Source organism: Pleurodeles waltl, chromosome 8 (genome assembly GCF_031143425.1).
Source record: "Pleurodeles waltl isolate 20211129_DDA chromosome 8, aPleWal1.hap1.20221129, whole genome shotgun sequence".
Taxonomy (NCBI): domain Eukaryota; kingdom Metazoa; phylum Chordata; class Amphibia; order Caudata; family Salamandridae; genus Pleurodeles; species Pleurodeles waltl.
In genome coordinates, this window is record NC_090447.1 from 1246397790 (window position 1) to 1246974505 (window position 576716).

General features: G+C 45.0%; 1 protein-coding gene across 1 annotated transcript; it reads right to left on the reverse strand.

The window, feature by feature from the left end:
* Positions 1-3189: 3189 nt before the first annotated feature.
* On the reverse strand, positions 3190-311766 carry KL (klotho). Its single transcript, XM_069205555.1, has 5 exons — positions 310724-311766; positions 122697-123207; positions 67249-67517; positions 33954-35067; positions 3190-7022 (listed from the first exon to the last, which is right to left on the reverse strand). Exons 1-5 carry the CDS (start codon positions 311450-311452, stop codon positions 6616-6618), a joined length of 3030 nt encoding a protein of 1009 aa, XP_069061656.1. The 5' UTR covers positions 311453-311766; the 3' UTR covers positions 3190-6615.
* Positions 311767-576716: the final 264950 nt, after the last annotated feature.

The window sequence follows — 576716 nt, forward strand, 5'->3', positions numbered from 1 at the left end:
GACAAACCAGACCACATCTCCAAGTGTATAATACACACACAAAGGATAAGTATCCATTCCCACTCCAGACCTTTAGGGCTGTCCAAATGCATGTGGTATCGGGTGCGCTGCTTGCATTTGATGTCTATAACACTTGGTCAAAAAATTGCGGCACACTCAACTGCTGGTGCAAACGTATACGGATTGACCACACCCCATTATTATTATCAAATCAAAAGAAACGCTGCACTCCCTAAGGAACTTCCTTTTCCAAGTTTTTAATGACAATTGCATCCATATTCGATCCACGTTAAATCAAACATCTCCACCAACCTGTTTTGACAGTTCATCTTGTCCACGGTGAATTATGGTGAATCGATTCCTTCACTTGAATAGTCAATTTATATTCTCCATCTCGGACAAAGCATTATGGGAGTTGTTGTGCTGTATGCATTATGGCATTTAAAATATTTTAAAACAGCGTGAATTGTGCACCAGTAAATTAAGAGAAATTAAAGGAATATCAAAGTTGTATATCTAGGGCCTCAGATCCATTGCAACGTTTCTCAATTATTGCGGTGAAATTACTAACGTGCGCATCAACAAGAATGCTGTGATTGGCTGGCAGCAACCTTACCAGAAAGTTGCAGCTCCCATTTTAGGTAAGGGGACACAATCCCTGAGCTGAAAAATAAAATGAAAAGTGTCATAAGGGGTCAGGGTGGAGGTACCCCGACCCCAGGGCTGTGATGTATGGGTTTTTGAGGGTGAAATTATAACTTTAAAATATTTTTTTTTCATGACACGTGATATTCGCTAATACACCGCGATGCTCAGCGTGTCCCCTTGTATAACATTGCAAAAAAATCATGGTTATCAGCAAAAATTATTAAAAAAAACATTCACAGATTCATTCATACACTAAATCATTTACTCATGGTAGCACTCTGACACTCATGTACCGACCACAGACTCACTCAGCCACTCACGCAGCCACTCACAGACCCATTCAGACCCTCACGCACCTAATCACAGACCTACTCACTCACTTACACACCCACTCAGAGACCCACTCAGACAGGTATGCTTTCACTGCCAGACCCACTCAGACACTCACACACCCACTCACATACCCACTCAGAGACTCATGCACCCACTCAGACTCACTCACTCACAGACCAACTTAGACACTCATGCACCCATTCACAGACCCACTCAGACATTTACACATCTACTCACTGACCCACTCAGACTCTCAAACATACCTCACAGACCCACACAGACACTCACACACCCACTCACAGAAACACTCAGAGCCAGAGACACCCTCTTACACCTATCACACCCAGACAGACACTCTCACACCCACTCTCACCCACTTTTACACCCGGTCTCACACCCACTCTCACACCCAGAGACATCTGCTCACACATATTCTCACACCCAGAGAGAGAGGTCCTACGGCCAACTCCAGCCGCACGCAGCTGAAGACCATGCATGGCGCTGGGTTGGGTGTTACAGAGGTTATAGAGGGTTGGCCACAGGGCCAGGCCCTGCAGCCAACCCCTGCCATGCATGTCCAAAGGCCTTGCGTGGCAGTGGTTGGATTACAGTATGGTAATCAAATTAAAAAAAATACATAGAAAATCACTGAAAAAAACAAAGGTTACAGAGCTGTTATAGTTAGGAAACGCAATTTAAAAAAAAAAAAAGAAATCCAGCGGTTATAGTTTGAGGCATTTCAAGTAACTATAAGTCGCTGCCTAAGGTAACTCTAACTCACGCCCTCTCTATGCACTGCTAATTATCCCAGATATTACAGCATTCATGGCATTTTTGCTAACTTAATTGATAATGTCACTGTAACATTTGCAGTAAAATTATTGATGAGATAACTGTGCATGGTGGAGGTGTGAGTTAAAGTTTCCTTAGGCCGCAAGTTATAGGTACTTAAAATAACGCTAACTATAACTGCTGAATTTCTCTGATTTTGTGAGAGTAAATTCAGAACCTAAACATAACTTTCCTGTAACCTTTGGTCTTTTATATATATATATATACTTACCTGTAAAACCTTTACAATAAATATGCCTTTACCACCTATGCCTTTTCAATGACAGTCGTTGAAATGGAATGCGTGGTATAGGCATATTCGACGTAAAGGCATGCATAGTACTGGCGTGCATGATAATGTTGAATGCATACTTAAGCCTCTGTTGTAATGGAATGCGGGGTTCGGGCTTTGTTGTAATGGCTGTTTCCCTTTCTAGGATCCCAAGAACATAACTGTGAGGGCAGTCGGGCTTCATGGAAACCCAGGCTCAGATTTACTATTCTTTGACGTAAGGCAATGCTGCGCAAAGTTTCTGTGCTGCTGTGCATTAAAGAGAGAGAGGAGGAAAAAATGTGGTATATAAAATATGGTGGATTTTACTCTCCTTCAGTCACTGGCATACTTTTGGCAGCCATGAGCTAAGATACACATCCTTGTGCCATTGTGCAAGGGTGTGCAAGGGTGTATGCAGTCTCTGAAGCATAGGTTTTGAAGTGGAAATGGTCCCTTCCAGTACATAAACTCCTCTATAAGGATTTTCCCACTATGTATGTGTACTTTACAAGGGACCACACGTGCAAAGTTGGAAAAATGAGGAGAAATAAAAACATTTCTCCTTATTATGCCCACCTCAAGGAGGAAAAAAATTTAGGCAGAAATCCCTGTCTACCAAGGTTTGTTAGATAGGGAATTGCATCAAAACCCATGAGTGGCAGCACGGGAAAGCACCTAACCACCGATGGAATGCCCCATTGACTCAAAGTAATGCAGAGCAGTGCATAGTGCAAATTTGTGTTATTTAGAGATACTATCCAAGGCAAATCCTGATTTGCACTGGATAGTAAATCCCCTAATACTTTTTGCTGGGTTTCTGTCACAAAAGGGATGCAAGTCCAGTACAAAGCATTTGTAAAGTTGGGGCTCAAACTCTTATAGTTATTCTGCTACATCTCTTGGGAGGTTTTACTCTCACAATATCTAAGAGGTCATCATAGGCTTGAGCTATGCTAACATTCTAAAAACCCTACTCATTACCAAGCACAATTCTTCCTGAGAGCCATGCTTCCCTCTACAGCAACTCCTGGAGGCTGAAGCATCTCAACAAACCACAATATATCCAACACAAATCTCAGAAATAAAACAAGAACATAAACTTTGCAGTACCATGGTAATTACCATAGGCAAAGGCATTTTATTCTTCAAGTGCACATGCTTTGCACCGCATTAGACAGTGCATAAGGCACTGATAAAAGCAGAAATCTCACAACGTGAAGCAACAACGTGCACACAAGTGTTGTGGTGCACATGTTGTCCCAGAGGGGTTACAAAAATTTCGACCTGCAACAATACAGGTTGCAAGATATCAGCCTGCGCAATATCTTCACTGTGATCTTAAATAGGGGAATGTAGTATCGATATTCCAACTCTTCTACTTATCATATTGATATTGATCTAGTTAATATCTTCTAGTCAGTATTGTGGTAGTTAATGTTTAAAATCTGATATTTTTATATCACACTCAAACAGGTGATCCAGAACCCTGAGACCTTGAGTGCGCAGTTAGTACATGGTGTGATTTGCTTCAACAGCGTGCAAGGAATATTGCAAGATTTTATAGCGTTGAGGGATGAAAGAACGTGTGAATTCCCTCCGGTCTCAAGTGTGAAGCATCTTATTTCATGTAAGCTGGCACGGGAACACAATACTGCATATCTCATAAATACCAAAACTAAAACAGATAAATCAATTATGATGGAAATACTACACTTTCATGCAAAATTACTTGTAGAACGTTAGTTTGATGTGAATTGCTCCACCATTCGCAAGATCAATATTAAAAATTAATTTATAGTTACTTTTCCAAGAAGTTCACCCACCATGATGCTGAGCTTTCACGGATCGGATCAGCTTTCCCTAATGCCTGGCATCCTATGTGAATTTTAGGGAAAAATATCCTGATCCACAATTCCATCACTCACACACATGCTGTGGGCAGGGTGCAGTTCACTTTCAATGGCTGGTCATTTATTTTTATTGCTCTGCAGTCTCACCGTTATGCCAAGATAGCTAGCCAGGCCAGGGCTAATTTATCAGGGATGAACTAGCCCTTCACTATAGCAACATTTCTCTACCGCACTTGGGGCAGTGGCCTGTTTTTCCGACCTCAGTCCACAGCAGATGTCGTATTTACAAGTGTCTAAATTGGAAATACATGGAGAAATATATTTTGCATACGGAAAGCCCTACCATACAGAAGTATGAAATAATGAGATAGACCCTTGCAGTTGTTTGTATTAACCCACAACAGTTTATGCATGTTCTAGACTGTTGTGCAGAACCAATAAAGCAATTTGTAGTCCAGCTACAAAAAAGTTGGAAGATTATTTAAAAATAAACATTTGACCCAGGCACGGAACACGTTTCTGCTTCCAGAGTCCGCCAAGTTCCAGACAAAGGAGACCATACCAGTCCTCCAAATGTATAGTGCAGCTGCAGAGAGTCAGGAGTTCACGTTCTTGCCATGGGCATTTCTGAAGATAAAATACGACCCCTGGCTTGCACACAAATAGGAATAACGGGGAAAGACCAGCCCAAGAGGAGAAGAGCAAAACTGTAAGTGGAGGAATAGGGGATTGTGAGCCTTTTAATAGAAATGTAAAAGAGGATGCAAGAGAAAATGCACTTTTAGTAGACTAGTCACCATTCATGGAAAATTTAGCTAATACTCTGAAAGCCGGTTAGAAGTGTTTAGGTGGAAGAACTTGCTATATGTTCTTGTGGTGATGTGATTAAGAGGAGATTATAGTGCCTGCTAATACTAACATGTTCTCCTGCACAATATATGGCATTCAATTCTTTACATAGGAGTTAAGCTGCTGTCCATTGCCATTTCGAATGAATCGGCAATGCATATCAAAATTGTGTAATATCAGGACAAACAAAACAAATATGCGGGACCGATTATCATCAAATCATTACAAATTAAAAGTTCCTTTGACCTTTTGTCTCAGTTTTTGATTCTCTTCTTGTCCTTCCTGCTTAATATATTTATATCATTTTGTCTTTTTAAGACTAAGGGCCATATTACGAGTCTGGCGGTCAACAGACCGCCAGACTCGCGGTAGCGGTTGGACCGCCGCCGTTGTGGCAGGCCATCCCCGCCACATTACGAGGTTGTCGGGCAGACTCGCCAACCTACCGCTGTCCCCGCCAGGATCAATGATCCTGACAGGATGACGGTGGTGCAGGTTGCAATCAGCCAGGGCAGCACTGAAGTCATCGCCGCCCTGCTGATTACAACCTCGTTCTCCGCCAACCTTTTCATGACAGTGCGCATTTCAAGGGTGCTGGTGCCCCTTGCATGGGGCAGCATTGCCACCAGCTGTATTATGAGCTGGCGGCAATGCAGCTGCACCTTTCCCACTGGGCTGAACCAAGGTTCCCGCCCATCAGCCCAGTGGGAAAGTCGTAATAGGGCCGGTGGGTACACCGCCACCTCCCATAATAAGGCCCTAAATATGGTGTGATGTTTTGTCATACTATTTCCTCGCCAGCTATTTTCCCCTGGTACGATCTTATATGTCACATTTTGGTTATTTTGCCATTTTAGGCACACAGTGGCCAGTGGAATGCACAAGCACCTTCTTTGGCCACAAACCATCCCTGATCTTTTTAAGAGACTACTATCTTCTTTCACACACATTTTTTATTTTGTTAGCAGCAAGCTCACCTGACCTTGCATTTTATTAATATTATAAATTGGGATTTTTTCCCCTAAAAAGTTTATGACCAGTTCTGACAGCCAAACAAACTTAGGGCCTGATTATGAGTTTGGCGGTCTGACCAACCCAAACTTTAATACAGCATTAGGGAGGCAGTCATCAAGCTGGTGGGCTCCCCATAGTTGTATTACAATGTTTCTAATAGGCTGACAGCCAGAAACCATCATATTATGACATTTCCACCAGTCAGCCCAGTGGAAACAGTGCAAAAGCACTTGCCTCGGCTTCCTTAGGGAGCTGAAGCCAACGCCGTTGCACACAACACCCTCGGAATGTACACTGTCTGCATAGCAGACAGTGCGCATTCTGAGGGTGCTGACAGGGGGACCTCTGCACTGCCCACAACATGGTTCTGGGCAGTGCAGGGGCCCCCGCAAGTGGCCCAGCACTGCCTTTCAGCCAGCCTTTTCATGGCAGGGTCCCCTCCATAAAAAGGCTGTCGGAAAGGATTCATGATCAGCATGGCAGTGCCAAACTCGGCACCGCCGTGGCTGACCATGACTTTCACCACCCCAAACCCTTCTGGATCCCTGATCTTGACAGTGGTGGTGGTCTCCTAGTGGTCTAACTGCCAGGATCATAATCTTGCAGTCAGAATGCCATCGCAAATTTGGCATGTTTAGGACCACCAAACTAATAATCAGGCCCTTAATCGGGACTGTACAGTTTCACAGCACAACAATGTGTACAAGTTTCACCAATCCCTGAATACAAATTACATTTTTCAGCAAAATGTTCACAGTAGTAGCCAGTGCAAATTTCCCCAGTGCAGTAGATATCATACAAGGTGTGGGAAAATAATTATTTCAATACTCTCTTAGCAACATTATACTTAATGTTGGGGGGAGGAGGACACGGGGGGACTAGTGTCTCTTTATATCTTCTTTTGCCTTTCTTGGAGTAATAAATAATCAAGAAAATAGTTACAATAAAGACCACAAATATAAAAGCTATAAAAGCCACCAAGGATTTTCTTGTCTGGAAAAAGCGGCAATCGGGACACATGGTTGGCTCTGCAGGGCAGGATCTTTCAGGCTCTGCCAGACCTGGAAATCCATTTCTGTCAATGATTTTTCTGTAGTGCCTTAGTGAAGGCTTGGGTTCATACTGATTTGCCACATAGCTGTACAAGCCATATCGGGGATCCATTTTGTCGGTAAAAGAGTAGGCAAAATATCCACGGAGATTGACGTCATCAAGGTAGTAAGCTGAAAAAAGAGCAAGAACTAAAGTCAAAAAACAGAATCATTAACTGTACATGTATTACAAAATTAGTTAAGAACATGGGATATAAAGCTGTGAAACAGCTGAAAGCCTTTAAGTTAGTATCTGAAGTAAATACACACTTAGTTTTATGTATTCGAGTAAGAACCAACAAATAGAGACCTTGAAACCCCTACATTCAACTGACCATCTTTATACGTGACAAAAGGAGTTAGGTCTGGAACAATGAAGTCAGCGGGGGTTATTTAGAGTTTGGCAGATGTGTGGGACATCCCCTAAAAATAGGTTAATGTTCCGTATTTCCTTTTTAGAGTATAATCACATGTGAATACACTCATAATAGGGAGGGCATGACATCTGAGAGTATACAATGTAAATAGGGAGGAGGGGACAACTGAAAATGTTTGGTGGATGGCCCACATTTGCCAAACTCTAAATAACCCCATTGAGGCAAGAATGCAGGGAGAGGGTGTAGTGAATTAAGCAAGAATTAACATATATGATCCCGATATGCTTTTGCAGTAAACGTTTTATGTACAACAAACCCATTTCAACAACCCAATGTTGGACAAAGCAGTAAAGGCCTAAAGCTAATCTGGGTCTGAAGATATCAACATTCATGGTACATGAACTTGTGAAGAGCTACTTGATTCATAGAGAACAAAAAAACGAATCAGACCTGAAACCAGCAAAATCACATCATGTAGTCACACATGATACTTAACATCCAAGCCACTTCTACCTCTAAGTAGTCCTCCTAACCTGAGAATATCATGAGGGACGTCTGACAGAATGGGTTGGATGCTTTTCGAATTTGACCTCCAGGAGACAAGAGAGAGATCAACCCATCACTTATCTTCAATTGCACCATGTTGCTTTTTTGTTATTATTGTTAGAGTTAATAAGCAGTTGTAAAGTGTACAATCTGCCACTAGTAGGGCATTGCAGTGCCATTTGCTTGCATTGGGCTGTGAGATTCCTAAGGCTAGAGCTCCTTTTCTCAGAGCAAAAGTACATCATACATTAGTGAAAAGGGGAGTGATTGCAAATGGGGTGAACACCCTAAGGTCAGACCAGAAGAAACAGAATGAAAAAATGGTTTAAAAACATTCTACTCAAAGTACCTATTTTTGGAAGACAGTTGCCTGATCTACGGGAGAATAGTTCCAGGTTCAGAAGGTCAAGGCAAAGACAGAGGATCCATCCAACATTTGGATTGTCACACCACCTCAGTTTGATATGAGCTTCTAAGTTCTTGTAAAAATGTTGACTAAAATCATAGCCTTTATCTTCAAAATTCCAGCATTCACCAATGGCAAGTGCATCGTGAATCTCACCTACTGGAGTTCTGCTCAGATAAAACCCTTGTGTTTCTCCCATATGCATTTCATGTTCCAAAATTTGTTCTTGATGCAAAATTACACATTGGGCCTCATTACGAGTGTGGCAGTCTTCATACCGCCATACTCGCGGTGGCGGTCAGGACCGCTGCTGTTGTGGCGGTCCGGCAACATTAAAACCCTGGCAGTCAGACAGATAGGGTTCTGCCAGCACTGCCATGATCCATGATGCCGGCAGCCTGGCGGTGGGAGAGATCATAATCCACCAGGGCAGCACTGCATGCAACGCTTCCCTGCGAATAACGACCTTGTTCTCCACCAGCCTTTTCATGTGCAGGGGGAAAGTGGGGGCCATGTACTGCCCATGTACTTGGCATGGGCAGTGCAGGGGCCCACCTGGCCAGCACTGTTGCAATGTTCACTGTCTTCTTTGCAGAGAGTGAACACTGAGAGGGTGCTGGTGCACACTGCAGGCTACAGCATTGGCACCAACTCAATTTCGAACCGCAGACAATGCTGTAGCCTGTTTCCCACTAGGTCAGCGGGCGGAGACTTCATAGCGACCACCCTGGTGGGAGTTTGGCGGATGGGCTTTCCCATCCACCAAACTCTTAATGAGGCCCATTGTGTCCAGAACATCACCCACTTCAATCTGACCCACTCCACTTGCAGGTCCACCACTTGGGTGCCAAGATTTCTGTCACACTCAGACAATACTTATTGACTTTAGGTTATTTTCCATTTCCCATCGACTTTCAATGCATCAGATCTTTTCAAGTTCCTTTGGTGCCTACGTTCTGTGCACCTTGTTTGGTTCCTTTCATTTACTTAACATTTTTTTGATTTTATGTTTCTCATTTTACTTGGTTTAGAAGGTTAAGTGTTTATTTTTCTTATTTATTTAACCCCATCAGAGGATTGCCCTGCAGCCCAGACCAAGCTATAAGGTTTGACATTTGCTTTCCTGTGTGGATTCTTTATTTTAGCGCAATTAACTTGAGCCAAAGTCAACTTAGAGTGAATTTCCCCAAAGCAACCAATTAAGAAGTATGTTTTGTATTAACAATCAGTAATTGTTGTCATAGAATTTAACACCTATGATGCTGTAGACAACATACAAAATAAAAACTTTTCAAAATGAAGATCGATGTTCAACTAAATAGCAACCAGAGATATTGCCTCACCAATATTTTCGTGGTCAGCATATTGTGGCTACAAAAACATTGTTGGTCAATGTTAAGTATATAATTTTCAACTGTTTTACTATTACATGGAAGTTTGAAATATTGTTTACTTTAATATTAGTTTTTTTATTGTGGTGTTTTATTGTATTGCTTTATTTTTTAATATTATTATGTATGTTAATGTAAAATCAATAGTATTTAAAAAAAATGGTATTATTTATTTATATTTCCTTCGGTTGTTGGGTTTATTGGGGACTGGGAAGAAGTTGTTTTTCAAATAATTGTTTATTAATGTTTTAATTATTATTTCTTGACATTATATATTTATTAATGATGTAATAAATATTTTGTTCAGGTTTTTGGATGGGTTGATTTTTTAATAACTATATATTAAGTAATGTTACTTGATTACTTTGATTGTTTATTTTATATATACTAATTGCTATTTATTTATTTTGTTTACATTTTGTGTTTATCGCATTTTAAGTTCAGGTTGTGGGGTTTATTGGGGTGTTGGGTAGATAATTGTTTTCTTTTATATTCATTTATGTTATTTGAGTAAAGTGTTAATTGTTTAAAAATGTTGGGATTGCTTAAAATGTTATTTGTTTACATTTAATATACTTTGTGTAGATAGTTATTACATTTTGGGCTTAGTGAGTGGGTTCTAATGGAGGATAGGATATCTAGCTCTTTAAATAATTTGTTTTAAATAAATTAATTGATTGTTGTATTAATTATGTTAATTTGTAAACTAGAAAATAATTATTGTATTTAATAATTATTTTTAAATTAAAATATTAGCTTCTATCATAAATAATATTCTTTTTAATGGGCTGTGTGTTATTTTGTGGTTTGGACTGTGCTTTTAATTAATGGTATTTAAAATTATTTTAAACTTTATGTGAGTTACACTCCAAAAAAGAAAAAATGGTTTTGTGAAGAATTATATCCTGAAATACAGATTTAAAAAAAATATATTGTATGTTGTATTGGTCGGTTTGAGGTATCCTGATTATTTTAAGACATTTTGCATTAAATATTTTATTTTATTACCACATGAATTTATAAATACAGGTCAGTGTTTTAAAACAGTATATTCTAATGATTTTTATTTTTTTCAATATTTTTAAAGGAAAATTATAATAATTGGGTGTTTGTAAATATGACACCCTACCAATGGATGTACTTTCCTCATTGTTTATTAAATTGTTAGTTGGACAACCCCATGTATACACTTTCTCCTATATTTATTTCAGACTGCAGTTAGAATTGTAAATCTGTCCCACACTCCCCTGCATGCATACAAATTCCCCATTATTTGTTAGACTTGTGTTAGGGTACTAAGGGTCTTGAGACCGCCAAACTCATGGCCAGACTGCCATGAGACCGTCACCTCTGCCGGGATCAGCGATCCCAATGGGTTGTTGGCAGTCGAAGTCGTGGTCAGCCACGGCAGTGGCAAGTTTGGCACCACTTTGCTGATCATGACTTCCCTTTCCTCCAGCCTTTTCATGGAGGGGTCCCTGCCATGAAGAGGCTGGCGGAAAGGCAGTGCTGAGGGCCACAGGGGGCCCTCTGCACTGCCTACGACCACGTTGTGGGCAGTGCAGGGCCCACCCTGTCAGCACTCTCAGAATGAGCACTGTCTGCTATGCAGACAGTACACATTCCAAGTGTGCTGTGTGCAACGTTATTGGCTTCAGCTCCCTAAGCAAACTGTGGCTTTTGCCGCTGCACTGTTTCCACCAGGCTGACTCGTGGAATTGTTGTAATACAATGGTTTCTGCCAGTCATCCCAGTGGAAACATTGTAATACGGTGATGGTGAGGAAGCCATCTTGATGACCACCTCACCACTGTGTTGTTGGAGTTGTGGCTGTTCAACCGTCCAACACCTAATCGGGCCCTAAATCTCCAAACCTCACCAACGCATGTACTTTCCCCAATGTTTATTAGACTAGCAAATCTAAGCTTCGTCCCCGGCCCCCGTGTTTGCATTTACCTTAATGTTTAGATTGGAGTTAAAATAGTAAATCAGGTACCCACTAAAGTATGCACTTTTCCCAAAGTTCAATAAATTGGAGTCAGAATATTTGTCTCTGTAATGTATGTATTTTTCCCAGTTTTTGCTAGATTGGACTTAGAATAGTAACTCTGATTCTGCTCTCCCCCCCCCCAATTTTTTTTACTAATGTTTGTTGAGCTGTACTTAAAGTAGTGTATTTTATTAATTTCTACTTTTTAAATATTTTTTTGTCAGTAGAGTTCGGTTACTACTTTTAATTTCTTTTAATATTTTATGTACATTTTAGTGTCATTAATTTAAAACTGTATGAGTGTATCTTTCTTTTATTTTTCATATTGTGTTTTATTTTCTGAAAAATGTTTTAATGTGTTTCATGTGTTTTTGTCATTCATATGGTCTATTGATAGTAGCTTATTTAAAAAATATATATATTATTGGTTAAATAAAGAAACAGTTTATCTTTAATGTGTTCTAAAAAATAATATACAAGTATACATTTATGACTATATTAATTTAACATAAACTACTGTTTATATATTTAAGTCGTTAAATTATTGTTCATTTCTCATATTTTATATTTTTTTAATAAAAAATTATGTTTTTAAAATGTAAACTATACATATATCTATATGTGAGTATGTGTGTTTGTTTGTGTGTGTGTGTGTCAGTAAAGGCCCCTGAGAAATCAAAATAGTAGAACTTGTGAAGCCACCCAATGGATTGTAGCCAATTGATCAGCGATGTCACCATTTTCATAAAAAATGTAGCCACTTTAATATAATGCCCAGCAGGAAAAATTGACATGAATAATCCAGACAGATTTCCCTATTGGAAAAAGCAATAACAGCAAAAACAAATATTATTATTTCATTGCACACTGATGCTTTTTAGTATTGCAACCAAAATTGTACATCAAGAAAGCCCTACTTTGTAATATTTATGTTAGTTACTCAGATTAGGCATTATATTACATTGACTCAATGTTTTTATTAATTATGCTGCATTGCACTTTAATGCATTATATGATATGGTTTTTACCAACCCTTGTTTATTTTTACTATTCATGCACTTCTTTGTAAAATGGAGGCACCCATGATTAAGGCTATCAAGCTGAACTACTTTGGGTGGCTTTACATGTTCCACCACTTAATTTTGTTATTTAAAAAGAGTATAGCACAATCCATGAGTTCTCCTTTTTTGAAACTCAGCTTTGTTGACGCATGGTGTTACGTGTTCCTCACACCTCCTACCCATTGCTTATATATATATATATGCCAGTAGTATAGTTATAGTTTGGACTTCGTTTCCATTGGAAAAGCTTCTTTTGGCTTGGCTATATCGTTGCCACTATTTGAGGAATTTTCAAATTTTTATTTTAAAAAAGGTGTGCCCAAGGGTCTTGTGAATGGTAAGCTTTGGGGTGATCCATCTGGCTGGAGCTAAAAAAAAGGGGGGGGGGGCAATAAAAGTAAATTCCCTTTTAATTCCCATAGGTATTTTGAACATGACTACAGTCCGAACCTCTGAACAGAATTACACCAACCTTAGCAAAAAGGTAGCTCTTGGTCCGGAGATCACACTTTTTTATTTGGTGTAAAGCTGTTCAGTAGTTTTTAACATATTCAAGGAAATCCAAATATGTATATTTGGGCAGAGCCTAAGCACAGATCTCATGGTGAGATCTGATTGACTGTCAGCACTTCAACCAGAAAGTGATGGCAGCCATCCTGGGACCAATTTACATGATAGTACCCTCTTAAAATGCATTGAAGTGAATAGGAGTTTGTGAGGGACACAAAAAGGGTGATAACAGGTTTTAGTTACAATATGAACCATTTGTTGATGGTACCATACTAAGTTTAGGAATTGTGCCATGTTCTAAGGTCATTTTTCCCTACTGGGGTATCATGAATCATGTTTTAGAGAAAACTGTTTTCTCATGATTTTCCCATAGAGTTTATGGAAGGTGCTCCAGAAGCAAAAATGAGAGCATATTTTCCAGTAAATTCCCACTATCCTTCTCAGCCATATGAGTCTGACACTCTCAGTAAAACATGTACTTCCAACAGGAGCAGCCTGTCAGTTGATGATTTTCTTGTGTTCTACTGTTTGACAGTCCCAAACAAAAGTTAAAAATAAAAGAAAGGGGCCAGGGTACGAACACCCTGGCCCCTTAGCTCTGGTGGCAGGGTCCCAAGGAGACCCCTCCAGGGCTAAAAAGCATTTTTTTAAATTTTATGAGTCATGGTGGATCAGCAAATCCCCTCATAAAATCAAAAACAAAGCGCGGTCTCCCGCATGTCATTAGTCTAATGCCCCCAGGTGGGTCTAGTCTCGGGGGCTTTGAAAAAAAAAAGCAGTGGAGGCCTTTTGGCCCCTTCCCAATTCCCTTGGGACCGCCACCTATCCGGGGCTTATATTTTTCTATGTGGGGGGGCCTGTGGTCCCCCAGATGCCATGGGGACCGCCACCTCCCTAGGATTTTTATGTAATATGCGGGGGCTGTGGGACATTGTGCTAATGTTATGTGGTGGCCTGTGGCCCCCCTGCACCCTAGCAACCACTACCCCCGGGGCAAAATGACATTTATTTGTGGGGGGGCTGCGTGGCTGCCCCGGGGACCACCACCCCCATGGGCAACATTTTAGTTACAGCAGGAGGGCCGTGTGGCCCCCTCACACACCAGAGACCACCACCCCGGGGCAAAATGTATTTTATTTGCAGGGGCCACATGGCTCCCCGCTACCCCAGGGACCACCAACCCCTGGAGCAAATGTTCAAAAAAAGAAAAGGGGTCCCTATGGGACCCTGCACCCGGGACCACTAAGTACTTGTTAGAGGCGGGTCACGTGGCCACTCCACTGTATGCTATTCCACTCTACACTATTTCATTGTATGCTACTCCAATGTATGCTACTCCACTCTATATCACTCCATTGTATGCTATTTCACTCTACACCACTTCACTATTTGCCACTCCAGTCTAGGCCCCTTCACTGTGTGCCTCTCCCTTGTATGCTCTTCCACTGTACACCACTCCACTCTATGCCACTCCAGTGCATGTCACTCTACTCTATGCCACTTCACTCTATGCTATTCCACTGGACACCCCTCCACTCCACACCACTCCACTCTGTGCTATTCCACTGTATGTCGCTCCACTCTATGCTGCTCCACTGTACCCCATTCAACTATGTGGCATTTCTGGTGTGCCACTCTACGCTGCCCCACTCCACTCTATACTATTCCTTTGTATGCCACTGCACTGTATGCCACTCCATCCTATGCAATTCCACTCTGCCACTCCATTGTATGCCACTCCACTGCATGTCGCCCCACTGAATGCCACTCTATCATACGCTATTCCACTGTACACAACTCCATTCTACTCAAATTTACTGTATACCATTCCACTCTATTCCAGTCCACTCTACACTATTCCACTGTATGCAACTACACTCTGTGCCACTCTGCTGTATGCTATTCTACTCTACCCCACTCCACTATATGCTGCTCCAGTCTAGGCCACTCCACTGTATGGTACTCCACTCTACGCTATTCCACTGCACACAACTCCACTCCACGACACTCTACAGGATGTTATTCCACTGTATGCCACTCCACTCTACACTACTGCACTGTATGCTACTTCATTGTACACCACTCCACTCTATGCCGCTCCATGCCACTCCACTCTATGTCACTCCATTCTACGCCACACCACTCAATGACACTCCACTGTTTGCAACTCCAGTCTACGCCATTCCACTGTTCACCACTCCACACTACACCAATCTATTCCATACAATTCTACTGTTTGCAATTCCACTCTATGCCACTTTACCCTACTCCACAGTACATCACTCTACTTCACGCCACTCCAGTGTACCCTACTCCACTGTACTCTACTTCACTGTATGATATTCCACTGTATGCACACTTTGAACTATTCTGCTTTATGCCATTCCACTTTATGCTGTTCCACTGTATGTCACTCCACTCTATGCTACTCCACTCCATGCCATTCAACTGTATGCTATTACACTGTACCCCACTCCACTGTATGCCACTCCCGTCTAGGCCACTCCAGTCTGTGTCACTTTGATGTACCCTACTCCACTCTATGCGACTGCAGTGCATGCCACTCTACTCCACACCACTGCACTCCACTCTATGCTATTCCATTGGAACCCACTCCACTCTGTGCTATTTCAGTGTATGCCATTCCACTACGTGGTGTTCTAGTGTATGCCACTCACCTCTTCGCTATTCCTCTGTGTTCCACTGCACTCTAAGCTATTCCACTGTATGCAACTCCACTCTATGCCACTTCACTGTATGCTGTTCAGTGGAACTCCACTCCACTCTACACCACTCCAGTCTAGGTTAATCCACTGTATATCACTCCACTGTACATTAATCCACTCTGTTCTATTTCACCGTATGCCACTCCACTTTATGCCACTCTACTCTATGCTGTTGCACTGTATGTGGCTTCACTCTATGCCACTTCACGCTACACTGTTCAGCTATTTGCAACTCCACTATGCGCTACTCCATCCTACGCTACTCCAGTGTATGTAACTCCACTCTATGCCATCCTTCTCTATGTTTTTCCATTGGACACCACTCAACTCTATGCCACTCCACTCTATCACACTGTAAGTCACTCCATTCTACACTGTTCCACTGTACACCACTGCTCTATAATGTATTCTAGTGTATGGCACTTTACACAATGTCACTCCACTATTGTCACTGCTATTCCACTATATGCCACTGCAATCTACACAACTCCACTTTACACTATTCCATTAAAGCAACTCCACTGTAGGCTACTCCACACTATGGCCCATCGGTGAATGCCACTCCAGTCAATGCCACACCACTCTAAGCTCTTCCGTTGGACTGCACTCCACTCTAAGCAACTCCAATCTATACCACTCCAGTGTACACCATGACACCTAGGCCACAACACTCTACACTCTGCCACTCTATTTCACAATAGTCTACAATATGACAATATATGACACCCCAATCTACAACACTCCAGTCTGTGCCACTTAAGTCCACTGTGCTCTACAATCCTCTACTCCACTCTACAACACTCTACACCCCTCCACTCTACCAAACTCCTGTCCACTCTATGCTACTCCACTGTACAACACTGTACTCCAGTCTATGTCACTATACAACACTGTAGTCTACTCTATGCTGCTCCACCACAGTTTACTCCACTCTACTCTATAACACACTACTCCACTACTCTACTCCATGCCTCTCCACTCAACAGCACTCTCTGACACTTAGCTCTACAAAACTGTGGGGGCCATTATGACCCAGGCGGTCAGCGATAATATGGCAGTAAGTACTGCCAACAGGCTGGCGGTACTTACCGCTATATTATGACATTGGTGGGTTGGCTGAAGCCAACCCGCCAATGTAACACTCCGTCCACCATGGATATAACAGCCGCCGGGCTGGAGATATCTGTCTCCAGCCCGGCGGCCGTCACTGTTCTGCCTGCGGGATGATTACCCCGCACACTGCCATGGTTTTCGTGGCTTTCTTAACGCCACGAAAACCATGGCAGTAGGCACTATCAATGACAGGGACTTCCTTCCCTGTCACTGATAGGGGTCTCCCCTGCCCCCTCTAGTTAGCCCCCCCACCCCCACCTCTCCAAAGCCCCCCACCACCCCCTACATTAACCCCCCTTCACACACGCATACACAGACCCATTCCCACATGCATCCATGCATGCATACATCCATTCACACACACATCTGCACACACTTTCATACATACGTGCAGACACGCATTCTCATAACACAACATACACGCACTCACACCTCCATACATGCACACACGCATTCAACACGCAACACACACCCGCATACACGCACACACAAACATTCACACACACACCCACACACACACACATACACACACAACACCCCCCACCACCCTCCCATGTCGGAGACCCGACTTACCTGTGTTCAGGGGGTCCTCCGGCAGGAGATGGGACACCGCGAGGCCATGTTATAGGTCATAATATGGTTGGGGGCGGTCTCCTGGTGTGGCGCTGCTGGTGGCAGCAGTGTCACCTTACCACCATCTGCCGGCATGGCCACAGCCGGATCTCCGCCATTCTTCTGGCGGAAATCCAGCTGTGGTCATAATACGGCAGACGGCTGGTAGCCGCGGCAAAGTCTTTTGACGGCCATTGCTACGGCGATAGGTGGTTTTAACTGGCAGTATCAAAATGAAGGCCTTTATGTTAGTCCACTGTACCACACTCTGCTGTACTCTACCTCACCCCACTCTACAACAATGTACTCTACTCTATGCCACTCCACATCAGACACTTTCCCATTCCCTACTACATGCCAAACCACTCCACTGTACAACACTCCACTCTTCAACACTGTATTACACTCTATGCCACTGTACGACACTGTACTACATTCTATGCCTGTACACTCCACTGTACAACACTCTGCTCCACTCTATGCCACTGTACAACAATCTAATCATGTCTATGCCACTCCACAACACTGTAGTCCATACAAGACACACTATGCAACTCTCTCTAAGCAACTCCACCTACTTTACTCCACTCTACTCTATGACATATTACTCCACTGTATGCCACTCCACTCTACGCCACTATATGCCACTCTGCTCTACAACACTGCATACCAATACACATTACCACACTCTATTGCTTGCCACTCTACTCAGTGCCATGTCACTCCACAGTAGATCACGTTACTGCACTTTATAGCACTCTATGACACATCACTCCATTCTATGCCACCCCGCTCTATGCTATTCTACTGTACGCCATTCATTCTACACCACTCAACTCTACGCCACACCACTCTTCACCACTACACTCTATGCTACTCCATGGCACTTCACTCTAGCCAACTCCACTCTACTCTGCTCTATGACATTCTAATCACTCAACAACACTCCAAGCCCCACAACTCCACCATACAATATTTCACTCTATAGCACTCCACTCTACAACAGTGTAATCCAGTCTATTCGAGTGTGCGCCACTCTAGTTCACTCCACTATGCAACTCCCCCATACCACTCCACTCCACTCTACTATACTCTACTACTCCACTCTACACCACTCTACGCTACTCAATGCCACTCAATGTACATGACTCTATGCCACTCCACTCTACCACACTGTACCATACTTTACTCTACTTCATGCCCCTCCACTGTAAACACTCTAATACACTTTGTGGCAGTCCACCCTACTCCACTCTACAACACTTTCCAACACTCTACAACACGCCAGTCCATTCTATTGTGCGACACAGCACTCCACTCTATGACACTTCACCCACTGTATGATATGCCAGGCCATTCTAATCCACACCAGACCTTTCTACGACATACACTCCACTCTTTTACACTTTGTTCATCTCTATCCTATGTGACTCCAGACAACTCCACTCCACTCTTTGCCACTGTATGATAATTTACCCCACTCTATGTCACTGTTTGGCAATCAACACTCCGCTCTACACTGCTCCACTCTACGACACTCGCTTCCACTCTTTATAACCCTACTCTACAAAACTCTACTACAGTCCATGCCACTCTATGCTAATCTACTACACCCTATCCTTATAGACTCCACTGTACAACTCTGCGCTCCACTCTATGCCTGTATACTCCATTGTACAACACTCTACTGCATTCTATCAGACTTTCCAATACTCTACAAACACAGCACTCTACTGTATGAGGCACCACTCCAATTTGTGACACTTTATTTGATTCTATACTACAACACTCCACTCTACTCCACTCTATCTCACTCTAGTCTATGACACAAAAAAACTCTATTATACTTCACTCCATTTTAAGTTACACCAACCCCATAAAACTCCAATTCCAGTACATTGCACTACATAGCACTTCAACTCACTCTACGCCATTGTATGACAATCCACCCTATGCAGCTCCATTGTATAACACCCTATTGTTCTCTATGTTACTCTATTCTACTAGACTCTACCACACTCTATGCCACCCTGCACCACTCTACTCCACTCTATGCCCATCCACTCTGTGCCATTTTAGTACATTGTATGACATTGTAGAACATGACACTCCACTCCTCCCTACTACACCTCGGTCCCCTATACAACACAGCACTCCACTGTACGACACTCTCCTCCACTATATGACACTGTATCACAGTCCACTCTACGATATGCCACTTTATGACACTACATTGTATGACACTACATTGCATGTCATTCAATTGTATGACACTCCACTCAACAACACTGAACTGTAAAACAAGGTATGCCACTAAACTACACTCTAGGCCACTCAATTGTGCAACTCTGCCACTGTATGACACTCTAGTCAATGGCACTCCATTCCACAACACTCCACTCCATGACACTGCAATTGACGACACTCCACTGTATGACACTCAACTGTACTGTACAACAGACTACTCCACTATACAGCATGACACTCCACTTTACAATACTCTGCTCCACTATACAACACACCATGCCACTCAACTAACTAAAACTTTACTTCATTGTACGCTATGTCACTCCACTCTACTCCACTTTACTCTTTTCCACTGTGCAACACAAGAAGTCTGTGACATTAGACCCTACAACACTATTCTCCACTATTCTCCACAACACTCCACTTAAGAACTGTCAACTGAATTACACTCAACACTTTAATTTGAAACACATTTTTATTAAAAAAATGCAAACAATTAAATTCACTGAAAAAATCAAAGTTTGAGGCTAAGTTATAGTTGGGGAAAACATTATGCTTTTTCTTTCTATACAAACCCCACTTAAACTATACAAACATTAGAAATTTTAAAGTTACAGCTACAACTTAAAAATATAATTTATGTGCCACCTTCAAAATACTACAAGTCGCGCACCTCCATGCAGTGTTGTCACCTTACTCGCCATACTACGAGTGAAGCTAGATCTGGTCCAGAAAAAGTGCTTTTTGTTATATGGTGTAAAGCCATTCAGTAGTGTTTGAGCTATTAGGGAACAGAAATATTGGTATATCTGAACGGTTGGGTTTGAGGGACTCTGGTGTGAGGCCCTCAAACCTCATTTTGAAAATAAAGGTGGTCATTAAGAGTTTGCCAAACTCTTCTCGCCCTCAGACCGCCTGTGCGGCCTGAACCCCTCCGGTCCTAACTGGACTTCATTACAGTGTAGTGGAGTAATGGAGTTGGCACTAATGTGGTGGTGCAGTGGGTGCAACAGCACCTGTCACGCATTCCACTGTCCGTAATTCAGGCAGTGGAATGTGCAATGGGCTGTGCATGGGGGCTCCTGCACTGCCCATGCCACGTGCATGGGCAGTGAAGGGGCCCCCAGGGTCCCCACGAGTCTCCCATTCCACCAGCCTTAATGGAAAGGCTGGTGGATGGGGACTCCTAATCCTCAGGGCGGCGCTGCAAGCAGCGCTGCCCTAGAGGATGAGAATCCACTGGAACCGTCAGCCTGCCGGCTAGCGGCAGCCTAGTGGTGTCAGTGGTCTGACAGTGACATCTCCGCCACAGTCATAATGTGGCCATCTCATTGCTAGCCTGTCAGCGGTGGGGCCACCACCACGAGTCTGGCAGTCTCGTAATGACTACTAAAGTGTTCTGAATGGTCCACAGGGCTTTTTCCTCTGGGCTAATTTGCTCAGACTGGAGCTAACTGCAACATGAAGAAGAATGTTGCGGGCAGCAGATACTGGACCTAGTCCCCTGCCCTGAGTTAAAAAAATAAAAATACTATAAGGGGGCAGGGTAGAGATACCCTTCCTCTCTAGCATTTGTGTAGGGGGTCCGAGAGGGAACCCCACAGGGCCAGATACAAATAAAAAAAAAAAAAAGTAGCAATCTAACAGGACTCCTGCGAGGTTGTGACTTTTTTAAAACATAAAATAACACCCACCAGCATTTTAAATTTACTTCATTTGACCTCGGACTCTGCTCGTGATCTAAAATGTAGAGGTTTATGGGGGATCCGGGTGGGCAAAGCAGGGGGTCCCCCCCAGATGGCATGGAGATAGGCTAGGTGGTCATGTACTCCCCTTCTCCTAATTTAAAACAAGAGCTCTGGGGGACAGGGTCTCCAAGACCATGAAGACTCGGAGGGGGGCCAAGCACCACCTCCTCTTAACTTAGAAAAAAGGCCCTGTGGGATAGGATCTCCTCGACATGCAAAGACTCGGGAAGGGCAGCCACGTGCCCCCTCTCCCCTTCTAAAAATGTTTATAATGTCACAATAAAGATCAAATGTTATGTTAATGACAGAGTGTGTAATGGTGCTACCCTAAATATAGCTCTTAGAAAGCGCTTGGATGGATTAAGCACTCAGCAAGTAACAGCTTTGTCCATAACCAAATGCTAAAAAAGTCTGTTTTGCATCCAGTGCATTTTTATTTGGTGCACTAATTGAGAATTTGGTAGAAATAAAATTGTCATTTGAGGGTGTGGTGCCCGATACCCTTCCTCTTCACAAATCTCAGAGTTACTCATAAGTGTTCCTTTGCAAAGTGCCTGCACTTGCACTAGCAAAATGTCCTGAAAATGTGGCCCAGGTGCAAACTTTCTCACTGCCTCCATTCATCAAATTAGTATTCAAGGGTTAGAGTGGATCAGTGGTTTATTAGGGGAAACATACCGAACCATGATTCCAGAAGAAAGAAGTCATGAACAATGAAAGTGGAACAAGGCTTTGGTTAACCATGACTTTGTTCTTCTGTGCCATAACCACGCATGTGCTGAACAACGCACATGCGTGGTTAAGGCACAGAAGAAGGGAGTCGGCTTCTGAGGAGGATGCGCTCAGGTAAGTGGGGCTGGGGCTGTTTTAGGGGCAGGGGCGGGGGGATTCAGGGGATTTTTAGTTTTTAGGATTGGGGTGGGGGTGGATGGTTGGGTAGTTTAGGTGTAAGGGGGATTGCGGAAGTTTTAGGGGCAGGGGTGGGGGGTTGGGATATTTTTTGTTTTTAGGGGTGGGGTGAGGGGTTGGTATAGTTTAGGTGTTGAGGTGGGGGGTCGCGGTAGTTTTAGGGGCGGGGTGGGGGCTTGGGGTAGTTTAGATTTTAGGGGGGTGGGAGTTTGCAGTAGTTTTAGGAGTGGAGGTGAGGGGCGTTGGGGTATTTTTTGTTTTTAAGGGCGGGGGTAATACATAAGTAATAGGACATCCGACAACCGCATTCCCTGACATAGCTGCCCCACCAGCACCATACAAAGGTCAATAATCATGTCCATTTCACCATCTCCTACACCCTGGGCACTAATTACATGTGCAATCTGATGGTCTGTAGTTCAAGATTTCAAAGTTTAAGAGCGTCCTCTCACATAAAATTGTGCCCTACTTTTAAAATTGTAATGCAGTGGGCTGATGGGATCATTTAGAAGGTTATAGTAGAAAAGTTGCAATTTTGTCTTCTGTGAAGCAAGAGGGGTCCCCGAAGGAAAGAACTAATGTATTTCAATTTTACTAGATATAATTCACTGACTGGTCTTCCTACGTAGCAGACTACACAGTATTGATATTTCAGGGGCAGAAAAAGGTCCAAGCACATTTCTCCATACGTATGTAGTATTTGTTGCTGCAAGCTTGCACATTGATCAATGGATAGTTTTGTTGTTTGGAGTAAGGTGAAGATGAAGGAATAGCTGAGATGTCAAGTATTAAATATTAATAAATTGATTGGTTAAGTACCTTAGCCCAGCCACTCATGCTGGTGTCAACATTTTTTTTGTCCCAAAAAGAATGATTATCCATGACTTTTTATCAGGGCTGAAAACTAATACAAACAACACAAAGGGAGAAATCATATAAGGAGGTGTATATCAGCTCATCATCTTTGCATGGATCTGCAAAAGCTTAGCATTTTTAGTACAAGTATGGTTCATTTGAGGTACTCCTGCAAGGTGCTAAGAGATAAGAAAAACTCCAGGGTAAAGTAAGCTGTAGCAGGGAGGCACTCGAAAAGGTGAGTGCATGTCCAGAATAGGTACGAAGGGTGCCATTACATTGCGATCCTTGACCAGTGTCTGTAGCCAGAAGCAGTACCCTCACTGAAGTTAGGTGACTGTGACTGGAATGGGACCAATTAACAAAGGCATTTATGAGTAAGAGACTTAGGATTCCCGTAGCACTACTACACAGACTAATACAAGTCTTTGTGCATTTGCCCCAAACCATTTAAAATAGGAATATTCTTTAAATATGTACATACAATTAATAGACATAGAAAGGACTGTGACCTGTTGCTTCTACTAACAGGGAGTTGGTCAGTTCACAAACGCATTTGTGAGTATGTAAAGTAATGCTCCTGTAGCACAATTTCAGGTAATATAAATAGCTTTGAGAACTCGTGCAGCGCACATCCAGCAGGAAAAAATCAATCAGAGTCTATTGGACCAACTAGAGACCCCATTTCTAACACACAACATTCCACTTTTCTACTGAAGTCTGAAAGACGAGACCTATAGGCTTCGCAAATGTTTATAATATTCCCTTTTATGGACCTGTCTCTTCCCAGCCTACCCCCATGTCCCTCAAAGGGTTCAGTGGGCAAAGCAGTTTTGTATTTCTCATAACGAGTTGCAATTCTTTTGCCCACACAAACTCTGAGTTACTGTAATGCTAACCAGAATAATTATTATTGCGTGTTTTTTACTCATTATTCTTGTCGAGGGGTGGTTTCTACATTAGAGCTCTGGGGCTGCACCCCTCTGAAATTCCTACATCTTTACAGCAAAAAATATTAAATAAGTCCATTTATTTGGAGATAAGCTCACATCTCTAAATAAACTGATGTACTTAAGTCTGGCCAGCCTGTCCCAGGCTATTTCACCTGCCTCGCTCTGAACAAGGAGGTCAGAATCTAGGCAGTAAATCAACTTTCTACAATGTGATGCACGACGCAGGGCTTACCTTCCTAAAGCCCTTCAGTGCTATGGTAGTCTATTCTGGTATCGACTGTTGGCTAGTGACGCTCACAGTTTCGGGCATTGCAGGCTGCATCTCTTCATGAGGCCAGATGTCCGTCATTCACAGGTATAGTTCCCGCCCTTTTCCATTAGTCACAGGGTAGGACTGGATGCGAGCGCTGTAAGATTTGGCATCTTTTCCTCTGTAAAGTCAAGTGTCAGTGCTCAACTTGTGTTAGGTATGCTGTACTGAGATAACTGTGAAATGATCCAAACAGAAGCTGTGGGCTCTTATATAAGTCTGTTTAATAACAGAGGCTTAGATCCGGACATAACCGGGAGGAAGACACGGAGACACCGCAACCGCCGCTGCCTCCTTCGCTCTCCCTTTCCCTGATTCTATTCCTCGCGCCGACACGCACCAATCTCCATCGCACGGCGCGAGGAACAGAATCCTTAGAATACAACACACCCCCTTTTCTTCAAAATAAAATAACATCAACATATTTTACAACATGAAAACTTTAGCCTAACATGAACAGATTTATGACAATAATTGTAACCCACTGAGACGAAATGATTAACTAGGAATAATAAACAAAATATTGGCGATTCAATAAAGTACATCGTAACAGAATCACATTGTCAAAGTTACCGTGCGACATAATCATCTAATCTCTTAGGCCTTTTCAACATTGACCTGTCTCTCACCTTCACGCCTTCATGCCTTCTTTTACACAATGAGGTTTCACCAGTGCTGGTATTATCATCCACACTGTTACCCGATTTACTTCCCACGTCGGGCAACTTTTCCCGATTGCCCCCTCCAGGCACTCTTATAACCTTCCCATGGTTCCACACATTACCATCACTCAGCAACATAGCATACCTATAGACTTTTCTCACCTCCAAAGGCTCTGAAAACTTAGACTCCCCTTTGGCTGTCCACGCACCCTTCACTACTCGCACCCAATCACCAACCTTGTAATCACCAGGTATATCACTCATATAACATTTTTTATTCACCAAACCCTTTGACAACAATGCCCTCGGTCTTCTACCTCTCATGACCTCGAAAGGTGACTTTCCCGTCACACTGTGGGGAGTTGTACGGTATGACCAAACTAGGTCCTTCACAGCCTTCAGCCAATTTATACCATTGTAGATCGCTAATTGCAGCCCCTCTTTCAGCGTTCTGTTCCATCTCTCCACCAAACCATTACTCTGTGGATAATAAACAGATGCTCTGATGTGCTCTATATCAAATTTGCACAAAAACTCTTTCATAACATTTGATACAAATTGCACACCATTGTCAGAAACTATCATCTCCGGAACACCTTCTATGTCAAATAAATCCGACAAAAACTCCACAACACACACAGTATTTATGTTTTCTACAAATTTCACGACTGGCCACCTGGAAAAATAGTCCACAACCACCAAAGCATATTTTGGCACACTTCCCAAAATATTAAACGGACCCATAATATCAATAGCTATCTTTTTCCACGGCCCATCCGATTTGTCAGACACCACAGGATCCTTTTTAACAACCTTTTGTGACCTATCACTCCATGCACACAACACACACTCCCTTACATGATGTTCCACCTCCCTATCAAGCCCTGGCCACCAGTACTCCGATCTGATTCGTCTTTTAGTTGCGCTCATTCCGAGATGGCCCTCATGAGCCAATTCCAATACTCATTTCCGCAAGCCAGTAGGAACCACCAACAGCTCGCCCCTGAACATAACTCCATCCACCAACATGGCGGAAATGCTCTGCATCGCAAGAAGCACTACCTCTACTTGGCCACCTATGACGGCAATAACCCATCACTTCTTGCAGCACGACATCTTTCTGAACCATTGACACCCATTCCTCATGTGAAATTCTACCTTCTGTCACACATCCAATATCCACACCAACATATGCAATGAGTTCATCAACTTCAGGTTCTCCCTTTCCCCCCAGTACTGAACGCACAGGAAGCCTAGACAGACAATCGGCCAACAATTTTTTTTTTCCAGGAAAATACACCAAATCATAATTGTACTCCAACATTCTGGCCACCCAACGAGCAATTCTAGGAGTGGCCCTACCTGCTCCTTTAGTCGAAAATACTTCTATTAATGGACGATGATCAGTACGAATCACAAATTTTAAACCCCAGACAAACTTGCGGAAATGGTCGACACCCCACCAACATGCCAATGCCTCCTTTTCAATGGTGGAATAATTAATTTCAGACGAGCTCAACGGTCTAGAAGCATATGCAATTGTAACTTCTTCACCCCCTCTTCTTTGTATTAACACAGCACCCAGCCCAACGGAACTGGCGTCCGTATTAATAATGATCTCATCCCTGGTGTCAAATGGCTTAAGAGCTGGAGCTGCTGTATTTGTTCCCAGGTGAAGTTGATCCAAAAGATGTGCAGGGCTTTTGCTCTCTAGTGAAGTGTTATCTAAATATCAGTGTGAAGCGTGAGGGTAGAAATATGTTCTTACAGTTTCCTGATTTGTTAAATACAAGAAAAATTCCCAAAAATATTAGGACCCTCATTACGACCCTAGCGATCAGCGGCAATTTGGTAAAGGTACTGCCAACAGGCTGGCAGCACCTTTTCCCAAATTGTGACATTGGCGGTTTGGCTCAAGCCAAACCGCCAATGTACCACTCCGGCCGCAATGTACCACTCCGGCCGCCAGGGTGGTAATGGACGCTGGGCTGGAGACTTCGGTCTCCAGCCCGGCGGCCGTCACAATCCCACCCTCGGGATTATGACCCCCGCCTACCGCCATGGTTTTCGTGGCAAGCGTACTGCCACGACAACCATGGCGGTAGGCACTATCAGCGCCAGGGAATTTCCTATGCCTATGAAAGGAGCAGGCCTCACAGTAGTGGAGAAACAAATTTAGGGGTTTTACACTACCAGGACATATAAACTACACAGGTACATGTCCTGCCTTTTACCTACATAGCACCCTGCCCCATGGGTTATCGAGGGCATACCTTAGAGGTGATTTATATGTAGAAAAAGGGTTTAAGGCTTGGCAAGTACTTTTAAATGCCAAGTCGAAGTGGCAGTGAAACTGCACAAACAGTCCTTGCAATGGCAGGCCTGAGGCATGGTTAAGGGGCAACTTATGTTGGTGGCACAATCAGTGCTGCAGGCCCACTAGTAGCATTTAATCTACAGGCCCTGGGCACATGTAGTGCACTTTACTGGGGTCTTAAAAGTAGATTAAAGAAGCCAATTGGGTATGAACCAATGTCACCATGTTTTAAGAGAGAGAGCATATTCACTTTAGCAATGGTTAGCAGTGGTAAATTGCGCAGAGTCCTAAAACCAGCAAAAACAGTGTCCAAAAAATGGAGGGAGACAGGCAAAAAGTTAGGGGTGACCACCCAAAGGATGTCAGGTCTAACATGTGTCCTGTCCCTCCCCCCCCCCCCCCAGCTTGTCCAGGTTTCGGTGAGGAAGGCGATGTCCGGTGATGTGGAGATCAGCAGGTCCCAAAGTTCGACAGCATGTTTGTGGATGGAGCGGGTGTTGAGTAGAATGCAGTTAAGGTGGTTGTTGGCAGGTCTGTCATGGCGCTTTAGGGTGCAGATGAAGTGGCAGGCTTGGCAGGCGAAGGGTCCTTTGGTGGTGGTCCTAGGGTTGCACTGGAAACAGGTGGAGGAGCGTCCTGGGTTGAGGGCGTGGAGGTCGCTGGCGGTGTAACGGTCTCTGGTGGTGTGGGGGGGCCACGGGCCAGGGGTACTGGCGCTGGGTGCGGTCCAGGCACAGACGGGCTTACCTCTGGCGTGCCTCTGGCACACCAGGGGCGCGCCCGCTGCGCAGTCGTGCAGTCGCGCAGCGACCGCCATTAAGAAGGGAGGAGGGCGGGAGGAGCAGCTGGGAGGCTGGAGAGGAAGGCAAATGGGGGCACGAGAGGGGCAGGGCTGCAGGGCCGCAGAAGCGGGAAGGCAGAGGATCGGCTCAGGGAGAGCCGGCAGAGGAGCGCACAAGGGTCAAAATGGCACAAAATACACTGAAGCAGGAAAAACAAGGCACAATAAAAACGATAGAAACAGTCACAATAAAACAATGCACAAGTCTAGGAACGCTTACCTGCAGCCCACTAGACACCACGGATGAGGCGCAGGCGGGTGCCTGCGGGTGGAGGAGAGCCTCAAACACTCAACAGCAGCGTGGGCGGGGGTCAGGGACACGGGCACAGCTAGGTGGTGCTGCGAGGGTGGGGGAGCGAGCTCCTGACCAAAAGCAGTGTGGGGCTGTGCCCTCTTGGGACACTGAGAGTCACCCTTAGAGTGTCCATGTTTGAAGCACTCTAAGCATTTCGGGATAAATTTCCCTTGCTTTTAGTCAAAGATCCCTGGCTTCTTCCTACATTCAGGCAGACACTGGTTACCACCACCCCCTCTGGGAATTGCTTTGGGGGCCTTTTAAGAACTCTTTATTTGTAAGTTTTTCTCCCCCCCTCTTTCTTCTGGTGGGAACCCTGACCACCTTTGTGGGTGTCCCCCCAGGTACCTTTTTGGACACTCTGGTAATAACCCAGAGGTCCGTCTCCTCAGCAAGCTTTCTAGGATCAGTCATCTTACTGTCAACTAGGTGCTGGCGTAACTCTGTAAAGCAAACACTGAACATATATCTTTAAGGATCAAACTATATAACCCCAAATAGTCATATACTTTGCTGCCCTGCACCTAACCAGTCAGTGCCTTACTGGAGAATTCAAAAAAGTCTACCCAGTTCTGTGTGGAGAGTTTGATGCTGTCGCTGAACCTCTGACGGTATTTCTCAAGTGTCAGCCCAAACTTGGCAAGTAAAGCGGTTTTCATGGGTGCATATATGTTTGATCCCTTGGGTACAATGGGTTTTCATGGGTGCATATGTGTTTGATCCCTTGGGTCCAATGCAAGGAGTGTGTCCCTCCCCACTACTGCTAAATACCACCACAAGGCCGCACCCCATTGCTCTTCAGAAACCCCATGAGCCCTTATTGCAACTTCATAAGCATCCAACCACCTATCAATGTCATCACTCACCACATACCTTGGAACCACATTTTTGGGTATACAAACCATCCTTTCCCCAGCAGGTCCTGCATGTATGCTGCCACCATCACTGTTGGACTCAGACTGCCTAGCCTTGATGTCCAGCTCTTTGAGACTCAGTTCATGAGCCAACAAAAGTTTATTTTCAGCCAAGGCTCTCTCAGCTGCAGCCTCAGCTCTCTCAGCTTCAACATGTTTGGCTGCTCTCTCAGCCTCTCTCTCAGCTTTCCTCTCCTCTGCCTCCATGCTTAACTTTGCCATTTGCAGTTGAAATTCTCCCTCCCCCCTCCTTTCCTCTGCGGTCAGGCCATGGCTAGAGACACTGTTCCCTGGTTTACTAAGGGGCACAATTACAGAAGTAACAATCCCTACTGCTGGCAAGAAATCCTCTGAGGGGCCATCCTCCTGGTCATCCTCCTCAACATTCTCATCTGAATGGGCTTCTGCCCAGGCCCTCAGCGCCTTTTGGTATTCCTCCTTTCTGGAGGCACCTCGGGTAGGTACCCTCATACCCTTGCAGAACACCTCCAGCTGGATAACAGAGTATGCCTCCAGCTTGACTAGGTCAACATTTTCAGCTCCTGCTTGAGACCCAGACAGAGACATGTTGAATGAGGATTTAGTTAAAAATGTCAGATAGAAAAGGAAATTGCAGAAAAAGATAAAAAATCAAGTTGACCTTCAACTGTGGGTTGGTAGTGTACACGTAGCTTTTGTACCTCACTGCACAAATACAAGTCCTATCCTCACCGCTGATCACCAATGTTAGAAATTGGGTCTTTGGTTGGCAGGCACCTTAGCCCCTGTCCAAGCAAGGACCCTCACTCTAGTCAGGGTAAGTCAACCTCTGGTAGCTTGGCACTGAGCAGGCAGGCTTAACTTAGAAGGCAATGTGTAAAGTATTTGTGCAATAAATCATGCAATAACACACTATAAGCACCTCAAATATACACCACACAGGTTTACAAAAATATAGAATATTTATCTGGATAAGAAAAGGTCAAAATTATCAAGGTTTGATAAGTACACATTGAAATATCACTTTAGAGAATGATAAAAAGAGTCTTAAGTTCTTAAAAGCAATAACTGTCTCTTGCAAGCACAAAGTACCTGGTTTGCATCTAAATTATCTGCAAGGGACCACAGAGGAGGAGATGTGTGGAAAACGGGGAGGTGTACGTCGGTTTCTCCGGGCGCACACAGACGATGCGTCAATATTTTTCACGCAGCCAGGGCATTGCGTCGATTTCCAATGAGCTGACTTGGATCCTCTTCGGGTTGCGGGGTATTTGGACACCTTGAGGACGATACGGAGAAATCCTGGGCGTGCAGGACGGAGTCACAGGAGCCACGTCGATCCCGTGGGCGATGCAGGGAAATTTCTGGCACACTGCAGGTGCTTTGTCGATTCTTCTTGCAGGAAGTTGGGCTGCATTGTTCCGGCTTGGCTATGCGTCGATCCAGTCGGCCGTGCATCAGAGTTCCGGACGCAACACTGGTGCTGCTTTGATTTCCACTTGGGGAGCGAGGTGCGTCATTCCGGTTCAGCGTGCAGTGATTTTCTCACTGCGATGCAGGCTGTGCATCCTTTCTGGCAGGCTGTGCATCGAAATTTCACTGCACAAGGAGTTCTTTGCAGAGATTAAGGGGGTCATTCTGACTCCCGCCGGCTGCGGTAACCGCAGGGCCGGCGGGAGCCGCCAGAATACCGCTGCGCAGTCAGAAGACCGCCGCGGTTATTCTGGGTTTCCCGCTGGGCTGGAGGGCGACCGCCAGAAGGCCGCCCGCCAGCCCAGCGGGAAACACCCTTCCACGAGGATGCCGGCTCCGAATGGAGCCGGCGGAGTGGAAGGGGTGCGACGGGTGCAGTTGCACCCGTCGCGATTTTCAGTGTCTGCATTGCCGACACTGAAAATCTTTGTGGGGCCCTGTTAGGGGGCCCCTGCAGTGCCCATGCCATTGGCATGGGCACTGCAGGGGCCCCCAGGGGCCCCACTACACCCCATACCGCCATCCTGTTCCTGGCGGCCGAAACCGCCAGGAACAGGATGGCGGTATGGGGGTCGGAATCCCCATGGCGGCGCAGCAAGCTGCGCCGCCATGGAGGATTCCCCAGGGCAGCGGAAAACCGGCGGTATACCGCCGGTTTTCCGTCACTGACCGCGGCTGTACCGCCGCGATCAGAATGCCCATAGGAGCACCGCCAGCCTGTTGGCGGCGCTCCCGCGGTCCCCAACCCTGGAGGTCTCGGACCGCCAGGGTTGGAATGACCGCCTAAGTCTTTTTGGCCCTGAGACTTCAGAGAACAGGAGGCAGGTTTAACCCGAGCCCTTGGAGTGCACTGCTCAGCAGAGCCAGAGGGCAGCAAGGCAGCAGGGCAACAGCAAGGGAGCAGTCCTTTTCACCAAAGCAGTCAGGTGAGTCCTTTGGGCAGCCAGGCAGCTTCTCTTGGCAGATTGCAGGTTCTGGTTCAGAGATTCTTCACCAGTGGTATCTTATCCAGAAGTGTCTGAGTTGGTAGGGTCAGAGGCCCTTCCTAAAAACCCAAATGTGCCTTTGAAGTGGGGGAGACTTCAAAGAGTGGCTTAGAAGTGCCAAGTTCCCCTTTCAGTTCCATACTGTCTGTCAGGGTCCCAGCAGGGGGTGTGGCAATCCATTGTGTGAGGGCAGGCCACTGTCCTTTGACATGCAAGTGTCAGGCCCTCCAACCTCCCAGCCCAGGAAGACCCATTCAGTATGCAGATTTGTGCAGGTGTGACTGAGCATCCTGTGTTTGGGGTTGTCTGAGTGAAATGCACAAGAGAGCTGTCAACTAACCCAGCCAGATGTGGATTGTAAGTTACAGAAGTATTTACATGCAGAGAAATGCTCACCTTCTAAAAGGGGCATTTCTAAAATAGTAATATTAAATCCAACTTCACCAGTCAGCAGGATTTTGTATTACCATTCTAGCCATACAAAATATGACCTTGTTACTCCTTTTAGATCAAAATCTACCACTCAAACAGTATATGAGGGTAGCCTTAATAATGTTAGCTTATGACAGGAGCAGCCCTCACAGTAGTGGAAAAATGAATTTAGGAGTTTTACACTACCAGGACATATAAACTACACAGGTACATGTCCTGCCTTTGACCTACATAGCACCCTGCCCTATGGGTTACCTAGGGCATACCTTAGAGGTGACTTATATGTATAAAAAAGGGTTTAAGGCTAGGCAAGTACTTTTAAATGCCAAGTCGAAGTGGCAGTGAAACTGCACAAACAGGCCTTGCAATGGCAAGCCCGGGGCATGGTTAAGGGGCAACTTATGTTGGTGGCACAATCAGTGCTGCAGGCCCACTAGTAGCATTTAATCTACAGGCCCTGGGCACATGTAGTGCACTTTACTGGGGTCTTAAAAGTAGGTTAAATAAGCCAATTGGGTATGAACCAATGTCACCATGTTTTAAGGGAGACAGCATATGCACTTTAGCACTGGTTAGCAGTGGTAAATTGCACAGAGTCCTAAAACCAGCAAAAACAGTGTCCAAAAAATGGAGGGAGGCAGGCAAAAAGTTAGGGGTGACCACCCTAAGGCTGTCCGGTTCAACACTCACAATTTTAGAATTTAAACATTTTCAATATTAATTACGGATGACAAAATAATTGATGATACTCATTCGTCATAAACAGCTAACAACCATCGACAAATCCTGATAATTGTGGCAGGTTTTAGTTGTATGTCAGTTGTTGTGTTATATATCTGGATGCAATAACAGAAAGCTCAGGAGAAACCAAAATACCTGTTGGATGGCATCCTGGTTAGAACATTTTCTTCCGAAGTCAATCAATCACACAATGCAACACACTGGGCAAACACACACTTTAAAGGGCCTGACTTTGTTGAGCTGTACAACTTGCACAGTACAGTAACTATTGAACATATTAATGCTTTAAGATATGGGGCTGTTTTAATTGTGTTTAAATATTTCCAGACTACAGGTTCACAATTGCTTTATAAACCTTCTTTCTTTGTTACAAAATTATCTATTAAGATTAGCTTCACTGCACCATTTGCCAATCTTTTGTCAAACAATTCTTTGGTTAAGATCCCCTCCAAATGCCATGTTTGTCCATTGGGTTCTCTTGCTTGGCTTGCTACATAAAAGACATACACCACTTTTACAAACCACCACATTCAAACGTCACCAGCTGCCACAGTCCTTGTCTGTGCATTTTTACTCTTTCTTTTCTACTTCAAAGTTTGTGGAAAATACAAAAGCTTACAAGCAATTTATCTCTTTACATTATGCACGAGTAGTTTGCAAGAGTCTTACCTTTTAGTGCCTCATTGATGTAATTCTCTATATAGTACACTCGCAGTTTGTCTTGGATCAAATTCTGGCCATCGTCAATGCCATTGGCTAAGATATAAACTGGAATCTTCCCATATTTTGATTTTACCCAATTCAGAACTTTGCGTAGACCCCAAGGAACCACAGCCATCCTCTTTGGAGAAAAGAGCCATGTGATATCATTTATTGGCTGCACTCCATAATAGTGGTCATACTTTGACACATCTTCCTTTTCCCAGTAGACAAGCGTAGTGGTGTAATGACTCAAGGCAAAAAAGTCAAATGATCCCTGAATGAGTTTTCTCTCATCATCAGAAAAATATGGCAAATAGAAGTTATAAAGATCAAAGCTGTTCCTTTGGCTCAGCCATTCTCTCATCACACGTGGATAATCACCATTACCAAATATTGGTTCAGCAAGCCAACCTATGTCAAACTCCAGAATCCTTTTGGTTGCTTCCTTGTCATTGTGAGAGAAGGGGCAAGCAGGTTCCACCCAATCAGCCTGCAAGGCTATTGAAATCTTACCTCTTTGAGCTTTCCTAAATTCTTTGTCATAGAGGTGCCATGCTAGTGCATGAGCCTTCAGCAAATTGTGCCCTGAAGTGTATGTGATGTTTCTCATGTAGGGTTCATTGAGCGTGATCCACACTCCAACATGGCTGCCAAGATGCTGAAAGCAGAGTTTAGCATAATCCACAAAAGCCTTGACCGTCTCAAAGTTTTCCCAGGCTCCATGCTTGAAGAGCGTAAGGGGGAGACCCTGATTCAAAGTAGTTGGCTGCCATAGGGCAACAACTGGAGTGATGTTGACTCTAGCTAGTTCACTGACAAAACACTGGTAGTAGTGAAGCATTGTGTGGTTGATAAGTGTTAGGTTCCCAAGCGGCAGAATCCAAGACCATGTGAGTGAAAAGTGAAAGTGGTTCACGTGCATTTCTTGGAGAAGAGCAATTTGGCGCCGGATAGAAGCAAAATCAGCACAGTGAGGTTTGCGCCTCTGGCTGATGACACCCACTTTTATAAGCTTCTTGCTGACATTAAAGTCCCACACGTAGATATTAGGATCATTGAATTGGGATAGGGTTGTATCAATCTGCAATGAAAAAACAGATGAGAATTAAAGATGATTTCTCTATGTACAGTAACTGAAGCATGGTAGACTCAATGCTCTCTGGTCTGGTCACAGCATTGTTAAAAATTATTGATTGGTTAAACTAACAAAGATTAGCAAGATACATCATTAGCAACATTTATATTCTCTATAAGTAGTGACAGTTAAAATCATCTTGTATTGTGAATACCTTTCCATCGTACAATGATTCTTTCACTACTTTTATTCTAGCTCAGTGAAAAAAATGGTGTAAGGTACATAGCTGCCAAGTTTCCTAGGTCTATGTGAGATGTGGTATTCCAGTGATGTTTTATAATTGAATAAGAGAGACTACAAATAGCAGAATTCAAAGAAACAACCTAAACTGGAGCAGCACAGAACACAATGACCTGGTAAACTTAACAGGGTTCAACATACACAAGGCAGCGCGAGCAAGGAAGGCCAAGAGTGGTAAATGGCACCAGTCTTGTACAAAACACAGCAGTGCTGAAGCTAGGGGTGTGGGCGGTGCTGCAGCACCACTTATTTCACAAACGCGAGCAGTATGAGAATAGAAGACAACTGTGTTTTGAAGTATTTGTTTGACACCACTCGGTTCGGAGATTGATCATGGAATGTCAATTGCTGGATCTAGCAAACCCAAACTCTGTTGTTATATTTTCTAAGAAGGTATTGCTAGCTATTTTTGTTTACTAAGCAAATGCTATGATTGTCTCACAGCAAAATATGAATAATGTGTATATTTAAGCTAATGACACTCAATGAGACCAGGAGCGTGGCCCTGCTGGATTTTTGAAAAAGGAAAAATAAGATGATAATAACATACCCTACGTTATCATCATTTTATTTTTCCTGGGAATAAGGGGCGGGGCTGGGCTGGAGGGAGAGGGCCGGAGGAGCGCTATGCATCACAATGTGCGCATGTCAGTTTGGCCAGACATGTTGGGCCGGCCAAACAGACATGCGTACTTTGCATGTTCTCTACTCAGTTGTATTGAACAGCCAAGTGGAGAACATACACAGGCTCCCAGTCTGAGTGGCGAAGCAGGCCACTCAGACCAATCATGACACCCAGGAACAGGAAGCGGATGAGGACGGAGGGGAGACAAGTGTGTCTCCCCTCAAAGGTAGTTTAAAAAAAAATATATATTATTATTCTTTTTTAACCCCTCCTGTCCCGCCCCGTCTCACCACCCCCGTTCAGTAGCAGTCGCCACTGGCTGAGACACAGGGGAGGGTGGAACGAGAAAGTTAATTCAGAGGTTTCTTAAATACGCCACTGTAAAATCCATCTACTTCTTTCTTTGTAAAGAGTACAAATATTTTTAAAGTACCAGGCTCATTGGAAGTGCACATGCATATTATTTTAACGCTATTGGGAGTCTGGAATTGTTCTGCATAGTTGCGTCTTTTTGAATGGGAATTAGGACTTTGACAGTTTACTAAACAGGGTATTTTGCATTACAATATTTTCTGCAGTAACCACAAGTTCCATGCATTAATGATATACAATATGGCCCCAGCTTGGAAATATCATGAGGGAGTAGCACTACGGTCTACACCTTGTTTCTTTTCCCCAGGCCTAATTTGCCTTTCAAGAATGAGTTTTGCAGGTCGAAATGGGGGATAATATGCAGTTTGGGAATAATCACACAGCAAAATCCCATGTTGTTGGTATCAGGACAATTATTCCACATGTGAAAAGCGCATGGGGAAATCCAAAACCTTTCTTCTCGGAACTTGAAATACCAAATGGGAGCACATGTACATTTGTACCTGATTATAGAAAGCCTTATATATGTTATACTAAGCAAGACCATCTCCATAAAATACTTAGCATTTGCAAAACCGTGAGGATGGATTCATGCATGCAATTTGAGCAAGTGGTTAATTCCTAACTACATACACTCTGCATCTCCAGACTATGGCATTGTAAGAAGCAAGGAGTATTCTCAAGGACCAAAGCATGCTCTTAAAATATCGTTTTCAAAGTACTCCAATGTTTGTAGTCTTGAACCTTTAAAACACTAGGGCTGTAATGCAGCCACAATGCAAATTTGAATACTGAGATGGAGGTCCTTTGTCCCAGACAGACCTCTATCCTAGCATTCATTCATGTGCATAATGAAATGCACTGTCAATTTCTGTAACATTCATTTCAATGTAGAGGAGTACACCTTCCTGTGGATAGCTATTTTCCCACAGCAAAGCATTAAAGAGCCTTTAAAAGCACAAAGCAAGCCAGCTAAATTTAAAGCATTATGCTAAAAGAAGTAATTGTCAATTTGCACTTTATGATTTTTCAACACATTATAACTGTGTTATTGGTATTTGCACTCTAAGGCTTTGTGGACTGTGCAAAAAGTAAAATAACTCGTTGAAATACCTCATCATTTAAAATTGTATTTGAACCTCATCTACGGCTTAGGAGAGCCCTTTTGTAAGAGACATGTGAGGACAGTAAAGTAGGAAAAAGGTCAAAAAGCAAGCTAACTGTGAAATGAAGTGAAAAGTGAAGTGAAGGAGAGCCAAGTCACTAAAACCTAGTTGACACCTGCAGGGGTGTAGCTTGGTCAGTAAGATTGGGGGGAGGGGGCACTTCGGATTTTTTCGACAATCAAGATGGCATATAGGCGGTCATTCTGACCGCGCCGCCATGCCGTTACCGCCATTTGGCCGCTCCGCGGTCAAAAGACCGTGGCGGCCATTCTGGCTTTCCCGCTAGGCCGGCGGGCGCCCGCCAAAGGAGCGCCCGCCGGCCCAGCGGGAAAGGCCCTGCAACACAGAGGCCGGCTCCGAATGGAGCCGGCGGTGTTGCAGGGGTGCGACGGGTGCAGTTGCACCCGTCGCGATTTTCACTGTCTGCTATGCACACAGTGAAAATCACGCTGGGGCCCTGTTAGGGGGCCCCTGCACTGCCCATGCCAGTGGCATGGGCAGTGCAGGGGCCCCCAGGGGCCCCATGACATCCGTTCCCGCCATCCTGTTCCTGGCGGTAAAAACCGCCAGAAACAGGATGGCGGAAAGGGGGTCGGAATCCCCATGCTTGCAGCGCCTCCCGCCGGATCCCCTTTTCTGACCGCGGCTTTACCGCCGCGGTCAGAATGGGCACTGAAGCACCGCCAGCCTGTTGGCGGGGTTTCCGTTGCCCGCGGCCCTGGCGGTTTAGGACCGCCAGGGTCAGAATGAGGCCCATAATGTTTAAATACATCATACGACAAGCAGGGTGCATGGGAGTAGCTTACGGGCAGTGGAAAGAGAGAGGAATGTAGATTGGTAGGAGTACTTACTGAGAGAAAATATAATATTTTGCAAAATTACCAATATTTGTGAGGACTTTAAAAACTGACATGAAGAGAATGTGAGTGTGTTTCTGTCTGAATGTATGTTAAAATTCCTGGTGAAATACTGCAGACATCTCACCATACCTGATTGAAAGCATCTGTACCCAACTATTTATCAGAAAATTCATTTAATAGGGTGGTGTAGCACCCCACACACCCGCCCTGAAGCTACTTCTTCCTAGAAAGGTATGAATTTGGTAGAAAATTGCTTCAGAGCTAGTATTTACCACCCTGGAAAGCAATTCCTATTGATCTGAGAATCAGAGAAAACTTTCATAGGTTCCTTAGCGTCTCATTTCTTTTTTATGCAGTATATAATGAGACATTTTTTACTCCAAATGAACTCTCCCAACCTCACAGTCATTTGCAGCTCACTCTATCATCCCTCATATCTTGTCAGCAAAGGCCTAAGTCCTTCTAAACACCCATGAATCTTCTAACCTATCAAGGTTCAGCATCCATTCTGCCTGGTAGTCACATGTGAGGTTTGGAAGAGCACCATCTTTGACCCTGTTTGATCTAACCCAGTGGTTCTTAACCTCTTGACTTCTGTGGACCCCCACTCAAATTTTACTGGAACAAAGGGAGCCACACTAAATTATTTTTGGGATCCGAGGTCTCCACACTGAGTATTATTGGAAGCTGGGGACCCCAGCATAAGCATTTTTGATGATTTGAAGTGCAAAACAATACACACAAAAAAACAGAAACAAGCATTCATCAAACAAACGCATAGATGCTGAAATATTTAATTTAATTCACAAAAACAAATAAATATCAGAACTTTAATTTTATTGGTAACTGTAATGTAGGCCACTGATACTGTGGCCCTCGTTATGAGTTTGGCGTTATTCGGACAAGACCGCTGTGTGAAATGGCATGACCTTACGGGCAGCAGTGGCGGAATAGTGACCACCGGAATATGAGTTACAAAACACAAACCACCAAAATACAGACACAAAACCAACACCGCCAGGCCAACCCACGGCAAATGAGTGATTGATCAATCGCTGGGTCCGCCACACCAACACCATTCCAACCATCATATTATGAATCAACCTCCAGCACAGTGGAACATGCACGGCGGACAACGTAGGCGGTCCACACCGTGGCGGAAGAAAAAGGTAAGGCGGAAAGTAGCTAACACCACACTGGCTAGTTTAAATATCACACACCTTAGAACCATACACACACCACACACACCTGACCACGCCACCATATAACCCCCAACAAGCTATTGCGACATATGCGAGCATCCACAGGCACACCCGAGACCAAACACACATGAAACCTGGCAAACAAAAATCACACAGCACACATTGCACAAAGCAACACCGCAGCTCACCAGCACACACAGCCATACACTCCCACATCACCACACACCCCGTACTCCATCCGACACGCAGAACACATTCCTACCCTTCAACTTGTCACACCAGAAGCACCCACAGTTAACCGACAATGAGTTACAGGTCGTGGTGGACGAGATCATCACAGTAGAGCCACAGCTCGTGGGTGTCCACGTACAACAAACATCAATAGCCAAAAAGACGGAGTCATGGCAGAGGATTGTCAACAGGGTCAACGTAGTCGGCACATACCCACGCACAAGGGAGGACATCAGAAAGAGGTGGAACGACCTTAGGGGGAAGGTACGGTCCATGGCCTCCAGGCAGAGGATAGCCAGTAACAAGACCGGCGGTGGGCCCCCACCACCTCCCCTCCAGCTGACAACCTGGGAGGAGAGGCTCCTGAACATCATGTATCCCGAGGGCCTGACTGGCATCAGCGGAGGACTCGACACTGGTAAGTCAGCAATACCCACCAAGCACCAACTACCCATGCCCAGCATGCCACCCCACCACTCACCAATCCACTGCAACCCACCACAATGGCCCTGTTGAAACACCCCACACTCCTCCTCTGCATGCCACACCACCCCACTCCCTCCTTTCTTACTCACCCACCCTGAATGCATGGATGCCAACCACAGTGTGAAGAACCACAGCTCCCTCAATCCAATCCAATCTAAACCAATGTCTGCTGTGCAATAGGTGTTATTGCTAACACTGGGAAACAAGTCGAGCCACTGCATGCTTTCACAACAGGAACACAACAACAACAGTCACACAACTAACATTTACAGTATCTATCCACAGGTACCCCTGCCATTGACACCCTGCAGAGGACTCCAGGCTCAGACAGCCCTCCCCAGGATGAAAGACCCACAGGATGTCTGGATGAGGACGACTTGCCTGGGACATCTGGGGCCACTGGGAAGCCCACCAATGGCACACCCACCCTGGACACACCAGAAGACTCTACCCATGTGGCAACAACACCACAGCCAGACACCTGTGCCCCAGTGGCTCATCAATCTGAGTTGTGCACTGTAGCACAGCGGCCAGAGACAAGGGCACCCACCCCAGACAATGATGGCTCTGGTGCTACTGGGAGTGGGCACACTGTGCCAGGGGCAGACAGGCACAGGGGGCGAGGGGTAGTGGGAAGGGAACCGTGACCCAAGGTTTGGGACAGCCACACCAACTGACTACCCAGGTGTACCAGCACACCCAGGATACAGTGGCCCAGATACTCTCCACGGTGCAGGAGACCCAGCGGCTGCAAGGGCAATACCATCAGGAGGCCATGCAACAGTGGCAGGCCCACAATGCCACCATGGCCTCCACCGTAGGAGTGCTCAGGGCCCTGACCACTGTCATGCGAGTCCACCACCGACCGGCAGGCCCATACCACTGGCCACATCCCATCACAACCCTCCACCTCAGCGGCAGCCAGTGACATGGAGGCCGCACCACAGGTCTTGCAGGACACCAGCATCTCCACCCCTGTAGATGAGGAACCCCAACGCAAGTGAGGATGTCCAAGTAGACAGCCAGCCAGACATGATGCCCAGACCAAGACCACTGCCAGGAAGTGACCCTCTCCTGAACATTCTCCCTTGTGTGTGACACCCTGTCGACTGTCCACTCCCATATCTCTGTCTACCCATGGCCAGCAGACTGGACCTGGACTACCTACAACTGATGATCACCTCTGCCATGACCCCAATCATCACCCCTCACACTTGTACATCACAAATAAACTACAACTGAGCACCTTCCATGTCTACATATTCATTTGCCATGAGTGTACAAGTGGCAACCCATCACCCAGCACATTCATGGGAGGGTGACAGCGGGGGAGGAAAATGGCGGGAGGTTGATCGTGGAGCAGGCAGTGTCTGTACATATGTGTCAATGGAGGCAACAGCCCAGGCAGGGATCACAGAACATCACAACATTGTCCTGAAAGGAGAGCAAGATAGGGACATGAATCACTGCAGGAGTCACAGATGCCAACTCCACACAAATGCACTGTAGGAACAGGTATCCAGGTCATACATGCCAGGAAGGTCCATATTCATGTGGCCAGTACCAACACACATACACAACATATTCCAACCAAATGGTCCCACCCTCGCATCGCCCAGCCCCAGACCTGGCCCCATACCCACTGCCACCAACATCAATGTTGCACTGCCACCCAGTGTCGACTACCAGGATGGATGCCGCACACATGAAATAACCCTGTGTGGCACACACATAGCACCTGGAGTGGCAACTCAGGGAACATTCCACTTACACATTGATGACACCAGTGCACCAGCACAACACCTGCCTGACCATATGCCTGATCTGTACACTGTGACTACCTCAGTCATGGGCACATGTGACACCCCCAACCCACCCAGAGTCAGATCGGCAACCATCACGGTCAGTGGTCACAGACAACAGGTGGCACCAGGGACAAGGCGAATAGTTGTAGGGAACACATACCACACAGTTTGCACATACCTGTATCTCAGCCAAAGTAATGTCTAATCATCTCCGCCCTGGAGTCTTCTGAACCATCATCCTCCTCTTCATCACTGCCCATGTCCCCTTCGTCAGCCACTGGCTGTCAGGGAGACCAGATCCTCTGGGCCTGCGTACGCTCCCAACATGTCCACCACTAGACAGCTCCAAAACTCTGATAGAAATATCACAGAGCCTGAGAGAGTCCAAGGGGGGGAAAAGGGGATTAGGATGGGAACAGCTGGGAAGGAGACCTATAGGAAGCAAAAGGTTAAACAACACAATATCAAGATATTATCACATTGATTTTCACTAGACTATGATTCTTAGCATTGTCATACTGTAACCATGGATAACTTAAGTCGGGACTATAACTAGACCTCAAGACGTCTGGGTACCTGGGAAGGAATCAAGAATGGTTAATACAACTTTTGATATGAACTTCTCATGAAATGTCACATATTGTCTAGGAATATAAGAACCTTCTAGAATTATGTTTTCAGAACAAACATTGCCTCTTTACATGAGGACAAAAGGTAATCTGAACATTCCCTGGAAAACAATAGGAATTATACTAAAGACTTAATATGCACATAGAATGTAACATCTTGAATTTAACACCTTTGCAGAAAATTCAAAAGCCCTGGATAATTGTGTGCACTTCAGGAAACACTACACATCAAAGTTTTAATTGCCATGAAATGATCGCGCACACTGTAAGCGATCTGAACACCTAGATTTAAATGCGGGAAATGAATTGCGCACACTGCCGATTCCAACAAGTATATGCAAATGCCATGAAATGATCGTGCACTCTGTAAGCGATCTGAACATCAAGGTTTAAATGCGGGAATGAATTGCGCGTCTTGCCGATTTGAATGCCACCATGCAAATGCCAAGAAATGGTAGCGCACACTGAATATCAAGAGTTAAATGCAAGGAATGAATGGGGCGTCTTGCCGATTCGAATGCCACCATGCAAATGCCAAGAAATGGTAGCGCACACTGAATATCAAGAGTTAAATGCAAGGAATAAATCGTGCGTCTTGCTGATTCGAATGCCACCATGCAAATGCCAAGAAATGGTAGCGCACACTGAATATGAAGAGTTAAATGCAAGGAATGAATCACGTGTCTTGCCGATTCGAATGCCACCATGCAAATGCCAAGAAATGGTAGCGCACACTGAATAACAAGAGTTTAATGCCAGGAATGAATCGCGCATCTTGCCGATTCGAAAGCCAACATGCAAATGTCAAGAAATGGTCGCGCACACTGTTGCCGACCCGAATCTCAAAAGTCAAATGCCAAGAATGAATTACGTGTCTTGCCGATTTGAATGCCAACATGTAAATGCCAGAAAACACAAGCACATTCACACGCACAAGGAAAATCTTTCAACATGAAAGCTAGGCCCAAAAACTTGAATGCCTTTGAAAACGGGGTCGGGGGCCCAGCCCGACCTCCGTCTTACCGCCCTTTTCAAGGATCACCAATACAATGAAGGGCAAGGCCTGGAAGGTCAAAGTAGGCCTCTGGAACAGGAGCTCAGGAACTTGCTGCTGCTCTGCACCGGGACCTCTGAATGGTGAGCACGTGGAGCTGGGCTAGATCCCTTATATGGAGTCTGGCCCAGCCCACAACCACACCCAGTCATGCTGCAGAGAAAGCTTCTGGAAGGCCCTAGAAAGGGACCACACCCTAACACACTCAGTAAGTCTGCAGCAATACCTTGCAAAAAAACAGTTATTGCAAACATCATTAACAGTGTTTTTCAAGGTGAAAGTCTGCAATGCAAAAGGTTAACATACTGCATATAAACACAATGCATGAAATATGCTCTTGCATAAAGGGTTTTTGCATTTTAGTCGCCCGTAGAGCGCGCACTGCCCTGATGTTGACACTGGCACAGCTACCCCCTCCTCCGCATCTAGCAATGGGATGTGACGCATTAGGGCCAGATTGTGCAGCATGCAACAGGCTACAATGATCTGGCACACCTTCTGTGGGTTGTAGAACAGGGCACCCCCGAAGACATGCAAACACTGGAACCTGGCCTTCAGCAGACCAAAGCGTCTCTCAATGACCCCTCTGGTACGACAGTGGGCCTCATTGTAACGGTCCTCTGCAGCTTGGATGCCTCACGGGTGTGAGGAGCCATGGCAGGTTGGGATAGCCAGAGTCACCTGTGTGCATAGAAGGAAGAGGTATATCAGGACCGGGAGGGCAATAGGGCAGGGACACAAGGGTGCAGTGAGCTGAGGGGCACACATATGCAGGGGTACATACCGATGAGCCAGACACGGTCCCTCTGGAGTGGTGCCATCATGTGTGGGATGCTGCTGTTCCGCAGGATGTAGGAATCATGCACATAGCCTGGGTACTTGGCCTTCACCTGGGAGATGTACTGGTCCACGACACAAACCACCTGCACATTTTGCGGTTTATTTACACCTGTTCATTCTTCCTGGGTGGCACCAGGGCAATGTGGGTACCGTCAATGGCACCTATGACATGTGGGATGTGTGCCACAGCGTAGAATGCAGCCTTGACAGTGGGCAAATCTGCAATTTGGGGGAACCAGATGTAGCTGGACATATGTTTAATTAGGCCACACAGTACATGCCTCAGGACGTTGCTGAACATGGGCTGCGACATTCCACTTGCGAGGCCCACTGTGACCTGGAAGGAGCCTGAGGCAAGGTAGTGGAGGACTAACAACACCTGCACAGTGGGAGGGATGACATTGGGATTGCGTAAGGCAGGCAACAGATCCGTCTCCAACTTGGCCACTAAATCCATTATGGTCACACGATTCAGGCGATAGGTCTGGATGATGTGACGCTCCTCCTGGGTGGCAAGGTCTACTAGGGGCCTGTACACCGGTGCATTCCTCATCCTCAACTGTGCATAGTACCTGGGAACAGGGGAGAGATGTTAACATGTCGTGCAGCATAGACGTATGCCGCACTAAATTTCACACACATCACACATTCTAAATGTGAAATGGTTGCTGCCTGCCTGCCACGCATGGGACAGGTGGAGGTGAGATCATCCTGCCAGGGTAATAGGTCATGGCAGTAGGCGTCACGGCCGCCGTGCTACTCACCATTGGCTCACACTGTTGCCAATAGGAGTCAGGAGCCAATGGTCATCACCGCCGGCGGTGACTGTTATGTCCGCGGCAGACGTGACTGCCATTTCATGTGCTCATGCTCACTTGACTCCTAAGCCTCATGCACTGAAGACCTCCACTGCATGTGCTGCTATGTACTGACTCTGATAGCCAAGATGCTGCGTTCAGCAGGAGACAGGGCCCCAGCCTTCACCCAGGAGGAGTTGGAGCGGCTTGTGGACAGAGTCCTGCTCCTGTATGGACAGTTGTATGGGGCACCAGAGCAGCAGGTGAGTCCATTATCATTGTCCTGTATGTGAGTTGTGTACATGGGGATGTGGGCCTTGGTAGGTGGCAGTCTGAATGGAGCATGGACATGGGTGAGGGGCCGAGGGCTACGTTGGCTGACGACATGTGGGTGTGGAAGTGTGATGAGTGCTGTCCACTACTGTCCCAGGAATGCCACCCTACATGACTGTGTTCTTCCGTCTGTGTCACCCATGCAGGTCAGCACACATCAGAAGAAGGAGATTTGGGGTGCCAAGTGCAAAGTAAGTGCAGACCCTGGGGATCCATGCCCAGCAGAGCACCCACTGCAGAATGCGGTGGGAGGACCTCAGACGCTGGGCCCGGAAGACCATGGAGGCCCCGCTGGAGACATCCTCCCAACGAGGGAGAAGTGCCCGTCGGACCCCGACCCCTCCTAATGGCCCGCATAATGGCAGTGACATGTGTTGACATGGTGGCTCTGGGTGGGCACCATTGGGTAGCTGTGGCGTGGATGCTAGGTACACTGATGTCCTCCATGGGTTGTGTCCATCTAGGCAGGATTAACATCACAGGTGTAAGTAATGCCATGCAGTCAGTGGTGGCGGGGCAGACTCCTTCAATTAAAACTGTGTGGCCACCTACTTGCTAGACCTGCTTACCAGCACATGGCAATTGGATCTTCAGAGCTGGGGTGTCAGGGCATTGTGATTGGTCCTGACCAACCACTGTGCCAGGGGTGTATCCATATCCTCAATCAGCTGACATGCACTGCATGTATGGTGGGGTGGGTGCACAAAGGGGTGACAGTGCTTCTTAACATTAGGCAAGGGGGCCTGCCAAATAGCCATGCAGGATCCTCTTGGGTGTCCAGTCCTTTGCATGCTTGTCTCCCCACGGCCAGGGGTGTGGGCAGGTACTGGACAGGTGTGGCGGGTATGACACTCCTCATGTAAAGATATGCCTCAGTCAGACCATCAGCGGTTGACATGTGCATTGTAGCAGTTCCCTCCATGGTGTCACCAAGTAGTAGGATGTTCAGAGGTGAGCATTATGTATAAGGTCATGGCATCAAATGCTGATGTTCTACCCTGCGTGACGATTGTGCTGGCATTGACCGATTGCACCCTGTCTCTCTTTCTCTCCCTCCCTGTCCTTCTCTGTCTTTGTGTGTATCAGCATCATCTGGCGAAGGAGAAGGGGCACCAGCGAGTGGGGAAGCTGCAGCCCACGATACCCAGGAGGCTGACACCAGTACAGCCAAGGGGACCAGTGGGACTGAGGGTGCCAGCGGGGAGACAGGATCGACGACTACATCTTCAGATTCCTCTGGCTCCTTAGTGGTGGTGGAACCATCTGGGACCACCCTAGCACCATCCTTGTCCGCCACCCCCATACCAGCACCACCCTCCCTGTTGCTCCCCACCCAGTTGCCCGTGCCTACTCACCCAAGAGGGTGGGCATCTCCTTCGCTGCAGGCACCTCTGCCCCTACCCAGTCAGCTCTGCTGCCCTCAATGAGGAGGCTATTGACCGCCTGAGGTCCATCTCTGTGGGGCAGACAACTATTGTGAATGCCATCCAGGGACTGGCATCCCAGATTCAACAGTGCAATGCGTTCCTGGAAGGCATTCACAGTGCCTTGTCTGGCATACAGAGATCGTTTCAGGTTCTGGCCTCCTTGTTGATGGCAGCCAGTGTCCCTTCTTCTTCCGTCCTCTTTCCAGCTACCTGTTCCCAATCCCACATCCCTCTCCCCTCACCCATCCAAGGCACACCTACTGACCCACATGCATCCACATCAACAGACATGGTAGGCAAGGACAAACATAAGCACCACAGATGCCACCACTGCCATGCACACACTCAAAACACCCATGCAGACATGTCAACATCCACACCCTGCACCGACTCCCCAACCACCTCCCCCCTCCCAGTCGACACACCACTCACACCTGCAGTCAGCATAACATCAGTCACTGTTCCTGCCACATGTGTCCTCACTGCCACCGTCACCTCATCTTCTGACCATGGTCCATGCACCCCATACACCACAGGTGCAGACATCACAAGTGTCAACACACCCACATGCAGCACATCCATCATACCTTCAGACATCACCCCAACATTCACTCACACTTCCCCCTTGCCATTTCCCTGCATCCCCTCCCACCTCCTCCCAGTACATCTAATTGCACACACTCACCCACCCTACAGTCCCCTAGCACACACATTTCATCTACCCACGCACCTGCACCCATGGCACATCCACATACACACCTCGCAACCATACCCACTCCCTCCACTCCCAAACGTCTTTCCAGTGACCTCCCATATGTACCCAAAAAACGTTTCCTGCGCAAATTTTCCCTGTTCTCCACCACTGATCCAGTCCCTGTTCCCTCAAGTGCCCTGCTACCCCTCCTATGCCCCTGCCTACCCCATCCCATTCTGCCACTGCCTCTGCCCATGCCCCTTCACCACCTGCCACTTCCGCCCCTGTCACATCCAGTGCTCCTGCTCCCAAACCAAAGCCCACTCCCTTCTCTTCCCAGGCCAAGCCCACTTCCTCCACTTCTAAGGCCAAGCCCATGCCCACCCCCCTTGCTAAGCCCCCGCCATCCAAGGGAAAGCCCAAGCCACAGCCCACTGCTAAGCCCCCACCATCGAAGGGCAAGCCCAGGGACCCCCCATCTAAGGGCACCTATAAGGGCCCCCCCTCTCCAGGCCCAGATGGAAGGATCCCCCTCCAAGCCCAAGGGCTCCCCCCACCCCTGAGGTGCCTGCATTCCCCATTGATGCCCCTGCCCTGTGGATGTATGCATTTTGCAGTCAGGAGTCAAGTTGGGGCGTCATCTTGTGCTCAGTGTGCTCTGGGCACTATGGAATTTGGACTGGCAATTGGGCCTGCATGTACATTTGTTGTTGCAATATATGGATCTCATGAGACACTACACCGTTGGTGTCGTTCTTACCTACCTCATCCTGGCTTTCATTCACCATGTATGTGTGGTGGTGGTGGATACTGGTGTGTGTGTGTGTGTGTGTGTGTGTTGGTACAGGTGTTTGTTTGCTTGTGTATGTGTGGGCATGGCTTCCCATGTCATGTGTGTTGTGTGTGTGTACTAACATCGTTCCCTCTAGTGTGTGCTAGGCTGGTGTACTTACGGTTGGTGTCTTGGTCGCTGTCGCTGGTCCGAGAGTTGCAGGGCCAGGTAGAGGATTGGAAGGAGTTGCAATTCGCGTGCCATGGCTCCTATGGACGTGGCTGTGTTGCTGAAGGTGGGTGTTCCCTTTATATTGTTAGTTTCTGCCAGGCTTTTGGTGGCAGTGGTTCCGCCCTGGAAATCCTGGCTGTGTGCAACCTCGTCATTTGGTCGTGGGATGCTGCCAGTCCGCCAGGCTGCAGATGGGTGCTGCCTGGTGCACCGGCACTTCCGCTGTGGCGGGACGAACTGCGACTTGGCTGTGTTCTGCAGGTACCCTTCCAGGACTTGTAATATGGTGATCTTCACCACCAGGCCTGTGGCAATGCGGCCGCCAACTCCACCGCGGCGGTATGCTGACCGCCAAACTCATAATGAGGGCCTATATTCTGTTTGATGCACTTTTCAGGGTTCTAACTTAATTTTTAGCCTCCATTTTCATATTTCTTCACATTTCTAGAACATTTTAAAATATTCAACTTTAACATTTTCTTCTTCATTATACATGCTTTATTACTCTGTTAATAATATTTCAATTTCTAAGCAGTACAGAACCCACTGAGTAGGTCTGAGGACTAGTTAGAGGGAATTAGGGAGGACTATTCTGGAATAGCCAAGTCTTTAACAGTTCGCAAAAAGGAAGTTAATTTTTGGCTGTTTGCAGAGAATGGGGAAGGCTGTTCCATAATGTAGCCGCATTATAGGCATAGGAGCACCTTCCATATTTTTGCCTTCTAACTGTAGGTACTTTGGCCAAATATGCGCTAGAGGATCGCAAAGTTTTCTGGGGAAATATGAAGATAGCAAGGAACAAGAGTTAATAGGCCCTTTGTCAAAGAGTGCCATGTGGGTGATACAAACTGATTTAAATTTTATCCTCTCGCCTACCGGGTGCCAATGGAGGGAGCTCAAGGCTCTTCTGGAGGAATGATGTCTGGGTATGTTGTACAGTATCCGAGGGGTGGAAATCTGTACTCCCTGCAGTTTCCGTATTGTGGCTATTGGAGCTCCTATATATAGAGAAAGTTGCCACAGCGCAGGCAGGAAAGAATGAGAGCCTGGATCACCAACCTCTTCGAAGTAGAAGAAGAAAATTGAGAAGTTTTTCAGAGCATCCTGAGCATGCCGCAGCAGATGGATGCAAGCTTTACTATTTAGAAATCAAAAATCGAGGATTTATCAAGCCACATTCATAGGCTCTTTTTGGATGTTTTTTGGGCAGGAGGGGGACCTAAATAACTCGACCAGCCCAGACTCATAAGGGAGTTAGGATTGTTTCCAAGGATCATCAGTTCCATTCTGTCTCCATTTAGTTTAAAGTACGAACTATTCATGTACCAGGCAGCTTTCTCTAAACAAGTGCCTAATGAGGAGGAGAGGGAAGACCAATTGAGTATCACTTGCATAAGAAATTATTAAAATCCTGAAGGGATGGATGATATCTGCATATGCAAATAAAAAAGACTAGGGCTCAACGACGATCCTTGAGGTACTTCATATTTTAGGGGGAGAGTATCTGACGTGTATCCTCGTCAAAGACCTGTAAAGACCTGACTTATCTACAACACTACTACAATGCATTGTATAGAAAGTGTCCGTAGTATTTCTGTGGCTATTAAATTCCTCACTGATTATGTTCTTGTTTAATGTTTCAGTTCAAATAAATTTCTGCTGCTAGAAATACATTCTTATTTTCTTCATCCAGGGTTCTATCTAGCCATGCAATGTTTCTGATGGTCATATTACATTTTTTTATATGCATTTGCTGCCTTTTGGTGCACTGGTAAGTATTAGACCAATTCCCTGTGAGGTCACAATTTGCATTTATCAGAAATAAAATTCTGAGAGAATCTTTCTAATTTCAAGAATAGAAATATAGGTGAATTCATCTCTGTGATTTCATGAGCAGAGATTATGTCAGTTATCTGTATTATCAAGGAGAAACTTTGAGTGGCCTGTGTTTTATTAAAAACTTAGGCCCAGATTTATGCAAAAGTGGTGTAGCTCGGTGCTGCACTAAAAATAGCAGCGCCGCGCCACTTTTGAAATGCAGGGATGCGCTAAATACGGCACACCCCTGCGTTTCCCCCTGCACCGGCACTGAATTAAGCTGCCTGAGCCAACGCAGGCATTCATGCACCATAGTGCAAGGGTGTCTGCATTGAGGGGATAGATTGTTCATGTGTGTTGCAAAATGCACCGTGGTAGGAAAAAGGTGATCTGGACCTCCGGGAGCTCCTGATGCCTCCTAGTGTTTTATAGAGCTAATCAAGGCCCTGATGACAGACTGAAGAGCAACTCACATTTGAGTCAAATCACAAGTGACAGATACTCTATAGAGAAATTAAAGCAAATCCAAAAATCAAGCTCGTCCTCATTTATTTGATTTTAGATTTATCACAGGGAATGCTCTGGCTTTGACCTTGATGCATCCTATGCCAAAACAGTATTTAAAAGGGGAGACCAAGTATAAAGAGAATTATCATGTTCAAAATAGAAACTAGAAAAATGAATATGGACATCAATCCAAGAATGGCATTAAAAAACAGCACAAAGTTCAAAAGAATCTTTGAAAACAGACGTGAAGATTTACAGTTCAGAATGAGAGAAACCAGACGTTCGTCTTATAGACCATTATTGCATTCAACAGCACGTTAAGCAATCAGAGCACCTTGTAGGACCAAGGCAAACTTAACCTGGAATTATTAAAGCAAGAATCCAGTAAAGTGTTTGGCGAAGTCAACACCCATAAAGTAGAGATTGAGACCCCTCAATAAATTCTACAAGTGATATCACAAGGTATGAGAGGCATTACATAATTCTGTAACTAGAATAAAATGCAAAGGTGTTCCAAATTTGGAAGATGGAAGTCCCAAAAAAAGTTGAAGGTTCCAACATCTTGACTTTCATGATGCACTTGCTGGAGAACTTTCAGAAAGGAATTTTGGCTGGGACAAAAGACACATTAGTATAACCCACTGAATTCCAAATAACGTTTGTATTCCTGGATTGCTTCTATGTGTAACCTCTGTTGAATGCTCTTGTATCCTGGACAAAAGACTAGCCAGCCAAAAATGTCATTGAGGTATCAAGGTAATGAACTGCTACAATTATATTTTTTTAAGTTTACGAAGATAATAATAAAAGCAATATTTTTATGGGTAGTAATTATATCAGGGCCTATTCACAAACTGCATGTTGAGGTAATTTAGTAGTACTACAGTAGTACTTTTAAAGTATTAAACATTCTACTCACAAACCTATAAATGTAAAGCTTCACTTCCATCTCTCCTGTCTTTCTTATGTGGGATCTTCAGAAGAGTGGATGGAAAAAGGGGTATACTTACTACTAAATGGGATGGATTTAGGGAAGAGCAAGGAGGGGGTTAGTGAGACCTCAGGAGGGGTTTAGGAAGGAACAGGCACCCATCCACAAATGGGTAAGCCCATTGCTATTACCAAACTGCACTTATAAAGTTAATACGGCCACAAATGGACCTAAAATAGTGGTAAATTACTCCAGCCTAGAGCTGGAGTGAGTCCAACATTAGTCATGGCAAAACACGGGTACTGAAACTTCCTCCAATAAACACTATTGACGGAAGGGAATTAAAGCTAAATTAAAATCAATGAGTTAAAACAGTTAAACATAAATAATATAATTCAACGCTGGAAAATGAAATATACATCAACAATCTTTTTGAATTAATAAACATTACTTTTATTAGAATATAATTGCATTGCATTTAAATAATCCAATAAATCACTTTCAATCATTATTAATATATGCACATGTATTTTTTAAACTTTAGGTGGGAATTTATTTAATTTACACTTCAGCAAAATATTTGAATTACATGTAATATATTTAAATTAATTAGAAAGATTTAATTAAAAACTAATGCAATAGTGCTATTTTTTCTTTTCTTCTACATTTAAAATAAATAAATACAATTAGTTTACAATAACAATAACAATGACATTTTCCTATACTTTACCATGGGGAGTGCTCCTTTTAGTACAGTACAGTGAACATTTCCCAGGACGAGATCCACACTGATGGACTGTGGGCCTTCAAACTCCTGTTTTACTGCCTGTTTCCAATTCCATCTGGATGCAATCATATTAGGAAGACAATGACTCTTCCCACTTCTGTGCTCTCAATTGCTGTTTTTCAATCGCAAACCTTTATTTCTTCACTGTCCATTTTTATCCACCTCCAGTCTTACTTTAACCATGAGTTTGCACCCCTGAAGCAGGGCACTGGTGGAGAACATGCAATGGCATATTATCTCTTTGGTAACTTCACCATTTTAAATTGATCTTTCAGAGCAGAAGCATACTTTGAATTCCTGGCCATGGCCTTTTAGCTGCTTTGCGTCAGCATACTCCCCAGCTAAATTCATGACCATTTAGTCTATAGGCAGTGCCTTAGCTGAAATCTCAGAGTAAAGAATTCAATGGAGTTACAATTTAGGACTTTGGGATGATATTCATGCTGCAAGATTCAAAAGTCAATAGACTATTGACAACAGTGAAGAGTAAGACTGCACTCCACACTTATCACACCAAATAAGTGAAACCATGAGTGTGTGCTCCATTATTTGAAAATCACATTCAGTGAGTAACACTGGGATACAACATGTAAGACTCACATTCAGTAGGAATGTGCTTTAAGAATTGCACATCAGACCTGAAGAGTGAGATAGTGTTTGAAGAACAAATACTTACACCTGAAGAAGTATTTAGTGCTTGTTCCTTTCTACAATCCTCTGTGTTTCCTACCTGTGATTTTCCTTCTGGTTCTGTGCTTTACTCTCTACTCATTTGCTGTAAAGCATTACTCTGTAAACCTCCTCACTGTTTGGCTCCGAAGCTACAAAAATCTGCTGGACTCCTACTCTGGGCGCAAAACTTCTGAGCACCAGAAACAGATGAGTTATTAACTTGATATGTTATTTACTTCATTATTCAAAATAATGTTGTGTAAAGTTAGAACACTAAAGGCTAATTATGTCCATTCAGCTTTGATTCAGAATTACTTTTAATTTATTTTTCGGATGGAAAAGGTCCCCTGCATGGCTCTGGAGAATGTGTGCCTCTGGTTTCAATTTATTTTGGAAACAATTATGCATTTCTGAGTTTCACCTCAGCCCACACAGCAAATGTGTGGACATTCAGGGCTTCCTGTGTCATGGAGTAGGACCCAGATCGGCTGAGTTCTGTGGGCTTGATGGGCACAACATGGGTACGCTTTTTTAATGAGCATGCCTACCATCAGCTCACCATACTACTGAGAACTGATAGAGGTGTCACTAGCTGGAATATAGTGTCAGGACCCACCTTTTCACTTGTCTTATACCAGGAAGAGTCACCTACTGGCCTATCCTGGATTTTTAAATTGGGCTGCTAGTCATTTGCAACTGAGTCCTTTGTTCCAATGATGTGGGACTTGAATGACACATGGGTATGTATTACTTCCATGTATAGTGGTTGTGACTGGAGTGTGTCTGTGACTGCACAGGAATCCATTTCAATTTACTAAATCTGAGTGGTATCCTAGATGGAGAGTGGATAGAGCCGCAGGCAGCAACATGAATTGCAGAGCATCTCCAGGACATTGCTGAGATCCTTTGTAATGGGGTGGATTTAAAGGCATGCAGAAGAGGAGATAGAAGGTCCTCAGGGAAATTTCCTTATTGTCTCTGAAACATTGTCCACTAGAAAGTACATTCCTTACAAGTTCACAGGGGCTACATGAGAAAGCCTCTTCCTTTTTATTGTCCTTGTTTTGAGTGTCTCCTGACAGGAAACTCCCAACTCTACTCCACCTTTCTGTGAACACGCCAAAACAAAGACTAGTCCCTAAGCTGAAATACACAATTGTTGTCTGAAAGTTTAGTATAAGGATGGGGCAGAGCTCCCAGTCAGTGTGTCACAATTTCTCTATCAGAATATAGGATTCCTCACCAGTGGCAAGGGCTGAGATATTCACCAACTCCTCTTAACAAGAAACCTGAGACATTCTACTGTCAGCCAGGTTATAAGTACCATTACATAAAAAAAGATGCAGTCAGGAAGAGGGGGATATTGAAAAAGCCAAGGAAGCCATGAATTGAGACTCCCACTGCCACTCGGTGAAGATCTGCACTACATATGCAAAAAAGTGAGGTCTGAGTGACTTAGGTGTCCCACAGTGAGTGCTGAGAATTGGTAATGGCAGTGACTGTGAAGCATTTATGTTGGCTAAGTGCATGTTTTGAGGTTTTTCAGCTAAGACAGGCATGTTTTGCAGTTTTTCTGCTAAGATAAACTAGCACCTAGAAGTTTGTGGCACTGACTGATTTCAGGAGGTTTTATCCACCTGACATGTTCCAAAGAGGAAGGCCTCCCCTATCATATGACAGGACATTGATCAATGCCTGATTATTACCATTGAGATCTGAGGTGTGCCCATAACTTTGTTTAGGTGCAAAGGTGTGCCTGGGGAAAGGAGAATCCAGCAAACCAAGATCCACAAGACCACATGCAATGTGACTTGAGATCCTCTCGGGTCACTACCAGAATGGAGTTGCTGATACATTACTGACTGTTTTTTTGCACGCGTACTTACAGGAGACCACAAAATGTTGGCCAGGCTGAGGCAGACACCTGGCACTTCCTGCTTGGGGGTCAATGCATAGGAACACAATGCCTTGAGCGGCGCTGCCCCTACTGTACCACATAGTACAAACCAGTGCTGCATAGCACAAACATATCCAGGGTCTTGGTCTTGTGCAATTGCGACTTTAGGAGGACAGGAACCCTAAACCCATTGAAACACATTGAAACTAAACCTGTCACATGCCTGGATGAACAGGTTAGTCAAATCACAAGGAGAGGCACTGCAAGAACAGTCCACTCAGCCATCCTCACAAGAGGGTAAAAATTCCATTTGTGTATTTACTAATTAAAAGAAGCCTGAGCTTGTGCAGGAGCCACTGATATTTTTTACTGCATGCTGAAAATGAAGACCAATGTGAATATGAAAAAACTTGATTTGGTTTCAACCAGCACAGGATGAAGGAGGACTGACAGCATAAGGATGTTGTCACAGCCTGAGCCTACCAAACCTAGTTTGACTTAAGAGTCCTGAAAATGTCCCAACAAGTATCATATGCATTGATTAGGTCATATTAACTGTGAACCATATAGTGAGCAATCTAAGTAAACTTATGTTGTGATAGGTCATGGAGAGCCAGTACAGAAGGGAGAAACAAAAGAGAAGATCTAGAGAAACTAAAAGTGAAAAACATTGAGGCCAGGTTGGATTGTAGGAGATATGCGGCTCACTGCGTTAGGGTGTTTTTACTGGATTCTGTAGAGCGAGGGTTTGTGAGTGTAAGGGTACAGTAAAATTAATTATATTACAGGCTGATCTCTACAAGTAGCACCTCATGTAGATGTATCCCTGAACTAATGTCAATAATGATATCATTAGTAATTATTATATATACCTGAGAAATATTCAGAAGAGTTTACCAATATGAACAATACTTTTATTAGTGACCTGAATCATAATTGAAACTGTTCTAAGAATTTTAGCCAGGACAGTGAACATACATATTTAAGAAATATATTTGAAACATTTGGTCATTCCTTGTGAATATATTTTGAAAAAGTAAACTATCTTAATCCTGTTCTCTTAATCACAGACCACAAATGAATTATTTCTTTAACTGCTAGGGTCATATGAAACATACAGAGGCCAATTGACAGACTTTTTATCTGATTACTCAACTCTTACACTGAGACTAAAAATAATGGACCTCATGTTGGAAATTGACCTTTTTTGCAGGGTTACCCCAAACATTTTCCCTTCTTCCTCCTCTTCTTCTAACCTTCTTTTTGTTGGCCTTAGGATGGTAAACACTTTGCCACTGCTGACCAGTGGTAACGTCCATGAGCTACCTCCTCCTAAACTTGATGACATTGATGAATACCTATTTGGCACATCTGAATTACTAGTACAACTCTTGTAAAGTGGTATACCATACACCAAACAATCTCTTTCAAATGCTACTAGTGGGCTTGTTGCACTGATAGTGCCACTCACCTAAGTAGCCTTTCAAACCTGTCTCAGACCTGTCATTGGAGGGCCTGTGTTTGAAGTTTACTGTCACTTTGACTTGGCATGTTCTACTTGCCAAGCATTAAACTCTCCTTTTATTACATATGTCACCTCTAAGGTGGGCTCTAAGTAACCATAAGGGAAGGATGCTATGTAAGTTAAAGGTAGGAGAAGTATCTTTTTGTTTTACATGTCCTGGGAGTGAATTTTTCACTGCTGTGAGGGCTACTCCCCTCATAGGCTAGCATTGGGAATTCCTTAACATACGTCTAACATGCAATTCCTGATCAGAAAGGAGCAGCTTTGTCATGTTTCATATCCTTGGATTGTAATGATAAATCCACTTTACTGGTCAAGTCGGACTTAACATTACTATTTTAGAAATGCCACTTTTAGAAAGTGGGCATTTCTCTGTATTTACTGCTCTGTATGCCTGACAGCCAGCCTCCAATACACGTTTGGGGTGGGCTAGGTGATAGCTACATTTGTGCATTCCCTTCAGACCGCCACAACACAGAACACTCAACTGCATCTGCATTCATCTGGATACTGATGGGTCTTCCTGGGCAGGAGGGGCTCACACTTACACTTCAAAGGGTATTGACCAGACCCCACACAAAGGACTGATTACCATCCATAGATAGACTGGCAGCAGGACTGGGTTGTAAGGGATCTTTATGCACTTCAACAGAGAGATCCTTTGACGTCATCCTCACATCAAAGACACATTTGGGTATAAATACTGGGTCTCTGACTCTCCAAAATCAGACACTTCTTGATCTTAAACTGAACCTCTGTCAGAAGGACTGCTGTGCTGTTTAAAGAACTCAACTGGACTCCTTTTCTAGAAGGACTGCTTTTCTGCTTATTTCCCTGCTGCCTGCTGCTCCCTGACTCTGCTGGAAGGACTCTGGCTTCCTTCCAAGTGGCCTCCAAGAGCTTGCTGGATTGCCTCCTGTTGTCTGAAGTCTCAGTGACACAAAAGACTTCCCACATTTCTGCTGGTACTGATGGACTCTGCCTTGTCTGAGTCCTACCCTTCTCTGAGGTGCCACCTATGAGCTCTGGGCCTCAGAAGTGGGTTCTGCAGCTAATTTCTGCAAAAACTGATGAATCGCATCAACTGCAGGAGAAATTCCGTTGCATCATTCTTTGACAACGACGCAGAGGCTGCTCAATGACAGCGGATTCACACCCTGCACAGCTCGATGACGACACATTGCATTCATTTCAATAGAGTTCAGTGCCGAGGTGGGACCTGACTGCGAGGCTCGGCAACGTCGCATCTACTCAACTGCCCAGATCTGAACCAATGCATTGTGCCCTCGACATCTACACTTTGCTCCATCAAAAGTACTTTTACAGTGGACCCTGCATGGGTACCCCCCATTGGGTCGACCTGATCTTTGGATTTGCACCAGTCTTTCGTGACCTGAAGTAACCTTTTGACCGCTAGGGACTTCTCAGCTACTACTGATTGGATTTTTGTTATTTTGTTATTTTGTTTTTGTTTTATTCAGATAAATATTCTCTATTTTTCTGAACCTGTATGGAGTCTTTTTGTGATGTTTTCTTTGTTTTGCTAAGTGTGTGTGTTGCACAAATAGTTTACACACTGTCTCTTTTGATAAGCCTTACTGCCCTGTGCCAAGCTAACAGAGGTCTTGACAGGAAAAGTAACACAATTGCAAAGAAAAAAGATTATGTTGCTAAGGCAAATTCTTCAATTGGAATGAAGATTAAACAAGGTACAGCAGAAACTGAACTAATAGCTAATCAAGTATTTGACACTGAAACTAATTTGACACTACATGATAATGAAAAAACCAATTATGCCTGCATCCATTCTGACAAGATCAAATATAGTTCAGTGAAATAAATGACAAACGTCACTTATATGGAAACTGAGGGCCATTTTTATGGCCTGGTTTGCATGGCTCTTGCACCACGCAATGAGCAAAGCAAACCTTAAGTGAGATTTATGAAGGCATGCAAGGCTACCTTGAGTAAAGTAACACAATGCAAATCGCTACGTTACATTACTCTGCACCAGGGAGATGTTTACATGGGTGTTGGGTGGGTGTTCCCACGCAACATTCATGAATTTTGATGCATTTCTAGATTGATGAGAACTTATAAACCTGAGGACGCACCAAAAAGATACACCACCCCAGACGAGGCATAATGAGGAGAAATATGTTTATTTCTCCTTGTTTTTTCCTCTTTCTATGTGTCTGCATCCTGCTGTACACATAGAAAGAGAAAAACGCCTCTCAGGATTGTTTTTGTGCAGGAAGATGTCCCTTCCTGCACACAAATAATCCTGCATGCAACACAGGCACCCTTGCACCATTATGCAAGGGTACCTGCAATGGAAGTACGTTGGGAAAAGGGTGCCAGCACAGAGGGAAAGGATAGGAATACGCCATATTGGATAAAAACAGCACATTCCTGCCCTTTCCCTGTGACTCAGGGAGCGAACATGGTGACTTGCTGTGCTGACTGTGCCACAAAGCTCATACATATGGCCCTTAGTGCTGAAAGTAAGTGCAAACACTTGAATTGTATTTTTAATGTTGTAAGGCAAGGTAACTCACAAGGCATTGCCAAAATTGTGGAATAGTAATTTATTGATAATAAAATATCAGATTTCTGGAAACAGAAGTGATGAATCAAAGGCATCTGAAATAAATAATATTAATACCTCCTTCTACAAGATACAGGAAAGAGCTGTCAACGTTAATTCTAGACATAATTAAAAATGGTTTGAAACTTAATGTTTGCAGTGCAATTTTTTTAAAGCACAGAATTAAATTAATTTTCAAAACGTTAAAGTGCAGGTTGTGTATGAATATTTTTATCATTGTTATTATTTTCTTTTGGATTCATTTGCAACAGATATTTCTGTAACTCGTATATGAAAAGAAACCTGTGAAGATGTTATGCTAGTAACATTTTCTTGATGAAATTTGTATTCACATTGTATCAATGAATTGTATTGTGATTTGTTTTCTGGATGCATATTTGAATGATGTTTCTATGGTTCTGTGATTGAACCACAATAAGTAAGTAATAGATTGAATGATTGTAGGTATGAATTGTAGGTGTATGAATATAAGATAAGGCAGGCATATTTCGAGTTGCCCAGGAAATAAGACGTCTCTGGATGATGCACTACCCCCTGCAGGTTTGAAGTGATCTAATTGAATTTAATTTAGCTTATGCATTACAGAAATTTCCACCAACCCCTTATTCATCAGTACAATTACATAACAGTATTTGTGAGAAATGAAAGATGAATGTATTCTCCGTTTGTTTTATTGAATAACTCATTCTTAATTATGAAATGCTGCTCTCATTAGTCAATATACTAAAATGGACATACTTGCGAAAACATAGTTCTATTTTACCAGTGAATTAGGACCCTTCCCAAGGCCTGATATTTCAAGAGAGTTTTTTGAGGTGATCGTGTATATATTGTACAAACAGCCATTTGACTATGTGGGAAGAGCCGCAAGAAAGCTCCATGTCTATTGGCATACACACCAGCTACATTACCTTGAGTAATAGTTTCTGCAATACAACCATCTTGTAGGAATTCTAAATACATTAACATCTCTAGGTAATCGAAACTATAGACCATAATTTGGAGAAAAGCTGCAAAGTATAACCCACAGAACAGTAGCAGTCAAGTTGTAACTCTCTGCCAGTCTCTGAAATACCTCTGTCATTGACCTCCCCACGAATTGTTTTCAGGTGAGCTATCCACAATTTAAATATTTTATATCAAAATTCTACATTATAGCGTATTGTTAGACTGAAAACAAAGTTGAATAGGGAACTTGTTTAACCAATAGGAGGTAGTACTGTGGAGATTATATAATCCTTATGAACAGGGAGACATTGTCTGATATAGCAAAACTGACTGTTCACCCTTTTCCTTAAAGATTACTATACTACTTCTAAACGCTGTCATTTTTCTCCTATCAATCTGAATCATGTCCATGATATGAAAGTTATTGAGGTTATGCCATCCGTCTGCTTTATTGCTCCATACAAAGACTCCTTACATAATGCCTATATCGATATCATAAAACTGAAGATAAATTATGAATATATCAAGTCTACGTTACCACATAGTAGACTTCCTGGAAATGCAGAATAGACAGCAATGCTCTGGACTTTGAAGAATTAACAAATAATTGAATAAAATGTAGGCATGGGTAGAATTGAAAGTACCCAGCCATCATTCCCATCAATCTCTTACCACACCACCTTCCCCATACAATAAATTAAAATAAAACAGATAATGAGAAAACTAAATAGGCACTCTGACAGAATGGGTACAAAACATCCTGATGTCATGACACACTTGCGCCTCGACACCTAGCATCATCATTAAGCTAACCCCGAGAAAAGGAAGGTAAAACACCCACCAAGAGGTTTTTCATCAGAAAACTCTGACAGTGTCACCACAACCTCTGACCTTAATGAATGTCCAATCCAAGTAGACCAATCAAATTCCAAACTACCAACTAAACTTGTGTGCTCGCTTATAATCACCAGTTCCTCCATCACACAAACCAAATGCCCCATCAACATTTACCTTGCAGCAACATTCGATTTTCGAGACCTTAACGGAAACCTACATCATGATGTCTCTTACCGTACCTTTAAATGCTTGTTAACCAAAACCCAAACACCATCATTCAACTCAATGTGCTTTGCACCTTTCTTCCCTTTAAAATACAACTTCTGCGCAGCTTACTGCTTCTAAACAATCTTGTGCACCATATTGCTAACTTTCTCCTCGTAAACAAGACAAAAAGCTGTTTGGGTTTCTTTCAACCACTCAGGTCAAACTTTAGTCTTCGGATCCCTACCTCACAACTAACAAATCAGAGATACTCTTGTTGTACTCCGAGGAGTGACCACATAGTTCCACAGCTTGTATATCAAATACTCTCCCATATTTAGCAGATCAGTCAAAGCAGTTTGTGCACCCTTAAAAAAAGTGGTTGGCCAACTGCAGAACTCTAGGCAGAGTCCTTTCAGCAGAGTCAGGGCACAGTAGACAGCAGAGCAAATAGAAGGGCAGCAGTCCTTCCAGCAAAGCATTTCAGATGATTCCTTTGGCAGCAAGGCAGTCCCTCTGACAGAGTCCAGTTGTAGATCCAGAAGTGTCTAATAATCGAGGGTCACAGACCCAGTATATATACACCCAGAAATGCCTTTGAAGTAGGGGAAACTTCAAAGAGTGGTTTTGAAGTGCCCAAGGTCTCCTTTCAAACCAGCCCTGTCCGTCAGGATTCCTGTAGGGGTTATAAGTCCTTTGTGTGGGGCCAGGCCACTGGCAATTGAAGTGTAAGTGAGAGCCCCTCCACCCTTCCTGCCGAGGGAGACCCATTCAGTATGCAGATGAATGCAGATGTGACTGAGTGTCCTGTGTTTATGGCTGTCTGGATGGAATACACAAGGGGAGCTGTCAACCAGCACAGCCCAGACTTGGATTGGAGACAGTCTGTAAGGCACAGAAGGCGGTAAGTGTAGAGAAATGGCCACTTCCTAAGAGTGGCATTTATAAAATAGTAATCTTAAATCCAACTTCGCCAGTAACCAGGATTTTATATTACCATTCTGGACATACTAAACATGACAGGGATACTCCTTTCAGATCAGAATCTTCCACTTAAAAGTATATAATGTCATTTCTAATGCTGGCCTGTGAGAAGAGCAGGCTTCACTGTAGTGAAAAACGACTTGGTGAGTTTTTCCTTACCAGAACATGTAAACCACATACGTACATGTCCTGCCTTTTATTTATATTGCACCCTGACCTGTGGGATACCTAGGGACTACCTTAGGGGTGAGTTATATGTAGAAAAAGGGGAGTTTAAGGATTGGCAAGTAGTTTTAAATGTCAAGTTGAAGTGGCAGTGAAACCGCGCACACATTCCTGGCAATGGCAGACCCGAGACATGATTAAGGGGATATGTATGTGGGTAGCACAATCAGTGATTTAGGCCCACTAGTAGCATTTAATTTACAGGCCCTAGGCACCTCTGATACACTTTACTAGGGACTTACAGGTAAATTAAATATGCCAATTATGTAGGAGCCAATGTTACCATGTTTAGAAGAGAGAGCACAAGAACTTTAGCACTGGTCAGTGGTAGTAAATGGGGCAGCGTCCTTAAACTAGCAAAAACAGCGGCAGAAAAATGGAGGGAGGCAGGCAAAAAGTTGGGAGATGACCACCATAAGGCTGTCAGGTCCAACAGCAGGGAAGTGCTCCCAAGTTTAGGTGGAGAGTAGCTCCTTTATAAGGAGCACCCTACAACACCACTGACACTCTCATTCTGCTCACTTCAAACATCTGTTTCTCCAGCAGATTTTAAGCATAGCATTAACACAGTGCCATCTACGCTGAACTACAGTGACAATGCCTTTTGCCATTTTTACAGCAAAGTCTTTAAGCATAGGAATAAGAAGTGCCATCCATGCCGAGCTGAAGAATGACAAAAGCCTTTTACCACTCCAAGTACAGTATAACAGCTTACTTTTCGATGTGTTTAATTTTTCACTGGCAATTTTACTTTTATTATTCATGTTTAAAACACCCTAGCCCTCATATCGCAGCGCAACACACCAAGGATTTAAGCAGTTTGTGGGAAGAGTGATGGTGTCATCATGTATTATACCTCAGTGAATATTATCTCGGAATTCCATGGCCTTCAAAAGAATTCTGCCTTTGTCCATTTTCCTCTGTATGGCCCTGGAACTCTGCAGTACCTCACCCTTCTTCCCCCAATGGCATGTATTGCTTCTTTTAAATTCTCACCAATGGCACATGCTATGATCTGTATGTGACATAGTTGAATCTTAGCAAGGTCAGGTTAATGTTCCATCTTTCTGAGTTGGTTTTATTGAGTACCATTACATTTAGCATTAATAACTCCTTTAGTTTTCAGTGGTTGAGAGTGGCCCAAATGTGGAATACAAATCATATAAAAAAATTACTATTAAGTGGAAACTCCCCGCATTTGTTTAGGATTTGGATACCAGTTGTGTCTATTGGTGGCACTTAATATTTATTTGAATCCAGGATGCAGCCAGGTCAGCCCACCATTTTCCATCCTTGAATAGGTACAGGGTGGATCTGAGACCTTTACTAAAGGATTTGAAGTCTTTGGCTTTGACTGCAACACGCTCGCTAGACCATGTGCTGTCTGATTATGGGTTGAGAGCACCAGTAACAGAGAAGGTCCCTGTGGCTTAAATTTCTAGTTTGCTCCATCATTATTAATTTTAAGTAGTGCCATATTTTTACAATATTTACCCTTACATTATTCTTTTTTAGGACTTTCATATGTTTGTGTTCATATATTTTATGTCTCTGATACATCAAAGAACAAGTGGCTAAATAATAAAAAATAAAAAATGACTGGACTTTTCAAGAGATATACAGTATTGGACTGGCCTTGAAAGTTGGCACTCCGGCACTGCCAGTAAGGCCAAATGCCTTAGTGTGAGCCATTTTCTTTGATCCAGTGAACCATCACAGAACCAAAAAACAGCCCACATACTGGCCCCTTTAAGCTAACCCATTGAGCAGTGCCAGAGTACCCGAATGCCCGACAGGCCAGTCTGGCATTCGAGTTAGATATACAGCAAGCCAGCCTCCCAGGAGACCTCTCAGAAATCTGATTTCTAAAGGCCTCATATACAGGTGAGCAGTGGGCATCTTCAAAAAAATATGCAGAGGCCCCTTCCACCTGCTTCTATGTTCAGCCTTATTTACAGCCCCTGTTGGCACTACTGTCAATTTATTTGTGGCATGCAAGCTCTGAAGCATTAAAAGGTTTGACCTACTTAGAGTGATACTACCAAGGCTGTTTTTCCCTACCCGACGGACTGCAGGGGCCTGCTTTATACCCCTCAATGTCGGATTGTGATGATATACCCAAACAAACAACACAACGCTAGAAGTGGAATCATTTATACTACACATCCATAAAATGAGACCCATCTGAAAACTTTATAATTTAACATAAACAACTTTTCACTATACGTGGAGCTAAAAATGTAAAGACCCATCTCAGTCTGAATAAACACAAGCTAATTCAAACTTTTTAATTTCCATTAACAACCAAACATACCACGTGCTTTCCCAGGGCACACATGGCAGCCAGGGCTCAGTTCAAGGCGAAACTCAAGAGAAAGACAATTGTGCGAAAGACTGCAGAGGTTGAATGAAGAGGGCAATTGCGAAGACGGGCTCCAGTTGCAACATGCTCTTAGAGTAGCTTTCCACATTTGAATCCAACATTCATTTAAGGTATTTTCAGTGCTGATGTCAGTAAGGCAGCTCCAAACAGTGGCATTGCAAAGGAATCCAGAGCCCTAATACAAACAAGGAAAATGGGACCCTAATCTCCTGGTGTGATAGTAAGAGACAGGTACAACTGGGGTACGGAGGGTTAATTAGACTACCTAGCCCCAGTACCTCTGCCCCTACCGAACTATTGATACATATGTCCTAGGCTACAATTATGCTCTAGCTCTAACATTTTCAAGTATGAAATGTCTATCTCAATGAGACTTTGCAATGTATCCTATTGGATGAAACATACCAGGGGAAGGTGGTGTACATTTGTTTTCTAAATCTATCATAGCTGCCCGCCTGAATGACCACTTGTTTAGGTTTGGCATTAGCCCACACCTTTTGATTTCACTAACATAATATGCATAATATTTTCATTTAATGGGGCTTTCGGTCAGCTCTCTTCCTCCATTGGTCTGTTTTGTCATTCACATTTTGCTTCCTCTCATTAAGGCATACAGCGTGGGGCAATGGGTCAGCCTAAATCAGCCACTGGCTAACTTCACTTTGAGTGACTGCATTTTACTCTTTCACACAGAGGACATCCGCTCCTAATATAGTTCCCTTTAGTCCCAGTATTTTTCTTTTCCCTTTATTATTACGTTAGTGTTGCCTTTGTGATAGGACATCTTTTACAGCTCTTGGTGTGAACACAAAGCACAGCACATTCCAGATTTATCATTTTCTGTCTCCAGCTAATGCTGTATAGTACCCTTTGTTTATCTGACTGCTGCCAATTCACAGCCTACCAGAGTGCGTCCATTAGAAACCGTTCTTTATACATTTATCTTCATTTTAGCATGCAAGCGATGAAGTGCATGTATAACTCTACTCCTGTGTGTCATGCTGGTATGTATTTTAATTGAGGGCTACAGTTATACTTGTAAATCAAGTTGAGTCTGTACGTCCTGCTTGCATGGTTTTCAAACTTACTTTCAGTGCTCACATATGTTGTGTACATATAGACATTTAATTATTATCTTACTAATTTAAGCTGTGCATTTTATCTATCTACAAAACCCACATCACACCACACCTCACGAAGCTCCATTGGCTCCCGATATACAAATGTGCTTGTTTCAAACTCCTCATACACGCATTCAGAGCACTGCAAAACTTAGGCTTCACCTACCTGAATAGTTGCAGCTCCTGCCACCAACCACCCAGATACCTCTGCTCTAGAGGACTCCTAATGCCACATCTCATGCACACTCACCCAGATCAGGACGGGTGTTCTCTTACATGACTCTTAAAGTGTGGAGTATCCTCCCACTGCATATCAGGGCCTCCTTCTCCGTCCTTGCACTTCGCAAGAAGCTGAAGACCTGGCTTTTCAATTAACTAAGCTACCATAGGCAGGGATAGGCTCAAATACAGCTAAGCACCAGGATACCCTCACGGGTGATAGTGGTCTTTACAAAGATACATAGCATTATTTTTAAACAATATCTTTAAGCTAGATAGATAGATGAGCTTTCTTATTGCTGAGGGCTATAATATCCACATGCTTATATATAAACACTGCACTATTGAAGTGTGGTTTACACCTTTACCTGTCTAGCCTCAACCCACAACCACTTCCCACCACATCCTAGCCCCCTTTCTACAGCTCCTTCCCCTTAACTAAGACCTGCAATTATAGATCTGTACAATTCTTTGCCGCAAATAGTCAAATTCCACAGGCCAGTCCCTGAGACAATATTTCTGATAGAAGTTTTTCCAGCCCAATAGGTTCGTTGTTTGAAAATCACAAACGTGTCAACCTGTTGAGTGAGATTTGTGTGTTCATGTAATTCCAGACCTAGAGCGGAAGAAGAATGGTTAAATTGAATTATTACAACTGGGCACCTACCAAACACTGTTGTGCACTTATTACACTTACTTGAATGGAGTAGGCTACAGTTCCCCAGGCAAAGTGACAAGGAAATGTCCCATTCATAGGCTGAATTTCAGGCAGTGGAGGAAATCCGTTCTTTTCTATGAGCTTTTGATAGAACAGTGCTGACGACTTTGGCTGCAGCTTCTTGCTGTGCTTCGTGAAATCAACATAATACAGCCCGCGTCTAATATTGTATCCTCTGTGCCATTCAAAGCCATCCATGAGAGACCAGACAGTGTAGCCAATCACGTTGACTTTGTCGTATTTTATAGCTGAGTAGAGAAGGATTACAATTACAATCATGTTTTATAACAAAAATACAAAACTGGAAGTGTTGGAAAAACATGACAGAAAGAAAGGGACAAGGGACAAATATTACCCATACAGGAATACATTTATCCTTTTGCTTCTGGATGTGTAAACTGAGAAAACCTAAATTCAAATCTATTTAGTGACTCAGTTAAGAGTCATACAATAACCGTAGAATGTTTTAATATAGTGTTGCAGCGGATATGCTAATATAAGAATATTCTAATCATTTGCGTATACATACTAATGAGAAAATTTACAATTTAAGCTAGTAATTGAAAATAACGTGTAATGTGCAAAATGTGCCCACGGGGAGGGGTCACCATGAGTGTTAACATTACTAAAGTAATGTGGAATTTATAAACATTTTGTATTAATATGTTATAATTAATGATATAGACTTATGTTATGATGCTTCGTGTTCTTAACTTAGCCAAACCAGAGGTCTGGTCGGCGCTGGGCCTTGCTGGCTTACAACATGGAGACGCAATGAGCTGCCAAGGACTGGAACTGGAGAAAAGGACCTTGAACTGTACAGAGTTCAGTGACGAGCTCTGCTAGAGAAATCTGCAAACTCACCAGCGGACAGGAGACGATCAGAACAAATTGATACAATTATGCGTAGAGTAGGCTAAATGTGCTTTCCCAGGAGTTGAACAATGGAGCTACTGACTAAGAGCTGGGGGCAACAATTTTGTTACCTGAAGAGCCGGATGATGTTCTCATCGACAGAAGGACCAATCATGTTAATGGAACTTGACTCCCAAAATAACGTAGACAAGTGGTAAACAAAAACTATAGGTTAGAGTAATAACCCCTGATAAGGTTGACCAATTGGCAAATTGTGGGACGGATTGAGAGACCCTAATAAAAAGTCATGACATGAGAGGAAAAATCAGAACGGAAAGGCAAAAGTTGATGATGTCAGAAGACGCTGTCCGAAGTGCTGAAATTTGGGCTTGCTTCCTGTGAGCCCGAGCCTTGCTGATGACTGATGACCTGGAGACGAAGACTGACTCGTTGCTGATCTATCTTGGATAGGTAGCTATAACTTGACTGACTAATGTGCGCTTTTTCTTTCTAGGTACCAACTGCACCGCTATAACATGTTTTCTCTCTTAGATAGATTTTTCCAACTTAATGATTTTTGACTAAATTGTTTTTCGCATGAAGACCCACATGCTGATGCTAATCAGAGTTAGGTAGGCGGACAAGGATGACTAAATAGTGACTTTGACTTGACTGACTGACTTGCATTGCTGAATTAATCAATGTTATGAAATTGCCAATTTAGATTGATGTTGTTTTTGCTCATTAATAAAATGGTGATGAATTATTGCTCATGTTGCTAATAAAGTAGATTAATCATGGATTAGTTGAATAAAGATTTTGACTAGAATTGTAACTAATAGGGAAAAAAACGAACTAAACCTTCTTGTGAGTGAATGGTAATTCTTATTAGACTAGAATTGGATTTCAATGTTGTTTGGATTAGTTTGTTGATGTTTTCCACTGTCACTACTTGGCTAGGATACCTTATGCGTCCCAAAAATTCATCGACTTATACGCGTCCCCTTGTAAGTTTATTTACTAATGGCAAGGCACGCTAGCAATAGCATTCATTACAATTGGTTTAAAAGACATAAATACTTAAAACGCACACAATAGGCAGAAATCTTTGATTTGTTTTAAACAACCATTTTTCTGGCCTCTCAGGTTACACCTTTTAAGCCGCCAGTCTGGAGTAATGTAAGCTGTAAGGAGGAGAAATATGTGTGCATCAATCTGGTTGCTTAGAGCAGTTGCACCTCCAGTGCTATTGATTCCATGTGGTTTGAACAGTGTGAAGACTTCAATAAAAAGGATTTTAAGGACTGAAATCTAGAAAGCACCAGCACCATCTGGTATAAACTGCTAAACACATCTTTAGAGCAAGGCACATAAGAGTTGACTATAAAAATAGATATACCAATCATAAATAAATAGTGATAAAATAAAACATATTTATATCTTACATAGTTATTAATAGCGGCCCTTGGAGTTAGAGTTGGTTTGCACCTAAGTAGGAAAAATTTATTTGTAAAAAAAAAAAAACTCTGAGCCTGTTTCATGACTCTGCACACCATTTTTAGGTCAAGACTGCGACAGCATATGAGCTACATGCGCTCGTGCTTCCGAGACATTATTGTTTTCAATAAAGGGATTGGAGCCTGCCCACTGATTACCATTTGTTAGCTTCAGGGTCACTGTCCTTTGTTGCCTCCTAATTGTCCAGCACAAGCTAAGCATCACTTACCTTCCTTTCAGTGGAAAATTCACCAAACACAGATTGATTCAGCTTTTCTATCTGCTGCTCACCCTGTGACTGAGATACTATTTCTTCTTCAGCCTCCAGCCACCCCAGCCCCGTCTGGTGCTCCTTCCCATCTCCCTGCGGTTGCCTTGTTTTGCTTTCTCCCCCCCTTTTCCTCCCGTCCAATATTGCCGTTCCCTTCGCCTCGTCTCCCTTATGTTGCTACACCTGCTTTTTTAACATATTGCACAACAGCACAGCCTGCTGTGCAACATAGCTTTTTTCAAAAAGTGAATTGACATGGCCTATTCTGGCTGTGCATTTCTTTTACTTTAAGCCATGTTGCACAGCAGCTCATACTGCTCTGTAAAATGTTGAAACAACACAGAGAAAGCCAATAGACCTTGCATAGGCAAGAGCTATTGGCTTTGCCACTGCTTGTTTAAAATATACATTCATCTCTCCTAGATGGCAAATTCCGTGCTGATTGGTAGACGAGGACACAAGGTTTAGGGCATCCCAAAAGTCATTTTCCTATTCAAAATCCCACAGGAATGTTTGCTTATGCGTTCAGCAAAAAAAACCTATAGAACAGAATTATACCAAATATTTCAGGGAGGCAGGTGTTTGTTCAGCCTACTTTTTTTGTGGTTTTGTACATTTCTGCACATTAATTTTGAAAGCTTCACAGAACCCGAACTATCACTATGCTGACAACTTGATTCACAAATAAGTGCCCGAACGATCATTTGAATATAAAATCAAATGTGATTGGCTCACAAAAAATCTTAACAGTCGTCGCTAGGTTGGCTAATTACTAAAGCTATTTTTACAACCTCTACAGTCTAGGAAGTACTGAACATTGCTGTTCAATCAGCCAGTATGATGTTTTAAAATCAGTAGTAGCTGTTCTCATACCATGTCCTGAAACCAAAATCCACGTAGGGGCAGTTTGGGCACACCCCATCCCCTGGCCTGGGGGGAAGGGAGGAACAGTACACTACCCACAAGAGTGGGACTTGCCCGTATCTAATTAAAGAAAGGACAAAGTGATGCAGGAGCCTAAAACCAGAACTATTGGCTCACAAATGAATCAAACCATAAAAAACATTTTCCTTTATCGTTTAACCTACGACCAGGGATATTTACAGTCACTCAGAGATCTGGCAAAGTGACATGTGAATGAACTAAGAGAAATAAAACATCATGGGAAGTTTAAAGCCAAAGGCCCAAATTTAAGAGGGCTTAGCACATCCTTGCATCATATTAGCATAATTGTTCGCAAATGTGGCTCAACAAGGCCAAATTCTGCATGCCAGATTTACAAAGTGGCGCAATGCATGCATTGTGCCACTTTATAACCACTTGTGTCACATTATGCCTGCGCCAAGCATATTGTATGCAAGGGTGGCGTTCCCCCATTAGGAAGACCGCAAAAATTGCATTTTTTGCGGCTTTTTTTAACGCCTGCACAGAGCAGGCATTAAAAGGTGGCACACCATTATTTATCATGGGCCCCTGTGTACCTTGCAGGATTGGCATCATAATTTTTGGCGCCAATCCTGCAATGCACTACAATAGCGTGAAAATTGTTGACATTATTGTCCCTCACCTGTGCCATGGTATGCCATATGGTTTATAACGGCTCACACATGGTGGCATTAGGGGGGGCGCAGATGGGTGCAAGAATAGTGGCGCTGCGTATAATGCAGCACCACTTTTCCTAAATTTGGGCCAAAGTGCCTACGATGTGTACTCAGGATCCAAGGTCCCAGCAGCCCAAGCCCCAGTGCTCCACATTCTCCACAGTCAAAAAATCCAAACCTGGGAAGGAAAGCCCGAGATGCTTTCCACCAGAGCCCCCTCTGATACCGAATGATGTCTGGCATGACACTAAAAACACCAAATAGTTCCACTTCTTTTTTCCATTTGTACTGCCCAGGAATAGTGAGAGGGGCAATGTAGCTGAAATGTTATTGCTACCTTTGACATCATACTAATCATCTATATGTGACAGAATTTGCGTTTTTTCATTGAAAGTTCTAACAAGTTAACTGTGAAGTGGTGCACTGAGAGCCTACATTAACAAGTTAAATTTGCTTTTGCATTTGCTGTGACATGAAGATTACAAGATTTATTGATGATGGCATTGCAATTTTACTGTTACACGTGCTCGGAGGCCTCTGGGTAGCCATGCGCTTTAGAAGAACCAATAGAATAGAATAGAATATGTGTTTTGTTTAAAGTGAATACATGTGCCATGTTAATTCCATTTGCTTTAGTTCAGCCACATTGATTTTGACTTTGCCGAAATGTGAGAGCTGTTTTTCTTTTGCTAACATGTAATTTCTTTCATACTTTGTTTCCATAGAATGTTAGTATGGAAATCGCTGTCCTATTGTTTTACTCATAGCGAGCCTGAGAAAGTAACCGTGAATCTGGTACATCAAGGAACTGTGGGAATGGATGAAATACAATTGTTTCAAATAGTACAGGAGATAAAGATGGAGGACTTTACCATGTTGGTAATGGGAATCTTTCCTGATCTTACAGATGACTGTCATATGATGGATTATGATTGGACAATCAAACCTTCTGATTCATGTGGTGTAATGGATGGACAAATCATCTTTCACTTTGGACTTTAATTTACAATTCCCCAGCTGGATTAGTGGCAGAGGCTATGTGGACTTTGAGCAGATTTCCCTTGGATTTTGAGAGGTACAGACCTCTTTGCAACTTAATGCTGACATGAGAAGACTTAGGGCCCCATTTAGCTGGGAGGATACCATCTGTCATGTGTGGGAAGTAGAGGGAGTGACATGACTTCAACTCACAGGAGGCCCAGTGTCTGTAATTCCAACCACCAGCCCGGTGGTCACTTGCCCATATACCCCTGTTTGTCAATTGAAGTGTACTCAGTTGGGAGGATACCATTTGTCAAGTGTGGAAAGTAGAGGGAGTGACCTGACTGCAATTGAAGTTTACTCACCTGTGAGTGAGCAACACACAGATCATGCTCCACTCAGAGACCTGTCTGTCTACCTAGCTCCATCTTGACCTGCTATCCCAAGATTAAACTATTGAGGACAGGAATTACACTTTACCAAGTGTGTACACCAGGTATTCATAAGACCTCAAGCTGCATCACCAGATTGGTAGCAGCAAAAAAAACACATTGACACAGCGCTGCACAAATGATGACTGCAGTTACATATACAACAACGTTCTGTGTTTGCCTGTATCTCACTCAGTTAGGCCTTCAAATGGTCAAAGGCATATGTTACCTCTCCACTGAACATTTCATGAGCTGCTTGAGTCAAATAGTTTAGGCAAGCTTCACACATGTCATGTCAAATACTCCAATACCATGGTAACATGGCACAATAGGCCAACCTACAACTTAAGAATGTCCAAAGTTTTTGCTTACTGTAACACAAAACCTTTGGAGGTAGATGTCACACTTCAACCAGTAACAACGTACTAGCTTCATCAACAAGTTGAGATGCCACTGGGCACACAGAGGCTCCCGAACAGACACTCACCCCTCCCTGGATGAAGCCCCCAGTGATGATGACACTCCTGAACTTGTAGATGTAGAGGACATTTCTGGCCCATCCTAGCAACCCGGTCAGATGGCTATACTGAGTCTTGCTGTGTCCACATCTTTACCTCCCAGCCCTGTTTCATCAACATCCCAGGCAATGATGCCTCTCAACCTGTGTAGTTAGCACAGTTTCCACCATCCTGTGCCCCCCAGTCCTGGATCCCGAGGTGCAACTCAACACTCCTGATACTGAGGGTCCAGGACCCAGTTGGAGAGGTCACCCGGTGCCAAGGGCACAGGCTTGTGGGGGTAGGGTGCATGATAGGGATGCTGTGGACCAGCAAAGTGAGGCTACTGGGGCTATTGTGATCCAGGACACCACCAGCCATGTCTTGGGGGGTCTATCAGGAGTCCAAAAGCATGATGGATCAGGTGTTGACTGAACTCTGGGAAATGAAGCAGCTTCAGAGGGTCATGATTGAAAAAATGGATGCCCAGAACAATGAAATGGGCATCATAACTTGGGTGCTGAGGGAAATCAGCACCACCTTGAGCAGGGCTTTCACTCCACCATCCACCCCTTCATGTGGGGCAACTACATCATGCCAAAGTACATCTGCAGAAGCCACAGGAAGGGAGATCCTGCCAGGGGCACAACCACAAACAGACACCCATGCCTTTGCAGCAGCTGATCCCCCCCCTCACAAGCGGGGACATCCAGCAAAAAATCCAGAAGGTGCGTATGGCAAGACACCCATCATTGCCAGCAATAAAACTCTTCCTTAATGTCCTACTTTGTGTGTCACACATACACTCTGTGGTCTGATCCTAAACCACATACTATTTTTAATAGGAGGAATACCCTGGACTTTGGGCCTCCAGAGGCACAGCATCTGCCTTCATTCATAATGACTGACCCCTTCAGTTTACATTTTTGTTAAATTCTGTCACAAATATTTTCTGTTAGTAGTAGCATTGCAATAAGTTCACCCATCACAAACTGATTGTCTGCTGACCTAAATTTCACATTTAGCCATGTAGATATGTCAGACCATGTTATCCATACAATGATGATTCAAGGTAGTTGTGCAAGCAGGGATGTAGTGAATGTACACAGTGTCCAGTTCAGGATTATAACCATTCCACACAAACAAATATACGCAAGGGTTTTGTCAAAGAAGACATTTCATTACACTGTTCAGTGCATAGGCTGTCAAGATGTCAGAAACAGAACAAATCAAACATGATAGGATCATGCTGGGTAAATGATCAAATTTACAGGTACAGACATCCAGACCATGGAAGGAAGGGATTTATCAGACACTGTCCTGTAAAATAGAGAAACATTACAGTAGCGGATGTCATCAGCTAGAGCCATAACGTCTACCACCCAAAAGTAATCCAACATCATATAATGCAAGACTCAGACAGATGGCAGTACAACAGTTTCTGATCAAAGGGTCATTACAATCCAGTGCTTCTGTGCCTGGTGGTATGACACAAACAAATGTCAGTAATGTGGCACAGGTACTTTTGCCTACAATGATGAAACACATCAACAGCTACATGAAGTTCATAAACAAAAGAGTGTTTAACCACTGTGAAGGGAAACTAACATGATTTTGGCAAATGACTACATTCTTTCTGACCACATGATGACACTCATGATGCATCAGCTCTCTAACTATTTCCAAAAATTAACTCCACACATTATCGCAACTAGAGTTCATTGTAAGTCAAAGTCATGACATCTCATGACATGCTTACACTCACAAGAAGAAGCTGCATATGAGATCTTGTCGCATGTCAGCTCCTTCATCTTCACCACTATCATCTTCATTTGGCATGTCAGGATTTTCATCATGTGGCTTCCCCTCCTTTGGGATGTAAGGGATAGTCCTCCACAGGGCAATGTTATGGAGCATGAGGCATGCCACATTAATCTGACACACTTTCCGGGGTGAGTAGAGGAGGGCTCCACCTGTCCTGTCCAGTCTGTAATATCTGGCCTTCATGAGCCAAAACCCCACACCACTGCCCGCCATGTTCTTCCATGGGCCTCAATGAAGCGGAATTTCCCTGGAGTAGTTGCATTCCTCAACGGCATCAATAACCAAGGATGGTCTGGATATGCTGAGTCTCCTGTTTAGGAATGAGACAAGTAAAACAATGAGTCACTCACTTCGTGATTGTGTCACCTGACATTGCTCACACAAAATCAGGACAGATGTGTCTTACCAACCAACCAGGCCCTCTGTGGTTGCGGTTGTGACATCAGCTGGGGTATGGTGCTGTTCTGTATTACAAAGGAATCAAGGACTGAATCAGGGAACTGGGCACAGACGTTTAAGATGTAGAGATCCGACAAGCAGACAGCTTGCACGTTGGTAAAATTGAATCTTTTCCTGTTGTGATAGACTTGTTCACTGGCCTGTGGTGGCACCAAGGCAACATGTGTGCCATCAATAGCTCCCACCACATGTGGAAGGCTAGCAAAACCATAGAAGTCAGCCTTCACATTAACTAAATCCTCAAGCTGGGGAAACCTGATATAGCTGTCAATGTGTTTCATCATTGCTAAAAGGGCATCTCTTAACACTAGATTGAACATAGGTTGGGACATACCATCAGACTTGGCCACTGTTTATTGGAAGGACCCTGTGGCTAGGAAGTGTAATACTGCCATGAGTTGAACAGTGGGTGGCACCATGTTGGATTACTGTTTACAGACATCAGATCTGGCCCCAACTGACAACATAAATCCACAATTGTTTGGCTAGTCAGATGGTACTGTTTTATGATGTGACGTTCTTCCATCGTTTGAAGGTCTGGCAATGGAGGTTGTCATCTCCTCCCTCTCCCAGGGTACCTTTGTGTGAAAATACATGAGGTGGAGCATTAGTCAAAGTGTCCACACCAACATACATGATGCATAGAAACAAAATCATGTGACAAAACATTTCTGACTGGAAATACATTTCACTCAGTACACATCACAGTTGTCAACTACACAAGGGTCAAATGTGACACCATGGTTGTCAACACATGTGTCTGCAACATGAATTTGAGCAACACCCAACTAGCTGCTCCTCAAATTCCCTTAGAAATTTAACAGTCTGTTCCGACCGCCAAAAATACTGTCAGTGGTAGTGGACAGTGCATTACCGTCATATGCCATCTGTGCCCAGCAACACACTATACTGGTGATTGCGTAGTAGAACCTACACAACAAGGCTGTTTTAGAATGTTTGTGATGATCTGACACATATAATAGTGTTGTGATACATTTATCAAGACCAAATAATGTATTTCCAACCACCAAAATGGCTGATGCCTGATATACTTCACTGGACATTAGGAACCTCCCACAGCCACTGGAGGAAGTTGACCACGCAGAGGGTCATTCCAGTGGTGGTGGGCACAGCCATAGGCTAACGTTGTTGCCTGTGACAGTCATGGGCCAATGGCTGTGGCTGTTGTCTGTGATGACTGTGTACATGTACACCACATTTTGCAAATTCACTCGCCTCACTCCTGACACTGTACCATCAACACCTCCACCACTTCAGCTGCTGTGTTCTGCCTCTGGAAGCAATAATGCCAGGCCAAACAGGTGAAATAACTCCTGCCTTCTCTACTGAGGAGCTAGAGAGGCTCATTGAGGAGGTCCTTCCCCTGTATGGTCAGCTCTATGGCTCACCCTTGGAGCAGGTAAGAACCTCATCAGCATATTTGACTCTGTTTAACACCATCCTTTCCTTCCTCATAGGCTACAATGTGCCTCTATGTGCCTGTGAGACTTGCTGGGTGTCAAGCTACAACATGCATAGAGGAAAGGCCCATGATGTACTGTCATGCATTGAAGTGATGGAAATGTGAGTGTCATTTGGGGTCGTGCAGAGACCAGGGCCTCTCATGTGTATCTCCCAGGGCTGAGGTAGAGTAGCTGTGGCTATGCTAGTCTGACACCAGGCCAATTCCCTGCAGATCCTGGCATGTGGCCACAATGACTCTCCTGTGGCAAGTCTTGGCCTGGAGGCCTTTGTCCATTGACTACATTAGGGATGGGTACTGTGGTTACTCCATAACCTAGAACATTTGTGCATTTTGTCTCATTGTCAATCTGTGACATAGGCATATGACAGGTACCTTACTCCACAGCTCTATTGTCACCTTTACATAAGTTATAATTGTCCAGTACAATTGCCAAACCGACAGTGCAGAGTTTGGTTGAGTCCAGGGAGAGCATGCCATGTGACCCATTAGCTTCGATACATGCACCTTTGTATGCAACCAATCAGACCACACTGACCTAAGTATGTTGGATGCCATCTCTGCAGGATTGCCACATAAGGTAAAAAGTGTGTTCTGTGCTACAAGTACATACCACACAACCCCATTCTGAACTGGTATGAGTTAACATTGGGTAACCCACATGACCACAGATGCACAGGGAAGAGACTTTCTATGCCTCCCATAGCAGCCCTTTCATTGTCTTTTAAGTGTTAGGGTGAAGTCTGTACTTTGTTAGTTGCCTGGAGGATCTGTATGCATTGAGTCAATGTGGCTGGATCTACATGTATCTGCCCAGTCTGGCCCAAGGAGTTTACTCTTCAGAATGCCACATTGGTGTGTTGTGTGCTATTGTGGCTCAAATCACAGTGCATGTTGCTTGAGCCTTGGCCAGCTGATGTAAGTAGGCATACTTAGTCAGTGTATGCCATGAGCAGGGTAGTAGGTTGGTCTGCAGATGACTCCAAGAGTGTGTAGTCATGTCCCTGTACTTATCAGTATGTGTGCTTTACATTTGTGTTGTGTTTACAATTACAGATTTTTGTGGCTGGTGTTTCTGAAATGTGTTTTTCAATGCCATTGATGTAGACTCATTTAGCAATGTGTTTAGCACATGTTAAATGATGAAGGTTCTTTACGTGAGTGTTGACATACATCAGAGAGTGACTTGCAGTAATGTGGGAATCATATGTGATTGTGTACAACTATTCATCCAAGGAAATCATTGTTTGCGTGACAAAAAGAGACAGTGATATGCCTTCCCATTGAGCAATATGTTAAGGGCCTTCTACAAGTACTTGAGAATACCTGAGCCTCTACTACATTCAATGAACTATTGACTTCTACTGATGCAATCAGAGTATGGTATTGTCATGAGTACCAATAAAGAAAGGTGATTTTCCTGGGACTACCTGATTCATTGTGGGGTGGATTTTGTAGACAAGTCTCCCTGACATTTTGCCCATCTTGTCTCCAGTGTACATTTCTATGCAAGATGTGTTATCTATCTGAGCACTATTAGTACAACCTTCAGGAGTCCATTTAGACAATGTACATATATAGTGACTATTGCTGATTTTTTTCCATTTCCTGATGGATGTTTCCATGTCACCTTCTTCTGGATACTGTACTTCTTTCATCAACATGGTGGGATTATTTGTCCATCATTTTTCATATTAGGTACATGAAGATTAGCTGTTTGCATGACTTTGTGTGGATCTGTGGCACCGAACTTGGCATTGTGTGACAACAGGTAACTGAGGGATGCTACACGAGGTAAACCATTGAAGATGATGAGGGGTTCAATGGGTACTGTGATTGCACATCTTTACCCATGCAATTAGAGTTGTCTGTTATTCTGAATTTCCTGTGGGCAACTGTTGACAGTTTAAGTACCATGTATGCATACGGTGTGGCAAATGTTGGAGCCACTTTGCTGGAGCTTGTGGCTGGTGGCTACTGTATCTCATGATAATGTTTGTGAATCACAGCTGTTGTTCAAGTGTGATCAGGCACATGTAGTAACCCTATTAGTTTTTGTAGTTTCAGCATCATACCAGGCAAGTGGAGGAGACAGGGTGGAACCAAGTGGGGAAGCAGCTGGATACGGTACCTCCAGTCATGACACAACCAACACAGAGGGACCCAGTGGCCTGGAGGGTGAGGGGAGTGCAATGGAGGACACAGAATCCACTTCATACCTTCAGATTCTTCCTCCAATGCCCACTCCCTAGTGGTAGCAGACCCATCTTCACCTGCTCCTGTTCCATCCTTGTCTGCCACACCCAGTTATATCCCTACCCTCCCTGTTGCTCCCCACCCAGCTGGCCATTCCCGCTCACCCAAGAGGGTGGAAGTCTCCTTTGCCCCAGGCACCTCACCTTCTGCCCCCGATAACCCTGTTGCCCTGAGTGAGGATGCTGTTGACCTTCTGAGGAGTATGTCTGTGAGTCAGACTGTCATTCTGAATGCCATCCAGGTGCAGGGCACCAGCTCCAGCAGATGGTTGCGTACCTGGAAGGTATTTTGAGATCTTTTCAGGCTATGGCCTTCTCACTGATGTTAGCTATCCATCCCCCAAACCCCCCCACCACCTACCTAATCCTCATTCAATGTCCCTATTCCCCTACCTATCCCAAGCACACAGACACATCCACATGCACCCAACTCAACACACACAAGCAGCACACATAAACACAAGCACCACAAAACACAGTAACATGCAAGCACTCAACAGTTACTCACACACATTACAACAACCACCATTCCCACAGACAGTATCCCCACCGACCCACACATCAAAACCACTAAAGCAAGACACCACCCCAATACTAATTGACACATCCATCACACCCAACATACCCCCAGACACCACCTCATCACCCACAGACACACACACCACATCCACCATACCCCCAAACACCACCACAAAACCCAAAGACAAAGCCACCATTCACACCATACCCCCAGACACCACCCCAACACCCACAGACATAGCCACCACATCTACCATCTCCCCAGATAAAACCCCAACACCCACTTTCACAGCTACCACTCCCACATTACCCAGCACCTCCACCTCACAATCCCCCAGGAAACGCAAATAGCCAATTTCACACATGCAACAGATACCACCCACACCCAATCATTCCTCAGACATACACACACCAGCAGCATCAATACCCACAGACAAGACAAGCACTCCCTCAACCTCCCAGCCCCTAGCCCTTTTTTCAGACCCTACCCATTTTCCCAAAGAAAGTTTCCTTTTGACCTTGCCCTTACCCCTGTGATACCCACCCCCTTCATAAAATGAAGAGAACCCCATTCACATCCCAACCCATCCCTTCCACATTTAAGTCTTCCCCATCATACCTGCCCCCTTGCAAGCAGCCATACCCCTCCCACCCCAAAGAAAAAGTCCACCCCTCCAAAGATGAGACCACCCCTCCCAAATCCACCCATCCCAAATCCAAACCCACCCCACCCAAGAATGATCCCTGAGGTGCCTGGCATGCCCACTTGTTACCCCTTCCTGTTGTGGTTCCTATGCCAGTGGCCAGTTAGTCAAGTTGTGGTGCATAGCAGTGCACACAAACTTATATTTCTGGACTGGCCATTGGCTTTAACAATGTAAAAGTTGTGTTAAGAAACCCAAGCTGTTTTTTGGGTACACATTTGTCCTGCCATTACTTTTCTACCTTTTTGCTGCTCCTGAATAAATTATGATGTATGCTTAAAGTTGTGTTTTTTTCTCCCTGATTACTGATCCATTTGCTGTGGTTGGCAAAATCTGACTTTGGGAGCAGTGCTGGTATCACCCAGGACAAAGGGAGGTGTTCAATGGATGGATATGTGGGTGGTAATCCAATTGAGGTGTCATTGCATTGTGTGTTGTTTGATATGGTAGATATTTCAACATGGCTTGGCCAATGTCAACATCTGTTGAGTTACATTTGTCCCCTGATGTAGATTGTACATTTTTATCATATGTGCAAGCTAGAGTTTTGTTTGTCCACAAATGGAGGATATTCAATTGTGCTACCTTCCTAATCATTTGACTGACCATGGGCCCTATCACAAATTTGGTGGATGGGAACTCCCGTTCTCCAAACTCCCGATAGGGTGGTCCCCTCCCTGCCAACCCCATTCAGACTTTACAGCTGGTCTGACTAACGGAAACCAAGGTTTTAGCCGGTCAGGCCAGCGGCAGAATGGCGGCAGCATTGTCACTGGCTCATAATAGAGCTGGCGGTAAAGCTGCTGCACGCAGGGGCACAAGTACCCTCAAAATGCACACTTTCTGCACAGCAGAAAGTTCACATTTCGAGGGTGCTGGGCTGGGGGACCCTGCACTGCCCATGCCACTGGCATAGGCAGTACAGGGGCCCCCTGTGGCCCCCTGCACTTGTTCTCCGACAGTTTTTTCATGGCTGTTTCACTGCCATGAAAAGGCTGGCAGAGAACCAGGTTGTAATAAGCAGGGCTGCACTGAGTTTAGTGCCGCCCTGGTTGATTGTAACCTACACTGCTGTCAGCCAATCAGGATTTAAGATCCTGGGGGGCAGAGTGGGAGGTTAGAAGGTCTGCCCGCCAACCTCATAATGTGGTGGTCGGACCACCAATGTCGTAATCGGGCCGCATATGTCCATTTTAATGTGTATACCTTCGTGCTACTTCATCTACATGTGTGACCGACCCATGCTGTTGCTGTTGTATTTCCTTTCTTGACTTGCACATGTGGCAGATTGGCATGTCACTTGCCTATACTATTGGTTGTTCCTGAGATACATAAAGGGCCCGTTCCTATGCAAATAGCATTTTAGGGACATGTGCAAAATGAAATGTGTCCGAGGGAAGCATCCTTTCTGGACTGCCACTGATGCCCCCATCCCTATTGAGCAAGTGGTGTTCACACTGTGAGCTTTAAATATTTGTCTCCCAAAATCTTGTAATGTGACTGATGTGTGTGGATCCATTACAGCGTTGTTTCATGGAAGGTGTATTTGGGTTACATGACACATGCACACATATGTGTCCTCAATGTCTTGACAGGTCAGGGCATGTGAGCAATGTGAGGGTGTGTGCTTAATTATGTGTGATATTGATGTGGTGTTGCGGTGTGCCATAATCTTCTGTACACATCACTGTCTCAGAAACTGGGATGAGCAGACCTCTGTTTCTGTGGAGTGTGTTGGTGCTGTGTCAGTGACCTGCATTAAAGGGGTGTCATGTTGCTGCATAAGGGTCATTTGTTGTGAATGACTCTGACCCAGCACACAAAAAAAGTGTACGTGGTCCACATGGCATAACCTACATACCAGCTGGATTGAGACGAGTCGATCAGTTGTTGTGTTTCGGAACATGGGTAGCTATTTTGTCTTACCATCAGTTGCATCCATGGTGGCGTTGATTTGGGGCTTCATCTATCAGCAGCAGAGACAAAGTAAAGGATCAGCTCCATGGCAGCCCAGGAAGTGTGACGCTGCCTGCAGGTGAGTTCCTGTCTTTCATGCCTCCGTTTCTGCCAGCTGGGACATTGTGGTTGGACCGCCACAGTCACTTTGGCGGAAATCAACATCATAATCAGTCTGGTGAAAACAGTGGCTCCGGTGGGCTCATTGGCTTATCTCACCACGTGGCAGTCTGCGCTGCTGAGCAGTACTGGTGGTAGGGCAGTGGTCTTTGGTCTATGGAACAGCAAGCATCATAATATGGTGGCCAGATCGTCAAAAAAGTTTTATGCAAATGCTTAGAAGAACTTGTCAACATTTATTTGCAGAATATCAGGTTCTGGTCCTTATGTTTTGAATCGCATTGATCAATTGCTTAGTCTCTTTGATGTTAATTAAGCTTCAGTTGTTCCCAAGACATGGGCGTCCAATGGCAATTCTGTATCTTTATAGCCTTGTTTTGAGAATTGTCTACATTAACCTGCGTCTGAGCTTGTAATAAAACGTTTTAACTTTATCCCCAACTTTGGTTTTCCTTGTGTGACCAAATTGACCATACCGTAAATTGAAATGTTGATTAACTGTGCCGTTAATTTTTCTCCAGCCCTTTGCAAGGGTGAAAAGATCCTTTGACCTCACCTAGAGCATACCTGAAATGCTCCAGCAGGGGTTAAGAGTGCCCAAGACTTTGCCCAAGTGCTGAGGAGCGGAATCACCTGACGGCATAAGTTCCCACCTGAAAGCTCTTTCCTAACTACCTGATAAAGCCAAGGATAAAACTCCTTGCAGGTGATTTCACCCTGACACAAGCTCCACATCTTCGCCCAGGTGCATGGGGAGCAATACTCAAGAGAAAAGTTCCCCTCAACTTCACTTGCAAGGGCTGACAGGAACATCTTTCTGGTCCCCTCTCACTCTTCATTCGCTCACTCCTCTTGGGTGAGATGGAAGATGACAAATACCCTTTCCTTTTCCATTGTGTGAGGTGAATGACTGGGCACCTGACAATGGCTTTGGCTAAGAGTATCCAGGTGCATCATCCTCTGCAAAGCTGGTGATAGCTGTTCCAGGTAACACATCAGAATGATGAATGCTGGAACACTAAATGCTTGATGAGCAGCAGGTGTTAGTCAACAGGAAATCAGTGTCCTGAAGTATACAACTTTGATGCTGCAGAGCTGTCCACTGCCCTATCTAGTCAACCTACACAATTGAAGTGGACAGGTCAACTAAAGCATCTGCATTTGGCTGCCTCAGATATTCTGCAGGTGTCTGCTCCCCCTACAGAATCATGGCATAGGTAAAAAGAAAAAACTGTAGAGCTCTGGATACCATGCCACAAAGGACAATGAGCATAAAATGTTTTATAATCATACGTCTTTGCATGAAAATATGAAAAGCTTTGACACTGAGGATACTCATTGACATCAATGGTGATGTTATATGTAATGCCATCAATGATTCATTGATGTTGTCATTTGTGGCATTACCATTGAGGTGAAAAGCAGGGCATTGGGGTAAAGGTTTTGTAGGTCTCTAAAACTGGCAAATTTCAATGATTTTTAGATTTATGTTTGTAGCTATAATTTTCCTTAAACTAAAAGCTTTTAGGTGAATTTGTGAATATCTTTAATTACATTTTACTTGGAGGTATTCATAAACAATTGTAGATTGTAACACAGTTTTTCAGTGAGATTTATAATTTTGCCATGGTATTGAAAATAAATGTTGCCCAATAAGACATGTTGTTTGGATTGGGTGTACTAATAAACATACATCCGCACATGTATTGGAACAGTGCGAGATCATATTTCATGGTTTTACTACAATAGCTGTCTTGAATAATCATTGATCACTTCCTTGCAGAAAGCATATTTCAATCTCTGTTTAGAGGAAATCAAAAGAGACTACACCCACAGTCATATTTCACTGTGTGATATAACCCTTTGTGTTGTAGGACCTTTGTTTATAATTTCTACACATAAAAGAACAGCATTACATAAAGCATGTCCGCAGATCCACTGAGACTAACAGACTACTGCCACAGCAGACAGTGCGCATACCAAAGGTGCTGGGCAGCAAGGCCCCTGCACTGCCCACAACATGGTCGTGGGAAGTTCAGGGGCCTCCTGTGGACCCCCAGCTCTGCCATTCTGCCAGCCTATCATGGGGGGACCCAGCTATGAAAAGGCTAGCAGAAAGAGAAGTCATGATCAGTGCAGTGGTGCTGAGCTCAGCACCACCGTGGCTGACTACTACTTTGACCACCGCCAGCCCATCGGGATCCCTGATCTTGGCAGTGGTGGTGGTCCCCTGGGGGTCTGACCACCGGGTTGTAATCTGGCAGTCAGACCACCAGGAGTGTGGCACTTCGACCACCAAGTATTTTAGTAATGGAGCCCAGGACCTTCTCAAAAGATAACTGTCTGTTTGGCAACTCTGTGACATTGATTGGAGTTACCTCCAAAGATGCCTCAGCAGTAGGTGGATGGGCACTTTTTCACCTGGCATCAAACGCCTTGGCTCTGAGACAGTTTTTTGGAAGCAAAACAGCTAATGCCATTGTCTGCATAAAGGCAGACATTGTTGAAACATCAGTGCTGTGTTTTGTGGATGCATTATGAGAGCAACCTGTTGATCTATTGGTGCAGGTCATTTTACAATAGAGGGTGTAGAGCCTCGTTCTGCTGCTGTTTGCAATCTTGTGAATTAGGTATTGATGAGTCTGTGCACACTGATTCAATATTTTATTTGGTATTCACAAACTATAGGCCTCAGTAAGAGGTTGGCAGGCCGATGGCTGGCCAACCAGCCCCGTGGACAGGAGACAGCCATGAAGTTGGCGGTCTTCCCCCGGCCCATTTGCAAGGTTTCCAATGGGCTGACCAGAAAGCTGAGGTTTTCACTGGCCAGCCGAGTGGAAACTGTGTGGTGGCATTGGCCTCAGCTCCTAATAGAGCCAAGGCCTATGCTGTCACACAAAGGCCCTTAGAATACACATTGTCTGTCGTACCACACAGTGTCCCTCTTTACAAGTATGGAGGTCTTATGACTGCCACACTAGTGGTGGCGGTGGGGATGGCCGCAAATGCTGTGGTCCGACCGCCACATAACACCCTTTGCGGTCCGACTGCCAGGGAACCACCAGCTCCACCACGATCCCGGCGATCTGGCGGTGGCAGAGATCCTAATCCACCTGCAAGAAACACTGCCCTGCGGATTACGACCTCATTCTCAGCAAGACATTTCATTGCGGTATCACCACCATGAAAAGGCTGGTGGATAACAGGTGCAGGAGGCCAAAAGGGGGCCCTTTTACTGCCCCTGCACTTGGCATGGGCAGTGCAGTGACCTCCCTGCCAAGCACCGTCGCAAAGTTCACTGTCTGCTTTGTAGACAGTGTACATTGTAAGGGTGCTAGTGCACCCTGCTGACTACAGCATTGTCGCTGGCTCGATTATGAGCCAGAGACAATGCTGTAACCTGTTTCCCGCTAGGAAACTCTTAATGACTCAGATGGGGAGGATGACATGTAGGTGGAGGTCACCCTGTTGGGAGTCTGGCGGATGGAGTTTTCAGTCCGCCAACTTCTTAACGAGGCCCAATGTGCCGTCCAAGGGTGCTGGGCGGGGGGGCATGCCTATGCACAGGCATGGGCAGTATAGGGCCCCCCTGTGGCTCATAGCCCTGGGTTTCCTGCCAGCCTTTCCATGGAGGGGTCCTCACTTGGAGTTTGGGTCAGCACGGCAGTGCTGAGCTCAGCGCACCGTGGCTGATCACAACTCTGACTGCCATCAGCCCCTCAGGAACCATGTTCCTGGTGAGGGCGTTGATTTCCTGGTGGTGGGACTGCCAGGGTCGTAATGTGGCGGTTGGACCTCCTGGAGTTTGGCAGTCCGACTGCCACCGTGAGTCTGGATGTCCTTGGATCACCAGACTCTTAGTAAGGCCCTATGAGTTTAAATTAGTAATAGTAATTTTACAACTGCAGAGACTTTGCACTCAAGGTGGAGATTCTGCACATAAAAAGACAGGCCTTTCCTATCTTTTTATGTGGGGGACTACATCTCAGAAGTTCAGCTGTACCTTTACTTCAACAATAAAAAAATCCTAACTTCTGTTATATTACCATCTGGTATCATCATGGAGTGTACAATCTCTAGTGTCACAAATGTGTGCTTAAAACTGTATGCCCAAGACGAAGATTAAAGATTAACTAAACTTCTTACCACTAGACTGAGATGAGTCATGCTCACCATGCTGGTAGATCGCCTATAACAAATACAAATCTATGGTGTTCTCTTGAGTCATGCCATCTTCGTGTTATATGGAAAACATGTAAAATTGGGTGCTGGTACTTTTTATTTCTCTATTATGCACACCATTCACAATGCTTAAAAAGTAAAATCCTTTTGTAAATGATTATTCTAATTGCCTTATGTTTTAAACTCTGGAGAGCATTTAACCCGTTCCTTACAATTCAACATGTTTCCACATTACGTGGCCCCAACAGTATCCTGTTGACAAAGACTATTCTAACGGTATAGTGTAATTGGAAATCATGGTACCGGAGAAGTAATGTGAGATGTTGTTCCAGCAGGAGGGAGTGCACAGTCAGAGGGTAATTTGTCTATAATCCAACAGTGCAACAAAGAATTTTAGCCAATATTTTACATTTCACGACAAAATTCATATGAATTAATATAATGTGCAACACAGGCACAGCTTTACCCTCATGTTTGTTAATTTGGAATGCAGACTACAGCTGTACGGTTACGGTGTGAAAAGTAATCATAGTACAGTTGAATGATTGGATGCATATGATACTCTAATGCCACACAGTTAATGACGAAAATCAAACTCTCAATTAACCAAAATGGACCAGTCCACAGGTATATTCCAACCAATTACAGTTGGCTGACACCTCTTCTTGCGCAGGCTTCAGTTATTACAGGGTAAATAGCGTCTTGCTGAAGCTCACCCGAGATAGTTCTCTGATAAACTCGAGGGGGCAGATTTATCATTCTTTCATGAACAGCAACGCAGCAAGCCACCTTGATCCACTGCATAAAAAGGAAAAGATGTGAATGTGCTGTATTTAACATTATATGCTGAATTCCTGTCCTTGCCTAGCTCTGCCACACTTTTGGCTGCCTAGCACCAATGCATGCACCCTTGCTGTTTTAAGGGTGCTTGTGTTGTAGGCAGGTTTGTTTTTCTCCAGGAAGGGACACCTTCATGCACAAAAACAAATCTGAGAGGCATTCTCCTATTTTTACATGTGCTGCAGGAAAATGCGAGAAATAAATATATTAACATCTCACCTGGGGAAGCATAGCATTTTGACGCATTCCGAGGTCTAAATCCATGGGTGGATGTGTGGAAACACCCACGCTCCACCCATGGCATGCCTCCCTGCCACAAATTCGCGCATGGCAGCGATTTGCACTGTTTTGGGTTACTTTAGATTTATGAAGCCATGCAAGTCCACGCAAAGTGGTCTTGCATAGCTTGATAAATCTCACTTAGATTTCACATCGTCCTTTCATCCCCTTGCTTGGTGCAAGGGACACTGGAAACCTTGATAAATATGAGACTAGATCTCATAATTCCTTTTGGTGTACCGAGCTGTCTCAAAATATCTTTATTCCTTTCCAGGGCAAACAATGGTTCTGGAATTACATGTTCACCAATTTTCAAAATCTCATTTTTCTAATTATATTCTTGAGTAATGGTAATGGTAATGGGTCTTTATGCACAAACAAACATTTTTCTGACTTTTTGGGTAGTTCTCCAGCAGACTCACCTAGTTATTATTGTGCGGTCTCCTACGAGCTCTGTGTAAGTAAGATTTTGTCCAGACTTTGGCCAGATAGCCTGGTTCTCTTAACAAAAGGTTGGAAAGTTTTCAACAGAACTGTGAAAATGCTGCAGATCATTGAAATTCCTACATACCCAGAGAAAATGATGAAAGGGAAGATTTTTTAATGGAAACTCAGTATCACATTTTTATCACTAGGTTTGTTTTACGGTTTTTGGTCAAAAAATCAATTAAAAATATTGTGATACAAATATATTGGGTCAACAATTTTGTCATGTCAAAAATATTGTGGGCAGGAATATCAAAGGTAAGAATATTCTTTAAAGTATTGTTTTGAACAATTGTGTTGTACAAATTGTGTTGTAAAAATTATAATTTTTATAAAAATATAACTTTAGAAACTTGTTGTACACAATATTGTTTGTGTTACTTTAGTGTGTAATTTATTGTAGTGTGATTGATCCTATGTGTTTAGGTTTTTTAATTTGTGTGTTTAGTAAGATAATTTACTAAATCTGAAATGTTATAAATGTTTAATTTCAGTTGTGTTAATGAATATAACTAATTTATGTGAATTGTTTTTAGTGGCGGGATGATTGGTTTTTAAGGGATAAGGGTGGGGAGATTTTTAATAAATGAATATTTTAATTTAAATGTACTATATATTTTTCATGCTACGCAAATTATTATCGTGGAATCAATACATGTATTTTTATACATTTTAAATTTTTATTAAAAATATTTGATAATTCAATTCAATTCAGCTTTATTTTGGCGAGAATACCATAAAAGCATATTAACAAAGATTCTTACATTTTAAAAAACGCTTGAAAAAATGAATACAATTCAGGTGTGTCTTAGTAAAACTCAGATCCAAAGCTCGCCCATAATAAATTTTATTTTATTGAAAAATGTAATTAATTTTAGAAAAAAGGTATTGTATTGTAAATATTAAAATAATTATTTTAATTATAGCCTTTCAGAAAAATACTAATTTGTTTTACATTGAAATCGAATAATGTCCAACTGGGACTGGGAAGCTGAAGTCCAGAGGGTACATAGGTACCCACTAGTACGCCGGGAAGGCCGCAGAGAGGAGTCTAAACATCCTAGAGCTATTCTGGTCTATTTCAGGAACTATCTTTTGAGGCAGTCTATATATGAAAAGCCCCTCCCGACGCCCTGCGCAGTGGTGGCGGAGCAACTTTTTTCACTCGCCCCAATTATTGTCATGTTACAGTGGAGCGAAAGTGGAGACTGCGGCAGCTGATTAAGCCCTTTCAAGATAAAGGGGGAGAGGCGTATTTACTTGCTCCCACTCGTCTTAAAACTGTGTTCAATTGGAAAACTAGAGTATTTAATTCAGAGCTTCAGGCTAAAGAGTATTTGCTTGGGCTGTAATTTAATATGATGTGAAGAATTTATGTAGTCTCGGTGTCCTCGAGGGGAGTGTAAGAGGCCGGTTACCCAAGGGGTGGGGGTGGGGGGTGGTGGGTGGCAGGAGGCACCTAGGCGACACCAACATTCAGGCCAACGGTGGTCTGACTGTCTCAAGGGGGAGGGAGAGAGAGTGGGGGGGGTTTTGGGGGGAAGGGTGAGGGGGTGTCAGGGCGGGGTAGGGGGTGATGGGGGATGGGGGTGGGGACAAGCTCAGTTTGGGGTAGGGGGCGGAGGGAAAAGAGAAAAATGTGTACCCAAAAAGATGTGTAGCAGCGTTATGTGTGATTCTACCAATGTAAGGTGGTCACTGGTTAGGTGTAAGGCTAAACCACCCAAGTTAGTCAAATATCGTCAATTGAGATTGTACACATGTCAAGTATTAGGATAGCAACCATTAATATATGTGGGTTAAATACCCCCCGGAAGAGGAAAAAAACGCAGGTGATTTGAGAACGTTAAAAGCAGATATTTACTGCCTGCAAGAAACACATGTAGAAAAGACAGATAGGAAATTGTTAGAAAGCCTGGGTTTGCGGTTATTAGGGTGTACCGAACAGATGACCAAAACAAAGGGGGTTGCGATCATGGCAGCTAGTACTAGCTGCATTGTTAATCGGCAGAGAGTAGATACAATTGGTAGGTGGGTAATAATGGAGTGTTTAGTAGGTAATGTTAGATTTACGTTATGTTCATTATACGGCTCAGTGGAAGATGACCCCTCATTATTTGATTTTATATCTGTAGAACTGACACTTTGGCCCACACCACACATTATCTGTGGGGATTTGAACTTTAATGGGTCATGGGATGGGGCACAGAGCCTAAGAGATATTAGAAGGAATAAATATCCAGGGCGGAAGCCTAGAGTTTTTCAGGCTCTTAAAAATATGCAAAGAGAGGTCGGATTAATAGATGCATGGTTAGCTCTGGAAGGTCCTAAACAGGGATATACCTATTTTTCTGCAACACATAGGAAATTTGCTAGATTGGATTATTTTTTAGTGTCTCCAATATTCCTAGGCGAATTAGAGATTAAGTTATAACCTCGTTTTATGGTGGATCATAACCCACTGGTATTAGTGATTAAGGATAGAGAACGCCAGAGAGTTCAGAAGAATTGGACATTTGAGCGTGGTTTGCTGAATGATCCTTTGTATATACAGCACATGAGTGTGCGGCTAAAGGAATTCTTAGACTTCAATATTGGAACAGCCCCAATAGAAATGGTTTGGGATACATTAAAGGCAGTTATATGGGGGGAAACAATGGGGTACAGTATAAAGCGACGGAAGCAGGCAACAACTCAGCTTCAGATATATACGGGTAAATTACAGACAGCAGAAGAGCAGTTTATCCGGGCTATTAGGAATGATGTTGGGGTCGAGGACGCTATAAATCAGGTTTCAATCGCAAAAATGGCCTTCGGGAGCTATTCAACCGAGAGGTTAGCGTGAAAAATAGCAACAAAACGAAGTGAGTGTTATGAATGCAGTGAAAAAGTAGGGCTAGCCATGCGGACCCGCCAGAGGGCAACTTCAGGTATAATCATGCAAGTACAAAGTAAGGCAGGGCTGACAGTAACAAGACCTGACTCTATTAGGGAAGCCTTCCAGGAATACTATACAGAATTATATGACAGGAGCATATTGATAGTCACTGGCTGATGCCAACTAGGTATAGCCAGATTACAGCAGATGATCAAAAAGTACTGGAACAGGAGGTGACAGTGGAGGAAATGTTAGACGCACTTGAGGCACTTCCAAGTGGGAAAGCTGTGGGGCCAGATGGCATTCCTTTAGAGTTATATAAACATTTTAAGAAGGTGTTCTCATCAGTTTTGTTGGAATTGATGATTCATGTACAGATGGGAGGTAACCACCCTCCATCCTGGGGCTCTGCTAATATTGTGGTATTTTTAAAGAAGGGTAGGAACCCGGATAGCTTAAGCTCATACCGCCCTATCACCCTGATGAATAGTGATGCCAAAATTTATTCCAAAATATTAGCGACTCGGCTGTCTGGATGCATTCGTAAGCTGGTTAGCTGTAACCAACATAGTTTTGTTTCCGGTAGGGACACAACTGATCACATAAGGAGGGTGATAGCATTATTCGATGCTACACATGTGGCAGCAGAGCCTATGGCTATGATTTTATTGGATGCAGAGAAAGAATTTGACAGAGTTAACTGGAAGTATCTTTGGGATATATGAAGGGTATATGGCTTAGGAGAAAGATTCACCATAGCTGTCAAAGCACTATATAAGGAACCGAGTGCTAGCATACGGATCGGGGGAGAATACTCCCATCCCTTTAGGATTAGACGGGGTACACGGCAAGGATGTCCATGCCCACCATTATTATTTGCGCTATACTTAGATCCCTTCCTACGATTTTTGGAAAAGAATACGAGTGCTCAGCCAGTTATTTGCTATGGGTGCCCAACGAAAATGTTGGCTTATGCAGATGATGTGGCAGTTATAACTGCGAATCCTGACCTGGCCCTGAGAGAAATTGAGGATGCGTCAGAAAAGTTTGGGGCAGTCTCTGGCTATCTCTTCTCAACAGAGATAAGACACAAATAGTTATGAATGAGTATTGTAGGTCGTCAGATACACGGAAAGTAGAACACGCAGTGTACCTAGGGATTGATATTCGACCTCAGGTAGAGGAGATTGTCCGGTCTAATCTTTTGCCTATTATAGAAAATGACAGATATAATTTTAGTAGATGGAACAACTTGCATATGACAAACATGGAGTGGTGTAATTTGATAAAGATGACCGAAAGTACTATATTTATTTTGTGCGATCCCATTGGAAATTGAGAAATCTTGGTTTAGGAAATTAGATCAACTAATTATGCGGTTTGTTTGGTCATACTGTAAGATACGCAGGGCAAGCAAATATATGGCACTTTCAAGGGGAAAGGGTGGATGGTCCCTCCCCAACTTTAAATTGTATCAGATGGCAGCTACAATGCAGTATATGCAATCATTGTTTATAAGGGGAGCACTGGTAAATGATAGGGAATATGTCCCTAGTATCTATGAGGTATTAATTGGCCTGGATGCAAAAGGGGCGATATTTAAGCTTTTGGAACCAGGCTATTTTAAGAAAACTTGGTTTAAAGTTCTTCAGGTAGCTTTTAAAATTTGGGGTCCATGGCAAAAGAAAATTGTGTTGGGAAGGTATAATTATTACAGTTTGATCAGAGATAACATATTCCTCCCTGGGATTTTTCATGACAGTATTATGGAGCAGTGGAATCTACAGGGCATACAAAGGCTCAGGGATTTTATTGAGGGTTCTACAATTATGGCTTTTGGAAGCCTATGGGGGAAATTCGAACTAGCCTGAACAAGCTCTTTCAAATACCTACAAGTAAGAGACTTTATCTTACGAAAGACTGGCAGACCAGTAGGGTTTGTTAAGAATTCTTTACTAGAAAAGATGATTTCACCTGATAAGAATACAATATTATTATTATATGTGGAATTGACATATAATCTTTCTGATGATCTGGTGGAGCATAGTCAAAAATGGAGTATTAAGTTAAATGTGGAAGAGGAAGCCTTCTATGAGTCTCTAGAGTTAGCGTGTACCTCCCTGCTGTCAGCATCTCTCCAGGCACAACAGTATAAAACAATATTTGACCTGTATATTACGCCCGGGAAATTAGCACAATGGGGTCGGGAACAAGGGGTACATTGCCCAAGATGTCAGCAACATGGGCTAGATATAATCCATATGTTTGTGACTTGTATAAAATTAGTGAATCTTCAAGAGAAACTGGAACAGTTTTTTAAAGATGTTGTAGGATTAGAAATAGAGTTGTCACGGGGGGTGGTTATATTAGGAGTCACGGAGCAAAGGAAGCCTACTGTCAGAAAATTTCTTTTTATGATTATGTCAGTATATCGACTGTGTATTTCTTCGGTATGGTTTGATCAAACACCCCCTACATATCAGAATTAGTTAGATCGTCTCCTTGCAGTATATCAGCTGGAAAAGGCCCTGTATGAGCGAAAAGGGAAAAGAGGGAGACAAAAAGGGCGAGAAATATGGGTGTTTTTGGGTGAATGGCTTGCCAATAAGTGACGATTGTACAAGATGTTACATGTGGTTAAATGATCTGCAGATTTATTGTTGTGATTTTTGATAACTAAACATATGTTTATTTATGGTTGTTTTGGGTACTAATACAATTATAAAAATAAAAAAAATCGAATAATGTACAAATGTTTGGATTTTGCTTTTATTTCATATTTTGTATTGACCTACTAACACGTTTTTCATGGAAATTGTATATTTTTTACATTTTGTGTTAAATGCTGAAAATTATACGGTCACTGTTAATAGGGTGTTTCAAAGTTGTTTAATATTAATTTTGACAGAAAAATATTCAGAATTATGTGTACTTAAATTATGAAAATAGAGTAAATATGTATTATTTACATTTTATTAATTAAGATTTATTTGTAATTTATATGCTACATGCTCATTTAATTAAATTAAAAAAACACAACTACAATTTTGTTATTTATATTATTGAATGAAATTTGTTGTTAGGAGTATATATCCTATCATTTAAAGATATAAATGAAATATAATTAATTTTTACTATATAATTATAAAATTTGATTTATAAATTTTTTATATATTCAATGAGTTTTAAATTTGGATTAGGTTTTTTATGCTATTTTCAAAATGTACAAATATCAATAAATGGTAATACAAATATATCATTTTTAAATTGTGGTTAAAACATTAGTATTTTGTGTTAATATTTCAGTTTAAATATATAGGTTTTTGGTTTGGGTTATTGTGTCTTCTAAGTACTTTTTATTCTATTTTTTACATCAGAAATTAGGGTAGTCTTTCAGGCCACCCTATTACAGAGGCCTGGAAATAGGTTGTCTGACCTCTAGCGCCGTCAGCACTGTGACCAACCACTGACCATATTGCAAGCACACAATCACTATGGCAGCCCCCCCCATGGCGGTCAGCCGATAGCGGTCCTAACCATGGCAGTCCGTGGTCATCTAAGTAACACACAACTGCACATTGGATGAATGTAACAAAAATACAGCTGACACATATTGCAACACAGGACAAACATGTAAAGAACACTACAAAAAACACACCACTTCACAGACCACAATCCTTTCCATTTATACTGCAACACACAGAAACCAGAGCAACTTTTTTCCACAAAGTACAGATACTAGGTACCACTTTTTTCACCATCCCATACAACACCCTCACACACTTTTGTCCACTCACAACCATTTGTACTTCCCCTGTTTAGTAAGTCACTGTCACCTATTTTTTTTTTGTCACAATGGCACGTTTAAAAAATCCCTGTTTTTCAGAAGAGTTAAGAGTCATGGTGGATGGAATCTTGAGAGGAGAGCAGAGCCACAATTGCTTGGAGCACACGTCCAGATTGCTACTCTCTGAAGTGTGGGACGGGGTCACTGACAGCTGTAGCCACCACCCTGCGCATAAGGGAGGACATTAGAAAGAGATGGAAGGACCTCAGGGACAAGAATCTTTCCCTGATGTCCAGGCACCAGCTGCAGGCCAATAAGACTGGCAGTGGTCCTCCGAGGGCTTCATTACATCTTTTTCCCTGAATGAAGATGGTCTTGGTCATCCTGCATCCTGAGGGCTTGACAGGAATACCTGGGGGAGTGAAGTCTGGTAAATTACAACACTACAATGTCACCAAAATGCCATATCATGCATGCTCACAACTCACCAATATCCACTTTTACTGTCACTCCACTAACTAGCCCAGTATCCTCTACTCCAAAGACTCCCATTTCGCAACACACAATTGAAGTCTACTCACTTGGGGAGATGTAATTTGTATGGTGTGTGTAGTACAGGGACTGACATGACTACAACTCCCAGTATGCATTGTTCTCTAACTCCAAACACCAGACCAGTGGTAACTGTTTGGTACCTATCAATTCAAGAGTACACAGCTGGAGAGATAACATTTGTCAAGTGTATGTAGTACAGGTACTGACATGACTACAACTCCCAGCAACCACTTTTTCTGTAACTCCAACCACCAGCCCAGTGTACTCTTGTCCAAAGACCCCTGTGTCTTAACTCTCAATTGAAGTGTACTCACCTGGGAACATGCTATTTGTATAGTGTGTGTAGTACAGGGAGTTACATGACTGCTAAGGCCAGGAGGCACTGTTTCGCTAACTCAAAGCACCAGTCCAGTGTTCAGTTCTCTAAATACCCTTCTTTTGAAACTCCCAAATGAAGTGTACTCAACTGTGGGGATGACATTTATCAAGTGTATGAAGTAGAGGGAGTGACATGACTGCTAAGGCCAGGAGGCTCTCTCTAACTCCAAACACGAACCCAGTGTTCTCAGGCCCACACTTTATAACTCAACTCTCAAATAAAGTTTACTCATCTGGGAGGATAACATTTGTATGGTGTTTGGAAGTAGAGGAGGTGGCGGGAATGCTAAGCCCAATAGGCCCTGTGACTCTAACTCCAACCAGAAAAACAATGTTCACTTGCCCAAATCTATTTTTGAACTCTCAATGGAACTTTACTCACCTGGGAGAGTACCATTTGTCAAGTGTGTGTAGTATAGAGAGTAACCTGACTGCAACTCCCAGGAAGCACTGCTTCAGTAACTCCAAACACCAGACCAGTGGTCACTTGTCAAAATACCCTTGCCTGCTAACTCTCAATTGAGGGTTACTCACTTGGGAGTGACCAAAATGCAGATCATGGTTAACTCTGAGATGTGTCTGGCCACTTAGCTCCATCTTGGCCAGCCAACCCAAAATGAACTTATTGAGGACAGGAAAGACAGCTTACCCAGTGTGCAAAACAATAATCCCAAAGGCCTCACGATGCATCACCAGAATGGTATTGACAGCAGACACATTCACACTGCACTGACCACATGATGACTCTGGTCACATATACAACAAAGTCCTAGGTCTACCTGTATAACAATCAAGTAGGCCTCAACATGGCCAAAGACATATCTTGCCAAACCGCTATTTTCTCTGCACTGTTGGCAAAACAACATTTTCAGGCCATCCTCCAAGTGCTAATGACCTGCACATTTTAGCAGCTGCTTGACTTAGATGGAATTGGCATGCTTCTCAAATATCAGGCCAATACAACCAATATCATGGCTACTTGCCGCGTTAAGATTAACTTCAAAATATCTTTGTTCAAGATCTATGCTTAATGTAACACAAAATTGTAGAAGGTAGATGTCACAATACAACCAGTATAATCATATATTTCACAACAACAGGCTGAGTTGCCACAGGGCACACAGTTGGCACAGAAGAGACTGACACTACCCCCTTGGATGAAGCCATCAGTGAAGAAAACACTCCTGGATGCCTGGACGTTAAGGATGTTTCTAGCCCATTTAGGCAACCTGGTCAGACTCCAAAAATGAGTCTTACTGTGGACACATCAACAACTCCCAGCCCCTTTGCCTCAACATTCACCCACCAGCCTATGCCCCTAGCACAGTGTCTACCATATTTTGCATCCCCCAGTCCTGGATCCTGAGTTACAGTGCAATACTTCGAACAATGAGGGTCCAGGACCAAGTGGGAGAAGGCACCCTGTGGCAAGGGTACAGCCCCGTGGGGTAGGGTGGGATGGATGGGGCCACCGGAGTGAGGCTGCTCCTGGCAGGACACCATCAGCCACATCTTGGGGGTCTATCAGGAGTCCCAAGGCTTGATGGGCCAGATAGTGACCGAACTCCAGGAAATCAATCAGCTACAGAGGGACATCCACAGGGATATGCATGAACAGTGGGAGGCTCACAATACCAAATTGGCCTCCCTAACAGGGGTGTTGAGGGACATTAACACCACCTTCAGCAGGGCTCTACAACACCATTCTACCCCTTTCTTTGGTGCATCAACACCAGGCCCTCCTTCTTCAGTTACAGCCACTGGAAGGGAGGCCCTGCCAGAAGAACAAGCCTCAGACATCCCTGCCTCAATAGCAGCAGATCCCCACCACCACACAAGCAGGGACGTCTGGTGAAGAATCTAGTAGGTGCAAGGCAGCCACCACTGCCAGCAAGTGACCTCTTCCTAAAGGAACTCCTTTGTATGCCACACATTCTCTCTGTTGACTGACCCTGAAGTAACTACCAGTTCCAATGGGAGGAGTACTGTGGACTGTGGACTCCCAGTGGTGTGGCATCTACTCCAATTATTTTTTTCAAAATGACTGGCACCTTCACTTTATTATTTTTCTTCTGTTCTGTCAAAATTGTATTTACTGCATCAGCACTGTGATAAATTCACCCATCACAAATTCATTGTCTACGTGCTTAATTTCAACATTTTGCTATGTGAAGATGTAAGATCATGTAAGACCATGTGAACCATATGATCAAGACATAACTTACTTGTGCAAGCGGGCTTATGTTACAGGTAGATAGTATTCTGCTCAGGATTAAAACCATTACACATAAACACATACGCACACATGTCTGGTCACAACAAACATTTTATTCCAGTGTACAGCACATACGATGTCCATATGTCTGGACCTTTTTGACATCAGAATGTGTGACTCCTACTGAGTCAAAGTACATATTTCAGGGTACAGTACCCCAGACCATGGAAAGGAGGAACTTGTCAGACATTGTCCTGTACAATAGGAAAACCTTCAAGTGGGCAATGTCAGCAGCTTAAGTCTTATCACATATTACACCAAAGTAATCCAACATCACATAATCCAAGATACAGACAGATGGCAGTACAACAGTCCCTGATCACAGGCCCATCATTATTCAATGACCATGCATCTGGTGGTATGACACAAACATATGTCAGTGTTGTGGCCTGCAATGATGAAACACATGGACAGCTACATACAAGTCATAGTGGTTAGCCAATGTGAAGGGTGAATGACTTGCTCGCAATTTATGACTACATGTTTCATGCCCGCATGATGACATACACGATGTAATCAGCCCAACACAGCATACAAAATAAGTCCAATGTGCACTTCTGACCTTCCACCCAAACACTGTGCGAGCTGCTTTTGCACAGCTGTGATACACCTCCATATCTGTGACCTACACTCCATGTCCACTTTGTATGTCGGAACAGCATCAGTTACCTGCCAATGTCACAACATGAGGATGTCATAGTGAAGGTACCTGTACAAAGACAAAACAAGGAGTATAGGCTAGAAACCATACCTATTACACATATCACATAGAAAGCAATTGGAAATGCAATTACAATGCAAGGAAACTGATACAAAAAAGCAACATCATAAAGGTAGAGATATTTCAAAGGACAACTCTTCAAGCAGCGTTTGGCTGAATATTGCAGAGTATCAGCTCCCTAGTTGTTGCTAAAACCCTCAACTCCACACATTATCACAACTGCAGTTTACTGTACAGTCACAGTCATGACATATCATGACATAGAGAAGTAGCTGTTGATGAGACCTTCCCCCAATTCAGCTCCTTCCTCTTTACCACTTTCATTCTCCCTTGGCATTTCAGGAATCTCACCCGGTGGAACTGCAGGCTCCCCTCCTCTGGGATATACGGGATATTCCTCCACGGGGCAATGTTGGAAGCATGCAACATGCCTCATTTATCTGACACACTTTGCCGGGTGAGTCAAGGAGGTCTCCGCCGGTCCTGTCCAGATGCCTAAATCTGGCTATCAGGAGCCCAAAAGCCCATTCACTACCTGCCATGTTTTTCCTTGGACCTCATTGAAGTGGACTTGCCCTGGCGTAGTTGGATTCCTTAGTGGCATCAACAACCAAGGGCAGTTTGGATATGCAAAATCTCCTGCTAAGGAAATGGACAAATGTGCAACAATGAGTCACCAACTCCAGGAGTGTAGCACCTGACATTGCTCACACAAACAGGACATATGTGACTTACCATCCAGCCAGGCCCTCTTTGGGTACAGTTGTGACATCAGCTGGTGTATGGTGCTGTTCTGCATTATTAACGAATCATGGACTGAACCTGGATAATGGGCAGACATGTGAAAACATACAACTTGCACAGAATGGAAGTTCTTTCTGTTGCAATAGACTTGTTCATTGGCCTGTGGTGGGTCTAAGCCAACATGTGTGTCATCAACGGTCCCCACCACATGTGGTATGCATTAAAAACCATAAAAGTCAGCCTTCACATGGTCTAAATCTTCATGTCAGAGAAATAGGATATAGCTGTCAAGGTGTTTCAACACTGCTGAGAGGACATCGTTCAACACCAAACTAAACATAGGTTGGGACATACCATCAGATAGGGCCTCTGTATGTTGGAAGGACCCTGTTGCTAAGAAGTGCAATACTGACATGACTTGTACAATGGGTGGTATGCTGGTTGGATAACTAATAGCTGGCATCAGATATGGCTACAACTGATGACATAAGTCCACTATTGTGTGCTTATCCAGGTTGTAATATGGCATTATGTGGTGTTGCTTCATATCCTGAGGGTCTGACAGTGGACAGTAGGCAGGAGGTTGTCACATCCTTCCTCTCCCTAGGTACTTATGTATGACAAGACATGATTTGTAACATTAGTGAGTCTGTCCACTGCAACATACATGATGCATGTCAATGATATCATGTGACAAGGCATTTCTGAAGGGATAGACATGGCAACCAATACACATCACAGCTGCAAATAACACAAAGGTCACATGTGACTCTCATGGTTTTCCACACGTGTATATGGACCAAACTCAAAGATGTGCCACACAATTGCTACTCAAAATGTGACTGGATATACCAACCTCCAAAATGACCGTCGACAGCGGTGGACAGTGTCCCACTTTTAAATCCCATCTGTGCCATGCAAAAAACTACAATGGTGTTTGAGTAGTAGGACCTACATGACAAGACAGGATAAGCATGTTTGTGTGGTCAAAAATCCTTTTTTGCAGGTGGGACGCCGTTTCTAGAGCCCAATACAGCATTTTAGGCCACCAAAATGGCGGCTGCCTGACCTACACCACTGAACATTTGGAACCGCCTACGACTGCTGGTGGAAGTTGTCATGGCGGTTGTTACCACAGCAGAATCAGCCATAGGCTAACATTGTTGCCTGTGGCAGTCGTGGCCCAATGGCTGTGTCCACCGGTGGTGACGACTGTGTGAGTGGTGGACATGATCACCATATTCTGCAGTCACTCATGACACTGCTACCAGCAACACCTTCATGACCTGAGCTGCAGTGTGCCACCTCTGAGCGCAATCATGTCACTTCCAGTAGGTGATAGGGCCCCTGCCTTCTCACCAGAGGAGCTGAGGGGGCTGGTGACTGAGGTCCTACCCCTGTATGAGCAGCTCTATGGCTCACCAGAGGAGCAGGTAAGCACCTTAGATGCACAATATTTGCTGTACTTCACCATCCTTTCCCTCCTCAAAGGCTAGAATGTGCCCATGTATGCCAGTTAGACTTCTCATGTGCCTGCCGTTGCCATCTGTGTGCAGGTATTGGTTACCAGTGCCATATGTTAAGTTCAGTCACACTTGTATGTGAGGTTTTTAGGGTCCTAGATCTTCCTTGTGTCGGTTGCACATAACTAGGTAAGGAGGCATCACTGCCTTCCACTGAGATCTCTTTCCTCACGATTGTTGTAAATGTCAGACAACATGTATGTGCATGACAGCATGAGCTGCGCATGCATATTGTATGAGTTAGTTGAGAATCTTGTGAGCAGCGTGTATAGTGCCACAGATCTTTCAAACCACATGTGCCCTTTCTAAACTGTTGTGTTTAAGGCATATCAACAGTCACTGTTGCCACACACACCGCATGCCAAATTACTGTTGGCTACATGATGTACAGTCATGCATGGAATGGAGTATCATGTAGGTTTTGTAAGCTCAGCCTGCAGAGATCAGAGCCTGTCAAATGTACTTCTCAGTATGGGACCTAGTCTAGGCTGTGGGAAAGTCACTGTGGCTATGCAACTGTGACACTGTCCCCACTCCCTGCACCCCAGCATATCCTGTCATGTGGCCAATATGAGGCTCTGGTGGCAAAACCTGTACTGAATGCTTCATTCCTTTGACTAGATTAGGAATGGGTTCAGAGGTAAATCATTAATCTAGTCCATGTGTGTATTTAGAATCATTGCAAATGTGTGTCTTTGACTCATGACACACCCCTTACTCCCACAGCTCTGTTGTCACCTTCACACAGGTCATATTTGTTCTGTACAGGCATACTGCATGAATGACAGTCCCACAGTGCAGACAGTGTAGTGATTCCTGGGGGCCATGATATGTGACTCAGTAGCTTGTCACATAGCAGAAACAGTAGAATGCATCCCTTGGTTTGTTGAATGCCATCTCTGTAGGATAGACACGTGCGTCCAAAGGAGTGTTCTGTGGTACAGGTCCATAACACAGAACCCCACCCCCTGAAGTGGCATGAGTCTGCCTTTGTTAGGCCACATGTCTACAATTGGAAAAGGAAGACACTTTCTGTACCCACCATGCCAGCTCCTTGAATGTTACTGATGTGTAATGTTGAAGTTTGTCCTCTGGCAGGTGCCTTTAAGGACTGTATGCAATGAGTCATTCTCACAGAGTGTGAATTTGTTGATCCATTCATGCCTAAGGAGTTTACCCTTCAGAAGCCACATAAATGTGTAGTAGTTAATTGCGGCTCAAATCACAGTTCAGGTTGCTAGATCATGGGCTGCCTGATGCCAGTAAGCTTGCTTAGTCATTGTAGGCCAGGAGCAGGGTAGTGGGTTAGTCTGCAGATGCAAATACACATGTCTGTAGTCATGTCCCTGTGCCTATTGTGTGTTTCACATTTGGTGAGAATGGACAAATAGTCCTAGCTTGGTGTTACTGACATGTATGTGACTGAATCATTTGTGATGAAACTTGTGATTATGATCTCTTGATTTGTCTTTTGCATCTATGCAGGTCAACGCCCATCAGAAAAAGGGACTATGAAGAGCCATTGCCAAGAAGGTGCAGACCATGGGGGTCCACAACTGGCGGAGTGCCCACTGCAGGAATGGGTGGAAAGACCTGAGACGCTGGCCCAGAAGATCACAAAGGTCCAGCTGGGACTGTCCTCTCAGCATAGGTGGGGTGCCTGTCGGACCATGACCCCCTAATGGCCTGCATTCCGGCGGTGGCCTACTCAGACCTGGATGGGCATTTGAGGACAGCACAGCAGCACAGCAGCACAGCAGCAGCAAGGGGGTGAGTAAAGGGCATATTCCTGCCTGTCAAATTGTCAAGTAAATGTGTTAGGTTCTGTCAGCTCCCCCTGACGATTAGAGATGAGCCACGTGTAACACAATAGATGAATGATTGTTTGTGTAGACATGTTATATGTTACTGATGTGCCTTGCCTATTGACCCAAGGATGTAGGACACAACTGTGTACACTCCACAAACAACTTTCTGTCCAGGGACAACATATGGCTGTGTACAGTGAACAATCAAGTACTAATTTTTGGTGTAAATTCTTTGCAACAGATCACTACTCCTCAATGTTACCGGCCAAATGTAAGGGAGTGATGGATCACTGTCCTCAGCCATGTGTCTGGTTAAATTAGTATTTTGACATCTGCCACCCAGAGGCTACTTGCCTTCAGCGTATGACAGGTGCTGGTGCTTCACTACCATCTGTAATATGAAGCTGGCTATCATACATGTGACAGAGCATACATTGTTCTTTGGATCAGATACAGAATAGAACTTGGTAAGTGGGGAATGTCCGTTGACATGATTTATGTGCCATCACTGTTGCCAGCATTCCTTGTGCCTACATGTCAGCATGTGTCCCTTTCTTATTAGCAAAACATTTGTAAGCTGCTATTTCCTGCATAGCCTACCTGTGCTGATGGGATGATGTCTGTGTTCCCTCAGATATATATGCATGGCAACCTGTGAGAGGAAAGCAACATTTGCAATGGGGGTACATTTCATGTTGTGCCACAGACAAGAGTGTGTCACCATTTTTTATTGGCTGACACATACCCTTATGCATGATACCGTGTCATTTGTCATGTACAACTGCAGTAGCAATGAGGGGCATGACAGCTAGGCCTGGAGTTTTGAGCAACAATGTGCATTTCGATGCCATTGATGTGGCATCACGTAGGAAAGTGCGCTGCACATGTGAAATGCATAAGGTTTGTAACCTGACTGTTGGCATGCATCATGGAGTGACTTTCAATTATGTTGAAATCACATGTTTGGGTTCATCAACAGACATCTGGGTCTGCATGACCATAATGGAGACAATAATATAGCTTCCAATTGGCCAACATGATGAGGGCCTTCTACAAGTACTTGTAAATCTCTGGGCCTCTCCAACATCCAAGAACTAATTGCGTCCACTGATGCACTCTCAGTATGTCATTGTAAGGGGATTTCAGAAATTAGTGGTGATTTCCCTGGGGCTTGTTGCACATGAAGTCTATGATGTCCATTTCTATGCCAGATGAGTGGAGTATCTGAGCAACATTAGTACTACCTCCATGACTCCATTGGGAAGTTCACACTTGGTGAAGTGCGCATTGTGGAACTGCTTTTAGTGTGACATGAGTATTTCCATGTCACCTTCACCAGGTTATTGTACGTTTTTCAGCAACATGGCAGCATTTTAGAGCATCATTTCTTATTGTTGGGTCATTATGTATGTGACATATAGATGTGTGCATGACCTTCTGTGGGATCTGTGGGAATGGAGTTGGCACTGGTCTACTATTGTTTCTGAGGTCTGCTCCTTGGGGCAAGGCTTTGAGGGTGATAAGGTGTCCTACTAGTTCAATGGTTACTGTGATTGCACAACTTCAGCAATGCAATTGTAGTTGTCTGAGAGCCTGATTTTCCTGTGGGCAACTATTGACAGTTCAGAGGGCATCTATGCATATGAGATGACACATGTATATGCCACTTTAGTAGTTTGTTGCTTGGGCCTACTTGAAATCATGGTAATGTTTGCTAGTCAGAGCTGTTGTTCAAGTGTGATAATGGGCATGTGATGACCCTATTTCTCTTAGAATTTTCAACATCAGCCCAGGAAAGCGAAGGAGACAGGGCACCGTAGACTGGGGTGCATCTGGCCTCAGGACCTTAGGTCAAAACACCACAGACACAGAGGGACCGTAGGGTGAGTAGAGTGCCATGGGGAAGGCCGGAACATCATCTTTATCATCGGAATATTCCTCCAGTGGACACTCCCTAGTGATGGTGGACCCAACTGGGTATACCCCTGTACCATCTTTGTCCGCCACCCCTGTTCTATCACCACCCTCCCTGTTGCTCCCCACCCAATTGGCCCTGACTGCTCACCCAAGAGGGTGGGCACCTTCTTTGCCACAGACACCTCTGCTATGCCCCACCCCTGTTACCCCCACTGCCCTCATTGAGGAGGCTATTGACCTCCTGTAGAGTATCTCTGTGAGTCAAACAGCCATTGTGAATGCTATCCAGGGATTGGCAACCCAACTGCAGCAGACTAATGCATTCCTGGAAGACATTTATGGTGCAATGTCTGGCCTACAGATATCCTTTCAGACTCTGGCCTCCACACTGATGGCAGCCAGTCACCCCCCACCTTCCATCCCCCCTCCACCTCCATCTTCCCAATCCACGTTCCCCATTCTCCTGCCTACCCCAAGCACACAGACCGATCCTCATGCACCCACCTCAACACACGAGAACAGCACACACAGACACAAGCACCACAAAACACACTGGCACCCAAGCAAACAACATATACCCACACACAACATTAGTCACCACTTCCCCAAATACCCCCATCACCCCCACCGGCCCACACACGGCATCAAGCATACTCACAGGCACCACCACAACAGTCAGTGACACATCCACCACATCCAGCATACCCGCAGACACCACCCCAACAGACACACAGACATCTACCACAACCACCATACCCGCAAAACCCACCCAAGCAGACACACAGATATCCACCACATCCAGTATACCCGCAGACACCACCACAACAGACACACACACATCCACCACTCCATCCCCCAGCACCTCCACCTCTGAGCCCCAAGACACACTAATGCACACTCCTCCAGGCAACAAACACCCAAACACAAGCACACCTCCCACATTCACATTGCTGCTACAACATCAACACCAACACAGTAGACAACCACTCTCTCTTCCTCCAAATCCCCACCCCTTCTGCTGACTGTTCACGTGTTCCTAAAAATGTTTTTGTGTTTGACCTTGACCTTCCCCCTGGTCCCTCCACCCTCATCCCAAACCCAAGAGGCCCAACCCACCTCCCAACTGATCCCTTCCACCTTCAAGTCCTCCCCTGTCACACCTGCCCCCTCTGCAAGCACCCATACCCCTCCCCAAGAAAAAGCCCATCCCTCCCAAAAAGCAGTCCACCCTCCCAAACCCAAAGTCACCAGTCCTGAATCCAACCCTCCCCCAAGATGATCGTTGAGATGCCTGCCTGCCCACTAGATGCCCCTTCCTGTGGAGGTTCCCTGGCAGTTAGGAGTCAAATGACAGTACAATTATGTGCCTGTGCGGACAAAATGGACTAGCCAATGGTCTTGGGCTCTAAAAAGTTTGAATTTCATAAACCCAAACAGTTTATTTGTTTTGGGGGTATTCCTTTGTCTTGCAAGTCATTTTTTTACCTTTATGTTTTTCCTGAGTGACTTGTGTGGTCTACCTACAGCTGTGTGTGCTTCAGCCTGCTTGCTGAATTATTTGCTGTTGCTTGCAGTATCTGACTTTATGGGCAGTGTCCTCCAAGACTGTCCAATGTGAGCATGTATTGTGTTAGCATGTGAGATATGTGAGTGTCTGAGTTGTATTTGTAGATGTGATGTTGGTGTGTTATTGGTGTTGTGTGAGATAATGTTGGGTACACTTCACTGTCCCTGTGCCTGAGATGAGCAGACATGTGAGTTGCTGTGCAGTGTGAGAGACCTGCCGAAAAGGGCCTATTGTGACAGTGAATGTGGCCTTGTTTTGCCTGATTCTGATGTGGGATACAATGAGGAGTATACTTGATGCCTATAGTGTGACCCCCAAATGATGCAGCTGACGGCACAACGATCTATTGTTGAGCGTAATGATACAGGTTGTTGTGTGTACTTACGGTCGGTTGCGCCCACGGCAGCGTGGATTTTGTACTCCATCAATTATCATCAGCAGCGGCAGGATGTGTATGATGGGATCCATGGGGGCACCGGACTTGTAAGCCTGCCTACATGTGAGTGTCTCCCTTTATACTCCCCATTTTGTCCTGGTCACTTTAACAATGTGCAATATCATAAAGTGTCTGGATGCAACATAGGCCCTCATTATGACAGTTGCGGTAAAAACTGCCTACCGCCGTGGCGACAGCTGCCAAAATACCGTCGCCGCAGCTACCAGCGGTCTTCCATAATATGACCGTAGCCAGATTTCTGCCATCCTACTGGCGGAATTCCAGCTGCAGTCATGGTGGCGGATGGCAGTAAGGTGGCGCTGCTGCCAGCAGCAGCGCCACGCAAGTAGACCGCCACAAACCGTAACATGATCTCTATTAGATTGGTTTCATTGTTGCATTATTTATAGCTTTCTGAAAGTTATTTTTTTAGTTTTTGGTGGCTCATACTTTTCAACCACATGGATTCAGAAGATGATCTGCAGCTACAGAACAGTAAGTCATGTTTAATTTATTTGTTTTGGGGTGAGAAATATATTTTTTATTAACCCCTTCGCTGCTAGGCCTTTTCCCCCTCCTGTGCCGAGCCTTTTTTAGGCTATTTGGGGCAGTTCGCACTTAGGCCCTCATAACTTTTTGTTCACATAAGCTACCCACGCCAAATTTGCGTCCTTTTTTTCCAATATCCTAGGGATTCTAGAGGTACCCAGACGTTGTGGTTCCCCAGAAAGAGGCCAAGAAATTAGCCGAAATACAGTGAAAAATGTGTTTGTTTTTTTAAAATGGGAAAAAGGGGCTGCAGAAGAAGGCTTGTGGTTTTTTCCCTGCAAAATGGCATCAACAAAGGGTTTGCGGTGCTAAAATCACCAGCTTCCCAGCTTTCAGGAACAGGCAGACTTGAATCAGAAAACCCAATTTTTCAACACAATTTTGGCATTTTACTGGGACATACCCCATTTTTACGATTTTTTGTGCTTTCAGCCTCCTTCCAGTCAGTGACAGAAATGGGCATGAAACCAATGCTGGATCCCAGAAACCGCAACATTTCTGAAAGGTAGACAAAATTCTGAATTCAGCAAGGGGTAATTTGTGTAGATCCTACAAGGGTTTCCTACAGAAAATAACAACTGAAAAAGAAAAATATTGAAATTGAGGTGAAAAAAACATACATTTTTCTCTACGTTTTACTCTGTAACTTTTTCCTGCAATGTCAGGTTTTCAAAAGCAATATACCTTTACGTCTGCTGGACTCCTCTGGTTGCGGGGATATATAGGGCTTGTAGGTTCATCAAGAACCCTAGGTACCCAGAGCCAATAAATGAGCTGCACCCTGCAGTGCATTTTCATTCTATACCGGGTATACAGCAATTAATTTGCTGAAATATAAAGAGTAAAAAATAGCTATCAAGAAAACCTTTGTATTTCCAAAAAGGGCACAAGATAAGGTGTTGAGGAGCAGTGGTTATTTGCACATCTCTGAATTCCGGGGTGACCATACTAGCATGTGAATTAAGGGCATTTCTCAAATAGATGTCTTTTTTATACACTCTCCTATATTTGGAAGGAAAAAATGTAGAGAAAGACAAGGGGCAATAACACTTGTTTTGCTAATCTATGTTCCCCCAAGTCTTCCGATAAAAATGATACATCACTTGTGTGGGTAGGCCTAGCGCCCGCGACAGGAAACGCCCCAAAACGCAACGTGGACACATCACATTTTTTGAAAGAAAACAGAGGTGTTTTTTGCAAAGTGCCTACCTGTAGATTTTGGCCTCTAGCTCAGCCGGCACCTAGGGAAACCTACCAAACCTGTGCATTTTTAAATACTAGAGACCTAGGGGAATCCAAGATGGAGTGACTTGTGGGGCTCTGACCAGGTTCTGTTACCCAGAATCCTTTGCAAACCTCAAACTTTGGCTAAAAAAACACATTTTCCTCACATTTCGGTGACAGATAGTTCTGGAATCAGAGAGGAGCCACAAATTTCCTTCCACCCAGCGTTCCCCCAAGTCTCCTGATAAAAATGATACCTCACTTGTGTGGGTAGGCCTAGGGCCTGCGACAGGAAATGCCCCAAAACGCAACGTGGACACAACACATTTTTTTAAAGAAAACAGAGGTGTTTTTTGCAAAGTGCCTACATTTAGATTTTGACCTCTAGCTCAGCCGGCACCTAGGGAAACCTACCAAACCTGTGCATTTTTGAAAACTAGAGACCTAGGGGAATCCAAGATAGGATGACTTGTGGGGCTCTGACCAGGTTCTGTTACCCAGACTCCTTTGCAAACCTCAAAATTTGGCTAAAAAAACACATTTTCCTCACGTTTTGGTGACAGAAAGTTCTGGAATCAGAGAGGAGCCACAAATTTCCTTCGACCCAGCGTTCCCCCAAGTCTCCCGATAAAAATGATACCTCACTTATGTGGGTAGGCCTAGCGCCCGTGACAGGAAACGCCCCAAAACACAACGTGGACACATCACATTTTTTAAAAGAAAACAGAGGTGTTTTTTGCAAGGTGCCTACCTGTAGATTTCTGCCTCTAGCTTAGCCGGCACCTAGGGAAACCTACCAAACCTGTGCATTTTTGAAAACTAGAGACCTAGGGGAATCCAAGATGGGGTGACTTGTGGTGCTCTGACCAGGTGCTGTTACCCATAATCCTTCGCAAACCTCAGAATTTGGCTAAAAAAACACATTTTCCTCACATTTCGGTGACAGAAAGTTCTGGAATCTAAGAGGATCCACAAATTTCCTTCCAGCTAGCGTTCCCACAAGTCTCCCGATAAAAATGATACCTCACTTGTGTGGGTAGGCCTAGCGCCCGTGACAGGAAATGCCCCAAAACACAACGTGGACACATCACATTTTTTTAAAGAAAACAGAGGTGTTTTTTGAAAAGTGCCTACCTGTAGATTTTGGCCTCTAGCTCAGCCGGCACCTAGGGAAACCTACCAAACCTGTGCATTTTTGAAAACTAGAGACCTAGGGGAATTCAGGATGGGGTGACTTGTGGGGCTCTAACCAGGTTCTGTTACCCAGAATCCTTTGCAAACCTCAAAATTTGGCTAAAAAAAACACATTTTCCTCACATTTTGGTGACAGAAAGTTCTGGAGTCAGAGAGGAGCCACAAATTTCCTTCCACTCAGCGTTCCCCCAAGTCTCCCGATAAAAATGATACCTCACTTGTGTGGGTAGGCCTAGCGCCCGTGACAGGAAATGCCCCAAAACGCAACATGGACACATCACATTTTTTTAAAGAAAACAGAGTTGTTTTTTGCAAAGGGCCTACCTGTAGATTTTGGCCTCTAGCTCAGCCGGCACCTAGGGAAACCTACCAAACCTGTGCATTTTTGAAAACTAGAGACCTAGGGGAATCCAAGATGGGGTGACTTGTGGGGCTCTGACCAGGTTCTGTTACCCAGAATCCTTTGCAAACCTCAAAATGTGGCTAAAAAACCAGTTTTCCTCACATTTCGGTGACAGAAAGTTCTGGAATCTGAGAGGAGCCACAAATTTCCTTCCACCCAGCGTTCCCCCAAGTCTCCCGATAAAAATAATACCTCACTTGTGTGGGTAGGCCTAGCGCCCGCAACAGGAAATGCCCCAAAACGCAACGTGGACACATCACATTTTTTGAAAGAAAACAGAGTTGTTTTTTGCAAAGGGCCTACCTGTAGATTTTGGCCTCTAGCTCAGCCGGCACCTGGGGAAACCTAGCAGACCAGCGCATTTTTGCAAACTAGAAACCCAGGGGAATCCAAGATGGGGTGACTTGTGGGGCTCTGACCAGGTTCTGTTACCCAAAATCCTTTGCAAACCTCAAAATTTGGCTAAAAAACACATTTTCCTCCCATTTCGGTGAAAGAAAGTTCTGGAATCTGAGAGGAGCCACAAATTTCCTTCCACCCAGCGTTCCCCCAAGTCTCCCGATAAAAATGATACCTCACTTGTGTGGGTAGGCCTAGCGCCCGCGACAGGAAATGGCCCAAAACACAACGTGGACACATCACATTTTTTCATAGAAATCAGTGCCTACCTGTGGATTTTGGCCTCTAGCTCAGCCGGCCCCAGGGGGGGGCAGAAATGGCCTAAAATAAATTTGTCCCCACCCCCCAACCCAGACCGGGAGCGACCCTTGCCTACGGGGTCGCTCCCACTGTGTGACATTGGCGCCCCAAAAAAAAATCCCCGGTGCCTAGTGGTTTCTCCCCCAAGGGGGGCAGAAATGGTCTAAATACAATTTGACCCCCAGGGGAGCAACCCTTGCCTAAGGGGTCGCTCCCCATCTGTAAAACAACAACAACAACAAAAAATCCCCGGTGCCCCAAGGGGGGCAGAAATGGCCTAAATATAATTTGCCCTGGCGCCTAGAGGTTTCTGCCCCCCTTGGGGGCAGATCGGCCTAATAACAATAGGCTGATCTGCCCCCAGGGGGGGTATAAATGGCCTAAAATAAATTCCCCCCCCCCACCCTCCTCCCGGGAAGGGACCCTTGCCTACAAGGTCCCTCCCCTTGCGTGACAGCGCAAAAAAAAGATCCCTGGTGCCTAGTGGTTTCTGCCCCCCTTGGGGGCAGATTGACCTAAAATCAGCCGATCTGCCCCCAGAGCGGGCAGAAATGGCCTAAATACAATTTGCCCCTCCAGGGGAGCGACCCTTGCCTAAGGGGACGCTCCCCATCTGTAAAACAACAACAACAACAAAAAATCCCTGGTGCCCCAAGGGGGGCAGAAATGGCCTAAATATAATTTGCCCCCTAGGAGAGAGACCCTTGCCTAAGGGGTCGCTCCCCACCTCAAAACACAAAAACTAAAAAAAAAAAAAAAATGTATCCCTGGTGCCTAGAGGTTTGTGCCCCTCCTGGGGGCAGATCGGCCTAATAATAGGCCGATCTGCCCCAGGGGGGACAGAAAAGGCCTTAAAAAAATGCCCCCCCTGGGAGCGACCCTTGCCCAAGGGGTCACTCCCTTTTGTCAGCTACATAAATAAAAAAAGACATCCCTGGTGTCTAGTGGGCGTTTTGACAGCCGGATTGCTTTACAATCCGGCTGCCTTCAAAGGGAATGAAATACATTTCCTTCCCTTTGAAGCCACTCTGCCTCCTCCCCGCTTTTCTCTTCCGATCATTGCTAAGGAGGAGGCATTGTGATTGTCAGTGTGCGCTCGCACGCTGACGTCACACGGGGGGTGGGTGGGGTCGGGGGTGGAAGGGGAAGAGCTTCCCCTCCCATCCCTGACTTGGAAGGGTGGGGGGGAACCCCACAGAGGGAGCGCTAGCGCTCCCTCTGGGCTGGGTGCCCAGGACGTAATGGTTACGTCCTGGGCACAGCAGCACTGTGCCGCAGGACGTAACCATTACGTCCTCGGCACAGAACCGGTTAATGTAACTGTTATGTGGTCATTATTTGGTATGATATATTTTATGTGTTGTAATTATTTTTTACTGTAGATTGAGTTTCTTGTTTGAGGTTTCTGTTTGGTGAGGGTTTGATTTTTTTATATAAATATTATACATATGTTTTTATTTCAGCAGTCATTTAAAATTGGAGTTTTAGTTAATGTTGTGACTGATGCAATCAAAAATTATGTTATTACTCATGTATAAAAAGATTTATAAAGTTGGTTAAGATTATACTATACTTTTTGGGAACTTTGAAGGTTAGTATTTATTTTATATGTTTCTGCCTATTATTTCTAAGTAATCTACTCCTTTGTTGTTTATGAAGAGTTGTCCTTTAAATTGTTGCATGTCATGCATTCTTTTTGTTTGTTTACTAATTTTAAGTGCACTGTGTGTTATGTCGTTGTAGGCAGCTTCGCTCTTTTTGTAGGGCTTCTATAAATTTGTAGTGTAGGTTGGGTTCTACCTAGTGTGGTTTGGAAGGCACTGTGCCATCTTTCAGCTGAGTTGTTTGTTTTAGCTTCCTGTGCCAATGTACTGTCATAGACATTCCACCATGGCATTTAGAATTATGGTTGGTGTCTGTGTCTGGAGCAATGTAGTCTGCCAACACAAGTGCCTTCAAAAAAATCCATTAGGGGCTTAGTTTGTGTTGGTTTTGTTGGTATGAAGGGCTTTCTGTTAGTAAATTGTACTGGTTAGCTACTTCTGTGGCAGGGACATAGGCTAGTTCTAACATTTTTCTTATTTAAAAGTCAAATTGACTGCTTGTAGCATGTTACACACAGTGCAGATTGTTGGAGATGCTTCCATATGCTATGATTGCAATGGTAGTAACAGCCTTGTATGGCTGTGTGTTGATACACTTTTAAAATGGTTTGAATCATGACTTGTTTAAAGTCTAAGATTATTTTTTGTGGGTAGTGGTTATTTGTTTTATGTTTAATGTGGTTTAAGAGTTTACAGTAAGTGCTATTTTGTTTATTTTGTAGTAGAGCACACATAGAAGGGACACTTGAGTTGTGATACACACCATTTATGTGTATATCTAAGTGAATGGTTTGGGGCACATTTTTAAGGTCCCATCCATCATCCAGGTTTGATAAAGGCTTTGTTTTAGTGAGTTATCTGCTGTAGAAAATAGGATTTGCTTATCATTGTTTAGGTTGTCGTATGATAGGAAGGGCTCCTCCTTATATGTAATTTTTATGTGTTCAGGTATTTCAATATCTTGGTATCTTTTAGGGGAAGGAGATGTATCACTTGTTGCTTTTTTAGTTTGTGCAATTAAATGTTTTAGGCTGGGTATAGAGGGTAGTTAGCCAGTGGTGTGTTTATCTTTTAGGCGTTTTGTTGTGGGCTCCTGGTGCTTGCCTCTCTTATAACCAGCAACACCTCCCTTACTTCTATTTTCTGTCACATTTGGGGGGTGGTTGGGTTCCCTTCCATTAATTATAACATCATCCTTTGTAGTGGCCCTCCCATAGCATACATTAGAGCAAAATCAGCATGTTTCCAATTCACAATTTCCAACAATGTACTATAGTGTTAGTAGGTGTAGCCCATGTTATTTATTGATTGCTTTCCTTTCTGTGATGTGATATATCTTGCTCTTCCTGTCATTTTCTGAAAATAGTGTAGTTATATAAAGAATTACAATTGTAGAATGTTTATATGTTTGTCATATTAGATATAAAATTATGCAAAACGTTTTCTTATTTATACTTACATGTATGTTGTTTTATACTTTCCTTTGCTGCTTTTCTGTTGGGGGTGTTGTCATGTGGAGCAGGTGCTTTCTTTTGGTTAAAAAAAGAACACCAGTTGCATTTTAAATGTATATTTGTTGGTATTTTGTGGCGGTTGAGGTCATTAGTGTTTTTATCTGTTTATGGGTGTGTTTCTGTTTTATAATAATTTACATTTACTTATTTATTTATATCTTTGTTCTGATTTGTGACCGGTGTTGTTTTATAGTAGATTAACGCTTTTTTGATGTTGTACTATCTTCTTTTAGCAAGTTCATGCACACAGATAGAAGTAGTCGAGATTGTTAAATATTTGCTATTTTATCATTTTAATTAAAATATATTTTTGATCCTGATATATGTGGTTTTGTTATTTTTTTTAATGTTGTTATTGAGTTTTATAGGCAATACGTGAATATCCTACAGCAAGGAGCAATGCTATTCCAAGTGTAGGTGTGTGCAGTAGAGGTCATCAGTGCCCATATCTAAGATTTGTGTTAGTCACCTCCCAGCAGCAATGTAGGTATCACATGACTCATCAGAGGCCCAAATGTCAGTTTATAAGAGCTTATTGTGTCCTTGGTTCTCACTAGTTTCACATCCCCAGTCTCATTGTGAGTTATGACGGATACCATTCAGGAACTCATGTCACATGTTGAGAAGTCTAAAGCACAAAGAGGGCACATATCTCTTTAGGTCAATTCTTCTCAGGCATTCGTTTCCAATAATTCTATAGTCATTGATGGCAGAAGGCAGAGTTTGCCAGCTGATTTTTAAGTTTCAGTCAGCCATGGCATCTCCAGCACATGGCAGCGCTCCTCTTAGCCAGTAAAAGTAGTATGGCCTCTCATCTAAGGGCCTGATATAACTTTGGTGGTCCGACCGTCGGATTGCCAATACAATGGTGGAGAGGCGGCCGCCAAGCCTGCATCCTCCTTTCCACCATATTATGACTTCCCCACCAGAGACTGGCTGGTGCAGACAGTGCCCTCTGCACACTTCCACCTGGGAGCAAGGCAGGCCAAAGGAAGCACACCGCACCACAGCAGGTCCCAATCACCAGTGAGGCTCCTCAGGGCCACAAGTGGCCATTGACGTTAGCCTGACCCTCTAGAACGTTGTGCAAGCCCACTGCCTTTATATTACCCTGAGGCATATATGTGTTGATCTGGTTGAGCCTCACTAAATGCCAGCCATCTTGCAGCATGGATCACCAGCACTTCCAACCCCCTGGGTTTTATTAGCTAATTATAGGAAGGAGATATTCTTGTTAACGTTATTTAATTTCTCATAGTTTTGTATACTGATTTTGTGTGCATCAATATTGTGTTATTTAAACCTGTTTTACCATTTCATTTTTAATACCCTTTCTTCTGCTTAAAACAAGAGCTCCAAAAAAAGAATTCCTGATGATCAGATAATTCGGACAGTCACCTTCTGAGATTACTAGAGTCAACGAGCGATCTCAGCTGGATCCCTATTGGACCTGTCTGAAGACATGACTTTGAACTGAAAGCAAAGACAATCAATTCTCTTTCAGCAATTCAAGACTAAGACATAAGTGGTAAATGAATGTTTCTGAGGGGTTCACAAATGACCAGAAAGCTATCAAATTTGAGCAAGTGGCTCATGCGGTCTAGGCACAGCATGAGATCTAAAATATTTGAGATGAACAAAAAGAAATAAGTAGTTGTTTCAAGGTCGCAGGTTAAAAACAAAAGTGCAGAGTGCCATTACAGATCAGGTGCAATGCATACAAAGGCAAAAGAGAAGCCCTTTGACATATGATAACATATGAAAACTATTTTTATGTGAACACTAAGGGCCTGATTACTACCTTGGTGGATGGAATACTCCCTCACAAATGTGATGGATATTCCATCCGCTGTATTGTGATTTCCATAGGACATAATAGAATCGCAATACTGCAGGAGGGATATCCGCCACATTTGTGACATTGTAACTCCATCCACCAATATCGTAATCAGGCCCTAAGACGCTTGTTATGAGTACTTTCTTAATAACGAGGGGACACTAATCATGAGATCAGTAGGAACTGTTAAAACATGTTTAGCTAATGAAATGTTTTAATAAATCTTCATGGAAAAATGAGGGAATATCTAGAGAATCAGACCATCGATTAATATTTTTCCTGGTAATTCCCAATTTCTGAGCAAAACCTCAGGGGCTACAACAGTAATCCTTTTGAACTCTGCCTCCCAGATTTACCAGTAAGCCTGGGGCCAAGTTCAGGCCACTGATACAGCCTAAATGGACACCCAACACTATGGGCCTCATTAGGACCCTGGCAGTCTAATGACCGCCAGGGTCACAGTGGCAGTCAGATTGCCGCCAATGCGGCAGTCGGAGCGCCATATTACGACTGCAGCAGTAACGCTGCTGTTGGACCACCAGCACTGCCAGATTTTGACTACACAATGGCCTGGCAGTGCTAGCAGTCCTAATTTGCCATGGATCACTGCAAGCAGGGCTGTCCTGGGGATTGCAGCCCCCTTCTCTGCCAGCGGTTTCATGGCAGTAGCACCGCCATGAAAAGGGTGGTGGAGATGGGGTGCAGGTGGCACCAGGGGGGCCCCTGTACTGCCCATGCACTTGGCATGGGCAATGCAGGGCACCCTCATGGCCAGACCCGTCACAATGTTCACTGTCTGCTTTGCAGACAGTGAACATTGCAACAGGTGCAGGTGCACCCTACGCACTATATCATTGCCGCCAGCTCGATAACCCTGGGTATATGTTTTAAAGTATTTGTTTTCTCTAAGCTGTGCGTTTCTCCCGCTTATTTCTTTTAATCTACAGATCCAGTGCACTAATTACTAGACTGAGGTCCCTGGGCCCTTAAGGAATTGCCAGAAAGTGAAATGGCAATGAAACATGTCATCCGTTCTGCTTAAAATGGTCTTAACATGGTATGAGTTTTTTAATCATGAGAGACATATGCAGTGTGGTACTGCAACTATTTTTAATCTTTTTTCCTGTTAGTGAGGAAGAAGTATCTCCTCCCTTCACGGGGATCGGGAGGGAGTGGCTCAGATGTGTTCCACACATGGTAGAGGTTTTTTAGGTTGCATACACACAGTACATTCTTTTTGCACCTGCTTGGGTGTTAGTTCTGTTCCCTATATAGGAAAGTTGCAAATGATGAGAGAGTGACCAAGTTGGCGAGATTCTGCCAATCGCACGTTGGTGGTTGCTTACGTGAGTCACTTCCTATATTTACACATTTTTCTCTTATATTTAGTATCGGGATATGTTTTTAGTTAAATACACACAATGAGGTGGTTCATAGATATGTACTAGAACCTGTTTCCCTGCTTGAAATTTAAGAAAAAGAGGGACTCTCAGAAGCATTTATTGGACGTGTGACGCATAAAAAGGGCCTGTGTTGGATATCTTTTTAGGTGGTGCCAGTTGCAATCAAATTATTAGATGTCAAACAGAATCCAGATGGACAAAGTGTGATTTGTTTCTCTTACACGCCATGCATACGAAACTCAACATGGGTTAAACGTCACCATATAACATAGAGATATACACCAAACCAAGTCTAGAAGTGATTTATGCAGATTATGAATATAGAATAATACCTGCTTTTGAATAAGAAATATAATAATAGCAATAGAAAATATAGGCCCTCATTCTGACCTTGGCGGGCGGCGGAGGCCGCCCGCCAAAGTCCCGCCGTCAGGTTACCGTTCCGCGGTCGAAAGACCGCGGCGGTAATTCTGACTTTCCCGCTGGGCTGGCGGGCGGTCTCCTTCAGACCGCCAGCCAGCCCAGCGGGAAAGAGGCTTCCACGATGAAGCCGGCTCGGAATCGAGCCGGCGGAGTGGAAGCTGTGCGACGGGTGCAGTTGCACCCGTCGCGTATTTCACTGTCTGCGCAGCAGACAGTGAAATACATGTAGGGGCCCTCTTACGGGGGCCCCTGCAATGCCCATGCCAGTGGCATGGGCACTGCAGGGGCCCCCAGGGGCCCCGCGACCCCCCCTACCGCCATCCGGATCTCGGCGGTCCGACCGCCGGGATCTGGATGGCGGTAGGGGGGGTCGGAATCCCCGCGGCGGTGCAGCAAGCTGCGCCGCCGCGGAGGATTCAATGGGGCCGCGGTACACTGGCGGGACCCCGCCAGTGGTGCCGGTCCGACCGCGGCTTTACCGCCGCGGTCGGAATCCCCATTGGAGCACCGCCGGCCTGTCGGCGGTGCTCCCGCGGTCCTCCGCCCTGGCGGTCAAAGACCGCCAGGGTCAGAATGACCACCATAGTCTGCAGTACTGTGTTACAATAAATTAAGCATTTTGTCTTAAGATGTGAGTTCACCTTTTGAAAAAAAAGTGCTACTCAGATTCTGAAATCGCAGACATCTATAAATAAAAATATAATTTTTGCTACAGCAAGTAAAGGTTCTTTGCATGCCTTTCTCACAGAAAACCACCTCCATGGATGTTTCTACATTTGTTTCTGATTTCTTTATAGGAATCAAAGAGGGAAAATCAACAATCAATTATTCCATTGGTTCAATACCATTTAATTAATTGAAATTCTCAAAATGATGGCCTGATGATTGTGGTCTGACCTATAATAATTCAGAATATTTTATTTAAGCTTGTTCTGGCAGAATGCCTACTAGCAATCCCGCAATCATCTGCTGACTGAAGTAAGGGCAACAGTTTCCTGAAGCTACATTGTGACCACATAAAGGAATTTGTGATCTGCAAGTGCCTTCAAGAATGTGCCACATTCTCAGAAGGAAAAAGACACAGAGATGGAAAACAACTCTTTGCTGGATGAAAACTTTAAAGGATTGAAGAATCAGGAACATAGGAAATCTTCTGGAGTTATACATCAGCATCATAGAGACAGGATCAGCAAGTGGAGGTAGCAGAGAAACTAGGAAAGTAGCACCACTTTCTTGTGAAGCAAGCAGTCTCCAACCAGACTAAAGCCCATATAGAAAAAGAACAGGGAAAGGACATTACATTAAACATCATATGACAGAAAATATATTGCATTGGGAAAATCAGGAAGGCACCAAGGAATAAACAGCCATGATGGAAAAGAAAAGAGAATGACAACCTGAAATGTACTTTCAGTGGAGTAGCTTTAAAATCCACCTGCAAACCAGTGGTGGCTCCTCAGCTATGGTGGAGGAACATCGCCCCACCCGCCACTGTAAGTCCTTTAACAACAAACGTTTATTATTCTTTTGTTGTTAAAGGGGTGGGACATTAGGTATGACGAGCACTGAAGGGAGTGCACTGTGCTTTCTTCAACCAGCACTGTGTTGCCAGGCTGGAGAGAGCAGGCACAGGCTCCCAGTCTGCCTGTGCTAGGATCCCAGCCAATCCAGGATTGGACTCAGGGCAGGCTGGGAGCCTGTGCTTGCCTGCTGCTGAGCAGACAGAGGACCCGCAGCTCGGCGCAGTGTGCTGGTAAATTAAAAGAAATGATTTTTTTTTTTAATATCCCCCCAGCTCCACCCCACACCCTGTAATCCCTGCAAGGTGCGACTGATGTAAACCCTCAGGCAGATGATTGTCATTTTGGAAGTAGAGGAACAAGGAGCAGCACCCAGGAGCACAAAGGTGGCCCAAGGTGAGTGAGGCTCACAGTGTGTAGCCGCTGGCTTCTTGCAGAGTCTTCTGAGGCTCCCGGCAGTGCAAGACTATGTAAGGTAAAGAAGGTCTGAGGTGCCCTGACATCTGAAATGTTGCAGTTATAACAAACCTTTGTATTCAAAATTCACAAGGACAGGTCTTGTGAATCCAAAGATGTGCTCAATAGACACATGTTGCAAATTTGTTCTAGATTTTACCTTTCTGTGAGATATAAGCATGAGGTAAATTGGTCCTTGTGGTTTGAACTGACGTGATTAATTAAAGCTTTTTGATGCTAGTCCAGCAAAGCGCCACAATAGCGTAAAAGATGTTGATGACTGCCATGGTACACCGTATTGTTAATATGGCGCAATCATGGTGTTGTTAGGTGGGGTAGGGGCGAAGCAAGAAAAGTGGGACCAATGCACCACTTTCTTGTAAATATGACCCTTAGATTCAAATATTTTGTGGGTCAATTGGGTGGGTCAATAAAGGTATCTATATGAGGAAAAGGCTTCATTATAGACGTTTACCCATTGGCATTTAAAAGAGGGGTTTTGTTCCTGGGTTTTTGTCATGGTTTTAGGCCTTTGGATTTTGGGTGCTAGTCTTTGGAGATGGTTGAGCTGGTAGTTCTGTTTCTTAAAGGATTGGATCCTGGGCCTCTTAAATGAAAGAGTTGGAGTGAGCTGACCAAAGTGAAAAACATAGACCTGTATTCTAAAATGAAACCTAGGTAAATATTCAAACAAGAGTTATTGGGGGCTTCTTGTTTATTTTGTGTGTATAATTGACACTAAGGGGCTGATTACGAGTTTGGTGGATGGAAACATCCATCTGCCAAACTCCCGACGGGGAGGTTTCACGTTGCTGGCAGCCTCCCCGTCAGCCCCATTACAACTTTCTCACTGGGCAGATCGGTGGAAACCAAGGTTTCCGCCAGTCAGCCCAGTGGGTTTTGCTCATAATAGAGCTGGCGGGAATGCTGTGCATGCAGGGGGTTCCAGCACACTAGAAATGTGCACTGTATGCACAGCACAGCAGACATTGTGCATTTCAAGGGTGCTTGGCAGGGGGGCTCATGCACTGCTCATGCCATGGGCATGGGCAGTGCAGGGGACCCCCTGTGGCATCTTGCACTTGTTCTCTGCCAGCCTTTTCATGGCAGTGGAACCCCCATGAAAAGGCTGGCGGAGAACAAAGTTGCAATCAGCACCGCCATCAGCAAGTTGGGATATAGGATCCTGGCAGGGATGGCGGTAGGTTGGTGGGTCTGGCCGCCAACCTCGTAATGTGGCGGTCAGACTGCCACAGCTGTGGCGGTCCGACCGCCACCACAAGGCTGGTGATCTAATCGGACCCTAAGTTGCCAGCCTCAACATTGTACTTCAAAAAGAAGCTAGGTTAAAACATGTAAGTTTGAGTAATTTCCCAAAAGGGAGAACTCTGTAACTTCATGCTCTTAAGATGCAAAATTCTGCACACGTGTTGTTCTATTTTCAAAGATGTGGAGTTAAGTGCATTAAATCTATACTTATATATGCTTACCTTCTGGATATTGTGGTTCTTCATATTTAGGTCACCCTGTTTTTGTAGGATGGTACTTCGGTCCTCGATATTGGGATACTTGAAACTGACCTGGCAAAAATGTGTGCTTAATTTACCTACACTAACATGAGTGTTGTACTGGTGCAATACGAAAACTACACAAGTGAAATATGTGCAAGTCCAGAACATCTGAAATCTTAGAATAACATTTCAACCAGATAAATCTGTAATTTTATGCTGTTCCAGGCACAATAATAAGGCATGTTCCATGGAGAAACATAGTGACATTTGCGCCCCACTACTGTACTTTGAGTATCCATGGCCTTTTAGAACATCAGAATGGCACATTGAGAGGCACTCCAGCCAGGCTGGCATATTGAGTATCATATTAGTAGCATCATAGAACATCTGAACACCAGCTTGTATTATTATCAGCACCCTGGAATATTGAATGAACAGATGCTTATGATATATCAGAAACAGTAGAAATACAAGGCCTCCGATCTGATCCTTTTAGTAATATGGGTGAATAAAAGGAAAACAAGCAAGAGGTTCAATGTGACAAACTGGAACATAAGCTAATAACAGAAAAATTTTACTTAACCAGAGGCCTTGCATATTTAAACACTAGTGCGATTTCTTCTGGACTACGAATTACAACTTTGTTTTGCATGTTGTGTGGAGGGACTACTGTAGATTGCATCAGATAAATAAACACTGTAGAACAAATGTTTGCCGGCTACTTATTCAGTGTGTCCGTCAGTTGGATAATACATGATTTATTGCATCTGTAAAAATGATGCTCCTGAATAATATAGGAGAACATGAAGTAGTATAATACTTAATGAGTCCCCATTCTCTTACCACTGTTAGCAGGACTATCCAAATTAATTTGTTTCAGTTTCACCTTTAGTTCTTATTAAGCAATCCGAATTGTCAATCGCTTTGACATTAGTGGTACTCAGTTCAGTTTTATTTACTACTATATAAAAGTATAATGAAGGTTCGGATTAACTTCAGAGGAGGAGGACAGCAAAACTAAAGAGGTGGTTCAACAATTGGAGAAATATGCATGTGTATTAAAGGGTTTAAAACTAGAGAAAACTAGTGATAAAACAATATAATTGCTATACCAGTGGCTTCAGCATCAGACAGAATAATCCATTAGGTGTTTCCATTTCTACTCGTTCTATTATTCTTTTAATTTGCGCTTAGTGACCAGCCAAGGATGTTCATCCATTCATCCATCCACCCATCTACAACTGTAAAGTGCAAATCTTACCTTTTAAGGTTTCCATGATGAACTGTTTGAGATAATACATATATTTTGCATCCTCTGTTTGGGTATTCCCAGAGACAAACCAGCTGTTCTCTACAATGAATATTTCGGGGCTGTTATATTCAGCACGGATCCAGCACAGAACCTGCCGCAGGCTGATGGACTCAAGTTGTTTAAACTTCATCTCGGAGTCCAACAAGCTGAAACTCAGTACAGGGCCAAAGGAAAGCGCAAAGAAATCAGCAGTTCCTTTAATTGACCTTTTTTCTTCTTCTGTGAATGCAGGCAGTAAAGAAGAAAGGTTGTTCTTCATGCTCTGGGGATAGTCCCCGTCAATAAATATGGGTTTTGCGAACCAACCCAGCACAAAGTCCAGGGACTTCTGGCATGCCTTTATTTCCTGTTCTGTCAGGTTTTGGGGTTTTATCCAGTGGGAGCCAAGGGCCAGCGACACACGTCCTCCTTGAGAAGAGCGGAACAGGTCATTGTAAAGGTGCCAGACAGCAGCATGCGCCTGTAAAAAACATAATGATCACAAATGGTTAAACTTCAAAATGTGTGCAAACTTTGATATGTCCACAGTCACTATTTCTAACCTCCCAAGGCACAAGTCAACGTGGATCATATTGTCTATCAATAGCAATGTGTTTCATCACCACATTTTTCCCTCTGCCAACCCACCTTTTCTATTCACCACTCTCTCCAAGCCTCCTTGCTGAAACCAACCAATGGAGGGATGGTGAATTAATAGCAGCACTTGCATTGGGCTAAATAATGAAGCTTTCAAAACATGAGCAGTCCTTCTGGTGATATTACAGATGACCCTGTGCTTAGGAACATAGTGCCAGCATAAAAATAACACAAGCAGATCTGTAGTGAAGGAAGTGCCTAGCACTGAACTGGTGAGTGTGCACTAAGACCCATGTGCTTACCCATGTGTTCTGCAGAGACTCAGGGCCTGATTTAGATTTTGGCAGATGGTTACTCTGTCACAAACGTGACTTGTATTCCATCCACCATATTACAAGTACCATAGGATATGATGGAAACGTAATACAGCATGGGGATAGCCATCACTTTTGTGACAGAGTAACCCCACCCGCCAAGATCTAAATTAGGCCTTCAGTTTTCTTTTATGGAGATATGGAGTGTACTGAGAGTGGTGCGGTTTGCAACGGAGTTAACACATGACACTGAAGAGGAAATAGGAGGCATCCAAATCATGCATTCTCAGCCGTAATGTGCCACTATTGAAAGTTGGAGCCAGACTGTGGCAACCAGAAAATGAGGGAAAATACTATCAGTGAGAACTCAGGGCCTAATTACAAGTCTGGCGGGCACCAGACCGCCAGACTCGTGGTGGCGGTCCGCCGTGGCTTTGACGGTCCGACCATCAAATTGAGAGTTTAGCGGTCAGACCGCCAAAAGACCTCCATCTTGGCCAGGATCAGTGATCCCGATAGGATGACGGCAGTTGTGGTTGTAATCAGCCATGGCGGTGCTGAAGTCAGTGCCGCTGTGCTGATTACAGCCTTGCTCTCCACCAGCCTTTTCATGGCAGGCTGAACACCATAAAATGGCTGGCTGACCACAAGTGCAGCGGGCCGCAGGGGTTCCCCTGCCCAGCATCCTTGAAATGCACACTGTCTGCTGTGTGTGCATTTCAAGGGTGCGGGTGCATCCTGCGTGTGGCAGCATTGCCGCCGGCTCAATTATGAGCCGGCAACAATGCTGCCACGCCTTTATCACTGGGCTAACCTGCAGAAACCTTGGTTTACGCGTCAGCCCAGTGGGAAAGTTGTTATGAGGTCAGTGGGGAGACCACCAACACTGTGGCGGTCTCCTCGTCGGGAGTCTGAGGGACAGATGTGTCTGTCTGCCAAACCCCTAATGACCCCCTATTTGGGAAACGTGCAACAAGGTCTGTTTTAATTCATGAAGCATCACACACAGCCTGTACATTTAAGGAGTGACTATTTGTTTTTAGATTACAAAATAAATACTCATTTGAAGAGGATGAGCATACTGCTCCTTTAATCCCATCTAACCATTCAATAACATGTGAATTGGGCAATAGGGTAAAATAACATTTTGGTCTGCTGTAAACCTTTTTCTGTGCTACGAAAACACATAAGCTTATTTATCTTTACCAACGTAACATCCAAAAATGTTCTAAAAAACAATATAAGGCACTAAAACGCACTGCTGATATTTTTTGTGCATTTAAAATAGAAATACATAAATCTAAACATTCAAAAACACATTAAGATGACAGAGTATTAATTGAGAGCGTACTCATTGGATGGCAACACAATGGCAAGATGAAATATGATTGACAATAATCCGGGCTAAATGTTTTTATAAGATTAATGGAACCAGTTAAATCCCCAGTAGGGAGACAAGTGATTCCATATGTCCCACATATTCTTCAAGGACTTCTGGTAATAAATCAGGGGCCTTGCATCTCTACGCAAAATTCAATGATGTCCTAAAGAAATTCAAGGGCATTTTAGTTGTGCATTATTAGTAAACATAAGCCAATATTCCCAATTTGCAAGGGTTATGAGGGGAAAATAATTTCTATGGGCTAGCATTTTGATGAAGAGAAAGAGAGATATAAATTTATTGGTTTTAAAATGTATTCCTGATGGCTTTAGCAAGAAGAAAACTACTATAAATGAAGACAAGAGTAACCAATGAATGAAACACTGTTTCCCAAATGCTGCTATTGACTTATAACACTTCCTCAATTTCTGCTATATAACAATTACTGCGATGGATCATCAAATTCAATTACATAACCTCTCAAAAGGAGGGGATATGGAGGAGCGAGCGAGAAGACAAATGGTACTGCTAACAACTCCTAACAAAAACTCTCCATATAGTATGACAAGTATTAAGAAATACTTTTTTATGGCAGCATACGTTTCAGTAAGAAGAAAAAAGGGCAAAAAATAAAGTTTAATATTTCTTTGATTTCAAGACCCTACACACATAACTGAAAGAATATTAATTATGAACAAGTGTGTCAATATCTTATATTTTCACAAGGAGTGTTTAATAGTAATAAATACAAAAGCCTTTGAAAATGAATTCTAATTTCATTGTATGTTTGATCATCACTCTGTAAGGAATGCTCTGCTCGGCATCCTCAATTAGAATGCTTAAAACGAAGGCACTAACAGATTTTTTGCTTGCATTTTAGATTCAATGATAGACACATGAAGCAGATACATGCATTGTGTGTATATATGTCTCTAGGTAGACTGAAACTGGTAAGAGGTTGGTACTAATTCCTTTTTAATGTCCATCTGCTATTGGACAGAACAAGGTGTTAACCGCACTTCCCCATATTATGCGCTATAGCCTTTGGTTCACTCCATATTTGTGGGGTGGAAAATTAATATTAGTTAACACCAAACATTAATTCACCAATGCTAACACATTGAGCAGAGGGAAATAACGCTTAAGAACAGTAAGGGAGAGAAAAGATAACAACATTAAAATGTTTAACAGTACGCGTGGGAAGAAAATAACTTTCATGGAATCTGTTATCTATGGAGGAAAACTGAAAATGTTTTTTTTTTAAATTCAATAATATTCATGCCTGTCCAAGTAGTCATGTTACTTTATAAAGTATAGTATATATTTTACCACAACACAGATAATGGACACAGGAAAACTTCAGAAGCCTTTTCCTGGCCTTTTGAATTATGGCCCCAAACATATAGGTGTAAGTCAGGAGCCGTAGATGTTTCTGTTTTGAGTCATATCTTAAGAACAATGACAAAGAGAGACTTTTTTCCTTTTGGAAATTTAACAAGATATTTACTTCACAAAGTAAATATTTAGGGACCTGTAAAAGAGAAAATTGACTTGGCTGATACGCACTGAATTCTGCCATGATTTAATGATTGTAAGCAATCAACACTATGATTTGAACCAAAAAATGCAGACAAATATGGCAATGCTGTGATGGTGCCTTATCAGTATTGTAGGAGATCAATGCTTGAATGATTTGTGAAGAGTCCTTTAAGCATTCTGTGGTTTAACTTTATTGATAAGCCAGATGACATGCTTCAGTCAATTAGAGTCAATAAGACATTGGGGGTCATTCCGACCCTGGCGGTCCAAGACCGCCAGGGCCGGGGACCACGGAAGCACTGCCAACAGGCTGGCGGTGCTTCCCAGCCCATTCTGACCGCGGCGGTAAAGCCGCGGTCAGAAAAGGGAATCCGGCAGTTTCCCGCCGGATTTCCCCTGCATGGGCTGAATCTCCATGGCGGCGCTGCAAGCAGCGCCGCCATGGAGATTCCGACCCCCTTCCTGCCACCCTGTTTCTGGCGGTTTTTACCGCCAGGAACAGGATGGCGGGAACGGGTGTCATGGGGCCCCTGGGGGCCCCTGCACTGCCCATGCCACTGGCATGGGCAGTGCAGGGGCCCCCTAACAGGGCCCCGGGTGCAACTGCACCCGTCGCACCCCTGCAACTCCGCCGGCTCCATTCAGAGCCAGCTTCATTGTTGCAGGGCCTTTCCTGCTGGGCCGGCGGGCGCTCCTTTGGCGGGCGCCCGCCGGCCCAGCGGGAAAGCCAGAATGGCCGCCGTGGTCTTTTGACCGCGGAGCGGTCTTTCGGCGGCCTGATTTTGGCGGGCGGCGACCGCCGCCCGGCAAAGTCAGAATGAGGGCCATTATAATCAATGCAATTGAAGACAAGGGTAACTACCACAGCACAGATTGCCAAATGTCTGCATAAAAGTTACACTTTATTTATTTGTGATAACTCCATCCACTCACAGACTTTCAACCAACACCTCTTTATATTCTGAAACTTGCAGTTTCACTGACCCTATTAAGCACATCTAAACTGATGTTGGTAAAAAAGACAGACCTGGATGTGGATGTTGACTACAGAGATGGCCTAATTGCATCTGGCAGGGTAAATATTAAAATGTCTGTGTATTCTGCCAAAGCACAGCAAAAAAATTGCTCCGAATAAAATGTAACAAATAGTGCAACACAAACTATTCTAAAACATTTTCAGCACCAAAAACTAGAATGCAAAAGATATGCAGCACCTCTTTACTAAAAAAAAGAAAACCACTACTATTCCAATGACTGAGCTCTGCTTCGTAGCAAAATTCTTATTTCCTGGTCAGAAACAAAAACGTTCTCTTCTCTCTCACCAAATAACAGATTTTCTTAATTCACCAAATCCCTTGTCATCACCACACATCCATAATCATTCAATCAGCCTCTTTCGCTTATTGGCACTCAGCCAAGTGGTCTCTATAGCTCCAACCCAGAAGTGGGAATGAAAGAAAGGAACTTCTGTGAATGGATTGGGGCGTGGGACCTCAGTTCATATACCATATCTAAAAAACATCTGATCATTAGTAAAAAAACAACATTTGGTTGTTTCAGATTCGAATCAATATGGTCCACTGAGGACCAGTCAGCAGTGGGTGACGAAAATCTTGCAAAGGCACAAATAGTTGACAGATAGCTTCTCACTAGATTTTGTGATTAGGGTTAGCAGTGCTAAAGAGACCTCAAGTCCTTACTGCTCATTTTAAAACGGGTTCTCCTCAAATACAGCACCTGTTGGCATGGGAGAAGACTGACACTTGACAAGCCATGAGAGTGCTACCAGTTGTTAGTGTGAAATAACAAGTGGTGTACATTAATCTGTAAATTTTTGTTCATGGTCTAACTCTCCATCCATATGCAAAGGAGGGTCAGGAGATCTCTAGCATGGGGCCAGATCAATTTCTTCTTCTGCATCTGGCATGTACAACAAGGTAAATATGGAAGATGTTCCAAAATATGCCTGAGGTTACTCAGACTATGAAAATCATATTGGGTCTGTAACAAGAAGGGAGATTAACGGCAAAATCTACAGAGCATTTGCAATAGAGTACCCAGTCCGTCAAACTCTAAAACAATCCCCAACGTTTCACAACGACCATTCAAGTGCATTGCCTGATGTGTGAAAAAGGGCCTGATAAGCTTTCTTGTGGTCACAAACCCGGCATTTCACTAAATCACAGACTTTGCTAATACAAACATGCAGGTCACAATGTATAAAGTATATTTTGTGACATGGAAATGTCTTTTCATTTCACAAAACACACCGTTCAACCCAAACTGGCTCTCAAAGGAAAGGGTCATGCAAGGGGCGTTGCTCTTCCCTATGTGAGTCATTATGCAATGTAAGAATAGTTTGTGAGCATAACTTTAATGGCAAACCATTGTTCAGTTATTGAGACCAGCAAGGGGTTGGCAACAGATTCACAAAGACAGCATCCACCATGTGAAAGGTGGCTGTCTGCCCTGTGGGAGCAGGCTGTGGTCTAGCAGACACTGCACACTCTCAATGCCGTTCCCTGAATTGCAAACTTTACTTTAGCCCCTGATCTTTCAAGAGTGATAATCATTGAGTCGTAAACCCTGATAGGAAAAGATTGGTCTGTGTGCTAGGATGTGGTATGTGTGGTCTATTTTGTCAAAATGTGTGTCAGTGGGTCTGTTGAGCTCTGAAGTGCAGTCTCTATGTGAGTCTTATGCTGTGGGCCTGTGTGTTCATGTTGTATTAGAAGCATGCAGAGAGCAAACATTGTGCTTTAGTATGACCTTGCAGCAAGCACCAACCAGAGACCGAAGCTATTGTCTTTACTCGTGCTTGCTAGGCAGAGCACTCAATACTGATGTGTAATCTGGTTTTATGCATTGCCATTATTGGTACATATAGGAACCTGGAGACCCATTGATGAAGTTGTTTGCGCATGAGCACAACATTTTAGTCCCCTGGGAAGACAGGTTTAGCATTCAAGTTTCATGGTTCCAAAGTCTTCAGTTTATCTTCTCACCACGTGCCACCCCTAGATGGCAGTGTATGCGCAGCCCACACTTCCAGAAAACATATTAGTAGCGGATTCACAGCCGAGCCAGTGGCTTATCGTGAACAGTTGTGCTGGCATGGTGCAGTCAGAGCTTGGGTCATGGGTTATGCATTGTCAGTGTATGCATTTAACTTGCAATTTCTCCGCATTAGACATGACAGATCGGACAAAGAAAAGGGTAACACTAGTTCTGAGCTGCACAGTCTGACAATTCTATCAGGAACGAAGGCTTCAGATTATGCTTCTCTTTCGTTTTACTGCAAACATAGCAGCCAATAGCAAAGTAAAAAACAAGCACTACATTACCCATGAGTCTTAACTACCCACTCTGTGACCCACCAATCAGGTCCCATCAGCCTCTATAAAGTCCATATAATATGAAGTGCTTCCTCTTTCTTTACTGCTTACACAGCCATAGATAAGTGCCATTCTCTTATGTTATGCTAATATTTGTTTTATGCTCCTTGCGTACTGGCCACTTTCACGCGATCATCAACACCTCTTTTGCAGGCTTTAACTAGTCTGAGCCTCTTTTAATCAGCACAACACATTCCATGCCCCCAGGCGCCATTTGAATCCCCAGCGCACTGTAGAAGTGTGCACTTGGACGTATCGCAATCACCTCGGTTGTGAGCGAGCGTCTTGTTTTGTATTTTGGGACTTAGATCCCGCCTTTCTATTACATTGGCGTGGAGCAAAAGCGGGGAAACCAGCAGCGCAGTAGAGTGAGAGAGCAGTCCTCTTTCTCACTGCACTCGCGCATACGCACAGCCCTTGATCCTCTTCAGCTGAATGCACGCATCTGCCACCTGGACAATCTGCTCTCTTTCTTGCTGTTTGAGCAAATCTGCCACTATTTACCCGGTTTCCTCCTATACCCGACTGGGCTGAAAGAATACTGCAGAGCCTGGTTCTAGGGGGTGTTTAAGTGCCTCCCACCTCAATTATTTTGCTCTTTTGCACCTGGAGCAAACCCTCAAATGCCTTGTCTTTTAACTCTACGCATTTGTCTCTGTTGGAGACATTTCTGCCTGTGAGAACATGGCCAACCAATATCCAGAGGATGATTAGTATGGGGAGTATGTTGAAGGGCCTTACGACCAGCAAATGGAAGAGCGCCTGGTGGAAGCCTTAGACTTCCATGTACAGGAGTCGGTTAGTAAGCATTGGTGAGAGCTTTTTGCCCTTTTGCTCAGCCCATTTGAATTTTGGCTGAAGGAAGTTTCTCACAAGCTTGGGGTACCCTGTCCCATTGGAGGTTAATATATCAGGGCTGGGCCCTTCTCAAAGAGATCCATTTGAAAAAAAATATTGAGTCTGTCATTCTTGATCATCGTTATGGATCTTCCACAAAACTGGGATCTTCCATCCCTGGTCAAGACCCTCAAAAAACAACAGGCAATTCAACCTCCTAATCTAATGAAGAGCGAATATTGAATCCGCAAGCTAGAGGAAAACAAGAACGAAAGTCTAAAAGTACAGAAGAGTCTTCCTCCCTCCCTCAGAGTAAGAACTTGCATTTCAACCCTGATGAAATTATTCATCCTAGATCATTGGAGTGGGTCCCTTGTCAAGAGGTAGCCGAATATGTCCAGGCGTAACTGAGAAATTAGTTTGAAAAGGAAGTACGCAATACTTTGTGATCTGAATGTCTTAGTCCTTCTCTTCCTGGGAAGGCAGCAGACACCCCAGAATTCGATCCTAACATGGCTACTTCCCTCAAGAAATATGCTAAAGATCCAAAAAAGGGCATCAACAGGCCTGGCGTGGATGCCAGAATAAGATGTTAGATTCATCATATCCTCTTACTAAAATACTGGATTTAGCAGTGCAGGCAAAAGAATCCCATGCTGCAGTGGACCCTGATGTTCTCTTGGAGTGGTCTCAACGCGCTATATGCCTGCTTGATAATGCCAAGTGTGCCATTTCCACTGAATCGCGCAAATCCCTTCTCATTCGAATACACCCTAAACTGGCCGAACTAGCTTGTTCTGATGCTGGGCAATCTGCTAATGGTCTCTTGTTTGGAGACAAATTTGTCAAAGACAGCCAAATATGTGGGCATCTTTTCAAAATTAGATAAGGCCCAAACATCAATTTAAAAAGTCTTCAACAGTGGCCTTTCTGCTAGGGCCGGATGCTTCAGAGGTTGTGCGTCAGGACGTGATTATTACCAGACCTCCCCAAAGCCATACTATGCCAGCAGAGGAACTTCCAATTATTCTGGTTCTGCCTATTTCTACCCTTCTCGCAACAGAGAGGGCAGAGGCCACTTTAACAGGGACAGTTCCAGAGGAGGACAACCCAGCTAAGACACCTCTTATTCAGGTAAAGATTATTTCTTCGGGGGAATTGCTTTAGGGGGCATAGTGAGTTTGTTTGCACACAACAGACTGCGGATCACGTAGAATGAGTGGATATTAGAAACTGTAAGAGGGTATCACTTGTAGTTCTAGGTGACTTCTCTTCAGGAATCTCGCCCCTTTCCACTCCCTTTTTCTGTACAAGAAAGTCTCTTTAGATAGATCAAGAAATAACATCCCTTATTCAAAAGAGGGCAATAGCTTAGTCTTGTCCTCACCCCAAAGGCTTCATAAGCACAATATTTCTCATCCAGAAAAAAGGCAGGGGATCCTGTCTCATAGTCAATCTCTGTCACTTCAATTCTTGGATTGTTTACAGACATAGAGGGCATCCACCTCCTACGAGACTTGTTACAGGAAGGGGATTGGATGGTGTGTCTAGATCTAAAATATGCATATTTGACAATTCTATTTCCCCCCCCACTGCAGATTTCTTCAATTCTTCTATGCTACAACTTTTTAGCTCTGCCTTTCGGTCTATCTTTGGCCCCTTGGTGCTTCACCGAGGTTATGTGTCCAGTAATCCAATGGTTCAGAGAGAAAGAAGCTTGTCTGATGGTTTACATAGACAACATCCTCATCATGGCCCAACAATGACAATCAGTTCTTATCCATCTTTCCTGGACAATTAATCTCCTTCAGGAATTAGGTTTTGTCATAAGTAGCAAGAAATTCCACCTGATCCCTACCTGAACCATAGACTTCTTGGGCTTCCAGATAGACTCAGTGTCAGCTCAACTCAAACTCCCGTTGACGTAGAGACTGGCCATCAAGAAAGAATTGAAGAAAGCATTTGTCTGCTCCTACGATTTCCTTGAGGGTACTTGCCCATCTGGTAGGCCTCCTAGCTGTTTCCATCCAGGCCATTTTTCCTGTCCCTCTCCATTACCAGGCTCTACAATGTCTAAAAATTATCTTAGCGGTTGACTCATATGGATTCCTGGAATGGGAAAGCAATTTTCTTCGGTTCCGCAAGTGATCAGAGAGTCAGATGCCAGCAGATGGGGCTGGGGCATGAGATGTGGACAGGTGGAAACAGGACGGGGGCAGATGGTCTTCTGAGGAACTCAAATATCATTTCTATTGACTGGAACTCCTCTCAGGCTCCTTTGCAATAAAAACCCTTTCCCTTCTCCAGATGAAATGCTCTATCCTTCTTAAGATGGACAACAATTGTGCAGTGAGATATGTCAAGTTGAGGGGAACTCGATCCCAACTTCTAGCAGAGATAGTCAAGGATTTTTGGCACTACTGCCTGAGTCATCAGATTTCAGTGACAGCAGAATATATCCCAGGCAAGGTGAAGGTAGTTGCGGATTGGAATTCGAAATTTCTTCAGATACTAGCAACTGGAGACTTCATCTATGTGTTTTTCAGTTTCTGAATCAATAATGGCTTCCTTTCCTGATGGATCTTTTTGAGTCACGTCTAAGTTCTCCCCTTCTGTGGTTTTACAGTTGGAGGCCAGATCCTCTGCTGGTGAGTTCAGATGCATTTCTACAGTCTTGGATAAGGGGGTTTGATGTATGCTTTCCCCCCTTTTGGGATGATTCACAGAACCCTCTCCCAAGTCTGTCAATAGTCAGCAGAAATAATCTTAGTAACTCCATAATGGAGGGCACCATTGGGGTTCCCAGTAGGGATGGTCGTGTGTTGTGCCCCTCCAATTCGGATCCTGTCATCCCCTTCTGAGTCTGATGGGTTCTTCTTATCCTCTAATTCTGGAGGGACGGTTGCAATGGTTCAAGATACAGGCCCTGAGATTTCAACCAGATCACAGCTCAGGAAAAGTGAGCACGTGCAACTAACCGTGAACGTGACATTCGTTGTTGTAACCAGTGTAGGTGTAACCATGGAGATACTGGGGTGGGGACAGTGCAAAGAAGGATTGTTACTTTCAGGTTAAGTCATGTGCTCAGGTGCCTTCGCAGGTTTCTCAGTAATCACTGTATGCCACAAAAGGTTTCAGGCCCTTCAGAAAAAAAGCCTCAGAATTGTTTATTTTAGTGATTTGGGTGGCATTATACTGTAACTGCTGCAAATGTGTTAGAGAGGATAGGGTTTTTACATTGCCCGTGGTGCTGTAATAATAATAATAACAATAATAGCACTGTGCTATATTAGGGACATACTCACAGACACACATAGGCCCTTGGGAAGTGCACTCACAGTGTGCCACAAAAAAGAAGGTGTGCCTCCTGAAGGCAGCCCTCTGCAGGGGGGTAAAAGGAGTTCCATTGAAAACCTTTGCCACCCTCCTGCCAGCAGGTGCAGTCACTCACTGCTTCCGCCTGCAGGGGATCTCTCTCCCTTCCTTAAAGCTCAGGCAGGTTGTCGTCTGCACTGTGAAACACAGAGGGGCTTTGAAGGATCCACTGCAAATTTCACTGAATGCACTACCCTAAGGGCAGCAAGAGTTTGTGGCTTGGCTGGGGACAGTGTGTTCTTTGTAATAGGGCACACTATCCCTTTTTGCATCCAGGGCACCTCTTTAATGGTGCTCTTTGGCGCAGTCAGGGACAGTGTATCTTTCCCTAATACGGCACTAGGTAACACTTTCACCAGCTCCTGAGGATAGTTGGACCAGCTTTCACAAGAGAGGGAGGAAGGGAGGTGGAGAATAACCGATCACAGAGGAGAGGTGAGAAGAGGAGAGGAGAGTCAAAATTGGAATCTGTCTCCAGCTGGAACATAAATCGCCAGTTATCTCGACGTTTTTATTATTGCCTGAAAACTGCTGGTCACACAAGGAACTCCGCAGCACTGGCTTTTAAACCCATGTTATTTTTAACCCCCCTCCGTCCCCCCCACTTCAGGTCAGCAGGTGCATTCACACCCGTGGCACCGCCAAAGCCGGCCTTGCCTCAATCTGCCTGTCAAAGCCCAGTTAGAGAAAAATAATGGGAACTTAATACATTTCTTTTTCAGCCTGAAAATGTGTTGTTTTCGTGCAAGAAACTGTGACCTCATGTTGGGCTGAGTTTTGCGAGACTTTTCTGCCCAGGGAATTGATAGCCTGGTGAATAATGGTCAGATGCCAGTAGAGGAAAGCCTGCTTTCACCTCTTAAAATCACATTTAGTTAATCAAGTCTGCAGGATGCCCTTTGGACCCGGTCTCATAAGAAACCGAAATTATTCCATAAAAGATCTTACGCAATGCAAGTCTTTTCACTGGTAAAATGTTGTAAAGCAAAATACAAAGGTCATTCGGCTCCCCTTTAGATTCTAAACAGAATAAACGCTGCTTTCATCCTATTTAGCCCAGCAATGTTTAGCAAATTTAACATAACCTAATGTTGTATTTTCCAAAGTAATTATCGCTACTCTATCTTGGTGCATTAACAAGAGGGTAAACTATAATTTTCTGTTTCATGGGCCGAATACTCTGAATACTTTGCAGCTATTTAGTAACTATTTACAGGAGCATGTGACTTTTGGAAGCGCTGCTTTATGATGTGTTTGTGTCCACAGCGCATTCTGTATTTTGATCACAACAGAACTCTCGATGTGACTCATGCAAGTGAAGGTACTCGGTGCATACAGCAAATGCTTTTATCAGTTCTGCCTGTGCTACAAATGAAACACTGTATAATGAAATCAGATGTTAGACGAAGTTTCAATAACATGGGATTACTGAGTAGTCTGCAGTCATTCCTTCACAACATTATTGAGCCACCACCGGCCAAGCTTTAGAATTAATAATGAGTTTTTGTAACTCCTTGTTGCTAGGCCTACCAAATAAATTGGATATACGACTTAAATATTAGAGAAATCTACTTCCAGAACCGTACCAGAGCAAAACAAGCATTTGCAATGCAATAGGGCTTGCATTTGCTTGAGTTAAAGCTATCGGCATTGTAAATTCATAACTGGACTTTTCTGCTACATAAATTGGTCAACCCTGCTTCATAATTTCGTCTTTTTCTGCCATATAGCTCCAGTGTCCCTGCATATAACTAAAGCACTTCCATGTACCTTCTTCCTCTATCTGAACAAAAAATGATAATGTTGCCATTTAGCATCCCAATTTAACTCTGCCATGCTAATTCCAATAGAATAACCGCTTTCACCACCCCACCGTCAGAGTTGCTGGTTGGCTAACACAATGCCCCAAAAAAGACACAAGACAGCCATGGAGGAGTAACAAGAGAAAAAAACTAGAAGGGGCACCCAAACATATCAAGAGTATTCAAACACTCATAGTGTAGTAAGGATAGTAAGTTGGCCTGAATTATGGTCATAATTGTAATGAAGAGACTTTATTAAAACATATACAAGTATCATATAAACCTTTATCAGAAATAAACTTTTGGCATTAGTCTGCCCCTAGAGGGCACCATAACAAAAATATCATTTGTACGAAACATAGTCATGCAACCATATTGTTAGCCTCAAGAGAGGATAACCCCATGAAAAAAATACAGGAGAAAGTAATGCAGTGTAACCATATACTTAGCCCCTAGCGAGCATTTTTAGGGCCAGCAGGCCTACTGTAATGATGTTACAAACAAGGCCTTTAACAAAAAACTTCTCTCAGCTGTAAAACAAAAGTTGTAGCCATGAGAAAGCTTAAAAGGCAGTGAATGGTGGGAGGGCTTATTATTTTGTGGTCCCCACTAACCTAGTGTGGGGACCCAGAGATGATGTACACAGCGTTTTGAAGGTGGCCCGTTGTCCTAGGACCACCAAATGGAAAAAAGTAATGCAGTGCAACCATATATTTAGCCCCTAGAGAACATAGTACATTACACATCTTCAGGGCTAACAGACCTATAGAAATGATATTACAAAGAAGGTCCTTAAAACACAACCTACTCTCAGATGTATATCAAAAGCTCCGACCATGAGAAAGGTTAAACAGACCCTGAATATTGGGAGGGGTTATTATTTTGGGGCCCACACTGACCTAGATTATGTAGACAGAAAGACCACGTTGTGATCATTTTGGTGGTGGTTCCATTGTCCTAGGATCACCACATGCTGAGTTATGGGCAAAAATGTTTTAAAAAAGATTGTTTGCAAAGCATCATGGGGCGAGTTTCCCAGGCACAGTGAAAACTGTAGTATCGGCTCTCCCGCTATGACAGAAGAGCCACGTTTGCTTTGAGGATTTCTGTTTTAGTAAAGCATTCACCAATTTCAAGAGTTTTAAGGGAAGACCCACAAGAAATAACTGATTAGGTAACTTTGAACAATATGGCCAGCGCTCTAATACTGCCGATCAAGTTCACTCTGTTGTGCCTGTTTGCGCTGTGAGCGCCATGGCTGCCATGCAGTACAAAAGGACAAACAAAATAAATAGTTCTCCCATGCAGAAGTATATCGGCAATGGTGCAATAATCCATATACGAGAGGCAGTCTGCAAGACGTGACAAAAACAGCCTCAAAGTGGGAAAAAAATAAAGCAATTATCAATGACATCAAGTCATTTTTGAAAGGCAATCGCAGGAATGAGTTAAAGTGATAGGTGTGAGGGGGGTGGCTAAAAGCCCACAATACTTACAACAGGTCAAAGCGCTTGTGGACTCGACCTAAAAAACACAACAACAGATGAGGAGTGCCAAAACCATCAGACTCCAAAATCTTTCAACCTAAATCAGTACCCCCAAAACCTCCAACTTTTTACACCACTAAATAATTAATAGTTCCTTAGCATGTTCGGGACATCATGTTAATTCTCTTCATGGTCTCCGTTTTGATCGCATCTGACTGTCATTCTCAAAGCAAGCTTGAGAGACATTATTCTATGATCAGAACTTTCAAATCTAGTTATCAGTGTGGTCTCAACTTTCACAAAAAATGATGTGGTCAAATAATAATTCTTAGATCAAAATATAGTGGGTTTAGTGATTGTGCTGTGATCGTCCATAGCAGAGTTCTTGTGAACATCTTGCTCACAATTCTCCATCACGTTTTATGCATCTATTCCATGAGCTTCTAAATACAGTTATGGAATTTGTGCACATTCCAGGTGGAAATAAGAAGAGCAGCTAAAACAGCATATATCATAGAAATGTTAAAGTGATTAATAATATTTAGCTCATTGTATGACTTGTGACGAGGTTATGCACATCCAAGGACCTACAGTCTCACTAATCCCTTGGCCCTTTAGAGGCTAATAAAAGGAGAACCATTGAGATGGAATGAGTGAGAATGCTGGCAATGTTTGCATGCTAGATTCAGTGACAGGGACATGATTCAGTCATAAACAATTCTTATATTTTTGTTTTCCTGAATTGTCAGATTAGGAGGAGCAGGGGCTAATTGCTTTATGAAACATATTTGTGGGCATTAACTGCAGATAGTTGCTCTAATTATGTGTCATCTACTGTCGGTGATTGTGAGCCAACAATTAATAATGGTGCATGTCCTCTGCAGAGGGCAATAGCATGTAATTTGTCAAGTGCTTTGAGACAATACAAACTGGGGTTTATGGTATATAAACCTTATCTTGATGATTATCATCATAATTTGTCACAGTCATGGCTACATTATGTAATGAGGCCCTAAGTCTGATCGTTTGGAGCCTCCCCTTTGAAGACCTTTTTACAATTTCATATTTTGGAGGAAAGATATCCGGTGATGGCATACCCATATAGGTCCTGATTCCACTGGGATGAAAATATGTGCAACAATAACACACTTTTTCCTCTGTACAAATTTCACAAGGTATATAAAACCTGGTGGAATTTGTGAAGGTAAAATACCCTGTTTTGCAGCTCAGAACAAGAGGAAATACATGCCAGGTTATTCCCACTGTAATTTTAAGAATATTTGTGGCCCTGCCTTTTTTGGGATTTCCTGTTTGCAACTAGTTTAACATTTATAACCCATTTCCCATTAATTCAAGTACTCAGGGTGTCAGACAATATTGAGTCATACATTACATTTTTGGAAAATGGGTCACACAAATACAGCTAAAATCTTTCTTGGCAGGGGCCTCAAAATCCTTAAAATGACTTTGGGTCGAGAGAGAAAGAGAGATAGAGTCTCGGGTAGAGGTAAGCAGAGAGAGGAACAGAGACTGACAGAAGATTAGGGATGAGGTGATATAGAGAAAAATAACTTCTTTCCCAAAAGGTCCCTAGGAGGAAATGGGGTCATTGACAATTGTCCACTTTTCGCATGCCTTAAAATGTCTTGGTTATTCCTCATTCGGAGGCCTGTAACTCTGAAGTGGAGGTAATTGTGGCATTTACCAGGTGTGGCAGTCCCTTTCAAAGACAGAAAACTTGTAATAACCAGGGTTTTCAACCAATGTTTTATCTGACATGAATACTTCCAGCCTACTCCAACCCGCCGATCAAGAATGGTACCGAGACTCAGACCCCCATCTCCCACCTTTAAAATCATATAAATGCTGGTCCAAGCCACTGATATGCGAAATAAACCTACTACTTTGCAGATGCTACAAGCAGGCAGAGAAACACCGTCCATTTTTCTAGCTTGGTAAATTCAAAATCTGCTGACAGCTGTACACATCAAGTCGAACAGCACACAACAGCCTTGTCTGCACATGTACTAAAATAGATATGTCATGTGCGACACATGACTCGGTGACAATATGCAGCAGAAGACGAAGAGAAATGTCAAGCTTTGATGAAAAAAAACAATAATGCAGCTCAAAGCCCAAGAGAAACCAACCGTAGGACTGTGAAACTGCAAAGCAACGAAGACGCAGGAAGTTACGGGCTAGCTTCAAAAACACATGAAATGGCAACACAGCTCATAAACATTAACATATATCAGTATTTTTTAGCCTTGGAAGACTAGACATAGCAATACAATATTGCACAACGAAATAAACTTCCAAGTGCATTTCAATATGAAGGCACCTTTCTGTGGAAAGGCATGGTGCAGCCCACAAGGTTGAAAACAAACATCATTACGTGCTCCATGCATAAATGTTGCACATCACTTTAAAAGTGCCCTTTTAGCTTTGCAATGCTGGGGAAAACGAGCCGACGGCCGCCATGAGTGTTAAGGAGACACACAAAAGGAAAAATAAGTTTGTTCGCAGCCAAACTTATCAGCAAAAGTGCAATTAGCCATGTAACAGGGGCGATGCCCAAGGCAGTAGCCAAACCGCCCCAAAGGGGGACTAACATAAAGCATTTGGCAATTCGAACAAAGGATTTTTGAAGGGCAAGCCCACGAATGAGTAAATGTGATGGGCGTGAGGTGGGCGTGGTTAAAATCCCAAATAGATAAGTATATGTCAGGAAAAGCAGCGCTTACGCGCTGTCATGCTCAACCTAAAAATTATTTTTTTCAAACTTATTCTGTATCATATTACACATTTTTTTCAACAGGTCAAAAAGTATGACACATTGCTTTCGCAATATTTTTAGTTATATGCTAGTCATGTATTACCCAGGCAGTCAACACTGAGTTGTTTACAGTTAGGTCCACGTTTCCAAAGGAAATGGATTTGTTGGTTTGCTAATAACTTTGGCGTCTGAATCTTAACAACACTTTATAAAAAATTCTCACCCACTTCTGCTCCTTCCTAGAAAGTTTCAAGGTGATACTCAAGCGGGCCCAGAGAAAAAGTAGGAAAATTAAACACTACAGTCAAAATTGCTGAACAGAATTACACCAAATTTGGTAGAAATGTAGATCTTGACTGGAAAGTATGCTTTTTGTGATTTGGCGTAAATCTGTTCAGTAGTTTTTGAGAAATGTAGGTTCAAAATGTATGTATATGAAGGGATTTAGAAAATCTGTGGATCCACCAGATCAAAAGATATGATCTGACTGACTGTCACCACATCAACAAAGATGTGATTTTAGCTATTTTAGGATTCAAGAATTCAGTCCTGTCAAAAGATTTTTAAAAATATATAGTGAGGTAGGGTACAGATATCCAGCTCCTTACACCTGGTGGGAGGTTCCAGAGAGGCCCCAACCCCACTGTCCAAAAACTGGTACTGATGATCCGTGGGAAATTCCTAGTACCAGTAAAAAAAATGGTCTGGTTCTGAGGTGGATCCAGGCCCAGGAGTTCACCACAAACACTTATCTTTTTAAGAGGAGGGAGCATGCAGCTAACACCGTCTTCATCCACTCACCATGCACTGATAATTATCTCACATATTACATCACTCATGATATATTCTATGACATCATTGATAACATCACTGCAATATGTAAAAATTATATATCATTATCCTGATGAGTCACAAATAGACCTACCTCATTAAAATGAATGCGGTAGGTCGCAATTTCAGACCCACTGTGTATCACAAAAAACACATGGATGGTGGCCTGCTGGGTTCAGCAGACCACAGTGTCTGTGATTGCTTTTAAATAAAGCTATTTTTTTTTTTTTTTAAACACAGCTCGTTTTCCTTAAATGAAAACAAGATGCATTTAAAAAGAAAAAAATGAAATGTTTCAGTTTCATTTTTAAAGATTTTTTTTTTTTGTGTGCATTCACAAAGGGAAAGGGGTCCCTAAAGGACCCCTTACCCTTTGCGAATGGTTAACACCAATTTGAAATTGGTTCTAACTGCGATTGTTTTGCGACCGCATTTATGGTCACAAAACAATCATACAAATTATTCAGATTTGGTACTAGGAAGGGACGCCCTGAACACGCCCCTTCCTGATACCGAATCACAAAACCCAAATTGCGATTCGGTAACAACTTACCGAATCGCAGTTTGGGCTTTGTACATTCCAAAACGCATTTTTCTAGTCGAAAACGGGCCAATTCTGCGAATCGGCCTATTTGCTAATAGAAAAATGCCTTGTACATGTGGCCCTAAATATAAAAAGCATTTTTTTGACTCTAAGTCCTGTTTTATTAAATCATAGCTTGATTTAAAAAGCATCCAAAAAACTGTTTGAAATAGGGAAGATTTAATGTACTAAAGGGTAACACTGACAATTCCAATTTAGTAACACTGACAATTTTAATTGAAACGTGAGAAGTTCTCCACTGTCAATGAAAAACGTGAAAACATATTAACTCTTCCTCATTAACCCCAAGAAAGTTTGAGAATGACCTAACACTATTCAGAAATAAAAATAACATCAGGGTCCTCCTTCAGATCAGCTGCATTCAGGGAAACACTAAACGAGTGCTAAGCCCACCCCCCCCCACATCCTAGAATATATACCTTAACTGTTTTTCAAGGATATCAGCACTGCAGTTACTCCCTTCTGGATGAATAGTAATACCTCTCAGTCAAAGGGCCAAGTACTGCAGTGTCTAAAAATAAGCCATTTGCTCTGCTGTGTATAATCCTGCTCAGATTTTTGTTCAATGTAAATAACTTACTGGACTATCGCCAATTAGTCTTCAGGGCTGCCTGCTATTGTAAAAACAGTCAATGATGCACTATACATACTAGGGAAATTGGACTCCTACTAACTTATACTCATGGACCTGTGAGCAGCCTTCAACACAGAATATCATCTCATCAACGCCCTGAACAAAAGAACAAAACTGTGTTAAAGGTTGAAACGCGTTGATAAGTACATGGCCACAAAAGTCTAAATGAACTTGGAATTGTATGACAGAGAGAGAGGGCTTGAAATTGGCTTTAAACACAAATTCTCCTCTTCTACTTTTCGGCTCTGACCATGGTTTCTGACTTACATGTGGGACTGATGAGTTGTATTTTTTTGGAACCCACTTTTCCCTAAAAGAACTTGGACTATTGTTGAAAGACTGATTTGACTCATGCCAAAGAATTACATAAAACATGTTTATGTTTTGAGACACACTGGTTTTGAATTTCTTTTATTCAACACTATAGATGGGGTCGCACATTTCGCTATTTCAATCATTAAAATGTGGCCTATAGCTGCCAACTGTGTTGAGTTGGGGTGTAACTCTGTGTACACAATCAAGATTTGCACACATTGACGTATGTTCGAATATCTTGAATGTTTTTGTTGTTTTGAATTTTGTTTTTAACACATGAAGCAGATGTGATACATGCACCTCAATGTTTTAAAAAAAGAGTAGCTTTATTAAAAATAAGAGTTCAACTGATTAAAAATGTTTGTTTTGGAGTGCATACAGATTGAGGTTTACTGTGTAATATAAAATAATGCAATATTTATAGTGGTAAGGCATTTATTTGGATTCGTATTTTGATGGCCTAACCTTACCACTTGTTAAGGGACCATTCTATTTTTTTACACTTTTACAAACTTGGCATGTTCTGCCCCAAACTTTTGCTGCCTGTAGCCTGTTCCTGGGTCACATGACTGAATGTAGTTGGCAGTTGGACTTTCTTTAGTCCTCTCAGACAGCCACACAATAGAGGGATTAGTTGTGCCTGGATGGCACATCAACTGGCAGTATGGGGGGGGGGCGGAGCTGGGCACAGGCCAACTTGCAACTGAATACACTGTGCCTTGCTGTCACACAAAGGACTTTGCACCACTGCATTGTTCATGCAGCCAGCTTGATGCCAGGGCAGGGAAGGAAACATCAGGGACTTGAAATGTAATTCTTTAGAAACTTCCCCTACTCCAAAGTGAGCCCCAGGTAAAAACACAATGGACCCTCAGACCCAACTCTTCAGTTCAGTCCTGGACCTGTGAATACTACAGAAGAAGGACTGCTGTGCTGCCAGAAGAACTGCCACGCTGCTTCCCTGCTACTCTGCTGCTCTGTTGCCTGCTGTCCTGCTTGCTGAGAAGAAATTCTGGACCTGCACTCTTCATCTCAGGCTGAAGTGACTTCAAGGGTCAGCTGACTGACCTTCTGTTTTTGAGCTAAAGGGAGATAACTAGCTTAAAATGACATTGGATTCGTCCAAAAATTCTGTGATAAAATGTATTAACTAGCTTAAAATGACATTGGATTCGTCCAAAAATTCTGTGATAAAATGTATTAGATTTATCCGCAGCGTCTGATACTATCTTACATGTCATACTGCTGCAACAAGCTCGCGATTGTGGTATTTCTCATTTAGTTCTAGCCTGGATTAAATGATTCTTCCCTAATCATAAACAAACTGTTATGCTGTCATGCTAGGTTCCTTTTTCTCCCCAGAAAAAGCTGTCAATACAGATGTGCCGCAGGCTCCTCACTAAGTACAGCTTTGTGTAATATCCATTGCCCCCATAATTACACTTATCTCATCATTTGGCATAGCTGTCACTTCCTATGCTGATGACACGCAACTTATATTGTTCTTAGATAAAGCTTCTTTGGGCTCGGAGCTGAATTTCAAATGTTGCCTGACGGAAACTATTCGGTGGGTGCAAGCTAACCATCTCAAATGCAACACTGATAAAACTGAGGTTATGCTTTTTTCAAGTTCCAGCACCTGTGACCCCATTCCCTGGTGGCTCACTTCTACCCTGCTTCCCCCTCCCCTGATCCAGGTGGCCAGAAATGTAGGGGTCAAGTTTGACTCAGCCCTCTTGTTTCTGCCTCAAGCTTCCACTGTAGCTGGCATTTGCTTTGGCCTCATGAAAGCTTTCAAAAGGTTCCTTCACTTTCTTCCACTTGCTGCTAGGAAGACAGTTGTTACTGCCCTAATGCAATCACGCTTGGACTACTGTAATAGCCTATATGCCGGATCTTCTAAGCATACCATTCAGAAGCTCCAGGTAGTCCACCATGCAGCAGCTAGATTGGTCCTGAAATTCCCTCGTCAAGCTTTGGCGTCCTACTCCCTAAGAATCTTCAATGGCTAACAGTTCACAAAAGAGTACTTTTCAGAGCCTTCATAGCCTTGGGACCAGAATATAGAGGTACTAGATTCTCCCATTATGTTCCAGCGCACCCATTGAGGTCGTCAGAGGCTAATCTCATTAAGGTTCCTAAGGTCAGACTCAAAACTAAAGGAGGTAAATCATTCGCAGTCCGAGGAGCTAAGGCATGAAATTGCATGTCGCCACATCTTCATATGACTGAATCTGAGGAAAGCTTTAAAAAACAAGTGACGACCTGGATTTTTAGTCTGCCCATTTAACTTTGTTATACGCTTATTATTTGATTCTGGGTTTTCCTTTTTTAGTTTGAACCACGATAATTGCTTGCTCAGCTCCAGGATGCTCCTTTGGGAGTGACAGCTGGGCTAATCAAAACCTTTTCATTCATTCATTCATTCATTCAAGCTCCAAGGCTCCTAGCAACTGCCCAGTGGACCTGCTGCCTTGACCTACAACTGGACCTGCCTGAGCCCTGCTGGTCTCTCCCGCACTGATTTCCTAACCCCCATGAGGTGCTCCTCAGGTCTTGGACCCCTGCTGTAGCCTCAGTAGAGCTCTTCTCCAAAGAGAAGGAGAAATCCTGATGTTTTGGGCTTTATGCAAACTCAACCACACCTGTTGAGCCAAGATCATGCTACTGCACTGCCCACCAGTGTGAACCTCCGGCAAACCATACTCTTTGCACCACAGCAACCACCAATAATGCCCGGCAGTGCGAGATCTGCACTTTCTGCTACTGCATTGACACTCCTGGTGACCACCATTGTGAAGTTCCAGCGATGCACAACAGGGTCTTCGTGCTACAGTGATAACTGTTCACAAAGCCCGGCTTGCTCTTCGTGCTACATTGTCGACCATCTGCAACACACTCCCTGCTCCTCATGGCCCCTTCCACTGTGAATGAATCTTTACACTGGACTTTGAAGGTAACTTTCTCAGCGGGACATACCTAGTCCCTATTCGGCCTGCGCTCCATCGCGATCAGCCTGAACTTGTGACTTTCACCCTATCTTGCATTACCAGATAGCAATGAGTGGCACTTTGTGCTTTTAGGCGCTATACTTACCTGAAATCTTTGACATTGCATGTCGCCGGTTCCACTGTTTGGATTTTTCTCATCTTGGTGTCAAATAATTTATTAAATTTGACTCTATTTTTTTTAATTGGTGTGAGGTTTTGCTTGTGTTTTCACTTTAATACTGTTTGCAGTGCTGAATCAATACTTTACACATTGTCTCTAAGTCAAGCCTGACTGCTTTTGTGTCCAGCTAAGAGAGGGTTAAGCACATGTTAATTTGGGGTTTGCTTGTGTTTCACCCTGACGGAGCTTTAGGTTGCTGTTTGAGTAGGGTTTCACCACCCTCAAACAGTAACACAGTTTCCAACAAATACTTTCCTACATGATTTTTTATGAATGTCTATGTGTGACTTTTGCTAGTTTAGGGATCTTCTCTGAGCGTGGGTGGCAATTTAAAATCTGTTTGTGGCATGTGTAAAGGGAAGGTGAAGTATTGTCCTGGTAGATTGTCGCATTACATACCCAAGGAGGGGAAAATGTGGTATTCTGATTATGAATGAATGATGGTTGGATCATGGAGAGGCTAAATGAGAAGTTTAATAATTCTAATGACTTGGATAGATTGTCCAAACTCGGCATTATTTGAATATTGCTTAAATGTCAACAAATGTTATTCTGAGTTCATGAATTAACAATCTTTCAGTATTGTTTGTACGATTTCATTAAAATCAATGTCCATATATTTAACAGAAAAATGCAAATAGACAGATTGACTTTCTAATTTATGCAAGCCTAAGAGTAGCTGTCACGCGGCCCCATCACGTGTTGGTGTGCACTGTCCAAACCATTTATATTTAACTCAGAATTGCTACAAGTTACTGGATGCGCTTCTGGCAGCATTGCTCAGAACAATGAGCATAGGTAGCCTCTCTCTGTTACAGGCTGTGCTGTGTGCATCTCATACAGCAACTTAAAGAAGTTCTTAGTTCAGTGTATGCTCTTTAGTCAGTGCAATCAAATAGGTAAGCCTGAGCAACGTGGCCTCGTGCAAGGGCAATGTTCATAATAGGACCTCAGATGCGATGACAAACGAACAAAGAGCTAAAGAACGGAGTCTCAAAACAGTCTTGAAAGCTAGCAATGCCAAGAAATCCAGAAGGCTAAATCCAGTTATTTTATTCTAAAAATACATTGTGCTCACGCTAAAGGTGTTAAAATGTTGAAATTGGAAAATCAAATAACAAAATCAGAGACTGCCTCAACAGCATGCCATTGTCAGACCTGGCAAAATGTCACTGCGTGAGAGGAAGGTACCAGAAAGGGTCAGCGCCTGGGACGTTGACGGGACCTTGAGACTATTGCTCCTGTAGCCATGAAAGGTCATAGGAGTGGGTGTGGCCAGTGAGAGGGGGCAGAGGTTTGTGCAGGTCACTGTGCGCGACCCACTGTAAACCACAAAAGAGGCTTCAAATACTGCAGCTAGTGTCGAAGGGAGATTGCAACCCTCCACCCCCCCCCCCAATGGACTTCAGCTGTGCTCAGCCTCAAGACAATGCGAGTTGGAAATATTCACTACAGGGGTTTCCAATTCACATTGTCTGTGACTGTGTGATATCAGCTTCTCACCAGGTGTCCGAGTGAAAGGGGCCAATATCGTGTGATACATGGTGGTACCCTATGAGATGGCAGGTCTGCATGCTTATGCTGAACAAAACTCTTGGGGGCGATTTAATAAAAAGTCATGTAACACAAAACACCAAGACAACCTGCTATGCTGCTTCGCATGACAGGAAGGGAGTAGAAATGCACCATATCTTCTATCTAGCCATCTATCTACTACCTACCTATCTATATCAGGAATGCTCCATATCTACTATCAGCTGCAAAGTAGATGGACACTAACAACCCATGGCTCATGTTAGTTTCCTTGCAGACACCTTGGTGTCATTTTCTGTACTTTTTATCCCCCTGTTTTTTTTTTCCTGCTGATCCTCTGAGCCATGATCGGACTCAGGGACGCCCCCAGCCACATTCCTTTGATGAAGGGATTCTTGAACAAATTGAGAATGCATCCGCACAGCAGATACATGCATCAGGTGCGCTGCTATGTGCCAAAAGGCAAGCACATCTGTGCCTGTCCGCGCACAGACAGTGCCTAGCACCAGAACCGCTGGTTGGGCAGCCTCTCCGCTATCCTCAAGATGCTGTTAAGGTCTTTCTCTCTCTTAATAAATCAGTTAAGGACATTTTATGTAACCTAGTTTAATTTTAATTGAATTCCGGGGAAATGGAAATTAGCATGCAACAGCTGCAATTTCACCATAACCTATAATTGCGGCTTTCTGCAGTTGGCACTGAATTGGGTGCCAATGAGGTGCCAATGAGGCAGAGTCTACAAGAACAGACCTCCATTCTACCTGCTTTCTCAATAATGCTAGAACCCAAATTAAAAAGAAAGTGGTATTCCTTGTTTTTAATGACAATCACTCACCAGAGATAGTTTTTGTCACAGAAACGTTGGCAGACCTTGCCTCAAGGCCTGACCTGACTATAGCCATACTGGCAGGTTATTCCATCTTTTAGAACAGATGATGGACGGAATGCTGAACAATTCAAACATTCACCCCCACTCACAAAGATCTGGGTTTAATCCATTGTTTTTTTGCTCACCACGCCACCCCAGTTTGGACCCAGCTGTATGCAAATCAGTCTTGACCCTGTTCCTCATGAGTACAGTCCAGCTCGAACTGCTAAGCCAGGTCCTCCCTGGACCAGAAACAAGCACCCTACGACTGGTTTCAGGGTATCACCCTTCATCAGCTAGGTAAGGCATGCCCTTCCCACATGGGGTGACAAATGCAAATAGAACAGATGATAGACGGAATGCTGAGCAATGCAAACATTCACCCCCAGTCACAAAGATCTGGGTTTAATCCATCGTTTTTTTGCTCACCACGCCACCCCAGTTTGGACCCATCTTTTAGAGATTACTGCACGCACAAACGTGATGGGGGCCTAGCTATTATTTACCGTGACTACTTGTAAGGTATATTTCATATTTAGTCTGTATCATCCTCAATATGTGAGGCATTCTCCTTCAAAATCAATATATCTAAGAATTATGCAGTTAATAGCCTTTTAAATTATCACTCTCCTGGCCTTAAAATGAATTTTGTGCAAGCAGCTAACACGCTAGTTGAGCCTTTTCTTTACTCATCAAATTTCACAATTTTAGGAGATTTTAATTTTCACTTTGAGTCAACTGATGACATGGGTATGGAACACTTGGTGGACACCATAATTAACTTTGGTCTTGCTCAATTGGTTAGTTGTCTACGCACTCAGCAGGTTATACACTTGATGGACTTCTTTTCAAATAATCTGTCTAACTTTGATTCCATGTTACTTCTATCCTGGTCATATCATAAAACAGTTATTGTTAAATTCAAGTTTCCTATTAAACCAAAACCTGATATTTTTCCTGGGCAAATACATAAATCTTGGGGTTGGCATAAGATTGAAACAGACAGGTTTAATGCGGTATTGTATGGAACACAGGCCCAACCATCACACTATCTGGAACAAGCTTCTTCTAATTGGGCTAACTGGTTTGACAAGGCTGTAGATCTTTTAACTCCTTTAAAAATACAGAACACAGAACTAATCCCTTGGCTCCATGGTATTCAGACAAATTGAAATCTGAGAAGCAACTATGCCAAAGGCATTATGACTTCTTTGAGATGTGTAAATATAAGCAGTTTATTCGGGATTATAAAGCTATGATCTTGGTTGAAAAACGGACCTATTTTTCGACTCAGATTAAGTCAGCTAAAAATCACCTAAAAAAACTAGTCTAATAACTAGTAGTAGCACTACAGGCATGAATCAAGCCTTTTGTGACAGCCTTGAAAACGTTTTTCAAGTAAAAGTAAACTTTTTATACCAAGAGCTTTCTTCTAACATTCAGATTGATAAAATGTCATCCTCTAATTTGGATTCTCCTGATAACTGGAAAGATGCAGAAGTGAAATTTACTACCTTTACAGTGGACCAGGTGCAAAATTTAATTGCCTCCACTAAATCAGGGCCTTGTTCGTAAAGCTCTTTGCACACCTAAAACCAGCGGTGGCTGCAGCAAATATCAAGGGAAGGGGAGGGATGGCGGGGGGTTGAATAAAAAAAGTAAAAAAACGTTTGTCACCGCCGTCGTCCTCTCCTGCCCCCTCACTCGTTCTCCTTTCGTGTTCTGGTGTCCGAGAACAGGTTCCCCAGAAATCCTGGTGCTGCTTTCATGCTCAAGGTAGCATGGAAGCAGTGTCAGGATTGGTCTGAGTGGCTTACACTGCTGCTCAGACACAAGCCTAGGGACAGTGTCTCAGTCCATCCAAACACACATGCGCACTTAGTGCACTCAATTCCTCATCCCTCCTCCCTCCTCCCACCTCCCGTGTCCCAGCCCCTCTCCTCCCTTCACATGCTGGCTGAGCCAGCAGCAGAAAAATAAAACAATATTCAAGTATTGTTTTATTTTTCTGCTGCTGGCTCTTAGCCAGTGGGGTGACACCCCTCCGCCAATGCGGACGAGCCGCCTCTGCCTAAAAGGTAATGGGCCGAATCACAGAAAGTAAGGTTGGGAACCTCTGTCAAGTACAATAGCGTGGTATCTGATAACCTGAGAGGGTTACATGACCACCCATGGAAGTGCATAATGTTTTTCACTGGAATTTTAATGGAATGTGCTGCCTTTGGCTGAACTCATAGCAAAGTGCAAAGGAATCTACATAATACAACAATAAAAAACATATTGAAAAACAAAACAGTACAACAAAGTAAAATTATAATATAACAACTCATCAAGACAACCTAGCAAGATCACAGCAACAGAATACCAACCAAGCAAAATCACAAAAGATGCTACAGAATACAGCATATCAAAACAACACAATAGCTTGATAACAATGCAATAAACACACAACCAAAAAACAACAGAATAACACAAAATAATATTAGCAACAATAAATCATGAAATCGTAATACTAAAAATGCAGTACTACACATCACAAGACAAGAGTGTATACTTACACAACCACAGCACAACACAATAACAATATTAAACAATGAAACCACAAAACAGCACCTCAAAACAAATATATAACACAACAACACATCAACACAATCTCAAAATGCACCATAACAATATTGTGTTTTTTGTTAGTGCATTGTTGTTTTAGCTTCTGTTGTGCTGGAATATTAGTGATCTGCATTGTTTTTGGTGCATGCCTAAAGCAGTATGGTCAGAAAGTAAATTTTGACTCTCTGCATTCTTATATCTCAGTACAAATGTTTTAATTTAGCATCCAACTTTGTGCACATTAAGTTAAAGACCTCCAGGGCATTTGAAGTTCTCACCTACATCAATCAACCAAAAAGACTCATAAATATTCTTGTGGAAATTACAGTATTACACATAGCATTACAGATCGGCACTTGTGAATGAACAGGATGTTTTTTTCACCAAGGGATTCTGAGTGATATCAAGGAGAGAAGAGAGATGCTCTCATTTTCTAGGATTATGCAGAGTGTCAAATATGGAAACTCGAGAAGTCAAAGAAGATGGATATCTTTTGGCACTTCATTCAGGCCTCTGGAGACCTTGGCAAAGTGGTGGAGTTTGGGGAAGCAAAACATTTGTAAGAAATTGGGTTACTGGTTGAGGGGGGTTAAACCCTACTCATGCAGCAACCACAACCCTTGTCAAGGTGAAGCCACAAGCAAACCTCAAATTAACCTGTGCTCAACCCTCTGATAGATTGGCACAGAGAAGTCAGGCTTAACTCAGAGGTTATGTGTGAAGTATTTGTGTAACACTTAAAACAGTATTATCGTGCAAACACAACACAAGAAGAATGCCACACCAAACTAAAAGAATATAGTCCCTTTTTAATAAATAAATAAATATTAAAATGACCTAAATCCAATTGATAGAACCGGAGATATGCAAGTTTAAAGACTTCAATAAAGAAAGCTCCAAAAAGCACAAAAGCACCAACTGTGGATATCTGGTCACGCCAGACCGGGACAAAGTCAAAAGTTCATGCCTACTGTGATGACATGTGGGCCGGCTACAGAAACCCACTTAGATCCATTGAACAAGAGTACCTTAAATCCTGGTTGTGGAGCGTTGCTGGGTCCAACATCGAGGATGCGATGCACGTTCCAGGTCAGAGATATGTCATGCAGCATCAGTTCTGGGGAGCTGCGAGGCTGTGATGCAAGGTTCTGCATCATTGTTGAGGAAGCTATTGATGAGGGGGCTTGCGATGCGAAGTCCGGCATTGAGAATGTCTCACATACTGGATAGTTCCAAAGATGCTGTGGAGCTTGCAATGCTGAGGCCCGCCTCATAGTCGGGCTGCCATTGACGAGGGCCTGCATCGAGGTTGCATCGCACAGCAGCAGTTCTGATGAGGCTGCACCGGCCATGCGAATACCTTGCAACTGGAAAGTTTATGCAGCAGAGGCAATGCATTAGTTCTGCTTCAGTGCTGAGCTGTGCAGCAGAGGAGATGCGCCAGTTCTGCTGGGTCCACAGATGGGCTGGCAGAGAATCTTCAGGCCCACCTTCAAGGGCCCAAGACTGGGGAGGCACCACTTGGCAGAGTAGGACTCACAGTTGCAGAGTACAGGTTCTGGTTACAAGAGACCAGCCCTCGGAGTCACTCTGGTAATCATGGGAAGAGGTTACAGGTATAATCCTTCTCACCCAGGCAAGGGCAGCAGGTCAGCAGGGCTGTAGTCTTTCAAGGCAGCATCCCAGCAGAGTGGCAGTCCTATCAGCAGCACAGTAGTTGTACTACCTTGCAAAGTCTCCCACAGGTCCAGAAGTGTACTGAAGAGTTGGTGTCTGATGCCCAATACTGAAATCTGCTGCCTTCTTTGAAGTGGGGGAAACCTTTAGAGTATTCCCTTTGGAGAGGTCAGATTTCATGCCACCCCTGCCCTAGCTCCAGAAGGCAAGACACAGCCTATTCAGGTGTAAGTGGAGCTGAGCCTAGCTATGCCCTCCCATGCTGCCAGTGATGGCCCATCCAGGCACAATTAAGCTCTCTATTGTATGTGGCTATCTAGGAGGAATACACAAAGACCAATAACCAACTACACCCAGCCATGTGACCCAGAGAGAGGCTGGAAGCACTAATGGTCACATGTACAAAGCTTTTTTCTAGTCGCAGATTCTCAGAATCTGCCAGTTTGCGACTAGAAAAATGCTTTTTTGGATGTACAAAGATCAAATTGTGAATCAGTAACTTATTCTGGGGGATGGCGGTCCCCAAGGCCATCAGTGGCTCCATGAGAGGGACCATATGGCCCCCGTCCAGCAAACACATAGTACTGTGTAGGTGGTGATCCCCAGGGCTAATGGGGGTCCAAACCCGACCCTCTTTACATTATTTAGCGCCATGTGGAGGTGGTAATCCCCGAGGCACAGGGAAGGCTAACAGGCCTCCCCCAGATATGAAAAGCATTTTTGCCCCAGGGAGTGGTGGTCCTCAGGGCACGGGGCTGCATTGCCCCCTAGCTCATAATTCATTATAGCCGCAGGGAGGTGGTGGTCCCTGGGGCTGTGAGGAAGGCCATTGGGCCTCCATCATATTTGAAAAGCATTTTTGCACCAGGAGGGTGGTGGTCCCCAGGGTGTGGGAGGACCCCCATCATAATTCATTATAGCCCCGGGGAGATGGAGGTCCCCGGAGCTGTGAAGGAGGCATTAGGCCTCCCCCACATGATAAAAGCATTTAGGCCCTAGGGGGGTGGTGGTCCCCAGGGTGCGGGGGCCAGGAGTCCTCCCATTCAAATGAAAACAGTGCCCTTGGGACCTGGGCCACCTTTGGGCTTTTTTTTAAAAAAGCATGCGCTTGCTTTTTAAAATTTATACCGTGGATTTGCAACCCCATCACGATTCCACAGAAATTGTTTTTCAAAAAATGCTTTTTAGCCCTGGGGGTCCCTTTAGAACTCCAGCACCAGAGCTAAGGGGTCAGGGTGTTTGTACACTGGCCCCTTTTGTATTTTTTATTCCTTTTTTTTCTGGGATTCTGATCAAGCTGAGTCCCCAGATAGCTGACAACACTTTCTGGTTTGAAGTGTTGGAAGCCGATCAGATCTCAGCATGAGATCCGGAGGGGTTGAGAACCCTTTGCATTCCTATGTATACAAATTTGGATTTCCTTAAATGTCTCAAAAACTACTGAACAGATTTACACCACATAACAAAAAGGACTCTTTCTGGTCCAAGAGCTACCTTTTGTGTCAAATTTGGTGTCATTCCGTCCAGTGGTTTTTGCACTTTTGCTGTTCAATTTTTCCTACAGGAACTAACATTGTGAATGCTCTAAATTTCACCACCCCCCTTTATCTCGGCCCCTGCTTGATGGATCACCCTGAAACATTCCAGAAAGCATTTCTGCGAAAATTTCATGAAGATTTACAAAGTCACACCAAACATATAGACAAGCAAAAAACTGCTTTTTCTATAGAAACTAGGTCCTAACCATAACTATATACATTGATCCTACCGGGGCCAAGGACCCGAGAGGGGTGGTGCATATGCCGGTGGAGCAAGCCGACAAACAAATTCCAACAATCCAGCAAGGTGAAACGCATGCTCAGGACACAGTCAAGATGCAGTACAAGGTGTTTTTTTAGGCCAAAATCTTACAGCGCATTTTGACTGAAGAACAGGCATGATCAAGACTGTTCTTCCAAAACCTGTCAATACCAAAATATAAAAGACAATCACTGCTGCTCTCATGATACCCTAAAAAATGCCTAGCTACAGGATAAAGGGGGTCATTATTGGTAATGGCAGTTTTATGTTCCAAGATAATCTTTTTAACTTGTAACTTGGTACTGCTTAAATACTTAAAGCCACATGGGCACTCAAGCACATAGATTACATAATCCGTAGTGCATGTTATATGTTGTTTAATCATTCATTGCCTACCCGTAGGTAGGAGGACTGAATTGCAATTTTTACTACCACTACAAGCTTTGCATATCCCACATTTATAAAATCCTGTTCTCAAAGCCAACTAAGAAATATATGTATACATAACAACAGTTGCTCCTACCGGGGCCAAGTACACACAAGGGGTAGTGCATATGCCTGCGGAGCAAGCCGACAAACAAATTCCATCAATCCAACAAGATGAAATGCACGCTCAGGGCACAGTCAAAATGCAGTACATTATGTTTTTAATGCCAAAATCTCACAATTGGTTTTGACTGAAGCACAGTCGTGATCAAGACCATTCTTCAGTGATATTAAAAACACCATGTTCTGCATCTTGACTGTGTCCTTGTATATATTATTTATATTTATATATATATATATATATAATGTTCTTTTTTTTTAACCTACTGCCAATCGGCAGTAGGTAGTTATACTTAGGACCATGTATCCATTGAAAAGTGTTTTTTGACTTGCCTATATCTTTGGTGCTGTTTGACGAATCTTCATGAAACTTTCCAAAAAAGTGTTCCAGATAATTTTGTCGTACATGGGAAGTTTTGGGGTTATCTGTCAAGCGGGAGCCAAGGAAATGGGGGGTAAAAAAAGTGTGTTTCTATTATAATTACGATAGGGATTTTCGACGCAACAACACCCTAAGCCGCTGGAAGCAATTACAACAAATTGGGCAGGAAGGTAGCTCTTGATCCAGAAAGAGTACATTTTTTATATGGTCTAAGTCCATTCAGTAGTTTTCAAGAGAATAAAAGCAAAAGTAAAATAGATATCTAGAGGAGAGTAGGATTCACAAATAATAACAAGCTTGTGCAGGGTAATGCAGAGCTCTGATTGTCTGCCAATACTTCAACCTGGAATTGTTGGAAGCCATCTTGGGACTGACTTCAGTGAGTCCCAGAAAAAAAAAGATGAAAAAAAGAAAACGGGCCAGGGTAGGGACACCCTGACCTCATAGCTCTGGTGGTGGGGTCCCAGAGGGAACCCCTCCAGGGAAAAAAAGTACTTTAAAAAAAAGATTGCTGTGAATTCACGAGAAATTCGCAAATTTGTGGCAATTTTTTTTTTTTTAAAAGCAAGCACAGTCTCCTGCGCTTGTTTTACTAACGCTCCCGGGTAGGCCAGGTCCTGGGGGCATGTAAGAATAAGGGAGGGGGGACTCACCGGGCCCCCTTCCTGGGCTTATTTATGCTTCATTATATGCCCCCTCTGGAGCCCCAGGAAGTGCCACTTCCCCAGGACAAACTTTTAATTTAATACAGGGGGCCACGTGGCTCCCTCCACAGCCTTGGGGACCGCCATCACCCCAGGGCTGAAGTTGAAATATTGTCAGGGGGCCGCGCAGCCCGCAGCAGCCCTGGGGACTGCCACCTCCCCAGGGCAAACATTTAATTTAATTGAATGCAGGGACGTGTGGCCCCTCCTCAGCCCCGGGGACTGCCACCTCCCCAGGGCAAATTCTGATGTTGGAGGGGGGCTTTGTGGCCACCCTTGAATAGCCAATATTGGCCCTGGAGACTGCCACCCCCCAGGGCCGGGTCCTGCTATGTCCAGGGGCATAGCTGTTTGCTTTAACTTGGTGGGAGCTTTGAAAGCTCCTGCCAAGTCAGAGCAAACACTCGGGTTCCAGTAAGTGAGAGCTGTCATACAGCTCTCACTTGCCGGAAGCGGAGGTTTTCTCTGTTTCCCTGCCTGCAGAGATGCAGGCAAGAAAACAGAGGGAACAATTGCTCTTACAGAGAGGGAGCTACATCTGTAGCAGCTCCCTCTCTGTGACAGCAATACCGACTCCTGCAGAAGTTTGGCAGACAGCTGGGACCTAAGGGGCCATGAGGCTCCCACAGCGGTCCCATTGCACACTGTGGATTCTTGTTGGCTAAACTAGCTGGCGAGTGTTCATTCTGGCCATGATGCTCATTTCACAGAAGTTAAACCTCAACAGGAAGCATTTACAAATATGAATGTAGCAGGTGCCCCGGTTGAAGATCCACTTCTGGAAAGGACAAATGATCCTAATTCCTGCGCTTGGTGAAGACAAAGAAAGTGTGCTTATTCAGCAATTCCATATTGAAAATCGATCTGAAATCCTTTGTTGAGGTGAATGCATCTTTCATCTATTGTGCCACAATCAGGCACTCGCGCATAGACTCTCACACACCCACTCTCACTCCTAGACAGGCACTCTCACAGCCACTCACACCCAGAGACACCCTCTCACTCCTATTCTCATACTCAGAGAGACAGACCCTGCATCCAGCTCCTGCTGTTATGCTTGGCCAAAGGCCATGTGTAGCATGGGCTTGTGTGGATGGGGGGGTTGGTCACTGGGCCTGGCCGCATGCCAGGCAGCCAAGCCCTGCAGTGTGGTGTGAGTTGGGTGGTTATGTGGCCAACCCCTGGCATGCACAGTCATTGGCCATGCACCGGTGGTGGTTGGATTAACATATAGTAATGAAAATTACTTTACGTTAAAAAACCCCATAAAAAGTCACTGAAAAAAGCAAAGGTTACAGGGGCATTATAGTTAGGACATAGAATTAAAAAACCCTTAAAAATTAATTAAAAAAAAACAAAGGTTATAGGAACATTATATTTAGGCTCAGATTTCACTAGTACAAAACCACTGAATTCAGCAGTCAGAGTTACAGTTATTTCAAGTAACTATAACTTGCAGCCTAATGTAACTTTAACTTGTGCCCTCGCCATGCATTGCTAATTACCCCAGACATTACGTCAATCAATAAAAATATCAATGAACATTAGAAGTCAAATTATTTGAAGTAAACACTGTGCATGGAGGGCGCAAGTTATAGCGACCTTAGACCGCGACCCCCCTCCTGGGCCCTATACCGCCCCAGGGACCACCCCCCCATTGGTCAGCCCATGCAGAACAAAGTAGAGAGGCCACGCGGCCCTCCTCCTCAAGCCATATATGGCCCAGTGGACCCCCACCCTACAGGGTCAGCCCCATGCTATCTCCCAAAGTGCCCACCCTCAGGAGATAGCTGCTTGCTTTTACTTGGTGGTAGCTGTGACAGCTTGCACCAAGCAAAAGCAAACACTCCACTTTCAGCAAGCAGGAGCTGTCAAAATTATTCCGCCAGCTGGAAGTAGAGTTTTCATCTTTTGTCGTGCCCGCAGATATGCAGGCGGGGAAAGAAGTGAAAGTATTGTTCCCCCAGGCAGGGAGCTGCACTTCTAGCAGCTCCTTGGGTGCAGGATCAATGCCAGCCCACTCAGGAAGTAGGGAGCATCTGGGACAGTGGGAGCCTTGAGGCTTCCCTGATGTCCCCAACATTTATAGAAAAAATGAATTAATCCTGCCCTCCATACTCATCTTAGATAAATACACAGGGCAGGATTCATTCTGCCATGATGCTCATCTCTTAAAAATGAAGCATCAACAGGAAGCACTTATAGATATAAACAAAGCAGGTGACCAAGTTGAAGCTTCACTTCTGTGAAGTACTAATCATCCTAATTTCGTGCTCAAAGTCAAAGGAAAAAAAAATGTTTTTTCTCTGCATTTACACCTTGTAAGGTTATCTGTAAACCTTGATGGAGGTGTTTGCATCCTTGCAAATTTCTAATGCATTATCTCATATAGTGACTGTGACGAGTGGGTTCTTTCTTGTCATCTGCTGCTGAGACCAAGGATTATGCTATCATTTTTAAAAACTACAAATATGTAAAATGGCCTAGAAGACCTGCCCCTTTATCTGCGCCCCATATACTTTAGTGTCTTCCCCACATTTTCCCAGAAAAATGAGCTTGAAGTTGATCCTCTTCCCGATGGGGAGCCAATGGAGATCTCTCAGGTGTCCTGTGATGTGTTCTTGGCAGGGGATGTTCAGGACGAGGTGTTCTGGATTTGTTGTAGCTTGCTTAGGTTCTTCTTGGTGGTTCTGGCATAGAGGGCGTTGCCGTAATCAAGTCTGCTTGCGATCAGATTGTGTTTCACGGTTTTATGGCAGTCATTAGGGATCAATCTGAATATCTTCCAAAGGTGTCAGACGGTGTGCAAACAGGTGGAAGCAACAAAGTTGATCTGTGGTGTGTTTCCTTGTGGTCGTTCAAAGTGGATCTAGGGTGTTGGTGCAATCGGTGATTCATTGGTAGAGGTTGCGTGCTGAGGTGTTGACATCTGTTGTGTTGGGGGGTGGCAATTTGCTCAGGGTGTTGACGAGTTGCTCCTCTGCAGTCTGGTTCCATTTCCTGTGGGAGGGGGCAAGCGGCGTAGGTTTGAGCTGTAGGTGTGTTGGAAAAATGGATGCAGTAGTGGTCAGTCCAGTGTAGCAGTGTCGAGTCGTCGATGGTAACATTGATGCTGGTGGAAAAGATGGGGTGGAATGTGTGTCCGGCGATGTGAGATGACAAAGTGCTTGAGACCGATCGTGTCAAGGTTATCAAGTCGCGATGAGGTGTTATGGTTGCTGTGGTCATCGATGTGGAAGTTGAGATCTCCGAGGAGTATGTAGTTGTTGTAGGCAAGTGCGTTGGGTGGCTATGAGGTCGACGATGGAGTTGCTGAATGCTGGGCGTGGGCTGGGAGGTCTGTAGATGAGGGTGCAGAGGATGACGGTCTTCGGGGTAACATGTACTTGGAAGTGGAGGTGCTCCATGAGGGAAGGGCGTTCCTGTCTGTTGATTGATAGGCAGATGGTGGTCTTGTAGGCAATTGCTAGTCCGCCGCCTGGTCTGGAAGGTCAGTCCTTGTGGAACAGATTGTAGTTGCTAGGGATGGCAACTCTGATGTCCGAATCAGATGCTGTGTTTGCCCATGTCTCGATGAAGAAGTCATTGTCAGGCGGACATATATATAAATATATATATATATATATATATATATATATATATATATATATATATGTACATATATATATATATACCTATTGACATTTATATTACCTCATTGTATTTACTCTTCTTTTTCTTGTACTATGTCACTCTATTATGATGTGATATGCTATGTGCATTCTTTACCAAAAATGCCTTACACAAATTACTTTCACCTCTTATACTGTAAGTATTATTTCTAATGCACATAATTTCTGAGAGCTGACATGTATATGTAATTCTCAAGGTCATGCCTTATCCAAAATGTCTGGTTTCTATGCCACCTCACTAGGCAATGAGTGCTTCTTCTTTCTTACACTTTTTTTGCTGTGGGACTATTATAAAAAAGTGTCTCAGCTAGAGAGCAAAACTAGAGAACTACATGAAACATTGGAGCCGAACCCGTTGCTAAGGAGCTTCATGATGAAAATCACATAATCCATAGATTTCTGTAGAATGCAGATGCCAGGACTGTAACTAAGATATCTGCAGAAGGTTTTCTGTTCTCTAGGCTGGTAATGTGACCTCTATTCAGGTAGGCTGTACATGTTATGTTTGATACTTACGTACTTTTTATTGTGCTCTCACTCACTGTACCGGTACCCAGTTATTTTCATATGTATCTATTTTAAACTAGGATAACATAATAAACAACGATCTAAGTGTTTGTTGTGTGTGCACACATGGACAGCTAAAGAAGAGGTCCTCCACAAAATTGTGTGAGAACTGTCTCTGGCAGGTTCTAGTGTATCCCTATACTTTATCAAATAAGTATATCCCATATGCATGTTTCTGAGATAGCTATCTGTTTTGCAAACTCTGTAGGCCACTGAGTATTCCTAACAGCCCTCTGGGATATCGGAAACCGACAGTGGGTGTTTCCAATAATACTGCGGTATGTAACACAACCAGATCATTATTTTGATGTTCAACTTTTGACCGGTGAGAACAGATGTGACTTGTCCAGAATAATTGGTATTTATGCTGGTGTAAGTTATTCGACAATTTTAAAGACAAATAAATTAACACCTTTCTATAGCTGCCTGGGAGATAAGAACTGATTATAAAAGCAGGTTCCCTGGATATCATCATACAGAGCCACAGAATGATGCCACCAAATGGAATTCTCGTGCTCCTTCTTATCCATGTCAACATTAACACATGCTCTTCCCACTTGGCTGAAGAAAATACCCAAACAGCTATGACGACATTGCCAGAATACTTCTCTTCACTTAAGACACGTGTCACAGTTATCATAGTCAATTTGTTTTAATCTAGTCTCACCTGCTACTGCGGTAGGTGGCACGGAATTTCACATCACACATAGAACTGAAAAGAAACCCTTTATATGTAATGTTGATGGCACGTTTCAATAGGCATAGGCTAAATTAAGGTTTGACATATTGCATTCTCGTCATATGCATGTCTTTAGAAAGTGGGTGGCCTTTACTGTTCTGAGGTTTTCGTTAATCATAGTCAAAATAATCTGTTGATATTGTATCTGGTCACGTTTTCATTCTTTAGAGGGCGATTAAATCGGATAGTGGCCACAAGGCAGTTAGTTCGAGGTGTGTTATGCAACTTTGCACCAAGCCCAAGTTGTTACTGAAGGAGACATTTTTTTTTCTCTAGGGTCCGCCTTCTTGTGCAGATTTTATGAAATTGCTTGTTGCTGATCTTGAAAGGTTTCAAATTTTTTTACTTCAATGAGGGTGAACTCAAACTGGGGGCGTAGCTTGTGGTGGGAAGCTGGGGGGGCTACACCCCCCTAATAAATTAACTTTCTGATCAATAGTTGGTTTCAGTCGGGTATGGTGAGTTGTCTGTCGGATTTCACCAGGAATCTTTACATACACACAGACAAAACACACACACATTCTCTCCCTCTCGGTTTTTAAAGTCATCAAAAATATTGGTAGTTTTACAAAATATTGTGTTTTTCCCTCACTCAGTACCCCTAGCAATCCACATTCCTCTTGCTTCCAACTGACCCTTAGGCCCCTCCCATGCCTTCTACTTGTCGTATAATTTGTATAAACATTACATGCCAGTCTGATTTTTGGACAATCTGATGCTCACACCCTCCCTATCTTACTGACCAAGCTACACCCCTGACTCAAGCAGGGTATTCATGTAAAATTTAAGGCAGAGTGTTCCTGATGCGGTGTTGGTACATTAGGGCCTTATGTACAAGCCCCTTGCGCAGCTGGTGTATCATATTTTATGATGCTATGCCGGCGCAGAGTGCAGACCATATCTACGAGGCCACATAAAGCCACTCTGTGTCACTTTTCATCGCCTCATAGATATGGTGTAAGCCAACGCAGCACAAGTCGCTGCGTTGCCTTACACTGCATTCTATGGGCATTGTGGTGGGTTTTCCCATGCAACACCCATGGGTTTTGACACATTCCTAAATTTTCAAGGATCTGTAAATCTGGGAATGCGTCAAAACTGTACATTTCCCTAGGGGAGGCGTAACAAGGAAAAATAACTTTCTTTCTCCTCGTTTTTTTCCTATTTCTACATGTGCTGAATTCTGAAGCACACAGAGAAAGAGGAAAAAGCCTCCATGGACTGTTTTTGTGCAAGAAGGTGTTCCTTCCTGCATAAAAACAATCCTGCCGACAACGCAGATACTCTTGAACCAAGGTGCAAGGGTGCCTGTGTTGGCGCTAGGCAGCAGATTGTACGCCGGCGCTGCATGAAAGGATGAGAATGCACCTTATCTCGTAAATATGGTGCATTCCTGCCCTTTCGAATTGGCATAGGGCAGCACAGCAAAAAGATTTGGGCGCTGCCCTACCCCACTTCATTGTAAATATGCCCCTTAGTCGGTTTACCACCTGAGGGTTGATCATGCAGTTTCTTCATTGGTCCATTAGGCCATCTTTGGTGGCATTTGACCTTGCACCTTATCACCCTTTGCTGCATATACTTTTCAGTTTAAACGCGTGATCACCGAAAAATTGGCGACTATGTTTGTCTGACCATTTCTTTAAATGCATACTTTGGCAATCGCTGCTTTGTTTGGTCAGGCCCACAGCATTCAACGTCCAAAATTCAATATTATTTGAAGATGATGCCGAAGATTAAAAATTAGCAGCACCATCCCTGTCTCACCTTTACACCATTTGCAGAGTTGTCAGCCTTTGATGGGCACCACGAGCTGCTGATTATGATATTAACTTCTATATATTATGTCACCATGCAAAGGGAATTACATTAATAAAACTACAACACGTTGCATGAAGAGACGCATAATATCAATCAAATGGGCATTACTTCCAGTCCCTACAAAATTCACCTTGACTTAATGGCTTTCAGATTAAAACTTCCGCGCCTGTGCCAGCCCAGCTGCCCCTCATCGATCAAAGCTGTTTTATATCTGAATGGCGCGCTGAATTTGTTCAAGTGATTGCAGAAAGGATTAGCAATGATTTTTACATAATGATTTATTAAACAAATTACTCACTTTTCTTAATTGATGGTAGCATGATAAATGTGTGGAAAAGAAGAACACACAATTCCAGTAAGCTCTCAATGCTAGATACAGAGAACAGACCACAAATGTGACATAGTCGCTGGGGCCGTGCCGGAGATAGAAAGGAAGGGGACTCTGTCCAGAGAGAATCAGATTGGACAAATGTATTTTATGTACAAAAACATACTTGTTCTTCTTTCATCTTAGTCCTGAGAGCATTGATGCCTAGCTAAAATAACCCTAGCCAGCTCAACCCTAGGCCTGCAGTCCATTCACAAATGTGCACTAAGGTGTTAGTTTTCCTGCAAATCACAACTATATTATGATGAGAGGAATGGCAAAAGGAAATGCTCCCAGGCGATCTATGAAGGTCAAAATAGATGCCATTGTTTATGAAACGCCAAAAGTTAACTTTTAAAAATGTGAAATGTTTGTGTTCACTGGACACACCACGTGTAGGCTTGGGCGTGGTTGTACATTTAGGACATTTCTGAGACATCCCAGGGATTTCAATATTAGTTTTTAGGTGAGCAATCACCGCCAAATGTAAGAATTTGTAGAGGATGACTGTCACCTTAGGGACAGAGTGCCAGGGCAATAAACTATGGACCTGATTTAGATTTCGGGGGAGAGGTAACTCCATCACAACGGTGACAGATATCCCATCTGCCGAAATCTAAATACCATTTTGGTATTTTAAATTTCGGCAGATGGGATATTCTGTCACTGTTGTGATGGAGTAACCCCTCCGTCAAGATCTAAAACAGGTCCTATGTCTTCAAATGCTATCTGCTGTCATGTGACAAGTAATAGCAAGCTGAGAAGGTGCAGGTTATTAGTTCTCTACTCACTGTTATGTGTGAGCAGACATATGTACATTCTTACATTGCGTTGCCTCTAATGAGCGTAGCTGGTGCATTACATGGCAGTTCCATGCAACCATCCATAGATTTTGCCGTAAAACCCCATCTACTAAGAAAGCCAGACTGGACTTTGTGTCAAACCCTAATTCCTTCTTGAAACAAATGCAAACCAGGGAAAACGTGTTCGTTTCTCAAACAGTGATGCTTTGCATGTGTGCTGCAGTGCAAAACAACAATCCAATGTCCTGGAACCTTTTAAGTTTATCATGGGACTTTGTGCAGGAAGGTTATGACTCCAGTACAAATCCTTGGATAGACAGTGCACACTGAACTTTGCACAACAATATGATACTATGGGCCATATTTATACTCCGTTTGCGCCGAAATTGCGTCGTTTTTTTTTACGCAATTTCGACGCAAAACTAACGCCAACTAACGCCATATTTATACTATGGCGTTAGAGGCGAATAGCGCCAAAGTTCCCGGAATGTGCGTCATTTTTTAGCGTGAACCCCTACCTTGCGTTAATGATATGCAAGGGAGGCGTTCCCGTCTAAAAAATGACTCCCAGGCCTTTACGTGGTATTTATACTCCCGGGCAAAAGAGACGCCCGGGAGTTGGCGTGGCTAAAAACGGCGCATTTGCGCCACTTTTTAACGCCTGCTCAGGGCAGGCGTTAAGGGGCCTGTGGGCTCAAAATGAGCCCACAGGTGCCCTCCCATGCCCCCAGGGACCCCCCCTGCCACCCTTGCCCACCCCAGGAGGACCCCCAAGGATGGAGGGACCCACCCCAGGGACATTCAGGTAAGTTCAGGTAAGTATAATTTTTTATTTTTTATATTTTTTTTTGGTGGCATAGGGGGGCCTTATTTGTGCCCCCCTACATGCCACTATGCCCAATGACCATGCCCAGGGGACAGAAGTCCCCTGGGCATGGCCATTGGGCAAGGGGGCATGACTCCTATCTTTACAATGATAGGAGTCATGTTGATGGGGGATGGGCGTCGTTAAAAAATGGCGCAAGTCGGGTTAAGACGATTTTTTCGACGTAACCTGACTTGCCCCATTTTAAGACGCCCATGCGCCATTTTCCCCCTACGCCGGCGCTGTCTGGTCTACGTGGTTTTTTCCCACGCAAACCAGGCAGCGCCGGTCTGATTGCGCCGTCTAACGCCATTCCATAAATACGGCGCCCGCATGGCGCTTCAGAATGGCGTTAGACGGCGCAAAACTTTTTGACGCTAAACTGCGTTAGCGCAGTTTAGCGTCAAAAAGTATAAATATGGGCCTATGTGTCAGGCAAGACAGTCTGTTTGTGTGGCAGCGCAGGGGATGATAACATCAACACATTAATCTTTGTAGATATGTCACTGCACTGTTTTTCCCCCTTAATCACTAAGCACAGCTTGAAAGAACATGGGCCATTCCTTTCAATTATTTCTCCCTTTGAATAGCAGCATTTCCCAACATTTAGAGATGATGTCTTTCTGAATATGCAGTGAAACATACATTGACTTTACATACACCATGGGGGTCATTCTGACCCTGGCGGTCAGTGTTAAAGCGGCGGCCAACCCGCCAACAGGCTGGCGGTCCAAAAAATGGAATTCTGACCCTGGCGGGAACCGCCAACACAGGCCGCCGCTTTAACACTCCGACCGCCACGGCGGCACAAACAAACAGCGCGGCGGTCACCGCCAACAGACAGGTGGCAGACAATGTACCGCCCACCCTATCACAACTCACCAATCCGCCACCTTTTCCGGGGCGGGAGCCCCGCCGATAAAAACACGGCGGAAACAGACATTTCCAATGGAAAACGCTCACCTCGACACACTCCACGCGGAATCGGGACAGCATGGAACCGGAACTCCACATCCTCCCAGCCATTGCCTTCCTGCTCTTCTTCCAGGATCACGAACGTCGCCGCAGACGACAACGGTAAGTACTGCACCTACGACACAGGGGAGGGGGGAGGAGGAAAGGTTACGGGCACACACATACGCCACACACCCACCCCCACCCTCACCCCCACCGAAATACCTACACACCAATGCAGATTGAAAAGTCAGAGTGACACCCCCAAACCCCCAAAACAAAAATGCAAAGACAAAAGGCAATGATTGTAAAAATAGAACTATATTACATCAATAATTAAGTATAGCGAACTTACCAATATATAAAGAATTAATACACATCTAGAACTATATATATACAAGTAGCAAAAGTCCAGCACAGTTTTGCAAAGTCCAAATGTCCGTGGGCCAATGTGCACCAACACATGGGCAAAGCCCACACACGAGATCGAGTCTATTGGAGAGAACACTGCTGGGGCATCACAAAAATAAAAAACTGGCACCTCAGGGGGAAGGGAAGGGGGGCACCTCAGCCACATGAGTCCACGACGCCAGATCCACGAAGGGCCTCCATGCCCACTGTGCCATCCTGGGGAGTGCAAAGCCACAGTCTCTCAAGTCTCTACAGTGGGTGGATTGCCCACTGTGCCATCCTGGGGGGTGCAAAGCCACAGTCCATCAGGTGGATTACAGCGGAGCGGTGCTTGACAGGAGGGCCCAGCGGAGCGGTGCTTGAGATGAGGGCCCAGCGGAGCAGTGCTTGACAGGAGGGCCCAGCGGAGCGGTGCTTGAGATGAGGGCCCAGCGGAGCGGTGCTTGACAGGAGGGCCCAGCGGAGCGGTGCTTGACAGGAGGGCCCTGTTCAGCGGTGCTCTTCACGGCGGGGCCCTGTTCAGCGGTGCTCTTCACGGCGGGGCCCTGTTCAGCGGTGCCCTTCACGGTGGGGCCCTGTTCAGCGGTGCCTGTCTTGGCGGGGCCCTGTTCAGTGGTGCTTCTCACAGCGGGGCCCTGTTCAGCGGTGCCCTTCACGGCGGGGCCCTGTTCAGCGGTGCCCTTCACGGCGGGGCCCTGTTCAGCGGTGCTTCTCACGGCGGGGCCCTGTTCAGCGGTGCCCTTCACGGCGGGGCCCTGTTCAGCGGTGCCTGTCTTGGCGGGGCCCTGTTCAGCGGTGCTTCTCACGGCGGGGCCCTGTTCAGCGGTGCTCTTTACGGCGGGGCCCTGTTCAGTGGTGCCCTTCACGGCGGGGCCCTGTTCAGCGGTGCCTGTCTTGGCGGGGCCCTGTTCAGCGGTGCTTCTCACGGCGGGGCCCTGTTCAGCGGTGCTCTTCACGGCGGGGCCCTGTTCAGCGGTGCCTGTCTTGGCGGGGCCCTGTTCAGCGGTGCTTCTCACGGCGGGGCCCTGTTCAGCGGTGCCTGTCTTGGCGGGGCCCTGTTCAGCGGTGCTTCTCACGGCGGGGCCCTGTTCAGCGGTGCTCCTCACGGCGGGGCCCTGTTCAGCCGTGCCTGTCTTGGCGGGCCCTGTTCAGCGGTGCTTCTCACGGCGGGGCCCTGTTCAGCGGTGCCTGTCTTGGCGGGGCCCTGTTCAGCGGTGCTTCTCACGGCGGGGCCCTGTTCAGCGGTGCTCCTCACGGCGGGGCCCTGTTCAGCGGTGCCTGTCTTGTGTTTCGAGTGAACCACACCTGGCCAATACTTCCTGCTCAGTCAGCATCGGACCTTTCCGTTGCGGGGCCCTCCTGTGATGGAGTCCTGGGGCCCTGGGTCTCCTCCGATACCCCCGGAATGGGGCTGGTGGGGCCCTCATGGCCAGGTCGGCTGCTCCCTGCCTTTTGCGCTTTGCTGCCCTTGCCCTCCTTGGCAGACTCTCCGTGGCCCTTGGCTCCCTTACCCGATGTGGCAGGTGACGGTGCAAGGCTACCCTCCTTGGGGGAAGGCGTATCAGGCCTGTCGCGCCTGCCCTTCAGTTTTTTGCTCCTCTTCCCAGGGGGGGGGGGGCTGGCTGTGCCTTTGCTGCTGGCCGATGTCCCTGCACAAGGAAAGGGCGGACTCCAAAAACCAGCCACGACGTTCTTGGGAGTTGCTGGGCTGGTGGTGGCTGAGGTCTTTTTGGAACTCTTACGAGATGAAGGGGGTGGGTCAGGTGAGGAAAAGAGGTCCAGTTTATAGAGGATTCGTTTTTTAGGAGCCATGGGAAGGGTAGCTGGAGTGGGTATGGGAGTGGAGGAAGAGGATGTGGTTGTAGGAGAGTCAAGTCTGGTGTCTTTGGGTGCAGGTGCTTGGGCTGGAGGCTGACGTGAGGTGGATGTCTGTTGGTTGGGTGCCTGCCTGCGTTTGTGTGGTTTGGAAGCGGGGGTGACAGACACACTGGGAGAGGACACAGGGGACGTGTACATGGCAGTGGGGGTGGTGACTGCACGTGTGCGGACTGGTGTGGAGGGTGTGCTGGTGATGGGTGTACTGGCTGATGGTGGTGTGCATGCAGGTGTGAGTGTAGACGTCACAGGGAGGGAGGAGGGAGACGAGGAGGTGGGGGACACAGAGGAGGTAGTGGCTGTTGGCATGTCTGCATCTGTATGTTGCTTGTGTGAATGCTTGTGTGTTCTGTGGTGCTTATGTCTGGATGAGCTTCCCTTGGGTGTTGAGGTGTGTGCAGGCTGGTCTGTAGGTGTGGATGGGATAGGCAGAGGAACAGGGGAGTGGGACTGGGTGGAGGGAGTTAGAAGAGGGAGGCTGGAGACAGGGACAATCGCTGCCGTCAGTGCTGAGGCCAGAGCGTTGAACGATCGCTGATGGGCAGCCTGACCCGAATGAAGGCTCTCCAGGTATGCAATGCTTTGATGCACCTCCCTCTCCGCACCCTGGATGGCATTCAAAAGGGTAGACTGCCCAACAATGATGGTCCTCAGGAAGTCAATGACCTCCTCACTGCGGGCAGCAGGGGTGACTGGGGCAGGGCCTGAGGTGCCTGGGGCGAAGGAGATGGCCGCCTTCCTGGCCGTGCGGGCACGGGCCGAAGGCCGAGGGGCTGCTGGGAGGGCGGAGCTGGTGCGCTGGGTGGCGGCTGTACCTGTAGTATCGGTGGGCACGGATGTTGCCGCCACCGCAAGGGAGCTCCCATCCGAGGACGTGTCGGTGTCACTGACGTCTGCACGGGTCCCCGTGGTGGAGCCCCCCTCGCCCTCCGTCTCACTGGTCATGTCGGAGTCTGTTGCATGGCCCTCCGGGGCCATGTGAGATGCAGCTCCCTCTTGTGCCGATGCCACTTCTCCTCCGCCTGATGATGCTAATGCACACATTCACTGAAAAACTAAGAAATTGGGGGCGGGGGGATGGAGAAATAAAGACAAGTTGAGTGCATGCATTGGGGACACTGTTGGCGGAGAGGACAGACACAGAAGCCCCCTGCACTACGCTGCGCACTTGGGGTACACTACTCATTCCCTGGGACATGCCCTACAAGCCTATGGGCGACAACTGCCCACACAGAATACACAGGTCCATGAATAGCGTTACTGGGCACCCTACAGAGGTGGGGGGCGGGGGCACAGGACCATACCTCACGGAGGGGCCTAGCCTACAGAAATCGCACTGGCCTAGGGATACCCACAGCCCTCCTCCCCCACCCAGGCTCCTCCACTGCGCGCAAATTTAGCTGAATGTGCTGTTACTCACCCCCTTGTGTCTGCTGTGATGTCCTCAAGCACCCATCTAAATCGGGGTAGGCCACCGCCAGGATCCGGGACATCAGGGGGGTCAAGGTACGACTGGCACCCCTCCTAGGTTGGGAGGCCATCCCCAGCAGAGCCTCGGCGGTCTTCCTGCTCCCGCAGCGGATGTCCTCCCACCTCTTGCGGCAGTGGGTGCCCCGTCTGTTGTGGACCCCCAGGGCCCGGATGTCCTTGGCGATGGCACGCCAAATATCGATCTTTTGATGGGCGCTGACCTATGTGACATGTACAGGGGGGAAAAGAAACATCATCACTTTTCTGCATGCTCGATGTGAGTGGCCCCCCCTCCCCAAACTTGCCAGGTGGCACATGCTCTCATCTGACGTGCCATGCATTCATAATTCGCTCCCCTCCCCTCCATCGTACATCCACCCCACTCATAACAGGCATTGCCCACTATGCATTGGCCCCCGTGTACTCACCTGTTGGTCTGGAGGACCGTAGAGTAGCGCATACTGGGGGAGGACCCCGTCCACGAGCTTCTCCAACTCTTCGGAACTGAAAGCGGGGGCCCTTTCCCCAGTCGCAGCAGCCATTGTCACTTCCAGACCGAGGTCACAGCAGCACTTGCAGTATAGGTCCTCTCCTGTGGATGGTCAGGTCTCGTGTGATTAAGCAGAGAGAAAATGGCGGTCACGCCCGCGGCGGTGCGTACCGCGGCGGTGCGTACCGCGGCGGTGCGTACCGCGACCGCCGGCGCACATCGTCATTGGCTCCTGAAACCCATAGGGTTCAATGTTAACCAATGCTGCTTTGCACCGCGGTCTTCGACCGCCTACCGCCACGGCGTGCCACGCCAGCGCAATGACCTCACTTCACATTGTCACACTTCACAGGTCAGGCAGCCGCCATCAGCCGCCATTTCAAGGGCCCACATTGCTTAATTCCCACTGCGTCACACATGGCTAGGCCTTGCATCGACACTCATACAAGCTATTCAATCCAGAGAGATTCGTGTACTGTGCAGGCTGTGGGAACTTACCTGTGGGTTGATTGACTCTGTGCTCCATGTTGTCCTTCCTAGGCACCGTCCGCTGGGACTTGCGAAGAGACGGAGGAATGTTCCCGTGTACAGACCGCTGGTGGACCTGTCGACAATGGAAGAACGACATGTCATACTCACCTACAGACTCAACACTGCCACTATACAGGAACTGTGTGCCCAGCTGGAGCCAGACCTGATGTCACCCATCCGCCAACCCACAGGGATTCCGCCTCTAGTGCAGGTGCTGTCAGTACTCCATTTTTTGGCTAGTGGATCATTTCAAACTACAGTGGCCATTTCATCTGAGATGTCTCAGCCTATGTTTTCAAAGGTATTGTCCAGAGTGTTGTCTGCCCTGATGAAATACATGCGGAGCTACATCATATTCCCTGAGGTGGGTGACTTGCCTACAGTGAAGGGTGATTTCTATGCCCTTGGACACATTCCCAATATCATTGGTGCCATTGATGGTACCCATGTGGCTTTGGTCCCCCCCAAAGACAATGAGCAGGTGTACAGGAACCGAAAAAATTATCATTCGATGAATGTCCAGGTGGTCTGTTTGGCTGACCAGTACATCTCCCATTTAAATGCCAAGTTCCCAGGGTCAGTGTATGACGCGTACGTCATGCGAAATAGCAGCATCCCTTATGTGATGGAACAGCTACAGAGACAGCGTGTGTGGCTAATTGGTGACTCTGGTTACCCCAACCTGCCTTGGCTATTGACCCCAGTGAGGAATCCCAGGACAAGGGCAGAGGAACGGTACAATGAGGCCCATGGGCGTACTAGGAGGGTGATCGATCGGACCTTCGGCCTCCTGAAGGCCAGGTTTAGGTGCCTGCATATGACAGGTGGATCCCTAATGTACTCACCAAAGAAGGTGTGTCATATCATCGTGGCCTGCTGCATGCTTCACAACCTGGCTTTGCGACGCCAGGTGCCTTTCCTGCAGGAGGATGGTCCAGATGGTGGTGTTGTGGCACTGATGCTGCGCAGTTCTTCCCGGAACCCCATGTACTGGCCCTCCTGCATGGCCTGGATCTCCTGGAACCTGGCCAGGACCATAGCCATCGTCTCTTGGGAGTGGTGGTACGCTCCCATGATGGTGGTGAGGGCCTCTTGGACAGTGGGTTCCCTAGGCCTGTCCTCCCTCTGTCGCACAGCGGCCCTCCCAGTTCCCCTTTGTTCCTGGCCCTCTGTCCCCTGGACGGTGTGCCCACTACCACTGCCCCAGGTCCCTGTTGTTGTAGACACACCGCTGCTTGACCTGTCCTGGAGACAGAGGCATGGGCCCGCTGGGTGGGTGCTGTGCTGGGGTTTCCAGAGGGGGGTAGGTCTGCTGTGGCCTGTGGCTGCCTGAGGGGAACCGACTGTCTAGAGGTCCCCGATGGGCCGGGCTGGTCATCAGGTTCTAGGTCGACAGAGCTGCTGTCATCACTGGGGGCCTGTTCTGGGGGTGGGATGGACATTTCTGGACCCTCCGGGCCGGTGTCTTGGCGTTCGGGCCCTGCAGGGGTAAAAGAGTATGGTTATTGCTTCTGTGTGTGCCATGGCGTGCAAATTGTGGGTGCCCTTGTCCCCCAGTGCTGGCATTCCCTTGTGGGAGGAGTTGTGAGGGTGGTTTTGGGGGGGGGGGGATGGGTATGTGCAGTGGTCATGCTTAGGTGATGGGTGTCCATGGTTTGTGTTGGCATTCAGGGGTTGGTGTTGGTTTGGGTGGGTTGTGCTGGTGAGACATTAGCAGGGAGGATATGTGCTGGGGGGTTGGGGGTGAGGGTGGGGGTGGGGGTTGGCATGCTGGTGGTTGGAGGGGGGGAAGTAGTTGAGATTAGATTTACCAGAGTCCATTCCTCCGCCTACTCCAACGAGGCCCTCAGGATGCAGGATGTTCAAGACCTCTTGCTCCCATGCTGTGAATTCGGGTGGAGTGGGTGGGGGTCCGCCGCCAGTCTTCTGCACAGCGATGTTGTGTCTTGACACCATCGCCCGCACCTTCCCCCGTAGGTCGTTCCAGGGCTTTCAGATGTCTTCCCGATTTCTGGGATGCTGTCCCACAGCGTTGACCCTGTCGACGATGCTTTGCCATAGCTCCGCCTTCCTGGCTATTGTGGTGTGCTGCACCTGTGTGCCGAAGAGCTGGGGCTCTACCCTGATTATTTCCTCCACCATGACCCTGAGTTCTTGGTCCGAGAACCTGGGGTGTCTTTTGGGGTGCCATGGGGTGGTGTGGATGAGGTGTGGGGTGGTGTTTGCGGTGATGAGCGTAGTGGTGTGTGGTGTTTTGTGCATAGATGTAGTGTGGGGGATGATGTTGGGTTCCTGTGTGTGGTGTGGTTTGCGTTTCCTGTGCTCTCTCTCTGTGTATTGCGCCTTGTCTCTGAATTTCGATTTGTGGGGGTTTGTGGGTGATGTGGGTGTGTGTTTTATATTGTATTGATTGTGTGGGAGTGGTGTTAGTATGTGTATCAGGTGTGTGTATTTTGAATTATCCAATGTGGCTGTGTTTAGTAAAGGTGTGTGTATTTTGAGCGCGGCGGTGTGTACCGCCAATGGGATACCGCGGTTGAAAGACCGCCGCGTGGATTGGTGGGTCGTAATGGCATGGGCGTATTTCTGTTGGCGTGACGGTGGAGGTTTGGTCATCTCCAGTTTATCGCTGACTGCTGATGTGGCGGCCTTCCCTGGAGGTCGGATTTTTGGCGGTTTGGCAGTTGTGGGTCAGAATGACCCTGGCGGGTTACAGCGGCCGCGGCGGTGTTATGGCGGTCTTCTGACCGGCGGTAACTGCCTTTTACCGCCAGGGTCAGAATGACCCCCCATGTGTTTTGAGGCTTGTTTATCCGTTGTGTGTCAGGACAGTCAACACTGGAAAAGAGGAAAGTTCAATGGGAAACTCCAAAAGCAGTGAACAAAAAGCACCATTCCATTCCTCTCCAGGCACAGCAGAAGCCAGGCACAACAGACGCCAGGCACACCATTCCAGTTGCATTTCCAGGGAGTATAGGTGGGTTCCTCAGCAAAGATGTAGCAGTCAATGTCATGTAAATACAGTGTTCTAGACTGAGTCTATACAGATAAATCTTTTAGCAGATTGTGTAAACAATTTCTCCTAAATAGATTTAGGTGAAGCAGCATCTTTCTCCATCCTCAAGTGCAGGAGATCGGACGGCCTAAGAATCCAATAATGTGTGCAATGAACCTGGGCAACATAATAACAGAGCTCCAGATCAAGGCTTGCTGTATGGAAGGACTAGCGTAGAACATTGAACTCTAGGCACCCGAATCAATTGCTGTAAGTTGTGGAAAATGTGTGGTTCAAGCTGATTGGCATATTTAGAAATGGATATAGTAACTGGAGCAATGCTACCATCTTCATAGCCTTTCGGCCCGCACAGGGCGGTGGGAGGCAAATCCATCCGTCCATATTATAAAAAAATGCTTATTTAGGGCCACTCCATAGTTACAACTGATAACAACTGTAGGGTCTCAGTGCACGCTGATACAAAGATAGTGAACGGGGCAAAAGTCTATTTCATAGAGAATTCTGCAGGGCATTGCTGAGTAAATGCAGTACATGGAAAAAGGAGAGGTTTGTCCCAGCTAATCCTCAGCCCCAAAACACTGTTGAAGCGCATTATCTCATAGAAGACTGGAGAAAAATGTATAGTAGGGCCTCTGATGTAGAGCAGAAGATCATCAGGCAAGCTGAAAGTATGTATACCCCAGAAACCTAAGCCTTCTATGCACGTGTCACATTTTAATAGCACAGGTGATAGCCTCAGCAACAATAGTGTACAATAGAGAAGAGAGATAGCAGCCCTGCTGGGTCCCTGTTAGGAATGGGGTTTCTAGTTGTCAGAGTATGCACCATGTACAAGCAGGAACCACCACTTTAGTCTGGGTAAGTCAGATATAGACTTTAAATTAACATGTGCTCATCCTCTGGTAGCTTGGCACACAGCAGACAGGCTTAACTCAGGAGGCAATGTGTTAAGTATTTGTGCAACACACACACATATTAACACAATGAAAATACCACACAAAGGACACAGAGGTTTAGGAAAAATAGAAAATATTTATCTGATTAAAATAAGACCACAATGACAAAAGTCCAATCAGTAGAAGTCGAGATATTAATTTTTAAAGAATAAACAAAAAATATTGCTTAAAAGTCACTAACCGTCAAAAGGTTGCTTGAGTTTTCGAGGGATTGGTGCAAATCCAATGTTCAGGTCGACCTCAATGGAGGGAAAAAGACTCTGAAAAAGTATCTTAGATGGAGCAAAGCATTGACTCCAAGGGCATCTTTTCCACCCAGATGGGTCACTGCATCGTCATCTGGCTCCACTGGAATACAGGCAATAGATCGTCACTGAGCCACGCAAAGCATTGTCATCGGGCTACCAGGCTATGGATCCGCTGTTGTCGAACTGCCTCTGGATAGGCGTCTAAGGGTGAAGCGTCAGTTCCGAGCAGAGCAGTGGTGACAATGTGTCTGTTTTTGCAGAACCTACTTCTGAGACCCAGGACTGGAGGGGCACCTCTAGCAAGGGTAGGACTCACGGATCGCTGAGTTTGGCAGCAGCAGGAAAGCTGCAAGAAGTCTTTTGTGTCCCTGAGACTTCAGAAAACAGGAAGCAAGCCAGCAGGCCCTTGGATTTACTCTGGGTTCAAGTGAGATGGGTCTAGTCCTTGTCCTCAGCAGGGCAGACATCAGCAGGCAGCAGGGCAGCTCAGAAAAGCAGAGAAGCAGTTCCTCAGAACAGTCAGTTCAGGCAAAGTGGCAATCCTAAGCAAAAACAACAAGTGATGGACGGAATGCTGAACATTGTCAAACACTCACCCCCAGTCATAGATCTGGGTTTAATCCATCGTTCTTTTGCTCACCATGCCACCCCAGTTTGGACCCAGCCATATGCAAATCAGTCTTGACCCTGTTCCTCATGGGAACAGTCCAGACCGAACTGCCAAGCCAGGTCCTCACTGGACCGGAAACAAGCATCCTGGGACCGGTTTCGGGGTTTCACCCCTCATCAGCCAGGCTAGCTTGAATCCAGTGGCATGGGAAGCACGGGACCCACGTCTGGGCATACCCTTCCCACTTAGGGTGACAAAGCAAAAACAACAAGTGATGGACGGAATGCTGAACATTGTCAAACACTCACCCCCAGTCATAGATCTGGGTTTAATCCATCGTTCTTTTGCTCACCATGCCACCCCAGTTTGGACCCAGCCATATGCAAATCAGTCTTGACCCTGTTCCTCATGGGAACAGTCCAGACCGAACTGCCAAGCCAGGTCCTCACTGGACCGGAAACAAGCATCCTGGGACCGGTTTCGGGGTTTCACCCCTCATCAGCCAGGCTAGCTTGAATCCAGTGGCATGGGAAGCACGGGACCCACGTCTGGGCATACCCTTCCCACTTAGGGTGACAAAGCAAAAACAACAAGTGATGGACGGAATGCTGAACATTGTCAAACGCTCACCCCCAGTCATAGATCTGGGTTTAATCCATCGTTCTTTTGCTCACCATGCCACCCCAGTTTGGACCCAGCCATATGCAAATCAGTCTTGACCCTGTTCCTCATGGGAACAGTCCAGACCGAACTGCCAAGCCAGGTCCTCACTGGACCGGAAACAAGCATCCTGGGACCGGTTTCGGGGTTTCACCCCTCATCAGCCAGGCTAGCTTGAATCCAGTGGCATGGGAAGCACGGGACCCACGTCTGGGCATACCCTTCCCACTTAGGGTGACAAAGCAAAAACAACAAGTGATGGACGGAATGCTGAACATTGTCAAACACTCACCCCCAGTCATAGATCTGGGTTTAATCCATCGTTCTTTTGCTCACCATGCCACCCCAGTTTGGACCCAGCCATATGCAAATCAGTCTTGACCCTGTTCCTCATGGGAACAGTCCAGACCGAACTGCCAAGCCAGGTCCTCACTGGACCGGAAACAAGCATCCTGGGACCGGTTTCGGGGTTTCACCCCTCATCAGCCAGGCTAGCTTGAATCCAGTGGCATGGGAAGCACGGGACCCACGTCTGGGCATACCCTTCCCACTTAGGGTGACAAAGCAAAAACAACAAGTGATGGACGGAATGCTGAACATTGTCAAACACTCACCCCCAGTCATAGATCTGGGTTTAATCCATCGTTCTTTTGCTCACCATGCCACCCCAGTTTGGACCCAGCCATATGCAAATCAGTCTTGACCCTGTTCCTCATGGGAACAGTCCAGACCGAACTGCCAAGCCAGGTCCTCACTGGACCGGAAACAAGCATCCTGGGACCGGTTTCGGGGTTTCACCCCTCATCAGCCAGGCTAGCTTGAATCCAGTGGCATGGGAAGCACGGGACCCACGTCTGGGCATACCCTTCCCACTTAGGGTGACAAAGCAAAAACAACAAGTGATGGACGGAATGCTGAACATTGTCAAACACTCACCCCCAGTCATAGATCTGGGTTTAATCCATCGTTCTTTTGCTCACCATGCCACCCCAGTTTGGACCCAGCCATATGCAAATCAGTCTTGACCCTGTTCCTCATGGGAACAGTCCAGACCGAACTGCCAAGCCAGGTCCTCACTGGACCGGAAACAAGCATCCTGGGACCGGTTTCGGGGTTTCACCCCTCATCAGCCAGGCTAGCTTGAATCCAGTGGCATGGGAAGCACGGGACCCACGTCTGGGCATACCCTTCCCACTTAGGGTGACAAAGCAAAAACAACAAGTGATGGACGGAATGCTGAACATTGTCAAACACTCACCCCCAGTCATAGATCTGGGTTTAATCCATCGTTCTTTTGCTCACCATGCCACCCCAGTTTGGACCCAGCCATATGCAAATCAGTCTTGACCCTGTTCCTCATGGGAACAGTCCAGACCGAACTGCCAAGCCAGGTCCTCACTGGACCGGAAACAAGCATCCTGGGACCGGTTTCGGGGTTTCACCCCTCATCAGCCAGGCTAGCTTGAATCCAGTGGCATGGGAAGCACGGGACCCACGTCTGGGCATACCCTTCCCACTTAGGGTGACAAAGCAAAAACAACAAGTGATGGACGGAATGCTGAACATTGTCAAACACTCACCCCCAGTCATAGATCTGGGTTTAATCCATCGTTCTTTTGCTCACCATGCCACCCCAGTTTGGACCCAGCCATATGCAAATCAGTCTTGACCCTGTTCCTCATGGGAACAGTCCAGACCGAACTGCCAAGCCAGGTCCTCACTGGACCGGAAACAAGCATCCTGGGACCGGTTTCGGGGTTTCACCCCTCATCAGCCAGGCTAGCTTGAATCCAGTGGCATGGGAAGCACGGGACCCACGTCTGGGCATACCCTTCCCACTTAGGGTGACAAAGCAAAAACAACAAGTGATGGACGGAATGCTGAACATTGTCAAACACTCACCCCCAGTCATAGATCTGGGTTTAATCCATCGTTCTTTTGCTCACCATGCCACCCCAGTTTGGACCCAGCCATATGCAAATCAGTCTTGACCCTGTTCCTCATGGGAACAGTCCAGACCGAACTGCCAAGCCAGGTCCTCACTGGACCGGAAACAAGCATCCTGGGACCGGTTTCGGGGTTTCACCCCTCATCAGCCAGGCTAGCTTGAATCCAGTGGCATGGGAAGCACGGGACCCACGTCTGGGCATACCCTTCCCACTTAGGGTGACAAAGCAAAAACAACAAGTGATGGACGGAATGCTGAACGTTGTCAAACACTCACCCCCAGTCATAGATCTGGGTTTAATCCATCGTTCTTTTGCTCACCATGCCACCCCAGTTTGGACCCAGCCATATGCAAATCAGTCTTGACCCTGTTCCTCATGGGAACAGTCCAGACCGAACTGCCAAGCCAGGTCCTCACTGGACCGGAAACAAGCATCCTGGGACCGGTTTCGGGGTTTCACCCCTCATCAGCCAGGCTAGCTTGAATCCAGTGGCATGGGAAGCACGGGACCCACGTCTGGGCATACCCTTCCCACTTAGGGTGACAAAGCAAAAACAACAAGTGATGGACGGAATGCTGAACATTGTCAAACACTCACCCCCAGTCATAGATCTGGGTTTAATCCATCGTTCTTTTGCTCACCATGCCACCCCAGTTTGGACCCAGCCATATGCAAATCAGTCTTGACCCTGTTCCTCATGGGAACAGTCCAGACCGAACTGCCAAGCCAGGTCCTCACTGGACCGGAAACAAGCATCCTGGGACCGGTTTCGGGGTTTCACCCCTCATCAGCCAGGCTAGCTTGAATCCAGTGGCATGGGAAGCACGGGACCCACGTCTGGGCATACCCTTCCCACTTAGTGTGACAAAGCAAAAACAACAAGTGATGGACGGAATGCTGAACATTGTCAAACACTCACCCCCAGTCATAGATCTGGTTTTAATCCTTACAGCACAGCAATCTTTACTCCAGCAGAATTCTTCACAGGTCCACAAGTGTACTGACTTAGTATGGTCAGAGCCTCAGTACTCATACCCAAATGTGCCTTTACAGTGGGGGTGACTTCGAAGCAGCTTCTTGAAGTGCACAGGTTCCCATTTCATCTTAGCCCTCGCTCCAGACTATCAGTAGGGGTAAATCAGCCCTTTGCGTGCGGCCAAGCACTTCCCTATTCAAGTATGTCAACTGACCTCCATCCTTCCTGCCGGGAAGGCCCATCAGAATGCAGCTGAGTGCTCAGACACACCTAATCGTCCTGTGTTTGTGGCTGTCTAGAAGAAATGCACAAAGTGTAGTTGTCACCTACCCCAGATGTGTATTGGTGACATGATGCAAGGCACACAGAGCATTAAGAGCAGCAAAATGCCCACTTTCTAAAAGTACAAGGTCAAGACTGATTTGCATATGGCTGGGTCTAAACTGGAATTGCATGGCAAGCAAATAAACTGATGGATATATCTATGACTGGGGGCGAATGTTTGCTTTGTTCTACATTCCGTCCATCATCTGTTGTTTTTGCATCTGTCACCCCAAGTGGGAAGGGTATGCCCAGACGTGGGTCCCATGCTTGCTATGCCACCAGATTCAAGATAGCCTGGCTGATGAAGGGTGATACCCTGAAACTGGTCCCAGGATGCTTATTTCTGGTCCAGGGAGGACCTGGCCTGGCAGTTAGGGCTGGACTGTTCCTATGGGGAACAGGGTCAAGACTGATTTGCAAATGGCTGGGTCTAAACTGGAATGGCATGGCAAGCAAAAAAACGGATGGATTAAATCCAGATCTGTGACTGGGGGTGAATGTTTGATTTGTTCTACATTCCGTCCATCATCTGTTGTTTTTGCACTTTTTAAAAGTGTAATTTCTAAAACATTAATGTTAAATCCAACTTTGCCAGTAAGTAAGATATATCACTACCATTCCAAAGATGTGAAACATGATGCAGCGTTTCATTTCTGATTAGGAATTACAGCTTAAAAGTGTATTAAGGAATTCCCAATGCTGGCCCATGAGAGTAGCACGCCTTGCAGTAGTGAAAATGCCTTTGGGAGTCTTTCACTACTAGGACATGTAAAACTTAAAAGAACATATCCTACCTTTTACTTCCATAGCACGCTGCCCCATGGGCTACCAAGTGTCTACCTTAGGGGTGACATATGTAATAAAAGAGGAGTTTAAGGCTTGGTGAGAGGTTTTAAATGCCATGTCAAAGTGGCAACGAAACTCCAGTGACAGGCATGAGACATATTTAAGGGCTACTGAAGTGGATGGCACAATCACTGCTGCAGGCCCACTAGTAGCATTTGATTTACAAGCCCTGTGTATATGGTATACCACTTTACAAAGGACATATAAATAAATTAAATATGCCAAATGTGTACACACCAATGTTAAAATGTTTAGGGGAGAAACACATGCACTTTAGCAATGGTCAGCAGAGGTAAAGAGCTCAGAGTCCTAAAGCCAACAAAAAGACACAGCAAAAACGTGAGGCAAAAGCATTGGGGGAAGACCATCCTAAGGCTGACAGGTCTAACAGTTCCCCTGACTATGCTAATGGGATCTGTGATACAATCATTTACTCCGATACAGGCCATAGAATCATTATACAGCAATCCCACTGCAACCAATATAGAGAACAAGTTTCCCACTCCAAACTTCACCAACACAGCAAACATACATTCTCATTATACAGAATTGAAAGCCTTCTTGGAGTCTCAAAATATATTGCTAAGTGGGTGTCAGGTTTCAATTGCAAAATTGCCCCAAAAAAAGGTTCTGATGTTCTGAGCAGTCGGTCTTCCAGGGGTGAAACCCAACTGTTCTGGTAAAACAACATCAGAGATAAAAGAATAAATATGATCTGCAAGAATTTTGGCATCTGTGTTCAAGAGCGAGAGTGGCCAGTATCAGAAACGTAGATCTGCCAACTTGTCCAGTTCAAGGACCGTGTCAGGGCCTTGCACACGTGGGGGGAGTGAGGTGTCTATTTTCCCCAACACCCTGAAAGAGACTCATGTGGGGTAATAACTTCTCTACATACTCCTTATAAAAGTAAGTAGTGAGGCGATCCGTGCCAGAGGCATTACAGTTCAGCATACTTCTAATGTTGTACCTTACTTATCTGAGGTGAGTGGAGCCAGTAAGCTCTCTTCTGTATTAGTTCCAGAGTCAATCCATAGTCAATTCCCCAAGATTATCATTATTACTTGCTTACGAAGATCTGGTTTGAGATGCCCATAAAGCCTTATAGTTGCGTCTAAGTGATCCACTATAACATTGGAGTTTCAAGCAGACTGAACACGTATAAAGACCCCTCCAGACCATCAAGGTTGCAAAAGTTGAACAAGGGCTCTTCCAAGCCTCTCACAGTATGTTCTAGCTGTTGCGTATTTTCCCATATGTTTGACCTCTCGTTCTACGAGGTTGTAAACTTCACCAAGCTTAGACTGAATGTTGTTGTGAGTGTATTCATCTTGATTCAGAACTTTTGAGAAAGGTTATCCCTTGTTCAAGCAGTGTTAAACTATGATGAATGGATCTCAAGACTCCAGCATGCTTGGCAAAACGTGTCCTGTGAATATAGGCCATAAAGGTCTCCAATACAGTTTAAAAGTATTCAATGTTTCCAACATTGTGTTTGAAGTATTGGTTAGTACCATTTGCAAAGTCAGATCTAAAGACATCACCTAGTAAGGAATCAGATGGAAGCCTTCACAAAAACCAAGAAGAGCATCCATCAAATGTACTTAAGACCAGGGGAGCAGTCCAGTTAGATTCAAGGAAGATGCGTGCAGGATTGTACCCAGTGAGCAATATCCAGTCGCAGGTCACGGGTGTTATTAAGGGTGGGACAGAGTGCGTGGGGGGTGGGGATTTGGGAATATAAATAATATAAAAAATTAAAACAATAAAAACTCACTTGCACGTCGCACCGCCGATCCTCCGTCTCCGTCAGCAGCAGGCAGGCACAGGCTCCCAGCCAGCCCTGCGGCCAATCTTGACCCTGCTCAGAGCAGGGTTAGGATTGGCTGGGAGTGCCCAGCCATGGCGCTCCCAGACAGACTGGTAGCCTGTGCCAGCTCTCTCCACCCCAGCAACACAGTGCCGGGCCAGAGAGAGCACTCTGCACATGTGTTTGTCGGGCCCAATACGGCCGGCCAAACACCCATGCGCGGTGAGGGGAATGCACAGTGCAGCGGCCTGTCTCTCTGCCTCCCTCTGGCCTGGGCTGCTGAGAACAGTGAAAGGAGGGATGCCTGGATCGGGAGCTGGTGCCGGTGCAGCCCCTCAGCAGCAGCTCCACGCTGACGGGACTGAATAACGTGCAGCCCAGTTATGGGCCACATAGCGCAAGCACAGGTTGTCTGCGCTTGCGCTGTGTGGTCCATAACTGGGCTGCAGAGTAATTATAGGTCCCACAGTGCAAGGGCAGACAATCTGCTCTAACACTGTGCTGCCCATAACACTAGCGTGATGAGCTCTGCTCCGCTAGCAGGGCTAGTAGAGGTTTTGGCCAAACTTCACACTCCAAGCGGGGTGCCCAAAACTCTGTTGGCAGCAGAGCGAAGCTCGCCGCCCAGCCCTAATTTTGTTCCTCTACTGTACCTGTCTTTTGACCATATCCTAATCATGCAAGTCCTTACACTCTGGACCTAAGTAACTGATTGCTTTTAAAGGGGCCACTTCCCTCCAGATCATTATGAACACTGGATGTAGTCCTGCACTTTTGTGTGCTAGCTTAATGCATTCTGGTGTTGTAGTCTTGTTTTGATTATATTGAATTATTTATACTAACACACCTGAAATCAATGATTTGTAGATGATAGGATCAAGACTGGAGACAGTATCAGTAATGGCTTGTGGTCAGGTGGTTACTAGGTCTGGGCATAAGTTTGGTTACACCAGCATAATTTGGTGTAATGTCCAGCATTTTGTGTTACGGAAATTACATATAATGCCCAAGATAACACCATTATGCCATGTTGCATAACAAGAGAAGTGCATTGAGGTACAAATACCCTAACATGACAGCACAGGAACAATGTGCCCAACCCTAATGTGATGCAAGCAGCACAAGTCCATTAAATATGGGCACTGAAAATCAACTCGAATATATGTTTTGCTATTTTTTTTTTACCTGAGCAAAACATTCTGGTGTTTTTTGAGCAATTTGTTTTTTCTCCAGGTGAAACTCCCATAGAGGCTTGGAGGGTGTTGTACATACAGAACCTACTTTCTCTTCCTGTCCTGAAGACTCCTCCCTCAGCTCTGTGCAGACCTTGGTAATACTGGATTTGAATTTGAAGGGAAAGCATTACTGGCTTTTTGTCTGCTATTTCTGCTGCTCCCCACCTTTGGAATCTTTACTTTAAAAAAAAAATCAAGTATACTCAATGCAGTACTTGCAAAAAGTTTGTTGTTTGAAGCAGGCACCACAATAGTTTTTTCTTTTTTTCATGTTGTTTGTTTGTTGTTGCTGGATGGCCAGGGGCATGGACATATGAGCAATTCTGGATGTGGACTCCTGGGGTTATATATATATTTCCTCCATTATCTTATGTTGTTTGTGAATTTTGTCCGGATTTTTATTTTACTGTATTGGTGTTTTACTGTTCCCAGCCTTGTATGCAGTAGGCTTGGATGTAATTTTATGACACATTTTATAGATTTTTATTTATGTAAACAATAATTAAAGGGTCAGTAGAGTGCAAACATAGCAAATAGCGCTCTTACAGGTGCAATTTCGCACCATTTTATGCAAGTGTGTTCGTTTGTGATAGGGAGCCATTTTGTCTTTTTTCTCTGTACCTCCTTCTTTACTGGCCATTTGATGAGGACCACCATTTTGTCAAGCCAGTAAGTGTTTGTGTGTGTGTATATGCTTTTCACATATTCCCATTTTGTACTTGTTCTTCATACATTCTTCTTTGCAGTCCATGTGGTGAGTGCAGAAACCAGGCACCATGTTGTGGGGCCTGTGTGTCTAAATGTGTGTCATATGTAGGTATTTTTACTTTGTTTTCCATGCCTCCTTCTTTGCTTACCATGTGTGCTGATCACCATTTTCTGGAGCGTGTGTGGGATCCTGATTAGTAATCATTTTATTTCACTTTTGAAAGCATTTTGCTAGGATTATTAATTGTTATGACAGTTTAGAAGCTTGTGTTATATTTTCATTTTTTATAACTTTCCTGTAATATTATTTATTTGTGCTTGTAGCTGATTGTAGTAGTCTGTAGTACACAGTTCTTCCATTCAATTCATGTGTAACATTTTTGCTTTCCTTTCATAGTTGCCCCATGTACCCTGGGGGAACACTAAGAGGCAGATTTATGAAAAGTGGCACTGTACCTAGTGCAGCGCCACTTTTGTTGCGCTCCTTAGCTCCCCTCTAATGCCACCATGTGTGCACCATATTTAAAATACGGCACATCCTGGCGGTAGTTAGGGAACTCACGTAATAATGTTTTATGTTAGTTCGATGCTTTGCTGGTGTTGACGCTAATCCTGCAAGGCACCCAGAGGCCCATTCAAACCAATTGGAGATCCTTTTAACGCCTGCTCTGAGCAGGCGTTAAAGATTCCAGAAAAAATTATGCAAAGAAATCTTTTTGATTCCTTTGCACCATTTTTTCGGCCTCCCTAATGGGGGAATGTCCCCCTTGCATACATTATGCCTGGCGCAGGCATAATGTGGCACAAGGGGTTACAAAGTGGCACAATGCAGGCATTGTGCCACTTTGTAAACATGGCGCAGTGTTTTTGGCCTTCCAACTCAACATTTGTGTAAAAAAATGATGCTAATGTGGCATTGGAATTGCACTAGGCCCTCTTAAATCTGTGCCCCGGTATTTCTATATTATTACAGTAGATTTTTTCCCTGCTTCCTGCAACCTCCTCTAGAGGTAACATTGGCCCTGGTGTCACAAATATTATATATTTTTTCTCCTGGATATTTACCCACTTGAGTTACATGTGTTAATCAATTAAGAGTGAATATGTGTGATTAACAGAAAGCACATTTAACAAATATTATTATGTTTACTAATGTGAAAATCAAGTATTGCTTGAATACATTCACAGTATTTATTCTAAGTGCTGTCTGTTCCATCCTGCATTATTTGTTAATGATTTCTGATGAGTTTCTAGAGGATTTATAACTATGTGTCTTGGTTATTTTAGTTGTTCAAAGGAACATTATCACTCAGAAAGAAAATAAAAGAAAAGGCATTACACCACTCTCTGCTATTTGTTTATTCTGAGAGTTTATGTAACAGGAAAATAATGTTATAAAGGTTGTGCACAAAGAGAGAAGGGTTAGAGAGGACATCTTCATGCCAGGCAACAGCAACAGGCCAGGAAGAATCATATCACTGATTATAATGAAAGGCAACTAAAGAGGCACTTAGCCTATGCTTCCTCTCTGGTTGAATGTATGAGTGCTGCTGGCCACACATGACAAGAATAGCAGGCTTTGCTATTATACTGAACATAAGCTCTATTTCTTGAACAGGTATGCAGGAATGAACAGTTTGAAAGTCAGAATATTTTTCCTGATTTCCGCTGTGGTGAATTAACTTAGTGATTAGAAGTAGCGGAATGGGGAAAGAGTTGCTATACATGTAGAACATCAATCATGTCAGAGTGGTTCCTTTTATTAACACCTTTAGTAAACTGCCATTTTATTTGTTTTCAATTATGTTAAAATTCATATTGTGTGCACTAGACTAGGTTTTTGATTTTAAAATAAATCTTTTAAATGTATCCCTCATGTTCAAGTACTCTTGAGTTTGTTATTCCTTAAAGGAAGAGGGAGTGTGGTTCCACTAACTGTCCCGGTAATATCTCATGGGATTGATTGTTACCTGAAATATATCTCACTTAAATATTGTTCAGTGGGTTGTGGGGTAGTACAGCTGATTTTTCAGATTCAAGTTGGCACATTGACTGTGTCTTTGGTGCCAGGGTGTCTAGAAAACTATCCTCCGTGTTTCTAGAAAATCTACAAAACGTTTGAAGGAAGAGACGAGCTATGTTTTTCTTAACCAATTTGACTATTGTCTGCCTCCCATCTGGGCCCCAAAGGGCCTGGAGGGACACCCATTATTTTCTTAATTAACTTATTCAATGTATGCCTTCTCCCCTTCTATAGGAGTCCAATGAGCCATAGAGAGCCCCCACTATTGTTTTTTTATTTATTTAAACAATTGTTTACCTGCCCCCAGCCTACCATTAGCCCATGGAGTGGAGGAACACAGGTATTGTAAATGAATTTGTTCAAGTTTTGCCTGCCTCCCATAGGGGTACCATGGGCCCTGGATAGATACCAGATATTTCTTTTACTACTTTAATCAATATTTATAATATTGTTACAATGATGATGATGATGATGGTGACTATGACTTGTATTCCGCTCACAAGAATTGCCAAGTTTCAATGTCTTCTTATATTTTATTGTCTGTAGGTGCACAAGAGTATACTGACTGAGATAGAAAGAAGTACATAAAGAAGCCTTATTTAGCTGGCACCAGAGTCTAGAGATCACTCTGTTAGGAGCTTCTATGATCCTGCTGACCCATACAAGAAGTATGCACCCAAAGAAGGGGATATCTGTCATAAAGTAGCTAGTTAAGAGAAGAAGGAGTCTGTTGCCAGTGCCACAGCTGGCATCAAGCCCTCATCCTTCTCCTGGCTATGCCTCATACTTGTTGTAGAAACAGGAGGAGAGGAGGATCATCTCTAGATCAACAACGGCTCCACCAATAAAACCGAAGCATATGTCCACTAGAGGTGCAGTGATTGCAGTTATGGCTGAGAGCAGTGACTCTGAAATCAATTTGTCCCATCAGCAAATGTAATTTTTCTCACTAGAAACTCAAGGACAACCGCAGCCTGCTACACCTGATCTTCCAGAGGTAGGAGAAGAGCAGGACGTTCGCTGCTGAGCAAGATGTTTGTGTGACTGCTTGTCTACTGGACACCTATTCTTCATGACCCTGTGCAAAGGAAATAAAGAGCACTTCTCCATTTCCTCCAAATGCTCGTCCAATGATCTTGACATGGATTGGACCCCCAACAAAGACACTCCACAAGAGAACTGGGAAAAGGAAGGTTCCCAAAAGACTTGGAAATTAGGAAAATGATGAACCAGTATTAGAACTGGCACCCTTAGGGTGGTCTTGCCCCAGACTTTCTGCCTTTCACCTCCTGTTTTTAGCCGCATCTTTTAATTGGATTTTTGTTGTTTTTGACTTATTATAATCAGAGAGAAGCTAGTTACTGTCCTCTAAGTGTGTTTCACAAATACTTTATACATAGCTTCTTGAGATAAGCCTGATGGCTGTGTGCCAAACTACCAGAGAGAGAGAGCATAGATTAATTTAGGGAGTATAACCTACTTACCCTGACTAAGATTGTGGTCCCTACTTGGTCAGGGTGAAAACCTCTGCCAGCTAGAGACCTAATTTCTAACAACCATTGATTGTGTGGAGAACAGCACAGAAATGCAGATTTGAACAGTTGTGCATGGTTGTGGAAATGGGTGGAAAAGGGCAGGAAGGCAGGGAATTTAACCAGCAGGAATGAGTAGGTTACAGGACAAAACTACACCCAAAAAGGCCATACATGTCCATCACTTCACTTGAGAAATGGTCTTTTTTTCTGCACTATTCTTTAGTGTAAAATACATGCCTGTGTCCATTTCGAACACAATGGGTTGCAAACGGTATTGCGCATATTTTTGCATTTGTTTCCCAGAATTTCCAATAAGGAAATGATGTGAATTTTGAAACACTCTAGTGGATTGATCAGGTGAATGGAATTGTTTATCACCACCACTGCAGCAAGTTCTAAATATATGGAAGAGACTACCCTCATCCCCATCCATACAGCTAAAGCTTTGGTAAATTCCCATGCACTCAGTAAAACTGATTACTGTAAGAGTCTTCCGATGGGCCTCCATTAACAATTCATTGGTCCTTGGACAAGATTGTAAACTTTGCTGAAATAACACTTCATGCCATCCCCAGGCATATTCATGCTTCAAGGTTCTGATACATTTTAAAGATGCTCTAGGCATACTCCCACCTCATCCAATTGCCACCATGGTGAGTGGCAGAAAACAAAAGATTTATCACCAGATTATCTTTCCAACACACTGACTCACTACAACCTAACCAACCAGTTGATAACTATCTTTGAATATAGGGCCAGGGCATTAGGGGGACGGCTGCACCCTGCATATTTTAAAAGGAAAGCCTTGGGGAGTTGGCGGTCTCCAGGGCAAAGGGGGGCTGCGAGCCCCCCGCATAGATAAAAAGGGAAGCCCTGGGGAGGTGGCGGTCGCAGGGCAGCAGGGGTGCTGTGGCCCCCTGCATATAAAAAAGTGAAAGCTCTAGGGAGGTGATGGTCCCCGGATCTGTGGGAGGGGCGGGAGGCCCCCCATACTAAATTTGGAATGCCCCCGGGACCTTGCCCACCAGGGGCCTATAAAAAAACAAGCACAGGGTACCTTTATTTTTTTTACATTTTTGCTGGCAAGATGGCTGCCAACACTTCCTGGTTGGAAGTGTTGGCAGCCAATCAGAGCTTTGCATTTCCCTGCACAAGCTCGTCTTTGTTCACAAATACTTTGCAGACAGAAATATACAAATTTGAATTTCATTAAATTTCTCAAAAACTACTGAACAGATTTACACCAATTAACAAAAAGCACAATCTGCATACCGGCAGCAAGCTTTCTGGCGAATTTTGTGTTATTCCGTCCAGCGGTTCGGGCTGTAAACGTGTTGACAGATCCTATGGAAAATAACCTGGGAAATGTAACATTTTTTAGCCCCCTTTTTCTTGGCCTCCGCTTGACGGATCACTCCACAACTTTTCATGTGCACCAAGAATCACGGGGCCACTTTTTCTGGAAATGTTTCTGAAGATTCATCAATGGTGGCAAAGATATAGTCAAGTAAAAAATTGCTTTTTCTATAGAAAATAGTCCCTTTATATATATATGTGTGTGTGTGTGTGTGTGTGTATATATATATATATATATATATTGTTACTAGGTAGTTATAGTTAGGTCTGCTGTTCCATAGGAAAAGTGTTTGTTGTGTTGCTAATAACTTTGCCACAAAACGTTGCTACTTTTGAATAGATTGTAGATTGTGCATGGAAAGTTGTGGGGTGATCTCTCAAGCGGTGGCCAAGAAGAAAACAGAAGGTCCCAAATCACAAAATCCCTGTGCAGTTTCCATAGACTTTATTCGGTAGGGCTACAGCAAAAACTGCTGAACGGCGTTCTGCCAGTACCAAAACAACCACTAACCATCACACTCCTGCAAGTGTGACAGTTTGGATTATTTGAGGCCCCCCAAAGCTATAAGAATGGCCTGGGCGGCAGGTATTTTTCGTTTTTAATGTAGATTCCATCATTAAACACTTTGACGGAGTGCTCACCTCACCAGTAAACAAACAGCATCACTATTTATTCAGCTGTCATAAGGATTGGCCTTAAAATTAATGTTGATGCCAAGCACCGATGAACACCTACTCAAATAAGGGACTGTATGAAGCAACTATGGGGGTCATTACGACTTTGGCTGACCGCCGTGCGGCCGCCAATGCGGCCGCACCCCCGCCACGGCCTTTGGAGATCCCTGCTGGGCCGGCGGACGGAAACCTGGTTTCCGCCCGCCGGCCCAGCGGGGATCACGGGCGCAACATAGGAGCCGGCTCCAAATGGAGCCGGCGGTGCTGCGGCTGTGCGACGGGTGCAGTTGCACCCGTTGCGCTTTTCACTGTCTGCATAGCAGACAGTGAAAAGCTGCATAGGGCCCTGTCAGGTGGCCCCTGCACTGCCCATGCCAATGGCATGGGCAGTGCAGGGGCCCCCAGGGGCCCCACGACTCCCCGTTCCGCCAGCCTTTTCCTGGCGGTGCAAACCGCCAGAAAAAGGCTGGCGGTCGGGGACTCGTAATCCCCTGGGCAGCGCTGCAAGCAGCGCTGCCCTGGCGGATTATCACCACCGGGGCAAAAGTGGCGGAATACCGCCGGCCCCGGCGGTGCGACCGCGGCGCTTCCGCCGCGGTCGTAATCCGCCTGGAAGCACCGCCAGCCTGTTGGCGGTGCTTCCGTCATTTTAGCCCTGGCGGTCTCGTACCGCCAGGGTCAAAATGACCCCCTATGTGTCTTAAAGAGGTATTCAAAGCATAAATAAATTGAACCATGAAGCACAGACACTTTCGTTCTACACTTCCCTTGTTCAGTACTTGACTCTGCATGACTTTATGTTTTTCGTCTGTCAGCTACACCCTATTGTGGTTTACCACATATAGCACTCTTCTCTGTCTGTACATAATTTGTAACAGTCCTGCTTGACTTAATTCACAGTAACAATCATCTTTGTTTGCAGAGACATTAATGCCTCCTTAATAATCTCAAATAACATTCCCTTAATCTGCCTGGATCTCAGGGTGGCCAGGCATGACCTTATGCACCCCCCTTGATCCACTTGATCTGCATTCATCACATTGAGGTCACGCACTCCCCTAGGCTGCCTTATGTAATCACACAAAGCACTGAGCTTGATCCACTTGATTTGCCTTGAACTTTTTGTGGCCAAGCATAAACTCATGCTGCACACACCTTGGTCTTCTTGTTCTAAGCCCTGTGAGAGTGAACAGTGACAATGGTACATCACACAATCTTTTATTCTCGGTTTAGTAAATAGGTGAACCCTTATAAAACACCCTTATATTGTGCCCATAAGATTTTAATATGTCTCATTTCAGGTACTTCTTGTGATGTAGTCATACAATTTACCTCATAAGAAAAAATTAATGCTGCAGGCTCCAGTACTTTAAATGCTGTACCTCAGGACATGGCGCCTGCAGAGGTACTCAGGACATTTTACCCAGATGAAATGGACCAACAACAGTGTTATTCTTGAGGAAGGCAGAGTTGATGAGCCCTTCAGATATGGAACCCATGCTGTGCTTTGTGACTCCTTCCCAGGTCAGTACCTATACCAGATGCTTGAGTTAAGGGCTGGAAGGGGTCCTTTCATTCAAATGTCCATCCAACTGAAGAGAGCAACACACATACCAAACCCACTCGCCTTGTATATGAGCTTAGTTTTCAGTTATTATTGCATTATGCCCTCATACTGCTGTTTGCTATTCCGTCTTACCTAAACCAGGGCCACTAGATCACAGGTGACATTAATGTTGTCCAGTGATGATGTCAGCCATTAACTGATGACCCGGAACCTGCTCATCTTCCTCGGAAGGCAAGGTATAAGCAGGTGTTTGCAAGCATAAGAAGCAGGAAGGTTGCCATTAGCGTGCACCTACCTTTTGTGTTTCTCTTATTATAATTTAATGATGCGTTCTTTGTGGAATGAGCGTTGCACGTTGTCGTTGGAAGCCCCCAGTGTTATTTCTTTTAAACCATAGACACTGTACAGTCTCAAAGATAACACTTATCATGCAGGTAAGTTAGTGTTGTGCAGCAGTTACTGTACCATATATTTTCCTACTTAGTTTATCGTGTTTCAGCCTCAGTGAAAACTGGAAAGTACGGAACAGAGGTGAGCAAACGTTCTGTTTTTCAAAGTGCAGGATGTCAGGGTAGCATGTTTTTAGCTAGCTAGTTTACACCCAAGATACGTTATGTGTTGTACAAAAAGGAACATAGTGCTTGTCTCCATTTAGTAAAGGTCTGCTGTGAATGCTTCTGTACATTTGTCTGATAATATATTGAGCATGTGGAGAAAGTAATGCTAAGTATTAGCCCGAATGCCTGAATATGCCTCATTCTGTATGCAGCTGGAAACAGAGTTTTAATTCTCCAGTATAAATTTACTGGACTACCAAACTCACATTGGTGAAGTAAGGTAAAAATGTAATGTCCATCAGACAAAGTAGTAGACAAAACACTGTATTGGAAGTCTTTATTTTCTTGTTTTCACGAAGTTGTGCACAGCACTGATAAACCTGTATACTTTAAAAAGCAGGCAGGGAAAAGCTTGAACAGTAGCTTCTTAAAGTTTATTCTTAAGACATGGGGTATCCTAAGTGAATTACTCATCAGTCAATCAATGTTTGTTTAGGGAATTGACCTGGAAACTACATATAGACAGATGGAGTCTCAAAAATGTGCATACCACATAATTCATTTCAAAATTCGTTTTCAGTGGGTAATGAAAAAATCACCTAAAACAATGGCCATATACATCTTTCACATACAAACTGCAAGTGTGCTCAAATCATTACATTGTAAAAACAACACACCACGGTATGCTCGTTCTGACACCACATGTTTCATAGGCAACTCCACATTCATGGGGCAAATACCCTTCACCTCCTTATACATCAAAGTATACACTGAACCAATAATCTGCTGGCCACAGACTTTTACAAATATGGGATGTTTGTAACCTATTACTTACGTGTGAATTTCGCATAGAACGTAAATATGAGAGAAGAGGGTGATTACTCAATAGATCTCTTGCCAAGAGCACAGACCTCTCAATTTTTAAGATAAAGCATATTCTTAAACTCAATGCAATGTTGCCAATAAATGCTGAGAATATATGTATTTTTGCCCTAGGAGTGAACTCTGGAGGAGAGATTAAGGGTTGCAAAAGTGATGTTTAGAAACTCTAATTCTCTCACCCCGACTGTCACTGGCTTATTTTCCTTCCTTTCTTGCCCCTGTCTGCATAATAAGGAAATGTGTCAAAGTTCAAAAGAAGATTAACATTTTACATCGTACCAGCGTCTCCTGCAATAAAATCCCAGGTTCTGCCCTTCTACTTGATCAATTGCTAGGTAGATGTTAAATTCCTTTTTCGCTTCTCGTACATTAAATTCTACTTTATCATTCCAAAACACCCAATAACAGGCATTTTTAAAGTGTTGTTGACATGCTGTCATAATGGGCATTGAATCTCAATATCCCACCGACTGTTGCCATTATCCCCAATTAAATGCAGTCCTAGTGTTCTTCTATCCATGACAGCGAACTTGAGAACATTATTTCTTGATATAACCTTTCTCTTTCCAAAAATCAATATTTGCTTTATTGTCATTTCTTATTAATTTATAAAACATAGGATTCTGCAATCCCTGTATACAGCCCTGTCTCTAATTTATAATAGGTGACTTGTGACACACCCAGTCACATGTTATAAATAAATGATGTCAGGCCTCAGCTGTAATAACTAATTACAGTTGAGTTCTGATGTCACAATGCCTGTATGCCAGTGGCAGAGGGGAAAGGCAGGTCATGTCATGAAGCATAATTACAGCAGATGTTTAAGGTCTAAAACAAAACGTTGATTTTCTTTCTTCTGCTCTGTTTTTCTCGCTGTACAGTTGCAAGCAGAAAGAAGATATTTATAACATGTTCATTTTTTTGCAGTGCAAATTCAGTATTTATAAAATCGATATTATCTTTCTGTATGTTTATACACATTCAGAGGTACTGCCCCTTTTTAAAAATAAACTGACTTGTATTCATCTTGATGTGCTTAAGTGTACACTAGAAGTTCTACTTTTATTCTTTATGTTTGCAAACATGTTCTCTCTTTCATATGAAAAAGCTACGCACCACAGTTAAGTGGTGTGTGAGAAAGGTGATGGTGTGACCATGTAAAATAAGGAATAAACTACCCCATGAAATACATGATAAGGATATTGCAATTCACCTTGGAGTTCCATAATGTTATAAAGGAATTTGGCATTCAGCCTCATTTCTATACATGGTCATGCAACTCCTCGGTGACTTGCAATATCCTTATAATGTATAGCAAGGAGTACTTTATCCCCTATACAATATCTGTGATTCTTCAATTGTTGTCTCCGAGACAACTTGTGACACATCCAGTCGTCCATTATAAAGAAATGACACTGGCACTCATCTGTAATAAGTTATTATAGTTAAGTTCTGATGTCATAATTGTGGCTGCTACAGCCAGCAGTGGAAAGAAAGGCAGGTCAGGTAACGCAGCATAACTAAAGCAACTGTTTAAAGAACACTAACGGGGCTTAACTTTTTTCTGCTCTGTTTTTCTATATGTAGTGACAAGCAGAAAGGAGATATGTATGCAAGCTATGCGCGCCCTGTCCTTTAGGGCGGCAGGGCCACCCCCCCCACCTTTTATTCCTCATGAAGAGTGTCTGTCAGGCTGAACAAAGGTCAGCCTGACAGACACTCTTCAGTTTCAGCTCAGACAGCCAGGAGTGAGACATGCACAATTTACGCAGACTCCTGGCTGCCTGAGCTGAACTTTGCTGGGCTGAAGAGGTCACAGCTCCTATGGGCGTGACCTCCTCGGCTCAGCAAAGGTGCCTTGAGGCCCTACCCTGGGTGAAGAGGAAAGCGTCACCCATTGACTTCGACCTAGGTGCATCAGGTTTAAGCCCTGAAGCGCCCAGGGCGAGTGTCAATCAGTGATACTTCGTCACAGAGTGGGGTGGGGTGGGGTCAGCAGTCTCACTGACCCCATCCCACTGTGTGACGAGGCTGGCATTGCTGCCTTCCCTCATTGGCTGACCTAAGTTCAGCCAATAAGGGAAGGCAGCAGTCCCAACCCTCCTGGGACCTCGAGGCTGAATGTAAGTGTGTGTGTGTGTGTGACTGATGTTTTAAAATGAATGTTTGGTGCATGCGTGCATGTTTGAATGTTATGAGTGTTGTTAACGGATGTGTGTGCATAAGTGTGTGAAAGAATGAGTGTGTGTGATCTTTTAAAATGAATGTTTGGTGCGTGCGTGCATGTTTGAATGTTATGAGTGTTAATGGATGTTAGTGCGTGTGTGAAGGAATGAGTGTGTGTGTGTGTGATGTTTTAAAATTAATGTTTGGTGCGTGCGTGCATGTTTGAATGTTATGCGTGTTGTTAATGGATGTGCGTGCGTTTGTGTGTGAAAGAATGAGTGTGTGTGAACTTTTAAAATGAATGTTTGTTGCGTGAGTGCATGTTTGAATGTTATGAGTGTTGTTAATGGATGTGCGTGCGTGTCTGTGTGTGAAAGAATGAGTGTGTGTGTGTGTGTTTGTGTGTGTGTGCTTCCCTCCCGCCAGCCCCCCTCCGTCCTAAAGCTGCCGGCTGCCACTGATGCAAGGACGTATACATTTTTCACTCCTTAGGTAATTATCAGAAAGTTAGTAACTTTCTGAATGATTCTACACATTCCGAGCTACTGCACCTTTTTAAAAAACAAATGACCGGTATTCAACTGATTCTAATATTTGTCTGCACTAGGGATTCTACTTTTGTTCTTCATGTTTGTAAGGATATTCTATCTTTCATATGCAAGAGCTACGCCCCAAAGATTGTGTGTGTGGGTGTGAAAAGTGATGGTGTGCCTATCTAATATGAGGGATAAAATACCCCCTGGCATACATGATAAGGATATTGCAAGTGACCTCAGAGTTCCATAACCTTTTAAAGGAACTTTGCGTTTGGCCTTGTTCCTTTATATGGTCACGAAACTCCTGGGTGACTTGCAAAATCCTTATAATGTATGCCGGGGGTATTTTATCCTGTATATTAATTGCAATAACTGTAAAGAGCATCAATTTCATACTGTAACCCAACTGGGGGTATAATCCAACAAAGCAAAATTGACTACACAAAACAGGCCACATATATTTTGCACCCATTTTAGGCGCAAAAGAACAAGATGTTTCAATAAAAAGCAGGTTTGAAAGATAGGCTGGAAAAAGCCTTTTTAAGCCCATTACAAATTATTATTTTTTTAGTTATTTTTTGTCATTTTGTATCAACAAGTAGCTAAAAATGGGGGTTGGTGTCATTCAATTGCTGGTGTAGTAAAAGGTTTTCTGAGGAGCTCTCCATCAACTGCCTAACACCAGTAAGAATCCTGCTAGAACCAATAGTAACCTGATAAACCATGGCCAAATACCAACTCTGAACTGTTCTAGACCCAAACAATAATATCATTAGCCAAGTCGAGAGATGACAACTGCTGAAATCACTCCAACAGCCTAGGTGTTGGAGAGTTAACCAAGATGGTGGTAACAGTAAGAGATGCATGCACACGATCTCCTGAAAACTGAATTAGAGGCGGAAGAGATTATGGACCCCACGAAAATGCGCAGATAAGAGCCACAGTGTAATAAAAGACAAGTTGATGTAACAAATGCGTGAATTCATCTCAGCCACTGGCAACTAATTAGGGCCACGTTCCATACCATTGTTTTTCATCCACTGTGTCATGCAAGAAGAACACCCACCCTATGCAAATTAGTCTTAGTACTGCTCCAGTGGGAAAACTCCAGTCCGAACTGCCATGCCAAGTCCCCTCCAGATGGAAACATAAGCCACCCACACCGGCTTTGACCTTCTTTCCATTACCTTGATGCTCTTTTTACAGTTGACTTCCTAAAAGCTGAAACAGATGGGGATTGTTATATCGGAATGGCTGAACATGAGCTACATAGCCTCTCTTCAGATCCCTGAAAATTGCTATGTAAATGAAAGTATGTACCCACCAGCGCCTGAATACCCCTCGGGTGATTTGTCTCACTCTACAAATCCATGTAACATAACATAACAAACATAACATATAATTACATAACTTAACATGACATAACAACAACCTGCAAAAAGAAGATTTTTTTAAGAGCTAGCCATTTTGCCATCAGGCAAACATGAATGAGTAATGTTACAAATATATTAGATGCCTGCTGCAACAAATTGATAAGACATGTTGAGCTGGTAATTTATGTATTTCTGCCAAACAAGACTAGAAAATGCAATGATATATCTGAATACCACATAACAATGAGAATATTAATAGGAAGCCTTTAGAAGATGAGCACACAAAAATGTGCAATCTAAACGTAATCTGAAAAGACAACAAATCATTAAAAACCAAAACAAAGCAAAATGAGTATTCCATTGTCGGCTTTTTTGCTGCAGGTTAACATGAACTACCAAACCAACCACTGTTCCTGCAATGCTGGCATCTGTGCAATCTCACATAATAAAATGCTGTCCTGTTCTTGTTGGAAACCTTGCTCAACATGAAAGATAGTCCGGACATACACTTAAACGGACCAAGCAGCGCTGCCCTGGGGATTACGAGTCTCTTCTCTGACAGCAATTTCATGGCGGTAGCACCGCCATGAAAAGACTGGCGGAGACGTGGTGCAGGGGGGCCCCATTGCGATGTTCACTGTCTGTTTTGCAGACAGTGAACATCACGATGAGTGCTGGTGCACTCTACGCACTACAGCATTGCCGGCAGGTCTGTTTTGAGCCGGTGACAATACTATTGGGAAAACTCATAATGGGACCTGTGGAAAGGCGGCCGCGCTAGCGGTAACCTGCCCGTCGGGGCTTTGGTGGACGGATTTTTCCATCCACCAAAGTCATAATCGACCCCATAGTTTGACATACAGATTGTGTACCAAATATTGTTTATAAAAGTATCCTCCCTCTACTTGTAGCTTTTCCAGTATTTTCTTCAAAGGGGCTTTATATTTGGAGATAATATTTAAGGCACAATATTTATGTCAGACCATATTCTGACAATGATATTCTGGTACCACCCTAGAGTTTAGGACCCCTGACAGTTACCAAATGGCATAAAGGGCATAGTTGAAAAACCCATCAAGTTGGGTTAAACCCAGATGAAGTAACATTATCGCTACTGAAATGGTGACTAAATTACATTTACAATTTGGTCTTGTTGATATTTGAAGGGGTGATAGAAGTCAACAGCACTTGATCAACGATGTAGGGGGTGTTTACAAAGCAATTTTCCCAGTCACTCTAGTTAAAAATAAGTGGTTATTCTGTCGCGTAGGCTATCATTATGCTAATGAGACTACTGGATTTTTGGGCGGCAAGATCGTTCACAGTGTGGGGGACTAAGTCTGACCCATGGCGAAGGACCCTTGTCACCCCAAATCCGGGTTGTGCTCCGGCTAACTAGCAGTGCCTTATCTCACCCAAAGGGAAGAGACAATTGGGCAGCCGAGCGCATGACATCTTAGTGCTTAACAGGGAAGTCGTGGTCACTCAGGTCACAACCAGTTCTCTCGTACACAATGCGGTATCATATATAAATGACAAACCCAGTTTGAGTTTTAAAGATTGGTTTAATAAAACGACTGCATTTTAGATAACAAAGCGTGAGGCGCAATAACCAGAACCATACAACACAGTAAGATTGAAATAGTAACGAGGAGAGTGAAACATAAGAATAAGGCTATCATATTGCAACTAAATTACGTTCTCTCTCTAAGTTATATTTTGAGCACAGCATGTGAAGCTCTAAGCCTGCCTTTCAGGTTCCCCCGGGAGGACATCAACCCTCATAACTGAGCAAAAGCCTGTGGTCTGGATCAGCATCTGCAACAGGGCAGTCAGCATCTAGTTGTGGGTTCCTGGTCGGAATCTCCCTCTTACTTGTACCAGGACTAGGAAGTGTTTTTATAACTAACACGACGATGTTCTAAGAAACGTCCCTACGTAAGGATGTGTACTTTCTACAGACCATAAAGACTAAACTTCTACCACGTCTATCGGCAATGTACCAGACTGTATCCTTGACTGAAGCACAGAGCGAGCAAGAATGTATTGTTTGAGGACACAATGCTGAAGTAAGCTAAACAGTGTGATAGAGTGAAATAAAACAAGACCATGAAACTGGTTATTGTAAAATAACAGTGCGAGGTTAAATAAAATGCATCTAGGGCAAAGTGCACAGAGGCCTAACACGTTAAGCAAATGCACAGAAAGCGACATTAAAAATGGCTACACTACAATTCCAATCGGATACTTAAACCACATAACCTAACCTGACCAGAGACACAGTACAGCTTTTAGTGCACCACCAACCAAAACACTTTTTTCTCCCTGTAATCGTCCTCCTCTGTTTAACAAGCAATATTTTCAGACCCCAAGAAGTGCTTTCTCTATCTGCATCTGAAAGACACAAAGACTACATCACACTGATTGTTTCATAGCATGACAGTAAGCATCAGACTATTTGCTCATCTTACTCTTTGTACCCCTGTTAGCTATTGCGCATCCACCCATAGATTTATTTCATTTAGGAAGCAGTACAATTTTGCCATCCAAAAGTTCCTACTACCTTAAAACATCAGAGAAAAAATTAGGTAGAAGGACATCCTCAAGGAGCAGGTCATGTCACGTGTTCTCAATTTTGAGGGTCTTCAAATTTACATTTGGGGAAAAGGAAGACTTAGGCCCTCATTACAACTTTGACGGGCGGCGGAGGCCGCCCGCCAAAGTTGCGCCGCAGGAATACCGCACCGCGGTCTGAAGACCGCGGCCGGCATTCTGAGTTTCCCGCTGGGCGGGCGGGCGGCTGCCTTAAGGCCGCCCGCCAGCCCAGCCGGAAACAACCTTCCCACGAGGACGCCGGCTCGGAATCGAGCCGGCGGAGTGGGAAGGTGCGACGGGTGCAGTGGCACCCGTCGCGTATTTCACTGTCTGCAATGCAGACAGTGAAATACAAAGTGGGGCCCTCTTACGGGGGCCCCTGCAGTGCCCATGCCATTGGCATGGGCACTGCAGGGGCCCCCAGGGGCCCCACGACAAGCCATACCGCCATCCTGTTCCTGGCGGCCGAACCGCCAGGAACAGGATGGCGGTATGGCTTGTCAGAATCCCCTCGGCGGCGCAGCAAGCTGCGCCGCCTTGGAGGATTCAAACGGGCCACGGGAAACTGGCGGGAGACCGCCAGTTTTCCTGTTCTGACCGCGGCGTTACCGCCGCGGTCAGAATGCCCTGCGGGGCACCGCCAGCCTGTCGGCGGTGCTCCCGCGTGCCGCGGCCCTGGCGGTTCTATACCGCCAGGGTCGTAATGAGGGCCTTAGTATTAATACAAAATGAAAGAAAAATGTCTAGAGCAAATTGATGACTTCCATCATGAGCCAAGTTTGTAAACTTTTTAAACATGGGAGAACACTCAACAGATACAAACATTATGAGAAATTAGGTTAGTGATTGAGGGAAGTAAAACCCTATTCAAGCAGCAAGAAACTTCCTTTTCAGGGTGAGGCATAAGCAAATCCCATGTTAAGCAGTGCTCAACCCTCTGGTAGCTTGGTAGAGAGCAGTCAGGCTTAACTTAGAGGCAATGTGGAAATTGTTTAAGCAGCACTTCGAACAGTAACAGAGTGAAAACTCAATACAATCAATCAACCAATGAAACATTAATAGAGGGCGACAGATCACCAGTGAGGGTGCTGGAGCTGTATGCTGCTGCATGGAGGAATGATCATTCAAACATCCAGGTCTTTAGTTCTCTTCTGAATCACTGGAGTGATGGTGTGGTTCTGAGGTGCAGGGCGAGGTTGTTTCAAGCTTTGGCTGTAAGGTGCAAGAAGAAGCGCCCTCTGCTGTTGGCTCGATGGATCATTGAGGTGTTTGCGAGGGAGAGGGAAGTTGATCAGAGGTGTCTGGTCAGTTGGTGGGAGGTCAGGCATTTGTTGTTGTATGCTGTTCCTTGATTGTGCAGGGCCTTGCCAGCGTGGGTCAGCATCTTGAACTGGCGTGTCTTCTGATTCGGGAGCCAATGTCGTTTTTTAAGATTGGGTGTGATGTTGGTTCTTCTGCTGAGGTTGAGTACAAGTCTTGCTACTGAGTATTGTCTGGAATCTCTTCAGGAGACGTGCTGTTATTCCTATGTAAAGCATGTTTCAGTAGACCAATCTGCTGGTGATGAGGGCCTGCATGAAGGTCCTTCTGGTGTTTGCTTGGTGCTACCTGAAGATCTTGTGGTGCATGCAAAGGGTATGAAAGCAGGCGGATGAGATTGCGTCAACTTGTTTCCTCATAGATGATGCCAAGGTTGTGACGTGGTCTGTTGGGGTGGGAGATGCGCTGAGCTCTGCAGGCCACTATGTATCAGTCCATGGCGAGGTGTTGTTCCCAAAGATGACGACATCCATTTTTTTTCGGTGTTGAGCTTGAGGCAGTTGTCCTTCATCCACTCTGCTTTATTTATCATGCATCTGTGGAAGGCATATTTGTTGTAGAGGGATCTTCGGACTCTGAGAGGATTAACTGTGTGTCGTCAGCGTAGGAGATAATGCTGAGTATGTGTGATCTGACGGTGATGGTCAGGGGGGACATGTAGGTTTTGAAGAGGGTTGGGATAAAGGACGATCCTTGGGAGACTCCACAGAAGATCTTCTTGGGCTCTGAGGTGAACGGTGGGAGACTGACCCTTTAGGTTCTGCCGGTGAGGTACAAAGGTGATCCATTTGAGGGCATTTCCATAAAACCCAATGTGATGCAGTCTGTTGATCAGGATGTGGTGGGAGACGTTGTCAAACGCAGTGGACAGGTCCAGGAGAATGAGGGCTGCTGTTTCCCCACACCCAGGAGAGCTCTGATGTCATCTCTGGCTGCTATCAGGGCTGTCTCAGTGATGGGGTTAGCTCAAAATCCAGATTGGGAGGGGTCCAGGATGTTGTGTTCTTCTCGGTGTTGGGTGTGTTGCTGGTTGATTGCTTTCTCAAGGACTTTTGATGTATAGGGGAGCAAAGAGATGGACCTGTAGTTCTTCAATTCGGCTGGGTCAGCGGATGTTTTCTTTCAGGAGGGACCTCAATTCATCATGTTTCCAGACCTCTGGGAAGGAGGCTGTGGTGATGGAGGTATTCAGAACCTTCCTGAGCTCATTGCCAATTATCGTGCTTCTGAGGTTGAGGACGTGGTGCGGGCAAGGGTCCATGGGTGCTACTGAGTGTACGGAGTTCATGATGGAGATAGTGTCTTGCATGATCAGAAGTTCCCAGTGGGTTAGAAGGTGTTCAGGGTTCGTAGAAAAATTCCACAGCAATTTAGACAAATGGAGCAAAACATAATAAATAAATTAAGACCAAAACAAGAAAAATCCAATCAGTAGAACTAGAGATATGCAATTTTAAAAATGAAAGTGCAAATAGCTAAAAAAAAAAAAAAACGTCACTCGCATCTGGTTGTGTGAGACCAGGCAAAAGTCACAAGTTCAGGATAACTGCAATGGAGCATGGGTCGGAATCAAGGACCAGGTTAGTCCTTCTGAAAAATGTACCTTCTCAGTCCAGCGCAGAATGTCCAGTTCATGGTAGAGGAGGCAGCGAGGAGCAGGAAAACGTCACGGATGGTCGTCAATGTAGCATGGAGAGCGGGCCTGGTGTTGCAGACAGTGGTCACTGTAGCACAAAGGTCCTGTTGTCGTTGCAGTCAGTCAGGCTGGAGCTTCACAATGGCGTTCCCTGCAAGCAGTCAATGCTGCAGTGCAAAGAGTCCAGTTAATGGAACTTCCTGTTGGCAGGTTGTGTGAGCAACAAGGTTTTGGCACCAAAAGCCCTGTTTGCAGTCATGAAGAGTCTAAAGACTTCAATTCAGCTTCACAGCAGCCACACCAAGAGTCCAGGACCTGAGGGGTACCACTTTGTGGTCACTGGCTTACTCCAGGTGGCTATGGGTGCTGGTTTGTAAGAAATGTGGTTATTGGTTGAGGTGGTTGAAACGCTACTCAAGCAACAACCACAATCCTGGTCATGGTGAAGGCACAAACAAACTATAAAATAACCTATGCTCAACCCTTGGATAGCTTGGTAGAGAGCAGTCAGGCTTAACTGAGAAGCAATGTGTAAAGTATTTGTGCAACACTTCAAACAGTAACACAGTGAAAATGCACCACCAAAAGATTAGGAAAATAGGGTCATTTTTTATAAATAGAACAAGACCAAAATTACAAAAATCAAACCAATAGAACCAGCGAAATGCAGGTTTGTAAAAGCTAGTGAAAATTGTGTAAAAAAGCATAAAGCTCTATTGTGGATATCTTGTGAGCCAGACCATGATAAACTAAAAAGTTGACTATGCTTTGCAGGGTTGGCCTGCAGTAGCTGCTTCTGCCTGAGAGAGGACAAAGACTGACTTTTGTGTGACTTCCCACTGGTGAAGAATCTCCATGTACTTGAACTGAGCTTGCCTCCTGTTGTTGAAGTCTCAGGGACATCAAATACTTCTCTCTGCCAGCACCTGGACAGAAATCCACGCAAAGACCGCCGTGTGGGGGAAATTTTGACGCACCCCCACCCCGTTGGCCTCATGGCTAAAATCGATGCTCCACCAGCATTGCGGCTGGGAGATCGACGCACCGCGGCTCAACAAACGACATGCAACACCCGCAGCAGCTGCTGTTAACAACACAAGCCACCACGGTTTCTTCACACCGTGGGACCAGGTTTCAACACAACATTGCTGGGCACGGAAAATCAATGTAAAGTCTGCCCGGACCCGAGGGGCCAATCTGGGATTGATGCATCGCTCTCTTGTGGGAGAGAAGAAATGACGCACGATGACCTGATCGGAGGAGGAATGATGCACGGTCTTCCTTGAGAGTGAGAAATTGATGCATTGCTGGCCTTTTTCGATACACGCTCATCTGTGCGGCTTTATTTTGACGCTACTCAGGTACTTTTTTGCAATAACAGCATTCTAACTGTTTTGTAAGGATTAAGACTCATTTTTTAAAAAATTCATATCTTGACTTGTGTATGTTGGAGTTTTGTCATTTTGGTCTTGTTTTGTTTAGATAAATATTACCAATGTTTCTGTGTTGTGTCATTTTGTAGTGTTTCCACTGTGTTACTGTGTGTGTGGGTACAAATACTTTACACATTGCTTCTGAAGTTAAACCTGCCTGCTCGTGCCAAGCTACCAACGGGCTGAGCGGGGGTTAACTGAGGGTGATTCTCCTTTACCCTGACTATAATGAGGGTCCTTGCTTTGACAGAGGGTAACATGATTGCCAATCAAGGACCCCATTTCTAACAGATGTGTACAATGTCTTTATTGATGTAGGTTGTAAATACATTCACTACTAGAGCACTGCGTCATCCGCACTACGATCATTCACTTTACTGTTTGTTATATAACACCAAAATGAATGCATTTTAGATATAAACTAAATGTATTCTATGATTTTTTGCTTTTTGTAATTATATTTGACTGCAGAGAATAAGTTCAAATAACTGAAGATTCTCTCTGATGCACACACAAACTTCCAAAGATAAATGAGTCACATGGGACAATGTTATTTTTATTCAACTTTCTAAAAGTGGAATTTTCGAAATTGTAATTTAAAATCCGACTTTACCATAAGAGAGAATTTTTCATTTCAATGCCAAAGACACCAAACATAAACTAGTCACCGGCTCTCATTTGGACGTTACAGCTTATTAAATGTTATAAAGTCACTCCGATGTTATTCTATGGGATAGGTAGGCCTTGCAGTAGTCAAAAATGAATTTGGGAGCTTTTCACTACCAGGACATGGAAAACTTAAATGTAGGTGTCCAACTTTTTAAATACACTGTACCCCGCTCTCTGGGATGTCTAGGGCCTACGCTAGAGAGTGTCTTATACACATTGAAAAAGAAGGTTTGGGCCTGCCATGTTGAAATGTATGTTTAAAACTGCACACACAGGTTACAAGGGCAGACCCACAACAAGTTTAAAGGCCCACTTAAGAGAGGGGCACAATTGGTGAGCCAGGCACTCTAGTAGCATTTAATGGACAGCCCCTGGGCACAGGTAGTACCACTCTACTAGGGGCTCACAAGTAAGTTATAAATACCAATCTCTAGACAAGAGCACAAGCACTGGTAGCAGTGTAAAGTGTGCAGAGTCCAGAGGCCAGCAAAAACTAAGTAATCAAAACAGAAGGGTTAAAGGCAAAATAATAGGTGCAAAGGATGCCAACTCTAACAACTATGTAATCAAGCACACTTTTCTCATATCTAAAGGTGCAATGGGCTGGTTCATCATTTTCAATTTGACAGTTAAGAGAAACGAATTCATTTTTGATGAAAATCCTACACATATTCTTTTAACCCTCAGTAATAAATTACCCCCCTTGGTACGTTTTCATTCTCCCAATGTTGTTTGAGTATTTCATTAGAATCTTCTAAATCACCTGTTTTACTTGAGAACTCTACAGATTCAGAAGTAACTTTCGCCTACTAAAGGATATTTTTGTTTAAAGTTTAACTTAACAATTAATGGGTTTCTCTTGCAAGCAAACCTAGATATTACTGAATGAATAGTTATCAGCCTACCAGGAGGTTAGTCATTTTTTACCCTGCAGGGGGCTTACACCCAGTTGTTTTTTATGTTTTCAAATGATAATTCTTGTTCTCTGAGCTTTCAACTTAAAATGTTGATATGAAAACAAAAAATATTATAATTTCATTTGGTTGTTGATCGACACCTGAAAAGCATTAGGAGACTTTACATTATGCTATTTGTGGCAGACGTCCATCCCTATTGCAATTCCTGAGGCACAAACCTCAATCGACTTACCAGAGCAAGTTTGTACAAACTCTTTAGAACTCATTTTCTGAATAGCCTTAATTAATCTCCAATGAATATCAAGACTGCAGAATGCAGTGTTTGATGTTTATTAACCATCAAGATAGTCGTCAAAATACTTTTGCGTGTTGTTTTGCATTAAAAGTAATATGCATGATCACACTCTTGGTGGCAGTCGTCTTTAATTCACGTTATTGCAGTAAAGCCTCCTCAAAGCCTCCTTTGTATTAATGTAACAATTAGCTGTACAAGCATTCCTTTTGACCACATAATCAGTGCTTAATTTGAGCTGGTGGGTCCAGTGGGGGCAACAACACTTATTTTTGAAGGCCAGTACTTACTTTTAAGAACCAGCACTTAGTTTTCTGCATCAGTCACTTACTACCAGCAAAAGACACACATGGGAAAGACAGAGAGAGAGAAAACTCAAAAAAACATCCCAAAGGGAGAAAGCAGAAAGCTTCAAGAGTGAGCTGAAGGGAAAGGGAGGGGCTCTAAAGGGATTAAAGTGGCCAGAGATGGCTTTAGGATTATGCTGCCTCAGTATTCAGTGCTCACGCAGGAGAGCTTTGGGCACCAGCACATTTTCTATTTACAAATTAAGCACTGGACATAATAATTCATGGAGAACGCTGCTTTTTTAATCAATTTTATTTAGCTAAACAAGAACTGTATAATTTATGTAGATGCATTGAAATACAAAGTAATAAGTTGAGTTAGAACATTGTGAGAAAAATCTTAGAAAGAATTAAGATAAAAAGTTGAAATAGGCAATGTAAACATGAGAAACAAGCATTTAGATGTAAGAAAAATAGGAAAAGTAGAGAGAAAAGAGAAGGAAACGTTGCATAGTGAGATTATTTATTAGAGACCTTGTAAAAATATATAACAACTTTTAACATTGTTAAACATTGAATATAAACAAGTTAAAAATTATACGTAAGGATTATGAGTAAACAGTCAAGAAAGAGATAATACATGTTTTTTTGCATTCCAGTGTTGGAGAGCTACGGACTGGTTACATGTTGAATCAAATTACAAAGTTTATGATACTGAGAGAGCATATTAAGTGAAAGATAGAACATAACTGAGAGAAAGGAATTGTAGAACCAGATTAGTAATTTGAGAAATGAGGATAATACCTCTGTTTATCCATGCCTTCCCATATAAAGTTCTTCTTTTTTGTTCAATTAATTTGTTATACCAAATCGGGCTGTTATAAATTTGATCTATGGTGGAATGGGTTGTAACAAAATGCAGTTTCAAAAGGATGCATGTGTGAGAAAATGTTCTATGTAACCAGTATTTGGGAGGATTTGTCATAAAAAGAATATGTCTATGTGAAAATGGTGCTATCATGGCATGTTACAGAGTTACCCATAGCTTCTGTGGAGTATAGGTAGGTTTGCAATTGCTTAATGCCAAAGGCTTTGTGATAATTCAACCTGCTTCTTCAAAAATAGTTTGTGTGCAATATTTATTAAGTGGTAATACCTCTGCTTTGTCCAAATTTAGATTATATCCCAATACTATGCAGAGTATAGACAAAGTACCTGAAGAAAAGTAGGACAAGAGTTCTCTGGGTGTGACATGAATAGAAGGTTTTTGTCTGCATAAACAGTAAATTTGATATGGGTGTTATTAACTTTAAATCCTGTAAATTCATGAGATGCTTTCAATTGGTGGCGAAAGGGTTCCAATGGCAAAACAAATAGTAAGGGGGATAAATGACATAATTGACGTGTTCCTCTTTGGAGAGAAAAATAGGGGAATCTAATGCTATTTACTAGGACCAAAGATTGAGGAGAAGAATAAAGTAATGAGATAATTTGGAGACATTGTGGGCCAATACCATGCCATTGTAGAGCCTTCATTAAAACAAACCCATCCTACCCTATCAAATGCTTTTTCTGTATCTCGAGATAATGCTGGTAGTGATCCCTGTATCTTGTGGGTTTTAATGATGATGTTTAAGAATTTTTTAGAGTTATCTGTGACATTCCTAGATGGGATGAAGCCAGATTAGTGAACATCAATGCAGAGGGGCATACTTTGAAGTAACTGAAGGGCTAATGCTTTCGCTAAAATTTTACAATCCGTATTAATCAAAGAAAGTGGTGTATAATTTGTACATTGAGGCAGATCATGATCTTTTTTAGGAATTAAGCATATAGTGGCTTCTGTAAAAGAGCAAAAAGCTCAATTTAATTTAATAAAATAGGTAAAGCGAAGATAGAATTCTACTATGAAGCCATCAGAGCTGGGAAGGGATTAGATTTCAGATTGTATTTCTTCAAATAGAAGTGGTTGTTCTAATATTGATAGTTCAATGAGTGGTATAGTTTTCGTTTTTTAATTGAAAAAGTGAGAGGTAAGTACTTCCTCTGATGGTGTGTTGTCTGGAGTGCATAAATCCTGATAGTATGAGGCAAAACACGCTGTAATAACATGATCTCTGAATAGTGTTTTGCCATGTTAGTTAGTGACAGATTTAATCACAGTTTTTTCCTTTCTGCATTTTAGATAGTGAGTGAGAAGTGCACCAGCGTTATTGTTTCCACCGTAATATCTTGCATTGATTTTAAGAAGTGTGCCACAAGCTTGCGCAGTTCTAAATTTATTGAACTGGATCTTGGCATTAAGTTTGTGTTTGTTATTCTTGCTCGTATAATAAACAGGTTCAAGAGATTTAATTTGTGTCAGTATGGAGGCAGATTTCTGTTGAACTAATTTGATTTTTGAATGAGTGTAGCTAATAATGAATCCTCTTGAAGCTGCGTTGAAGGTGATCCAAACAACCTGGAATGATGTTTGGTCATTATCGTTAAGCTGAAAAAATTAATTGATGTAGTCAGTATAAAACTGAAAAAAAGAGGCATCTGAAAGTAATGAATTTTTAAATCTCCAGGAGTATTTGTTGGTTCTGTTAGGAAGTATGTCAAAATTGATTAACACTGGAGAGTGATCTGAGATTAGTATAGATCCAGTCTCCGAATTAACTAAATGTTGCATTAGACTTTTACTAAGGAAAATATAATTCAGTCTGGATTGAGAATGGTGAATGGGGGAATAAAATGAGTATTCAAATTGGTCAGGGCTATATAACTGCCATGGATCAGAAAGGGAGTGATGAGAAATTAGAGTTCTGAAAGCTCTATGTGAGGCACTGGGAACAAAGCGTGTGTTGGAGCGTCTGTCAAGGAAGAGGTAAAAAACTTGATTAATTAAAGTCTCTTCCCAGTAACAGATTGTCTGATGCGTGTTCAGTTATAACATGTGATAGATTTTCCAAAACTGAGGCTCTGGGTTAGTTGGACCATATATATTGAGTAAAGTAAGAATAGTGTAATTGATTGTGAGATTGACTAGTATCCAAGCCACTCTGAATCACGCCGATGGAAGTAAATAGTAAATGAAAGGATTAATGGCACAGGATTATAACGCTTTTCTTGTTTGTGTGAGGGGGTACGAACATTTCTCCTACCGACTGTCTTTTAAGTTTGGCAAATTCCAAATCATCAGATGTGTTTCTTGTAGCAAAGATATATGACAATTCAAACAAGCTAAATTAGTTCAAACACGCTGTTGTTTGTAAGCCTCTTCAAATTCCATGTGATTGTTCTAAGTTGCAATGCCTAGATAAAACATGTACAGTTTTGAATACGAGGCCTGAGTATACTTTTGGTACAATAAAAGACAAAATGTGACAACAAGATATAAAAGAAAAGTGTAAAGAGAAAGGTGGAGGCATGAAAACTCTGAAAACAGGATATGTGTAAATATGGCATATCAGGGACCAGGTAACATACCATCTGTTGACCTACAAATTACTAGTTTGAGAAAGTACAATTTGAGTGGCGACAAATGACAAGAATCGCTAGCTTTGAACTTTCAACAAGCTTCTAGTTATTACATTTTTACCAAAGGATCTTTTTGAGATCCTCATTCAAATTACCCTTCCCTTCTCTTTGCCTGTTAACCTGTGAGATATATCCTTTGACAAGTAGGGATGTGCAGATCACTGCTGGAAGCCAATTAGGCGCCAAAAGGATCCGTCTGAATCTCACACCAGAGATTATCACTTGGTTTTCATCCCGTCACAGGCACCACTCCTCTTTCTCTGGCTTGAATGAGCAGTCAGTGCTATCAAAATACTCCGAGTCACAACACAAGTTTCAGTTCAATCTAAATAAAGTTGATTGCATTTTCCATGGTTTCTGTCTATACAGCAGGGTCTTCAATTTCCTTCATTAAAGCTGTGTTTTCTTGTCAACGCTGCCATGTGGATAACTTTGTATCCTGTTGTCTAATCACCTCTTCCATCGTTCCTTCAAAATGTATCACCAAGAGACCAAGCAGATGACTGGCCGACTACACGGGCAATGGCCCCGAAGCTGTGTGTTTTTTTTATCAACGCTACCAAATGTGGATAACTTTGTAGCCTGTCGTCAGACCACCCCTTTCATCGTACTGCCTGTGATGCCTTTTTTTTCTCCAGTGTTGTATATCTTTTATAAAATTTGTCATATTTTGCCTCTTGCCTAAAGATAACTTTTTAAATTCAACCCAGTGCCACAAGGACTGGATACTAAGAAGTTGTTGGCATGTTCTCAGGGGATAGCTCTCTTGTGTTGAGCTTACTCTTATTTCTTCAAGGTAGAAAAAAGTTGGGGTGTGCAAAATTACCGTAACTTGCTTTTGCATATTTAAGTGAAATTTCAGAAAATGCACGCAACTACGCAAAATACAGATCCATCATTTCGTGGTATATTTTAATGTAAAATGTGTCCTGTCAATTTTTGACTCAAAGATGCATTTCATGCAAAAAAATGTACAAAAAACAAAAGCACTGCGAACAACAGTCACTCACGCTCTATTGTTCTTGTGCAATCGAGGTAAAATGGAACATTCATTGTAATGTTTTACAGCAAATAGCACATAATTACGTGAAGCGACATAATGGTGTAATTCCAGGAATTTGACATAGTATTAGCATAATTTGAAATTCCTAAAACTATGCAAACTGCACCGACATAATTTAAATTTCGCACAAGCCTAGAAAAAAGTCTGCCTCATCTCCCGTCACTCTCTCTCTTTGTGCTTCGATGATGCATTCTCCGCACAGTGCAGAGTTTTGGAGCCTCTTCTCAACTTGTTTTCTTGAGCTAAGCTGGGAAAAGATTCCTGACCTCAGTATGGCTGAGCATTTACAAGTGCCTCTGTTAACCAGGGTACCCTGTTCTCCGTCTCAGTGGGTTGTCCGCTCTCATGGGGCCTTTCGAGATGGACGCCTTCTTGTGCTATCTCATGAACTTGGACACATCAACTCCTGCTCTCTTTGGTAGGTGTCAGTAGGTCCAGGTAGAAAAGTGCTTCAGAAATGCTACAATACAATGAGTACAGAATAATAGAACATACATCAAAGAAAATACAATTTAATGGAAATATTGCAATTTTTTGGAACAAAATACCTACATTACATTGGACAGATAACAGTGTGACACAGTTAGCGGATGATAATTACATTTGTGTTTACTGCTACAAAACTAATGAAGGTAGGCATGGAATTTAATGTGTGTTGCAACCAACCACCATAAAGGTTTGGTGTAGATGCACTTTGACCTTTCGTAGGCCAATATTGTATCTCCGATGACCTAAAAGTTTTATAACTTTAAGGTTAAAAAAATGGAGAAAATATTGTTCATTGTCTCTCAATGAACCTACAATTTTACTACTTAATGTCAAAGTTGCCACATGTTAATGTGCATTTTTTTTTATTTTGAAGAGACTATGGGACTGATTTTGAAAATTGGTGAACAGGTCACTCCGTTACAACGGTGACAGATATTCCTTTAGCCAAATTCTAAATCCCATTATATTCTATGGGATATAGATTTTGGCGGATGGGATATCTGCCACCGTTGTGATGGTGTAACCCGTCCACCCATACCTCTCTAATCTACTCTGCACTCTATGCCATTCCATCCTATGCCACTTTACTCTACTGTATACCACTCCATTCTACTCGGAAACAATTTACTTTACACGACTGCAATCTGTGCCACTCCACTCTACGCCACTCCACTCTATTCTGCACCACTCCAATGCACTCTACGCCAATGCACTGTACACCCCTTTCCTCAAAACCAATGCACTCTACACTCTACACCACTATACTCGACTCTGCAACACTTTACGCCACTGCACTATATGCCACTGCAATTTACATCATTGTACTCTGTCAATGCACTCTGTTTTTCTATGCACCACTGTATTCTATGCCTCTGCTCTCTACACTACTCTACTCTGCACCACTCTATGCCACTGCACTCCGTGCCAATACACTATACACCACTCTACTATACATCACTGCACTCTACATCGGTCTACTCTGCATCACTGTACTCTCCGCCACTCTACTATATGCCACTGAACTCTACACCACTGCACTTTACACCTCTGTACCACTCTATGAAAATTCACTCTACACCACTACACTCTATGCCACTGGCACTCTGCATCTTTCCTCGCTGCATCACTTAAGTCTGCATCACTCCAATCTACCCTAAATCACTCACCTCTTCCCTACACCACTGCACTTTAAACCACTTCACTGTATTCTGCGCCACTGTGCTCTATGCCAATGCACTTAACACCACTTTACTCAAAACCAATACACTCTCCGCCACTGCACTCTACACCAATCTACTTTGCACAACTGTCCTGTACACTACTACACTCTACTCTGCAACTCTCTACACCAATGCAATCTATGCACTCTATTCTACACAATTGCATTCTACATCACTTGACTTTGAACCACTCGATGCCACTGCACTCTACACCAAACTTTAATCTTTGTACTTGTATAGCGCACTACTCACCCGTTAGGGTCTCAAGGCGCTGTACGCATACCGCTGTGGAACCCCTGTGAGGTGCCCACTCCTGGACAGCCCCAGGGTGAAGACAGGCATCCAATCGCTGTGAGGGCCGTTGTGGAGATTAGGCAAGCTATTGCCCAGAGTTACAGAGTGGAACCCATTAATTAGATTAGTCACTGAGGCAAGAATTATCTGGTCCAAGGGAATTGAGCCCAAAACCCACTGAGGTGGGAATTGAACCCTGGTCCCGGGCCAGATCTCTGCATCAGGGTCTGCCACTCTAACCATTGTGCCACACCTCTCCACCAATACTCTCTACACTACTGCACTCCACAACACTCTACTCTGCAACAATGCACTCTCCACCACTGAACTTTACACCATTCTACTCTGCACCACTGTACTTTACGCCACTGTACTTTATGCCAATGCACTCTACTTTGCACCACTCTACCTCACGCCATCCTACTTCACGCCATTTTACTACACTCTATGCCAATGCACTCTAAGCCACTACACTGTACACCACTACACACTGTGCTACTTATCCACTGTGCACCATTGCACTCTATGACTCTGCACTCAATGCCACTTCACTCTATACCTCTCTACCCTACTCTGCACCACTCTACTCTATGCCAGTGCACTCTATTCCACTGCACTCTATGCCACTACACTTTACGCCGCTAATCTACTGAGCTCCACTGCACTCTATGACACGGCACCCTCCACCACTTCACTCTATACTTCTCTACTCTGCTCTAAACCACGCGACTCTGTGCCAGTGCACTCTACCCCACTCCAAAGCCCTCTACCTCATACACCAAAGCACTGGTCACCATTGTACCCTACACCACTCCAGTCTAGGCAACTCCACTCTACTCTGCACCACTCCACTCTATACCACTCTACTCTGCAACACTGCACTCTACACCCCTACTCTATGCCACTTCACTCTACCCTGCACCACACCAGTCTACCCTGTAGCACTCCACTCTATGCCACTTCACTCTACTCTGAAAGAATATACTCTATGCCACTGCACTCTATGACAGTCTACTACAGTCTATGCCACTGCACTCTATGACATTGCACTCTACACCATTCTACTCTCATCTGCACCACTCCACTCTACTCCACTTCACTATACTCTGAAACAGTCTACTCTATGTCACTGCACTCTGCGACACTCTACTACATTCTGCACCACTGTACTCTATGCCATTGCACTCTACACCATTCTACTCTCATGTGCACCACTCCACTCCATGCCCATTCACTCTACTCTGAAACAATCTACTCTACACCACTGCACTCTATGCCACTGCAGTCTACGCTGCATCATTCTACACCACTCTACTCTACTCTGCACAACTCTACTCTATGACACTGAGATCTATGCCACTCTACTCCAAACCAGAGCTCTTTGCCAATGCACTCAACACCACTTTACTCAAAACCCATGCACTCCACCCCAATTACACTGCACCACTGCACTCTTTGCCACTGTATTCTAATATGCAACACTCTACGCCACTGCACTCTACACCACTGCATACTACACCACTCTACATCATTGCACTCTATGTCACCCCACTCTACGCCACTCTGTTCTACTTTCCCCCACTGTACTCAATGCCACTGCCCGGTGCACCACTGTACCCTGTGCCACTCTCATCTGAACCACTTTGCTCTGTGCCACTCTCTTCTATACCACTGCACTCTATGACACTGCACTCTATGACACTCTACTTTGCAAGTATGCACTCTCTGCCAATTAACTCAACAAAACTCTACTCTGCACAACTGCACAGTACACTACTGCAGGCTACACCACTCTACACCATTGCACTCTACATCACTGCACTCTACGCCACTCTTTTCTACTCTGCACCACTGTACTCTACACCACTGCTTTCTGCATCACTCTACTCTGCACCACTGTACTCTATGCCACTACACTCTATGCCACTGCACTCTACTATGCACCACTCAACTCCATACCACTCTAAAGCACTCTACACCAATGCACTCTACACCACTACACTCTACATCACTCCACTCACTACTCTAATCTATTCTACACTGCTGCACTCCTCACCCCTGCACTCTACACCTCTCTACTCTTCACTCTGCTGTCTACCCTGCACCACTCCACTTTACCCTGCACCTGTCCACTCTATGCCACTTCATTCTACTCTGGACAATCTACTCTCTGCTACTGCACTCTACGCCACTGGAATCTACTCTGCACCACTTTACTCTATGTCACTGCAGTCTATGCCACTCTACTCTATGTCATTGCACTCGACACCTAAGCTCTCTACACCACTTTACTAAAAACCAATGCACTCTACATCATTGTACTTTATGCCAATCTACTCTGCACCACTGTACTTTGCGCCACTTCACTCTAGGTCACTCTTCTCCACTCTACAACACTCTACTCTATGACCCTACACTCTATGGTACTCTACTCTATGACACTCTATCCCATTAAACTCTACTCCACTCTACTCCACTTTATGCCACCCACTCTACAACACTCTTCTCCATGCTACTCTACTCTGCAATACGACTCTATATGCCACCCACTCCACGACACTCTACACAACTCCCTTGATGCCACTCCATGCCACTTTACTTAACTCTGTTCTATGACACACTACTCCACCTTACTCCATTTCACTATGCCACTCCACTCTTTGCCAGTTCACTCTGTGACAGTCTATGCCACTCTACTCTCACTCTACTCTTTGCCACTCATCTCTACAACACTCTACTCTACTCTTTGCCATTCCACTCTCCTACAATACCTACTCTATGCCAGCCCACGGCAATCTACTCCACTCTATGCCACTCTATTATGCCACTCCTCCCTGCTCTACACCACTCCACAACACTCTATACCACTCCACTCTACAACACTCTACTCCACTCTGATACTCTGCTGACGACCTGGACCCTTTAGTGGGGGGCCTCTGTCATTGCGCTGCAATTCTCTGAGCAGTGCCATCGGACTAGAGGATTTCAGAGCACAGCAAGCCAATCTGAGCTGTCAGTCTTTCCTTTCCCTTGTGCTGTGGCAGGTACTCGTCTTCTCCCCTCTTGTGGGCACAAGAAGAGACAGGCTGTGCTGTGTTGTTGCCAAAGCGATCTTCTCTGTTGTGATAGTGGTGGTATATTGCCGCCAGGGGGCGTGCAGCACTCCCACACCCAGGAGGAGTTTTTGAGCCTGGCCCAGCCACAGTGAGGGAGCTGCAGGCCCCATTAATGCCTGTGCTTAAATCCTGTTCAGGGGCAGCGCAGGGCTAAAATACAGCTCTCTCCTCTTTTTGGGTTGGGGCTGCTCTCTGGGCCTTGTGCTATGCTGTCTCCACTCCGAGACTTCTCTCACGGTACTGCAGACTCAGCCTACCTGAGCACGGTGATGGTGAGTGCCGTCATAAGCATTCCGCTGCCACTCCGCAGCATTGCACCCGGGCCACTCTCATTTTCACTATGTTCTCGCTGCCTGGGGCGATGTCATAAGGGCACTGCTGGCTCTTTATCAATGCCGTGCAGCAGGGCGGCTTGTTCTTAGTGAAAGTGAATACTCCATCAGGACCAATGTGAGGTGCAGCAAGCATCTGCTAGGTGGCACTGCAGTGCCTCTTTTCATGCTATAGCAACTTTCCTAGGACTGTGGGCCTCAAAGGGGCTGGAGATGCTGGTACCAGGCTTGAGTTGTCGCTGGTGCGACACCAGTCCTCTACTGGTCATCAGAAAGTAGCCAACAGATGGCGCGGACCGTTCCTCTGACCTTAAGAGCCTTGGTGGGGAGATGTACATGGTGCGCCGCTTTAAGCACTTGGCCCGCCTCTTCACTTCAGTGCTACATTGTTGCCGTGGGAGACAGTCTCCTCTACTGCCTGCGGTGGTGGCAAATGATTACCTGGGGGCGCACAGCACTCTCAGTGCCCATCCTGGCTCTGCTGGTCAATTCTTCCATGCTGTTGCTGCCAAGTCCATTGTGGGGTTTCCTTCAGGGTTGGTCAGGAGCAAGGGAGCACTGCGTGTGGGGTCAGAGTCTTCATCTCCATTGTTGTGTCCTGGGCCCTAGGCCCACATGTGGCATAAGGGACGACATAGACACATGGTTATGTGGTACCTAACTGGCCTCGAGCATGTGCACTTGGGCTTTTTTATTGGCAGGGCCATCTCACCGGTGATGCCTGTGATGGATGGGTGTAGGGTGGGTGTCAAGGCTGGCCCTCAAGGAGCGGCTGGAGGTAGCTTCTAAAATAAATCCCACTAGTATGTGCCCAGCAGGACACTACATTGCCCATGACCGGTCCCTCTGTCTTCCTGTCATGCCTTCTCATCCCTCCGACCTGGAGAGAGAGTGCAAGAAGGGATGCATCAGTACTTGATATTTGGAAGAAATGAAAGGCCAGATTTACAAGGCCCTTGCGCCCCTTAGTGCCACATTTGCGGCAATATTTGTGCCGCAAATGTGACACTAACGGGCCACTAACAGCGCCATATTAACAAGGTAGCGTAAACTAGGTTTGTTTTGTTCTGGAAGGCTGTACCAAGTAACACAAAGCACAGCTTTGTGTTACTCTGCATCAATGATGATACACAGTTGTTCCCATACTCAAGATTTGTGATGCAAAGCCCTATCAAGTAACAATAGTATACAGGAATTTGCCCCAAAATAATGGCTCTTTCAAGCAGTGCTTTTATTTCTCCAAACTTCTCCCATGTTAGACAGCACTACACAGCATGTCCCCAAAAAGTGGAAAAAGTGTTATAAAGTGTATCTAGGCATATTATTTTGTACTGGAAGTACAGGATTTTCCTGGCTTTCATAATGTTATTTAATTCTCTTATATTCAGAAGGGTGCAGATGAGTTAACCTTGAGAATTATAGGCTATACATTGTGGACCAGTGCATAGTCCATACCCTTGCATTTGTCCCATTCCTGGACCTAAGCATATCTTGAAACCCCATTAACCTACCATAGGAATAAATACACTGTTATATTTGCAGTTTTGGCGCAGGGACGGAAGTTATGTTTGGGGTAGACCAGGTTGTGTATCCAGCTGTTTGCACTGGCATTTGATGCAAATTGGCAGCAATGTCAGTCAGGTACCTCCAGGGCTTTCAGCAGCCCAGGTTGGGCAATGGAGAGACTGCAACCTGAAAGGCTAGATCGGGCAAAAGTCATCTGAGTGACATTTCACAACAGGCTCAATGAGAGCAGGCACATGAACAATTCATGGGTGACGGCACTGGCCCCTACACACCCAACTAATCCTCAAAGCAGCCAGGGTATTTCCCTTACAGAAGAACCAGAAGATACAACTAGCATGTGGGTCTAGCCACCTCTGAAAGGTCTGCGCCGCCCCTTACAACATCTCATTGAGGATAGTCCACAGAGCATTTAAATTTGGAATTATTCGTGGCAGGGGTGTATTTTTACACTAGAGTGTGCTTTTCCAGCTTAATGCTAGCTTTAGTCCACATTCGTCCATTTTAAGCACTTGGATACCTTGTGTTCTACACAGTCATCCCCCCACACGCCATTCGTCTACATAAGCAAAAAAAGACATGATTAAGATGTGCATGACTAGGCTTAATACTTGTGATAAGTTATCCTTTGAACTTTAATGTTGTTAATGTGTAACGGAAAACAGAATAAAAAGATGTCCAAAATGAAATGTTACCATAACCAAATTTAAGAAAAAAAACACCTGTTGCTAAAAGTACCCTGCCAATTCCACAAAAAGTTATTGATACCTGAAATTCATCCCGCAGTTAATAAATGCTGCAAACTATGTACATGATGTTTCATCACTTCTCTTGGTACTCTGAGAAACTGGGAGCAGAGGCACACCATTAGAGAAAGGGTAATGAAAGGCAGACATAGGGCCTGATTCTGACTATGGCGGACGGCGGAGGCCGTCCGCCATAGTCCCGCCGCCAAATGACCACACCGCGGTCAAAAGACCGCGGCGGCCATTCACACATTTCCTCTGGGCTGGCGGGCGCTCTCGAAAAGAGCGCCCGCCGGCCCAGAGGAAATGCCCCTGCAACGAGGACGCCGGCTCAGAATTGAGCCGGCGTAGTTGCAGGGGTGCGACGGGTGCAGTTGCACCCGTCGCGTATTTCAGTGTCTGCAAAGCAGACACTGAAATACTTTTTGGGGCCCTCTTACGGGGGCCCCTGCAGTGCCCATGCCATTGGCATGGGCACTGCAGGGGCCCCCAGGGGCCCCGCGGCACCCCCTACCGCCATCCTGTTCATGGCGGGTTTCCCGCCATGAACAGGATGGCGGTAGGGGGTGTCTGAATCCTCATGGCGGTGGAGCGCGCTCCGCCGCCATGGAGGATTCCCCCGAGCAGCGGAAAGTCGGCGGGAGACCGGCGACTTTCCGCTTCTGACCGCGGCTGAACCGCCGCGGTCAGAATGCTCGTGGGAGCACCGCCAGCCTGTTGGCGGTGCTCCCGTGGTCGGTGGCCCTGGCGGCCACCGGCAGCCAGGGTCAGAATGACCCCCCAAATGTCTGAAGCCAGTGGTCTACGTTTCACCATGCTGGCAGCACCCGGGTTGCTTTTGAAAGAGGGGCAGAGACCCACCTGCAGGGAGATCTCGTACCATATGGCCCCTTCTTCAGTATTACAGAAGATGACGCTCAAGCACATGCGGCTCTTTCTGTAAGATCATAATGCCACGGGTGGCTAAACGTTTGTGTCAATTTCTGGGTCCCCTATTCCCTCCATCAGGGCTCTTTTGATGAGAAGCTCTTTCTCTCCTAATTTCACGGGCTCCTTCAAACAAAAAGAAGTAATGAGAAAAGTCTGAGTTTTGTGATTCTGTAGTAACTTTTGCACCTGGAGCTGTTTATAACCCTGGCATTGTGGGGTTTCTGCTGGGCTCTACCTTTCTGCATATCTAACCAGACACCACTGTTTCTGAAGTTTGAATACAATGTAATATGACTGCCAGCAAACCTCCAGTCTTCATTGCAAATGTGCTTCAAGCAAACTCATTAGTGGATCACCAGTGAAAGCTCAGGAGAAATTGAGACTGGATAGGAGTGCTGGTAACAGTAAAGGTATTGAAACTGGGGCAAGGAAGAAATACAAAACTGTCAAAACTTAATTGGTGCTAGAAAACAAAGATTCACCTACCAAAATTCCATGTGTGCTATACCGGAGTAATAGCACGAGTTATGGCAAGTAGTCTGTGACTGCCACTGGCTGAAGCAGGTGTCCAGTGCATTCTGAGGTGCAAGAAGCATAACTATCAGTCTCTTTGTTATTTCCAAGAAGAAGACTATGTTATAATCTAGACTAAGGGCCTGATTTAGAGTTTGGAGGAGGGAATTACTCCATCACAAATGTGATGGATCTCAACGTCCACCTTATTATGATCCCATTATAGCCTAAGGGAATCATAATATGATTGAGAGTATATACGTCAAGTTTGTGACCGAGTAACCCAACCGCCAAACTCCAAATCAGGCCTTAAGTTTGGCAAGTGCTCCAGCTACTAATACTTTTAGATTGAGTGGGCTCAGAGGCACTAAATATATTTAATAACAATGAAACTGAGTCATTGACAGGAGTGTTGGAGAGTGGTATGAGAAAAACATACAATATCTTGTTTTTAGTCCATTTATTTAGCATTCTGTTTAAGATGTGTGCAACATCTCCTAGTTTAAAAACTTTTAAATTGCAGTAATACCTTTTGCGGTCCCTTTTCTTTTGTTCTTTTCTACCAGCTATCTGTGTGATAAGGTGAAATAAATAAATCTTTTTCTCTTTTTCCAGGGTGCTTGTGGGCATAAAGATGTAGGGGCCTATTCACAAATGGCACTTTAGAAGGGCTACAACAGTACTACTGAAATGCTACAAAACACTATTCACAAACCTCCAAGTGTAAAACTTCACCTCCTCCCCTATCTTTTCTATGGGGAGATCCTCACACATATGTTTGCTACTTGGTAGTAAATGTGGGAGGGACTCGGGGAGTGGTGTTAAAAAGGGTCATACTTACTACTAAATGGGAGGGGTTAGGGAGGAGTAAGGAGAGGGTTAAAGAATGTCAGGAAGGGATTTAGAAATGGAGATGCATTCACCCACAGAAGAGTACGCACATGGCTATTCCGAAACTGCACCTCTGAAGATACTATGGTCAAAATGAGACCCACAATTGTAGTAAATTGCCACAGCTCAGAATTATACTAAGCCCAGCACCATACATGGTCAATCACTAGTACTGCAACCCTTCCATAGAAAATAATGGAGTTAGAGATTAATAATAAATCTTCATTAGAGATAATATAAATTACATTATTTGAGATAGTTAAACATCTAAATAAATATAAATTACTGTTAAAAAAACAAACATAATTCCTACTTATTACATATATAAACCACTTTTCTTTGAATAAATTATGCCATTAATTTTTTATTAGAATATAATTAACTTTTAGTTACTGCTATAAATATTTTTTAATATTTATTGGTGCAGGATAAAAATGTATGTTTTTCTTTAGGTCAGAATCCATTGTTTAATTTAAACTTTAAAAAAAATAATCATTTTACATATTTAGATTGATTACAAATGTATTTCAAAATGTTTTTTTTCAAAACAGTTTTTTAGCATTTCAATGAAATACCAACAACAAGACAACAGCCTCAGAATGTGAGTAGGGAGGGAACAAGGGGGAGAGGATGAAAGCATAGCACAGCAGTGAGATCATGTAAATACATAAGAAAGCATTATGTTGTCACCCAAGCAGAAAGTTGATTAAAACAGCAGTGCATTCATTGCAATACAGAATATATCATTGTATCAACAGCTCAGCAGAGAGATGTCTAATGAGCAGAGGCACCACTCTTCTGGTTCTTCACTGCACAAGGTATCAGGGTTGTGGGCAGTTAGGGGCTAGACAACCGGAGGGTGGGCTGGCAGCACCATCAGGCAAAGAGAAGAGGCTAGCATTCAGTGAATCCCCCTGAGTGTCCAGAGGAGGAGGTGTGTTCCCCTGTCTGAGGTACGTCAACAGTAGATCCCAGATATCCTTTGGGTGAGATCGCAGTAGCATGAGTTTCCATTAGGTGGATAGCTGGTCCTGGCAATAAACTGCATCTTGTAGCCAGGTCTCTGCCTTTGGTCCAGGCCTCTTCCCCCAGTGCACAACAACTGGTTGCTTGGCCAAAAGCAGAAGCATGGGTGTGAGGCACTGGAACTCAGGAGGAACATCTTTAACGTATCCCATGGATCCACTCACACACACCATCTTCTCAGCCTCCCCGTTAAATTACCAAGATATTTTTATTAGCTTGGGCTATTCGTCTTGGCATTCAATCAAAGAGGAGATTGTACCCATTAAACATATTTTTTTTCTTTGGTATAAAAAACTTTAAACACATGAATAAAATACATTGTAAAACAATATCATGAAAAATGTAAGTTAAAGATGTCAAATTGTCCGTTACACAAATCAAGTTACCTAGGCAGGGGACTCTAAATATTTTGGTGGCACATGATAAGCTTGTACAGAAGATATCGGCTGTTCAGAAAACTGTCCATGCTTCTGCCAAGCTCCCACTGTCAAGCAACCACCAGAAATGTCCCCACCACAAAAATAGAATGGGAATATAACATCAGCCTCAGAGATGCAGGCCTTCAAACACAGACATGTTAGCGTGAGCTAAAGGTCAGATGTATAAGAGTCTGTCAAGTTCACAAAGACCACAAAAAAGCCTAAGGGCCTTGATTTTGAGTTTGGCAGATGGGCACTTCATCACAAACGTGATGGATACCCCACCCACCTTAATACAAGTGCAAATAATGCCCTTGTCATAAGGCGGACAGCATATTGGTCTCATTTGTGATGGAGTACCCATCGGCCAAACTCAAAATCATCCTCTGAGTACATATTGGCTTCACAAGTCTGTGTTACAGGAGAAAAAGTTGAAAGCATCTGCCAGGACCAGACCATGAGAAAACTGAGTTAGAACCTAAGGATGAATCAAAATCTGATCAAAAGATTTCCCCCATAGGTATTGTTCATAAACAGAGATAATTTTCTAGTCCTGGGACCTAAGCCCTCACTGAGGATTCCTTGCATGTCCCTTCGGTCTCTTCTAACAACCATTTTTCTAATGCACAGTCTATTTTTAGATATGATCCTTAACAGAGCTTAATGTATAGAAAGGCATCTTACTGTATTGTGTGTATCCTTATAACTCACCCAAAGAATGAGAGAAGAATGATCTTTCACTACGATGCCTTTTAGGAGTAAGCACGTATAATGTGCCTCTGTCTTAGACCAGGTTGTAAGCCTCAAAGATGATGGAATGAGGTGCAAAGTATCATCCAGGTGGGGACTGCCGCAAATTCTTTCCTAATATACAATAAGATGGAAAGTGGTAAACTCAGTAATCCACTCAGAATCCAGTGGGTTTTGTGTTGCCTCTGCACCAATGTACCACATTTTGCTAACTGCATGTTGCTTGATGTATCGGTGTCATGAAGATCAGTGTTTTATTGCCACCCTAGAAGCAAACTAAACAATCATTCCCAAAGCCAATGGAGTTGACCATTTTGATTACCGATAGCAAACACATAGGTGGTCATTCCGACCTCGGCGGTCTTTTCTTCAGACCGCCGAGGCCGGGGGAGACAGAATACCGCCATTGCCGGTGGTATTCATGCCTCCCTATTCCGACATTTCCGCTGGGCCAGCGGACGGTAACAGCGTTACCGTCCGCTGGCCCAGCGGAAATGGCACATCAACATTGCCGCCGGCTCGTAATAGAGCCGGCTGCAATGTTGATGTGCAGCAGGTGCAGTAGCACCCGTCGTGCATTTCACTGCCCGAAATTCGGGCAGTGAAATGCGCGATGGGGCTATGCCTGGGGGCCCCTGCACTGCCCATGCCAAGTGCATGGGCAGTGCAGGGGCCCCCAGGGGCACCCCCAGTCCCCTTACCGCCAGCCTTTCAATGGCGGTGTTTACCGCCACGGACAGGCTGGCGGTCGGGGACTCATAATCCCCAGGGCAGCGGTGTTTGCACCGCTGCCCTGGGGATTATGCCTGCCTGGCGGGAAAGTGGAGGGGCCGGCGGTCTGACTGTGGCTTTTCCGCCACGGTCAGAATTGCTGGCTGAACACCACCAGCCTGTTGGCGGTGTTACCGCCAACATACCGCCGGCCGCCAGGGTCGGAATGACCCCCATAATGTCTCTCACACATGCCTACACCACCATTTCTTCTACACGCACACACATACACACACAATACTGTCAAACACACAATGATCTTGCACAAAAATACAAGAACAACATTATACTATAGATGTACTAGTGGGAGTGGTTGATGGTGGTAGTGGTAGTATTGATGATATTAGTTAGTAGTGGTGGTGGTAATAGAGATGATAATGCTGATGGTAGTAGTGGAGATGGTGTGCTGGACTTGGACCTTTCTGCAGGGTCATCCCCAAACGTTTTGCTTCCACCCTCTTGTTTCCTGAACAAGTCTATGGCATTAAGGACTCTGTACAGTACACTTTACCACTGCTAATCAGTGCTAAAGTGCATGTGCTTTCTCCTTAACACATGACATAATTGGTTTATACCCAACTGGCATGTTTTATTTACTTATAGGTCCCTAACAAAGCAGTGCCACATGTACTCAGAGCCTGTAAATTAAATGTTACTAGTGGGTCTGCAGCATTTATTGTGTCACCCACTTAAGTAGCCTTGTGAACCTGCCTCACACCTGCTATTGCAGCCTGTGTGTGCAGTTTTAAACTGACATTTTGCCCTGGCAAGATAAAACGTTTTGCCAGGCTCAAACCTGTGTTGTTAATATATACATATGTCACCCTAGGGTAGGCTCTAAACAGCCTACAAGACAGGGTACAATGTATTTCAAAAACAGGACATGTAATTTTAAGTTTCACAAGTCTTGGTAGTGAAAAACTCTTAAATTATTTTAACTAGCAGGCCTGTTTCTCCCATAGAATAGGACCTGCGGTATACCACTTGGCGGTGTTCTGCTGGTGGACGCTGCTGCTGCGACCCGTCCCATCTCCTGCCGGAGGACCCCCTGGACACAGTTAAGTGGGTGCTCCCACAGGGGAGGGGGTGAAGGGTGTTGTGTGTGTGGGGGTGTGTGTGTGTGTATGTCTGTGCGTGCATGTATGCAGGTGTGTGTTGCGTGTTGTATGTGTGTGCATGTCTGGGGGTGTGAGTGCATGTATGTTGAGCTGTGTGACTGCATGTGTGCGTGTATGTGTGTAAGTGTGTGCGGATGTGTGTGTGTGTGAGTGGATGTATGCATGCATGGATGAATGTGGGAATGGGTGTGTGTATGCGTGTGTGCGTGTGTGAAGGGAGGGGTGTGTATGAGGGGGGGTCTGGAGAGGAAGAGGGGGGACCCTGTGGAGGGGGAGGTGAAGACCCCTATCAGTGACAGGGAAGGGATAAAGGCAGATGAGGTTATATCGGCTATTTCGCGCCTAAAGGCTGGGAAGTCCCCGGGTCTAGATGGGTTCACATCGTTATTCTATAAGACCTTCTGGGCGGAACTCGCTCCGCTGCTTGTGCACCTCTTTAATTCTTTTCAGACTACGGGCACCCTGACTCCCAGTATGTTGGACGCTACCATTACTGTCATACATAAGTCGGGCAAAGACCCAGAAGAGTGCGCCTCGTGTAGACCGATCTCGCTCCTGAACATTGATGCCAAGTTGTTCACTGGGATTCTTGTGTGTCGCCTCAACCCTTACATGCCGGGTCTTATTGATCTGGATAAGTCAGGTTTCATCCCGCACTGGCAATGTGGCGATAACACAAAGCGGCTTCTGCATTTGATAGATAACGATCTTGTAGGGCAATGCTCTTTTTAGCTATAGACGCCGAAAAGGCATTCAACAGGGTCCATTGGCCATACCTTTTTCAGGTACTGAAGCGCTTTGGCCTGGGTTTAGGTCTTGGATACGATGCGCCTACCAATCCCCTAGGGCGGCGGTTTGGGTTAATGGCGTGCTTTCTCTGCCGTTCCCTGTTGGGCGTGGGATCAGACAGGGATGCCCGCTCTCCCCCCTTTTATTTGCGTTATATATGGAGCCCCTCGCACAGCGCTTGCGGGACAGTCCTCTGGTCTCCGGGGTGACATTTGGTGGTGACCATCATCTTATTACTCTTTATGTAGATGATGTTATGCTTACAGTGCCGGAGCCTATGACATCGCTTCCCTCGCTGGTGGGGATACTAGATGAGTTTAGCCAGGTTTCGGGATTTAAGATGGACATGCAGAAGTCACAGATTCTGAGCCTATCGGTGAACCCGGATCATGAGGAAGACCTGAGAGCTAGATACCCATTCCAGTGGTCGTCTTCATGTCTTTCTTACTTGGGGGTAGAGCTGGCGACCTCTGCAGCAAAGACAGCGAGCTTGAATTATACAAAACTGGTTCGCGAGGTGCAGCGGGACCTGGAGTCGTGGGGGAGACACAAGCTGTCTTGGCTGGGGAGAGTGGCTGCGGTAAAGATGACTATCCTACCGCGTATACTTTATGTATTTCAAGCGCTCCCACTGACCCCACCTCCCAGGACGATAGCCACTCTTCAATCGGCAGTGCTGAGGTTTGTCTGGGAGGGCCGACCGGCGCGCCTGCCGCAACAGGTCTTGTATCGCCCTAAGAGCCGGGGGGGGTTGGCGATTCCGTGTCTTCTGCGTTATTTCCAGGCAACGCAACTGCGTTTTCTTTTAGAGTGGAGTCGACCGCTCACAAAGAAACATTGGTGTTTTATGGACCAAGCGGTGGCGGGCTCCCATATATGGAAGGAGCCCTGGCTCCTACGTCGGCACAGAGCGGGGGGACTTTATTCTTCCCCGGTTACGGGAGCGACCTTGCGAATATGGGACACAGTGGCTTGTCGGTCGGGGTTGATGTCTTTTCCGTCCCCGATGAGCCCCATCGGCGCTAATCCGGACTTTCAGCCTGGACTCAATCTAGAGGGACTGAGGCGCTGGAGCGAAGGGGGCTGTAAGAGAGTGGGAAGCCTCTTTGATGGACATGGGGTTCTGTCCTTTGACCAGATGAAGGAGATGTACAGCTTGCGGGAGGCGGATAGGCTGATGTATTATCAGGTCTGGCTTTGGGCCCTACTACTAGCTAATAGGGCATTAATAAATAGGCCTCTTACACCGTTTGAGAAATGAATACTGCTAAAGAAGGACGATAGGGGTGTCATCTCTGAAATATACCGACTTTTGCAGGGGGAGAAGCGTCTGCCCAAGTCAAAGGGGCAGCTGAGATGGGAGAGAGAACTTGAGAGGGAATTTACGGATGAGGAGTGGAATAGCATATTCTATAGAACACACCACACAGCGTATAATGCAGCAGGGGCAGAGACATCGCACAAGGTGGCTTCCTACTGGTATTATACTCCAGCGCGCATCCACGTCTGGAGCCCTGGTAAGTCAGACTTGTGCTGGAGGGGGTGTGGAGCCACAGGTACATTGGTGCATTTACTTTGGCACTGTCCCAAGCTACATCGTTATTGGCAAAGCATATTAGACGACATTGATATGGCATTTCACACTGAGATCCTACGGTTCCCATCGTATATTGTGCTGGGGTTGCCCAATCCCCTTACTTTCCCATTAGGATCGCTAAGGGGGAGACAGATGGCTCTGGCGCTGAATGCTGCATTACAACAGATTCTAGCTTTCTGGGGTACGGACAGGGTCCCGACGCGGGAGACATGGCTTCAGAAGCTGTGGTTTATCCTGGCTATGGAGAAGCTCACTTTAGCCTCCCAGCAGCGAATGAGTGACTTCAATGTGCTATGGAAACCATTTCTTCAGATTCTATCCTCAGAGTTCATGGAACTGACATGCCCAGTCTACTTGAGAGTTTTGAGATTGACCTGAACTGGGTGTAGGATATCAGGTAGGGAGTCTTTGGAGAGGTGGAATTGGAGAGGGGAGGGGATGGGAGCCAGGAGAGACTGGGAGATGATTTGGACTATTGAGGGAGGCATTGTTTGTATGGTTAATTTATTTGTTTGGATGGTTCACATTAATAGGATCCACAATCCGGAAGCTCACTGGATGCTGCTTGCTTTCTCTCTGGGTTATGATGTGAGGGTGGTGGGATGCTGTTTGGCATGGCCCAGGGAGTAAGGGAGGATCTTCTGCGGACAGAATTGTGGTCCTTGCTGGAACTACGTATTTCTTTTACTGTCCTGAATCGTGTTGTGTTGTACTTTGTATGTTCTATTCGCAAAATAACAATAAACAGATTTGATCCATAACTTATGTCTAGTCTATGCTAACATTAATTTCAGTTCTAATTTGGATCATATTGGTGGTATCTTGAAAGGATAGTGCATGTAGAATAGAAACCAGTATCAAAAATCCATTTGCAACATTTAAAATGTTAAACAAACAAAATAAAGTATACAGAGTCACCAAAGACATATCTTGCGGACGTATAATAGTCGCCAACTGCAAGACAATGCTTTTCAGAACAGATTCAACTATCATGTTCTAGGACCTACAGAGACTATCCAAGTATCATTCACATTTTGTCTTGATTTAGAACTATGACATCTTGCCTCCAGATCCTTTTGCTGATTATTAGAGTAGAGACACTGTGATGAATCTACTCACAGAACTACAAACACAAATATTCTTCTACATATGGTACACTGATTGGTATCTGCGTAGTAAAATAGAACAAGAACAATCTGTCAATATTAACAGTGGAACCATTGCCCAGCTCTAATTGTGGGAACTGAGCCTGAATTTGAAGTGAAATTCTCCTACTTTAAGACTCCATTAAGAAATCAAAGCAATGCAAAAACACTTCTCACTTGTGTGTCTATCTCTAAACACAATAGGTTTATTCATTTTATTTTTTAGACAAATATACTGGGAAAGGTCTTAGGGCATACACTATGCCTACAAAACATATATGGGGCAAATTAAAGAGTAAGGGCATGTTATTTTCCAAAGTATTTTATATTCTTGAAATATAGTACCCAGCAAATTAGGTTGTAGGGTTTTTCTAAAATTCCCGAATTCGAATTATAATAATCTACTGCATTCATGTACTTATTATTTATTTATAACCAATTTGATGATTTGAGTTTGCAAATCCTTTAATACACCTTTGTTGTTTTGTAACTTACCCACTCTACAGTATGTGTTCCTTGTGAAGCCTAATGTTCTTCACGTTATTGGAATGTACTGAAATCGGATGTCTAGTCTCAGTTGGAACTAAAGATTTATTAGAGAGTGCTTCAGGAACCTGAATTTGCTCCAGAGTTTGCACAAAGTAAAGCAGTCGAACATTAGTATTCCTTTGGATGGAAGCCACCTCCACAATTCCAGATGCTAGACACCTCAATACCCTAACATCGCTATATCTAATTCAGTTACTGACCCTATTCATAAAGTAGGCTGCACCCTGTACTTACTCCTGTCCACATCAGAAGACATTCTCTTCCTCACAACCACAGACCTTCTTTGGTCTGATCAACTTAAGGTAAAATTTGACATTGTTAAGGTTCAGAAAGACACCCAGATCTTGCAACATGCCATGATTAGTCCATGGAACTGGGATTTGGTATCCACAGCCACATATGAAAAAGCCTTTAAAGAAACTTCTGAAAGCTGCTATCCCAACTACACTAACAAGATTGTTGACGATTATCTTCAGCAACGCCGCACCACTGGATTCAAGCTAAACTGGCTGATTAGGGGTGTTACACTGAAACCTAACCCAAGATGCTTGTTTCCTGTCCAGGGAGGACCTGGATTGGCATATCAGGCTGGGCTGGACTGTTCCCATGGGGAGCAGAGTCTAGACTGATTTGTATATGACAGGGTCCAACTGGGGTGACGTGGCAAGCAAAATAACAATGGATTAAACCCAGATCTGTGACTGGGACTGAGTGCTTGAAACGTTTCAACACTGTGACCATCATTTTATTTTGTTTTTTGCGATGAATATCTTCAGTCTCTCTACCTCACCTTAAATAAGACACTCAGCTCTTTGGCCCCTGTTGAGACTAAACGAGGTAAAACCAAACATGTATCCAACCCCTGGTTCAATGAGTCCCTCAAAGCTGACAAGAACTTACTTAAACAACTAGAAAGGATATGGTGCAGAATTTATAATCTGGCAGAGAAGCAAATATATGTCAGGCAAATACGCAAGTATCATCACCTTTTCAGAACAAACAAAAAACATAATACATATGGCCTGCAAAAATATACAAGCGCAAAATTACTTAAAATAATGTACACCCTTTCCAACGCAGCTGGGGTAGCTAGCAATACCATACACTCTCAGGAATTAGTTGACTCCATATCAAAGTTTTTCTACAACAAAATTAAGAAAATCAGAGAAGACCTACACAACAACCTATTGTAGGAAATTGGGTTACTGGTTGAGAGGGGTGAAAACCCTATTCAAGCAGCGACCATAATCCTTGTCAGGGTCACGCCACAAGCAACCCCAAATGTACCTGTGCTCAGCTCCCCAGTAGCTTGGCACAAAGCAGTCAGGCTTGACTTAGAGACAAGGTGTAAAGTGTTTAGGCAGTGATTCAAACAGTAATAAAGTGAAACACCACACAAGAAAAATCCCACACTAGTTTGGAGAAAGTACCTTAAAATTTAATAAATCTTTAAGGACCAAAATAACAAAAATCCAATCAAGAGAACTGGAGATATATAATTTTACATTTTTAGGTAAAAAATGTGCTTAGAAGCACAAAGCGCCAACTGTGGTTATCAGGTCGTGGTAGACCAGGACAAATTCACAAGTTCAGTCCAACCAGGATAAAGTGTGGGCCGGGTAAAGGGACCAAGTTAGCCTTGCCGAACAAAGTCCCATAAATCCTGGTTGTAGAGTGATGTGGAGTCTTGTGTAGCACTGCAGAGGCAATTCAAGGTCCTCTTGTGGGGATATTTCAGGCATCAGCAGTTCCAGGAAGTTGTTAGGCTGTGCTGTGAGGTCCTGTGTCATCGTCGAGGATGCAGCCAATGAGGGGATTGCGATGGGAAGTCCTGCATCAAAGGTACGTTGCGCACTGGATGGTTCAGAATAACTTGTGGGGCTTGTGTTACACGGTTCCAACAAATCAAGTAGAACTCTGTACTGGTCGACATTTACATCAGAATATATGCACTGTTTGTCCCATTTACGATGCCCTAGCGTCACACTGCACCACCGGAGAGGCATTTTACTTGACGCTCCAGTGGCAATGACCAGACCTAAACTGATCTGTGAGGTAGCGAAGATGCTATTTTTTTCAGTAAAGCTATTTAATGACCACCTTTTGCAATAATGTAGCTAGGTGAGGGAGGAGACAGATGGATCTGAAGTTGGCAGGGTCTGACTTGGTAGATTATTTTTCTTCAGAACTGGTTTTATAATGGCTTTTTTTTTAATTAGGGAGGAACCCTACATTCCACCAGGGAGGGATTGATGCTTAGGCAGATGTAGACGGTGACGGTGGAGCTGAAAAATATAAGATGTGCTACATGCCAGCAGTCCATTTGGTATACTGCGGCCTTGCTGGAGATAACAAGGGTAAGGAATTCATTGTCGGTGAAAGGAGTGAGCTAACTCAGACCCTTCATGTTGCTTAGTGTGTTAGATGGTGTCTCAGACATACTACTACTTCTTTTGTTGGGGGAGGATTACTGATAGAATGGTAGATAGGTGTTAGTCCTGTCAGCATGTCTTCCCCCAAACATTTTACCTTCAAACCTCCTATATTTTGATGATCTTGTTTTTGTTGGCCTTAAGACTTTGTACACTTTAACACTGCTAACCAGTGCTAAAGTGCTTGTGCCCTTTCCCCTAAACATGGTAGAATGGGCTCGTACCCAGTTGGCACATTTAATTTACTTGTAAGTTCCTAGTAAAGTGGTATCCCATGTACACAGGGCCTTTAAAATAACTGCTACTAGTGGGCCTGCAGCACTGATTGTGCCACCCACTTAAGTAGCCCTGTAAAACATGTACCAGTCCTGCCATTGCAGCCTGTGTGTGCAATTTTAAACTGCTATTTTGACCTGGCAAAATAAACCTTTTGCGAGACCCAAAACTTCCTTTTTAATACAAATAAGTCATCCATACGGTAGGCCACAACAGCCCAGAGGGCAGGGTGCAGTGTACTTGCAGCGTTAGCCATGTACTTTTAAATAGTACATGTCCTGGTAGTGAAAAACTCTTAAATTCGATTTTCACTACTGCAAGTCCTGCTTCTCTCATAGGATAACATTGGGGTTTCTTATTACATTTAATACATTATAACTTTCAATTGGGAGCCGATAGGCAGTTTGAGTCTGGTGTTTAAAGAATTGTAATTAAAAGTCCTCTTTAAAGGTAAAGTCAGATTTTAAATCACGGTTCTGAAAAAATGTCACTTTTAGAAAGTTGGCATTTTCTTGCCCTAGCCGTTTGGTGCCTGCAGCCTGTCCCTGGGTCCCTTGACTGGGTGTAGCTGGAAGCTGGTCTTTGTGTATTGCTTACAGACATTGAGACAAAGGGAAGATTTGTGCTGGCAGGATGGTCCACTCTGACTTAATGAGGGGGCAGAGCTGTCACCTAACACGCTAGCATTTCACAAAGGCCCTGCCTGAACACACTCACAAAGGGTTTGTCACTAGTCTTTTGGGTCCCTAGACATGCTGGGGCGAAGGCAAAAGGGAGGGGATGCCTGACATCTCAGGGGGTGGAAACCTCCAGAACCTTCTCCTTCTTCAAAGTGGGCAGCAGGTAATAAACAAGCATTTACAATGCAATGGGTCTCACGTTTGCTCAACTTGGAGCTATTAGCGTTGTAAATTCCTAACTGGACTTTTCTTGCCACATAAATTGAAAATGAAAAGTGAAACAGTTGACATAAGGAAGTAATTTCAATGCGCCACAGGCGCCATGAGCCTGAGCCCAAGAGTTATTGGCTCCCTGCTTGATTGCCTAGAAAGGATAGCAGCTGGGATGAAAGGCAAACCGAAACCGGAGGAGGGGGGCCATTACATGCTGTAACAGGAGGAAGTGTGACGTAGTGTGATGGCCAACAATAATGTTCACTTAGTGAAATCGCCTGGGAGGGAACTCCGCACGCAAAGGAGGGACATTTCACAAAATGCACCAATAAAAATGAAGCATTTAAAACAAGCACTCCAAAGAATGAATAGCAAGAGTGGGCGTGGTTTAAAGCCCACAGACAGATTACAACAGGCCAGAGAACTTGCGCGCTCGACCCTAAAAACTGTGACATGAAACTAACTCTGGTGGAGAACTTTTGGTTCCTGTCAAAGATAATGAATGGATAAAAACAAACAACGTTCTAGGCTTCCGGAAGAAACACAGCAAGGAGACCTGTTTATAATGAAGGGGAGCCCGATGCTACAGGCCTACTACTGATTTCAAATCCTGTTGATATTTTAAATCCTGCTGAAACCTACATATCCCACTGCATGGTAGAGAGTGTTCCTTTCAGTCTTGGCCACTGGCTTATAGCATCAGCAAATATTTAAACTAACAATGAATACAAAAATAACATATGTTTAGGGAACAACAGGAATACTCTTCTTTACTCTAAGAACCATGTGCAGCGGAACACCAGCGGAACACCAGCATTCAGGCAAAGTCACTAAAAATTCCAGATGCGCTGCCAGATAACACTTAACAAATAAAAACAGGTTCTCTCCAACTCTTGAACCTTTCACATTGAATATGAGTATGTAAGTGTTCTGTGATACCATCTGATATACCTCTTTTGTTGCACAAATGTTACCCCCGACAACTTCTTTTAAGTTAAAAACTGCACATCTTTCCTTGTCCTACTCATATATATTGCGCCTGTCATTTTCAAGAGCTTTAAATACCAGATGTTACTAATGTTCAATTTAGGGTACTCAATCAATTTACCCACGTCTTAAGGATGAAAGGATCGAATTCGTACTCATGACATGCAAAACACTACATTTGATAGTTCAAACTTTCATCTCACTGAGCCAACCTTCCAGCCACAGCAATCTACTATATTTCATTTGCTTGCCCAAAATTAAGAGCGTGTAAAACGAACACAATCCTTTCTCTTTCATATTTTTCAAGCCGTTATCACCAGGTTGCGTATTACTTCTCATATTCATTAAATACACTTCAGCACAAAAAGAGCAACTACCTATTTTGACAGAAGCTGACCTGCTACCCCTATTAGCCTCTCAAAGGGCTGCACTGTTTTCCAGGTAGCACCATCTTTACTCACAGAGCAAAGCACGGAAAAAACAGACCTGATGGAAGTTTCCATTCCACAAGTGACCATCCTGTTCATCTGTTCCAAGAGCACAGCAAGCAAAAATGTGCCGTTTTTTAACTGATTGTCACAATTTGCTGTTTTTGGGTAGTCTGTGCTAACTTTAGCAACACGAAGTAAACACCAACAATTACTGAAACTAAAGCATAATAAATGCACCCAGTAATGACTGTTCGGTTATGTTTTGCAAGTGGGGAGCAAAAAAAGGAATACAAATTGCTCCTAGACAACTAGTATTGGCAAAGCCAATAGACCGTTCCTTAGTGACGTATTGGCTTTTCAAAGGCAGTGCAGCACCTGCAAAAAGAAAACAAGCATTTGCAACGCAAGCGATGTCACATTTGCTCGAGTTATAGCTATTAGCATGGTAAAATAGAGATAGTGTGGCACTGCATATGTGCAGCGCCGGCAGCCGCAAATCTCAAGGGGAGGCTGGGCGGGGTGTGGATGGGGACAGGGGAAATTCACATCAAAATATATTTTTAAAAACGAGCACTGCGTAAAACCCAGCGAGATCACGTAGTGTAGGAAATTTTTAAAAAAGCAGTCAAGGAACGATGCTGAAAACACGGAGCCTCGTTTGTTTTCAGTAGCTGGCCGGTGCGCTCGAGGAGGGCTAAACACCAGAAAAGGCATGATGGATGCATGCCTTTCACAAATGAACTCAAGCAAATTTTAAAAGGCAAGCCCACGAACCAACGTAAGTCCCGGGTATGACATGGGTGTGGTTAAAAGCCCACAGAGAGATTACAATAGAGGCCAGAGCACTTGCACACTCGATCCTAAAAATGGAACCTAAGACCCAATTCTTCAGTACACATCTGGGCCTGTGGAGGATTCAGAAGAAGGACTGCTGTGCTGCTTTGCTGCAAGAAGGACTGCCCTGCTGTCCTGCTGCCATCCTGCCTGAGGTAGAAGGACCCCCAGAGTGACTCCAAGGACTAGTTGGCTGGCCTCCTGATCAGAGCTATAGAACAGGCTCCAACAACCTTGAACCCAGCACCTGGACTCTGTCAACTGTATGTCCTGCCCTCCCAAGTGGTGCCACCCTAGTACTGGACTCTTGGAAGGAGGCCTGAAGGTGCTCTGCCAACCCAGCTGAGGTCCAAACAGAACCAACGCAACACAATGCTTAACCTTGCGCAAAACTCTGCATCGGAATCGCTGCATGTCACATCTCTGACGCAGGACTGCACATCTAAGCACCACAGCATATCACCACAGATGCTGGACAATGCATTCTCAATGCATTCTTGATGCAGGCCTTTGCATTACAAGCCTCTCATCAACGGAATCCTTGATGATGATGCAGGACTCCTTATCACTAGCGTGGCATAGCACGATAGGTCCAGCTTAGTGCCCTCATTTTAGAATGCACATTTTAACTCAGCATTTCTTTTTTCTGATGGTGACCTTTTTCGTGGCTTTTCTCTCATGCGATAGTGTACTGGGAAATCACTGTACATGCAGTTTGTTTCTTATAAGAGTTGCTGCCGTTCAGTCTGTGCACTCCGTCGAAGGCTAGGCACACAGAAAGCAATTCCCTAAGTATTATGGTTGTCTGTAGAGGCAGCTCCTCACTTGCAGGCATATCATTGCATCAGCTGTGCATCTATGATGTGCTTATGTTATAAAAACTGCCTGTGCGACACATTTAGAAGAGGAGCACTTCAGCTAGGATTCTCCTGGAACACAGTGCACAGTGCTTGTGATGCAGCTTTGCTGACTCTGACTTCTACCCTGCACAGGATGGAAGGCTGCACTACACCAGACTGGCTTCCTGACTTACCGGTATATCTTATCCAAGTATGGGGGGTTAGTCTATCAGAAATTGATCTGTCAGAGGGGACTCCCACTATGCGCTGGATACTATAGGTAATAACAGATAGGAGTGCACCAACATAGAAACATTACCATGGTTGAACTGTTTATCTTTTTCACCATTTTTGTAATGCTTGTTACCATGCTTTGCCTCCTTTGCCTGATAATCTCAGCTCATATCTTTTACACAAGAATAAGATTGTTGCACTAAATGTTTGAAACAACATTACCTCATCTTTCTTGTGTTTCATCTTGGGCACACAGTGTGACAACAAAAGGGTAGATCTGTTTCCCAGATTTCCTTGTGAATCTGAGTAGTTATGTTTGAGGTTACAAATGCCATTTGGTGCCCTGGTGTGTTTAGGAGTTCAGATCGGGCACTGTGAGCTAGCTAAGAACTGTATCAACATTTCCTGATGACATAGGCAGACTAAGCACCTCATTTACGAGGCATGTGGTGCAGGTCGGTGCAGCATGTACCTTGCTGTACTGCCCTGTGCCACCAGGAAAGGGCAGAAATGCACCGTATCTACAACATACAGTACATTTCTGTCCGCTCCCCCTGCCCTGGTGCACAAATTGCTGCCTAACGCCAATGCAGACACCCTTGCACCATGGTGCAAGGGTGCCTGCGTTGTGGGGATGATTGTTTTTTTTCAGGAAGTGACAGCTTCCTGCACAAAAACAATCACAAGAGGTGTTTTAATCTTTTTTTTTGTGTTCCATTCTTACGCCATCCCTGAGATGGCATGGGAATCTGATGCACTCCCAGACTTGTAAATCTGGGAATGTGTCGGATTCCTTCGGGTTCAATGGGTGTTGCATGGGAACACCCAAGCAACACCAATGGAACATACCTTTCACGCAGTGTTATGCGTAAAAGGGGTCCATATCTACAAGGCCAGGAAAAGCCATGCAAGGTGGCTTTGCGTGGCCTGATCATGCTATCACCTTTACCACTGATGATCTGAGATGGGTTGTTGACAGCGGAAGTGGTTATACTCCTAGACGTATCAACTGCTTTCAAAGCCTTCAACAACCAGAACATTTTAAGCCATCTCTCAGCCTTAAAATAAATAAAAAACATAAAAAGTAAATAAAATGAACATTGACTAAGTCAAAAATTTGCTAGCCAACTCGGGACCTATTGGTATTGCCCATGCTTGTTTAAAATGAGAGCAACCCCTATGGTGTTTCAGGGAAATTGTGCTGATAAACGCATCATTTTGCCAAAAATGGTCCAATTTTTCCTAGGGAGGGTGAACCCCTCAAAATCTTTATTTGTGTTAGTCATAACTTGGTATACCATGAAAGCATTAGGATTTAATGAGCAGTCCACTAAAAAACATGACTTGTTAGCAAATTAAGGCGAAAACTGTGCTGTAAAATACACCATTTGATTACAGTTACTTGCTTTGCATAAAAACATGGCTTCAGTATTGTGAGTATACAGAACTGAGAGAATGTCACAGTTATTTTCATACATCTCTCTTACCAATATAGGAAAAATTAATTCTGATTTTCCTGTCACATAGGACCCTCTTTAGAGACTTGCGGAAGAATGGGTCTATATCACACAGAAGGGAGGATTTTTCGTTTTTGCTACTTTGATTAAAACATGTCTATTTTGAGTAAAACGTGGTTTTGCACTCTATATACTGAGCCTAAATTAAAATGGGCAAGGTTGTTCGGGAAGGTTTGTTTTGCCCATAGTATTCGAACTTATGAAGTTCAGTACACCACTAGATCGCAAAAGACATAATTAATTAATTTCGTCTATGAAGTGATCCATTTGGTTTAGTGAGATATTAGTCAACAATTGGAGAGAGATGTGTTTTCGATTGTTTGTTTGATTGACTGATAAATGAAGTGGGATTTGCGCATGGTGCAGACTCCAATGCGTGACCAGTCCTGAGCAGACATTGTTTTTAACTCTTGTCTTCCGCATCTGAAAACAAAATACTGCCCTATCGCCTTTGTAATGGCCTCTTTATTGCATCAAATTGCGCGCTGTTACCTTGTTTATTGCGCAGTATAAAACACATTAGTTCTCACTGGGTTGTAAGCAAGCAAATAAAAAAATATAAATGCAAATTTAATGGCGATAAGGATGCAAATGGCAAAGAGGTTTATCTTCACCGCCCAAGAAATATGGGAAGCCATGCTACGCATGTTTTTTATACCGTCTGTGCGCACCGCTCTACTTGAAATTTTATCTGGGTCCTGTATTCAGAATCAGAAGCTGGGAATCCATTCATGTACCTGTTCCAACAGAATGGTTTTAAATTATATTTTGGTAAACGTAAAATGCATGCAAATAAACTGAATCTAGGATGAGCTCTGTATTTCAGCAACATACTGAAATAGCTCCACAAGCAGTTCTCACCCTCATCACATACCCATCAGAAACCTGAGATGTGGGCATCCTCTTACAGTGTGCCAAGCAAAATCCAAGCTGGCCTAGTTTCAAAAGCATTTTGATTAGGAAAGTATGACTTCCTTTGTACTGCTTTCCGTACACACAAATTCTTGTCACAGATCTCCGCCTCCACCTCAGGTATCTCTTCTGTACGGAGATCCTACAATAGGGCAATTTAAAAAAACATATTCTAATCTACTCCAACCAAGCATTAGAGTAAGACAAGCACACATATGGCCAATGATGTGAATACAATACACTCAGATAAATCAGTGGAGCCCAGGAATAACACTTAACACCACATAAGGAAAATAATCTAATTGAAAGTTCAATATATGTTTGAATGATGCAATGCTATATTTATTAGGGGTGTTTTTCTTATTTTACATGTTATTTTTTTTCTTAGATATAATCCCACCCAGAATTGGTGAATATCAACCATATGTAGATATCTGCCTGGACGTAGATGAAAGTCTGTGTGTGTAGAGTTCTCTTCATGTACATTTACCATTGTGAAACAGCCACCACATGTTCAGTCAGAATGCAAAATCACAAGTTCTCTGCCGTGGGATTGTCATTGTACATCCCAGAGTCCATAAGTAAGGACTAACACCCTAAAAGACAAGAGGGGGAACCCAGCTTTGGAGCCCAGAATCCCAGATTGGAAAATCAACCTGTTTACAGAGATTAACAAGCAGTGTAAAAGCTAATGGGTTGCAACGTTAAAAGGCACATGCTGATCTATTGGCTATGCAGTGCTTACTTGCATTGGTGTTTCTGCATGAGCACACAGGTGAGCATGTGTTGCGAAGTATGCACACGCATATGGAATTGTAAGAAAAGCCATTCTGACATGGCTATTGTGGGCCAGCACGCATGTATCTGTCACAGAGCATGCCTACCCATGCATTATGACATATATTAGCCATGTTTGCTTCTTTTTACTTTTCCATGTTTGTTTCTTTTTACTTTACCATTCTAACAAGGCAGGTGGCCAATGCAGGAAAGGTTAAGGAAAGCTAAAAAATTAAAGATTATAGGTTGCACAAAACAGAGCAAGGGTCAAATTATATTTTCCAGCTGCTGGCCCTGAAAAAAAAACACACAATTATCTGGGGATGGGTGGAGGAGGCTATCTTGAGAGAATCAAAGGTGTACAGCTAAAAGAATCTCCTACAGTGGTTAGTGAAGTAAATGAAGAAATTGTGGCTCCGTTTGTCATAGAAATTATGGTTAATGTTCCAGAAAGCTTCAATTAGGACACATTTTCTTTTAGTTCACATATATATTCCTCAAGCATGTCAGTAAAACATTCTGACATGCAGAGTGAAACATGTACTTCCAACACCAGCATAAGTCTGTCAGTTAACTACCTAGTGATCAACTGCAGCTTTTACCAGAGTTCTAATGAACAAATAGAGCACTAACATTTTGTATTCAGGATAAAAGTGAGGCACCTCTGAAAGCCATGTTGATGGAATAGGAGCTGTTGAATTTAAAGTCTTTCCTGAGGAGCAGGCTGAAGTAAATTTTATGTCAAGACCGGAGGCTCCTATTATGCATTCTTTTCAAGCATTAATAAAATAGCAGCTGTCAAGAAACTACACTACCCAAGAGGCTTAGCAACATGCTAACCAATGGGAGGAAAAACGTAGGCACCAGAAGGGGGTTGTAAACAAGCTCCCGCTGGGGAGGAGCAAGCCTTTGCTTCCCAACCTGCTCTCCCACAAACTGGGAAACAGATATTTCTCCCACCAGATCGGAGCAAGCAAAAACTGCTGCTCCATCCGGGAAATAGCAGTGGTGGCTCCTACACCATATGGGGAACCGGCTCAGGTCTCAAGGATCCCGGGGTTTTCCCTAATAGCCTCCAGCGTGCTGCTTGGTGGGTGCCCTAGATGGGGGCATCCACCTATAATTTTGAGAGGCCATGGGAATGGGGTGCCCAGGATCAGAATAGGCTTAGGGAGGAAGCCCCTGTATAATGACATCGCAGCCTTAGAGGATGGGCGACCTGAGGCCTAATAATGCAGCCTCCTCCCCTTTCTATTGGAATTCAGCCCGGGAGATGGGGTCCCTGGAGCTTACTAAGGTTTGTGGAGGGGGGCTGTGCACCCCCCCTTAATATATATGTATTGGTCCCAGGGGATGGGGTCCCTAGGCCCACAATTGGCTTGAAGAGGCAGGTTGTGTGACTGCTCCCCTCAAAGTATCCAGGGGATAGAGTACCCAAGGGCCCTTCTAGTTAGGGTAGGGGGGCACATGCCCCCTTCTCTTTATAACTATAGTTTGACCCTTGGGACGGGGTCCCTGGGGCATGACGTGGACAGGAGAAGGTGGCCAAGAGCCCCCCTCCCCTTTAAAAAAAGGCCAGGCCCTGCGGCCAAGCCCAGAAGACATGGGGTTGGTTTTCTGGGGACGGTTGGATGCAGGGCCTGGATGCAGGACAGGCTTTTTAGCTTACCCCTGCTGCGCAAAGCTGAAGGCAATGTGCAGAATGAGCTTGGTTGACTGAGAGGGAGTACCCACGAGGCTGGGCCGCAGGCCAAACTCATGCTGCGCAAGACTGTGTGCAGCATGGGGTTGGATGCCTGCATGGGAATGGGCATAGGGCCTGGCTGCAAGCGGGCCCTGTGGACAACCCTACGCAGTGTAAGACCTAATGTTGTATGTAGCATGGGGTTGACTGCATCTGGGTTAGCTGGCTACTGGGCCTGACCACAGACCAGGCCCTGTGGCCAACCGCCACTGCTCACAGCCAAATTCCATGCACAGTGTAGGGTTGGCTGCATGTGTCAGGGTTGGATGCAGGGCCTGGCTCCAAGCCAGGCAATGCGGCCAACCCATAATGTGCACAAATTAAGGCTGTACCCTGCATGGGGTTGGCTGCCTCTGGGTGGGTGGGCCACAGAGCTTTATATATGCTAAGATAATTTTGCTTTACATTAAAAGACCCTGACAATTCCCTGAAAAAATTAAAGGTTAAAGTGTCGTTATAATTAGGAATTGCTATTATATTTTACTTTACATCAAAATAAAAATGTGGAAATTTGCTGAAAAAATCAAAGGTTAAAGTGACATTTTAGGTTGGTGATAATCTCAGCGCCAACGTAATGTTTGAAATGAACAAAACCGCTGAAATTCACCAGTTATAGTTAGTTCTGGTAACTATAACTCTTGCCTTTACCCCACATATTACATCACTCATGACATCATTGATAATATCACTGCAATTTTTTCAATGAAATTATTGATGAGAAAATTGTGCTTGGATGGGATGCGAGTTATAGTTACCTTAGGACACGAGTTATAGTTACCAGAGCCAGCTATAACTGGTGAACGTCAGTGGCTTTGCATGTTTAAAATGTTATGTTGGCACTGAAAGTTTCAACTAACTATAATGTTACTTTAAACCTTTTTATGATTGGCATATTTGATTTACTAGTAAGTCCCTAATAAAGTGTGCTTTGTGTGCCCAGGGCCTGTAAATCAAATGCTGCCAGTGGGCCTGCAGCACTGATTGTACTACCCATGTGAGCAACCCTGTAAACATGTCCCGGACCTGCCACTGCAGTGTCTGTGTTAGCCATTTTAAACTGCCATTTCAATCTTGCAAGTGCACCCACTTGCCATGCCCAAACCTTCCCCTTTACTACATGTAAGACACTCCAAAAAGTAGGCCAAAGGCAGCCTTGTGGTCAGAGTGCAATGTATTTTAAAGGTAGGACATGTACTGGTTTGTTTTACATGTCCTGATAATACTGCTAAATTTGCTATTCACTATTGCAAAGCGAGTCTCTCCCATAGGGTAACATTGGGATTGCCTTGAAATATCTTTTAAGTGTAATTTCCAATTGGGAACAGATAGAGCTATGGAATACATATTTTGGTGAAGTTGGCATTGGAATTGTGAGTTTGAAAATGCCACTTTTAGAAATTTGGCATTTTCTTGCTCAACCATTCTATGCCTCTGCCTGTCTATTGAATACACATGAGAGTCAGGATGATGTTTGGGCTGTTTGTGCATTCACTCTACACAACCACACAAAGGGAGCTGAGGTGTGCCCTGCATATCTTGATGGCCCATCAACAGGTGCATAGGTCTTCCTGAGCTAGAGTGGTGGGAGGAGCTGACACTTGCACCTGAATAGGGCTGTGCCTGTCCTCACACATAGCAGTCCCCAATCCCTTGGAGTGAATCTGGGGCCAGGGCAGTAAAAGGCAGGGTCTTGTGCACTACAAATACTTCTCTTTGAAGTTGTCCTACTTTAATGACAAAAATGGGTATAAGTACTGGACCTCAGACACCACATAGTTAGAATCCTCCTGGATTGAGGAAATTCTGCCAGGAAGAAGAGCTGGATGCGGTGAGGGACTGTCACGCTGACTGTTGCTTTGTTGTGCTGGCCTGTTGCCTTTTGCTTCTGTCCTGGGAGTGAAAGTACTGGACCTTACTTTCTATATCCTGCTTCCAAAGGACCTCCAGGTGCTTGGACTGAGCTTGCCTCCTATTAAGAGGTCCCAGGGACATCAAAGACTTCACCTGCCAGCACCTGGGCTTTCTTGCTGAGAGTCCTGACTTGCCAAGCGGTGCCATATCCAGTTCCTGGACACTTGGGAGTGAGTTCTAGTGTAACCAGGAAGAAACTAGTGCATTGGCTTCCAGAACAACTTCGGAGTGCAATGACCGTGACCTACAATGCAGGCCCGACATGAGTCCAGAGTGCCATGTCACTGACATCCATGGGACCCAACTCCAACTCCGCTGCAGCACCTGAGGTCCCATGATTTGATTGTAACACCTTGAAATCAATGCCTTGCATCTTGATCTGCTAGATTCATCTATCCCATCTTGTTGTAAGGAACCGATGCCTCACAGCCAACGTCGTATCACCTCCTCTACAACTGTAAGGAGCTAACGCCTCACCTCCCCTGCCTAGCAGTAAGGAACGGACCCGTCACCTCCCCGGTGGCAGTAAGGAACCAACGCTGCACCGGCTCCAGTAACACTTCACCTCTCTGACTTCATGCAACATCTTTGTTTCCTCATCATTTTCCAAGGTACTGTCACCTATATGACTCAGTTGACTGTCACACTCCCTCATGGTTGCCACCAGACAGGTAGAGTTGACCCAGTCAAGCCGTTTTAATATCCCAGTTGGAGCTATTGTGTTTCTAAGCGATATACTACATTTAATCTTTGAAAATGTGTATTTTTACCTATGCATGTTGGATTTTTGTACTTTTGTTCTTGTTTTAGTCAGATACATCTTGGCTATTTTTCTAAACTGGTGTAGAGTACTTTTGTGTTTTTTATCCTTGTATTACTGTATGTGTGTACAAATCCTTTATACATTGCCTCTGTGATAAGCCTAACTGCTTGAGCCAAGCTACCAAGGGGGTAAGCAGGGGTTATCTTAGCTGTGTGACTCACGTACCCTGACTAGAGCGAGGGTCCCCATTGATAATGGCCTTCTCTACAGGGTCAACCCCAAATGTTTTGCCTTCCTCCTCCTACTTTTTGCTGGATTTTTGCTTGTTGGCCTTAGGACTCTGTGCACTTTACCACTGCTAACCACTGCTAACGTGCATGTGCTCACTCCCCTAACCATGGTTTGACCAGCTAACCACTGCTAAAAATGCATGTGCACACTCCCCTAACCATGGTTTGATCAGCATATACCTGATTGTCATATTTAATTTACATATATGTCTCAGGGCCTGTAAATGAAATGCTACCAGTGGGCCTACAGCACTTATTGTGCCACCCACTTAAGTAGCACTTTAAATCTTGTCCCAGGCATGCCATTGCAGTTTGAAGGCAGTGACCCACTGCCATGTCGACTTGGCATTTAAAATCCCCTGCCAAGCCTTAAACTCCCCTTTTATTACATATGTCACCCCTTGGGGAGGCCCTAAGTAGCCCATAGGGTAGGGTGCTGAGTACTTAAAAGGTAGGACATGTACTTGTCAGTTTTACATGTCCTAGTAGTGAAAAAAACCCAAATTTGTGTATTCACTACTAAGAGATCTACCCCTCCATAAGGTAACATTGGGGATTCCTTATTAAATATCGTAAATTCCTAAACGAGAGGTGGTAGATATGACATGTTTGGTACCTATGAACTTGCAATGATAAACCCTCTTTAATGGATTTATAATCACAAGTTTGAAAATGCCACTTTTAAAACGTTGGCATCTTCCTGCCCTTAGCTCTCTGTATCTGTAACCTGCCTGAGGTCACCTGACTGGCTGTAACTGACAATTGGGACTTTGTGTATTCACCCCAGAGAGTCACACAACAGGGGGTTTAGCAAGGCCTGAATGGCCATTAACTGACTTGATGGGGGTGTGGAGTTAAGCACAGCCCCACTTGCAACTAAATAGGTTCGGCTCTGCCACCACACAATAGGCTTAACAACGCTGTATTGTCAGTGCACCCAGCTAGGAGCCAGGGCAGGGGCAGCAGGAAATTCCTGGAACTTCAGAGAACCCTTCTGGAAACTTCTCCCAGCTTCTAGGAGCAGAGCACCAAGGTATAAAAATAGGGCTCTCAGACCCACTTTTCAGTTTACTACTGGACCTGTGGAAGGGCTCTCAGAGAACTGCCTGCTGCTGTGACCTACTGTGCACTCTGACAGACTGCTGCTGTACTTGGAAGGACTGTTTTTCTGCCTGGAGCCTGCTTGGAACCTTCAGTGGTCAGCCCTGCTGTAGATCCCTCCATCACCCCCTGCACCCTGGTTTTTAGAAGGGACTCCAAGGACTAGTTTACCTGGTCTACTGTTCTGAGCCACAGGGACATAACAGGCTCCCACCATCTTAAACCTGCACCTGAACCCAGCCTGAGTGAGTCTTAAACCCCCATGAGGTCTCCGTGCATTCCCGAAACCTTGATTGTGGAGCTAAAGTTGCCCAGGTGGCCATATTCTAAAACCAAGGCCCTGCTATTTTGAACCTTAAATTTTAAAAATTCAGAACTCTGAGTCCACTAGTTGGATTCCCATGGATTTAGTGTCAAAAAATGTATTTAAATGTTCTCTATTTTTCTAAATCGGTTTGTAATTTTTATTGTGTTGTGTTTTCACTGTGTTGCTGTTTGTGTACTGCATAAATATCTAACACATTGCCTCTAAGTCTAGCCTGGTTGCTTTGTATGCCAAGTAACCCAGGGTTAAGCACAGGTTACATTACTGACTTGTTGTGCTTCACCCTGCAAGGGATTGTGGCTGTTGGTTGACCAGGGCTCACATCCCAGTCAACCAACAACCACATTTCTCACTGTCCCTTCTTGGATAAGGTGCAAAACACTGTCAACTGGAGACCCCATTTCTAACAGGTAAAAGATAGATAGATAGATGGATAGATAGATAGATAGATAGATAGATAGATAGATAGATAGATAGATAGATAGATAGATAGATAGATAGATAGATAGATTTCACCCAGTGGCAGTTGCCTCGGTTTAATTATAGTTAGGACCATGCTTCCACGGGGAAAGCGTTTTTTAGTTTGCTAATAACTTTGACACGTTTGATGAATCTTGACAAAACTGTAAAAAAAATCATCCACCTCAGCTCCTTCCTTGAAGGTTTCTTGGTGATCCATCAAGCAATGCCTACAAAAAGGGGGGGTCCCAAAATGCATTTCCCCACTCATTTTGTGCATAGAAAAATTCGACACATCTGCAGCCAAGACAGCTGAACGGAATTATATCAAATGTGGCAGAAAGCTAGATCTTGGTCCAGCAGGATTTTTGGCGATTTGGGGTAAATCCATTTGGCAGTTTTTGAGAAATTAAAGTTTGAAATGTATGTATATACATGTAGCTAAGAATCCGTGGAGACAATAGATCTCTAAATAATATCTGATGGGCTTCCACTAACTCAAGAAAAATGTGGCAGCACCCACCTTAGGACTCAGTGCCCTGCCCTAATAAAAAAAGAAAAAAACATATAGGAGCAGGGAAGAGATACCATACCCCCACAGCCTTTTGTGAGGGTCAGGCCAAAAGCTGCAATATTTTTTTAATGGCACAGAGGAACTATAACTTGTAACCTCACCATGCACTGCTAATTACCTCACACATTTCAGCACTCATGACATTCTATAACATCATTGATAACCACTGCAACACCTAAAATGACATCAATGATGAAAACACTGTGCATGGGGGGTTATAGAAGCAGACAGTAGAAGCCCTTTGCAAAAAGTGAATAGAAACTGATGGAAACTATGTTTCTCTTTGTTAAGGCATAGTTTTCTTGCAATGTGGGAAGGTACACCAGAGCTTTTATTTGCTTATTTCAAAACTACATATATTCCGTTCTGCTCGGGTGGTATGATCTGTAAAATCTAATTTTGTAAGACAAGACTGTTATCACTTATAGTGCAGGCTACCTGCATTAGTAGGCTGGAGGTTAGTCTGTATGATTAGCAGTGCAAGTACCACCGTGAGCATCTCCGAAGACCATAATAATAGCTTCCAAGTTGGTGTTTATCGGTGGTTCCTAGGTGCCTGTACCCAATGCACTCCTCAGTTGATAGGAAATGGATTATTGGTCAGCCTTCCAGGTAGCATAGGCTTCTGGTTGCAAAAGATCTTTTGTGGGTTCATCAAGAAATTACAGGGGCTTATAACCCACCTACTGCTTACCATTAGTTGGCTTTATTGTCACTTTAATTTACTTGCTTCATATTTGCTAGCTTTTTTTGTCCTAGCTTGTCGATCTTGTGTTTGTTCTTACCTTGGAGTGTAGCATCTTCACCGTCTCTTGGCTAGTTTCCTATACTTCCAATTCTCACTTTCAGGGAGTTTTCTTTTAGTTAATTGCTTCATTACAATGAATAGTATTTTCCAGCACTCTCCTTCTCTCCCCCGTCTACCCCCCAAATACCCAAGTCCTGAGTCTGTGTTTTTCTCTTGTGTAATTTGCCCCCACACCCCAGATGCTCCAAGTTGCTCTCACCCTTGTGTGCTTCTTCCTCACTTCCTATGTTGCTGTTTCGTTGCTGTTCTTCTCGCTCACTTGTGTGCTTCTCTACACTGCCCCTCAGGATTGCGTATTCTACTCTCGCCTGCCCCTCCACACAACATGATCTTCTCTCCCGACCAGATGCTCTGGGTTCTTCTTTCTAGGAGTGCTTCTCTCTAGCTCCCAGTGTTGCCATCTCCCTCATGTGAAGCTTTTCCGCTCCTTGCCTGCACCAGCTCACCCGGTTTATTCCTCCATTTTCTATCCCAATACAATGGTTCGTTTTTTTTGTTTTAAAGTATTGCGCTTGCACATCAGTGGAATGACACAACCACCACCAGCAATCATGTCATTGCTTTTTGTGTGTTTTTTTACGATGCAGCACAGTGTCGGCAAAAAACTCTGACACTGTACAGCACTGCCAAAAGGGACTGGCAAAGCCGCGAGGTCCCAAAGGTGAAACCTACTGACTTTGCAATGTTTGTTGATATGTGTGTATATGTATACATGTTGTGTGTTGTATAGTGTGTTCTTTGTGATGGCAATAGATCTAGAAAGGGCTGAAAACAGTCAAATGATAAGCAGGTGAGGTCCACTAGACAATCTAGTTATTCTTCGTTACTGCTAACTCAATTGTATCCCATGTTCAATCAGATACAGTGAAAATAAAAAGAACTCCAACTATCAATATTTCTTGATAAGGAAACTCAAAACCATTTTCAGTATCCAGGAACGAGCATAGAATCTGAACACGAAACATAAACATCTTAAAATACCAAATGAATCATAACACCACGGCCTTGCTCACAAAGACATTTTTGAAGATTCTAAAGTAGTACTCCAGTACTACTCCTTTAAGTACTTTTAATGTGCCTTGATGTGATGGCACCAAAATATCTAAAATGGGAATAATAGGGGAATATTAATCTACAAATAGAAAAGAATTGTGCCTGCTTTGCACTTTCATTAATAGGTAGTTGAAAGTTTCAGGCTTGAATCACAAAAGCTTGTAAGAGTGCGTAGAGGTATTCCTGTAGTACTACGTTCCGTACCAATAAGTTCCTTTTCTAGTGTGCCCCAAAATGTATTATTCTCACTATAACTGCTGCAAACCAAATGCAACAGAGAAAATAAGTAACAGGTGCTAATGTATTAGGACCATTCCCACAAGTTAGGCCTATTACTCCACATGTTGCAACACACAAGCTCTACTAAATCGAAACCATTTTCTGACTTCTTTGCAACATTTTGTACACCTTCTTTTGTTGTGTTATATATTGTTTGTCCCCGCAACCAATAAGTGACCTTTTTCTTCGCAGGACAGACACATGGTTAACTATGAGGTGGTATGTTGACAATTTAAAACATTTAACACAACTCAAAGCAAGTTGAGCTCAGATGAAGGAGAACTCGTATTAAGGAAGGTCTCGAGCTACGTTTGCTTCAGACCCGCAAACTCCATCAAAAAGGACGCACATTAATCAACATCACTAAGCCTAACATAACTAAGCCTCATTTTCACAGGGAAGGGTTTATTGTAACATCATGCAATCATTGCTCCACAAGGCACGGCATTATTGGACTCTCTAGGTTTTATAAGGGAGACAGGTGAAACGATCCCTGGTCAATCTGACATAATAAAACCGATAGAACTATGGGCCAGATGTAGCAAAGGGTTTTTCCCATTCTGTGTCAATGGGAAAATGTGTTCGTACATATGGCCCTATGTCTTTTTGCAGCCACATCATTTTCGTGTAAATGTGGATTTAAAGTGCTTGGCGCGTAATCCAACATCTAATAATTAACTTGCAGAAAGTGTTTGCTGCTCGTTTGGATCTTGGCGTTAACATGGTGTTACTGCTGTGCTTCCATAAACCACAAGAAAATAAATCATTAGTGAATGACATGTTGTAAAGAATCTGTTGCTAGGGTATAATTTTCAGACACCTATGTATTTTTCTTTACATTTGTATTCTTCTTGAATTAATGTGTTAAAACTTCTTCATAGCAAAATAATAATACTATGGGATGTTGTGCACACTTTGCTTTAATCCCAAAATATGTCCCAAAATAGTTTGCCTTTCCTTGGGCACTGGTTACTCTGTCAGAATGGTGACGGATATCCCATCCACTGAAATCTAAATCCTATTATAGCCTATGGGATTTACATGTTGGCGGAAGTTCTAAATTAGACCCTTAGTTATCCCTGTCACAAATGGTATTTCGGTTGTCACATATTTCCTTTGGCCCTGACCACAATACGGGTAGGCTGCCCATGTAAAATGACAAAGTGATGCAATGCAAGGCAGGCTGCACCAAAAGAAATTCAGAGATAATGATTACATATTATTGCTCCCAAAATATCCCTAGTTATATGACAAAATTGCATTTTGTCGATACCTAATGTTCGGTGCAGGGTTGATATGTAGGTAGATACTGTAGGTAGATCCAGACCATAATAAAGGTGGGGCTATACCTGCTACTGGAACATGGCACAGAGAAGGTAACATTCTAATGGGAATTAGGGAATTCCCCATCCATGGGTAACTAGTAAAAATGTTGCAGCCAATCTTGGGTGGGAGTATGGCCTAAAGCCTAGTGGGGCTGACCCCACCACTTTTGTTTTTGGGGTGTATTTTATTTCGGGGGTCTAGAGGGCTTTCTGCTCCCCTATGGGGAAGATTTGATGTAAACCGCTCCAATCCAGCTGAAGAGGAGGGAAGGACTGTTGCCTCGACTCTGGGTGGGGCGCGACTTGATGCTTGCCTGGGTGGGCCACCTCAACATTTCTTTATTAGGGTGTATTATTTTTCCTGCTGTCTGATGGGCTTTCTGTTTTTTCGTCCAAGGGCCAGATTGCGTGTAACACCCCTTAAATCTGACCCTGTGAGGCAAAAAGACCGTTGTACTTGACCTGTGGATGGCGTTGAGCGATGCCTGGGTGGGCTGACAACTCTTTTTTTGGGCCTTTCTTTCCCTGGTATCTTGTGGGCTTTCTGGCCCTCTCCCCGAGGGGCACAATGAGGTAAACACCCACAACCACCCTGCGGGGGTAGGGGCAGTGCAGGAGGACTGTTGTGTCTAGGGGATGGTAGGTGAAGAGGCCCATGCTCATGGACGCCACTCACACCACCAAAGAAATAAATTCCTTGGTGTCTATTAAACTTTCTGCCTACCCACAGAAGGCAGATTGGGGTTAAAAAAAAACCCAGTCCATTCCCAGGGGGAAGGGCTGAAAGATTGTACGCCCTATTTTGAGGCAGGACTTGCTCCAATGTCTGTGTGAGAGCCGCCCACCCCCTTTTCTTATTCCTATATCTTTTCCTTGGTGTCCAGTGCGTTTTCTGCCACCTCCCTAGGGTGGCTTATTAGGAATATACACTTCAATTCACCCGGGGGGCTGATTGGAGGTGAACGCCCTATCTGCCTTACAGCAGGCAGAGAGACTGTTGTGTCCAGGGGTGAGATTCATAGCCCATGCTTGAGGGAGGATGGCCTCCTAAAACATTTCATGGTGTCTATTTAAGCTTACTGCCCACCCCCTACTTAAGCGAGATAGACTGGGATTAAAGCCTCTAATCCACCCCAGGGGGGACAGTAAGATTGAAAGGCCCATTTTGGGGTGGGGATGTGGTCCACTTGGCAGGCCGTCCCAACCCTTTCTGTAATGGGGCCTGTTATTTCCCTGATATCTAGTGGATTCCACCACCCAACACCTTTGGGGCAGCCTGGGGTAAAGGTCTCTTATCTGCCTCTGGGGAGGCAAAAAGACTGTTGTGCCTCAGGGAGGAGGTGCACTAGCCCACTGTGGGAGTACATTCCCCCCTCAATAGTAATCTTTGGTGTCTAAGGAGAGGATCCCTGCTTGGTGATCGCCCTCCTCCAGTGGTCCCCAAGCAGGGATTGAAGGAAAGTACCATCTTGCCTGGCATGTTACCCCCATTTTCACTGTATGTATGTATGTTTTAGCCCCTGTGTCACTGGGATCCTGCTAGGCAGGACCCCAGTACTCATAGTATGTGCCCTGTATGTGTTCCCTGTTTGGTGCCTAACTGCATCACTGAGGCTCTGCTAACCAGAACCTCAGTGTTTATGCTCTCTCTGCTTTCTAAATTTGTCACTGCAGGCTAGTGACTAAATTTACCAATTCTCATTGGCACACTGGTACAACCATATAATTCCCTTGTATATGGTACTTAGGTACCCAGGGTATTGGGGTTCCAGGAGATCCTTATGGGCTGCAGCATTTCTTTTGTCACCCATAAGGAGCTCTGACAATTCTTACACAGACCTGCCACTGCAGCCTGAGTGAAATAACGTCCACGTTATTTCACAGCCATTTTTCACTGCACATAAGTAACTTATAAGTCACCTATATGTCTAACCTTCACCTGGTGAAGATTGGGTGCCAAGTTACTTAGTGTGTGGGCACTACCTATGTATAGCGTCACAATGGTAACTCCGAACATGGCCATGTAACATGTCTAAGATCATGGAATTGTCACCCCAATACCATTCTGGTATTGGGGAGACAATTCCATGATCCCCCGGGTCTCTAGCACAGAACTGTACTGCCAAACTGCCTTTCCGGGGTTTCCACTGCAGCTGCTGCTGCTGCCAACCCCTTAGACAGGATTCTGCCCTCCTGGGGTCCAGGCAGCCCAGGAAGGCAGAGCAAAGAATTTCCTCTGAGAGAGGGTGTTACACCCTCTCCCTTTGTTAATAGGTGTGAAGGGCTGGGGAGGAGTAGCCTCCCGAACTCTGGAAATGCTTTGATGGGAACAGATGGTGCCCATCTCTGCATAAGCCGGTCTACACCGGTTCTGGGATCCCCCAGCCCTGCTCTGGCGTGAAACTGGACAAAGGAAAGGGGAGTGACCACTCCCCTGACCAGTACCTCCCAGGGGAGGTGCCCAGCGCTCCTCCAGTGTGTCCCAGACCTCTGCCATCTTGGAAACAGAGGTGTTGGGGGCACACTGGAATGCTCTGAGTGGCCAGTGCCAGCAGGTGACGTTAGAGACCCCCTCTGATAGGCTCTTACCTTTCTTGGTGGCCAATCCTCCTTTCTTGGTAGCCATACCTCCTTTTCTGGCTATTTAGGGTCTCTCCTGGGGGGTATTCTTCAGATAACGAATGCAAGAGCTCACCAGAGTTCCTCTGCATCTCCCTCTTCGACTTCTGCCAAGGATCGACCGCTGACTGCTCCAGGACGCCTACAAAACCGCAACAAAGTAGCAAGACGACTACCAGCAACATTGTAGCGCCTCATCCTGCTGGCTTTCTTGCCTGTTTCCTGGTGGTGCATGCTCTGGGGGTCATCTGCCATCACCCTGCACTGGAAGCCAAGAAGAAATCTCCTGTGGGTCGACGGAATCTTCCCCCTGCCAACGCAGGCACCAAAGGACTGCATCACCGGTCCTATGGGTCCCCTCTCACCCTGACGAGGGTGTTCCATGGAACACTCTTCCAGGATTTCCTTCATGCACAGCCTAGCCTGGGTCCCCAGCACTCCGCCCTGCAGTGCTCAACCCTCTAAGTTGGTCTCCGGCGTCGTGGGACCCTATCTTTGTGACTCTGAGCCAGCTCCAGTTCACAAATCTTCTAAGTGCCTGTTCGGGTACTTCTACGGGTGCTGCCTGCTTCTGTGGGGGCTCTCTGAGTTGCTGAGCTCCCCCTCTGTCTCTACCTCCAAGGGGCGATATCCTGGTCCTTCCTGGTCCCCAGCAGCACCCAAAAACCTCTACCGCGACCCTTGCAGCTAGCAAGGCTTGTTTGTGGTATTTATGCGTGGGAACACTTCTGCAACCTTCATCGCGACGTGGGACATCTTCCGTCCAAAGGAGAAGTTCTTAGTCCTCTTCGTTGTTGCAGAATTCCAAGCTTCTTCCATCCAGAGGCAACTTCCTTGCACCTTCATCCGGGGTTTTTTGGGCTACTGCCCCCCCCGGACACTATCTTGACTCTTGGACTTGGTCCCCTTGCCTTGCAGGTCCTCAGGTCCAGGAATCCACCTTCAGTGCCTTGCTGGTGTTTGTTGTTCTTGCAGAATTCCCCTATCTTGACTATTGTGCTCTATTTGGGTAGCAGGTGTACTTTAATCCTACTTTTCAGGTTCTTGGGGTGGGGTATCTTGGACACCCTGACTGTTTTCTTACAGTCCCAGCGACTCTCTACAAGCTCCCATAGGTCTGGGGTCCATTTGTGATTCGCATTCCACTTTTGGAGTATATGGTTTGTGTTGCCCCTAGACCTATGTCTGCCTATTGCAATCTATTGTAATTCTACACTGTTTGCATTACTTTTCTGACTCTTACTTACCTGTTTTGGGATTGTGTACATATAATTTGTGTATATTACTTACCTTCTTACTGAGGGTACTCACTGAGATACTTGTGGCATATTGTCATAAAAATAAGGTACCTTTATTTTTAGTAACTCTGTGTATTGTGTTTTCTTATGATATTGTGCATATGATATAAGTGGTATAGTAGGAGCTTTGCATGTCTCCTAGGTCAGCCTAAGCTGCTTTGCCATAGCTACCTTCTATCAGCCTAAGCTGCTAGAAACACCTCTATGCTACTAATAAGGGATAACTGGACCTGGCACAGGGTGTAAGTACCACAGGGTACCCACTATAAGGCAGACCAGCCTCCTACAGGGATCCATTAGGGAAAGATACAATTGGAAAGGGGACATTCTCCCATTTACGACCACAACTCTTCCATTGAAATCGGTGCTTGAGTGCTTTCTTTAGGTGACACTTGAAAACAAAAAGAACAGCACCCAACCTGTGCCATCTTGACTTTACCCAGATGTGTCACTGCCTTACAATTCACCTACGTCATGCTGGCGGCACACAGAGATCTATCCATGCGTACCCTGTCCAAAGTTGCCCTGCGTGGGATGTTGGCACAACATACAATTGATAAAATAACTAAATAACCTAATAGAAAACTGTATTTTGGGTAAACTCTAACCTGTATTACCCTTATCAAACAGTTTTATTCTGGGTCACAAGCAAATATCAAAATGTAACCACCCCTGTTATGCTGTACGCAATCAGGCAGACTAATTGCACTGAAGTTATAACAATCTAGACACAGAGTACAAAGGCTGGAGGGTTTGATCGATGCGACCAGGTCTCTGGGAGCCATTAGATATTGCCACTGAATGTATTAGTGGAAACATCAGCTTCATAAGTCTAGATAACAAGCTGGTAAGATAGTTTCGTGAGGTAAGCACATGCATGCACAAACCCAGACATATTCCAAGGTACAATTAAAATGATTTACAGCGGAGTGCAATAAAAAGCCAAATGGCTGGTTGTTGGCGACTTTAATCAGAACTAAGCTAATAAACATCAAAATATCAGTTGAAAGACTTCTTGGCAGGTTGTGTGCTTCTTGGTTCAAGGTTTCTTATTGAAGTCGAAGACTTGTCTCTGCTGGAAAACTTTGCAGTGACACATGAGTTCGGGGGCACTATGCTTTCAGCAACAGGAGGCAAAACAATGGCAGCAGTAATTATGAGTACTCTGCACCTAACACAAGAGTTACAATATGATAGTTGCAGAGTTCAGTACATGATGCTAGGAAGGAGCTGGTAAGGGTGGTGTGCAAGCACACCTTCTAGACCCAGCGAAACATGTGTCACATCATTATTTGCTGATGTTGACGGTATAGTGTTAGTCAATATTGTGGAGTGAATATATTTGCAGGATCATGAGACTTTAGGCACTACGCTTGTTAGTCATGGTATGTTCTCTGAAGGAAAGAAATGGACATGGAGGAAGAGGCCTACCAGTCTTCACATGAACATCATTTAGGGGATGTCAAGGGTTGAACTACTACCCTAGCTTGACCTTTGGCACATCTGGCACTGCCCTCGTCCCAAATTCCATGAAAAAAGTGATAGTAACAGAAAGTAAACAGACTCTAATAGACCGGCTTATGTTATGTAGTTTCAACTGTTTGCACTTCACAAAGGCCCTCAATAGCAACAGACCTGGGGTTGTGCATGGGTCAATAGGTCAACTCTGAGGATTCGTTGGAGGTCCAAAGGTGCATGATATCGCTTCTACTATCCCTGGCATTTTGGTGATTCAATGTTAATGATGTTACAGGAAACACAATGTGAGCTCAAGTAACAAGTCTAGGATAGAGTCATTCAAGCAAGGGAGTGGGCAGTGGGATTAAGAAGCAAGAACTGAGACATTGATTCAAGAGAAGAAAAGTAAGTGATATAGAAAGGACTCGGAAAATAAATAGCAGAAAACATATCTTGGCAGCAGATGGTCAGACAAAGGGAGATTAAATGCAGTCGACCAAGAGTGAAACTGAGGTACAGACTGTATTCTCTTGATTGACAAACGTATACTAGGGATTAATCTCGTTCATAGTTAATCTGTGGGACTGGAGAGAGCAGAACATGGCTGGGCATCATCAGTGCTAGTCCAGGGTACTCTCTCAATACTACAGCTTCTCTTGTCCTTGCTACTCATCATAGGTTGACACATTGGTTCCTTGGAACTTCAGGCTGGGCTTAGAACAATGTGGATGACCTGACAAACATATTATGTATACATTTCACTGTCAAACCTTACCAAGATTTCCTTCCAACTAATATAATGAAAATATGATCATAATGTGGTTTGAATGGAACAGTATAGCCAACTTTTTGTAGAAAGTTTAATGCGTGTATCGACAACTCTCTGTGCCATACCTTGTGCCATTCCTTGTTTTCTAGCTGGGTTCACGGCCAGACTGAGGAACCAAAAGCAGCCCTGACAAATATGTACAAACTAGCCCCACTCCCACCCTCTTTCCACTCTCTCTCACACTTTTCATTCATCCATCCATACTCTCTCCTTCTCTCTTTCTCTTCTCCCTCTCTGGTGGCTCCTTCTCTACTTCTCCATCTCACTCTCTCTCCTGAAGCCCCCTTGCCTCCGTTAATTAACCTCGGGAAACTGAGGAAAGTGGCCGAGGCAGCGGCCCTGTTCTTTCAAAACCGACCACCAAATGCTCTGACCCACCAGGGAAATGCCCAATGGATGCCAGTCCAACTCTGGCCATGTTTTGCTCTCTGCATGCGTACATGCTCCCACAATTGCATTCAAATCGGCACAAGTGAAACTCCGCCTTATTAAGGAGGGGCAATTGCTTGTCACAGGTTCCCTCTGCCAGAAGTCCACTCAATATGCTAACTGTCCTGCGCCAACGTTAATAACAAATATCACAAATATTCAGACGATTCTTCAGGTCTCAGAACAATAGTAGTTAACAAAAGTAAGATACATGGAAATCAAGTAATTTGAATAGGGTAAATGAGTTTAGGCGCAAGGGAAATTCGGGCTAGAACGCTGGGCTTTCGGTTGCACAGTGGAGCCACTAGGGCACTCAACTATAGCATTACAATTGTCATCCTTTAAAGGGAAATACCTACAGATACACGTTTCCGAAAAATACATTCGCAGTAAAACCATCTCAGCAGTCATGAGCTTTAAGGCACTTAGGGCCAGATGTAGGTAGCTAAAAAATTAGCGAGTCGGAAATTGCGAGTCGTTGCGACTCGCAATTTCCGACTCGCAAACTGGTATCCAACAAGAAAAAGCGACTTCATTTTGCGACTCGCAAATGAAGTCGCACCGCAGATTGCGAGTCCGCTGTTTGCGAGGTCGCTCTTTGCGACCTCGCTAAAAAAGGACACGCATATTGCGAGTGGGTGTCGCAAATTGCGAATGTGCCGCAAATTGCATGCAGGTGCAGCAGAACTGTCTGGAAAACACTTCCTGGCTCATGCTGATGTCATCACAGCCAGGAAGTTTACAAACACACCTGGGAGGAGGGAGGACCACACCCTGTTCAAACTGCTGAGCAACCACCTGGAGGAACAGCAGCAAGAATGGAGGACTCTGGCAGGAAGAGAAAACTGAAGTTTTCAGAAAAGGAGCTGGAGGTGCTGACAGATGAATGCTGCCAGCACCATGACCAGCTATTCGGAAGGGTTGCCCTGAGTGTGCCAGAGACTGAAAAAAGGCGGATCTGGAATGACATCCAGGAGAAGGTCAACGCCATAGGGGTGAGCCACAGGAGCATAGATGAAATCAAAAAGAGATGGTATGACCTGCGCTCCCGGACCAAGGAGAGGGTGGCAGAGCACCTCCGGGAGATGAGGGGCACAGGAGGAGGCCCATCCACCGTCCCACCACCCACACCCATGGAGGAACTTGTGGAACAGACCCTTGAGCCTGAGGCAGTGGCTGGATTTGGAGAGCTGGACACGTCAGCGCCAGGAACATCAACAAGTGAGTACCATGAAACATGCATGTACACCCATATCTGGCATACCCCCACCCACCCAGTACACAGCAGCATGCACAACCAAATTAGCTCCATTCCAGACTTGCAACCACCAGAATGGTGCATTATGGGCAATGTAGTTCAGTAGTCAGCTGATAGGCAACAGTTTATTAGGAGGCATACAACAGATGTTAGATACTGACAGTGTGTTCCCTATGTCCCACAGGTCTCCCACAAGACATCCCCACCAGCCAGTCCGTCCAGGGTGCAGAGAGCAGCCAACAGGCAGCACAGGAGTCAGAAGCAGCCACTACGGTGCCCAGCACCACCCAACCACAGTCCCCTCCAGCTGCACCAATGGACATTGGGGAGATCGACACAACACCCGGTCCCAGCCACAGTGCCATACAGCAGGACCTTGATGCTCCACCGCATCGCAGACGCCGAGTCCATGTCCCTGCAGTGTCCCAGGAGGATGTAGGTGACTCTTCCATGTCTGCCGCGGAGGCAGCCCTCATCAGTGGTCAGCGCCTGCAAACAAGGCAGATGAGGGTAATATCAGGGGCAATGCAACGGATGGAGCGGAATTTCACCACAGGGCTGGCACAGGTGCACACAGAGTTCCAACGCCTGAATAATAATGTCGGTGACCTTGCACTCTCCATCCGTCAACTCATAACTGAACTAGTGTCAGAGAGAGAGAGAGTGCAAGGAGCCGTGAGCGGCAACTCATACACCGGTTGGACCGCATGGCTGCATCAATCGTCTGCCTGGCAGTCAACACCACAGGGCTGTCACGCCGTACAGTCAGTTTGCAGGTTGACTTGGGCCACTTTGCAGGGGATGTGGCTCGGTGACTGGGTCGGATTAGCCACGCTGTGGACATGATGGAGGCAAGACAGGTGGCTAGGGGCACGGCAGACACACCTCAAAATAGTGAGGAGGGCTCCACCGTCAGTAGTGCATCTGCCACAGACACAAGGGTATTGAGGAGTGGCAGTGCACGTCAGGGATCTTCTGACACTCCAAGCACTAGCCATGCTGGTCGTCCCAGGCAGAGGAGTTGAGCCTATGCACTGCATGACACTTGAGGCACATGAGGTGAATGTGTCCTCATTGCAGGTGGACATTTACAGCCCCTTCCCAAAAGTCCAGTTCCACATTACTTAGGTTCACTTAATAAAAGTTCTTGTTTGTTCCACTTCACAACTGGGCTCTTTGTGTGTGACATTAGTGTGTGTGGTGACAGTTAGCACGTACCTTCCAAGGTATTGGTTTGCAATGTGGTCCCGTCTCTGTCTGCCTTGATTTGCAATGCTTCCATCCCCATGATGGCGATGTGGTAGCTCTTGCGTGTCATCCTCTGAATCTGAGTCTTCAGGGGTGAGATGTAGCCCACGTCTGGTGGCAATGTTGTGCAGTATAGCGCATGCGCCAACTATCTTGAATGCTGTTATTGGGGCATACTGGAGCGCACCTCCACTTCTGTGGAGGCATCGGAATCTTGCCTTCAACAGTCCAAAGGTCCTCTCTATGACATTTCGGGTCCTCCTATGTGCCCTGTTGTATCGCCTCTCATTCTCATTGCTTCGTGTTAAATACGGGGTAAGTATCCATGGACGTAGCGCATATGCACTGTCACCTGTTTGGCATTAATGGACAATGTTAGCAGGGCATGGATGGTTTCAACAGTGACCTGTGTGTATGGCTTCAGGGTGTATTCAGCAATACCTAATAGATATCCGTCGCCAAACTCCCCACGTTCTAGGCGTTGGTGCATCCCACTGTGCCTGAAAATGTAAGAGTCATGTGTACTCCCTGGAAATTTGGCTACCATGTCAGTGATGACATAATGGGCGTCACATACCACCTGGATGTTCAGTGAGTGGGTACACTTCTGGTTGCGGAACAGATATTCCAGATTTGCAGGAGGGCATATTTGTATATGTGTACCGTCTACACACCCTTTTACATGTGGGAAGTTGGCAATCCTGTAGAATTCCAACTTGGTGCTGTTGATTTCTGCCTCATTCCTGTGTAGGTATATGTATCTGGACATGTGTGTTAGTATGGCATCTAAGAAACATCTGAAGAACCGTGAGAGTGCACTTTGGGATACCCCACCTGCCACAGCAATGACCCTCTGATAGCTACCCGAGGCCGAGAGGTGCAGTGAGCATAGCACTTGCACATGTGTGGGGATGGCGCTGCCGCGCACAGTCTGGCGTTGCAGCTGCGGATTGAGTAGATCTATTAATTCTAATATTGCTGCACTGCTAACTCTGTATTTATCATATATCTCCTCCTCAGTTTGTTGGAAAAGTGTCTGCCTGGTTCTGTATATCCTCTCCTGTCTCTGGCTCCTCCTCCTCCTCTGCTGTGTGGCGTGAACTCTCCTCCTCCTTGCTATCACATATATCTCTGCCATCTTGAGTAACCCAGGTGCCTTCTGGGTCTCCTTTTATACTTTGGTTCTGGTTACCACCTGCTCTGAATTAGTGGTAAATTGGGTGTGCAAAATGGGCTTTTTGCGACTAGTCGCAATTTGCGAGTGGCTTTATCATATGGTTTGCGACTCACAAATTGCGACTTCCTATTTGCGGGTCGCACTATGGGGTCGCAAATTTTGCGAGTCGTAATGGCTCGCGTTGCAATTTGCGATTCGGAAATGGGGTTTTTGCATCCCATTTCCGATTTTGCGGGGTCGCAAATTGCGATTCGGGCCATTTGCGACTCACAAAATGTTGCTACATCTGACCCTTAATTAACAACTTTCCCACATTGACATACATGATTTGCCTTTGCAACGCTTACTTTACAATAGTGCAAACAGAACTGATGTTTCCAAAATACAGGATTTAAATAAAAGTAATGGGACAAGAATGAGAGATGACTGAAGTTAAAAATGGAAAATCTTCGACTTGAGTGGCAATTTTTAGAAACCAATTGTGACTTTCTAATGATGACTGCCTGTACAGAGAAACTTCAACAACTGATTTGCAAAAACCGAAAGGTTCACAGTGCAGCTATATTTACAATAAAACTTCGAACTGAAACTGCAATAATGAATTATTTCACAATGGGAAGACATTTTATTCTTCATTCCCAAACCTAGTTAACCCAGGGCCTAATACCTAAGGAAAAATCTAAAACTGGATTGGAACACTAACTTTCACCAGACCTTCTTAAAAACTCTAACCCTGACCTTGCACTAAAGGTGAACCATGCTGCAAAGCTCTAGACCTCACAACATTCCCAAAACGTTTGAAACTGCACCAGCCTGGTGAACTGGAGATATGGCAACATTTTTAAGATTATGATTAGCCACCCTCTCCCTCACAGACACCCCTTAGATCCGCTGAAGCAACAGCGGAGGATGCTCATTCTCACACCGAATGCAAAAATGCCTTTCGCAATGTATGAAAGGCATACGCTGTGCAATTTTAAGGCATCACTAAAATTGTGATTCCTTAAAGTTGCAGCCCCATTTGGAGAATCTCAAATTGCGATTCTCTAAATTGGAAATCGCAAATAGAGAATTCCTATTTGCGATTTCCAAATCACATGTATCAAGCATTTCCTAAGTGCAAATTGGGCATTTAGGAAATACAATTACCACAAATTAAAGTTTGGTGGTAACCATGTGCAAATTTAAAAAATGCATTATAAATGCATTTTTAAAATTGACATGTAGCGCACACATGCCCCTAGGGCATGTGTGTACTTCACATGTCCTTAAAGAAAATTTGGGGTGCATCAGAGGGGGCTTTAGACCCCCAGCACCCTGGGATTTGCATTTCCTAATTAGCGAATTCCTAACTGGAATTCACAATTTGAGAAATACAAAAACATTCGCAACTATGGGACTACAGGCCCATAGGTGCGAATGGGGTTGGATTCTCTATTTGCGATTCGGTAATAGCATTTGCGAATTTTAAGAATTCGCTAGTACCGAATCTCAAAATTCATACATACCATTTTGCATTTCTTAAGTAGCAATTTCTTAAAATTCGCTATTTAAGAAATGCAGTTCGGTTTTTTGATACATCTGGCCCTTGGATCCCTGTCTGTGACCTCCATACGTGGTGACTGTTAGACCATTTGAAGATAACCTTGATGTGGTGCTTTGCCTAATGAGGCAGCTCAAAGATGGGAAGGAAGGAATTGATGGACAATGCTGTCCATTTGTATACTTTTGAAAACCCTTGCCCAGTGGCCTCTGACAGGCTGCTCCAACCCACAAACTTTGCAATACGGACCACTAACCATCAAATCATGCATGCAACCTATTCTTTTTACAGGCATCAACAGACACCACTTATTCCATTTAAAAGAGTCCCATTCCACTTCCTCAATATCAATAAATGCTCCCAGTCTCTCACACTCTGTTCTGGGACTCTGCCTTCAGCTTCAAATGAACAGCCCCACCTCAGTTTCTAGCAGCTCCTCTCCCTGGCTGACTTCGAACCCAGTGCAACAACCCTCAAAGCAGTACCAATTACCCTGTATGCATGCACTGATACTGCACAAATGCACCAAGGTGTCCTACGGGTGCAGGGCTCCTGTACAATAAATTAAACTCGACAGGAGCAGTTGGTATTCCAAGAGGAAGAATCACCATACTGCATGTGCTGCAAAACAAGTGTGTGCAAGCTGCAAAGAGCAACATACAAGGACACTAGATAAACCAGCAGAGCACAGCACAAGCCCTGCCCAGTGCCGTTATTGCCCAATGAGATGGAAGGACAGCTCAGCTCTGGAGGAAACCCAACAGCAGTCAAAACACTGTATAATGCAATCACCACTGAGCGAGAGGCAGGAGCACACCACAGCCACTCAGCCATTTGATTTTTACTGCAACATGCTCTGCCCAGTGAGATGAATGGATGACACTGCTCTGGGAGAAGCCTGGCACTGGCCAAAAATGTATTATGCAATCAACTCGGAAAGAGAGACAGGGAGCACGCCACATTTCCTTTACCATTTATTGTTTACTGCAACATGGGTTTCCCACCAGCCTACTCCATAAGCTGCTGCATCAGTGCGTTTGGATGCAGGTCAAATCTTAGGAGTACGGATCCATAGCACATTATGCCACGTTCTAGAGGCTCTGATGCTGCTTGCACACTTGATATCATTCGCTTATGCTGTTTTGTCAGTGATGAGTTGCATCTCTGCCACTAGAGCTTCCGATGCCACAGCAGGGGGTGCTGAGGAAGAAGGACAGTACAATATGTAGTTTCTTCAGAGGAAATTCACAAAGAAATTCCATTGCAGATCATGTCAAAATGTTGGATTTTTTTCAGTGACAAGGCTGCAGGGGTTACGGTGTTACAACTGTGGCATCTGTAGTGTTTTACACCTAGTGCCCAGGGATAATTTTGCTTTTGAAACCAAAATGAGCACTAGGTACAACCTTTTATCACTTGGTCCTCTACTTAATGGGGCAGGGCACACAAAACAGCATAATACTTTATAAAACAATGTCTGGTCAGTGCTTTACTTCTTTTCACATCTAAGTTTCTTTGGCATTTTTAAACATATATAGAACCGACCCGGCTATACATTAATACAGGAGTCTCAATGATAAAGCCCCAATAATGTATAAACAAATGCATTTGCAATGTAACCTTCTGCTAATACTCCACCGCTGCTGCCAGAAACATTACATATTCATGCAGAACCAGTTCAACTCGTGGCTCCCCGAGTCCCCAGGTCATCGCAACTAGTTTCAATGTCTACTAATAGTTCCGGCAGATGGACCGACTCTAAGGTCAGTCCTCAATAGTCTGCTCTTCTCTGCCAAATCTTATGATGTTTCTGGGAGCAATCCCAGGCCTGAAACACCACCACCTCTAGCCTCATACAAAAGTCCATGCCACGCTTCCATGCCCCCCGAGACGGCAGGGTGGTAGCCTTCCACAGTTGCGCTATATATTTTTTTGCTAGTGTGAGTCCAAAAAATAACAACTTCATGGTTCCTGGGTCCTTCTCCCATCTAGATAATCTGCTTGTGCCTTCTGGCCTGCTGCACAGAGTTTCTGGCATCAACATCCTCCCGAGGGGGCTGTCAGACCACCCCCCAGTAGCATTATGGCTACATGTGGGTCAGCTGTGCCCTCCCTTTAGATGGTGGCTCTTGCCATGGCAGCATGAGAAGGATCAGCCATTTGGATCCAGAAGGAAGCATTGGAGGACAGCATCATGGGGGGTAATGGTCAAAGGGGTATCCGGCCAGTGCAATAAACTATGAAACAAAACATGAAACCCATCCCGCCCAACCCTCCCTCCTCACTGATACCTCACAAATGTGAAAGTGTCTGTCGCGGAAGGGGATCACAGCTGTTGCCATCAGGGACCAAGGTATGGGCCCATCCAAAGAATCTAAACAATCCTCACAACAGTCTAGTATGTTTCTTTAGAGAGCCATTGTCTAAAATGCTCTATAGAGCCATAGGAAGGATGGCATCACAGTAGATATTTCATGGGGGATCATCCACAGATCTTCATGGCCTAGGTCTCCTACAGGATATCACGGAGCACGGGCCACAACGGGCCAACTCCAGGTAAACCTCAACACTCATCTGCATGTTGCCAGTTTATCCATGATGAGGAGGACCTGCTTCTCCGTTTTCTGGATGGTTTTGCATGTTCGGATCGCTTATCACTCAAGGATGAATCCGAGTTGTGGTGTGGCGGGGTGTGAGGCTTCACAGACACACTTTTATCTGCCCAGGTGAAGACTTCTTTGGGCATATCAAAGAAGAGGGTGAGAGAGTTATAGACAACACGCATGCGAGTGGGGAAAAGCAGCAGATATATTTGGAGGTCTCGGAGGTGCTTCTTGGCAGCAGTAAAGGATTGGCACTGTTGCTGCAACATTTTGGTGTAGTTTGGAAAGATCATGATATGGTGGGATTCAAACAGAAGTTTGTCCTGACTCAGAGCAAATCTCAAAGTAGCATCACAATCAAGAAAGTGGAGAAGTTTGGCGATAACTGGACGCTGGCAGGCATCCAGTGGGGGCTTCTTTACCAACACTCTATGGGCACGCTCGATCTCAAGGCAGGATGACAAAGCATCCAAGGGCATGAGTGCAGTAAGCCAGTTGGTGAGTGTTGGAAATTACCTCTCTGCAGGGTCACCCCCAAACCTTTTGCCTTCCTCCTCCTCTTTTTCTGACCTCATTTTTGTTGGCTTTAGGACTCTGCTCACTTTACCACTGCTAGCCAGTGCTAAAGTTCATTTGCTCTCTCCCTTAAACATGGTAACATTGGTTCATACCCATTTGACATATTTGATTTACTTGTAAGTCCCTAGTAAAGTGCACTACTTGTGCCCAGGGCTTGTAGATTGAATGCTACTAGAGGGCCTGCAGCACTGGTTGTGCTACCCACATAAGTAGCCCCTTAACCATGTCTTGTCTGTCATTGCAATTGCTGTGTGTGCAGTTTCACTGCCACTTCGACTTGACATTTAAAAGTACTTGGACTGTCAAACCCCATACTTGGAACCTGGCAGACAGACCTGTACTCAAAGGGGACCTTTTGCACTTCAAAACTACTCTTTGATGTCTCCCCCACTTCAAAGGCATTTGTGGGCATATAAACTGGTTCCCTGACCCCACCAAATTAGACACGTCTAGACCAGATCCTGCAACCTGTCAAGAGGAGCTGCCTGGCTGCCCAAATGACTCACCTGGACTGCTTTGCTGTGAAGGATTGCTGCCTTGCTGTTGCCATGCTGCCTTGATGGCCTCTGACTTTGCTGAGAAGTGCTCTCCAAGGGCTTGGATTGAGCTTGCCTCCTGTTTCTGAAGTCTCAGGGCCAAAAAGACTTCCTCTATTCAAGGAAACTCCTTGTGTGCCCAAAATCAACGCACAGCCTGCTGGAAACAATGCACAGCCTGCCCTGCGACGAGAAAATCACTGAATCACTGAACTGGAATGACGCAGCCTGACTTCCCGAGTGGAGAGCATTGCAGTGCCTGAGTCCCGACTGGAAATTCGTCACACAGCCATATCTGATCAACGCACAGCCAAGCCAGAACAACGCAGCCCGACTCTATGAGTGAAGAATCGATGCAGCGCCTGCCATGCGACAGAAACTCCAACGCATCACCCACCAGATAGACCCAGCATCTGTGACTTCGTCCCGCTTGCCTAGGATTTCCATGCATCATCCCTGGGCATCAAAAGTATCCCGCATCGCAGTGAGGACCCAAGACTGCGCACCAGAAATTGACGCAAAGCCATTGAAGCATGGGAAGAAACAACGCATTGTCTGTGCCGCTTCAGGAAATCCGACACACACCTCCCTTTTTCCAGGCATCTCCTACTCCGCAGTATCCGTGTGTGTAATTTTGACGCAAACAAAGTACTTTTGTGCACACAAGAGAAAATCTTTGATTTTTAAAGACTCTTCTTAACATTGCAAAAGTGATATTTCAACTTGTGCTTATCGAATCTTTATCGTTTTGAGCTTAATTTAATCAGATAATATCTTAGATTTTTCTAAACTAGTGTGGTGTATTTTTGTGGTGTTTTCACTGTGTTATTGCATGAGTTATTGCACAAATACTTCACACATTGGCCCGTATTTACACTTTTTTTGCGCCGCATTTGCGTCGTTTTTTTTACGCAAAAACGGCGCAAACTTGCAAAATGCCATTGTATTTTGTAGGTTTGCGCCGTTTTGCATCAAAAAGCGGCGCAAATGCGGCGCTAAAAAAAGTATAAATACGGGCCATTGTCTTCTAAGTTAAGCCTGACTGCTCAGTGCCAAGCTACCAGGGGTGGGGGGGCACAGGATGATTTGGATTGTGTGTGACTTACCCTGACTAGGACTGTGGTCCCTACTTTGACAAGGGTGTATACCTCTGCCAATTAGAGGCCCCATTTCTAACAGTCAGGAACTTGTCCATGGAGTCACCCTCACAGCCCTCGGGGAACCCCACAAACCGCAAGTTGCTTTGGTTGGCTCGGCCTTCTGCATCTTCGACCCGGGACGCCAATTCCTTAGACACGGTCATAAGCATGGTGACTTTTTGCTGAAGTGATGTTACAGTGTCTTCAACTTTGGAGACCCTTGTTTCGGTCTCTGTAATCCTCTCAACTACATTCCCCTGTTCCTGGCACAAAATAATTGCCTCAGTGCCCACAGCTCCGATTTCGTCATCTAGCATGACCTTGGACTGGGTGATGGCCAACAAGAGTGTGACATTGTTGGGCCCAGACCCTGGGGCGTTACCCGAGTCCACCTCTCTGGCCCCTAAGCCAGTACATTTGTGCATCGTGCCCTGACGGAAGGATGATCTCAGTGCTTTATCTTTGGTCATAATATAGCCACTCCAGAATTTCGGCCCAAGTGGGCCTCACGTGTCACAGCGTACAGACCCCCCAATCTACTGTTCCAAGGAGGCGACATGAGCAGTCAGGAAGGTAGAGCAATTGGCATCAGTTCTGTTCACGCAGGTGGCCAAGGACCGGCAACATGTAACGGGCACCTGCACAATTTATGCCATCTAAAGCACGAGTGCCAGGCCGGCTGCCCACCCCCTCAACCGTGGCACCACCCCGCAGTGGGATGGTCGACCACTCCAGACGCGAATCGGGCCACATGCAGCACCACAGAGGCCAGGGAACACAGGTGGGGCCTAGAAATTACCCCAGTAGCGGGCCCATTGATGCAGAGATGCATCCCTAGGCCCAACTAGCTGCTGCCTCAAAGGAATCCACAAGCCTCTGGGGAACCCCCGGCAGTCCCCGGTGCCACGGAGGTAAGGCCTGCACTCTCAAGGACCCAACGTGCAGGCACGGCAGGGATCGGGTGGGGTGGGGGGTTCCAGTTCACCCAGTGCCCAAATCACCACCAGTGGCCTATCAGTATGAATTCACCCACTGGGCGCAGCCCGCAAAGCAGGCAAGAGTTCCCTCAGGTCAGACCTACAGCACCTCCCACAACTAGCGTACAGCCACTCGGATCTCGCAGCACAGCTCAGGCCCCAACGGTCGCGTAAGGATCCCAATGCCGGGAGGTGGCTCACTCTGATGTCACTCAACACCGCGGCCCGACAAGACCGCCGAGCCCACAAGCCGCAGGCTGACCTCCGCGGGCCTCTCCCGCAGGCCTCACTATATCGCTCAGCCAGGACTCACTGCCCCATCAGTTCTGCAGCAGTCCACGTGCAGCTGGACGATTCACTGGACTTTCAGGCCCCCGGGCATTCTCGAAATTGCTGGTGGATGTGATGCAGATAGGATATTTTAGGATATTGAGACTGCTATACAGAGCTTGCCTAAAGCATGTCCGCCATGTTGGACTGCCAGACCACGCCCCAGTGCTTTTAGTTTTAAAAAGAAAAAATACTTTAATTCACACATACCTAAATACTAAGCATAGATATGTAAACAAAGCCAATGAAACACATTCTAGCCTTGATGAACTAGATATCAGTGTTAAACAACGTAAAACCCCTTTCTGTTGTTTGCCAGAATTCACAGTGTAAATACATTTCCATTTCATCTTTCAGAAACTTCACAATGTAAAACTCCTGCCTATTGTGTTTTGTGAGAGAGCGAATGATGTAAAACTCTTTCAAGCTGCATTTGATACAGGGTTTCAGTTAACACTGCCTCTATCATTTATAAGCTGTACAACTCTTTATTTTCTAGACTAAAATTCCTCCTGTACAATCAAATACCTCTAAGGGTAAAGAAGATCTACAGAGGGGTGGATCCAAAGCTGCCTTATTATTAGACATGAGCAGAGAGTAAGTACACCACTTTTAGTACGACAGTTGCCACACGGGAGGCAGGCTTGAACAGGCATGGTATGGGTTAGAACTCAGTTCTCCACAAAGAACACAACAACACTCAATAAAATGTTCAGTCAGTATTTATACATTTAAATAGGTAAATTACACACATTCAGCTAAATACACAATATACATTTGCAAATGACCTCAATGAAAACAAAACTTCTTTAGCTCTTCCTAAAAACCCTTCCCTGTAGCATATGTCAGAACATTCACAATGTAAAATCCTTTCATTTTGCATTTGCCAGTGACCTCACAATGTAAAACCCCTTCCTATCATATTTAACCTTGGGTTTGGGACTATCAGGGAAAATGGAAATATTTCATAAGAGGGCTAGCACAACTGCTGCCCAATCAAATGCCTGGCATTGAGAGGATCAACAAAGGCGAAGCCAAGGCCTTCCCAATACTGTTTTATCATTCCTTTTTTGTATGAGCATGAGTTCTGGAAATCTCTAGCCAGACCGCAAAATGAATAGAAAGGTGCAATTCCCACACTTCCTGCACTATGTACTCCATATCCATATGTGTATACTTTAGAAGGAGAAACACCTGTGGTGAGTGCACCGCAACAGGTTTGTGACTACTCAAAAGCCTGCTAATTGATGAGTGGTGTGGGACTTTGCCCTTTCTGCAAGGTCATCCCTAAACTTTTGGCCTTCCCCCTCCTGTTTTCTGAACCCATTTTTCTCGACTTTTAGGACTCTGCGTACTTTAACACTACTAATCAGGGCTAAAAGTGCTTGTACACCCAGTCAGCACATTTAATTTACTTATATGTCCCTAGTAAAGTGGGGCCTGTAAATGAAACCATACTAGTGGGCCTGCAGGACTGATCATGCCATCAATATAAGTAGCCTTTTACACATGTCTCTAACCTGCTGTTGCAGTCTGTGTGTAGTTCTAAAATTGGCATTTGACCTGGCAAAATAAACATTTTGCCAGGCCTAAACCTTCCTTTTTATTAGGGTCGAGAGCACGCAAGCACTCTAGCCCCTGTTGTAATCTCTCTGTGGGCTTTTAACCACGCCCATGAATGTGGTGGCTTGTGGGCTTGCCTTTTAAAATTCGCTTGATTTCATTAGTAAAGGAATGCATACATCATGCCTTTTCCGGTGTTTAGCCTGCCTCTACAGCACCGGTAAACTACTGAAACCCTACGAGGCTCCGTGTTTTCCGAATGGCTTCTGCACTATTTCTTTTTATTTCCTATGTAGCGTGATCTCGCTGGGCAGTAGTCGAGCACTTTGCATGACATTGACTCTGTTACATGGATAATTCTACTTTTGGTGGTTACATGGATAATTCTACTTTTGCCGGTTATATGGATAATTTCACTTTTGAAGATACGTTTCACTGTGAGCAAACTTCTGTTTCCTTTTCTGTGTCTCCTTCACGCTTAGCAAGACTGTCCGCTCGCATATGTGAAACAGTTTTAGTGTTCATTATCAGTTTATGTAGCAAGAAAAGTCCAGTTAGGAGTTTATTACACTAATAGCTCTAACTTGAGCAAATGTGAGACCCATTGCATTACAAATGCTTGTGTATATTTGGCTTTTGTTTACAACAGGAAGTGCGCCTTTGGCAGGAGCTTTTTTTAATCAGAATGTCAAACGTTGCTGAAAGGCGGTGGTCCTTGCTGTAAAGCACATGGCATAGATAGCCCGATTGCTTTACCTTGTCACGGATTCTAGAAGATTTTTTCAGCTCTCATTAATTTGTGAAGTTTTGTGAGTGTGTAATCACACACACAAAAACAACTGCAGAATAGTTTGCTCTCAGGAAACACTTTATCCCTACCACTTCTTGGTGTTTCTAAGTCCGCTCTATGGCAACGGTGTCGTCATTTCGTTTATAGTGCTCCCTTCTTTTTTATGTGAACTGCTTTTGGGAACAGTGATTTGTGTGCCCTCCTGACCGATCGCACTGCCTGATTCACTAAGCAGGGAAAAAAATCATTGGTAATCTGCTTCATCGGAATCGTGCCTTTCGTTGAACCGAATTTCAGAAGCATGTATTCCACATTGAGAACCCTGGCACTGATGCACTGCTCATAGGAGGTAATGCACAAGTATATTTATGAGTACCTGACGTACTTCTACATGAGTACTACCTTACAGACTCAAAAATACCTTGGTGACCTGGCCCTGAAATTGCCAAACCCCTATCAGAAGTGCATAGATGACACAGTCCTTTCTATTTATATTCACTGTATATGAATATTCCTTGAATATTCCCATTTTAGGTGTTTTATAGCCAAGCCACACACTCCTTTGTGATTACATGATGAGGTACTACAGAAATACTACTTCACATACAGAAGTGCTACTTCACATTAGTACTACGTAAATGCTACTCTCATACGCATAAAGGCCTTTGTGAACTGGCCCCATTTTGTTCTCTGGGGCTACTAATATACGCAAAATGTATGTACAGAATTTTCAGCAGGTGGCAAAATCTATGTACATGCATCTTCCCTATTGCTATGCTGGAAACGTGCACACTCCTGCCCTTGACAGGACTACATTTTCAATTGTTTCCATGGTGATTGACTGCCAAGTTTAGTGGTTTTCACTCATTTTTTGTAGATAGTGCATCTCTGGAAGACCCAAAAGCCTACCATCAGTCCTGAATTTGTGGATACTGGTGGATTATTTATATTTACAAATCCTATTGGTAAGGGTAAAAGTCCACCATTCCCGAGAACGTCAATCAGGATTGGAATTATATTCTTCCTGATGTTGTTTTTGTACATATAAGTGGTACTTAGCACTTTTTTAGTTAGAAGGGCCATGGTGGTTAGTGTAACCTTATTTCCCATTTTGGATGCAACTATGCATGCTTGTTTTCTCATTTCCATTAGCATTCTAAGTGCTTAGTGGCACCTTCCACTCTTTGTTATGCTACTACCTCCTGTGTGAAGTTCACACAGTGGATTCTTTATATTACCCTCACCCTGGGATCAAGAGAGGCAGGATGCATTGGCAATGCTGCTAAGTGGAAGTCAACATTGAAGAAGGTCAACCGTTTCAAGCAAATGCACACTAGAGGATTACTTCATTTTGAAGTAGTATCATAGAGGACCAATATAAACAAACGTATCACAAAAGTGATGGTGTGGCAATAAGACTCTATGTTAGGTATGCCATTGAAGGCAGAGCCCAAGTGGTATAAAAATAGAAGTGTAACATTTTACTGATGTCAGTCTGTATGTATGTGTGAATGTATATGTTACTTCTGTAGCTTAAACCTAGCCCAAAGGGAACAAGGCATTGTACATGGGCAAAGGCAAAAATAAATTCATTGTATGATATGAGAGATAGCTGGGCAGTGGATGGTTCTTTGTTCATATGGTTATGCTCTCTAAGGGCTGACTGCATGGTTACATGACAAAAATAATGGGGATGAGGAGGATTAAAGGTCCAGTGTATACCCTCCAATGAATGTGACTATTAAAGCAATACACTGTTCCTAAGAGGTCAGGGTGAGCTAAGGAAAGTACTCTAGGATCCTAATTAATAGGAGCAAGAGTCCTCACACACCCAAATGGGTGTCATGCTTCATCATCGGACAAGCTCCTCGTCAGACCGGCGCTGCAATGTCTGACGGGCACCACCCAGAGGGGGGCTCTTTTGCCGGAGATCTTTTTCGATGATGCCTCACTGTCCCGCAAATGAGTAGGGAGGAAGAAAAGGGGAGAGTTCAAAAGGATGAAATAGAAATAAAATTGGCTCAGGACCCTTGATAAATGCTGACTTTATTCTATTTGTGTAGGGTGAAGGCCAAGGTTAAAATATCAACAGAGAAAGTGAGGTAGAGATGATGCTCAACCACTTTCAAACTATGTGTCTAATGGTGGGAGGGTCAGGGCACTGCGAGACCCTACCTCAAAATAGGGTCGACATGTTTCGCGTCCCGGTGGTCCAGAATGGATCCAGTGACGCTTCTTCAGGACCTAGTGTAAAAGAACTTCTTCAATTTTAAAGCTAAGTTAGCTGTTATGTAGTGTTGCTAATAGTCAAAACAAGTAATCGTCAGTCACTTACACAAGTCTATTGTGACCAAGTGTTTAGTTCCTAATCGTCACCCCTCCCAGATTGAGTAGGGGCTTCATGGGATCACGCGGGCCATAAGCCAGATCAGCACAACATACTTTGTTTACGGACCTGGTGGAGGGCGGCTCAACCTACCCCATGGACGCGCTCCCGGATGCATGGTTACATGACCATGGGGGTCATTACAACATTGGTGGTAAAAACCGCTTACCGCCGTGCAGAAGACCGCCAACACACCACCGCGGCTACGGAATTCCGCCACAGCTATTATGACCCACATCTCGAAATCCGACAAAATTCAGACACCCACACAAGTCCACCACACCAAAGGTCAGTGATAAACTGGCGAAAAAAAAAACTCCACTGTCACGCCAACAGAAATACGCCCACGCTATCACGACCCACTAATCCACGCAGCGGTCTTTCAACCGCGGTATTCCATTGGCGGTACACACCGCCGCGCTCAAAATACACACACTTCTACAAAACACCACGACATTGGGCAATTCGAAATACACACACCTGATACACATACACACACCACTCCCACACACCCATTACAATATAAAACACACACCCACATCACCCACAAACTCCTACGACCACTATTACAGAGAGAAGGCCAGAGAGAGACACTACCATCCACAAACTAGCATCCACAGGCACTCAACACCATCACCCACACAACTTCCACGCACAAAACACCACACACCACTACATATCACCACACTTATCACCACACACCCCACCCCACACATCACCTACACCACCCCATGGCACGGCAAAGACACCCCAGGTTCTCGGAGGAGGAGCTCAGGGTCATGGTGGAGGAAATCGTCCGGGAAGAGCCACAGCTATTCGGAGCACAGGTGCAGCACACCTCAATTGCAAGGAAGATGGAGCTACGGCGAAGAATGGTCGACAGGGTCAACGCAGTGGGACAACACCCAAGAAATCGGGACGACATCAGGAAGAGGTGGAACGACCTACGGGGGAAGGTGCGTTCCGTGGTCTCCAGACACCACCTGGCGGTTCAGCGGACTGGCGGCGGACCCCCACCTGCTCACCCACAACTAACAACATGGGAGGAGCAGGTCTTGGCGATTCTGCATCCTGAGGGCCTCGCAGGAGTTGGTGGAGGAATGGACTCAGGTAAGTCAAACCTTTAACTATCATATCCCCCACCCTACCTGCATGCTATCACATACCCCCACCCTCGCCCCCTCCCCTATCACTCCAACTCCTCACAAATGTACCAATATCACAACCCACACATCCCAACACCAAGCCCTGCATGCAACACCAACGCATGGACACCCATCACAAAAGCATGCCCACTGCACATACCCATACACCCCCCTAAACCATCATCACACAAGCCCCCACACAGGAATGCAAGCACTGGGGTACACGCTCACCCACCCATTGCACACCATGACACACACAGATGCAATAATCATGCTTTTCCACCCCTGCAAGACCACTACCCAACGTCACCAGACAGGAGGGTCCAGACATCTCCACCCCACCCACAGAAGAGGCCCACAGTGATGACAGCAGCTCTGTCCAACTGGATCTAGATGACCAGCCAGGACCATCGTGGGCCTCGAGACAGTCGGTTCCCCTCACACAGGCACAGGCCACCACAGACCTTCCACCCTCTGGTAACACCAGCACAGCACCCACCCAGCGGGCCCATACCTCCGTCCCCAGGACACGTCAATCAGCTGTGTGTCCACCACTACAGGGAACCCAGGATAACCCACCGCCCCAACAACAACAGGGACCTGGGGGCAGTGGTAGTGGGCACACGGTCCAGGGAACGGAGGCCCAGGAACACAGGGGAACTGGGAGGGCTGCTGTGCGACAGGGGGCGAACAGGCCAAAGGACCCACTCACCATGAGGCCCTCTCCTCCGTCATGGGAGCATACCACCACTCCCAGGAGACGATGGCAACGGTACTGGCCAAGTTTCAGGAGACCCAGCGCATGCAGGAGGAACAGTATTTGGGGTTCAGGGAGGAACTCAGAACCATCAGCTCCGCCCTGGGCACCATCGTAGGGGAGCTGAAGGAAATACTCAACACCAGGAGGGACACTGTGGCACTCCAAGGGGCCCCTGACACTAGCATGGACGATGAACTGCCCACCACCTCCGCCGGTGCTAGTGGACAGGAGGCACCGCCACAGGACCACCACAACAGCACCCCAACCCCTGCAGATGGAGAACCACCCCGCAAGCAGTCCCTGAGATCCAGGAACAAGACAGAGAATGATGCCAAGACCCCCGCCAAGAAATGAGACCACCCTGATTGTCAACCCACTGTCCCACTTTGTCACACTGTCCATATTGGAACTGCCCCAGCTCCACTTCCTATGCCCATATGGGCAATGCACCTATGAGACAAATAGACTGGACTCTGCCATGGACACTCCTCCGCCATCACCCCTCACCATTTAACTTCCCCCTCCAATATTTTGTATGTAAATAAACACACCTAAAGCACCAAAAGATCTGGAGTCTGTCTGTGATTTTGAAATAGTGTATTTGCAATTACAGTGACAACATTTCCAGGAAATAGTAATGTCAACATACCTATGTCACACAGCTCTAGTCCATGAGGAATCTAAGCAGATGACACACGTTGGGACCCACACCTGTGAAACCGTAAGGGAAAGTGACAACTCAGTGACCATACACTGGGTGAAATCGACAGACAGGATAGAGGTAGAAGTGTAAAAGTACTTGTAGTAGGCAGGAATGTATTCTCACCTGTGTTTCACTGGAAATATTGCTGGATGACTGAGTCCCTGTTGTCAATGTCTTCTTCCTCTGCTTCCTCCTCATCACTGTCCACAGGCTCCACAGGCTCCACAGCTGCCACAACACCGCCATCTGGACCATCCTCCTGCAGAAAAGGCACCTGTCGTCGCAAAGCCAAGTTATGAAGCATACAGCAGGCCACAATGATCTGGCACACCTTCTTTGGTGAGTAGAATAGGGATCCACTTGTCATATGGAGGCACCTAAACCTGGCCTTCAGGAGGCCGAAGGTGCATTCGATCACCCTCCTAGTACGCCCATGGGCCTCATTGTAGCGTTCCTCTGCCCTGGTCCTGGGATTCCTCACTGGGGTCAGTAGCCATGACAGGTTGGGGTAACCAGAGTCACCTAATAGCCACACCCGGTGCCTCTGTAGTTGACCCATCACATGAGGGATGCTGCTATTCCGCATGATGTAGGCGTCATGTACTGAGCCAGGGAACATGGCATTCACATGGGAGATGTACTGGTCTGCCCAACACACCATCTGTACATTCATCGAATGATAACTCTTCCGGTTCCTGTACACCTGTTCACTCCTGTGGGGGGGGGGGACCAAAGCCACATGGGTCCCATCAATGGCACCTATGATGTTGGGGATATGTCCAAGGGCATAGAAGTCACCTTTCACTGTAGGCAAATCCTCCACCTGAGGGAAAACGATGTAGCTCCGCATGTGTTTCAGCAGGGCAGACAACACTCTGGACAACACGTTAGAAAACATAGGCTGGGACATCCCTGATGCCATGGCCACAGTTGTTAGAAAAGACCCACTTGCAAGGAAATGAAGCACTGATAGCACCTGCACTTGAGGGGGGATTCCTGTGGGATGGCGGATTGCTGACATCAGGTCAGGCTCCAACTGGGTACATAGTTCCTGGATTGTGGCACGGTCAAACCTGTAGGTGATGATCAAATTTCTTTCCTCCATTGTCGACAGGTCCACCAGCGGTCGGTACACCGGAGGATTCCGCCATCTCCTCACATGTCCCAGCGGACGGTGCCTATGAAGGACAACAGCGAGCAAAGAGTCAAACAACTCAGAGGTATGTACCCACAGTCTACACAGAACACGATTCATACACAAAATCTGGCCTGTATGTGTGTTGAGAGTAGGCCTAGGTATGTGTGACGCAGTTGGTAATTAGGCCATGTGGGCCCCTGAAATGGCGGCTGCCTGACCTCTAAAGTGGGACAATGGGATGTGAGGTAACTGCGCTGGCGTTGTACACCGTTGCGGTAGGCGGTCGAAGACCGCGGCGCAATGCTGCATTGGTTAACATTGGACCCTATGGGTCCCAGGAGCCAATGACGATGAACGCCGGCGGTGATGGTACGCACCGCCGCGGACGTGACTGCCGCGGACGTGACCGCCATTTTCTATCTGTTGAATCACTCAATACCTGATCTTCGACAGGAGAGGACCTACACTGCAAGTGCTGCTGTGACCCCGGTCTGGAAGAGACAATGGCTCATGCATCTGGGGAAAGGGCCCCTGCCTTCACATCGGAGGAGTTGGAGAAGCTCGTCGACAGGGTCCTCCCCCATTACACGGTACTCTACGGTCCTCCAGACCAACAGGTAAGTACACAGGGAGCATGTTGTATGGGCTATGCCTATGTGGAGAGGGCTGGTTGTAAGAAGGAAGGGGGCAGAGTTCTGCGTGCATGAAAGACGGTGGGGGCATGTGCCACATGGCAAGGGTAGGGATGGGGGCCACTCACTTTGACGGTGCAGTTGTTAATGACTTCTCTTCTTCCCCTGTACATTTCATGTAGGTCAGCGCCCACCAGAAGAAAGATATTTGGTGAGCCATCGCCAAGGACATCCGGCTCCTGGGGTTCCACCACAGATGGAGCACCCACTGCCGGAAGAGATGGGAGGACATTCGCCGCTGGAGCAAGAAGACGGCAGAGGCTCAGCTGGGGATGGCCTCCCAACGTGGGAGGGGTGCCCGTCAAACCATGACCCCCCGGATGTTCTGGATCCTGGCGGTGGCCTACCCTGAGTTGGATGGGCGCTTGAGGGCATCACAGCAGACACAAGGGGGTGAGTACACTCTCATTCTGCTGACTTTGCGCGCAGTTGAGGGGTCTGGGTGGGGGAGGAGGGCTGTGGGTTTCCCTAGGCCAGGGCGAGTTCCGTAGGCTAGGCCCCTTCGTAAGGCATGGCCCTGTGGCCCCCCACCCCACCTCTGTAGAGTGCCAAGTACATCTATTCATGCACCTGTGTCATCTATGTGTGCAGATGTCGTCCATAGCCTTGTAGGCCATTTCCCAGGAATTGCACTGTAGAGCCCAACAGTGTGACGCAGTGCAGGGGGCTGCTGTGTCTGTCTTGTCCGCCAACGGTAGCGGTAAGCCATGCACTCAACCTGTCTTTCTTCTGTTTCCCCCCCACTTTTTTGTGGTCTCCCTGTTCTTGTTTGCATTAGCATCATCAGGCGGAGGTGCAGTGGCACCGGAGTACGAGGGAGCTGCATCCCACATGGGCATGGAGGCCCACACTACGGACTCTGAATACACCAGTGGGACGGAGGGCGAGGGGAGCACCACTGCGGTCACAGGATCTGCAACCAGTGACACGGACTCGTCCTCCGATGGGAGCTCCCTTGTGGTGGCGGCAACATCTGTGCCCCCCACTTCAACAGGTACAGCCGCCACCCCCCCTACCAGCACCGCCCTCCCAGCAGCCTCTCAGCCTTTGCCCCATGCCCGCTCACCTAGGAGGGTGGGCATCACCTTCACCCCAGGCACCTCAGCCCCTGCCCCTGTCACCTCTGCTGCCCTCAGTGAGGAGGCCATTTACCTCCTCAGGTCCCTCACTGTTGGGCCATTTTGAATGCCATCCAGGGTGTAGAAAGGGAGTTGCAACACACAAATGCATTCCTGGAGGGCATTCATTCTGGTCAGGCTGCCCTTCATCGAACCGTTCAAACTCTGGCCTCAGCACTGATGGCAGCCATGGTCCCTGTGTCTAGCCTCCCCCCTCCAACTTCCTCCACCCAGACCCAATCCCCTGTACCTCTGCCTATCCCAAGCACACCATCAGACCAGCCTGCACACACCTCACCACACAAGGGAAGCTCAGGCACACATAAGCACCACACATCCCACAGGCACTCACGCAAGCATCACACACATACAGACACACCAGCATCCACTGCCTCCACTGTGTCCCCCTCCTCGTCGTCTCCCTCCTCCCTCCCAGTCTCGTCTACACTCACACCTGCATGCACTACCACTACAGCCACTACGTCCCTCTCCAGCACACCCACCACCACAACCCGCTCACGTGCACTCACCACCCCCACTACCATTCACACATCCCCTGTGTCCTCTCCCAGTGTGTCTGTGACGCCCCCTCCGAAGATACACAAATGCAGGCACACTCCCACCCAACAGCCATCCACCTCACGACAGCCTCCAGCGCATGCACCTGCACCCAAATACACAAAAGTTACACCTCCTACAACCACCACCTCTTCCTCCACTCCCAAACCCCCTCCAGCTACCCGTCCCAGTGTCTCCAAAAAACCTTTCATGTCCACCCTTAACCTATTTCCCACCACCCTCCCCCCCGTCCAACTCATAGGTCCCGTACTAGCACCTCAGCCACAAAATCACTGGGACCAGTGGTGCCTGTTGTCACAGGTATGTGGAGTGCACCGGCCACCAGGCCAGCCAGTGTATCACAGAGCCAGAGCACAGCCAGTCCCCCCATTGTGAAGCACCAGAAGTTGGCCAGTGTCCGGCGGGAGAGGGGGAAGACTCCAGCCACCCAGGCCGCTCACAGGGGTCCCGGGGGAGTGTGGACTCAGCTGTGACTCCTCCCAAGGTGGGGAAGGGGAAAAACAAACCCGCAAAGTCTGGGTGGACCAGCACGGCGGAGAAGACCGCCATCATCCCCGCTGGCCAGGAGACACCGCCAGCCCCATCGTCGCTGTCCAGGAGGACCCCGCCAGCCACAGCCCAGCTGCCCAGGAGGGCCCCGCCAGCCACAGCCCAGCTGCCCAGGAGGGCCCCGCCAGCCACAGCCCAGCTGCCCAGGAGGGCCCCGCTAGCCACAGCCCAGCTACCCAGGAGGGCCCCACTAGCCACAGCCCAGCTGGGCAATGAAGGACCGCCAGCCACAGCCCAGCTGGGCAATGAAGGACCGCCAGCCCCAGGCCAGCTGGGCAATGAAGGACCGCCAAGTCAAGCACCACTGAACAGGGCAAGGACCGCTGAACAGGGAAGGACCGCTGAACAGGGCAAGAACCGCCAAGTCAAGCACCGCTGAACAGGGCAAGCACCGCTGAACAGGGCAAGGACCGCCAAGTCAAGCACCGCTGAACAGGGCAAGGACCGCCAAGTCAAGCACCGCTGAACAGCGCAAGCACCGCTGAACAGGGTAAGGACCGCTGAACAGGGCAAGGACCGACAAGTCAACAGGGCAAGCACCGCTGAACAGGGCAAGGACCGCCAAGGCAAGCACCGCTGAACCGGGCAAGGACCGCCAAGTCAAGCACCGCTGAACAGGGCAAGGACCGCCAAGTCAAGCACCGCTGAACAGGGCAAGCACCGCTGAACAGGGCAAGGACCGCTGAACAGGGCAAGGACCGCCAAGTCAAGCACCGCTGAACAGGGCAAGCACCGCTGAACAGGGCAAGGACCAGCAAATCAAGCACCGCTGAACAGGGCAAGCACCGCTGAACAGGGCAAGGACCGCCAAATCAAGCAGCGCTAGCCCATGAGCGGCAGGGGCAGTGACGCAACAGGGACCGTCACGGGGTGAGTGATGCACTCTGGGCACCAGTCCCCCTCCAGAACCAGTGGAGACATGCATCCACTCCGTCTGTCCTGCACAGGATGAAGCACTCTGGGCACTAGTCCCCCTCCAGAACCAGTGGAGACTTGCATCCACTCTGTCTGTCCTGCACAGGATGAAGCACTCTGGGCACCAGTCCCCCTCCAGAACCAGTGGAGACATGCATCCACTACCTCAGTCCTTGGCAGGATGAAGCACTCTGGGCACAAAGCCCCCTCCAGAACCAGTGGAGTATCCCATCCACTACCTCAGTCCTTGGCAGGATGAAGCACTCTAGGCACACAGCCCCCTCCAGAACCAGTGGAGTATCCCATCCACTACCTCAGTCCTTGGCAGGATGAAGCACTCTGGGCACAAAGCCCCCTCCAGAACCAGTGGAGAAAGGCATACACTACCTCAGTCCTTGGCAGAATGAAGCACTCTGGGCACAAAGCCCCCTCCAGAACCAGTAGAGACTGTTATCCACTTGAGAGACTGTGGCTTTGCACTCCCCAGGATGGTACAGTGGGCAAACCACCCACTGTAGAGACTTGAGAGACTGTGGCTTTGCACTCCCGAGGATGGTACAGTGGGCAAACCACCCACTGTAGAGACTTGAGAGACTGTGGCTTTACACTCCCCAGGATGGTACAGTGGGCAAACCACCCAATGTAGAGACTTGAGAGACTGTGGCTTTGCACTCCCCAGGATACATCAATGGGCATGGAGCCCCCTCGTGGATCTGGCGTAGTGCACTTATCCAGCTGAGGTGCCCCCCCTTCCCTTCCCCCTGAGGTGCCTGTTGTATTTCTATCTGATGCCCCTGCAGTGTTCTCTCCGTCATGTTCGGGTATCTTGTGTGGGCCTCGCCCATGCATTTTGGGCCCAGTGGTCCACGGACTATGAATGGTGCATTACCTGGACTACTATTCGTGGTGTATATTTTGTTAATAGTGTATATATGTATATTTTTGCTTACTCTATTTTGATATATTATAATGGTTACACTCATTTCCTTTTGTCTTTGCATTCTTCCGGGGAGGTTTGGGGGGTGTTACTGTAATGTTTGGATATGCATTGGTGTGTGTGTTGTAGTGGGTGAGGGTGGGGGTGGGGACTGGGGTGTTGCGTGTGTGTGTCCCTGTTTTTTGCCTCCCCCCTCCCCTATGTCGTAGGTGCAGTACTCACCGTAGTCTTCGCCGCCGGCATTGGTGCTCCTGGTACAGGAGCAGGAAGACTAGCGCAGGAAGAATAAGGAGTTCCAGCTCCATGGTGTCGTCGTTCCACGTGGAGTGTGTAGAGGTGAGCGTTTTCCCTTCGAAATGCCTGTTTCCGCCGTGTTTTTATCTGCGGTGAATCCGCCCCGGAAAAGGTGGCGGCTTGGCCTGTCATAATACTGTGGGCGGTACATTGTCTCCCGCCTGTCTGTTGGCGGTGACCGCCGCGCTGTTTGTTTGTACCGCCGTGGCGGTCGGAGTGTTAAAGTGGCTGTCTTTATTGGCAGTTTCCGCCACGGTCGTAATTCCCAAAATTTTACCGCTGGCCTGTTGGCGGTCTTACCGCCGCTTTAACACTGTCCGCCAGGGTTGTAATGGCCCCCCATGTTTCTTCCAAATGCTATATTTATTGGGGTGTCCTCTAAGGGCTGTTCTGAGCATTGCAGTCAACATACTATGATATTCGCAGCACAAAAACACACCCCATAATGCTCTGCAGAGCATTACTTGTACAAAACATTTTTGCTCATAACTCAACCTGTGGTGGTCCTTGAACAATGGGACCACCTTCAAAATGCTCTTTATGTCTACGTCATCTCTGGGTCCCCACACTAAGGGGGTCATTCTGACCGCCATGGCGGAGGTCGGCGGTAGCATCGCCAACAGGCTGGCGGTGCACAGCTGGGCATTCTGACTGCGGCGGTTCAGCCGCGGCCAGAAACGGAAAGTCGGCGGTGTCCCGCCGACTTTCCGCTGCCCTTGAGAATCCTCCATGGCGGCGGAGCGCGCTCCGCCGCCATGGGGATTCTGACACCCCCTACCTCCATCCAGTTCCTGGCGGTTCTCCCGCCGGGAACAGGATGGCGGTAGGGGGTGCCGCGGGTCCCCTGGGGGCCCCTGCAGTGCCCATGCCATTGGCATTGGCACTGCAGGGGCCCCTGTAAGAGGGCCCCAAAAAGAATTTCAGTGTCTGCCTAGCAGACACTGAAATTCGTGACGGGTGCAACTGCACCCGTCGCACCTTCCCACACCGCCGGCTCAATTCTGAGCCGGCGTCCTCGTGGGAAGGGTGTTTCCCGCTGGGCTGGCGGGCGGACTTTCGGCGGTCGCCCGCCAGCCCAGTGGGAAAGCCAGAATGACCGCCGCGGTCTTTTGACCGCGGAGCGGTCTTTCGGCGGGAACTGCGTGGCGGGCGGCGACCGCCGTCCGCCGCGGTCAGAATGACCCCCTAAGTTTGTTTGTTTTAAAGGCCTTGTTTGTAATATAATTGCAGTAGGCCTGCTAGCCCTAAAAATGCACTCTAGGGGCTAAGTATATGGCCACACTGCATTACTTTCTCCTGCTTTTTATGGGGTTATCCCCTGTAGGGGATAACAATATGACTACATGACCATGTTTCATACACATGATATTTTTGGTATGGTGCCCTCTAGGGGTTGTTTTGAGCATTACAGTCTAATGCCAAAATGTAATTTCTGATAAAGTTTTGTATGAAAATTGTATATGTTTTAATACTATCTCGTTATTACAATTATGACCATAATTCATGCCAACTTAACATCCTCATTACACTATGACTGTTTGAACACTCTCGATATGTTTGAGTTGCCCTTTTAGTTTATTTCTCCTCTGTGGGTGTATTGTGTGTTTTTGGGGAAGTTGTGTTAGCCAGCCAGCAACTCTGATGGTGGGGGGGGAGTGAAAGTGGTATTCTATTGTAATTAGACTGGCAGTTTCAAATTAGGATGCTGAATGACAACATTCTCATTTGTTGCTGCAGGTAGAGGAAGAAGGTAAATGGAAGTGCTTTGGTTATATGCAGGGCCACTGGAATTATATGATAGGGAAAGATGAAATTATAATGCAGGGTTGGCCAATTTATGTGGCAAGAAAAGTCCAGTTATGAATTTACAATGTCAATAGCTCTAACTCAAGCAAATGTGAGATCTATTACATTGCAAATGCTTGTTAATACATGGTGGGGGGGTTTCTTGTGTGGTGTTTTCACTGTATTACTGTTTGAAGTGTTTGAAGTGCAGCATAAACACTTTACACTTTGCTTCTAAGTTAAGTCTGACTGCTTCTGTACCAAGCTACCAGATGGTTAAACACGGGTTAATTTGGGGGTTTGCTTGTGTCTCACCCTGACAGAGATTGTGGTTGCTGCTTGAGTAGGGGTTTGGTCCTCTCTACCAGTAACCCAATTACCCACAAATGTAAACGTAACATATTTTGTATTCAACCCACAAATGGAAACGTAACATATTTTGTATTCATCCCTGTCTCCTCTGCACTGCAAACCTTGTTGGAGTTTGTGTCTGTAATTACACATTAGACGTACAAATATTTTACTCCTGCGGTTACACTTCGTTTTTTTAAATTGCATATAATGTACACTTAATTGATGTTGCAAATCAAACTTCCACTTATGAAAAAGCTTAAGTCATTCAAACAGCCGCAAAGACTCAAGGATTTGAAGATCTTTAGGGGAGAAACTTAAATAAAGTTACACAAAGTTATATTTTTGAAGCAGCAGTTTCAGTGAAGTTAAATGTTTATATGTCTGTTTGTAATCTTATGCAAAATACTTCACAACCTTTTACTTCACAAAATAAAACCCCTTCCCACGATAGGAAGGGGTTTTCTTAATAGCCAAAAAATAGCTGTTATGAGTATGTATTCACACGTATGCATTCACCGAAAGATTTTACCTCAACATGGTAGGATGGTGTGCGCGCTGTTTTTTATAAACTGAAGTAAAATATACATATTTGTCTACAGAGCTTATGAAATTCTACTGGACAGGTTCTACCTGTGCTCACTCAATTGAAAGGATAGAAAATAACTTTTATAGCTGCATTCCCAAACACGTGAAACTCATTGTAAATGCAGCACAGAGTGACTGTAAAATCAGTGGCGGTCAGTGACATTCAGAGGACGGAGAGCTAAACGCAGTGACAGACAGTGTAATAAACCACAATGCCTTTAGGCTCAAAGGCCAAAGCGCTCAATCATGGCTCGTTAACAGATTTAAAATGGGCCATGACTGAGAGCTCTGGAATTGAGGCTCAAGGCAATGCGAGTTTCTCTCAGTGCCTGTCAGTGGGCCAAAAAGATAAGAACATAAAAAATGTACTTAACTACGATTCCTCATCCTCCTGTTTTCTTCTTGAATTACGTCAGCGTGACTACATTTCATGGAGCCTCAGCCAACCCCCTACTGCAAATCCTGACACTGCTCTCATGCTGCAGATGAGCAGCATGAGAGCAGCACCAGGATTGGCTGCAGCGAGCTGCCTCGACACTCCAGCAGGCATTGGGTAACTGTGCCTGCTCTCCACCCAGCTGTCTAAGACAGCTAGGTGGACAGGTTTGCACTGTGCATGTCAGGCTGACCGTCGCAAGACAGCCTGCCAAAGCGACTTGCGCAGTGTAAACTGGTGCAGTGAGCACCACTCCACTACTGCCAGTCAGCTGCAATGGCCCTGCCCATTAACACTACTGGGCTGGGAGCAGTGAAAAATTAAATGGTATTTCACCTTATTCCATTTAATTTTTCAGCTTTCCTGAACTGGCAGCATGGGGGTGACGCTCCTCTGCTCTAATATGGGGGCTGCCACTAAGTAAAATTAATGTTTTCTGATTATAACAGTTGTTGAAACAGGCAGGACGCTTGCTATGGGATTAGTTACAGCGCTGCAGTTTAAGGCCACCCTGAATACCAGTAAATTGCGTAAAAGATCACCTGCTATCTGAAGTGCTTAGAAACAGCACACAAGCTTATGAGCGCTCTAACACACACGTTATTAGTATCTTCAGCTCTATGTCTGGATCCTGAAGCAGAGTTTTCAGAAAGAGTGGTCGCAGGGAAGGTGCGATCTCACAAGTGGTTTTACCTTATATTTTATTTGCTTTCCTCTGCTGAAGTGGTAACTCTCATGATTTTGCACTCCAGTTGGAAAGATGTGCCATCAGCAGGCAACAGGTGAGGTGCTTTCTCTTCTGCATTGCCCAACTCCCTTAACATACTGTTTTTATGGTGTCCATTTATAGGTAGATTTCTATGTGTCTTGAACAAGGAAGGTTGTGAATTTTCTTTGAGAGTGTGAGAATTCGTTTTCACATTAGAATCCAGTGGTCTAACCAGTGTGGCCAGCGGCAAAAAAACTGGTGGGGTGAATATTTAACTCACTGACAGGCACTGGTAAAAAAAAAACAGCGGTGCTCTTAGGCTCAAAGCCAAAGCTCTCAATCGTGGTCCATTTAGTGTATAATGGACCGTGATTGAGAGCTCTGGAATTGAGGCTAAAGGTACTGTGAGGTTCTCACAGGAGTTAAATAAAATTTGATTTGGGGCAGTACACCCACCCCACCCTGCAACACGCACCTGAAGGTGCTTTTGGCTACTTAATCAGTGTGGCATTCCTGCTGCACGTGGAGAGTTGTTATACCATACAGCTTTGCCAACAAGGACTACAGGCACCAGATTGCTTTGGAGCAGGACCCCCCATCCCGCCCTGCAACTCGAGCCTAGAGATGCTTTTGGCTACTTAATCAGTGCGGCATTCCCGCTGTGTGGGAAATGCACGGGATGCGCCCGGGCGCTTGCCCAGGAGAAGACCAGGCAAAGAGCAGGCCCGTCTGCACCTGTCCGTGACCGAACAAGGCCGGGCCTGTTCTCTTTGACCCCTGATCTGGTTGTGTGCTGGGGTAGTTTATTGCTGGTGAGCATACAATTGGCTCCATTTTTAGGGTCGAGCCTGCGTTGCATGCCCTCGTGCATGCTATCGCAGCGAAACGCTTTAGTATTTAGAAAAGGGCTCGGAGCCCTGTCAACTTCACATCAGTGTTTTTTATTGGTTCGTGGGCTTGCCTAATAAAATCTGCTTGCTTTCATTAGTCGAAGGCACACATAGGTCATGCCTTTTCCGGTGGCTAGCCCTCCTCGAGCGCAGCGACCAAGTACAGAAAACATGCAAGGCTCGCTGTTTTCCATCGGGCTTGTGGACTTCTTTTTCTCTAATTTACGAGCGCGATCTCGCTTGGCAGAAGTCGAGCGCTTTAAATAGTTAATTTCACTTTTTTGGGTTATGTACAAAAATGCACTTTTGCCCGATAGGTGAAAAGTCGAGTTAGGAGTTTACAACGCGATCAGCTCTAACATGAGCAAACACTAGACCAGTTGCATTGTAAATGCTTGTTGATTATTGCCACCATGGGAAAAAGGAAATCTGTGGGTTCCATCATGCCCCCGTTCTCAGACACAGCGGATCGTTCAAAAAACACTACAGAGATTATGCTCGAGAGAGCAGTAGGGATAATTTCTACAGAAATCGCTCTTGTGGAATGAAGACTCTCATTGGGCAATGGCCTTAGGGCTGAAGAGTCCCCCAGCCTAATAGCCAGCCCAGTGGATTTCCAGACTTTGTCTGGCTGCGGCAATGGGTGCAGGTTCTACACAACCACGTTCATCCACTTGTGGGCTTGATAGGGCAAATCTGACTATGGATACTATACCTGAGCTGGAATCATTTTGTATTTTTCCATCACACTCTCCTGCTGAGGGTACGACTGGCACAGTTATTAAAAGGAAGAAAATTGCTGAAAAAAGCTGTCTCCCTAATAACACTAATAAATCAACTGGCCCTAGCAGCCAACATTCAACACTCCAGTCAAATTTGAAACCGCTCTGGTCATAGGCACGACCTGAAGCGATGGCTTCAATGAAGCCTCAAACAGTTTTGTCCCAGGATCCTCCTTTGAAGGCCCCCTGCAAGACATGATGATTTGCTGGCACAATTTTGTTTGGTTATGGATGAGAAACTGCAGCCACTGTTAGACTTGACAGCGTGGAAAAAGTTAACTAATATACTTATTGTAGCTCAGTCTAGTGACAACTGTCATGGTCCACAACCTATTTGTTTGAACACTGACAACCAAACCAGCTTTGGGAATAAGCTGGCGAGTGATAATGTCATTTCAGACCGGATTGATTAGATAGGGCATCTTCATCTTCCACTGGAACTGACCCAACTAGCCCCCAAAGACCAAATGTTGCCAGTCTTACAGTTTCTAAAATTGTGGGTGCAGCTCTACTATCAAGGCACTCCCATCGGAGAACTAATGCATCTGCGCACAATTCCTCCCCGAATAGGGACATTTTGACCCTGCCTCCTGCTGCACCTCGCTATGTTGTGGTTGTGATGAGCCCCTGAAGGCAGAACAAAGTGAATCCTGGGATCAACTTCGAAATAAAATCATCCATTGGCTCAGCCAAAATAACTATTGTAATTTGAATAACCACAATTAGATTATAATGGCATGGAGGGTAAATGGGGTGGGGCATTCTGTGAAGAGCTGTGAGAGGGACAGTATTGTGGTTATTTTTTGCCCCTGCACTTGCAGTCCTTCTTCTACCTCTACTTTCCTTTGGACGCCTTCAGTCCTTTTTCTATTTTGCCCACAAGAGACGCGCTGCCAAGAGACGCGCTGAGTCGAGCAGCGTCTATTTAAGAGCTCGGAGAGCTCCCGACCCGGTTGGTATCGGGAGGCAGTCTCCGAGGGTAGGTCCGAATATAGGACCAGTGATGAAATATGTAAGTACTGGTCATTGACGTTCAAGTGAGAACGACGGGACCCTTCTGTATACTTGGTTTGTTTCTTTTCTTTTCACTTTGACACCATTTCGGCGGCATGGCGAGTGCGTGAACATTCTCTAGAATTAGAGCCACGAGTTTATTAGCCAGCATTATTTGCCGATCCTTCCGCACTCTGTTTTTACTGTCTTATAACATGCCTTCTTGCTTATAATCTTCTCTGGGGGCACGTTGAATAGTACACATTGTGTTTCTCCTTGATATGCGATCGCATTTACATTTTGTTGACTACATGTTTGGGTAAAAATCTATCTTTGATCACCAATAATGCTATTCGCGGCACTCTGTAGCCATTTTTAACAACCCTAGACATTTTATAACATTACTAAGGCATTTTCCAAACTTTTTGGATAGTTATCTGTCATTCATTTTTTCTTTAGGTCATACTATGGAATCATTTCTTCTCTTTATTTTTACCTTTATTCACAAATAGTGTCACCATGAGTCCTAGAGACGCATCTCCCATGGAACCTGTTCTCGAGTAGGGGGTGGTAAGCATCTTCTTGGTGTGATGTCCCTTTCATTGTTATTGACCAAAGTTTGGCTGCGCCATTTCTTGTCAGAACGTTTGTGATATATGATAACAGTACAATTTGTTTTATGTTTTTTTGGTGTTTTTTATGTGTTTTTCAGGGTACCTGTATTACCAGTCAACTTAAGTAAGTGACCGGTTTCCATATATTTCTAAAGAGGTCTGTTTACATAGTTACGTGGGTCCTGATGAAGCGTCAGTGGATCTGTATGGACCAATAGACGCGAAACATGTCGACCATATCATAGAGGTGCCTTATAATTTTTAGGACTCTCTAATACATTTATTTATTTTTGAAAGGCGTATGAGCATAACCCTCAATCTTACTTTCAAAATTGTTTTTAACCTTGGTCTTCATCCTTGTTACATTTGACCGATTAAATGATGAAGTTTATGGATGAATAACCAATTTTAAATCCCTTTTCCTCTTTTTTGTCTTTGATGGTGACTTATAGCACCTTTGTTCTGCACTATTGAATTTTTTAGTCACTATCTCAGAATTCGGCTGAGAGCCCCCATTCCGGGGTGCCCACTAGGCATTGCAGTGCCGGCCTAGTGAGGAGCGATTCCCGATGATGATGCTAGCCATCCAGAGTGATGCTTGAGGGCTCTCGCTCCTGAGATTACAGGTCTTCCCTGTCATTATTTTCTTTTCTCTGATTTTGGAACAGTGTACCTGTATATAGTTACTATTATAGGGAGATTGTACACTGGACCAGTAACACTCCCAGTCCCTCCTTTTTGTGTTAACATTTTATGTACAGCAGCTTAGCTGTGGGACTTCCTTGACTGTTACCTCTCAGTTTTCACATCCTCCCGGAACAGTGGTTAAGAGACCCGCATTATGGATAATTTTCAGGGTCTGAGTTATGATGATGAAATGGTAACAGCCATTTTACAAACACCTTCTATATTAGATAATGATGGCTCTGCCCCGTCGGGCAGTCTTAAAACTGAATGGGACAAACTATCCACCTTGAAACGAGAACTGATCAAAACCATAATGCACGGAACTATTATGACCGAATATCTCCGTGCCAACATCGCCCCAAATGGTCTCCTTGTGTCTAACATACCACACATTTTCCTGCAAGATCTAGCCTTTAGAAAAGACTGGGCTCAAATAGCCTGGAAGTGTACGAGAGATTGGTTAGTATTGATTATTAACACTTCCAAAAGGCTGGCAGACACAATCACTATCCAGATTAATACCATTGAGAATACTTTGAAAACCACCATTTCCATAACTGCATTTAAATGCCGTATCGCTGAAATTACGGCTGAGTTGAATGAAACTAAAGAATTTTTAACTCAGCAAAAGGTCTCCAAACTTCAAAAAGACATCACGAGATTCAGCCGTGAAAAAATCTACCCCTATATTAAAAATGATTTTGAAGGGGATAACCGATCCCAGTCATCCGATGAGGCTCCTGTACCACTCAGAAAATCTCGTAATTACAGCAGTGGTTCCTCATCAGATGGATGGAGTACAGACGAGAATTTACCACAACAACCTTTTTACAACTATCCTCCGTACCCGGTACACCAAGCAATGCCGTGGCAAGCACCCTTTCCCTTCTTCCAACCACGACCAATGATGCCTTTTGCCCCTTTTTTAGGCCGAGGCCAGGGCAGAGGCAGAGGCAGAAGGAGAGGAAGAGGCAGGCGCGTCCAATGTTCCAGAGACGAACCACAGATGATTACCAGAAGCCAGTCAAAAAAAAAACCACTGAAGACTTAGTTGTCAATCTTTCATCTAAACAACTCTCAGAGGATGAAACTTCTGTACTAAATAAAGGGTTAGGTTTTGTCCCAACCCCTCAAGACGATTCCTTTCGCTTACACATTGAATTGGCACAATTCTTCCGCAAGATCCGTCTGAAATTTTTCTTCAGAGACAAAACAGAGGAACCTCAAGTCCTTGATTCAGGTCTTAAAAAACCTTCGACCTTTGTCCCCTCTCCTGCAGTGATGCCCAATGAAGTCTTAACTTTTGAGAAAGCAGTGTTATCTGACATTAACAACCTTCATCCTAAAAAATCTTTTATCAACATCCCGACCAAAGAAAGGATGGCTTTGACCTCGTTAGCATCCGATCCGGAGATAACAATAAAACCAGCTGACAAGGGAGGAGCTATCGTTGTTATGAATACTGCTGACTACAGAAGCGAATGTCTGCGCCTTCTGAGTGATTCTACCTACTATGCGAAAATCAATCGCGACCCCACAGTGAGACTACAGACACAAATTAGAACTATGATAGAAGAAGCCAAGAATAACTTGTGGATTTCTCCCAGGGAAGCAGAATTTTTGGATACACAGAACCCACAGACACCTTATTTCTATTGTTTACCAAAAATTCATAAACAAAGGAACCCTCCCCCTGGACGCCCTATAGTATCAGGATTGGGTTCAATTTTGGAACCACTTTCCATTTTTTGCGATCATTTTTTACAACCTCTAGTAAGAAATTCCTCTACTTACTTGAAAGACACTAAGGAGGTTCTGAACTTGATCAAAACCATCAATGAATGCGATAGTACACAAGCGATTATCACGCTTGATGTAGAGGCTCTCTATACCAATATTCCTCAAGAAGCCACCTTACAAGTGATAGAGACTGCCTTATATGAAGTATCACCAACCCTATCCTCCCCTGTAGCTTTCATCCTACAGTGTGCCAGGTTAGCCTTAACTGAGAACTTTTTTCTTTTCGAGGACCAATTTTACCACCAAATTCAAGGTACCTCAATGGGGAGCACATTTGCTCCCAGTTTAGCATGTCTTCACATGTACGACTTTGAGAAGAAACATATTTCTTTGCCAACTAATCCATTCTTCAACTCCATTAGGCTATGGCGCCGCTATATAGATGATATTTTGATCCTTTGGCAAGGACCCATGATGAAGGCAGATGAGTTTGTAATCTGAATCAATACCCTTGATCCTTTTTTGAAATTCACAGCCACTGTGTCTGATCATCAATTACCGTTCTTAGACCTGATGATCTCAATCAATAATGGGAAATTGCAGACTAGTGTGTACCACAAACCCACGGATCGTAACTCGTTGTTACTCTACCAGAGCCATCACTCTAAGGCCTTGCGGGACAACCTACCCTTTGGGCAATTTCAACGATTAAGACGGAATTGTAGTTCACTCACTGAATTTGACCAACAATCTGAAACTCTTCAGTTCAAACTATGCGATCGTAATTATCCATCAAAGATCGTCAACCAAGCATGAAAAAGAGCCAGGAATAACAATAGAGAAGCACTACTGGCGCCTAGAGAACATCGTCCTCAGGCTAGGTTGACGTGTGTCTCAACTTACACACCATTGTCAAACTCTATTAAGAAGCTGATTAATAAGCGATGGTCCATCCTTACTAGTGGAGGCCACGATTTACCAAAGCCTCTCTTTGCTTTCAAGCGAACTGCCAATATAAGAGACTTAGTGGTACACACACGTTCACGTATTTCACATAACCTCCCCAATCAAACAACTCTATGGGACCTCCCACCCGTTGTGGGACATCGCCCTTGTGGCAATTGTAATGTTTGTGGCCTTACTAGACATCTGAAACAACTTGATTTTGACTCCATTGGGCCTTGGTATCTCAAAAAACATACCAACTGCAATACAAAAAACTGCATCTACATGATCACGTGTCCTTGTGATCTACGATACATTGGCATGACATCTAGATCGGTCAAGACCCGTATTAATGAACACAGAAGCAACATTAGGTGCAAAAAGCTCACTACCAAGCTGAGTGTACATTTCTTGGAGGTTCATCATTCTCCAGATGACTTATGGTGGGTGGTAATTGAAGCACCATTTATTCGCCCCAATGATTCCAGGGCTCTCTTCAGGATTGAACAAAAGTGGGTGTTTAAATTGGGGACCCATTTAAGAGGTCTTAATGATGACATCCCTTGGACCTCTCTTTCCCCTTGAGTCCCTGCCCCTAACTGTTGTATTCTTTATTCCTGACTCCAATGTGGCAGATCTAGTATGTGACGTGTTACACTCAGGGCTATTTTCCTGCTCCTTTCTCTTGACTAGATTAATATAATAAGAAACAAAATTTTTTTTTTTTTTGACTAAATAACTTTCTTAACTCTGGTCCACCACGAGCCTGAGTAACACAGTTTGTTGATTTTTCCCTTGGCCCGTCATCATAATCAGTATTCTTTCCGTGTTATGTTCAGGGCGTCTGTACCACAAAACATGCTTTATTACTAAGATTAATATACGACTCGGGTCCCACGAGCTTGAAGAACATTGAGAATTGATGTACTCCTCGATATACTCGATATTACTATAATTATTCATTGTGGACTTGGCCTCTGCTATCACATCGGCAAGGTCTCGAACTACAAGTGCCCCTGCACTTGCAGTCCTTCTTCTACCTCTACTTTCCTTTGGACGCCTTCAGTCCTTTCTCTATTTTGCCCACAAGAGACGTGCTGCCAAGAGACGCGCTGAGTCGAACAGCGTCTATTTAAGAGCTCGGAGAGCTCCCGACCCGGTTGGTATCGGGAGGCAGTCTCCGAGGGTAGGTCCGAATATAGGACCAGTGATGAAATATGGAAGTACTGGTCCTTGACGTTCAAGTGAGAACGACGGGACCCTTCTGTCTACTTGGTTTGTTTCTTTTCTTTTCACTTTGACACCATTTCGGCGGCATGGCGAGTGCGTGAACATTCTCTAGAATTAGAGCCACGAGTTTATTAGCCAGCATTATTTGCCTATCCTTCCGCACTCGGTTTTTACTGTCTTATAACGTGCCTTCTTGCTTATAATCTTCTCTGGGGGCACGTTGAATAGTACACATTGTGTTTCTCCTTGATATGCGATCGCATTTACATTTTGTTGACTACATGTTTGGGTAAATATCTATCTTTGATCACCAATAATGTTATTCGCGGCACTCTGTAGCCATTTTTAACAACCCTAGACATTTTATAACATTACTAAGGCATTTTCCAAACTTTTTGGATAGTTATCTGTCATTCATTTTTTCTTTAGGTCATACTATGGAATCATTTCTTCTCTTTATTTTTACCTATATTCACAAATAGTGTCACCATGAGTCCTAGAGACGCATCTCCCATGGAATCTGTTCTCGAGTAGGGGGTGGTAAGCATCTTCTTTGTGTGATGTCCCTTTCATTGTTATTGACCAAAGTTTGGCTGCGCCATTTCTTGTCAGAACTTTTGTGATATATGATAACAGTGCAATTTGTTTTATGGTTTTTTGGCGTTTTTTATGTGTTTTTCAGGGTACCTGTATTACCAGTCAACTTAAGTAAGTGACCGGTTTCCATATATTTCTAAAGAGGTCTGTTTACATAGTTACGTGGGTCCTGATGAAGCGTCAGTGGATCTGTATGAACCAATAGACGCGAAACATGTCGACCATATCATAGAGGTGCCTTATAATTTTTAGGACTCTCTAATACATTTATTTATTTTTGAAAGGCGTATGAGCATAACCCTCAATCTTACTTTCAAAATTGTTTTTAACCTTGGTCTTCATCCTTGTTACATTTGACCGATTAAATGATGAAGTTTATGGATGAATAACCAATTTTAAATCCCTTTTTCCTCTTTTTTGTCTTTGATGGTGACTTATAGCACCTTTGTTCTGCACTATTGAATTTTATAGTCACTATCTCAGAATTCGGCTGAGAGCCCCCATTCCGGGGTGCCCACTAGGCATTGCAGTGCCGGCCTAGTGAGGAGCGATTCCCGATGATGATGCTAGCCATCCAGAGTGATGCTTGAGGGCTCTCACTCCTGAGATTACAGGTCTTCCCTGTCATTATTTTCTTTTCTCTGATTTTGGAACAGTGTACCTGTATATAGTTACTATTTTTTGTAACCCTCATTTAGGCCCATATTTATACTTTTTTAGTGTCGCATTAGCGCCGTTTTTTGACGCAAAATCTGTGCAAACTTGCAAAATACAATTGTGTTTCGTAAGTTTGCGCTGTTTTTGCGTCAAAAAATTATGCAAATATGGCGCTAAAAAAGTATTAATTTGGGCCTTAGTGTGCAGAATACTGGGTATGAAGGAGCCGAGTGGCTTTTATTTCTCCAGTATTTTTATTCCAGTTGGCTACTTTTATAGACCATCATCCCTGTGTTTTCTGCACCCACGTATGCCTACGATTGCTGATCCTCTGTCCCTGTTCCCTTGTGATAATAAGTTTGATGCCCTGAATAATCTAGAGTATGTCCCAACCGACGATATTCAGGCAAGTTCATCTTCTCCGTCACCTAGTGCTCCCCCTATTCTGGTACCCTGCAAACATCTTGGGGTCAACTGCTAAAAATATTAAGCTGGAATATAGCTGGGTTATTCTCTCCCTGATTGGTTATCATTGATAAAGGAATATGATATCATTATGTTCCATGAGACCTGGGACGTGTCTTCTTTCTCTATAGATGGCTATCAGTGTTTTTACACTTCAGCAGTTCCTTCTCGGAATGGTCATGCTTCTGAGGTTTTAGCAGTGTGTGTTAATCAGTGGTGGTCATGTTTTTTTTTTTTTTTTACTCTCTTGACAGTGGCTTCCAAGTTATATTAGAAAAGGTTCATATTTACATGTATCTCTTATGTTATGTATTTTTAAAATTGGATGAGCTTTTTATTGTTACCATTCACTGTTTTGTATAGTGTATTACGTTTATAGTTGCTAATTGCTTCTGTATAAGGATATTGAATAAATGAATGAATGTATTATCGAAATAAACAAAGATTTACCTACCACTGCTCCTCTTCACCTCATCCAACTCCTCTCTACCAACCTGGACGCTGCTCTCATGCTGCTCATGCACCATGAAAGCAGTGCTGGGATTGGCCGGAGCGCCCTGGCCCAATGCTCCTTCAAGCCCTGGAGGCCTGTGCTTGTTCTCCACCCAGCTGTCTAAGGCAGCTTGGGTTGGAGTGTTTAAAGTGCGCACATCAGGCTGGCTTTCCCAAGACAGCCCGTCAAAGTGACATGCGCACTTTAAAATGAAGTGCACTGTGCCCACTGCTCATCCCTGCTGATGGCCCCATCCTCTCAGGTTTGGCTGCTGCCAGAATGAAAAATGAAACGGTAATAAATTTGTTTTATTACAACTTTATTTTACATGTTTCCCCTCACTATCAGTGAGGGGGGCTTATCTTTTGCCCTCAGGGAGGCACCACCGTTGGGTCTAACACTGTACAATGAAGGATTAGGCCCCATGGCTGCTCTTTAAATTATACAGCAATAATCTAGGTTCAGAATGCTCCTATGGATCGTACCACTTCACCTGCCGCACTAATGAAAGATACGCCCTGGGGTAACATTGAAGCTCAGTCTTGCAATCCCAGAACATTAACCTTTTAATTGCCACTCCGACAGCACCTTTAAAGAACTTACAAACAATAAAACAACAATCTAGAATTAGAACGCCTTAGTCCATAAATATTCCCCTCATAAAACACTCTTCCTATTTTAAATGTTGCCCCTGAGAAAGATAAGTACTATGTGTGAGGTGTTGAGTTTAGAGAATTTTTGTTTAAAGGTATTGCGCTGTATAATTGCTTTACGCTTTTCATTTTTAGAAGCAACACATGTTTGCTAGGCAATATCTTAATTATTAAGAAATTGTATGTTTTATGTTTATGCACATGAGACATCATACCTTTAGATGCAGCAAGTGATTGAATTTTAGATTTTTGTAAAAAAAAGTTGATCCCAGCCAATTTGCCCGATAATGCCAATTTGAGTGGCTTTGCTCAAGCCGCAGCCTCAAGAATCAGCGTGATGACAGTGCACGCAGCAGTTTTGATGCAGAACAAAACAGGAAGCTCAGGTGCATATGTTAATTGCACAAACTCTTTTGTGACTTGGCGCCCATTTGATTAAAAACAATTGAAAAAGTTTTAGCACTCTAAAATACACTGTTAAACAGCAACCATTACCATTAAAGTGAGTGTTTCATAAGGAGATTGACATATTTAAGTTTGGGATAGATTATTTGCATAATTGCCAGGTTTTAAATTAATTAAACCAGGAGTTTTAGATTTTAGTAGTTTTTTCTACTAGTACTGGATTCTGAATAAATAGTGTAGAAGTATCAGGGAGAAACATAAGTAAGGGTGTGATTAGGAGATTAATACAACATGAAATAAAGGCACAAGTTAAAGAAAAAATAGACAGCTTGCTAGTGCAAAAAAAGAACATTTGGGATCTGGTGATTAATTATATTCAATGTCTGAGGAAGAAGAAATAAGAGGTGATAAAGGAGGAAAGAGGTTGGAAAAGACTAAACATTTTTAGAGGGTGGCCATGTCCAAGACTGGAAAGGATGGATTTAACTCCATCAAAAATAAGAGTGTCTGAAGTGATACGCAAGTATAAGGTGTCATAAGTGACACATGACAAGGATGATGACTTCTAATAAATAGAATAGGGTTATGTACTGATACTAATAAACAAATTGATGATTATGCTATGGATTTGCAGCAAGATTACCAGTTCAGTGCAGAGTGAGATAATAGTGTGGGATCAATCTCTAAGGAGGTTATTAGGAAGCCCTTGGCAGAGGAGATGTTTTCTCTTTATGAATTTAGACACCCAAGAAGTGGTGATTGGTGTCCTGTGGATCATGTTAGCACATTTATTAAAGAATGAACACGGAAACCCTTGCAGATGGAAGAAAGAAAGGTTTTAAAGGTTGAGTGCTCAACACCAATAATTGATGAGAAAATTTGGTGGAACCCGAATTTGGACCCATAGATGATAGTTTTTTTTTTACTCAGGATGGGTAGGGACCCTGCAAGATTTCTGAGAGGTATTTAAAAAGGTGCCAAGACAAGGTATTAGATGCTTTGGGTTTATTGGCATGGATATTGAACATGGCAGAAGAGGCTCATATGAATGAGTCCTCAGTGTATTTGAAATTATTGAGTGGATGGAGTCAACGATCAGTGGTATTGTTAGGAAATGCAGGTATTACGGCTGAGAGAAGAAAGGTCATTTTAATGACAAATAGCCCAAAATTGGGTGTTATTGCTGAAAAAGAACCTAGTGAAAATGCAAAAGGGTTGCCCTTTGGATATGGGTTATTTAAAAGCTTAGGCAAATATGTTTCTACATTTACAGATTCGGATATGGCACAGGTATTTGGAGAAGATGTTTTTGAGAGGGCTAACAAAAGGGGGCTTTCAGCTGGCCAAAGGATAAAGAGGCCCAAAACAATTATCAAAACAGAGGCTATGGAGGAGCTTCCAAGCCTCTATGAGTTTGTACCCAAATCAAAGCAGAAAAGAAGAGGAAGAGTTGTATATGGATGAGGCCAAAACTATTCTGGCTCACAGAGTGAGAACGGTGACTACTTTTGTTTTCTCCCAAGGAAAAGTAGGGGTCAACTAAGACACTATGTGAAAGCACAGGAAAAAAAACTCAGGATCACTGGGTTCTAGAAACAATACAGGACTTCAAAATTGAGTTTGCAGAGTTACCAGAACAGAAAAGGGAACCAAGAGAGTTAAATTTGATAGGAGAGCAAACGCTGGTAGTGGATTCTGAAATACAGCCCATGTTACAAAAATGTGCAGTACAGTCTTCAGAGGAAAATGTCAAAAAATATGTGAGTACTCTTTTTGGGCAGAAAAGAAAAAGAATGGAGGCCAGTATAAATCTAATGGAATTAAACAAGTACTTAGTTAACAGGCCTTTCAAGCTAGAAGGAATCCATCTGTTAAGAGACATGTTGTTAAGTAACGACTGGTTAGTGAAGTTGGACCTGAAGGATGCTTATTTCACAGTTCCAATGGAGAACCAAAGTCAGATGTACTTGCAGTTCAAATTGCGGAAAAAGTTGTCTCAGTTTCAATGCCAACCTTGTGATCTTTCTTCCACACCATGGTGTTTCACGAGGGTGATGGCTTATTTAAGAGATAGAGGGTTTAGTTAGTAGTATACCTAGATGTCATATTGGTAATGTCTCAGGATTTAGAGGAACTGAGGAGTCAATTGATATTGGTAAAGAGCCTTTTGGAGAATTTGGGATTCTTGATAAATGAGAAGTCAATCTTATCACCTTCACAAAAGATGGAGTTTTTATGTTTCCAGAGAGACACTATCAAAGCTGTGTTACAGTTACCACAGAAGAAAGTGAGGATGATCGGGAAAAAACATGTTAACATTGAAGGATTTAGCTCCAATGATAGGATTGTTATCATCTTCAGTCCAGGCTAGTTTCTCCAGGACCCTTGCATTTTCATGTATTGCTGACAGTAAAAGAAGAAGCTCTGAGACAAGATCAAATGGTATGGCAACAGAATAGTGCTGAATCAGGAAGCAAAGAAGGAACTAAATTGGTGGTTGAACAATATGGAGGCATGGAATGGTTGGACCATTTTTGGATGTGTAGCGGACTTTGTTTCGGATACAGATTCCAGTTTGAAAGGTTGGGGGGCTCAATTAGGAGAACAACAGACAGGTGGACTCTGGTTAGAGAAGAAGTGGATACAACATATACATTGCTTAGAGTTGACAGCAGGATTATCAGCTTTGAAAAGCTTCAGCGAGATTTTGAAAGGTAAGACAGTGTTGATGAGGATGGACAATATGTCAGAGGTGGCATATACCAATCAAATAGAAGGGACCAGATCCTGTGGTTTGTCAGAATTACAGAAATAATAATGGTATTATTGTAAGGAGCACAAGATAACTGTAAAAGTAGAATGCTTACCAGGACAGTTGAATACAATAGTAGATTAGAGCACTGAAATATTGGGAGCTCCATTGAAGACAATGGAGTGCTCTGTGCTTTTATTGGCTGGTAAAAGCCCTGAAAGTCAACAATCCAATGTTCTTTGTTTACAGCAACTGCTGCGAACAAAGGTCTCACGGAGCCCCATCTAGCGGCAGAATGTTCTAATAGCCCTATAGCCCTTTGTAGCTGGGCTATACCAGCAATTAAAGTCCCACTCCCTTGTTAAAGGCCCTCGCCTTCAGCTTGGGCCTTTCATGCTGGAGCGGGCCTTTAACAGCCGGTATAGCCCACTACGGAGGGCTCTAAGGCTATATTGGAATTCAAGGAACCTTCAAGATTTCAATGATTGGAAGCTGAATCAAGTATATTTCAAAAGAACAAAGGAGTCATGGGGGCTTCTTCTGAAGGTGAGGACAGAGAGGTATCAGTTAGTATTGGTGAATATAATTTTGGGTGTCTCAAATGTGGTTTCTGACAGTGATGGAATTAGCTTGCGACATACCTCTTACGATTCCAGCACGGTTTACTAAGATATGCAGAAGGAGATAAACATCCTTTGGTACAGAACAAAGTATTGAACCTTCTTCTTCGGAAGGTGTCAGGAGATCTGAATGTTTCAAGGGACTTTCAAACATGGCTGTTGAACTTCTCAAGGAGTCCTAGGCACCAGGAACTAGATGAAGGTATAAGGGAATATGGAAAATATGGGTTTGTTGGTGCATGGAGAGGAGTTGGATCCTGTGGAGGCTCCTATTGAAGAGGTAGTTGATTTTCTTGTAGAACAGTTTGAAAAAGGTTTCAGTTACAGAACAATGAATTGCTATGGGTCAACAATTTCAGCTGGACATATTCAGGTTGATGGAAGATCAGTAGGATGACATACTGTGGTGTGTGGAGTTTTAAGGAGTATGAGGTTCAAAAGGCCTCCTAGAGCTATGCATTATGTTTATATGGGATGTGAATATGGGGCTGAGTTTGAGTCTTAGCCAGTAAATAAATATTTAGATTTGAAGACATTTTCAGCTAAGTTAGCAAAACTGACATGTTTGATAGCTTGTCAAAGAGTGTCGGATATAGAAGCTTTGGAGGTAAGTACCCGAGTTTATGGCCCAGACAAGTTTGTTTTTTTAATTTGGAAAAGAGAAAAAATAATGTCTGAGCGAATATTTTATCCATGTTTTCAAGCATGTAAGAAGTCATGTGAGGTGGGATGTTTGTCAACATACGAGAACAGATTTACACAATACAGAATGGATGGAGAAAATCGGTTGTTGATATCTTATGTCAAACCATATGATGCAGTCAGTACTGGTACGATAGCCAGATGGATTAAATGGGTAATGGAACAAGCAGGCATAGATGTGTATAAATTTAAAGCACATTTGATAGGGGGTGCTATTGCTAGTAAAGCTTTTTTGTCTGGTTGAAGATTGGAAGAGTTTATCAAAGCAGCAGATTGGTCAAATGTGAGTACTTATACAAAGTATTACTTTAGACCAATTAAGCATATGACAAATATGGTACTGAAGGGCTTTCAACATGCATAATGACAGCCTCTGGTCTTGTAATCAAGTGGTGGTTCTCCAAATGTTATGAGCAGATTTCATTAAATACTCTGAGGCTAACAATATCCTATCCACCATTTCCCTTGAAATTATAAATAAAGAAAAGGAAAGGGTGGGGAGGAAAATTGATGTTGGTACATTTTGATTCTCCTGTCACAATAATTTCATACATTCTCAGTGGATACATAGTTATGAATATGGAAATAATACATTTTACTTGTTTATTATTCTTAGATGCTCAATGAAAAAAGCATACAGGAGAAGAGGATTTGACAGTGTCAGTTTGAAGAAAAAGAAGATTAGGATAGATAAAAGTTAAAGAGTTTTGAACCATTTAAAAGAGGAAGAGTGTTCTGTGAGGGAATATTTATGGATTAAGGAGTTCTAATTCTTGATTCTTGTTTCATCGTTTGTAATTTCTATAAAGGGTGATGTGGGAGTGCAAATTAAAAGGTTAATGCTTAATGTTAGCCTTGTCTTTAATGGAATATTGACGTTCTACCCCTAACATTCGGAGAATCGCCATTCCCTTTTCTGCTGTAGGACCGTACTGCTTCGCAGTGGCCCCCAAACTAATCTGCGTGTAACACCTGCCAGGTAATTAAAAGTGGACTACGGCCTGCAAGCGATCCCTTCAAAGACGCGGTGTCAGCTTGGCAGAGCAGCGGGGGAATTCCTGGAAGCCTAAGATGCCAGGGCTGCCTCGGTACCAAAGCAAATATCCAGAGCTAGAGACTGCACCTGAGCGCCAACACCAGCAGGGGGCAGTGACTTTTAGGCTCCGCTCCATGTTTGCATCGAACGAGATGTTTTAGACTGCTACTTGCAAACGGTGTAAAGTCGTGAGCTGTTTTCAGTACCTCCCCCTCTCACTGACACTGGGAGCCGCTCTGTCAGAAGAGCGCTGTCTCGACCGCGTGGGCCCTGTCCCCGATGGATGGCGAAATACTTTTATGGCGGGTTTTCCAGATAGTAGTTGTCCACAATATGTTGGCTCTGTCTCTTGGCAGCATCGGGCTGGCCACCTTCTGACTCCCCTTTCCTTTGTTTTCCACCCATTTCACCTTTAAGTGTTTCACGCAATAATCCTCTTTTCACGTTGCTCTTCGACACTCTTCGCTTCTTTATTTTTCTGTATTATATCAGGGCACCCCTTGCAGCGCTTAATTTGTCAATAAAAACGTACCGGTGCCCAAAGTCCTCCTCTTAAATATGCGTCTGCTGTAATTAAAAGTTCGAGCACAGAATACTGAGGCGGCGTAATCCTGAAGCCATCTCGGGCCTCTTCAGTCCATTTAAACTTCCTGTCCCTTCAGCTCACTCTTGCACCTCTCTACTTTCTCCCTTTATGACGCTTTTTCGTGAAAATGCTTGAGGCAGTAAATAAGCCCCGGTCCTCAAAAATAAGTGCCGGTGCTCATCACCGGAAACAACAAGTAAAAATTAAGCACTGGCCCCTGCTGCTTCAGCTCCGCCTGTCATCCTTCTTAGACCCCTTAGTAAAGTATCGGTTATTTCAGATGAGGGAACCCATGCAATTGAAATGAGCATCGTTAGAGGGAGCTGTCCAGCACTCCGAGAGCTGTCTGACATATTGTAAGCTTTTTTCCTCTGCATTAAAGCTGTTTTGTTCAGGCATCAGGGAGCACCGTAGTCCACGTGTAATCGCGGCCTCTGATTACCACGTTTTCTGAGCAACACGAGCGTTTTTCTCACACCTTCCTCCAAGCATGGTGGTGAACGAGCCCTGCCACCACCCCCTACCCCAGAATGTAATTACAGGCGATGACACACACTTCACTGGCCGTGTTAGCGCTTTCTGTGGGGCGAAAGAGGCAGCGTCGCCGCTATCAATGGTGCAGTAGGCGCAGTCTAGTAAGTGCTTAATTTGTAAATAAAGACGTGCCGATGCCCAAAGCCCTTCTCTTAAACACGCGGCTGCTGCAATTAAATGCGGGAACAAGGAATACTGAAACAGCGTAATCCTGAAGCCATCTCGGGCCTCTTCAGTCCATAATAAACACCCCCTGCTCTTCAGCTCACTCTAGCAGCTTTCTACTTTCTCCTTTTGTGGAACTTTTTCGTTTTTCCTTTCCTCCGCCTTTCCTATATGTGTCTTTTGCTCACAGCAAATGCTTGAGGCAGAAGAATAAGCCCCAGCCCGCAAAAATAAGTGCCGGTGCTCAGCACCGGAAACATCAAGCACAAATTAAGCACTGCTACAGAACCCTGCCTATTACGTTAATTTACTAGCCAACCAATGATGAGTGAGGGCCCATTTATTTTCTTTCTTGCACTAGGGCGCCTTTGATACGCCACTGAGAGGGGGTTCTGACTCAAGTCACTTCACTGTCGTTTGCCTTAATTACATACCTCCGTTGACGCAGAGCTGGACGCTAAACGAGACATCTCGGCTGCACCCTAGTGATGGCACCAGAACTGCCAACCCGCAGGAGATATGGCCCTTCATGGAAGTACTCTTGGTCAGCAGCACCTGGCAGCGGTGTAGCAATCATTACTGCAGCAAGTGCAATGGCCCAAGTGCCCACGGATTTGAAGATCAAACTATATCCTGTTGTGGCATCTCTTAATGACGCACCAGGAGGCAAACGGACATATTTGACCTGGTTGCATTAAAGGCCACGGCATCCTCACTAAGCCGGCGACCACCATTCCCACCGGCGGCCTCGTGGAACCAATTGATGGAATGTCGCGTGTTCCCGTACCACTTCAGATGGGGCATCACAGTCACGACTTCAACTCAGTCCCGCAGTGACCCGCAGTGACTTAGCAAACCCCGATACGGAATGGGAGATGAGTTAACATCGTTACAAAGGTGCTATGAATCAGTCGGACTTATGTGGAGAGCCACTCGCCCTCTGCCTGGGCCAGGCGAGTCATGAGCATGAATGTCCTCACATTTCATCATATTTACTGATGCATTGTAAATTGCTGAACAGCTCACGAAGGTGCTGGGGTTGGAGATAGGAGGGGAAAACAAATGTGCACTGTCCTATTCTTAAGATGTTGTCTCATGCCACTTGGAATGAATCATTCCCAGAATTACGCGTCCTTTAGGAAGCCTGGGGAGAGAATTATGAGGTAGCATTCAGTAAATTATGTGGTACACGAAGAACAAATTGTTCAACAAGGCGAACTACGTGCCGTGTTGCGGATTAAAGGCAAACGTGGAGCACTTAGTGATATTATTAGTATTTCCCATCTTAACATAAACAGATACACAAGGGAGCCGAAGTATATCCAAAAAACGCAGACGTCTTAAGAAATAAGACATTAAACGTTCACCAGACCCTATTCAAAATTGCATTCACAAACAATTAATGATTTTGTCCATTATGGAAGCAGAGGGATGCCATTTTACCAACACAGTCCTTTCCGAGTGTAAAATAGTCAATGGTAAAGGTGAGCAGTGCTGCTCCCAGCAAAATAATCACACATGGCCACATTTCTTGCAATAAAAGATGTGCGTCTTTTCAGCTGCAGGTGTATTGTGTGTTCACACTACAGGGTCTTGGGGAGCACCCATTTCCATTTAAGAAACATCCACACATAGAGATAGTGTGCATTGCGTTTTTAATAGACAGGTGTGTTTCTAGAGGAATCTATACGATTCAAGACTTTAGGCTTTACAATCAATGCAAACGGGGTTTGATTTCTAAATATTCAGAGGGTATTTTAGAAATATCTGCTTCATGTGAGCAATATCTCGGAGGTAAAGATGATGGGGCCTGTTCACAAAATGCGTTTTGTTGCACGTTTTGTAGAACTACAAAATAAATATTTGCAATTTTCACTATACTTTACCATGACCAGATCTCATGGCCAGCTGCGGAGTTTCCCTATGAAAAAGTATAGAGAAAATGTTTAAAGTTTAGTAAACTAAAAATACATATATTTTATGATAATATTTTGAAGGCTTTCGCCAATATTGCGGAGAACATTAAGCTTGCTCTCACTATTCCCAATGTCGCTCCCAAGATAGTGCCCAGTAGGGTTTGACAATGCCTATTCTCAGGCCCAAACAGCGCTCATTGCCTCTTTACATAGGCAGCCCCGCAATCGGGAGGAAGTGAGGAGGGCCAGGGACAGCTATCATGGAGCATGCCTAGGAAGGAAGGTGTTAAAAGGGGGTTATGGGACAAGCTGTTTGGGGCTTGTGCTCTATGGGACAGGGCAGAGTTTTGGGGGGTAGTGAATGACATCATCTTCTCCCCAGACCAAGTGAGCATCCAGGCCTTGATTATCACCCCCCAAGCCTGGTTAGATCACTTCGGGGCTATCTATGATTTTGAGTCTAGTGAAGACCTGTTGCCTGACGAGCAAGGGACAACTCGCTTTTGTTTCTAGTGGGAGGAAGTTAAGAAAGCTATCATGTCCCTCCCAGATGGCAAGGCCCAGGGCCTGATTGTATTCTGGGGGACTTGCTTAAGTCTGTGGTTAACCTCTGGATCCCTATATTGACTCGGCATCTTAATGCAGGCATTATTGGAATGCTCCCTCCGGCTGAAAATAACCAATCATTGATCCGATCTTCAAGAAGGGGAACAGGGCTGACACTGCATGTTACTGTCCGATTTCCCTAGTGACCAGTGAGGTTCAGGTGCTAGAGAAGGTCTTGTTGGATCGCCTTAGGAATTGGGTTAAAGACAAGAATGTTTTGTCAGATACACAATATGGGTTCAGGGCAGGGCAACACACCATGGACCAGACACTGAACTTGTATGTGTTGATTTTAATACCAGGGCGAAGGAGGAGGTGGTTCACTTGGCCTTTATGGACCTCAGCTCGGCTTTTGATAGAGTTAATGGATTTAAGTTCTGAGCCATGTTTCTGACCATGGGGATTGAGCCGGTCACAGTCTCCTTCTGCATAGTCTCCATGAGGACATAACTGCTTCTGTAATATATGGAGTGAACGGGGAATGTACACAGCCCTTTAATTTGAGGAGAGGGGTGCACCAGGGGTGTATCCTCGTCCACTTTCTCTTTACCCTTCATATTAATGGTCTGGAACTGGCTTTATTAGACCAAGGGGTGGGTATACCGAGTGTGCAGTCGTTGTCTGCCTGTTCTCTTATATGCGAACGCCAATGTCTTTATGTTGCGCACAGCCAAGGGCCTGTAGCACCTTCTAGACCTTATTGTAATTTTTATGGATGGGCGGTATCTTACCACAAGTCATGCCAAATGCCATGTTATGGTGGTGGGCCCCAGAAATACCAGTTCTAGAAACTTTTCGATAAGGGGTCTCTCCATCCCTCGGGTCAATCATTTTTCATATCTAGAAATCGCAGCGGATTCCAAACATACTTGGCAGCACTCGCTTAAGAAACATACCATTAGGTGAAAATCAGCAATCAGTGGGGTCAGTACCTTGTTTAGGCACATAGGCTGCACACATGTGGAAGCAATGCTTGAAGTTTTCATGGATAACTGTATTATGGTGGCTTGCTACAGGTGTGAAATCTGAGGTTTTGTGTCATCTTCTCAATTACAGGTAATTGAAAACTCTTGCCTGAAAGGTCTTCTCAGAGTTCCTTACAGTATACCTTCCGAGATGGTTCATGAGGAAGGTAGGCTGGAGTTTATATTTCTGACTTTATTGGGCTATGCTCCTTGCTTCTTTGGCTGTTGATTTGGTTAAAGGAGAACCTGAACCATAACAGTCTTATAAGTAGCGATTACCTGGCTTTGGATTGTATATCGTGCATTCCATAGATCTCATATATAAGACGAACCTTGATCTGGCTGGGCTGCCCTGAGCTCTTTGCTGAACTGGAGTGCATTGTGAGGAGGGACATTTCTTGGATTAAACAGGTTTTTCTCATCAGGGAAAAAGCAAAGTGAGAGTCTGCAGTACTTCATAAGCATGCTATGTGCAATTTATGGTTAAATCTGTTCCTAGGACAGAGCCTTATTTGACGCTGGAGATGTCCAACTTGCATTGCAGGCTGTTAACCTATTTTGAGATTTAATTTTTGTTACCAACTGCTGTCGCCTAGAGGGTCTAGGTCTAAAGTATCAGACTTACAGGCATGTTCTTGCAATGATGTTTCCATTCCTGACACCTTTCACAATGTCATGACATGCCCAAAATGTAATAGCCTCGGTCACAAGTATATCAGGCTGCTTCTTTTGCCTTTGAACTTTAGCCAAGTGAGACCAGCCTTTTTGCTTTTGCAATTGAGAAAGTCCCCCACTATTTATTTTTTTATGGATCGTTTCATATCTGGAATTCTGCATGTGCATTGATTTTTTTATATTGTCCTTAGAGTTCTGATATGCCTTTTTTGTCGCTGTTTAGGTGTTTTTGGTTAATGTGTATTTAATTTGTCTTTCGCAGTTTATAGTGGCTGTGTTTTAGACCTTTTTATATTTCTCTGTATATTTTTGTATTGTGTATACTTGTGTGATTTCCTCAAAAAATCAAATAAAGTTGTAATGATGATGATAAAAATGTATGTAAATTAATTCATATATATATTTTAAACATAGAACTAAAGTAAAAACATATGCTGCAGAACTATCAACTTAATTTTGAATTAAATATTTAAATAATGCAAATACAAGCATTCAATTAAATGTATTTTCCTGAAGTTTAAATTGAAAAATAAATTACCATCTAAAGTAAAAAATAATGTGTATGCATTATTAATCATTTAAAGGGATCCATATAATTTATTAAACGTCTTTTAATTATATTTTAATACGATATTTCATTATATTATTTTTAATGCAAAACACGCTATTAAAATATTTTTGTAATTAAATTGAAAATGTACAATTTTTTATAAATTATTTTAAATAATTAACTATATTTATTTATATTTTAACTAGTTTAAATAATGTAATTGAACATTATTTCCTATGGGGTTTTACATTAAGTCCCTACTTCCATTCATTTCTATGGGAGGGTCTTGTACAACCAGGGGTTGGCAAGGTGTGGTGCTAGATTTACTGTCAATGTTTTGTTAGTAATACATTACACTTGTACGCATGGCCCCACCCCTTTTGTCAGAGGTTGGAGTAAAGTCTACAATTTAGAGTAACTTTACACTTCAATTTTGTAAAGAGCGAAAAGTAGTAAAGTTACTCAAAAGTACAAGAATTCAACTACACTTGGAAGTTACCCGCAAGTGTGAGTTAATATTTTGAATAGTCCTGGTAGTGCATGATGACTAACTCTTAATATTGTCTTGCCTAGGAATGAGTCAATCTTTCCACTGTAAGGTTTTTCAGGTTCCTGGTCCATTTATTGGGGTTATAAACACAGTATGTACAATATGTCACCTCTTTAATATCTAAAAATAGCATCCAACAGGTAAAAGATGAACAGTTAACTTTCACTAAGCGTCAAGCCATAAATTGCACTCAGTGTGTACACTTTTGTTTAGTAATTTGGTATCTGAGTCAGAAATATTTTTGTTGAATCTGTACTTTATGAGCTGATGGTGGATTAAGTGACAAGTGTGACAAACCCATAGTTATGCAGGAAGACCCCCTGATCACGGAAGCACATACACTTAGTCATCTATGTCATGTGTGTCATTCAATCCCAGGCAATCCGTAAATATATTTGGTTCATCCTTCTGCTCAAATATTTACAATTAATTGCATATATTCTGTTCTGTGAACCATTTCAGATTCGATGTCGATTTGCTAATGATCTTTGCCCCATCTTAAATTTTACAATTATTCAGTGGGATTCCACTGTCTTGCTTTGAATATTTAGAGTCACTCATATGAGTAGTGTTGAGGTTTTAATATTGCAGTAGCGTGTTTGATGTACTCTATGTGATATGATCCTGTTATGGCTCTATTCTGCCATAATCTCACGTTTCCCTCATCCCTTCTCCAGAGTGCTCCTAGACTGGGCCTCATCTTCCCATCGCCTCACCTTCTCAGGGCCACTGTTACCTCATCTGCCCCTCAGTGTGCCCCCTGAATGTCGAAACTACAATATCAATAGGACAGAATATCGAGGGTACAATTTTAAAGTAAAATATCGACAGGTAAGTAAGTCTAGATTTTCTATACCTAACTCCATTTATATGTGCCTGTCGATTTATATGTGCCTGTGTGCATATAGATGTCGAGTTAGGAATAGTAAATCTATGCCTCCCTATGTGCACCTACCTTTACATATTTTGTCCCTCGATATGCTATACTTGATATTCTTGTGCAATATTGTTGGTGTCGATATTCAGTAGTACAATCCTGCTCCTCTTCCCTTCTCTCCAGTGCCTCTGTCACAGCGCCTCACCTTATTTCATCAATGCCATTGTTACCACACCTGTCCCTCTCCCCTTCCCCCAGGGTCTCTATTACAGTGCCTCACCTGCCCTTCCCCTCATCCCCTCAGCATTATTCTTACCTTACCTGACTTTCGCCCCTTATCCCCAGGGTCTCCGTTATAGTGCTTCCTCTGCCCCCACCTTATATCCTCAGCATCACTTATAGCTCTTCTGTCCCCCAGCCCTTGCCCCGGGGGTCTATTACTGTGCCTCGTCCGTTCCTCGCCTCACTCCTCAGTACTATTCCTACCTCACGTGACCTCCATCCCTTCTCTGTAGGGCCTCACCTCCTCAGTACCATTCTTACCTCACCTCCGCCCCATCTCCCAGGGCCTCTCTTACAGCGCCTCACCTATCCCTGACCCTCATCTACTCAGAAGCCTTCTAATCTCACCTGCCCCCGCCCATTCTTCCCAAGGACTGTTACAGTGCCTCACCTGTCCCGCACCTCATCTCCTAAATCCCATTCTTACCTCACTTACCCCTGCCCCTTCCTCCCAGGGGCTTTATTAAAGTGCCTCCATGTACCTCACCTCAACTCCTCGGTACCATTCTCATCTCACCTGTCCCCCACCCCTTAGTCCCAAGGTCTTTATTAAAGTGTTTACCTGTTCCTCTTCTTACTTCCTCAGTACCATTTTTACTTCACGTGTCCCCCGCCTCTTCCCCCTCAGGGTCTTTATTAAAGTGCCTTACCTCATCCCCTGAGTACCGTTTTTACATCACCTGCCCCTCTGCCCCTTCTCCCTTGGGACTTTAATAAAGTGCTTTACCTGTCCCTCGCCTCACCTTCCCAGTACCATTCTTACTTCACCTGTCCAGGCCCCTGCTCCCCAGGGTCTTTATTAAAGTGCCTTACTTCATCCCCCGAGTACCATTGTTATATCACCTGTCCTCCAGCCCCTTCTCCCTTGGGGCTATATTAAAGTGCTTTACTTGTTCCCCGCCTCGCCTCCTCGGTACCATTCTTAGTTCCCCTGTCCCCCGCCCCTTCGCCCGAGGGTTTTTATTAAAGTGTTTCACCTGTACCTCACCTCCTCTGTGGCAACCTTGCCTCAACGGCCTCCTGCCCCTTTTCCGAAGAGACTCTGTTATACTGCCTCACCTGCCTCGCGCCTCATCTCCTCAAATCCAATCTTACCTCAGCTGCTCTCCCGCCCCTTCTCCCCGGAGTTTCTATTAAAGTGCCTCGCCTGTTCCTCGCCTGAGGTCCTCAGCACCATCCTTACCTCACGTGTCCGGCGCCTCTTCTTCCTTGTGATTAAACTCCTAGTGCTTTGAATCTCCTTAGAGGCGGCTAGGATTTATAAACCTCAAGGTACATGCTGCCGACTTTTTTCCTTAACGCCTTTCATTGTTCCCTACATCCTTCGATAGCTGCTTTACAGAAATGTAATGTATAGCGCACTCGATCTGTAAAGCGTCCTGACCTCTCTGCGCTATAGAGAAACTGTAATAAATGAAATGATATAAAGAACACCTAAACTGTTTTGAACTCCTCTCCGTGTGTTTCTGTCACAGTGCATTATCTGTTCCTTTGCTCTACTCCCTACAACTACCTCACCGTGCCTCACAGATTTTCCCTAGTGCCTGTTATATCTCCTCGCCTGAAAACAATGTTTACATCACCTGCTCTCACCGCTCTCGCCACTTCAAGTTTCACACTCCTTCACCTCAACACCAATCTTTTCTCATCTGTCCCTCGCCACTTATCCCCACTTCCTCTAGCACCTCAGCCTTTACACTCTTCTCTGATAATTGTTACCTCAACTGTCCCCACGTCTTTTCCACAGAACCGCTGTTGTCTCGCGTGTTATCCGCGCTTCTCTTCGAGGCAACTCTTTATACGCCTGTTCCTTATTTGTTCTACCCGAGCTCCCACAGGTTCCCTTCTCCGCCTCTCCCCAGTTCCAGTACCTCGGCTCCCCTTTCCTGTCTCCCTCGCTTGGTGGGGTGTGATGGGTGCCAGGGGCCACAAAACAAGTAAGGAAATAAGCCCTCACTCCCACTCTCTGGTTTGATAGTGAAACGTATACATTGTCTGGGGCAGAGTGGCCCCTCACACCTCTGGGCCCCGATGTCGCTTCACCTGATGCACAATTGACAGCTCTGCCTCGTCCTCGCTCCCGGCGATCCCACACCTTCCGCTCTTACCTTGATGAGGTTGTGCGCCGCCCGGTAGCCCAGCTGCCGGCCCCCTCGCACCCCGGGGGGCAGCATGCCGGTGGCGTAGCCGTGCCAGGCCACCACGTAGGGATTGTCCATGGTGATCCAATACTTGACCTCCGCCCCGAAGGTCCGGAAGCAGAAGTGAGCGTAGTCCGTGAAGATGTCCACCAAGGTGTCGTTGGGCCAGCCCCCGTGCAGCTCCTGCAGCGCCTGCGGCAGGTCCCAGTGGTAGAGGGTGACCACGGGCTGCACCCCCAGCTCCCGCAGCCGCCTCAGCAGTCCGCGGTAGTAGCCCACCCCTGCCGGGCTCAGGCTGGAGGCCGTGCCGTTGGGGAAGAGCCGGGCCCAGGAGAGCGAGAAGCGGTAGTGGGAGACCCCAAGGGTGCGCAGTGCCTCCGTGTCCCTGTAGAGGCTGTTCAGGCTGTCGCTGGCCACATCTCCGCTGGGTAGCCCTTGCTCGTGGGTGAAGTCGTCCCAAACGGATGGGCCCTTGCCGTTCTGTCGCCAACCCCCCTCCACCTGGTAGGCAGCAGTGCCCACTGACCACAGGAATCCTGGAGGAAAGGTGTCGTACAGGAACAGGTCGTCCTCCGGGTAGGGCAGTCCAGCAAACTTATGCCAGATCCCCCGGCCGTCCCCGGGGTTCCCGTGCGCAGAGGTGAGCAGCAGCAGATAGCACAGGAGCCCCTGCAAGGGTCGAGCTCCCCCGGACATCCTGGTGGCAGGACTGGCCTCTCTGTAGTGGGAGCTGGGAGGAGGTCCGGCCTCAATGGACGCTGCCTGTGCGCAATAGACCCCGCTCTGTGGACCCTGAGACGCCAAAGTCCTCCTCAGCGGACGCCTGAGCGATCTGTGCTGCGCGGACTCAAGTCACACAGGCTGCTCTTAGCTTCGCCGATCTTAAGTGGCGGGAAGGCGTTAATAATTACCTCAGAGTCCATGAGTGGGGGTGAGCCCTATAGTACTGTAAAATATTTACAGGCACGGATGCTTTATGTGATCAGAATGGCAGATTATAAATAGTGTGCGAACGGGGGCGACTGTCACGCCTCACGTGTGCGGTTGAGGTAACCGAATGGTCGCTTGGAAACGGGGCTGGAAACTTGTTGCTGTTCGTAAAACTCGCGGCACTTCTCTTTATGTGGGTACATTCTTCACAGCCATTCCACTTGCACCGAGAACACGCTGAAGCTGCTTGGCAGACTCTGGAGAAAACAGACGGAGGGTCAGGCTGTGAGAGCATCAGCCCTGGGCACCTGCTCAGTGCCTCCCCTCCCCGCCCTCCCTCCCCCTACACTGTCCCCTGACTCTGTCATCACTGGAGCGCTTGTGAGCTTCGCCGTGAGCACAGCAGTCAGAGCGCACGAGCTTGGGATGGACGTGCTCTCTCCTCAGGGCTTCTTATCTCCATCATCACAGTCATTACCCGGGTTATTGGAAGAGGCAAATCAAAAGTAACGTCTGGACCGCACGTATTCCCTCTCTGGGGCCAGTACTCACGCCGGCTGTGATTGATAATCACCCAGACGCATTCATCTCCACGGCTGCGCCGATTTTTTTTTATTGAATAGTTTGTCTCTTTGTATTGCTGCTAAATGTGTAAGTCGGACGTCGTACATCTGCTGCTCACCAGCGGAACAGTATTGGTGCTTTTTTGGTGCTGCACGACCACCCCACCAATAGTTATTATACAGCCCCCCCCTTTCGCAAATATCCTCGCTCCTCGCAAAATAAGTTGCTTTTTGAGTTTCAGTGACAGCATTTATGGCGCAACAGAGAATTACGCTTTTATATTTGATTCCTCTTTTGGCACTAACAGGGAAATCATTCTTCACATCACCTTTGCGGGTAAGGGGCAGCCTACAGTTGTTTGATGAACTAAGTTCTTGATAAATAATATTTAAGGAGGGGGTGGTTGCGAATGCGGGTTTAACAATCACTCACACTGGGCCACTGGAATTATGTGACAGGGGACGGAACAGATTATGCTGGCTAAATTTCGCAGCAAGAAAAGGCGAATTATGCACAGTAATGCAGCACATTTTGTGACAGTGGCACATCATTATTGTGTAATATTTGCACGTTAAGACTTCCTGGGCAAAGGTTTCTCCCCATTAGTACCAGTTTTGCACCCAAATACGGTATTAACCAACTTTATAGTCAACCTCTGCAAAGAGTCTTCCACTGCGCGACAATATGTGGCTGCGTTTTTAGTACCTTTTTGATTTAAAAAATAAACTTTTTTGGTTAACATCTGCACATTATGCAGCAAGCGACAGATTATGTGGAAAATGTGGCACATCTATAATTATGAAGAAAATGCCATGGCGCTCAGTCGCATAATTCCAATGGACCTGGAATCAAGGAGCAGTTACACAGATCCATCAGAATGAATTACATGAATACTGTGAATAAAGCAACATAGCCTACAATTAAAACATAACAGGGCACAATACAACAAAGCAATTAAAATGGAATACAATGCCACAATCACAATATAACACAACAGAAAACACACAGCAGCACAACAAACAATAGAACTCATCACCACCGCTAAAAAAAGTCATCCAACAAATAAGCGCAAATATTCGAGTCAGAAATTATTACCTCCAGAATGCTGCTTTCATAACACGGTGGTAAAAGGTGATGACGTCATCAATTTACCACTAGGGAATTGAAATAATGCCAGTCAAAAACTGTTTTGTGACCTGGTACCTGGTCACTGCCACAGTTTTGGGATGGCGGGTTTCTTCAGTATTGGAAGAGCTGGAGCAGTTTTGTTTTTTACCTTCTGAAACAGAGATAAACAATTGTTTGTGACTGTAACTCTAAAGGAATGGACTGCTTTTCGTAGAAATGTAGCAGAATTTGTCGATATCTTCGAAATAAGCAACACAACACAGTAACATAATACAAACCAGCATAACAAAACCACTAATTATACCAAGGCACAACACAACAGAGCACACCACAAAAACCATATTACAATGCAGCAATGAAATGAGGTAATAATGAAGCACATAAATACAAGAGCACAGAAAAATCAACTCAACATGTCCTCTCCACAACAATATGGATCACAACAAAATGCACAAATATTCTTTCATACATTACCACCTCCAGAAATCTGACTTCTTAATACAGGTGGTAAACGGTACCTGTATTGAGCACTACCTAATGTACACCCATCACATGAATTAGCGCTAGTGATCAATGTTTAGTGACCTGGCCCTAAGATCTCAGTACAGAAATACAAAGTGTTACCTTTTGGAGAGCAATCACATTCAACAAACATTGATTCTTAATTGGAGGTTAGAGTAGCTGTCAAATGCACACAAGCATATTTGTATTTTTTCTTTTATTGCACTTGTGTATGGGGTAACGTCAATTCAAGGTTAAGCAAAGTTTGTGTGTGAGCTCGCATTTTGAAAGTAACTGGTATTTGTATTTGCACAATGGGGAGAATGTAGTAATAGCACATGTGAAACACCCTAAAAAATTCACGTTATGCATAATTCTTTACAAGTAATTAATTGAAGCCCCTTTAATATCACATAGTGCATATGTTACTTTCACTGTGAGAACTTTGCTCTGCAATTTACTCAAAATGTTACGTAAGGCCCTTTGCACTAATCAGCCAGCCAAGTAGAAAGGAAAGAGAAATCTTGCCAAGCACAACCCTTTTCAGCACCAATGTTGGGATCGGAATTGCACTTGAAAGGTAACAGTGCTTATACCCAGGCCCTGTGAGCCTGGTTGCATGGGAAACTGGGATGCTGATTTTTATTTTGGTCTTAGTCTCACACTAACCTAATGTGTGAACAAGCAGAGGTCTAAGCCTTTGCTTAACAATGCAAGGTCGACAACCAGTCCTGTAACCTAGATGAGCACACCAAGCATCCCCTTATAGTAGGCAGTGGACTACTGTCCATGCCATGGGGGCACCACATTTAACAGTGTTGGCGGTGTATTTTGTTTTGTGAATTTATAATATGACCAAACAGCAGTAGGGATAGCACAGTGTACTGATCTCTCTTGTGTACATTTCTGCTGTTATGCAAAACCCAATATCTTCCACTGACATTCTGTGTGAATGTAGAATTAGTGTATGTGTGCAGTGTGTGTAACAAATGCATGGTAGTGGGACTTTATGAGCTGTGTGAGTCTGAGTCCTGTGGCCAGGGGAATCTATTTTGGATGCCCTTTTTTAAGCATGGCACAAGATGGAGGATAAGGATCACTTCCCCAGATAGTGCAACTGTATTACCAGTATTCCCATGGCTGGACAATGGAGACTCAGGCACTGAAGTGAGGAGGATGAAGGCAGGCCTCCCTTTAGAAATTCCACAAGGGCCTTGTTAACAAATGATTGCTGATTGCTCTTCCTGACCACTGTCATTTGGTAGATGGTACAGGTGTGGGGTAGGACTGTAGTTTCTGTTGTTTAAGGTAAGGAACCTCCTTGGTAAGGCCTGCCCTTTCAGCTATCCATGATTACTGCATCAGCAAGGTGATGTCAGCTAGGAGCAGATAGCAAACTCTAAGTTGTGCCAATGTTTTTGTAATTTCTGCTTGGGGTCAATGCAATTTCTGCTTCCTGATATAGCTATTACTTTCCACAAAGGCTGTGTCTGGTGGACAACCTGAAAAACAAAATTTGAAAGAGAAAGTACCCAAAAGGGGTCTGAAAGCTTAGAGAATTGATCCACACAGTCTCCATATCCAAACCTTCCCCCTTTGTTACAATTCTTAGTTCTTCATGACCAAAAGAGGGAAATCTACGCAGAGTAACTCAAAGGTCTGCTGTTGTGAATAAAGCAGGTGTCTGTCTGACAGCTAGTCTCTCAGAGGTCAAAGGGCATTACCTGAAGTCTGCACTTTGTGTTGGGGAATCTGAGAGTCTGCCCACTGCCTAAAAGTCTTTCTGCCTGGTGAGAGAGAAAAGAGTGCCTGGACCAGCAGGAAGAGAGGCTTGTGTCAGGCACCTTCCACACCTTATATGATGAACATCATACAAGTAATATACCCCTAGGTTAAGCACCGCTGCTTAACAAGCAAAGTGCTACATACAATGAAGTACTAAGCCAAATTAAAATAAAAACTAATAACTACCCAAAAAATTATAACAGACTTCAAGGAAACAGTGATATAAACAATTTTGAAAAGCTATCCCCACACAGCATTACAGGGCTGCTATTATTATTTTAACCATAGCTGTAGAGGACACATCCAAAAATCTGCACTCAGGGGGTCATTCTGACTTCGGCGGTGAAGCCGCTGCAGGCAAAAGACTGCCAGTACTGGAGTTCTTTTGTCCACCATAATTGGAGTGTTCCGCTGAGCCAGTGGGCGAAAACAGCCAATTGCAAGGCCTATGTTTCCCACAGGATAACATTGGAGCTACCTTATTACAATTTATAAGTGTAATTTTCAGATGGAAATAGGTAGCCAGTTTATGTTTAGTTCCTCCGGAATCACACATAAAATCCTAACTTATGATAAAGTCAGATTTGAAGTTACAATTCAGAAAAATTAGAAACCTAGCATTCTCTTGCCTTAGCCATTTGGTGCCTGCAGCCTGTCAATAGGTCACATATTTGAGTGTAGCTCGCAGTTGGGCATTGTGCATTCCCCCTAGATAGCCACACACAATGGGGACTGTAAGTGTGAATGGATGGGCCATCACTAGCAGGACGGAAGGGGGGAATAAGGCCCAGCCTCACTCACACTAGAATAGGCTGTGTCCTGTCTCCACACAAGTAGCTGTATACCTCCTGTAACTAGTCTGGAGCCAGGAAGGTGGGTCATCTGTGCACTTCGAAGGAATGCCTCTAGAACCTTTTCCTCACTTTAAAGGCACAACTGTGTATAAACGCTGGACCTCAGACACCAAGCCTTCAAAACACTTCTGTACCTGTGGAAACTCTGCCAGGAGAAAGTTCTGCCATGCTGCTATAAAGGCTGCCACTCTGCTGGACTGCTGCTCTGAAGGAACTGCTGACTAGGGTGGGCAGTGAGCTCCTCTCCGCTGGTGGAGTTAACAGAGTTTTTGGCATTCCGCTCTCCGCTTGGAGGACGGAGTTCAGCCAAAAACTCTGCTAGCCCAGGCAGCAGAGCAGAGCTCACCATGTGCGCACTGTTGCCCAGTTATGGGCCACACATTGCAAGTGCAGACAGTCTGCAGTTGCATTGTGTGGGCCATAACTGGGCTTCAGTGCGCACTCGGCCCAACGTCAGTAGATGGTGTGGAGCTGCTGCAAGCTGTGAGGGTGCACCGGTGCCAGCTCTGGATCGAGGCCTCCCTCCTTTCACTGACCTCAGCAGCCCAGGAGCAGAGGGCAGAGGGAGGCGGAGAGCCAGCCCACAGGCAACACGGACTGGACCCAACATTCACCAGGTAGGACCCTTGCTTTGTTTTCTCTTCTGTGTGCAAACTGGGACTGGCACTGGGCATAGACAGTATTTGCATTAGGGGGGTGTCTGTGTGCTTGGAAAAAAGGAAACGTTCCCCACTTGAAAAGGACCTGTCGCCCCAGAATCCCAAGGAAAGGAAGTGGTGTTAAGGGCTACAGTGCTGAGGCGAGTAGGAAGATCTGGAGACCAGGGGAACATCAGCCTCTGAGTGTAGTTCGGCAGCCCCACCACTGAGAGAGTGCCTTAGAGCCCAGTGTCAAGCATGGGTAGAGACTTTGTAAAACTGCCAGGCTGCTGGAGGTGAGCTGGTTTGTTGCTGCTAGTGCTGGGCCCTAAAGAAAGGGTGGTCTGAGGCTCTGTGTAAGTTCAGAGGAAGCGATTGCAAGGCTGGTGCAAGATAGGGGGTGTGCTTGGCCCTCTGTAGCAAGTTTGTGAAGGAGAGTAGTTAGTAAAGGAAAGGGTGCAGGTGTGAGAGCAGCAGGCTTCAGGTTGGTGGGCTGTGTCAACACAAGATGCCTGAAACGACAGTTTTCACTGCCTACACGCGGCATACCACTCTGGCCTGAATGTGGTGCGCCCAATCTCAGAAGCAAATTCCTGACCACCAAGTGGTGCCCCCCTGGTCCTTGACCCTTGGTGTGGCTCAGAAAGCTTAAATCAAGCTTCGTGACCTCGAACGGGCATGTTCCTACTGAGACCATGGAGCCAGCACTGAAAATCAGTGTGAAGTGCTGCATGCCCGTCTCTATGCACTGCAGCATCGACCACTCACGGGGGACTGTCAATACAAAACTGTTGACGCAGAGAAACCCTAGCTATATTTTAGTCACAAGAGACTAGATAGCGGATTTCACACACTAGGTCGATGAACCGAACGGAATCTGTTTTTATAAACATCACATAAAACATATGGAATTCAATTCAACTTCAATAACCACGCCAGTTTATTAAGAAGTTAATTATTTATTTCCCTATATTAACAACGCTAAGGTCACGAAAATAATTCTCAAACACAAATGATAGATGTAGAGAAGCAATAATGGCTGATTCGAATGCCGGATATATCTAAGTTTAATCAATGCAAAAAGACAAATAATCTCAATGATTATTACACAAAACCATAGCAAAAGAATCTGAGCAAGAGAAAATTGAATACATCTGTTAATGATAAGACAAAAATATCAACAACAATTCATGAGCATGTGAGTAACGCCTCACTAACCACTAATTGGCATCAACATGTTCGGCTTCATGTAAAAGTTTTAGTAAGACAAATTTAGAAAACATCTAACTATGGTGCTATCAAAAATAAGCAGCAGTAAAAAAACATTTTCAGCTGGTACCTGAAAAACAAAAGACAAATAACAATTCACTGCTCATACATTTACCAAATCACCCAGGTAATCTGCAACAACGTCTACTTCGTCAGTGGGACAGTAACATCAGGTACCAACATCAGGACACGAACAGAAATAAGGGTAGGGGTGATGGTTTAGAATTTGGACTATAAAATACACTAAACCATCTAAGCATAGGTTTAGTATTGAACAGACATAAACTAATGGAGTACCAGAAAATCAATAGACTATCTGGAAAACATGAAATGTCAAAGTGCCAGATCATAAAGTAATAGAATGTCCAGAACTCAGGATACACGAAAATCCCAAAGAAGAATGAGCAATGATCCATGGTGACTGAACAGTAAATTAAACTTGTTAAATGAAAATGATTGGATAGAGCATGAGGTGAGAAAGTTATGACCAATCAGAACAATAACAGATGCCAACATTATACAATTAGTTTACTCTGAGCTCTTCTATTTGCTGTTATTTCATTGACGAAGTCTAAACTAATACATTTGTATCCAGTATTTGCTCTTCTGCAGCTTCATCTGTGGATCCATTGTTTTCAGTCCACCGGAATCCGAAGTCATAGGAAAACGATTACAAAATATGTTATCACACCATTTTCTTTTCCCTTGAGGAAAGACATACAAGTTAGAAACATTACCACAAACAGTGAAGTCAGTCAGACTATGAAACACACTAGAAACATTTTATACAGCTTGCATTGCACAGTGACCTTGCATCTGCTTCTACTACAGTCCAGCAGAGGAAACTAAATACAAGTTTAATTCAGACATTTATTTTAGTTAGGAAACACACTCTTGTAAAGACAAATAATTCCATCAGCTTAAGTTAGCATAGGCAAAATATAGGCCTTCCATGTGATGCTGGCCGTTTAGTTAGCCACAATTCTCGCAAACACAATATTATTGTTAAATTAATTCACACATTAATCTATAAGTATAATTTCGTAAATACTTAAACATTTATCAAGAAAATCTCAGCTCTCACACAGCCTGGCCTTCTCCCCACATTAACAACCTCCTGCGATGCTTTCCTTTTTCCCCACGGCCCTCTCCAATGCAAACGTACTCTGGATAGAAACCTTGAGAAGATAAAACTTTAGCAAGACTAATCTGGGACTGTAGCCGACCTGCGCTACATTGCAGTCACCCTGAACCTTTTACTTTGACTAATGTTGTTTGTCATTTTGGTCTTGTTTTATTTATTAAATTCAGCTCTAGCTTTCTAACTTGATGTGGGATCCTTTTTGTGTGGTGTCTTCATGGTTTTACTGTTTGAAGTGTTGCACAAATACTTTGCACATTGCCTCTAAGTTAAGCCTGACTGCTCTTTGCCAAGCTACAAGAGGGTTGAGCACAGGTTAATTTAGGGCTCTCTTGTGCCTTACCCTGGCAAGGATTGTAGTTGCTACTTTACCAGGGCACGTACTCCAGTCAACCAACAACCCAGTTTCTCACAAATATTATTTAAATTATTGTTATTAGATTAACTTACAAATATAATTTAAACAATACCCAAATAAGACTGATAAAGAATTATTTAATATTAAATAAATAAATAAACTCCATAAAACAAAATAAAAAATCCAAACCAAAAATCATTTTTAACAAATACACAGAATATACAACATGTAATTTAAATTCACAGAATAGTAAATAATTCTCACCCAAAATAAAACTAAAAATAAAAAAGTTACAATTCTGTAGCTGGTGTGCATAATCATCCATCAATCCACAAGATACAAATACCTAAAAAAGAGAAGTAAGCTCAAAAAAGGGATTATTGGTTAAAATATAAACATATTCCTTTTCTAAATATGAGAGATCATTCCCGAGGAGCAGACAAACTATCACTTATGATAGCTTGTCTATTGTTTCCCTGCTTTACCTTCCTGTTGTTAGTACTTGTGTTTTCTCTGTGGACTTTCAGTGCCCCATTCACAGTTTGTTCCAATCTGTTTTATTCCTCTGCTTCTGTCGTGCTCCCCTTCCAGCCTTCTGATACTCTCTTCTTTGTATTACCTTCACAAACAAACCCAGCACCCAGTCTTGTCCCAGTCTCACCCAACTAGTCCCATGACTGATCGTCCAGGAGGTTCCCTGTTAGACCCCTGACTTTTCTACATCATAGTATCTTTCTGATGACATCCTGGTATCTTGATATTTAAAACTCTATATTTTGTCCAAACACTGCAACACCAATGAGCCAGTGACATTTTAGATCTTGGACAAAGTGTCAATTACCTTCGCCCCCATCTTCCAGAGGGCCCCTTTGGTAGACTGCTTGGGATAGCCAAATAACTCTCTTTCTCCTTCGTTCTTCCTCTCTTGCTCTTAATCCTTTTTCTGTCTTTCTCCCTTCTCTCTTACTCTATCTCCATCTTTCTGCCTACCTCTACCTCTATCTCTCTGTACTTATCTCTAATGCACCACTCTCTACTTTCCTACCTACCTCTCTTTCTGTAATCTTTTTCTCTTTGACCTATTGTTTCTCTCCCTCTCCTTGCATTGCTCACTCTCTTATCTTTCGCTATTTTGCTGTCTACCTCCCTGTAACTTACTCTTACCTCTTGCTGTGCTTCTCTTTCTCCCTCTCCTTTTGACTCACCTTTCTCTACTTACTCTCTCACTATCTTTATACTGTTTTACTCACCTCTCAACTTCACAAATCAGCAAATAAGTAAATACATCTCTTCTGCCTCTCATGTCTCTCTGTCATCTCTCTCAAACCCACCACTTATGAGGGGTTGGGAGAGTTGAAAATAAGTAATATATTTAACATGGATCCCAGCAGGGGACCCTAAATTATGACTTTCCCAGGGTCCCATAAATCCTAAAATGACACTGCAGTGAGCAGGTAATAAATAGCAGGGCTTAGAATGTAAAAGCAATGAGGGACTAAATGATTGCTGAGGAATCCAACATGAGGACTTGAGGCGTTTTGCCAAAGTAATACCTGGGGTGAGAACTATGAAATAGAGTTGTGTGTCTAATGTGTAGGGGTAAAAGTGACACAATCTGCACTTATGCCTTATTTTTGCCCTCAGCAGCACAATACTAGGGAATATAATTCTTAGAATTCCAGAGTGAGAGAGGGGATCTAAAGGGTGATGAGGGGGGTAACGCTAGCTGGAGGTTGTAGTCAGGTTTATAACCCTGTACTGGCATTGTTTATTGAACTGTGTAGTATTTCATTGTCCTGTGTGAGCAAAGTAATTTCTTATTAGCAATGAGGTGAAAATTATGTTAATGTATTTGTTAGTTGACTGTTGAGTTCTAAGCTCTTGTCCCCCACACTACCTCCCTGAGAAGACTGTAACTGCTTACCCTCACTACCTTGCCAGTCAAGTGTGGAAAGGGTTGTACTTGGCCCAGTGTGCTGAGCCTTCATAAGACAGACCCCGGAATACTAGTGGCAAACAACCTGCAGCACCATGGCATGACTGAGTTCTAGTAGTCCTTGTCTGCCCTGTGACTCTGGCCAGGGTCTGACAATCAATACCCAGAAATACCAGGGCCCAGATTTACCAATGGACCAAGGTTTTGTGTCAGATTGCATCACTTTTATAGTCCAGCCCCAATGTTTCAGTATTTACTAAGCCACAAAAAGCAGGTTCGCATGGCTTCACTTGGTTTAGGAAATACAAAGTAACACAAGGCTGTGCATAGCGCTGCCTTGTGTTACTTTGAGTCTGGAGGAATATGGGCCTTCTCATGCATCTGATGGAGTATTTCAGGCATGCTCTAAATGAGGTTGACAAATCTTCTCAATTTAGCAGGGGGTAAGAGTTTCAAACATTACAATCAATCAACATTTAATTTGCAGTTTGACCAATTTGGCCCTGTATTGATAACCCAAATCGGAAATAACGTTGAGGGTTTTATTACAAATTAATACATAGGTTAATGTAAATAATTCCCAAAACCATAGTAAAAAGATACAGTATCAGCATTGGGTGACCAAAACGTTGACAGAATTTAAGTCCAATCAACATGAAACAAACTAAACACTTGATTAATGCAATGCAAAACAATAACAGCAAAATGTGCTCTGAAAATAAATGCTTATGAACTTTTCTAAACATTTGAGAACTTTAGGAATCATGAAAATAGCCATTAATGGGGAACCAATCAAACAACAATTGATTCGTAGACATGTGCTGGGTTACAAAACATGAGGACGGAAAGTAAAAAGGACGTAAAGGACAAAAAGAAATTGGAAAAATGGCATCTGAGAAAAAATGAAGTTAATCAAGGTCGGCAAAAAGGGAAGGTGTCAGCATTTAAAAACTTTGGTCAAGAGTTTTATCATGGGTCAAGGAAAATCTAAGAGCCAGATTTAGATTTTGATGGATGGGTTACTCCTTCACAACGGTGACTGATATCCCATCCGCCAAAATGTAAATCTCACTATTTCCTATGGGATTTGCATTTTGGCCGACTTGATATCTGTCACCGTTGTGACTGAGAAACCCACCCACTGAAGTCTAACTCAGGCCTAAGTCGTCTCAGCAAGAATTTGGGAAAGTGTGACTCAAGGGCATAGAGGTCTGTACCTCTCACAGTCCAAAGTTTACTACAGCTAGCTGAAAACGATACATTAAAGTCTAATATGAATGATGATTTGTCCATTGGTAATGCTATGTGAATTGAAAGATTTAAATTGTCCAATCAAGGCACATCATACAACAGACATCTGCAGCATCCAGGCAAGTTCCCAGGACTGCCATGGGAAGGCAGCCATCTTTGCTCTCAACAGTTATGCAACAGTTAAGAATAAATCTAATCTTCACGTTCTCTGTTTTTTCATGTACTGGTTAGTTTCTCAGGCTCTCTATGAAAAAGACAATAGAACAGTTATTTCCAAGCTAGCAACTCATGGGCATGAAATCTAAAAGAAATGACATGTTGGCAGTAATAAATTTAACTTTCCCACATTCTCTGAGGCTGGGGCCTAACAGGCCTTAACACAACTAAAACAGAATTAAAATGGCACACTTTGTGCATGTCAAACAAACACATGTAACCCTTTCAGAAATAAGATTGTCATTAAAAAATCTTGTGTAATTTCATGCTACAGTAAATTGCAAAGTTAAAATAAATTGTTAACGCATTTCAGTAAATATGGCGAGAAACTACATCTCTTCAACATTAGCATATAACATTTGACAAACATCCATCAAGAAATTCCTTATTGTTTCAATATTTACTATTCTCTGGCTCATAAGGAAACATATGAAATCAAATTAAGTGATTGTATCTCGGTTAATATGACTATACTGCAAGTGTTAAAATACTAGCCTACAGTGAATGCACCTTAATTTAGACTTTTAGTACACCACTTTACAATTAGGTTGTTATCAATTCACGCAATAAATGTCAATATTGTCACAATTAAATCAACATTGTGACGTCAAAGATGACAGCCAAATCTCTGCTGCACCACATCCACCCATGGATTTCTACACAGTCCCAGATTTACTAAGGTGAGCAAACCAGGGATTGTGCCAAAAAGCTATGCCTTCCTGCAGGATGTGTAACAAGGAGCTACATTCTCTTTCTATGCATGCTGCATTCTACAACACATCTAGAATGACGAAATTGCTTCTAAGAATTGTTTTTGTGTAGGAAAGTATCCCTTTCTGCACAAAAACAACACTGCCTCTAATGCAGACAGCCGTGCACCATCGTGCAAGGGTACCTGTGTTGTTTCTCAGCTTAACAGTGTGCTGGCCCCAGGTCACAGCCGAAATATGCCATTTCTTAGTAGATATGGTGCATTTCTGCTGTACTCCTTTGAAACAATGCACAGCAGCGGCTTTGTTTGCTGCCCTGTGTTGGCTGAAATGCTAAAAAACATGCCCACAGATATTTGTTGCTTATCTGCTACAGGAAAAAACAGGTAGCCATCTGGAACTACACATTTATGTGTGCATAAACTGACTTGCAATGAACCCAAAGGAAAGCAAAATAATTTTCTCCAGCATAGCCACTGAGAGAGAGCTCAGTCTATCTTCATGTAGCAGGGTCTTTGCTGTTAGCTGGGGAAGCTGGGATCAACTGGCTTATCTCCAAGTCTGCAGGTTTGGACTGGCCTATAGGGCAATCGAAATGCACGAAGCGCTGGTCTGACAGGTAAGCATGTGGGGACATTTATTTTGGCTGTTAGTGGGCTTGTTTTATGTTGTGCTGGGCCATTTCACTCTAGTATTACCACCAATTATATTGCCTGAGGCAAGCACAAATGCATGCAGTCGCCCTTATCTTTCAATAAACAATCAATCAATCAATCAATATTTGTAAAGTGCGGCTATTCACCCTTGAGGGTCTCAAAGCGCTGGGGGGAGGTACGGGGAGGGAGGGGAAGGGCATCATCTGAAGAGCCACGTCTTGAGGTTCTTCCTGAAAATGGTGAGCGAAACGCTTTGTCTGAGGTGCAGGGGGAGATTGTTCCAGCTCTTTGCTGCAGTGTAGGTGAACGATCATCCTCTGGCAGTGGTTTTGCTGATGCAGGGGATGGTGGCCAGGGCCATCTGGACAGAGCGGAGGGATCTGGCGAGGGTGTGGAAGGAGACGCCGTGGTTCAGGTAGGCTGGTCCTGCATTGTGTATGGCCTTGTACGTGTGGGTGAGATGTCTGAAGGTGATTTGTTTCTCAACTGATAGCCCTTGAAGGGTCCTCGGGTGTTGGGAGATGTGTTCTCGGCGAGGGAGGCCCAGAATGACTAATAAACATGTCTACATCACGTCTTTACAAGTTTAAAACTGCTTTGATTTCTAAATCTCGGTGACCTTTTTTTAGCGATCTGACTCGCAAGCGGGTGCCACTTTAATTTTGGTGCCTAGGCCTATTTTCTGTCCCAGTCCGACCCTGCAAGGTTGGTCTCTTGATAAAAGCAATTAATAGGGTGGAAAGTTGTGCACAGCTCTCTGGGAGCTAGCACTTCCAGTCAAAAGCTTATGTAGTCTTTATTGTAGCTTCACTACTTAATTGCTAGAGCTAACAGAAAAGTGATCATCCAAAGGCTGGTGGTACAACTGTAAACAAATGCTAGTAGACTAGGAGTGGGGGAGCGCCAGACTAAGAGTGGGGGAGTGGCTGAAGATGTTATTACATGACTTACTATTAAAGGCTTTTTTTGGAAATTATCTTGCCAATTTATTTAGTGTCCTGTACTCAACCCAACTTGCTTACTGCGCACTGGAGAAATTCAGCCCTACCCTGGGGAGGAGCTCGGAAACGTAGAACTTAAAAGCCCAAACCAAAGGCCTCTAAAATTAGTAATGAACATCTGATCGTATAAACACAATCCTTCATCATCGAAGTAAGCAAACAGGGCCTCGTTATTCTACAGGGAAGGGAGAGTGTCAGAAAAAAACACTGTGTAACAAACAACTTTTTTCGTTTATTTAATTGTATAATGTCAAATTTAAGTTTTTATTTCGTCATTTGAAATTCTAAGGATGTCCACAAAAAATAAAAGCATACAAAAAGATTAAACATGTGATAAATACCATAAGAAAACAAACTGCTTACCCCCTATGATACATTTAAGTACAAAATCAGGATAATATAATTCATACTAGGAATTTCAATACAGGTATGAAAAGCGTTTTAAAAAGTTGAACATTTGAATACAAAATATTTCATTTGAGGGTTAAACACCAATTGCAGGGCCTCAGAAGTTGTTTGCAGGGCCTCAGAAGTTGTTTTCAGGGAAACTTTTAAAAACGGGTCTCAATACCTTACGGCAGCACAACGACAGAGTGGGGCAGACAAATATACAGTAATATCCTTAGAGTTCTGAACACTATTTTCACAAAGATTACATATATTTCATGGCCCATGCCATTTATGTGTTAAAATATTTATTAGGAGAATATTTAATCGCATGAGTGTCCAGAAATGTCCAACATCAAGGGCGTACTCCATGTCAGATATGGTTGCGATATTTTTATAATAATAGAGTTCATTATTACTTCACAACTCCCTTTTTTGCTAAAGGAGCTACTGTACAGGTGAAAACGTAGATTGAGGGATGCTTGTTGATGACAGGCCTTTAACTGAGTTAGCGATAAGGAAAATACCAAGCTTTGGTCCACCACAAGTTGGTCTAGTGCTTATTTGAAGTTTCTGAAAAACAGAGATTTTTATTTATTTGATTAAAAAATCCCCTTATATATAAAATGTCTCAATAGTCAGGAAGCCCGCCAGAGCTCTCCCACCAAGCCTCGTGTAAAAGAGCTTTTCAACCCAAATTCCAATCTTAAAGCTGTAGTAGCCACTAATGTGTTACATGCTGATGATCTCCTTAATATTTTCCCTTCTTTGTTATCTAAGAAACCCCATCTTGCCACATCAATTAGCTCCACAGCACACAATAAGGTGGTTGGTATTTTAGCCTGCTACACAGAGAAGAGATGGGACAAATGTCTCCTACACACAGCATTGTAAAATGTGCACAACCCTTGGCCTGTAATTGTGCCTTACTAACTTTATTGGGAATGTGGTATGTATCATTCAAAGTGCTGTCCATAATTTTTCTAAAGTAAGTATATGATCTAACCGTTTCTAGCTTTTGCGTACCTAGATCCCACAATAATTGGAATGTTTGCATGCCTTCATCCCTTGAAGACATAAAACTTTACTTTTTGAGGAGTACATGTTCAGGAAATGCAGATCAGTTTACTGCTGTAATCCCGCTAGACAGCTGTTTAAACCTTTAAATAAAGAATTACAATGTCAGTTGCATATAATGGGCAAGATAATGATCAGCTCCTAATACCCGGAGGAAAGTCCATTCCTTCTAAAAAAAAACTGGGGAGGTCGAATATATAAAGGCAAAACAACAATGGTACAAGTAAACACTCCTGCTTCAAACTTGACACCAGGTTGAGGAATGCAGCGTGATAATTAAGGGCCAGATGTAGGAAGCCTTTTGCACCTCGCAAACGGCGAAAAACGCAGTTTGCGAGGCACAAAAGGCCAAACGCGATGCACAACCGCAAATTGCGAGTCAGTACCGACTCGCAATTTGAGGCTGCGACTCGCAAATAGGAAGGGGTGTTCCCTTCCTATTTGCGACAGCATCACCTTACTGAGTTGGTTTGTGACAGCGAAAGCGGTCGCAAACCAACTCGCAGTTACCATCCACTTGAAGTGGGTGGTAACGCATTCGCAAAAGGGAAGGGGTCCCCATGGGACCCCTTCCCCTTTGTGAATGTCGCTGAAAATATTTTTTCAGAGCAGGCAGTGCTCCAATGGACCACTGACTACTCTGAAAAAATTAAACCAAATGGTTTCATTATTTTTTTGAATTGCAACTCGTTTTCCTTTAAGGAAAACGGGCTGCAATTAAAAAAAAAAACTGCTTTATTAAAAAAAGCAGTCACAGACATGGAGGTCTGCTGTCTCCAGCAGGCCACCATCCCTGTGAGTGCATGGACTCGCTATGGGGTCGCAGGTTTGCGACCCACCTCATAAATATTCATGAGGTGGGTCTTTGCAACCCCATAGCGAGTCGCAGAAGGTGTCTGAGACACCTTTCTGCATGCACTTTTGCGAGTTGCAATTTGCGAGTCGGTATGACTCGCAATTTGCAAGTCGCAAATTTTATTCTTGCTACATCTGGGCCTAAATGCAGTAAGGTTCCAGGCATGATGATCACCCTTATCAAAAGCTGTGGAAACATCAATAAACACGGCATGTACTGGAGAGCCCCTGGCGGTCATTAATGAGTTGCAGGGCTGCAATATTGTCTAAGGTGGCATGTGTTTTCTTAACCTCTTAGCTGCTGGGCCTCCCCCCCCACCCACCCCGGGCTGAGCCCTTTTTTGGCTATTTGGGGTAGTTTGCGCTTAGGCCATCATAACTTTTTCCAACATCCTAGGGATTCTAATGGTACCCAGAGTTTGTGGTTCCCCCTGGAGGAGACCAAGAAATTAGCCAAAATAAAGTGAAAATTTCGTTTTTTCCAAAAAAATGGGAAAAAAGGGATGCAGAAGAAGGCTTGTGCTTTTTTCCCTGAAAATACCATCAACAAAGGGTTTCTGGTGCTGAAATCACCATCTTCCCACCTTTCAGGAACGGGCAGACTTGAATCAGAAAACCACATTTTTCAACACAAATTTGGCATTTTACTGGGACATACCCCAGTTTTACTATTTTTGGTGCTTTCAGCCTCCTTCCAGTTAGTGACAGGAATGGGTGTGAAACCAATGCTGGATCCCGGAAAACTAAATATTTCTGAAAACTAGACAAAATTCTGAATTCAGCAAGGGGTCATTTGTGTAGATCCTACAAGGTTTACCTACAGAAAATAACAGCTGAAATAAAAAAATATTGAAATTGAGCTGAAAACAACAGCCATTTTTCTTTATGTTTTACTCTGTAAACTATTTCTGCGATGTCAGATTTTTTAAAGCAATATACCGTTATGTCTGCTGGACTCTTCTGGTTGCGGGGATATAAAGGGCTTGTAGGTTTATCAAGAACCCTAGGTACCCAGAGCCAATAAATGAGATGCACCCTGCAGTTGGTTTTCATTCTATACTGGGTATACAGCAATTCATTTGCTGAAATATGAAGAGTGAAAAATAGGTATCAAGAAAACCTTTGCATTTCCAAAATGGTCTCAAGATAAGGTTTTGAGGAGCAGTGGTTATTTGCACATCTCTGAATTCCGGGGTGCCTATACTAGCATGTGAATTGCAGGGCATTTCTCAAATAGACGTCTTTTTTACACACTTTCTTATATTTGGAAGGAAAAAATGTAGAGAAAGATAAGGGGCAATAACACTTGGGGCCATATTTATACTTTTTGACGCAAAACTGCGCTAACGCAGTTTTGCGTCAAAAAAATTTGCGCCGGCTAACGCCATTCTGAAGTACCATGCGGGTGCCGTATTTATTCATTGACGTTAGCCGGCGTTAGCCGCCGGCGCTGCCTGGTGTGCGTGGAAAAAAACGACGTACACCAGGCAGCGCCGGCGTAGGGGGATATGGGGCTTGGGCGTCAAGAAATGGGGCAAGTCAGGTTGAGGCAATTTTTTCGCCTCAACCCGATTTGCGCCATTTTTTCTCTCACTCCCAACCCCCATAGAAATGACTCTGTCCCCTGGGCATGGTCATTGGGCATAGTGGCATGTAGGGGGGCACAAATCAGGCCCCCCTATGCCACAAAAAAAAAAAAAAAAATGACTTACCTGAAGTTACCTTAATGTCCCTGGGATGGGTCCCTCCAGCCTTGGGTGTCCTCCTGGGGTGGGCAAGGGTGACGGGGGGGTCCCTGGGGGCATGGGAGGGCACCTCTGGGCTCCTTCAGAGCCCACAGGTCCCTTAACGCCTGCCTTTTGCAGGCGCTAAAAAACGGCGCAAAAGCGGCCGTACGTCATTTTTTTTGACCAGCCCACTCCCGGGCGTGAATTTTGCCCGGGAGTATAAATCCGACGCACATGCCTCTGAGTCGATTTTTTTAGACGTGAACGCCTACCTTGCATCTCATTAACGCAAAGTAGGTGTCCATGCTAAAAAATGACGCAAACTCCATGGACTTTGGCGCTAGACGTATAAATATGGAGTTCGTTTTGTGTCGAAATTGCGTAAAAATAAACTACGCAATTCCGGCGCAAACGGAGTATAAATATGCCACTTGTTTTGCTATTCTATGTTCCCCCAAGTCTCCCGATAAAAATGATACCTCACTTGTGTGGGTAGGCCTAGCACCCGCGACAGGAAATGCCCCAAAACACAACGTGGACACATCCCATTTTTTGACAGAAAACAGAGCTGTTTTTTGCAAAGTGCCTACCTGTAGATTTTGACCTCTAGCTCAGCCGGCACATAGGGAAACCTACCAAACCTGTGCATTTTTGTAAACTAGAGACCTAGGGGAATCCAAGATGGGGTGACTTGTAGGGCTCTGACCAGGTTCTGTTACCCAGAATCCTTTGCAAACCTCAAAACGTGGCTAAAAAAACACGTTTTCCTCACATTTCAGTAACAGAAAGTTCTGAAATCTGAGAGGAGCCACAAATTTCCTTCCACCCAGCGTTCCCCCAAGTCTCCCGATAAAAATGATACCTCACTTGTGTGGGTAGGCCTAGTGGCCACGACAGGAAATGCCCCAAAACACAACGTGGACACATCCCATTTTTTGACAGAAAACAGAGCTGTTTTTTGCAAAGTGCCTACCTGTAGATTTTGGCCTGTAGCTCAGCTGGCACATTGGGAAACCCACCAAACCTGTGCATTCTTGAAAACTAGAGACCTAGGGGAATCCAAGATGGGGTGACTTGTGGGACTCTGACCAGGTTCTGTTACCCAGAATCCTTTGCAAACCTCAAAACGTGGCTAAAATAATACGTTTTCCTCACATTTCGGTGAAAGAAAGTTCTGGAATCTGAGAGGAGCCACAAATTTCCTTCCACCCAGCATTCCCCCAAGTCTCCCGATAAAAACGGTACCTTACTTGTGTGGGTAGGCCTAGCGCCCGCGACAGGAAATGCCCCAAAACACAACGTGGACACATCACATTTTTTCATAGAAAACAGTTCCTACCTGTGGATTTTGGCCTCTAGCTCAGCCGGCACCTGGGGAAACCTAGCAGACCAGCGCATTTTTGAAAACTAGAAACCCAGGGGAATCCAAGATGGGGTGACTTGTGGGGCTCTGGCCAGGTTCTGTTACCCAGAATCCTTTGTAAACATCAAAATTTGGCCAAAAAAACACTTTTTCCTCTCATTTCGGTGACAGAAAGTTCTGGAATCTGAGAGGAGCCACAAATTTCCTTCCACCCAGCATTCCCCCAAGTCTCCCGATAAAAACGGTACCTTACTTGTGTGGGTAGGCCTACTGCCCGCAAAAAGAATAGATCACACAACGGTCAATGTTGGTCCTTAGATGAGGCAGCTGTTGACCCTGGGGTGATCCATTCCTGACGCAGGCACTAGGTGTAGGCACTCAAGTGGGGTAGTGTTTTTATCAGGACAGGTGAGGAGTCACTGGGTGATAGGAATTTTGTGGATCCCAGCATATTCCTGTAGTTTGTGTGACAGAAATGCGAGAAAAATAGAGTTTTTATTCAACATTTCAGCTTAGAAAACTTTGGGGAATCCACACAAGTCACACCTCTGTGGACTCCCCCGAATGTCTTGTTTCCAGAAATGTTTGGGTTTAGTGTGTTTCTCTATATGGCCGCCGAACCCAGGACCAAAAACACAGGTGCCTGCCATACAAAACCAGTTTGTTTTGCCATAGATAATTTTGATGTCTCCACAATACGATTTGGGCGGTGGAATTTGGGGCTGAACTAAATTGGGGAGCTCCCAAGAGAGCACTCTCTCTCTCTCTCTCTCTCTCTCTCTGCTTGCCGCCGCATTCACCTGCTCTCTGGGTTGGGCTAACCCACTATTACCCAGTTGCACAAACTGCTTGCGAAGGGTCAGCAGGACTCTCCTCATCACCTCCCTCATAATGTACTGGAAGAGGAGTTATCGAATGGGACTCCTCCGACTGAAAAATCACTCCCAGAGTCTGCGCCATTGTCCTATCCCTCAGATGCTGTCTCAGTATCTCATGTCTCAGTCTATGATCCTATGTAAGAGCTGTCCTCTATAACCCGAGTGCCGGCAGCAGTCATCCATCAAGATGCCATCTCTGCAATTGGCTAAACTGTTGCTCTAAAACACTAGCCTACGTAGACAGTCACAAAATCGATGGTGTGTGTGAGATACATGCAACAGTAGAGGCCACCTTACCTGCGCTTCTTCCCTCAATCAGCACGTTCTTTCAAGACACTCAAACAACACCTTGTCACATACCATTCATCACAGTCTTTAGCACCTCCTGCGCCCAGTCCAACAATCATTATTGGTGCTCCCACTCCCTCCTCCTCGGATTCCCTCATTACCACCCAGCAAAAGTGCCCTTCATCTCTCCAAAGCCGCCCTCCACCCCGCACATACATTTCATTTGTATTATAGCGCAGGTAATGGCTGACTTTACTAATGTACTCAGCTATTTACATAAAATACAGATTTGCTCTTTGCAGTAGGCATATAAACCTTCTGTGCTTCTTTATGGCACTAAAACTGCCACTAGACAAGTCTGACCCTTTTGTAGCAGAAACATAGGGCCTGATTCTAACTTTGGAGGACGGTGTTAAACCGTCCCAAAAGTGGCGGATATACCACCTACCGTATTACGAGTTCCATAGGATATAATGGACTCGTAATACGGTAGGTGGTATATCCGCCACTTTTGGGACGGTTTAACACCGTCCTCCAAAGTTAGAATCAGGCCCATAGTCACAATACTTACTTGACTTTTTTATTGCTGCCTAAAAGCTACAGTTGAAAAGCGTCAGTTGAAGTATGTGCATTGCTTTGAAGACGCAAGCTGCAACTGCAAGACAACTGGCGGGAAATCTCTCTCGCTATATATATATATATATATATATATATATATATATATATATATATATATATCACTTTTATATGTGGGTCTGGTTTTCCTGGGGGCCGATCGCAGCCCCCCAGGGAAACCACACACATATTGACAAAGTGATATATATATATATATATATATATATATATATATATATATAGATCTAGCTCTATATATTTATATCTGTCTACATAGATATATCTATAGATAGATCTATATATATATATATATATATATATATATATTTTTTTTTTGTTGTTGTATGGTTTTGTTGGGGGCCAAAATGGCCCCCAGGGAAACCCTACAACAACTAAAAAAAATATTGCCCCCACAGGGGGTCGCCCTGCCCACGGGGTTTGTACATTTATTTATTTTTATTAAAAAAAAAAAAAAAAAAATGTTGCCCCTGGGGGTGGGCGCAAACGTGCTCCCTCCACCCAGGGGCACCTACCTTTTTAAAAATAAAAAAAAAATGCCCCCGGGGGGGCAGCCCGTTATCCGAGGGGGCCAACCCCCTCAAGTGAAATCCCTGGCATCTAGTGGTGTTTCCTGGCCCCCGATCGCAGCTGTGCTGCGATCAGGAACCAGGAAACACTTTCAGAAGGCCTCGTAAGAAAGGGGAGACTCTCCCCTTTCTTACGAGGCCTTCTGAAACCTGAAAGTGTTTCCTGGCCCCGATCGTAGCACAGCTGCAACCGGGGGCCAGGAAACACTTTCGGGAAGGCCTCGTAAGAAAGGGGGGAGTCTCCCCTTTCTTATGAGGCCTTCCTGAAAGTGTTTCCTGGCCCCTGATCGCAGCACAGCTGTGATCGGGGGCCAGGAAAAACTTTTAGGAAGGCCTCGTAAGAAAGGGGACACTCTCCCCTTTCTTACGAGGCCTTCCAGAACGTGGGGAAGGCCGTCTTCCCCATCGGAGCAGGAAGCGGCCGCAAGGCTGCTTCCTGCTCCGATGGGGAAATCAACTTTGTTACATCAAAAGGGCGGGTGTGGGGCGGGGAGGAGACACGGAAGCTTCGGTGTCTCCCTGGGACATAAAAAATAAATAAATCCTTATTAACCCCCTCCCTGGTGTCGGCCACTGGTCGTGACCCACACCGGGGATGTAGTGCAGGCGTCGGCCTGTGGCCGACGCCCGCAGTGAAGGGGTTAAAGCCCATTTGTTCTAGTGGGATAATCATATTATCACCAAGCCCAGTTTTAAGCTGGTTCAGTAGATGCCTAGTGAAGACCTTGCATATCACATCTAACAGAGCTGTTGATGCGCACAATAATAAGGTATCTTTGTATATGAACAAAACATTTTCATACTCAAACTAAACCACATCGCCGCTGTTAGATTTCCCCATCGTGAACTCTCTGTTGACCCCAGCATGAAGGTATTTGGTCAGGCATGGTCTGTGACCCAGACCTGAAGGTTAATGACTGACAGGGAAAGGTGGGAGACCATTTAGCTGACAGGCAAACATGCACACAGGACAACTTAGTCTGAGATCCCACAGATAAACAGCTACACTACAATGCTCCAAGGAGATTGGCCCTTATAAAGCACACATGGCCAGAGGGACACTGACATTCCAAAGGGAAACATCCTTTATTACGAAGTCTTTTTAACGAAGTCGTGGTTAACGAAAGCGCAACAACGCTTTTTTTAACCACAACTCTGTTATTTTGTGCCTTAACTATGTATGTTCTGAACTACAAACATGCGTGGTTAAGGTTAAGGTACAAAGAAGGGAGTTGGCGAAGGAGGAGGAACCAGGTGACAAGGGGTCGACTAAGGTAAGTGGGGGGTTTTAGGTTTTGGGGAGGGGTGGGGGTCAGGGGGTTTTAGGTTTTGGGGTGGGGTTGGGGGGTGGGGTGTTTTTGGTTTTGGGGAGGGGGTGGGGTCAGGGGGTTTTAGGTTTTGGGGTGGGGTTGGGGGGGTGGGGCGTTTTGGGTTTTGGGGAGGGGGTGGGGGGTCAGGGGGTTTTAGGATTTGGGGTGGGGTTGGGGGGGTGGGGCATTTTTGGTTTTAGGGAGGGGGTGGGGGTCAGGGGGTTTTAGGTTTTGGGGTGGGGTTGGGGGAGTTGGAGGGGTGGGGCGTTTTTGTTTTTGGGGAGGGGGTGGGGGTCAGGGGGTTTTAGGTTTTGGGGGGCGGTTGGGGGGGTGGTGCATTTTTGGTTTTGGGGTGGGGTCAGGGGGTTTTAGGTTTTGGGGTGGGGTTGGGGGTGGGGCATTTTTGGTTTTGGGGAGGGGGTGGGGGTGGGGGTTCAGAGGGTTTTAGGATCTGGCGCGGGGTTGGGGGGGTTATGCGTTTTTGGCTTTGGGGGAGGGAGTGGGGGGTCAGGGGGTTTTAGGTTTTGGGGTGGGGCATTTTTGGTTTTGGGGAGGGGTGGGGGTTCAGGGGGTTTTAGGTTTTGGGGCGGGGTTGGGGGGGTGGGGCGTTTTTGGTTTTGGGGAGGGGGTGGGGGATGGGGTGAGGGATGTAGGGTCAATGGTGCCTATTAGTAATGCTTTTATCAGGAATGCCTTTACAACGAAAATCGCTGTTAAGGCATTCGTGGTAAAATCATTAGTAGTAGCAACGAGGTCGGTGTTCCGACCTTGTTGTTAAGGCACTAGTTGTTTAGGAAATCGGTGTTCCGTCGTACAACCCATTCCAAAACACCATGAAGTTAGATGTCACATGTAGTTAGGTACACCTAGCCAATCAGGATGGAGCACACAGAGCACGTAAAGTGGCCACATGCCCCTCAGTCTGGAAATCTGGACAAGAACTCACTGGCCCACATTTGTGTTCACGCCAAGTCGAGGCCCACCTGCATCTCTTGTTTTATGCTCCGCGAGAATGGTATAAAAAGTGTTCTGAGCTGATGTACTCCAAAAGACAGTCCTAAGACCTCAATTCTGTAACTGCTTTCCCAGCCATAATGTTTGATTAAACAAACTGTTTCCTGCTCTGGCAGATGCCTCTTGTATTTTTTTTTTCAAGATAACATCTAATTTAAAGCAACATTTTGGCAAGCCAGATAGGATTGATTGCCATCTCAGACCCAACTGCAGCCGACGGAAGTGGACCCCACGCAGACGGATTCACATTTGCTTAAATGGAAGGTGAGCAAACGCCGCAATTGACTGAAAGTTCTGCTGAATTCGCTGGGAGGAAGTTTGTCCTGAAGCCGCTGTCAAAAGGTTAAGAGACCACATCTGATCCTTAGTCCTAGCATTTAGCATGTGGTAAATTAGGAAACCATAACCAGTGGGAGACACCTTTTCGATAGTCAGTATCAGGAAGGGTGACAATTGTGTTATATTGTGTTGGTTGCTGACTATTTAGACTACTTAGATGTGATGCAGCAGTACACATAAGCTCTGGATGTGACATAGAGCTGACATCTATGTTTTAAGAGGTTCTAATCACTGGCCTGCCGGCAATACACAGTGGTACACTCTTCCCCTGAGTGTGCTAAACAGGATGATCACTTGGAGCACTGGGCATCATACAGTCAGAACACATAGACTCCGGGTGTAATATAGGGCCATCATCTCAATCTTAGGCTAAGTTGGTTATCTCAGCACTATAGGTTTCTTAACACTATTAGTATCTGGAAGAAGTGAGAGGTGTATTCACTTCGGTACCCTTAGGCCCTGGGTATATTGGGTGATATAGGGCCCCCATCTCAATCTTACTATGCTAAAGAGGTTATTTTAGCAGTATCAGTTTCTTAGCACTGCTAGTGTCTGAAAGAAGTGAGAGGTGTGTTCGCTTGGACCGCTGGGCATTATGCAGATGGTATGCAGGACCCCTGGTTGTGACATAGGGGGAATTCAGACATTAGAGAACTAGGACAATTGGAATACCAGAGAGTAGGCATAGCTTATGTTTTTGCCAAGAAAGGATATATAATCCTAGACGTGAGTCCCTATTTTCTCCATACAAATTGTTATAATCCTTTCCCCTGAGCTGATATAGACTCGACTAACGGAATCTCCTAAACCCCACACAGTGCAGGGCTTCCATTAGTCACTGTGTGGGCAGGGCTAAAGCTTAGAGTACGGGCTGTTCCCCTAATTTATTTTTTATGGGTACAGTCTGCTAAGGCCTCTGCCAGTGACATTTAGATATTGTGATGCTGGTAGATAAATGAGACCGTGTTTGTCCTAAATATTTAATATTGTGTTTTTGTGGATGGAATATGAGTAATGAAGAGAATTGGTAATTGACATAAAATTGTTGTTTGATGGCAAAGTAATCCTCGCTATTTTGTTCACAAATTTCTAATGTTATTGTGAATTAACGATTGCACTTCTTCTAGTGGTGTTTGTTAAATGTTTATTTTGATGCATCTGTGAATAAAATTGATAGTGTCATGCTCACCAAATGCCCATGTATGCCTATCCTCCCCCCACCAGATTAGAGTCAGTAAAACCCCTTGTAAATATTTTCCACTGCCAGGGTAGATCTAGTAAGGCCTATTCATATTCCCTGCCACAGGAGAAAAAAATGTTTTTTAATTTATAAAAAGCCTGTAAAAATAGAAAAGCCAATTGTTTAGAGAAAGAAATCTTATTAACATAAAAAGTTAGAGCACACACATCTAGATCTCTGTTAGAAATGGGGGCTTTGGTTGGTAGTCTGGTTACCCCCTGTCCGAGCAAGGACCCTCGCTCTAGTCAGGGTAAGTCACACACAATCCAAATTATCCTGTGCCCACCCTCTGGTAGCTTGGCACTGAGCAGTCAGGCTTAACTTAGAAGGCAATGCGTAAAGTATTTGTGCAATAAATCATACAATAACACCCTATAGCACCACATAAATACACCACAAAGTGTTTAGAAAAATATATAATATTTAGCTGGATAAATGCAGGTCAAAACAATTAAAATGCAATAATTATATGTTGAGATATCACTGAAAAGTCTTAAGTCTATTTAAAGCAAACAAAGTCTCTTTCAAGAAAAAGTCTCTTTCAAGCAAAAAATACCTGGTTCGCGTGAAAAATCTCTGCAAAGAACTGCAGAGGAAGAGATACGTGGAAACAAAGGGGTGTGCGTTGATTTCTCAAGCCGCACACTTCGATGCGTCGTTTAGTTTTCAGGGACGGCTCTGCATCGATTTCCGGTGCTCGGTCATGGATCCTCTTCGGGTTGCTGGGTTTTCAGACGCCCCGCGGACGATGTGTGGATTTCCGGCGCTGACAGGACAAAGTCACAGGGGCTGCGTCGATCCGGTAGGCATTGCGTCAAATTTTCTGCTGCACGTCAGGCGCTGCGTCAATTCCTCTCTGGAAGTTGAGCTGCGTTGTTCAGGCTCGGCTGTGCTTTGATCCGGTAGGGCCATGCGTCGAATTTCTGGTCGCTACGCTGGCACTGCGTCAATCTTCTTGTGGCAAAGTCGGGCTGCGTTGTTACGTTCGGCGTGCAGTGAAATTTTCACAGCGGTGCAGGCTGTGCATTGTTTCTGGCAGGCTGTGGGCCGGATTTCACCGCACAAGGAGTCCTTCTTTTAGAGATGAAGTCGTTTTGGTCCTGAGACTTCAGGGAACAGGAAGCACGCTCTATCCAAGCCCATGGAGAGCACTTTTTCACCACAGCCAGAGAGCAGCAGGCAGCAGGGCAACAGCAAGGCAGCAGTCCTTCACAGAAAGCAGACAGGTGAGTCCTTTGAGCAGCCAGGCAGGTCTTCTGGGCAGGATGCAGGTTCTGGTTCAGGTTCTCTTCTCCAGGAAGAGTCTGAGTTAGTAGGGACAGAGGCCCTGTTTAAAAACCCAAATGTGCCTTTGAAGTGGGGGGACTTCAAAGAGTGCCTTAGAAGTGCACCAGGTCCCCTTTCAGTTCAATCCTGTCTGCCAGTGTCCCAGTAGGGGGTCTGGCAGTCCTTTGTGTGATGGCAGGCTACTGTCCTTTGACATGCACGTGTCAGGCCCTCCACCCTCCCAGCCCAGGAAGACCTATTCAAAATACAGATGTGTACACGTGAAGCTGAGTATCCTGTATTTGGGGTGTGTCTGAGTGAATGCACAAGGGAGCTCTCAACTAAGCCCAGCCAGATGTGGATTGCAAGGCACAGAAGGATTTAAGTGCAGAGAAATGCTCACTTTCTAAAAGTGGCATTTCTAAAATAGTAATATTAAATCCAACTTCACCAGTCAGCAGGATTTTGTATCACCATTCTGGCCATACTAAATCTGACCTTCCTACTCCTTTCAAATCAGCAGCTACCACTCAAACAATGTATGGGGGCAGGCCCAATGTTAACCTATGAAGGGAACAGGCCTCACAGCAGTGTAAACACGGATTTGGGAGTTTTACACTACGAAGACATGTAAACCACATGGATACATGTCCTGCCTTTTGCCTACACAGCACCATGCCGTAGGGGTTACCCAGGGCACACCTTAGGGGTGACTTATATGTAGAAAAAGGGAAGTTTTAGGCTTGGCAAGTACTTTTAAATGCCAAGTAGAATTGGCAGTAAAACTGCACACACAGGCCTTGCAATGGCAGGCCTGAGGCAAGGTTAAGGGGCTACGGAAGTGGGTGGCACAATCAGTGCTGCAGGCCAACCAGTAGCATTTAATCTACAGGCCCTGGGCACATAGAGGGCACTCTACTAGGGACTTTTAAGTAAATTAAATAGCCCATTTGGGTATGATCCAATGTTACCATGTTTAAAGGGAGAGAGCATTTGCACTTTAGCACTGGTTAGAAGTGGTAATGTGCGCAGAGTCTAAAAACCAGCAAAAACAGTATCTCAAAGTGGAGGGAGGCAGGCAAAAGTTAGTTGTGATCACCCTAAGGCTGTCAGGTCTAACAATCCCCTAAAGAAGTAAAACTGAAAGAGTAATAGGACATCTAAAGAAAAAAGAGACTACCCAGCTCCCACCATGGAGACCCGTCTAGAGCATATGAAGAGTAAGTTCCCCACTTAAACAAGTAAACTTAGCAAGTTCTGTCATGAGTTGTATCCTCATACCAAGGCACACATTCACCCTTGGCCTAAAGAGGGAACTTTCAACCCCAACATAATTGAGCACACGAAAACCTACATACAGACAAAGTATAAAGGACAGAAGAAGGACAAACAAGAAGCATTGTTGGATCAATGAGCCATCTTTCAGGAGGCCCAGGCCCATAACCTCAACCCACCTTCAGCAGACAAGGCATCCGCACCTCCCCTCCCATATGTAAGCATGGAGGTGCTTTCCCAATGCCTGTGAGTCCTGCATTGAGATACACTAATCAGCCCATCAAGGGAGCCTAAGGGCCCATCACCGGACAAGAGGTGACCAGATCTAGTCATAGCAGACCAACGGGCCGACAAGCCCCAACACTCCCTAAACCACCCCAGTCCAGCATGAGGTCACCCCCAAGCTCGACTCCTCATCTTTCACAGTTGACGACCAAAACCCAGCAGCCTGGAGGACAGGTACCTCCCTGTTGGGTGTGGAGTGTGAACCCAAGTAAAATGGAGGTTTGTAGCAATCCTAGACAGCGAAATCACTAGTGAGAGTGAGGAAAGAGGGCACAGTTCTCCAATGTCTGGCAGCAAGGAGGAAAACCACTGAGAGCGAGTTTAAGAACAGTTCCCAAATTAGAAGGACAGCACACATCTTTGAGTGAAGGAGGTAGTCTAGATGGGAATAGGAGGAAAGGCGCTTACTAAGGAGGGAGAGACTTGCGCTTTAGAGGCCCAACAAGAGAATCAGGCGGGGCGTCTTCCACCTGAGGAGGACAGGGGTAACTACAGAGCCCCAGTCACTGAAGAATCCAAGTTGAAATTATGAGGGAAGCTTCAGACTGGGATCCATATGTCCCCAGAGTGCCAGCGAAGGGGAAAGGCTGATCAGGAGACTTGGGAACAAGGAAGTCTGTTGCAAACACAACTCAGACACAGAAGGACCAGAATGGCACTTTTGCACATGCACGAGGGAAGCAGTGACAAGGACATCTACTGACACCCCCCGAGCGCACAAGACTGGTGAATTAACCCCAGGTGGCTCAAGATGAAAGCAGAATGTTTACTCAACCCTTTTGTTACTTACTACCATGCTGGACTGAGGAAAGCGACCAATAAGACAGATCCTGGCTGGAGGAAGGATCCTTTGATCCAGAAAACATAGCGATCACCGAGGACTGTATCCAGTATGAAGGAGAAGATCTTGAGTAGAACTTTCCTTACATGCAGGAATCTCTGCAGAGATGGGAGCGCCATGTTGAGGGAAAACCTGTGGGGCTCCCAAAACAGAAGGGTACGTCAGGGGCCATCTATGTGCCATGGTCCCAGATGGACAAAGAAGGGTTGAGGACCAGACTGCTGCCATTGTTGGATGGGGTTAAGAAATGGATCTCATGCTTTGAGAAGAACACCTCGGGGATAAGCCATAAGTGATGTTAAGAGCCTGCTTAGTAGCATAATTGGCGAGCAAAGCAACAATGTGTTCACCCGTATCCCAACGGTCATGTTGACCAACTCAGAGCATTATCGGACGGCATTAACTTTATACAGGCACCAAATATAGATGGTTCTGAGAGAAATATTTCCCGACTGTCCTGATGTAGGAAAATTGATGGCTGAAACCATGAAACAAGGGGAGACCATCACAGATTTCCTGGGGAGGATGAGAGAACGGTGGAGACAATTGACAGGACCGATACAGGCCCTCAGGTGATCTCCTTCTATAATGTCCTCAAAAGGGGATTGTCTGCCGATATACAAAGTGGTTTGGACAGTATAGTAGGGCTGGACACTACGCGGTGGCAGGAGATACAACCTCACATACTACACTTTCACAAAAGAAAACAGAAAAGAGAAAGGGAAAAAAGGAGCAGGTCCAGAGGAACAGCACTAAGCTGGTCCAACATAAGCTGAGAAAGACCACCTTTAAGGGGGCTACATTGGCCACAAGTGTACAAATGGCACAGGTCATGAAGGGTGCTCCACCAAACAACCCAAGAGAGCTCCAAGGGAGCTACAATGACAGACAGCAGGGTGCTTGGGAGCATCCAAACACCACACAATGCTAATATTGTAGGAAACTGAGCCACATGGGTAACATGTGCTGCCTATGAGCACACCATGTGCAAAAGTCAATGGGCCGAAGCCAGGTCCTGCAAAATCCCCACTTGCAAAATCAAGCTCAGGGAAATCTGAGTACACCCTATGTTAACTGTAGGAATATTAGCCCACTGCCCCACCACCACAGCAGGGTACATGACCTGTGCCACAGATAGGGATAGGGAACTCAGGCCAACAAAGACCGAGGCCACATCCATGACAGGGAGGCGTTACCTTTTGGGGAGCCAATACCTTCGCACAGGCATTGAACACAAATGTGCAGTAAACCTTAGTACACCCTGATACACGCATATGCTTCATTTACACCTCAAAACTCACTAGGTTAAAACTGCAAGAAAGAACATGAAGGTAGTAGGGATCCAAAACCTTTATGTGCAAATGGGTGCCCTCGCTACAATTTGCCATTTAGGATGCTGTGCAGCTGTTGATTGGGCTATCATGCGCTGCGTGTGATCGCGTTACCGTTTCTGCCTTCCTGACTGCCGGAACAGAATACTATAGGCTGGGTCCATTTAGACCTACATTTTCAGTGTTATCCTTATATTACGGATACGCGTCCATGGCACAGTTCCTCCACTCTGGAAATTTCCCTCCTCTCTATCATAAGAGATTACCATACTAGTCTGCTGGATTATTCATCATATTTGATTTAGAACTACTTCTAAGATGTTAACAGAAGCATAAGCCTTGAAAAAGTCAGAGAGGACGAAACACGTGTTGGCTGTTTTTTCTGATTTCTTATATGCCTTTTTCTTGTATATGGACATGATTACCTTTGAGTATCATTTTGTTTCTCTTAGTATAAAGGATACAAAATATCTCCTGTAACTCTACTCATCTTGGACTTATTTTTGGAGTGCCCTGGTTTGCTCTTTTTTTGCATTTTGTACCTACAGCACTTGACATAGGTGGTTCGGTTCTGTGTTCTGCCTGTGTATCTTGTGTATTTTTGAAACCCTTGGTGGTTGGGCTTCCATACCAGGTTTGGACCCTGTGCATTACTGTACATAAGATATATTACTCTGGAGCGCCTTGTTTCAGATGTGCAACATTTAGCATCAACCACCTTTTCTTTAGTAACGACTACCTCAGGGTTGTAAATCAAGACACCAGAGGATATGTGTAATCTACCCTCAAACGCATGAATTTCTTGAAACCATGGGACTAATGTACTTTTAGTATTTATAATGATTTCTGTGTTGGAATATGATCATAAGGGAATCATTTTGAAAATAATTCTGGTACAATAATTTGAAAATGGATTTGATAAAATAATTTTTTTTGATATACTCAATATTTGGTTGTGGATTTACTGCATTCTAATACAAGGGAGGATATATATCATGCATGTAAGAAATACGATATATTCTTAAAGTGACATATGTATGATAATATTGATGACAATTGGTAAAGTTTTTCAAAATGGAAATAAGCAAATTGATCACTATGGTGGTCATTCTGACCCTGGCGGTCTTTGACCGCCAGGGCGGAGGACCGCGGGAGCACCGCCGACAGGCCGGCGGTGCTCCAATGGGCATTCCGACCGCGGCGGTAAAGCCGCGGTCGGACCGGCACCACTGGCGGGCTCCCGCCAGTGTACCGCCGCCCCGTAGAATCCTCCACGGCGGCGCAGCTTGCTGCACCGCCGCGGGGATTCTGACCCCCCCTACCGCCATCCAGATCCCGGCGGTCCGACCGCCGGGATCCGGATGGCGGTAGGGGGGGTCGCGGGGCCCCTCGGGGCCCCTGCAGTGCCCATGCCACTGGCATGGGCATTGCAGGGGCCCCCGTAAGAGGGCCCCTACATGTATTTCACTGTCTGCCGCGCAGACAGTGAAATACGCGACGGGTGCAACTGCACCCGTCGCACAGCTTCCACTCCGCCGGCTCGATTCCGAGCAGGCTTCATCGTGGAAGCCTCTTTCCCGCTGGGCTGGCGGGCGGTCTGAAGGCGACCGCCCGCCAGCCCAGCGGGAAAGTCAGAATTACCGCCGCGGTCTTTCGACCGCGGAACGGTAATCTGACGGCGGGACTTTGGCGGGCGGCCTCCGCCGCCCGCCAAGGTCAGAATGAGGGCCTATGTGTATATTTTGTACGGTATAGTTTTGAGTCCAGATTCCCACAGGGTTTAAGAGTATTTCAGGCTATATGTGGTCATATAAAATGTCATATAAAATGTCATATAAAATGTATCCCTCCCATAAAGAAGATGGAAGAAAAATCCAGGGTGTTCCCAACCATAGTAAACATGAAGCACCAGTGCAGAAAATAGAGCTCCACCAAGCATAAGTAATAGTTTCTACTTCTGTTGCAGTATGGCCTGACTTAGAGAGTTTATAGGATGTTTTCCTTCTCCCTGCCCCCGGCGCTGAAGAGCAGTCAGCCCAAATTCCACCATAGTTTACCACCATAATCCATGACTTCTGCTTCCGTTCATCTGGAGTAACAGCTGCAAAACTACTACTGCTGTATTGTACACATTGGAAGTCTCCTCCACAAGAGTACCCAGATGATCTTCAGGCAGTGCAAGGTCTAGTGGGTCTTCATACACCCTTGAATAGCACAAAATGTCCGTCTTTTCCTGGACCACCATTGAGCCATCCAGAGTAGAGAAAACACACTTCTATTTTTCAAAGTCCTGTATCTTTAACAATCATCAACAAGAGGCATTCTAGAATATTGTTTTGTTTGATGATGTCAGCTGGGGTTTTGAGATGTATCCTGACATTATTCACTGGATGGATCCTTTAAGTCAAATGTATCTTATCTTACACCTAATGCTAGTAGAAAGAGTCAGCCCATTTACAGATCTATCACTGTAGTATATAAACCTGGTGGTGCCTCTGTTCCTAACAAAGCAAGTGACACAAAATGGGTTAGTGAAGAACTCTACTGTAGTGGGAAATTGATGACTATGATAGCTAGTTTTCTATCTATGTGAAAGCTCATCACTGCATTTCAGACAGTGAAAAGAGGACAGATGGGGTGTTAAGTGCTGATGTACACTTTTGAAACATCTTTGCCATCAGACTGCTTGTAATTTGTAGCCCATCTCCAATTTCAGGTGGAAAAATGTCTCTTGAGTTGCAGAGTTCCTCAGGGCTCTTTCCTGTCTCTACTTATTTAATGTGTTTGTTGACATGATGACCAGAAAGATAGTTTTTTTAATGTATTCTCATTTCTAAATTAAGTTGATGATACACACATTTATCTGAAGATGAAGTCCTTGGCTGAAGCACAATCCTGGCCTTCTTTCCTTTATGAGTATTGGCCCGAGCAGATTGGATGGAAAAAATACCCTCAATTCCGCACTGTGGAAAAAGGAGACATTAGTACACAGTAACAAGTATGTTATTACTAGGGTTACATTCTCGCTATTGGCCCTGGTTGCTCCACTTCCAAGAAGACAGCTTTTGGTAGATTGTGGTAGACTAATATTTTCTTGTAGCTTTGATAGTGAAATTAGCCTTTTCTCCTTTTCACCCTACTTATTAAGCTATTTCCTTATATATGTCAACAAAAAATCAAATTTACTTTATTTATTCTGCCAAAAATGATTACTTAAATGACACATATGAAGGTGCCCTCTGATGTAATGTTTACTTAAGGACATTTATATAGTGAATTCATCATAAACCTTCCCTTTCTCGGTTTTCAAAAGCAATATTCATCAATTTCAACTTAGGTGATTGATTCAATTACTTACAGCTCATTTTGTTTGTATATCAAGGCAGAGGAAAGAAGGATGGTTCGGAGATATTTTCCTGTTCTGGTGCTGAGCCAGTGGAACAATCTCTTTCTTGAACCTAACACTAAATACAGCTTGTTCAGTTTTCGGAAAAAATGAGATGAGGTGTTTTACTAAGAAGACAGTTATTCTAACACAGAGGTCTTCAAAATGTTGATGCCGGGACCCCCTCTCAAAACATTTTAAGCGTAAGGACCCTCTCCTGACAACAATTTCTAAAACCTGGTACTCCTCATCATCGACAACCATAAACGTCCCCAATTCCCACAGAAAATCATTTTTACAGTGAGGAAATATTATTAAACAGTATTTAGCAAATCAAAGGTCAGTGAGTGTGGGGGTGTGGTCAAAGGTGTGGCTTTAAACAAAGGTCCTAATATATGAGGAATTGGCATAGGGCAGCGCCGCAAGTCTTCTTGCTACACTGCCCTACACCAATATAAAAGGGCAGGAATGGACTGTATTTAGGAAATACAGTGCATTCCTGACCTTTCCACTGTGCTAGCGCAAAAATTGTGCCTAGCGCCAATGTCAGCAAGATTTGATTGATTTGAAGTCATACTTGCAGGCGGCGAGGAAGTGGAGGTTGCTCCACCTCCACCGCCACGCCAACAGAACACCGTCGAGCTAATCACATCCTGTGATTCTGCGCAGCGGTGTTCTGTTGGCGGTGTGGTGTTGGCGGAGCTGCCCCCATGGCTCCCGTCCCCTCCCGGAGGATCGACAGAACAGGTAAGTCGATCATCCGTTAGGGGAGGGGGCAGGGGGTGTTGTGTGTTGTGTGGGTGCATGGGGGTGTGCGTCTGTGTATGTAGGGGGTGTGTGTGAGTGCGTGTATGCTTCCGGGGTGTTGCGAGTTTGGGAAATGTGTGCGTGTCTGTCTGTATGTATGTCTGTATGGATGTGTGCGTGAATGTGTGAATGTGGGTGTACGTGTCTGAGTGTGTGTGTGGATGTTGGCATGTATGTCGGTGTGTGTGCGTGTATGTGTGTTGGTGGTGCCTGCGTGCGTGTCGAGTGTGTGTCAGTAATGTTATGTTGGGGGTTGGGGTGGGGAGGGGGGCCCTGCCACCTTTGGGAGTGGCAGGGGTGGTGGGGGGTGTAGGGGAGGGAGTCGGGGTGGGGTTGTGAGGTGGGGGAGACCCCTATCAGTGCCAGGGAAGGAATTTCCTGGCACTGATAGTGCTTACTGCCATGGATTTCATGGCGGTTCCTACCGCTGGAAATCCACAGCGGTAAGCAGGGTCACAATACCGGCGGAGGTATTGTCACGGCCGCCGGGCTGGAGACCCAGTTCTCCAGGCCAGCGGTCGTCTCCGCCCTGGCGGGCGGAACTGGGAAGCGGCGGATGACCATGGCGGTTACATAATACTAAAAAAAAGACCGCCAGCCTGTTGGCGGTCTTACCGCCGCTTTAACACCGTCCGCCAGGGTTGTAATGACCCTCATAATGTTTTGGCACTGCTTCAGTTTACGTGATTTTGTAGATCTGGGGCAGCATCAAAATCCATGGGTGTTGCGTGGGAATAGCCAATGCAACATTCATGGAACTTATCCTTGATGCAGAGTAAGGCAACACAGCGGCTTGCGCTGTATTGTCTAACTCCATATCCATGAGGCCATGCAAATCCATGCAGGGTGACTTTACGTCTCCTTGTAAGTATAATTGAGAGGCTTGTACTGCTGGAGCATCAAAACAAGTGATGGTCTGGTGGCACAAGCCTCTCATAAATAAGCCCCAAAATATTCTACTTTTTTTTAGTTCTTTCACCGTCAGTTAGCTACATAAAAAATAACAGCCAGCTTACATTAAAAATAAATAAAAGACAGTTGTTACTCAGTGAAAAATGCACTGTAGTGTATGATGAAACCTCTGTTAGTTAATGCACAGCAGAGGTCTGTGTGTAACGAGAGAGCAACAGAATTAAGGTGGTCATTATGAACACGGCGGTGTGGGCTGCCATGCTGGCGGTGGCGGGAAATCCCGCCAGCTGGCATGGTGGCCCACACTGCCACATAATGAACCCATGGAGGGCCGCCATAGGCGGCCCTCACTCACCGCCAGGCTGCCTCCATCAGGCAACCTGGCGGTGGTCGGCATCATTATCCGACAGGGCAGCAGTGCTGCCCCTCGGATAATGATCCCTTAGCCTCCAGCCTTTCCCTGGCGGGTTTCCCTGCCAGGGAAAGACTGTCAGAAGGGGGTGCAGCGGGGCACCCCTGGGGGCCCCTGCACTGCCCATGCATTTGGCATGGGCAGTGCAGGGGCCCCTGTGCAGTGTCCCATCGCTCAGGTCACTGCCCGATTTACGGGCAGTGATCTGCACGACGGGTGCATCTGCACCCGCCACACAGAGGCATTGGCGGCGGCTCCATGTGGAGCTGGCATCAATGTCCCTGCCAGGCATTCCTCTGAGCCAGTGGGCAGAAACAATGTTTCCACCCGCCGGCCCAGAGGAATGTTCATTATACGGCCGGCGGGCTTCCGGGGGCACTGGCGGTCATGGAGAAGACCTCCAGCATGAACACAGTGGTTTTCACCGTTGTGTTCATAATGAGGGCCTAAATCCTGGTTGGTGCAGTGGAGAATAGTGACTTGTGTATTTTAAGTGCCTCGAGGTCACAGCCTGTGACAGAAAGCACTGTGAATGTCTAAGGCATTATTTTACAAATGCATTACACAGTATAAGATAGGCCACTACAAAATGCACTAAAAGGTTTAAGATAAAATGGTGTTTCTAAAATGTAGATTTAAGTAATACCAGACCATATGTAATACAATATTTTTAATAGCTGTGTAAATACAATTACAATTAAAAGCACACACTTCACAGCACAGCTGTTAACTCTCTGCACGACCACTCAAACAGAATAAATGTTTTTTATCACAAAGCTTCGAGTGATTACAGTTGCAGATCAACTTGTAGATCACGTCTGCATTTTATTCAGGAAGCAGGGGAGAAGGCTTCTTTAGATGTTGGTGCAGCTTAATTTCACAGCACAGGAGACTTGATGAATGAAAGTTCAGATGAAGCATTTTAACAATCAGAGGAAGTGAGACTGTGGGATTGCATGCCCCCCTTCTCAGGACTCCACGGCCCCTCTGGGGTTCGCGCCCCACAGATTGAAGACCTCTGTTCTAACGCCACCAGGAAAAGCACCAGTTGATGAAGCCACCTACAAACCCATTAACAAACTCCTATTTCATTATTTGGAGTGTAAGAGTTTAAATTCATTGGTAGTATGGGCTTGACTTGTGACTTAATAATAAACATATTCACTATTATTAACAAAGAACACTTCAGCCATCAGTTTGACGCACCATTGACTTCTGTCTTCTAAGTTAGAAAATGAATACATTGTAGTGAATTCCACAGCAAATGCATACCTGACCTATAATTGGCTTTGATTCACAAAATCGAAATCTAAGAGAGGATATGTACATCTAATCTAATCTTAAATTTCAGAACTTTTTTGGTAAGCGCTCTTTCCATGGGAAGTCTGTACCAGCTATCGTTGTTGGGTCCTAACTATTTGATCAAGAAGGGAGCAGTTATGTAACTCACATTTGAAACTTTGCAGCGGCTGGTAAATGGAATACATGAATGTCAGTTCACCAAATGGCCAAGGGAAAGGGAAGTGACATCACACGCCATTTGTCCTATACAGCTGCCTGCTTTATGGTAGAGTTCTGCTCCCATAGTCTATCAAACAAGACCTTTACACCAGACCAAGCCACTCAGACAAATTTCAGTTGACACAATAAGTGGTGAGAGGTTGTCACGTCAGGTCTGACATTGAAAAAAAAACATTTAATTCAAAATATATCTGTTAAGGTTCCCGTGTCCTGTACAAGATCTTTGTTAATCTAAGCAAAACTCTTGCCAATGACGGTGATGCTGTGCTGCTGTCAATCCTGTATTTGATATCCTTGTGCTGGGGGAGGTGGCAAGGGAGGAGAGAGACAGAAAGAGAGCGAGAGACTTGTATTCTACTTTTCGTGCTGTACCCGATACCGCCACAGAAAAAGTCTGCTTCTGCTGAGAGCAAAATAGAACACATTAAAAGCGAAACCCGTCAACGATTATATAGTTGATGGAGGAGATGAAACATTTTGCCTTCTGTTATGATTTTAAAATGTAAATGAACCTTCATGATTTTTATTTTGAATTTTATCTGGTGTGAGTTAGATTTGACTTGCTTTATCTCAATTCTGGGGTCATCGTCATTCGAGGCTCACACAACACACCTCAATCCCAAAGATGAACATTTACGAGTAATACTTTAATGACTGTTTTTGTGTGAATAAATTAGCACCAGCACAAGCTACGTAGGTATCTCTCCTACCCATATGTGAGCCTCCTGCCACACAGGTTGATTTTTCTGCTCCTCCCTCCAATGCAGATGCACCTCAAGTCTTCTCTTCATCAACTGAGTGAGGAGGACCTCGCCCCTATTAAACAATGCCCCCCTCGCAACCTTCCAGATGTCTACTCCGCAGAATAAACAATCTGCTTGACTGACCCGCATGTATGCGGTGTTGGTGGATACTATGTGCAAATCCTGTCCCCTGGGAAGATCAGTTTTTCCAACCACAATACTTTGTGAGGAGGATATTTAACAAATGTGGGAGACACTATGCAACAACTACCTCATAAGGATGATGTACTAAGGCACATGAAGAGACAGACCTGTTTCTTAGATGGCTTTAAAACATCAATCTAAGCATGGCAATGTTTCACCCTTGACTTCATTATTTGGTTAGGTATGAGGATGCAAGGCAACATACCTTAGCCGTGTAACTGATGTTGTCAATATCACACAGGGCTAGTACATAGGCCTCAGTCAACTGGGGCACAACATCAACCTGTAAAGGTATGCCCTTCAAGAAACCCTACCAACAACCCACCTTCACTCCCAACTGACCCACCACCTCTAACTCCACAACCTCAACTTCCAGTGGGCTCAGTATTGCCTAGCTGGAGTCACGGACAACTGGACGTGGACATCAGCCACATACCATATGAACATTTCATACAAATCCCACACTGACTCATCCTCAAACAAGGAAATACAACTTTTATATCCACCCATACCGAACCTTATTAAGTATTAGTACTTTTTATTGCAACACCAACGATTTTATCTAATATCCACTGATATCCTGTTATATAAGTTGCTAGCATTATACAATGTTTGAATGAAAAAAATGTAAGTATATTGTGCCACACATTCTTTATTGTTTGACATTTTCCAGAACTTCAGCAAAATTACATACAACAACCGACAGGGTCACACTTTAGCAAAGAGTAATCACACACATTCAAGTTAACATTTTTAAAAATATATTATTTATATACATATTTATCAAAAATCAATTCTCTTTTTTTTAAAGGGGGCAACCTTTGGTAATGGACAAATGAAATAAATAAAAAAGTGCCACAGTTTCAGGAAAGAAGAGCAATTTTGGAAGGTGGCGGGCAACATAAGAAACAAGTTGGGAACATGAGGTGTCATATCTATTTAAAATGTCTAGAGGAGTGCATTGAAAAAAGTTTAAAATGTCCAATTCAAATGGTAGTCTAAAATGAAAGGTGCAAACCCATACAGACATCAAAAGTCACCCCTCAAACATCAAAGTGTAGTGTGGTCAGTTTTAGGTATCCTTTGCGCGTTAGCTTCAGGCGTTAGACCTTTGTGCACTTTGCCCTGGATGTCTTTTATTTCTTTGCTCGCAACATAGAGCCGCTGTGCACTTTGCTCTACATGCTTGTTATTTAGCTTCGTACTGTTATTTTTCAAATACCCAGTTCTACGGTTTTGTTTTATTTTTATATCACACTGTTTATCCTACTTCAGCACTGGAGTTCTCAATAACACATTCTTGTTCACTCTGTGCTTCAGTCAAGGATACAGTCTGGTACATTGCCGATAGACGTGGTAGGAGTTTAGTCTTTGGCATTCTTGCGTAGGGACATTTTGTGATCACATTGACATGTTGGTTATAAAAACTCTTCCTTGTCCTAATACACGCAAGAGGGAGATTCCGACCAGGGAACCACAACTAGACGCTGACTGCCTCGTTGCAGATGCTGAACCAGATCACAGGCCTTTGCTCAGGTATGAGGGTTGATGGCTTCCCAGGGAATCTGAAAGGCAAGTTAGAAGCTTAACATGCTGTGCTCGAAATAGAACTAGCTGAGAGAGAGTAGAAATTGTTAACACCATGATAGCGTTATTCTTATGTTTCACTCTCCTCGTGACTATTTCAATCCTACTGTGTTGTATGGTTCTGGTTATTGCGGCTCACGCCTTAATATCTAAAATGCAGTTGTTTTATTAAAACAATATATATATAAAACTTAAACTGCCTTTGTCATTTGTATATGAGATCATACTGTAAATGAGAGAGCTGGTTTGGATCTGAGTGACCACGACTTCCCTGAGAAGTTCCAAAGATGTCATGCGCTCGGCTGCCCAATCATCCTTTCCCCTTGGGAGAGATGAGGCACTGCTAGTTAGGCGGAGCAAAACCAGATTTAGGGTGACAGAGGTCCTTCCAAGTGGGTCAGACTCAGTCCCCCACACCGTGAACGATCCTGCTACCTAGAAATCCAGTAGTCTCATTTAGGATAATGAGAGCCCACGCGACATGGCGCCGCCAACGATTGGTCTGGCTCTAATTTTCGGGTCCGGCTGACTCTCTCGGTCTCATATATATATTGACTCCTCGGTTCCGTTAACGGAGACGTCCGTGGTACTGAGGATTTCCGCCACCACGAGATAGGTACATCCTATTACTTAGTGGTCGGTTGTTCAAGCTTGAACTTTGAAAGGAAAACCCCGATATTGGTGTGCCTTCTCTGCCCTAGTGCTATTTTTATAATGGCGAATCCTCAAGTAGTGAATATAGCGCTTAATATGCGCCACCCGCTCACAGGACATCTGATAGCACATGGTCTGACGAACCAGGGGGGTCCGTCACGTTTGTGGTGGACGCCCATGCAGCTTATAGATCAGAGCTTTTTTATTCTTGGGTCGTATTTCCAGCAGTTGATGGGGGTACAAACACTTTTCATGATTACACTATTGCGAATGTCCCTGGACAATACAGGGCATATGCATACTTAGAGATACCTTTATCTTATCAAGAACACCATAATTGGCTAGATGGCGCCCTCCCACACACAGTAGCACAAGTTAGGTTAGGTCCACTGAGTAATGATGGTCCTACCTGCCCTTTATTGGCTACATACACACCATATCCTGCAGTTGCTAACTTGGCAGTGGCTGAAGTTTGTCGTTTATATATAGACTTAGCTACTACATACAGAAGACTGGTTCAATTTGTGATGCAGACTTTAAATACTAACGCAGTGCGTGCTGCTCCGGCGCACCCACATGCGGTGGTTCCGGGTATCAATCCGGCCACTGTACACTCAGTTATGGGTAAAGTACCGGCTAAAAATGAGGAAACTCCATTTTGGCTGGCGCAAAAAATTAATACGCTGGAAGCAGTGTTTCCACATACGGGACCTCAGGATAAACATAGAATATTGACGATGTGTTTGCCGCATGGAATGGTTCCTACTGTGGACCATTGTAATACCTGGGGCACGGTGTTTGCCACGCTCTACACTACAGTACACGGTACACCAACATTGGCTAATCTACCGGAAGTGCTAAAACAAATTCAAGATGAATATGGGGCTGGCCCATCCTTAGATTTAGGGATGCAGCTGATAGGCAATTTTGCCACAGTTTCTTCTATTATTTTGAGTAATCTCAAAGGAGAGGCAGTAGTGCTAGCAGTGCCTATGCGTCTTCGAGACGTCCCGCAAATTAATCAAGAGCGGCCCGAGAATAATAGCAGAAACATATTTGAGTATCGGTCGTGATAGCCTAGGGGCTAGACCGCAAAAACCACAGTTACAGGGTAAGAATAGTAAAGGTACTGCTAAACAACAGCAACCTGAGGGTACTAAAAAGCGATGGGAGAAAAAACAACAGACACCTAAAAAGGATAGGGGACAGTCTCCGCAAACGGAGACCCCGCAGAATAGGTATAATCTCAGGAATAGGGATAATTTGAAGACGCCCGATAGATATCATTATACTGATACACACCAATCTCGTTCCTTTCAGGACTCCTCGGAAAAGAGAAATGAGAGAGGTGGGCGGTCAGAGCAGAGAACAGAGTACGTGAAACCGAGACAGGAATCACAACGCTCAACGGGGGTTTCTGTCAAGAAAGAAGAGAAACCGATCCAACAAAAACAGCAATTTAAAAAGAAGAAGGTGGCGGCAGTCTCAGTTAGACATGCCACTCAAGAAGAGAGTTCTCTTGAAGAACAAGACATGGGCGTTAGCACTGTTAGACAGCGCGGCAGAGGTCACAATAGTTTGCCGGAATCTTCTAGAGCATCTGGAGGTGAAAGCAACTGATGACTTCATACAAGTCGAAACAGCAGATATGGTTGTCTCTGATCCCGATAGAGTTTATACAGTAACTTTACAATTAGAAGGGGACATTGAGCGCACTATAAACTCCATCTTTTGGGACCGTGTGGTCAAATTGTATGACATTCTGCTGGCCGAACAGGATTGGCCCCCTGACATTGTTCGTGACTGTCCAGTTGGGGAGGAGGTTATTACACCTTTGTTCTCACCACTTGTTCCGGGAGAACTAGCAGAGTCCTATTGTAAAACATGGGCTCTGGCACAGGCACCCGCCTTATATGGAAATAATGTGGGGTGGGATAGGGATTCACCTTATCATGTAATTCCGATAAAGGGCGACCCTCAGCCACAACCGCAATATCCTATCAAATTTGAAGCAAGGGCATTGGTAAGGAAAATACTTACACAATTGGAGTACCAGGGAGTAATTTAACCCTGTGTCTCGACGATGAATAATCCCTTATTTTCAGTAGCTAAACCGGACCATTCTTATAGGATAGTAGTGGATTACAGACATTTAAATGGACATACACGCACATATGCAATACAAAATTCACACAGCGCAGCGCTCATGAATAACATTGTGCGTAAGAAGTACAAAACAACATTAGATATCTCGAATGGATTCTTCTGCTAAAATATAGCGCCCGAAAGTAGGGACTATACGATCTTTAGTGCGTTTGGCTCTCAAAAAAAGTTTTGTCGTCTGCCTCAGGGATATAAGAATAGCCCAGGACTATTCTCAGCTCGTGTAACTGAAATTCTGCACGAGTTGGACCCTGAAGCTTTATCATACATTGATGATATATATCTGACGGACGATGAGTTACTGCAACATTTAAGGCAGGTAGCGCGCATTGTTGTGGGATTTGCTGAAATTGGCTACAAATTTAATTTAAAAAAATCAAAGATTGCCTTCCTCAGCGTCATTTTCCTGGGATATGAGTTGTCGAATGAGGGCAAGAGCTTAGCGCCACACTTTTTGGAAAAATGTGCACAGTTGCAACCTCCTAATACGATTCGGAAACTCCAGTCATTATTGGGGTTTCTTAATTTTGGCAGAACTTACATTCCTGATTATGCTACATGTATAAAACCATTATACGAGTTGATTCGCCCGAATTTTTCGAGTAGATTTTGGACGAATGAGCATACACATATTCTTCGAGATTTGCAAACTGATCTCTTAGCAGTAAAGCATTTACACACTCGGGAGAATAAAATGCATCTGGTCATCAGGATTATACCTGGCGCCGTTGGGTTTACATATGTCACCTTTAATGAGGGTGAGACAGTCCCCATAGCATACAAGTCCCACTTGTATTCGGCTGCAGAACAACGTTTTGCACAGACTGCGAAAATTCTCACTGCTGTACAGATGGCTGTGATTAAAGAACGACCTCTTGCTCAGGGCCAACGCATCATTGTCGTTTCCCCGATTCCGGCCCTAGAGGCTGTTACTAAAACGAGTGTTCCTAATTCGAAAGCTTTACACCCGCGATGGATACAATGGGCAACGTCCTTGACGGCCACTGATGTAGATTACATATTTGACCCTAAACTGCTGACTCAAGAATTTCTTCAATATGAAATGGAGTACCCAGTTCCCGCTGGCACATTGCCTATTGACCAATATCAGGTGGTCATGTACACCGATGGCTCTGCGCAACCAGCGGTTGGGACTAAACAACAGTATTCTGCTGCATGTGTGGTGGTGAGCGGCTATATGGAGGGGGAAGTGTTCTGCCCCCAACATACTTATACACAGACCTTGGGAGATTGTATGGCACAGTTGGCTGAGCTAAAAGCTCTATTGTTAGCCTTGGAACATGCAGATCCGGCAATATTTACATTGCTGGTTTGTGATTCCTATTACTGTGTTCAGTCTTTCAATGAATATTTACACTAATGGAGGTTGAATGGGTTCAGAGATTCAAAAGGTAACACCATTAAACACAAATTGCTGTGGGGGAAGGTTGCGGATCTGAAGGGAACGCTTCCTAAAGTCCATGTTGTGCATACACTTGGACACCAGCGCGTTGGAATACACGTTGCTGGGAATACTTTGGCTGAGGAAGCCGCGAAATCGGCAGTGGCAGTTCCTACTGTGGCCGCAGTAACTCGTTCGAGTACCAAACCAGACACAGAGATTTTGGCTGCCATAAAGGCTATGGCTGATGGCACGCCATTTCCTAAAGGATTCCCTTCTAAATATAGTTACTGCATGGGTGGTATGCTAAACGCTGTAGTTAAAATCCCAGGCGTTGGTGTATAAAATTGAGCCACCTCGATTAATTACTGCAGCACATGAGGGGGCAGCATCTGCACATACCGGCGTGGCTGCCACCATTTCACTGTTACAGGCTCGTTATTGGTGGCCTGGTCTCTATAAGGAGACAAAGCAGTATGTCCTTTGTTGTGATGTCTGCCAACAAATTAAAGTTTCCACGGCTAGACGCCTGCAGCAGATGCCCCTTCTGATATCAAATAAACCTTTACAGTGTGTGTACTTGGATCATTGTGGTCCGCTGACACCAGATAGTGCATACAAATATATATTGGTTGCTGTACATTTGTGCTCCAGAATTGTGTGGGTCTGGCCACAGTGCTCGGCTGACGCTCGAACTGTTATTAAAGATTTGCACATCTTTGTCGATACATATGCAGTTGCGGCTTTTAATTCGGACCAGGGCCCTGCTTTTGCCTCTAAGGCATTCAGGGACACCATGGCTTCGTTGGGGGTCCAGCTCCAGTTTTAGTCTCCATTTCATCCCGAGGGAAATTCTGTCATGGAGCGTTTAAATCGCGATTTAAAGCAATCCTTAACGACCAGAGTTATAGGTACAGGTCGTAGTTGGCTAGCGCACCTGTATGGAGTACAGAGAGCACTTAATAACTTGCCTAGAAGGTCCCTGGGGGGTCGTACTTCATATGAGTGCCTGTTTGGAATGCAAATGTATGTTCCTGATCTAGATGGTCCTGGTGTGGAGACGGCAGATACGCCCTTTGACATAAATGATTGTGTCACTGTTTTGCAGGATTTACAACAATTCCGTGAAGATAACTCTTCTGCCAGTGCTGCCTCCACAGGAAATAAGGATGAACCAGTAACGCCTACTGGTTGGATTCCCAGAATTGGGGATCTTGTGCGTGAAAAGGTTGCAGTGAAAAAAGAATTTGGTCCTTCCTATCGGGTGCCTGTCCCTGTGCTAGGGATCCACGGCACAAGAGGGCCAAAGGAAATCGCTTTGTTTCCATTGATAATGTCAAGTTACAACATGTGGCCGATTCTGCACAGCAGACCAAGAGGGACACCCAGTAGTTCCGGAATCCCTCTCACTACTGGGGAAGAAGGTCCGCTGCAGGAGATTTGCACCAACGCTATTTCCTCTCCGAGCTTGGGGAGGGTGGAAGCTGATCTTGCGATTATTCCACTGGCGGCGAATAATTTGGAATCTTTTGATCAAGTTGCTGTAAGTTCTACTGATATTGCTGAACATGTGGTTTATAGCGTGCCAAGGCGAGAGCCACCATCTGCCTCTTTGTTTACGGTTGCACCTTTTGCGAGAACTGCCTCCGGCTGCTTCAACACCGCTGATGATACCGTGTCGGACTCCTCGTCCTCTTCAACATCAGCCCTGGGTCCACGTAAGCTGCTGTGTTGGCTCAAACATACATATTTTGTTGTTCCTTGGAACTATCTGTGGCTTTTTATGACTGTTATAACTATTTTCCTATGGCTGGGGTTTGTAGTTACATTTTTTTTGGTAATACATGGTAATTTTCTTCCTGAACAATCTGACATTGAGCACGTGGAGACGGTGCTGAACCCACATTTTTCGTCACATATGGTTCGAAGAGACTTGTCCTTTGTGAACATTTCTGCTGTACCGATTCCGGATGGGATTGTGTGGGATAGAGTGATGTTTGATATACAGTATATGGTCCCACTGAGGTGATTCAGATACAGCCTGTTCTCAAATTGTCAATGAATGATATAGTTATACCAGGCATTGTTTCTGATGATTGGGATGTAAAGACGGTGGATTCAATGTTGACAGAATAAAAATATTATACTGTCTATGAAAATGAAGATGCTTACCAATTTAGAGATAATTATGGTGACATGTTTTGCTATAATTATTATGGACACCACTTTATTCATAAAGCTAGTAGCCCTAAATCAATATTTGAATATATGCAATGGGAACATTGCCCGACTCCTCCACAGGGGAGTTCTAAAACTTATTCTGATAAATTTGCATATTTTTCTGGGCATAATCAACAGAGTGCTAAGTCTTACTATTATAAGGTTACTCCGCATACTAATAAGCAAATGTGATTGACTGATACTAAATTACTGTACTCAAATTTGTTTGTATCTAAACTCTCAGTTGAGGGGTATGAATACTGCTCCAAAACTGTTGATTTTAAAAGTGTCTGGGGAACGAAAAATTGGCAAATGCAGGGTAGGGACACATTGTTTAGGGCATGTATTATTCCTGTCCAAATGATTTTCCTGAATGACACTGTGCAACAGACTAGCTGTTTGGGCTTAGTAGCGATTAGAGATTTGAATTTGCCTAGCATACCTGTCCCTTCCAAATTGAAAAATTGGCAGCAATATATTAATGCCACGTTTAGTGAGCTTACAGACTGGGTCCAGAATAGTACGCTTAACACCTCATTGATACGTCCGGGCGGGTGGTTATTGTGGCCCATAGACACTAATGGGTGTCATCAGCGTTTTGTCACCTCTTCGGGGGGGGTTCAGGACTAGAAGGGCAGACCCTCGCTACATATCGCCAGAACATGCTGATATCATTACTACATACAGCGTGGGGAAACTTTGTCAACAATGGTTGAGGTCATCCACGCTGGATGCAGTTAAGACACATCTTACGTTACTGTCTAATGATACTGACTTGCAAGATTTTTTGTCAGGACCAAGAGTACCACGGAAGAAACGTTTTTTGTATGAAGTATATAATGAGATATGGATAATGGGATGCATACTCTTTCAGATCGTGTATATACAATTGACAACATTGTTTCCTCTGCTATAGACATTATTAAATCTGATATGTCTTATTTATATCATGGGCAGAGTCAAACACGGTCCATCATGCAGTTGGGTTGGACTCTACAGACCTTGAAGGCAGGTCGCGTTCCGTGGCAGCACATTCGTGCCAGAGAGATATTTATTTCCTTTAATTTGACATGTCAACAACAACTGATGGCTAAGAAGGAAGCGACGTATGTTATGTTAAATATTGAAAAGTTGGAGAAATTGCCTTTTACTGTGGCTGAAATTCCGTCGGCTGAGTGGTTGATTCACGGGGTTATTAATTTGCCTATCTCCACTCTGCAATTTACTTCTTGTTTAAAGCACATTCCGGTGGGTAGATATGAATGGTTGGGAGACAGTTACATACATGAGGTGTGGGAGCTTCCCTTTCTATACAGATGTCTTAATGGTAGGAGGGAGGTTTTTCTTAGCGGTAGCGGATGCGAAACTTCTGTCAGCCATTCGATGGTTTGTAAACAGCTGTCTTTGCACCGGCATGTAATGCCTCAATTGCTAACTTAGCTTGTTATCTTAAGGGAGTTCCAGTCCCGGTAATTAAAAACACTTTCCAGGTGCTTTCAAACGGCAGCTACGTCCTTCTTAACAGTGAACCCTGTTGTGGCATGCGTGCTGGAATAGTTTACGTGGTTGTTGTCACCAAGGCCGTTATGTGCTGCGGGAATGTGTTGTTTCCCCCCAACTCAAATTAGGGCGGTAGCGGACATCTGGCCTCATATTGCTACTTCCAAGGTGAATTTTGACAAGTTGAGTCAACTGAAAGCTTTATTGTTTCAAAAGCATGTGGCCCTTACATCTGCTAGCGAGACCTACGCACTTCAGGTGGCAAGGTCATCAGCGGAAATACAGTCCCTTTTAAATACTAACTTTCTGAGTCACTTTGGTGAACTCGTTGGAACGTATATTTAATGCGTCCAGCACTGCTAGAATTGCGCATTTTTTCAAAGCCATTGGTGTTGGTTTTGCTCATACCTTCTCCTCCATATTCGGTTTAATACCTTCGGCTATTCATTCTATTTTCTGAAGCCTTTTTTGGGGATTTCCGATTACTCTGGCTTTGTTGGCTGGTGTTTTGCTGTTGCTGTTGTTCTTCCGCAATGGCTGTCCCACCGCGACGAGATCCAATGTTGGCGCTCCAGTCAGCGCGGCTGTGTCGTGAACGCATGATGCAGCATTTTGGAGCAACACTCCTGGGACAGTTGGAGTGTGACTGGTCTCTGTCATTCCGACCGGTTTTGGATTGTGTGCAACCCGTGTTTCGGTGCCTTTGGTGCTCGTTTGAACATGCACTGGCTCTCTGTCTCTCACTGCAGCGCCCCCCAGTGGTCGATACTGATCTGTTGATGTTCCCGATTAGGGCTCATTCCCAGACTTGTGTACTACGGTTGCGTTTGCTTCGTGAGGCAGTTTATGAGATTCCCTTCCTGGAGGAAGATGGTATTGTCTCATTCATAGGCCCTGCACGGGGTGCCGACCTGAATGGTTCTGGGGCTTTGGAACACACCTGCTCCATGATAATTTTTGGCATGGATTTTCCGATGTTGACATCTGTCGAAGTGGAGGATCTCCTGCTTTCCGTGGCTTCCGTCTGAGAATTTGATTTTTTTTTTTTTTTTAATTTACATTGTATTATATTTGGCTTTAATGTCACATGCTTCCCAATTTAAATTAGTTTTCTGCTTTGCTGTCCTCTGGACTTGTCGAAATATATTTTGTATGTTTTTATATCTAGGGCATATTTTTATTTTCGGTTTGATTAGAACCACTTGCTACTGACAAGGGGAGGGTGTAGTGTGGTCAGTTTTAGGTATCCTTTGCGCGCTAGCTTCAGGCGTTAGGCCTTTGTGCACTTTGCCCTGGATGTCTTTTATTTCTTTGCTCGCAGCATAGAGCCGCTGTTCACTTTGCTCTACATGCTTGTTATTTAGCTTCGTACTGTTATTTTTCAAATACCCAGTTCTACGGTTTTGTTTTATTTTTATATCACACTGTTTAGCCTACTTCAGCACTGGAGTTCTCAATAACACATTCTTGTTCACTCTGTGCTTCAGTCAAGGATACAGTCTGGTACATTGCCGATAGACGTGGTAGGAGTTTAGTCTTTGGCATTCTTGCGTAGGGACATCTTGTGATCACACTGACATGTTGGTTATAAAAACATTTCCTTGTCCTAATACACGCAAGAGGGAGATTCTGACCAGGGAACCACAACTAGACGCTGACTGCCTCGTTGCAGATGCTGAACCAGATCAAAGGCCTTTGCTCAGGTATAAGGGTTGATGGCTTCCCAGGGAATCTGAAAGGCAAGTTAGAAGCTTAACATGCTGTGCTCGAAATAGAACTAGCTGAGAGAGAATAGAAATTGTTAACACCATGATAGCGTTATTCTTATGTTTCACTCTCCTCGTGACTATTTCAATCCTACTGTGTTGTATGGTTCTGGTTATTGCGGCTCACGCCTTAATATCTAAAATGCAGTTGTTTTATTAAAACAATATATATATAAAACTTAAACTGCCTTTGTCATTTGTATATGAGATCATACTGTAAATGAGAGAGCTGGTTTGGATCTGAGTGACCACGACTTCCCTGAGAAGTTCCAAAGATGTCATGCGCTCAGCTGCCCAATCATCCCTTCCCCTTGGGAGAGATGAGGCACTACTAGTTAGCCAGAGCAAAACTGGATTTAGGGTGACAGAGGTCCTTCCAAGTGGGTCAGACTCAGTCCCCCACACCGTGAACGATCCTGCTACCTAGAAATCCAGTAGTCTCATTTAGGATAATGAGTGCCCACGCGACAAAAGGCACTCCCCAAACCAAGGTGTGTTAGAGATGTTGTTCTAGTTTGGCAATTACACGGAACAGGGGAAGCCCAAACAACAACCTGGAACCAAGGGCAATGTGCAGTAACGGTTACACGCAGAACAGGTAAGAATTGTAGATGATCACATTCAAGATTACTGCAATTAATCACAAAGACTCAACCAGAAAGAATTATTCAATGGTAGTAAGCAAAAGACTTGACTCACTTAGTAATATCACACATGTGTACTGTATTTACAATGATAATCATAATTCAATGCAAATGTGCTCAGTGCATAGGTAATCATACAGTGAGTTTACAATAAACAGCGCAAGGTGTGTTTAGAGAAAAACAATGACAATGGAACATCTCAACAGTCTTTCTAGTAGGTACAGTTCTTTGAATCCAAAATAGATCAATTATTTTTGAACAATTAATTAAAATCATTACAATAGGTTCCCTTGTTCGTCAACAAGTACAATATCAGTTGAGTTAAGTGCTGATACACAACATCAAAAGCCATACATCAAAAACGGATAAAAAGGCCAACAATTTAAAATGAAGAGCGCTAAAAACAACACTTTATTAAACACTCTGCACCTAAAGCCTAAAATGCTGGCTTTGCCTGTGTATGAGATCCAATTCTAAGGCCTAGGTAAAGTGAAAATAAGGATAAACTGCAATATTTTTAGCAGCATATCGAAGTAAGAGGCCTACTTTGAAGATTTATAGTCTGACCTCGTATAGACCATAAGGTGCACTATTCGCCTCCAATAAAAGGCCTAAATCTAATGCCTAGGTAACGTGCAAGGTTTTTAGCAGCATGGTAACCAAAAAGGGCCTGCATGAAAAAAATAATTATGTGGTGTCATAAAAACCATAAGAACGGTCAGGGCCATACAATGGTCAGTTCACCTCTACACCCAATACCTAGGATGCTAACTTTATCTGAGATGTTCGATTAAAAAAGCCTGTACTGGTGAAATTGTTATATAACCTCCAAAGAAAAATGCATGTGCTCAGATCACCTCACACAGTTGAGCATGGCAAATCATTTTCCCAATGCTGGCTTTACTTTAGTTTTGGGGTCTTTTTAATGTTAAGTATCTGTCCCATACCCCTGCAGAACTTATTGGGTGCATATTTGTGTAGACTTGCTTCCTTCAATTTCCACCACATTTGCAGGAGTTGCTAGAGCATTTTTGATAAAGCTCAAAAGGCGAACCGCTAGCTGCGATGATTCTCCCCTCTGGCATGCTAGCGTGGCACCTTGACACTCCAAATAATGTGACAACTTAATAACTAATAGTTCTTTCCAATTGTCAGAAGTGTTAACAGCTTTTCGACCCAAATAAATGAACAGATCATCATTAGGACTAAGATAACTTTCATTGAGTGAGAGCATGAACACTGAGAAAACAAAGTAGTGGCCACTAGAGTTGACAAAAATAAGCTAAAAAGAGGGAATCAACCTAGAAAATGAAAAGCTAATAATGAATCACTTAAAGTATGGGGCGTTACTATGGGAGTCTGCAAACAAAAGGCTGGCGGCAAATGTTCCTGGCCATCATATGGCTCTGAATAGATGACCACCACCAAGTACTCATCAGACAAAGGCATTTTGGCTTCCCCGGCAGGAACACCCTCCACCCAAGGAACTGGGATAGGGGTGGAAAAAGCTTGGGGCATTTGTGCTGGGAGATCCAATAACCTCAGGTGGGGAGGAATGAGTCACAAGACAGGACTATATGCCTGCAGTCCAGGAGGTCAGAAGCCTACAAAGTTCCCCATGCTGGTCAGTTTTCACTCTCAGGTTGCCCTCAACTCCCCAATCATCTCTTTCACATACTCAGTGAGCACTTGCTGACCAGCAATCACCTCCTTCATGGCCTCCCTTGTAGTAGCTATGGTAAAATACTCCAGGTCCGGGCAAGAGGGAGTCAATCAAAGGCTCATGCATGTATTGGACAAATATTACCCCCAAACACTGATCTTCCAGGTAAACACTTGAAAGAGGAGGAGGTGTAGTAGGGGGTGCAATTGGAGATCTTTAGTTGAGAGAGCTTCTGAGCAAATGGAGGAACTGGCCTCGGACCCTAGTTACAGTAGTGTCTGCTCCTGGGACACCAAAGATGTTTCATCTTCTTGGCCAGGTGAAGCCCCCATTTGACTACTCTTAGCATGTGGTCTTCAGCTCTACCATCCCCTCAGAGAAATCCACAGCCTTCTCTCAGTTGTTTTAATGAAGAGCCAGTGACTCTCAGGGTGGCGCACTGTACCTGCATGTGGTACATCCCTCTTCCACAATGTGTAGTCTTTCCATGCTTGCCCAGCAGCAAAGGTCGTTATTGTTCTTTGGTCTGGGTCCTGCTATTCTCTGGTTTCACCAGTACTGGCCACTGAAAAGTAATGGTGACAAAAGAAGGAAATGATTGGTGCATATGTCCAATACTTCATGTACATCAAAATACTGTTTTTAAATAAATTCATCAGTAAATGTGACAATTGAGAGGTGTTGTCAAGCACTCCACTCCCATTACTAAGTTTAGGAATGTGGAGATTCTGCAGTCTCAGGGCAGAAAACAACGGACAGAAAGAAATAGGACAAGTCTATATTTTTATGTGCATAGTTCTCAGCCGTGACTCCACAGTCATAAACTTACTTTTAGCTCATAGTTTGTGAATACCAAAAATTGTGAACTTACACAAAGTGCGAGTTTACCTTTGTGAACCAGGGCCCTGCATGTAGCACAATTTAACTGAATTTTACTTAGCAGTTATATATTGTAAATAAATTAATTCATTAATCCATTTTCCCTATATATAAACATACAGGTTCTCCAATGTGATGCACCTGCTGGTACCACTTTCAGTCTACTCTAATTTTGGACTGAGGTTTTTATTTAAATTAGATCCCTGGGCTCATCAACTAAACATATCCATGAACATAATGTCTCAGTCTACCACTTATGTTACTCTTCTCAATTAGCCTCCTTTATAATTACATTACAATACAATAGTTAATTCCTCTTCTCATTTTATTGACAATGGACATTATAGATTCTGGAGTTCTAATCCCATATAGACGAACATAAAACATAGTTTTGCTCATTCCTCCATTGCCAGACTTGGAAATATATATTTTAAATTTGGCTTTTACCTAGCTCAAGTTACATTTTCTGCATAATTCTTTCATCGATATGGACTAAACTGTGACTGTTCCAATTGTCCACCTTTGACGTTTACCATGTTTCAATTTTTGAATCTCCGTTTCTGCCAAAAATATAATTTTTTGTAATTAATCAATTTAGTATCATGCACATTTCAAACTGATGCAGTTTACTTCGGAAAACTTACATAACTCCTTATAAATTGCGTTAGATACTTGGCTCAAATTCAAGAATATGCACCAGATGCTTCAACACACGTGCTGCTTTTTTATACATTGCTTCGGTCTTTCCTGTACTGACACATTACTGGGAAGTTGTGGGTGAAAACGACCTGAAATTCAATGGCGTGCTCTCTTTTGGGTAACCGGAAGTGCTGTTATTGGGTCTGATTGATTACATGGCACAAAGGAAACAGGAATTTGTATGTGCACCGCCCACACATGTCTGAATGGATGCGATTAAATGGTCTTTCCTTGAAAACATGAAGCGTAGGAGATGATAATGTTCACATTTAATGAGGCTAAAGATGATACGCCACAATTAAGCTGTTAAACAAGATAACATGCTATCATTAATATGCTAGGTATGATTTTGAATATTGAGCATGGTGAACCAAATTATAGGTTTGAATCTTTCAACTCATGGTTTGGAATGTAGCCTCCCCATTGCGTACAAAAGCTGAACTTGATCATGAAGTTACTTCAAAAGTATTGACATCAATAAATTATAATATGTATGGACTGTAAGAGTGAATTCTGTAACCTGGAAATCTGCTATAGTTACGTGATGCGCCTGCATAAATACCAATCAATTTGATAAAAACTAAACTCTGCCTGCAAAAGAAAATTTTTCCATTGTTTCATGGTTTCCCACATTGTTTTTGTTCAGATACGGTAAATAACAATAACATACATAAAAAAACACACATTTTACAAGACATCATATGGTACACGCAACACGGACACTTCCAAAACACATTTAACATGAGATATGACTGTGAATGGGAAATACTTTTGAAATATTTATGCATTTTCTTTTTTGATAAAAATCAAACTTACTACCTTTCTGCTACTCATATACCTCCAGCTGAGCATGAAGGGTTGGTCAGGCTGTTTTCATGTTCTTTCCTTGCAGTTGTGTCAGCCTGGGGTGCCTGAAAGGATGCTCCCAGCACATCCTGTGATTTCAGCACTTCATGGCACTGGAGGTCATGCAATTGCTTGTGGAACTCCCTGGCTTTCCGCATGTACACCGATGCATAACAGTTCGTTGCAGTGACCTTCCATTTCTGGCTCTGTGGTACATTCTTCAACTGCTTACCTGGGCCACAGTATAGGTGAGGGTAATTTTGAAGGACTTCTTCACCGATGAGCTTTAATTTTCCTGAGAAAAAATGGGGCCCTCTCTTCACAATCCTCAGCCATTATGGGGAATATAAAGAAGCAGCAGCTTGAAGAATTGTGCTGTGGTTAACTCATGACCCAGGAATGGCCTTCTTCATATAATTTCCTGTTTTTTGTGGTTGGTGAGGCACTCTCTGTCTAAACTACAGAGTTCACCTCCACTATGGAGTTTTCCTTCTACATAGTGGACCCATAGAAATCGAGTACATCAGCAGAACACTTGTGAATAATTCCGGTAACTCAACTGTACAAATAAATGCAGCACAATTAATTTATGAGTGAGTGACGGATTAGTGAATGCATATTACAAACATATTGGCAAGTTTGATTGCAACATTTGCATAAGTGGTGTCTCAGGATGGTACACGTTGACAGAGTCAAAGTCCATCATTCGTCATTGACTCAACACTGTCCAACCATTAAGATGCAGGAACCAGAGTAGCAGCTTAAGAGAAATATTAGGCCATTAGTTGATATCCATCTGCAGACCTTGGCCTCTTTTCCATGTCCCAAATGAGTAATCTGGATGAAGCGTTAGTTTAGTGATAAGGCCTGCATGTAAGACCTGCTGCATGGCAATGTTTTGCAACATGCAACAGGCTATGATAATTTTTCACACAACTGCAAGAGAGAACTGGAGCAGCCACCTTATTTCATCAGGGCATATGAAGCACAACTAGAGGATGCCAAAACTGTGATAAATGATGTCTGATGAATGTGTGCTTACCCTGTTGTACTTCTTTTGAGGCTGTGTGGTTGGACATTAGAAAAGGTTGAGGAGGGACGGAGCTTGCTGGGCCTCAAGATGGCTGCCAAGTAGGTAAACTCCTTCAGCCATTCATCGATTCTTTAATGTCCTGGTGCTTAAGCTGATTTTGGGATCACCACAAGCACCCATCGGTCACCTGCGACGCCAGGTGTGCTGAGAAACTGCCCAGACTGGCCACTGCATTGAGCTGAAAACACATATTATGGGAAAGGCTGCATGGCAGCGCGAGTGGCGTCAGGCGCTGACGTTGAAAGAGAATCAGATTACACGAGTGCACCCAAGCCTCAGTTCTAACACTCTGGGTGCCCGAGACCCACCTAAAACCCTATCAGAGACTCTCGGAGCAGTGGTGGGCTGGTCTCTGCTGTGACAGCATGCACATCTCAGCGGCTTGCGCCGGAATAGCAACTATCTCAGGGAGGCTGGCATTGTCGGTCATGGCCTTGCCCATTGCTCACGGATAGCAGTGCTTCACGGAGGGAATCAGCTGAGTGTTGGGGGGCCCAGAGGGTGCAGCGGGCCCCGCCTCCTTCATATGCATTGGCAGAATCTACAGGGCACTGGCCAGCTCCCAAAGTAAGGAGGTGCGTGCAGATGGGCCCCCGAGGTCACTGAGGCTAGTGATCCCCCACCCAGCATGCACAGACAAGGGCAAGGGCACACACCTGTTGTCCCGGTACTTCCAACTCCACCAAGGGACCCGCAGAGGAATATGGCAGGGCATGGGGGAGCGCATAGCCCCTGAGGACACTATGTTATGCACTGGCCCCTGCAAGCCTGGTCGTCAAGAAGCCTGGGGAGGCCTATAAAGTATCACAGGTGAGGCCCCACTCGTATTGGACAGCTCCCCACACATTCACAGGATGCATACTATAACCTACGGAGTGCGGGGAACATCGAAGGGGGGGCTATCAAGCTTCGGCACACCTGCCTGAGGTGCAGTCTGAATGTCTGTGTGCAGTCTGAGTCTACTGCCCCGATGAGCTGTGCCCACCTGGATGTGTGGACATAGCAGCCCTTGTTACCAGCCAGGAAGCAGCCTGGGAGTTACTGGCTCGTGGACCACCATGCAGCCTGTCCCCTTGGACCCTGTGACTGCTAGGGGACTTGTTGTAGCTTGGGTGCCTGGTGGAGAGTGCACACGAACCCTGATGCAAGTACTCTGTGAGAGAGATGGACAATTCCACTAGACAGCTGGGAAAACGCCAGCGCTCTGTGGAGTGAACTGATCACGTCTCCATCAGCCTGGCAATTCTGGAGCACCTAAGGTGGCTGGACACAGGTAAAGCGTGACATTGCTTCCCAGAGACTATGATACAAGGCAGGATTTTGAGTACCTGTACAGCCCATTACTTATAAGACCCGTAACCATTGCGGCCTGGAACATTTCCTCTGGAACTTCTGCACCATAGGCAAAACTGATAAAACATAACCTAAGGTTTGGCTTGCACAAGCCAATCAAAACTTGTGAAGACAATTCTGCAGCAGAATCTGGTTGGAACGAATCAGGCGAATAGTGAACTCTGATAATTCTTGACCTCAATACAACATAGTCTTATTAAAATAGATGGTAAGATAGATGCCCTTTCCTTTAGCATGGATCGCATGTCAGAGTACCTCGACAAACACATCGAGCATCTTGACATGGTCGAAAGATGCATCTCAGAAGCAGAAGACAAACACGTTGCGGTGTCAGAAACAGAAACGACTGGAGAAGCTGGTGCTCCTGCTACAATCGAAGATGGAGGACCTGTAAGCTAGGTCTCATCGTAGCAACCTGTGGATAGTGGGATTGCTGGAGTTCACCAACATCAATAACATGGAGCGGCAGGTGGAATGGCTCGTTATTGATTTGCTGATGCAAGAGACTTTTTCTGATATTTTTTGTGGTGGAGGGTGCCCACCGGTCTCTGGTGCAGGTAAATGATTGGGTCCCAGATGCAGCACTCCCCAAAGCAAGGGAACTTATAGTGCGGTGCTTCGAGGGCATGGACCTGGCCATCTATACGGATTTCACACAGCAGGTGCAGGAATCTCAAAACTAATTCATCCGAGCCAAACAAAAACTGCAAGAACTACAGAGAGTAAAGCATGCTTTACCCATTGCGACTAAGAGTGATGGTAGATGGGAACGCGACGATCTTTGGAGATCCAAAGCAGCTGCAATAGCTCCTGAAATGTCGGATGTCTGTGGGGTCAAGGCAGCGCTCCCCTAGGTCGGAGGATCTCAATTCAGTGACTTCCCATGAAAAGAACGAATGAACTATTTTGCATTAAGCAGACTGATGAAGGGGTATCCGGATCCCTGGGACACCCTGTGAGGTCTCATCACCTGTCAGTCGCTATTTGCAGTTCTGATAATGTGGGAGGAAGGTGTGATTACTGTTGCTGGCTACAGATGTGCTGCAGAATGTAGGATGGGGTGACTAGGGGAGCTGGACAGAGATAACAGCAGATTGGTAATGTAAATGCTGAATTACTTTTCTTGCTCCTTAGTAATTGGTGATGCTTGTACCTTTCTGATATGCTGTCTCAAGATGTGCTCGTTACTGTGTGCAGGGGGGGTTGTCGCAGGGGTGATGGTGTTGCATGCCCTATTACTGTCCTGGAAACACTATAGCCTATACTATGACTTTAACACGGCTACCTATGCTCGTTAGGAACTGGGAGTTCTCGGCCGGGAAACCTCTTCCCTCATGTGTGAGCCACTTGGTTCTGCTTTGGTTCTTGAGGAACACATACTGGGAGGTTGGGGGTACATTTTTCACTGTGTAAGCTGTGGGTTCACATGGTGGGAGGTGGAGGATTTTGTTTATCCGAGCTGTTTATTGTGAGAGGGCATTGGCTGTCAGCAGTTACAGGTTTGTTTACTGACAATGTAACATCGTTTGTGACACAGAGGGATGGCGGGTGGCCTGGGTGGGGCTGCACAGGGTACACCGACCCCCATACTGATCAGGTTGCTTACATGAAATGTCCATGGCCTGAATGATTGTAGGAAGGTGTGCAAGATAGCATATCTCATACAACATAAGAGTGACGTAGCACTGGTGCAGGAGACACACCTTGCTTCAGGGAATGCAATGCTCACACAGCGCTGAATGCAGGGCATCTGTTGCACTTCTGGTTTTATCACGCATGCTAGAGGAGTACTAATCTGGGTCAGCATGGGTTCCGGTCCGTAACTTCAGGAAATGTGCATAGACAAGGGTGGCAGGTACGGAGTGGCTCACTATGACATGACGGTGATATTGGTGGGAGTAAATGGCCCTAATTATTATGATCTGAGTGCCACTGGAGGTTTGGGGTGGTGACTTCAGTTGTGTCTTATGTCTTGACAGAGACTGCTCCAGGGGCCCCCCAGGCATCCTTCGGTGGCAGCCTGAGCTGTTCAAGAGATCGCGGAGCAGCAAGGGTTGCTAGATGTATGCAGGAAAGGGGTATACACACTATTCCACAGTACATAACATCCACATGCAAAGTGATTACTGTCTGATATCACGCAGTTTGATGCAACTAGTGCAGCACTGCAAACCCTGGCCACGCAGGTACTCTGATCATTCACCAGTCCTACTAGAAACAGAATTACACAATTCACACCCACAGGCATTCCCTTCATTTCCACCATACTCCATTCTAGATGCAGTGTTTAGGGATGTACTTGCACAGGCGATAGAAGAGTTTTTCAGCACTAACATTGGCTCTGTATCTAAAGTTGCCATGATCTGCGCTGCCTTTAAGGTTTACAGCCGGGGTTTACCATCCTCAAGCATGCTGGAGTGCTTCGTCCTTGAGGGGCAGATTGACTAAGCTGGAAGGTAGAGGTCAGAATGCTGGAACAGAGGCACAGAGAAACAGCAGATCAAAGCTCATTGGGAGACATGCAGGTCAAGTTAGAAGAGTAACATGACACTGCAAAGAGTGAACTCACCCACTTGAGAAAATACTCAACGGCACAGGCATATGGGGAAGGGGAGAGGCCGATAGTCATACTAGCTTCTTCACCCAAAATGTGAGGATGACATAACATTGACCCTGAGGGATGAACAAGGGGTGCCATTGCACACAGCAGATCACATTTCTGAACAGCTTCACCTGTAGTACGCAGATTTATACACGTTGAGACCCACACAAGGGGCGAGGCCACTTTAGACTATGTAGTGCATATTGCCATTAAGTGGCTATTGATGAACACAGGGAGCACTTTCAGACACTGATGCGCCCTGCTGTGGTAATAGCAACTTTGAAGGATATGCTTTGCAGTAAAGCAACAGGCAGGGATGAGCTGACGATGGCCTTTTATAAGGTCTATCTGGGCGTACTTTCACCACTATTGATCACCCTATATGAACAGATGGTAAAGGATGGTTATATGCTGCCCTCGGTTTGAGAAGTGATGTTGGTCACCTTACGGATCTGGGTAAGCCAGCTGATAACCATACGTTGTTGTTGCTGAATGTGGATGCTCACATTTTTGCCAAGATCTTTGCCAATTAGTTGCTGTAGTGTCGCATACCAGTGTCGTAACTGGTATTGGGGCACTGCAATCAGTGGGGGTGGACTGGGTTAAGATACTTTGTGGCCCCACGTCTTTTTCCCTCCACGTTCTACACATTTTGGTGTGGGTTGCCCTGATGTCGTCAGGGCAGATATAAAATAAAGGGCGTGGCCGCGGGATGGCAGGCAAGCGATACGGAGCGGCACTCGAGGTCGCGGCCAACCTTTACTTGCTGCTTCACCGTCCCCGGTCGCAAAAATGAAATAAGAACGGTGTCAAGTTTCCTCATTTAATTAAAGCCGTGTCCGAGCGCACCGACACAACAGTTGCCTCTGTTGCTTCTGGGGTTGTAGGCCCGGAACAGGTGGGATTCACTCCAGGTAGAACGGTAACATATAACCTCCAAACCTTTTTCACTGCAATTGCGCAAGTGGACTCGGAGGTAAGGGCAGTGGCTGTTTTCCACACGGCTGAGAAAGAGTTGGATGCAGTAGAATAGGGTTTCATGTTAGCAGTACTCTAGCCCATTGGGGTGGGGGAGATTTTTGTACAACTATTCCGAGTACTCTACACAGGACTGACGGCAAGACTGTGAATCAAAAGTCACGGACCCTATAGATGGCACTTGGGCGACCAGGCAGGGATGGCCCTATCACCCTTGCTGTACGTTCTAGTTGCGCAGCCACTGACCTGTGCACTCCGAGAAAAACATGCTCACAGGATGTTCTGATTTCCACAATATAACCTAGTTATCTTGGCCTGCGCAAATGACACACTTCTATATGTGTGCAATCCAGAGCATAACCTATCACCGATCCTCCATGAGGTAGTGTTGTTTGTCAGATACTCAGGTCTCCTTATAAACTGGGACAAGTCCTTAATATTCCCTTGTCCGAGCACTCCACACAAGACTGCAAATCAATGGCAAAGTCACTGGCCCTATAGATGTCAATAGGGGGACCAAGCAGGGATGCACCCGTCACTGTTGCTGTACATTCTAGTTTAGGAGCCACTAGCCTTGCCATTCCGAAAATACCATGCTCACAGGGGGTTACGATTTCCACAATATAACCTAGTTATCGTGGCCAGCGCGGACGACAAGCTTCTATATGTATGCAATCCAGAGCGTAACCTATCACCGCCCTCCAGGAGGTAGTGTTGTTTGGCAGATGCTCAGGTCTCCATACAACTAGGACAAGCCCCTAATTTTCCCTTGTTAGACTTTTGAGTTTATGCAAGGTCATCCCCAATCTTTTTGCCTCCTGCCTCCCATTTATTCTGACCTGTTGCTGTTGGCTTTTGAACTCTGAGCACGTTACCACTGATAACCAGTGCTAAAGTGCATATGCTCTCTGTGTAAATTGTATATAATTGGTTTATCCATGATTGGCATATTTGATTTACTAGTAAGTCCCTAGTAAAGTGCACTAGAGGTGCCAGGGCCTGTAAATCAAATGCTACTAGTGGGCCTGCAGCACTGGTTGTGCCACCCACAAACGTAGCTCAGTAATCATGTCTCAGATCTGCCACTGCAGTGTCTGTGTGTGCAGTTTTTAACTGTAAATTTGACTTGGCAAGTGTACCCACTTGCCAGGCCTAAACCTTCCCTTTTCTTACATGTCAGATGCCCCTAAGGTAGGCCCTAGGTAGCCCGAAGGGCAGGGTGCAGTGTATGGTTAAGGTAGGACATATAGTAATGTGTTTTATATGTCCTGACAGTGAAATATTGCTAAATTTGTTTTCGCCGTTGCAAGGCCTGTGCCTCTCATAGGTTAATATGGGGGCTACCTTTAAATATGATTAAAGTGTAGATTCTCTTTGGGAGCGGTTGGACATCTGGAGTTTGGGGTCTCGGAGCTCACAATTTAAAAATACATCTTTTAGTAAAGTTGATTTTGAGATTGTGTGTTTGAAAATGCTACTTTTAGAAAGTGAACATTTTCTTGCTTATACCATTTCTGTGACTCTGCATGTTTTTGGATTCCCTGTCTGGGTCAGTTTGACAGTTGGGCTGGTTGCACCTCACACTAGACAGTGACACAAAGGGAGCTGGGGTGTAGTCTGCATTTCCTGATGAGCCATCTGTGCTAGGAGAGAGGGGAAGAGTGGTCATTCACACCTGAAAGGGCTGTGCCTGCACTCACACAATGCAGTCTCCAACCCCCTGGTGAGTATTGGGGGCCTGGCCTGGGCAAGGCAGGATTTCACATTCAAGAGAGACTTTGCTTTGAAGTAGGCCTAGTTCGAAAGGAGAAATTGGGTATAAGAAGGGCACCCAAAAGCACAGACTTTAGAATACTTCTGGAAAACAGCATAACAGAGGTTAGAAGCTTTTTGGGAATGGTGAATTATTGTGGCAGATTCATCAAGGACTGATCAAGTCTCACTCAGCCGCTCCGGAATCTGACCAAATGATCTGAACCATGGACGTGGGGCTCGACTGAGCAGGCAGCGTTCGAAGCCATCGAAGATGCTTTGTCCAGTGACACCACCTTGAGATATCGTGACCCCAGTAAAGAGACCAAGGTCGCAGTTGATGCGGCTCCAAAAGGCCTCGGGCTGTGCTATTTCAGGAACAAGGTAGCAGAAATTGGTCCCCAGTAGCATATGCCAGCAGATCATTAACTGAGACTGCACAAAGGTATTCTCAAATAGAAAAAGAGGTAATTGCTGTGCATTGGGGTTGCAGACATTTCTACATTTACGTCTATGCACGCCCTTTCGTAGTAATGACTGACCACAAACCTTTGTTGCCATTGTTCAACTGCACTACATCAAAACCTCCTCCCGGGATGGAAAAGTGGATGCTTCAGTTACAGGACTACTAGTGTTGGTTGGAGTATCGCCCTGGGTCCGAAAATCCAGCGGATTATCTATCCAGACATCCATGGGCCACTTCAGACAAAGATGTGTATGATGCCCAGGAAACGGAGGAATATGTTAGGTACATCTTAGAACAATCAAGACCGTTGCCTATTTCGGTCAGTGAGATAGTTGAGGCTACAGCCACTGATGAATGTTTCCAAAAGGCACTAGCTGCAATCCAAACCAATCAATGGTATGTGATCAAGAGACAACTGCCAAGTCTAAATCATGCTTCTCAGCGCATTCTTGGAAGTCTGTGTAATGTTCGGGACGAACTTTCCGTCGATGCGGATGGGTGTCTGCTCCGAGGATGCAGGTTGGTTGTACCGTCGTCTCTCACGGCCAGTGTGGTGCAGTTGGCTCACCATGGACATCAGGGAATGGTTAAGACAAAGAGCCATTTGAGATCTAAAGTATGGTTCCCTCTCATTGATGAGCAAGAGGAGGAAGTAGTGAGGTCCTGCTTGTGGTGCCAAGCCTCTGGAGAGCCTAGTCACCCCGTCCCAGTTGAGACTGAACCTAGCCCTGATGCACCATGGGAATCAGCCAGTCTCGATTTTGGGAGCCTCCCCGACGGTCGCCACACTATGGTTGTTAATGATGATTTCTCCAAATATCCTGAAGTGAAGATCATACCTGCTCTCACAGCTGAGATGGTGATATCTTGTATGGATTTTTTTTTAGCCACCCATAGTCTTATCACTGAAGTTAAAACTGGCAATGGCCCACCTTTTCAGAGTCGAGAAATGGCGGAGTACTTTAAAAACACTGGCATTCGACATCCGCTGATAACGCCCCGTTGGCCTGAAGCCAATAGAGAAGTAGAACGTTTCATGAGAACCCTAAATAAAGTGATCCGCATCGCTCATTTAAGTGGCCAGGTGAGTGACTATGCCATTTATTCCTTTTTACGCAACTATCGCCAGACCCCTCTCTCCACTACCAACCAAGCTCCTGGACATGTAGTTTTTGGGCAAGCCATAGTTGATTCCATCCCACATCACCAGTCTTGGGTCCCACCAAATATACACAGGGACCAAGTCTTTAAATGATGGTCGGCAGTCAATCGCTATGCCAGTCACAGGAGACGTGCTGAAAGCTCAAACCTCAAAGTTGGTGACAAAGTGCTGTTGAAGGAAGTATCCTCAGGCAGTAAGTTCCGAATGCCTTTTGGTATGGTTCCTTGGACTGTTATCTGTCGGAACGTATCATTGATTGCGGCACAGAGGGGAACTGTTGTGGTCACACGTAACATATCCCTATTTAAAAGATTCTATCCTCCAACCAATGACGCTCCATACCCAGGCTCCCCAATTCTGAATGATGACGTGGAGTCCCCACCTGGAGGAGATGTTGGTGGTGACCCATGTTTGCCGGTCTCAGATGTTACAGGGCAGGCTCCTGTCCAGGAGGACGCTTCCTGTAGAGACTCTAGCCAAAGCCCCGTCCTTGGAAGATCAGGTGCTACAAAGTACAATTTGCGCAGCAATCTGACTCCTTCTACAAGGCTGCGTGATCATCTCGTTGATGAGTGATTTATGTACAATGGTGTGTAGTGTGTTTTTTTCGTTAGATTTTTGGAGGAATTTAATGTCGCATACCAGTGATGTAACTGGTATTGGGACACTGCAATCAGTGGGGGTGGACAGGGTTAAGATACTTTGTGGCCCCACGTGTTTTTTCCCCCACGTTCTACATGTTTTGGTGTGGTTTGCCCTGATGTCGTCAGGGCAGGTATAAAATAAAGGGCGCGCCCGTGGGATGGCAGGCAAGCGATCCGGAGCGGCACTTGAGGTCGCGGCCAACCTTTACTTGCTGCTTCACCGTCCCCGGTCGCAAAAATGAAATAAGAACGGTGTCAAGTTTCCTCATTTAATTAAAGCCGTGTCCGAGCGCACCGACACAACAGTTGCCTCTGTTGCTTCTGGGGTTGTAGGCCCGGAACAGGTGGGATTCACTCCAGGTAGAACAGTAACATATAACCTCCAAACCTTTTTCACTGCAATTGCGCAAGTGGACTCGGAGGTAAGGGCAGTGGCTGTTTTCCACACGGCTGAGAAAGAGTTGGATGCAGTAGAATAGGGTTTCATGTTAGCAGTACTCTAGCCCATTGGGGTGGGGGAGATTTTTGTACAACTATTCCGAGTACTCTACACAGGACTGACGGCAAGACTGTGAATCAAAAGTCACGGACCCTATAGATGGCACTTGGGCGACCAGGCAGGGATGGCCCTATCACCCTTGCTGTACGTTCTAGTTGCGCAGCCACTGACCTGTGCACTCCGAGAAAAACATGCTCACAGGATGTTCTGATTTCCACAATATAACCTAGTTATCTTGGCCTGCGCAAATGACACACTTCTATATGTGTGCAATCCAGAGCATAACCTATCACCGATCCTCCATGAGGTAGTGTTGTTTGTCAGATACTCAGGTCTCCTTATAAACTGGGACAAGTCCTTAATATTCCCTTGTCCGAGCACTCCACACAAGTCTGCAAATCAATGGCAAAGTCACTGGCCCTATAGATGTCAATAGGGGGACCAAGCAGGGATGCACTCGTCACTGTTGCTGTACATTCTAGTTTAGGAGCCACTAGCCTTGCCATTCCGAAAATACCATGCTCACAGGGGGTTACGATTTCCACAATATAACCTAGTTATCGTGGCCAGCGCGGACGACAAGCTTCTATATGTATGCAATCCAGAGCGTAACCTATCACCGCCCTCCAGGAGGTAGTGTTGTTTGGCAGATGCTCAGGTCTCCATACAACTAGGACAAGCCCCTAATTTTCCCTTGTTAGACTTTTGAGTTTATGCAGGGTCATCCCCAATCTTTTTGCCTCCTGCCTCCCATTTATTCTGACCTGTTGCTGTTGGCTTTTGAACTCTGAGCACGTTACCACTGATAACCAGTGCTAAAGTGCATATGCTCTCTGTGTAAATTGTATATAATTGGTTTATCCATGATTGGCATATTTGATTTACTAGTAAGTCCCTAGTAAAGTGCACTAGAGGTGCCAGGGCCTGTAAATCAAATGCTACTAGTGGGCCTGCAGCACTGGTTGTGCCACCCACAAACGTAGCTCAGTAATCATGTCTCAGATCTGCCACTGCAGTGTCTGTGTGTGCAGTTTTTAACAGTAAATTTGACTTGGCAAGTGTACCCACTTGCCAGGCCTAAACCTTCCCTTTTCTTACATGTCAGATGCCCCTAAGGTAGGCCCTAGGTAGCCCGAAGGGCAGGGTGCAGTGTATGGTTAAGGTAGGACATATAGTAATGTGTTTTATATGTCCTGACAGTGAAATATTGCTAAATTTGTTTTCGCCGTTGCAAGGCCTGTGCCTCTCATAGGTTAATATGGGGGCTACCTTTAAATATGATTAAAGTGTAGATTCTCTTTGGGAGCGGATGGACATGTGGAGTTTGGGGTCTCTGAGCTCACAATTTAAAAATACATCTTTTAGTAAAGTTGATTTTGAGATTGTGTGTTTGAAAATGCCACTTTTAGAAAGTGAACATTTTCTTGCTTATACCATTTCCGTGACTCTGCATGTTTTTGGATTCTCTGTCTGGGTCAGTTTGACAGTTGGGCTGGTTGCACCTCACACTAGACAGTGACACAAAGAGAGCTGGGGTGTAGTCTGCATTTCCTGATGAGCCATCTGTGCTAGCAGAGAGGGGAAGAGTGGTCATTTACACCTGAAAGGGCTGTGCCTGCACTCACACAATGCAGTCTCCAACCCCCTGGTGAGTGTTGGGGGCCTGGCCTGGGCAAGGCAGGATTTCACATTCAAGAGAGACTTTGCTTTGAAGTAGGCCTAGTTCGAAAGGAGAAATTGGGTATAAGAAGGGCACCCAAAAGCACAGACTTTAGAATACTTCTGGAAAACAAGAGGAACCCCTGCCTCGAGAAGAGCTGAAGAGCTAAGGAAGAAGAGCTGCCCTGCCTGTGACTGTGCTTTGTGGAGCTATTCTGCAGGTGCTGCTTCTGCCAGAGTAAGGGGGCAAAGACTGGACTTTGTGTGCCTTCCATCTTGTGAAGATCTCCAAGGGCCTGCTGCATGCCTCCTGTTGTTTGAAGTCTCAGGGAAAGCAAAGACTTCTCTCTGCCAGCACCTGGAGTCTCTGGAGAGACTCCTACTCTGCTCTGTGGTGCCCATCCAGTTCCTGGGACCCTGAAAGGAGAAGCTGACAGCCGAAGAGGAAGAAATCTACGCACAGAACGCCATGCACAACTCCGATCTGCGGCTGAAAATCGACACTCGCCTGTAATGCGACTGAAGAATCGATGCACGGAGCTGGAGAAACGACGCACAGCATCGCTGATGGAGGCTGGGAGATCGCAACCCGTGCTGCATGGCTTTCAGATCATCATGCGGCTGGATTTCCGCCACAAACACCGCTGGGCATGTAAAAACAACTCAAGGCCTGCCCAGACCCGAGAGTGCTGACCGGATCAATGCATTGCTCTTCTGCAGAGAGAAGAAACAACGAGCCCCGAACCGACGAAAGGAGAAACGACGCAAGGTCTCGCTCGTAAGTGAAATCAACGCATTGCAAGCCCTTTTTGATGCACACTCACCTGTGCGGGGTTATTTTTGATGCACCCAAGGTACATTTTCACGCTAACAGTGTTAGTGTGTGTTTAAAACTACATGAACACTCTTTTTGCTTTTTAACTGATAACTTGACTTGTGTATTGTGGATTTTTGTTGTTTTGTTTAGATAAATATTTTCTATTTTTCTAAACCTGTGTTGTGTCATTTTGTAGTGTTTTCATAAGTTACTGTGTGTGTTGGTACAAATACTTTACACCTAGCACTCTGAAGTTAGGTCTACTGCTCGTGTCAAGCTACCAATGGGGCAAGGAGGGGTTAGCTGAGGGTGATTCTCTTTTGCCCTGACTATAGTGAGGGTCCTTGCTTGGACAGAGGGTAACCTGACTGCAAACCAAAGACCTCATTTATAACACCCCTCTTACAGCAGCTACTACAATGGTGCAGTTGGAGTACACATTCTAATGGACCACAGACCCAGTGTGCTGCTTGGGTATGCAGATGCATACTGACCTGGCAGTGATTAAACAGGAAAACTATGGTAAGGCAGTGTAGCAACTCTTGGAATTGGTAGAGAGCTGGATATGGCTTCCTCTATAATTAGCTGGTTGCTTAGCAATAATGAAAATTATGATTTTGTTGAGTTTTCTTTTCCTATTTGCAAATAATCCAATTAGGCTATTGTGAGTGATGTTTCACATCTTATGAGCTATTCTGACCAGATTGGCATGGGCCAGGAAGCAGCCCTGGGTGGGCTGGGATACGCTTACTCTCACATATGGCATGGGGGATTTCAATGCCCCTGACTTAGCGACTTACTGCCACACGTCTACTACAGGTCTCATGGTACAGAGGACCTGCTGTACCTCTGACTTGAACGTGATGCGGCTTCCCCACAGACACTATTTGCTAAACATGTTCAGGGCTACAATGTGGTTGACCCACTAAATACAAGGGTTTGCTCTTGGTATAGAAACCTGGAACCGCAGGCCGGCTCCCTCCTTTATTCACCAGATCTCTCATTGGAGTGTTGCAAGCTGTTCCCCCTTGGGCAAGAAAAAGGAATGGCAAGGGCAAGGTGATATGCGTACTTGAGCGAAGTTTGCAACCATAGCTCTGAGCCCTTGTTATTGGCGCAGTTCCATTTCTTCAGAGCCCAACACATGATGCTAAACATCCTTGGGGAAACTTTTCTCGAACCCCCAGAGCTACTGGCGTTAACATGCTAGATACAAACCTGCACACCACAGAGACTTATAGCAAAACTCTATGCTTATGCACAAGAGGCGTGCAGACCTGGGGTCATGAGGGTTAAGTTGGAATGGCAAAGGAAACTGGATGGCACTCTTAGTGACAGGCAGGGGTCTTATTGCGGCTCCGTGGTGCAATTTGTGTCCTTAAATAATAGACAGTGATTAATAAATGTTGAATATATCAATAGGGTGTATTACATGCCAGCTCAGGTGTTTCGGTATGGACTGCAGGACAGCGCTGCTTGCGTCCTCTGTGGAGCAGATGACGTGGATTTCGTCCACGTACCGTGGTATTGCCCAGGCATACAAATATTTTGGAAAGCGGTACGCACGGAACTCAAGGAGATAATAGGCGAGCCCACTGAACTAACTCCTCTGCTTAAATTGCTGGGGTACGACAGGGAAGTCCCGCCCGCCGCTCAGAAGCTAGGTGTCATTGGCTTGCTACTTGCGAGATGTAGGATAGCATTACAGTGGCCATTTGGACCACTTCTGACACTGAACGAATGGCACGTGGACATTACATACTGCAATACACAATCTGATACTTACCGAGAGTGAATACTACTGTGCAGTCATCCGAAAGACATCTGGGGGCCTTACCAGGCATTTCTGTCTTGCACGTAGGTAGACGCAGTGTCCAGCGAGAAGGGAAGCAAATTAGCTACAGAATGATGGCAGTGAATGCTTAATGCATTTAATAGATAGTAAAAAGAGGGAAATAAAAGTGAATGGGAAGGCACCAAGAAGTAATTGGGTATTGGGGAGATGGCTTTTGTTGGCAGACTAGTACTCTGGTGGACTCAGAAGGTTTTCACCTATGGGGCCGATGTTTACCCGATAGCCACTATTTGTAAACTGTGCAAACTGTGTGTAATGTTCCACACCCTCTTGCACCATAGAAAGTACTGTACACTCTGTATTCATTAACTGAGCTTTGTAATTGGTGTGATGTAAGCTGTAACTATGTAATTTTTCAGTCGAGCGTAGTGTTCAACGTGTTGTATACTTTTTAAGTATACTTATACTATGGTTCCAGCGATTTCATTTGTTGGTTCCACTGTCATTAAAAAATCAGTGCTTGCTAATGGTCAGTTCTGCCTCTTTGTCCTGCCTTTTTTCTCTTTGGGAGCACCACAAACTACTGTATAATTAAGCTATGTCCTGTTTATCTCTTCTGAAGGGGACTTTTTCTTTCAGTATTTTCCTGTTTGTCTTACACTGTCACAAATAATGTGACAACTTAATAACTAATAGTTCTTTCCAATTGTCAGAAGTGTTAACAGCTTTTCGACCCAAATAAATGAACAGATCATCATTAGGACTAAGATAACTTTCATTGAGTGAGAGCATGAACACTGAGAAAACAAAGTAGTGGCCACTAGAGTTGACAAAAATAAGCTAAAAAGAGGGAATCAACCTAGAAAATGAAAAGCTAATAATGAATCACTTAAAGTATGTGGCGTTACTATGGGAGTCTGCAAACAAAAGGCTGGCGGCAAATGTTCCTGGCCATCATATGGCTCTGAATAGATGACCACCACCAAGTACTCATCAGACAAAGGCATTTTGGCTTCCCCGGCAGGAACACCCTCCACCCAAGGAACTGGGATAGGGGTGGAAAAAGCTTGGGGCATTTGTGCTGGGAGATCCAATAACCTCAGGTGGGGAGGAATGAGTCACAAGACAGGACTATATGCCTGCAGTCCAGGAGGTCAGAAGCCTACAAAGTTCCCCATGCTGGTCAGTTTTCACTCTCAGGTTGCCCTCACTCCCCAATCATCTCTTTCACATACTCAGTGAGCACTTGCTGACCAGCAATCACCTCCTTCATGGCCTCCCTTGTAGTAGCTATGGTAAAATACTCCAGGTCCGGGGAAGAGGGAGTCAATCAAAGGCTCATGCATGTATTGGACAAATATTACCCCCAAACACTGATCTTCCAGGTAAACACTTGAAAGAGGAGGAGGTGTAGTAGGGGGTGCAATTGGAGATCTTTAGTTGAGAGAGCTTCTGAGCAAATGGAGGAACTGGCCTCGGACCCTAGTTACAGTAGTGTCTGCTCCTGGGACACCAAAGATGTTTCATCTTCTTGGCCAGGTGAAGCCCCCATTTGACTACTCTTAGCATGTGGTCTTCAGCTCTACCATCCCCTCAGAGAAATCCACAGCCTTCTCTCAGTTGTTTTAATGAAGAGCCAGTGACTCTCAGGGTGGCGCACTGTACCTGCATGTGGTACATCCCTCTTCCACAATGTGTAGTCTTTCCATGCTTGCCCAGCAGCAAAGGTTGTTATTGTTCTTTGGTCTGGGTCCTGCTATTCTCTGGTTTCACCAGTACTGGCCACTGAAAAGTAATGGTGACAAAAGAAGGAAATGATTGGTGCATATGTCCAATACTTCATGTACATCAAAATACTGATTTTAAATAAATTCATCAGTAAATGTGACAATTGAGAGGTGTTGTCAAGCACTCCACTCCCATTACTAAGTTTAGGAATGTGGAGATTCTGCAGTCTCAGGGAAGAAAACAACGGACAGAAAGAAATAGGACAAGTCTATATTTTTATGTGCATAGTTCTCAGCCGTGACTCCACAGTCATAAACTTACTTTTAGCTCATAGTTTGTGAATACCAAAAATTGTGAACTTACACAAAGTGCGAGTTTACCTTTGTGAACCAGGGCCCTGCATGTAGCACAATTTAACTGAATTTTACTTAGCAGTTATATATTGTAAATAAATTAATTCATTAATCCATTTTCCTTATATATAAACATACAGGTTCTCCAATGTGATGCACCTGCTGGTACCACTTTCAGTCTACTCTAATTTTGGACAGAGGTTTTTATTTAAATTAGATCCCTGGGCTCAACTAAACATATCCATGAACATAATGTCTCAGTCTACCACTTATGTTACTCTTCTCAATTAGCCTCCTTTATAATTACATTACAATACAATAGTTAATTCCTCTTCTCATTTTAATGACAATGGACATTATAGATTCTGGAGTTCTAATCCCATATAGACGAACATAAAACATAGTTTTGCTCATTCCTCCATTGCCAGACTTGGAAATATATATTTTAAATTTGGCTTTTACCTAGCTCAAGTTACATTTTCTGCATAATTCTTTCATCGATATGGACTAAACTGTGACTGTTCCAATTGTCCACCTTTGACGTTTACCATGTTTCAATTTTTGAATCTCCGTTTCTGCCAAAAATATAATTTTTTGTAATTAATCAATTTAGTATCATGCACATTTCAAACTGATGCAGTTTACTTCGGAAAACTTACCTAACTCCTTATAAATTGCGTTAGATACTTGGCTCAAATTCAAGAATATGCACCAGATGCTTCAACACACGTGCTGCTTTTTTATACATTGCTTCGGTCTTTCCTGTACTGACACATTACTGGGAAGCTGTGGGTGAAAACGACCGGAAATTCAATGGCGTGCTCTCTTTTGGGTAACCGGAAGTGCTGTTATTGGGTCTGATTGATTACATGGCACAAAGGAAACAGGAATTTGTATGTGCACCGCCCACACATGTCTGAATGGATGCGATTAAATGGTCTTTCCTTGAAAACATGAAGCGTAGGAGATGATAATGTTCACATTTAATGAGGCTAAAGATGATACGCCACAATTAAGCTGTTAAACAAGATAACATGCTATCATTAATATGCTAGGTATGATTTTGAATATTGAGCATGGTGAACCAAATTATAGGTTTGAATCTTTCAACTCATGGTTTGGAATGTAGCCTCCCCATTGCGTACAAAAGCTGAACTTGATCATGAAGTTACTTCAAAAGTATTGACATCAATAAATTATAATATGTATGGACTGTAAGAGTGAATTCTGTAACCTGGAAATCTGCTATAGTTACGTGATGCGCCTGCATAAATACCAATCAATTTGATAAAAACTAAACTCTGCCTGCAAAAGAAAATATTTCCATTGTTTCATGGTTTCCCACATTGTTTTTGTGCAGATACGGTAAATAACAATAACATACATAAAAAAACACACATTTTACAAGACATCATATGGTACACGCAACACGGACACTTCCAAAACACATTTAACATGAGATATGACTGTGAATGGAAAATACTTTTGAAATATTTATGCATTTTATTTTTTGATAAAAATCAAACTTACTACCTTTCTGCTACTCATATACCTCCAGCTGAGCATGAAAGGTTGGTCAGGCTGTTTTCATGTTCTTTCCTTGCAGTTGTGTCAGCCTGGGGTGCCTGAAAGGATGCTCCCAGCACATCCTGTGATTTCAGCACTTCATGGCACTGGAGGTCATGCAATTGCTTGTGGAACTCCCTGGCTTTCCGCATGTACACCGATGCATAACAGTTCGTTGCAGTGACCTTCCATTTCTGGCTCTGTGGTACATTCTTCAACTGCTATCTTGGGCCACAGTATAGGTGAGGGTAATTTTGAAGGACTTCTTCACCGATGAGCTTTAATTTTCCTGAGAAAAAATGGGGCCCTCTCTTCACAATCCTCAGCCATTATGGGGAATATAAAGAAGCAGCAGCTTGAAGAATTGTGCTGTGGTTAACTCATGACCCAGGAATGGCCTTCTTCATGTAATTTCCTGTTTTTTGTGGTTGGTGAGGCACTCTCTGTCTAAACTACAGAGTTCACCTCCACTATGGAGTTTTCCTTCTACATAGTGGACCCATAGAAATCGAGTACATCAGCAGAACACTTGTGAATAATTCCGGTAACTCAACTGTACAAATAAATGCAGCACAATTAATTTATGAGTGAGTGACGGATTAGTGAATGCATATTACAAACATATTGGCATGTTTGATTGCAACATTTGCATAAGTGGTGTCTCAGGATGGTACACGTTGACAGAGTCAAAGTCCATCATTCGTCATTGACTCAACACTGTCCAACCATTAAGATGCAGGAACCAGAGTAGCAGCTTAAGAGAAATATTAGGCCATTAGTTGATATCCATCTGCAGACCTTGGCCTCTTTTCCATGTCCCAAATGAGTAATCTGGATGAAGCGTTAGTTTAGTGATAAGGCCTGCATGTAAGACCTGCTGCATGGCAATGTTTTGCAACATGCAACAGGCTATGATAATTTTTCACACAACTGCAAGAGAGAACTGGAGCAGCCACTTTATTTCATCAGGGCATATGAAGCACAACTAGAGGATACCAAAACTGTGATAAATGATGTCTGATGAATGTGTGCTTACCCTGTTGTACTTCTTTTGAGGCTGTGTGGTTGGACATTAGAAAAGGTTGAGGAGGGACGGAGCTTGCTGGGCCTCAAGATGGCTGCCAAGTAGGTAAACTCCTTCAGCCATTCATCGATTCTTTAATGTCCTGGTGCTTAAGCTGATTTTGGGATCACCACAAGCACCCATCGGTCACCTGCGACGCCAGGTGTGCTGAGAAACTGCCCAGACTGGCCACTGCATTGAGCTGAAAACACATATTATGGGAAAGGCTGCATGGCAGCGCGAGTGGCGTCAGGCGCTGACGTTGAAAGAGAATCAGATTACACGAGTGCACCCAAGCCTCAGTTCTAACACTCTGGGTGCCCGAGACCCACCTAAAACCCTATCAGAGACTCTCGGAGCAGTGGTGGGCTGGTCTCTGCTGTGACAGCATGCACATCTCAGCGGCTTGCGCCGGAATAGCAACTATCTCAGGGAGGCTGGCATTGTCGGTCATGGCCTTGCGCATTGCTCACGGATAGCAGTGCTTCACGGAGGGAATCAGCTGAGTGTTGGGGGGCCCAGAGGGTGCAGCGGGCCCCGCCTCCTTCATATGCATTGGCAGAATCTACAGGGCACTGGCCAGCTCCCAAAGTAAGGAGGTGCGTGCAGATGGGCCCCCGAGGTCACTGAGGCTAGTGATCCCCCACCCAGCATGCACAGACAAGGGCGAGGGCACACACCTGTTGTCCCGGTACTTCCAACTCCACCAATGGACCCGCAGAGGAATATGGCAGGGCATGGGGGAGCGCATAGCCCCTGAGGACACTATGTTATGCACTGGCCCCTGCAAGCCTGGTCATCAAGACGCCTGGGGAGGCCTATAAAGTATCACAGGTGAGGCCCCACTCGTATTGGACAGCTCCCCACACATTCACAGGATGCATACTATAACCTACGGAGTGCGGGGAACATCGAAGGGGGGGCTATCAAGCTTCGGCACACCTGCCTGAGGTGCAGTCTGAATGTCTGTGTGCAGTCTGAGTCTACTGCCCCGATGAGCTGTGCCCACCTGGATGTGTGGACATAGCAGCCCTTGTTACCAGCCAGGAAGCAGCCTGGGAGTTACTGGCTCGTGGACCACCATGCAGCCTGTCCCCTTGGACCCTGTGACTGCTAGGGGACTTGTTGTAGCTTGGGTGCCTGGTGGAGAGTGCACACGAACCCTGATGCAAGTACTCTGTGAGAGAGATGGACAATTCCACTAGACAGCTGGGAAAACGCCAGCGCTCTGTGGAGTGAACTGATCACGTCTCCATCAGCCTGGCAATTCTGGAGCACCTAAGGTGGCTGGACACAGGTAAAGCGTGACATTGCTTCCCAGAGACTATGATACAAGGCAGGATTTTGAGTACCTGTACAGCCCATTACTTATAAGACCCGTAACCATTGCGGCCTGGAACATTTCCTCTGGAACTTCTGCACCATAGGCAAAACTGATAAAACATAACCTAAGGTTTGGCTTGCACAAGCCAATCAAAACTTGTGAAGACAATTCTGCAGCAGAATCTGGTTGGAACGAATCAGGCGAATAGTGAACTCTGATAATTCTTGACCTCAATACAACATAGTCTTATTAAAATAGATGGTAAGATAGATGCCCTTTCCTTTAGCATGGATCGCATGTCAGAGTACCTCGACAAACACATCGAGCATCTTGACATGGTCGAAAGATGCATCTCAGAAGCAGAAGACAAACACGTTGCGGTGTCAGAAACAGAAACGACTGGAGAAGCTGGTGCTCCTGCTACAATCGAAGATGGAGGACCTGTAAGCTAGGTCTCATCGTAGCAACCTGTGGATAGTGGGATTGCTGGAGTTCACCAACATCAATAACATGGAGCGGCAGGTGGAATGGCTCGTTATTGATTTGCTGATGCAAGAGACTTTTTCTGATATTTTTTGTGGTGGAGGGTGCCCACCGGTCTCTGGTGCAGGTAAATGATTGGGTCCCAGATGCAGCACTCCCCAAAGCAAGGGAACTTATAGTGCGGTGCTTCGAGGGCATGGACCTGGCCATCTATACGGATTTCACACAGCAGGTGCAGGAATCTCAAAACTAATTCATCCGAGCCAAACAAAAACTGCAAGAACTACAGAGAGTAAAGCATGCTTTACCCATTGCGACTAAGAGTGATGGTAGATGGGAACGCGACGATCTTTGGAGATCCAAAGCAGCTGCAATAGCTCCTGAAATGTCGGATGTCTGTGGGGTCAAGGCAGCGCTCCCCTAGGTCGGAGGATCTCAATTCAGTGACTTCCCATGAAAAGAACGAATGAACTATTTTGCATTAAGCAGACTGATGAAGGGGTATCCGGATCCCTGGGACACCCTGTGAGGTCTCATCGCCTGTCAGTCGCTATTCGCAGTTCTGATAATGTGGGAGGAAGGTGTGATTACTGTTGCTGGCTACAGATGTGCTGCAGAATGTAGGATGGGGTGACTAGGGGAGCTGGACAGAGATAACAGCAGATTGGTAATGTATATGCTGAATTACTTTTCTTGCTCCTTAGTAATTGGTGATGCTTGTACCTTTCTGATATGCTGTCTCAAGATGTGCTCGTTACTGTGTGCAGGGGGGGTTGTCGCAGGGGTGATGGTGTTGCATGCCCTATTACTGTCCTGGAAACACTATAGCCTATACTATGACTTTAACACGGCTACCTATGCTCGTTAGGAACTGGGAGTTCTCGGCCGGGAAACCTCTGCCCTCATGTGTGAGCCACTTGGTTCTGCATTGGTTCTTGAGGAACACATACTGGGAGGTTGGGGGTACATTTTTCACTGTGTAAGCTGTGGGTTCACATGGTGGGAGGTGGAGGGTTTTGTTTATCCCAGCTGTTTATTGTGAGAGGGCATTGGCTGTCAGCAGTTACAGGTTTGTTTACTGACAATGTAACATCGTTTGTGACACAGAGGGATGGCGGGTGGCCTGGGTGGGGCTGCACAGGGTACACCGACCCCCATACTGATCAGGTTGCTTACATGGAATGTCCATGGCCTGAATGATTGTAGGAAGGTGTGCAAGATAGCATATCTCATACAACATAAGAGTGACGTAGCACTGGTGCAGGAGACGCACCTTGCTTCAGGGAATGCAATGCTCACACAGCGCTGAATGCAGGGCATCTGTTGCACTTCTGGTTTTATCACGCATGCTAGAGGAGTACTAATCTGGGTCAGCATGGGTTCCGGTCCGTAACTTCAGGAAATGTGCATAGACAAGGGTGGCAGGTACGGAGTGGCTCACTATGACATGACGGTGATATTGGTGGGAGTAAATGGCCCTAATTATTATGATCTGAGTGCCACTGCAGGTTTGGGGTGGTGACTTCAGTTGTGTCTTATGTCTTGACAGAGACTGCTCCAGGGGCCCCCCAGGCATCCTTCGGTGGCAGCCTGAGCTGTTCAAGAGATCGCGGAGCAGCAAGGGTTGCTAGATGTATGCAGGAAAGGGGTATACACACTATTCCACAGTACATAACATCCACATGCAAAGTGATTACTGTCTGATATCACGCAGTTTGATGCAACTAGTGCAGCACTGCAAACCCTGGCCACGCAGGTACTCTGATCATTCACCAGTCCTACTAGAAACAGAATTACACAATTCACACCCACAGGCATTCCCTTCATTTCCACCATACTCCATTCTAGATGCAGTGTTTAGGGATGTACTTGCACAGGCGATAGAAGAGTTTTTCAGCACTAACATTGGCTCTGTATCTAAAGTTGCCATGATCTGGGCTGCCTTTAAGGTTTACAGCCGGGGTTTACCATCCTCAAGCATGCTGGAGTGCTTCGTCCTTGAGGGGCAGATTGACTAAGCTGGAAGGTAGAGGTCAGAATGCTGGAACAGAGGCACAGAGAAACAGCAGATCAAAGCTCATTGGGAGACATGCAGGTTAAGTTAGAAGAGTAACATGACACTGCAAAGAGTGAACTCACCCACTTGAGAAAATACTCAACAGCACAGGCATATGGGGAAGGGGAGAGGCCGATAGTCATACTAGCTTCTTCACCCAAAATGTGAGGATGACATAACATTGACCCTGAGGGATGAACAAGGGGTGCCATTGCACACAGCAGATCACATTTCTGAACAGCTTCACCTGTAGTACGCAGATTTATACACGTTGAGACCCACACAAGGGGCGAGGCCACTTTAGACTATGTAGTGCATATTGCCATTAAGTGGCTATTGATGAACACAGGGAGCACTTACAGACACTGATGCGCCCTGCTGTGGTAATAGCAACTTTGAAGGATATGCTTTGCAGTAAAGCAACAGGCAGGGATGAGCTGACGGTGGCCTTTTATAGGGTCTATCTGGGCGTACTTTCACCACTACTGATCACCCTATATGAACAGATGGTAAAGGATGGTTATATGCTGCCCTCGGTGTGAGAAGTGATGTTGGTCACCTTACGGAAACTGGGTAAGCCAGCTGATAACCATACGTTGTTGTTGCTGAATGTGGATGCTCACATTTTTGCCAAGATCTTTGCCAATTAGTTGCTGTAGTGTCGCATACCAGTGTCGTAACTGGTATTGGGGCACTGCAATCAGTGGGGGTGGACTGGGTTAAGATACTTTGTGGCCCCACGTCTTTTTCCCTCCACGTTCTACACATTTTGGTGTGGTTTGCCCTGATGTCGTCAGGGCAGATATAAAATAAAGGGCGTGGCCGCGGTAAGGCAGGCAAGAGATACGAAGCGGCACGCGAGGTCGCGGCCAGCCTTTACTCGCTGCTTCACCGTCCCCAGCCACAGAAACGGAATAAGAACGGTGTCAAGTTTCCTCATTTAATTAAAGCCGTGTCACAACATTGGCGACGAGGGTCTGTCGCGCGAACCACCGCTCTCCCTGGGTGGCGTCCGCTTTTTGTGTGCGTTGCTCGTGCCACGTGGATTCTGTGGTGGAGGTGTTGTCTGCCTGCCACGCCCTCTCCGGTGGTTTGAGAGTGCTGATACTGATCACGGAAGCTCCGCGATCCTTTCCTAATGAGGTAGGAACCTCATCCTGCATTGTTTTGCTGTTGCAGGGGGGCCTGAATAGCAGAGGTCCCACCCACTAACATTTCTCAGCGCTGGTGAACCTCCTGACAAGTTGTGCTGCTGCCGGTGGAGCCTGTATGGCAGAGGCTCCACCAACTGAAGTTTTTCAGCGTTGGGAATCCTCCTGCCTGTGTTTGTGCCCTCGGGGAGTGTTAAATGTGACTGTGTTTTTTTTTCTCCACTACATCTGCTGACTTTTACACAGACAAAGCCCTTAGTGGGAATTCCTGCCCACCCATGTGAATGTGTTTTTGTTCACTGCATCTGCTGCCTTTTACACAGTGAAAAGCCCTTAATGGAGATTCCTGCCCACCTGTAAGGTTGTTTCCATGCCCATATAGTTCTGAAGATGCCTGGTGAAGGTTTTTGGCAGTGACTCTCTACTTATATCGCTCCGCATCGGCGCTGTCTGTACTGACAACGGTCCAGTGAGTACCTGAGTTAATGTTTCTGGACCATGACTGTTTTTGCACTTTATACGTATAACTGTCTGTTGCTGTCATGTCCACCATACCACCCGTCGAGCATTTCATCGTGGAAGGGGCTCCATCTGCCCAGGCCCCTAAGTGGAAAGAATGGGTGGAAAGGGTCATGCTGTATTTTGAGGCCACCAAGGTCGAAGACGCTCAGAGGCGCGCTTTCATTTTGCATTTGGGAGGAAAAGACATATACAAAATATCTAAGAACCTTGTTGAAGATGCCCCCAAAACACCGCCACTTTAATTGCCGTCCTAAATGGACATTTTGAGTCCATGGCCAATACAGACTATGAGAGGTTTGTTTTTAGGCAAGCCCGCCAACAAGCGGAAGAATCAACATACTCTTTCCACATGAGGCTGAGAAATCTTGTCAGTACATGCAGATTCACTGAAAAAGTGGAAGAGATAAGAGGGCAAATTATTCAAAGGTGTTCGTTAATAAAACTTAGGGAATGTATTCTGAAGGAGTCCGGAAGATCCCTGCCTGATATTCTCCAAATGGGAGGCATAAAAGAGTTATCTAAGGTCCGAGCGTCTCATATGGAAGCAGCCCTGCAAAGACCAATAAAGGAAGAAGCCACCAAAACAGTAGCTCCAGCCACGAGCAAGTCAAGATACCGCGTAAACAAACCTCCGTCAAAGCAATGTGGGTATTGTGGTGGACCCTCACACAGACCGTCCAAATGTCCAGCCAGAGCAAGAAGTGTGCTGGCTGTGGGAAGCTAAATCACTTTGTGAAAGTATGCAGGTCAAGCAAAACTCGGGCTGCCGCTGCCAACGTTTCCATCAATGTGACAGCAAGCCAGTCTGAACATGGTAGCGACATGGATGATGATGAAGCTGAAGTACATGTTGTACATTCAGTATTCACTATTGCAAACGCCTCTCATGTATTGACAAAGTTGACAAAATGCCAAGTCCAATTAGGCACCCACGAGGTTTTGGCAGTGGTTGATACAGGCGCCTCAATTAACATTTTAGCTGCAAGCGAACACTGAAAAATGACTCCAATTCCAATACTGTCCAGAGCTGAAATCAAAGTCTACGCCTATGGACAGACTATGCCACTGGCCCTGAGAGGAGTGTTTAACACTACCATTACCCATGAGTCCAAGTCCATTTTAGCTAAGGTGTACGTGACAGAAGAAGGACGCGGGATGTTAATGGGTTGCACAGCTGATGAGGATTTGGGGGTTGTCACCTTCGCACTCAGTATATACCAGGAATTGATAACAGAACTTTTGAGACAGTATCAAGGAGTGTTTGAAGGGATCGGTTGTCTGAAGACCAGAGAGGTGCGACTTCATATCGATAAGACTGTGCAACCTGTCGCCCTTCCCCATAGACGCATAGCGTTTCATCTAAGACCCCAAGTAAGGAAAGAGCTGGATCAACTGGAGAAGGCGGGCATTATAGAGAGAGTAACCGGGCCCACTCCGTGGGTGTCTCCTATTGTAGTTGCCCGCAAACCTAAGCAACCTGGTTAAGTTCGCATCTGCGTGGATTTGCACCTCCCTAACGTTGCTATTAAGCACAAACAACATTTAACTCCCACGATCGATGACATTATTGGTGAGCTTAGCGGGTCATGTTGGTTTTCAAAACGTGACCTGCGGTCAGGATACCATCAGCTGGTATTGTCGAAAGAGTCATGATACATCACAACTTTTCCACTCATATAGGACTAAGGAGGTACAAGCATTTAAATTTTGGAATCTCCAGTGCCGCTGAAGTGTTCCAAAATGTAATGCATGAACTGTTGGCAGATCTACCACAAACACTTAATGTCAGTGATGACATTCTGATACACGCACCTATTATTGCCGAACATCATTCCAGCCTCAGAAGTGTTTTGCAGAGGATCCAAGAGTCTGGTCTGACGCTGCATCAACAGAAATGTGCATTTTTGAAAAACAAAATACAATTTTTCGGATACGTATTATCAGCAGACGGCATCGCGTCCGACCCAGCAAAGGTGCTTGATGTCAAAGATGCACCTCCGCTCACCTGCATAACTGAGGTTAGAAGCTTTTTGGGAATGGTGATTTATTGTGGCAGATTCATCAAGGACTGATCAAGTCTCACTCAGCCGCTCCGGAATCTGACCAAATTATCTGAACCATGGACGTGGGGCTCGACTGAGCAGGCAGCGTTCGAAGCCATCGAAGATGCTTTGTCCAGTGACACCACCTTGAGATATCGTGACCCCAGTAAAGAGACCAAGGTCGCAGTTGATGCGGCTCCAAAAGGCCTCGGGCTGTGCTATTTCAGGAACAAGGTAGCAGAAATTGGTCCCCAGTAGCATATGCCAGCAGATCATTAACTGAGACTGCACAAAGGTATTCTCAAATAGAAAAAGAGGTCATTGCTGTGCATTGGGGTTGCAGACATTTCCACATTTACGTCTATGCACGCCCTTTCGTAGTAATGACTGACCACAAACCTTTGTTGCCATTGTTCAACTGCACTACATCAAAACCTCCTCCCGGGATAGAAAAGTGGATGCTTCAGTTACAGGACTACTAGTGTTGGTTGGAGTATCGCCCTGGGTCCGAAAATCCAGCGGATTATCTATCCAGACATCCATGGGCCACGCCAGACAAAGATGTGTATGATGCCCAGGAAACGGAGGAATATGTTAGGTACATCTTAGAACAATCAAGACCGTTGCCTATCTCGGTCAGTGAGATAGTTGAGGCTACAGCCACTGATGAATGTTTCCAAAAGGCACTAGCTGCAATCCAAACCAATCAATGGTATGTGATCAAGAGACAACTGCCAAGTCTAAATCATGCTTCTCAGCGCATTCTTGGAAGTCTGTGTAATGTTCGGGATGAACTTTCCGTCGATGCGGATGGGTGTCTGCTCCGAGGATGCAGGTTGGTTGTACCGTCGTCTCTCACGGCCAGTGTGGTGCAGTTGGCTCACCATGGACATCAGGGAATGGTTAAGACAAAGAGCCATTTGAGATCTAAAGTATGGTTCCCTCTCATTGATGAGCAAGTGGAGGAAGTAGTGAGGTCCTGCGTGTGGTGCCAAGCCTCTGGAGAGCCTAGTCGCCCCGTCCCAGTTGAGACTGAACATAGCCCTGATGCACCATGGGAATCAGCCAGTCTCGATTTTGGGAGCCTCCCCGACGGTCGCCACACTATGGTTGTTAATGATGATTTCTCCAAGTATCCTGAAGTGAAGATCATACCTGCTCTCACAGCTGAGATGGTGATATCTTGTATGGATTTTTTTTTAGCCACCCATAGTCTTATCACTGAAGTTAAAACTGGCAATGGCCCACCTTTTCAGAGTCGAGAAATGGCGGAGTACTTTAAAAACACTGGCATTCGACATCCACTGATAACGCCCCGTTGGCCTGAAGCCAATAGAGAAGTAGAACGTTTCATGAGAACCCTAAATAAAGTGATCCGCATCGCTCATTTAAGTGGCCAGGTGAGTGACTATGCCATTTATTCCTTTTTACGCAACTATCGCCAGACCCCTCTCTCCACTACCAACCAAGCTCCTGGACATGTAGATTTTGGGCAAGCCATAGTTGATTCCATCCCACATCACCAGTCTTGGGTCCCACCAAATATACACAGGGACCAAGTCTTTAAATGATGGTCGGCAGTCAGTCGCTATGCCAGTCACAGGAGACGTGCTGAAAGCTCAAACCTCAAAGTTGGTGACAAAGTGCTGTTGAAGGAAGTATCCTCAGGCAGTAAGTTCCGAATTCCTTTTGGTATAGTTCCTTGGACTGTTATCTGTCGAAACGTATCATTGATTGTGGCACAGAGGGGAACTGTTGTGGTCACACGTAACATATCCCTATTTAAAAGATTCTATCCTCCAACCAATGACGCTCCATACCCAGGCTCCCCAATTCTGAATGATGACGTGGAGTCCCCACCTGGAGGAGATGTTGGTGGTGACCCATGTTTGCCGGTCTCAGATGTTACAGGGCAGGCCCCTGTCCAGGAGGACGCTTCCTGTAGAGACTCTAGCCAAAGCCCCGTCCTTGGAAGATCAGGTGCTACAAAGTACAATTTGCGCAGCAATCTGACTCCTTCTACAAGGCTGCGTGATCATCTCGTTGATGAGTGATTTATGTACAATGGTGTGTAGTGTGTTTTTTTCGTTAGATTTTTGGAGGAATTTAATGTCGCATACCAGTGATGTAACTGGTATTGGGACACTGCAATCAGTGGGGGTGGACAGGGTTAAGATACTTTGTGGCCCCATGTGTTTTTCCCCCCACGTTCTACATGTTTTGGTGTGGTTTGCCCTGATGTCGTCAGGGCAGGTATAAAATAAAGGGCGCGCCCGTGGGATGGCAGGCAAGCGATACGGAGCGGCACTCGAGGTCGCGGCCAACCTTTACTTGCTGCTTCACCGTCCCCGGTCGCAAAAATGAAATAAGAACGGTGTCAAGTTTCCTCATTTAATTAAAGCCGTGTCCGAGCGCACCGACACAACAGTTGCCTCTGTTGCTTCTGGGGTTGTAGGCCCGGAACAGGTGGGATTCACTCCAGGTAGAACGGTAACATATAACCTCCAAACCTTTTTCACTGCAATTGCGCAAGTGGACTCGGAGGTAAGGGCAGTGGCTGTTTTCCACACGGCTGAGAAAGAGTTCGATGCAGTAGAATAGGGTTTCATGTTAGCAGTACTCTAGCCCATTGGGGTGGGGGAGATTTTTGTACAACTATTCCGAGTACTCTACACAGGACTGACGGCAAGACTGTGAATCAAAAGTCACGGACCCTATAGATGGCACTTGGGCGACCAGGCAGGGATGGCCCTATCACCCTTGCTGTACGTTCTAGTTGCGCAGCCACTGACCTGTGCACTCCGAGAAAAACATGCTCACAGGATGTTCTGATTTCCACAATATAACCTAGTTATCTTGGCCTGCGCACATGACACACTTCTATATGTGTGCAATCCAGAGCATAACCTATCACCGATCCTCCATGAGGTAGTGTTGTTTGTCAGATACTCAGGTCTCCTTATAAACTGGGACAAGTCCTTAATATTCCCTTGGCCGAGCACTCCACACAAGACTGCAAATCAGTGGCAAAGTCACTGGCCCTATAGATGTCAATAGGGGGACCAAGCAGGGATGCACCCGTCACTGTTGCTGTACATTCTAGTTTAGGAGCCACTAGCCTTGCCATTCCGAAAATACCATGCTCACAGGGGGTTACGATTTCCACAATATAACCTAGTTATCGTGGCCAGCGCGGACGACAAGCTTCTATATGTATGCAATCCAGAGCGTAACCTATCACCGCCCTCCAGGAGGTAGTGTTGTTTTGCAGATGCTCAGGTCTCCATACAACTAGGACAAGCCCCTAATTTTCCCTTGTTAGACTTTTGAGTTTATGCAGGGTCATCCCCAATCTTTTTGCCTCCTGCCTCCCATTTATTCTGACCTGTTGCTGTTGGCTTTTGAACTCTGAGCACGTTACCACTGATAACCAGTGCTAAAGTGCATATGCTCTCTGTGTAAATTGTATATAATTGGTTTATCCATGATTGGCATATTTGATTTACTAGTAAGTCCCTAGAAAAGTGCACTAGAGGTGCCAGGGCCTGTAAATCAAATGCTACTAGTGGGCCTGCAGCACTGGTTGTGCCACCCACAAACGTAGCTCAGTAATCATGTCTCAGATCTGCCACTGCAGTGTCTGTGTGTGCAGTTTTTAACTGTAAATTTGACTTGGCAAGTGTACCCACTTGCCAGGCCTAAACTTTCCCTTTTCTTACATGTCAGATGCCCCTAAGGTAGGCCCTAGGTAGCCCGAAGGGCAGGGTGCAGTGTATGGTTAAGGTAGGACATATAGTAATGTGTTTTATATGTCCTGACAGTGAAATATTGCTAAATTTGTTTTCGCCGTTGCAAGGCCTGTGCCTCTCATAGGTTAATATGGGGGCTACCTTTAAATATGATTAAAGTGTAGATTCTCTTTGGGAGCGGATGGACATCTGGAGTTTGGGGTCTCTGAGCTCACAATTTAAAAATACATCTTTTAGTAAAGTTGATTTTGAGATTGTGTGTTTGAAAATGCCACTTTTAGAAAGTCAACATTTTCTTGCTTATACCATTTCTGTGACTCTGCATGTTTTTGGATTCACTGTCTGGGTCGGTTTGACAGTTGGGCTGGTTGCACCTCACACTAGACAGTGACACAAAGGGAGCTGGGGTGTAGTCTGCATTTCCTGATGAGCCATCTGTGCTAGGAGAGAGGGGAAGAGTGGTCATTCACACCTGAAAGGGCTGTGCCTGCACTCACACAATGTAGTCTCCAACCCCCTGGTGAGTGTTGGGGGCCTGGCCTGGGCAAGGCAGGATTTCACATTCAAGAGAGACTTTGCTTTGAAGTAGGCCTAGTTCGAAAGGAGAAATTGGGTATAAGAAGGGCACCCAAAAGCACAGACTTTAGAATACTTCTGGAAAACAGCATAACAGAGGTTAGAAGCTTTTTGGGAATGGTGAATTATTGTGGCAGATTTATCAAGGACTGATCAAGTCTCACTCAGCCGCTCCGGAATCTGACCAAATTATCTGAACCATGGACGTGGGGCTCGACTGAGCAGGCAGCGTTCGAAGCCATCGAAGATGCTTTGTCCAGTGACACCACCTTGAGATATCGTGACCCCAGTAAAGAGACCAAGGTCGCAGTTGATGCGGCTCCAAAAGGCCTCGGGCTGTGCTATTTCAGGAACAAGGTAGCAGAAATTGGTCCCCAGTAGCATATGCCAGCAGATCATTAACTGAGACTGCACAAAGGTATTCTCAAATAGAAAAAGAGGTCATTGCTGTGCATTGGGGTTGCAGACATTTCCACATTTACGTCTATGCACGCCCTTTCGTAGTAATGACTGACCACAAACCTTTGTTGCCATTGTTCAACTGCACTACATCAAAACCTCCTCCCGGGATGGAAAAGTGGATGCTTTAGTTACAGGACTACTAGTGTTGGTTGGAGTATCGCCCTGGGTCCGAAAATCCAGAGGATTATCTATCCAGACATCCATGGGCCACTTCAGACAAAGATGTGTATGATGCCCAGGAAACGGAGGAATATGTTAGGTACATCTTAGAACAATCAAGACCGTTGCCTATCTCGGTCAGTGAGATAGTTGAGGCTACAGCCACTGATGAATGTTTCCAAAAGGCACTAGCTGCAATCCAAACCAATCAATGGTATGTGATCAAGAGACAACTGCCAAGTCTAAATCATGCTTCTCAGCGCATTCTTGGAAGTCTGTGTAATGTTCGGGACGAACTTTCCGTCGATGCGGATGGGTGTCTGCTCCGAGGATGCAGGTTGGTTGTACCGTCGTCTCTCACGGCCAGTGTGGTGCAGTTGGCTCACCATGGACATCAGGGAATGGTTAAGACAAAGAGCCATTTGAGATCTAAAGTATGGTTCCCTCTCATTGATGAGCAAGAGGAGGAAGTAGTGAGGTCCTGCTTGTGGTGCCAAGCCTCTGGAGAGCCTAGTCGCCCCGTCCCAGTTGAGACTGAACCTAGCCCTGATGCACCATGGGAATCAGCCAGTCTCGATTTTGGGAGCCTCCCCGACGGTCGCCACACTATGGTTGTTAATGATGATTTCTCCAAGTATCCTGAAGTGAAGATCATACCTGCTCTCACAGCTGAGATGGTGATATCTTGTATGGATTTTTTTTTAGCCACCCATAGTCTTATCACTGAAGTTAAAACTGGCAATGGCCCACCTTTTCAGAGTCGAGAAATGGCGGAGTACTTTAAAAACACTGGCATTCGACATCCGCTGATAACGCCCCGTTGGCCTGAAGCCAATAGAGAAGTAGAACGTTTCATGAGAACCCTAAATAAAGTGATCCGCATCGCTCATTTAAGTGGCCAGGTGAGTGACTATGCCATTTATTCCTTTTTACGCAACTATCGCCAGACCCCTCTCTCCACTACCAACCAAGCTCCTGGACATGTAGTTTTTGGGCAAGCCATAGTTGATTCCATCCCACATCACCAGTCTTGGGTCCCACCAAATATACACAGGGACCAAGTTTTTAAATGATGGTCGGCAGTCAATCGCTATGCCAGTCACAGGAGACGTGCTGAAAGCTCAAACCTCAAAGTTGGTGACAAAGTGCTGTTGAAGGAAGTATCCTCAGGCAGTAAGTTCCGAATGCCTTTTGGTATGGTTCCTTGGACTGTTATCTGTCGGAACGTATCATTGATTGTGGCACAGAGGGGAACTGTTGTGGTCACACGTAACATATCCCTATTTAAAAGATTCTATCCTCCAACCAATGACGCTCCATACCCAGGCTCCCCAATTCTGAATGATGACGTGGAGTCCCCACCTGGAGGAGATGTTGGTGGTGACCCATGTTTGCCGGTCTCAGATGTTACAGGGCAGGCCCCTGTCCAGGAGGACGCTTCCTGTAGAGACTCTAGCCAAAGCCCCGTCCTTGGAAGATCAGGTGCTACAAAGTACAATTTGCGCAGCAATCTGACTCCTTCTACAAGGCTGCGTGATCATCTCGTTGATGAGTGATTTATGTACAATGGTGTGTAGTGTGTTTTTTTCGTTAGATTTTTGGAGGAATTTAATGTCGCATACCAGTGATGTAACTGGTATTGGGACACTGCAATCAGTGGGGGTGGACAAGGTTAAGATACTTTGTGGCCCCACGTGTTTTTTCCCCCACGTTCTACATGTTTTGGTGTGGTTTGCCCTGATGTCGTCAGGGCAGGTATAAAATAAAGAGCGCGCCCGTGGGATGGCAGGCAAGCGATCCGGAGCGGCACTCGAGGTCGCGGCCAACCTTTACTTGCTGCTTCACCGTCCCCGGTCGCAAAAATGAAATAAGAACGGTGTCAAGTTTCCTCATTTAATTAAAGCCGTGTCCGAGTGCACCGACACAACAGTTGCCTCTGTTGCTTCTGGGGTTGTAGGCCCGGAACAGGTGGGATTCACTCCAGGTAGAACAGTAACATATAACCTCCAAACCTTTTTCACTGCAATTGCGCAAGTGGACTCGGAGGTAAGGGCAGTGGCTGTTTTCCACACGGCTGAGAAAGAGTTGGATGCAGTAGAGTAGGGTTTCATGTTAGCAGTACTCTAGCCCATTGGGGTGGGGGAGATTTTTGTACAACTATTCCGAGTACTCTACACAGGACTGACGGCAAGACTGTGAATCAAAAGTCACGGACCCTATAGATGGCACTTGGGCGACCAGGCAGGGATGGCCCTATCACCCTTGCTGTACGTTCTAGTTGCGCAGCCACTGACCTGTGCACTCCGAGAAAAACATGCTCACAGGATGTTCTGATTTCCACAATATAACCTAGTTATCTTGGCCTGCGCAGATGACACACTTCTATATGTGTGCAATCCAGAGCATAACCTATCACCGATCCTCCATGAGGTAGTGTTGTTTGTCAGATACTCAGGTCTCCTTATAAACTGGGACAAGTCCTTAATATTCCCTTGTCCGAGCACTCCACACAAGACTGCAAATCAATGGCAAAGTCACTGGCCCTATAGATGTCAATAGGGGGACCAAGCAGGGATGCACCCGTCACTGTTGCTGTACATTCTAGTTTAGGAGCCACTAGCCTTGCCATTCCGAAAATACCATGCTCACAGGGGGTTACGATTTCCACAATATAACCTAGTTATCGTGGCCAGCGCGGACGACAAGCTTCTATATGTATGCAATCCAGAGCGTAACCTATCACCGCCCTCCAGGAGGTAGTGTTGTTTGGCAGATGCGCAGGTCTCCATACAACTAGGACAAGCCCCTAATTTTCCCTTGTTAGACTTTTGAGTTTATGCAGGGTCATCCCCAATCTTTTTGCCTCCTGCCTCCCATTTATTCTGACCTGTTGCTGTTGGCTTTTGAACTCTGAGCACGTTACCACTGATAACCAGTGCTAAAGTGCATATGCTCTCTGTGTAAATTGTATATAATTGGTTTATCCATGATTGGCATATTTGATTTACTAGTAAGTCCCTAGTAAAGTGCACTAGAGGTGCCGGGGCCTGTAAATCAAATGCTACTAGTGGGCCTGCAGCACTGGTTGTGCCACCCACAAACGTAGCTCAGTAATCATGTCTCAGATCTGCCACTGCAGTGTCTGTGTGTGCAGTTTTTAACTGTAAATTTGACTTGGCAAGTGTACCCACTTGCCAGGCCTAAACCTTCCCTTTTCTTACATGTCAGATGCCCCTAAGGTAGGCCCTAGGTAGCCCGAAGGGCAGGGTGCAGTGTATGGTTAAGGTAGGACATATAGTAATGTGTTTTATATGTCCTGACAGTGAAATATTGCTAAATTTGTTTTCGCCGTTGCAAGGCCTGTGCCTCTCATAGGTTAATATGGGGGCTACCTTTAAATATGATTAAAGTGTAGATTCTCTTTGGGAGCGGATGGACATGTGGAGTTTGGGGTCTCGGAGCTCACAATTTAAAAATACATCTTTTAGTAAAGTTGATTTTGAGATTGTGTGTTTGAAAATGCCACTTTTAGAAAGTGATCATTTTCTTGCTTATACCATTTCCGTGACTCTGCATGATTTTGGATTCTCTGTCTGGGTCAGTTTGACAGTTGGGCTGGTTGCACCTCACACTAGACAGTGACACAAAGGGAGCTGGGGTGTAGTCTGCATTTCCTGATGAGCCATCTGTGCTAGCAGAGAGGGGAAGAGTGGTCATTTACACCTGAAAGGGCTGTGCCTGCACTCACACAATGCAGTCTCCAACCCCCTGGTGAGTGTTGGGGGCCTGGCCTGGGCAAGGCAGGATTTCACATTCAAGAGAGACTTTGCTTTGAAGTAGGCCTAGTTCGAAAGAAGAAATTGGGTATAAGAAGGGCACCCAAAAGCACAGACTTTAGAATACTTCTGGAAAACAAGAGGAACCCCTGCCTAGAGAAGAGCTGAAGAGCTAAGGAAGAAGAGCTGCCCTGCCTGTGACTGTGCTTTGTGGAGCTATTCTGCAGGTGCTGCTTCTGCCAGAGTAAGGGGGCAAAGACTGGACTTTGTGTGCCTTCCATCTTGTGAAGATCTCCAAGGGCCTGCTGCATGCCTCCTGTTGTTTGAAGTCTCAGGGAAAGAAAAGACTTCTCTCTGCCAGCACCTGGAGTCTCTGGAGAGACTCCTACTCTGCTCTGTGGTGCCCATCCAGTTCCTGGGACCCTGAAAGGAGAAGCTGACAGCCGAAGAGGAAGAAATCTACGCACAGAACGCCATGCACAACTCCGATCTGCGGCTGAAAATCGACACTCGCCTGTAATGCGACTGAAGAATCGATGCACGGAGCTGGAGAAACGACGCACAGCATCGCTGATGGAGGCTGGGAGATCGCAACCCGTGCTGCGTGGCTTTCAGATCATCATGCGGCTGGATTTCCGCCACAAACACTGCTGGGCATGTAAAAACAACTCAAGGCCTGCCCAGACCCGAGAGTGCTGACCGGATCAATGCATTGCTCTTCTGCAGAGAGAAGAAACAACGAGCCCCGAACCGACGAAAGGAGAAACGACGCAAGGTCTCGCTCGTAAGTGAAATCAACGCATTGCAAGCCCTTTTTGATGCACACTCACCTGTGCGGGGTTATTTTTGATGCACCCAAGGTACATTTTCACGCTAACAGTGTTAGTGTGTGTTTAAAACTACATGAACACTCTTTTTGCTTTTTAACTGATAACTTGACTTGTGTATTGTGGATTTTTGTTGTTTTGGTCTTGTTTTGTTTAGATAAACATTTTCTATTTTTCTAAACCTGTGTTGTGTCATTTTGTAGTGTTTTCATAAGTTACTGTGTGTGTTGGTACAAATACTTTACACCTAGCACTCTGAAGTTAGGTCTACTGCTCGTGTCAAGCTACCAATGGGGCAAGGAGGGGTTAGCTGAGGGTGATTCTCTTTTACCCTGACTATAGTGAGGGTCCTTGCTTGGACAGAGGGTAACCTGACTGCCAACCAAAGACCTCATTTATAACACCCCTCTTACAGCAGCTACTACAATGGTGCAGTTGGAGTACCCATTCTAATGGACCACAGACCCAGTGTGCTGCTTGGGTATGCAGATGCATACTGACCTGGCAGTGATTAAACAGGAAAACTATGGTAAGGCAGTGTAGCAACTCTTGGAATTGGTAGAGAGCTGGATATGGCTTCCTCTATAATTAGCTGGTTGCTTAGCAATAATGAAAATTATGATTTTGTTGAGTTTTCTTTTCCTATTTGCAAATAATCCAATTAGGCTATTGTGAGTGATGTTTCACATCTTATGAGCTATTCTGACCAGATTGGCATGGGCCAGGAAGCAGCCCTGGGTGGGCTGGGATACGCTTACTCTCACATATGGCATGGGGGATTTCAATGCCCCTGACTTAGCGACTTACTGCCACACGTCTACTACAGGTCTCATGGTACAGAGGACCTGCTGTACCTCTGACTTGAACGTGATGCGGCTTCCCCACAGACACTATTTGCTAAACATGTTCAGGGCTACAATGTGGTTGACCCACTAAATACAAGGGTTTGCTCTTGGTATAGAAACCTGGAACCGCAGGCCGGCTCCCTCCTTTATTCACCAGATCTCTCATTGGAGTGTTGCAAGCTGTTCCCCCTTGGGCAAGAAAAAGGAATGGCAAGGGCAAGGTGATATGCGTACTTGAGCGAAGTTTGCAACCATAGCTCTGAGCCCTTGTTATTGGCGCAGTTCCATTTCTTCAGAGCCCAACACATGATGCTAAACATCCTTGGGGAAACTTTTCTCGAACCCCCAGAGCTACTGGCGTTAACATGCTAGATACAAACCTGCACACCACAGAGACTTATAGCAAAACTCTATGCTTATGCACAAGAGGCGTGCAGACCTGGGGTCATGAGGGTTAAGTTGGAATGGCAAAGGAAACTGGATGGCACTCTTAGTGACAGGCAGGGGTCTTATTGCGGCTCCGTGGTGCAATTTGTGTCCTTAAATAATAGACAGTGATTAATAAATGTTGAATATATCAATAGGGTGTATTACATGCCAGCTCAGGTGTTTCGGTATGGACTGCAGGACAGCGCTGCTTGCGTCCTCTGTGGAGCAGATGACGTGGATTTCGTCCACGTACCGTGGTATTGCCCAGGCATACAAATATTTTGGAAAGCGGTACGCACGGAACTCAAGGAGATAATAGGCGAGCCCACTGAACTAACTCCTCTGCTTAAATTGCTGGGGTACGACAGGGAAGTCCCGCCCGCCGCTCAGAATCTAGTTGTCATTGGCTTGCTACTTGCGAGATGTAGGATAGCATTACAGTGGCCATTTGGACCACTTCTGACACTGAACGAATGGCACGTGGACATTACATACTGCAATACACAATCTGATACTTACCGAGAGTGAATACTACTGTGCAGTCATCCGAAAGACATCTGGGGGCCTTACCAGGCATTTCTGTCTTGCACGTAGGTAGACGCAGTGTCCAGCGAGAAGGGAAGCAAATTAGCTACAGAATGATGGCAGTGAATGCTTAATGCATTTAATAGATAGTAAAAAGAGGGAAATAAAAGTGAATGGGAAGGCACCAAGAGGTAATTGGGTATTGGGGAGATGGCTTTTGTTGGCAGACTAGTACTCTGGTGGACTCAGAAGGTTTTCACCTATGGGGCCGATGTTTACCCGATAGCCACTATTTGTAAACTGTGCAAACTGTGTGTAATGTTCCACACCCTCTTGCACCATAGAAAGTACTGTACACTCTGTATTCATTAACTGAGCTTTGTAATTGGTGTGATGTAAGCTGTAACTATGTAATTTTTCAGTCGAGCGTAGTGTTCAACGTGTTGTATACTTTTTAAGTATACTTATACTATGGTTCCAGCGATTTCATTTGTTGGTTCCACTGTCATTCAAAAATCAGTGCTTGCTAATGGTCAGTTCTGCCTCTTTGTCCTGCCTTTTTTCTCTTTGGGAGCACCACAAACTACTGTATAATTAAGCTATGTCCTGTTTATCTCTTCTGAAGGGGACTTTTTCTTTCAGTATTTTCCTGTTTGTCTTACACTGTGGGTGTATAACCAGCCCCTCCCCCCCACCAACTCCCTCTGTAAACATAAACCAACAGCAGTGGGGGGCTTCTCCAGGGCCAGCTCACTCTCGCTCTCTTCCTCTTGTTATTTTCAGTCTGTGTGGCAAGAAAAGTCCAGTCAGTAATTCACAACTCTAAGAGCTCTAACACGAGCAAACACGAGACCAATGCATTCCAAATGCTTGCTTTACATGTTTAAGCCACGTCCTAAATACATAGGCCACACCTCCTGGGGAGGATGCTTAGTTGCTCTCCTTGGCCACACCCTTGTTTTTTTCTTCAATCCTATCTAAATCCCTGACTAAACTCTTCAGTTTTTTTGGCTTAGTCCCGCCCCTCGATTGCTAGCGGCTCTTCCTCTCTCAGGGGCTCCGCACTCCCCTGTGCCTCCGGCCGATTTCAGTTTTGTTTCCTCGCCGGTCGCCGCTTTCTTCCACCTTAGGAACTGTGGGAGTTAAAAAAGGACAGTGGGCCGGTTGGTGCTCGTCAAGCCGGAAGAGAAAACATTGATCTTGGGCACTCGGTCCAGCCATGCCTCAGTAGGCCACATAGACGCCGGGGTCTTGCGTGCTACCATATCTGCCCAGCAAGCTTCTGCTGGTGTCTGGTGGTGCACTGGAGGTGGGAGAGCTGGGATGCCTGCTGCAGTTGGACTCACAGGTGCTGACCGGAGTACTGGAGCTGGGGCAGCAGCGGGGCCAGGTGCTGGAGGTTACCCACAAACAGCCTCAGCTCTCCAGCCCTCGTCTCCAGGAGGGCCCAGGGAAGCAGCAGGCACCCGCTAGGGAGAGGCCTGAAAGTTGTGATGGAGGGTGTGGAAACCTTCATCTCTGCAGGTTTTTCGGCTTTGGCAACTGCAGGAACAATATGAGCAGGTAAAGATACCATAGTTGGGGATATACTTAAGGAAAGCACTGCTGTGACACCTGGGTTGCCGTGGTGTACGTGGCATGGGTAGATGGACCAAGGGGAGAACAAGTGGCTAACACGTAAATGATTCTCTAAGGGAATATGCATGGCCGCATATCACATTGGTACTAAGCTTTGAATGGGAATAATGCTTTTGGAGTGACAGCCACGTAGATATTAAAGGCAGGTAAGGAGTACTTGATTGTCCAGTTAAGTAATTTATTTATTATGCATAGGTAATAAAAACCTTTGCTTACAATAAGAAGTATAAAGGAGAAGGAAAAAGAGATATGGCAGTACATACTGCATCACAATGTTAATCATTGAAAGGAAGGGTTAAAATACACTTTCAGAAGTGAGGACGGGGTTTGGGGAGATTGCACAGCTTTTGAGTTTCTGATCTGCTCTTATTAAACTTTTGGTAGGGTGACTGTTCAAATTAATATCCTTAAGGTTAAACCCGGCTATCACCGCCTTATCTGCATGATCTAATATTCCACTGAATAAACAGCACTCTTTAAAAACCTTCCTTTCATTTAGGAGATTAGGATAAATGCAGAGTTGGTGTGGCATAGCCTGCAGATGTGTGGATCCTCATACCTCGGCCAGGGCAAGCAATGCAGTAATGCAGGAAGTTGGCCGAAGTGGGGACCTCATTAATTTTTTCTTTAAGTGCAGGGTCCATCCAGCCTCTAAATAAGCTTGAAGGAACAGAAATTTATAATCATTCAAAATCATCCAGCCATGTGTTCTGCTTGATAGAGCCACCTTGTCGCAAACTGCTGAAAGCTTATTCACTACGTGATTTATGGATTTTTTTTAAACTCCACAGGAGGGTGGAAGGTCCCATAAAGTTTGTACATCCAAGGCGTCAATAGCAGTCTAGATATAAACCCACAGGGGCATTCTGGCTTTCTGAGATTTCACATCAAGGAGCCTTGTTTAAGCGATTGGCACATGAATACCAAATTTTCTGCCATGTTTTAATATAGGCCACCTTGTTTACGATTTTTTGATTTACCAATTCAAACTCTAATCTGATCTGGGCAGGAGAGGCATGTGGGGGAAGCTGGAATAGGAGCTTATATGTTTTTGAGACAATTTACCCCAGGACCGCTGCATCCCTGCCTTGTAGGGCTTCACTTCCGTAAATTAGGGTCTTTTGCAGCAAGAACTATAAGTATTGGTGCAAAGGTTAAACCTCCCAGTAATCTCATTGGCGTTCAGAATTCCATAATAAGGACAGTGCTCTTCCATTGAAGCTCCTGCTTGTGTGGCAAAAAGGAGCCTTTGCCTTCAAATAAGACACCAAGGTATTTGGAGTCCTTCACACATTCCATCTGCTGATCCTGTAGCGACCCCCTTAGTTTTTTCTGTATTCTGTTTTCAATGGCCATTACTTTAGTGTTTTTTTTTATTTGGGTTAATCATACAGTTTATTGGTGGTGAGATCTGAAGCCCCTTTCGTTTAGCTGTGTGAGACTTTACCTCATCCAAAGCGGAGGATATGTCATCCAAGAATAGATTAAATAGGTATGGAGCCAACACACACCCTGGCATTAGGCACTGATTACTATATATTTTCCTTGATAGTGAAGTGTCATCAGCAATGTTTATTCCTGCTCTTGTGTCGGTGTAGAGCATCTGTATTGCTTTTAAAAGGCAGGGAGGAATCCTCCAAAGAGATAGTTTATTCCAGAGTAGATTTAGTTGTGTACAATCAAATGCAGACTTAAAATCCACTAAACAAAGGTAGTTTGGATGTTTATTTTTCAGGGTCAAGCGCACAAAGCGATATTTCTCTGGTGTGATCTCTCTGTGGGCTTTTAACCACGCCCATGTCACGCCCATCAGTTTGGTTGGTTCGTGGGCTTGCCTTTTAAAATTCGCTTGATTTCATTAGCTTGATTTCTATAGTTATATGCAGGACCACTGGAATTATATGGCAGAAATAAAACACAAAATTATGACGCAGGGTTAACCAATTTATACGGCAAAAAAGGTGATAGGGAAAGATGGCAGACCTAGAATCACCTGAAACAAAGACGTAATACCTTTTTAAAAAGTTTGTTAAAAATTTGTATTAAAATTGAAGACATTCTACACATACATGCATATCATGCTAATTTCAGATGGGGTGACTTTATGAGTGAATATTTTGTAATGTTGTTCCTCAGGTGCCCATGTAGTACCAATGTGAATTATTTGCACTTACCTTCTTGCCACGGGTCACCAAAATTCCCAGCATCCAATTAATGTCCCGGCGGTGATTGTCGTAAGGTGCAGCTTTTGTGTGCACCCAGAAAAAGCAGCCTGTACATCAGTGAAGCAGAACCTGATATTGCAGATAGCATGCATATTGATGGAGTCCCTTTGGAGTCTGTTGCACAAATATTGTTCCCTGTGCATGGGTGTCTGAAGTGCCTCCTCGCAAGAGAAGCCGGCAATGGCATCGAATTTTCTTGCCACTCATTGCCCTTCCACTAGTGATTGTGGTAAGGTGATAAACTAGTACACCTAGCTGGTGCTGCATCTCCATGAGCATCGATTCACCAAACTGGCTGAGGCAGCAGAATTGACATCACATACCCTTGACCTTAATGACATCAAATGAAGTGACATCATATGACCCTTGATCCAGATTTTTTTCCTTTCCAGTGTCATAGTTTGGACTCTTGCTCTAGGCAAGACTGCTGGTTTAAGGATGACAGTACTTATGTTTGTAGGCGACTATGCCTATCCTACAACAAGTCGCAACTGTCATCCCAACCCTTCCGGCTCACTAGCAGCACCTCACCAAAAACCCAAATAGTAAAAGGTGATTTGTGGCAGCCTTTACTCATGGACTCAAGAGTATGACATCTCAGGGAGTGTTGGGGTTAAACGGGGATTATCACCCCTTTTTCACAGATATATCATGTCTCATCCAAACACAGGCAATAACGAAGATGCAGTAAAGTTTCAATAGTTTTTATTTAACACAACTGCAATCTATGATAAGTTGCATGGGCTGCAATGATTAGGATAACGAACAGTGCAAGAAACAGAATTGTAAAGGCAAGAGTCATTATTACGAAGACCCCCACCATCTTGCAATAACCTGAAAAGACATGAAGTGTACAATATGTCCTAATACCCTATCATGATAGGCCTAACCTCCTACCTAAAGGAGAGCTGGATATATTAAACCTAATCTGCCAATTCCATGTCCGTGAGGAGGAGCCCCCAACCCTCGTTACCTTGGAATGAGGTCTCTATCTCAGACTCCGCAGGAACACGAAGACTGAGTCAGCATCAAGACGACGTGCAGCATTGATATCAGCGATGGTGGCGATGCCCTCTGGTCGGATTCCCTCTGATTATCTGTCTAAAGTGTGATGTATTTATACAGATCTACTTGGACCCCTGACATAGGTGTGTTCCCAGACAATAGATAACGGCATGCTTGGGACAGTAATTAATATAAACAATTCCCTCGAAAGCATGAAGAGGGAAAGTCCCTCAATGTAAACACCTACAGTTTGTTTGTCTTTGTCACTTGATTTTGACGCCTTAGTGCGGTGGCACTGATAATGCAAATCACAACAAGTGGCCTAACTATAAACAAGGCAGCCATCTAAGAAGAATTAAATAATTAAATGGGCTAAGACAGAGCAAGCTAAGTAGGTTAAAAGTCAATTGGTGACGTGGGCACGAGTCCGCAAGCCAATGGCTAAGTTAACTCCTGTTATCCCATTAAAACAAACTAGGATTCAATACACCCTCCCCATTGCCGTTACAAGTATGACACCATAACTGAAAGCCACCGAAGGTGAATGAATCCAAACGCTAAAATTGCTCTGGACTAAAAAGTCAAAAGCATAAATACTAGCTAAAAACGTTTTTTTTTTTTAATGTTAAAAGTTAGTCATTAAAAATATTAGTTAAAAATACATACAGAGAAATTTAATGTCAACCATGACAAACACAGCAGGCCAAAGTAAAGGCAATTTAAATGTATACTTTGAATCGGGAATGACAAGCCAATTCATCAAATTATTTGCTATAGTCATGATCTCGAAGAGTGTTATCGAAGTCACCAATCAAGGACCTCAAGAGTGAATACACATCGTCAGATGTTAGATCCATCATGGGGGGGGGCAAACGGATCCACAGAGCAGTAGTGCGTGTCAGTCTCTTGTGCAGGTCTACCTGCAGCAGTGCCAGTTTCCATAGTAGATATTAGAACCAAAAGCTTATAAGTGGCCTCGCGGAGCAGCCTTAGTCTCAAGGGGCACGACCGTGAATTAACCCTCATCGGGGACATCAGCAGGTCTTGGTCCACAGGAGATTCCGGCAAGACACACCATAGGCAGGTGTTCAAAGAGGCACCACATGCAGTGGAAAACTGGTTGTACGCACCAGAGAAGTGGCCGAAATGACAACGACCAATCACACTCAAATTCCACCAGCAAGGAGGCATCGAAGATCCGAACCATGCGTTCACGCCACAGTTGAGTTGGTGGGACCGGCTCCATTGCTCTGCATAGCTGGAAAGAAACAACCCAACCACTGCGAATCAGAAGAAATAGCAGTAGTAGTCTGCCAATCAATGCCAAAATAATCGGAAAACCACCAAACACGCTTGAAACGAGTGAATGGATGGCTGATGGGATGACTCAGAAAACAGTCTGGAAGATGGACACGAATCCAGACCCAACAGCCTTAAAGAAATGGACAATCCCAACAGTGCTTGAAGCATTGAATATTCTGGACACCAGTTCTCCAAAGTGCTTGGGGAAGTTGGTATTTTATATGGATTGTATCTCGGCTGATGATCTTGCTATCTGGACAGCATAAGTCTCTCTAGCGGATGTCAACGCGACCTTTTTTTGAAACAGTAGCGCCTTTAGTCTGCTCAGCTTGTCATAATTTACATTAATAGCATCTATGTGGGGCCACATGTCAGATACTTTTATCTCTCATGTGGTTGGGAATAAAACATGTCCGCAACACTTAACGACCTTCGAGACCGAGATTGCGTAGGTAATTCCTGGTCGCATACGACAACAACTTTGATCGCTCAGTACCACGTAACTTCCATTGGAAAGTACATGAAATACCGGTCGAATCAAAGGGACGGGAGCACCCTTCAGAAAACAGGCCAAGTTCGCGACCCCTCTTTGCAAAGAACCTGCTTACATATCATTGAATGACTAACAGTAGTCTCACATTCGCTTCAGCTTAGAAAAACCTCTGTTTCGCTGTTAAAACATTTATAATCAAAGGGCAGCTCCCACTCTTCCTTAATGTAGCTCTCGCCTAGTTGCTCGAACCTGCCCACTGCAAGATGTTTCAAGCAATTTGAGAAATGAAAGGTTGAAATGGCAAAATTAATTATGCCATGTAAGAGCCAAATTGTTGAAGGACTCTCTGCTACCGTGAAGGGCAACTTCTCTAACTTTTCAATATGAAGCATGGTGAAACTAGCTTCCCATTTAGCCATTGTCTGCTGTTCCCTGGAAAGATTAAAAGCAGTGAACAATTCAATACCCTAAATATACTTCCATAGAATGCGGCCATTTTTCAGTGTCTGTAATGTCCAACTTAGCTGCAAGATTGAACGCAGCTCAGTTTGTTCATGATATAAACAGGACATGTCTGTCTGAATAATATCAATAGCAGGCAACACAATGTTGGATAGTGAATAAATCCTGTTGGACAGAGTGTTCATGCCGTTGTCGACAACTGCTAAAGCCTTCTCTAAGTTTTCCTTATCTAATTGCCTCAAACGTGCAGCAGCTTCCATCTGCGAAAGTTTCCATATTTCATTATACATAGCATACAAGAACCTTTTAATGCACTGTTTCCTAGGACCTAGCAGAAACTCCTGCAAGTCTACATCTTCAGAAAGAGTGTTAAGATGTTTTTTAACTGCGGCAAACGTGTTAGTCTGTACCCATTGTTGGCACAGTTTACCAACACTGTATGTTTTAACTATACCTGTGTGTTGACCCGATACAAAGCGAGGGTCTGGCCTGTTAATTGTAAAACCCCCTGAAGAGTTCAAAACACGTGCTTGACATCTATTAGTGTCTGTTGGCCAGAGTAACCACCCGCTGGGACTGGAAAGTGAAGAATTATAGGTACCAGCCTTAACCATCTCATCTAGCGTTTCCTCTGTGATATTAAGGAAATATTGCCAATTATTAATCTTTGCCGGTGTGAGGATGCTGGGCGTGTTCATTTCATTAATTTTTGCTAACCCCAGACAGGATGTCTGTTGAATGGTGTCATTTAAAAAGATCATTTGCACAGGAATCAGGCATGCTCTAAATAAAGCTTCCTTACCCTGTATTTGCCAATCTTGTGTTTCCCATACACTTTTCAAGTCAATAGTGCTCTTCCAGTATTCGTAACCTTCAACTGTGAGCCGTGAAACAAAGGGATCTGAATAAACCAGATTTGTGTTAGTTAGCAAAATCTTCCTAATTTGTGATGGAGATAACTTAAAATAATATGTCTGCGCATTTTTCGTGTCATGCCCAATGAAATATGTAAATTTATCTGTATAGTGTTTTGGGGTCCCCCCTGGTGGTGTTGAACAGTGTTCCCACTGTGTATACTTCAATACTGGCCTGTGTCTAGTGGCACGGTGTAGGTAGTAATATCCCCAATTGTTGTAACAGAACATTTCCCCATAATTCATTGTATGTTCATATATATCATCACTTTCAAAAACGGAATAGTGCTTCATTTCAGTTAGCATGGAATCAACTGTTTGGACATCCCAATCATCAGATACAACATCAGGTATAACCACATCTGTCATAGATATTTTGAACACATGTGAAATTTGAATGACCTCAGTAGGCCCGTATATTTCAAAGGGAACATTTTCCCACACAATCCCATCAAAAATCAGTATTGCTGAAATGTTCACAAGATACAAGTCTTTTCAGACCCAATGTGAGGAATGATATGGAGCTAAGACTTCATCCACAGGCTCGACAGAGGAGTGTTCAGGAATGTAATGATCATTTATAAGTAAAAAGAAAATAGTCACAAAACCAACCTCCCAAAATAATGCAGTAAATGGCAAACAGAACCATAAATAGCTCCATGGGTAGTTTAAATAGTTCTTTTTAAGCCATTGATACAGTTTACCTGTTTTCAAAACATTATCAATCATAATAGTGGATGAGTCTGAAGAAAAATCATCAACGTCTATGAAATAGCCAGAGGCAGTCTCTGCAAATGCTGGAGCCGGTGCATTACTCGTAGATTGGTCCACTTCACATGGAGAATCATGGTAGACCGCATCATCAGTCTGTGTAGTGTAAAAAACAGCCAAATCTTGGACAGGTGTTGTCATTGAAGTAGTAACTGGAACTAGCAAGAGTTTGTTTTCCGCCCTCCCCATGGTCGAGGAGGTCTCTGTGACAGAGTTGGACATTGTTGCATAGTCCTCAGTAGTGTTGTTTATTCTACTATGTAGAGGTATGTCCTGTTGGGTAGTGAGAGGTGATCGGGAACTACCCAAGGGACCTCTTGGTCTACTGTGAAGGATCGGCCACATGGTGAACTTTGACATCATCAATGGAAATTAATCTGTTTGTTCTGGAACCAGGCAGTGGTGGTAAGACAACAGTACTGGTACCTTGAATTCCCAAGACCGGGACAGGTGCTCTTTATGATGGACAGAATTCCTTCTTCACAGCGATCTTCTCACAAACCAGATCCCCAACTTTAAGAATCCGGGCAGTCGAAGTTTTTGCTAAATCCCTTATTCCTAAGGTGGCAGCACTGGTAGATGATTTATCATCACAAAATTGCTGAAGCTCCTGTAAGACAGTGAGTCGTTCGTTTATGTCAAATGGTGTTTCTGCTGCCACCAAACCAGAGCCATCAAGATCTGGGACATGCATAGGTATCCCAAAGAGAACCTCATAAGGAGTGCGTCCCCCCAAGGACCGTCTTGGCAGATTATTCAGTGCTCTCTGGACCCCATATAGGTGATGAAGCCAACTGCGGCCTGAACCTAATACTCAAGCTGTTAAGGACTGCTTTAGATCACGGTTCCGCCTATCCACTACCAAATTTCCTCGGGATGGTATGGTGAGGAGTAATGGAGTTCAACATCCATCGTCCCCATGGTGTCCCTGAATGCCTTAGAGGCAAATGCAGGACCCTGGTCCGAATGGAATGCTGCAACCGCATATGTACTGATAAAGATCAGCAAGTCTTTTATAACAGTTTGAGCGTCAGCCGACCGCTGCGGCCATACCCACAGGAATCTAGAACAAGAATCTACAGCGACTAAGATGTATTTGTATGCACCATCAGGTTGGAGTGGACCGCAGTGGTCCAGGTACACACATTGTAGTGGCCTGCTGGCCACTAAGAGGGATGTCTGTGGTGGGCGTTTGATATTGGAGCCTTTTATTTGCTGGCAAATGTCATAATAAAGGATATACGTTTTTGTCCGTCTGCATAGACCAGGCCACAAGAAGCGTTTCTGTAAGTGTGTTATCGTGGCCGAAATACCAGCATGTGCAGAAGCGACACCCTCATGCACTGCTTTTACTAGATGTAATCTCTGGTCTTCGTTAGGGAACACTCGATCTCCAACCCCAGGAATTGTTGCATAGGCAACATTCTGTGCATTGATATGATTAGAATAATTTGTAGGGTATCCTGTCAGGAGGGACTTGCCTTCAGCTGAAGCTTTCACGGCAGTCAGTATTTCATTATCCAATCTCGTCTGTGAACGAGTCACTGAAGCCACAGAAGCCGTAGCTACTGCAGATTTGGCTGCTTCATCAGCCAAAGTGTTGCCAATAACGTGTACTCCTACACGTTGATGGCCCAATGTATGTACTCCATGGACACACTGTAGCTTATCCTTAAGATCAGCCACCCTCCTCCTCAATGTTTTGTGTTTTATGGTGTTCCCTTTGGAATCTCTAAACCCGTTCAGTTTCCAATGATTAAGATAATCATAGTATGACTGGACGCGGTAGTATGAGTTGCAGACTATTAAAGTCAGGCATCCTGGCTTTCTGTGTTCTAGCGCTAATATAAGAGCTTTAAGTTCAGCCAACTGAGCTGCGCAGTCCCCTAGGTTCTGCATGTAGGTGTTGTGAGGGTGGAAGACTCCATCTTCCATCACACCGCTCTTGGCTGCGCAAGCGGCTGAGTATTGGTGTTTGGTACCTACAGCTGGTTGTGCTGAACCATCAGTGTAGATGACAGTACGGTATCTGTCAAGTGGCAAGATATTTAGAGGAGCAGGGTACTCCTGTTTATACTGGAGAAACTCTTGTGCCTGAAGTTTTGGATCAAAGATGTAATCAACATCAGTGGCGGTCAGAGACGTCACCCACTGAATCCAACGTGGATGCAATGCTTTGGCGGTGGGAACGCTTGCTTTAGTGACAGCCTCTAAGGCCGGCACCGGGGTAACGACAATAATGCGTTTCCCTTGGGCAAGTGGCCTCTCCTTTATGACAGCCATTTGAACTGCAGTCAGAATCTTTTCTGTAGGTGCAAAACGTTGTTCTGAATTTGAGTATAAATGTGATTTATATGCTATGGGTACCGTGTCAACGTCATTGAAGGTGACATAAGTAAATCCAATGGCACCAGCAATTATTCTGATGACCAAATTAGTTTAATTGTCACATGTGTGCAAGTGTTTAGCTTCTAGCATGTCCTGTTGCAATTCCATAAGGATGCATGTGTGTTCAAGTGTCCAGTGTCTGCTAGAAAAGTTTGGCAGTATCAAGTCATAAAGTGGCTTCATACGCTGTGCATAGTCTAGAAAGTATGTTCTGCCAAAGTTAAAAAAACATAGTAATGACTGTAGTTTCTTGAGAGTGTTAGGAGGGTGCAAGTGTGCACATTTCTCTAGAAAGTGCGGGCCAGGCTCTTCCCCTCGTTCGATAGCTCGTGTCCCAGGAACAATACACTGAGAAAGGCAATCTTACTTTTCTTGAAGTTGAATTTGTAACCGGGGTCTGCAAATCCTAAAATGATCCGATTGACCCTTACAAGATGAATGTTGAGGTCGTCATCCATGAGGTATATGTCATCCACGTATGATAAATCCTCGGGATCAATATCATGTAATATTGATGTTACTCGGGCTGAGAATAGCCCTGCGCTGTTCTTATAGCCTTGGGGTAAATGGCAAAAGCATTTTTGTGAGCCAAATGAGAATGCACTCAGGTCCCGACTTTCATTTGCCAAGTTCTGGCAGAAAAAAACATTAGAAATATCTAAAGTTTTAATTTTCTACGCACTATATTGCTTGTTAGTGCTGTGCTATGTGAGTTTTGTATAGCATATGTACATGTATGACTATTTAAATGTCTGTAATCTATGACTATACTTTAGGAATGGTCTGGCTTTGCAACGGGGAATAAAGGGTTATTCATTGCAGATGTACAGGGCTCAATTACTCCCTGGTACTGGAGCTGAGTGAGGAACTCCCTCACCGGAGCTTTTGCTTCATGTTTAACAGGATATTGTGGCTGAGGTCGGGGTGTAGACTTAATAGGAATTAGATGACAAGGAGAGTCCTTGTCCCAACCTACATGATTGTGGTGTAACGCAGGTGCCTGCGCTAAAGCCCATTCAACAGCATAGGCTTGTTATTCTGCTTCTGGAACAAGATTAGAGAAAGGAGGCAAAATGACATCTTCCCCATGTTGAAGCCTCATGGACGTGCTCAGGTGGCCAGTCTCTTTCAGCCAATAGGATGTCACTAGTAAGTTCATCCCAGAATATCACACCAATGGTACGCTCTACGTCTCCCTCTATTTGAACTTTTAAATCATAAACCCTGTTCGGTGGGAGAACGCAGCCGTCCGCAGTCTCAACTGCAATAAAATCGCTAGTCGCTGTCGCATCCAGATGATCTTTCAGACTATGGCGACATATATCGCAACCTCTGCTGCACTGTCTAACAATGTCACTGCCCACATCTTGTTCTTCAACAATGTTCTCAAGTGTACTGGCATTTTTAACTGACAGTGCTGCCACCTTTTTCTTTTTAAACTTTAAACTGTGGCTTCTGCTGAGGAGTCTTTTCTTCTTTTTGGACTGTAGACTGTGTTAAGTCTTTGTTTTGTTTCACGTATTCAGGACATCGATCAGGAGGGCCGCCTCTCTCGCTACGTCTATCCGGTGCGTCCTGAAAGGAACGAGAGGGACGTGAATCAATATATCTATCAGGAGTTTTTATATTTTCACTATTTATGAGATTGTATCTCCTTTCGGAGTTCTCCGGGTGTGGAGAATCAGCTCTCTTATTTCGTCTATCCTTAAATTATTTTTGTTTTTCCCAGCGCTTTTTAGAGCCCTCTTGTGCCTGCTTCATGCCTTCCTTAAGGGTGGTACTTTGTAATTCAAACTTCTTTGGTTTGGCTCCCAAACTATCCCGCCCTATACTAGTATAGGTGTCGGAAATTATTTTTGGTAGCTGTCTCTCCTGTTCCGATTGTGGAGTTTCTCAGAGAAGCTGGCGTATAGCCAGTGCTACCACTTCCCCTTTAATGTTACTGAGTATTATCGAGGAAACTGCGTCAAAGTTATGCATTAATTTCATCCCCAAATCTAAGGCTGGTGCAGCCCCGTGCTCATTCTGTATTTGTTTTAACACTTCCGGTAAATTGGTAAGTGTCGGGGTACCATGTGTGGTAGTATATATAGCAGCAAAGACTGTACCCCATGTGGCGCAGTCATCCACCGAGGGAACCATTGCAAAGGGCAAGCACATTGTGAGAAGTCTATGTTTTTCCTGTTGTCGTGTGGGGGTGAAACACAGCTTCCAGCTGGTTTGTTTTTTGGACTATCCAGAACAGTATTTTCTCTTGTTCTGTGGGTATTTTACCCATGATAGTATGCACTGTTTGTGGATTAATCCCAGTAGCCAATTGGTATCCACCAGGTGCTGGTGGAGCTGGACGCGCTGGTGTTGTGTTCAAAGTTCGCATTACGAACTGGACTAGTCGTCTATAAAGTGTTACTAACTCATTATATAAATTTTGCAGATCTGCTATTGGCATATTTGGTATGCCTGGGTGAGGTGTGTATGTGGCAAACATAGGCCACGTTGGTCCATCATTACTTAAATGGCCTAGTCTCACTATTTGTATTACATGTGGTAGGGCGCCTTCAAACCAGTTCTGATGCTCTTGATATGTGAGCGCTATTTCATGATACTGGTATGCTTGGTACCGTTGAGTATGTTTGCAATTTCATATGTGTGGAATGTATGAGTTCTTTCGTCTACCTCAGGAAAGGTGACTCAACAGTAAAATGTTTCTGTTTGGTATGCTTCATTAGCTTCTATTACAAGAGTAACATCCCTGCCCTCTTCAGTAAGGCCATGCACTAGTAGGTGTTGTGTTAATGCATGTCTAGCATTCTTAGGGTTTTCCATGGCGTTAGCCATATTTGTAAAAATTGGCCAGAGAAATGGAACACCAAATGGGGAGTAAAGTCCTTTTATGAGCTGGAGCTCGAACAACCTACAGCCTAATCAGGTATTACCTTTTCAGCTGAGGAGGATCTTCCCAAAGACCATGGACGTCTCCGTTTAATGGTATGTAGGGTACCTGTTGTCTGTGAGACAGTGATAGTCATGGTATCCGCAAATTAGTGTCTAAACACCATAGTTGGTGGCGCCATGTCGTAGTTTGGACTCTTACTCTAGGCAAGACAGATGGTTTAAGGATGACAGTACTTCTGTTTGTAGACGACTATGCCTATCCTACAACAAGTCGCAACTGTTGTCCCAACCCTTCTGGCTCACTAGCAGCACCTCACCAAAAACCCAAATAGTAAAAGGTGATTTGTGGCAGCCTTTACGCATGGACTCGAGCATATGACATCTCAGGGAGTGTCTTGGTTAAACGGAGATTACCCCTTTCTCACAGATATATCACGTCTCATCCAAACATAGGCAATAACGAAGATGCAGTAAAGTTTCAATAGTTTTTATTTAACACAACTGCAATCTGCAATAAGTTGCATGGGCTGCAATGATTAGGATAATGAACAGTGCAAGAAACAGAATTGTAAAGACAAAAGTCATTATTACGAAGATCCCCACCATCTTGCAATAACATGAAAAGACATGAAGTGTATAATATGTCCTAATACCCTATCCTGATAGACCTAACCTCCTACCTAAAGGAGATCTGGGTATGTTAAACCTAATCTGCCAATGCCATGTCCATGAGAGGAGCCCCTAACCCTTGTTAGCTCGGAATGAGGTCTCTATCTCAGACTCCGCAGGAACACGAAGACTGAGTCAGCATCAAGACGACGTGCAGCATTGATATCAGCGATGGTGGCGATGCCCTCTGGTCGGAATCCCTCTGATTATCTGTCTAAAGTGTGATGTATTTATACAGATCTACTTGGACCCCTGACGTCGGTATGTTCCCAGACAATAGATAACGGCATGCTTGGGACTGTAATTAATATAAACAATTCCCTCAAAAGCATGAAGAGGGAAAGTCCCTCAATGTGAACACCTACAGTTTGTTTGTCTTTGTCACTTGATTTTGATGCCTTAACGCGGTGGCATTGATAATGCAAATCGTAACAAGTGGCTTAAACATAAACAAGGCAGCCATCTTAGAAGAATTAAATAATTAAATGGGCTAAGACAGAGCAAGCTAAGTAGGTTAAATGTCACTCAGTGACGGGGGAACGAGTCCGCAAGCCAATGGCTAAGTTAACTCCTGTTATCCCATTAAAACAAACTAGGATTCACTACACCAGGAAGGCATGTTCCATGTCCATACACTCACAATCTCTTACACCCCCATACACTCATTCAATCTCACTCACTTGCATTCTCTCTTAATCACACTTATACTCACTAATACTTACTGTCACTAAGGCCTAGGTTTACTAAGTCTTTGCACCATGTTTGCATCACTTTTGTGATGCAAACCAGGAGCAAAGTGTTAGGATGGGATTTCTTAACCAACACAAATCCTGACTTGCTTGTATAGTATCCCAAAGTAATGCACAATTGAGCTATGGAGTGCTTTGTGCTATTTAGCATCAAGTTCCTTGGATGGTGCATGGGCATTCCCATACAACCACCTAGGGCTTATGATGCAAATTCCTATCTACAAACAGTTATAGAAAGGAATATGCACCAAAATCCCTGGACTGCTCATGGCAGGCATAACAAGCATGATGACAAATGCTTCAATTTATCCTTATTTTTCCAACTTTGCATGTGCACTGCAATGTACAGGACACATGCAAAGTGGGAGAAGCCTTTAATCATTGCTTTTTGTACTGTAATGTTGCAGGACAAAAGCTATGCTTCAGAGAACGCACACACCTTTGCACTGTAATGCAAGGCTGTGTGTGTGTTGGCACATAGCTACCAAACGTGCACCAGTGCACAGGGAGAGAAACAATGCACCATATATCGTAGTATATATGGTGCATTTTTTGTCTCTTCCTTTGACGCAAGACAGCACAGCATCTTGGATGCAAAGTTGCCTTATGTCACAGATTAGAAAATTTGAGCCTAATTTCACACAATTTCCTTTACTGATGCTCACTCATGTTCACACACACACATTCAAAAACATGCTTACACATACACACGCTCCCATAAAGAATCTCTCACTTGCAAGCATTCACGTAACATACATTTAAAAATATTTTTACTTACTACAGCTGCCACCAAAGGTTTCGTGCCCGCTAAGTGTGCTCCATGTTTTATTACTGTAATAGTGAATAACAGAACATTATTTACTAATAGTATAAAGTAAAAAATGATGATAATATGGAACGCAGAATCACTTCTGTCTTCTTGGCACTCATTTTGCCACTTCTGAGGCCAGGTCTCACAAAGTCAGTGCTAGGGCGCAAGGGGCAAGCCAGGGGTCACAGCTGCAACCCCTACATGATGCCAATGTGCATCTCATTACATTTCATCGAGAACTCGGCACATAAGAAATAGGGAAGACGTAGGCAGAGCTCTCCATCTTGACTTGTGATTAGTGTTTGTGAGGATGTAAGTTAATACCAATGGAATACTACTTTATGTACTTAAAAATGCTTTCATGAATAGGCCTCTGAGGTACTAAATGGAGGTTTGCTCCTTCCGCGCACAGGGGGAATTTTTAGGTTCACAAATATAAAAGTCCAAATGAGCAAGCCGGTGCTTCTGTTCATGTAAGGTGCTCAGTTAGAAGCCCTGTCAAACTTTTTGTATATTTTGTAGTTCGTGCACACCAACAGGCAGTTTCTGAACTTTCAAGGCTGTTGTGTGTTGCTTCTCCTGGTTCAGAAAATTAAGTGAGAGTGGAAACTGGGGCAGCCCACCGAAAGATCCAAAGGACGTTTCCTGAGTAACTGCAATTTTCCTCGGCAGGTGTTGGAATTTCTCAGTGCCCTAGGCATGTGCACTGTAGCAGTTCTGCTGCATGGCCTCCTTATAAGATTTCTCTTGTCGGTCAATTAGTTCAAAACAAGTACGAGCAAACTGCTCTCCGTAGGTAAAATGCCTGGCACTCTTACTCCTGACCAGAAATCCCAGCCTCAGAGTTTCCAATGCTCTGAGGTCAGTCTTTATCTTTCAAGCTTCCTGTAATTTTCTTTCCATTTCCCTTTCAGTAGTGATTTTCCTAGCTCCAGTGAGCAGTACAGTCTGAATGACACAGAAGCAACTATTATCTGCAAATACATTTAATAACTGGTTGCATCCAGCAGCAAAGAACGTATAATTATTTACTACCGAGAAACAGTAAAATTGAATATTTTTCTATTCAACATTAAACATTACAAAACCCTCCTTTTTCTTGCTTCTAAATTTAAAACTTCGGCTGTTTTTTCAGACAACCTTTGCTTCCTCACTAGATAAAAAAGGTATTTGATTTTCGTTAGCCCACCTCTGTGTGGAAAGAAGAAATAAGTGGAAGAGAGTAAAGGGAGAAAGCATAACACTGGAGCTCCCAGACCGCCCAAATTCAGCCTCTCTTAGCTACTTATGGCTTGTCTATTACCAATGAAACTATACTCTTGGATAAGTCCGGGGTGTATAAAACAACAAACAAAATGCATAACAGCTAAGAAATAAGTTGGTCACAAGCAAGCCGGACCATGGAAACACCCTTTATGCTGGGATCAACCAAAAGCTCACCAGGAGGCTTTACACCTTTCAGAACTTAGAGGTCAGAATCACTCTCAACCTCCCATCCCGCACTCACATCAATCCACACCTCAAGGAGCTCCACTGTCTCTCCATTTCCAAATAAACACAATTCAGTCTCCTCACCCACGCTTCCAAGGAACTACATAACACTGGCTCAGCATACCTCGAGAATCCCATTTGCTTTCACAAAACTTCCAGACACATCCACTTGCATAAGTGCTGCAGATACGGATCATGGAGCGCGAGGCCCTTTTGGCTCTCAGTGTTGCAAGTTTCAGTCATCCGATGGACCTTTCTTGTCAAGTCGAGTGGTAAAGGGAGTTAGCATTAATAAAAATACGCTCATGCTTAAGTGGAAGCTGTCAGCATTTCAGAAGCTCAACCAGGAGTCTTCTTAGAATCAGAAGTTAAGTGTTAGCCAAAGCCACACTTAACAAAAAGGACACAATGAGTGGGGAAAACAGAGGTCTCTACCTCTCAAAGTCCAAAGGAGATCTGCGTAACAATCTATATGTGCACTAATTAACATCACACAAATCCTTCTAAGTAAGTAAGTTCATTTATTTTATTTGCACAGTTAATTAAAACCAGTGTAATACAACTGAAGTGTAAAAAGAGAAATAAAATAGAATATAAAACCACGGTTAAAAAAAGCATAATTGAGCAATATTTATCATAACTGTTAAAAATTGCACGACCAGTCAGTGAATGGGCCTGCATATGAGCACAATGTTACGGTGTGCTCTTGCTCACCAGGAGTGCCAATATGCCATACTTCCTTATATGATAGGTTTAGGAAAGTGCAAAGTGTGATATGTCCGCCAAGAGTGGGGGTTCCCTTACTGTATGTCCATTTGGAAATCATGTTTTAAAGTGCGCTGCTTATGGGCCCGGTTCCGATATCGCAGGTCAGGGGCCTTCCACATTCCTAATGACTGCTGATGCAACAGGTATGAGTCGGCTGGCATTTGGCATGTTCCTTTCTACCAACTAGAGACATGTTACCAGCCTGCAGTGCGTAGCAGAGCCTCTGACTTGAAGCCTGCCTGCCTCCACCTACGGATTCCACATAAGTTAAACAGTGTTCTAAGCAGATGAGTCTTTTCTCCCTTCAGGTCACGCAGCTGCAGAATAAGTGCAGCAGGTCGTCCATATCTTTGCCACACAAACAGCAGCAGGTTGGCATTTGGTCCCTGTGCCAAGGTGGGAGGTGTAGGGCAGACGGAAGTATGCCCAGACAATATTTCACTAATTCTTCCCTTTATGTGTCTGGAGTAGCCCAGGCTGAAGTATTTTTGAGGGTTAAGTGTGCAAGGTTGCAAACCATCGATAAACTGTATAGCGAATCACAGTTTAGAAGGAACTTCCCTTTTTCATTACTTGAATTCAGTGATGGGTTCCAAAACCCATTTTGCTAGTATGAAAAACGGTTTCAACTAATGTGTTTTGCCTATTAGGAAAAGCTGTGACGGATTACCAAATAGGCAAAGTAGGCAGCGGCCTAGAGGCCCCAGACAATTGATTTGATCTTGAAAAAAATACAATTAAGCGTTCTTAAATTGTTTCCAAACGATAGACAAACATGAATCAACTCAAAGAAACGCAAACTTTACATTAAAGGCTCTACGGAGAAAATACTGTACTAATGTACCCATTAAGAACTTAAGGTACATAAACCATAGACATCAGATTCACATAACAGTTTGTTTCTTAAATGCTCCTCTTCTGTCAGTTTTTAAAAACAAATCGGTGCAAACTACGTATGTGTATTGAAATTGTTGGTAGGTAAAATTAAAAACGTACCAGGCGATAATTTGCGAGGGAGGGAGGCGAAATTTCTACTGCCTAGGGGCCTCCACAGGGTTTAATCCGGCACTGACGAAAAGGCATTATGCAGTAGCCAATCGAGTGATTGTACGAATCACATTGTTTTGCAAATGAAAAATAGCTCAGTACTTCGGGCCGTTATAGTGGTGCAGAAAATGTAGGAATGTCAGCTAATTGGGTAACTGCACATTTCTACCATTACCTTAGATTTCAAAAAGAGATTTTGAATATTATTTAGAAGTTCATGCACAGCACCTGTCTTGTCTCACTTCGTCAGATCTTTAATCATAAAATATAAAAGACGATATGTCAGCTAAAGAAGAGAGCGCTGAGGTACATGCTACCAGGGGAACCAACGCAACCAGGATTTGGAAATGTCAGCCATTTCCTGACAGCATTAGGGGTCCCTATACTGACTAATGTCGAATATGGAGAAAGATGCTGATTCCTTATTTAATGCTATGACAGACACTGAGAAACGCTTAAAAAAGTAAAAAGTAAAAGTCCTAAAAGGATAAAAAGAACATTTAGAGCAAATAATTCACATACAGATTTAGTAGGTTGTATCCATTAAAAATAAAATCAGGCTTTTTTTAGTGCATTGACCACCCACTGAAACGTATAGATTTATTGGGTTCTTTGAATATATTAGGCTGTGACCCCTATGGCCCTGCTGGCTCTGCCCTGCCCCTGCTTATTCTGATCCTTCTAGTCCACCTAATCCTCCCCAATCTGGTCCCTGGTGTTAATGGCCCCAGGAGACCTGCTCCTGCTCTTACTAGTTCTCATGGTCCTCCCCCAACTTGTCAAGTTACTCTTGGCCCTGGTTCTTCTGCTTCTTGTCACTCTGATTCTGCTCTAACTTGTCCACTTAGGGCCTGATTTAGAGTTTGATGGAGCAGGTTACTCCATCACAAATGTGACAGCTATCCTGTCCACCCTACTAAAATCCCATTATAGCCTATGGCGATCATAATACGCCGGATGGAATATCCATCACATTTGTGATGGAGTAACCTGTCCGCCAAACCCTAAAGCTGGCCCTCAGTCTTAATTATCCTTGTTCATGTCATGTCTGTTCTTAGCCACCAAGTTGGGTCATACTGGTTCTCCTTGTCCTGGTCCTTCTTTTACACCTCATCCTGGTCCACCTTGTTCTTGTATACCAGGTCCTGATATCCCTGGGCCTCTTCCTTTTTCCCTTGTTTGTGGTGCCACTGATCCTCTCTGCCGTGGTCCTCTTGCCTCCTGGCATAGTGGTCTTGTTCTCCTAGTCTTCCTCAATATCATTCTGGTTTGCATAGTACAGATCTTCCTATTCCTCATCCTCAAAGTTTGAATTCTCTTCATGTTTTTGTGCTCACTAGACGTAATCCTTTTGTTTCTGGTCTGGTCCTCCTTGTTCAGGCATTTGCTTACCTAATCCTCTTGATTCTGGTCCTCCTGCCTACCTCTCTCCCTCTTCCTTCCTGAACCTCTTGACATTTGTCCCCTTCACCCTGTTCATCTGATTTCTAGATCCTGGTCTTGCTGTAGTCCTTGGTCCACCTGGCCTCTTATTGCCTGTTCCTCTTAGGCCTTGCCCTCTTCGCCCTTTTCTACCTGGTTTTGATCATCCTAGCCATGCTGGAGCTATGCCTTGTCCTTACGGTTCTTCTGACACTCCTTCTGGATTCTCTTGGCCCCGACTCTCTTTGTCTGGGTCCTTCTAAGTCTCATAATGTTGGTCCTGGTCTTCCTGGACATCCAGATCTAGTCTGCTTAGTCTTCCTGGATCTGACTGTTTTGGTCTGCCTGATCTTCCTCACCCTGATCCTGCTACCTCCAGATCCTAGTCCAGAACCTGTTCTACATGGTACTTTGGGCCCTTGTCCTATGGTCATTGCCCTCTGGCACAGCTAGGCCTGTTCCTGGTCCTCTTAGTGCTGATCCTTCTAACCCTCCATTCTCTGGTCCTGGTCCTCATGGATCTGGTCCTACTGGTATCCCTAATACTGTCTCCCTTATCTTCATTGCTTATCCTGGTCTCCTGATAATATTGGCCATAATCCTCATGCTGCTAAGCTTCCTAGTCTTCCAGAATCTGGTCCTGATTCTCCTGCTCTTTGTCCTCGTGCTTCTACATCATATGATCATGGTCCTCCCTGCTCTGATCTTCTTGGGCCAGGCCATACTGTTCCTCATTTTCATGGTCATCTTGTTTCTAACCCGATTTCCTCGATCTCCAGGGTTTGATAATCCTAGTCCTGATATCTCTGGTCCTGATCCTCCTTTTCCAACCCACTCTAGTCCTCCTGGTGCTGGTATTCAAGGTCCTGATCCTATTTGCCCTGTTCTTCCTGGGCCCGCACATTCTTTGTTTCTTGGTCCTATTAAAACCTTTCCTTTTGGCTCAGGTTGCCTGTGTCCCTAGTCTCATCCCCCTGGCACTCCTGGACATGGTTGTGCTCTTCTTGATTTCCATAGTCCTTGTCCTTCTAGAGATTATGTGTTCACTTGGCCTGATCCCCTTGATCCAGGCCCATATAGTTTGTTTTCTCCTGGACCTAGTCCTCATTGACATGGTTCTTCAACCACCCTAGCATTGGTCTCTTTAGTCCTGGTTCCCTGGTCCTTCTTGTCCTATTGTGCTTGTTATCAGAAACCTTACCTTTTGGCCATCCTGGCCCTACTTGGTACCACCGGTCTAAGCCCATCTGGCTCTGTTCCTTTCTGGACCTCTTGGCCCTGGCCAGTTTGCCCTGGTGCTTCTCACTCTGAACCTCCTAACCCTGGTACCACAAATCCTGGTCAATCTGGCCTCTTCTGTCCTGGCGTTCTTAGCCTTTGTCCTCCTGGTTTGGTTGTACTAATGCTATTGGATGTGTTTTTTTTGTCCCCTTAGTCCCACTGGTACTGCAGTCCTTGATCATTCCCCCTCCCGATCCAGGCCCTCCTGAGTCTGGTCACTTTGGTCCTGATCCTCCTGGCCACCACTGTCCAGTCCCATTGCTTTGTCCCGCTTAGTAATTTGAGCTCTTGTCAACTAGGTCCTGATCTTCTTGGTCCTCTTAGACCTGTTTCCAGTCCTCCTGGGCATGCTTCTTTTAATTCACTAAGCTCTCCTTGCTCTGGTCTTTTGAGTGTCCTTGGTACTAGTCCCCTTGCCCGTCCTAGTCCCTGCCTTACTTATCCTGATTTCCTTGTACTACTAGTCACTGCCCTCCAGATCTTGAACTTCCTAGTCCTCTTCTATCCAGTCCTGATCCTCCTGGCCCTAGCTATGCTGCTCCCTGACCTCATGGTTGTGCAACAATTTGTCTTGACCCACCACAGATCATCCCATCATTTCCTAATACTAATGTTCTTTGACATCTGGATCTTGTTAGTCTTAGCACTTCTTGACCCAGAACATCCTGGTCTTCTGGCTGTCATTCCCATGTACTCTTGCACCTAGTGCTTTGTATCCTGGATCTCCTGTTTCACAAGCTCATAGTTTTGGACCTTTTCATCTCCCTCCCCCGAATTCTTCTTCATCAGTCATTCTGGTCATGCTCTCCTCGTTTATCTATTCCCCGTGTTTGCCTGTTCCCAATCCTCCTGGTTTAGGTTCTCCAGGTCCCTGTAGTCCTAGTCTTAGTTCTGGTATTCCTTTGTCTGGTCCTCATGTATCGGATCATCTGGTGCTGGACCTCTGACATTGGTTTCCTTAGCCCTCCTAGTCCCCTGGTCCTGCAGCTCCACTTTAGCTCTATTAGACCTCATGGTTTGCCTGTTTCAGCCACTTCTTTTAATCTGAACATGATCCCGTCTGTCATGATCCTCCTAGTAATGGTCTTCCCAGGTGTGGCCTTCCTCATCTCTCTGCAACAGGTCCTAGTAGTTCCCATGTTGAGGGTCCCCTGGTTCATGTAGTCCTTGTCACCTGATATAGGACCCCCCTGTGTCTGACCCACAAAGACCTTCTGGCCTCGTTCCTACTCAGCCTAGACTTCCTGATCCTTTATATCCCCACATAGTCATTCTATTCTAGGGTCTCAGGATCCTGGTATCCCTAGTTCTTTCTGGTCAGGGTGTTTCCAGTCCTGGTCTTTTTTGGCCCATTGGCCCATTGGCCCATTGGCACTCCTTGATCTGATCCCTATAATCTCTGAGTCAGTTACTCCTGTCCCTGGTCGACCTTGCCCCTTTGGTCCTGATGGGTGCACTCAGGCCCTCCTAGCCATCCTTGTTGTTATGGTCCATGGCCTTCTGCTCCTTCTACCACTGGTCCTTCAGTTCCTTCAGGACATTGTTCATTGGGTGCAGTTCCCCTGTTCCACATATTCCTGACTGCCCTGTTCCTTCTCACCTAGTCCCAGTACCACTAGTCCTGTTTTTCCTTGTTTTGCCTCTCATTGCCTATTTGTTCCTGACCCCTTCTGGCATTGGTAACCCTGGTCCTCATAGATAGAGTCTCCTCAGATCTAGTTCTTCTTGCCCTTCTTGCCCTGGTCTTATGGCCCTGGTCATCCTAGCCCTCCTAGTCAGCCACCGCCTGGCCCTTATTCTTCTCTGTCTACTGGCTACTGGTCCTACTCCTTTCTTCCACAGCCCCCATCTACAATGACCTTAGTCAGCTACAGCCTTCAAGTCTGTTACTCAGATTTTTGTTTGCCTTACAGATTTAATTTTCTGTCAGCACTGTCAAAAAAAGAAATGAGGGTTCAGTTGGGATACAACCTCTCCCACGTAAAACACTGCTTAGCATACTAAAACCAAAGCTACCATTCCTAAGATACATTGTGCAGGTGACTAAAATGTCAGTGTGGCTAAAGGGGACCACTCATGACAAGGGACTAATAGGCATTTATGTCTATAAGTCACGCTGCTGGGTGAATACTTTGAAAAAGTGTGTTTGTCCACAGGTACAAGAGAACTGCACTTGTGAATTACCCAGATGCATTACTGGTCTGTCTCCTGCTTTCTCTTCCCCCATAAGCAGAAGCCCCATTACTGTTTCTTACTTAATGTACTTCCTGCAAATGTTTCAAAGCACTGTGCCCGAGCATCAATTGCCTAATGTATATGTATATGTATATGTCTCTCCCCTTGGGCTTCAGATATAACCCATCTGCTGCTGTGTTATCAGGTTTCAAATATTAAGGTAGCAAATGCTCCTTTAAAAAGAAGCCTAAACCTAGCACAAGGCCTTGCATAAGAAGTCCAAAAGAGTCCAGCCCTAAAAGTCATAAAAAGGAGGATCATGAACATTTAAAGAAAACAATGTATTCTCATTAATGAATGAACATTTATGTAACATGCATTAGAGCCATGCTCATTATTCTTTGCAGATAGAAAAGTGATCCTAGCACAAACTATCTGTGTGCCTATCCTGAAGCTCTGAAATAGAAGTTTGATTCCTACATTTAGTTGAATATTTCATTCGTTAGCTTTATTTCGGTAAAAATAAATACCATAAAAGCACATCACAATTCACAGTTTCACAAAGCAGCAGGTTGTGTACAAAAAGTTCAAACATAAAAGGTTGGACTACATAAGAAAATATTAAACATGAGAATTTTCCTTCTGAAAGTTCAAACCGTGTTATAAAATCATATAATAGTGCAAGATTTTGTATGTTAGGTATCAAGATTCAAATACAAGCCTAACCGAACATATCACAAAAAAGGAACATCTCTATTTAAAAATATAAGAATATCTATGCATAAAAAATACTTTTAGACAATAAAAATATATATATTAGACATAAAAATGTTCCCTTTAAAAATTCAAACCACATTATAATATCATATGAGAATACAAGATTTTGCATAATAAGTATCGAAAATCAGATACAGACTTGGCCAGACATATCATATATAATAAGACATTTCTATTTAAAAAGAAAAAAAAAAGTATATAAAAAATGTCTAGACATAAAAATACTTTGAACGATAAAAGGTAATAGGTGCCTACATTAAAATTCACAGGTGAGTTCATCAACAGCCGCTCCCCACGTCTATGGTTGAGTTTACCTCTATTTTTTAAGCATGTTCAATCTACAGTGCCAGATGGAATCTAAGTATTTTGCCAGACAGCAAGCCACTAGAGCGGATGGGTCAGATTTAAAAATTCGCAAGGCCAGTGGACAGTTCTTAAAACCCATTTTTCTACACAGAGGGATAATCCAACAAACTCTCTGGTTATGGTATGCAGGACATTGAAAAAGAACATGGGTTATAGATTCTTCCCTGGCACAACCCATTGGGCACATCTTCGAAGTGCAGCTAGTGTTGGCCCATTTATGTGTTAGAATGCGCAAAGGGAGAGAGCCTATCCTAAATCTAATATACAATGCACGTGCACGTGGAGAGAGAACTATGTCCATATATTGCGCAGATTCATAATGGCATTTTATTTGTAAGAAGCTGCCCGTCATGGATGATGGTGAAACAACAGACAATTGTGAAAGATGCACATGGAGCCAAAATGCATCCTTCAGTGTCTGTGTTGCATTTTTTGGAATAGATAGCGGATCCTTCCAGTAAGACCCCAAGCCAAGTAGTGTGAAAGTCCCTTCTACGTACGCACACCACTTGATTTTTGGACTAGTATTATTGGCCATCAGCCCACATCTATAGGGAATAAGAGAGTCTAATGATCATAGACGGATCCAAAACAACAAAGGCCTGAGAGCAGCAATCTGGGAAATAGGAGGCAAATTTAGGTCCATTCGAATGGGGAGCATTGGGGTACTGGAAGGAACTCTTAGCAAGGACCTTAAAAAAGAGTTTTCCACCTTTGTCAAATCATCTAAATTACAGTGGCCCCAGAGCTCGGCTCCATAAAGGGCTCCCCCCCTTGCTTGTAATTTGTAGATTTCGATTGCGGGTGTCACGGCAAAGCTAGGAGATCTAGCTGCAAATCTTACGATACTGCTCGTCCGTTGTTTCAAACGGAAATTTGCTTTCTGAAGATGAGAATACCATTTGTGCGAATCTTCTAGTTTCAGGCCTAGATATTCAAAATCGCCAACTCTTTCCAATGCAGCGCCCTCTAAATAAATGGGGCGCCGCATCCTACCTTTTTTATCCCCAAACACCATACACTTAGTTTTTGATCGATTGATTTCCAGGCCGTGATCATTACAAAAGGCCATGAATCTCGAAAGTAGGGTTGTGAGACCTGTGGCTGTTTGGGATATCAACAAGGTGTCATCAGCAAATAGGAGGCAGGTGATCTTCTGCATTCCTATTTTGGGTGCGTCATTGGAGCACTCCATAAGATACGGAATGCATGCATTTATGAAGAGGAGGAATAAGGTAGGGGCGAGTACACAGCCTTGCCTCACACCACGAGCAGTGGGAAATTTTTCAGTTAGTTCACCTTGCTGACCCCATCTGATTCTACCATAATTACCAGTATAGAGATCTCTGATGATATTTAAAATAGGGCAAGGGACTCCCGTTTTAGACAAGACCTCCCACAGTTTATTGCGGGGTACCAAATCGAAAGCTGATTTTAGGTCAACAAATGCTACAAATAGGTGGCCTGAATTCACATGAACAACTTTCCATTTAATAGAAATAAAGCGGAATATCTGGTCTATTGTGCTGATTTTTTTCTATGAAGCCCGCTTGGAGGTGGTTTAAAATTTGGTTTTCCACTATCCATTTACTCAGCCTACTCAATAATTGATGGCAAAATATTTTTGGGAGATTGTCAAGGAGGCTGATGGGTCTGTAGTTTCCCGGGGAATTCCTCTCTCCTTTCTTATAGATAGGCACAATGATTGCCTCTTTCCATGAGTCAGGGTAGGATCTGGTAGTCAAAATGGCATTAGAGAGCCTATTAATATACGGGCTCCAGATATTCAGGTCCGCTTTAAACATGTCGGAAGGGATCCCATCCGACCCAGGGGCCTTCGCTGCTTTTTGGGCTGTCATGGCCTGCACAGTTTCGTTCAGTGTAAAGAAAGGCAAAGAGGACGCGGGCGAATGAGATGTTGTCAGCTGTCCCAAACTTGGGGCATCGAGGGCCTGTGGAGAGCCATACAGGTCTTTAAAATGGGAAAGCCAGGCATCAGGAGTAATATGAGACTCCAAATAAGGGGCTCGGTTCTGATCACTGCGAGATACCAAAAGCCAAAATCGTTTGGAGTCGTGAGCCCTAGCTGCCTCAAATAGGTCACTCCAAAGCTCCTCTTCATGCTCATGTTTGCTCTTATTACATATAAAAGCATAATTACGTCTAGCATTAATAATACCTAGTCTGTCCTTTGTCCTTAAAACACTAACCAGGGTATTTTTAGCCTCTCTACACCTCTTGTTGAACCATTTGGAGCAGGGTTGGGGACAAGAGTTAGTCAGCGGCCTTGGACATTTAGAAAACAGCTCTTTCAGGGTAGTAAAGAGGTCCAAATGGAGGGACGTAACTTCAATTGGAGAGAAAGTAAGACTATGGTCAAATAACTGGTGAGAAGAAGTTAAAGGACACAATTTTCCTCGGAGCTTATTCGATTTCTCAAAAGAGTCCCATCTTACCGTGCGCCTGTTGCTAGACAACTCCATAACAGCAGGTAAAGCAGAAAGAAATACGGCTCCTGCTAAAAGAGGTCTCTTATACGTAATCTGTACAGGGGCATGATCACTAGTGTGTGGATTGCCCACTTCCACATCTAGTATGTAGTGCCAAACTCTTAAATAAAAAAAAATGTAATCTAGTTTACTACTATAAGAGCCCCTAAAAAAGGTTGGTCCTGCAGGGGTGTCAGCTGGAAAACGGCCATTGCCAAGACGGAGACCATGTGATATCATAAGATCTATTACCTGCGTTGCCCTAGCGCAGGGTTTGTGTGAGTTTTGCTGGGTGGAATGGGGAGGAATGTTCCATACACTATCTTCAGGCTGCATAACCTCTATAAGATCTAAATTGAATTCAAGTTGGACATTAAAATCCCCTGCTATTATAGTATGATATTTAAGACGAAAGTCTGAGATTAGAGTATTTAATATCTCAATAATAGTAGAGCAATTGTTAGAGGGTCCCGGCCTGCTATAAATGTTTATACAGAGGACAGGGGAGCCTGAGATTGGTTGGATAGCAATAGCCAAAATGTCATGGGAGTCCACATATATCTCCTTTATTCCTCCCACCTCTGTCGATTTTACCCAAGTACATAAGCCCCCCACTGCCCTACCTGCTAAAGACGGCATAGCTGGTTTAAAAAAAGAACTAAACCCCTGTCTATATGTACAATTTTTGGCCCATGTTTCCTGGAACATACATACGTTAAAAATTTCAACAAATGCCCCCCACTCAATGTCTGCAAGTTTGCCATTGATGCCAGCCACATTCCAGGACAAAAGTTTTGCTGGTGTCTGGGCAATAGAGCAGCTTGATTTCACGAGGATGTCATCTGGAAGGTCGCTGTCAATAAGCTTCTCCATAAGCGGATTTGTAAATTTGTTAATGTTAACAAGTTGTGAACCCAAAGGGGAAACAACACCTGGACTAGGTGGATAGAGTGAAGAACCTGTAGCCCGTCGGTCTAAACTAGAAATGGAGACGCAGGAATTAGTAGAGTATAGTCAGTCAATGTCAGAGGTGGCCCCCTGGAGATCGAAATCAGATGCTGGTTGGCCACTAAAAGTAGGACCGGAGCTGGTCATTGGGGCAAGGTCAGATGATACACCTTTTGAGGCCTGATGGCCTGGAATCCCGATGGATTATAGAGCAGCTCGAGACCCAATTGGCTGTTCTAGGGGGGAAGTTCGGCTTCATATGACCATCGGTGGGGCGATTGGCGCTGAGAAAAATAGCAGATGACTTCCTATTTATATTGCGTGCTTCCATATCTAGAAGGCCTGTTACCAGATGGGAGTTTTTGAAATTTAGTTTTATAAAGTCTCGACAACCAGGAAGACCATTTGCTCGTTCGGCAGATAAGATGTCGTAGTGGATGACTGAGCCACAACCTCTAACGTGTATTGGCTTGTGAGGCTTTATCTTCTCGTGTATTTGGGGGCAGAGGTGGAACATTACACATATATATGTAATTGTTCTTAGTTGGGTTAAAATTTTGGCAGGAAGCTTTAGTAGTGTCCCATTTGAGAGGGACATTAAAAGAAAGAGGAATATTACGTTCAGAAAAGGACATGTTCTGGCTATAAGAATGCTGTCCTTCCATAGAGGCTGCTGCGCTTAATGGCAGTGGCAGGGGCTCAGTTGAAGAAACAATTTTTACATATGAGTGGTTGGATGTTGTAGAGTTGAATATTTAAATACATAAATATTTTAATTCAAAAGTGATTATACTGCTTTTTCATTTAGCAACTTAGCTTAATTTGTGCACTTACCTTTGTACAAACTATTGTGCATTTATATGTGCATTTACTTTCAAATGTCTAACACATTTTGCATCCTAATTACAATATGGCCACCACCCTATCATTGCCTGGTGTCTCTTTCTTCATCATTGCCAGCCAAATAAAGACCTCCCTCACATTTTTCATCTGACAGACAGTCAAATTGTACATCCTCTCCACTATTTATCCTGTGGCTGGTTAAACATCAGAGATTATGGCCCTCATTACAACCCTGGCAGTCGGTGATAAAGTGGCAGTAATACTGCCAACAGGCCAGCGATAGCAAAAATGTAATTATGATCACGGCAGAAACCACTCAGACAAACAGCCACTTTAACACACCAACCGCCACAGCAGAATCAACAAGCACCAAGGTGGTAACCACCAACAGCTAGGCGGAAGACACTCTACCGCCCACTGTATTATAACAGGCCTATCCGCCACCCTTTCCAGGGCGGTACCAACGACATTAAAATCCTGGCGGAAACAGATCTCAGAAGTCAAGGGACTCACCTCCGGAGAATCAGGGAACAACCACGATGCCATGGAGCCCGAGTTGCACATATTCCCCACGCTCGTCTACCTTCTGCTGCATTATGAACATCAACACCGGCGAAGACGACCACGGTGAGTACTGCCGCCTAGCACACATGGGAGGGGGGAGGAAAAAGAGAGTGACACTCACATGCAACACCCCCAACACCATACACACAACTTGGTCTGCTTGGTCTTGGGGAGTGCAAGGCCGCAGTCTTTTAAGTGGGTGGTTTGCCCACATGCTCTGGAGGGGGCAACATGTCCTGTGCATGGTCCTGGGGAGTGCAAGGCCACAGTCTCTCAAGTGGGTGGTTTGCCCACTGCTTGGACCTGGGGAATGCAAGGCCACAGTCTCTCTAGTGGGAGGTGTGTCCACATGCCCTGGAGGGAGCAACATGCCCTGTGCATGGTCCTGGGGAGTGCAAGACCACAGTCTCTCAAGTGGATGGCTTCTTCCACTGGTTCTGGAGAGGGCATTGTGCCCAGTGTGCTTTATCCTGGGAAGGATGGGGTGAGTGGATGGCTTCTTCCACTGGTTCTGGAGGGGGAATTGTGCCCAGTGTGCTTCATCCTGGGAAGGATAGGGTGAGTGGATGGCTTCTTCCACTGGTTCCTGAGGGGGCATTGTGGCCAGTGTGCTTCATCCTGTGGAGGATGGGCGAGTGGATGGCTTCTTCCACTAGTTCTGGAGGGGGTATTGTGCCCTGTGATGCAGATCTTGGGGAGTGCAAGATCACAGTCTCTCACCTGGGTGTCAGACCCACAGGATTTGCAGGGGCCAGGCCGCACAACAGCCCATGGATACAGGACTACACACTGCCCGCCAGCGGTGATGTCTGTTCAGTGGTGGCAGTGGCGGTGCTGCTTGTGGAGCTGGCAGTGGTGGGGGGAGGCTCCAGCCCTTCCCCTGCAGCCTCGGACGGCTGCCCACTGGGGCTGCTGCTGCTGCTGGTGGCGGTGCTGGCGCCAGTGCTGGTGGCGGTGCTGGCAGTGGTGGGGGGAGGCTCCAGCCCTTCCCCTGCAGCCCCGGACGGCTGTCCACTGGGGCTGCTGCTGCTGGCGCCGCTGCTGGTGGCGGTGCTGGCAGTGGTGGGGGAGGCTCCAGCCCTTCCACTGCAGCCTCAGACAGCTGACTACTGGGGCTGCTGCTGCTGGCGCTGGTGCTGGTGGCGGTGCTGGCAGTGGTGGGGGGAGGCTCCAGCCCTTCCCCTGCAGCCTCGGATGGCTGCCCACTGGGGCTGCTGCTGCTGGAAGTGGTGCTGGCAGTGGTGCTGGTGGCAGTGCTGGTGGCGGTGCTGGTGGCGGTGCTGGCAGTGGTGGGGGGAGGCTCTAGCCCTTCCCCTGCAGCCTCGGACAGCTGAACCACCATGGTTGTTGGTGGGGGATCCGACTGAATCCCAGCACTAGGCCTCTTGTCCTTTTTGCTTGATGGTGCAGGCCCCTTACCCTTCCTGTCAGCAGCCGGGGATTGCCCCTTGCCATTCCCTGTAGCAGCTGGGGGTGCATCCTCACCCTTCCTTGTAGCAGCTTGGGGTGCCTCCTTGCCCTTCCTAGACACAGCTGGTGGTGCCTCCTTGCCCTTCCTAGACGCAGCTGATGGTGCCTCCTTGCCCTTCCTAGAAGCTGCTGGTGCAGGCACCCTTTCAGTGTTGCTGCCCAGTGCCCGGGATCCTCTCCACCTGTGGTATCTGTCAACACTACTGTGGCTGTGGACTGGGTGGCTGAGGTACTCGCCTGGTTCTGACCACCCTGGCCTGATGAGAAGGATGGGGGGGGGACTGGTAGGGAAGAGGTCAACGGTGGAGAGGACCAGCTTCATAGGGACATTGGGGCAGGAAGAAGGTGAAGGTTTGGGAGTGGAGGAAGTGGTTGTAGGAGGTGTCTGTCTGCTGATTTTGGGTGCAGGTGCATGTGCTGGATGCTGTTGTGAGGTGGATGGCTGTTGGGTGTCTGAGTGCTTGCATTTATGTACTTTGGGAGGAGGGGGCACAGACACAGTGGGAGAGGACACATGGGATGTGTGCATAAACGTGGGGGTGGTGACTGCCACTGAGGGGCATGTAGTGATAGGCGTGATGGTGGTAGCAGATGAGGATGTAGTGCATGCAGGTGTGAGTGTAGACACTACTGGGAGGGAGGTGGATGAGGAGGAGGAGGGGGACACACTTGAGGCAGTGGATGTTGGTATGTCTGATTCTGGATGGTGTTTGTGTGAGTGCCTATGGGATGATGTGTGGTGCTTGTGTTTGCCTGAACCACTCCTGTGTGTTTCCCTGTGTGCATGCTGGTCTGCCTCTGTGCTTGAGATAGGTTGGAGCTGAGGGGAATGGGATTGGGTATAGAAAGTTGGAGGGGGAGGCTAGAAACATGGACAATGGCTGCCATCAGGGAGGAGGCCAGAGCCTGGAGTGATGGGCTGCCGTGCCAGAGTGAATGCCCTCCAGGAATGCATTAGTCTGTTGCAAATGGGATGCCAGCCCCTGGATGGTATTCACAATGGTTGACTGCCCAACAGAGATGGATCTCAGGAGGTCAATAGCCTCCTCACTAGGGGCAGCAGGGCTAACTGGGGCAGGGCCTGAGGTGCCTGGGGCGAGGGAGATGCCCAACCTCCTGGGTGAGCGGGCACGGGAAACACGCTGAGGGGCTGCTGGGAGGGCGGTGCTGGTACGGGGATGGCGGCTATACCTGTAGTTTGGGTGGGCACAGAGGTGTCCGCCACCACCAGGGAGCTTCCATCGGAGGAGGTATCACTGTCCGAACTGTCCCCTCCAGTCTCCGCCATGGTCCTCCCCTCGCCCTCTGTCCCACTGGTGCCCTGACCGTTGGTGGATTCGGCCTCTTGGGCCCTGTGGGATGCAGCTCTCCCCGTCGTTGGTGCCTCCTCCACCAGATGATGCTAATGCACATAAGGACAGGGTGACAAAACAAAAAGGGGGGGAGACAAAGGATACACTTGGTCAATAGGGGTAGCAACACCACAGTTGGTGCACACACCACATTCACACAGGGAACAGCCCTACCCACTAGGCAATGCACTAACAGTCACAATGCTAGTCACCAGTCCATGGACAGGAACACCTAACGTCAATTGCAGCATACCTGAGACCCACAGACCCCTGCCTACTAGCTTGGTTGGAGGTATTTTACATCAGAACCCTGCCCAACATGGGACCTACCCTGTAATGTCCAGCCTGGCCTAGGGGCACTCACAGGCCCACATCACCACACGCTAGTAATAATTGGGACACTGTACTCACCACCTTGTGGCTGCTGTGATGCCCCCAAGTGCCCATCCAGCGGATAGGCCACCGCCAGTATGCGAGCCATCAGTGGGGTCAGCATTCGACGGGCACCTCTTCCTCGTTAGGAGGCCAGCTCCAGCTGGGCCTCAGCCGTCTTCCATGCCCAGCGTCTCAGGTCCTCCCACTGCTTCCGACAGTGGGTGCTCCGCCTGCCATAGACCCCCAGGGTCCTCACGTCCTTGGCGATGGCACGCCATGCACCCTTTTTCTGATGGGCACTGACCTGCAGAGAAATACACATAGGAAAAGGTATCAGCCAGACCGTCCTGCCTGTTACACTCATGGCCCACCTTAGCCCTCACATCCCAATGTACTCACCTGTTGGTCTGGAGGCCCATACAGCATTTGGTACTGGGGTAGGACCCCATCCACCAGTTGCCCCAACTCCGCCGCGGTGAAGGCAGGGGCCCTTTCCCCAGTGACACGAGCCATGGTAGGTTCCAGACACAGGTCACAGCAGCACATGCAGTGTAGGTCCTCTCCTGTGGAAGGTCAGGTAGCAAGTGAGTGAACAGATAGAAAATGGCGTCACGTCCGGCGTACATCACCATTGGCCACTGTGACCCATAGGGCCCAATGTTAACCAATGAGGAGTTGCACAGCGGTTTTCGGCCGCCTCCCGCAACAGTGCACAACATCTGCGGAATTACCTCATTTCCACATGTCCCTCCTAACAGGACAGGTGGACGCCATTTCAGGGGGGTTGCAGGTCATGGCACCTAACTGCGTCACAGTACACATAAGCACCATTTGGGCCTATCCAACAATATACTGTTACAGTCACAACGTGCAAAGAAGTGTAGTGTTTGGAAATATGGGATACTAACCAGCTGATCACTGTTTTGCCCCCTAGATTGCAACTGCGGCGGATGAATAGGAGATGGCGACATCCCCCGTGTACAGGCCACTGGTGGACTTGGCAACAATGGAGGACAGGCACATTATCATCACCTATAGGCTGGACAGGGCCACAATCACAGAGCTGTGTGCCCAATTAGAGCCTGACCTGAAATCGGCTATCCGTCACCCCAACGGGATCCCCCCCTCTTGTGAAAGTGCTATCAGTGCTCCATTTCTTGGCAACTGGTTCTTTCCAAGTGACAGTGGTCTTGGCGGCAGGAATGTCACAGCCAATGTTCTCAATAGTGCTGACAAGAGTGTTGTCTGCCTTGATTAAACTCATGCGCAGCTACATCATTTTCGCCCAGTTGGAGGATTTGGCTACAGTGAAAGCAGATTTCTATGCAATGGGACATATCCCCAAAATTATCGGGGCTATTGATGGTACACATATTGCATTTGTCCCCCCCGGAGAAAGGAACAGGTGTTCAGAAATCAAAAGAGCTTTCACTCTATGAATGTGCAGATAGTGTGCCTGGCGGACCAGTACATCTCCCATGTCAATGCTAAGTATCCTGGGTCTGTGCATGATGCCTTTATCCTGAGGAATAGCTGCATCCCATATGTGATGGCTCAACTCCAGAGTCACAGGGTGTGGCAAATAGGTGAGCCCTTGTTCCCACCTAGTGGATGTTGGTGTATGGGTATGGTGTGGGCCCTAAGGGTAAGTGTGTGGCTAACAGTTGTCCCTCGATATTTGCAGGTAACTCTGGTTACCCCAAACTTTCATGGCTACTGACCCCTGTGAGGAATGCCAGGACAAGGGCAGAGGAACATTACAATGAGGCACATGGGCGAACAATGAGAATGATAGAGAGGACATTCGGCCTCCTGAAGGCTAGGTTTCGTTGCCTCCATCTGACAGGTGGTTCCCTGTGCTACTCACCCAAGAAGGTCAGCGCACTCGCTGGGCATCCTGACTCGGAGGCGCCGACACTTGTGTAGTGGAGATACCAGCGCAATCGCTTGTCATTTTGAAACGGAGGCGTCGGTACTTGTTTATTGGAGATTCTAACTTGTGAACATTGGGTGTATGTAAACCTATGTTCGGTGGATGTGTATATTGCAACATATCATTTACGGATCATCTGACATCATTGACTATTATTAATGGTGGTATTGGATTTTTAAGCCCTGAAGAAGTCGTAAGGGATGTTAATTATTCCCAAAGACAAAACACGTGTTGGCTGGAAAGCTGGAAGTACATATTACGTTGGATTGCTGACTGTTCATTATGAAATCATACTCTCAATAAACTCTGGACTGATTTTTTGCCTGCACTGATTCACTCCAAAGACTTACTGGTGGCATTATGGATTGATTTTTTGCAATAATACATATGTGAATTCTTTATCTTGTTGTTTTCTATATACTGTAGGGGCACCTCGTTGTGTATGTTCTGATTTGTGAGGTTGTTTGACCTCTAAGGGTTGGGTGTTTCCCTAGTGGGGTTCCCCATTATATACTTGGGTAGATTAGGCACCCTGAGCGCCATATCTCCTCATTTACACCCGGTTCTTTTCATTTCTACTCACCCAAGAAGGTCTGCCAGATCAATGTGGCATGCTATATGTTGCACAACCTTGCCTTGCGTCCCCAGGTGCCTTTTCTTCAGGAGGAGGAGGCTGGAGATGGGCGTGTGGCAACAGTGGAACCTGTGGACAGTGAAGAGGAGGATGCTGAGGATGAGGATGAGGACAACAGAAGTGCAATAATTCGACAATACTTCCAATGACACACAGGTAAGACAGTGTAACTTCAAATTTAAATGACTGTTTTGTGTTTGGCATTGTCACTGGCAGGCTGATTTTCCCACTTCTTTGGCCACTCACTGTACCCTTTGGTATCTCTAGTTGCAGAAATATGTGCCCCACTATCGCTCCTGGTGTAATGACTGCAGCCAACTACAGGTCATTCCTATGTATACATTACGGTACAGTTGTATTGCAGTGTTTATACCTTGTTAAACGAATACTTAGTTCAATCATTTGACAGACTCCATACTTGTATTAATTTTCAAATGGTGTTTATTTAAGTGCTAATAAGTAGAGGGGGATGTGCAATGGGCTGGGTTGATGGTGGAGGAAAGTCCAGGATAGAGTCCAGGCTATGTGGATCACAGGTGCATTGTCCAAGGGGGCATAGGAAGAGGAGCAATGGCAGTTCAAGTTGGACCGGGTGACAGGATGGGACACAAGGGTGAGAATCAGGAGAGTCTTTTTTCCTGGCGGTTGTTTTGGCAATAGTCTCTGGCTTCTGCCTGCATTGCAGGGACCGTTTGCGGGGTGGTTCTCCATCTGCAGGGGGAGGGGTGCTGCTGGCCCGTGGGTCCTGTGGCAGGGCCTCCTGTCCACTAGCAGCAGCGGTGGTGGAGGGTTGTTCATTGGTTTGGTTAGTGGTAGGGGCCCAGTGGTGTGCCACTGCCTCCTTCATAGTGTTGGCCATGTCTGCAAGCACCCCTGCAATGGAGACCAGGGTGGTGTTAATGGACTTCAAGTCCTCCCTGATCCCCTGGTACTGTCCCTTCTGCAGCCACTGGTTCTTCTGCAACTTGTCCAGTTTCTGGCATTTCGTCTCCTGGGAATGGTGGTATGCTCCCAGGATCTTGGTGAGTGCCTCCTGGAGAGTCGGTTCCCTGGGCCTATCCTCCCCTTGTCGCACAGCAGTCCTCCCAGCTTCCCTGTTGTCCTGTGCCTCTGTCCCCTGAACCGTGTGCCCACTGCCACTGACCCCAGGTTCCTGATCGTCCTGTGTTTGTGGGGTGGCCTAGGGACCCTAGAGTGGTGGACACACTGCTGATTGACGTGTCCAGGGGACAGAGGTATGAGCCCACTGGGTGGGTACTGTGGTGGTGTTTCCTGGGGGGGGGAAGGCTCTGTGGTGGTATGGGACTGTGCCTGGGTAACCGACTGTCCGGAGATCCCTGATGGGCCAGGTTGGTCATCCAGATCCAGGCGTCCAGAGCTGCTGTCATCACTGTGGGCCTCTTCGGGGGGAGGGCTGGATGTTGCTGGCTCCTCCTCTCAAGTGACCATGGCTGGAGGACCTGTAGGGATGTAAATGCAGTGTTATTGTTTCTGCATGTTACATATTGTGCATGGGTGTGTTGCCCTCTAAGGTTGGTATTGCCCTGGTAGCTTTGCCTTGTGTGAGTAGTTATTTGGTGTGCTTGCTGTTTTCATCTAGTGTGCATGCTTTAGTGATAGGTGTCCATGCAGGTCTGTGATGGGGGTCAATGCATTGGTGTTGCATGCAGGGCTTGGCATTGGGAGGGGTGGGTTGTGATGGTGGGGTGTGTAGGAGGTGGTGGAGTGATGGAAGTGTGGGTAAGGGTGTGTGTGTTTGTGATGGCATGCAGGTAGGGGGGTGATAGTAATAGAGATTTGACTTACCAGAGTCCAGTCCTCCTCCCACCCCTGCCAGTCCCTCAGGATGCATGTTTGCCAAGACTTGCTCCTCCCATGTTGTTAGTTGTGGGGGAGGAGATGGGGGTCCCCGCCAGTCCTCTGAACAATTATTTGGTGTCTTGCTGCTGTGGAACGCACCTTCTCCCGTAGGTCGTTCCACCTCTTCCTGATGTCATCCCTTGTTCTGGGGTGCTGTCCCACGGCGTTGACCCTGTCCATGATTCTCCACCATAGTTCCATCTTCCTAGCAATGGATGTCTGCTGCACTTGTGATCCGAATAGCTGTGGCTCTACCCGGATGATTTCCTCCACCATAAACCTCAGCTCCTCCTCAGAGAATCTGTGGTGCCGTTGTGGTGCCATAGGTGTAGTGTGAGTGGTTTGGGTGAGGGTGTGTGGGGTGATGTGTTGGGGTGTGTGATGTAAGGTGCGTGGATGGTGTATAGGTGATGGTGGTGTGTGGCTGTGGTCTTGTCTGTGGTCTTGCTATCTCTCTAGTGGCACTTGTTTGTAGTCGTAAGGGGCTCTGGGTAGTGTGGGTGTGTGTTTTATAGTGGTGTGGGTGTGGTGTGTGTATCTGTGTCAGGTGTGTGTAGTTTGAATTGTCCAATGTGGTGCAGTTTTGTATGTGTGTGTGTGTATTTTGAGTGCAGCGGTATGTAGCGCCAATGGTTTACCGCCATTTAATGTCCGCTGCGGTGATTCGTGGGTCATAATGTTGTGGTCGTAGTTCTGTTGGTGTAACGGTGTGGGTTTTGCTACCGCCAGTTTATCACCGACCTTTGGGCTGGCGGACTTGTGTGTGTGGCTGTATAGTGTCTGATGGATATGTGTGTCATAATATGGGTAGCGGTGATCCGCCGCAGTGGTGGTATGTTGGCGGCAGTCAGCATGGCGGTAAGCAGTACGTACCACCAATGTCATAATGAGTGCCTATGTACCATTTTCCTGTCACTGGGTAAATAGCAGAGATTTTGCACTATCTGCCCAGGAACAGGGTAAATAGTCACTTCCTATTAGGACACTTACCACTGCATAGTGAAGACTTGCACTGAAAGGGTGTCAGCTGTGTCTTGTCACTAAATGGCAATAACAACACAACAATACAATAGGATCATCTCACAGGCAAACAGGGATCTTTAAATCTAGAGGATGTTCCTGTTGTGTTTTTGTGTTGTTATGCTGTGTTACTGTTATTGTGGTATTTTCTTGTACCTCAATTGAAACTAGGGTGTTGTTGTACCTTAATTGAAGTTTATTTAAATAGGACCAAATATTCTTGTCACATGTTACCACCTCCACAAACCAGCTGTCATAATATGGTGTTAAAAGGTGTTTGCAGCAATCACTGCCTCATATTAACAAGACCATATAACAGTAATAAAAAAAATTTGTTTTGTGATTGTGCCCTCATCAGGTAAAATACTGCATACAGACCATTCCAAGTGCTGGCTCAGTGCATACAGAAGACATGTAGCATTGCTCAAATTGCAACCTGAAACTATGTGAAGCACAACACAACAGCTGTTGTAAAGTCAAAAGTAAGTTTTGACTGAGTGCAAGGTGCAGTGCAGGAGCTGTGTCATGAAGCCAGTTTTCAATACTAATGTGTGTGCTTTCTATAAAGAGGGAGACTTTAACATTAGTAAAATCTATTTGGCACTTTTCCTAAGTATTAAAATTCCTTTTTAAGAAAGTAATTAAAAACCCCTTTGATGTCTGTGTTTCTTTATTACATTCTGAGCTCTTTAAGTTAGAAATGTTTTATATATTCTGAGCTCGTAATATTGAGCGTTGCCCAGCCCCGCCAGGAGGTCCTATTGCAACATCTTGACGCTCTAAAGAGCAAAAAAGAGAGAGAATGACTCTGAGTTTTATAATATTTGAATTCATATGAAGTAAGGAAGGAGGCAGCGATGTCTGGGGCCCTTTTACATATAGTGCACACTTTCCCTGTTTGCTCCAAGGCGCACCTTCAGACAGGTGCGCCCTGAGCACGCAGGGAAAGTGCCACCTATTATAATGAATGCACCGCCCTCAGGGCATCCGCAAACTCATGCTGCCCTAGGGCAGCACATTCAAGTGAATTACAGAGAGACTTTGAATCAGCCCTCCGTGTTTCCCTGTGCAAAGGCCTGCACTTCTAAGAGGGAGAGAGAGATCCCCTTACAGGTGGGTGCAGTGAGTAATTGCAGCCTCCTGCAAGGGGATGCCTAGGAGGTCCATAGACGACTTAAAATAGTCTATCTTAAATGTCTAACTGTGCAGGTGCAAAGGCAAAGATATTCACCAATTTTCATGGGGCCATGCCCCCATGCAGATGAGGGAACACTCTTTGATGATAGCATTGGTTCTACATGTGTGCCAGTGCTATCTGTATAACAGGAGTCACACAAGCATCGCAGCCCATTATGCAAAAGGGGTGCACAAAGCGGGCACAGACGCCCAGTACACCCCCCGGGGCACTTTGTGCAATATGGCCACTGGTATTTGCAAAACTGGACAGGATACCAGCGGACTCTATATAAATGTGCACAGTCTTTCCCAGCACTTGCGTTTCCTGAAAAAAATCAAGAAATCATTATTTTCAGGTGCGTTCATCCAGTTGGTTGAGCTAAATTGACCTAGGACTGCAACTCACTGAATGCATTGATTTGGTGAATGCAACCCCAACACTGGAAGCCTCTAACATCCAGTCAGGGTGCAACTCCCCACTGCCCACCAGCGCTCCCTCTCAGGTGCTTGACCTGCCTGTTCTTATCCCTGCTGACTCAGGGTTCTCCCCCTAGTGTTCCAGTTCGCTGCCATTACTGAGTGCTATGTTGTATTGTGTTTTACTCACATAGTGTGCCTGCTCACTGTTTCAGACCAATGTTTTGTTTTGCTACTTTGCCTCATGGAGTGCACTCTCACTGCTCCTGCCTTTTTGTTCCAGCCGCACCTCTCGCCACATGCTAGCCCCTCCCACCTCCCAGGACTAAATATGGAGGCCGTAGAGTGGGTGCATGCAGCAGGTGCGCCACAGGCGCACCAAAAGCAAGTCCATCTGCACCCTTCCCAACCTGGACCGCGCCAACCACCAGGACCCCTGGTCCTACGACCCTCTGACAACAGACAACCGCCAAGCTCAAGGTCCTCAGCCCAGTACACCGCAGCCCCACCCCTCGACTATACACTGCAGCTGAGATCAAAGCCCTCAGCCCAGGACTCCAAAACAACAACTGCTGCAACTCCTCCCCCACTCCACAGCCCGACCCTTCACCTGCTTGCACTGCCACTTCTCCTGCAGCACCAAATACCTAGCAGTCACCCGGATCACCTCCACACTGACCCTGACCACTACAGCCCAGCTCTACTGCCTCCTGCTCAATGTACGATCGCTATGCAAATAGGCCACCAAAATTTGGGACATCATCACCAATCTCACCCCAATTGTGATGTTTCTTACCCAAACCTGACTCAATTCAGCCTCCGCACCTGACACAGCTACCGCCACACTGGACGGCTACAAGATCCTTCACTGAGACAGTATCAACAAGCACAGAGGATGAATCACCATCATCCGTAAGAAAAACATCCACTGCGCCCGTGCAGCAGATGACACCACATCAATAGTGGAATACCTCAACTTCCAACTCTGAGCAGACAACAATACCAACATCAAAGGAACCCTCACCTACAGGCCTCCAGCACCCCACACCAGCTTCTGCTATGCAATCCCCAACTTTATTGCTCCGCTCGCTAGAGTCTGACGACTACATCTTCCTCGGAGACCTAAACTTCCACCTCAGTGACCCCACCAGCACCAACTCTGACACCCTTCTCAAAAGCATGAACAACATCGACCTCACCCAAGTGGTCACTGATCCCACCCACATTGCAGAAAACACACTTGATCCGATCTTCTCAGCCAGGGAAAGAATCAAATACAGCCATGTCAACTAACTGACCTGGACAGACCATGCCATCGTACATTTCACTATCACCGGATGCCTCGGCATCACCCCCAAATCACCCACCTCGCCACACCATAGCTGGAACAAGATCTCAGGGGACCTCTCAGGGGACCAATGGGCTGATGCTCTCAACTCCTTCCGATTAAGCACTGCCACCAACCTTGAACAAGCAGTCCACAACGTCTCCGCCTGGATCACAAATTGAGCCAACACAGTTGCGCCACAAACCCACCAAAACCAAAAGATCCTCCAAACAGGCCAGCTGATACTTGACCAAGCTAAGAACTTTAAAGTTTATCTGCAAACAACCCAAAACAAAATAGTGTAACAGCAAAGATTCTGCAAACCGAACTACCTTCAAAACAGCACTCAACCAATATCACCAACTCCTGAAAAGGACAAAAAGAATCACCCTCACCAACCGCATCAGAGCAAGCTCCAACCACAGCAAGGAACTTTTCAAAATCATCAGAGATTTCTCCAGCTCACCAGCCTCTGGAAACAACATCACCCCCTCACAAGAACTCAGCGACTCTCTGGCAGAATTCTTCCACAACAAGATTGCCACAATCAACAGGAACTTCAAACCCCAACCCACTGACCTCCCCACCCAGCCCAACCCCACAGAAGAAAAAGACCACCTTACTGCCTCGGACCAGCTCGCCACTCAAGATACCCCTGGAATCAAGAGCTCTATCCACTCAGGAGCACTCATGGACCCTTGCCCCACCACATTTTTAACCTGGGCAGGAAGACGATTAGCAGCAAACTCACCTCCATCCTTAACACATCAATCACCACAGCCACACCTTACCTGAGAAAATGAAGCATGCAGAAGTCAAGCCCCTACTAACAAAAATACATCTGCAGACCCCAGCAAACTCAAGAACTACTACCCCATCTCTCTGCTACCACTCCCTGCCAAGTTCCTCAAGAAAGCCATTGACCCCCAAATCACTGATCACTTTCAGAACCACAACCTACTGGGCACCTCCCAATCAGGATTTCCCACAAACTACAGCATCAAAACTGCACTGCCGGCCACCACTCCTGAATCAAAGAAAAACAGTGACCCTGATCCTGCTCTACCTCTCAGTGGCATTCGACACAGTATTCTATAACATCCTAATCAGAAGACTGCACCACATTGGAATCAGGGGAAACATCCTCAATTGGATCACCTTCTTCCTCAAAGGGAGACCCCAGAAAATACACTGCCTGCCATTCACCTCCGAACCGAAGAACAACCTCTGTGGAGTCTCTCAAGGCTCATCCCTCACCCCCAACCTTTTTAAAACCTACATGACCCCACTAGCCAACATTGTTAGATCCCCTGGACTGAACATAATCACCTATGCTGATGGCACCCAACTCATCCTCTCACTATCCAAAGGCCCCAATACCAGACTCACAAGTTTCCACAAATGCATGATGAATATTGCTTACCAGATGTGAACCAACTGCTCCCAACTCAATACCCACAAAATGAGCTACTAATCTTCAGAAACATCTACCCATGGAATGGAGCATGATGGCCACCGAACTAAGAACTCCACCTCTACCTAGCATCCACACCTGCAACTTTGGCATAATTCTGGACAATAGAGTCACCATGAGGAAGCAGATCAACACGGTCTCCTCTTCCTTCCTCATACTCTGCATGCTTCACAAGATTTTTAAGTGTCTCCCCATCAACTCCAGATGCACAGTCACTTAAGCCCTGATTACCAGCAGACTAGACTACAGCAACGGGCTCTATGCTATGATCACCACAAAACTCCTCAAGTGACTACAAACTAGAAAGAACTCAGCCTCCAGACTCATCTTTAACCTCCACAAGTAGACTCACATCAGCCTCCACCTCAGAGAGCTCCACTGGCTCCCAATACAGAATAAATGCCAATTCAAGATGCTGACACACACCTTCAAAGCCCTCTCCAACCAAGGACCCAAGTACATCAACCACTGACTGATTTTCCACCACCCATCCAGACACCTACACTAATTCTCCCTCTTCTTAGCCTACACCCCCTGCATTTGTTGCAGCAACAGCAGCGGACGCGCCTTCATCTACCGGACAGCAAAAGCCTAGAACAGCCTCCCACTTCACCTATGAACCTCACCCTCCCTGCTGGAATTTAGAAGAGGACTTGGTTGTTCGAGTAAGATCAGGAAGCAAAATGTACCACTGCATGGATACCTTCATGGGTGATTAGCTGTACTATATAAATCCATCTGGAATGGAATGGAACAGTTACATGGAGTCATAGAGTAACCATGTAATTGGATCCTGTTTATCTTGTGGTTCCATTTTTGGAACGTTTTGTTCTTCATCTGGTCTTCTAGTCAACTAAATCAATCAATGGTGTAATGTAATTGCCATGAAGAAATGTATCCCATATGATAGCAAAAAGTAGTGAGGATGAGCCATAACAAACAACGTACAATGAATCAATAGCCCCACTCCGCTCCATAGAGTGCACATCCACTGAAGAATTCTGGCTAGAAAAGAAGTAGCATTTGCAGGGCCATGAACACATAAAAAAGATTGTTGATCTGGAAGGTGATGATAGTGGGCAACAGTTTTGATGGTGCCATCTCAAGCTTCAGAGAACAGAGGGGGTGATTTATGTACCGGGAGTAAGAATCCTCTGTAGCAGCCACAACAGAGTGTGCATACCAGCAATATAATGGTCAGCACATTGAATTTAGATGCTGATGGACTTTTGATGTAATCATGCTGGAGTCTACTCCCCCTCCACCACGGTTACACTCCTACAATGGCCCAATTAGAGGCTGACATCTATGATCACCCACCTAAGTTATAAGGGCAGACATACAGGTCAATTTCCACGTCTGTCACCCTGTGGAAAACCCAAGTAATTAGGTGCAGTGAAAACTGTCTAATGTCCCCTGTGCCATTGGAGAGGGGTATTTTTTTTATTCTCAAAAAGAAAATCACACTTTGGGGTTTTCTTTTTGAAAACAAAAATTAAGGAATCATTAAATAGGTCAAGGGGAACCAAAGCTATGAATGGTTAAAAGAGCAGAAAAAGGTAAGTCTCATTCAAAAGTAACTGTTCATGATTAACTCCAACCTAGGCAACATTTCTGGCTAACTGCAATGGAGTAGAGGTCAGATACATTGAGTCTGTCATCCTGGACAAAGTTTTTACCTTCGGACTTAGTGTAGATTTACCATTGTATCACACAGCCAAAGTTGCTGCACTGCATTGTGTGTGTGGAGAGAGTAGGCCAGCACCCTATCTACTGAAATATCATGCTCCTGCTCTCTTCCTTAGTGCAAAGGTGTATGTGTGATGTCTAGCATAGATTTTGTACTGGAGAGATACACTTCCAGCACAAAACACCATGCCTAAACAAACTTTAAAACTTTCCCTCTTTTTAAATGTGTGTTGTACAGTGGATCACACATGGAAAGTCAGAAAGGTTAGAAAACATATTCTCCTTAATTCCTGCCTCAAAGAGGCCTTTTTTGGTGCAAAACACTCTCTATTATTGTTAAACATGAATGGTTGTATGGGAATGCCTATGAACCACCAAAGGAATGCCCCTCTTGACGCAAAGTAATGCAAATCAGCATAGAGTGCTTTTTTTAAAATTACTTTCAGGCAACATTCCAACACAAAACAAGGTTTGTGCCGGAAAGCAAATACCAAATAAAAACATTGCACAGGTTTGTGTCACTTTTGTGATGCAAACCTGGTGGAAAATTTTACTAAATCCACCCTTCATCTCTGAAATGGAAATCAAAATCTTCCAATGAGACAAAGTCCAGGGATATGGCAAGAAAGATACATCATTATCAAACTCCCACTGAAGCTGTTAGCTTTGGAAGCAATGCTCCAAGTGAGACACACATGGATTTCATAGCCGCGGAAGTAGTATTGTGGGTCATATAGAATTCCTTTTTTAAAGAAAAAATCCTCCATTGGGGCTGATCTGGCAGTTGGGCAGAGCTCCACAAGAAGAAATACCTTTGCGGCAAAGTCCTGCTGAACCAATTTTCATCATAGCAGAAAGCTCTGAGTGGGAAGAAGTTGGTTTTTCTTACCCTCCTACGGTGCGACCTTCCTGAGCAAGCCTCAGCATCTTGCCCAGTCTTCCAGTGGTAGAAAAATGACTGATTTACAAATGTTTCCAAGAGCTGGAAAATGTCCTACTGCTGTGTTATGCAGCTTCTATCTCTTTCGGGCAGGGTTCTATGCATCAGGTTTCTATATTTCTATGCAACCAGGTCTCCTTCAGGGTACAGTGCTGTGTGGTTAGCTGGGCCCTCTTTAAATCAGGTTATTTTTCTGCTTTGGTTCTCCCTCAAACAGGCAAACAGGAAATCAATCATGTGACCCTTGAAAAGTTGTTCCAGTCCCTGGGTTCAAGCAGAATTCAGGTGCCCTTGAATCCTTGAGTGAGTTTTTGTCTTTCAGCAGGGGTAAGGAATCAAAGAGACTTCTTCCAACAGGCCTTCTTCTTCAGGTGGAGCATTTTCAGGGTCAATGACACTCTGAGGTGGTGATGATTGAGGTGTCAGTTTTAACCTTTGCACTAGCTAATGACTGTAGAAATTCTACCACCTAATCGTAACTATGTTCCCACAGCCCCCAACTTCTTTTTGCAGTACTCAACTTTTGCATTACTGTAAAATTAGACAGGAGCACCTGTTTCAGGAAGGCAGAATCCTGCTGCCTTAATGCACGTCTGTCTTCAGCTACTTGGCCACACCACTTAGGTGTCAAGATCTAAAAGTTTGATATAGAGGTAGGTTTTCCACTTCCTCTGGGTACATACACACTCTGTTATGCAGCTCCTAAATTGGGTACACTAATGTATTTAAAAAGTTTACCAAAGCCTACCGAGCGAAACAGCTTTTGGGTTCAATTTTACTATGAGAGTACTCCCAGTATGTAGTGTGCCATATTTTTAGCATTCTGCCCCATGGGCACACAAAGCACTCTTCACGGGATGACTATTGAAAATATACAAATAGGCTTTTCCTACATAGCCACGGCACTTTCCATGCCATGGGTCACTACAGTGCATTTCAACTGCAGACCAGTCAAAGGACAATAGTTCTTCTGGAAGATGTATATTTTCTCATATAATAAGAGGTGTAAATGCACACTGCAGCCAACATGACGCCATAGGTGCATTTTCTGTGCATTCTAAAATCATTGGGTAAAAACAATTTTGACTACTACCATTTTAGGGCTACAGCACACACATTCTTGCACTGATAAGCAGTGTCACAGGGTACAGATTCCTAACAGCAGCAAAAATGCAGGAAAGAAAAAAGGCAAAAGATCTCGTTAGACCAAGCAAGAAAGGTGAAATTTGCAACGGGGGCAAACTAATGATCTTATGGAAAGAACCAGATCTAATGTTGTTTTAATTGTATTGGCAAGACCATTAAAAGATGAAAGTGAGAAATGGATTTTCAACAATCTCAGTTCCCTTCTAGTTATTACACTGGCCTCCTTCGCTACCATAGGATGTAGATTAATGTATTTTTGTCTCAAATATCTTCGGAAATGGAAGTGGTGCTCCGTATCACATTTAAGATAGACTATTTTAAGTCACTTAACTTTACATCCCGCAGTACAACAGTTCTCTGAATGTGCTTGAAAAAAAGCAAACCAAGCACTGATATTCCTTAACCCTCTTGTGCAAGTACGGTAGTATATTCCTTTTTCACTTCCAGGTATTTTGTGCATAGCATTAGTCTTACTAATTACTCGGATCATTACCATACATTTCCTAAACATCATAGGTTCAGGCCTACCTTTGTTGTATCTTCATCAAGAGCACACTTGCAAAACCCTCTCAATCTTGCTGAACAGCTGAATGGTAAGGATGCTTCAATGGTAAGGATGGGTGGAAACACCCAGAACAACGACTCCGAAACCACGAAGTCGCGAAAACAAAAGCGAAATAATACTTTCATTTTCCACGACTTCCTGGTTTTCGTACCTTAACCACGCATGTCTGAACCACGTACATGCGTGGTTAAGGTACAGAAGAAGGAAGTCGGAGTCAACGGGGTGAAGGAGGAGGAAAGTTGGGCTGGGACTGGGGCTGTTTTTTTGGGGGGGATGGGGTGGGGGGCTCGGGGTGATTAGGGTTTAGGGGGGAGGTGGGTCAGGGTTTAGGTTTAAGGGGTGGGTTGGGGTGTTTAGGTTTTAGGGGCGGGTGGGGACTTGGGGTATTTTTAGTTTTTGAGGGGCTGGGGGTGATTAGGGTTTGGGGAGGTGGGGGTCAGGGCTGAGGTTTAAGGGGTGGGTTAAGGGTTGTGGGTGTTTAGGTCTTGGAGGCAGGGTGGGAACTCGGGGTATTTTTAGTTTTTGGGGTGGGGTGGGGGTCTGGGGTGATTAGGGTTTGGGGGAGGAGGGTCAGGGTTTAGGTTTAAGGGGTGGGTTGGGGGTTGGTGTGTTTAGGTTTTAGGGGAGGGGTGGGTACTCAGGGTATTTTTAGTTTTTGGGGTGGGGTTAGGGGCTGGGGGTGATTAGGGTTTGGGGGAGGGGGGTCAGGGTTTAGGTTTAAGGGGTGGGTTGGGGTGGTTTAGGTTTTAGGGGAAAGGGGTTGAGGTTGTGGTAATTTTGGGGGTGGGGGATTGGGGTAGTTGTGGGGATGAGGGGGTCACAGTAATTTTTGGGGGTGGGGGACTAGGGGGGAAGCATGCTGGAACCGAGCATGCTGATCACTAATGCCTTTACCAGGAATGCGTTAACAATGAAAAATCGTTGTAAACGCATTCGTGGTAAAGGCATTAGCGATAAGAACAAGGTCGTTGTTCCGACCTCGCTGTTGCCCCATGGGTGCTTGAAGCACTCATGGTTCCGACATATAACCAAGGATGAGTGCTGGGAACAGGACCTCCACTTGCCACCAATGGACTCCTGAGTCCCTAGGATTGGTCACTCCTTCTAAGGAAAACTGCAAAACTTGACTTATTTGCAGTGTTACATTCAAACCAGAATTGCAAGCCTGAGCCACCCAATTTAGCCACATGATGAATAAGGCATGTTTCACACCAAAACATATAATAAACATGGCTTAATTTAGTAAGTTTAAATTAAGTTTAAGTTTAGTATGTTTAGTAAGTTTCAATTAAGCACATTCAGTATTTTTTTCTAGCTATCCACTCAAAGGTAAAGGTTTGGGTGAGTGGACGCTCTTTAGGTCGATGAATCTTTTGACCAAGTGGGACTCTCCTTACTCGAGAGAAGATCAATCTTGTCAATTCAATAATCGATAATCATTAATCAATAACGAACATAAGCAACATCACGAACAACATAACACCTCACAATTAATCCAGACATTATTTCGGCGAGACCGTGACCTTTCGGCCGCGAATAACCACACCAGTTTTATGCAAAGTTAGTCAATTTATTTCCCTATATTAACAAAGCTAGCACAATGTAAATGTGTCTCAACACCAAATGATAAATGTAAATGAACATTAATATCTGTCCATGTCTACGGAAGAGATGTAATCTATGCAGCATTTGAACAACAATGCCTTCTATAATGGCAACGCAAACTACTAAAACAATAATCTGTAATGAACTAATTGCATACATTGATCAGCATAACAAGGTCTCAAATTGCATCGTGCGACAATGAATCCTCACCTAACCTCAAATTAGCATCAGCATGTGGGACTTCATGCAAAACAATTTAGCAACATTAATTTGGAAAACTTCTAACTAGGGCACTAATCAAAATCAGCAGTTGGTTACCTAAAAAGAAAACACAATGCAATTGTACATTTATCTCTTTTCATATTTACCAACTTCAATCAGCATTCAAGGAAGTCTTCGTCTTGCAGGTACCAAGTTCGATCGGCATTGGGACGGGGCAAAGGGTAGGGTGGACGGGGCAATTGCCTCACGGCGGCAAGACTAAGGACAATTACTTCATGCAAGGGACGAATCAAAGTTAAAGTCTCTAGGGCAAGAATCTCTTTCTCTCGATTAGAGAAAGCATCAGGATCTCAGTCAAAATGGCGTCGCAGCAAGATGGCTCGATGGGTGCAAAAGCCTCTTTTCTCCTTGTGCACCTGATTTTTATAGACAACAGTTCAAATCCAGTAGGGTCTTCCATTGGAGGGTTCATAGGTTAGCTTCAGATTGACCAATCAAAAACAACAGTTTACAAGCTTTTACTTAAGCATACATTATCCTTGGAGTCGGGTACGCAAGTTGCAACATTTTATGTCAATTAGCTCACTCTCAGAGCTTCCATTGTCCGCACCTGCAGATTGACCTTGGAGAGAAAAAGAAGATGCCTTGCTGGCATGGAACCTTAAGATAAGCATGTGAACCGAGCCCACTGGAAAAATACAGCTTCAAGCAAGAATACACGTTTATTCAGCACAGTGGAAAAATACGAGCATCGAAACCCTGAGACAAAGCAACTAGGCCGAAGCCTCTACTAAAGTTAGGCTAAGCTAGTGCATTTTAAACGAGCAAATCATGGCACACGTTTACGATTATGTCGGATTAGTACATTTCTAATACACCACGTTATATAAAGCACGCTTATAAATGATGGCAAACTACTCTGAGGGCACATTTTGTCCCCGTACAATCTTTATTAGTTCGGTTAGAGTCACACATGATTATTGCAATACTATGTTTATGCGCTAATAAATGTAAAACCTTCATTCCCGCGTCACCAATCCCTCCTCTGATGACTACATGTCATCACACAAACCATGCCCACAAATTTTATCCCATTAAAATTCTGTCAGTTCTCTTTGCCTTTTTGTTCCCCTTGTTCTCTCTTTGTATTCTTCAGCCATTCTTTTCATTATTTTCTCTTCCTTCCTTCTCTTAATTCTTTCCATTATCATTATTATTCCCCTTTTTATTCCCCAGATTCCAAAGATGCAAATTAGTACTATTAGTATTCCCTGTATTATTTTCAGCAAAATTCCGTTCCAAATCCCACCTAACCAATGTCCCACTGACGCAATCCCTTTTCCAACTTTCTCCCAAACTCCTGGTTCTTTCCGTTCCTTCAAATCTGCACTTTCTTTTGTTAGATTAGCAAGCATTGTTTTAATCTTCACACTATTATCAGGAATATAAGTACAGCAGTGTCGTGCACCAAGCATTTTGCAAACGCCGCCATCTTTTGCTAAAAGAATGTCTAAGGCAAGCCGGTTTTGAAGAGTCATAGCTCTTTCCGCTGCAAGCTCAGCATCCATCAGGATTATAGCACCTGAAAACTTTGTCAACATGTTATCCACTATAGTAGACAACTTTCGTATTTTGATGGAATTCAACACAACTCCCAATGAAGGAATCATGGCTCCAAATATATCTCCTACCACAGCAGCTGCGGTCTCTCTTTTCTGGATACGATGGGATCCAGACTTCTTTGGAAGCACCGATAGGTCATCCAGTTGATAAACCTTTGGGAACACTATACCCAAATAACATCTCCCCCACCAACCCTTTGGAAGACGATAATAGGCATTATGCCCACAAATGTAATATACACCCGGTATGACAGGGTCAAGTCCGTTCAGCATGAATGTCCATTTGGCCTTAAAGATAAACGTGTGTTTACATTCACTCGCACCCACAAAAATGTTATCATAATAAGACTCACCACGATATATACAGAATTTCCCTACATGCCAAGCATCTAAAGCTATTCTCCCTTGTGTTTTTATTGCAGCAAAAGCATAATTATCTACTGAGGTCCTTTCGTGTAGTTCCTTTTCTAATTTTGCATCCATTTGTGCCCTTCTATCATCTGTGCGATCTAAGAAGCTTATTTCTGTTGCAGTAAGCGAGCAGGTAAGATTTTCCCTATGAGCGTGAGCCGTTTCAAAAGGCAGCATTGGCTCGAAAAATTCCCTCATTATTTTAGCATCCCAATCTTTAGCAGTCTGGCTTAGCTGTGTAATTATAGGCACATACGCAAAAGTAACATCATAATTTGAATAAAAGTACTGTATGTTAGTCTGACCATAAAATCTAGAAGTTACTATACTACATGTAATCCCATACGTAAGAGGCATGTGGTGATAAGTCACCCCTTCCGTTACCGATGTCGGTATCTGTGTACACACGTAACAATCTTTCGCATCCATAGTCTCCACATACTCTGTTAGTAAGCGATAGAAAACGTTATATGAAAGCTCCTTCTTCTCATGCAATTGTCTCTCATCTAATTCTAGTCTTTTCAAGGCAGATAGTTCAGTGACAGGAACAGGAACAATAGTAGTAGCATCAATTTTCTCACTCTCCCCCTTTCCACGCATTCCAAGCACTATTGCCATTATTATTATTATACATGCAACTACTAAGCCGACACACACATGTTTACAATATTTCATTCTACCGTTTGGTGTAGCGTATCTAGACATGATCTGTATAGAATCAGAGAGCTGAAAACACTTATAAAAGAAACGAGGTAGCAATTTGTTACAAAGCTGTACGAGCACAATGTTCACACAGTTCTCTTCAGGAGGCCAGTCACTTATCAGTTAGCAGCAAAGTCTCAATTCGCGTTCAAAGTCAATCAGGTTATCAAAGTCTCATCCGGTTAACAAATGTCTCATCCGATTTTGCAATGTCTCTTTAGCCAGTTTTCAGCTGGTTGTTTCACGTTAGGTTATAGCAAGCAATGTCCTTTACCAGCTTTTCAATCAACAGCGTCTAGAAAACTTTTCTTTTCTATTGGTATCTCTTCTTCTTCGTTCTCAGGCTAAGAGATACAAATTCGTCAGCCCAATCGTCATTGACTGCATATGCCCATTCTGGACCGGAATACCTCCTGTTTGGTATTCTTTTCCTTTTCAATTTTGCCTCTCTCTTTGATTCTGCCTCACTGGTACTTTCCTCTTTGGTCAAGTCTTTCCCTTCACTTGATGCTGGTACTACGACAGACACTTCCTTTCTTTTCTCTTTCACCTTTGGCCCTTCACAGTCTATCGACTTTCTCCTCGTTCTCAGCTTTTCTTGTGATATGCTTGGTCTTTTCCTTGCACTGTTACCATTTGATGAACCTGCACTTTCTTCTGATGAAGACTGAACAGTTTCGTTCTGTTTTTCTTTGTCCCCTTCCTCTTGGGAATCAGTCACGCTTTCCTTCTCTTTTTCTGTACCGTCTGCTTCTGGGAAAGCCCTCCTCTGATCAGGCTCTCCTTCTTTCTCTCTTCTTTCGGTATCGTCTGTTTCTGGGAAAGCTCTCCTCTGATCAGGCTCTCCTGTTTTCTCAACTCTTTCGAGCCCGTTACTTTCGTCAGGCTCTTTGTCACTTTCGGCTGCTTCAGGCTCTTTGCTACCCTCAGCTTCTTGGTCGCTGTCTGAGGTTTCTCCTTGGTCTTCCCCAAGTGAGTGGGTTGCTTCGTCCTCAGAGAATGTTTCTCTCTCCTCTGTCACTGCCTGTTCGCTGTTAGTTCTGGTTTGCTCTATCACAGCGCTCGGCACTTTGTCAGGTATCGGCAATTTCAGAGCTTCAACTTCCTCTTCTGTTGGACACAACACTTTCTTTGTGTGACTCGCGTGAATCCAGTTGGGAACTCCCGCACACTTCACAGCAGTAGTTGTTGTCAGGATCACTTGGAAAGGGCCTTTCCAACGGGGTTCCAGACACGACTTCCTGACGTGCTTCTTTATCACGACCCAGTCACCTGCTTTCAGTGTGTGTCCTGGACCTTGGATCGGTGGCAAGGTGGTCGCTTCCACCTGGTGAGAAAAAGAGCGAACCACGTCAGCCAGACCTTTGCAGTAATCCAACACCATATCATCTGTAATATTCAAAAGCATGTTTGCGGGAACTGCAGGAAGTCTCATAGCCCTGCCCATGAGGATTTCGTGCGGGGACAGTCCAGTCTTCCTGTCAGGAGTGTTTGTAATTGACATTAACACCAGAGGCAATGCGTCAGGCCATTTCAAATTTGTCGATGCACATATTTTCGCCATTCTTGATTTCAGGGTACCATTCATTTGTTCCACCAGTCCTGATGCTTCGGGACGATAGCTACAGTGCAGCTTTTGCTCAATGTTCAGCGCTTCGCACAGCAACTTTATTACCTCGTTATTGAAGTGACTTCCCCTATCTGATTCTAAAGAGATCGGGAATCCGAAACGTGGTATTAACTCCCTCAACAATAGTTTAGCAACTGTCAGACTGTCATTTCTACGTGTAGGGTATGCTTCAATCCAGTGACTAAAAATGCACACAATCACCAACATATATTTCAGACCACCATGCACAGGCATCTCAATGAAGTCCATTTGCATTCGGCTAAATGGTCCCGCTGCCCTACCTATGTGTCCCATGTTCACGACTGTTCCCTTTCCTGGGTTCATCTGCTGGCAAGTGACACATCGGTGGCAGACGGCTTCTGCAACTTGACGAAATCTGGGGTTAAACCAATCTGTTTTGAACAATCTTATCATGGCATCTCTCCCTAGGTGAGCTTGCCCATGATAGAATCGCGCTAGCTGCGATAAGAGACTATTCGGTAAGACAAATTTTCCCTCATTTGAAACCCACAGCTCATCTGGTCTCTGTACACATTGTGATTTAATCCAGGAAGCCTTTTCATCCTCCCTGACGCTATTCTGCAATGCTTTTAGTTCATCCATTGTGTCTACAACCTTCAAAGCAAATGCTTCGGCTGGTTCAAGCTCTGGTTCAGTGATCGAGTTCCATTCATCTTTTAGTAATATACAGTTCAAGGCACAAAATCTTGCGACTTGATCCGCATATGCATTTCCCAGGGATACATAGTCCTGTCCTTTTGTATGCGCACTACACTTTACCACTGCAATCTCGGCTGGCATTTGAATGGCATGTAACAGTTCCCTTATTCTCTCCCCGTTTTTCACTGGGGACCCTGAAGAAGTCAGGAAACTTCTCAGTGACCACAGTTGCCCAAAGTCATGCACAATCCCAAACCCGTACTGACTATCAGTGTAGATGGTAACTTTCATCAATGTTGACAGTTGACATGCTCTTGTAAGGGCTACAAGCTCTGCTACTTGTGCAGAATAGACTCCTTGAAGCCAGGACGCTTCCAGGACACCTGCTACAGTACATACTGCATATCCTGCCTTCAACACTCCCATTGCATCTCTTAAACACGACCCATCAACAAAAACAATTTGATCATTTTCATCAAGCTTAGTATCTCGGATGTCAGGTCGTGGTTTTGTGCAAAATTCAGTCACCTGAAGACAGTCGTGCTCGACATCCTCAGCGTTCTCAATTTCAGCATTTTCACCGGGCAGCAAGGTTGCTGGATTCAACGTAGTGCACCTTTTCAGCTGCACATTCGGTGAGCCCAGAATTATCGTTTCATACCTGGTAAGCCTTGCTCCAGTCATGTGTTGCGTTCGGGAGCGGGTCAAAAGAATTTCAACTGAGTGAGGGACCATGACTGTTACTGGATGTCCCATCACTATTCCTTCACTCTGAGTGAGGCTGATACCAACTGCTGCTACGGCGCGCAAGCACCCTGGCAGTGCTGCTGCGACCGGATCCAAAGTAGCTGAAAAATATGCTACTGGTCTGTTTATGCCACCATGGGCCTGCGTCAAGACAGACAAAGAACATGCATCACGTTCATGACAAAACAATGTGAAGGGCTTCGTGTAGTCAGGCATACCTAAAGCTGGAGCCCTACACATGTACTCCTTTAATTCAATAAAAGCATCCATCTCATCTCCTTTCAGCTCAATCGCATCCAACGCATCCTTCTGGGTCAGCTTCAGCAAAGGCTTTGCTAGAGCCGAGAAGTTGGGAATCCACTGACGACAGTAGCTCACCATTCCCAAAAACTTCCTCACCTCCCTTCTCGTCTTTGGTGGACTCATCTGAAGTATGCTCGTGATTCTCTCCTTCATTATTCTCCGTGACCCTTTCTCTATTTGGTGACCTAAGTATTTCACTTTCTTCTGACAGAACTGTAATTTCGAAGGAGACACCTTGTGTCCATTCCCTCCCAAATGGTTCAGTAGGGCAATGGTATCGGCTGTGCAGTCACTTTCTGTCTTGGATGCGACCAGTAAGTCATCAATGTACTGCACGAGTGTTGACTCGAATGGCAATTTTAATGCTTCCAAGTCTTTCTTCAGGATCTGATTGAAAATCGATGGTGACTCAGAAAACCCTTCAGGAATTCTGCACCAACTGTAAACTCTGTCTAGGAATTTGAAACAGAAGAGAAATTGGCTGTCCTCATGAAGAGGCACCGAGAAGAATGCTTGTGACAAGTCGATGACTGAGAACCATTCAGCATCACAAGGAATTTGAAACATTATCACAGCTGGATTCGGTACTACGGGGCAGCATTTAACCACAATGTCATTTATCTTTCTCAAGTCCTGCACAAGTCGAACCTTTCCACTCGGCTTTATCAGTCCCATGATTGGTGAATTACATGGACTGCTTAACACTTCTTTCAGTACTCCCTGTTTCACAAACTCGTCAATTAGTTGGGCAACTTTCATGAGGGTGTCTTGTGCCATGTGGTATTGTGGGGTCTGGGGAAATACTGCATTGGGTTTTACGGTCACCTTCACTGGTTCCACTCCTTTCACCAATCCCACCTCCTTTCCTGTCATATCCCACACCTCTTTTCCCACTGTTTCCCTTAATTCAGCTGGAATATCCTCTTCAGTTATCATCGGGAAAAGGTTAATCAAGGGATACGCTTCATCGACAGTCTCTATCCTGTCCTCTTCTTCACTGTCCTCCTCTTCCCCATCACTGTTCGTCTCTATTGTAATTCCATTGTTCGAACACGTGATCGAGCATCCCAATCTGCACAATAGGTCTCTTCCTAACAGTGCTACTGGGCTTGAGTCACAGACCACAAAATTGTGTGACCCTTGATAGTTACCAATGCTGACTGGTACCGGATCTGTTATTGGGTTCGTCAGGTGCCTGTTCGCTACTCCCACCACTTGAACCGTTTTCCCTGAAAGGGGCAAGTTTGGTACTTCAATACTCCTGACAGTGGAGCGTGTGGCCCCCGTGTCAACCAAGAAGGAGACACGATAACCCATCACTCTTCCTTCCACATACGACCCTTCTGATCAACTTCCAAAGATGCTGCAAGCACACAATTTCCCTCCTCTTCTGAACTTTCACTCTCCCATGCATCGTTTATTCCATTCTCACTGTGTAATGGGAACTGTTGCACTGCGCTATTTGTACTCATCACTTGACCCGAGACCTGTGGAGGAACCATCACTTGCTGCTGATTCATTGGTGCTAAGGGTATTTGCATTGGTTGATTAGGTACCATGGGAAACTGCTGTTGCATTGGCTGCATCTGCGTTATCTGCATACGGGGCATCTGCATCTGTTGCGGCTGCATGGGCTGTAATCCTTGCAGCTGGTTTATGGTTTGAAAATTTGGGTTCGGACCTTTCATTTTCGGTCCTCTCATTGTCTGTAATGCATTGACATCATTGTTCTGCTGACCAACACCTGCACCTTCCTGCACCAACATCGGACACTCGCGTTTCCAATGTCCGACGATCCCGCACGCGTGACACGGCATCACCTTTTTCATCGCCTGCACACCAGTCACAACAGTGTTCAAATCCGGACCATTATTCACAAAACCTCCCATGCCTCTGCCTCTCGCCTGTGGCTGAAACGCCATGTTTCCCTGTAACTGCGGCTGCTGTTGCGGTATCTGCTGTGAGAACCCTTGCAAACCTGTCTGAGCTGCCTTAAGTTGCATCACCATCACCTTCTCCTTCAACCTTTTCTGCTTTACTTCGATTTCGTCGCTACAGTATTTCGCGTACGTCAACACTTCATCAATCGGTTTCGACTGCCAACAAATCAAATGCGACTTTATCATCTGACTTATCTCTGGTCTCAGCCCTTCCACAAATCTGAACACAAAATGAAGCATGTCCTTCGCCTCTATTGATTCTGTGCCACTGTAGTTCTTGAACGCCTTCAACAACCTCTCATAGTAACTGTGAATCGACTCTTTAGCCTCTTGGGCTGTCCGATCAATCTTCTGCCAATCCACATTTTTCGCAGGAACCTTTGTCTTCAAGTGCTCAGTCACCTTATAGTACAAACTCATTACCATAGGTGACGGTGCACCTGTGTTCCTGTCTCTTTCTGGTTCACTAGTCGGCCAACCTACAGCCCTCTTGCAGTCCTCCCACAAATCCGCCAGAACCACAATCTCAAACAGGGTGTTCAGATCTTCCCAAAGACACTTTGCCAACTTCACAAACCTATCAGTCTGCTGATACCATTCAATCGGCTTCTCTCTCAGCTTGGGAAAATCGTCTGTAAAGGACTGAATGTCGCTTCTGTGCCACGGTACATGTATCAACTTTCCCCCTGCCGTCTCCCTCATTGGTAACATAGTTACTGCTTCACTGCTCTGTCGTCTCTTCTCATTGTTCTCTGGAACACTGTCCTTTTTCTTTTCCTTTCTCTTTACCCATTTGCTCTCCCATTTGTCTAGACAGCTCCATACTTGCGCACTCTGCAGTAACTCTCTAAGGTGCGTTTTCATGCCTGCTGACCTCATGTGTTTGAAATCTGCGGTCCCAAAATCCAATCTATAGCTTCTGCTCAAGTGTTTTGTTTTGTCTATCTCAACCCCGTTCTTATCGGCTATTTCCTGCAACCTTCTATGTATCTTATTCACCTCCCTCGTAATCCTGGGACACAGATACCTTAGCTCTTCCTCTGTATAGGACTCTAACCTATTCACACCCATAGTCCCTTCCACCAATTCTCCTGCTTCCATGTTCAACCTGACCCTATTCAGGTGGTCCTCTCCCTTTCCACTGACTGGACTTTGTGTAGAGTTTAGACTGTTGAACCACTGCGTCAGCTGTTGCGCATTTAACCCCATCAGTGTAGCATTCACATCGACTGCCATTGATATTTGCGGCAACTTCTCAGTTTGTGATGATAGCGGTATCACCAGCGGGGGACTCGACCTCACCACTGTTGACTGAGCGCACATTGGGCTAAACTCCATCAATGATCCTGATCCGGTTGACTGAGCCGCTATCGGAGTTATCCCTGGAGAGTTCTCTATACACCTCCTATCCATCCCGCCCTGCATCAATGATCCCTGGCCGCTCGTACCTGTGTTAGCAGGTTGAACGTACAAAGGTACCGGTGGACCTACAGTTATGGGTAGTGATATCGCATCTGGGTTCTGTCCATTCCCCATGCTCTGAGGCATGCTCATCCCCACACCCTGGGTCATCATTGCCGGCATGCCCATTTGACTCCCCGTCATTTGAGCATGTGCAATTCCCCCTTGCATCTGCTTTTGAGGCATCAGGAGCTGGGTTGATTCAGCTTGTGCTAACGTAGGGTTGTGACCGTTCTGCATTCCCATTACGGTGGGGTCTAGAACCATTCCCGCACCGGGATCACTGCTGTAGTACCTTGGGACCTGCGGCTGATAACTCTCTGCTGGTTTCAACACGGGCACATCTGGGTATATTCTCCTAACCTGCGGTATCTGCGGGGTGAACAGTAGACTCGGGTCCTTGGATCCCGATGTCGTTTCTGAACTCGGGGTTCCATTATCCTGTACCTGTGCTGGAGGGGCAGAACTGGTACTTGGACCTTGTTCATTCTCTGCGTCAGGTGGTGGACGATCGTTCAGCAACTGCATGATGAACTCCTCATCCTCTGACTCATCCTCTCTATCTTTGGAACATCTTTTGTCGGTCTTACAGGTAGCTTTCTTGCCTGTCGCCTCTTCCTCCTTAGCAATTGCGGGGAACAATTTTATCCCTTGCAATACATCTGACCTCCACACTTTCTGCGCATTGTCCCACCTAGCATCCGCTAGTGTCTTTTCTACCTTTCTTATCCTAGTCTCAAACTTCTTTTGCTGCTGCTGTCTAGCCATTAGCTCCCAAATCGCCAGAGCCTCAAACTGTGCTGGCCTTGGAGGTACCTTCATGTCGTACATCGCAAATCTCAAATTCTCTAAAATCCTTATATTGAATGTCCCATGGATCGGGAACGCTACGCTCCCATGTTTCTCTGTCAACTTGTGCCATTGCTTTAGCCAAAGGCACGGAGCTACTCCCCTTTCCTCCATTACAATGTAAGCTGGTGTGCCTTCGGGCGGCGTCTCCTCTCCTACGCTCGCCTTAATGTAAGACTCTCCCTTCATCGCACTCTTAAATGCTTTTAAGAACTTCATTTTCTCGTCTTTATTTCACAAAAGTTGTAATCAATAGGGTGACTTTATTCCCGGAATACTCTTCACTCGCCTTTCCCCTTCCAACCGAGTCCCACAGACTGCGTCCAGTCCGTGCGCGACCCGTCTCTACAACCAACCTATCCCAGCGCGGCTCCTAGTGACGTCACACTCACACACACTGCGGCTGACAAAGCCTCGCGGCTTGTCCCCCTTCACTCAGCTCCTCTCGTAACAACTTAGCATGTATTGCGAGCAACCAAAATAATAAGAAAACAGATCTTACTACAGGAAGGGTAACACAATCGCTTCAGGACCTTAGGGATTTTTCACTAGCCTCGGCCGCTATTCGATCTTTCTCGGTCCCCACATTCGCAAGCAAATCTGACCCGCAGACCTACTCTCAACTTGACAATGATCTATTCTAGTGCACTTAGAATTTTGTCAAAGCCCGAAGTTTCTTTCACTCCCTTAACACACGTACCGACTCGTTGACCACGCCCGATCAACCTACTAAACCGACCAGACCACAACATGGATCAACATACTCCGGAGTCTCTTGACCTCGCAGGGCCCGTCTCAACAACAACAACCACGTGGACCTTTTTCCTGCACAAAGCGCCAGACGCACATGAAGTTCGACGACTTCCCTACTCTCACACTCGGAGTCGCACCTCCGCTACCCTCTATGAAGTTCGACGACTTCCCTATTTCTACACTCGGAGTCGCACCTCCGCTATCCTCTAAAAAGAGAAAAAAATAAAAAATAAAAAAATCCCTCGCAACCTTTTCACACAATCTGCGGCAATAAGCTGTGCAAGCGCAAAACCCTAACTTCACTCATACCATCACTAGTACCGTCAACGCTGATCTCACACCTCCATTCTCTCCATTCGCAAGCTCCGAGATCCCGGGAAAGTCGTGGTGGACCTAGCCCATCATCATTCTGTCAATCTGTTTTACCAAAGAAAAATCCAATTTAACCTCTCGAACCGGTCCCAAAGGGCGAAACCGCTAATCTAACACCATGTACTTTTTTTGAGTAGGGGTCCCAAAGGGTGTAAACCGTCCTCTGCTACCATCTACTGATAGAGCGTTCCGTATTAACAATTTACCTGTGTTTTGGACGCTCTTTAGGTCGATGAATCTTTTGACCAAGTGGGACTCTCCTTACTCGAGAGAAGATCAATCTTGTCAATTCAATAATCGATAATCATTAATCAATAACGAACATAAGCAACATCACGAACAACATAACACCTCACAATTAATCCAGACATTATTTCGGCGAGACCGTGACCTTTCGGCCGCGAATAACCACACCAGTTTTATGCAAAGTTAGTCAATTTATTTCCCTATATTAACAAAGCTAGCACAATGTAAATGTGTCTCAACACCAAATGATAAATGTAAATGAACATTAATATCTGTCCATGTCTACGGAAGAGATGTAATCTATGCAGCATTTGAACAACAATGCCTTCTATAATGGCAACGCAAACTACTAAAACAATAATCTGTAATGAACTAATTGCATACATTGATCAGCATAACAAGGTCTCAAATTGCATCGTGCGACAATGAATCCTCACCTAACCTCAAATTAGCATCAGCATGTGGGACTTCATGCAAAACAATTTAGCAACATTAATTTGGAAAACTTCTAACTAGGGCACTAATCAAAATCAGCAGTTGGTTACCTAAAAAGAAAACACAATGCAATTGTACATTTATCTCTTTTCATATTTACCAACTTCAATCAGCATTCAAGGAAGTCTTTGTCTCGCAGGTACCAAGTTCGATCGGCATTGGGACGGGGCAAAGGGTAGGGTGGACGGGGCAATTGCCTCACGGCGGCAAGACTAAGGACAATTACTTCATGCAAGGGACGAATCAAAGTTAAAGTCTCTAGGGCAAGAATCTCTTTCTCTCGATTAGAGAAAGCATCAGGATCGCAGTCAAAATGGCGTCGCAGCAAGATGGCTCGATGGGTGCAAAAGCCTCTTTTCTCCTCGTGCACCTGATTTTTATAGACAACAGTTCAAATCCAGTAGGGTCTTCCATTGGAGGGTTCATAGGTTAGCTTTAGATTGACCAATCAAAAACAACAGTTTACAAGCTTTTACTTAAGCATACATTATCCTTGGAGTCGGGTACGCAAGTTGCAACATTTTATGTCAATTAGCTCACTCTCAGAGCTTCCATTGTCCGCACCTGCAGATTGACCTTGGAGAGAAAAAGAAGATGCCTTGCTGGCATGGAACCTTAAGATAAGCATGTGAACCGAGCCCACTGGAAAAATACAGCTTCAAGCAAGAATACACGTTTATTCAGCACAGTGGAAAAATACGAGCATCGAAACCGTGAGACAAAGCAACTAGGCCGAAGCCTCTACTAAAGTTAGGCTAAGCTAGTGCATTTTAAACGAGCAAATCATGGCACACTTTTACGATTATGTCGGATTAGTACATTTCTAATACACCACGTTATATAAAGCACGCTTATAAATGATGGCAAACTACTCTGAGGGCACATTTTGTCCCCGTACAATCTTTATTAGTTCGGTTAGAGTCACACATGATTATTGCAATACTATGTTTATGCGCTAATAAATGTAAAACCTTCATTCCCGCGTCACCAAAGTCCAATTTTATTAAAGCACAATCTGGACCTTCAAATAAAAGTAAATAATTATCCAACATTTCCTGAATCTGCCTTTAAACCTTGATAGCTTACTAAAAATGAGGAAGAATAGGAAGGAAAAATGGGGCCGATTTACAAAGGTGTACTTCTATAGTGCTGTTTAACATTCTCTTACAGCCTTTGTGAATTGTCCAACATTATCTAGTCCCATTCAGGGACTATTCATATGCAATTAGCACAAAAAGAAAGGATTGTGCCCTCTTGCAATTTTCACTAACTAATAGAGAGTTGGATGTGACCTAGCCTACCTACCCATTAAAGTACATTCACTATTCAATGCAGATTTTTGCAAACACATTTTTCTTTCTTGGCATAAGAAAAGCTGTTATTCAACGTTCATTCCTAAGAGCTGGGTTTTAATTTCTTTTTTCAGGCTGTCAGGCACTTTTTAACAAAGATAAAACTTGCACTGCTGTACAGAATCTATCAATTTGGGTTTTCATTGTAAAGTGCATTCTCTGATGTCTGATGCACACTGTGATATTCCAAATATGGCCTTTGGCCATGAGCTGTAGACAATGTCAGTTGTAGCTGAGTAGAACAGACATTGCCCAGCTGAACATGACCCCAGCCTTCAGTTGCAGCCAAAGTGTAGTGCTTATATGGGGTGCGTATGGTCTTTCACTGTGGGTGCTAATCAAATAAAATTTGTCTGTTGGAAATGGCCTTTTTTGCAGGGTTATCCCTAAACGTTTTGCCTTCTTACTCCTGTTTTTTCTGACCTGTTTTTGTTGGCCTTAGGACTCTGGCACTTTACCACTGCTGACCAGTGCTAAAGTGCAAGTGCTTTCTGTCTAAATTGTATTGGTGATTGGTTTACCCATGATTGGCATATTTGATTTGCTAGTAAGTCCCTAGTATATTGCACCCTGTGTGCCCCGGGCCTGTAAATCGAATGCTACTATTGGGCCTGCGGCACTGATTGTGCCACTCACAGGAGCAGCCCTAGAAACAAGTCTCAGAGCTGCCACTGCAGTGTCTGTGTGTGCAGTTTTAAACTGCCATTTTGACCTGGCAGGTGCACCCACTTACCGGGCCCAAACCATCTCTTTTACTACATGTAAGTCACCCCTAAGGTAGGCCCAAGACAGGCACATGAGCAGGGTTCCGTGAAATGTAAGAGGTAGGACATGCACTTATGAGTATTGCATATCCTGATAGTGAAATACTGCTAAATTCGTTTTTCTCTATTGCAAGGCCTATCTCTCCCATTGGGTGACATGGGGATTGCCTTGAAATATCTTTTAGGTGGAACTTTTCATTGGGAGCAGATAGACATGTGGAGTTTGAGGTCTCTGAACTCACAATTTAAAAATACATCTTTAGGTGAAGTTGGTTTTTAGATTGTCATTTTGAAAATGCCACTTTTAGAAAATGGCATTTTCTTGCTTAACCATACTGTGCCTCAGCCTGTCTGCTGGAATACACGTCTGTGTCAGGATGACAGTTGGGCTGTTTATGAACTTACTCTGGACAATCATACAAAGGGAACTGAGGTGTGCCCTGCATTTCCTCCTGGGTCTTCCTGGGCTAGAGTGTGGGAGGAGCTGGCACATGCACCTGATTAGTGCTGTAGCTGTCTTTACACAACGCAATCTCCAACACCCTAGATTGTGTCTGGAGCCAGGGCAGGAAAGTCAGGGTCTTGTGCACTACAAAAACTTTCCTTTGAAGTTTGCCTACATAAAAGGCAGAAATGAGTTTAAGTACTGGACCTATGAGACCACAACTTTAGAACACTTCTGGACTGAGGACATTCTGCCAGGAAGAAGACCTGGATGTTGTAGGAAGGACTGCCACTCTGCCTGCTGCTTTGCTGTGCTGGCCTGCTGCTTGCTGATTCTGTCCTGGGAGTGAAATGACTGGACTTTGCTTTCTACATCCTGCTTTCCAAGGATCTCCAAGGACTTGAACTCAGCTTGCCTCCTGTTAAGAAGTCTCAGGGACATCAAAGACTACATCTGCCAGGACCTGGGCTGAGAGTCCTGACTTGCCAAGTTGTGACAAATCCAGTTCCAGGGCCGGTGGAAGTGGAAATTGGTGTCCTGAGGAAGAAAATCCATGCATTGGAGCATAGCAGCTGAAAATCGATGCAATGCCTGCCTTGTGGCTGAAACAATCCACGCAGGGCCTGCCTTGTGATGAAAGAATTGATGTAGCGCCTGTGGGATCGACGCAGCGCCTGTTCCATCTCAGTTTCATCATCACAGCACGTCTGGATTTTCCGCACATCGTCCCTGGGTGTCACTTTATCATGGACCCCGCACTGCAGGAAGGAACCGAGGCTGCATGACCAGAAATCGATGCATTGTCTCTCCTGCCAGTAAGGAACCAACGCATCACCTCCACTGCCAGTAAGGAGCCGACACATCACCTCCCCTGCGTAGTAAGGAGCCAACGCATCGCTTTGCTTTTCTGGCGCCTCACCTCCCCTGTGGCCTGCGTCGTCTTTGTTTTTGATGCACCCCAGGTACTGTGTGTTAAAAGGATACATTGATTGATTTCTGTGGATTAAGACTCATTTTATACCCTTGAAAAGTGATATCTTTTTGGGTGTACGTTGGATTTTTGTCATTTTAGTCTGGTTTTATTCAGGTAAATATTGGCTATTTTGCCAAACTGGTGTGAAGTATTTTTGTTGTGTTTTCACTGTTTCTGTGTGTACAAATACTTTACAAATTGCTGCTGAGATAAGCCAGACTGCTTGAGCCAAGCTACAAAGGGGGTGAGCAGGGGCTATTTTAACTGCGTGGCTCCCTTACCTTGACTAGAGTGAGGGTCCTTACTTGGATGGGGGGCATACCACGGACAACTAGAGACCCCATTTCTAACAGTGCCTACCTTGATCTAAAAAATGATAATACGGTTTGGATGCACTCTCATCAAACAGTAATGCTAGATACTCTGCATACTACCAGTATTAAGATGGTGTATTTAGTACATGTCCGTCCATTCACTCAGAATCAGTTGGAAACCTGGGCACTTGAAACGTATGGTTAGGGAGAGTGAGAGTGTACATTTTTGTGAGCTCCCACCATGCAGTGTGATTTATAACACTGTTCGAAATTATACATGTCTTCCCACCTTGCTTGACTCACACCAGGAATGAATTATGATTAATTTGAAAAATGTTCTTATAAATCAAAAATAAATTAATTTTTATAACAAGCATGTTCCCACTAACATAGGAGCTTCTCAACCTCTTCTTTCATAATTACTTAGAGAAGCTGTCAAACTTGGCACAGTACCACAAATGCCTAAAAATATTTAAAAATGTTTTGCAGAATGCCAATAATTAACAAAACATGGAACTTAAGGCTTGCCTGCATTTTATCAAACAAAATCATTATCAAATTAATCCATATTACTATTAAATTCTTCCAGAATACCTTAGCTGATTAACACAGCAAAGATAAGAGTAAGGATATTTATATAATACACTACTACGAAACAGTTTCTAACCATTAGGAAGTGATGCAAAGACATAGGCCGAGACTACATTTTCGGTATTTTCGCAGAATCATCAATATGTCTGCCTTTGATGCAGATATCTTCTGTCCTTCTCTTTCCAAGCAACATCACAAAACAATATAAAATGATGGACAGAGTGTTGAAACTTTTCAAACACTCACCCTCAGGCACAGATTTGGGTTTAATCCGTCACCCCAGTTTAGATCCAGCCATATGCAAATCAGTCTTGACCCTGTTCCCTATGGGAACAGTCCAGCCCGAACTCCTAGGCCAGGTCCTCCCTGGACAAGAAACAAGCATCATGGGACCGGTTTCAAGGTTTCACCCTTCATCAGCCAGGCTAGCTTGAATCCAATGGCGCAGGGAGCAAGGGACCCACGTCTGGGCATACCCCTGCCACTTAGGGCGCACAAAGCAACATCACAAAACAAAATAAAATGATGGACAGAGTGTTGATACTTTTCAAACACTCCCCCCCAGGCACAGATCTGGGTTTAATCCATCACTATTTTGCTCGCCACGACAACCCAGTTTAGACCCAGCCATATGCAAATCAGTCTTGACTATGTTCCCCTTGGGAACAGTCCAGCCCGAACTGCTAGGCAAGGTCCTCCCTGGACAAGAAACAAGCATCCTGGGACCGGTTTCAAGGTATCACCCTTCATCAGCCAGCCAGGTATGCCCAGACGTGGGTCCCTTGCTCCCTGCGCCATTGGATTCAAGCTACCCTAGCTGATGAAGCATGATACCCTGAAACCGGTCCTAGGTTGCTTGTTTCCGATCCAGGGAGGACCTGGCCTGGTAGTTCGGGCTAGACTGTTCCCATGGGGAACAGGGTCAAGACTGATTTGCATATAGCTGGGTCAAAACTGGGGTGGCATGGTATGTATGTATGTATGAATGTATATCGTATTTATAAAGTGCATTCCGACTCACAAAGAGCATTGAAGCGCTAAGGTAGAAGGTGAAAAAAAAAGGGAAAAAGATGAGAAACCAAGAGCCCCCCTCAGCAAAACAGTCACAGCAGAAACGCTTACTAAGAAGAAAAGGGTAAGCCAAGATGCAAGACTAAGGCTATCGAGGAAAGAGCCATGCCAATGGCCAATGGCAAATCAAAATTTTTAGGTTGAACGCGCAAGTCCAAACTGGACTTTTCTTGCCACTTAAATTGAAAACGAAAAGTAAAACAGTTGATATAAGCGAGCCGATTCAAAGTGCCATGGCTGCCATGAGCATCAGCACGAAGGAGAGACACAAAAGGAAAAAGAAGTTCGCTCCCAGTCAAACGTATCGGCAAACGTGCAATCATCCATGTAACAGGGTTGATGTCCAAGATTGTAACCAAACCACCCCAAGGAGGGACAAACGTAAAGCATTTACCAATGATAACAAAGGATGTTTGAAAGGCAAACCCATGAACAAGTGTGTGTGTTTGGTGTGAGGAGGGAGTGGTTAAAAGCTAACAGATAGATTACAGCAGGTCAGAGCGCTTGCGCGTTCAACCTAAAAATTTTGATTGCCATTGGCTAGCAAAGAATACAAGTGTATACGGTTGTTCTGCGAGCCACCTAAGATATTTTTTTAATTCAACTGAGCTTGCTTGCAGTAATTATCCCTAGGCATCCTTTGTTCTCTGTAACAATGGACAGATTCCCGAAGGGATATTGAGTTCTCCTATAATGCTAACTGTACCAATCAGTCCATCATAACAGGGTTAAAAACCATCTCAGCATTTTTCCTCTGTCCTCAGCAGTCAGTTACTCATCGGACATGGTAACTCTGATAGGTCACCCCAACCCCCAACCTATCACTTAGCCAAGAGATGAGCTACCACCACATGTCCCAGACAGATTAGCTCTTAGTTTCAACTAACCACAACGCATGCACTCTTATGAAACAACCAGTTAAGATTTTGCCATTGCCACCCCCTTGTCAAACAGATCTACACCAAATTTCCCTACCTCATGTCACAGGATCTTTGATACAACCAAGGGGTGCAGCTAATCCATCTTCACCGTACCTACATCTGCCTATCACAGAAAAAAGCTATAAAACCTGCTCCCATCCCACTGCCTCTCTCCTCGCCTCCTCCCTTATTCTTCCTCTCCAGTTTTCTTGTGCTACTGCCATGGTGGCTGTATTTCAGCCAGTGTTTAATTTGTAAATAAAGACGTGCTGGTGCCCAAAGTCCTCCAGTTAAACAAGCGGCTGCTGCAATTAAATGTGCGAACACGGAATACTGATGCAGAGTAATCCTGAAGCCCTCTCGGGCCTCTTCAATCCATTTACAGGCACTCCCTACCCTTCAACTCACTCTTGCAGCCTTCTGCTTTCTCTCATTGTAACACTTTTTTGTTTTTCTATTCCTCCGTCTTTCCCATATGTGTTCAGTTCCATCAACTGCTGATTTGCAATGCACACTGCTTTGAAGGTGATGGGTTGAGCCACAGGCAACCAATCTAATGATGTAACGGCTGGTGCGATACAAGTCAAAATTGGCAGATTCAATAGCTTTCTGACTACTGTGTGCTGTATTTTCTGGAGTTTCTGAAGAATTAATAGGGAGCTTCAAGCCAGCAATCCTGATTTAGGCGTGAGACTCATGATTTTTAATCTAAAATTGTGTTATTTCAGTTTTCTCCCCCTTGAACATCTTCCTGCACTACAATGAAATTTTCATGGGGAAAAGCCCTCCAAGGAACAACGTTTGTATCTTCTACAAACAGAAGTGCACAACATACAAGGACACACACAGATATTCAAGGAAAGAAAACTGTTACAAGTTCACTGCTAACCAGTCCAACACACCTAACCATACAGACAACACACACATATAATCATGCAAGCAACACACAGAAGCAAAGGCCCTCGACTCACATTCAGGCAAACCAATGTAGCTTACAAAATCATTTTGCATGCTGGGACATTAAAGCCCATGTTTATGCCTGCATTGTGGGACTTTTATTTTTGATTTTGAAAACTGCTGTTGGCTAAAAAAACGAAAACTGGCAGAGGGTGATATGATTTCGTCCATTTGTCAGCTATGCTTATGAATACATTATTAAATGAATGGATCAGTGGAAGATTAAAAATGTATAAATATGGATTTTCAGATGTTGTCAATTTAACTTGTGATATGTTGCTGATTTTAACTGAGTTAATATGTTTTTAATGCTGAAAAACCATTACTAATTAAGTGTTTGTCTGATTTTGGTGTTCAGCTTTATCCACAAATTGTTTGTCTTAGGAACTTTACTTGGGTTTGTAATAAGAAGACTTGTGTTTAGATTTTTCACCAGAAAACCCGTCCCATGCATTAAGACTAATTACAATTAGCCACAGCAGCGATATTTATTCTGACAACACAGAGACCTTTAAAGTACGTGGCTGGTGATAAAATAAAACGAGTTTTAAAAGTGCCACCGCTGAAAATATTAGATGGCACATTATTGCGAGGAGAAAGGTTAATTACATTTATGACACTTTCATTCCTCACTCACAGCACCAACAGTTACACAAAATATGCATGACCCCCTTATTCTAGTATCTCCAAGGGAATTGGCGAGTGGCATTCACAGCAACAAACCTAAAAAAGCATTTGCAATGCAACGGGTGTCGCATTTGCTCCAGTTAGAGCTATTGATGTTGTAAATTCCTAATTGGACATTTCTAGCCATATACATTGAAAATGAAAAGTAAAACATTAAGGGCCACATGTACAAAAAATCTGGATTGCGACTCACAAATAGCGAGTCAGACCGACTCATAATTTGCAAGTCGCAATCCAGCATCTAGGATGGTGTCCCTGACACCAACTGCGACTCGCAAGGGGGTCGCCAAGGCCCACCTCATTAATATTAATGAGGTGGGTCAAAATTTGCGACCCCCTTATGAGTGGCGGCACTCACAGGGATGGTGGCTTGCTGGAGACAGCAGACCACCATGTCTGTGACTGCTTTTAAATAAAGCAGTTCTTTTTTGTTTTTGTAATGCAGCCCGTTTTCCTTAAAGGAAAACGAGATGCATTACAAAATGAAAAAATGAAACGTTTTCGTTTCATTTTTTCAGAGCAGGCAGTGGTCCATAGGACCACTGCCTGCTCTGAAAAAATGTTTTCCATGCCATTCACAAATTCCCTTTTGCAAATGGGTTACCACCAGTGTGACACTGGTGGTAACTGTGATTGCTTTGCGACCACGTTCGCGGTCACAAAACAATACAGCATCGCGCTGCGACTCGCAATTAGGAAGGGGAACACCCCTTCCTAATTGCGACTCGCAAAACAGGGATTGGGCATCGCGATGTACGTTTTTTGCACATCGCAAACAGCGAAATTCGCTGTTTGCAATGTTCGAAAAGTTTTGTACATCTGGCCCCTAAGTGACATAAGCGAGACGATTCAAAACGCCATGCCTGCCATGAGCATGAGCACGAAGGAGAGACACAAAAGAAAAAATAAGTTTGCTCACAGTCAAACATATGGGCAGTCGTGCAATTATCCATGTAACAGGGTCAGTCTTCAAGGCGGTAACAAAACTGCCCCAAGCAGGGACAAATGTAAAGCATTTACAACTGATAATAAAAGATTTTTGAAAGACAAGCCCACGAACGAATGAAAGTGATGTGCGTGAGGTGGGTGTGGTTAAAAGCCCACAATACTTACAACAGGTCAAAGCGCTTGGACGCTCAACCTAAAAATGGCCACTACAGCATCAGCATGCTATGTGCACATCATGTGTGCATACACATCTGAGCCTGGGACCAGTGCAGGCTCATGACACATACATGCACATGCGTAGTGACACATTTGTGCATATAGATCATCACCCTGAGGCTGTCTATTTGAGCTTTTTGTGTTTTCTAATGTTGTTGAGAACCTGCAAAAAGCACTAGGAACGACAAAATGTCAGCAACCCCTTTCAAAGGCAAGACATACTGGTCTGATTTTCATGGCATGTTTCCGCAAGCTCCCTATAGTTTAAAATTACTCACACTCAAAATAACTCATTTTGGGGTTTCAAAATTATTGACGTGAACTGGGCTTGACTGAAAACATCTCATGTTTGAATACATGGTGAAAGAAAGTGGCATCCACTCCACCCATCCCCCCCCCCCCCCCCCCCCGTTTGAAACATACGCTTTTTGTCGTATTAAGACTTTTTAAACAGTTTTTACAGATTTCTTTTCAATTGTGCTGGCGCATTCTCTGCCAACTACCTGATTTGTCTTTCGGCACTAATCATATTCTACAGGCATAATTTTCTGAATACAATAAAACGTGTAAATAAGACAAAACCAATAGCATAGCTGGAATTTTCTATGAATTGTAAGTGAAATGAGTTGACTCCGGGGGTAGATTTTTCAATGAGAAACCTTTGGAGTAAGAATGTTCGACCGTTGCTGACTGGGTCACAGGGAAGTACCAATTTCTTAGTATGTTTATAACATGTGTTGCAGGATTGTACATGGGTTATGTTATAAAGTGTGTGTGTGCAAAAATACATTCTAGGCATGTTTATAACACGTATTGAGGGATTATACAGGGGTTATTTCATGAAATGTGTGTGCACACGTACATCGTAGGCATGTTCATACAAGGGTTATTTCATGAAATGGGTGTGATTGTGTGTGTGCACACCAACATTCTATGCACGTTTATAACATGTACTTCAAGATTATACAGGGGTTATTTAATGAAATCTGTGTGTGCACACCTACATTGCAGACATGTTTATAACACCCACTACAGAATTATACAAGGGGTATTTAATGAAATGGGTGGGTTTGCACACGCACACCTGCATTCTAGGCATGTTTATAAAATGTACTTCAGGAGTTATTTCATGAAATCTGTATGTGTTTGTGCGTGCACACTTACATTCTAGTCATGTTTCTCACATGTACTGCAGGATTATGCATGGGTTATTTCAGGAACTGTGTGTGTGTGTGTGCGCACCTACATTCTAGGCATGTTCATAACAGGTACCACAGGACTATACAGGTGTTATTTCATTAAATGTGTTCTGTGTTCGCGCGCAACTGCACTCCAGACATGTTCATAACAAGTGCTGCCAGATTATACAGGTTGTTTCCTGAAATGTGTGTGTGTGTTTACATATTTCTACTGGTAATTTAATTTCGTTTTCCTTTCCAAAGAGTCACCTGAGGCTCCCATCCACACCAAAAAGGCTTGATTGAGGGCAAGCAGCTGTGAATGCTGTTACTGTAACAGATGCCGCTGTTTTCAGTTCAACTGCGTGTGTGCCTTCTTTGTGGAACCTGTGCGTCCATGCAGCCTATCTATGGCTGTGACAAACGGAGATCGGGGTCTGACAGCTGTGAAGGTGTAAACCCCCTGACTGTGCAGAACAATTAATATCTCTTGAAGCTGTCTTTCGATCGTGGCCAAACCTTCATCCCGAGTAGAGTGACCAGATTTTTAAAACCAAAAACCCTGACAATCTGTAAAAATGAAAAGTAAAACAGTTTCACATAAGCGAGCCGACGGCTGCCATGAGCGTGAAGCACACACACAAAAGGAAACAGAAGTTCGCTCACAGTGAAATGTATCGGCAAAAGAGCAATTATCCATGTAACCGGCAAAAGTGCAACTATCTATGCAGCAGGGTCGATGTCATGCAAAGCGATCGACTACTGCTCAGCGAGTTCATTCTGCCTATGAAATAAAGAAAAAAAGTAGTCCAGAAACCATACGGAAAAGTTGGAGCCTGGCATGTTTTCAGTAGTTGACCAGTGCACTCGAGGAGGGCTAAACACCGGAAAAGGCATGACGTGTGCATGCCTTTTAGTGATGAAATCAAGCAAATTTTAAAATGCAAGCCCACAAACCAACCAAACTGATGGGCGTAACATGGGCGTGGTTAAAAACCCACAGAGAGATTAAAACAGGGACAGAGCGCTTTGCACGCTCAACCCTGAAAAGGATGATTGAGCCAGTTGGGATTCAAACCTGTGCCCATGAGGTCACACACAATTACAGGAATGGATGCATTAGTCAAATGAACCACCAGGCATGGCTTATCTTTTCCCAATACTTCCAGAACTTTCTGGAAAGTAGAATCCAGGGCGTTATTTGAGATTTACCAGCTGGCCCCAATCAATGGTAGAGAATGATTCTTTTAATATTATTACAGAAACCAAATCCAAGGTGGCTGCCTATTGTCATGTGACCCGTTACCTCCTGTTTTCAGCATTTTCTACACAATAGGAGAATTAAGAGGCCTTCTTGTGACATCACAACACAGCTGAGTATTTTCTGGAAGCTCCAATGCTCACCATACTTACATTGTTGGCCCTATTTTTCCCTTTTGGGCTTGTTTAAAGTACTTGTTTCAGCCCAGTATTTTTCTTCTCATCAGTGCAGCTGTGCTGGTCTTCCAGATAGTTTTATCTTCTCTCCCTGACCGTTATTGCCTCAAGGAACAATGCTGATCCTCTCTTGTTCTTCTTTTAGAGCAATTCTGTCTATTGTGCACTGTGGCGGTAATCTGCTGCTGGCAATTGACTCCAGCTTGGGGCCTCTTCTTGTAGACAACTGTCTTTTAGCACATTCCATTTATTTATGCAAAGGCATAGTGGCTTCAAGAAGGTGTTTCGTGGAATGGCCAAATCTGAGAGAGGTCTCCTCTTGTGCAGACCCTGATTATCTTGTCAGAACAATAAAAACAGAAGTTGTTCATCAGTTTTCATTGTGTACTAGTTGGGAGCTGGGTTCAATTGTTGTTTCATTAAGACAATAAGGGCCTGATTCAGACCTTTGCATTATTACCGCCAGTCCACCACTGCAGCAGTCTTAACAACACCTTCAAGTTGACTGGGTTCCGCCTGCTACAGTTAGATGTATTGCGGCTGAGACGGAGACCGTCATGACAGAGTGCTCTAACTAGCTGCCAGGCTAGCGGGTTCCCACCAACCCTATTTAGATGTTACAGTCCTGCAGGCGGTGTACTGGTGGTGGATTGCTGATGGAGGGAGACCATTGTGGGAGCCATTGGGCATTGTACAATGGCTATTCCATAGAGGTAGGTGACACACACATACTGTACCTTAGCCATATGTGTCCACCTGCACAACAAACTACACAACACACAACCTACACACTACTTTCCTTTGACACTCCACCACAAGATGACATCTACATGCAGAAGACACACATTTGATACTACATACACATACGCACACATACAACACAGCTACAACAACCAACAAAACGACACACCCATCTACACATGCACACAAAACACAATTGCACACATCACAACAATGACCACCACACAACAGCACACACCTGAAGGTTGCACAGAGGAACACAACACACAACCCAAAAAGCAGACATTAGACCAACATGCATATGGCACAGACACAACCTCATCACCCACTCCATCTTCCTCCAGCTTGACCAGCCAATCCAGTCTCACACACACATATACGTACTGACTCACATACACAGCTGGACCCACAATATCACAGTTACAGATTCACTTGCAATGTGCACAAATAGACATGGTGACAAGTGTGATGCCATTGTTATTCAGATGGCAGCATTAATTTTGGCAATGAATACTGACACCACAATAATAATTGTGTATGTGTGCAATATATGCATTGTACCAGTGTGCCCCCATCAATCACTGACACAAATGTGTTCCCGACATATGCAGTCAGAGGTATTTTAAAAAAATACATGTGGCATGTATATTTCTACAGAGGTCCCGAACTCATGTGCAGTGCCCACACAATGTACACGGTACATGCAGCATCCCTGCCGTCGAGTCCAGCAACGGGGGGGTTGTGTGTCCTCTGTTGTTTAGTGGCACAGTGGGGGCAGGTGATGTCCAGTCGGATCAAGTACAAAATGGAAGCAGAAACATGAAAAAGGTAGGCTGTTTGCTCCTTCCCTCTCCAATCTGCCAACTTCAGTGTGGAGGTTAGAACGCCACAGTTGGCTTGGCGGTAAGGCACATCCAAATCTGCTCGGTGGTAAAGGTGGCTGGAGTCCCTCTATCAGCCCTTATCCCCAATGCTGCCGCCGAGGCGGTTTGAGATTCTTGATGGAATCGGTGGGACTCAGGCACTCTTTTGCCTATGGTCCTTCCAACATCTAAATCAGTCAGGCAAACCACTTACTTCTCCTACCACTTGCTGACTTTATGTTTGCCTTACACCATGTACAGCCCTCCACTACATTTTGGATAGGTTTGCACTAAACAAATACAGTCGGCATAGATGCATACATGGATTTGTAATATTTACATGTGTACATGGAATCCCTCGCTCAGTCTCAAGAAGGATTAAAGCTGCTATTGGATTTTCATTTAGGAAGTGGAAAAACTTCTCTCTGATACTAGTGAGAGTGAATTTAATGCTGAATTCCACATAGTGGTCATGAAGGAGATAAATCACGTTTGCATAATTTTGCATCTGTCTCATTAACCCTGTGTGGCATATTTAGCATCCCTTCTTGAAACCGATTAAAAGAAAGCTGTATGTTCTTACAAGAGCAGTTAATGTTTTGCAAATCAGTGGATGGGGTACCTTGAGTAACATCACTTAACCTACCTGTTTTTGTGGACATTCCTCCTCTTCTAACCTTCTTTCCAAGATTATATAGGCAAATTACAGATTGGAGATCATTTGGCAGTTGTTCAGCATCTTTTGGTCCACTCTCAGTTTCGTCAGGAGCGGTGTATTGACTGATGTAATTCTATAGGGGGGTAGAAATAATTCCTCTTTGAAGTGAAACATTTATCATGCAATTGATGCTCAGTTTGAGAGAGGAATTGATTGCTATATGAAAGCAGGATATAACTTATAAAAAAGAGGAGTAATTTTTGGAGAGGGTGGTCACCCACCTCAAGAAATAATAACACTACTGTGTAGCCTACTGGAGGCTTAGACAAATGAAAGGTAACCGTCTAAATGTAATATTAATTAAAAATCCAGCATCACCAATTAATTGGGCTTTTCATGAATATGAAAACTAGTCTTTGATTTGCCATTTCAGCTGTTTCCTATCACAGGAAATGGCATGTGGAATGTTCTGGGCAAAGGAAGAGTTCCATCTAAGTCAGAGTGAGGTTGAACCAGTTGCTCACAAGGTTGAGGAGGGCATGACTTTAGTCAAGGTTGTGTTGGATTAGCTTTCAAGTCTGATAACACAATGGATTCTTCTGGCAGTGATGGAGCCGGTGTTGATCCAAGGGGGACTGGAGAAGACAACAGGTCCAAAGTATGGTTCGGTGACAGTTTTGGATTAAAGGAAGACCTGCAGTGGGGTCAAGAGCCACAGACAGCATCAAGGACAGATCCACTGACTGCAATCTCACTCGAGGCCTCCTTGAATCCTTGGCATCTGAAAGCAGGTCAGAGGGAACCAGAAGGATGCCAAAGATGACCAACATGGTCTCCTTGAAGACTTTAAATTTTTGCGCCATCACAGATGGACCTGGGAATTCGGATTGGATCTATAAAAGCTGTGGGACTGTTTCTGCGATAGGAGACTGGGACCAAAATCGAGGAAAACCTTGATGTCAACGTGACTTCTCCTAATGAGTGGTGGGAAGAGGGAGAGTCATGCCTTGACTGCATTTTTTTTTATTTAACCTTACATGACAACTTGGAATGGGAAGAGAATCTTTTCTGCGAATTACCTTGATAAAGGGAATGTGTCCACGACCTTGACTTCGCATTCCAACCATATATGGTGATGTAGATCTTGGCTTCATGGTCCTGGATCACTTTGGAGTTACCACATTCTTTGCAAGCCTTAAAGTTGTGTGAAGACCCTAGGCAGGAGGGACATACTTGGAGGGGAGTTTGTCACAGACATCTGCTGGGGAAAGTCCTTGCAGGGTTTAAATTCTGTAGTCATCAGAGTGGACATGGTACTTTGCACACTTTAAATCTTTTTTTTAACAAAAACTCATTGATATGACTAGAAACAATTGAGGGAGCGAACTGTGGATCCATGTCCGAAGGTGTGTAAAAGAAGGAACTGACAACAGTGCATGCGGTGGCAGGTATATGTGGCTCCAGCATCACTTAAAGGACAAGCTAAGGCTGGCATGGAGCCATACAATGTCACCTACCAGCATGCAGGAGCAATGCTGACAGAAATCTGTGGTCAGAAGTAGCCATCAGAAGAGAGTCACTAAAGGAATATGCCAATTTTAGTTTTGCCTGTGTCTCACTTTTATATATCAAGCACCTTTCCTTGTGGGTGCAAAGTTTACTTAGGATTACTTAGGCCTAAAGCCATATTTCCTTTGTCACTTTTGTGGATGACAAAATTAGTCAGCCCTTTGTTACACACTGGTCTAAGCATGTCTATTTGGTTTAATCATGCACCCAACGTCTGTATAAATACAGAATTACAACAGTCCCTTGGACACATTTTTAGTCTGGTGGTTATGAGGCCTAGCGAGACCACTATAATACCGGGGACATGATACAATCAGCTTTAGGGATAGACACAGAAACATATATGGAGGTTCCCAGCCGCATGAATCTTGATGCTGCAAAAAACAACCCATCATGCTTTGGAGTACACAAGTGATGAGAACCCCTACCAGTTCAAACTGAAAGACAACAGACAAATAGTGGGTGCTTTCGTGAGGAGTCTACAATTTTTTACCCGTGCCCACTTATATATGTCCCTAGAAGATTGACACCCCCTCTGTGGACCACATGTGAATTGCTCAGCATTTTAACCTAGCTAAAGTGACGGAAGGGTTGAACTGATGCTGAAACCATATCAGACAAATTAATTAGGGGTTCATTATTGATGTACTTAAAATAAAAGCCCTTAAGAAATACTGTTAAATTAAATTATTTAAACTATTTAAAAATATGCATAAATCTAATTTAATTGTAATTATAATTGTTTTTATATAGCACTTACTACCCCTGATGAGGTTTCAAGGCTCTTTTAGGTGAGTAGCACGCTACTCCAGAACCGAAAAGGATTAGTGGTGGATTAGTAAGAGGAAATATGAGTACATTATTAGTACTGGCAAATGGAGGTATGGGTTCACTTGACCGGAGGACATGTGAGTAATGGAGAGACAGGGAAGAATCCAGAAGTGTTAATTGGGACATCATAGTAGTAAGATGAGATTTGGGGTGAGTAACGGAGAGTTGGAGGAGTGAAGATTCTGTAGAATGGGATTAGGGAGATCATAGTAGCAAAATGGGGGTTGGGATGAGTCAAAGGAGAGATAAACGAGGGAGAATTTAGTAGGGTTGTTTGGGAGATCATAGTTGTAAACTGAGGTTTGGGGTGAGCCAGGAGAGGAAGGGGAGGGAAGAGTCTAGAAAGGGTTATTTTTGAGCTCATAGTAGTAGAATGGGTTTGGGATGAGTCAGAGAATGGAGATAGAGGATAGATTGATAGAGGATTAGGGTAATGGTGAGACAGGCAAAAGCTTTCAAGAGAGCATTTTTTTCCTCTTGTAGAGTAAGACTAAAGTATTAAATACATAGATATATGTTTACACAGTAAGGGACTGTGGCCCTCATTTAGACATTGGCAGTAAAAACCACCTACTTCTGCTGTGATGGCCGCCAAAAGACCTTCGCCACGGCTACCAGCCGTCCTCCGTATTATGACCACAGCCGGATTTCCACCAGGAGGTTGGCGGAAATCCAGCTGTGGCCCTGCCGGTGGATGGCAGTAAGGTGGCACTGCTGCCAGCAGCAGCGCTACACCAGTAGATTGCCGCCAGCCACATTATGACCCATAATACGGCCTGGTGGTGCAGCAACACCCCGTCCCGTCTCCTGCCGGAGGACCCCGTGAACACAGGTAAGTCGGGTCTCCAACAGGGGACGGGAGTGTTGTGTGTGTGTGTGGGGGTGTGTGTGTGTTGGATGCAAGTGTACATGTGTGGAGGTGTGAGTGCATGTATGTTGTGTTTTGTGACTGCATGTGTGCGTGTATGTTTGAAAGTGAGTGCAGGTGTGTTTGAGTGGATGTATGCATGCGTGGATGTTGGTGGGAAAATGGAGTGTGTATGTTTGGGGGGCTTTGGAGAGGCAGGGGGGCAGGGAGTTAACTGGAGAGGGAGACCCCATCAGTGACAGGGAAGGAATTCCCTGTCACTGATAGTGCCTACCGCCATGGTTTTCGTGGTGGTAAGGAAGCCACGAAAACCATGGCGGTAGGCGGGGTCATATTCCCACAGGCGGAACAGTGATGGCTGCCGGGCTGAAGATGGATATCTCCAGCCTGGCGGCTGTTACCGCAGTGGCGGTCGGAGTGGTACATTGGCGGGTTGGCTTCTGCCAACCCGCTAATATCATAATATGGCGTTAAGTACCGCCAGCCTATTGGCAGTACTTACCTGTTCCCGCCAACCGCCATGGTCGTAATGACCCCCTATATGTGTAAGGAATATAATATATCGAGATTTAAAGTTGTATCGTGTAAACACAGACCTTCAAGTGTTGCAGTATTTGAAGTTTATTTGTGTATTTGTATAACATTATTTTATCTTTCCTCAATACCTCAATAGTGAAATGCTTATAGATAAATATTTAAGATAATATTTAACTATTGTGATAGATAAAATAAAAACAGAGACTCATAAGCATTTAATCAAACAACTAATATAGAAACTATGCAATGACCTATGAATATGTTAAGTGTAGAATAATATACACATATATGCATAAATACTTCCATACTGAAGATTTGTATTCATTTCCAGATGAATTATTCTGAATTCCAGTCTGAGTACATACAAACATTTTACTGTAAGGTTTTTGTTTTTTTTAATTCTTTTTATTTTTTATGTTTTCCCTCTACTTTACCATAGTGATTATCAATAAATATGTTTTATTTGTTCATATTTTGTCAACATTGCACTACATATTTTGGACCTCTCATCTGCCTTTGACACAGTTGAGAATTACACCCTAATACAAAGACTCTGCGAAGCCGGCATAGAGGAGACTGCTCTCGACTGGCTCATATGCTACCTTGAAAAAATAACAAATAGCATCCATACTCCCCTTTTCCAACTTCACAAAAGCAGGGGTCCCTGAAGTCTCAATCATCTCACCCATGCTTCGCCACTTCTACATGATGTCATTACCGGCTCACATGCTCAACTATGCAGATGACACACAAATTGTCCTTAAACTGGAATGCCCCAAAGACATTGGAACAAATCTTCAGTTGCCTCAGGACCATTGATCAGAGGATGACATGGAGCCATCTCAAACTGAATGCTTCCAAAATGGAAAAACTCACATCTGGCGATTGGAAAAATCATGACCCACTCTGCGTCTGGCATGACAATCTGGGACCACCTCCAAAAGAATCTAAGGACGTTAGAAACCTTGGAATTACCATTGACTCTAAGTTAACAATGAATGCTCAAGTGGACAAATTAGCAAGATCAAGCTTTATCACCATGAAAATTCTGCGACACATCGTTCCTCACCTCGGATTTCATCACAAGGTGCAGGCTACCATCTTTCTTCTACTATCTAAACTGGATTACACTAATGACCTCTACCATGGATCATCTCTATCTACTATGAAAAAACTACAACACATTCAGAACTCAGATGGCTACTACTCCTAAATGTAAAGTCGCAATCCACATTTCCACTCCCTTGAGGGACTTACATTGGTTACCGACTGCCAGAAGATCTACCTTGAAGCTGCTCTGTATCACCCACAAAACAATACATGGAACAGCACCGCTTTTCATGAGGAATAAAATCACCAAATACATTCAACTATGAAACATCCGCTCAAGATTGCAACACTGCCTTAAAACACCACCATACAAGGAAAAACACAAGAAGTGGTACATCTTTCTCTGTTCAAGCGGCCAAACTATGGAATTCATTACATTCAAGTACAAGATCCATAGATAACATATCTTATCTTCAGAAGACTACTCAATAGTTGGCCCTTTCCTACATAACCACCATACTCAAACAGTAATGGACTGCAAATCCCTGTGTATGTAAACATTTATAATTTGATTATATGTATATATCTTGATATGTGTATTTCTTTGTACAAACATGTATAACAATTTTATATTAAATTAAAATATATAGATACTTCTGTATGTATATTTTATTCATGGTTATATATATATATCTATATATATCTATATATATATATATATATAGTATGTATGTGTGCGCGTGTGTGTATGTGTATGTGTGTATATATATAGTGTGTATGTGTATGTATGTATATGTGTGTGTGTGTATATATATATATATATATATATATATTTATATATATATATATATATATAAATATATATAAATCAAACAGTCTTCCAACAGCGACGCACTCTAATCACTGGTGCAGTTCAAGGGATAAGACCAAAACCCTCATATTATAAAAGCAACATCAAAGTCCTGCACTCCCGGAAGTTTAATAATGAAGAGAATTATGTTTCCATCAGACCCCACAACGCGATTCGACATACTGTCTTTCTCAAGTGGTTTTGTCTGCTGTTTGTCAGCCATTGTCCAGATCACAGACTTTTATGCTGGACTTTTGTAATTAATAGTTCTTAATGTGCTTGAAATTCAGCATTTCAAATACTGAATTTCAAGCACATTAAGAACTATTAATTACAAAAGTGAAAATGCTCTAACCTAATTATAAACATGCTCAGGTGTGGCAAGTGATTAACTACTAATCCCAGAATCCAGCATAAAAGTCTGTGATGGGGACAATGGCTGACAAACAGCAGACGAAACCACTTGAGAAAGACGTATGTCGAAACGCGTTGTGGGGTCTGATGGAAACATAATTCTCTGCATGAAATAAATGAATTTGGATTATTAAGCTTCCGGGAGTGTAGGACTTTGATGTTACTTTTATATAATATATATATATATATTTATATATATATATATATATATATATATATATATATATATATATATACATATATATATATATATATATATATATATATATATATATATATATATATATATATATATAATTGTTTCAGAATGAAGAATTCAGCTCCCGAATATCTGGTGCGTTTTAAATGGAAAGAACTCTGTAAAAAAACAAAGCTACATAAAACAAATAGTATGCCAGATCTGGAGAATGAATGGAAAAGGAATCCAAGTTATAACTCATTCAAGTGCGAGGTACGAAATGTGGAAGTTGCTACTTCATTTGCCAAGAGCATTCAGGCTTTAGCCTAACTCCCTAGAGAAGACCTGTTCTTGCCTGTACTTTCAGCTCTATTGCCACAGCCTTACCTGTTCACATACTAAAACAAAATATGAGACAAAAGTAGATTAGATGGACATTCCTCCTTGTTTTACTCTTAGCTTTTGATATTGGTAGTCTATCAAATAAAGAAACATGCAAATGAAATAAAAGCGCTTGGGATATCAACTTGAGTCATTACCACAAGTGATATGCATATGTCCTTGATTGTTGATCTTCCTAGGATGTTTTTACGACCCTGGGATTATAAGAATGGGAATGCGTACATTCAAAACAGCTATAATGGCATGCCTGCAAGGGACGTATCATCAAGTAACCTGAAGGGAGGGAAATCTAGCAATAAAAGAACTGAACAACTACAAGGGAAATCAACATTTGACATTGGCTAATTCCATCAGAGTTCTGCCCCTCTGAATACTCTGGAGCACCATAACAGTCCTGATCAATATTCCAGGGTTATGCAAGTGAGGGTGATCTGAAAAGTTGCGTTTGCAGTCCACTTCTTGTCTTAGACATGGGCCTGTCCTGTGTACTGGCCATGTACAGGTGTAATATCTATTTATAATATTTAGGAAATCACAGTACAGAAATAATAACTGACAAGGGAACTAGATAAACAAGGTGGTAGATTTCAATCATAATTCTGTTGCACCAGGCCCTTTCTGTAGGGTCACCCAAATTTTTTGCCTTTCGTTTTTGAACCCAGAGGTGTTTAGGACTCTGCATACTTTACTCCTGCTAACCAGTGGAAATCTGCTTGTGTTCTCCTATCTAAATTGATACATCCCTAATTTATATTTTTTATTTGTGTATAAGTCCCTAGTAAATGGTACTACGTATACTGAGGGCTTGTAAGTTAAATGCTACCAATGGGCTGCAGCATTCATTGTGCCATCCACTCAAGTAGCCCTGCAAAGCATGTTACCAGGCCTGCCATTGCAGCCTTTGTGTGACATTTTAAATTGCCATTTCAATCTAGCAAAAAATACCTTTTGCCAGGCCTAAACCTACCTTTGTAATATCCATGTCACCCCCAGGGTAGGCCCTAAAGAAACATAGGGTAGAGTGCATGGTGTTTAAAAAGCAGGACATCTGTCTTTAAGTTTTACAGGTCCTGGCAGTAAAAATACCCAAAGTCATTTTCACTGTAGCAAGGCCAGCTCTCACAAAGACTAACACTTGGCTCACATATAAACATTTTTAAGTGATAACTTTGGTTTGGAAAAAGATAGAGAAATACTTCTTCCCCTCATTTACACTTTAATTAGGCATCCTCTTCAATGGTGAAGTCGGATTTATATTGATATTCTGAAAATGCCACTTATAGAATGATGGGTATTTTCTGCCTAAACCAAATGTGCCTTTCTGCCAGTGTCCAGCGTCACATGACTGCTAATGGCTCTCCTTTGGTGTGATGTGTATTCCTTTCAGACAGGGCACCAAAGCTCCTTGAGTGTGAAGAATGGTGTTCTTCCCCTTAGCAGGGTGGCCTGAGAAGTTCTATTCAGCTTTTCCTGAGTTTCAAAGTATAGTCTCACAGCTGTCCCTACACCCTTCCTGACTTCATACACTGCCTGCCCTGTCACAACCAAATGCAGCTTACACCTGGGCCTGCCTGCCCTTTGTTACCCTAGACAAATTGGAGCCAAACCCAGAAAGAAAGGAAAGAACTGACAGACCCCGTTTAGGGTTAGAGAAAGAGGGTTACCCTAACACAGCAGGCTGTCACCGTGTATAAAACAGACCCCCTCAGAGCCTCTCAACAGGACACTTTTGGACCTATGAAGTTTCAGAATAAGGATTTCCCTGCTGTCTGAAAAAGGAAGACTGTACCTGCTTGCTTTGAAACCAGGATCCCAGAAGTGACTCACAAGTTGGCTGACCTACTGTTTGAGTTACAAGGACACAACAAGCTTTCGGAGATCTTACCTGCAACTGCCCAGCTGACGAACATCAACTAGACCGGCCTGGACCCTGCTACTGACCTCTGCTGGAGCGAACCTCAACCCCCAAGAAGTGCTTCTCCCGGTCCTGGATCCTTGGCTGGGTTCCGATCGTACTCCTCCAACCTTTAAACAGCAAGAACTGGACTCCAGATGAAAATACAGAGTCTGTGCTCTTCTCATCATCAACAATTGCCTTTGTCTTCTGCCAACACAAAGCTCCAGTGGTAAACTGCTCTTCGCGCTGACAGTGATTTCCGGGCAGCCCCTGCCAAAGCAAAACTCAGACTGAACCTCCTTGTGTGGAACTGGACTGAGTAGAAGATAAACTACATATCAAGGCAAACCTGTAACCTGCATCCCCCCCCCCCCATGCTCTATTGCAGTCAGCCTGAACTTTTTATTTGACCCAGTCTAGCACAACCAGATGACTGTGATTGGAGCTTTGTGCTTCTTGGTGCTATTTTTACCTAAAGCATTGGAAACATTCATTACTCCAGTTCCGCTTCTAAGACTTTTGTCATTTTGGTATCATTTCATTTATTGAAATGTACTTTAATTTTCATAATTGGTTTATTTTTCTTGTGCTGTGTGTTCACTTTATTAATGTTGGAGTGCTGCCTAAATGTATACAAAAATACAATGGTTGAAAAGCTTGAATTAATCTCAACCACTAGTAATTACTCATGGCAGCATCCCAGTCCCTCATTATTTTGTGCAGCATGCCACCTCAGTTTTTTACCCAGCCATATGCGAATCAGTCTTGACAATGCTCCAATGGGGATAGTCCAGCCCGAACTGCTAGGTCAGGTCCTCCCTGAACTGGATAAAAAGGAACCTGAACCTAGGACTGGTTGTGCCCTGATTAGGACTCATTGGCCAGATTTAACTTGGCTCCAGTGACAGCATGCATGGGGCACACCAGTGGGCATACCAGTCCCACATAGGGCAACACACTTAAGTATGAAAAAAGTGATGGAAGGAATGCTTGAATTAATCTTAGCCATAGGTGATTACTTAGGGCCGCTTTCCTGTCCATCATTATTATTCATACTGCCACCTCAGTCTGTACCCTGTAAAATGCAAATCACTCTTTCCCCTGCTCTAGTGGGAACATTCCAAGTGAACTGTCAAACCACATCCTCCCCAAACAGAAACACAAGCAACCTAAGCAACCTATTACTGGTTTCTCCCTAATTAGGGCTCATCAGCCAGGTATAGATTGATTCTAGTGACACAGTGCGCACTGGACCCACTTCTGGGCATACCAGTCCGATTAAGGTGACACATTGAAGCATAAACAAGTGATGTTGGAATGTTTTACTTAATCTCAACCACTAGTAATTATTTGGGGCCGCATCCCAGTCCATCATTATTTTGCATACCATGCTACCTTAAGCTAAACTCAGCTACATGCAAATTAGTCTTGACCCTGGTCCAATGCGAACATTCCAGACCAAACTGCCAGGCCAGGTCGTTCTGGCCTGGAACAGAAACAATCTAGGACTGCTTTCACTTTACTCAGGCTGCATCACAATCAATAGTTATTTCTGCACACCATACCATCTCAATTTGAACCTAGTCATAGGCAAACAGTCTTCATCTTGCTCCAATGGGAACAGTCCAGCCAAACAGCCTCTATGTTAAGGCTGACTGCTTTTGTGCCAAACTACTTGACGGTTAAGCACAGGTTATTTAGTGACTTCTGTGGTTCACCCTGACAAGGACTGTGTTTATTACTTGAGAGGGGCTCTCACCCCACTCAACTGATAACCCAGTTTCTTACATGCCAATAGAGTGCATTGTACTTTATTAACAGTGGGCTTTTCCCTTGCCTTGCCCAGCCTTCTCTTTGTTGACATTTGGCTTAAGGTGGCAACATAGATATCGTAGAAACAACAGGGTAGCTTGCCAAAATAACTGAACAAGGTTCAGCAGCATGCATAGAAAAAGTATTGTACCTTACTTCTTATCACAAAGAACTATTGGTGACTGTTTGAAAACAGAGACAAGATAATTTTAGCATACTACTTCATGAGTAGCAAATTTTCATATGGGAGATGGCCTCATTGTTAGTAAGCACCAACGTTTAATGTAAAGTAGAAATTAGTTTTTTTTCACCAACATCCAGCTTCGAATAACAATGTAGACATAGTAAAATCAACAGTGGAGCTCATTAAATTAACTGCGCAAGACTGGACAGCCTGTACAGAGAGAGTGCTGCACAATATTTCTTATCACTGACAATTAAAAGTGACCACTGTAAAATAAGATAAGATAACTTCAGCATACTTCTGCATGAACCACAAGTTTTAATATGGGAGAGTGGTTTGTTATTAGGAATTATAAAAATGTCATTGTTACATTGTAGAATTTTGCAGTGAATTTTGTAGTGACTTGTTATAATCAACAAATAAATCGACTTGACTGACTGACTACATATGTATTAAAAATTAGAAAAAGGTGTGTATAACATATTTGGAAATAATCTTTTTTTATTAAAGTTACAGGAATTTCAACATTTAAAAAGTTACTAACATGTTTGAATAATATTGAAGTTATATTTATTTTTAAAATCTATGTAATTTGTTTAACGTTCAATTTGATTTATATATATATTTATTTTTTTAAACAGTTAAAAAAAATCTTTTAATTTAAACACATTGGTTGTGGGGGTTCTATTTTAAGTCCCTGCTTCCATCATTTTTTATGGGAGGGTGATGCGGTTACAGTGGTGGCCGTGTGTGCTGCTGGGCTAACTACTGCTCCTTTTGGACAGCCATAAACATGCTACACCCTAGTTTGAGGGGGTGGAGACGTATGCCTACAGTTTTGAGTAACTTTGCACTTGTAAATGCTGAATAGCCTAAAGTAGTAAAGTTATTCGAAAGTGTAAGTGTACATTTACATGTGTAGATTTACTTTGTGAATATGCCCCAAGTGTTTTATCTGCCACATTTCTTAGAAGTGTGTTGTGGATTTGCAATATTCTAAGAAAGGCAACCAAGTCGAACTATAGTAAAGAAAGACTGAGGCGGTCATTCTGACCGCGGCGGTCGGCGGTCGCCGCCCGCCGCCCGCCAAGCGGTTCCCGCCAAAAGACCGCGGCGGCCATTCCGGCTTTCCCGCTGGGCCGGCGGGCGACCGCCTACCGCCAGAATCAAATCAAATCAAATCAAATCATTAACATTTATAAAGCGCGCTACTCACCCGTGCGGGTCTCAAGGCGCTAGGGGAAAAAGGGGGGTTATCGCTGCTCAAACAGCCAGGTCTTTAGGAGTCTCCGGAAAGCGGAGTGGTCCTGGGTGGTCCTGAGGCTGGTGGGGAGGGAGTTCCAGGTCTTGGCCGCCAGGAAGGAGAAAGATCTCCCACCCGCCGTGGAGCGGCGGATGCGAGGGACAGCAGCGAGTGAGAGGCCAGAGGAGCAGAGGAGGCGGGTGGGGACGTAGAAGCTGAGGCGTCTGTTGAGGTATTCCGGTCCCTTGTCGTGGAGGGCTTTGTGTGCGTGGGTGAGAAGTCGGAAGGTGATCCTTTTGCTGACTGGGAGCCAATGCAGGTGTCTCAGGTGTGCGGAGATGTGGCTGCTGCGGGGTATGTCGAGGATGAGGCGGGCCGAGGCGTTTTGAATGCGTTGCAGGCGATTTTGGAGTTTGGCTGTGGTCCCGGCGTAGAGGGTGTTGCCGTAGTCCAGGCGGCTCGTGACGAGGGCGTGGGTCACGGTTTTTCTGGTGTCGGCGGGGATCCGGCGGAAGATCTTGCGGAGCATGCGGAGGGTGAGGAAGCAGGCGGAGGACACGGCGTTGACTTGCTTGGTCATGGTGAGAAGAGGGTCCAAGATGAAGCCGAGGTTGCGGGCGTGGTCTGTGGGGGTCGGTGCGGTGCCGAGGGCCGTGGGCCACCAGGAGTCGTCCCAGGCGGACGGGGTGTTGCCGAGGATGAGGACTTCCGTTTTTTCAGAGTTCAGCTTTAGGCGGCTGAGCCTCATCCAATCTGCGACGTCCTTCATACCCTCTTGTAGGTTGGTCTTGGCGCTGGCGGGGTCCTTGGTGAGGGAGAGTATAAGTTGGGTGTCGTCGGAGTAGGAGGTGATGATGATGTCGTGCTTGCGTACGATGTTGGCGAGGGGGCTCATGTAGACATTGAAGAGTGTCGGGCTGAGTGATGAGCCTTGGGGTACGCCGCAGATGATCTCGGTGGGTTCTGAGCGAAACGGAGGGAGGTAAACTCTTTGGGAACGGTTTGAGAGGAAGGAGGCGATCCAGTCCAGGGCCTGGCCTTGGATTCCGGTGGAGCGGAGGCGGGTGATTAGGGTGCGGTGACAGACGGTGTCAAAGGCAGCCGAGAGGTCGAGCAGAATGAGGGCGACTGTTTCACCGTTGTCCAACAGGGTTCTGATGTCGTCAGTGACTGAGATGAGGGCGGTTTCAGTGCTGTGGTTGGTTCGGAATCCGGTTTGTGAGGGGTCGAGCAGGTTGTTGTCTTCCAGAAAGGTGGTCAGCTGTTTGTTGACGGTCTTCTCTATTACTTTGGCTGGGAAAGGCAGAAGAGAGATGGGGCGGAAGTTTTTCAGGTCGCTCGGGTCAGCCGTAGGTTTCTTTAGTAGGGCTAAAGACCGCCGGCCGGCACAGCGGGACAGCCCCTTCAACAATGAAGCCGGCTCGGAATGGAGCCGGCGGAGTTGAAGGGGTGCGACGGGTGCAGTGGCACCCGTCGCGATTTTCACCGTCTGCACAGCAGACAGTGAAAATCTTTGTGGGGCCCTGTTAGGGGGCCCCTGCACTGCCCATGCCATTGGCATGGGCAGTGCAGGGGCACCCAGGGGCCCCACGGCACCCGTTCCCGCCATCCTGGTTCTGGTGGTGGACACCGCCAGAAACAGGCTGGCGGGAAGGCGCTCGGAATCCCCATGGCGGTGCTGCAAGCAGCGCCGCCATGGCGGGTTCCCTGGGCCAGCTGGAAACCGGCGGGAAACCGCCGGCTCCCCTTTTCCGACCGCGGCTTTACCGCCGCGGTCAGAATCGCACAGGAAGCACCGCCAGCCTGTTGGCGGTGCTTCCGCCGCACTCCGCCATGGCAGTCATGGACCGCCAAGGTCAGAATGACCCCCTGAATTTCAATGTAGTGCTAGAAATTGCTTGAAGGGCATTCAAACACAAATTCCAATTCATTTCTCTGTGGAAAATGTGAGTTTCACTTCACTAACTGTACTGCATTTAGGTCTGCTCAGCATATGGATATATTTTGAGCAGCACCAATCATTTACTAATCGCAAGACTTATCTAATTATTTGTAAAGTGTCTACTTGCTCTTAACTCACTTACTGGTACCATAAAAGGGCATCACCCCAACCCAGCTGCTTCAAAAGTAATCTGTGTTGTTCAAAACCAGAGAATGAGTAGATTTGAAGAGTTTGGCATCTTGGATTTCTCTTATTAAGATTGCACTGTATCAAGTTCAATAATAAAGAATATTCACTCTATTTTCAGCAAAAGTACGCCTTGAAGCGCTTCCGCTTTATGCTCCAAATTGACCATATTGGACGCACTGGAATCAGCAGAATCTACTCTAGGATGGTGAGGTGGCATGATGAATTTTTGGGAATGGCAAATACTGATGACCTTCCCCAGAAAAAAACCTGAGAAACCCACTAATATTCATGGGTTTCAAAAGGGACCACAATCCCAATACGAACTTGTGGTGTGCATCCGGATACTTGACCATTTTTTGTGATTTCTTTTTTGTTTAAACATTAGAATAAACAGATTTGTTTGCAGGGCAGAACCCCACTAGGAAGTGTGTGTGTGTGTGTGTGTTTTTTTTTTTTTTTAAGATAAAAGAAGGACTGGCTACTGCAGGTAGCGATTTTAAGGTTGAGCGCAAAAGTGGTGTAATGTCTCTGTAGGCTTTTAACCACACACATGTCAAGCCCATCAGTTTGGCTTGTTTGTGGGCTTGCCTTTTAAAATTAGCTCGATTTAATTAGTGAAAGGCATGCATACGTCATACCTTTTCCAGTGTTTAGCCCTCGAGCGCACCAGCCAACTACTGAAGACATACGAGGTTCGATGTTTTCCATAGGGTTTCTGGACTACTTTTTCTCTTTATTTCATAGGCAGCATGATCAAGCGCTTTGCATGACATCGGCCCTGTTACATGGATATTTGCACTTTTGCCAGTTATATGGATAATTGCACTTTTGGCAGTTGCATGGATAATTGCACTTTTGCTGATACATTTCACTGCGAGCGAACTTCTGCTGCCTTTTGTGTGTTTGCTTTGCGCTCATGGCGCCGTCGGCTCGCTTAAGGGAAACTGTTTTTCTTTTCAGTTTATGAGGCAAGAAAAGGTCAAATGTCAGGTTTTGCCTTGGACAAATTGCTATATATTCTTGTAACATGTAGATTGGTGCTTTCTTTCTAGGGCTGTTAAGGCAGAGTATTTTGTGAAGTGAACCTTCAAATAATCTTGCTGGAGCAGAGGGGGTGTGAAAGGAAAGGTTGTAGGATGTATGTTTTTTCCTAACACACAACAGGAGGTAAATAGCTGTGAATGAACTGCACGAATATTTAGGATATATTAAAAATTAGGAAAGCACAAATGAAGCACATTTTTTTGTAACACAAAACAAAGATTTTAATTGGGTCAAGACAAATCAAGATACTTGACTTGGTGCTGTGCCAATGAAAAATATTTGCTGAAACCCTGTTTCCACAATTTCTACACATTATTTTTTGGATGCTATGCAGTTTTATCAGTGTGCTTTCTGCAAATAACAGTGAACTACTACTGTGGTACCACACCATAATTCAGTAATGTATTTGTAATTGTGTACACCAAACTACAGCACTGACCATACACCACACCTTTATCACTTTCTTGTGAATGGATGTCGGTCATTTGCTCTACTTGTTTTGCATTTTTCACAGTCCCTATGACGTCAGTGATGTAACATAGATGGCAACACCACCAATTTTCCGGCCGGCACCTAGGAAACAGGGTTTAGGAACACTGGGCCATAATTGGGTGGGGCGGGTGGGGCGGTATCCCTCTGGTGAATGCCAGTGCACCCACTTAATAATTGGGCATTAGGGGGCAGATTTATGAAAAGTGGTGCTGTACCTACTGCAGCGCCACTTCTCTTGCACTCCTTAGCGCCCCATAATGTAACCATGTGTGCGCCATATTCAAAATACAGTGCACCATGGCAGTAGTCAGGGGAACTAACGTCATAATTTTTTACGCTAGTCCGGTGCTTTGCAGGATTAGCGTTAAAAGTTATGATGCTAATCCTGGAAAGCACCCAGAGACCCATAGAACACAATGGGAGCCTCTTTTTAACGCCTGCTTTTAGCAGGCATTAAAAAATGCAAATAAAAATGACGCAAATAAATCTCATAGATTTATTTGTGCCATTTTTTCGGCCTCCCCTAGTGCCAGAACGCCCCCTTGCATACATTACGCCTGCCACAGGCATAATGTGGCGCAAGGGATTACAAAGTGGTGCAATGCAGTCACAGCCTACAATGTGGGACGCAGAACACAACATTATAATAAAGATTACATACACATGAAGTGACTCAGGATATTTTTCATTGTAGAGTTCTCCAATTTAATAAAAGGAGTTCATCCTGTGGTCTTCAGAAGATGGAACAGCATTCAAGATAGCCCTGATAACAACAATGCTACTACAGCAGCTACAGCTACGGCTCGTAATAATGCTTGTATACAAATACTAATTTTATTAATAATAATAATAAAAATAATAATATTTATCTGAAAGCCTGGGACAATAAATTCACGCGGTAACTCGTGAAGATGGCTGGGCAGGCTGCAGAAGGCCAAAGGAAGCCCAAGCAGCCCAAAGGACGCACATTGCAGAAAGTTCACAGCATGTGTCAATAATGTCCAATAAGCTTGTACATAGGAACCACCACCATTCAAATTATCGGAAATGTATTTACTCGTTCATCTTGAAACTAATGCGAGCCAATCATGTGACCGACTCGAACGGCCAAGCCACATAAAACAAACACATGCCAAAACAAGCAGCGCAAATTCAGCTAAGGACATTCTTGCATGTTCACATTTACTTTATTGCACATATGCACGAAATGCACACGCTCCTATCACGAATTAAACAAGAGAAAAAAGGCCAATGCTATGCTTTAAAAAAAAAAACCAAACAGGAGTTTAAATTATTTAAATTATCGCTTAAATCTCACTGATTCGTGGCCTGGTTCCAAGCAACTGGCTACAAATCTACCACCACATAAAATCCGGACAGTGTTCTTGCATGTCAATGATTTAAGACCTTACAGCCCAGTGGGGACAGAGTGAGAAACACTCATCACCACCAAGTGCCACGACAGTCACTGGGCCATACGCTCTGCAGATGTTCCAGACTGATAGGCTTTTTCCTTAACAACAATGAGCAGATTATGCAGTGCAGATGTATTTTTAGAACACAAAAGCCGTTTTGTGAGGGGGCTTGCCGAGCGATAAATTGTCAAGGTGAGCTCAGCTGCCAGTATTGCAGCCTTTGTGTGAAGCTTGAAAATACTACAATCCTGCTCAAAAGGAAACCTAGAAACTCAGCTTTTCTTAACGTTTCTACTAATAAACGCCACGAATGGATTTTCAATCAGTTAACTATGTTTTGTCCTCACACTTCACGCTGGTTAGTATAAACAGACAGCGCTGGTGACAAACAATGTTGTTCTCGTGATGGTACATTTTTGCGTCCTATTTTGTGCATATCAACGTGTGCAAAAACATCTGCACTCACCAGCTGGTACAAAACGTCGTTTTTGCTTATTTAGTGAAAAGGTTATTTTTCACCAGTGAGGTGGTGCAGATATTGGTGAACACCACTGTAATGTATGGAATCCTTCTCCTGCACTCCTTTATAAAAGGTTTGAACAAATGAGTAAATAGGGAACATCTAAGTGTGCGTTCATCCCAGGGACTCCTGGAGCTAGGGCTGCTCTAATAGGGTTAGAGAGGGAACTAGGTAGCTCCAAAGAAAAAGATAACTTCTTAAGGCTTTCGAAAAAGAGGTGTAATTTCTCATACATTGCAAAGTGGGCAGCAGACCAGTGGCGTAACAAAGCCCTCTGCAGCACCCGCAGTGCGGGGAGGGGGGGCGAGCTCCAGGCCCCCCCTCTCAAGATACAAGGTGCAGGGGCAACAGGCGTCTGACTGGGTCCAGGGGGAGGGGGCCTCCAGCTACTTTGCAGCCCCCCCCCCCCTCATGTTTCGTTACCCCACTGCAGCAGACCATTCCACAATTTAGGAACAAGGACAGAAAAGGCTCAGCTACCATGCTGGTCCACCTAAAGTGGGGATCAGAGCCATAAACTCTGAGGCAGAGTGGAGAGAGCGTGATGAAAGGTATTGAGAAATATGGGTTTAGTTGGCAGATGTTCCTATGCCATTCTGTGCACTTTCAGGATTTTTAACTTGGCTGCACTGATCTTCAATTGCCCCCTTTGAAACAGGCATAACTTACCCACGATCCTTCTCTGCATCCTCACTTGTGAACGTACGACGATCACCAACCAAAAGGCCATCCCTGTTGCTCTTGTTGTCTCCTTTTTCTCAAAATTAACTCCATTCACTTTAATCCTTTCACTTTTCTCTCGGTCATTAATTAGCCTAGTTTACCAAGTGGATCACAATCTAATACCCTTGTAACGCATCAAAGTTTCCAGAGCCAAGAAGAACACTTTTCCTTTAGTCCCTTTAGGAGTTGTGGATAACAATACATGGTTGAGACCTTAAGTAACAGCAATCAGTAACGCTATTTGCAAATTTCAGTATAAGATTTATATTACTAAGTGATATTATGGAAATGTCTCATTAAACTTTACATCCTATAGAGACATTCTTCAGCATAGCCCGTTAAAACCTCTTGACTCTTTAAGTAACAGACATTGAGGAACAGAGAATATAAGTGTATGGAAGGTAATTCTATTGTATACTGGCACCCTACTCTTCTCAACAGCCCTTGATCCTAAATAATTATTAACAATGTTCCTACTTAAGGTTCAGGAGTCATACCAACATTTCCTTTAGAAAGGTTTCAGCAGCCTCACCAGCCAGGCAACTCACCACGTAGAGCAGTTGCATATATCTGCTACTCCACAGGGTTGCAAATGAAGGATGTATCTTTTACCTCTTCACTTTCATTCACAATATTCTCCATTTTGGCCACTTTCACTTCCAAAGATGTCACACAGTCGTCATCCTCTGCCATGCTCTTAGATATCAACCAGTCCATTGTTTGGACTTTGGTGGCAATGCTATCTAATTTAAATGACATAAGACAGAAAAGAAGCAATTACCTTAGCCACCATCTTTTCAGCCCTGGTCACTTCTTAGCTTCCCTTTGCTTGTGCAGCATATATCCACGTGGTCAGTAACAGAGGGCCAACCATCAGACTTGAAAATGTCTTTGCGCTACTGGTATTTTTGTTTCCCGGTACCCATTACCCAACCTCTTTTGTAAGCTCATCCCCAGTGCAAAGGAAATCCAGACTTGATATTGCCATGGTGAAGTAATTGTGATACTTATTCATCTCTATTGAGAGGCATTCCTGTCAGATTGTACCATATCAGTACATTAGAGTGATACAGCTAGGGGCAATATTATAATACTGTTGTTATGCATGGCTTTCATGGGAGAGCTCTATCATTTATACCAGGTTCTAAATCTCGCAATTCACTGCTATTACTTAGCAACAGTTGATAACGCAATTCCAAAAGTTATTCCAGGCCAGGCTGCCAGCCTTCTCTGAGAGCCTAACAGTGCAGCACTCCTTGTCAGCTTTGACTGAAGGCAGAAAGCACAGCTGCAGAGGGGGGAGGAAGCTAGCGAAAGTGCTGGGCATTGGCTAAAGGTTTCAGGTATGGTATTTTTTCACATTTGGGACAGGGAGGAAAGGCCATCCTATGTATGGCTCCCCCATACCTCCTTCGCCTCAGCCTAGCACTAGTAGGCAGAGGCAGATGATTTTGGGGACCCGATAATGTAAAATTATAGATGGGTAACTGTAGGTTACAGGGATGTTTTTCACCTTGGGGTAATGAGTGACATCATAGGCAACTCGAGCTTCACTCTTGTTGGCTATTTGATATCACTCTGAACTCCCCAATGGAAAGCATTCCCATAAGCCACCCATAATTCTATATGTTATGTATGGCTTTGGTGGAGAGCCACTTGCATTTATTTCTGTTTCTAAATCTGATAACTCACTGCTGTGACGTAGCAGCAGTTGACAACAAAACTCTTTACCAACTTTAAGTCATAGATGCCTTTCAGGCAAAACTCAAGGTCTCTCCGAGAGTGCGTTAGCACAGCTCTGCTATTTGCTTTGATGAAAGCAGAACATATAGCTGCAATAGGGGTTTGGAAGGTAGGGAAGGTTGCGAGGGTTTGTCAAGGATAGCAGGTAAGGTATTGATGTGTTTTTTACCTTTCGGACATGGATTCATATCAGAGGCCATGTTATGTATAATTCCCCTATGAGTCTGCATAGTAGTTGAAACCAGGGGCATATGATTTTGGGGCTTTATATAAGATAAAACTATAGATGGGTAAAAAGTGAATTATGGGGATATTTTTCACCTCGAGGTTCTAAGTGACATCATAGACAACTTGAGCTTAGCTCTTGTTGCCTATTTTATGTCACCAAGAAGATCTTGGTGTAAAACATCTCTGTAATTCACTGCTAGCCATCTATAATTCTACATATAATACATGGGAACCTGCAATCCCTGTATAAAAATCCATCTCTAATTTACTTCCGATAAGTGACTTGTGACACACCTAGTTGCCAGTTATATAGGAAAAGCAGCTCAACTGTAATAAATTATTAGAGTTCTGATGTTCCAAAGTCTGCTGCCAGAGCCAGCAGCCAAGGTGAAAGGCAAGAAACAGAGCATATATGAAGCTGCAGTTTAAAAAAAAATTAAAGTGAAAAGAGTCTTTTCTTTCTTTGGCTTTGTTTTGTAGATGAACAGTGATAAGCAGAAAATAGATATTTATGACAGTGTTTATTTTTTTCACTTTTTTAATAATTATAGAAAATATATAATTTCTCGACATGTTTCTACACATTGTGAGCTAAAATACTTTTATTTTTACAAATACATTTTTGCAACAAATGTATAACTTCTGTTTTGCTATCATACATTATAAGAATATTCCAAGACACCTTGTCTTGTCTTGAAATTCCATGACCTTGTAAAGAAACTCAGCCTATGATCTTGTTCTTCTACATGGTTGTTGAACTCGTCAGTGACTTGCAATATTTTTATAATCCCCATTCATGCCTGCTATGGTCAGAATCAGAATATAAATACTGCTGTGCTTGTCTACCTGGAAGGAGTATGGTGACAGGAGGCAACAGAGGAGATACGGAGTCTTCCTGTTATTGCATGCTGACTATCTGATCATATTCCTTCTAAACCAATTCCTCAAAAGACAGGTATTGGTGGTTTGCTCATAATGCCTAAGATTCAGTGTTTATACGGTGTTTCATTTAAATGTGATGAGCCTGATTCACAAAGGTAAACTGAAAACCTTTTTTTAATTTTACAAGAGGTGTATACATTGTGTTGCAAGGTCTCAGTGAGATCCCAGTGAGAACAGTGATCCCAGCGACAAAAGTCCTGTGCAAACATGTGCATAGTAGTCAGTTCATGAGATTAATATTATTTTAATCTTTCAAGACACTTCTTAATGATATAACTGTAATGCCTGAGAATAGCTATTAATGTCTCTGTTGAACTTTGAAGGGATAAGACTTCAACGTCTAGTTCGAATTAGACAGAGCAAGAGAGTGAGAAAGCTTTACGAAGAAAGATAGTGAAATGCCTCCACAAGTCACGAGATAAGAGCAATGTCAGTAAGTCCCCAAGGAACCACAATCAGAAATAATACTCCCACATACAGCATGAATTATGCCTCACATATTGGTTTTAAGGGTATAATAAAATCCTATAAATATAAAAATTGACTTGAAACATCCACTTACCAATTTCTGAAATTACTGGCATTTTAGATTCTGCCTTTCATGGCCGTTTATCATCTTGAAATATACCAGGGATGTCGAGCACATTGCAGGAATTTCCACCACAATTATGCCAGAACAAACAATATTATGTCAATGATTGCCATTATGAGACAAGGACTAGTACCATAGTGCCAGAGCCACCAATATGCAATGGACAGAACAACTATGCAAAGAACACCCATAATATTGGCATCATTACACATTGGATCGCTCAAATGTCGCCAAAAAGGCTCACAATGTGCCAAGAATATGCCACCATAATGTCAAGGATAGCAAGATTGTCAAGAAAGAAAAATGGAGACATAGGAGGGAAAGTATAACAAGGGTGATCTTCATTTTAAATGATAAACACTCAGTCCTGGTGCAGAATAATATGTAATTGAGTAGGACTATATTGTACATATGTACCATATATATTATGGGAAATATGTGGCAAGTGGAGCTGTATGGAAGGTTTGTGAAAGCATATGCGATTTTTGAGACATGCTGGTTCAGTGTGAAATAGCACCTGGAAAGTGTGGGTGAGGAGGATGAATGGTACTTGTTTGTGAGTGGGGAGCAGAAGAGCTCATTTGGATGTGGTTTGATATGAGTGTGTCGTGGGAGATTGAAAGTGATTCTGGCCACCAACGTCTGAACGGTATTGTGCCATCTGGTGAGTTTTTTGTTGATCTTGACATAAAGGGTATTCGTGTGGTATAGCCTGCTTGTGACTAGGGCATGGGTGATAGTTTTTCAGGTGCTGATAGCGAGCCATTTGAAAATCTTCCTCACCATCTTCAGGGTATGAAAGGATGAGGTAGTCACAGACTTGACTTGGGCAGACATGTTGAGTTTGTTGTTGATGAAGATCCCAAGGCTATTGGTGTTGTCAGTTCTGTTGGCCACCAGGTGAAGTCCCACAGTGATGTGCTCTTCTTGAAGATCATGATTGTGGTCTTGTCAGTGTTCAGCTTTAGACAGTTGGCCTTCATCCAAAGGGAGATTTCAATCATGCAGGCATTGAAATTTCAACCAGATACTGGTGTCATGTCCATGATTAAGAGAATGAGTTGCAGGTTGTTGGCGGAAGAGAGGAAAGTGATATTGTGAGAGCTGATGATGCCGGTTAGAGTAAATTTAAATTAGATGACATAGATCTCTACATATTTCTGAAGCTCAAAGTCATTCTAGCTAGATATAAACCATCTAAAGCACCAGACCTCAAATCGTACTCATAAAGATGGCTTTAACTGGGCACAGAGCATCCAAAATCTATGCCCTTTGTTCTCCCAAGTCTTATACCCTCTCAAAACTAATACAGAAGTAAGGGAGACTCTTTTAAATACGCTATATTCCCAACCCCCTAATAGCCTAAACTGGCTTTCCATCTGGGCTAACCTAGTAACCAACAAGATTTTTCCCTCCTGGGCACAATGCGGATTGTAGATGGCTTACATGTCTCACTGGACACCATTCAAACTTTTCAAACTTGGGCCTTGTGGCATTGATCTGTGTTGAAGTTGCAAAAAAGACACAGGTGATCTCCACCATATGCTCCTCAACTTTCTATTCTTCAGTACATTCTGGAACAAGGTTAGCACTTTCATATCACAGATCTTACACTCTAAATAGCCTTCAGACCTTGCCTCCATTCCCCTAAGATCTTTTCCCGCTGAAGTCAACCAAGCTTTAAATAAAGAGTAACTCCTCCTCTTGGACATACTAGTAATGTAGGTCTCAATTGCATTTTAACCAAATAGAAGGATTATCCAAACTATTAATCCACACATGGTAGGCATGGACCCAATTTACCAGAGGTGCAGACAACTCCCTAAACAATTTTATTCACCTTACCTCAGAGCAGAGATAAAAAAAATATGGGCAAGATTGGACATGTACACTTCTGATATCATGCCTCACTTAAAGAATTCCCTACCCCCAGTAGCCTCTACATGCCCACATACCTGCAACTTATTCACTTTCCTCTGTAATATACACACATTGCAGCCCCTCATGGTCACCTCCCTCACGCATCTTGGATGGCCACCTCTTATCCCATATCCCATTACTCCAATTCCTTACACCTTTACCTTTTTCCCCACATCCCTTTTACCTTTCCCTTTACCCCAACCCATCTTTTCCTGTTGCCGTCTCTCACCTCCCACCATTCTCTCTTTCTCTTCTTTCACTTCGTTTGCGCTTCTATTTTTCCCTTTAGTACTTTTCACATTGATTGAGGTCTGTTTATGTCCTTGTTTGTTTAATCACTTTTAATACTCTTGAGTATACATAAAATTGCATACTTGGAAAACCTCTATTTTTTTACCTCATCCCACTATCCCAAACAATTATTCTTATTGTACTATTGTGTTTTTGAAAAATGTTATTAAAACTATTCTGAAATTAAAAAAAAAAAAAATTCTTCATGTGTTGAGGCTTCACTAAAATTTCATGTATATATCTCTTGTATGTGTGAATAAGATTATAAACATTTGCTACAAAAAGTCTATAACTGGTCTCACCATTGTTTAATATATTGCAATTTTTCTTTACTGATTACTATACTTTTCAGTTGTTCACTATATGGAATAATTAATTTCATGCACTTCTGAATATTTCTTGGTCATGATAGTTTCAATGTATCACTTCTGCTTATTTAATGTTTTTTATGCCGCTCGTTATAAAAAATTGCTAGGGTATTTTGTCTTTTAAAATATACTAAATATTTCCATTGTGTTTTTGGATAATATATTGTTGGGTCTTACTCATAGCACGCTTAACATCTGAAAACTTCTGGTCAGTAATAAAACATTTCCAACAGTGCTTTTGAAGAGTAAATCCACAGCAAATGTTTGATTCTCTATGGTATTATTCAAGAATGTTAACATTTGGCTTACCAATATTTGTTATCAGTTTATTGGTCTAATGATTTTCCTTAGGAACTTAGAAAACATGTATTATTCATCTATCACTTACTTCCATAATCCAAATATACTATCAATAAAATGCCATTATATAATGATTTTGTTTTGCCATGGTTGATTTTGCAATTACAGTTTCATCTCAATCTTCAAAATACTTCCACATATCAGTGCGAGAACAGTGTCCATCCCCAGGTCTGTAATTGGCAAAAACGTACTCTCACATTGGAAATGATAGTAGTATCCAATATTGTGTGAATAATTTCCAATATGAATATGATATTCTCTGATGAAAAATATTTCTTTCTAACAACACATCTTCTTCAAAACCAATGTCTTCTTCAAGAAGAAGAATAAAGGTTCTGGACAGCACATATGAATACAATAATTGCTGATTCCAATTCTGTTTCCTTCAACATATTCAAAAAATGTAATGTAGTAATTAACAATAAAGAATTCACACACACATATAGAGCTACATAGTTCACAACTAAATTTGTCTTCAAGGCTTTTGTTCTCAATGGGGGATTTTATATTTCAGATGAACCAATACATAAAAAGCACATTCACCAAAATACAGAAGTTTAAAAATACTATGTACGGCATTGATTAAAAAGAAAGTGCTATTAATCAGATACAACATGCCGGTGTGGAAGCTCCTAAAAATAGAGCTATAAATACTTTGCTATAAACATCCCTGCACAATAGGATTATCTATAAATGCACTGGACACACTGACAAATAACACCAGCTAAAACCCATAAAGTTTTAGGTACAATAAAAAAACACGGATATAAAAAACAATAATCAATAAAAAAACAAGATAAAGTACAAGCGCAAAAAGACTGTTGATAAAGAGACCATATTAAATAACAGCTACTATCATAAACATATGAAGCATTTTGCATCAGACACTATGGTTCCGAATAAGCCAAGCAGTATGAAAGAATTTTTACATCACAGTAACAATAACTTCTCTCATGTCCGAGCATATTATACGTAGAGCAAGCACCTAATGAGGGAAACCCAGGAGCTTACACACAGGTTTTAGCCATTTTTTACGTGGCCGGGCATAAGCGGGCAAAATAAGACAAGATAGTGTAAAGTTCCAACAGCTAGGTTACAGGAAGGACACTTGCTAGAGAGCAACATTATTCACCCTATTTCACACAGAAGCTATTCACAGGCAGAACCCCTTACCTCCATTTTAAATAAAGTTGCAAGGGGGTACATCCCAGAAGAGTGTCAAACAGCAGTTCATACGCAGGGATAATCTTAAAATCTGAAAACAAATCCATCACACTCCCAGTATTTACACACTTCAGTTCTCGCAACCACAGATGCTCAATAAGACGATCTTTGACCAAGGTGCGAGGTACTAATTCAGCTGTGTCTGCGGTAGCCCAAAGGAAGGGCAAACCAATCTCGTAGAGCATAGATTTAATATATGCCACCCACTGAATCTTTTCACAACCAGGGACCGTGATAGCACATTTATCGATACTCTAAAGGATTCCACCTCCTTTGTGATCCAGAGCCAGTGCCAATATGTAATGGGTCGGAGCATAGCATCAAGGTTAATCAGAGAGACGCAGCTATCCATAACTTGGGGAAGACAAGGAGCACTTTGCAGGAGTTTGAGAAGGCTCCTAATAAACCTATTTTCTGCTTTGCACAGACCATCGGCCCTCACATTGCCCCATAGCTCTGTGTTGTACATGACGGAGCTTTTCACTTTTAAGTTGTAGATCACTTCTGGAGCAAGTGAACATGCCTGGGCTCTCTTGCTCGTTTTAATCATGGCCCCTGTTTCTTGCTGGAGTTTGAATGCGCTCTTTTCAATATACTTAGACTAACTCATGTTTTGCAATAGGCAGACCCCCAGGTAAACAAACTCCAGTACTTGTTCTAGAGGCACACCCTTCACCAGCATCTTCATCCTACCTGATTAATAGAGATTTAATGCCATACATTTAGTTTTATTAATGTTAAACTCAAGGTCCCTGGCGATACAGAAACTTAGGAATTGATCTACAATTTCCTGCAGACTACATGGGTTTTTAGAAATGAAAAGCGTGTCATCTACAAAAAGTAGCATTGACATTTTATGTGGACCGACTTTAGGTGCATCATTACCAGGGAAGTCAGGTTTTTTTTCTAAATCATTGATTGTAAGAAATGGGGTCTCTAGTTGGCAGAGGTATACACCTTTGCCTAAATAGGGACAACATTCCTAGTCAGGGTAAGTCACACAATCTAAATTATCCTGTGCCCACTCTCTGGTAGCTTGGCACTGAGCAGTCAGACTTAACTTAGAAGGCAATGTGTAAAGTAGTTGTGCAATAAATTATACAATAATACAGTGAAAACACTACAAAAATTCACCACACAGGTTTAGAAAAATTTATGATATTTATCCAGTTAAATTAAGGTCAAAACGATAACGATACAATAAGCATAAGTTTGAAATATCACTTTTGAAAGATTAAAAAGAGTCCTAGATCTTAGAAATCAACAGTTGTTTCTAGTCTGCACAAAGTACCTGGTTTGCGTCAAAATTACACGCACTGAGACTGGAGAGGAGGAGATGCTTGGAAAAATAAGATGTGCAGACGATGCGTCATTCCTGGCACGCTGCAAGGGGCTATGCGTCGATTTTCAGCGCACAGTCTTGGATCCTCACTGCGATGCGGGGTGACGATACATGGAAATCCTGTCCATGCGGAATGAAGTCACAGGCTTTGCGTCAATCTGGAAGGCATTGCATCAAGTTTTCTGTCACATGGCAGGTGCTGCATAGATTCTTCACTCAGGAAGTCAGGCTGTGTCATTCCGGCTCGGCTGTGCATTGATCCGGTAGGGTTGTGAGTCAAATTTCCGGTCGCAGTGCAGGAGCTGCATCGATCTTCACTCAGGAAGGCGGACTGCGTTGTTCCGGTTCAGCTGTGCAGCAATTTTCTCATAACAAGGCGGCCTGTGCATCGTTTCCGGCAGGCTGTGCATCGATTTTCGGCGCACAAGGAATTCCCTTGAAGAGATAAAGTCTTTTTAGCGCTGAGACTTCAGACAACAGGAGGCAAGTTCAATCCAAGCCCTTGTAGAGCATTTCTGAGCAAAGTCAGAGGCAAGCAAGGCAGCAGGGCAACAGCAAGGCAGCAGTCCTTCACAGCAAAGCAGTACAGGTGAGTCCTTTTGGCACCCAGGCAGTTCTTCTTGACATGTTGCAGGATCTGGTCCAGAAGTGTCTGATTTGATGGGGTCAGAGACCAAGTTTATATACCCAAAAATGGCTTCGAAGTGGGGGAGACTTCAAAGAGTGGTTTAAAAGTGCACAAGGTCCCCTTTCTGTACATATCTGTCTGCTTGGGTCCCAGTAGGGGGTTTGGCAGTCCATTGTGTGAGGGCAGGCCACTAGCCTTTGAAATGTAAGTTTCAGGCCCTCCACCCTTCAAGCCCAAGAAGACCCATTCAGTATGCAGATGAGTGCAGGTGTGACTGAGTATCCTGTGTTTGTGGTCGTCTGGTTGAAAGGCACAAGGAAGCTGTAAACCAGCCCAGCCCAGATGTGGATTGGAGACAGGCTGGCCACTTGCCTTTGAAATGTAAGTGTCAGGCCCTCCACCCTTCAAGCCCAAGAAGACCCATTCAGTATGCAGATGAGTGCAGGTGTGACTGAGTATCCTGTGTTTGTGGTCGTCTGGTTGAAAGGCACAAGGAAGCTGTAAACCAGCCCAGCCCAGATGTTAATTAGAGACAGGCTGTAAGGCACAGATGGATTTGAGTGCAGAGAAATGCTCACTTTCTGAAAGTGACATTTCTAAAATAGTAATGTAAAATCCAACCTAACCAATAAGCAGGAGTTTCTATTACCATTCTGGCCATACTAAACATGACCTGTTTACCCCTTTCTGATCAGACTCTACCACTCAAAGAGTATGTGAGGGGAGACCCAATGCTAGCTTATGAAAGGAGCAGGCCTCACAGTAGTGGAAAACACATTTAGGGGTTGTCGACTACCTGGACTTATACAACACACCTGTATATGTCCTGCCTTTTACCTACATAGCACCCTGCCCTATAGGTTACCTAGGGCCTACCTTAGAGTGACATATATGTAGAAAAAGGGGACTTTAAGGCTTGGCAACTATTATTAATTGCCAAGTCAAAGTGGCAGTGAAACTGCATACACAAGCCTTGCAATGGCAGACCTGAAGCATGGTTAAGGGGCTACTTATGTGGGTGGCACAACCAGTGCTGCAGGCCCACTAGTAGCATTCAATTTACAGGCCCTGGGCACATGTAGTGCACTTTACTAGGGACTTACAAGTAAATTAAATATGCCAATTGGTTATGAGGCAATGTTACCATGTTTTTAGGGAGAGAGCACATGCACTCTAGCACTGGTTCGGAGTGGTAAAGTGTCCAGAGTCCTAATGCCAGCAAATATGAGGTCAGAAAAAGGAGAGGAGGAAGGCAAAAAGTTTGGGGGTGACCCTGCAGAGAGACCATTTCCAACATTGATGTAAAGTGAGAACAGTGTCAGTGCCAGCATGCAGCCCTGGCAGACACCAGTCTCAATCTTAAAAGGGTCTGTGAGCTCACCTTTGTTTCCATATCTGAAGCGATCAGTATTACAAGCATGGAGTCTAATGAAAACAGACATGAGGTTGGCAGGGACACCCAAATGCTTCAACACTTCCCACAACTTTTCTCTAGGGATAGAATAAAGTGTTGATCTCAACTTAACAAATACAACATGTAAGTACCCTTTCTCAAGTGTTACAATATAGACAGTAGAAATTAAGGATTTGATTCAATCAATTGGGCTTAGTTGTACATCCTGCCTGCATGTCTGAAAGGATAGCATTCTCCCTGGCCCAGTCCATCAACTGAAGGGTTTCACTTGGAACAGATCATCAGGGATTGAATTGGGACCAGTCACTTTATGAAGGGGCAGCGCCTTAATTGCTGCCAAGACATATTTAAATTGGAAGGTTAGCGGTGTGGCTACACTTACAGACGGGGAGATAACCTTTTCTAGATTGCTGTCCATGGAATTTAGTTTGACTGCATAGATCTTCTGAAAATGGTCCACCCAGGTTTGAGGTTGGAGATTGTAATCAACACAATTACCACTATCGTTGGCCACTATGCGCCAAAATTATTTGCAGTGCCTTGCTTTAGCAGCTACTACCAAGTCCTCCTACTTCTTGCATTCCAATGCATGTTTTGCCTGTGACAGTACATCTTTCCTGGCCCTGGAGATATCAATTCTAATGCCAGATTAAGCGTGTGTATAAGAGCAGTTCTGGACTTTCAGCAACAGCTGTGAAACCATGCACAACAAGATTGTGGCCTAGAAGCCTTGCAGCCATCCTTACTTAAAAGGCCTTTTGTACAAGAAAACAATAATTCATACAAATGAACTACAGACAGTGGGCCAGTGTCTCGCATTCTGCTAGGGATCAATAGCTCCAGAGTGTTAGCACCATAGATCGGAGCCAACACATCTGTGTCCTCACAGACAGCCTCCCATTTTAGGGCATTTTAGGGCAGGTTTATTATTCACAAGGGCTAATTCACTCTCCAGCTGGGAAATACCTCCCTGGTGGACATACGGCCCAGGCCCCTTGAGAGACAAGTTAAGAGTGTTATGGTCACTGTTGTGATGCTTCATCATATCTATAAGAGAGGGCCACAATTGTATAGCTAAAAATATGTAGTCAATGCAACTCTTTTGCTAGAGATGTTTACAAGTATGAGCTCCATTGCAGTCAGAAATAGACCTTCCATCACATGCCCTGAGACCACGTTGAAGGGATAAGCTGATCAATTTGTTGGCAGCCACTGGGAATTTTTTTATGGAACCCAAGTCTAACTGCATCCATTAAATTAAAGAGATCGGGGCCCAGAGGTTCAAGTGTAAGATTTAAATCACTATTGGCAATTACCCAGTCAATGCATGTGAAAGTGTCATAGTAGGAAAACACAACCCCCAAAAATCCAGGAAATTATTATCAAGCTTAGTGATTGTACAAGCTAACGAGTTCTAGATCTACATGATTAAGCCACTTGCTGGCCGACTACGGCCAAGTGAAATAGCTGGACAAAAAAAGGTAGCAAATCAAATGAGTCAATGAAAGACCCTAAGTTTGGATCGGTCAGTTGAAATTTAGGCCAGCAGCAGTCTATGAAAGTATATTCCAAACTTCAGATTCTAAACTTATGGTAGGAATCAGTGATGGCTGTTCTGCTCGAGGACTTAGCTGTCATACCTCAGATAAATCAGTGCCTCCATGCTGTGATAGACATAAGTCGTTCTCGAACACAGCACATGGCGAGTTAAATTTCAGGCAGGTCATGGTTGGTAGAGATGTTGGAAAGAGCAGCTCAACGGCAATGAGGTTGTCTGCTATGCTACAGGATACCAAAGTGAGTTCAACAGAGTCAAGTCCACCAAAGGGACATGGAATATGCTTCCCCCTCAACAATGTTCTGGTCAATGACAGATGGGCATTTCCTTACATTACACTGCTAGAAAATGTCTTGATTAATCAGAGAGTCTTGATCTTCTCTTGTCCCATCTGGCAACCTGGGGACATTGTGCATAAGGATGGTACTCTGACACTCTGGTGTGTGCACTCTAGGGAGAGAGTGCATAGTGTTAGCAGCAGGAGGACCTTAAGAATGAGTTCGAGCTAGCCCCATTGACCCTGGCCCCATGCTCAATGTAATGTGGAGAAAACCAGGCTCAGTGCGTTTAAAGGTACATCTCGCATATTGATGGAGCACTGGTGGAGCATGGGTGGAAGGGAGGTCCACCAAAGCTGGGTCTAACATCCTTTGCTCTGGCCTCTGTGAAATATTGGAAGGACTAAGGCCCTGAAGAGTACAAGTAGTCTGCCCTGAAAGGGGCTCCATTGGAATTTTTGCAGGATCAATGCCCAGATGCTTCCTACCCATTGCAGGGGGGTCACATGCTTCCCGATACAATGAGAGCAAGGTGTCTTTGTGTAAATCAGTTATCAACTTTATCTTCGTTTTCAAATCTTTCACCTCCATTTTGAGGTCTGCATCATATTTTATCAAAGTATGAACCAGATCAATCAGGGAACCAGCTTGCCTCCCTCTTGGCATCGAGTCCATCTCAAGATCCAGCTCAACAGCATCAGCATGCCCTACACTTGCCAAAGGAGTAAAGCGGTTGCTATATGGTACATTAGGGAAAGTGGCTGGGGCAAGGTGATCTCTTCAGCAGGAGCAATGGCCAAGGGAGTCAGTATAATGCAGCCATTCCTTCTGCTTGGGGGGTTGTAGGCCTGTGTGATATCTGCTCAGCAGCATTTGAGATTATAGGCTTTATGGACATTTCCCCTTGGACCTGTGCCATCGTCTATGAAGGGTGTAACAGGTTGTGAGAGCTGAGGCAAGTGTCCCCTGCCTAGGTACATTGTGTTTTGCCCCCTCAGGGATCAGAAGATGGAGAACTGCCTACTAGAGGTCTCCACCTCTTCAGTCATGAGGAGGACCTAGCACCAAAAGTGAATTCGCTGGGGCTGCAATTGACAGGGTGGGAGCTGACAAACGTGGATGCAGGGGATAACTAGAGGGAGATAGAGATGAGATGATGTCAGGAGTGGTGAGACAGGGATGCCTTCAGGCAGCTATAGCTGTCTGGCACTCTATCCAGTCCAGATCCCATATCCTCTTCTAATTGCCTACCTTTTAAAAGATGAGTCTATTAGAGGAGAAGGCGGGATGGATGAGATACTGTTGGAGCTCAAGACTAGATGCTCTCTTGCTAGAAGTTAGGAAATTTGCTACTTTTGGCAGTGTCTATCTGCCTGCACTGCTGCATCCTAGACACAAACTTGGGGGCATATTTATGAGCCACGTGCGCCACCAGAGAGTCATTGTTTCTGACACTCTGGCGGCGCAAACCTTCAAATCATACCTATGAGGCCATGCAAAGCCACTTTGCGTGTCTTTGAATGGCCTCATGGATATGGGGTAAGGCAAGGCAGCGCAAATCTCTGCGTTGTCTTACTCTGCACTCAGGAGGAGTTCCATGGGTGTTGGGCTGGGTGTTCCCATGCAACACTCATACATTTTGATGCTTCCCCAGATTTACAAAACCATAAACCTGGGGATGTGTGAAAACCTTATGCCTCCTGAGGTGAAAAGTAACGAGAAGAAATATATTTAATTCTTCTTGTTTATTTGTCTTTCCATGTGTTCCTGCCTCTCTTTGACTCTCAGGCAGTGGCAGATCCTCCACTAAGCCAGAGGAGCATCGCCCCACTGCTTTGAGCAGTGCAGAAAAGGGAAAAATAAAATGATAATAACTAAAAGTTATTATCATTTTATTTTTTATCAGGAGCCAGGTTAGGGCGGGGCAGGGCTGGTTGTGTCAAAGGGGAAAAGAGGTATGTGCACCGTAAGTGCGAATGACCGTTTGGCCGGCTGTGTTGGGCTGACCAAACTGACATGGGCACTTAGCACTTCTCCACCAAGCTGTTTTGCGCAGCCAGGAGGAGAACATGCACAAGCTCCCACTCCCTGTCTGAGTGCCAAACCAGGCTGCTCAGACTAGTCACGACAATGCTGTCATGCTGGTGACAGTAGCATCGTGATTGGCTTAGGGGAGTCTGGGAGCCTGTGTGCTGCCGGCAGTCAGGACGAGGAGAGACGAAACCCAACTCCAGACGGAAAAGGTAAGTGTTCTTTTTTTTATTTTATTTTTTTGTTCTCCCCCCCTTTCCCTGCCACCCCCGTTCAGTAGCAGTCACCACTGCTCTCAGGTTTGGTTTTGTGCAGGAAGGATTGTGCAGGAAGGAACCCCTTCCTGCACAAAAACAATCCTGCTGACAACACATACTCCCTTGCAAGGGTACCTGCGTTGGCGCTAGGCTGCTGAGATGGCGCCAGCGCAGGGGGAAAGGACAGGAATGCACTGTATTGCAGAAATACGGTGCATTCCTGCCCTTTCACTTTAGCGTAGTACAGCACCTCAAGGTGACTTGCTGCTCTGCCATACGCCAAATCCCCATAAATGAGGGCCTTGAGATGCAAAATTGGGCTGTAATTAAAAGTGCCCACCCCCGCCTGTCTACAGTGTGTTTCTGAAAACTGTTCTGGTGCACTGCTACAGTTACACTGGAGATAAGAAAGCAGGTAATCACTCTTCCAATCTCCTGTTATTCACTTCCCCTTTGGTACTGGAGTGCTAACTCAAACACATCTACAGGCCACGATCCAGGTCTTATTGTTGGTTGATAGACTGATTAAATCGTGACAGCTGTGTGAAGGCACAGTACTCTATGATGGTGTATTTTTTGGATGAGTGCCTCATTCAGGTATTGGTAGAATAGTCAAATGTTTCACTGGTTGGAGCTGTTAAATACTTGGGGCCGATTTGCAAAGCAATTTTTGCACATAAATATATGTTTATGGAAGCAAACAGTTCGATTTAAACATTTCACATATCCATAAAATGATACATTGGAAGCTGAAATGCATTTAGGATTGTGAAACTGTAGCCCAGGACTGTGTACGATTATCTAGTAGGAAACCCAAGGGAGTGGACAAATCAAGGCATGGTTATCCTTGTGATTTGGTGAACGCCAACAAACTTGTGAGCATGTGGCATAAACAAATTCATCTCCGCCCTTTTACACTTTGGATTGGTTAGATATCTGCTCCAGCAAAGGACTGGCATAAACCTTCAGGGAGGGAAGGGCAATAGAATATCTTCAGACTTCGTCAGGTGGAGAAGTGCTTTCTCCAAAGGGAACATGTTTCCCTATGGAACAAATTAATTTCACAGAGCCGTCTTTCTGTAATAAAGATGTGTACTTTGCCTACAAGAGGAAATAGCAATGTGTCAAAATATCTGTGAATGGAAGTGCTTTCCAGGCATACTACTAGCAATATCTGTAAATTAGTCAATCTAAACCGAAGTAGGGGTATTACTATAATTGCAGATTTATTTATTTGTGAATTAGGCCCATAGTTTTAATCTTTCACGATCATTCAGCCAGATCAGCTTAGTGTCACATTTTATATTAAGGATCACATTTTCTATTAAGGATATAGGGAGACTCAGTATGATCAGGGTGAACTTTGTAAAATAGTGTTATAGAAATATTTCCACGCAGGTTACAAATGTACTGTTTTTGTATTTCTAAAGTGAGAAAATAACCCTGCCATAATGTATTCAGCATCAGTAAATAATAGTGGTCTGATTCGTACCCACACATTTGCCAATTTGCATCAAATGAAATATTTTTTTCTATTGTATCAAATAATTACTGCATATTTCAATATAAATATTGCCATAACAAATACAACACACTGATTTCATATTGAAGAAGGCGGCTTAAGTAGCTATGGTGCATTGCGTATGCTACATTAACATTACTCTTGATTTGCAAAAGATCTCCATTGCTGAGAGAGATAGAATAGTTTATAATTTGCTAAAAATCACCATTGCAAATACAGGTAGAAGAAGCTTGGATCTGCGAAGGAAAACCATAATTTCTTATGTTAGTTCCGAATTGAAGCAGTACAGGCATTTGAGCAGCCTCTTCCAAATACATGATTCGGTGCCCTTAAGACCACACACAGAAATCTACAAGGAAAAACCTCCTCCAGTAAAAAAACAATACAGGAAAAGGAAATTGAAAATATACATTGCCTCGCGAATAACAGATTACTCTTTTATCTCTGCAGCCACACACCACAACCCCGAGTCAAACTGCTTTTGCTTTACCAGCCACAAGGCTTGTTTGAAACATCCCTTCAACATATATGAGCCCAAATGAGTTATGTTTGCTTGACCTTTCTGCCCTTATGGGTTAACCTGAAATGCTCAGAGGTGATTAACTCAATTGTGCACATTAACCCAAAGAATCAATAAATGAATAAATAGATTTTCCACAGAAGCAGACTGAATGGCCACAGGGCTCCAAAATAGCACTACTGAGTTACTTTATGGGAAACCATTGTGTCATTGGAACTGCTTTATTCCGGAGCTCTATAATGATGATCATGTTGACGATGATGATGATGAGATGCAAGATCATGGGTTGTCCACTCCATTCTGCATGGGTTGTATGTGATCTCTGTGAAAATATAAGTAATCGGACCATTGATGACAAACTTTTCGTTTAGACTGGCTTGTAAGAGGGTGAAAAAACCAAACTGTTGAAAAACATTCTTGAAGAAGCTTTAGTTTCTTCAAGTTTGATTTAATTGTTTCGCTTTTAAGGGGTGGGGAAATACCCCGATGCTTCTATTTCTCCTTTTTTAAACAGCTTACTCCTCCTCCTGCTTTTCTTCTATTTCTTAAAACTCATTCCAATTGTCCTTCCTTTTTAAATTCATTTACTCTCCCTCCAACTTTTACTGTCTATTTGTATAATCTGCTTATTTGCATTTCCTTGCTACACATTTTTTCAAGCCTAATATCTACCCTCCTACTTTACTTCCTTTTTTTTGCACATCCTTTACTCCCACTCCTGCTTTACTCCTTTTTTAAACCCTTTATTCCCCCTTCAGGGTTACTCCTACTTCTTTTTTTAAAAAAAACCTTACTCCCAATCCCACTTTATTCTATTTATTTGTCAAACACCTTGCTGTCACCTTGGTTTACTCACCATTCCGCTTTACTCCCATTGTTTTTTTTCAACAACTTATTACCCTCCCATTTAACTCAGTTTTTCAAACCCCATACTATATCTCTCCTTTTACTCTCTTTCGTAGCAATCCCCTTAATCCCATTCTTGCTTTGCTCCTTTTTAAAAGCCTTACTCTCCCTCCTCCTTTACTTTCTTTTTATTATAAAACCACTTATTCCCTTTCACCCTTTACTCTCATTTATTTACAAACCACATAATAACTTCCTTTCATTTTTTACTATCCCCTTACTCCCTTCTCCAGCTGTACTCCTTTAAAAAAAAAAGGAAATACTACCTCTCCTGCTTCATTCCCATTTGTTTGTCAATCCCCTTATGCCTATTCCTCCTTTATTCTATTTTCTTAGCAACCTAGTTTCTACCCCTCTCTGCCAACCTTGTGCTTTATACCCAGCCCGTTTCCCTTCTGAAGTCTTTGGGACACTATCCTCTGCTTAATTTTCATTTACCTTTTCCACAAAAACATTAAGGGCCTCATTACGACCCTAGTGTTCATGAGACCACCAGGGCCCCGGTGGAAGTTGGACAGCTGCCAAAGCAGTAGTCCAGCCTCCATATTACAACCCCAGAGGAGCCGCCACGGTCCAACCGCCGACACTGCCAGGTTGCCGCCGGACGACAGCCTGGTGGTGCCGGTGGTCTCAATCCGCCAGGGCAGCGCTGCTTGCAGCACTGCCCTGGGGATTACAAGTCCCCTTTCTGCCAGCCTTTCCATGGCGGTAGCCCCGTCATGCAAAGACTGCCGGAAAGAGGGTGCCATGTGGCCCATGGGGGCCCCTGCAATGCCCAAACACTTGGCATGGACAGCCTCATTGTGCTTTTCACTGCCTGAATTACAGGCAGTGAAAAGCATGATGGGAGCTTCTGCACCCGACACACCACCACGTTGTCGCCAGCTCAATTATGAGCCGACGTCAATGTTAAGGCCCTGTTCCCCACTGGGCCGGCAGGCGGAAACACTGTTTCCACCTGCCGGCCCAGCGGGGAACTTGTAATAGGGCCAGCATGAGGAAGACTGGCGTGGCAGTCTTCCATGTGAAAGAATTTGGCGGGCGGCATGAAGGCTTATATTTTCAAGGAATTCATCCTTTTAACTTTTCCTTAGATAAAGTGTTTAACCTCGGTTTTATGAGGCAATGCGTGCACATCTTAAAGCACCTCCTAAAGCATAAAAAATCATAAAACCATTAAAACCATTAAATACAACTAATTAAATAAATGGGTGAGATTGAATGGGCCCTGTAAATGTTGGAGTCCTAGATCAATGGAAAGTTAAAAGGGTTTTAATAAAGAATTCAAAAATAAAGTGGTACAGAGTCATTGCCATGAAAGTTACACAACAAATGCAAAATTCAAAAATTATTCTAGGTCCCAAGTGGCCAGCAAAATCAAGAAAGTAAAGAACAGTGGGCCACATGTACGAAATGCAGGTTTTGCAACTCGCAAATTGCGAGTCAGAGAGACACTGTTTGCAATACGCAAGGGGGTCGCAAATGACCTACCTCATGAACATTCATGAGGTAGGTCGCAATTTGCGACCCCATTGGGAATGGCCGCCCTCACAGGGATGGTGGCCTGTTGGAGACAGCAGTTTTTTTTTACATGCAGCCCGTTTTCCTTAAAGGAAAACGAGAAGCATTTCAAAAACAAAAAATGAAAAGTTTTCTTTTCATTTTTTCAGAGCAGGCAGTGGTCCACAGGACCACTGCCTGCTCTGAAAAAATATTTTCGCTGCCATTCAAAAAGTGGAAGGGGTCCCATGGGGACACCTTCCCGTTTGTGAATGGGTTAGCACCAGTTTGAAACTGGTGCTAACTGCGATTGTTTTGCAACCGCATTCGCGGTCGCAAAAAATCATACATGGGACTGCGACTTGCAATTAGGAAGGGAACACCCCTTCCTCATTGCGACTCGCAAACCCTTTTTGCAATTCGGTAAATAGATTACCGAATCGCAAATATGGGTCTGTAGATCCCAAATTGCATTTTGCACGTCGCAAATGGCCCGATTCGCCGAATGCAACATGTAAAATGCTTTGTGCATGTGGCCCAGCATCCCTAGTAGAACAGTTCAGTCTTCTCCAAAATAGTTGAAAGGCAGATTTGTTATACATTGTTTTCACATTTGAAACAATAGATTATGCAAACTCACTGTGGTGTGAGGAAATGTAACATTTTGTCAGTAAATCAGAGCACATGAAAACTAGAAGTTAAACTGCATTAATACCCAAGCGCTATCCCACTACTTGCATATTTATTCAGCATCATTTGTGCTAATTTCGTCGGAGGATGCTGGAACAAAACTAGATACATAAACAATATTGTGTTATATAAATGAATAGGCACTGTGAACCAATGTTTCAAATTATAACTGAAAGTTCATCAAGAGCAGAATAAAAAAACAGTGGAAATAAGCCAGTATATCTTAGCTTGACTGTGTGCTACAGAGTTTGCGAGGAAAAGAGGTGGGCAGGGGGGACAAACATGAGTGACAGTGATAACTTCAACCTTGGAACATATGGTGTTTATGTTGCATTTATGGCCTAGATGACATACATCAGAACAACACACTTTTACACATCATAGAAAATGTGTTTCCTAAAACAAGAATACTACACCAGTGGATATATATGGATTTTAGTGTTAAAATGTATTCTACACATTGTTAATGCTGCATAAAAATAAAAGTGCACACAAATCTTCTATAATGTTAACCAAATCTGTACTTGACGTAGTTCTATATAAGTATCTAAATGCACTGTAAGCCTTGTTCCCTGGTACCCTTTTCTACAGCCACTTTGTCTCCTCTCATCACCATTTGACCTTTCCCTTCTCCATTTCCCTTTTGTATTTTTTCCCCTTTTGTCCATGATACTGCCATTCTACTCACTTCCCCTTTCACACATTGTCCCAAAAACACAGCCATATTAACATTGACAATTTTGACTGGTCCTATTCCTTAAATATATAAGCACTAAACCATAAAATAGTAAGTCTTTCCTTTTATTTGTGCCTGCAATTCCACATGTGTACATGGAGAATGCATGTTTATCAAGGAAAGTGTTATCTGTGTACCTCTTCCTTTATTCATTCAAAGGACAGACACCCTCATACACTATCAAAATAATCCCACAATGAGAAATGCTAGCTACCCTGAGATGGTGAAGGCAGAGGATGACCAGTCAAGCTTCTCAAACACTCCCTTTTCAGTGTAACTCTGCACCAGCAATGTCTTTCTCTGAGACTCTAAGGGGGTAATTTTGAGTTTGGCATGTGGAAAAGCCCACCCGCCAAACTCCTGCGGTCAGATTGCAGCTGTCTTCCAGCGGGCCCCCTTACAAGTTCCCCACTGGGTCAGCTGGCGGAAACTGTGTTTCCACCCACTGGCCCGGGGGGAACAGCCCACAACATTGATGCCGGCTCATAATGGAGCCGGTAGCAATGTTGCGGTGCGTAGGGTGCAATAGCACTGTTGCGCCTTGACAGTGAAAAGCACAATGGGACTGTCCATTGGGGCCCCTGCACTGCCCATGCCAAGTAATCCCCAGGGTGGCGCTGCATGCAGCACTGCCCTGGCGGATTAGGACTGTCAGCACTGCCAGTCCCTCCGGGTGGAGGGAAACTGGCGGTGCTAGCGGTCCGATTATGGCAGAACCGCCACGGTCATAATATGGCGGTCTGACTGGCTCCAAGGCTTTGGTGGCGGTCAGACCGCCACTGTGGCCCTGGCAGTCTGTAGACTGCCAGGGTTTTAATGACGGCCTAAGTAAACAAATACCCCTGCCACTCTCCTTCAAATGCTGAGTCAGTAGACCAAACTGATTATGCAGCAGTGTCGGCTGATTGCATTTGTTATTTTTAAACACAGTTTTCTAACTTATTCCTCATCAACCCAGTGTGAATCCCGTTCTAGCACGTTAGCCAACTATGCTCTTTGCTAAACAGAAACATAGCAGCACACTTACAAAATGCCCAGTTTGAGACTAATAGCAGATGGTTATTTTTCCATAACAAACATATCCAAATAAATTGTGGGGAAGGTTTCACCTTTTTTGAACGCAGCCTTCCCTTTTTAATCACAGTATCCAATAAGATTACATTTGTAAATATTATTTCTTTGTTCGATATCCCACAAATTGTAATTGTATTCCTTCTGGGTGATTTTAATTTTAAAGAGTGAAAAAAGTTGTTTTCATCTTTTGAAATGGAACATAAGACTATTTCTAAATATATTTTGTGCACGCGAATAAGCATGTCCTACCACACCCGTGTTCGTCCAAAAACATGACCAAACCCACACTCCGAATGCAAGGTTGAAAAAGCGAATTCAAAATGTGACTGCCTCCTTCCTTTATTGTTATCAGTGCCAACATTCAGTGCCATAGCTGCCTTCATTACAAAGGGGGAACTGTCATATTAATATACTTTATCTATCAATAGGGTGATGCTTGCAAGTCCATAAAGAATATCCTACTTCTAGGCATTCGTGATGCACATAAAAAACTGGGTTTAACCCTGAAATTTATTTTTGTGCATTGCATCTCCACCACCCCCATCTCTACTCTGAGCACAGACGCTTCTACCAGTCACTCACAGGTCTCTCACGTCCATGCACTGGCCACCTACTCACTATTGGTAGACATATGTATCACTGTCACAGTTTTTGGGTGTGAGTGAGGTGATGTAGAGGACTTGGACATATGTGGTGGCTAGTGAGAAATCCGACCATTTCATTTATAAGCCATGATCCTTACTATGAAGTCACATGGGTTTGTAATAAAGCTTCCTCCTTTAAAATGGAAAGATGTATTAGAGACTAGAACATTTGAATTACATATTTAACAGTAGAAGACATATTTCTGTGGCGATCTATAAGCTGCACAAAACCTTGAAGCCCTTTTTGAGGCACTTCTTAGTGAGAATCTGTCTATCCATAGAATTTCATGTGCATTAAATTGAAGGTATGCCTCCTCAGCAAAGGGCTACAGTAGGCAGTGTAGTGTGCATACTTTCATGGGAATTCTGTGTTTATGACAGCGTGTTGCAGTTGAAAAAGACTTCCCATTTTTTACTCACTGTATCTTGCAAGAGCATGGTATAAATGTGCTTACGAAAAGGTAAACCCTCTACTGGGTTATTAGGAAGGTGAAGGGCAAAAGAAAAGAAAAGGCATGCTTGTACTCTCCCCATCTGCTAAAACTCAAGCAAGCATCCGCAAACCGAGGAGCCCGGCTTGAAACTGAATGTGCTTCTTTATTGAATCACTAGTTTGTGAGGTGTGTGTAGTATTGTGGATCAACAAGAGGCCAGATATGAGTATGACTTCCTGGGAGGGATGACTAGATGATACATGAGTGCATAGATAAGTGACAGAGTGCATGAATGATGATTGAGTGTATCAATGTAATCTTTAATTTATCCACCCATTGAATCGTTAATGGTTTCACCCACCCAGAAAACCACATACAATCCATCAATCAGTGGAGAGGGACTTTCAGTTATAAGCCAGGCCGTTTAGCTTTGATAATCCTGGTTTCATTTGAACCTGTCAAATAAAGAGGAGAGGGACTCCAACCCTCCCAGATATACTGGAGGATACGTGCCGTGTGCATGTGGCAAATAAGTACTGTTTTAAACCTTGTGAAATTTCATACAAAGCATGAAAGTGATTCATAAACGTAAATTTGATTATAGACGAATGTTTACGACAGAATTCACCTTTTTGGCACCTAGTAAGGATTCACAGTGAGATTCTTGCCACATATTAATGCCTTTCCAAAGTTGAATTTCACACCACGAGTGCAGATAAATGTGTACTCGTAAATCGCAATCAGGAAGTGGGAAGGAGGAGCTTCAAGGCGTGATTTGCTTAGGAAGTTTGAGAATGCCCGCCAACATGTACTTCTCTGGGAATTCCCAAACGTAGATCTGACCCCTTTGCATCCTGGAAATGGCTGGAAATTTACTCCAGGACATAGTTGGCATAGGGTCAGAGAAAGAACAACTCCTTCCTCTTTTGTATAGGAAAAGTTTTCACCACACAGAAAAAAGTATGTGTTTGCACAAAAGGCTTCAATCCATTTTCTACGATGGAGAACTCTGCAAGGGGATAAGGGCCTGTTAAAAAGTTACATCGCAATCCCTCATCTATGCCTAGAAATCTGCGCTTGGCACAGTTTTCAGGCATATTGGGATTTTTTGTTAATTGGGAAAAAAATAAAAAGTATGATTAAGTGGAGGGATAACTCTTTTCCCATCCTCTTCCATTTGTTTGTAAATAGGGTTTGCACTTTGTTATTTTAAAGTGTCAGTAGGTGACTTAGAAAGTTTAATGTATCTGCAGAATCATCACCGTGAAGTAGGCTCAATTTGCGAACAGCAGGTGAAGATTTGTACCTAGTAGTGTGCATATGTGTCTGCACTCCTATTCACAAGGGGTAAGGAATACTTGATGCTCAAAATACAGACATATTTTAACTCCGAGTGGAGTTGTACGATCTCACCCTTTGTCATGTATAAAAAAGAAATAGGAAACAGGCATCACTTAAAGAAAATGCCACGCATCTGACAGTCATCACAAGTGTAGTACATAAACACAGCCTACACCTTAGGCTATGCCTTCTTTCCTTTTGCTGCAATATGTCTTCAAGCTAGACATCAGCTACAATTGTGGTGTGTATGTTGTATGTGTGCCCATCTGTGCGTTTGTGTGCATGTGTTTGGGAAATAAGCAAAGTGCTTTGATGTGTCTGAATGTGTGTAGAGTAGTTTTAGGTGCGAGAAGAGTCACGTTTTTTAATAATTCATTACCATTTTATATATTTGTAATTGTCTAAATATGTGCATCTGTTATGTTTATATTTTTGCAATCTGATTTGTACGTGTTTCTTCAATGTGAAAAGTGATATGGACATTTTTAATTAATACTATTTCTCTTATTTTTAACATTTTTACAATGTGATTTGTAGGGGTTTCTACATGTTTAAAATGCTTAAAGTTATATTACGATTTGTTCTTCCATTTATTCAATTTATGTTTTAAGTGTAAGTCTATGTGCTGGTTGAGTTATACCCTACTTTTTTGGGATTAATTGTGATTCCTTTGCAGTATTAGTGGTGGACATGTGGGGCATGTGACGTACTCCGAGCACTGGATGGAGTAGATTTGAGTGAGTTTGAGCTGTAGTTAAACTGGAGAAGATGTTGGTATAACTTTATTGGATTAAAATGTACCTAACCCTTTGGTAGCTGTGTTTCTGTATTTATATTTCCCTCCATGTATCCCTAGCTAATTGTCCCTTTTCTACTCCAACTTTGTAACAGATGTTCCTCCTTTTTCAGTGACTTTCCCTTACCACTCCCACATTTACCCTAAACTGCATACATATGCCTTGTTCTAAATAGCATTGGCCAAGAATTGAGGACTTAAGGATTGAAGTAGGTATAAATCTGTGCCCTTATCTTTGGGAATTGCAGTTCTGAGTATCTGAATTAGTACTGCAGGAGCACTAATCCACATAGTCATAAATAGTTTTCCAAATTGCTTCCCCTTCACATTGTGGTATATTTACTTTGTGGTGAAGATTCCCAGCCTTTCACTGATTATGCTCAGTAAATAACCTTCGGACATACCTGGGCCCTCATTCCAAGTCATTTGCTTTTCCAAAGAAACCCCATCTTGAGAAATATTGAAACCAAATGGTGTGTTTTTCTCCTGGTGGTTTTACCTAAGAAATGTTGGTTCCATTGGTCTGAATGAGGATCAGCATGTGCTTTCGCTTTTACTGCATATTGAGACAGCTTGTTTTCTCTCATCTCCAAACACAAAACTTAAAACCTGGACCCTTTTCCCGCAAATACATTTCACCAGGTGTTACCGGGCCATTTTTCCCACAAGACATGAAATGTCAAATCTGACACCAACATCTTTTTGTGCCCAAGTTGATATTGACCATTTGCCTCCGTGTGCAGGACTTCTTGCTATTGCCACAATCCACGTTAATATAAATAAAATATGTATTAAATATTTAAATAACACAAATTGTATATCTGTAATGACTATCTCCGTTTTAAAATAAATGTTCCATGAATACATTTGATAATCACAAGGTTCCAAACACAGACATAAAAAATGCCTTCTCACCCTTCATGTGACCTTACTTACCCGACATTCCATCCACAGGAACTAAATAGTCATGTTTACCTAACGTGCCTTCCCATTGTCCCCCGTTCAGGTACCTGATGGGCAATCTAAACAGTCCAATGATATACACTCACTCTATGAGCCCCCAGAGTTGTATTACTGACTAACAGGTGGTATTGGAGTTTCGGTGTCCTGTTTATGGTCTTTTATTTATGAAGGACCTCCAGATTAAGGTTGTCACACATGTTGAGGTATTCAGTTAAGGAGATGATGAGGCGTCTGCCAACCAATAGTGGAAGTCTCCAGCTGTGAAAAGATGGATAGATGGAGGTGAGGAGAGAGAGAAATAAGAAAGAGGACAGAGAAGTGTCCTATAACGTTGTCTACAAGGAGATAACATGTTAGAAATTTTGTGGATGGTGTTGGGCGGAGATATTGATGCAGTGTTACTGTGGAGAAGGTGGATGCCTGAAATGTTAATTTGGTAGTTTATGACTACCTCCATGTCAGATTGTCTGCCAGTGTGTGTGACAATATAGTATATTCAAAAGTGGGGCTGAAGAATCAGTTACAAGGGTTTAGGGATGAAAAGAAGGTCCAAGTTAGTGTCAGTTTTGAGGTTGTGTATACTGTGAGCCTGCTAGTTGCCAGACCTGGAATAAATGGCTGGGTCCAAACCGAGGTGGCAGTGAACAAGGAAATGATGGGTTGAAAGTCTACTCCAGCGATTTTCAGTGGCTAGACCTATTGCAAGCATGCCTCCCATCACCTTTTGTGTGTATACTGTACGCCTCTAAGTGGGTCAAATGCTCACTGTGCCACAGAAATCAAGCCTCAGCCAACTGACAAGCCCCAATCAGGGTGAAACTGGTCTTGGTTTGCTTGTGTTCTAGTTTAGGAAGGACCTAACCTGGCAGTTCAGGCTGGACTCTTCCTATTGGTGCACGGTCAAAACTGATTTGCGTATGGCTGGATCCAAACTGAGGCAGCTTGGTAGGGAAAGGAACAGTCAGTTGGAATGTTTCCCCAAGTGGATCCCAGCATTCCTGCCATCACATTTTGTGTATCTGAAATATACAATGCAAGTTCAGTGTCTACTGATATTTGTTAGGTTTTTTTTTGTCAGTATGCAGAAGGGATATGCAGTGTCAGTTTAAGCCTTCAGGGTACTGTGTGTTGCCAAAATACTTCTCAGTTGGGGGATAATGGAGATGATTGTGTATGTATATTCTGATGGTGCACCACTTAAATGTATTCACATAAATCCAATAATTCAATATAATTTCATTGTTATCTTCTCTTTATTCTTCTTTTTTCTTGTACATATTTCATAACAACATCAGCCAACGCGTTTTGTCCTGAACATAGGACTTCTTCAGGGCTGTAATACATAAATATAATATCCTAACATTAAATCACACATACACATCAAATATTCTGAACAAACAAGACATACTTAGCATACACAAATAGCCAATTAATTAATGGCTTAACAAAAGACAAGGGACACCCACAATCTATACACCCAAATTCAAAAGAAAAACACATATCAAAATACAAAAGACACATTGCAAATGATATACTATAATATACCCTCCGTATATTTCTACCAGATAAACATATATATACTCCACACACTCACCATACAAAAATAATAACAATACATACTAAACCAAACAAGGTATGATCGTTCCTATACATTTAAAAAAAACATATGTATTTACAAAAAATAAAACCATATAAACCGCCCAGAGATGCTCCCTGACGATTACCAACTGAAATAAAGATGTTGTCTACAGTTGTAATCAGAATTATTTTGTCACTTCCATGGTTTACTTTAAAGTATCATTTCTTCCTGACTACAAATTAGTAATATAGTAGTATTATAATAGATATTTGCAAATTGATGCTTATAAAAAATGATAAATCTTATATTTTTCATCTCTATTTTTATTATTAATTTAATATTATCATTTATTATTATCAGAACAAGATATGACAATTTTCGTACCTTTTTTAATTTGATCATTTGTCCAATATTAATCTTTCCAGTTCACACCATGGATTATGCTATCCGTATCCTAATGCCTGCATTAGGCAAAATATCTAGTACAAAAGAGTGGAGAATCTTATATCATACCAGAGAAGACATCATCCTTCTTACTAAGTATCTCTCAAGGACAAACTGTCTTCAATCATAAATCAAGTTAAACATACCTCAACAATATACTATATTAGGCCACCATTTACGCCAAAATGTAATTGGACACATTTCTTCATCAATTTTGTAGACTGTTCCATATTCACAGAAACTCTAAGCCTTATTAAACCAAACTTCACATAAAAAGGAGGCATGACATCTAAATCATTGCCAACATCAATAACTACCCGTTTTAACAAAAGTGCTCGTCACCAGTCCATTTGAACTAAAGTGGTCATCATATATTTCAAACCAAATACAATAAAGGTCAAGAGGCATAATAGAGACTCATCATGGGCAAGCAAACCTTCCCATTGTTATTGAAGCACTCGTTGTGAATCAAAACACAGAACACGTCCAAAATGTACATGATACGTATTTAAATGCCCCCAAAAATATTATCGTCAGCATATACCATGCCTCTCCCTGATTTGTCAACCATTTGAAAAAATCCTAAATCATGCCTGATAAACAGCCGTTGAAAATAGCTCAAAATAACTCACCTTCGCTGGAGCATCGGTACTGTGCCTCTCTACATTACAGTGACAACCGTCACTGAAAACTAAATTCAAAGCCGAGCTATCATCAATGCTCGCTTTTTAAAGTTGCCACCACATCATTTACCCATAATGCTATCCCACTTTCGGTTTTTCGTAGAGGATAATCGGCATTCACTGTTATCCCTGGCCTCTTGAGGATTCAACAAGAAGGAAAAGCCTTCTTCTTAGTAGACCCTTCAGAGGCTTGCAACTGGATTGAGTGGTATGACACTGGAGGCCAATTCCAACGACCAAGGAGGTTATCAGGTTGCAAACACACAAAAGACTACATTCTAAGCACAGAAAGGGAATGAACCATTCAAGGTGGCAAATAGAAATGGGTCAAGAAAGCGCAGTGGCAGCCACAGTGACATTAGGTCACAGCAAAATTCTCAGAGAGGAAGAGAGTAGAGGTTAGTTGAAGAGTTCTGATGCTATTGTTAATAACACAGGTTTACTTGATATTATATAATGCTACTATGGAGTGGGAAGTTCTGGAAAGGATGACAGGATGGGAGGTGCATGGGAGGGAGGATACTGTTATGTTTCATCTACACTATTCATTTATGTCTGTAACACCAGTGGTAGCAGGGTAGGTTAAAATAGTGATGTGAAATGTCCATTTCCTCAGTTCCCCTAGCAACTGGTATAAAGTTATAGTGTACATTAAGAGAAGGGCAGCCAAAATCGCATTTTTAATAGAGATGGACCTCACTTGCAGTGAGGGCAGGTTGTTGCAGAGAATATGACATGGTTTAGTGTATTTTACACTGTACTCTGCATTAGTTCAGGACGTTTTGATTTGGGTTAGGCCAGGAACTCCCTTTCAATCCTTAACGCAAATAATTGACTCAAAGAGAGGATACTCAGTAGTGGCCAACTGTATGGTATGTTCTTTGGATTTCCATGTGTGATTGGGGAGACACTAATTGTCTTGCCGATTTGGATGTAGACATTGATAGATCACACACCCACTGAGTGCCTCTGGGATGCACAGATTGGGTAAATCCTTTACCACTAGAAGAACCATGGGTAGATAGATGGAGGGAATACAACCCTATTCTTACTACTCTGACTTACAAGATCTACATTATAGACTGCATAAGTTTGTGTGATGCAGTCAGATCCACACCTGAGTGGCGTATTTTGAATATTTGACCAGAATGTATTCTGGTCCTGCCCCCATGCTTATTTCTGAGCAACTGATGACCACCAGAGTGAGCATACCGACCTGAAGTCTCAATTCAGACCTTTTAAAGGATTTAGGGCCTGATTTAGATATTGGAGGAGGGGTTACTTCGTCACAACAGTGGCAGATATTCTGTCTGCTGAAATCTAAATCCCATTGGATACAATACGATTTAGGTTTCAGAGCATAGGATAGCCGTCACCGTTGTGATGGAGTAACCCCTCTGCCAATATCTAAATCAGGCCCTTAGTCTTTACAATGACATTGAGAGATAGTGATTAGTAACTACTTTACTTATAATGCAAGCACCAAGTTATCGGTGACAGTTAAGTGGGAATCCTTTAAGACGGTAGTAGGGGGGCACTGTATAGCTAGTAGAGTGGGGATGACAGAACAATTTTATGTCAATGTTGTTAAGCAAGAGCAATTGCTCGATGCACTGGTAAAGGGTTAGGAGGGGGACACAGTGCACCATAAACATAAACTCGAAGAAAAAGAAAAGCTGATGGCTTTAGTGGAAAGATTAAAAAGGATATGGCCACAGGTCATATCTCACAAAGGCACATACATAGCGGAATACAGACAGGACATTGCTTGTCTGCTTAGTAAAAAGAGAAGAGGAATACCTTCATTATAAATATTAGTACAGAAGAAGGTCAGATAGTGTATTCAAGGCATTCAAGGCCTGTTATGCTAGCTATCCTCAACTAGAGAGATTGTCAGTATACAAATTATAGAGGATAACATAAAATAGACTGCAGCCCCTGGGCTCACATGGAAATATGCTACTATTCTGGCTGCCATAATAGAAGTATTAGGGATGAAGGTTGCTATGAAAGAGATGGCTCAGAGTACTTGGGTCTGAATGGCGGCCGTCTGAATTTTACATGCATATGCAGAAAGTTTAGCACCCAGACTCAATGAAGTATTTGAGTCATGAAGTTTGGGCTCCCTCTCACTGACCATGAGAGAAGCAGTTATCTCCTCCCTCCTTAAAAGGATAAAGATCACACACAGGTAACCTCCTACAGACCACTGTCAACATTAAATGTTGATTACAAATTCTTTGAAAGGTACTGGTAAATAGATTGCTTCCTGGGGTAACCGAAATGGTGCACCCTGATAAAAATAATTTCACCTTAAAGGGTAGTACTATGCCCCACATAATGAGGTTAATACAAGTATTAGATACTCCATTAATTGTTTGCCCTAAAGTACTGATTCTAGTTATAGACATAGAAAAAGCCCTTAACTGCTTCCAGTAGAAATACTTATATACAGCAATGCCAGGCATGGGCTTGGGGCATGAGTTCATGGCCTGGACAAAATTACTTTATACTAAGCCGTGGCCCAGATAAAGACAGGAGACAGGAGTGAAGGTGTGCTTTCAGAAGCTTGTATGATTATTAGGTGCATAAAGCAGGGCTGTCCTCTGCCCACAGTATTGTTTGCAGTGGCAGTTACATCACATTCCATTGTTAATCAACAAAGGGCAAAGCTATCAAGGAATAAGCATAAATGGCAGGTCATTATATATTTTACTGTATGCAGATGACATGCTGCTATGCCTGCAAGGAGAAGTCTCAGATTTAGAGGGTGCAGTGAGGGTGATGGAAGACTGTGGTAGGATTTCAGGATTGAAAGTAAAAGGGGGCAAATAACATGGCTTCTTAGTTAATTCCTACGAGGAGATGGACAGACTACATACAATAAATACAGCCATATGGGGGATTTAGGCACCATCAAGTATTTGGGATTTAGAATATTCAGGACGGGACACAGTGTTCTTGAAGAGAACATTACAATAGTTCTCACAACCCTTACACAGTCAGTTAAATCCTGGAACACACTACTGATACCTGTTTGGGATCAGTTGCATTTTTTAAGATGATCCTTCTACCGAGATTGTTATATTTTTTCACCTCACTGCCCACCCAGGTCCCTAGATAAGTGTTCTGTGACATCAACCACATATTGGTTAAACTGTACCGAGGGGTGAAACAACGCAGAGTGGCTATTCAAGGCGAGCCTCCCTGTAGATGGTGGCTGTCTGGCAGCACTTAGCTTGGAGTAATAATATTTAGCCGCACAGTTGCAGTGGGCTGTAAGACGGCGGATGTATTTTGGGAAGGGTTGAACAATGAAGGTATGGGCAGACCGTCAAGCACTGTTTGATCCAGCTATTGTTCAACTCATGTAGGAAAACACACAGTCACATTGGTTAGAACCATATGCTATGTTTATGGCTCTAGTGCTTCAACGAATGCATATGACATGCCTTTATTCTAGGGACATCACCATATGCTTTCCTGCATCAGGGAAACTGGAGGGGTTCACATGAATGGGCATGATTGATCTTACTATGTTGTGCAGTTTACATGTGGGGGTCATAATCTTGCATTTTTGTGAACGTTGTGAGGCATATGATATCCCACAGGGCCACTATTTTCTGGATTGGGCCCTGATAGGAGGAGTCCACCATTGGTGGAGGAGAGGTACAGAAGAGCCACCCATGCTTTATTTGTTCCAGCACATTTCTGTTCTGAATGGCAGCAAGAGCGGTTACACTTCTTTATTATTCACTGCTGGCGGGTGCTGGTGTGAGGTGATAGAGCTATGCTGCAGATGATCAGAAGGTATGGGAATTTCCACTACTGGCAAAGATTGGGCAGCAATTCTGGAATTTTCTCTTAAGGTTCACGAAAATCCAGATTTAAATTGATCCAGTATTATTATTTGCATAGAGTTTATATCTACCACTAGAGAATCAACCATATGTTTCCTGATTTGGATACTCTAGGTGTGGTAAAGTGGGGGCTGATTTCTAGTATATGGTTTGCGACTGCACATCCCGGAGGTTGTTTTGAGATATGATCCTACAAGGTATCACAGGCGCAACAGAGTGTGAATTTCCCAAGGCTCCATTGATATGTTTGCTAGGTCACTTCCCACGATCTAAAGACCATGCTTTCAAAAGATGCACCCTGTGCAAACAAGGAAAGCAGGTTATTTCCGAATAAATGCAGGACCACATGGCAGCTGCAAATTTGTGCTGCCTTGGGAGCAGCACATTCAAGTGAAATACGGAGCGGCTTTGAAGCAATCGCTCTTTGTTTTATTCTGCAGGCCCCAACCGACCTGCACTTTTAAGAGGGGTGGGAGATCCCCTTGCATATGTGTGCAGTGAGTGACTGCCCCTGCCTGCCAGGGAATTTTCAGGGGGTCCTCACCCTCCCTAGAGGGCTGCCGTTAGGGGTGCACACTGACAGCGCACCACCTTTTTGTGGTGCACTGTGAGTGTGCTTTCCAATGGCTACTTTGTCTGTACCAGCATCTATAATATGGCACGGGCACAAAGGCAAAGAGATTCTCTCATTTGCATGGGGCCACCACCCCATGTAAATGAGGGGATGGCCTCTGATGATAGCACCAGCACTATGGCCCTCATTATGTACACAGGGGTCCAAACTGCGCCGCCAGCGGTGGCAGTAAAAACCGCCAACAGAGGAGCAGTCCGGACTGCCAAATAATGAACCAATCAAAACACAGGCATCCAGAAAACCACCCACTGCCAGTAGAGGAGTGCCGACGACGACAGCAGACTCCGCCCACAGGCCGACGGAAAGGCCCAATCCGCCCTTCAAATAATGAACCACCAGGCTGCCGCCAGTTCCGGGGCGGGAACCACCGCCAGGCAAGTCCAGGAGGAAATGAACAAAATATAAGGCCAAAGCATACATGGATAGAGAGCTGCAGATCATGCCAGCCCTGCTCCTTGTCATATACCTCCATGACTGAGACCGCCGACGAAGACAACAACGGTAAGTACCGCACCCTACGAAACAAGGGAGGAAAGGGCACAGTTACATACCCACCCACTCCACCCACTCTGCAATGCCCCCCAACCCTTCACAGCAGCACAACCCATACACCCCACAGCAAGAGGTACTTACCCGACACAAGGCAAATCCAACCTGACCATAGTACATACAAATGGCCCACACCCACGAACAATGAAGCAAAAGACCAGAGTTCAGGAGTGTGCTGCCACAACAAAGGTGACACATAAATATTTATTCCAGCTCACAGAGCCAACTATTTACAAGAAGGCCAATGGCCAGTCCGTATTGCAGGAAGTCCCATGGGCCACAATGGCCCCAACCTGACTCCCCAAAGTGCACAGTACTCCAGCTAATGGGGCAACAATGGGGCATCCAGGCACCTCATGGAACGGGGACAGGAGGTGGTGGTGGGGATTTGCGACAGGGGTGGGGCTTGGACTTGCGCTTGGAAGGTGGAGGGGGTGTGGGTTTGGCTTTGGAAGGTGGGGGGGTGTTTCGAGCAGGTAGAGCCAGATGGACTTGGCTCTGCGTGGGGCTACTTCTTCTCTGGGGAAGGGGCACAGGAATGTGAAGGGTTGACAGGGGCAGACTGTGAAGTGGAAGGAGTGGAAAGGGCAAGGAGGTGTGCACGCTTAGGGACATGATGGGGTGGGCCAGTGGGTTGGAAGAGGTCAGCACGGCGGAGGAAACGTTTTTTTGGAGCAATTGGGTTGGGCCTGGATGAGGGTGTGGGAGTGGAGGCAGAGGGTGTGGATGTAAGTGGTGTAGGGGTGCGTGTCATGGGCCAGGTGACTGGACAGTAAGCTGAGGTGTGGTGGATGTGTGATGGGTGGGTGTCTTGGTGCGTTTGTGTGTTTTTGGAGGGGGTGGACACAGTGGGAGAAGACAGGCTGCCAATGTGGATGTATGTTGTGTTGGTGTCTGCAAGTCTGGTGAGTGTGCTACATGTGTCAACTACAGTAGTTGTGCTGAGTGCAGGTGTGGTGCCTGGGGTGCATGTATGGATTTCTGCTATTGTGTTGATTGCAGTAAGAGGAGCAGCAACAGTGACTGAAGGTGCAGTGCATGAGTGTATGCATGTAGAGGGGACAGAGAGGGAGGTGAAAGAGGTGGGCACACTAGGGGAAGTGGATGTTGCTGTGTGTGCATGTGTATGTTGGCTGTGTGAATGCTTGTGGTGGGAGGTGTGGTGCTTGTGTTTAGAAGTGTGTTTCTTGTGTGTTGAGGTGCTCGACTGCGTGTCAGATTGTGTGCTTTGGATGGGTGAAGGGAGTGGGGTGCTGGAAGGGGTAGAGGAGGTTGGAGGGGGGACGGAATGACCAGGTAAACTGGCTGCCGTCCAAGAGGAGGCCAGAGCCTGAAAAGATCTCTGTAGGCCAGACACGGCACCATGAATGCCATCCAGATAGGCATTTGTCTGCTGCATCTCTGATGCTAGCCCCTGGATGGCATTGACAATGGTTGTCTGCCCTACAGTGATGGTTCTCAGGAGGTCAATAGCCTCCTCTGTGAGGGCAGCAGGGCTGACTGGGGCAGGGGAGGAGGTGCCTGGGGCAAAGGAGACACCCACCTTTCTGGGTGAGCGGGCACGGGCAACTCGGTGGGGAGCAAAAGGGAGGGCGGTGATGGAATGGGGGTGGCGGAAGATGTCACTGTAGTGGTGTGGCCACTAGGGTCCGCCACCGCTGGGGAGCCCCCATCGGAGGAGGTATCGGAGTCACTACCTCAAGTGGTAGTTGCCTCCCCCGTGGTACTCCCCTCGCCCTCCAACCCACTGGTCCCCTTGGCATCGGATGACTCTACCTCCAAGGATTCGTGGGCCGCTGCATCCCCACTTGCTGGTGCCTCAACTCAGTCACCAGATGTTGCTGATGTACAAAAACAACAAAAACAACACAAGAGAACAGGGATGGGGAGACAAAACAGGAGAGACACTTGTAAATAGCTGAAAAGAGTGAACATAGTGGCCAGACCTACACCCACCCAGAAGACACCCCTAACGGGCAGCCCTGTTCACAATGGCCATGGCCATGCCCCTGACTACTGACCAGAACCATGGTCTACACCCATCCCCTGAACTACCTAAGGACCCGACGTGTAGGAGACCCTACACCCTATGGGGGCCATTATGTAGCTGGACAACTGTCAGAGTCCTGCAACTAAGCAGCATGAACCGTAATGAACCCTAATGCACACACAGACATCCATAAAGGGTTAAGATTGTGACATGAGTACTCACCCCCTTGTGACTGCTGTGCAGCCTTCAAACGCCCATCCAGGTCTGGGTAAGCCACCGCCAGGATGCGTAGCATGAGGGGGCTCAGTGCCCGATGGGCACCCCTTCCACGTTGCGAGGACTCACAGATTTTTCACGCCCAGCACCTCTTCCTGCAGTGGGTGCTCCGCTGGTTGTAGACACCCAGGGTCCGCACCTCCTTGGCGATGGCATACCAAAGTGCCCTCCTCTGGTGGGCACTGACCTAAAAGGGTGACACAGAAATGGAACACAGAGGTCAGGCACTTGCAAAATAGGTACAGGTAGCTATACGTCCACTATGGGACGGACAGTACTGTCAGACTTACAGGACATACGCACGCAGCATGCCATGAACCATGGCCCATGCAGGCTCAGAGGTGCACACATATGTCCTTACAACACCATCCATTACACCCAAATAGTGCCCCCCCAAACCCTGACTCACATGTACCACTGGCGGTCCATAGAGCTTGGCGTACAGGGGCAGGACCCCGTCCACTAGCCTCTCCAGTTCCTCCTGGGTGTAGGCCGGGACCCTTTCCCCTGCAACATGAGCCACTTCCATGACCAGAGGCAGGACACAGCAGTACGCACAGTGGAGTACCTGTTTGCACGAGATCAGGGAGTCAAGTGAAGTTGGGATGACGAATTTCCGTACGTACCGCGGCGGTGTGCACCGTCACCACCAGCGGCGATCATGATACACCAGTATTCCCCTTTGGCATCCATGTTAACCAGTGACGGTGGGAACGGCGGTAAACACCGCCTTACGCTGTTACGTCAATCGCTAGCAGTATGAGGTCACTTCCACAACGACAGTTCTGGATTACAGGGGGCAGACATTTTAGCATTAACTACGCATCTATGAAAAATAAATTTGCACAATGCAGGCCCTATTTTTCACATAAAGCACCTATGCATGTGACCATTAAAAAAACCACACATGACAAACACTGTTCCCTCATTAAGGTGTAGATGAAGATCTGTCAAGCACATCTAACTTATGAGTCCCTACAATCAAGTATGCAGTGCACAATTAATGACAATTTGTGCCTATGTATGTGTGTTCCTCACACATGTTTGAAATCCCTCCTAGGTATCGACCCTTGTGGCGAGGAAGGGCACCATCGGTGTATAGACCACTTGTGGATATGCAGGCCATGGTGGAGCGTCACATCATTATCAATTACAGACTCACCCGTGCAATTATTCTTGAACTTTGTGCATTACTGGATCCTGCACTAACTCTGGGAAATCGAAATCAGCATGCCATCCCTACTGAAATGCAGGTGGTCTCCGCACTACATTTCCTGGCCACGGGCTCATTTCAAGTGACAGTGGGCATGGGTGCTGGATTTTCACAGCCAATGTTCAGCATGGTACTGACAAGATTTCTAAATGCATTTGTACATCACCTGCAGTCCTATGTGAGGTTTCCCCAAAGTACTGACCTCCCTGCCATCAAGTCGGATTTCTATGCGTTTGCAAACATTCCCCATGTGATCTTTGCCATAGATGGCACCCACATACCGATCATACCCCCAAGAGTCAATGAACAGGTGTACAGAAACAGAAAGAACTTTCATTCCATGAACATCCAATTGGTATGTACTGCAGACCAGTACATCTCACATGTGAATGCCATGTTCCCAGGTTCAGTCCATGATTAATTTGTGCTGAGGAACAGTAGTGTGCCACAGAAGATGGAACAACTACAAGAGGACAGAGGGTGGATCATAGGTGAGTTTTTATGTCACTAACTGCCACCTAGCAGACAGCCAGGCTGTCTGACTCAGAGGCTTGATACTGACTACTCTGTATTGCACCTTTTTCTAGGTGATTCTGGCTATCCCAACTTGCGTTGGCTCCTGACACCAGTGAGGAATCCTGGAACAGATGCGGAGAGATCTTACAATGAGGCCCATGGACGTACTAGGAGGGTCATAGAGCGCACATAGGTCTCCTGAAGGCTAGATTTCATTGTCTACATATCTGTGGTGGTTCCCTGGCCTATGGGCCCGAAAAGGTGTGTAGAATAGTGGTGACCTGCTGCATGCTGCACAACTTTGCTGCACAACTTGGCAGTGAGAAATTCTATCCCCCTCTTGGAGGGGGAGGGTACTGTATGTCCTGACCAGCTTCCTCAGAGAGGGGAGGAGAGTGATGGTGATGATGATGATGGGGAAGGGGAAGATGTCAATTCCAGGACCCAACTTATACAACTCTACTTCCAGTTACTATGTGGGACTAAGGGCTGACAATGGGGTTTGTGACACATACTGTCAGTGTGGTTTGTTATCTGGGGGGGGTTGAATCTTCTATTTGCAACTGGGTCCAGGTCTGCATGGTAGCGAATACAAATTTAGTGCATTTATTTGGGGGCCACATTTAGGCACACAGGAGTCCTTTCATGCAACGAATTGCCAATAAAGTGGTTATCAGCCAGTTGAATCCATACTTCAGTTTGTTCACATATCATGACAGGGGACAGTGTTACAGGTGTGATATGTGTTTTATTGGTGGCAGGGAGTGAATAGTGCAATTTACAGTGATGACAGTTGGTCATGGGTGGTTGTCCTCAATGCCAACATGGGGGCAGCCTTGTTGGTAGTATTGATAGGTCCATCAATGCTTACATTAGTTCATATTGCTTCTTAGAACTGTGTGGTGGTTGATTGTGTTGGATGCTTGCTGAACAGATTGTTGCAGAGTTACTTCTTGAAGAGGGCCTTGTTTTTGGCAGGGGTTCCTTTCCCATATCATGGCCTGAGGGTCCGTTTGGGCGCCTGCTGTTGACCTTGAGGGGATGATATGGTTGGCCCTTGTGTTCCCTCTGAGGGTAGTTCCTGGGATGTTGCTGCTGATGGTGTCATTGTCCGGTCTGTGTCCTGTGCTGTAGTGGGGGCCTCCTGTCCTGTGTGGGTCTCAGACCGGGTTTGTACCAACTACAGCAGTGCTCCTGCTATGCTGGCCATTGTGGCATTGTGCTGTTTCCACTGCTCCATGGCCTCTTGGTGGTGTTCCTGCTGCATCCTCTGACTGTGCTCCAGGGTGGAAACTATCTGTGTCAACCTGTCATGGGTATGCTGGTAGGCCCCCAATACCTCTGATATCATGTCCTGGGCTGCTGCATCCATCCTGTGGCCTCCCCCCTGGCCCACTGAGGCCCTAGCACTTGCCCTAGCCCCTTGTGCCTGTGTCCCCTGCACAGGTCGGGCAGTACCTCTTGTACTGGGGCCCTCGCCTTCTTGCCTGTTGGTAGGGGGAGACTGTGGCCTCTGTACATGTGTTCTACCAGTCTGTGGCCTGGATACACTGGTGTGGGGACGCTTGCCCTAGGCTGCTGTTCTTGCCTGGGTGGTAGGGGTGTCAGTGGTATCCTGGGTGGGGCATGGTGACAGTCCAGGACTGTGTGAGGGGCCTGCCTGCTCATCGGTGTCCAGGGATCCTTCCCCAGTGTCCTGTGAGGTGCCTCTGTCTCCATGGGGGACACTGGCACTCCTTGTCCCGTCCGTGAGGGTGGCATGGGTGGGTGTGCCTGTTGGGGGAAATGGACAGGTCTGTTACAAATGCATGAACAGACAGGGGACAGGGCTGGGCTGTTTTGTGCTGGTGTAACGTTTTGGGACTATCCAGGGTGCCTTTGTGAGGTTTTCAGTGCATTTTGCTTAGGGTGTGGAGTTGCATTGTGGATGGTGTAGTGACATTGTGAATCCTTGCAGGGGTGGGTGGGTGTGCACAGGGGGAAGGATGTGGGCCTGTTAGTGGGTTTGTGGTCATGGAGGGGGGGTGGATTCAATGGCTGTGGCCTGGGTGGGGTATTGGTCCTGGTGGGTGTGGGAGGGTGGGGTGTTGCATGCATTCAAGGTATGATGTATATGGGGTAAATGTAGACGACTTACCTGAATCCATTCCTCCAGTGAGTCCAGTGAGTCCCTCAGGGTGCAAGATGGCCAGGACCTTTTCCTCCCAGTCGGTGTATTTGGGTGGTGTTGGTGGGGGTCCTTCCCCAGTCTTCTGGACTGCAATGTGGTGCCTGGATGCCATGGCCCTGACCTTCCCCCGCAGGTCGTTCCATCTCTTGCGGATATCGTCCCTGGTGTGTGGATGGTGTCCCACTGCATTGACCCTGTTGACAATGGTCTGCCATAGCTCCATCTTCCTTGCGAGGGGTGTGTGCTGCACCTGAGCCCCGAATATTTGTGGCTCGACCTTCAGGATCTCATCCACCATGGTCCTTAGCTCCCTTTCTGTGAAGCGTGGATGTTTGGGGGGGTGACATGGTAAGTGTGGGGAATGGTGTCGGGCTGGAAACGCAGTGAGGGTGCTCGTCTGTGGGTCTGTGTGCGTCTCGTGTATAGTGTGTAGTGGTGTTCGGTGTCTGCTTCTGGTGCTCTCCATTTTCTTTAGCCTAGTTTGGTTGCAAAGGTTTGTGGGGGAGTGTCTCTGAGTGTTTTATGGGGTTACGGATGCGTGTCAGGTGTGTGGGTTTCTAGCTTATCCAATGTGTGCACTTCTTGCTGTTGAGTCCACTTGCTGCCCGTGGCGGTTGGCACCGCCAATGGTCGTTCGGCTTCCACTGACCACCAAGGTGATTTGTGCATCATTATTTGGAGGGCGGGATGTGGGTGTGCTTGGCGGCGGGGTGGAAGGTCCAGCATTTCCACCGACAAGGTCCTGGTGGTGACTGGTGGTCTGGTGATATTTGGCGGGGTAGGGATTTTAGTTCATTGTATGGCGGGTTTGTATTCACCGCCAACGGCGGTCTTCTGTTCACCGCCGCCATGGCGGTCGGCGGAGTTTACCGCGTCTTCATAATGACCGCCTATATGTGCACCAGCGCTATCTGTATTACAGAAGGGGCCGCACAAGCATCTGAGACCCCTTCTGTATTACCAAAATGCCCTGGGGCACGCAAAGTGAGCGTAAACACCTGTAGCGCTCCCACTGCACTTTGTGTAAAATGGCCCTTGGTAAGCATATCTGGCATTGGTATTGGCTGTACGTCAAAGAACTATAACTTAAAAGAGTCCTAGATGCCTGGATATCTAGCACTAGTGGAAAGAATTAGGGATTTGGGCTCACCGCAAGGTCAATATCCTGCAAAAAGGGAAAAGGGGCACGAAACAGAATCACATAGCCAACACATGGAATGGGATTAAAGAGTCATGTCCTATCAAAGAACATTTGAAGTGCTCTTCCTATGGCACAAAAAAGCGGAATAGTACTGGAAATTACTAGACCCCCATGAGTATTTAATGTAAACGTATTATGAAATGCCCGTTCAGCACTCTATGCGCATGGGACTCTCAACATTTGATTAGTGTAAGCTGCTCTCCTACAATATTGCCGCTTGCCACAAAATTACTGATGTACTTTGGACACTTCCAGAGTTCTATAGTGTTTTGATTGTTTTGCATTTAGCATATTGGATGCCAGTGGTCGCAGTTGAATGGTAACCCAAATGGCTCATTTATGTCCCTGTTGTATTCCTATGTTTTATGATATCTTGTTGCCACAATCAGTCGAAATGGATGACAGTCTCACCATTTGATACTTGCAAAGGTTGACTTGCTATATACCCCGTTTGGTAAATTAATAAAACTGTTTCACAAAAAAAAACACTGTGGATCTGCACCATACCTGAAGAGTCAAAAATGCAATCTGGCAAATCCTGACTTGAATATGGGGTTTCAAAAGACAACTTCAATTTTTGAGTACCTAAATGACACTTAGATGTGTGTTGTGTTGTTTTGCTTTGACCCACCTGGCACTCGACGACAGAGGGATTATTGCAGAGTGCCCTTTCTAATCTGGACATGATGGAGCAATATCACTGACCTGGTAAGTGCACTTTTCTGCCTCCCGTGGCTCCACCCTGTAAGTAGAGCCCGTTCCCTGGCTCCTCTGAACTCCTGACCCCTATCAGGAGTTTGAGGCCCTCCTCCACCCATAGGCTTCTGCCTGTGCCTCATTCCTGGTGTCTAGTGGGAGAGCTCTGCTTTCCTACTAGATTACCTTCTGCCTCTCTCCTCCTTTTGCTTTGCTTTGCTCTCTGCTCTGCTTCACTACTGTCCCATAGTGCTCCTTTTCCTCGTTTCACTCTCACTCCACTCTCTCTCTCTCACTTTTGCTCCCCCCTCTCTCAATCTCCCCCGCCGCTGGTGCCCCCGTGTCCTGCCCCCTTTTTCAGCCCTGCCCCCTTTTTCGTGCCGTTTTTCATCCCACCTCCCAGCTGTCCTCTCCTCCCCCCACTTCCTTACTTTATGGCAGCCGCTGCGTGGTAGGTCGAGCAATATCACTGACCTGGTCAGTGCACTACTCTGCCTTCCCTGGCTCCACCCTGTAAGTAGAGCCCTTTCCCTGGCTCCTCTGAACTCCTGACCCCTGTCAGGAGTTCGAGGTCCTCCTCCACCCGCAGACTTCTGCCTGCACCTCATCCCTGGTGTCTAGTGGGAGAGCTCCGCTTTCCTACTAGGCTACCTTCTGCCTCTCTCGTCCTTTTGCTTTGCTTTGCTGTCTGCTCTGCTTCACTACTGTCCCTTAGTGCTAATTTTCCTTGTTTCACTCTCACTCCACTCTCTCTCTCCCACTTTCGCTCTCCACCTTACTCTCTCGCCGCTGCTGCCCCCACGACCCCAACCCCTTTATAAGCCTCCACCCCGTTTTTCACACAGTTTTTCATCCCCCTCCCTCTTCCCAGCTGTCCTCTCCTCCCCCCCACCTCCCTACTTAATGGCAGCCGTGCTGCTGGCGCGCCAAAGGACACGCCTGGACCGCGCCCAGCACCAGAATCCCTGATACATGCCCCCCCCACCGCCACCAAGCACGTCTTCACTACGACGCCAGCGCCCTCTGCGCCCTCAACACCGGCTTCTCTCCCGCCTGCCTTCAAGCCTCCCCAGAGACCACCCGAAGACCCTTCTCCTGCCGGAACTGCACCTTCACCAGCCTCCACGCCAATGATCCACCCACCAAGGCAGGACACAGCCATCTCAGATGTATCCTCCTCAACACCCGCTCTGTCCACAAGCATGCAGTAGAACTATGGAATCTACTTGACTCAGCCTCCCCAGATGTCGCCTGACCCAAACACCACCCTCCGAGGGACCCTCGTCTACAGGCCCCCCAGCCCACGACAGCAGTTCAGAGACTCCATTACCGACATCATCAGCACGCACGCTCACACATCCACTGACTACATACTCCTTGGGGACTTAAACTTCCACCTTGAGAACACCAACGACAACAACACCGCCACCCTGCTCGACAACCTCTCCAACCTTGGCCTCAAACAGCTCATCACGACACCAACCCACTCCGCAGGACTCACACTCAGCCCTATTTTCTCCACCAGCAATCACGTCTCTTTCAGCCACACCACTGAACTCCACTGGACAGATCACCACTGCATCCACTTCTCCTTCAAGAAATCCACAACACACCACCACCCACAACGGATCCCCCACCGCAGTTGGAACAAGGTCACCGAAGACCAACTTATTGCAACCCTCTCCCAGAACCCACCCATCGACAGCACTGACACTGATGAAGATGTCCGCAACTTCAGGCAATGGGTCAACACCTATGCCAATACTCTCGCCCCAATCAAGAATTCGTCCAACAGACACACCGACAGAAAGGCCTTCTGGTTTACCGCCGATCTCCACGAATCTAAGCAAAGCTGCAGAAGACTCGAAAGAAAGTGGCGCCAAGATCAGACTCTGGACAACCTCACAGCCTTCAAAAACATCATCTGCAGACACCATCAACTCATCTGAGCCGCCAAAAGAACCGCCTTCAAAGACCAGATCAACAACAATGCACACAGCCACAAGGAGCTCTTCAACGTCGTGAAGGAACTCTCCAACGCCAGCTCCAACGTCAATGACATCCCACCATCCCAAGACCTCTGCGACTCCCTAGCCTCTTACTTCCACCGCAAGATTGCAGACATCCACGACATCTTCAGCACCCAGACCCCCTCGGCAACCACCAACACACTAGATTCACCTCCAACCAACCTCCTGCTCTCCTGGACCCCCAACAACGACACCATTGAAATCATGAAAACTATCCACTCCGGCTCTCCATCTGACCCCTGCCCTCACCAGATCCTCAACGAAGCAAGCACTGTCATCGCACCCCCACGATGGAAGATCATCAACAGCTCCTCCGAGTCTGCCACCTTCCCGGACAGCTGGAAACATGCCGAGATCAATGCCCTCCTCAAAAAAAACAAGGTGGACCCAAAGGACCTCAAGAACTTCCGGCCTATCTCCCTGCTCCCCTTCCCGATAAAGGTCATAGAGAAGGCTGTCAACAGACAACTAACTCACTTCCTCAAGGAGAACAACACCGTGGACCCTTCCCAATCCACATTCCAAAGCAACCACAGCACCGAAACTGCCCTCATCGCCGCCACTGACGACATCAGAAACATACTGGACAGAGGCGAAACCGCGGCCCTCATCCTCCTGGACCTCTTGGCCATATTCAACACCATCTGCCACCACACACTTTACTCAAGCCTCAACAATGCTGGAATCTGCGACAGAGCCCTGGACTGGGTCACCTCCTTTCTCAACGGCAGAACCCAGACAGGCCGCCTCCCCCCATTCTGCTCGGAGGCCACCAAAATCATCTGCGGCGTACCCCAGGGTTCGTCCCTCAGCCCGGCCCTCTCCAAGGTCTACATGGCCCCGCTCGCTAACATCACCCGTTCCCACAACCTCAACATCATCTCATACGCTGACGACACCCAGCTGATCCTCTCCACAGACTCCCTCACCAAGGACTCCGCCAAGACCAACCTCCATGAAGGAATGAAGGCCATCGCCGAATGGATGAAGAGCAGCTGCCTCAAACTCAATTCCGACAAGACGGAAATCCTCATCTTTGGCTCCATCCTCTCCACATGGGATGACTCCTGGTGGCCAGCCACTCTCGGACCCGCTCCTACTCCCACTGACCTCGCATGCAACCTAGGATTCATCTTGGACCCATCACTATCCATGACCCAGCAAGTCAACGCCATCTCCTCCTCCTGCTTCAACACCCTAAGCATGCTCCGAAAGATCTACAAATGGATACCCACTGAACCAAGAAGAACAGTTACCCAAGCCCTTGTAAGCAGCAAGCTTGACTACAGCAATGCCTTCTATGCAGGAACCACGGCCAAACTACAGAGAACACCTCTGCATGCCTCATGCTGGACATCCCCCGCCACTGCCACATCACAGATGACCTGATAATCCTACACTGGTTCCCAGTCAACAAGAGAATCACCTTCAAACTCCTCACCCACGCTCACAAAGAACTGCACAACACCGGACCAGAATACCTCAACAGACGTCTCTCCTTCTACACCCTGACCCAGCATCTCTGCTCCGCCAACCTCACCCTCTCAACTGTCCCACACGTCCGCAGAACTACAACTGGCGGTAGATCATTCTCGAACCTCACCGCCAAAACGTGGAACACTCTTCTCACCCACCTGCGCCAGACCAAAGACCTCCTTACCTTCAGGAAACTTCTCAAGACCTGGCTGTTCGAGCAGTAGCAGCAGCTCCCCACTCTTCTCCCCTCCTCAGCGCCTTGAGACCCTCACAGGTGAGTAGTGCGCTTTACAAATTCCTGATTGATTGATGGTAATGTCTGTGAATTAGGTGGGGGAAAATAATAAATGGCCCGGGACAAGGGGACTCGTGACCAGAAAACATAATACTATCTCCGTGTCTATTTTCTGTGCAGAGTGTTCAACCAACCTCACGCTGTGCAACTCAAGAAATTGGCGGAGATGAATGGTGGTTTCACATCCTGCACGTATCCCGCTACGCATTTGCTGTCCCGCTGCCTACCTGTTCTGGTGTGTGGGCCAACCTGGCTGCTGCTTTTGTCCTGCACATGCTGATGTTGGGCCTCTTTGAGCCTCTGGTGACCTTTCGGGTGCGTGAGGCATGTAACAGGGCTCGTCAGGGGGCCCTGATGCTCCAATAAATCCAGCAACAGCCCTGGGGAGGGCTGCGAGGCATCCGCCATGCCTGGGAGCTCGTCAGGTACACGGCTGACTCGTTTTAGCTGTGGGGCAGCGCCACCATGAGCCAAAAAGTGGCAGTGCTTTGGACTATTTAGGTTTGTCTGCCCAGAGAGGGGATTTCATCATAATGTCCCCGTTACTCCATTTTCACTGCCTCCTGGCTGACAAGTGATCGTCATCACAGAAGGTGAGACTGTGTGCTTTACCCCAGTTGCCCAGCACCATGTATCTTTCCATGTGGCAACAAAATCAATACACTCTCATGGCCTCTGCACAAGTGTAGCACCTGGTTCTCACCAAGGCTTCGGAAAAGATATTTCACTGGCACACGAGGGGAGGAAACAAAGGGAGGCCCTGTGCGTGACACCAACTGTTTCAAGTGTCAAATACCATTTCATGGACTCTCCGCTTCATTTTCATCAGTCCCTGGGGGCTGGCTGAGTTAGTCAACTGCTAGTACAGGACTGTGTAAACCGACATATGGCCACCAGCGTCACTTTTTTCCTTTTCATCTGCTTCCACACTCCCACCCCAAAATGGCATCCATCCCCACCCTTGAGCCCTTTGTTGTGGACGGTCCTCCATCGGTGCAGACGGCTTGATGGAACGAGTGGGTGGAGAGGCTAGTGAACTAATTCACAGCTGTGGCATTGGAACATGAGAGGCGTCGTCCCATGCTCCTACACCTAAGGGGTGTGATTATTCACAAGCTAGCGAAGTCAGTGACAGAGGAATACTTGTATTTCACCTACCAGACCCTGAAAAGGGCCCTAACCGCACATTTCAAACCGCTTGCAAGCCTGGACTATGAAAGGTTCCTCCTAAGGCAAGCCAGGTAACTCCCAGAGGAGTCCCTGGACACTTTCTATGCCAGACTGAAAGAACTTGCCAGTACATGCATGTTGCCAGATGTGCAGGATGAAATCTGTGCGCAATTTATACAGGGATGAACCTCAGTCAAACTCAGAGAAAGCATCCTACAGGTACAAAGAAATGTCAATAGCTAATATTCTTACAATGGGACGATCAAAAAAACTTTCAAAAGTGTGCACTGTGCATATGGAGACCACCTTACAGCGTCATATTAAAACGGAGCCAGTCAATGCGGTGATGCATGTAGCTGAAGAAAACAAAAAGACTCATCAAAAACCCATGGCAAGCACCAAGTCATGCTACATGTGTGGAGGGTTGTACCCTCACCAAGGGCCATGCGCTGCAGAAGGCAAGAAATGCTTGCATTGCAACAAGCTGAACCATTTTGCCAAGGTACACCAGTCATCGGTTCCTCAAAGACAGCAGAAGCCCAAACAAGTCAATGTCATACAACCACCGATGGGGATGGGGGAGGAGGATGACATGAATGATGGGGATGGTAAAGACAACATTGAAGGAACTGTTTGTATTGTGCACACCATTCAAACAGGAGGACATCTGTGAAGACGCATACCGAAGTGCACCATATTACTTTCGGGCCACTAAGTGCCTGCTCTGACTGACACAGGGGTGTCCATAAACATCCTGGCGCAGTCAGTGTTGCAAACCCTCCCAATGAAGCCACACCTAAGTCCTACGACGACTAGGATATATGCTTTTGGATCATCTGCACCGTTGCCACTGGCAGGGGTGTTACCACTGACATTGTCCCATGAGGAATACTCAATACGCCCTAAAGTGTATGTGACCAAGATAAGGTTGGGTGTGCTGCTGAGCTGCAAGATGGCAGAGCAGCTTAATCTCATCTCTTTTGCATTCAGTGTTCACCTTGGCAGCATAGAAGACCTGCTCGCTGAATTTGCACCACTGTTAAAAGGCATCAGCTGTCCAAGCGGTTGTATGATGCATCTCCACATTGGCGAGTCAGTCCAGCGAGTCACCCTAAAACATCGGCCTGTGGTATTTCACTTACTTCCAAAAGTAGCAGCCGAGCTGAAGAAACTGGAACAGGCCGATATCATTGAACAGGTGGATGGTCCAATACCGTGGGTATCCCCGTTTGTCATTGCTCACAAACCAAAGCAACCGGGTGAAGTAAGGATATGTGCGGACATGTGCCTACCCAACCTGAGCCATCAAACGTGAGCAACACTTAACACCCACAGTGGATGAAATTGTTGCTGAAGTAAGTGGATCTAGATGATTCTCGAAAATGGATCTGCGAGCTGGGTATTCTCAGTTGCTGTTAGCTCTGGAATCAAGAGCCATCACTATCTTCTCCACCAATGTCGGCCTAAGAAGGTACAAATGCCTCAGCTTTGGCATATCAAGTGTGGCTGAAGTCTTTCAGGACACTATTTGTGGGGTGATGGCAGGCCTACAAGGGGTCATCAATGCCAGTGATGGCATTATGGTACACGCCCCCACCATTGAGTCACACCGTGAATGGCTGAGAGCGACTTTCAAATGATTACGCAAATGTGGGCTCTCTCTGCACCAGGAAAAATGTGCATTCTCACAAAGAGAAGCCTCCTTTCTTGGTTATCAGTTCTCAGGGGAAGGAGCCATGCCCGATCCAGCCAAAGTGCAGGACATTCATTCAGCTTCACCACCTACAAATGTATCAGGTGTCCGCAGATTTTTAGGAATGGTCACCTACAGTGGGCGTTTTATCAAAAATCTCACTAATTGTCCCAATTAGAAAACTTATGAAAGCCAATTCCGTGTGGGAACAGGGCCCAGATCAGGAAGCTACCTTCCAAGCCACCAAGATGGCATTGTCCGACGATACCACGCTGCTCTACTTCGAACCGAACAAGGAGTCAGAGTTGGCGGGTGATGCTAGTCCCACAGGCTTTGTGGCTGTCCTGTCCCAGAAGCAGGATGATGGGGAGTGGGCCCCTGTGGCCTATGCAAGCCGGACACTAACCAACACCGAACAGCAATACTCACACATCGAGGAAGAGTCCATAGCGGTACACTGGGCCAGCTGCCACTTTCATCTGTATCTCTACGGCCAGTCATTCATTGTCCACACCGACAACAAGCCACTCATACCTCTTTTTATTGGCTCCTCTTCTAAACCACCTCCCAGGATCGAAAAGTGGATCTTAAGACTTCAGGACTATCGTTTCCAGTAGTATATGGACCAGGGTCTCAGAATCCTGCTGACTATCTGTCCCGGCACGCAAGACCTGCCCCCCCCTTGCCAACCTTCTGAGGCCGAAAAGGTAGAGGAATATGTGCGTCTTGTGGTTGAGCGATCTAGGCCTCTCCCCATCTAAGTAGATGATCTCAAGGCAGCAACGGTGGCCGATGAGTGTCTCCAGTTAGCAATCTCTGCCATTGCTTCTGGGAACTGGCACCCTCTCCTTGAGTGAAGGATGGAAGAAGCAAAAATGGCATTGTCCTCTCTACATAAGATCCTACACAAGCTAGCTGTCTCTCCAGAGGGATGCCTTCTAAGGGGTCCACGAGTAGTGATTCTAATCTCATTGCAGCAGCGAGTTGTGGAGTTGGCCCATTTGTCACACCAAGGAGTAGTCAAAACAAATTCCAGGCTCCGAAGTAAAGTGTGGTTTCCCTGACTGGACAACAAAGTTGAACGTGCTGTGTGGCAGTGCTCAATGTGCCAAACTGTTGGTCCAGCAGAGCCGCCCACACCAATCATTACAGAGAATATCCCTTCAGTACCCTGGTTTAGAGCCAGTGCCAATTTTGGAAGTTTGCCGGATGGTCAACATATGCTTCTAGTGATCGATGACTTTACAAAATATTTGTAAGTCAAGATTATTGATTCTATCACCTCCGCTCAAACTATTCCTCATCTGGAGAAAGTGAAGGCCACTCATGGGCTACTGAACAAGCTCAGAACAGATAATGGACCCCCATTTTCAAGTCAAGAATTCACTGAATGTCTGAAGTCCAGAGGTATCACTCATCTGAAGATCACTCCTAGATGGCCCCAGGCAAATGGTGAAGCAGAACGTTTCATGAGAACCTAAATCAAGTTTCTACAAATAGAAGTGGCCAACAATCAGAGAGCAGAGTGTGCCATCTAGAGCTTCCTCCGTGAGTACCGCCTGACTCCTCACTCCTCGACTGGCATTCTGCCGAGCATCTTGTGCAGGAATCGAATGGTGTGAGACACGATTCCTTATGTGAAAGAACATTCCAAAGTGGTCGATCATGGAACTGAGGCGTTATCGAAACGTAGAGGCCTCCATGACCAAGTGTCAAAGAAGAGACGTGCCAAGACGCGGGAGATCCCTGTTGGTGATCTGGTCTTGATAAGGAATCGATGTTCAGGGAGTAAATTCCTACTTCCTTTCGAAAAGGATCCATGGACTGTAAGTGTTATCAAGGTGTAGGAGGCAGGCCTGGCTTATAGTGGATACCTTGTGGTACTTACATCTTGTGCCAGGTCCAGTTATCCCTTATTAGTAGATTAGACGTGTTCTAGCAGCTTAGGTTTGTAGAGGTATCTATAGCAGAGCAGCTTAGGCTGAACTAGGAGACATGCAAAGCTCCTACTATACCACTTATATCACTTAGCACTATATCATAATAAAACACAATACTCAGAGTTACTGAAAATAAAGGTACTTTATTTTAGTAGCAATATGACAAAAGTATCTCAGAGGATATACTCCCTTAGGAGGTAAGTAATATACACAAAATATACACACACAAACCAAAATCAGGTAAGTAACAGTTAGAAAAGTAGTGCACACACTGTAGAACACAATAGAATGCAATAGGGAAAAATAGGCCTAGGGGCAACACAAACCATATACTCCAAAAGTGGAATGCGAACCACGAATGGACCCCAGGCCTAGTGTAGTGTGTAGAGGGTCGCTGGGGGTGTAAGAAAACACTAAGGGTGTCCAAGATACCCCACCCCAAGACCCTGAAAAGTAGGAGTAAAGTTACCCTACTACACCAGAAAGACAGTAAAGTCGAGATAGGGGATTCTGCAAGGACAACGACTGACTGCAAAGCACTGAAGATGGATTCCTGGACCTGAGGACCTGCAAAGGAAGGGGACCGAGTCCAAGAGTTACGCAAGTGTCTAGGGGGGCAGGAGCCCTCTAAACCCTGGATGAAGGTGCAAAAGGGCTGCTACGGGTGGAAGAAGCCAAAGATTCTGCAACAACGGAAGGTGCCAGGAACTTCTCCTTTGGTCAGAAGATGTCCCATGGCGTGCTGGAGGATGCAGAGTTGTTTCCATACAGAAAGACCGCAAACAAGCCTTGCTAGCTGCAAGAGTCGCAGTTGAGGATATTGGGTGCTGCCAGGGCCCAGGAAGGACCACGAGGTCGCCCTTTGGAGGAGGAGACAGAGGGGGCGCTCAGCAACACAGAGAGCCCACGCAGAAGCAGGCATCATCCGCAGAGGCACCTGATCAGGCATTCTGAAAATCTGAGCATGACAGTTGACTCAGCACAACAAAAGAGGGTCCCACGAAGTCGGAGTCCAACTCAGCGAGTTGAGCAATGCAGGACGGAGTACTGGTGACCTGGGCTAGGCTGTGCACAAAGCAAGTCTTGCAAAAGTGCACAGAAGCCGAGCAGCTGCAGTTCACGCTGTACACAGGATTACTGTCTGGCCTGGGGATGCAAGGACTTACCTCCAACAAATTTGGACGGAAGGGCCACAGGACTGTCGGGGACACTTGTATCCAGCTCCTGTGTTCCAGGGACCACCCTTGTCAAGATGAGAGGGGACCCAGAGGACCGCTGATGCAGAAGTTTAGTGCCTGCGTTGGCATGGGGAAGATTCCGTCGACCCACAGAAGATTTCTTCTTGGCTTCCAGTGCAGGGTGAAGGCAGACAGCCCTCAGAGCATGCACCACCAGGAAACAGTCGAGAAAGCCAGCAGGATGAGGCACCACAATGTTGCTGGTAGTCTTTTTGTTACTTTGTAGCGGTTTTGCAGGCGTCCTGGAGCAGTCAGCGGTCGATCTTTGCCAGAAGTCAAAGAGTCAAGTGCAGAGGAACTCTGGTGAGCTCTTGCATTTGTTATCTGGTGAGATACCCACAGGAGAGACCCTAAATAGCCCTCAGAGGAGAATTGGCTACAGAGAAAGGTAAGCACCTATCAGGAGGGGTCTCTGACGTCACCTGCTGGCACTGGCCACTCAGAACTGTCCATTGTGCCCTCAGATGGGAGAGGTCTGGGACACACTGGAGGAGCTCTGGGCACCTCCCCTGGGAGGTGCTGGTCAGGGGAGTGGTCACTCCACTTTCCTTTGTCCAGTTTCGTGCCAGAGCAGGGCTGGGGGGATCCCTGAACCAGTGTAGACTGGCTTATGCAAGGAGGGCACTATCTGTGCCCTTCAAAGCATTTCCAGAGGCCAGGAGAGGCTACTCCTTTCAGGCCCTTCACACCTATTTCCGAAGGGAGAAGGTGTAACACCCTCTCTCAGAGGAAATCCTTTGTTCTGCCTTCCTGGGACTGGGCTGCCCAGGCCCCAGGGGGCAGACACCTGTCTGAGCGTTGGCAGCAGCGGTAGCTGCAGAGAAAACCCCGGGAAGTTAGTTTGGCACTACCCAGGCTCTATGCTGGAGACCCGAGGATGCATGGAATTGTCCCCCCAATACCAAAATGGTATTGGGGTGACAATTCCACAATCCTAGACATGTTACATGGCCATGTTCGGAGTTACCATTGTGACGCTACATATAGGTAGTGACCTATATGTAGTGCACGCGTGTAATGGTGTCCCCGCACTCACAAAGTCCGGGGAATTTGCCCTGAACAATGTGGGGGCGCCTTGGCTAGTGCCAGGGTACCCACAGACTAAGTAACTTTGCACCTAACCATCACTAGGTGATGGTTAGACTTATAGGTGACTTATAAGTTACTTAAGTGCAGTGTAAAATGGCTTTGAAATAACGCGGACGTTATTTCACTCAGGCTGCAGTGGCAGTCCTGTGTAAGAATTATCTGAGCTCCCTATGGGTGGCAAAAGAAATGCTGCAGCCCATAGGGATCTCCTGGAACCCCAATACCCTGGGTACCTAGCTACCATATACTAGGGAATTATGAGGGTGTTCCAGTGTGCCAATCAGAATTGGTAAAATTAGTCACTAGCCTGCAGTGACAATTTTAAAAGCAGAGAGAGCATAAACACTGAGGTTATGGTTAGCAAAGCCTCAGTGATACAGTTAGGCACCACACAGGGAACACATACAGGGCTTACTTTATGAGCACTGGGGTCCTGGCTAGCAGGATCCGAGTGACACATAGGCAAAAACAAACATACATACAGTAAAAATGGGGGTAACATGCCAGGCAAGATGGTACTTTCCTACACAAGGGTACAATGATCACGGCCCAGAAAGGCGTGTAATCCGTTACGGGAAACATCTCATTTTTCAAACTGTACCGAACACCCGAACCTGAGTCAACAAATACCGAAGTCACTGCAGGTGACCTTTTGGTCGAGAGTGGTGGTCCCCAACCTATGGATCAGCCTGGTCGGCCCTCTGTGTCCACCCCTCAGTCACAGGGCGATCCTAATACCCTGTCCCCATTTGGGACTGCCAATGAGTCTACAAGTAGTGAGCCATCATGTGCTGCAGTCCAAGAGAGGAACAGGGCAGCAGACGATGGCATCCAATATCCAAGACAGAGTATGGATCAATACAACCTGCGGCTTCGACCAGTAAGCCCTATCTGACTCAAGGAGTTTGTACTGACCTGAATCATCCTGAGCTAATATGAAGACAAAACAACATTTAAGACTCTGTTGCCATTCCGAATGTACTGGGGGAACCTCCCTACATATCCCTCTATGTGCCTGCGTGAAGAGGCATGAAGAACTGTGTTATTGTGTTATTGATTTTTTTTCTTTCTGTTTTGGGGTATAGAAGGAATGTTGGGTTGTTTTGGTTTGACCCACCTGGCGCTCAGCGACAGGGGGAATATTGCAGAATGCCTTTCCTCGTCTGGAGATGATGGTCATGGTAAAGCAAACATGCCAAAGACTCAAGAAGAACAGACACCGGACAATCACACAGCCTTCAAGAACGCCATCCACAGAAACCACTAACTCATCCGAACCTCTATAAGAACCTCCTTCAAAGAACGACAACAACGCACACATCGATAAGGTGCTCTTCAACACCGTGAAGGAACTCTCTAACTCCGGTTTCAACACCAATGACAGCTCACCATCACAAGACATCTGCGACTCCCTAGCCACCTTCTTCTACCGCAAGATCACAGACATCCATGACAGCTTCAATACCCAGACCCCCCGTCAACCACCGACACCACAGACTCACCGCCCCCCAGCCACACCAACCTCCTGCTCTCCTGTACTCACATCAACGACGACGACGCCATCAAAATCATGAACACCATCCCCCGTCACAGCCTCACCATCTGATCCCTGCCCCCACCACATCTTCAACAAAGGGAGCTCTCTCATCGCACCCCAACTCCAGAAGATCATCAATAGCTCCTTCAAGAACGCCACCTTCCCGGAGAGCTGGAAACATGCCGATATCAATGCCCTCCTCAAGAAACCAAAGGTGGACCCAAAGGACCTCAAAAACTTCCGGCCCATCTCCCTGCTCCCCTTCCTGGCAAAAGTAATCGAGAAGATTGTCAACAGACAACTCACCCGCTTCCTTAAGGAGAACAACACTCTGGACTCATCCCAATCCGGATTCCGCAGCAACCACAGCACTGAAACCACCTTCATGGCCGTCACCGATGACATCAGGACCCTACTTGACAATGGTGAAACCGTGGCCCTTATCCTCCTGGACCTCTCGGCCGGCTTTGACACCGTCTGCCACCACACCCTATGCACACGCCTCAACGACTCAAGGATCAAAGACAGAGCCCTGGACTGATCACCTCCTTCCTCATGGCAGAATCCACAGAGTCTGCCTCCCTCCTTCCCGCAATGAAGCCAACAAGACCATCTGCAGCGTACCCCAAGGGTCATCCCTCAGCCCGACCCTCTTTAACGTTTACATGCCACACACTCAGCTGATCCTCTCCCTCACCAAGGACCCCACCACCGCCAAAACCAACCTCCACGAAGGAATGAAGGCCATCACCGAATGGATGAAGAACAGCTGCCTGAAACTGAACTCTGACAAGACTGATGTCCTCATCCTCAGCTCCACCCCCCCACCTGGGACAACTCCTGGTGGCCTGCCACACTGGGAACCCCACCGACACCCACCAACCTTGCACGCAACCTGCGGTTCATCCTGGACTCATCGCTATCAATGACGCAACAAGTCAACGCCGTCTCTTCCTCCTGCTTAAAAACCCTCTGCATGCTTCGGAAGATCTACAGATGGATCCCCACTGAAACCAGAAGGATGGTCACCCAAGCCCTCGTAAGCAGCAGACTGGACTACGGCAATGCCCTCTACGCAGGAACCATGGGCAAACTCCAGAAAGGACTGCAACTCATACAGAACGCCTCTGCACGCCTCATCCTGGACATCCCCCGTCACAGCCACATCGCAGCCCATCTGAGAGATCTGCACTGGCTCCCCGTCAACAAGAGAATCATGTTCAAGCTCCTCACCCACGCTCACAAAGCACTGCACAATTCCGGACCAGAATACCTCAACAGGCAACTCACCTTCTACACTCTGACCCGCCAGCTGCGCTCAGCAGACCTTGCCCTCGCCACCGTTGCACACATCCATAGAACGACCGCCGGTGGCAGATTGTTCTCCCACCTTGACGCCAAGGCGTGGAACACCCTTCCTATCCACCTTGCGACAGACACAAGACCTGGCTGATTGAGCAGTAGCAGCACTCCACCCCTCCCCCCACCAGCGCCTTGAGACCCTCATTGGTGAGTAGTGCACTTTACAAATGTTATGATTGATTTATTGACGTAGGTGGGGGAAAATAATAAATGGCCTGGTACAAGGGGAGTCAAGGCCAGAAAGTATAATACTGTGAACGTGTCTGTCTTCTGCGCAGCGTGTTATCACCATCCTCACGCTGCACAACTCAACAGATGGGCAAACCATTATGTAAACTGGACCTCAAAACTGGACATGTGCCCTGCCCACTGAATCACTGAGTCTAATAGTTTGGAATAGATTGGAGGTGGGATAGTGCAGAAAGGTAAATGTTTGATTGACAACAATGACTACTTAATATGCCGTAGGTCAGATCCATAAACAGTTTGCAAGTGAAATGATTCTCAAAATTATTTGTAAATGCAGAAACATAGCTTTTGGCATGGAAAGAGCAAATAACGTATGCATTTGCCAACATTACATCAAACTATAATAAAAGTATGAGATTCAGCATGTGAAGGAGGAATTCATTACATCAATAATGTAAACAAGTGCAATAAATTGCATCAAGTGCACATTACGCTGTCATCACCAGAATTTCGAAACAAAGATCAGAATAGGAAGGAAGAGCACTCCTTTAAATATAGAGTAGGAGCAAATGTTAAAACACATCATGATGGACACAGAGAATGGTACCCTGAAAGCACTGATGGCTCCTGCGTGCTAAGCCACTATTAGCAGTTGCGGGAGGCAGTTCCTATGCCATCCTTTCTTGGATCCTCACATTGTACCTGAAGCCACTATTTAGATCCAACACTGCACACTGACTGACAGGCTCTGAGGTAGGGCAAATCTTTGATGTAACATTTCATAATCCTAATTTAGAAGCCTATGTAATGTACGTGGGTATTGAAAGACCTTCTATACAATTGTTACCACCTGTGCTTTATTGTACAGTATCACAAATCATAGGGGTCTGTATGTAGAGACTGATGGTGATTGCTCAGTCTACAATGTCCCCATTTAATAAACAGGTTGAGGACAGCTATGGTCTTCGAGGACTGGGATGGCCAACAACTAATTCCATTACACTGAAAAATTATGACTGCCCAAGGTGACTAGCATGCAAAATGTATTCAGTTATTATCTTCATAGAGTATTCACAAACTCAATATCACGTAAGGAATTGCAAGGTAATACATAAAGCATGATTTACCTGCATGCTGGACCAGATTCTAATTGTATGCCAAATTACCAAATAAAAAATTTTAAAAATGGATGAATATAATGAATTTTAAAGGAAGGTTCTTTCACAATTTGGTTTTAATAAAAGGTGTTAATTCTTTGTTTTATAGAGAAGAAGAAAAATATGAACGGTCATTGGAAACGCAAAGGAGCTACTATATCATATAGAGATTATTTGGTGATGATAAAATTGAATACTGCATTTCATGATTTTCTGCGCAAATTGAGTTTGATTACTCTGGAATATGTACTGAATAGAAGAGAAAGTAATTAAAGGTTTCTTGATTTAGAGATGAATACATGTTTTTCATGGGTATGCTTGAACTGTAATTGCCGACTTGGGTTAAGCTAACCAATATTAAAAATTGGTTAGGATTAGACGGTAATGCTATAATGATTTGAGTTTGATAAAAGGTTTGAAATTGATGTTGAATGGGAGGTAAAGAAATTCCATAAAATTAGCAGTGTGAATAGCATACCGTCAAGATTATAGGTAGCATTGGAGAATATCTGGAAATGTTTTGAAAATGGTTGGTAAAAGTGGAAACCTTTTTTTTTGTTAAAATTGAAAATGATTGATTACACATATTAAAAGTGTTAGAAAGTATGGAATAGCAGGTTATGGTGGTCATTCTGACCTCGGCGGTAAAAGGCGCTTACGGCCGGTCAGAAGGCCGCCACAACACCGCCGCGGTCACGGTAAACCGCCACGGTCATTCTGACCCTCAAGAGGCAAACCGCCAAAAACCCGACATCCACAAAAGTCCGCCACACCAACGGCCAGCGTTAAACTGGCGAAGACCAAACCTCCACCGTCACGCCAACAGAAATACGCCCATGCCATTACGACCCACGAATCCAAGCGGCGGTCTTTCAACCGCGGTATTCCATTGGCGGTACACACCGCCGCGCTCAAAATACACTCCAAAACACAGCCACATTGGACAATTTGAAATACACACACCTGAGACACATACACACAACACTCCCACACACCCAATTAACTATAAAACACACACCCACATCACCCACAAACCCCTACGACCACAAATCAGAGACGAAGCCCAGAGAGAGACAGCACAGAATAGAGAACACCATCACACAGAGGCACACTACACCATCACCCACACAACAACCACGCACAAAACACCACACACCACTACACTCACCACACTCATCACCGCAAACACCACCCCACACCTCATCCACACCACCCCATGGCACCCCCAAGACACCCCAGGTTCTCAGACGCAGAACTCAGGGTCATGGTGGAGGAAATAGTTTGGGTAGAGCCCCAGCTCTTCGGGACACAGGTGCAGCACACCACCATTGCCAGGAAGATGGAGCTATGGCAAAGAATAGTGGACAGGGTCAACGCTGTGGGACAGCATCCACGAAATCGGGACGACATCAGGAAGCGGCGGAACGACCTACGGGGGAAGGTGCGTTCCATGGTATCCAGGCACAACATCGCGGTGCAGAAGACTGGCGGCGGACCCCCACCTCAACCCCCAGAATTTACAACATGGGAGTAACAGGTCTTGAACATCCTGCATCCTGAGGGCCTCGCAGGAGTATCTGGAGGAATGGACTCTGGTAAGTCTAATCTCAACTACTTCATCCCCCCCACCCACCAGCATGCCAACTCATACCCCCACCCTCCCCCCCACCCCATCACACATCCTCCCTGCTAATGTCTCACCATCACAACCCACCCATCCCAACACCAAACCCTGCATGCCACCACAAACCATCAACACCCATCACCTAAGCATGCCCACTGCACATACTCATCTCCCCCACAAACCGCCGTCACAACAGCCCCCACAAAGGAATGCCAGCACTGGAGTACACGGGCACCCACCCATTGCACGCTATGGCACACGCAGAAGCAATAACCATACTCTTATACCCCTGCAGGACCCGAACGCCACCACACCGCCCAGGAGGGTCCAGAAATGTCCATCCCACCCCCAGAAGAGGCCCCCAGTGATGACAGCAGCTCTGTCTCCCTGGACCCAGATGACCAGCCCGGCCCATCGGGGACCTCGGGACAGTCGGTTCCCCTCAGACAGCCACAGGCCACAGCAGACCTACCCCCCTCTGGGAACACCAGCACAGCACCCACCCAGCGGGCCCATGCCTCTGTCTCCAGGACACGTCAATCAGCGGTGTGTCCACCACTACAGGGCACCCAGGTTAACCCACCACCCCAACAACAACAGGGACCTGGGGGCAGTGGTAGTGGGCACACGGTCCAGGGGACAGAGGCCCAGGGAAACAGGGGAACTGGGAGGGCTGCTGTGCGACAGGAGGGGGACAGGCCCAGGGAACCCACTCTCCACGAGGCCCTCACCTCCATCATGGGAGCATACCACCACTCCCAGGAGACGATGGCGACGGTCCTGGCCAGGGTCCAGGAGATCCAGGTACTGCAGGAGGAACAGTTTATGGGGTTCAGGGAAGAACTGAGAAACATTAGTTCCGCAATGGGCACCATCGTTGTGGCTCTCAACCAGATTGTCACCACATTGCGGGACCATGTGGCACCACAAAGGGCCCCTGTCAGTAGCATGGACCAGGAACAGGCTACCACCTCCGCCGGCGCTAGTGGACAGGAGGCCCCGACACAAGAACAACCGGCCACCAGAACCCCACCTCCTGCAGAAGAAGAACCACCCCGCAAGCGGGGCCTGAGATCTAGGAAGAAGACAGAGTAGAATGCCAAGACCCCCGCCAGGAAAGGATACCCCCTGATGTCATCCCACTGTCCCACATTGTCACCCTGTCCAACCTTAAACTGCCCCTGCTCCACCTTCCACAGGCGTATGGACAATGCACCTGTGAGACTGAGAATCTGGACTCTGCCATGGACATTCCTCCACCATCACCCATCACCGATTTTCAAGCATGTCCCAAAATTGAGCACTTTAATAAACACACTTATTGCACACAAATAATCTGGAGTCTGCCTGTATTTTTGAAAATATGTATTAGACATAAACGTGCCAAAATGACCAGTTACATTGTGATGACAACATACCACTGTCACACAGCTGTAGTCCATGGGCAAACAAAGCAGAGGTCAAGCAGTGGGGCCCACATCTCTGAAATTGGAAGGGAAAGTCACAACTCTGTTAGCATACACTGGGTGAAAAGGACAGACAGTAGAGAGGCAGGAGACTGTAAGTAAATGTAAAATGCCGGTGTTGATTCTTACCTGTGTGTTATTGAAAATACTGCTGTATCACTGTGTCCCTGTTGTCTGTGTCGTCCTCTTTGTCTTCCTCCTCTTCACTCTCCGCAGGCTCCATAGCTCCTACAACACCACCATCTGGACCATCCTCCTGCAGAAAAGGCACCTGGCGTCACAAAGCCAGGTTGTGAAGCATACAGCAGGCCACAATGATCTGGCACACCTTCTTTGGTGAGTACATTAGGGATCCACCTGTCATATGCAGGCACCTAAACCTGGCCTTCAGGAGGCCGAAGGTCCGCTCGATCACCCTCCTAGTACGCCCATGTGCCTCATTGTACCGTTCCTCTGCCCTTGTCCTGGGATTCCTCACTGGGGTCAGTAACCACGACAGGTTGGGGTAACCTGAGTCACCAATTAGCCACACACGGTGTCTCTGTAGTTGTTCCATCACATAAGGGATGCTGCTATTTCGCATGATGTACGCGTCATGCACTGACCCAGGGAACTTGGCATTTACATGGGAGATGTACTTGTCAGCCAAACAGACCACCTGGACATTCATGGAATGATAACTTTTTCTGTTCCTGTACACCTGTTCACTTTCTCTGGGGGGTACCAAAGCCACATGTGTCCCATCAATGGCACCAATGATGTTGGGAATATGTCCAAGGGCATAGAAATCACCCTTCACTGTAGTCAAATCCCCCACCTCAGGGAAAACGATGTATCTCCGCATATGTTGGAGCAGGGCAGACAACCCTCTGGGCAACACCTTTGAAAACATAGGCTGAGACATTCCTGATGAAATGGCCACTGTTGTTTGAAATGACCCACTTGCCACAAAATGGAGTACTGACAGCACCTGCACTAGAGGGGGGATCCCTGTGGGTTGGCGGATGGGTGACATCAGGTCTGGCTCCAGCTGGGCACACAGTTCCTGTATAGTGGCTCGGTCAAGCCTGTATGTCAGAATGACATGTTGTTCCTCCATTGTCGACAGGTCCACCAGCGGTCTGTACACGGGAACATTCCTCCATCTCCTCGCAAGTCCCAGCGGACGGTGCCTAGGAAGGACAACAGCGAGCACAGAGTCAATCAACCCACAGGTACGTTCCCACAGCTTGCACAGTACACGATTCTCTATGCATTGAATGGCTTGTATGAGTGTCGATGCAAGGCCTAGGCATGTGTGACGCAGTAGAAATTAAGCCATGTGGGCCCTTGAAATGGCGGCTGCCTGACCTGTGAAGTGCGACAATGGGATGTGAGGTCAATGCGCTGGCGTGGCACACCGTGGCGGTAGGCGGTCGAAGACCGCGGCGCAAAGCCGCATTGGTTAACATTGAACCCTATGGGTTTCAGGAGCCAATGACGAAGTGCGCCGGCGGTTGCGGTACGCACCGCCGCGGACGTGACCGCCATTTTCTATCTGCTTAATCACTCGAGACCTGATCATCCACAGGAGAGGACCTATACTGCAAGTGCTGCTGTGACCTCGGTCTGGAAGATACAATGGCTGCTGCGACTGGGGAAAGGGCCCCTGCCTTCACTTCTGAAGAATTGGAGAAATTCGTGGATGGGGTCCTCCCCCAGTATGCGCTACTCTACGGTCCTCCAGACCAACAGGTAAGTACACTGGGAGCATGCTTTGGGGGCAATGCCTGTGTTGAGTCGGGTGGATTCAAGATGGTGGGGAGGGGAGCGATTGAGGCATGCATAAAACGACGGATGAGAGCATGTGCCACATGGCAAGGGTGGGGATGGGGGGCCACTCACATCGAGCATGCAAAAAATTATGACAATGTTATTTCTCCCCCTGTACATGTGACATAGGTCAGCGCCCATCAGAAAATCGACATTTGGCGTGCCATCGCCAAGGACGTCCGGACCCTGGGGGTCCACAACAGACGGGGCACCCACTGCCGCAAGAGGTGGGAGGACATCCGCCGCGGGAGCAGGAAGACCGCGGAGGCTCTGCTGGGGATGGCCTCCCAACGTAGGAGGGGTGGCTCCCGTCAATTGACCCCCCTGATGTCCCGGATCCTGGCGGTGGCCTACCCCGATTTGGATGGGCGCGTGAGGACATCACAGCAGACACAAGGGGGTGAGTACAAGCACACTCTGCTGATTTAGCGCACATTGGAGGTGTCTGGGTGGGGAGGAGGGCTGTGGGTATCCCTAGGCCAGGGCGATTTCAGTAGGCTAGGCCCCTCCTTTAGGCATGGCCCTGTGCCCCCACACCCCTCCACCCTCTGTAGGTTGCCTAGTACAGCTAATCATGGCCCTGTGTCACCTATGTGTGGATTTGTCGTCCATAGGCTTGTAGGCCATGTCCCACGGATTGAGTAGTGTACCCCAAGTGCGCGGCGTAGTGCAGGGGGCTTCTGTGTCTGTCCTCTCCGCCAACGGTGTGGCCAATGCATGCACTCAACATGTCTTTATTCCCACCCCCTTTTTTGTTGGTCTTCCTGTTCATGTGTGCATTAGCATCATTAGGCGGAGGAGAAGTGGCATCGGAGCACGAGGGAGCTGCATCTCACATGGCCCTGGAGGGCCATGCAACCGACTCGGAGTTCACCAGTGAGACGGAGGGCGAGGGGAGCTCCACAGCGGGGACACGTGGTGACACCAGCGACACAGACACGTCCTCGGAAGGGAGCCCCCTTGTGGTGGCGGCAACATCCATGCCCACCGCAACAACAGGTACAGCTGCCACCCAGCGCACCAGCTCCGCCCTCCCAGCAGCCCCTCAGCGTTCGCCCCGTGCCCGCTCACCCAGGAAGGTGGGCATCTCCTTCGCCCCAGGCACCTCAGGCCCAGCCCCAGTTACCCCTGCTGCCCTCAGTGAGGAGGTCATTGACCTCCTCAGGACGCTCATTGTTGGGCAGTCTACCCTTTTGAATGCCATCCAGGGTGTAGAAAGGGAGGTGCACCGGAGTAATGCATACCTGGGGGGCATTCATTCGGGTCAGGCTGCCCATCAGCGATCGTTCAACGCTCTGGCCTCAGCACTGATAGCAGCCATTGTCCCTGTCTCCTGCCTCCCTCCTCCAACTTCCTCAACCCAGTCCCACTCCCCTGTTCCTCTGCCTCTCCCAGACACACCTACAGACCAGCCTGCACACACCTCAACACCCAAGGCAAGCTCATCCAGACATAAGCACCACACATCACACAAGCATTCACCCAAGCAACATCCACATGCAGACATGCCAACAGCCACTGCCTCCTCTGTGTCCCCCTCCTCCTCGTCTCCCTCCTCCCTCCCTGTGACGTCTCCACTCACACTTGCATGCACAACATCATTAGCCACTACGTCCATCACCAGCACACCCACCAGGACACTCCGCACATGTGCAGTCACCACCCCCATTGCCATTTACACGTCCCCTGTGTCCTCTCCCAGTGTGTCTGTCACCCCCTCTTCCAAACCACACAAACGCAGGCAGCCACCCACCCAACACCCATCCACCTCACGACAGCCTCCAGCACAAGCACCTGCACCCAAAGACACCAGACCTGACTCACCTACAACCACATCCTCTTCCTCCACTCCCATACCCACTGCACCTACCCATCCCACTGCTCCTAAAAAAAAATTCCTGTCCAAAATTAACCTCTTTCCATCACCTGACCCACCCCCTCCATCTCTTAAGAGTCGAATCAGCACCTCAGCCACCACATCCCCTGGACCTACAAGGACAATAGTCCAGGGATTTTGGAGTCCACCACCTTCAAGGGCAGCTACATCGGCTAGCAGTAAAGGGACAGCCAGCCCACCCCCTGGTAAAAAATCTAAGAAAGGCAAGGCCCGGCGCAAGAGGCCAGAGACAGCAGGCTCCAATGGCACTACCCTGGTACCGTCAGGAAGTGGGGTGCCACCTGTCACACCGACAAAGGGAGGAAAGGGCCACAGAGGAGCAGGGAAGGGTGGCAAGGGCAGCACGCCCGACAAGTCCGGCAGCAGGCGAGCTGCCCAGGAGGGCCCCACCAGCCCCATTCCAGGTGTGAAGGAGGACACCCACGGGCCCGGGACCGCAGCACAGGAGGGCCCCGCAAGCGAGAAGACAGATGTGCACGAAGGGCCCGGCAGCCACATGTCGGGTGGCGAGTGAACTCCATCTCATGGCCGGATCTGGTGCCCTGGAGACACATGTCAAGAACCGCTGAACAGGGCCCTTCAAGACAAGCACCGCTGAACAGGGCCCTTCAAGACAGGCACCGCTGAACAGGGCCCTTCAAGACAGGCACCGCTGAACAGGGCCCTTCATGACAGGCACCGCTGAACAGGGCCCTTCAAGACAGGCACCGCTGAACAGGGCACCGCCGTGTCAAGAACCGCTGAACAGGGCCCTTCAAGACAGGAACCGCTGAACAGGGCACTGCCGTGTCAAGAACCGCTGAACAGGGCACCGCCGTGTCAAGAACCACTGAACAGGGCCCTTCAAGACAAGCACCGCTGAACAGGGCCCTTCAAGACAGGCACCGCTGAACAGGGCACCGCCGTGTCAAGAACCGCTGAACAGGGCCCTTCATGACAGGCACCGCTGAACAGGGCACCGCCGTGTCAAGCACCGCTGAACAGGGCCCTTCAAGTCAAGCACCGCTGAACAGGGCACCGCCGTGTCAAGAACCGCTGAACAGGCCCCTTCAAGACAGGAACCGCTGAACAGGGCACCGCCGTGTCAAGAACCGCTGAACAGGGCCCTTCAAGACAGGAACCGCTGAACAGGGTACCGCCGTGTCAAGAACCGCTGAACAGGGCACCGCCGTGTCAAGAACCGCTGAACAGGGCCCTTCAAGACAAGCACCGCTGAACAGGGCCCTTCAAGACAGGCACCGCTGAACAGGGCACCGCCGTGTCAAGAACCGCTGAACAGGGCCCTTCATGACAGGCACTGCTGAACAGGGCACCGCCGTGTCAAGCACCGCTGAACAGGGCCCTTCAAGTCAAGCACCGCTGAACAGGGCACCGCTGGGTCAAGAACCGCTGAACAGGGCCCTTCAAGACAGGAACCGCTGAACAGGGCACCGCCGTGTCAAGAACCGCTGAACAGGGCCCTTCAAGACAGGAACCGCTGAACAGGGCACCGCCGTGTCAAGAACCGCTGAACAGGGCACCGCCGTGTCAAGAACCGCTGAACAGGGCACTTCAAGACAAGCACCTCTGAACAGGGCCCTTCAAGACAGGCACCGCTGAACAGGGCATCGCCGTGTCAAGAACCGCTGAACAGGGCCCTTCATGACAGGCACCGCTGAACAGGGTACCGCCGTGTCAAGCACCGCTGAACAGGGCCCTTCAAGTCAAGCACCGCTGAACAGGGCACCGCCGTGTCAAGAAACGCTGAACAGGGCCCTTCAAGACAGGAACCGCTGAACAGGGCACCGCCGTGTCAAGAACCGCTGAACAGGGCCCTTCAAGACAGGAACCGCTGAACAGGGCACCGCCGTGTCAAGAACCGCTGAACAGGGCCCTTCAAGACAGGCACCGCTGAACAGGGCACAGCCGTGTCAAGAACCGCTGAACAGGGCCCTTCATCTTAAGCACCGCTCCGCTGGGCCCTTCATCTCAGGCACCGCTCCGCTGGGCCCTTCATCTCAAGCACCGCTCCGCTGGGCCCTTCATCTCAAGCACCGCTCCGCTGGGCCCTTCATCTCAGGCACCGCTCCGCTGGGCCCTTCATCTCAAGCACCGCTCCGCTGGGCTCTTCATCTCAGGCACCGCTCCGCTGGGCCCTTCATCTCAGTCACCGCTCCGCTGGGCCCTTCATCTCAAGCACCACTCCGCTGGGCCCTTCATCTCAGGCACCGCTCCGCTGGGCCCTTCATCTCAGGCACCGCTCCGCTGGGCCCTTCATCTCAGGCACCGCTCCGCTGGGCCCTTCATCTCAAGCACTGCTCCGCTGGGCCCTTCATCTCAAGCACCGCTCCACTGGGCCCTTCATCTCAAGCACCGCTGGCCCATTGGCAGAAGGGGCAGGGCCGGATCTGTGTCGGGCAGGGCTGCACGAAGCACTCTGGGCACCATGCCTCCTCCAGAACCAGTGGAGTCTGTAATCCACTTGATAGACTGTGGCGTTGCACTCCCCAGGATGGTACAGTGGGCAATCCACCCACTGTAGAGACTTGTGAGACTGTGGCTTTGCACTCCCCAGGATGGAACAGTAGCCATGGAGGCCCCTCGTGGATCTGGCGTCGTGGACTCATCTGGCTGAGGTGCCCCCCCTTCCCCTCCCCTTGAGGTGCCTGTAGTTTTGATATCTGATGCCCCTGCAGTGTTCTCTCCAATGGATTTGGGTCTCATGTGTGGGCTTTGCCCATGTGTTTCGGCCCATTGGCCCACGTACAATGGCTGATACCCAATTTGGACAAGACAATTTACATATGTATATATAGTTATAGTTGTTTGTTATATTTATTTACTTAGCCGTACAATATACTTCAATTTTCATGATCATTTTATTTTGTCTTTGCATTCTTCCGGGGGGTTTGGGGGGTGTCACTCTGAGTTGTTGCTCTGCATTGATGTGTATGTAGTTGTGGGTCAGGGTGAGGGTGGGTGTGTCGCGTATGTGTGTGCCCGTAATCTTTTCTCCTCCCCCCTCCCCTGTGTCGTAGGTGCAGTACTCACCGTTGTCTCCTGCGGCGGCGTTCGTGCTACTGGTAGAGGAGCAGGTAGACAATAGCTGGTAGGATGTGTAATTCGGGTTCCATGCTGTCCAGATTCCTCGTGGAGTGTGTAGAGGTGAGCGTTTTCCGTTCGTACTGTCTGTTTCCGCCGTGTTTTTATCGGCGGGGCTACCGCCCCGGAAAAGGTGGCGGATTGGTGGGTTGTGATAGGGTGGGCGGGACATTGTCTCCCGCCTGTCTGTTGGCGGTGACCGCCGCGCTGTTTGTTTGTCCCGCCGTGGCGGTCGGAGTGTTAAAGTGGCAGTCTCTGTTGGCGGTTCCCGCCAGGGTAGGAATTCCATTTTTTTTACCGCCTGCCTGTTGGCGGGTTGGCCGCTGCTTTAACACCGACCGCCAGGGTTGGAATGACCCCCTATGTGAGATAATTGACGTTTTGGAAAATTACAAATATATGAATTATAAAGAAGTTTGTTCAACGGTAGGAAAAACATGTTTAAAGATGGCCACCGTATATTGAAAGAAGGTTGTAGACCGTTCTTTATGTTATTGAAATGGTGTAGGGAATATATAGCAATGGAAGTATGGACTAAGATTGCTCGTGATCAAGGGAGCTTTGACTCCCAAAACGCGTTGGGTGATTTTTTGTATTTGCCGAAATAAATTTGTTTTTTCCTAAAGGAGGAAACAGAAGGACTGATATATATATATATATATATATATATATATATATATATATATATATATATATATATATATATCTATAGATATATATATATATTTACACATGTGCAAATATATATATATATATTTGCCACCAGTTGTCTTGCAGTTGCAGCTTGTGTCTTCAGAGCAATGCACATACTTCAACTTACGCGTTTCAACTGTAGCTTTTAGGCAGCAATAAAAAAGTCAAGTAAGTCTTGTGATTATGTGTCTGCTACAAAAGGATCTAACTTTTGTCTAGTGGCAGTTTTGATGCAATAAAGTAATGCAGAAGGTTTATATGCCAACTGTAAAGATCAAATCTGTATTTTATGTAAATAGCTGAGTACATTGGCAAAGTAAGCCATTACCTGCGCTATAATACAAATGAAATGTATGTGTGGGGGGGCTATGGAGAGATGAAGGGCACTTTTGCTGGGTGGTAGTGAGGGAATCTGTGGAGGAGGTCATGGGAGTGGGAGCACCAATAATGATTATTGGACTGGGTGCTAGAGGTGCTAAAGACTGTGACTATTGATATGTGACAAGGTGTTTTTTGAGTGTCTTGAAAGAACGTGATGATTGATGGAAAACGCGATGGTAAGGTGACCTCTACTGTTGCACGTATCACACACACACACCCACCAGAAATTTTGTGACTGTCCACATAGGCTAGTGTTTTAGAGCAACAGTTTAGCCAGGAGCAGAGATGGCATCTCGTTGGATGACTGCTGCTCAAGCCCTCACTCGGATTATAGAGGACAGCTCTGACGTAGGATCAGAGACTGATACAGCAGATACTGAGACAGCATCTGAGGGATAGGACAATGGTGCAGACTCTGGGAGTGCTTTTTCAGTCGGAGGAGTCCCATTCGATAACTCCTCTTCCAGTGATTATGAGGGAGGTGATGAGGACAGTCCTGCTGTCCCTTCGCAAGCACAGTCTTTGCAATGGGACAATAGCGGGTTAGCCCAACCCAGAGAGCAGGTTCATGTGGTGGCAAGCAGAGACAGAGAGAGTGCTCCTGTGTTTTTGGTCCTGGGCTCGGCTGCCATATAAGGAAATATACTAAACCCAGACATCTCTGGAAACTAGACATCCAGGGGAGTCCACAGAGGTGTGACTTGTATGGATTCCTCAAAGTATTCTTACCCAGAATACCCTGTAAAGCTGAAATGGTGAATAAAAACTCTATTTTTTCTTGCATTTCTGTCACACAAACTAATGTAATATGCTGTAATCTACAAAATTCCTACCACTCAGTGTTTCCCCACCTGTCCTGATAAAAACACTACCCCACTTGAGTGCCTGTACCTAATACCTGCGTCAGGAATGGATCACCCCAGGGTCAACAGTTGCCCTCATGTAAGGACCAACATTGACCACTGTGTGAACTATTCCTGTCGTGGGCACTAGGCCTACCCATACAAGTGAGGTACCATTTATATCAGGAGACTTGGGGGAATGCTGGGTGGAAGGAAATTTATGCTTCTCTCAGATTCCAGAACTTTCTTGCCAAATATTGAGGTTTGCAAAGGATTCTGGGTAACAGATCCTGGTGAGAGCCCCACAAGTCACCCCATCTTGGATTCTCTTAGGTGTCTAGTTTTAAAAAATGCACATGTTTGGTAGGTTTCCCTAGGTGCTGGCTGAGCTAGAGACCAAAATCCACAGCTACGCACTCTGCAAAAAATAGCTATGTTTTCTTTGGGAAAATGTGATGTGTTCACGCTGTGTTTTGGGGCATTTGCTGTTGTGGGCACTAGGCCTACCCACGCAAGTGAGGTACCATTTTTATCTGGAGACTTGGGGGGACACAGAATAGCAGAACAAGTGTTATTGCCCCTTGTCTTTCTCAAAAAATGTTCCTTCCAAATGTGAGCCAGTGTGTAAAAAAGACGTCTATTTGAGAAATGCCCTGTAATTCACATGCTAGTATGGGCTCCCCAGAATTCAGAGATGTGCAAATAACCACTGTTTCTCCACACCTTATCTTGTGCCCATTTCGGAAATACAAAGGTTTTCTTGATACCTACTTTTCACTTTTTATATTTCAGCAAATGAATTGCTGTATACCCAGTATAAAATGAAAACCCATTGCAAGGTGTAGCTCATTTATTGGCTCCGGGTACCTAGGGATCTTGATGAACCTACGAGCCCAATATATCCCTACAACCAGAAGAGTCCAGCGGACGTAACAGTATATTGCTTTCAAAAATCTGACATTGCAGTAAAAAGTTACAGAGTAAAACATGGAGAAAAATTGCAGTTTTTTTCAGCTCAATTTCAATATATCTTTATTTCAGCTGTTATTTTCTGTAGGAAAGCCTTGCAGGATCTATACAAATGACCCCTTGCTGAATTCAGAATTTTGTCTACTTTTCAGAAATGTTTAGCTTTCCGGGATCCAGCATTAATTTTACACCCATTCCTGTCACTAACTGGAGGTTGAAAGCACAGAAAATAGTAAAAATGGGATATGTCCCAGTAAAATGCCAAAATTGTGTTTTTCCGATTCAAGTCTGCCTGTTCCTGAAAGCTGGGAACATGGTGATTTTAGCACCGCAAACCCTTTGTTGATGCCATTTTCAGGGCGAAAAACACAAGCCTTCTTCTGCAGCCCTTTTTTCCCATTTTGTTTTAAAAAACTCAATTTTCTCTGTATGTTGGCTAATTTCTTGGTCTCCTCCAGGGGAACCCACAAACTCTGTGTACCTTTAGAATCCCTAGGATGTTGGAAAAAAGGACGCAAATTTGGCGTGGATAGCTTATGTGGACATAATGTTATGAAGGCCTAAGTGAGAACTACCCCCAAATAGCCAAAAAAAAGGCTCAGCACGGGGGGTAAGGCCCAGCAGCTAAGGGGTTAACCAACACTTACACTGCATCATAATCTCAGCTACAAACAGGAAACGTAGATACAGTGTTAAGAAAAGTAAGTCTATGCTTGCCTACTTATTTTTTTTATTTTGACAATATTTTTGTAGTTAAAACTACAGAGATGATATTTATGTAAATCAATATTCTTCAATGTAACATTTTGACATAGAAGGGCTGGCTTAATTCACACTTGGGAATAACAAGAGAACTCTGGAAAGGTGGGAGGTATTACCTTTGTGAATTGTTCAAACCTCAGAATAAAATACATCTATTTAAGTTGAAAATTCTTATTAACATACACACGTATTGTTCAAAACAGATCAACCGTGTGGTTAAGGGTATAACTCTTCAGCCATCCTTGCTGTGAAATATCGTCCCCTTTTTCAGTATCCCCATTAAGTTGAACTAGAAATAGCTATAGTCAGCCATTCAAAGTCTTTCTGGATTTTTTCTAAAGAGATTTTGGCGTCCCCTTCTTTTCTGTACCCCAACACGTACAACTACTTCTCTTGACTTAAATCTTAAGCAAAGTTGCACCTGAAAAAGTTTCTGAAGTGTATTTTAGAACAAAAGAGTGCCTTCATTGTCTATCAAGTTAGAGGAATTTAGAAGAGTAACCAGAAAACATGCAGTCCTCTATAACTAAAAAGTAATTACTCTGGTGGTGAACAAAGTGAAACAGATTAAACGACTTGCAACTAATGGCATTCCTTTTTTAGAGGATTACTCTATTCTTGATGAGACACAAGCTGTTTGTTTTCGCCTGAGCCATTACATAGAATTTGAAATTGTAGAGGCCAGTGATGATCTCAACTCACTGCAGATACCAAGGGTGCCCGGATCTTATGCAGCCTGTCAGCAGCATTTAATGTTACTGAGCAAGATCTTCAACTTCACTTTACACATATAATGAGCATCTGTTATCAGATCTTAGAGTGATTCTCCTCCTTTCTTACTTGCAGGAAATAGTCCACCTCCTTGGGCCAATTCATATTCCTCGCCATAATCCTTTCATGTGGCGTCCCACAGCGTTCAGGACTCTGTTCCTCTTTCTTAAATCTTTCTCATCATCAAACTCTTTCCAGTTTTACTAGAAATTCAGGACTCCAGTTTCATACCTACGCTGATGACACCCAGCTCATTTGCTATCTCAGTTGCTCTCTGTGTGTAAATGTTCTAGGGAGACTGCCTCACACAAGGTATAGACTGGGGGTATATTTATTAAAGAGTGGAGTTGCCCTTGCTCCACGCAAAGGGGCATAAAAGCAACATAACTCTAAAGTTAGATATATCAAGCCACATAAGGCCACTTTGCTTGGCCTTGTGTGGCTTGATAAATCTAGAGTAATGCAACCCAGCGCAATCGCCCTGGGAAAGCATTTGATGGGTGAAGCATGGTTGTTCCCACACATCCACCCATGGATTTTGACGCATGACCAGATTTACCATTACTGGTAGACGTGGTGTTGCGTCAAAATGCTATGTCTCCCCAGGTGAGGCATAACAAGGATAAATATCTTTATTTCTTCTTGTTAGTTCCTCTTTCTGTGTGTGCTGCATTCTGCAGCACACACACAAATGGGAAAATACCTGTGTTGATAGTTTTTGTGCAGGAAGGTGTCCCTTCCTGCAAAAAAACAATCCTACTTACATCGCAGACACCTGCCTGCCTTGGCAATGGGAAGCACATTGTGCGGAAGCAATTGGAAAATAAAATAATGCATTGTATTTTGTTAAATACGGCACATTCCTGCACTTTCCCCATCACACAGCGTAGCAAGGTGACTTGCTGCACTGCATAATTTTTTAATAAATATGCCCTTGTATGCGCAGAAACTGGTTAAAGACTAATTTAGTCAAAACAGAGATGTTAATAGCTGATGCAAGTTAAATCTATTGGGTGTTGCAGTTCTGGCCCAGGAATATAGATTCAATCAATCAATCAATCAAATTAATTAAGTGCACTACTCACCCAGTAGGGTCTCAAGGCGCTGGGGGGGGGGGTTTACTGCTCAAAAAGCCAAGTTTTGAGGTGCTTTCTGAAAGTTAGGAGGCCCTGGGTCTTGCGTAGGTAGGTGGGGAGGGAGTTCCAGGTCTTGGCGGAGAAGTGGGAAAAGGATCTGCCACCGGAGGTGGTGCGTTGGATGTGGGGGACTGTTGCGAGGGCGAGGTTGGCGGAGCAGAGCTGTCGAGTTGGGTTGTGGAAGTTGATTCGTTCGTTGAGGTAGGCCGGTCCGGTGTCGTGGAGAGCCTTGTGAGCGTGGATTAGGATCTTGAAGATGATCCTTTTGTTGATGGGCAGCCAGTGTAGGGATCTGAGGTGGGCGGAGATGTGTTCATGGCGAGGGAGGTTGAGGATGAGACATGCGGCTGCGTTCTGGATGCGCTGGAGTTTTCTCTGAAGTTTGGCTGTGGTCCCTGCATAAAGGGCATTTCCGTAGTCCAATCTGCTGCTTATGAGGGCGTTAGTGACCGTTCTCCTTGTTTCTAGGTGAGTCCATTTGAAAGTCTTGCGTAGCATGCGGAGAGTGTTGAAGCAGGAGGATGATATGGCGTTGATTTGCTGAGTCATGGAGAGAAAGGAGTCCAGTATGATGCTGAGGAATGCGTGCCTGGGTGGTGGATGTTGGGGGTGGTCCTAGGATGGTGGGCCACCATGAGTCATTCCATGCTGTCTTGTTGGGACCGAAGATGATGATCTCAGTTTTTTCTGAGTTTAATTTGAGGTGGCTTGCTGTCATCCAGTTGGCTATGGCGAGGAGTCCGGCGTGTAGGTTATTCTTGGCGGTAGATGGGTTCCTCGTGAGGGAGATGATGAGCTGGGTGTCGTCAGCGTATGAAACGATGTTGAGGCCGTGGGGGCGGATGATGCTGGCGAGCAGAGCCATGTAGACATTGAAAAGGGTGGGGCTGAGGGAGGATCCTTGGGGGACCCCACAGATGGTCTTGGTGGCAGTAGACCGGAAAGGAGTGAGGCAAACATTTTGGGTTCTTATGGAGAGGAAGGAGGTGAGCCAGTCTAGGGCTTTGTGGTGAATTCCGGCATCGAAGAGGCGTGTGCAAAGGGTTTGGTGGCATACGGTGTCGAAAGCTGCAGAGAGGTCTAGGAGGATGAGGGCGACGGTTTCGCCCTTGTCCAATCTGGTCCTGATGCCGTCTGTGCAGGTGATGAGGGCGGTCTCGGTGCTGTGGTTTTTGCGGAATCCAGACTCGGAGACGTCGAGTATGTTGTTTTCTTCCAGGAAGTGAGACAGTTGTTTGTTAACTATCTTCTCTATGACCTTCACGGGGATGGGGAGTAGAGAGATGGGGCGGTAATTTGTGAGGTCTTCAGGGGATGCTTTGGGTTTTTTGAGTAGAGCGTTGCTTCGGCGTGTTTCCAAATATCCGGAAAGGTTGAGGTCTCGAAGGAGCTGTTGATGACGGCCCAGAGCTGGGGAGCAATGATTTTGTTGGCATTGTTGAGGATGTGGTGGGGGCAGAGGTCTGTAGGGGAGCCTGAGTGGTGGAGTTCATGGTTTTGCTGGTTTCTTCACCATTGGTAGGGGTCCAGGAGTTGAGTATGTTGGTGTGGCAGGGTGCTGTGGTGTTGGCTGTGTCGGTGGTGGTGATGGTGGGAGACGCCGATGTGAAGCTTTTGTGTATGTCTACGATCATGCAGTGGAAGTAGTTGGAGAGGGAGTTGCAGAGGCCTTGGGAGTGTGGAGAGTTGGTGGCGCAGGATTTGGGTTTGGTGAGTTCTTTAATGATGGTAAAAAGTTCCTTGCTGTTGTGCGCGTTGTCATCTATGCGTTCTTTGTAGAAGGATCGTTTGGTGGTCCAGATGAGGTGGTGATGTTTGTGCATGGCTGACTTGAGGGCGGAGAAGTTGCTCACTGAGGATTCTTGGCACCAGGCTTTCTCAATTTTCTGGCATCCTCGTTTGGAAGATTGAAGTTCTGCGGTGAACCAGGGGGCTGTCTTGTTGGTGCGGGTGTGGTTGGGTTTTTTGAGTGGGACGAGGGAGTCTGCGCATGCTTTTAGCCATCGAGTGAGGTTGAGGTCATTGGTAGTGGGAGGTGGAGCTTGTGCGAGGTTGATTGTAGGAGATTCCTACAATGACCCTTTGCATCCTGTTAAGGATACTGTATCAAAATTCGTTTATAAATTAAAATGGATACCAAAGAGGCAGGTGGAGCTTCATGGTGCACCTTTTTGTGCTAAAACGTATAGCTAGTCTACCTTTACTTCTTTCGAGTGGTCATATGAGTATTCGTAAAACATTTCACCACGGAAACACAAAGCTTACTTATTACCCAGCATCCTCGCAAATAATGTCCGTGTTGGTGATGAAAAAGTCTGCAAACTTGACTCATTGATGTAGCAAAGCAATCCTTGGCCTGGTCCAAACTTAACTACAGAAACTCCATACTGAACATAATATCCAATATTCATCTCTTTCTGTTAAAAACAGCCCTATATGCCGCAGCCAATCTAGTCTCTGAGAGCGAACATTTTATCAGTCAGTAAGATCAGCTGTAGGTGACTCATGCCTTGACTATTGCAGAGTCCTTTATTTGGAACTTAACTAACTCTCATTCATCCACTCCAGTGCTGCCAATACGGGACAGTTGACTATCCAGTATTGCTCCTCGGTTTCCTAAATCGTCACCCCTGCTAAAATTCTTGCTGCTCATCCAAGTTAGCATTCAGTTCAGCTTTGATGTACTGCACAAATATGTTTACGTGAAAAAGCTCCAGTCTTCCTGCGCTACCACATTTTTAAATACTCACTGAGGTGCACTCTTCAACCATTCCAGCATCAGTTACTAACAATGTCTTGTGAGTGTAAATCTTTTCATGGAGGATATTCCTTTTCCCCTCGGTGCCTCATCTCTGGAATGTTCTCCCTCTGAAGTTTTAATGCATTAACCAAAAAACCTAAAAACAGAAAGAAATGGAGGCAGGTCCCATATGCAAAGATGTGGCATTGTTTGCACCCAACCTTGACAGCAGTGCACAACTATCTGTGCTTCTGGAAAATACTAAAACTCCAGCCATACAGAATAGACTTTGACTTGGCTGCAGACTTGATGCTGACAAGAGAACATAACATAGAGGTCATGCATTATAAACAAATGGATTCCAGTAATTCCCAAAGCCCACGGGCGTAGTTTAGGGAGGGGGTGCGTGTAGGATGTTACACCTCTCTAATACATGTATTTTGTGATAAATAGTTGGGTGCAAGTGCTTTCAGTTGGGTATGGTGAGGTGTCAGTCGGATTTCACCCAGGATTTTTACACACACACAGAGACAAAAGGTGCGCAAACTCTCTCCCTCTCTCTGTTTGGAAAGACTTTTGGTTATTTCACTGAATAATGCGCTTTCTCTCACTTAGTGCCCCTACCAATTCGCATTCCTCTCCCTTTACACTGCCTCTTAAGACCCTAGCATGAGCCTTGCTTGTTGTGTAATGTATTTTAACATCAAAAGCCAGCATGATTGTCTGAAAATCTGAAGCTAACACCCACCGCACATCCCCCACACCCCCATTCACACTGACCAAGCTACGCCCCGGCTGAAGCCTGAACATTAAATCTTACTTTATAGCACTGATCACTCAGAAATATGCATGTGGTGGCCTGGAGAACTATTTAAAAGTCCTAAATAATGAAATTAATAAATCAATGAATTAAATAAGTCTACCCTCCTATCACTCGATGTACTAGTTTGCAAAGCTGTTTTGTCAGATAATTCTCTATAAACCTCCAAAAACAAAAATCAACCAGTGGGAGGGTATAGTATTTGCGCTCCTGAAGTTACGTAGTAATATCAACATTAACATTCTTGTCCTGGGTGACTTTAATTTATGGGCTACAAAGAGTGTAATCTCTAAAACATAACTCCTTCTGTCCTATTTACGAATAACTGGGTATTCGCAAAACATTTCCGCACGGAAACACAAAGCGGCTCATTTACTTATTACCCAGCATCCTCGCAAATAATGTCCGTGTGGCGATTTGTACCACAATTACACTTTCAACATGTACGTTTTTTCCGGCCCTCAGGTCAAAACTATGAATGTTGCAATTTTTAAAATCTTACATTAAAAACACATCAGATGATCACCTAAATTGACCATTAGCCACAATCAGATGGAGGACCAGATCCAATCACTGCATAACACAAGGAAACGAAACTGGTCGTATTCCCAGCACTCTTGTTGTTTTTTTAATGGAATAAGTTAAAAAATACAGGCTCTACTAGAAATGGTTTACCGGTGAGCTGTGCTTTCTTGAAGCTGACTTATATTGTCTTAAAAATAACCAGCAAGAACTGAGATCCAGTTGTTGTAGGAACTTGTGGAAAAGTCAGCTACAGAGGAAGGACATGATGCAAAAAAAATTGATTGTCTTTCATACCGTCACCAAAGTCATTTGTTTCATTCGAAGAGTACACGACATCCGGTAAATTTTAAAATTCTTAGATCTCGCCCTCAGGGAATTAACTGCTCTGGATAAGGAAGGCCAAGCAAAGTGCAGAAAAAATGATCAAAGTTTTATTTCTGGATAACAAATTATGAACCTTAGTAGCTTCTCAAGTGAGATATCACCCAGAGAATAAACCCAATTAGCTGATTGAAAACCATGGTATCATTTTAGTAGAGTCATCTTACATCGGTGTAAAGAAAATTAGTTAAGTTAGGACTTGGTGTGCAGATATTTACATAAACTTAATTAATAGTTGGGAGATCCGTTTGCAAAAAAATATTTTATAAGGAAGGAAGGGCCAGATGTATCAAACGAAATTGCATTCGCAAACGGTGCGAATCGCTAAATTTGGCCGTTTGCGAATGCAAAAACGTGGTCTGCGATGCATGAAAGGCATTCGCAGACCAAAAATAAGGAATCGCAAAAATAGCGATTTTTTGCGTTGCGACCTGGTTTTGCGTGTTGCATTTTGCATCTCACAATTTGCAACATGAAATACTGAATCGCAATTAGCGATTTGGTATTTCAAGTCAGAAATTGTGAGAC

What these genes read in the sequence shown, in the direction of transcription:
- KL (XM_069205555.1), bottom strand. Translation starts at nt 311,452, where the DNA reads ATGTCCGGGGGAGCTCGACCCTTGCAGGGGCTCCTGTGCTATCTGCTG. An exon ending in CATCATGGAAACCTTAAAAG is followed by an intron (nt 67,518 to 122,696) that starts GTAAGATTTGCA and finishes TTCTCTACTCAG; the next exon opens with CTATAAAATACGACAAAGTC. An exon ending in CATCAATGAGGCACTAAAAG is followed by an intron (nt 7,023 to 33,953) that starts GTAAGACTCTTG and finishes CTCTTTTTTCAG; the next exon opens with CTTACTACCTTGATGACGTC.